Source organism: Pleurodeles waltl, chromosome 2_2, assembly GCF_031143425.1.
Source record: "Pleurodeles waltl isolate 20211129_DDA chromosome 2_2, aPleWal1.hap1.20221129, whole genome shotgun sequence".
Taxonomy (NCBI): domain Eukaryota; kingdom Metazoa; phylum Chordata; class Amphibia; order Caudata; family Salamandridae; genus Pleurodeles; species Pleurodeles waltl.
The window spans coordinates 527,237,023-527,744,407 of NC_090439.1; the positions used below are offsets into that span (position 1 = coordinate 527,237,023).

General features: G+C 45.8%; 1 protein-coding gene across 3 annotated transcripts; it reads right to left on the reverse strand.

The window, feature by feature from the left end:
- Window positions 1-236,837: 236,837 nt before the first annotated feature.
- On the reverse strand, window positions 236,838-482,896 carry SS18 (SS18 subunit of BAF chromatin remodeling complex). 3 transcript variants are annotated; one of them, XM_069220049.1, is made up of 10 exons: window positions 482,559-482,896; window positions 464,748-464,824; window positions 444,468-444,552; window positions 394,172-394,325; window positions 373,682-373,903; window positions 343,617-343,784; window positions 314,131-314,235; window positions 258,253-258,375; window positions 245,851-245,984; window positions 236,838-238,427 (listed from the first exon to the last, which is right to left on the reverse strand). In XM_069220049.1, exons 1-10 carry the CDS (start codon window positions 482,625-482,627, stop codon window positions 238,401-238,403), a joined length of 1,164 nt encoding a protein of 387 aa, XP_069076150.1. In that variant the 5' UTR covers window positions 482,628-482,896; the 3' UTR covers window positions 236,838-238,400. The 3 variants fall into 3 exon arrangements, with proteins under 3 accessions (XP_069076150.1, XP_069076151.1, XP_069076152.1); XM_069220050.1 differs by lacking the exon at window positions 314,131-314,235 and having other exon boundaries at window positions 482,559-482,809; XM_069220051.1 differs by lacking the exon at window positions 373,682-373,903 and having other exon boundaries at window positions 482,559-482,748.
- Between the last annotated feature and the right edge of the window lie 24,489 nt (window positions 482,897-507,385).

Consider the following 507,385-nt stretch of genomic DNA (forward strand, 5'->3'; position numbering starts at 1 on the left):
TGGAGGCACAAATAGTCTGGCAGAGATGATGTTACAGCCGGACCCATTAGGAGGTTGCACACCGCCAATGTGGCCGCTGTGGTCCAACCGCCACGGAGCACCAGACGGAAATGAACAGTATAAAAGAAGACACTCCGGGAAGCCATATATGTCCGGAGCCACCATGGAACCAGACATCACCCGCCTGCTCCTGCTCGCCGAAAGACAATGTAATCAGTGCTGATGAGGACAACAACAACCATAAGTACACACACTCACCAGTTACATATGTAAAATGTATACATTTGTACAGTTACATAACATACCATAGGGAGGGTGGTGTGAAGGGCTGCACCCGCAAGAAACAGCGTAGATACACACGTTAACATACTGCATCAAGGACACCCACACATTTACGCATGGCAACACAGTACAGGCCCAGGGTCACAGATTCCCATAGAGCATACAAACTCGTAACAACACAGCAACTGCACAAATACAAATACATGTCACACACGCACACCCAACACTGGCCAGGGACTGGACACAAATACAACACACATGTACATCCATGTGTAATGGAACAAACACATCAACATCATCATACAACCCAGCAATGGCCTCACAGATCACACACACACACACAGCACATCAATCCTATTATGTCATGCACAATAAACACAGACACAAACAGTCAAAACACACAAAGCGACAAATCACAGCAAGATCTGCACAGCAGCGATGGGAGCAGCAAAACCATTCATGGAAGGAGACCGTACTGGCACACATCTCATGTTGAAAAAGGCCCACAAAACATGCACACATGAACAAGCCCCATTCAGATCTTATGGACAAGCAATACCAACAACAAATGTAATGCAGTCACACATATGGGTGAAGGGCAAGGCTACAAAGCATACACAATTCCCAACACCATAGAAGACACCTGCCAGCTTTGAGGGGCCGCACCTAAATAGTCACATGCACACAAAAGCAAAGCACACTTGCACAACTCAGCACACTCCATGTCTGCATTGAAAAAATCGACAACACACACACCACATGTACACAATAGACACATCATGGAACAAGGCATACACCTTACAGGACCACATCGCAAAGCACAACAACACAACACAATACCATGACACCAACATTTCAGCTACGTACACATACCTATCACACACACACACCATATCCCTGGTGGATAGCAGCACTGCACACAACCTCGCATACTGCTAAAACAATACATGACCCGGCCAGCAGCATACACAACAAAATACTGGCACACAACTAATGTTAGTCAGGAACAATTCAAACCTAGGAAAGGAAATTCAGGACAAAGATATAACCAACAAACACAACTGGTTGGCTTTAATATAGGGATGGTGCAAATTATATGAAAGTCCAAGGCCACTGGCCAGTCCATAAGTCTACATTTTTGCACCAAAGGCATAAAATGGTACCCCAACTTGACTCCTGACTGCCAAGTAACTTCCACAGGTAGGGGCATCAAGGAGACAGGCAGTATTGGGGAGGAATGGGGGGGGCTTTGGGCATGGGCTTGGAAGGGGTCGGTTTTGGCTTTGGTTTGGGGGAACCTTCTTGGGAGGGGTGGACCTCTTCTTGGTGGGGGAGGGGCAAGGGTGGTGGCAGGGGGTAGGGGAGGCTTTGGAGGTGGAAGGGATGGCCTTGGGGAGGGAAGCAGATCTTTTGAGCGTATCACAGGAAGTACAAGTAGCGAAAAGGTCAAGGTTAGAAAGGAAAACATTTTTAGACACACGGGGACGGCCTTAGAAGGAGGTTTGGGTGTGGATATCTTGTGTGCGGGAGGGAGTGGTTGTCTGAGGTTTAGGTGTGGTTATCTTGTGTGCATTTGTGGGAGGTGTGCTTTTGTGTGGTGGGTGTCTTTTGGGTGGGTGAGTGAGGGTGTTTATGTGTCTTGGGCTGAGGGTGGGTGGAGGTGCTGGGGGATGCCATTGTGGGTGGATGGCTGCCTGTTGAGATAGTGACTGCATGTATGGTGGATGTGCTGCATGTAGGTGTGTCAGTGGTTGTGGTGTCTGTGGGTGTGGGTGTGGTGACTGGGGTGGATATCCGAGTGTCTGCTGGTATAGTGTCTGCGGGTAGGATAGGTGTGGTGGCTGGATCAGTGAATGTTGGTGTGGTGTCTGCAGGTGTGTCAGGTGCTGTGTCTGTGATGCTGAGGGTGGTGGGGATGTCATGGCAAGTCGTGACTGTTGCTGTTTCTGCAGGTGGATGTTGTTTGTGTGCGTGCCGGTGGTGTGTCTTGTGGTGCATACGTCTGTGTGCGATTCCCTTGTCTGATGAAGTGAATGCATGCCAGTCTGTTTGTGTGCTTTAGATGGGTCGGGGAAGGGGGGATTTGGACTGGGAAGTGGAAGGTAGAGGGGGACGGTAGACAAGGGGTGACTGGCTGCCATCAGTGTGGCGGGCAGAGCCTGAAACGATCTCCTTAGGCCAGCCATTGCACAGTGAATGCCCTCCAGGAACAAATTGCTCTGTTGGATCTGCATTGCCAGTCCTTGGATGGCATTCACAATGGTGGACTGACCCACAGAGATGCTTCTCAGGAGCACAATAGCCTCGTCACTAAGGGCAGCAGGGGGAACAGGGGTTGGGGCAGACGTACCTGCAACAAAGGAGATGCACACCCTCTTGGATGAACGGGCACGGCCAACTGGGGGGGGAGCTACAGGGAGGGTGGTGATAGAATGGGGGATGACAGACAGAGACGGAACTGGAGTGGTCCCCGATCGGTCTGCCACCACTATGGAGTTGCCACTGGAGGAGGACTCAGATGAAGATGTTGCAGATCCAGTCTCACCTGTGGCACTCCCCTTGCCTTTTGGGCCGCTAGGTCCCTCGGTATCTGTGATGTTGTGACTTGAGGTCCCGTGGCCAGAAGCTTCCCCACTCGGCTGTGCCCCGTCTCCTTCACCTGACAGTGCTAATGCTGAAAATAGATAGCTAAGTAGGATCATAACACACACGTGATAACACTTTCATCACAAATCAAAAAGAACTCACATGCATACCCCTCAATTTTACAACTGTAACACACCAGCAAAGCAAGCTAACAGAAAACTACAATACCAGGAATGAAGTTGACCAGTCACACTGACCATAGAGGACCAGGTGAAGATTCCACCCAATACAGGTGCCATAATCATAACAACATTATCAAGCAGTCAACAAACAATGAATTCCCATTTTAAGGTAGCTTACCAAATACACAGACCCAATCCATACCACACAAATACCTTACACCCTGATGTCATGTCCCTGGCAATAACATATGTGGCCAAATAAAGGCAGGCAATCCTGGTACAAACAAGCCATACCTTCATCAAGTGACATAGATTCAACCATATCACTATGAACACATACCAATCATATGACATATCAACAGGTCACATCTGCCAAATGTTAGTCAAGGAGGTAGTACACATGTTGAAGACACACATGCACCAAGTGTGATGTAGCGAGGAGTGACAATGGACTCAGGACCATAATATCTAGGATAAATATCTCCAGAAGACAAACAATATTAGTCATGTAAGGACTTAGTAAGCTCACACTGATGTCCCACCCACATTTTGTAGTTACTATTTTGTGTATGCATCAAAAAGACTACTGTACTGTGCAAACAATAACATGATTAAACTTATTTGTCACAGAATGAGAAGCAACATCACCACCCACACATTAGACATGACTAGCATGGCATCTGTCTGTGGAGGATTCCCAGAGGCAAAGCATTAGTGATGCTAACATAACTGTTATGCCAACCATGATGCAAGCCAACAGTCAGCTCACACTTACCAACCTACACACAGGTGTGTATGTACTACCACAACTGCACCAAATAAGTTTATCGTCAAACATGAAGTTCCTAAACACCATGGCCTCGTGTGTCATATCCTTCATAGCTACAGCAGAAACACATGATAAATTCCAACAGAGAGGCATGACTTTTGTTTTCAGAATACACATGATGTTGACATAGCATACAACCGGATATGCTAGCTTTAGGTCACGTAGAGCTCCTGACATGCTCCATGGCTGAATCTGCAGCCAGGTGAGCAGCAAGATGGCCGGCCGGTGAGCATCAGTGGAGCTAGGTTCTTACGCCGCTTGTTTGCTCTAAGCCGCGCTTGGTGGAAAAGGCAGTGAAGCAACTTGGGCATGAGACCGCGTTGATCGCGACGACGATGAAACAGGACCTGTCTTTACTGCCGTACTTCCCAGTGCACGCCGAGGCTGAGTGGCAGGTAACAGGCGGACAGACTGACGCATGGACTAAGGGTGAGGAGGACATGGCTATTTAGCGCAGCAAGAGCAAGGAGGGAACAACCGGAGAATGGGAGGGGAGAAAGAGAACTTTTGAGAAGCGCACTGTGACGGGTTCTTTTTATCCCGAGCCGAGGGGATGTTGGAAGAAGGTGACAGACGCGACGCTGAAGGGTGTAGTACGTTTATTTATTTGTTCGTTGGGATTGTAGCCCTAGCTTTTCCGCCAAAGTGTGATATTCCAGTACAAAACTAATATATAAATCCCTTTTCTTTCAGGGTTCCTTGATGCTCCCGGGACGGGCTGGTCTGGTCCGGAGGGAGAGGTCTTGTTCAGCCGGCTCTCATGGCCCCAGGATTTCCCAAAACAAAAGAAGGAGAAAGGAACAGGTAAGTGGGGAAATTTATTTATATACGGTTAATTGGGGTTAGTAAGGTGTGAGGGGGGGGGGAGTTGTGTGGAGGTGAAGGAATGTGGGGTTACACTTCTCTTGTGTCTTTCTTTCGTCGTGCCCTGTTTGTGACCCCCTTACAGTTTCATTCACTGGTCTGGGTATGGTCCTTGTGGGGTTATCCTTCAGTTTAACTTTGGTCCTGTTTAAATAGGCTCCCCTTCCTTACACGACCTCAGCCCTCCCTTCTTAACCCCCTTAAACCCAGCCAACCACCCAGAACCCCAGTCCCAGCCCCGGTACGCTCGTACCTGGCTTGGCCACGCCCCTCCGGGGACGTGGCCGGCTTGTAGGCGATCTCCCGACTTCGTCTCGGCAGGGGCGGGAGGCGCCCAAGGGTTTCCGCTCTCCGTGCGTTGCTCCTTCTCCACGGCGGGGTTTGCCTTCTCTCTTGGTGGTCCGCGGCGTTCTTCTCTCCGGCTTTCCTTGACGTCGGCGGCTCCCTCTGGGTCGCGCGGCGCTCTCCCTTCCTCGGTCGTCCTTCCGGCTTCTATCTGACGGATGACGTTGGACGTCAGGAATTCCTTGGGTGCCCCCGGGGTATCCTCCGGCGGTCGTTCGCTCCACCCAGGAACCGGCGCCCGGTTACACATCCCCTCACATGAATGGGGCTGATCGAGCCCCATCAGATCCGGAAACCGGGACAAATAGTCAGCCTGACCCATAAGGTCACCAGGGAGGTGACAAACCTGGAAGGAGAAAGGTTGGAGCTCCATGAACCATCTCAATATACGATTGTTGGTATTCTTATATCTTGAGAGCCACGTAAGGGGTGCATGGTCCGTATATAGTAGGAAAGGTCTGCCCAAAAGATAGTATTGGAGACTTTCGATAGCCCACTTAATGGCAAGACATTCCCGCTCTATAATGGGGTATCTTTGCTCCCTGGGAAATAGCTTACGGCTAATAAAGACGACGGGATGGCTCACTCCGTCTTCATCCTTTTGAAAAAGAACGGCCCCTACCCCCACGTCGGAGGCATCCGTTTGGAGATGAAAGGGTTTGTCAAACTCAGGACATTTCAATATCGGTTGAGTGGTGAGACACCTTTGCAAGGTATGAAAACTATGAAGTTGAGTCGGGTCTAGTCCTGGGATATTGTTGGGCTGTCCTTTTCTTAAGAGATTGGTTAGGGGGGCAGCCAAACTGGAATACTGGGGAATGAACCTTCGATAGTACCCCACTAGACCTAAAAAGGAACGAACTCCCTTCTTCGTGGTGGGAGCACTGGTGTGTAGGATGGCTTCGATTTTATTTTTTTGGGGTCGCAGTATACCGTTGCCAATGTGATAACCCAGGTAGGAGATCTCACTAAAAGCCATTCGGCTCTTGGCGGGGTTGGCTGTCAATCCAGCCTTCCCTAAAGCCGAGAGGATGTGGTCTATGTGGACCACATGGTCTTCCCAGGTCTCACTGAAAATAACGATGTCATCCAGATAGGCCGCCGCATATCTGGTATGAGGTCGTAATATGGTGTCAATGAGACGTTGGAAGGTGGCGGGGGCGCCATGTAACCCAAAAGGGAGAACCTTAAAGTGATACAATCCTGAGGGAGTAGCGAAAGCCGTATTTTCCTTGTCTTCGGGATCCAACGGGATCTGCCAATATCCCTTGGTCAAGTCAAGGGTAGACATGTATTTCGCTTTCCCCAGTCTTTCTAAGAGCTCGTCTATCCTAGGAAGAGGATATGTGTCAAATTGTGATATGGAATTGACCTGTCTAAAGTCGATACAAAAACGTATAGACCCATCAGGTTTGGGTACCAAGACCACGGGCGAACACCAGGGGCTTTGGGAAGGTTCTATGATGTCTAGATCTAACATCTTCTCAATTTCGTTTTCTACGAGGGTTTTCCTAGCTTCAGGGATACGATAAGGTTTTAGTCGCACGGTCTTCCCAGGTGGTGTGAGGATTTGATGATGTACCAACTGTGTCCTACCGGGTACCGAGGAGAACACCCGCCCGTTTTTATCGAAGAGATTCTTCAATTGTCTATTTTGTTGAATCGAGATCTCTGTATTAATGGTAGGAACCTCTCTCTCGCCAGGGGGATCAGTGGGGCACCACCCTATCTCTAGTTCCTTAACGGTATTAACTAGGCAGCCGTGCCTTGGGTCGTTCGGAGGTTCTTCCCATCTTTTTAATAAGTTAACATGGAAGATCTGTGACCTAGGGGGAATGTCGTTAAGCTGAATTCTATAAGTTACGGGGGTTACTAGTCCTGTTACGGTGTAGGGTCCCTGCCACTTGGCCAACAATTTGTTGTCTGAACTGGGAAGAAGAACTAGCACTTTATCTCCTAGGGAAAAGGACCTCAATTGGGTATTCCGATCATAATTCCTTTTCTGTTTGTCTTGGGCCCTCTCCATGTGTTCCCTTACGCTTTCCCATACTGTATGCAGGTGGGTTTTTAACTCACGGACATACTTTAGAATGTTTTTTTCCCCGTCTTCTTCTTCCCACATCTCAGCGGCCATATCTAGTAGGGTCCGTGGTTGTCGCCCAAACAACAGCTCAAACTGACTATGGCCCGTGGAGGCTTGTTCGTGTGTCCTGATTGCGTATAATACTAAAGGGAGTTTCTTATCCCAGTCCTTACCAGTCTCTGAGATAGTTTTCTTTAGTAGTGTTTTGAGAGTACGGTTGTATCTCTCCACCAAACCATCGGTTTGTGGATGGTAGACCGACGTCCGTAACTGTTTAATCCCCAATAGCTGACATATTTGTGTCATCAGGTTGGACATAAATTGGGTACCTTGGTCCGTTAGGATTTCTCGAGGAAACCCAATTCGGGAAAAGAACCCTATCATGGCGTGAGCAACACTTTTGGTGTTAATACTAGAGAGGGGAATAGCCTCAGGGTATCTCGTGGCGTAATCTACTAGTACCAATATATAACGATAGCCTCTCGACGAGGGCAGAAGAGGGCCAACGAGGTCCATCCCTATTCTAGAGAAGGGGACATCAATGATGGGGAGGGGTTGTAAAGGGGCCTTTCTCCGCGAGCCTGGGTCAATCAATTGGCATTTTGGACATTGTTGACAGAATTTCCTAATCTGGGAAAATACCCCCGGCCAGTAAAACTTCCTCAACAAATATTCCTCTGTTTTCTCCCTCCCATAGTGTCCACCCCCGGGCTGGCTGTGTGCTAAGTGTAGAACTTGTTGTCTATAAGGTTCTGGAACTATCAACTGTTTCTTTTCGTCTTGGTCTTTGTAAGTAACTCGGTATAATAGGTCCTTAACTATGGTGAACGAGGGACCCTTATCCTGGGGGTTCCGTGGCCGTGCACTTTTCCATGCATGAATTAAACTAGGGTCTTCTCTTTGCGAAGTCCGGAAGCTGGGAAGGGCAGTGAGGGCAAGGACCTTTGTAATTACCCTGGTCCTGTTGGAGCGGTCTTGGGTATAGGCTTTCTTAATAATTCTTTTCTCCTTCCGGGTGAGTTTAGGTCATACCCTCGGAGGTGATAGAGGCATATTGGAGAAAGGAGCGTCCTTCCACCAGTTGTTGGTTTCTTCGAGCTGTCTAAGGCTGTCTAGGAGTTGCGGGAACTCCGAAAAGTCAGTTCCTATAATAGCTTCTTCAACCAGTTGCTCTACTAAACCCACTCTTATGGGTATTTCTTTTCCTCCCCAGGTGAGGGTGGTCCAGATTAGGGGATATTCTCTGGTTTCTCCATGGATACAACAGATTGATACCGTGAATTCCGAAGTGTAGTAAGGTGCGTCGAACAACCCGGCCCTGACCACAGATTGACTGCACCCTGTATCGATGAGGGCTACTGTGCTTTTCCCATTGATAATCTGTCTCTTTTTATAAGGGGTGTCTCTTCTCCCTGTATAAAAGACTCTTCCCCTAGTGACCCCTATTTCCATGGGTTCCGATTTTTCTGTTTTCAGGGGGCAACCTCGAGCTATGTGGCCCCATTCCCCGCAACTGAAACACTGAGGTTGTTGTATATAGGGCCTATCTAGTCCCCGGGATTTCCCTATGTCATCATTGATTCTTCGTCCCACCGTCGAAGATGTTCCCGAACCCAGACGCAGGGGACTAGGTGTTGATCGGGGGGTGGTTACTTTGAATTCAAGGGAGCGATGAAAGGCACAGGCCAACTCGATGGTAGTACTGGTATCCGGGTTTGGATGTTGTTTGATCCAGTTGCGTGTAGACGGGGGCAGAGCGTCCAGGTATTGCTCTAAGAGCACGATCTCAATAATGTCTTCCCGATTTGTCCCTATGGGACCCAACCATTTGAGACCCAGATCTTTGATCCTAAAATATAGGGTCCGGGGATTTTCGTTGGGTCCCCACTTCGCTTTTCTAAACCGGACTCGATAATGTTCAGAATCAAACCCCACTCGTTCTAAGATGCTCTTTTTGATATCGTTATAGGGGGTTATTCCACCGGGGTTTACCGCTTGATAGGCTGCTTGGAGAGTCCCGGTCAATAAGGGGGCGATATATTGGCCCCATCGCTCCTGAGGCCAAGTAGCGGAAGTAGCAACCTGTTCAAAATTGGTGAAAAAGGCATCGGGGTCTTCACCTTCTTGATATCGTTGTAAGACCGAACTGGGCACATTCGGATGTACGCGGGTAGCAGCGATGGTATCTGTGAGATTCTTAATGGCGGTTTCATGAACCAACTGGTTGTTGGCCATTATGGTGGCCTGACTCTTAAGGGCATTTTGTAGTGCCTCCCTTTCCAATTTGGCCTCTTTTTGTTGCTCTTCCCACACTAATTGTAGGTGTCTTTGTCCGGAGGCCAACTGTTGCATCATATCGGATAGGGTACACTTCTCCTCCATGGTTGGGAAGTCTCTGTCTCCTATTCCAACATCCCACTTCTGACACCACTGTGACGGGTTCTTTTTATCCCGAGCCGAGGGGATGTTGGAAGAAGGTGACAGACGCGACGCTGAAGGGTGTAGTACGTTTATTTATTTGTTCGTTGGGATTGTAGCCCTAGCTTTTCCGCCAAAGTGTGATATTCCAGTACAAAACTAATATCTAAATCCCTTTTCTTTCAGGGTTCCTTGATGCTCCCGGGACGGGCTGGTCTGGTCCGGAGGGAGAGGTCTTGTTCAGCCGGCTCTCATGGCCCCAGGATTTCCCAAAACAAAAGAAGGAGAAAGGAACAGGTAAGTGGGGAAATTTATTTATATACGGTTAATTGGGGTTAGTAAGGTGTGAGAGGGGGGGGGGGAGTTGTGTGGAGGTGAAGGAATGTGGGGTTACACTTCTCTTGTGTCTTTCTTTCGTCGTGCCCCGTTTGTGACCCCCTTACAGTTTCATTCACTGGTCTGGGTATGGTCCTTGTGGGGTTATCCTTCAGTTTAACTGTGGTCCTGTTTAAATAGGCTCCCCTTCCTTACACAACCTCAGCCCTCCCTTCTTAACCCCCTTAAACCCAGCCAACCACCCAGAACCCCAGTCCCAGCCCCGGTACGCTCGTACCTGGCTTGGCCACGCCCCTCCGGGGACGTGGCCGGCTTGTAGGCGATCTCCCGACTTCGTCTCGGCAGGGGCGGGAGGCGCCCAAGGGTTTCCGCTCTCCGTGCGTTGCTCCTTCTCCACGGCGGGGTTTGCCTTCTCTCTTGGTGGTCCGCGGCGTTCTTCTCTCCGGCTTTCCTTGACGTCGGCGGCTCCCTCTGGGTCGCGCGGCGCTCTCCCTTCCTCGGTCGTCCTTCCGGCTTCTATCTGACGGATGACGTTGGACGTCATCACGTCAGGAATTCCTTGGGTGCCCCCGGGGTATCCTCCGGCGGTCGTTCGCTCCGCCCAGGAACCGGCGTCCGGAGGCGCCCGGTTACACGCACCAATCCTCAAAACCCAACCCCCTTCAGCAACAATATTCAACACATAGGGGGTCATTCCTACCCTGGCGGTCCGAGACCGCCAGGGTAGGGGACGGAGGAAGCACCGCCAACAGGCTGGCGGTGCTTCTGGGGCTATTCTGACCGCGGCGGTAAAGCCGCGGTCAGAAAAGGGAAGCCGGCGGTTTCCCGCCGGTTTCCCGCTGCCCCTGTGAATCCTACACGCCGGCGCTGCAAGCAGCGCCGCATGGGGATTCCGACCCCCTTCCCGCCAGCCTGGTTCTGGCGGTTTTCACCGCCAGAACCAGGCTGGCGGGAACGGGTGTCGTGGGGCCCCTGGGGACAGTGCAGTGCAGTGCCCATGCCATGCCCATGCCCCTAACAGGGCCCTACATTGATTTTCAGTGTCTGCTTGGCAGACACTGAAAATCGCGACGGGTGCAACTACACCCGTCGCACACCAGCAACTCCGCCGGCTCCATTCGGAGCCGGCTTCCTCGTTGCTGGTGCTTTCCCGCTGGGCGGGCGGGCGGCCTTTTGGCGGTCGCCCGCCAGCCCAGTGGGAAAGTCAGAATGACCGCCGCGGTCTTTTGACCGCGGTACGGTCTTCTGGCGGTTCCTGCTTGGCGGGCGGCGACCGCCGCCCGCCAAAGTAGGAATGAGGGCCATAATATCTTTGTTCATATGTTCTTTGCGCATTGGCCGACAACTCTGCAAGGAGGCGCAGACCTTTTAAGGCTCCCTGTGAAAGAACACGAAAGCATGGGGGAGTCAAGGATTTTAAAATATGGTGGTTTCACCAGCGCAGTAGCTACAACAGTACCACGACAAATACCGAAGGGGAGATTGAATGAGCAGCCCTTGGATAGTGACAAGGACCAAGAACCAAGTATTAAGAGCTACACAGGGACTCAGCAGCCTTTGGACTCTGCAATAGACAGCTCCCTAAGGTGGAGTGTGATTCTAGGGTAGTAGCGGAGGCAGTCTGTGTAGTACAGATGCGGCCTGTTGCATTCTAGTGTTCCCCCGCCTCTCCCTTGTGCAGCAGGAAAGGCCCTGAAAGCAAGCAGGGTGAAAAGCTTGACTCTCCTGTTGGGAAAACAAAGGTTGGGCCCTAAGCAAGACCTCATGGAGAAGCTCCAGGAAATCACAAATGCTCCTATGTCGCCTATGTCACCTACGTTGTCTATGGCATCAGCTCCAACTAATTCTAGCTATACGCTATATCATGAGTAGGGGATGATCCAGATGCCATTGAGGTCAGGGCCATCATCAACCGTCCCAAATCAAGAAAGGAGGGATTATTTTTCCAAGAATCAGGCAAGGCTTTCCTCTGCAAGCATGGATACTATGCCACTTTCAGTCCCATCCTCATTGGTGGTGCATCATATAGGGAAGCCCTCTTATCTCTTGTTTCCAGTATACAATAGTAAGAGGGGCAAAAAAGAGAATAATACCTCTTTGGCTAATGAAGTATTGAACAATCCATCTGCCAACAACATAAAAGTTTCAATTGATCCAATGTTCAGAGATTCTTCTCATTTGTCACTGGATCCAAAAGGGATCCCAATCCTACCCAGACTTCACCTACCAGCTCATCCAGCTCCAATTCCTCAAACCCAGCCTTACCGCCTAATCTAACTGTCAAGAATATGCTGAACCAGATCCGTGTGGAGCTATGTGATCTGAAATTTTGCAACAAGGCGGCACATAGAAAGACCAATGAGCATCTGGCTCAGCTCAATTCCAATATATCCCATTTGTCATCACAGATTTTCCAAGTGGAATAAAGGCTCTCAGATCTCGAGGATGCTCACAATGGGCGCAAGACTGCAACAAACCAGTTCCAGTCAGAGCTTGAGGAACTGCAATCGAACCTGGCTGTTCTAACCTTAGATTTGTCGGAATTCCCCAAGAGTTGGAAGCTGCATCTACAGTCCCTAAAGTAATCACAGATCTAATCTAGAAGTGCATTCTTCCTCATAAGACCACAACTTATCCAGACATTAGCATCATGCAGGCTCATAGAGTTTCTTCAGCAAGACCCCTGAATCCTAAATATCCAAGCACTATTTTGGTAAATTCTGGTGACTTCAGGATCAAAGAACAGATCTTATTGCAAGCCATAAAAATGAAAACATTTAACCTTGGAGGTGATTTCTCTTTTCAGGGTCAAAAAGCTTGGGGCCCCTGCTGGTATTGTTCAACTCACAAAATGTAAGGTCTTTCACATGGGTCAGTCTCATATCTTTCAAAGCGTCCAGCAGGGAAGGGACTTTTTGGGTTCCCTCAAGAAGTAACATAAGTGTTAAGAAATCATTCCATAAGCATACAAACTGTGTCAAGACTCCACCAAGATCATACCACATATGAAGATTCACGATGCAGCATTAATAAGGGACTATTATATAAACTCTTGCTCTCTTAATATCATGTTATTCCGTTATTACATCTATCTAATGTGCACTCTTACTGGTCTGCCTTTGCTGTTTTCCTCCTGGATACAGGTTCTGTGAGTGCCAGGCCAGGGCACTCCTATTGGAGGATTAGGGGGTGTTGGTCATGGGGGATTGGAGGTCACAGGGGGGCGAGGTCATGGAGGGTCGGGCCTCGCATGGTGGCAGGGGAGTGGAAACATATTGTGGTGGGGGATCAAAAATGTGCAGGCAATTCAAAAGTTGTTGTATGTTCTTTCTTTGTTTCCAAATAGGTACTTAGGACAGGCTTCCAGGAACAGGCCTTTTTGCACATTTAGTCGTCAAGATTTTAACTTTTTTCTACTAAATGATCATTAGTCAGACTAATCTATCTCCCTACAGTACTTTCAAAATCGCCTCTTGTAATGGTAATGGACTTAATAATTCTCACAATTTTAGAGCTATAATCCACTGGTTAAGATCCTTGCAAGTTCAGGTCATTTCATTTCAGGAAACCCATTTTAAGCAGCAGGTAAATCTTCCTAGTATCTTTAGCTTTGTTTCTCATTCTTTATTTGCCTCCATTAACATAGCTGTGTGTGGAGTTGCAGTTCTCTTAACCTAGGAATTCCAAAGAGAAGTACTACAGGTCTATTGTGATCCCATGTCAGATGGGTAGTACTTAGTGTTAAAAAGGGGGTACAGCTAGTTCATTTCTCAAGATTTTATGGCCCTATAGAAGACAAGATTGTCTCCCTCCAGAACTTCTATGATCTTTTGAGTATGCTCTTTGGTCTTTTGATAGTAGGAGGTGATTTCAACATAATTCAGGACATGAAACTTGATGCCTCCAGTTAAAAAACTGTATGCAGAATAAACTACGAGCCTCACGATTTTTGGCTAAATTTATCAATGGCTTGGCACTCCAGGATCCTTGGTGGCTTGATCACCCACAAGCCCAAGATTATACCTGCTTTTCAAAAAGGTTTAATTCAGCCTCAAGGATTGTTTTTGTTTTAGTTTCTCATTTTTAGGATAGGACTGACTCAGATATAACAGCCAACCCCTTTTCGGATTGTTTAGTTCCGCTGGTCCAACTGTCTGTTCCAGTCTGTCAAGTAGAATGACCTAGATGGTCCCTAGACAAATCTCTATTAACTGATGAGGGTTGGATTTTAGTTTTGAGAGTGTCAGTTGCTGAGCTCCTAGCCAGGAATGAGGCAACTGCCTCTATCTTTTCAATTTGGGAATCATGCAAGGCACACATTAGAAGGGAAGCCATCGCCTATAAGGCTTTCCTTAAAAAAATAAGGAAGGAAAACGAAGAACTTAATCATGCTATGCATTTCCACCAGATTCCTCACGAACACGATTCATGGGTTAGTTTGCAGGATGCCAGAACTAAATTATCACAGGAGATAGTTAATCATACTATATGCTTTCAGCAGTACTATGTGAGCATGTAGGGGGGTTTCTGGGGCATTATGTTAAAAAACATCAAAATGCCTCTACAATAAAAAACAAATTTGATGAGGCCCAGGGTTGAAATGTGGAAGACTGCTGTGCATGACGACCATATTAAAGAATATGTCGAGTAAGTTACCTTACCAAGCCTTAATTAAGAACTTCACGCTGCATTGCTGCAGCCAATTACCATCATCGAAGTAACCAATGCTATTTGGAGCGCTCCTAATGGCAAAGCCTCTGGTGAACATGGTCTTTCTCAAAAATTGTATAAGTCTCTGTCTGAGCAGATTCCCGCAACCCTAGTTGCTTTATTTAATGCAACACTTAATGGTCAGGAAATACCTAGCTCCTTCACTAAGCCGGCTATAGTCAGCTTCCTTAAGAAGGGTAAACCTGAGGAAAAACCTGATTCCTCTCACCCTATTAGCCTTCTTAACAATGACTATAATATCCTTATGCAAATTTGGGCAGCTCGTATTACGCCGTTAGCCCAGAGGCTCATACATCATACAAGATCAGTGTGGGTTCCACCCAGGGAGATCTATTTCTACCAATACAAACTTCTTGCTTCAGGCAATAGACTATTACTCAAAGAACAAAATTAAGGCAGCTATGATAATGCTTGATGCTGAAACAGCTTTAGATCTAGTACAATGGGAGCTCCTCTTTTCAATCTTGAGGAGATTCAAGTTTCCCCTCAAAGTAGGTCAACTCCTATTAAATCTTTATCAAGGGGCGGAAGCCAAAATCTTAGTTAATTCACGAGTAGCAGACAAGGTTCTGATACGTCGTAGGACTCGTCAGGGATGTCCTTTGTCCCCGGTCCTCTTCGCACTATTTATCAAACCATTGGCCTCGGTTTTATGACATCACAACTCAATTAAAGCTCCATTGTTAGGCGCACCCAAAATAAAACTTTTCACAGATGATCCTGTATTTTGCTGCTGAAACCCCGAATATTGGGAGTGCCTTCAAAAAGATTCAATTTTTTTCTGATTTAGGGGGCTATCGGATTAACAAATTAAAATCTGAGGCATTACTCTCTAATGCCCACAAATCAATATTGCCATATGAGATGCAAATCAACTACCAGGCTTCCCACTCAGTTAGATAGCTAGGTATCTATGTTTCCCAAAACATGTTAGACCTTTATTCGTTCAACTATCTCTCCACTCTTAAGAAAGCACAAGCTCTCTTGGTCAAGTGGCAGAATTCATCGTTAACAATAATTGGTGGCATTGCTTTGGTTAAAATGATGATAGGCCCTTTACTTTTATTCATCTTTTCGAATATAGAATATAATGATTCAAGTCCCTCAAAAATGTTTTAAGGATCTAATTTCAATACTTTGTGAGTTTAGCAAAAAACCTCGTATTCAGCTACAAACCCTTGAGCTGACTGTTGAGGATGGAGGCCTAGCCTTACCTCATTTTCTGAAGTAATATGAGGTAGCACATATGGATTGGATTGTTAATGCTGTTTCTATACGTCATGGCAATTCTCATTTTTACTTTAAAAGGATGCTTCTCGAAAATAACATCCAACTATTTCATTTTCTCAAAATGTTGTGGCTCCTGAAACATACTAGATATAAGGTCCCAAACATACATTGGTCCAGAGGTACTAATATACAACAGTTCTATCACTTTACTCGCTTTCATCCATCAATTTCCTTAAAGGAAGGTGGAGCATTTGGGCTCCTCCTTTCAGTAAAGTTATAGATGACTTTGCTGAATTGGCCTTTCTCAAGCTTCAAGATTTTATAGCAGGAGGCAATGTTAAAATATGGGCACAACTCATGACTAATAATCCTGCAATCCCAGATTTTTTAAGTTTCTCATTTTTTCAGATCTCTCGTTATACCCGGTCAATGGGTTTTGCAATTTGTTACCCATCCAAATCATTCTCTTTCAAGATTACCCAAGACTTGTGGTTTCAGAAACTAACAGGGGTCAGGAATTGGTACCGTATTCTTCAGTAAGAGCTGTCAGAAAGAATGATTTCTTCTGCTTTAAGTAGGATGACAACTACAACAGCCTGTGTGATAGACTCTCAGTCCTTGAAGCAGTTTAATATCTTCATCATTATGGGTTTGATAGGCGCCAATTTTAAGAGGATGGCATTTTTTGCAAAGTGGATGCTTCACTATACGCCTTTGCAGCTCAGCAAGGATTTCTCCATTAATCTCAAGCAAATGCTTTAGATGCCATTACCATATTGGCAACTGGCTTCATATCTGCTTCCTCTGTCATGTTATCACCAATTTCTGTGATAAAATCATCCAGTCAATTAGTGAGTGACCTCAGGTACCGCTTATACCAGAACCCATTGGGGCTCTGTTTGGCATATCTAGCCATCCTGAGTTGTCAATACAATAAAAAAAAAAATTATTGCATCTTTGATTGCAAAATCTTTGATCTTGCAGCAGTGTAGCACACCCTTGCCACTGTCATATGATCTTTGGGAATATAACATTAAAATGGTTCAATGTAAAGAAAGACATACCATACACAAAGAATCAGGGTCACTCAAAAATTGTATAGTTTATGGGATAATAATGTTCTAACTTCAGACTAAATAGGAAACAAAGAAGCTCTAGGGAATCGATGTTTACCTAAAAAGTAAAACAAAGTGATAATTACCCGCAAGGCATTATTTTGTAAGTGCTTATGATTATTTGAAGGTTTGGATCTGTCATTTTTATCTATTTATATTTATACCTGCACGTATTTGCACCTTAAATTAAATTACTTTTTTTTTTTAATGATGTTGACACAGTACTGTGCGGGCCATAGCTGTGAGTGGACAACCATTGCCTATGTTTCATACCTACAAAAGTATACCATGGACGAAACAAATTGACACGTTTCTGCGATCAGGACATCAGCATGCAATCACATTCTTACATCTGATACCAACATATGTGTCCTAGTGGAAATGTAGCATATGCACACTGGTATCCAACATGCATATTGTCAATGTACATTCCTCACTTACCAAGGGGAATTACCTTGCAATCAGTGTGAAGATGTTAGCTATGTATGTCATGTGACATGTTTGATGGACACCACTGCATCACATAAGGCTGTGACACATCAGAAACCAACAAACACTGGAGATGGCTTGCCCCGCCTGACTTAAAATCACACATAGTCATACCCCCTGATACAGAGTAGAGGTCAGAGAGCAAGAACCTACACACTTTTCTCCTGTGACATTAGGGATGAGTGATCTGTTGGTGGGAACTAACACCCACCAGGGTAGTAAAAGCAGATTACTGGAAGAAAACACAGTCGTATGTGCTCCATTCTGTGCTTTAGGACTGAGAGGTCCCCATAGTTGAGAACCATGTCTCAAAACAAAATGAACATGCACACCTGTTGCCAATACATGACTAGAGTACACCAATGGGAGCACAGAAGTTTTGTGACACATGACACTGCCCACATTGTCAGAGCTAGCAAGGGAGTCACATGTTGTGCACACAAACATGCAAACCTCTCCATATGCGCACCTTTGCACATACACATGCACCCACATGCTACTTTAGGAAGTGTGGGCCTTTGTATCAGTCTAAAAATGTTGAACTATACTTCCAAAATGTGTGCACACAAAAACTATGTCAAAGGAAGATACACCTAGCCTTGCATTTGACATTTCCCACATCATGTCCAAAACATTGGGTCAAATATCATGGAACATCAATTCACGGGAAACATCCTGAACAACGAGGTCTAAACCACTACTTGTCTGAACCACTACTGCTAAACAACTAAAAAGTCTCTACAACTAAGTACTGAACAACTACTGGCTAAACAACAACTGTGCCTGAATAACAATTGCCTGAACAACTAATTTTAAGGTAAGTCTTTCTTTTTTTTTTTTATGGTTTATTAGTTGCTTAGAATTTATATATATATATATATATATATATATATATATATATATATATATATATATAATATATATACGTTGTTTAGAATATATATGTATATAAAAATATATAGAAGTTGTTTAAAAACAAAAACGAAAGCCTTACCTTAAAATTAGTTGTTCAGGCAATTGTTATTCAGGCACAATTGTTGTTTAGACAGTAGTTGTTCAGTACTTAGTTGTAAAGACCTTTTAGTTGTTTAGCAGTAGTGGTTTAGGCTATAGTTGTTTGGGAACTAATTGTTCTGTCACATATTCGAATACCCCACTGGTTCTGGAAGGGGCAGCCAGAAGAGCAGCCACTGGAGGATGTACTACATGGCGTCTTCTGGCAGTGATGGCTGCGTGCTGGTGGTGGTTGTGGGAGGCTCCAGGTCAGCCCCTGCACTCTGTGATGGCTACATGCTAGTGGTGGTTGGGGGAGGCTCCTGGTCAGCCCCTGCACTCTGTGATGGATGCATGCTGGTGGTGGTTGGGGGAGGCTACTGGTCAGCCCCTGCACTCTGTGATGGCTGCATGCTGGTGGTGGATGGGGGAGGTTCCTGGTCAGCCCTTGCACTCTGTGATGGATGCATGCTGGTGGTGGGTATGGGATGCTCCTGGTCAGCTCCTGCACTCTGTGATGGCTGCATGCTGGTGGTGGTTGGGGGAGGCTCCTGGTCAGCCCCTGCACTCTGTGATGGCTGCATGCTGGTGGTGGTTGTGGGAGGCTCCTGGTCAGCCATTGTATTCTTTGATGGCTGCATGCTGGTGGTGGTTGGGGAAGGCTCCTGGGCAGCCCCTGCACTCTGTGATGGCTGCATGCTGGTGGTAATTGTGGGAGGCTCCTGGTCATCCCCTGCACTCTGTGATAGCTGCATGCTGGTGGTGGTTGGGGGAGGCTCCTGGTCAGCCCCTGCACTCTGTGTTGGATGCATGCTGGTGGTGGTTGTGGGAGGCTCCTGGTCAGCTCCTGCACTCCGTGATGGCTGCATGCTGGTGGTGGTTGTGGGAGGCTCCTGGTCAGCCCCTGCACTCCGTGATGGCTGCATGCTGGTGGTGGTTGGGGGAGGCTCCTGGTCAGCCCCTGCACTCTGTGATGGCTGTATGCTGGTGGTGGTTGTGGGAGGCTCCTGGTCAGCTCCTGCACTCCGTGATGGCAGCACATCCACGGCTGGCGGTGGGGCTCCTGTGGCAGCTGGTGGTGGTGGCAGTTTTTGCCTGACAGCGTCCGCTGGCATAGAGTGCCTCTTCTCCTCCTGGTCTTGGTTTGGGGATCCCTTACCCTTCCTAGCAGGGGTGGATTGGCTCTCCGCCTGCTGGTTCAGGCTCCTTCCCCTTCTTCCCAGCTGGTGTAGGCTCCTTCCCCTTCCTCACAGCTGGTGCTGGACCCTTCCCTTTCATTCAAGGTTGTGATGCCTCCTTCCCCTTCAGTGTTGTTGTTCTGGTATCCCTACCACCACTAGTAGGTAGTGCTACCACTGGCCCCGTGGACTGTTTGGCTGAAGTGCTGGGCTGTGTCCTTTCTACCCTGCCCATACGTGCAGGACGAGGGTAGGGGTAGGGAAGAGATCAATCTGGGAAAGGAAAAGCTTTTTAGGGATGTTGGAGCGGGAGGAGGGAGGAGTAATGGGAGTGGAGGATGAAGGAGTGGTCGTCGGAAGTGTATGTCTGCTGGATTTTGGTGCAGGTGCATGGGCTGTTTGCTGTTGTGAGGTGGATGTCTGTTGGGTGTCTGAGTGCTTGCATTTGTGTCCTTTAGAAGGGGGAGGACAGACACAGTGGGAGAGGACACAGGGGATGCGTGCATGGATGTTGTGGAGGTGTCTGCCAGTGAGGTGTGTGTACTGCTTGGTGTGGTGATGATGCTGGTAGTGGATATTGATGTAGTGCATGCAGGTGTGAGTGTGGACGTAACTGGGTGGGAGATGGAGGAGGAGGAGGAGGAGGGAGAGACAGTTGAGACAGTGGAGGTTGTCGTGTCTGCAACTGTATGGTGCTTGTGTGAGTGCCTGTGGGATGAAGTGTGGTGCTTGTGTTTGCCTGTGCCACTCTTTTGTGTTGTCTTGTGTGCATGCTCATCTGTCTGTGTGCTTGGGATGGGTTGGGGTTGAGGAGAATGGGACTGGAAAGTGGAAGTTGGAGGGGGAGTGGTAGAAACAGGGACAATGGTTGCCATCATAAAGGAGGCCAGAGCCTGAATCAATCTCTGTTGGGCCGCCAATCCACCGTGAATGCCCTCCAGGAATGCATTGCATTGCTGCATCTGGGATGCCAGCCCCAGGATGGTATTCACAATAGTTGATTGCCCTACAGAGATAGATCTCAGGAGGACAATAGCCTTCTCACTCGGGGCAGCAGGGCTCACTGTGGCAGGCAGCAGGGCTCACTGTGGCAGGGCCTGAAGTGCCTGGGGCAAAGGAGATGCCCACCCTCCTGGGTGAGCGGGCACGGGCAACTTGCTGAGGGGCTACTGGGAGGGCAGTGCTGATACGAGGGTGGTGGCTGTACCTGCAGCTGGGGTGGTCACAGAGGTTTCCGCCACCACCAGGGAGCTCCCATCGGAGGAGGTATCAGAGTCTGTGTTGTCGCCTCCAGTCTCTGCCGTGGTGCTCCCCTTGCCCTCCGTCCCTGTGATTCCCTCGGCATCAGTGGACTCTGCCTCCAGGGTCCTGTGGGATGCAGCTCCCTCTGTCACTGGTGCCTCTGCTCCTCTGCCAGATGATGCTAATGCACAGAAGGACAGGATGACAAGAAAGGGGGGAAAGAACAAAGGATACACAGGGTCAATGACTGCACCAACACCACCGTTGGCGTACACAGCACCCTCACACACAGGGAACAGGCCTATGCACTGCACTACCATGGAAATGGCTAGTCACCAAGGCATGAGGAGGGACACACTCCACCAACTGCAACACACCTGGGACCCACAATGTCCTACCCAGAAGTGAATACTGACAAGGTAGGTAAGCAGTATTTTCCATTCAACCCTTAGTCTCCAGAGGACCTACGCTGCTATGCCTGGCCTGGCCTAGGGGCATCCACTGAAACACAACCACCACCCGGATACCACCCCACCAGCCGTAAGTTGTAATGATACCCACTGTGCCCACCCCCTTGTGGCTGCTGTGATGCCCTCAAGCGCCCATCCAGCTCAGGGTAGGCCACCGTCAGTATGAGGGCCATCATCAGGGGTCAGGATCCAACGGGCACCCCTTCCTCGTTGGGAGGCCATCCCCAGCTGGGCCTCCGCGGTCTTCCGTGTCCAGCGTCTCAGGTCCTCCCACCGTTTGTGACAGTGGGTGCTCCGCCTGCCATAGACTCACAGGGTCCGCACCTCCTTGGCAATGGCATGCCATATTCCCTTGTATTGATGGGCGCTGACCTGCAAAGGCAATACAGACAGGAGAACACCATTAGACAAATAGTCCTGCCTGTTACACAAATGGCCCACCGTGCCTGTTTGCATCACCATTGGCACACACACATAGCCCAGCGCACAACACTGCCAAGAGGACATCCACCCACCCCCCTTACATGATGCCTTCACACACAACTCCATGCATTCATTCCACATGCATCGTGCCCACAGTGTACTCACCTGTTGGTCTGGAGGCCCACACAGCTGTCCGTACTGGGGTAGGACCCCATCCACCAGTCGCTCAAACTCCTCATAAGTGAAGGCTGGGGCTCTTTCCCCGGTCACATGGGCCATGGTAGGTTCCAGACACAGGTCACAGCAGCACATGCAGTGTAGGTTCTCTCCTATGGAAGGTCAGGAAACAAGTGAGGCATGTGAATTAAAATGGCGGTCACGTTGGCAGCGGTGCATACCGTCACCGCCGGCATAGATCCCCATCGGCCACTGTACCCCATAGAGCCCAATGTGAACCAATGGGGAATTGCACGGCAGTCCGCGGCTGCCTACCGCCACGGCGCCGAACATCGTGGCATTACCTCGTTTCCACCTGTCCCTCCACACAGGACAGGCGGTCGCCATTTCCGGGGGGTGAAGAGGCCTATTGATAATTGCTGTGTCACAGGGTAAATAGGCACATACTTTTTAAAATACACTGTCCCGAAACATGTTTGGACGATGTGGGCTGTTGTTGTGGTATAGTTCTTCTCATTGTGACAGCCTACTCACTCCTGTGTCCCTTAGATCCCTATCGGTGAGGATGAATAGGAGATGGAGACATACCCCCGTGTACAGACCCTTGGTAGACTTGGCTACACAGGAGGACAGGCACACAATACTCACCTATAGACTGACCTGGGCCACAATCACAGAGCTGTGTGCCCAGTTGGAACCTGACCTGATATCAGCTATCTGTCAGCCCACTGGGATCCCCCCTCTTGTGCAGGTTCTATCAGTGCTCCATTTCCTGGCAACTGGTTCTTTACAAGTGACAGTGGGCTTGGCAGCAGGAATGTCACAGCTAATATTCTCAATTGTGCTGGCAAGAGTCTTGTCTGCCCTTATAAAACACATGGGCAGCTACATTGCTTTCCCCCAGGTGGAGGATTTGCCCACTGTGAAGGCCGGGTTTTATGCAATGGGACATATCTCCAATGTAATTGGGGCAATTGAAGGAACAGATATTGCATTTGTACCCCCCCGGCAAAATGAACAGGTGTACAGGAATCGTAAGAGTTTCCACTCCACTCCACTCCACGAATGTGCAGATGGTATGCCTGGCGGACCAGTACATCACCCACATCAATGCTAAGTATGATGCCTTTGTCCTAAGGAATAGCAGCATCCCAAATGTGATGTTCTAACTAAAGAGGCACAGGGTGTGGCTAATAGGTGAGCCCTGGGACACGCCCAGTATATGTTGGTGTATGCCTATGGTGTTGGCCATATAGGATAGTGTGTGGATAAATGTTGTCCCTCAATATTCGCAGGTGGCTCTGGTTACCCAAACCTATCATGGCTTCTGACCCCTGTGAGGAATGCCAGGACCAGGGCAGAAGAACGTTATAATGAGGCACATGGGCGAACAAGAAGGATCATTGAAAGGACATTTGGCCTCCTGCAGGCCAGGTTCAGGTGCCTCTATCTGACAGGTGGATCCCTGTGCTACTCACCTCAGAAGGTCTGCCAGATAGTAGTAGCATGCTGCATGTTGCTCAACCTGGCCCTCAGGCGACATGTACCTTTTCTGCAGAAGGAGGAGACTGGAGATGCCCCTGTGGCAGCAATGGACCCAGAGGACAGTGAGGATGAGGAGGCAGAGGATGAGGATGTGGACAACAGAACATCAGTGATATGTCAGTACTTCCAATGACACACAGGAGAGACAGTGCTCCTTCACATTTCTATGACTATTGGAGTATTCTGTGTGGCATTAGCATTCTGGCATGACCCACTTCTTTCCCCTACTTACTGTTCCCTAAGGATATTCATTTGACAGATGTTGGTGAAATGACAACATTCTCCTGAAATGATCACAACAGCCAGCTACAGGTCATTCATTCTATGCTCATACTATTTACAGTTCATTTGCAATGGTTGTAGCTGTTTCAATCAATACAAATTTCCAATACATAAAGTACTAGTAGTTGAGTTTTATCCAAGGGTGTTTATTGTAGTGCTAATAAATAGAGGGGAAAGTGTAATAGAATGAGGTGATGATGGAGGAAAGTCCAGGGTATTGTTCCAGTCTGTTTGTAGCACAGGTGCATTGTCCATGAGGACATAGGAAGGGGAGCAATGGCAGTTCAAGCTGGACAAGGTGACTAAGTGGGACACAAGGGTGGACAATCAGGAGAGTCTCATTTCCTGGCAGTGGTCTTGGCAAGTGTCTCTGGCTTCTGTCTGGTTCACAGGGAATGTTTGTGTGGTGGTTCACCTTCCGCAGGGGGAGGGGTGCTGGTGGCCTGTTGGTCCTGTGGCGGGCGTCCTGGCCACTAGCGGAAGTGGAGGGCTGTTCAGATGATATGCTAATGGCAGGGGCCTGCTGGTGTGCTGTTGCCTCCCTCATGATGTTAGCCATCTCTGCCAGCCCCCCTGCTATGGAGATTAGGGTATTTTTAATGGCCTGCAAGTCCTCCCTGATCCCCTGATACTGTCCCTACTGCAGCTACCTGTTCACCTGCACGTTGTCTATGATCTGGCCCATTGTGTACTGGGAAAGTTGGTAGGCTCCCAGGATCTCAAAGTCCAGAGTTACTGTCATCACTGTGAGCTTCTTCTGTTGAGGGACTGGATAGTGGTGGCACCTTCTCTCCACTGACATTGGCTGGGGTACCTGTGGGGATGTAAATTATGTATTATGCTTCAAGTGTCTGACATTTGTACTTCTGTAACTTCCACTCTATGGTTGCTATTCCCCTGCCAGCGTTTGCTTGTGTATGTTGGTGTTTCGTGGTTATGTTAGTTTCCCTATGCTGTGCATGCTTTAGTGATGAGTGTCCATGCAGGGCTGGGAGGTGTGTCCGTGCATTGGTACAGCATGCAGGGCCTGGCATTGGGGTTAGTGAGATGTGATGGTAGAGTGTGTGGGATGTGTGGAGTGATGGCAGTGAGGGTGTGTGATGGCATACAGGTATGGGGGTGATAATTGTTAACAGATGACTTTCCAGACCTCCGCCAACTCTGGTGAGTCCAGTAGGATGCAGTATTGCCAGTACCTGCACCTCCCATGCTGTGAGTTGTGGGGAGAAGGTAGGAGTCCACCGCCAGTCCTTTAAATGGCGAGATGGTGTCTTGCTGCTATGGAACGTACCTTCCCCCGTAGGTCATTCCACCTCTTCCTCATGTCACCCCTTGTTCTTGGGTGCTGTCCCACGGCTTTCATCCTGTCCACGGTTCTCCGCCATAGCTCCATCTTTCTTGCTATTGATATCTGCTGCACCTGTGCTCAAAAGAGCTGTGTCTCTACCCTGACGATTTCCTCCACCATGACTCCTCCTCAGTGAAATGGGGGTGCCTTTGTGGTGCCATGGTTGATGTGTGATGTGTGTTGGTGAGGGAGTGTTGGGTAATGTGGTGGGGTGTGTGATGTGGAGTGCGTGAGGGGTGTATGGGTGTCAGTGGTGTGTGTGTCTAGTTGTCTCTTTGCTCTTCTTCTCAGTCTCATGGTGGCAATAGTTGTTGGTAAAGGGTTGTGGGCAATGTGGGTGTGTGTTTTATAGTGGTGTGGGTGTGTGCGTGTGGTGTGTGTCTGAGTGTCAGGTGTGTGTTTTTCGTATTGGCCAATGTGGTGTGGTTTTGTATGTGGGTGTCCATTCTGAGCGCGGAGGCATGTACCACCAATGGTTTACCACCGTTAAATGTCCGCCCTTGTGATTCGTGGGTCATAATGTGATGGGCGTTGTTCTGTTGGCGTAATGGTGTGGGTTTTGGGACTGCCACTTTATCGTTGACCTTTGGTCTGGCGGTTTTGTGTAGGTGCCTGTATTCTGCCGGATTGGTGTGTGTGTCATAATATGGTAAACGGATATTCGCCAGCGCGGCAGTAAGTTGGTGGCCATCAACATGGCGGTAAGTGGGATCTACCACTGGGGTCATAATGAGGGCCTATGAGTCTTGCGGTCATTTGGCAAGATGCCGCAGTGGCGGCCGTCAAAAGACTGCCATGTTGGTGGTCATCCGATTGCCGTATTGAGTGTTACACTATGAAGTCTGCCAAAAAACAGCCAAATTTTCAAAACCACCAGGATACTGGAGGATGGAAAAGAGGCGATTCCACCACTAGCACCACCAGTCTGACAAAACTCTTCCCATCAGATTGCGATCCACAAATCACAACAGCGGTCCTTCCATAGCAGAAAACCATTGGCGGTGCGAACCGTGGTGGTGTCAACTAACATCACACTGATCACAACACCACATGATTCATGTGACCCAGTACACATGTCAGTGTGTGTGCTGATAGCTTTAGACACAGAAAATGATTTTAACACCTTATACTGGATGACCCTGTGGGAGGTCCCATGTTGCATGGGCCCGGGTGAGGGATTTCTGGCATGGTTGAGACTCCGGTGAGACTCCTGTATACGGAGCCAACTGCAAGAGTGCATATCAATGGGGAGGGCTCTGAGGCATTTCGTATTGAAAGAGATACTCGACAGGGCTGCCCGTAATTGCCACTCCTATTTTCACTTGGTATGGAGCCACTTACGATCCATCACAGGACAGAAATGCAAGACTGGGGCATGGGAGATACAATGCATATTGTGTCTCTATATGCAGATGATGCGTTAATATATGTGGTGCAGCCGGATCGGTGCCCTGCCTTCGGCAGCTTATGGCGAGCTTCAGAATAGTCTCAGGGCTCCTTGTGAACTGCCAAAAGACGGTGCTGTTTCCCCTGGCAGCACTGGCTACATTAGGTACCCCAAACTCCCCCTGTTGGGATTGTCGTGGGAGACCATGAGTTTTCACTATCTCAGTATGCAGATAAACCATGACCACCACTTGTAATATGACATGAATATTGCCAGGGTGATAGATGGACTCACTGCCTCCATGTGGCTTTGGACAACCCTGCTGTTGTCAGTTATGGTGAGGATAGCACTGAGCAAGATGGTCTTGCTGTCCCACTGCCAGTACACAATACAGAATTTGCTTTGCACGCTGCCACCCTCGCAGTTCTAGAGTGTGAGAAAGTAGCCTCTCTCTAGCATGGTTACCCCCTTTATTGGCCTGTTTGTCAGTGTGTTTTTACTGTCTCACTGGGATCCTGCTAGCCAGGACCCAAGTGCTCATAGTTGTGGCCTTTATATGTTGTCAGTATGCTTGACTGTGTCACTGGAGTTCTGCTAACTAGAACTTCAGTGCTTATGCTCTCTCTGTTTACCAAATTTGTCACTATAGTTTAGTGACTCCATATTCCAATTCAGAATGGCACACCGGACCCAGATTATGGTACCTAGGTACCCAGGGCATTGGGGTTCCAGGAGATCCTTATGGGCTGCAGCCATTCTTTTGCCACCCATAAGGAGTTCATACAAACACTCCTTCAGGACTGCCACTGAGTGAAATAGTGCACACACTATTTCACAGCCATTTTTCACTGCACCAGGTAATTTAGAGGTCACGTATATGTCTAACCTTCAGTTACTGAAGGCTAGGTGCAAAGTTTCTGTGTGTGAGGGCACCCTTGCACTAACAAAGGTGTCCCTGCGTTGTCCAGGACCAATTTCCCAGACTTCGTGAGTGCGGGGACACCATTATAAGCGTGCACTACATATATGTCAATACATATATGTAACTTCACAATGGTAACTCCGAATATGGCCATGTGAGGTGTCTAAGATTGTGAAATTGAACCCCCAATCTAAATCTGGTATTGAGGGGGGCAATTACATGAATCCTGCCACCTCACTGACAGGTTTCTGCCCTCCTGGGGACTGAGCAGCTCAGTACCAGGAAGGCAGAACAATGCATTTCCTTTAGGAGAGGGGTGTTTCACCCTCTCCCATTGACAATAGGTGTTACAGGTATAGGAGGGGTATCCTCCCAGAGCCTCTGGAAATGCTTTGGAGGGCACAAACGGTGACCTCCTTGCATAATCCAGCGTACACCAGTTCAGGGACCCCCAGTCCCTGCTCTGGCACAAAACTGGACAAAGGAAAGGGGAGTGACTACTCCCCTGTCCATCACCACCCCAGGGGTGGTGCCTAGAGCTCCTCCAGAGTGTCCCTGGTGTTAGCCATCTTGGATAGCCATCTTGGATTCCAAGGTGTGTGGACCCCCTGGGAGCATCTGATTGGCCAGTGCCAGCAGGTGACATCAGAGACCCCTCCCGATAGGTGCATACATGGGTAGGTATCCAATCCCCCTCTCAGGGCTATTTAGGATCTCTCCTCTGGGTGTTTCTTCTAATTCAGTTTGCAAGACTCCACCAGGACTCCTCTGCATTCTCTGCTTCAGCTTCTGACCGTCGGATCTACAGCAGACTGCTCTAAGAACCGCTGTAACTGCAACAAAGTATCCAGGAAGGCTACTGTGACCTGCAACTTCAGCTCCAGCCAGCAACTGCAACAGTTTCCAAGGTGTGCACGCTTTGAGGACTGCCTGTATTCACCCTGCACCAGAAGAACCAAAGGAATCTCCTGTGGAGTGATGGAGTCACTTCCCTGCTTCAGCAGGCACCTCTCTGCGACGATGACCTGTACTCTGGCACTCCTCTACTGTCAATGAGCATGATCCCTGGAACACAGGTGGTGGACCAAAGGGATCCTGACTGTCCAAAGGTCCAGCTATCCAAATTTGGTGGAGGTGAGGGCTTGCCTCCCCGTGCCAGACAGTACCCCTGTGCATCGCATCCACTGCAGCTCCTTTGGCTTCTGTTTACTTCTTCCAAAAGTTCTTCATGCACAGCGTAGCCCAGGTCCCCAGCACTCTATCGTGCAACGCACAGCTCTCTTTGCAACTCCTTTGTCCCCATGTCGTGGGACTCCCATGGGTGCTGCTCTTCTGAGGGCTCTCTGAAGTGCTGAGAGCCCCCTCTGTCTCCTCAGTCTGAGTTGAGACCCCCAGGTCCCTCCTGGTTCCGGCAGCTCCTATTTGACATAAAATGCATTCTTGCGTGAACCAAGGCATGTTGGCAGAATCCAGTAAAGCAAACAGCCTGCATCTAACAACTCGACGTGAGACATTTCTTGCACCAAGCAGGAAAACGCAGCTATCTTCTTTGGTGCATTTCTGTACTTTTCTTCCAAACGGAGAATCCACTTTTGCACCTTCTTCCAGGTGGGCAGGGGCTCCAGTTCTTCATGGACTCTTCAATGACTTCTGGACTTGGTCTCCTCTCCCACAGGTCTTCAGGTCCAGGAATCCATAGTTGGTTGCTTGCAGTCTTACTTGGTTCTTGCACACATCTTCATCACGACTATTAGTGTGTTCTAAGGAAGCTTGCTGTACTTTACTCCTGTTTTCCTGGGGTCTGGGGTGGGGTACTTTACTTACCTTTGGTGTTTTCTTACACTCCCAGTGCCCCTCTACACACTACACTTGCCTAGGGGGGAATTCGACTTTCGCATTCCACTATTTAAGTATATGGTTTGTATTACCCCTAGGCAAATTTCAATCTATTGTGTTTTTCATATTTGCACTATTCTATGACTGTTTACTTACCGGATTTTGGTTTCGAGTGTGTATATTGTGTGTAATACTTACCTCCAGAAGGAGTATTGCCTCCAAGATATTTTTGGCCTTGTGTCACTAAAATAAAGTACCTTTATTTTTGGTAACACTGAGTTTTGTCTTTTACTGTGTGACTATAGTGGTATTGCAAGAGCTTTGCATGTCTCCTAGTTCAGCCTTGGCTGCTCTGCTACAGCTACCCCTAGACAGCCTAAGCTGCTAGACACTGCCTACATTTCACAAATAAGGGATAACTGGACCTGGTATAAGGTGTAAGTACCTTAGGTACCCACTACAAACCATGCCAGCCTCCTACACAGAGCATTGATGGGCTGCTAGAGGCCCTGGTGTGGGCGGGAAAGAGAAGCAGGGTCTGCCTTGAGATCCTCAAATTGGAACCCAGCCAGGGGGGGCTTAGTCTTTTGGACCTCAAAATGTACAATTTGGCAGGCCTGTTGCAATATGTCGCTCTCTGGTGTCAGGATGGCCTTAAATGGGAAAAGAAATCCTATTGGGCTAAATTGAGCTGGCCGAACTCCCAAAGCTTCTCATCTGTGACCAGGCACTTCTGGCAGGTACTCCCTTTGTGGTCGCACAGGTTGTGCAAGCATGAGAAAAGGTCATCCGGCAGATGTTATGTTGGGCACCCTATGCCAAACTCCTTCCAATTTGGTGGCTGCACCCTTTTGTGCATGTACAGAACTCCATGGATGATTCGGGGTGGCTGCCCGGGGGCTGCCAAAGAGCAGGAGACCTATTTTTAAACTGAGTTTTTCTGTTCCAGGAGGAAGCTAGAACACACTTCGGAATAGATAGGGAACAGTTCTTACAGTACACCAGTATCTCACACACAGCCAGAGACATCTGAATGACATTTCCAGAGGAGCCGGAATAATCCCAGGTGTTACAAGTGATCCACTAACATATCATATTCCGACTAAACACAGCCCTAAAATATGACAGACAAACTAAATGCGCCACTTCGGATGGGGACTTGGTGACCCCACTCACAGATGGTGAATGGAAGAGGACACTGGCACAGGTACAAGAGTTGGCTAGTAATGCCAGGTTTAAGCTGACACAATTCTATTACATGCATAGAGCTTACCTGAATCCACAGTGTCTGCACAGAGTCTACCAGTTGAGACCTGTGGGTTGCACTCATTGTGGTGCACTACTGGTAGATTTTAGACACATCAATGGAATTGCCTCCTGCTGTGGGTTTTTGGATTGAGGTACTGTGTGAAATGGAAAACAAAAAAGAGGCGGTGCACCACCACACAGAAGCACATGTAGTGTAGATTCAAAGAAAAGTCCAGTGCTCCAATGATGCGGAAGAATACTTCCTTCTTTTTAATATTTCTTTACAAGTTCAGTGCTTTGTATTTTCAAACTCTATGAATGAGGTACGTAAGGCAATGAATGGACAGCCAACGCGTTTCACCCACTGTCGGGGCTTCTTCGGGGCTGTAATGTAACATGAAAACAATATGTACAATATACACTAGATAAAAAGAGCCCAGTTACATAATGAAAAATTATAATTCAGAATAGAAAAGTCAACCGAAGGGCATACTGCGTACAAACACAAATGTAAATCGTAGTGAGACCGGATAAGAATATACAAAGATCATAAGTACACCCAAGACAAGTACATGTTACAAATGTAAAAAATATGCAATTATATATATAATAATCCCAGACTTTGGGCACTGTGTATAAATGGACAAACCCCAAGTGATAAGACAAAGTCCAAGAAATTACAATCGTCAAAGGAATGAACATGTAAAGAGAGAAGTTGATGAGAGAAAAAAGGGGGGATGTGCCCATATTTCAAGAAACAAGTGAATACAAAGGATCCTCGTTTGTTAAGAAACCAGAATCCAAATAGGTGTAGGAGATAGTGCATATAAAGTGAAGCATACCGTAATGGAATCCAGTCAGTCACAGGGGCAAATGGTAACAGTACGTTTTTAGTGCCTAGCAAAAAAGACACTCATAAGCCAAAATACAAACAAATATAGAAGAAATATAGAAGAACCAAAGGTAGGGGGGAAGGGGAAAGTATATAGTGGCCATACTCTCATCAAAGTACGTAATGAGTATATTCAAAGGGAGAAGTGAAAAGGGCTACAAAGACGCCCAATGTCCACACCTAGAACCAGGGAAGCGAAAAGAATAGAAACACAGAGAAATATTGTTAAGAGGGCGGCCAAAAAGTCATAAAATTAAGTATCACCATCAAGGGAGAGTATAAACAGAAATAAAATAAATTAAAACTGAGTAGAAACAAAAACAAGTCTATAGCCAAGTAATATGTGAATGAAAAGCTGAGTGCCGTGAATCTAGTATAAAATTAAATTGTGAACGCTCCAAAGCATGGAGCGAAATTGCCGTAATACAGAGTAAAACAGAAGTAAAAAAGAAAAAAAGAAAGAAACCATCTTACCGAAGAGGCTATAATCCACGGTGAATAGGTCTGGAATATAGGATAACACAGTCAGAGCGACCGTTGTAGTGTGTGCGGGCTCACGTATTGTGCCGGTCTTGAAAAGTAAAACGGACGGGCGCCCAGGTAGAGGATATCTTAAATCAAAAGACGGGACCAGGAGATCCGGGTCGCGTCCATCACAATGTAAAAGAAGAAAGACTATGGCAGCGGCCATCTTGGAGTAGTCAAAAGGTTAAAACGATCAGAAACTACAGTGAAAGGCAATACCAAAACCGAGTGGTAAAAAGACAGAGATATTTGGACGCGGGTAGTGTTATAAAGCAGACATAGGGGGTCATTACGACCCTGGCGGTCATGGACCGCCAGGGCCGGGGACCGCGGATGCACCGCCAACAGGCTGGCGGTGCATCCAGGCCAATTCTGACCGCCGCGGTCAGAAAAGGGAAACCGGCGGTTTCCCGCCGGTTTCCCCCTGGCCTGAGGAATCCTCCATGGCGGCGCTGCAGGCAGCGCCGCCATGGGGATTCCGACCCCCTTACCACCAGCCTGGTCCTGGCGGTTTTGACCGCCAGAACCTGGTTGTCGGTAACGGGTGTTGTGGGGCCCCTGGGGGCCCCTGCAGTGCCCATGCCAATGGCATGGGCACTGCAGGGGCCCCCTAACAGGGCCCCACCAAGATTTTCAGTGTCTGCATAGCAGACACTGAAAATCGCGACGGGGTGCAACTGCACCCGTCGCACCCTTTCCACTCCGCCGGCTCCATTCGGAGCCGGCATCCTCGTGGAAGGGGGTTTCCCGCTGGGCTGGCGGGCGGCCTTCTGGCGGTCGCCCGCCAGCCCAGCGGGAAACTCAGAATTACCGCAGCGGTCTTTTGACCACGCAGCGGTATTCTGACGACGGTACTTTGGCGGGCGGCGGATGAGGCCCATAATGTTGGGTTAATATTATTAAGCATAGAAAGAAGTGTCTTAAGTTAAGATAAAAAGAACCACGAAGTCCGAGTCCTAAAAAAACAAAATAAAGAAAGGACTATGGCAGCAGCTATCTTGAGGCAGTCATGAAATTCAAGACTAAATAATATTGAGCGCAGGAAAAGGGTATATGGCGAGAAATCCTTGCATGAGAAAAAAGGGGGTAGGAGGGAGGGGACCCACTAGTAGAAGAGACTGTCTAAAAGAAAAGAGAGGAGGGGAAAAACGAAACAATAAAAAGGGGGGAGGACTAAATAAAGAAAGACGAGGAAAAGGTAAGAAAAGAAATGAGTTACAGGTGGATATATCAAAGAAATATAAGTGAAAGCAGTGAACACATAGAAAAGTAAGGTGAAAGCGCAAAATAGCCCAACCGAAGGTGCTGTGCCCACATAGACACCAAAGAATATGAATATCTGACAAGCAAGACAAATACAACATATGAACAATAAGATTAATTTCCAATCAAAATATTAGTATTAGTCCTGCTATTGTATAGTGTAAACATACAAGAATAACAGACATGGTTACATAAGTTTCAAGTATGACAGCATATGTGTATTGTATATTGAAACCTCGAAAGTAAGGCTACAGAAAATAATGAAATTTGTGATCAGTATTATGGCCGAATTCAACCGCTCGCAGGCGGCAGATCCAGGCTGCCTCCCTTTGGCGTAGTGTCAATTCCCTGTTGCCTCCTCTGGGGTGAGTAGGAACATGGTTGATTCCCTGGAACCAAATCAATGAGTCATGAGGATGAGCAAGTACTATGTGTGTTGTTAATGGATAGTCAGAGTCCTGTTTTTTGATAACTCGTAGATCTTCCTGTATCCTAATTTTCAAAGAACGTTTTGTACTCCCCACATAGATTTTATTACAAGCACATCCTAGAACATAAATAACAAATTTAGTGTTACAGTTAATGAAGTGATTAATTGTAAAAATCTTAGTATTATTATAACAAAAGTCTTTCGTTTTATCACGACCAAAAACACAAATGTTGCAATCGTGACAAGGGTAGAATCCCCTAGGTTTGGTAGAGAGCCATGTGGTGGGTCTGGGCGCAGAAATGTAACTAGGACAAAGATGGTCCCTCAAGGTTACTCCTCTACGGTAAGTAATCTTAGGTGTGTTATAGATAACACCTTTGAGACCCGGGACTTCAGTCAGCAAGGGCCAGTGGCGTTTGAATATTTTAAAGATGTCCTGATTATAAGTCGTATAGCGAGTTACAAAAGACAGAGAATTTTTTCAATTCTTATTGTCCCTCTGTGGTTTGACAGTCAAAGTATTTTTTCTGGGAGTATCCATAATACGTTGAACTGCCTGTGACAGAATCTTAGCCTTATAGCCCCTATTGATAAATCTGTGTTTAGTAAGTTGAATCTAAGTCCAGAATTTATCATTAGTACTACAATTACGTCTGACACGTACCATTTCTCCGAAAGGAATATTTTGAATCACTGAAACAGGGTGGGCACTGGTGGCATGAAGTAGACTGTTACATGCTGTGGATTTCCTATATAGAACACTCTGTATGCTGTTCTGGTCTGTAAAAAATCTGATGTCAAGGAAGTCCATGGTGTCTCTGCTGTAGTGTAGACTAAGCTGTATATTATAAGGATTGTTGTTAAGGAAAGTAAGATACATGGTCAATTGTTCAATGGTACCGTTCCATATAATGATAATATCATCAATGTATCTCCCCCAAAAAACAATACAGTTGGTCCAGGGTGAAGCATGTTTGCCAAAGGCGTGTATTTTTTCATACCATCCCATAAATAAACAGGCATATGATGGGGCAAATTTTGAACCCATCGCCGTCCCTTGTGTCAGTTGATACCACTCGTTGTCATGTAAAAAGTAATTTTTTGACAAAATAATGTCAATCAACTGTACAAGCATCTGATTGTGTGCAAAACAGTCAGCAGTCCTAGTGTTTAAGAATGAAGTGACTGCTTGTATTCCAAAGGGTTTACGTATACATGTATATAAACTACTCACTTGTCTTGGGTGTACTTATGATCTTTGTATATTCTTATTCGGTCTCACTGCGATTTACATTTGTGTTGGTACGCAGTATGCTCTTCGGTTGACTTTTCTATTCTAAATTATAATTTTTCTTTATGTAACTGGGCTCTTGTTGTCTAGTATATATTGTACATATTGTTTTCATGTTACATTACAGCCCTGAAGAAGCCCCGACAGTGGGCGAAATGCATTGGCTGTCCATTCATTGCCTTACGTACCTCATTCATAGAGTTTGAAAATACAAAGCACTGAACTTGTAAAGAAATATTAAAAAGAAGGAAGTATTCTTCCGCATCATTGGAGCACTGGACTTTTCTTTGAATCTACACTACATGTGCTTCTGTGTGGCGGTGCACCGCCTCTTTTTTGTTTTCCATTTTACACAGTACCTCAATCCAAAAACCCACAGCAGGAGGCAATTCCATTGATGTGTCTAAAATCTACCAGTAGTGCACCACAATGAGTGCAACCCACAGGTCTCAACTGGTAGACTCTGTGCAGACACTGTGGATTCAGGTAAGCTCTATGCATGTAATAGAATTGTGTCAGCTTAAACCTGGCATTACTAGCCAACTCTTGTACCTGTGCCAGTGTCCTCTTCCATTCACCATCTGTGAGTGGGGTCACCAAGTCCCCATCCGAAGTGGCGCATTTAGTTTGTCTGTCATATTTTAGGGCTGTGTTTAGTCGGAATATGATATGTTAGTGGATCACTTGTAACACCTGTGATTATTCCGGCTCCTCTGGAAATGTCATTCAGATGTCTCTGGCTGTGTGTGAGATACTGGTGTACTGTAAGAACTGTTCCCTATCTATTCCGAAGTGTGTTCTAGCTTCCTCCTGGAACAGAAAAACTCAGTTTAAAAATAGGTCTCCTGCTCTTTGGCAGCCCCCGGGCAGCCACCCCGAATCATCCATGGAGTTCTGCAAATTGTCTTTGTGCTAGCATACTGTGTGAAATGGGCAGAGTAACAAAAGGGAGTGCAAAACTCACAATCTGATATTGCGTCCTGGGGTTGCTGCCTCTCCCCAACGAGGGTAGAAAAATGCAGTACAAATTTGCCCAGCTTGGATTCGTGCTGGCCCGCAGGTGCATAGCTATGCACTCTGCTAGCACGACACCTCTGGCGTGGACCAAATGGCTGTTGGATCGTCTAGAGTGGACAGAGGCTGAGAAGTGCAGGCTCCGGAGAGAGTCTGAACTGACAACAATGTGCAGTGGGATCTTGAGATCTCGCGTAGTATGATTACTAAATTGCACGATCATGACACTGAGAGAGAAGTTGATTTGGATGACGGTTCATCAGGGGGGGAACTACTGACCCACCTACACCACCTGCTACTCATCCGGCCTTTGACGAGCTATTGGGTCATACTGGCCCACCCTCTCCCTAGGGTCACCAGCTATCAGGGAGCCCGCACTGGTGTTGCCAGAACTCTCAGCTCACAGGGCGAGACACCTCTAGAAGTTTGAATGCTTAAAGAGTAAGGGGTACTGTGTGATTTTCCCGTCCCTTCCTCACTCCCTCATGGCCTTGCCTCTCTCTCGTCGTTCCTGGTTTTCTTCCCTTCCTAACCCCTGGCTACAGCCTGGCTACGGGCACAAAAGGCTAGAGTAAAGTTCTTTGTGTGTGAGAAAGGCCGAGCCTATTGGTGTATAAGTGGGGCTGTGAACAGGTGCACCTCCCCATCCTGCCTGAGATGGCCCCTTCAGGCACACCTAATCTCTCCATTGTGTGGCTGTCTGGAAGGAATATACAAAGACCAACTGCCCCTCATGCCTAGTCATGTGGCCCAGGAAGAGCCTGCAGGCACCAAATGGTTAGGACAAGAAAATGCTAAAGTGGCATCTTTCAGGATTATGACATACAATTTGACTTCATCATTAAAGAGGATTTTGAATTGCAATTCCCCAGATATCAAACAAGACTTTCCTACTGCCTCCTAATCATAGGTTAGCACTTATTCAATGAAATAAAGCAATGTTCCCATATTATCCTACGGGAGAGGTAGGCCTCGCAGTAGTCCAAAAAGAATTTCTGAGTTTTTCATAATATCACATGTAAAACTTAAAAGTACATGCCCAACTTATTAATTACAATATAACCTGTCCTATGGACTGTCCACGGCTACATTATGGGTGGCATATGTTATAAAGTGGGAGTTTTACACTTAACAAAAGGGTTATATTACCACATTGAATTGGCAGTTTAAAACTGTATACAGATTGCAATGGCAGATCTGGGACAGGTTTAAAAGGGTTTCTATAGTGGGTAGCACAATAAGTGCTGTAAGCTCATTTGTAGCATTTAATTTACCATCACTGGGTATGTGACATACCACTTTACTGGGGACTTATAAGTAAGTTAAATATGGCAATCAGGTGTAAGCCAATTTTACCATGTTTTAGGGAGTGAGCACAAGTACTTTATCACTGGTTAGGAGTGGTAAAAGGGCACAGAGCCCTATGGCCAATAAAAACGAAGTCAGGAAAAATAGGAAGGTGAAAGCAAAAGGTCTGGGGGAAGACCACCCTAAAACGGACAGGTTTAACAGTGTACCATTTTAATTTCAAAAACATTTTATTAGTTTTATGATTATAATTAAACAAACATCAAACAAATATTGTGTATTTTCATTGTACACTTCATGCATGCTAGTCATTTTTAAGGCTTTAAGAGTATGTTTACAATGTTGTTTTCTACATTGTGTCTTCATGCATATCCATCGTATAACTGAATGTGGTGCACTATTAGAAACCTTAAGGTCAAGAAGCCAAGGCTTGCTTAAACATTCTATTAGTATTTTTGTTACTCCATTTGAAATTGACTTGAAGTGATAAGAGGATTGAAATGTACTCCTACTTCAGTAAGTGCTTCTGCTAATATTTTGCTAGTAAAAGCCTGCCCCTGAACCAAGTGAAAGGTATGCACTTCACCCATTGCTATTAACCACAATAAATATTTTATAACTGCATGGGTTGTCGTTTTGCACTGAAGCCACACCCACATAAAACGACTGCAAAAATCCACTGATAGCGATATATATTTAAATGCATTTGTTGGTTTTAATAAACCAATGTAATTGGGGTAGGCAATCATGCAATGGTTGAGCTGATTCACTAAGGTGCATTTGATGTCTGGCTAATGTCAAAGGTTTTGTTAACTCACGGATCTTTCTCTGTAGTACATGCTGCTGCTTGCCTTTAACATAAACACTCATGCAGTATTTGTTTTGTGTTAGCCACAACAGGTAAAACCTTTTGGGAAAAGATTGTTAAATCATTTTATGTAAAATACTAATGTAATTATGTTGATATATTTATTTTAGTTTAATTGTAGAGCTAAAGATAGAAATCCTATAAAACTATTAACTACATTTAGAATTTAAAATAAATTAGATTATTTAAAATATATTAAATTACATTAAGTGTAAATTACAAACCAAATTCCCACCTAATGTAAATACAATAATTATCATGCATTAAAAATTATTAAAGTATAGAATACATTTTAATACATTTAAATGAGATCCTTATATTCAACGAAATGTATTGTTACATTAATGTTTCAATGTAGAAATAGTTAAAATAATTTATGATTATTTGAAAATAATGTATTATATATATATATATATATATATATATATATATATATATATATATGTGTGTGTATATATATATATATATATATATATATATATATATATATATATATATATATATATATATTATATATTCAAAATTTTCTCCAAAAGTTAATTGAAGAATGCTCGGACACTAAATGACGTCCAAACAGATTATATACTTTAATACAAAATGCCTCCTCAGGAGGAGGCATTTTGTATTAAGGTATATAATCTTTTTGGACGTCATTTAGTGTCTGAGCATTCTTCAATTAACTTTTGGAGAAAATGTTGAATGTTTGTGGAGAGCCAGATCCACGCTCGGACCGCCACCGATATAGCAGCCTCGGATGTCTGGCATTCGTAAGCTATATATATATATATATATAAAAAAAATTAAGGTATATGTATTTATATTTTAACTATTTTAAGATATTAACATTATTTCCGATGGGGTTTTTTGTTACTCCATTTGAAATTGACTTGAAGTGATAAGAGGATTGAAATGTACTCCTACTTCAGTAAGTGCTTCTGCTAATATTTTGCTAGTAAAAGCCTGCCCCTGAACCAAGTGAAAGGTATGCACTTCACCCATTGCTATTAACCACAATAAATATTTTATAACTGCATGGGTTGTCGTTTTGCACTGAAGCCACACCCACATAAAACGACTGCAAAAATCCACTGATAGCGATATATATTTAAATGCATTTGTTGGTTTTAATAAACCAATGTAATTGGGGTAGGCAATCATGCAATGGTTGAGCTGATTCACTAAGGTGCATTTGATGTCTGGCTAATGTCAAAGGTTTTGTTAACTCACGGATCTTTCTCTGTAGTACATGCTGCTGCTTGCCTTTAACATAAACACTCATGCAGTATTTGTTTTGTGTTAGCCACAACAGGTAAAACCTTTTGGAAAAAGATTGTTAAATCATTTTATGTAAAATACTAATGTAATTATGTTGATATATTTATTTTAGTTTAATTGTAGAGCTAAAGATAGAAATCCTATAAAACTATTAACTACATTTAGAATTTAAAATAAATTAGATTATTTAAAATATATTAAATTACATTTAGTCATTTAGTGTCTGAGCATTCTTCAATTAACTTTTGGAGAAAATGTTGAATGTTTGTGGAGAGCCAGATCCACGCTCGGACCGCCACCGATATAGCAGCCTCGGATGTCTGGCATTCGTAAGCTATATATATATATATATATAAAAAAAATTAAGGTATATGTATTTATATTTTAACTATTTTAAGATATTAACATTATTTCCGATGGGGTTTCTTTTTAAATCCCTTACTCCATAATTTGCTTGGGCAGGATGTATTGATTGTCCGTATTTGGAGCAGGGCTTATTACCATTTTCAGTCCCTTTGATTCTGTTGTCATTTTAGAAGTGTAGTTTGCTAGGAATTGACCTGCTCTTTGTCGGTGGGTAGCCATCTATTCCTAAACCCCTCACTGATTAACCCTTAACCCTTTATTACTTCTCTCTACACCACTCCCCTTTTGTAGTAATTAATCCCCAACCCCCAGCCACTCCCCTCTGTCCCTCCTCCCACATTTAATACTAAAACATATACCGATGTCTGAGGAAACTCCATATTCAGGGCAGAGATCTTTGCACAGAAAAAGAAAGGAGTGGTGGAGGTGTAAACTCCGCACAAAGGTTTATTAATAGCATTTTGTAGTACTACAAAATGCAGTGAATAGGACCTGCTTGAGCTGAATCCATCCCCTCATGAGTTGCTTTAATGAACTGAGATTGAATTAAGTAATTGGCTATATCCTGATCTTCTACTCCCATCATTTAACTTTAGGGAGCCCATCTTCTAACTGGAAGTACTTGTACTTCACCAGAAAGCCTGTCATTGGGGCTGTATATTTTGTGATCATTGTATAAATGCATATATTTCTGGACCAAATTTGGGACGCAACTAGATAGCTACTGCTACTTTATCTAGCTGTACTGCAGATTTTGCTGCTTGTTCAGCCCTGGAGTGCCAGCATATCTTGTACCTCTATGAATGGTCTTCTTTTGAGGTGCAGCCATCGATGACTTGAACTGTTTTTCACTTATGATCTTCCATCGTGGGCATTTGTGATCATTGGTTTTCCAGAGTGTTAAATCTAAATTGTAACCTTGTATTCAAAATGTTGATCATAAAAAAAACATAGTAACAAAAGGATATGATTTCTGTATGACTAAAAGAAGTGCACTTGTTTCTGCAATTTGTTTTAGAATCTTTTAAGGGTTTCACATGTATATGTCTTATTTTAAACATTGTGGGCCTGATTTAAATATTGGTGGATGGGTTACTCCGTCACAACGGTGACAAATAACCCGTCTGCTGATATCTAAATCCCATTATGTCTTATGGGATTTAGATTTCATGGGACAGGATATCCATCACTGTTGTGACAGGGTACCCCATCCGCCAATATCTAAATCAGAAACCTATGTTTTCAAATGCTCCATCCACAACTGTACAGGCAACTGGGAATTGTAATATTTTGCTCAGTTCAGGCTCCATACAACCAAATGTATAGAATATTTAGGTGTTGCCTCTGGGTGCAATTCATGCCACAGTGAAGACACAGGGAGCTTATTAAGTGTAAAAAAGGAAGTTCTGTATTACAAACCTAACAGTGTTCCTCACAGCTCAGCAGCTTCCCTCTGACTGAACAAAGAACACATAATAAAGGAACATTTTGAGGCAAGGGGATTCTACACTCTGAATTTCTGAACTCACTTAGCTTGTGGCTCATTGCACCCATTTAACATGTACAGCCATGGAATTTGGAATACTAGCTTTTGTTGTTGATTATCAAGAGGGTTTTGCTGACAGTTTCATAATCTTCTTTTCTGTGGCATGGGTCCCTCTTTGATAATGACTATTTGCACTGCAATGATCACTTTTTTATCCACAGAAAAATTATCTTCAGAAAATTTCTGTTACCCATTATACATTATGGCCCTCATTATGAACACGGCGGTAAACACCGCACTGTCGGCAGTGGCGGTAACAACAGTCAACAGACGTGCGGTCCGAACCGCCAAATAATGAACCAACTGAAACACAGGCATCCTGAAAGTACCGACAACAATGGCAGAGCCCACCCACAGGCCAACGGAAAGGCCCTACCCGCTCATCAAATAATGAAGCACTAGACCCCCGTCAGTTCCAGGGCGGGAACCACCGCCACGCAAAGCCAGGCGGAAATGAACCAAATATAAGGAAACACTCACCAGAGGCTGACACAACACGCCGAAGCACACATGGAGAGAAAGTTGCAGATCATGCCAGCCCACCTCCTTGCCATATACCTTCACGACCAAGACCATAGACGAAGACGACAACGGTAAGTACCGCGACCTACTAAACAAGGGAAGAAAGGGCACCGTTATATACTCACCCACTCCACCCACCCTGCAACGTTCCCACAACCCTTCACAGAAGCACAAGCCATACACCCTACAGCAAGAGGTACTTACCCCACACAACGCAAATCCAACCTGCCCAAAGTGCATACATGTGCCCCACACCCCCAAACAATGAAACGAGAGACCACGGATCCAGAGTGTGCCTCAAACAACACAGGCCACACATTAACCTTTATTCTGCTCACTGAGCAACAGAAGTGCATAGAAGGCCAATGGCCAGTCCATAGTGCAAGAAGTCCGATGGGCCACAATGGCCCCAACTTGACTCCCACAAGTGCAACAGTACTCCACCTCATAGGGGCAACAATGGGGCATCCAGGCACCTCAGGGACAGGGGCAGGGGTGGTGGGGGTGGTGATTTACAACTGGGGGGCTTAGATTTCCGTTTGGAAGGTGGAGGGGGTTTGGGTTTGCCATTGGAAGGTGGGGGAGTGGGCTTGGACCGGGGGGGTGGCAGATGGACCTGGTGCAGCACGGGGCTTCTTCCTCTCTGGGGAAGGGGCACGGGAATGGGAAGAGCGGACAGGGGCAGGTTATGATGTGGAAGGAGTGGACAGGGCAAGGAGGTGAGCATGTTTAGGGACGAAACAGGGTGGGCCCCTGGGTTGAAATAGGTCAACACCGGATAGGAAAAGTTTCTTAGGTGCAATTGGGGTGGACCTGGAGGAAGGCATGGGAGTGAAGGTAGAGGGAGTGGTTGTGACAGGTATAGGTGTGCGTGACGTGGCTGCAGGAGACTGGACAGTATGCTGAGGTGTGGTAGCTGTGTGATGGGTGTGTGTTTTGGTGTGTTTGAGTGTCTTGGACACAGGGGGACAAGACAGGCTACCAGTGTAAATGGATGTTGTCTGGGTGTCTGCAAGTCTGGTGAGTGTGCTGCATGTGTCAACTAAAGTCATTGTGGTGAGTGCAGCTGTGGTGTCTGGGGTGCATGAATGGATGTGTACTATTATGGTGACTGCAGGAACAGGGTCAGCAACATTGAATGAGGGTGCAGTGCCTGTGGGTGTGCATGTAAAGGGGGCAGACAGGGAGGTGGAAGAGGTGGACACACTGGGAGAAGTGGATGTTGGTGTATGTGGATGTTGGCTGTGTGTGTGCTTGTGGTGGGAGGTGTGGTGCTTGCGTTTTGAAGTGTGCTTCTTGTGTGTTGAGGTGTGTGCCTGTGTGTCAGAATGTGTGCTTTGGACGGGTGAAGGGAGTGGGGTGCTGGAAGGGGTAGAGGTGGTTGGAGGGGGGACGGAATGACCAGGGACACTGGCTGCTGTCCATGAGGAGACCAGAGCCTGAAAATATCTCTGTAGGCCAGACAGTGCACCGTGAATGTCATCCGCATAGACATTGGTCTGCTGCACTTCTGATGCTAGCCCTTGGATGGCATTGACGATGGTTGTCTGCCCTACAGAGATGGTTCTCAGGAGGTCAATAGCCTCCTCCGTGAGGGCAGCAGGGCTGACTGGGGCAGGGGAGGAGGTGCCTGGGGCAAAGGAGACGCCCACCCTTCTGAGTGAGCGGGCACAGGCAACTCGGTGGGGAGCAACTGGGAGGGCGGAGATGGTATGGGGGTGGCGGAAGATGACACAGTAGGGGTGGGCCAACTAGGGTCCGCCACCGCAAGGGAGCTCCCATCGGAGAAGGTATCAGAGTCACTACTTCCAGTGGTAGTTGCCTCCCCTGTGGTACTCCCCTCGCCCTCCAACACACTGGTCCCCTTGGCGTCAGCCGACTTTGCCTCCGAGGATCCGTGGGCTGCTGCCTCCCCACTCGCCGGTGCCTCAGCTCCCTCGCCAGATGATGCTGATGTCCCCAGACAACACAAGAGAACAGGGATGGGGAGACAAAACAGGAGAGACACTTGTCTCTCCTGAATGGAGGTACATTAGTGTTTCGCAAATACACCCACCCAGAAAACCTTCCATCAGGCAGCACCTACCGATAAAAACATGGCTATGCCCCTGACTAGTGGCCAGAACCCTGCTCTATAGCCATTCCCCAAATAACTGAAGGACCTGACGTAATGCAGACTTGACCCAAACACCCCTACTCCCCACGGGGGCCATTATGTAGACAACATCAGTCATACTCCCTGCCACTAGACAGCATAAATATGAATACACACACACACATCCATCAACGGGCCAAAATATGGTATATGTACTCACCCCCTTGTGACTGCTGTGCAGCCTTCAAGCGCCCATCCAGGTCCAGGTACGCCACCACCAGGATGCATTGCATAAAGGGGGTCAGTGCCCGACGGGCACCCCTTTCACGTTGGGAGGACTTCCCCAACTGGGCCTCACAGATCTTCCTCACCCAGTGCCGCAGGTCCTCCCAACTCTACCTGCAGTGGGTGCTCCGCCGGTTGTAGACCCCCAGAGTCCACACTTCCTTGGTGATGGCATGCCAAAGTCCCCTCTTCTGGTGGGCGCTTACCTATAAGGGACACACAGAAAAGTAACACTGAGGTCAGACACTGGCCAATCATATACAGCTGGCTGTACGTCCACTATGGGACGGACATTTCAAACAGCCTAACAGCACACACACATGCAGCATGTCAGGAACCCTGGACCATACAGTGTCCCAAGTGCAACCATGTGTGCAGCCAACACCCACCACTACACACATCCATGCCCCCGATCCCTCTACTCACCTGTACCTCTGGCCGACCATAAAGCTTGATGCGTGTGTGTGTTCCTCTCACGTGTTTTCAACTCCTGCTATGTACAGACCCTTGTGGCGAGGAAGGGCCCCATTGTTGTACAGACCACTTGTTGATGTGCAGACCATGGTGGAGCGGCACATCATTATCAATTACAGACTCACTCGTTCAACTATTCATGAACTTTGTGCATTACTGGATCCAGCACTGACACCGGCAAATCGTAATCAGCATGCCATCCCTACTGAAATGCAGGTGCTCTCTGCACTCCATTTCCTGGCCACGGGCTCATTTCAAGGGACAGTGGGCATGGGTGCAGGTTTTTCACAGCCAATGTTTAGCATTATACTGTCAAGATTCCTGAATGCATTTGTACGACACCTACAGTCCTATGTGAGGTTTCCCCAAAGTGCTGATCTCCCTGCCATCAAGTCAGACTTCTATGCCTTTGCCTACATACCCCATGTGATAGGTGCCATTGATGGCACCCACATAGCTATCATCCCCCCAAGAGTCAGTGAACACTTGTACAGAAACAGGAAAAACTTTCATTCCATGAACATTCAATTGGTGTGCACTGCAGACCAGTACATCTCACATGTGAATGCCATGTTCCCTGGTTCAGTCCATGATTCTACTACAAGAAGACAGAGGGTGGATCATAGGTAGGTGTTTCTGACACTTATTGCCACATAGTAGACAGCCAGGCTGTCTGCCTCTGAGGGTTGTCAATGGCAGTCCTGTTTTGCACCTTTTTCTAAGTGATTGTGGCTATCCCAACATGCGTTGGCTCCTGACACCAGTGAGGAATCCTGGGACAGATGCAGAGAGGAATTACAATGAGGCCCATGGACGTACTAGGAGGGTGATAGAGTGAACAACAGGTCTCCTGAAGGCTAGATTTCGTTGCCTACATATCTCTGGCAGTTCCCTAGCTTATGGGCCTGAAAAGGTGTGTAGAATAGTGGTGGCCTGCTGCATGCTGCACAACGTGGCTGTGAGAAAGTCTATCTCCCTCCGGGAGGAGGAGGGTGCTGTAGATCCAGACCTTCTTCCTCAGAGAGGGAATGAGAATAATGGTGATGAGGAGGAGGAGGAAGATGTAAATACCAGGAGCCAACTGATACAACTCTACTTCCAGTAACTTTGTGGGACAATTGGATGAGATTGCTGTCTGTGCATCATACTGTCAGTGTGCCTTGTCATCTAGGGGCACAACATGTAATGCGTGTGGTGCATTTCCTGCTACTCAGATAATAATAAAAGAGTTATCATACAGTTGCATCCATACTTCACTTTGTTTAAACTTAATGACAGGGGACATTGTAACAGGTGAAAAGGTGTTTTATTTGGTGCAGGGATTAAATTGTGCAGATTACAGTGATGGGAGTGGGCTACTGGTGGTTGTACAATATGGCAACATGGTCGCAGGATTGCAGTAATGGTAGGTCCATCAATGCTTACAAGAGTTTGTTGTCGTTTTCACACAGTTCTTGCCAGAGTCACTTATTTGAGGGGGCCTTGGTCTTGGCAGGTGTTCCTGTGCCATATCTGGGCCCGAGGGTCCGTTTGGGCGCCTGGCAGTGACTGGTGGCAGGGAGATTTTTGTCGGTTTCTGATTTTTTCATCATTATATGGCAGGTTTCTGTTCACCACCAATGGCGGTCTTCTGTTCGCTGTCGCCACGGCGGTCGACGCTGTTTACCGCCATCTTCATAATGAGAGCCTATGTATGTAAATCCAGCCTGACTAGCATCTATTCTGATCAACAAATTGCACTTGTTGTCACACCTGTAAATGTGTAGCAGCCACCACCTCTGGCTATTGTTCCCTAAGTATCTGAATGTGTTCTTTTTTTCTAATATTTCTATAACAATGTGGTGGTTATCAGCTAGTACAATGGGTTTGCTATCTCTGCATATTCCAAAAGGTAAATTTGATCAAAAGGTTAACATCCTATTAAAGTTTGTATTTTTTAAGTAATTATGGTGGTTTTAGAGCACTGCAATTCTTTGAAACTCTGGCACTATTTCCATTCCATCAATGAAAAATGTATATTGACAAATATCACATTAACCCCTTGGGTGCGGGCGTCGGCCACTGGCCGACGCCCGCACTACCTCCCTGGTGCGGGTCACGACCAGTGGCCGACACAAGGGAGGGGGTTAATAAATCCTCGGGTGCGTCGTTTTTTTTTTTTCCGCTCCCCGGGAGACACAGAAGCTTTTCCGTGTCTCCCCCCGCCCCCCACCGTCACTTTGTGGATTTCCCCATGGGGGAAGCGGCCGCAAATGGCCTTCCCTACGTTCGGGAAGGACTCGTAAGAAAGGGGAGACTCTCCCCTTTCTTACGAGGCCTTCCTGAAAGTGTTTCCTGGCCCCTGCTTTCGGCCCCCAGGAAAACCAGACCCACATATAAAAGTGATCTATATATATATATATATATATATATATATATATATATATATATATATATATATATATATATATTTGCCACCAGTTGTCTTGCAGTTGCAGCTTGCGTCTTCAAAGCAATGCACATACTTCAACTGACGCATTTCAACTGTAGCTTTTAGGCAGCAATAAAAAAGTCAAGTAAGTATTGTGATTATGTTTCTGCTACAAAAGGGTCAGACTTGTCTAGTGCCAGTTTTAGTGCCATAAAGAAGCGCAGAAGGTTTATATGCCTACTGCAAAGAGCAAATCTGTATTTTATGTAAATAGCTGAGTACATTAGTAAAGTCAGCCATTACCTGCGCTATAATACAAATGAAATGTATGTGCGGGGTGGAGGGCAGCTATGGAGAGATGAAGGGCACTTTTGCTGGGTGGTAATGAGGGAATCCGAGGAGGAGGGAATGGGAGCACCAATAATGATTGTTGGACTGGGCGCCAGAGGTGCTAAAGACTGTGACAAATGGTATGTGACAAGGTGTTTTTTGAGTGTCTTGAAAGAACGTACTGATTGAGGGAAGAAGCGCAGGTAAGGTGGCCTCTACTATTGCACCTATCTCACACACATCATCGATTTTGTGACTGTCTACGTAGGCTAGTGTTTTAGAGCAACAGTTTAGCCAATAGCAGAGATGGCATCTTGATGGATGACTGCTGCCGTCACTCGGGTTATAGAGGACAGCTCTGACATAGGATCAGAGACTGAGACATCAGATACTGAGACAGCATCTGAGGGATAGGACAATGGCGCAGACTCTGGGAGTGATTTTTCAGTCGGAGGAGTCCCATTCGATAACTCCTCTTCCAGTAAATTATGAGGGAGGTGATGAGGACAGTCCTGCTGTCCCTTCGCAAGCACAGTCTGTGCAGCGGGGTAATAGTGGGTTAGCCCAACCCAGAGAGCAGGTGAATGCGGAGGCAAGCAGAGAGAGAGAGTGCTCTCTTGGGAGCTCCCCAATTTAGTTCAGCCCCAAATTCCACCGCCCAAATCATATTGTGGAGACATCAAAATTATCTATCGCAAAACAAACTGGTTTTGTAAGGCAGGCACATGTGTTTTTGGTCCTGGGTTCGGCGGCCATATAGCCATTTTTACCATTTACCATTTATTTAATTGTTATTAGCCTATCCGGCCTTAACAATAATCACACAATAGATATCAATCCCTCGAACTCAATAAAAATCACATTAAGATAAAAACATCTCAATAAAAGGAACTATGCTTGAATTTTTGATTTAACATGTGCCAAAATGTATCCAATTTACCATGCATTATCGTAAAACCTGATTTGACCATAATTTACATAAAAACTTAACTTATTCTAGAAAAACATTATGAATCTAATATTTAAAATGTCTTATTATGGGACGAGTCATTTGGGGCCTTGCATTGCCTTCCAGCCATTTAATAAAAGACCGAGGCCTAACCCAGTTTACATTGCCCTGCACCGATTTCCCAAGCTAAATAGGTACGGGATAACATAGGCTATTGTGCCTGTGCCAACTGTAGGTGCATTGATAGACGTAATTTCCATGCTTCCAAGATATAAGTTGAGACCTTTGTCACAATGTATTTCTCATCTGAACGCATACATAGCGCTTCCGCCTCCTTGCACTTCCTAACTCCGAAAGTTCTGAAAAGTGGACGAAGGTACAATTTACGGAGTCTGAGCGTAAAGTGACATAGTAAAAGGAAATGGGAAAGTGTTTCCGAACCACCATGAAGACATGGACAACATTCTAAACTACCCGGAGGAGCGGATTGCCATCTGTTGACCACCGCTGTCACTGGTAGTGTGCCCATACGGAATTTGAAGTAGAGAGCCCTTTTTTCCTCCGGATAAATACTGTCTATGAATATTGCTGGTTTAAGCTCTTGGTTAAAAAAAATATACCGCTTGAATAAAGGGCTAAATGACTCGCACATAATCTCTGTCTTTCGCTCCCAATATGCCTTTTTTATGACAGCAAGACTAGGCCTTCCGATTTTTTCAGGATGGAGCCAAAAGTCATCCTGGCCAATAGCAGCCAGGATAGTTGAAATATGTTTGAACCAGGGCAGTTTCCGATGGTTTTGCAGCTTCATGATATCCTTAAGTACGTCTCTGAATGGTTTGAGAGCCTCTTTTGTCCAAATACGGATCCAGTATCTTACTGGAGCCAGAGCGATGTAGTCCTCAACCTTTCTCATCTGTAGATCAATTCTTATTGCGTTCATTGGTGTAGCATTACCTAGACAAAGTAATTGGCGTAAGAATTTGTTCTCGGTTACTTGTATTGATGGAATCTTTCTGAATCCCCAGATCTCTGCGCTGTAAAGTGCTGCGGCTCTTGCTTTTGTTTTGTATGCAAGCAGCGCGGAGCTCACGGAGTGATTGCCTGTAGCCTTTGCAAATCTGAGTACTGCTCCGGCTTGTTGGGCCAAGGAAATTCTGCTTTTGTAGATTTGTGGTTTCCATGTCTGTTTTTCATCTAATCTGCAGCCCAGGTAATCATAGGAGGCCACTCGGGCCAAAGGCTTATTATTTACCCTAAAAGTCGATTGCAACGTCTGTTTTTGGTTGAGAATCATAAACTTTGTTTTCCCCTCATTGATTACCATGCTCCTTGAGGTACAGAAAGATTCGAAGCCCCTAAGTAGACCATGCATTGCTATCTCTGTTCTTGCCAGTAATACGGCGTCATCAGCAAAGAGCAAGATAGGTTTACTTTCATTGGCTAGTTTTGGCACGTCCAGATTTAATTCCTTCAAAACTTGACTTACTTTATTTATATAACAATTGAATAAGGTTGGGGCCAAAACGCAGCCTTGTTTTACACCTCGCTCAATTGGAATTTTGGCCGTATAATCATTTCTCGTAGAATATCTGACCCTGGCAGTGTTTCCTGTATGCAATAGAATTAGCAGCCTTAAGATTTTTCCCTGTATGCCCATGTCCGACAATAGCTGCCATAATGTTTGGCGATTTACGCTGTCGAAGGCTGTTTGGAGATCCACAAAGACCAGGTATAATGGACTGTTTTTAAGGGTGGCGTATTTAGCACAGATCATGTTTAGCTTAAAAAGTTGGTCTGTTGTACTTTGGCCTCTCCTAAAACCAGCTTGGTGTGTTGATATTAAATCTCCGTCCTCTAGCCATTGGTCTAGACGCGACTGAATCAATTTGGCAAAAATCTTTCCAACACTATCAAGCAGTGAGATAGGTCTATAATTGCTCACCATGTCCCGAGGCCCTTTTTTGTGAATTGGAACGATTATTGATTCCTTCCAAGAAGGAGGGATTACCTCGTAATGCCAAACACTGTTGAATAGACGGGCTAGAGCAGGTAACCATAACGTTAGCTGGTTACGGTAAGCATCTGAAGGGATGCCATCTGGGCCTGCAGCCTTATGCGGCTTTTGAAGGAGGATAACTTGTTTAATCTCTTTTTCACTAAATTCCGGTATTAACTTCATTGCACGTGGAATGACGTGGGCTACTTGCGTGGAATTTGTGCTGGAAAATTCGTTAGAGACTAGTACATTCTGGGTTCCGTTTACCAATCTAAAAAGACAATTTGAAGATGCTGCGTGGGTCTTTTGAAGAGGAAATTCTTTGCTTGATCTTTGATTTCTGCCTCCCAGCCCTTGAGTGAGGATGTTTGAGTTAATGGTCATCCCTGGTTCTGTCTTGGCCACTTCCTGATACAAGGCAGTAAAGTGCTTTACCCAAAGTTGAGGGTTAATATTCAGTTCTAGGTTTTTCGGGGGGCCTTCGCATCCCCACCTGACTATCTCCCAAAACTTTTTGGAGTTCCCTGCCGTTATTGCTTGCAGTAAAGTTTTCCAAAGTTTATGTGGAAATATCTTCCTTTTGTATCTTAATAATTTTTTGTACTGTAGCCTACATCCATGAAAATGTTGCTCGTTGGAATCATTCAAGTGCCGGTTCTTCAGTGCTTGTGATAAGGTCTTTTTTAGCTTCAAACACTCTTCATCGAACCAGCCCTCCATCATTTTAGGATTGATTTGAGGATGCTTGATCTTTTCCTTTTTTGTTTGCAGTAGCAAATTATTAAAGTTATGCAGGAGGGGTATAGCGTCATTATCTGATGGGTTTAAGAACGTGCTAAGTGATGACAACCAGGTTTGGCTGGGAACACTCATATAAGGTTCATCCTCATTTGACCTTAATATGTTTTTCCTGTTTGGTCTCATAGTTATTGTTAGGCTATTTCCGTTGAATGGAGACTCCGCCTTCCCTGGGCTCGTGTCCGGATGGAATATCTCCATTAGCAGTGGGTCGTGATCACTCTCGATTCTGTCCCTTATTTCCATATCGATGACGTAATGCCAGGCTTCGATGTTTATTGCCATATAGTCAATTATGCTTTGCCTTTTTCCAGTTCGAAAGGTAGATTTAAAGGTTTTATCTGACTTTGTTCTCCCATTTAATGTGCGAAGTCCTCCTTCTATTAATGCTTCAAAGATTAATTCTCCTTTCTTGGAGTCATTACAACGTTGGATAAGAGGCGTTGGGATATTCCAAGCATAATCTTCCTCTGCTACTTGTTCGTCCCAGAGGATAGAATGAGGTTTAGTGTTGAAGTCACCACATATCAATAAAAAGGTTTTACAAGGTTGGAGAGAGCGATTGTTCATGTGACCTGGTACTGGGTTCCTCCGATCCATAGTTCTTTTGTTTAGGATATGTTCTTTAAGGAGCCGCACCCCTGGCGTAACTTGAGCCCGGCTGATAGGTGGGAAGTACACATTTACTATTTCAAGTGACCATTCCTCGTATTTGACTGCGAGCGTCTGGATTCCCTTGCTTTGTACGGTGTGAGTTACTACGGAGTTCCTCAGTAATGAAGTTCTAATCCAAATGCTCAGACCTCCCGAGGGTCTTCCTTTTTTTTGCTTAATTGCAGGTGAGTGGAAGGTGGCGAACCCATCTAGGTCAATAGCATGTGTAGACCAAGTTTCTTGGAAGCAGCTGATGTCTTGTTTTTTAATGAATTCAACCCAGTCTTTATCTTCCATTTTGTTTTTTAAACCTGCTATGTTCCAGCTTAGAATTTTTAATATGGGACTGGTTTTATTTTTTATCTATAGAGAAACACACTAAACCCAAAAATTTCTGGAAACTAGACATTCGGGGGAGTCCACAGAGGTGTGACTTGTGTGGATTCCCCAAAGTTTTCTTACCGAGAATACCCTGCAAAGCTGAAATGTTGAATAAAAACTCTATTTTTCTCGCATTTCTATCACACAAACTACAGGAATATGCTGGGATCCACAAAATTCCTACCACCCAGTGATTCCTCACCTGTCCTGATAAAAACACTACCCCACTTGAGTGCCTACACCTAGTGTATGCGTCAGGAATGGATCACCCCAGGGTCAACAGCTGCCTCATGTAAGGACCAACATTGACTGTTGTGTGATCTATTCCTGTCACAGGCACCAGGCCTACCCACACAAGTGAGGTACCATTTTTATCGGGAGACTTGGGGGAACGCTGGGTGGAAGGAAATTTGTGGCTCCTCTCAGATTCCAGAACTTTCTGTCACCGAAATGTGAGGAAAATGTGTTTTTTTAGCCAAATGTTGAGGTTTGCAAAGGATTCTGGGTAACAAAACCTGGTCAGAGCCATACAAGTCACCCCATCTTGGATTCCCCTAGGTCTCTAGTTTTCAAAAATGCACAGGTGTGGTAAGTTTTCCTAGGTGCCGGCTGAGCTAGAAGCCAAAATCTACAGGTAGGCACTCTGCAAAAAACACCTCTGTTTTCTGTCAAAAAATGGGATGTGTCCACGTTGTGTTTTGGGGCATTTCCTGTTGCAGGCGCTAGGCCTACCCACACAAGTGAGGTATCAATTTTATCGGGAGACTTGGGGGAAAGCTGGGTGAAAGGATTTTTTGTGGCTCCTCTCAGATTCCAGAACTTTCTGTCACCGAAATGTGAGAAAAATTTGTTTTTTTAGCCAAATTTTGAGGTTTGCAAAGGATTCTGGGTAACAGAACCTGGTCAGAGCCCCACAAGTCACCCCATCTTAGATTCCCCTGGGTCTCTAATTTTCAAAAATGAACAGGTTTGGTAGGTTTCCCTAGGTGCCGGCTGAGCTAGAGGCCAAAATCTACAGGTAGGCACTTTGCAAAAAACACCTCTGTTTTCTGTCAAAAAATGGGATGTGTTTTGGGCATTTCCTGTCGCGGGCGCTGGGCCTACCCACACAAGTGAGTAAGACAGTGTGTAAAAAAGACGTCTATTTGAGAAATGGCCTGTAATTCACATGCTAGTATGGGCACCCCGGAATTCAGAGATGTGCAAATAACCACTGCTTCTCAACACCACATCTTATGCCCATTTTGGAAATACAAAGGTTTTCTTGATACCTATTTTTCACTCTTTATATTTCAGCAAATGAATTGCTGTATACCCGGTATAGAATGAAAACCCATTGCAAGGTGCACCTCATTTATTGGCTCTGGGTACCTAGGGATCTTGATGAACTTACAAGCCCTATATATCCTCGCAACCGGAAGAGTCCAGCACACGTAACGGTATATTGCTTTAAAAAATCTGACATTGCAGGTAAAACGTGGAGAAAAATGGCTGTTTTTTTTCAGCTCACTTTCAATATTTTTTTTATTTCAGCTGTTATTTTCTGTAGGAAAACCTTGTAGGATCTACACAAATGACCCCTTTCTGAATTCAGAATTTTGTCTACTTTTCAGAAATGTTTAGCTTTCCGGGATCCAGCATTGGTTTCACATCCATTCCTGTCACTAACTGGAAGGAGGCTGAAAGCACCAAAAATAGTAAAAATGGGGTATGTCCCAGTAAAATGCCAAAATTGTGTTGAAAAATGTGGTTTCCTGATCCAAGTCTGCCCGTTCCTGAAAGGTGGGAAGATTTGTTGATGCCATTTTCAGGGAAAAAACCACAAGCCTTCTTCAGCAGCCCTTTTTTCCATTTTGTTTAAAAAAACGAAATTTTCACTGTATTTTGGGTAATTTCTTGGTCTCCTCCAGGGGAAACCACAAACTCTGGGTACCATTAGAATCCCTAGGATGTTGGGAAAAAAATGACACAAATTTGGCGTGGATAGCTTATGTGGACAAAAAGTTATGAAGGCCTAAGCGCGAACTACCCAAAATAGTGAAAAAAGGGCTCAGCACTGGGGGGGAAAGGCCCAGCAGCTAAGAGGTTAAGGGAACAATTATGTACTTTTCAATATTCACATTATAAGCTTCATCTTTAAGTATTGTGACTGTTATGTTTACACTTTGATGGTACCCCTCCTATGTATAAGTCATCCACATTGGAGACTAGACTCAAATCTCTCTATAGCGGTTCCATAATATGGACTGAGAAGAACCCTAGCCTATTTGTATACCCCAGTGGTAATTGAGTGAATGGATATTGTGTCCCAGTGAATGCATGGAACTGCATGTGGAATTTTTGTTTTTAATCCAGCCAACCTGATTCTTATAAAACCCTGTACCTGTTTGTCTCACCCATTTAGTAGGAGGGCATTTCATAGCTGGCTGGAACACTATACAGGAAAGGTTCCCATTATAATTTTCTTTCCAAGTGGAACTGTAATTACAATTTCTGGGGGGCACACACAATCATCTTCTGCTAGTTTTATTTCAGAAGAATCTTCTAATTGAGCACCAAAAAATTAACTGAATTTGTATGCTCAGTATGCCCTCCTATCCAGATCTAAGGTTCATAAATAAAAAATTGAATCTGCTTAAATGTCCATCTGGTGGAAAAAACCTGAATATAGTAATTAGTTTCCTCCATGTTCAAGTGGGGTTTGAGTCTTGAGTGAGCTATTGTACCACACTATCTAGAAGAGATGTTGCCCACTCACCGTTCTTCAACAGAACCCTCATTCTACTCAACATCCTATTTCTTAGTAGCAGCAACTTTCTTCTTTTGGAATTTCTTCCACCCCCTCACCTGTTGATAAATTTGTCACTTTTCAGTTCCTTAGACATATGGGTACTTTTATGCATATCGAGTTTCCTACGTTGAAGTTCCGGCAGAAAATTTGAATTATAGTCATCAGAGGATTGATGTAGCTCTGGAGTCCCTATACCCTTTCTATATCTCAAAATAAATTCTCCGTGCTCCTCATTTCTATGATAGCAGTGAAATTTAATTCTACAGAATCTAGCCCATGTTTTTGAATTATCCCCTTGATGGAATTCCTAGAGTCTTTGATCTCTTGTTGATTTTTTGGATTTGTTCTATTATCAAGTTTTGGCTTTTTGTTTTTTTTTGCTAGGTTTTTTTTAGATACTTTTCGGCACCTCCACCTATTTCTGATCTTGTGGAATATCAGAGAGTCTTTGGCTCCTGCCAGACATGCCACAACACATTTTAGGTCATCCAGAACAATTTCTTCCACAGTGTCAAAGTTCCCTTATATTTTCATCCCCAGGCCAACAGTTAGAGACATTGCATAGTCTTCTTGAATTTGTTTTAGAACCATGGGAAACACCACTAGAGATGGAATACCATGAGGGGCAGTACATAGGATTGCAAATATGCTTTTCCACGATTGACACTGTTGCAAATTGGCCTTTTCTGTACTGTCAACCTCTTCTTTTTTTATCTTTTTCTGGATGCTATTTCTGTTGATATTAGGCCTTTGTGCCATGTATCACTGCTAATCAGTGTCACCATGCTTGTGCTGTAGCCTAAAAATGGTAGGGGTAATATCGCTTTCACCTAATTGGTTTAGTACCACTGTGCTCTGGCCAGACTATAGATGCAATGTACTGCAGTGATACATGGTGGAGAAAAGTGCTTTTGCCCTGTAGGAAAAGATTATCTTTAAATATTCATGTCATCCATAAACTCTACCTTGAATATCCAGAAGGCAGGGTACTAACATATAAAAATAGGGCGCAGTACATATCAAGGTTAGTCTTGTCTCAAAGGGAAAGGCAACAACTCTGCTAGGAGCTGCATGACTGACCTGAAATAACTTTTCCAGGAGTTAGAGAAATGGGAGATTTAGTCATGTTTTCCACCTCCAGAGGACTGGGACAAGATAACGATGCTTTCCCAGGAAGGTTGCACTCAAGAAGACTAGATTTATCTGACTTGGGGGCACAGCCACGTAAGATAGCCAACAAGACATGCCTTTGAGAATCTCCCATATCCCCATATGAGCCCTGTACCATCTTGCTCAAACTGGCATTCTAGGCATGGACCCCTCAATTAAAAACTTTGGGCTCACGTGCTTCCAACTCCCTCTGTCTGCACCTTGCTGCCAACTGGTGTCCACGAGGGGCCCTTTGCAGACGGACCTGCCATGAGGGTGGTGTCTCTATGTGCCTGCACTCAGTGGTGAGCGGAGTTCGCTGGGGCCTCAGGCAAGGTGCAATGCCTCAGAGGCTCTCTCCATTTGAGCCTGGTTGAGGGTGCAACCGCTGTACACCAGAGTGGCGTCTCCCAACTGCCCAATGGACAAAGACTGAGGCCAGCATTCCCACTTATGAGGAATGGGAGATTGCCAGAGGATAACGGCACCTCAAGTTGACCCTGTGGTCCAGTGTCCTCTCAGGGTGTGGCTTCTCCTACCTGGACCATGCTAGGGACCTGAGACTAGGGGACTGACTCCTGCACCGGGAGGAGTAGCGCACAACAGCAGCGGGTGCCACGACCCTGCAAGGGAACTTGAAGTAGTGTGCAAGGCAGCCCTCTCGTGGAGCTAGGGGTGGCTGTGATATTTTGGCAGCCGATGCCTGGCTGGGCCTACACCATGTCACCTGTAAGTGTGCTGTTTCCCCCATGTGATCACACTGGATTGTGTAGGCCCTTTGAAAAGGGAATGGAGTGGCTCCATGAACTCGTAGGAGTATACATTGTTTAAAAGAAGAAGGAGGGCTTTCCTCCCCTTGAGGTTCCTAAACCTGCCAGCCAGCACGGAGGACATTTGGTAATACAATCAGAGGTGTGGGAAGTGCCCCAATGATCTACCTTCACCCTGTGTGGCCCACCTGCATTGTTCAGTAGCACCATTTGGTGCTTGGACTGTCTTACTCTCCCAAAAAGTGGGTCACAGTTAGACATATATCCCATTGACCACAACTTGTCATATAGGGAAAAGCAGAATCCAGGCACCCCAATGGGGCAATAAATTGATCATTACACAATAACTCAAGTGGGCCCTCGTAGACAGATGCGTGGGGGTCCATGCCGGGATCGCAGCCTGGGATGGGGGAGCCCTCCAGGATGGAATTTATGGCAGACATTCAGGGAACTAGGGTAACGTTGGAGTGTAAAATAGAAGGAACGTCCTTTGAGGTCACCCGCTTACGTTCAGATTTGTGCAGTCTCCTGAAAGGTGCATGCAGCGGAGGAGACCATTGACAATCTCAAAATGGAAGCGGCCTCCCTTAAGAAACAAATAGCTGGGGTCCTCTCCAAGATGGGGGTGATGCAGAACCAGGTGGAGGATGTGGAGGGATACTCCTCACACAACAATATCAGTTTTGTGGGCTTCCCTGAGTATGCAGAAGGGAGAACAATGGAGCAATTTGTAGGGCAATGGGTGTGAGATGTATTGAAACTGGGGAATGGTCCAACTTTTTGTCATCAAGTGGGTGCATAGGGCACTGGTTGCCCCGCCGCCACCTGGAGCACCTTTGTAGGTGATTATAGCCTGGGTGTAGAACTACCAAGCTAGGGATAGTATCCTTCAAGCTACTCATGAAAAAGACATTTCACAGTTTTGGGATCTTTATTTATCCGGACTACACGCAGCGCATGCAGTGGAGCAGAAAGTCCTTTTTGGAAGTCAAGAGACAATTGAAAAGCATGGGCCTGAAATTTATGCTTTTATACCCAGCCAATCTGCTGGTGATCTCGGATGGGCAATCCCATTTCTTTGACTGACTTGAAGATGTGTCGCTGGAAATGTGTAAGGTGCCACAGGAGATGGAAGCCTCCATGTGTGTAAGGACTTCTGCGCCAATGCTGGAGGGCAAAAGGAACTGATCAGCAACACGTTTGGCACTCTGCAGGAGTACAAGGCACTCCACGAGTGGTCATTCTGGATGATGGCACCGTGGCTGTGGACTCTGCTGACACTGGGCCTGAAACTGTGGGTGGATCTGCTGATGCCACAGAGGAACTGGAGGCACATGTGATTGAAGAGTGTGATGACTCACCAAAAAGGGAGAGGGGTGTCTTGATAATTGCTGGTTTGGCTGGCATTGTAGTCCTTTACTGTGGTGAGTGTGGGTTGGAAATAGAGTGTTTGTGGAGAGGCCCTGGACAGCCCCGCACCTGCCCCGTTCAGGTGGATTGTAGGGGAGGGGGGATAGTGTGAGCTTTTCTTAACATATGACCTATTGACTGGGGACCCAGAGAGGATGCTGATGCTCAACATTGTAATTGTGTATGGGGTGGGGAGCTCGCTCCCACATTAGTGGTAGACTTTGTTTTTGTTTAATTTATGAATGGGGATTATACTGCTGCTCCTGTCAGTTTTGAGTGGGAGGGTGATCATGAATGTTTCTTGTTTGATTGTTTGCCTGGAGTGGGGAAAAGGCGGATGTTGGTTTGTGTTTTATTATTGAGTTATTTCTAGGGTTCCTTTTGGTCATGTTGCTGTAAAAAGTCAACTGTTGCACCATGACATGGGGGAGGGGCATTATCTACTGCACTATCGAGTGAGTGGGGTGTAGGAGGGTTGGGACGGTATGCTTGACAATACAAGATGAAAACCAGTAATGTTTTTTCTGGAATATAGGTACCTATACCAAATGTTATAGGGTCCACTAATTCTTAAAATGTACCAAGGTTCATACCACATGCCTACAAGAAACACACCTTATGCCAGATGACATCCAGAAATTGGAAAAGAAATGGAGGAGGCAGATGTATTCTGCCACATATTCCTCCTGCACAAGGGGGTTGCTTATAAGGGTAGCTCCTGGGGTGCTCTTACATCACATTTTCAGAGGCAGATGTGGGGGTAGGCATGCCCTGGTACAGGGCATGCTAGATGGGAAAACCATCACTAGCCTGAACACCTATGCACCCAACACTGATTATCGCAGCTTCTTCCTGAAGATTCAGGATATGAGCTAGAATAGCACTGAGTATCTAATAATATGGGTGGGAGTTTTCAACTCTGTGGTAGATGGGGAGAATGACCTGCCTCGGGTGGACACCAAACCATTGATTACTGGGTCACTCTTTGAGGATATGCATAATCTCAACTTCCTCAATAGTTGAAGAGTTCTTCACTCGCAAAATAAAGAATACACCTGTTACTCATTAACACATCATACCTTTAGTCACCTCAATAGCATACTGGTGTTGGGGTTCCCCCGAAGGTTTGAGGGAGGTAGCACACATTGGAAGATACTTACCTGGTCATGCTCCAGAATTATGCCAGTGCCTGTGGCAAGAGGATATCAGGGGTGGGAGGCAATGGCATCTCTACTTTAACATCCTCATGGATGTTACATGTAGGGTGTCCTTAGTTGGCACACTGACAGCGTACATGGTGTATAATTGGGGCACAATGTTTAGCAGGGCAAACGAGTGGGAGGCAATGAAAGCAGATATGAGGGGTGCCTGTATAGGGGCCACATATGGGATATGGAAGAAGTTAGGGGTAGACGTGGCACAACGTGAGGAGCTATCCGTAGAACAAGAGCAAGATGAGACTGACACCTTGGCAGCTAGGCAGGGGTTTGCTGAGACACAGTGAAAACGATATGACCTTTTTCAGAAAAGTTGGGTAAATACACAGTGGTTCAATATAGACAGCGTCTACACAGGGAGGGGGACAAGAGAGGGAAACTGGCATGGATACTAAGGTGGGAATAGGAAATGCCGCCTGTGTTACATCTTGGGGATCCGTGTGGGGTGCCTGGTCACAGCTCATCACAACATCCTAGCAACATTTCAGACGCACCTCAAAGAGGTGCACAGAGCTAGGGTAGGGGGGCCTGGGAAGGAGTGGACATATTCCTTCACCAAATTACACTTCCTAAACTTGCAATTATGAGTGTGTGGGAACTGAATGCTGGGTTAATGCTAGAAGAGTTGAAGTGGGCTGTTCAAGATCTCAACAAAGCTAAAGTGCTAGGATGCAATGGCTTCCCAATTGAATTTTATCAGACATATTCGGTACACTTAATGGAGAGGTTGCTGGAGGTATTTCAAGAGGCACTGTGAAGGGAACTCTCATTCCCACATTCTGTGAGGGTGTCTTCTGCCTATTACTTAAACACAGGGGGGATGCAGCTAACCTCACCTTATACCGACCACTCACCATGTTAAATTCTGATGTCAAGGTGCTTTTAGCTCTTAGCGACCTGGCTCCGGGGGATGATCAGGGAACTAGTACATGTGAATTAGTGTGACTTCATCCCGGGCTGCAGCACAACTTTTAATATATGCAGGCTGATGCATGTGCAGCACGAAGTTGTGGATGACGAACAGGAAATGGCATTAGTAGCCATTGACTTAGAGGGAGCCTTTGACACCCCATGGAATGGTCTTATTTCCTGACCGTGTTGGAGGCCATGAGGTTTGATCCCTCATTTTGCCACTGGCTGCAGATATTGTTTATGGCATCAATGGCACAGGTTCGTTTGGGTGGTATGATATCAGATGCCTGGGCTTTAACATTTGCTTTGGCCCTAGAGACCTTAGCAATTCTGTTAAAGCAGGAGATGATAAATTGAGGAATACCAGTCTAAGACATGGTTCACTTCATGTCGTTATATGCATATGCAGTGCCACATCTGGTGCCGTGTTTGATGGCCTTTGGAGAGGTTTCCAGCCCAAGAGTCAATCACTGCAAAACCCTTTTAGTTCCACTTGAGAGACTAGTGGGAGTGACACAAGAACATCTGCCAGAGTTGATTTTCAGATGGGAAACGGACAGTTTTCGATATTTGGGGGTCTGAGTGGCTCATGCTGTGGCAGGGCAGGCTTGTCACAATAGGGTGATACAAGGACTCCAGAGGTCTGTGCAGTTCTGAATCGCACTTTCCCTTTCTGTTATGGGTAGAGTGCCCATCGCTGACATGGTTTTTCTCCCTCGAAGTCTGTTACCATACAGACCTCTTTGTGTCCCATTGGACTAGTGGAATTTTGAAAACTAAATAGCATGTTGACCTCCGTGCTGTGGGTGGGTCATAAAAGTCTAGTGGCCTTTGCTGTCCTAAAGTGAGATATGAGGATGGGGAACTGGCTCTACCATGGCTTGCAGACTCGGATAATTGGTAAAAAAAGACTATTGCTGGGCTCTCCTAACTGTGCGCCAGTGGCACAGCTTCTTATGAGTGGTGGACAGGCCACATCCCCAGTTCCCTACTTGATACGACAGACAGTGGCTATCTGGGAAAGGGTGGTCACACGAGTGCTCCATCAGGGGCCCTTCGATCAAGTGTTGCGGTTCCTCTGTTGTACGCTATAGTTGAGGACATGTCCATGGACCAGTGGAGAGAGGGTGGGTCCTTGCTGGCTGGAAATCTCTACCCTGGAGAGATGTTTGTCTCCTTTCAGGAAGCTCACAATACATTTTAAGTGAGAGCTGGTCAGTTCTTGCATTAAATGAAATTGGAGAACACGGTTCAGGAAGTTTGGTGTACACTCCCAGTGGCTCAGGCACCATCACAGGTGTTGGGTTGGCTTCTCCATTGGGGGGAGGGAGGACAATTAATCGCAATCTTCTACAAGGTCATCAGGGAGGACCTCTGTGAACCTCAGGTGCAGGCTCAACAGGCTTAGGAGAGGGTGTTATCTGAACCCTTTGCTGATGCAGACTGGAGCAGGGCCTGCTCGATAGTCTGTAAGGTGTCATGCAATAATAGGTTCAAGCTCATACACATCAATTACTTTTATAGCACGTTCATTACCTCATATGTCTTCAGTAAGATCTACCCACATAAGGAAAAAAAATGTCCCAGGTGCAGAGAGGACCAGGCCACCTTTTTACATTTGGCCTGGCAGTGTCGATAGGTGGGATTGTGTTGGGCAGAGGTGGTTCAATGGAATGAGGGGGATTCCGGGCTCCAGATCCCACACATGCCACAGACACGTCTGTTGAGCATGCTTCCACAACCTAGAGGCATAAAAATGTTGTATACATTTATGCACCTTGCCCTTATGTTGGCAAAACAGCAGGTGGCAAATGGCTGGATGGGTACTTGGATGCAGCAGTGAAGCCTGTGGGTGAAAGATGTCCTAGAATGGGCGGTGGCTGAAGAACAACATATCAAGATGTCTAGGCATGATGAAAGGGCTCAGAATGATATTGGAACTTGGGCCTAGGTACTTGAGCAGTTTCAGAACAATGCTGATAATGCAGATGGATTTGAGGTAGACATTAGCACAGAGGAGGAGATATGAGGATACCTGGACCGCTGCAGCTGGAAAGCGTTTGACTTATTATACAATATGCTGCATGTGTTGGTATATCTGACTCCTGATCTGTCCCCACTTAGAAACTGTGAAGATCCCATTTACCCTGCATTTGTATTGAATATATGCCATGCTGAGATTTGGTACAGTGACTTGTAGTTTTTTGGGCAACTGGTTGTTGTTATTGTTTAGTTCCACCTTGCTAATGTTTTTTGTACCTATAACGTAACAAAATTGAAAAAATAAAGGTGTTAAATAAAGATTTGTCTGACTCATTTCTTTTTGCCACATTGAAGACTGGTTCAGCGGGACCTCATGCCAACGGTAGCTGGCATTGTAGAGTCTTGTCTGCTACAGTTTCCAACCTTGCTCCACTGGGATATTTGGACTTCAAATTTGTTGGCACCGGAATCAGTGGGGGTCTGCAGAATCTTGACAACAACGTAATTCACTTCGAGTAACTCTCGTCAGCAACCGCCTTTGACCTTTTAGTGCTTTTGTTAGAAATGGGGTTTCTGGTTGGCTAGGGTATGCACCTAAGCCAGGCAGAACTCACCCACTCTAGTCAGGGCAAGGGAGTTACACGAACAACGTAACCGCTGCTCACCCCATGGTAGGTTGGCACGAGCATTCAGGCCTATCCCAGAGGCAATGTGCAAAGCGTTTGCACAACACACACAACACATGTGACGCACTATCCCCACCACAAAGGAAACACAACACCAAGTTAAATGAAAATGTACTGTATTGTACACAACGCAATTATTAGACCAAACACAACATATCAGTAAAATCCTGCTTCCTTAGCAGTTGTCAGAATGTTACACATTAGTTACTCTGCAGAACTAGCACTAGTCACATATAACACACAGGTTACCTAGTATTCTGCAACATAAGCAGTAGTCAGGAATCACATTACTAAATAAATGCACTTGCCATAAAAGCCTGTACCAAGAGCATTATAAAACATATGGCAAGTCAATAAAACATATTAGCATGTCATGCCCATAAAAGGAACATTTGGCAAGCATATATGCAACACATCATCATTAAAACAGGAAGGTTAACATAAGAATATGCCTTGTCTATATCAGGAACATTATAGGTCATATGTCCTTAAAAAGTACCTGTGGTATGATGAGGAAGCTCCAGTGCCATGAGAACAACAAGGGGGACCCCGGCTCTACTCTGTGCCAAAACGGGGGTCTCGCAATGATTTAGGGAGTAGGGGCGACACGCACCCCTTCCTGAACTTAAAATGGGTGCCTCCTGGGGCCCGTGATCTCAGGGACCCCCCCTTGGGCCTCAACTGGCCCTCCAGAGGGGAGGCAAAGCCTGCACCATGATTGAGGAAGGAAGGGAGCGCCACGCACCCCCTCTGATTTAATACCGGGCCCCTCCTGGGGCCCGCAATCTCTTGTGATCCACCCAGGCCTCCACTGGCCCTTTCACAGGGGTGGGCCAAGGTCAGCAAAAGTGATTGAGGCCCGGCAGGCCTCCTGATGAGGCTTCCACCCTGCCCACCGTTAACGAGGATACTCAGCTCGGGCCCCTCCTGGGGTCCGCATCTCTGGGGGCCTCCCCCTGGGCCTCAACCGGCCCTCCAATTAAAGTGGGGGGCCAAACAGGACCCCAAAATGACAAGTGGGGGCCCGTGGGGCGGGGGAGCCTCCAATGAGGCTTCCCTCCTCCGCCCGGCTCAGGACACAAACAGAGAGCCGGTCTGTCACACAGCAGCGGGCAGGCACCAAAGCAGGTGCCTGCTTGTGCCCCGGGGGAGCTCCTGGGAGCATGCTCGCCCCGGGGGCACGGTACAAGCACGCTCACTCTGAGGACAGCGCGGCTCCGACACGCTTTAAAAATGAAGCCGGGCCGCGGCAGTGAATCCCTTGGAGGAGCAGTATACTATTAGAAGAGCAGGGGGCATTCCTCAAGCCTGGGTCGCGGCAGTTAAATCAGGCAGCACAAGAATGTGCTTTCCAAAGTGCTAAAATACACAAAGGGAGGAAAGTCCTCTCAAGACGCTTGATGTTAATTACAGCAGAGCTCTTCTCCTAGCGCTCACACCACGTTTGGAAAAAGTGCCTTCCAGGCGCTATAAGGTGAACACAGAAGCACTCCTTGATCTCAGCAGTTGCAGGGGTCAGGGACCACAGCACCCTGCCCCTGGGGGACAAGGAATAATGGAGCACAGGGGGCAGAGACCAGCAGCAGGCCAGCACAAGGTGGATGCAGGCAAGTGGCAGTTCCTCTAGGTGACCAAGCAGGTCACAGGTCAGCACAGCAGCAGCAGTCCATGGCGGTTCCTGGTGAGTCCCTCCAGCAGTCTGTGTCCAGTTCCAGGTAAGTTTCAAAATGTCTCCAAATTGTGGGGAAAATTCCCCTGTACTTATACTCAGTTTTACAGTGTGTCCACAAAGGAGGGAGAGGAGGTTCCAACCAGTTACAACTGGTTCTGGGAGTTCCCTCTCTCTCCTCTAGCACAGGCTCCAAACATCAGTTGGGGGTAAACAACCCTATTGTGTGAGGCCAGGGCACAGCTTTTACAAATGCAGGTGTGCCGGCCTCTCCTTTCTCTCAGCCCACGAAGACTATTCAGCATGCAGATGCACCTCTGTGACACCTCCACCCTCCCTGTGTACAGGCTGTCTGAAAAGTATGCACAAAGCCCAACTGTCACTCTGCCCAGACGTGGATTGGAGTCAAGGTGCAAAACCCCAGAGCCATAAGCACAGAGAAATGCTCACTTTGTAGAAGGAGCATTTCTGTAATAGTAATAAAAAATCCACTTACACCAGTAAGCAGCATTTCTCATCAACGTTACAACCATACCAAACATGCCTACGCTACCCCTCATAAATCAGACAATAACCCCTACACATAAGGCACGGCATTTCTAATCAATCCTACGAGAGGGCAGCACTCACAGCAGTGAGACACCAAGTTAGGCTATTTGTCACTACCAGGACAAGCCACCCAACCTAACACATGTCCTGCCTTTAAAATACATAGCACCCTGCCCATAAGGCTCGCTAGGGCCTACCTTAGGGGTGACTTACATGTAATAAAAGGAGAGTTCTGGGCCTGGCAAGTAAATTTAGATGCCAGGTTCCTGTGGCAGAAAACTGCGCACACAGTCCCTGTGCCAGCAGGCCTGAGACAGGTTTGAGAGGCTACTTCAGTGGGTGGCACCAGCGCTGCAGGCCCACTAGTAGCATTTAATTTACAGGCCCTGGGTATAGACATACCACTGTACAAGGGACTTATAGGTAAATTAAATATGCCAATTAGGTATAAGCCAATCATACCAACTTTAGATGGGAGAGCACCTGCACTTTAGAACTGATGAGCAGTGATAAAGTGCTCAGAGTCCTAGAGCCAACAGGGAGAGGTCAGAAAAAATAGGAGGGAGGAGGCAAAACGTCAGGGGATGAACCTGGCACAAGGGCCAGATCTAACAGCTTTTTATATATTACAATTCTTTACAAATTTTCACGTTATACCAATACACCCTAGGTAGGTCAGCAGGACCCTGTACAGGCAAGATTGTGAAATACAATCCCAAAAGTGCACCGAAGAAAAAGAAATATAGAACAACAGTTCAGTCCCTTTCTTATGAAAGATTTAACCAGTGGAAGCCAGAAGTATATACTGCACACACAAAATGTATATAAATCACCCCCACGGTTCTGAGATATGGTATTGGTAATTTCATCACGCAGCAATATACAATAGACCAGGGTCTCTTACAATGATCGCAGGAGCCATCACTAAAGCAGTGAAGTAGCATCAATCCCCCTTGGATGAATGCCCTCATTTGAGTGAGAATGTTGATCTCAAAGCCTGAATAACCTTGTCTATGACTCACGTGCTCTCGCTGGGATAAAAGTAGTGCTCTACATTCCTCGATGTCCCGATGAGATTTCTGTTGTGAGGCCTGTGCGATTGGCATATCTAAGTGCCTCGGTAATAGTTACATCCAGATTGTATGTGCATGTAATCCAGTGGTTGCCGCCCAGTTGTTTCTAGAGTTATGCACCAGTGGTCAAGAGTGGAGTAAAGTGCCCCATGTCTCGTCGTATTTCCGCATTTGGTCATCAATTTTGTATAACTCTTCATATGTGGCCTTCAATGCATGTCAGCGAACCGTGAGCGGTAGGAGGGTAGCTTGCCAGTTCTACAGTGGCGTAGCATTTCTACTTTCACCACTGCTGAAGCCATGGATGACCAGCAGATCGTGTGGCAGGGAAAGGAGGGCAAATCTACGGCGCCATGGAGTAAAGGTGATCGGTTTGTTAGCGCAAATGTCACCCCAAGTTCTTCCTGGAGTAGATCGCAAATGTGCTTGAGGTAATGGGAGGGAGCTATCCATTCCCATAATATATGTACAATATCACATTCAGAGGCACAGCATCTCCAGCACTTGGAATTGGGCTGCATGTGTGCTATAAGGAGTTCAGTTGGTGACCAGTGCCATTGATGGAGCATCTTAAAGTATATGAATTTGAGTCTGGCCTCTCACAGTGAATTATCATGAAAGATTTTGACTTTCATTTCAAAGACTAAGTCAGAAGTTTTTATTTATATTTTATTTATTTATAGCATTCATGGAGCAGACTGTTACCTTGCAGTTATCTTGGTGCTGAAGGTCTTTACATAGACAGGAAGCAAGCTGCGATCAAGGAAGTTGAATCAGTAAACATGGAGTTACACGGGAAAGAGCCAAGTCTTTCAGGCTTTTCTGAGGTGAAGTAGGCCCATTGCATATCTGAGATCGGCGGGAAGATTACTTCAAAGCTGAGCCTCTTTGATCATAAAGGCTCAACCGCCTTGTCTGTTTTTTACATAATTTTGCAATGAAAATTAGGTTTGCAGTTGCTGAGCAAAGGTATCTTCCTGGAACCTATATTTGTATTCTTATTTGCAGTTCCGAGCCTCTTGCTGTAAAGTGCGTTGGAAATTATGCACAAAGATTTAAAGGCTATCCACTGTTTTATCGGGAACCAATGAAATTCCTTCATAGCGCCAGTGGCAGGGGATCTGCTTGGCTCTGCAGCTGAAACTTGGACTTGGTACAATCTCTGTATTAGATATTCCAGTACTCCAAATAACGGAGTGTTACAGTAGTAAAGCCTACTTGGTATCGCGCATCGCACAATCAAAGATTTTGCATGGGGGCAGCATCAGTAAAAGTTTCCTTAACCCCTTCGCTGCCAGGCCTTTTCCCCCTCCTGTGCCAGGCCTTTTTTTGCCTATTTGGGGCAGTTCACGCTTAGGCCCTCATAACTTTTTGTCCACATAAGCTAACCAAGCCAAATTTGCGTCCTTTTTTTCCAACATCCTAGGGCTTCTAGAGGTACCCAGACTTTGTGGGTTCCCTTGAAGGAGGCCAAGAAATTGGCCAAAATACAGTGACAATTTCGTTTTTTTTTTTAAAAATTGAAAAAGTGGCTGCAGAAGAAGGCTTGTGGATTTCCCCCTGAAAATGGCATCAACAAAGGGTTTGCAGTGCTAAACTCAGCAGCTTCCTAGCTTTCAGGAACAGGCAGACTTGAATCAGAAAACCCAATTTTTCAACACAATTTTGGCATTTTACTGGGGCATACCCCATTTTTGCAATTTTTTGTGCTTTCAGCCTCCTTCCAGTCAGTGACAGGAATGGGCATGAAACCAATGCTGGATCCCAGAAACCTAACCATTTCTGCAAAGTAGACAAACTTCTGAATTCAGCAAGGGGTCATTTGTGTAGATCCTACAAGGGTTTCCTACAGAAAATAACAGCTGAAAAAGAAAAATATTGAAATTGAGGTGAAAAAAACATCAATTTTTCTCTACGTTTTACTCTGTAACTTTTCCCTGCAATGTCAGATTATGGAAAGCAATATACTGTTACGTCTGCTGGACTCCTCTGGTTGCGGGGATATATAGGGCTTGTAGGTTCATCAAGAACCCGAGGAACCCAGAGCCAATAAATGAGCTGCACCCTGCAGTGAGTTTTCATTCTATACCGGGTATACAGCAATTCATTTGCTGAAATATAAAGAGTAAAAAATTGCTATCAAGAAAACCTTTGCATTTCCAAAAAGGGCACAAGATAAGGTGCTGAGGAGCAGTGGTTATTTGCACATCTCTGAATTCCGGGGTGACCATACAAGCATGTGAATTATAGGGAATTTCTCAAATAGATGTCTTTTTTACACACTCTCCTATATTTGGAAGGAAAAAATGTAGAGAAAGACAAGGGGCAATAGCACTTGTTTTGCTAATCTATGTTCCCCCAAGTCTCCCGATAAAAATGATACCTCACTTGTGTGGGTAGGCCTAGCGCCCGCGACAGTAAACGCCCCAAAGCGCAACGTGGACACATCCAAAATTTTGGGAGAAAACAGAGGTGTTTTTTGCGAAGTGCCTACCTGTAGATTTTGGCCTCTAGCTCAGCCGGCACCTAGGGAAACCTACCAAACCTGTGCATTTCTGAAAACTAGAGACCTAGGGGAATCCAAGGAGGGGTGACTTGCGGGGCTCGGACCAGGTTCTGTTACCCAGAATCCTTTGCAAACCTCAAAATTTGGCTAAAAAAACACATGTTCCTCACATTTCTGTGGCAGAAAGTTCTGGAATCTGAGAGGAGCTACAAATTTCCTTCCACCCAGCGTTCCCCCAAGTCTCCCGATAAAAATGATACCTCACTTGCGTGGGTAGGCCTAGCGCCGGCGACAGGAAACACCCCAAAGCGCAACGTGGACACATCCTAAATTTTGGAAAAAAACAGAGGTGTTTTTTGCGAAGTGCCTACCTGTAGATTTTGGCCTCTAGCTCAGCCGGCACCTAGGGAAACCTACCAAACCTGTGCATTTCTGAAAACTAGAGACCTAGGGGAATCCAAGGAGGGGTGACTTGCGGGGCTCGGACCAGGTTCTGTTACCCAGAATCCTTTGCAAACCTCAAAATTTGGCTAAAAAAACACATGCTCCTCACATTTTTGTGGCAGAAAGTTCTGGAATCTGAGAGGAGCTACAAATTTCCTTCCACCCAGCGTTCCCCCAAGTCTCCCGATAAAAATGATACCTCACTTGCGTGGGTAGGCCTAGCGCCCGCAACAGGAAACGCCCCAAAACGCAACGTGGACACATCCCATTTTTTGGAAGAAAATAGTGCCTACCTGTGGATTTTGGCCTGTAGCTCACCCGGCACCTAGGGAAACCTACCAAACCTGTGCATTTCTGAAAACTAGAGACCTAGGGGAATCCAAGATGGGGTGACTTGCGGGGCTCGGACCAGGTTCTGTTACCCAGAATCCTTTGCAAACCTCAAAATGTGGCTAAAAAAACACATGTTCCTCACATTTCTGTGGCAGAAAGTTCTGGAATCTGAGAGGAGCCACAAATTTCCTTCCACCCAGCGTTCCCCCACGTCTCCCGATAAAAATGATACCTCACTTGCGTGGGTAGGCCTAGCGCCCACGAAAGGAAATGGACCAAAACACAACGTGGACAGAACATATTTTTTCACAGAAAACAGAGGTGTTTTTTGCAAAGTGCCTACCTGTGGAGTTTGGCCTCTAGCTCAGCCGGCCCCGGGAGGGGGGGGGCAGAAATGCCCTAAAATAAATTTGGTCTAAATACAATTTGCCCCCCAGGGGAGCGACCCTTGCCTGATGGGTCGCTCCCCATCTCTAAAAAAAGAAACAACAAAAAAAAAAAAACACAATTTTTTTTTTTGCCCTGGCGCCTAGAGGTTTCTGCCCCCCCTGGGGGCAGATTGGCCTAATAATAGGCCGATCTTCCCCCAGGGGGGGCAGAAATGGCCTAAAATAAATTGCTCTCCCCCCCAGGGAGCGACCCTTGCCTAAGGGGTCGCTCCCTTTGCGTGAAATTCACGCAAAGAAAAAATTCCCTGGTGTCTAGTGGTTTCTACCCCCCTTGGGGGCAGATTGGCCTCATCAAAATAGGCCAATCTGCCCCCAAGGGGGGCAGAAAAGGCCAAAATATAATTTTCCCCCAAGGGGAGCGACCCTTGCCTAAGGGGTGGCTCCCCACCAAAAAAAAAAGAAATGAAACATTAAAAAAAAAAAAAAAAATGGTCCCTGGTGCCTAGAGGTTTCTGCCCCCAGGGGGGGCAGAAAAGGCCTTCTCAAAAAAATGCCCCCCCTGGGAGCGACCCTTGCCCAAGGGGTCGCTCCCTTTTGTCTGTTTCAATAAAAAAAAAAAAAATCCCTGGTGTCTAGTGGGGTTTCAAAAGCCGGATTGCAAGCAATCCGGCTTTTGAAACCCTCGGAGGGACTTCAAAGGGAAGGAAATACTTTTCCTTCCCTTTGAAGCCCCTCCGGGCCTCCCAAGTGATTGAAAAAGAAATGCTTTTGCATTTCTTTTTCAATCGCGCTGGAAGCAGAGCTTCCAGCGCGACTAGGGAGGCCCCTGTGACAAATCAGCGCGCGCTCGCGCGCTGACGTCACAGGGGGGGGGTGGGGGGGGGTCGGTGGTGGAAGGGGAAGGTCTTCCCCTTCCATCCCGACTTGGGGGGGAAAAGGGGGGTGCACGGGGGGCGCGCTAGCGCGCCCCCAAGTTCCCCTGTGCCATGGACGAGATGATCTCGTCCAAGGCACAGGGGAACTGTAGCCTTGGACAAGATCATCTCGTCCAAGGCACAGAAGGGGTTAAGCCTCGGAGAAGTGCCTCAGAGAAGTGCCACTTTGTTTACATGGCTCTTCATGGATAGCCTGTTATCAAAGGCGAGCCCCAAATTGGGAACCGTTTCTGATTGGTTTAAATCAATCTCCTTTGTAAGTGGCCAGAAATTCGAGGGGAGTTTCATTGGGATATTGGTAGCTGGATAACACAAAACTCAGTTTTGTCCCGGTGAATTTTTAGGAGTCTAGCTAATTGAAAACTGTAGTCTTTTTCCAGGCCTGTGAAACAGTACTGGATTCCAATGACTGATTGCAAATGTCTGTAACAGCGGGGGGAAGAATTAATCTGCCATGTCCTTCCAGACTCTGTTGTAGAGGGTGTAGAGGTAACCCAGATGTAGTGGACTGTGCTATTGTTCTAAAAACCTCCTCAGTCATAGGTTCAAAGGAGATTAGCTTACTAAAGTGGCTGGCAGAAGTGTCTTCAAAGCCAAGATCTGTCGGTTGTTGAGCGTTCCCAATGTTCTCAATGATCTTTTTTATCTTGTTATTAAAGAAATCTGCAAGATTATCACATAATACTTGTGAGGGTTCAATTACTTTCCTCGTACACTCTGGGTTAGTTAGTTCACACATGATTTTGAATACTTTTTTAGCACCGTTAGGGGCTTCAAGAATTGCATTCGCATAATAGTTGGCTTTCGCCTTACAGACCCCCTTCTTATATTTATTTAAGGTGCTCTTTAGGCGTTTTTTATCTTCATCTGGAACTGCACCATCTTCTTTCCAAATTCTTAGAGGCTTCTTTAGATTTCTTAAAATATTATATTGTGCCATGGAGCTGAGGGTCTGCATCGCATTTTAGTATTTTTCACAGGTATTTATATATCTAGTGTTTCAACAATTTTTTCCACTACAGCTTCATAGTTATCTTCTACTATTCTCCTGTGATGATAGATTATGGCTAGCTCAAAAGGTTTTCCTTGTGTTGGCCTATTCAGTTTATGCCATGCTGTCCCTTGTCTCATTCTGGCCAGTTCTGTATTCCAGGCATTTAATTTCTTTATATTAATATAGAAGGCCACTAATGCGTGATCAGTCCACCACATGGGAATAATGTCATCCAGGACAATTATTTCCTCTGGTGAAAAAATGAGATCCAACATGTGACCACCTTGCTGAGTGGGGTTGTGCACTAATTGCTGCAGTTCGAGGATTTCACAAGAGCCTTGTAGTTCCTTGAAAGGGGGGTGATAGGTCACCCTCTGCCCATATATTAAAATCTCCCATATGGTGCCCAAACTGCATCAGGCTCTCCGTGACGGTTCCTGTTCCGTCACTGTCCCAGCTGCACATGGGCTAACGATGCTTGATTTGGCGGTCTTTTCCCTGTCCAGCGGTGCTTTGCCATGTCGGTCTTTTCCCTGTCCAGCGGTGCTTTGCCATGTTGGTCTTTGCCCTGTTCAGCGGTGCTTTGCCCTGTTCAGCGGTCTTCACCATGGCGGTCTTGTCCCTGTTCAGCGGTGCATTGCTATGGCGGTCTGTGCCTTGTTCAGCGGTGCTTGACTTTGCAGTTTCTGACCTGTTCAGCGGTGCTTTACCCTGTTCAGCGGTCTTCACCATGGCGGTCTTTTCCCTGTTCAGCAGTGCTTTGCCATGTCGGTCTTTGCCCTGTACAGCGGTGCTTTGCCCTGTTCAGCGGTCTTCACCATGGCGGTCTTTTCCATGTTCAGCGGTGCTTTGCCATGGCGGTCTGTGCCCTGTTCAGCCGTGCTTGACTTTGCAGTTTCTGACCTGTTCAGTGGTGCTTTGCCCTGTTCAGCGGTCTTCACCATGGCGGTCTTTTCCCTGTTCAGCGGTTCTCTACCATGGCGGTCTGTGCCCTGTTCAGCGGTGCTTGACTTTGAAGTTTCTGACCTGTTCAGCGGTGCTTCGCCCTGTTCAGCGGTCTTCACCATGGCGGTCTCTGACCTGTTCAGTGGTTCTTGACTTTGCTGTCTGACCTGTGCATTGGTGTGTGGCATGGCGGTCCCTCATTGCCCAGCGGGGCTGTGGCTGCCGGGGCCCTCCAGGGCACTGACGCTGGTGGTGCTCTCCGGACCAGTGACTACAGTGCTGCCCTCCAGGGCACTGACTCTGGCGGTGGTCTCCGGACCAGTGACGATTGTGCTGCCCTCCTGGGCACTGACTCTGGCGGTGGTCTCCTGACCAGTGACAATTGTGCTGCCCTCCTGGGCACTGACTCTGGCGGTGGTCTCCGGACCAGTGACGATTGTGCTGCCCTCCTGGGCAATGACTCTGGCGGTGGTCTCCTGACCAGTGACGATTGTGCTGCCCTCCTGGGCACTGACTCTGGCGGTGGTCTCCGGACCAGTGACGATTGTGCTGCCCTCCTGGGCAATGACTCTGGCGGTGGTCTCCGGACCAGTGACGATAGTGCTGGTGGTGGTGTCCCGGCTGCCGGGGAGGATGGCGCCCTTCTCCGCCGTGCTGCTCTTCCAAGACTGTGCAGACTTCTTCTGGCCCTTCACCACCTTTGGGGGAGTCACAGCTGACTCGGCACTCCCCCTGGGACCCTTGTAAGCAGTTTTGCCGCCAGGAGTCTTCACCCTGTCCCGTCGGCCACTTTCCAATTTAAGGTGCTTTACAGGGGGTGGACTGGCAGTGCTTTGGCTCCGTGTCACACTAGCTGCCCTGGTGGCCGGTGCACTCCACACACCTTTAACATGCACCACTGGTACTGGACTTTTTTTGGCTGAGGTGTTACTACGGGACCTATGAATTGGAGGGGTGGGGGTGGTGGCAAAGAGGTCAACGTTGCTGAGGAAGAGTTGCTGACGAAGACTGGGATGGGGAGCTGGAGGAGGTCTGGGAGTGGAGGAAGAGGAGGTGGTTGTAGGAGGTGTAACTTTAGGTGATTTGGGTGCAGGTGCAGGTACTGGAGGCTGTTGTGAGGTGGATGGATGTTGGGTGTGTGGGTGCCCGCGTTTGTGTACTTTGGGAGGGGGTGTCAAAGACACACTGGGAGTGGATACAGGGGACGTGTAAATGGTAGTGGGGGTGGTGAGTGCAGGTGAGCGGGGTGTGGTGCTGGGTGTTCTGGTGCGAGTCCTAGTGCCTGTAGATGTAGTGCATGCAGGTGAGAGTGTAGACGACACTGGGAGGGGGGAGGGAGACGACAAGGAGGGGGACACAGTGGAGGCAGTGGATGTTGTTGTGTCTGTATGTGGGTGATGCTTGTTTGAGTGCCTGTGGGTTGTGTGGTGCTTATGTTTGCCTGAGCTACTTTTGTGTGTTGAGGTGTATGCATGCTTGTCTGATGGTGTGCTTGGGATAGGCTGGGGTACAGGGGACTGGGTCTGGGTGGAGAAAGTTGGAGGAGGGAGGCTAGACACAGGGACAATGGCTGCCATCAGTGCTGAGGCCAGAGATTGCAGGGTTCGATGAAGGGCAGCCTGACCAGAATGAATGCCCTCCAGGAATGCATTACCGTGTTGCAACTCCCTTTCTACACCCTGGATGGCATTCACAATGGTAGACTGCCCAACAGTGAGTGACCTGAGGAGGTCAATAGCCTCCTCACTGAGGGCAGCAGGGGTGACAGGGGCAGGGGCTGAGGTGCCTGGGGCGAAGGTGATGCCCACCCTCCTGGGTGAGAGGGCATGGGGCGAACGCTGAGGGGCTGCTGGGAAGGCGGTGCTGGTAGGGGAGGTGGCGGCTGTACCTGTAGAAGTGGGGGGCACAGATGGTGCCACCACCACAAAGGAGCTCCCATCGGCGGACAAGTCCGTGTCGCTGTTTGGTGATCCGGTGACCGACGTGAAGCTCCCCTCGCCCTCTGTCCCACTGGTGTATTCAGAGTCTGTGGTGTGGCCCTCCATGGCCATGTGGGATGCAGCTCCCTCGTGCTCCGGTGCCACTGTACCTCTGCCTGATGATGCTTATGCACACAAGAACAGGGAGAGCACAAAAAGGGGGGGGGACGACAGAAGAAAGACAGGTTGAGTGCATGGCTTACCGCTACCGTTGGCGGACAATACAGACACAGCAGTCCCCTGCACTACGCCGTGCTCTTGGCCTCTACAGATGCAATTCCTGGGACCTGCCCTACATGGCTATGGTGGTCATCTGCACACATAGATGACACAGGGGCATGTATACCTGTACTTGGCACTCTACAGAGGTGGGGTGGAGTGCCACATGGCCTGCATTACAGAGGGGCCTAACCTACGGAACTCGCCCTGGCCTAGGGAAACCCACAGCCCTCCTCCCCCACCCAGACCCCTCCACTGCGCGCAAAGTCCGCAGAATGAGGGCGTACTCACCCCCTTGTGTCTGCTGTGATGCCCTCAAGTGCCCATCCAACTCAGAGTAGGCCACCGCCAGGAACATCAGTGGGGTCATGGTTCGACGGGCACCCCTCCCACGTTGGGAGGCCATCCCCAGCTGAGCATCCGCCGTCTTCTTGCTCCAGCGGCGAATGTCCTCCCATCTTTTACGGCAGTGGGTGCCCCGTCTCTGGTGGACCCCCAGGGTCCAGACGTCCTTGGCGATGGCATGCCAAATGTCCTTCTTCTGGTGGGCGCTGACCTACATGGCATGTACAGGGGAAGAAGAGAAGTCATTAACAACAGCACCGTCGAAGTGGGTAACCCCCATCCCTACCCTTGCCATGTGGCACATGCATTCACAGTCCTTCATGTTCCCTGACCTCTGCCCCCTTCCTACTGACATCCAGCACTCTCCAGCCAGGCATAGCCCATACAACGTGCTCCCTGTGTACTTACCTGTTGGTCTGGAGGACCGTAAAGTAGCATGTACTGGGGAGGACCCTGTCCACGAGCTTCTCCAACTCCTGAGCAGTAAAGGCAGGGGCCCTTTCCCTAGACGCAGCAGCCAATGTCTCTTCCAGACCGAGATCACAGTAGCACTTGCAGTGTAGGTCATCTCCTGTCGAAGATCAGGTATTGAGTGATTAAACAGATAGAAAATGGCGGTCACGTCCGCGGCGGTGACGTCCGCGGCGGTGCGTATCATCACCGCCGGCGTACTTCATCATTGGCTCCTGGGACCAATAGGGTCCAATGTTAACCAATGCAGCATTGCGCCACGGTCTACGACCGCCTACCGCGACAGTGTACAACGTCAGCGCAGATACCTCACATCCCATTGTCCCAGTTTAGAGGTCAGGCAGCCGCCATTTCAGGGGCCCACATGGCTTCATTTTCTACTGCGTCACACATAGCTAGGCCCACACTCAACACACATACAGGAAGAGTTTTGTATTTGGTGTCGTGTTCTGTGTAGCTGTGGGTACATACCTGGGAATTTGTTGACTCTGTGGTCACTGTTGTCCTTCCTAGGCACCGTCAGCTGGGACATGTGAGGAGATGGCGGAATCCTCTGGTGTACCGACCGCTGGTGGACCTGTTGACAATGGTAGAGAGACATTTAATCATCACCTACAGGTTTGACCGTGCCACAATCCAGAAACTGTGTACCCAGTTGGAGCCAGACCTGATCTCACCAATCCGTCATCCCACAGGAATCCCCCTGACGTGCAGGTGCTATCAGTGCTCCATTTCCTTGCAAGTGGGTCTTTTCAGACAACAGTGGCCATGGCATCAGGGATGTCCCAGCCTATGTTTTCCAATGTGTTGTCCAGAGTGTTGTCTGCCCTGCTGAAACACGTAAGGAGCTACATCGTTTTCCCTCAGGTGGAGGATTTGGCTACAGTGAAAGGTGACTTCTATGCCCTTGGACATATCCCCAACATCATAGGTGCTATTGATGGGACCCATGTAGCTCTGGTCCCCCCCTGCAGGAGTGAACAGGTGTACAGGAACCGGAAGAGTTATCATTCCATGAATGTACAGATAGTATGTTTGGCAGACCAGTACATCTCCCAGGTAAATGCTATGTTCCCTGGCTCTGTGCATGACGCCTGCATCCTGCGGAATAGCAGTATCCCGTATGTGATGGGTCAACTCCAGAGGCATCGGGTGTGGCTATTAGGGGACTCTGGTTACCCCAACCTGTCATGGCTATTGACCCCAGTGAGGAATCCCAGGACCAGGGCAGAGGAACGCTACAATGAGGCCCATGGGCGGACTAGGAGGGTGATCGAATGCACCTTCGGCCTCCTGAAGGCCAGGTTCAGGTGCCTCCATATGACAGGTGGTTCCCTATTCTACTCACCAAAGAAGGTGTGCCAGATCATCATCGCCTGCTCGATGCTTCACAATCTTGCTTTGCAACGCCAGGTGCCTTTTCTGCAGGAGGATGGTCCAGATGGAGGTGTTGTGGCAGCTGTGGAGCCTGTGGACCCTGTGGACAGTGATGAGGAGGAAGCTGAGGAAGAAGACATAGGGAACCGGCGGTTTCCCGCCAATTTTCCCCTGGCCCAGGGAATCCTCCATGGCGGTGCTGCTTGCAGCACCGCCATGGGGATTCCGACCCCCTTCCCGCCACCCTGTTTCTGGCGGTTTTCACCGCCAGAACCAGGATGGCGGGAACGGGTGTCGTGGGGCCCCTGGGGGCCCCTGCACTGCCCTTGCCACTGGCATGGGCAGTGCAGGGGCCCCCTAACAGGGCCCCACAAAGATTTTCACTGTCTGCTTAGCAGGAAGTGAAAATCGCGACGGGTGCCACTGCACCCGTCGCACCCCTGCAACTCCGCCGGCTCCATTCGGAGCCGGCTTCCTCGTTGCAGGGGCTTTCCCGCTGGGCCGGCGGGCAGCCTTTTTGCGGTCGCCCGCCGGCCCAGCGGGAAAGTTGGAATGGCCGCCGCGGTCTTTTGACCGCGGGGCGGTCATTCGGCGGTGACCGCATGGCGGTCAGAATGACCGCCCTAGACAACAGGGAGTCAGTCATACAGCAATATTTCCAGTGACACACAGGTGAGAACATTTTTTTTTACTATTACATTCACTTTCACACTTCTACCTCTATCCTGTCTGTCATTTAGTAGCAGTATTTGGTAACTGAGTTGTACCTTTCCATTACGGTTTCACAGGTGTGGTTACCAATGTGTGTCATCTGCTTGCATCCTTCATGGACTTGTGATGTGTAACATAGGTATGTTGGCATTACAATTGAAAACGCATTTTGACTCTGTCATTGATAATACAAATTTTAAAAAATCACAGACTGACTCCAGATTGTTTTGTGCTTCAAGGGTGTTTATTTAAGTGCTCAAAAATGGAGGGGGGTTGTAATATGGTGATGGGGGATGGTGGAGGAATGTCCATAGCAGAGTCCAGTCTATTCGTCTCACAGGTGCTTTGCCCATATGGGCATAAGAAGTGGAGCTGGGGCAGTTCCAATCTGGACAGGGTAACAAAGTGGGACAGTGGGAGGACAATCAGGGTGGTCACATTTCCTGGCGGCGGTCTTGCCATCTTGGTCTGTCCTGTTCCTGGATCTCAGGGACCGCTTGCGGGGTGGTTGTCCGTCTGCAGGGGGTGGGGTGCTGGTGTGGTGGTCCTGTGGCGGGGCGTCCTGTCCACTAGCGCCGGCGGAGGTGGTGGGCAGTTCATCGTCCATGCTAGTGTCAGGGGCCCCTTGGAGTGCCACGGTGTCCCTCATGGTCTTTTGTATGTCCTTCACCACCCCTACGATGGTGCCCAGGGCGGAGCTGATGGTTCTGAGCTCCTCCCTGAACCCCAAATACTGCTCCTCCTGCAGGCGCTGGGTCTCCTGAAACTTGGCCAGGACCGTCGCCATCGTCTCCTGGGAGTGTGGGTATGCTCCCATGATGGAGGAGAGGGCCTCTTGGAGAGTGGGTTCCCTTGGCCTGTCCGCCCCCTGTCGCACAGCAGCCCTCCCAGTTCCCCTGTGTTCCTGTGCCTCCGTCCCCTGGACCGTGTGCCCACTACCACTGCCCCCAGGTCCCTGTTGTTGTTGGGGTGGTGGGTTAGCCTGGGTTCCCTGTAGTGGTGGACACACTTCTGATTGACGTGTCCTGGGGACGGAGGTATGGGCCCGCTGGGTGGGTGCTGTGCTGGTGTCACCAGAGGGTGGAAGGTCAGTGTTGGGCTGTGCCTGTGCGAGGGGAACCGACTGTCCCGAGGCCCACGATGGTCCGGGCTGGTCATCTGGATCCAGTTGGCCAGAGCTGCTGTGGGCCTCTTCTGTGGGTGGAGTGGAGATGTCTGGACCCTCCTGTGTGGTGACGTTCCGTAGTGGTCCTGCAGGGGTATAAGAGCATGATTATTGCATGTGTGTGTGTCATGGTGTGCAATGGGTGGGTGTGCGTGTACCCCAGTGCAAGCATTCCTGTGTGGGGGTTTGTGTGATGATGGTTAGGGTGTTGTTATGGGTATGTGCAGTGAGAATGCTTTAGTGAGGGGTGACCATGCTTAGTTGTGTCATGCAGGGCTTGGTGTTGGGATGGGTGGTTTGTGTTATTAGTACATTAGTGAGGAGTTGGAGTGATAGGGGAGGGGGTGTGTGATAGCATGCAGGTAGGGTGGGGGATATGATAGTTAAGGTTTGACTTACCAGTGTCCATTCCTCCACCGACTCCTCCGAGGCCCTCTGGATGCATGATGGTCAAGACTTGCTCCTCCCATGTTGTTAGTTGTGGGGGAGGAGGTGGGGGTCCGCCGCCAGTCCGCTGTACCGCTATGTTGTGCCTGGAGACCACAGAACGCACCTTCCCCTGTGGGTCGTTCCACCTCTTCCTGATGTCCTCCCGATTTCTTGGATGCTGTCCCACAGCGTTGACCCTGTCCACGATTCTGCGCCATAGCTCCATCTTCCTGGCTATGGAGGTGTGCTGCACCTGTGAGCCAAATAGCTGTGGCTCTACCCGGAGGATTTCCTCCACCATGACCCTGAGCTCCTCCTCAGAAAACCTGGGGTGTCTTTGGCGTGACATGGGGTGGTGTGGGTGATGTGTGGGGTGGTGTATGTGTTGATGTGTGTGGTGAGGTGTAGTGGTGTGTGGTGTTTTGTGCGTGAGATGTTGTATAGGTGGTGGTGTTGTGTGCCTCTGTGTGGTGGGGTTCTCAATTGCTGTGCTCTCTGTCTCTCGGCTTCCTCAAAATTTCTGGTTGTAGGGGTTTGTGGGTGATGTGGGTGTGTGTTTTATATTGTGTTGGGTGTGTGGGAGTGGTGTTTGTATGTGTATCAGGTGTGTGTATTTTGAATTGTCCAATGTGGCGGTGTTTTGGAGATGTGTGTGTATTTTGAGAGCGGCAGTGTGTACCGCCAATGGAATACCGAGGTTGAAAGACCGCCGCGTGGATTCGTGGGTCGTGATAGCATGGGTGTGTTTCTGTTGGTGTGACGGTGGAGGAATTGTTTTCGCCAGTTTATCACTGACCTTTGGTGTGGCGGACTTGTGTGGGTGTCTGAATTTCTGCGGATTCCGAGATGTGTGTCATAATAGCTGTGGCGGAATTCCGCGGACGTGGCGGTGTATTGGCGGTCTTCTGCACGGCGGTAAGCGGCTTTTACCGCCAATGTTGTAATGTCCCCCTTTATATCACTTTCAGTGATATCTCAACATATGCTTATTGCATTTTAATTGTTTTGACCTGCATCTTATCAGATAAGTATTAGATATTTTTCTAAACACTGTGTAGTGTATTTTTGTTCTGCTATATGGTGTTATTGTATGACTTATTGCACAAATACTTTACACGTTGCCTTCTAAGTTAAGCCTGACTACTCAGTGCCAAGCTACCAGAGGGTGGGCACAGGATAATTTGGATTGTGTGTGACTTACCCTGACTAGAGAGTGGGTCCTTACTTGGACAGGGGGTAACCTGACTGCCAACCAAAGACCCCATTTCTAACATACAGATATTAACCATCTCACATATTTGTAAAAGTTGTTTTTTTGTGTAATATATTGTAGAATTTGTACTATCAGTAGATGACTCCCCAGTCTCAGGGTGGCGACTGGCAGCATGGTTGGACTTGTGGGCGATCAGTGGGCGGAAGGGTGCATATGGGCTTGCCTTTCGCACGGTTGCACTACTGTCTTCATTAAATAGTCTCCTCCCTAAGGAGACTAGGCCCTTGACCAAAATGACATCCAAAAATGTTTCATTTGATTAGGGCGGGTTATCAGTATTTCAAAATTAACTTGATTCAATTTTTACAATTGTCAGCAGAAAACATATTAAAAACTCAATTTCCCCTGTACTATATACTGTTTCCGTGCCTTGTGCAATTATTGCTAGCAGCAGCAGTGCCCTGTCAGAGGCAGCATGGTCACACGAATTCCTTCATTAAATAGTCTCCTCCTTATGGAGACTAGATTGTCAACCAAAATGGGAGTAAAAAATGCTTAATTTGGTTAAGTGGGGGGCATTACGAGTATTTCAAATTGAACTCTGTTGGTGGTTGCAGATTCTGGTTGGCTGAGGCAAGGCCCTAGCCAGGTTGAACCTCCCACTCCCATCACCTGCAGGTGATTACACTCACTAAATAACCTGCGCTGTGTAAAGCATTGGCACAGAACGCTTACACAACAAATACACTGAGCGTCACATAAGAGACTTCATATGTTGTGTTTGTAAAGAAGATTTGTATTCAACACACACATTAACTAACACAACTTGTAAATCATGTACTTCTGGGCATAAATCACAATTAGAAATACCACTAGCAGCACTAACCATGTTAAAACAACATCAGCAATATGTACTCTTGGGAAAAATCCTACTTTCCCTCCGAACACCCTCATGCATGGAAAGCATTTTCAGGACGAGACACATCCTATCAATTATTTCAATTTAATACCACACAGTTATAGAGGGCTTCCCGGTTTACAACGATTACAGCAATGTGTACACAACAATAATTATAGCACTTTTGAATGGCTTCATGGGCCTAGGCCACATGGAAAAAACAATGTCAGCCGTGATAATCTTTTGGCAAGGAAACAACATGTACGGCAACACCACCGTGCAGTGCAGGTGATCACAGGTAGTCACTCCGACAAACTCCCTCCACACCGCTATATGGTGCCATGCATATCAGGCAGGCTTGTAGAGCACGCACTCGCACACACTCACTCCCAACACCCTAATTCAGTGCACTGATATCCAGCAGGGCAGTTGTTACTGTACTCGCAGACCCCATGGGCCCCAACCTTACTAAACCCTTCAACCAACCCCTACTATCCCGCCCCCATGGGCTGGATTTGAAAGAAGCCTTTCCCCGGGTACTAGGCCGATCGTGTCCGGAGTCACACTTATTCAGGGTCCCGAGGGAAAGGTGGGGGGAAAAAATAGATGACAAGCTGACCAGGAAGCTGCCAACAAATGGAGGTTTGGTCTCAACTCTGGAAGTTCACTCAAAGGTCTATGCATTGTGCCTTCCGGTACGGGCCCTGTCGGGCACAGGGAGAGGGTCGCTGTAGAACACACGCCATTCACAATAGCGCCCAGACAGAATGCGCACTCCAGTACACAAATCCGTTCCTCCACGCCCCCTGGAAATGGGGCACAAAATCTGGTGCTGGATGACTTGAGTCACACCAGATAATTCCAAATACACATGAAGAGTTACCAGTTCCATACCTCCCTGGAATGAGGCACAACGTCTGGTGCACAATGACTTGAGTCGTACTAGACAATCCGGATCACACAGGAAGAGGTCCCAATCCCTACCTCCCTGGAAGGAGGCACAACATCTGGGGCGCGATGACTTGAGTTGCACCAGACAATTCCAGTCACATACAGGGGCGCAAATTCAGCAGTGTGACACGAGGTAGAATACGGTACTGCTATGGATATGCCCCCACTTCTGAGGGCTGCATCCTGTGAGTCAGACACGGCATGCAATGAGCATGCAGTTGGCATGTCGCACAAGAGAAATGTGGCACAATCAACGAAGCGGGCCGTGAGGGGCCCCACAACTGGTGAATCCACTCACCACCAACAAGACGCTTATGCGTGTCGAGGACCCACAATGAAGGGCCACACTCCTTGAATGCAGGCAGTACTTTGAGGGCTCCGCACCAAGCAATCTGGTCTCCAGGCAGAATACTTAGTTCCACGCTCACACCGCTGTTACTAGGTGAAATCGAATAAAGAAATAAATAAAAAAGAGGATGCGCCATGGATGAATCTCCTAAAAAACAATTATGTCACAGTGAAACCTTAGTTAATCACTGGAAAGCCAAACCAAATGGTTATACTCAACACTTTTATTATCTCTAACCTAGGGGGTGAGGTTAAAGGTACACCCACAGACCCTAGGATTGTACTTAAAGAATGTCAACACAATAAAAAAACGTCTACACAATACAACAACCTTCTCAATCAGCATTGATTCCTTTCTAACATTCTTTTTGATGGCTGTGCTTTACCATAAAAAATGACAGTCGAACTGTGTGAAGTTAGTTGTAGGAAGGTTGCAAGAAACATGGTGAATAACCCCCATAGGATGTGTATTATATAGCCGCCATCCATCAGTCCTTATATTTCATAATAATTTATATTCCAAGTCCTTCCCATGTGATTGTGAGGCATTTAGGCCCAAATCCTTTATGGCATCCTCAAGATGTATTAGGAAAGAAAACCTTATGCTCCAGTCAGTCAGACACAGGTGAAGAAACATGTGGCTAAGTCCAAACTACTGCTTGATTACAAACAAGGGGGGGTCAACACTGAGACAAGGACCTCAGCATGCCATGTCTAAACAAGGTGAAGGACATCTTTGCAGGAGGAATCTACCAGGGAACAGGGGGCAAGCCAACCAGCCCTTGGAAAGCAAACTTTGGAATGCCACACAGGAGCAAGCAGTCAGACCAGGCCAGCTGCAATTCAGGAAGGGTGCCTGGTCACTTCAGTGCAATAATTAATACTTGTGCACAACAGCTTCCGCTGGCAGTGTGCACCACACAGTCTAGGATCTGCGGTCCTGCATCCCCACAAGTGTATCTCTAATTTGCTGCAGTGTGGCACCAGTAATTATACTGTTGTATGCCTTTGAAGTTGGAGGAGGTTCAGAGGGTTCCCCTTTGAACCACAGATGTTTCCCCTGAATTTCAGTCCTGTCTGCCATGGGGCCATGGAATGCAGATCTTAATCTTTAGTGGGCCCATGACCTGGCCCCAAGATGCCAAGTGTCAAAACCTCTTCCTCCAGTCTATCCAGCCAAGTCCTCAAATGGGAGAGATCTGTTGTTCTAGTTGTGTGTCCAAGGTCTATAGCTGCGGCTGGGGGACGCACAGATGTGCTCCCTCAGCCTCCAATGTTGACTAGAGTTGAATTTAAAAAGGCACACAAAAGCATTTTAGTGCACAGAAATGGCCACTTTCTAGAAGTGGCATTTCTAAGTCATTATTTACAAAACTACCTTTACCATAGGAAGGAGTTTGTCAGAGCGAATCCAGTGATAGGAAACATTGAGTGCAATCCACTCTTCCAGCTTGGAGTAACTGTAAACTTTCCCCATGTTAACCTGTGGGCAGAGCAGCTCTCAAAGGTAGTGAAAACACACATGGGTATTCTTCACTCCTTGGGCATACATGCCCTTGCGCACACACAAGCCTCCACTGGCAGGCTGGACACAGGTTTAAGAACAAAATAGGTGGAAGTACGCACACACAGGACTGCTATAGCAGGCTGGGCACCTGTTAAGAGCACCATGGTTGCAAGTGCACACACACAGGCCTGCTTTGACAGGCTGGATTCATGTTTAGGAACACCACAGGTGCAAGTGCACAAACAATTGCCCTCTATCGGAGGCTGGGCTCATGTTCAGGAACACCATAGGGCAAGTGCACACACACAGGTCTGCTATGACAGGCGTAACACATATTTGAAACACCAGTGGGCAAGTGCACACACTGGCCAGCTCCACATCCTAACATAGGTAGAAAAGGCGCACGCACTTCACACTGGACTTACATTGGGTAAGTGCTAAGGCCACTGACAAGAGAATCAGCAAAACCTAGGAGAACAGCAGATCCCCTGGGTAGGAAAGTCCCACATGGGGGTTCTTCACTACTGGGACATGGAACCTCCCCCCTATGTGTACCTGCCCATCCTTCTGTCTACCACTTGCTGCACTCTTCAGGGGGTGCTATAAGGATAGCAGAGGGCCCACTCAGGATTAGCTATGGCGTTAGAAGTGCCAACCTGAGCACTAGTGCACTGCACCTCCACAGACCTACATTCTCAGGCCAGATACATGCTTGGCAGGCTATTCTGGTGGGTGGCACACTCAGTGCAATGTCCCACTAGTAGACAGGGTTGTACCCACCCCAGGTATGTGTATGTGCCTTTTTACAGGGCACTACTGGGTACAGCACCTGAACCAATCATGTAAGCACCCCTTTCTGGGATGTACAGGAAGGGACTATGCACTTTCCCACTGCAGTACAGTGGGAAAGTGCTCAGAGTCCTAAGGCCACGAAAAGAGAGTCAGCAAAAAGCCAGGAGGAAAAAGCAAAAAGGTTCAGGGAAATCCCGTAAGAAGGGCCATGTCCTACAAACTTGATTAAATCTTTACACTGTTCAGCATAAGAACACTTTAAAAACTAAGGCCCATATTTATACTTTTTTTGCGCCGCATTTGCATCACTTTTTGATGCAAAAGCGGTGTAAACTTACAAAATACAATTATATTTTGTAAGTTTGCACCGCTTGTGCGTCACAAAATGACGCTAATGCGGCGCAAAAAAAAGTATAAATTTGGGCCTAAATTTCTCCTGTGCTATGTGCAAACAATGCTGTTTCCCATGCGCTGTGCAATTATCACTAGCAGCAGCAATGACCTGTCAGAGGCGATGCGGTTGAGCTACCGTCTTCATTAAAAAGTCTCCTCTCTATGGAGACTTGACCATTTACCAAAACGGCAGCCAAAAATGTTTTGATTAAGGCAGGTTTGCAGTATTTTAAATTCAACTTGATTAAATTTTTACTTTTGTCAGCAATAAAACACTCTAAAAACTCAATTTCACCTGTGCTATGTGCAAACAATGCTGTTTCCTGTGCACGGTGAAATTATCGCTAGCAGCAGCAGTGACCTGTCAGAAGACAATATCTTCAACTGGGAGGTCCTGCTTGGTGTATCCAACCTCACTCCCTTGTAGTCAACCTGCATTCACACCTGGGTTCCAGTCAACCATGAACAAAGACTTTTGATTGAAGCTTTACTTTTTCTTGCCGCTTTTTGCTTTACATTTTTTTTAAATCATATTTTTAGCTCCCATGCCCTATTATTGTGATCTTGATGTCTTTTTGTTCAATAAATATTTATCTATTTTTCTAAATTGGTTTGGAAACTTTACTGTACTGTCAGCCTCATTTAGTAAGTTTAAGTGGACGGCAGCGCCGCAAGCCTTTTTGCTGTGCCGTCCTGCGTCAAAACAAAAGGGCAGGAATTTGCTGTATCTATAAGATACTGCATATTCCTGTCCTTTTCTGCTGTGCTAGCCCACAAATTGCTGCCCAGCGCCAACACAGGTTCTACAAGGGACACCTTCCTGCACATAAACAATCATGAAAGGCATTTTCCTCTTTCTATGTGTGCTGCAGAACGCAGCACACATAGAAAGAGGAAAAACAGGGAGGAATAATGTTATTTCTCCCCATTGTGCCACTTTAACGCCACCTCTGAGGTGGTGTAGGTATCTGACACATTTACAGACTTGTAAACCTAGGAATGCATCAGATTCCATGCGTGTTGCGTGGTTACATGCACACCAACACCCATGGATCGCCCCTTTCATGCACTGTTATGTGTGAAAGGGGTTCATATTTACAAGGTCCTCAAAGACCACACACGGTGGCTTTGTGAGGCCTTGTAAAGATGGACCACCACACTACGCCACTGGAGCATCAAACAAAATGATGTTCCAGTAGCGCAGTATGCCGCTAGTGCCTTGTAAATGAGGCTCTGTGTTCCTTACTTGAAAATTGTTTGTACACTTGAACTCAACATGCACTTCTGTGGGGATTACCAGCTACTTGTACCCTGTCTACCAGGGGTTGAGCAAACATTTTCTCAAAACTGGATGGATGGATAGATAGATAGATAGATAGATAGATAGATAGATAGATAGATAGATAGATAGATAGATAGATAGATACTCATTCCATAAAAACCTCTTGTTTGGGGTGTTACAGTGAAATATGTAACTGTTAAGTGTTTAACTAACTTCCGTCATACAAGGTCAAACATTTCTGAACTGTGGGAGGGTTTTAAAATACCTCTGGATATCTCAAGCGTTTCCTGGACAAGTGGTGCTCACACACTTAGATTTCCTAAGTTCCAAAAGGAAACTGCAACCCTTTGGCAAAAAAGGAAGACTGGAAGGTGTCTATCACCCGACCCACCTACGTATTCTCATCTGAAGTGAAGTGTTAGGAGTGAGACAAACCTGTCAGGTAATCGTTCATAAAGAGGTGAAATGCAGAGCCCCGCCCTCGACCCTGAAGCCAGCACACACATAAGTGTTGGCATTTTATGACATACTAATATTTGTTTTGGTATATACTCCTATAAATAATATGAGTAAGAATTACTATCACAATTATGACTGAATCCTGTATACACTCGAGTTAAATGTCATTAAACATCCCCTAAACTAGCTGAACCACAGCATAGTTATTTTATAACATTTATGCCCAGTCATGTTTTACTCTGCATGCCTGTATGCCCGACGGCCAGAATCAGAGACTTGGCTTTTAGCATCCGTCCAGCAAACTGTCCAGATACTTTGCCCTAACCTAATTACTGGAATCTTCCATGCCTTTCTATACATGACAATCTATGGATTGAGGAGGGGCCTGCTCATGCTTGTCTCTTGCTTCTGTTTTTATGAACAATTATCTTGTGCACATTTCATTCAATACACAGTAGCTACGGTTGTTGCATCTTGTAATTGTCTCTGATATTTAATTGAACAAGGTTTATTGTGGTTGCTGAGCCTCCATGAATGCTAGCTGCTGCAGGTGGTAGGCAATCCATCTGCCTTTCTGGTTAACATGAGCTTCAGAAAGACACAGAGGGGGTTATTTCGACCTCGGCGGTCTTTTGACAAGACCGCCGAGGGACCGCCGTGCTGAAGACCGCCAGTGGTGGCGGATTTCCACTCGGCGTATTATGACTGCTGGCAGCCCTCCGTCCTTTTCCGGATGGAGAGCCGCCAGCAGCCATACTGGCAGGCGGCGGGGAAGTGGAGGTTGCTCCACCTCCACCGCCACGTCAACAGAACACCGCCCACCGAATCACGTTCTGTGATTCGGCATGGCGGTGTTCTGTTGACGGTGTGGTGGCGGCGGAGCCGCCCACATGGATCCCGTCCCCTCCCAGAAGATCAACGGACAAGGTAAGTTGATCGTCCGTTATGGGAGGGGGTGGGGAGGTGTTGTGTGATGTGTGGGTGCATGGGGGTGTGCGTGTGAGTATGTAGAGAGGGTGTGAGTGCGTGTATGCATGCGGGGGTGTAGTGTGATTGGAAATGTGTGTGTGCCTGTCTGTTTGTATGTCTGTATGGATGTGTGCGTGTATGTCTGAATGAGGGTGTGTGAGTATGACGGTGTGTGTGTCTGTTGCCATGTTTGGTCGAGTGTGTGCGGGAATGTGTGTTGGTGGTACCTGCATGCTTGTCGGGTGTGTGTCGGTGTTGTGATGTCGGGGGTAGGGGTGGGGAGGGGGGTCCTGCCACCTTTGGGGGGTGGCAGAGGGGTGGGGGGTGTCGGAGACCCCTAATTTCCTGGCACTGATAGTGCTTACCCCCATGGATTTCATGGCGGTTCCATACCCCATGAAATCCATGGCGGTAAGCCGGGTCATAATACCACCGTCTTGTGACGGCCGCCGGGCTGGAGACCCAAGTCTCCAGCCCAGCGGTCATCTCCGCCATGGCGGTCTGATACGGAGAAGTGGCGGATGACCATGGCGGTAACCGCCATGGTCATAATTCCAATTTTTTTACCGCCAGCCTGTTGGCAGTAAGACCGCCACTTCTCTGTCAACCGCCAGGGTCGTAATGACCCCCAGAGTACCTTACAACTAATGCTAACACAGAGCAAGGCCAATGCCACAAATAACACCATATATATACATTCAAAACAAGCTAAAATTATGTCAAGTGGAAAGCTAAGTCCTATGCTAACATGGCTAATGGTCTGCGTATCTTCGCAAAGATTCTGGCTCGCAGGGTTACAATTCTAACTTGCATCTAATTCTAATTTTAGGGCACTGGCCGTGGCATGTGGAAATCCTTGAGACCTGGCACATTGCTTCTATAATTCTTCTATAAGATGAGTGGGCAGCGTTGCTGCTTTCATTACATAAATCTGTGATAGGGGCTTTCTACTCCATTTCTTTGGATCATTATAGTTTACACTCTCCTGCAGCCACATTGAACAAAGCATATCATAGTTGGGCAATGCAGTGCCCTTGTTTCAGAAAAGCAGTTAGCGACTCTGGTGATACTTTTTTTTAAACGCCCAGTATGGTTAACTATTGGCATTATCCCCACATGGCTTTAGGGAAGAGTATGCATAGCTCACCTAATGCCGGTGTGACCTTCATTGGTTTCGATTAGAAATACCTTTTGGTCAATAAGTGCATGCAATTGTTGGTCTTCATTCACTTTTTAACGGTCCAGTCACTTATAAGGTTCAGTGGAATGATGATAGCCGTCTACATTCTGGAATGGTGTAGTACAATTAACATAGTAATAAATATATTTGGTAATAAATGTGGGGACTGGAAGTAGGTTAGAGAATTTTTTATAACTAAATGCAGGAATTTCAATTTACTAATTCAGCAATTTACATGTTCAAAAACCGGTGTTTCTTCCTTGAGCAAAAGCACAGGCCCAGTCCTTGGATGCACTTCATCTCGCACTCCATTCCCCCTTTGATATCTCTGTTTCTGCCTCCTCAAGATAAGTTGAATAAAGTTCAAGAGAATGCCATGGCTTTCCTTTTTATTGGTTTGTATGGATTGCAAGCCATGTGTTCTGGCATGGTGACTCAATTTAAAATGTAAAACCATAGTATTAATAGTTGCAAGAAAATATCTATCAAACTGAGTCTACTAATTAATGAAACAAGCACTGGCAAGGCAAATAAGCCTGACTGCCACTTTTTCTTTCAAATACATGCAATAGCTAGTGAGCCACTTCCACAACAAGATATCAAACATCTGCAGTAATTTCGAACCTCAACCTACCTACCTACAGAGGCTCCTCACTCCTACAGATGTCACTCCAGATCATCACCGCATGGAAACAGCTCATCACACAAAGCACCTTCAGGTGCACCCATGAACCATTGACCCTCCACCTCTTCATCTTTGGAAGCAAGGAGATCAGCTACCACTTCACCACATCCTCAAAGCATTCATCTCAACAGCCACCTTCCCTGACGCATGGAAACATGCAGAAGTCAGACCTCTCCTCAAGAAACCTACCTCCGACCCCAGCGATCTCCAAAACTACCACCACATCTCATTGCTCCCTTTTCCTGCCAAAGTCCTTGAGAAAACCATTAATCTGAGGCGCACCCAACATCTAGAGAGTAACAACCTGTTCAACGCCTCCCAATCCGGCTTCCACGCCAACCACAGCACTAAGATTGCCCTGCTTGCTGCCACTATTGGCATCCTCCTCAACGGGGGAAAATCTGCAGCACTGATCCTCCTCAACCTCTCCGCAGCGTTCAACACCGTATCCTACCACACGCTCAGCAAAAGATTGCACCACATCAGGATCCAGGGAGATGCCCTAGGATGGATCACATCATTCCTCACGGGACGAACTCACAGAATCTGCATACCCGTCTTCACATCGGAACCAAAGAGCACCATTTGCGGTGTCCCCCAAGGTTTATTCCTCAGCCCTACCCTCTTCAAAACACACAACATTTTTCACCAACATCATCAGAACCCATAACCTCAACATCATATCTTACACTAACACCACCCAATTCATCCTTTCGCTCTCAGCAGATTTCTCCATCAAGAGGACCGACTTCCACAACTGTATGAAGAGTGTCGCTGACTGGCTGAAGACCAACTGTCTGAAGCTCCACAATGACAACAAAGAAGTGCTGATCTTTGGGAACAGCACTTCCAATGGAATGATACCTGGTGGCCTGCCAAACTCGGACACAACAGATAAATGCATTCTCCTCCGCCTGCTACCACACCCTCCGCATGCTCCGAACAATCTTTCAATGGCTCCCCATTGAATCAAGGAAAACCGTCACTCAAGCCCTAGTCACCAGCCATCTGGACTACAGTAGTACACTGACACAGGAACCACTGCCCAACTCATGAGGAAACTCCAAAACGATACAGGACTCAGCAGCCAGACTCATCCCCAGTCCGCTCAAATGGACCCACATTACCCCCCACCTCGGGAACCTTCACTGGCTCCCCATCCAGAAAAGATGCCAATTCAAGATTTTGGCACATGCCTACAAAGCCCTCCACCACCAAGGACCAGCATATATCGACTACTGCCTGAACTTCCACCAACCCACAAGAAACCTGTGCTCCACCTCCTTCATCCTCTCACGGATACTGCCCATCCACCAAAGCCACTGTGGAGGACATTCCTTCTCCTACCTTGCCACCAAGTCATGGAATAGCCTTCCCCTCCATTTCTGGACTTCACCCTTCCTGGCAGAAGTTAACAAGAATATCAAAACTTGGCTTTTCTACTAAACCCTTCAACCTAGCATTTGTATACCCTCACAGGTGATTAGCTGCAATCTACTAATACCTGATAGATTGATAGGTAGTAAAAGTTTAAAAGTAATAGCAACTAAAAATGTCACTGTCAACAGGTGGCCTGTAGTTATTAGCAACTAAATTAGATAAAATGATCTATCACAAATGAAAATAAAAGGAAATTTAAATTAAAGCAGAGATTAAAACATCAGCCATAGCACTAAAGTGGACTTATTTTTTTTAGGGTGAAATGTACATATGCGTTAGCATAGTGTTAACTTCTGGAGTGAACTGTCACCTTCATTGCCCCATGCGGTGCACAGTGGGGTTGGACCAAAAATGTGAATGACACTTGAATAAATCAATGTTTGAGGATGGCTGACCAAAAGCCCCTGAATATACATGTGAGAAAGTGAATAAGTAGTTGGGACAGCAAGTTGGGGCTGACCAGCAATTTAACATCAATAACTGTGGTTTCAACTATGACCCTAGGCACCATTGGCTCTCCAGGCAGAAAGTTGGCAAAATGTTTGTAAGTCCCACTTCTTGCAGTTTTGGGGCAGATGGAGTACACCCTAACGCCCGCCAAAGGTCCAGGATATTGTTGGGCACCACTTGGGGGTTAGGACTCATTCCAACAGAAGCCTTTAGCAAGGTCCAGGTGAAACTGGTTAGCTGGCCTCCTTCAGAAAAATGGGCTTCTTGTAGCTTTTGTGTCCCTGTAGCTTCACAAAAGGTCAGCCAAATGACCCTTGAAGACCACTTCTGTGTCCTGGGAATAAACAGGAGGCAGTTCGAGTCCTTAGGGTTCTCCTGGCAGGTCTCAACAGCAGGTGCAGTCCTTCTTCTGTCTTCCAAAGGCCCAGTAGTGTTCTGGGGGAAACCCAGTGATGCCAGATTTATGCCTGGAGCAAGCCTGTGGGTAGGACTGACTCCTACTTCCTTACTAACCAATACAGAAAAAATACCTAGGGGTAACCGCTAACCACGTTTGCAGTAGATTCTGTGTGCTCTGCCTTACTGCAAACAACCCCACACTACCCTTCACTATCTAAATCGAACATGGTAGAACCTTTACTCCATTGCTTCTTTGCCCCACCTTGCACATGTGACCAGGGAAATGAACAAACCCTCTCCAGTGACGACTGAAAATTAGTTGAAGGGGTAGCTCCTGTCTCACTGGGATTGGCGCCTGGACAGCTAGAAGGACAATGGGGGGCAAGCCCAAGTGTCAGCTATATCTGCCATTGAGAGGGTGGGCATGTTTGAAGATATGCAAGGCGCTGCACACAGCCCCCCAAGCCATCCTGTCAGGGAATGTTCAACTTATCCCCACACCCCACAGCCTTTGTCTCAGCTCTGGGATCCAATGCAGATCTCATCAATAATCTATTCAGCTGCTAGGTAACAGATGGAAGCTCAGGCAAATGGGCTTCTAGAGGCTTCAGGCAGGTTAAAGGTAACTTTTTTAAAGTACCTTTTGTAAAATATTTCTTATAAATCTAACTGTACCAACAAATTGGATTTGTCATAAATATTTTATAAAGTCAAAGAAGGAACTTTTTATCTGGTTCCCTAGGTGGAGGTAACTTTGATAACTTTAATACTGTATCCAATTGCTTTCCAATTGGAACAGCTAACCCTGCTACAGTGAAAATAGCATTTAGGGTATTGCCACTGTCAGGACATGCTTAACATTACATTTTTACAGGTCAAACTTTTAAATATTATGCATCCTGCCTTATGTGCATGTAAGGCCTATTTAAGGGTGACATTAATATTTAAAAGGCAGGTTTAGACCTGTCAAAAAGAGGGTATTTTGTCCAGAGGCTGTCTAGAGCCAAAGTCCAAACTGGATGTGAAAGGAACTTACTCTGATAGTGATCAGGGCTCACCCTCTTGCTGTCTGTCCTGAGACACCACGCAAGGAGAGTCACAAGCGTACTTCAGTGAACCATCTTCAATAGGGCCCCTTATGGTCTCCACATCACAGGGTAAGCCCACGGCTCCGGTTTGGCATGGACTGATGATCTTTCCTCGAAGACTCAAACGTGGGCTGAGCCTTACTCCAGGCAAGGATTAGCCCTGAAAGCTCAATGCCTTGATTCCGGAAATACTTTTGAAGAGGCGGTAACAGTCAGCACTGCCCTCTGTTCCTGAAGCTCCCCAAGTCCAAAAGACATGTTATGAGATTCTTGAGATAGAGCCTTGAAACCAAGACACTGAGCCTGGAAAGAGATCTACCCTGAAATTGCTATTGAAGCCAGCCTCGAGCTCAGCTCAGGTAATGGTGACCAGACTTATGTATTTACAACAACCCAGTCTCTGTGCATATTCATGCACAGCCTCCTCTATCAGGCCGACCAGACATCAAAAATGCTGCCTCACCCTTGATGAGGCAAATGTGAAAGATGTCCAGAAAGCCCCAACCTCTTTAAACTCCATCACTGGCCATGTCCATTCATACAGACTCAGGCCAAGACCTGTTGACTGCACAACTAACCCTTACCATGAGCTGATAAGTCACAACAGATGGAGGGCAGTCCTTGGCATGACTAGAACATGGGCCATCCAGACGAACGATCTTGAGAGATCTCCCGTCCGCGCTCTGCCAGCAATGATCCATCCTCATACCACGTGGTCATCTGATGCTGGGCAGCCACCAGAAACTCAAATGTCACGTGGAGGAAAACAACTTCCTTATCGAGACTCTGCAAGATGAATGGTCTGTGCAATTCCTGCTAATGATTAAACGCATGTCAAAAGCTCTCCTGAGAATATCTGGGACCAGGTCAAGGCATGAGTTATTGCACCCAGTGTGGATAAAACATGCAGAGCTGCTCCACAAGATCCCATCACCATTCGCAGTCCTGCTACTTCTGGTTCCTTTGTTGTCCAAATGGCACGTAAAAAGGCACTCGGCCAGGCTACAGGGGATACCGCTCCACTCAAAAAGAAAGAAGAGCAATGCTGCTGGTGAGTGGGTATCTTAGGGGCTGCCATTAAATGGAAAATCCATAGCTCCTTGTCCTGCTCTCCAAGTTGATGAATACAGCTCTAGGAAATGGAGAAGATTGCAAAGCATCTTCCTGAGGCTTACTGAAAGTGAGAGAAAGAAGTTGTCCACTTGGGCAAGATCATCTCCCATTCCAAATTCAGGTGTGCCTTCGACACCATTGGTATTGCTCCTACAAGATGATCACCAGCATCCTACCACACCGTCCTGCTTGGCTCAGTGTGTCCCATTTCCTTCCCGACGTGTAGAAGCACCTCATTTGCTTCCCCTTTAATGGAGAACTCTTCTTCGGCCAACAAGTTTACTTCATCCTGAAGAATATAAATAATGACACCAACACAGTGAAGGCCACAGGAGTGCTCCAAAACCAGCTACAAAAGTAAGGGCTTCAAGGCACCCTTGTAAAATGTTTTATTATCATAAGCATTTGAGTATTCAAAAATTGAGTAAAGATAAATAAATGTTAGAAAAGTACACTTATTAATATTCAAATTTAACAAATCTTGAAAGTCTGTGTTTATACAATACTACTTTTCTTCTCATATTACACCCATTATTATATTCCTTGAACATATATTCCCTTACTATGTATTTACAGATCTATTCATTTATTACTCTAGTCCTACTGTACTAGAGAGAAAATAAATAAAATTAAAATCTATAAATAAAATGAAAATGATAAATAAGTATATTAAATAAAAACATCATTAATAATAATAAATCAATTAAATGTAAATAATCAAAAGTGTATATATATATATATATATAAGAAAATAAAAAAATATTATATTTTTACTCTCTTGTAAGCTTTACTTTGTCTACCCATCACCATGCCATGTCTCTATCAATCTATCCTCCTCCCCCACTCTGACTCATCCCAAACCCATTCTACTACTTTCATCTCCTAAATAACCCTGCCTAACCTCTTCCCTCCTCTTCCACATGTAACTCACCCAAACCTCAGTTTACTACCATGATCTCCCAAACAACCCTTCTAAATTCTCCCTTATTTATCTCACCTTTGACTCATCCAAAACCCCTCCTGCTACTATGATCTCCCTTACCCTTTTCACAGACTCACCGTCCTCGAGCTCTCCTTTACTCAATCCAAGCCTCATCCTATTACTATAAACTCCCAATTAACACTTCTGGATTCTTCCCTCCGCTACCCATCCATTACTCCAGTCAATCCAACTAACAAACTCACATATCCACGGCTCAAATTAACTCATAATAATACTAAAACTGTGTTCATATTTCCCTATACTAATCCACCACTAATTCCTTTTGGGTTCCGGAGTAGCGTGCTACTCGCCGAAAAGCGCTTTGACGCCTCATCAGGGGTAGTAAGCGCTATATAAATACTATTACAATACAATACAATAGAATGTCAGATTTATAGTTTAAACCTGCACAGCCAGGTTACTGGTGGGAGGCCTGCAGTCATAATTTGTATTGTCACTTTAGTGGTGGCACAACATGTGCTGCAGTCTACTAGTGACATTTTACTTACAGGCCCTGAACACGATTTGTACAGTATAGTAGAGTCTTATATTTAAGTTAAAAGTGGCAATTAGGAGTATAACCGATTTTGACATGTCTTAGGGGCCAGAGCCTGTACTGGGACCTGATTATCTGAGCCCCAGTGCAGAGAATCAAAAACACAGCAGCATCAGTTCAAAAACGGAGGGGGTGATCATACAAAAGGAGGCACTTTTTTTCAGTACACATATATTTAGTTATTTTTCATTTTTTACCGAGACGGCTAACTATGTCTCTAGACCAGACCTAAAAAGGGGATATTTTGCTGTTGTATTTAAGGCGATATCTATTTTTAGTAAAATGAGTGTAAGCATTTAAGCAGAAACACTAATACACAATTAGAACTTGCATATATGAAAGACAAAAACAAACAACAGAGCATACATGCTTAAAATGCCATTGTCTGAACCCTAAAATAAAATACCAAAAGCGCATTTTACAATCTGTGAAGCAGAATTTTAACTTAGAGGAAAAGCTATGGGTGTGTTGATGAAAATACACTTTACTCTTTTACCCCCGAACGTTCGTTCATTGTAAAACATTTTTATTTTGCGTCTCCTAAATGTTGTACACCCAGGCATATTCAAGTTTCCCTGTTTATAATGAATTGCCTCTGCACAATTTTAAAGTTAATGAAATATTTAAAATCTGTTTTAGACCTGGATTTATTGCTATAAGACATAAGTAATATTGCTTATTTCATTTCGCACATTTCTGTTCATGTCAATAACTACGCAGCTATAATAAAGAAATCTTGAGACAGGGTTTTATGACTAGCTAATTAACTTAGGCCTCTGCTGTGAACAGTCACATGAGACCTACAAATCTGAAGTTTAGACAATGTTATGGAAGGCCCAAGCCGCCTGGACAAAGGGAGATTAATTGCAAGAAATCTATAACAGGTAGCAAACCCTTAAAAAATAATAACAACAAATCATTACATGAGCTTCTGTGAGGAGGGTTCACATCACAATACAGCTTAGGTAGGTAAGTGGATGGATGGACGGACGGGCGGATGGATGGATGGATGAATGAATGGATGGATGGCATCAGCGTTCAGTTCTATATTTCTATTACGAAGAGCTATGAGTTTGCCCCCTTCACTAATCTGTCATAAACTTTCAATATAATTTTCTGTGGCAGTTAAACTAGTAAGAGACTCCAAATCCCAGGATCCTACAGTACAAAGAGCAGGGGAAGAGATGGCTAGCTATATAGTGCCAACAAGCATGGGACAAGGGCCTGTCTGCCATCGCCTGTCATCGTCTGGATGTGGTTGCTCTGGGTCTCTCTTGTGGCTTCACAATTCAAGGTATTCCAAGTTACTACTGGCTTGCTTAAGGGTTTTCGCCATTTCATATTCTGCCGTCTTTCAGCACATATTTTTAAATCAGAGCTGGGAACTGTAATTTGTCTCTATATTCTAATTTTTAAGGCAGTACTTTATTTTAGCCCTCCTGTGCTGTGGTTAATCAACGTGCTGGTATGTTGTTTTGAAAATTGGAATCAGACCACCAGAATGCAAGATCCACCACACACGAAATAGGGATGCCCAGCACCTTTTCCCCTCCTTCCATTCAACACTATTAGGCTACTATGGGGAGTGTAAACCTGGCCGGCTTTAGTGCTGGTGGCGCCCGGTGTGACAATCATTTTACCTCGGATTTCCTCACTCCCACCCTGCAAAAGTGACCCTCATCTGTCCATAGCCCTCTCTCACATACTTTTGTTTTTTCGTTTTAAAGCATTTGTGAAGGCTGGCTTTGTTAATATGAATGTATGTCTACCCAAATAAACACTTTTTAGCAGCATTAGGAATAGATAATGAAAGACTGGAGAAAAAAACCAAAGTCCTAACTTATTGAATGTAGTCTGGATGCAACTCTTTTATGATAGTTCTTAACAATCACTGTTATACATTAGGGTTTTATTTTATGAACTGGGATAACAAAAGAATCTCTGTGACAAAAGCAGTAATCCACTCAGCTATCCACATAAAATACAGATCTGCAATCTGCACCGCACAAGTTCTTTGCAGCAGGCATATTAACCCTCTGTGCTACTTGAACATTAATCACAAGAGTTATCTTGACATTTTTATTGCTACCTGAAAGTTGGACACACAAGGAATTCTGCAGCAGTATCTTTTAATTAAGTTATTGCTTATCAAGGCACCCTGCTACTGAGATCAGGCCCCCTCACAGGGTCAGCGCCTAGTGCGGTCGCACCAGTCGCACTGCCCTTAAACTGGCCCTGAGCATAAGTTAGGCTAATTCAGGTCAATGCTCCTAAAAAAATCTACCATAGACATTATCCTCCATTGGGCGGTAGGGGTCATCACAAAGGATCTGAATTGGCAGATACAGCTTTCTTTCTCAACTGACACATTTGATTTACCTTTGACTTCTACTTTGCACCACCCCTCAGTATCAGAGGCCCAAAATCAGAGTGCAGGTAATTGTTTAAGTCAGAGGGCACGCGCACCTCTCTGTCTCACTGGTGACTTAGTACCTGTTGCTCTTCCTGACCAGTTATGGCTTCAGTGCTTCAACGTAAAACGTGGGGGCTGAAGCAAAGGAATTTTGAGTTTTAGCCATTTACTCTTATTGACCCTGGAACCTGTTCTTAAAACCCCTCCATCTAATTTGAACTGTTATGTGACAAGTTTAACTTCATTCTGTAGAATAGCCTTCGTCCTATATATGCCAGGTTAGTGTTCATAGAAATTCACATGTCTTGGTTAGGAATGGATGGGGCTGAAGTAGGGACTCACTCTTTCATTACATCTAAATCAGCATCTATTTCTGTGGCAACCGAAAGAAATCCTCGAAAAAGGAAGGGAAGAAGGAGGGTTATCCTATCAAAAACAATTACCCCCACTATCAGCCAACCACTCAAGCCAGAGTATGATTGCAGGATACACCTGGGGAACAAGGTTGTGGATATAAGTTGCAGAGGCCTAGATCACCTGTCTACTATTTACCTCCAGCTGCATCCTCTTATGTCACCATATTGGCAAATATAAAGTTTCTAAACATAGTGCAATTAGCTTTCATGGACCCTTTATGTACTTTCTGTAATGTTAGCAGATCGAAGCTCTGGGGTATTTTGGAATCTATGGGGCTGGAATGAGGTTTTGTGAACTTCCTGCATGTCATTCTTTCTCATCTTTTTGCCTCAGTAAAATATGATGACTGGTTTGTTTAGTTTGAGCCAGGGGGTTTGGCAGGACTGCATTCTAGCACCAGTTTTATTTTCCTGTACATCAGTCGGTTGGATGCCGCTTTTATCAGAAAATGGATGGGACATGCCAGTTATTAAGAATTAACCTGTCTCTGTGTTACTGTTCGCTGATGATGTGGTCCCTTGCTCAAGAACTTCAGGTGTCCTTAAAATTTTGCTGGATGTCTTTGTAGATTTTAATGACTGCTTGAAGCTGGAAACAAATCTTACAAAAACTTGTTATGGCCTGTAGCCCACAAATATCATAACTCTTATCTGTCTATCAAAGGTGAGCCCATAGAAAGGTTCAATGACTCTCCCTGTCTCGGGGTATCTTTTGACTCTTGAAATGCGTTGTCACCATGTCTCTTTTTAAGGAGGCAGTGTTTTTCACAATTGATTGGGTTTTATTTAACTTGTCCTCTAATATGGAAGTTTATAAAAAGAAAATTTTAACCTATGAAGCGGCATCCCCCAAGGCTCCTCCCTCAGTCCCACCCTCTTCAACATCTACATGGCCCCGCTGGCAGACATCATTAGAAACCATGGACTCAATATCATCTCCTACGCTGACCAAACTCAGTTAATCCTCTCCATCACCAATGAACCTACAGTTGCGAAGACTAACTTCCACAACGGGATGAAGGCAGTCACCGCCTGGATGAAAGACAGCTGCCTCAAGGTCAACTCCAACAAAACAGAAGTCCTTATCCTGGGAAACATACCCTCCGGCTTGGACGACTCCTGAAGCCCCGCGGCCCTCAGAGGCCCCCGCACACCGACCGGCCATGCATGTAACCTCGGCATCATTCTCGACTCCTCGCTTTCTATGAACCACCAAGTTAACACTGTCTCGTCCTCCTGCTTCCACATGCTCCGCATGATCCAAAAGAACAGTCACCCAGGCGCTCGTCAGCAGCAAGCTCAACTACGGCAATAAACTCTGCGCAGGCACCACCCAGGAGCTCCAAAAGAAGATGCAAATAATCTAGAACGCCACCGCTAGACTTATCCTGGATATTCCCCACCGCATCCACATCGCCAGGCACCTGAGAGACCTACACTGGCTCCAGATCAACAAAAGAATCACACTCAAGCTCCTCTGGCACACCTACAAGGCCCTCCACAACATCAGACCTGCAAACCTCAACCTCCGCCTCGCCCTCCACACACCCACCCGACAACTCCGTTCCGCTCACCTGGCCCTGGCCACCATGTCATGGATTTGCAAGACCACCGCCGGAGGAAGATCATTCCCCTACCTCACCGCTAAGACCTGGAAATCTCTTCCCCTTCATCTCAGGTAATCTCCCTCTCTGCCTCAATTCAGGAAGGACCTCAATACCTGGCTCTTTCACTGAACTGGACATCCAGTGCTTTGACTGAGCTGCAGAAACCTGCCCCCAGCACCTTGAGAGCCAAACGAGTGATTAGCCACACTATAAAAGAACCCTGATTGAGTGATTGATTATATTAGGGTACAAATAAGTGGGTAGCCTGCAGGCTGAGGAGAACAGGGCATGTAGGTGCATTTTGGGCCTCCCTGTGGATAGCCCAAATTATGCTGTACACCAGGAGCTTGGCTTTGATGATCTTGAGGAACAGATTAATTTAGCTCCTCCCCTATGATGATCCTCAATCTGGTGTAATGCCCTGGCCTCCCTCAATAAAGATGTATTTGAAGATTGCCTCACATGCAACCTGGGTAACCAGCTCCTTGATTTCCGTTACATCAAGTAAACTTATACTAAACTTGGTAGACCCTCCATATTCTACAAGCAACTACAGTTAAGAAAAGCTGAGAGGGGTTGACATACAAAGAATATTCTTTAGATTCAAGACAGGGTGAATGGGAAAGGGCGGAGTTGTTAAAATTCTCCAACCAAGAATATGTCATGATCCAAACATCTACAAGTCTGGAGCCTTATCTGGACCTGGTGACAAATTCATGGCATACAATTCTTTTGACAAGATTTAGACTGGTGTGCTTAGATGGATAACAACTTTCCCGCTCAGCCAGTATGACAGACCTGATATAGTTAGATGTTCTTGCAACGAATGTTCCCCTCAGAGTTTGCTACACTTTAATTTATTTTGTAAGTTCTATTAGCCATCTGCTAGGGCATTTATATTCCCAGCACTTAGTTTTTTAGATTTTAAGAGGTGCAATCCCTCTCTATCTGCAAATGCTTAATTTTCCAAAGATGAGTTTTAGTATATGCCCTTTTCTTTAAATATTCTATACCGCTTAGAACATTTTTCATTTTCTGAATAATGGGTGAGATATTATTTTGCACTGATGTTTATGAATTCCAAATTGCTAACTTATATTGAGGCTTTATAGCCATGAGCAATGTTTTTTTATGACTGTGTTTCACTGTAATAAGCATCTGCCTTTTTCCCTTTTTAGGGTCCAGCCTACAAGTGCATGAGGTACTGCATGAGTCTCGCATGCAAGTCTTTGTTGTGTACAGTAAAAGCCTTGGAGCCTGCCTGTCGCTTACCATGTGTTGGTTCGCATGGAACTCTTCTTTACAGCCTCGTAATTCGTCATTGCAGGCGTGGCATAAATTCCTCTCCTCTGTGCAGAGCAGGGACCAAGCACTGATTGATTCAAGTGCCCTTCCATTGCTCCTGAGGTGACTGAGGTACAACTTTGTTCTTTTTACCTTCTAGTGCCCCGCAAACTGAAGGCTTGTGACTGTCAAAAACATGCCCAGCAGTATAAACAAAACTGCAAAATTTTATTTTTTATAGCTACCTTTCTTTATTTTGCCAAGTCATCTTTTCTCACTTTGCAATCATGTTTTCTTTGGTTTTGGCTCGTGGGCGCTGTTCTCAAAAGATTACAATTATCTTGTTCTAAATACTGCAAAGCAACATTGTTTTTTTATTATCTGTAATTTCTGAAATTATGCTTTAACACATAATCGTGCAGTACACCCCAATCTGCCCCACTACAATCCACCTCACCTCAAACCAATTCACCCCACCCCAATCTAATCCTCTCCAACCCACCCCAATCTAATTTGCCCTACTCCAGTTCGCCCCACTTCAATCCAAAACAATTTGCCCCATTCAAATCTATCCCATGTCAATCCAAAACAATATGTCCCACTTTAATCAAAACCAATATGCCCCACTCCAATCCAAAACAATCTTCCTCACTCCAATCTGCCCAATCCAAAACAATCTACCCCACTGCAATCTGCTGCACTCCAGTCCAAAACAATCTGCCTCATTCCAATCCAAAACAATCTGTCCCACTCAAATCACCCCAATCCAATCTGCCCCACTCCAATCCAGAACAATCTGTCCCACTCCAATCTGAGCCAAGCCAATGCAAAACAATGCGCCCCAGTCCCCAATCCAATCTACCTACCCCAATCCAATCCGCTCTACTCCATCCCAATTCACCCACTCCAACCTAATCCAATCTGCCCTACTGCAATCTGTTGCACTCTCATCTAGGACAACCTACCTCACTCCAACCTGCCCCACTCCAATCCAAAACAATCTGCCCTACTGCAGTTCACTCCACTCCAATCCAAAACAATCTACACCACTCCAATCTTCCCCACTCCACCCTGCCCCATTCAAATCTGTTCCACTTTTAACCAAAACAATCTGCCCCACTCCAATCCAAAACAATCTGCCCCACTCCAATCTTCCCCACTCCACCCTGCCCCATTCAAATTTGTTCCACTTTTAACCAAAACAATCTGCCCCACTCCAACCTTCCCCACTCCACCCTGCCCCACTCCAATCCCAAACAATCCACTCCAATCTAAAATAATATGCCCTACTCCAGTTAGCCCCACTTAAATCCAAAACTATCTACACCACTCAAAAACAATCTGCCCCTCTCTAAACCAAAATAATATGCCCCACTTCAATCCAAAACACTATGCCCCACTCTGTTCTCCAATCTGCCCCACTCCAATCTGCCCCATTCCAATCCGAAACAATCCGCCCCACTCCAATCCAAAACAATCTGCCCTACTGCAATCTGCTGCACTCTCATTTTAAACAATCTGCCCCACTCCAATCCCAGACAACCTACTCCGATCCAAAACAATTTGCCCTACTGCAGTTCACTCCACTCCAATCCAAAACAATCTACACCACTCCAAAATAATCTGCCCTCTCGAGTCTGCCCCACTCCAAACCAAAACAATCTGTCCCACTCCAATCTGCCCCACACCAATCAGCCCCAATCCAGTCTAAAACAATATGCCCCACTTAAACCCAATCCACCTCACCCCAATCCAATCCACTCTTTTCCATCCCAACTCACCCCACTCCAACCAAATACACCCCACTCCAATCCAATCCCTCCCCACTTCAATCAACCCTAATACAATCTGCCCCACTCCAATCCAAAATAATCTGCCCCATTTTAGTCTGCCTCACTCCGATCCAAAACTATCAGTCCCACTTCAAACCACCCCACTCCAATTAATTTCAATCTGCCCCACTCTAATCTGCCCTCTCCACTCTGCCCCATTCCAATCTGCCCCACTTTAATCCAAAACAATCTGCCACACTCTAACCTGCCCCACTCTACCCTGCTCCATTCCAATCCCAAACAACCCCATTCAATCCAAAATAATCTGCCCTACTCCAGTTCTCCCTACTCCAATCCACCCCACTCCATCCCAATCCACCCCACTCCAATCCAGTCCACCGAACACCAATCCAATCAAACCCAATCCAGCCCAGTCCAATCCATCCCACTCCAATCCAATACTCCTCACCCCATACCTATCCACCGCACGCCAATCCATTCCATGCATGTCCACTGCTACCCAACCCACCTCACTCCAATCCAAACTACCCACACCACCCCAATCCATCCCACTCCAATATAATCCACTTTGATCCACCCCACTCCAGTTCAATCCAGTCCACACTAATCCACCCTACTCTAGTTCAGTCCAACCCACTCCAAACCACTTAATCTACCCCACTCCAATCCAGTCCAATCCAGTCCAATCCACCCCACACTTATCCAATCTACCCACACCTATCCAATCTACCCCACTCCAATCCAATCCAATCCACCCCACTCCAATCCACTTTCAACCCAATGCACTCCCCTTCAATCCAGTGAATCTAGTCCATCCCACTCCAAACCAAGTCCAATCTAATCAACCCAACTCCACCCCACTCCAATCCAATCAACCCCACTCCAGTCCACACCACACTACCCTAGCCCTATCACCCCAGTTCAAAACAACCACCCCAGCCCAATCTAATCCACCACAGTCTAATCTACTGCAATCCAATCCACCTCACTCCATTTCAGTCTACCTAACCTTACTCCAATCCACCCCAGCCCACTCCAATCCACCCCACTCCACTTAATCCATCCCACTCTACCCCAATCCCATCCACCCCACTCTTCTCTAATCCAATCCACTTCACTACCCCAATCCGCTCCAACCCACTCCACCTTATTCCAAAACCACCCCACCCCACTTTGAACACTCTCTGCCACTGAACTACTGAACTCTATCCCCCTCTACTTAACACTACAGACTCTACTTCCCCTATTCCACTCTACGACACTCCAACAAACCCACTCTACAAAACTCTGCTTCCGCTCTCACTCTGATATTCCACGCCACTAACTTTTAGCCATGCTGGACAGCAGCCAAACTGGTGTACACCATGGCAAAACACATTGCCAAAGCCAATAAATAGCTTTTGTATAGGCGAGAGCTACTGGCTTTGTCAATGCTTGTTTTATTTGTTATTATCATTGCATATTGTCCTTTAATTAAGAGTTTTATAATTTCTTGGTTTTCTTAATGAATTTAGTTTCTCTTTTATGTAAATTTTACTTATATTTCATTTGTGATGATATCCTTTTAGGATTATTTATTAACTAACGATCGAATTTAGAAAGGGGCTAAGGGGGCAAAACTTCCAGAGCAGCAAAGTTTTTCTCTCTTAATTTTTTATTGAGAACCAGTAACAAAGTAACATAAGGCATGATGTACAAAGCATACTCGGCAGCCTGTCAATGCTAGCGCTGTTTGCAATTTTAAAATGTTGAAAATCTGTTTAGTATTTTTTGTTACTTACCCCAAAAAATGTATCAGTAATGCATAGCTCTGCTTTCAGTTATGCTGGACTGATTGAAGCAAATGCAAAGTCACATTTAAAATTGAGTCTTTCATTGGCTGGAAAGTTTCTGAAGAACTCACAAGTTTGATATGTGGATCTACGCCAGAATCACCAATGTATAGTGAAGCTGAAATAAAAGTTGCATTTTGAAAATCTCTGCTATGAGTGCGACATGGAAACAAGATCGCATACACACTTATTTCAGAATCTGAGTTTTGGCAAAAGATATATATATATATGGTCTTCTACTTGGCAGGTCGAAGTTGGAGTCCCAAAAGTGCTCTGACAACCACAAAGAACGAGGTTTAGCCCCCCCTGGAGCTGTAGGACTCAAAATGGTCATGAGAGGACTGGCCCTAAGCTTGCTGGTGAGACGTGCGGTCTCCTCACTCTCAAAAGGGGCTGCAACAGGACCAGAAGAGACCTGCCCTGGCATCTTAAGATGCTGGGTGTGAATCGGAGCATCTAGCATTGACCAGATTCCTGATTGGTGCTGTGGAAATGAGAACCATGTGAGATTAGAGGCCCATGGAATTGGATGATTCCATTCCCACCCAGATCATGCTAAAGACTGTAGGCACCATTTGTTGAGAGAAACAGAGTCTGTTGCTGCACGATAATCATACTGAGGGCACTGATGGTGCCCCAGTGCATTGACTGGATTCCTGACTGGTGCTGTGGGAAGGAGATTCGGGTGAGATTAGAGGCCCATGAGGCCAGGATGATTCAATTTGTTGAGAGAATCAGAGGTCATTGCTGCACGATAACCATACTGCCTCCACAGAAACCTGTTTAAATGGTGTCACTGCAAAAGCCCAGCTGTGGCTGTTGTATCCTCATTGGGGGGACAGAACATGTTTTCGAGCTAAATCCACATCTGCATTGATCCATCTAAATTGTCAGGTGGATCATATGGAAAACTTGATCCAAGCAGCCAACATTTCCACATTTTGGGAGCCCCTTTAAGTGCTGAGGGGAGATGCCACTTTGAGATATTATAAAGGAGTTTTTAGAAACCAAGATTTTTTCTCTGGGGATTGCAGTATACAAAGCGTTCAGACTCTCCTCCAAGGACAAGTAAAGCAATGGAAAGAAGAGGGATACTTTTGTAGAAAACTCAGGCAACACACAAGAATGAGAGAGACTAATGAGGGATGCATCCATAAAGAGACCTGCTTCCACTGAGAGAAAAAAACCTAATCTACCCTCACTACTATCAGACTATCCAGAGCTATCACCAAAGAGCTTCTCACCCTGGTTTTGGAGGAATCTGTCTGGCACCCAATAAACATGAAGGTGAAATTTGAGGACACAAGGTATGTGTTCACACAGCTTGAAATGGCAATGGTACTTCTGGCAGCAAAGAAGTAGCCGTCCTCATGACTGATTTAAGGAGACAAAGTGCAGCTTAGATACTAGAGGTTTGAAAAAACAATTGACTTGGAACCCACCATGAAGTTGTCTGTTGTGGCTGGATTTGGGCTAAAGGCAGGGTAATGAAGGCTAATTGAGACCAATAAAATATAGGGTAGTTTTCTTCTTGGCTTTCCCTTCGTTCCCTTCTTTCCCTCTCCCATCTTGTCAGCCTGAGACCTCTGCAGGAATAATTTTTGCATCATTTTAACCCAACGATGGGCAATAACTTTGCTTTGAGGATGTTTTTACAGTCTGAGCTTTCCCCACCAGCCAGTTTGGGTTGTTGGTGGGTGTAGGTGTGTATTATTTGTTACCCAATTAAAGCAGTTAAAGTTAAAAGTTGTACATAGTCACTTGTACATTTTCAATTATATTGGCCATGCCAACAGAAAAATAAGAAAAAAGTAATCCAGAGGTTTATCATGTAGGCAGCAAGTGGCATGTAAAAGCCATCACAATGACAGGCAAAATACAAAAGAGAATAATGTATTTATCTTCTTATAGTTTTCATAAAACTCTGCATGCTAATCACATATACTCAGGAAGGGAATATTAGAAAGAAAGACGAAAGAGCAACACTCCAGGAGCCAATGGATCTCTATAGACTGGTGAAAGACGTTTGCTTCCTTGTAAGCAGGTGAACAAAGTCAAAGCCTTGGGTATAATACAAGTGTGTTGTATCAACAATAGTCTATAAATTGACACATAATCAGTCCCAGTGTAACTTAAGTCTGATGAAAGAGGTTCGTTTTCAGAGATTTTCTGAATTTGAGGGGAAAACAAATTCAAGTCTCGGATGTGAAGTTAGAGTATTCCACCAAGAGTAGCCTTGAACACGGGGGTGTAGCCTGGCTGCCTAAGATAGCAGTCGCGAGATAACTTGGCTCCATGTTGCCTGCCCATAATCCTTCTACATCCAGCCTACCTTTGCCACTAACTGATTCCTGCCGCCTTCTGGGAGGGGAGAAGATCCAGCAGCTGTTCCTGGGGCCAAGAGGTGGCCTGTGCTGGGATAGGCAGAACCAAGAGCATGGGGCCTGGCGCCTGCCAGGCTGGGGCTGCTGCGGCGAGGCCTAAACAGCAACATGTGCCTGGCCAGTGCTCGAGGGTGTTGCCCTGGCTAGAGTTCAAAATGACCTCTCTCGAGCAGGAGACCAGAGCAGCCAGTGATTGTGCTGAGGGGCCAAGAAGGCCTGAATTCTGGATCTCTGGACAGCTCGCAGGTGTGGGCACGCTGCGGATGGCAGCGCAGGTAGGACCAGAGCCAGATCACAGTGGTGATGGTGCCTCAGGAATCTTCAGGACACTGAACGATATTGGCCTCTGGGGGCCTGACCCCGTGGTGTGGGGTTCAACCAGGATGCTAATACTGCTGCCACACAGACTGCAGGTGTGGCACCTGTGCTGCCACAAAACTCACTAGCTCTGCACGAGCACTGGCTTGGCAGCCCCCTCTCCTTTTGGCTTTTCACCCCATAGACACTCCTCTTAACTCCCAAATGGTGGGGACTGGAGTCTACCTTCTGCCCTTCCCACTTGTGGGTCATTGGACGTTACCTGGGCACTGCCTTGGGGCTGTTGCAAATCTTGTCTGACCAATCATTCATGCAAAACGTCTTCCAGCCCCTGATGGCCCTTGGGACTCGATTTAAGTTAACTTAGTTTTTTGCAATCAAGCTGATCCAGTTTTAGAGCAATGTCTTGCCCGAGATATCTTCATATACTCCGCCTTACACAAGGAAACCGGGACACCACGGGAGAAGATTGAGTCAACTGTAACCCACCCTGAAAGACGACTACATACACATTACTAATAGCGAAGAGCACTCATCCTTGCCTCTTTACCTGTCCCTTACTATTATCCAGTTCTGATACCCATCCCTCTTATTGCCTTCCTGGTCTCCTCCTTTACTTTGGATATGTTCCACCAGCCAGTAGATATAGCTGGGTATCTTTGTATTACTGTCTAACTTTGAAAATCCAATAAAACAGAGTTTAAACCTAAAATACGTAGTGTCAGATAAAGCATTAACCAGTAAGCACTCATAGGAACTACCCTCTGCTGTGGCCGCAACACTTTGTTGGAAATGGGCAACTTCAGGGGTGAAAGTGGGTGGTTGCACCCTAAGAAAAATTATTTATTTTTACAAATTAAGCACTGGTCACGCACCATGATTCTGAACTATTTCTACTTTAGAGAGAGATTTCTGAAAGAGTCCTTTCAGGCACATGGAAGAGAGGAAGGATCCCTCTTGGAAAAAGTAGGAGATATAAGTTCCATTTGACAACAGCATTTATTTGCGGTCTGAATCATAGCTCACTGTTGAACCACACGCCCAAATTACGGGTAGTCACCCCTAAGGTACAAAATTGTTGCACAGACAAAGTAAAAGGTTTGTTAGCTTTTCACCGGCATAAAAAGGACTCTTACACCTGCCACTACAAGGTTTCATTGTTGAAGTATCTGTTCCAGATTCTTAGTGAATCTATCCCCTTTAAACCTAGAAAGACCAATCCACAAAGCCATGGATAATGATAGGTCGTCTTACGGAGCTACGTCACTCTGAACAGTGAAGACATTAGCTAAATGCATTCATGGACCAGCGTAGAGCAGATACTTTCTTCCAATTGTAGCCGTTTTCTCATTCTTAAACATCTCCGAATAATAAAGGCTACAGGTCGGTCTGTCACATTTTCAATGAAATAGCCTTGTGCCCTTGCCACCAGGGTTGTACAAAGAGCTTCCTGTAAATGCAAAAAGGCACTGTGGTGTTTAGAGGTCCAACTGTCTCAATACTCCTCTATCCCTCCACTTGATTTCTGTAGTACCTGATGACGCCAATGAAAGTTGTCAGATGAGTGTGGATTTTGGGAATTTCCCAGAATTCGAGTTTTAACATGTAAGGGTTATATATTCCAGCTAGTTTATTCCTTGCTGCAGGAGATGGAAGATCCCTACCCTACCTGGCACATTTGCAAGGCTACCTTATTGATGACCTGACTCACTCGGGCTACACAGAGTGCATGCCACCACTGAACATAGGTACCTCCATGGTCTATAGCAACAGCAGAGAAACAAAGGCAGGGGATTAGCGTCTCCCGGTGCAAATAGGCAATACAGAGAGAAGTAGCATCACAGGGCCTTGAAAGAGAAAGGAACAGAGATTAACACCTCAGAGGAACCGCAATGATCCAACTGTTTGTGCTTCCACAAAAAAGGCAAACTATTCTATGGTTTTTCTGATCTTTCTGGCCGTAACACTTTCCTACTCAGTGACAGCTGGAGCAAGAGTGGAGTGAGCTCCTGATATGTACACAATTGTGACTTCTCTGCACATTCTTGAATGTGCTTTCTCTCCAGGCCAAATGTCATCAGATATACAGTCACTACATTGTATTGGGTTGCCTTACTGATCTCAGAGTGAAGAGTGTTTCACTACCAGACAGCAATCTCCCAACCATGCTGGTTCTCCCGCTACCTTTCCAACCGATACCACATGGGCACAAAACAACACCTAGTTCCATATTGGGGGCTGTTGAGTCCCACTGGGTCCCATATTGTCTTCTGTCACTTTCACACGTGCATGGAGCCGCATGGTGCTCTACTCACAGATAACAATAAATGTGATACAACCAAAATAAACAAGTATATGCATTTATATCGTTGACGTATCATAAACAAATGACATTTAGACAGTTTAAAAAGTAAGAAGGTGCTCCTGGTGACGGTGCAGCGCAAGTAAAAAATAATGAGCTGAAAAATAAACAAATCGTCTCACACTGCTGATAATGTTTTGGTTGTGCATTGTCATTAATTGTTTGGTTGTGCACTGTTGTTAACATTTTGAATGGACACCTTGTCATTAATTTTGAATTAGAACTATGTGGACAATAATAAAAGTATATACATGTTTCTTTTTTGTTTGCATCCCTTTTATCGTGTTAGATAGCAGGGATAACATACATTGTAGTTACTTGCTGATGCTTAGTTTTTTTTTAATGATTCCCATGGGAACATTGTTTTTAATAGGTTTTTAGTACTCATGTTCCTTTGAATACAGGGTACCCCTTGCCATTAGTACTCACAGATAACAGCATCAAGATGCACTAATATTCTTGATGAAGCACAACTTTACCTAAAAGTTGACTCTACTTCAGATATCCAACATGTAAGAAATTGGGTTACTGGTTGAGATGGATAAAACCCTACTTAACGAGGAATCACAACCCTTGCAGTATGAGGCACAAGCAAACCCCAAATTAACCTGCGTAACCTGTGCTCAACCCTCCAGTAGCATGGCACGGAGCAGTCAGGCAATACTTAGAGACAATGTATAAAGTATGTATGCAGCATTTCAACATTTCAAACGGTAATAAAGGAAAGACACAACACAAGCAATATCTCACACCAAATTTGAAAAACAGTAAATTTTAATACATAACACAAGACCAAAACAACAAAGATCCAATCAGTAGAACCGGAGATATGCCATTTTAAAGATTTAAGTGAAAATAGCACCAAAAAGTGCAAAGCGCTATCTGTAGTTGTCAGATCAAGCCGGACCGGGACAAAGACAAGCATTCAGGCTGACTGTGATGGAGTGCAGGCCTGCTACAGTAACCCACTTAGGCAATCTGAACAAGAGTACCTTGGATCCTGGTTGTGAAGAAATGCAGAGGCCTGTGTCAAGGATACATTGCTAAGCAGAGGTGATGCGAGGTCCGGGCGAGAAGATGCATCCCGCAGAGGCGTTTCTGGGGAGTGGCAATGCAATATCCTTGCATGGAAATGCGTTGGCTCTGATGGGCTGTGATGTGAAGTCCTTGCATCATAAAAATCCAACCAACTTTCTAAAAGCGGCCTTTTCAGAATTTTTATTTAAAATCTGACTTTACCATAAAAGAAGGTTTTTAGTTAAGATTCTTCAGGCACCAAATTCGATCTGTCGAGCCTTACAGCAGTGAGAAAGGAATTTAGGAGGTTTTCACCACCAGAACATGTCAAACTTAAAAGTACATGTCCTACTTTTTAAATACATTGCACCCTGCCCTTGAGGATGTTCAAGGGCTATCCCAGGGGTGACATATGTATTAAAAAGGAAGGTTTGGGCCTGCAAAATGTTTTTTTTTTTGCAAGATCAAAATGACAGCTTCAACCTGCACACACAGGCTGCAATGGAAGGCTTGAGACATGTTTAAAGAGCTACTTAAGTGGCTGTCACAGTGCTTCAGGACCAATAGTAGCATTTAATATACAGACCATGGGCACGTGTAGTACCACTTTACTATAGACTTACAAGTAAATTAAATAGGCCAATCGGGAGTAAGTACATTCTACCATGTTTAAAGAGAGAGCTCAAGCACTTTAGCACTGGTTGGCAGTGCTAAACTGTGCAGAGTCCCAAAGCCAGCAAAAACAAATTCAGCAAAAGCAGGAGAGTTGAAGACAAAGAGTTAGGGGAGAACCACACCAAAGAAGCCAGGCCTGACATAACGCCTCAAACACTGCTTGCACATTATCCAGACATGGATATCCAGCACCTACCTGAAGCTCAAACCAACCAAGACAGAATTCATATTTGGCAACAACAACAAACAAGATACAGTACAAACCTGGTCAGTGACATTACCCTTGTCAGTTTGGAATCCTTACTCTTACTGAATGCCAAATCGCTTGGATTCACCCTAGATATAACCTCTACCTCAAGAAACACCTTACCAAAAAACAAAGACGGCCTGGTAGTACCAACTATTGCATCTAAAGTAAGTCAAAATGTTCTTCAGAACTGCTGTAATACATATCACCCAGTGGGCATTGTCTCTGGGTAGTTATAATTAGGATTCCTTTTCCATAGACAAGGTGTTTTTTGTTTTACTAATAAGTTTTGCGCCATTTGACGAATCAGAACAAAACTTTCCAAAAAAAGCAAATTCACCTCAGCTCCTTCATGGAAAGGTTTGGCTGGATCCATCAAGCGGAGGCTGAGGAAAAAAGGGGGATCAAAAAAGCAAATATCCCCATGCATTTTCATTGACTTTTTTAGGAATCTGTATCGCAAAAACTGCTGAAAGGAATTACACCAAATTTGACAGTAGATAGATCTTAGTATACAAATTGTACTTTTTGTGATTTAGTGTAAGTTTTTGAGATATTAAAGTTAAAAAATATTTGTATATCTGGACAGTTTGGTCCGAGGGACTCCCAGGAGAGCCAATTGATAAATGCAGCTTTCCCTTTGGCCCAGGGAGCTTTTTACCCTTGTGCCACCTCGATCACGCAGGAGCCAGACTCCTGCAGGAGCGAGCACTCTGATTGGCTGCCAGAAACCTAAGTATAATGTTGCTGGCCGCCACTACAGGAATCGAGCAGTTAGTCCCCTGTCCTCAAGTGTGAAATATAAGTAATATAAGGGAGCAGGGTAGAGCTACCCTGCCTCCTCAGGCCCTGTGGCAGGGAATCATAATGACCCCCCTGGGGCCACAAAAAAAGAAAATGGCATTTTTTTTACCAAGATCCTGTGGGACTTGCGACAAAAAAAAAAGATGGTCACAATTGATTTAATTGAATATATGGGAGGCTTGATTAGGGTTACCCTTCCACTAGCCAAGCTTGGGCCCCGGAGACCTCACCCCTGAGCTGGGTATATTTAATTAAGGGGAGGGGCGGGTGGTCCCGCTCCCCGAACCTATGGTGGCCTGGGGATCCCATCCCCTGGGACAATATATATATATATTTTTTTTTTCTTTTTTAATGGGAGGGGGGCTGCACGGCCCATCTCCCATGCCTGTGAATGTCTGAGGGACCACATCCACTGGAAGCAATTTTTTAAAAAAGGGGAGGTGCCCCATCCTTTGGGGCCAGCTCAGTGATTGTGCCCCTGGGAGCCCACTCCAGGACACAGTAGTTTCCCTGCCCACACAACTGCAGGCAGGGAAACATGTTTGCTCCCATCCACCACATGAGACCAAACACATAAATCTGCTCCCTGCTGGCAGGAGATTGGAAGATGCTCCCACTGGATGGGAGCAGATTTGTGTTCTGCTTCCCTGCCTTCACTACGGTAGTCAGGAAAACTGAACCGACATTGCTCCTGCCCAGATGGGGCAAACATAATACAGCTGCTCCCTGCAGGCAGGGGCAACTGGCTCCTACACCATGTGGAGAGACAGCTGGGGACACAGGAACCCTCGGGCCCTGCCTACAGCCCCCAACATAGTGGTTGGTGGGTATCCATGTAGGCACCAGTGCACCCACCTGTAATTAATGAAGGCCCCCAAAGGATGGTGTGGTCCCCAAGGTCAAAAAAGGCTCGGGGGTGCTGTTTAAAAAACAGACAGCACCGAGAGGGGGGCTGCATGCACCCCCTCGCATTTAAAGAACACACATTCATAGGTGATGGGTCGACAGAGCCTAATAAGGTGTGGAGAGGGGACTGCAGCCCCCTGCCCCTTATATTTTGGTCCTGGTGATGGGGTCTCTGGGGCCAACTAAGGTTCTGGGAGGAGGGACGTGTGAGGGATCTCATTCATCCGACAAGGAAAGCTATGTTGCCACCTGGCCCTCTGGACAAGACTTGCTGCCTCTGCCAGATGTCACACCACAAACAGCAGATATTATTAACTGATCATTAACTGTTCTTACTTCCACCAGTGGCTGCCTGACACTACACCTCACCCCAGTGCCACAAACTACTATGAATGAATCCAACTAAACTAGTCGCCTGCCACAGGGGCTCTTGTATCGACTGACAAGCCTTCACAATGTGAATGATAGTGGCTTGTGATCAGTGGGTCCAGGCCCAGTCTTCCGGGACACCATTGGTCAGTCACAGGCCACTTAGGTTGTATAGATTAGGAATGATGAGCATACACTCACATTTATTCAATACAGAGGGGGTGACTGCTGCAAAAAGTATCAAACATACTTGCACTAGAGACCTATCTGGGCCTCTCCCCCAATACTGCCTTACTAATTGGTTTTGGTAGCCATTTGTGTGTACTGCTCTTTTTGTATTCACTATGTTAACAGTTAATTATATTGACACATGTTCTGTTTCTAATATGCAGTTTCTTTTGAGGTGACCCAAGAACATCTTCATTTATACTACTTACACGCTGGTCACCCCTGATGCTGCACTAACTATGCAACAGACAGACAGTCCCTGGCTCAATGATGACATGTACTATGACTCACACTAAAGTACTGATTTGGAACATGCACATCATCCATATCCCCAACTGACAACATGCTACTTATTCTTATCTCCATCGCCAAGCTACAAACATTGGTCACTTGCAAAAATCCCAACTGCCACTCTTTGAAGCTGACAAGCTTAAAAGGCGTTGGCGTGGTCAGGTATATTCCACTAATTACTCCTTCTATGCCCCCGGAGCCCTAATATGGATCCGCTCTGTGGTCCCATTTGTAATGGAAGAGGACATGACAGATTTCGAGGAACGTTACATACTAGTTAAAGGGCAACTAGACGGCAGACTCATCCTTATTGGCAGTATATATGCCCCCAACACTGACGAGGCCCCTTGCTACACAAGCTATCTGAGACCCTGTCCTGCTAGAGCGGAATCTCTTGGCTACTGGGAGGTGACTTTAATAGTGTGTTAGATACAGCACTAGATAGCTCATTCCCTCCTCTACCCGGCACTGTGGCATCCTCTAATGCCCTCGCCCTTACAAATTGGCAACGCAACTGAAACTTACTAGAAAGTTGGCATATCTGCAGTACCTCCACCAGGATCTACTCCTACTACTCAGCCCCACATGGACTTCATATACACATTAACAGACTGCTTTGTACTACTGATCTCGCCCAAGCCATAGCACAAACCGAATATTTAGGCTGCACCAACTCAGACCATAATCCACCATACTTACAAATGGACTGGGATGCTGGTCCTCACCTTGTCCCTACATTACGGTTATAGTCTGCAGCACTTGAGGACCCTGCAATCCAAGAGTCTGATCAGTGAATACTTTGACCTTAATGATGGTTCCACTGACATGCAATTCACAGAGTGGGACACCTTTAAGGTGACCCTGCGCGGATATTACCTGGGACTGACTTGGAATGTATGCCGACAACTAGACAGGGAGGTGCCTGCAGTGGAACATCACCTAATTCACCTTGGAAAAGTGGTGATACACGATCCAAATAATCAGCAACTGCTCACCAAGGCCCAGGAAGATCACTCCGAGCTTTTTGAAAGATTACGTTGTCTAATTGATGTCGCTCACTCAGACAAGACACAGGCCGCAGTAGACAGGGCTGACTCCCTCCTTGCCTGGCTGATAAGACAAGACTAATCCCAGTGCTTCATAGAAGCATTACACTCGGATGCTGGCACACAATTTTTTACGCAATGCAACATACATTAAGAATTATCACCATTATACCACTCTATATCACTCTGTCACATCATCATCATCTCCAGACAACATAGGCTCCTTTCTCTCCATAATACTTCTCCCCCCAAGTTATGGCAGATCAAAGTTTGGAACTAATCAAACCTATCACTTTGGCTGAAGTCCAAGACATCATCAAAACCCTTGCTATGGGGAAAACCCCTGGCCCAGACATATTGCCGTCAGAGTTCTACAACGCATATGCCTCACTGCTTGCACCCTGCCTGCACGCACTCTATGAGGAGGCACTTGCCATCTCATGTCTCCCTGACACACTCTGTGACGCATTCCTAATCTCCCTACCAAAACCACACAAAGACCCGACACACCTCCATTCACACAGGCCACTGGCACTGTTGAACTCTGACTACAAAATATTGGGCAAAATCATACTGGACCGCTTGGCTCCCCTGGTCCCTACCCTAATGCACACAGACCAGAATAGATTTGTGCCAGCCCATACCACATCGCTTAATCTACGGCGATTGTTTCAAATCCTAAAATATGCACCATCCCATTGGCCCCAGGCAGCCTGTTTAGTGCTTGACCTGGAGAAAGCATTTGAATGGCCTCTTCTGCTTCAGATTCTGTCACAATTCAAACTGGGATCTCTGTTCATGCAATTCGTGCAGCTGCTGCACACTTTGCCAATAGCCAAAATCAAAACAAGGCTCCCAGTGTCTGGCCCTATTAGCATCAAGAGAGGCACATGACAGGGTTGCCCCCTGTCTCCTCTTCTCTTTGCCTTAGCAATCGAGCCTCTGTCTGTTGCTTTACATGTACAGGGCCGTGACTGGGACATGGGAGATGAAATATATGCAGTGTGCCTTTACGCCGATGACCTCCTCATTTACTTGAGAAATCTTCATCACTTCCCTATGGTCAATAACTGACACAGTCAGCACTTATGCAGCACTATCTGGACCACGTGTTAACTGGTTTAAGTCATGTATTTTTCCATTAACACCCTCCATGCCCATCCCTTGCCCACTACTCCCCGCTCCTTCCCTGACATGGAAACCTGACACTTTCAGATACCTCAGTATCCAAATTTACCATTCGGACTTAGACCTATTTGATGGGAATATAGTACATGCTACAACACCCCTCAAATTCCAGAAGGCCTTCTGAAAGAAACTGCCCTTAGCGGTGACAGGTCGAGTGGCACTCCTAAAGATGGTCGCTTTACCTCGCCTACTATATTATTTTGTCATCCTACCTCTATATGTTCCTGTCTTTTTTTCTGTTCTTTTGAACAAATGATTCACAAATTCATCTCGAGGAATTCCCGATGTAGAGTTGCCCTCACTAAACTTTACAGATCTACAGATCAGGGTGGACTGGTGCTCCCAAACTTTGAAAATTATTACCTGGCAGTACAGTTACAATGGGTATCACAGAGGTTAGCCTCCAACCAACTGTCTGGCACAGCCACAATATCTTCACCTTGGAATCTCTTGAACATTTTGCTCCTGTTTTACCCCGGTGCTACATCTTCCATGTGCCAAACACCTGCTCCTCCATGTAGCATACAGCTGCTTCCAAAGGAGCTTGTACCTCACCAAAACAATGATCTCTTATGCCCTGACCTTCACTCTCTTGGGGATACCATGTGGCTCACATACCACTACACTAGCAGAATTAATTCTGTGAACATGCTGCTAGGATTCCATACCTTCGGCAACCTTTATGACAATAGTATTTTCCTCCAGTACGGCACCCTAATGGAGGAAAATGGTTTACCTCCCAGTGACTTCCTTCTTTATTGCTCACTGCTGGAAATGGCCCTTTTTGCAGGGTTATCCCCAAACGTTTTGCCTTGCTCCTGGCAAATTCGTTTTTCACTATTGCAATGCCTATTACTTTCATACGTTAACATGGGGGCTGTCTTTAAATAACTTTAAAGCACAAATTGCCTTTGGGCGCAGATAGAAATATGGAGCTTAGGGTCTCTGAACTCACAATTTAAAAATGCATATTTTAGTAAAGTTGGTTTTGAGATTGTTAGTTTGAAAATGCCACTTTCAGAAAGTAGGCATTTTCTTGCCTAATCCATTCTGTGACTCTGCCCCTTTGTGGATTCACTGTCTGGGTCAGTTTGACAGTTGGGCTGTTCACACCTCTCCTCTAGATAGTGACACAAAGGGAGCTGGGGTGTAGCCTGAATATCTTGATGAGCCATCTAAGCTAGAGTGGAGGGAGGAGTGGTCGCTTGCTCCTGAAAGGACTGTGCCTGCCCTCACACAATGCAATCTCCAACCCCCTGGTGTACGTCTGGGGCCTGGCCTGGACAAGGAAGGATCTTGAAAACACTTGAGACTTTGCTTTGAAGTTTGCCAACTTCAAAGGCAGAAAGGGGTATAAGAAGAAGACCCAAAACCCCAGACTTGTAGAATCTTTCTGGAATCAAGAGGAACCTCTTCCAAGGAGAAGAGCTAAAAGAGGAGTACTGTCCCTTTGCTGTGCTGTTTTGCTGGACTGACCTGCAGTTGCTGCTTCTGCCTTAAAGGAGTGCAAAGAGTGAACTTTGCTGTGTTTCCTGCTTGAGAAAGTTCTCCAAGGGCTTGGAGAGCTTGCCTCCTGTTGAAAGTCTCAGGGACACCAAAGACTTCAGTTTTCTCGACCAGCAGCACTGAGAACTGCATGTTTTGTGCTGTGAAACCACTGCGACACCGCCAACGACACAGCTGACCTGCACCGTGACCTGCTGATGCCGCACGGAGTCAGATTACCCCGCTTCGCACCGCGACCCTGGTCTCACCGATGCCATCATCAGACGACTCGACTGAGCCTCTGCTCGCACTGCGACCTGTGGGTCCCACCCTGCGGCATCGCCTGCTCACACCGCAGCCTGGCCTCCCCGACGATGATGCTCGTGCCGACACCGGTGCCGCTGTCTGCACCGTGGCCTGTGGACACCACTCATGAGGAGCACGAAGCACCGTCCTGCATCGCAGCCCCGGTCTACCGACGCCAGCACCATCAACTCCTGTGTCATCACCAGGCCTGCATTGTGGCCTGCACTGTGGCCTGCACCGTGGCCTGTGGACACCGCTCGTGAGGGTCACGAAGCACTGTCCCGCACCATTGGCTCGGGCCTACCGACAACAGCGCTTCTTCAACAACGATGACGCTGCCTGCACTGTGACCTGTGGACACCGCACGTTGCAACGACCTGCTTCACACTGACACCGCTGGACGCCGTCACCGAGCTGCTGCCTGCACCATGACCTGTGGGCACAGCACCTCGCATCGTCACGCTTTGCACCACAGCTCCGACACCATCCACGCCAGCGCTCCTGACTTCATCAGCCCGCAGTTCGATCTGCAACGCATGTGACTTCAAGGGCCCAATGACTACTGCACTGACTCTGGAACCAACACCGTGATGTCAGCAGAGCTCACCGCGAGGATCACAACACCCTCCAAATCCAAGGTACTGTTTGCAAGTCTTCCTGACACCGTAGCTGGATCGCAACGTCGCAGCCGGCCTGAACTATTGGTTTTGTTTATCACGATGCCGTAATAGCCCCAGGTGGAGCTATTGACTTCTACTTTTGAGTAAATCTTGCAGAATTCATATATCTATTACTTTATGGTGGCTTTTTATTGTATTTGCTCTTGTTTTATATAGATAAATATTGGCTATTTTTTTCTAAAACTGGTGTGGTGTCCTTTAGTAATGTTTTCACTTATTACTGTGTTATGTGCAAATGCTTTACACATTGCTTCTGAGACAAGCCTGGCTGCGCGTGCCAAGCTACCAAGGGGGTGAGCAGGGGTTATCTGAGCAGGTATCTCACTTATACTGACTACAGTGAGGGTCCCTACTTGGGTGCAAACCGACAGCCAACTAGAGACTACATTTCTAGCCCTCACTCACTAGTGCATTGGGCCAGTCATGGGGAGACCTGACCCAGGAATCTCTCACACACCTCACATTATTTGCATGTGTTGGGCAGAGGTGGGCATTTGGTTTGTTGGTTGGCAGACTGTTTGCCACAACACGCCTCTCCACCACTCACATCACTCCGAGAGCACTGGGAAATTGAACAAGGTACGCCATACAATGACTAGGAATGGACAAACTTGTTAGAGAGTCCAACAAGGGTGCCACACGATACGAGGTTTTGGTTAATTCAACACTATATTACACAAATAGCTAATCCCACACCTGCTAAAATCAATGGACATTTCAACCAGGCGGATACAGAATGCCCATATTGTCATCTATTAGATGCAGGTTTGTTGCACATGTTATGGACATGCCCACATTTACACTGCTACTGGAGTGCAGTAATGCATCGTCTGACACACTGTGCGAGCCGAAGCATTACATTCACCTGGGAGGCTTGTATACTGGGAATATTTCATGGGGGAAAAAACAGAGTCACATCCCGATTCCTAGACCTGGGCCTTATTTTAGCTAAAAGACGTATTACCTGTAAATGACGATCATCCGACCCACCACAATACGTCACTTTGCTACAATCCATGACGGGCTGGGCACAGGCAGAAAGTGTTGCCTTACAATGGGAGGATAATCTCAGCCTCCTCAAATACCCAATAGCTGATTTACAGACATTAGTACCTGATAGTCCTGCATGTGTAGATGAGCGGTCATGAGGAAATACGGTGGGTGTGACCAGCCCATCAACATCACTCACATCACATCATCATCATCATCTTGTCGCGTGGGCTCTCATTATTCTAAATGAGACTACTGGATTTCTAGGTAGCAGGATCGATAACGGTGTGGGGGACTGAGTCTGACCCACGTGTAAAGAACTCTGTCACCCTAAATCCGGTTTTTGCTCCGGCTAACTAGCAGTGCCTCATTTCTCCCATGTGGAAGGAATGATTTGGCAGCCGAGCGCATGACATCTTTGGAACTTCTCAGGGAAGTCGTGGTTACTCAGATCCAAACCAACTCTCTTATTTCCAATATGATCTCATATACAAATGACAAAGACAGTATAAGTTTTATATAATGTTTTAATAAAACAACTGTATTTTAGATATTAAGGCGTGAGCCGCAATAACCAGAACGATACAACACAGTAGGATTGTGATAGTTACCAGGAGAGTAAAACATAAAAACAAAGCTATCATATTGTCAAACAGTTTCTACTCTCCCTCTGCTTGTTCTATCTAGAGCACAGCATGTTAAGCTTCTAGCTTGCCTATTAGAATCACTATGGGGATATCAGCCCTCATACCTGAGCAAAGACCTGTGATCTTGGTTCAGCATCTGCAACGAGGCAGTCAGCGTCAAGTTGTGGTTCCCTGGTCGGAATCTCCCTCTCGCGTGTACTGGGACAAGGAAGTGATTTTATAACTAACATGTCAGCGTGATCACAAAATGTCCCTACACAGGAATGCCGAGTCTAAACTCTTACCACGTCTATCAGCAATGTACCAGACTGTATCCTTGACTGAAGCACAGAGTAAATATGTTATGGAGAACTCCAATGCTGAAGTAGGCAAAACAGTGTGATATGAATAAAAAACAACACCGTAGAACTGGCTATTTGAAAAATAACAGTACGAAGCCTAATAAAAAGCATGTAGAGCAAAGTGCACAGAGGCTCTAAGCTATTAGCAAATGAATAAAATATATTCAGGGCAAAATGCACAAAGGCCTAAAGCCTGAAGCTAAAGCGCAATGAATACGTAAAACTAACCACACTACACCCTCCCCTTGTCGGTAGCAAGTGGTTCCAATAACATAAAAGGATGCCCTAAATATAAACAATATCTAAAACAAGTATTTCGACAAGGTGAGAAGACAACAAAGTCATAAATTTAGGTAACATGTGAGCATAACCAAATTCAATATAGTGTCAATTTTGTAAAAATCCAATCATCAGACAGAAGCAATAGAACGTAGCAGTTCCTCCACTTCGATATATGTCAATATCGGAAGATCCACGCCACAAAGTACCATGGAGCAGGTGTGATCCAAAGCCCCAAAACCATTCAGGGCGGCACCCCGTGCAGGGCCTATGAAAGAGACACTACCATCTTCCTCCAGGAAGGGAATCTCATAAACTGCCTCACGAAGCAAGCGCATCCGTAGTGCACAAGTCTGGGAATGAGCCCTAATCGGGAACATCAACAGATCAGTATCGACCATTGGAGGGCGCTGCAATGAGAGACAGAGAGCCAGTGCATGTTCAAACGAGCACCAAAGGCATCGAAACACGGGTTGCACACAATCCAAAACCGGTCTGAATGACAGAGACCAGTCGCACTCCAAATGTCCCAGGAGTGTTGCTCCAAAATGCTGCATCATGCGTTCACGACACAGCTGCGCTGATGGGAGCAGCAGTACAGGATCTCATCGTGACGGGACAGCCATTGCGAAAAAATAGCAACAACAGCAAGACTCCAGCCAATAAAGCCAAAGTAATCGGGAAACCCCCAAAAATGCTTCCGAAAATAGAATGTATAGCCGAAGGTATCAAACCGAATATGGAAGAGAAGGTATGAGCAAAACCAACACCAACGACTTTGAAAAAATGTGCAATACCAGCAGTGCTGGATGCATTGAATATACGTCCCACAAGTTCACCGAAGTGAGTCGGAAAGTTAGTATTCAAAAGGGACTGTATCTCCGCCGATGACCTTGCCACCTGAAGTGCGTAGGTCTCGCTAGGAGATGTAAGGGCCACATGCTTTTGAAACAATAAAGCTTTTAGCCGACTCAACTTGTCGAAATCAACCTTGGAAGTAGCAATATGAGGCCAGATGTCCGCTACCTCCCTAATTTGAGTGGGGGGAAACAACACATTCCCGCAGCACGTAACGGCCGTGTTGACAATGACGATGTAAACTATTCCGGCACGCATGCCACAGCAGCGTTCGCTGTTAAGAACAATGTAACTGCCGTTAGAAAGCACCTGGAAAGTGTTTTTAATAACCGGGACTGGAACTCCCTTCAGATAACAAGCTAAGTTAGCAATCGAAGCGTTACAGGCCCCGTGCAAGGACAGCTGTTTACAAACCATTGAATGGCTGACAGAAGCTTCGCATTCGCTGCCGCTAAGAAAAACCTCTTTCAAACCATTAACACATCTGTACTGAAAGGGAAGGTCCCACACCTCATGTATGTAACTGTCTCCCAATAGTTCATATCTACCCACCGGAATGTGCTTCAAACACGAAGTAAATTGCAAAGTAGAGATAGGCAAATTAATAACCCCATGGATCAACCATTCAGCTGACGGAATATCAGCTACCGTGAAAGGCAGTTTCTCTAATTTTTCAATATTTAACATAACATATGTCGCTTCCTTTTTAGCCATCAGTTGTTGTTGACGAGTCAAATTAAAAGAGATAAAGATCTCCCTGGCACGAACGTGCTGCCATGGAACGCGACCCGCCTTCAAGGTCTGAAGAGTCCAACCCAGCTGCATGATGGACCGCGTCTGACTCTGCCCATGATATAAAGAAGACATGTCCGATTTAATAATGTCAATGGCAGAGGAAACAATGCTGTCAATCGTGTAAACACGTTCAGAAAGGGTATGCATGCCATTATCAACAACAGACAAAGTCTGCATCAGATTTTCTTGATCAATCTGCCTCAACCGGGCTGCAGCCTCTTGTTGTGAAAGCTTCCAAATCTCATTATAAACCTCGTATAAGAACCTTTTCTTCCGTGGTACTCTGGGACCTGACAAAAAATCTTGTAAATCAGTATTATTAGACAGTAACATGAGATGTGACTTAACTGCATCCAGCGTGGAGGACTTCAACCATTGCTGACAAAGCTTCCCCACACTGTATGTAGTTATAATATCAGCATGTTCTGGTGAAACGTAACGAGGGTCTGCCCTACTAGTCCTGAACCCCCCTGAAGAGGTGACAAAACGTTGATGACACATATTAGTGTCTACAGGCCATAATAACCACCCGCCTGGATGTAACGATGAAGTGTTAAGTGTACCATTCTGGACCCAATGTGTAAAGTCACTGAAAGTAGCATTCACATAGTGCTGCCAATTTTTTAATTTAGAAGGGACAGGTATACTAGGCAAAGTTAACTCCTTAATCGTCGCTAAGCCCAAACAGCTTGTTTGTTGTACTGTGTCATTGAGGAAAATCATCTGCACAGGGATAATACATGCTCTAAATAACGGGTCCCTGCCTCGCATTTGCCAATTTTTCGTACCCCAAACACTTTTCAAGTCAACAGTTTTCAACCAGTATTCATATCCTTCGACCGACAGTTTAGATACAAACAAATTAGAATACAGTAATTTAGTATCGGTCAATAACATTTGCTTATTAGAATACGGTGTAACTTTAAAATAGTAGGACCTAGCATTACGCTGATCATGCCCAGTAAAATATGCAAATTTGTCATAATACGTTTTTGAACTCCCTTGTGGAGGAGTCGAGCAATGTTCCCATTACACATAACTAAACATGGACTTATGGCTACTAGCTTTATGAATAAAGTGGTGTCCATAATAGTTGTAACAAAACATGTCACCATGATTATCTCTAAACTGGTAAGCATCTTCATCGTCATAGACAGTATAATATTGCAAATCCGTTAGCATAGAATCTACTGTCTTCACATCCCAATCATCAGAAACAATGCCAGGTATAACAATATCACTCATTGATAATTTGAGGACATACGGTATTTGAATCAATTCAGTGGGACCATATATATCAAACATTACTTTATCCCACACAATTCCATCCGGAACTGGTATAGCAGAAATGTTCACTGTGGACAAGTCTCTTCGAACCATATGAGACGAAAAATGTGGTTTCAACACAGTCTCCACGTGCTCAATGTCAGATCGATCAGGAAGAAAATGACCATGTATTATCAGAAAAAAAGTAACCACAAATCCCAACCATAATAAAATAATCATCACGGCCAAAAATAGCCAAAAATAGTTCCAAGGAAAAACAAAATATGTTCGTTTAAGCCATCCCAGCAGCCGTCGTGGACCGTGGACAGAAGACATTGAAGACGAGGAGCCGGACCCATCATTATCAGCGTTGTTGAAGCAGCCAGAAGCAGTTCTAGCAAAAGGTGCAACTGTGAACGAAGAAGCAGACGGAGGCTCTCGCCGTGGCACGCTATAAACCACATGTTCAGAAACGTCAGTAGAACGTACAGCAATTTGATTACAAGATTCCATATTAATCGCCGTCGGTGGAACAATCGCAAGATCATTATCCACCCTCCCCAAGCTCGGAGAGGAAACAGTGTCGGTGATAATCACCTGCAGCGGGACCTCGTCCCCAGTAGTGAGAGGGATTCCGGAACTACTGGGTGTCCCTCTTGGTCTGCTGTGCAGAATCGGCCACATGTTGTAACTTGACATTATCAATGGAAACAAAGCGATTTCCTTTGGCCCTTCGCAGCGGCGGTAAAATCACAGTTCTCGTGCCGCTCACCCCCAACACAGGGACAGGTTCTCGATAAGAAGGACCAAATTATTTTTTAACTGCGACCTTTTCACGCACCAGATCCCCAATCCTGGGTATCCAACCAGTAGGTGTTACTGGCTCATCCTTAATTCCTGAGGAGGCAGCATTGGCAGAAGAGTTATCTTCACGGAATTGTTGTAAATCCTGCAAAACAGTGACACGATCATTTATGTCAAAGGGCGTATCCGCCGCCTCCACACCAGGACCATCTAGATCAGGAACATACATTTGTGTTCCAAACAGGCACTCATATGAAGTACGACCCCCCAGTGACCTTCTAGGCAAGTTATTAAGTGCTCTCTGTACTCCATATAGGTGGGCTAGCCAACCACGACCCGTACCTATAACTCTGGCCGTTAAGGACTGCTTTAAATCACGATTTAAACGCTCCACGACAGAATTTCCCTCGGGATGAAATGGAGACGAGAATTGGAGTTGGACCCCCAACGAAGCCATGGTGTCCCTGAATGCCTTAGAGGCAAAAGCAGGGCCCTGGTCCGAATGAAAAGCTGCAACTGCAAATATATCGACAAAGATGCGCAAATCTTTAATAACAGTGCGAGCGTCAGCCGAGCGTTGTGGCCATACCCATACAAATCTGGAGCACGAATCTACAGCAACCAATATATACTTGTATGCACTATCTGGCGTCAGCGGACCACAATGATCCAAGTACACACACTGTAATGGCTTATTTGAAATCAGAAGGGGCGTCTGCTGCGGGCGTCTAGCCGACGATGCCTTAATTTGTTGACAAATGTCACAACAAAGGACATACTGCTTCGTCTCTTTATAGAGACCAGGCCACCAGTAACGAGCCTGTAAAAGTGAAATTGTGGCAGCCACCCCAGCATGTGCAGAAGCCACAACCTCATGTGCTGCAGAAATCAATCGAGGTCTCTCAATTTTATTGGGAATTTCACGTACACCAATGCCTGGAATTGTAACAGTAGCATTTAGTGCACCATTCAAGCAGTAACTATATTTTGAAGGAAATCCTTTAGGAAAGGGCGTGCCATCAGCAGTAGCTTTTATGGCAGCCGATATTTCTGTGTCTGGTTTTGAACTCGAACGAGTCACTGCGGCCACAGTGGCGACAGCCACTGCCGATTTCGCGGCTTCATCAGCCAAAGTATTCCCAGCAACGTGTATTCCAACGCGCTGGTGTCCAAGTGTATGCACAACATGGACATTAGGAAGCGTTTCCTTTAGATCTGCAACCTTACCCCACAACATTTTATGCTTAATGGTGTTGCCTTTAGAATCTCTGAACCCATTCATCTTCCAATAGTGTAAATATTCGTTGAAAGACTGCACACAGTAGTAGGAGTCACAGACCAGCAAGGTTAAAAGTGCCGGATCCGCATGCTCCAACGCTAACAATAGAGCTTTGAGCTCAGCCAGCTGTGCGCCGTGCAATCTCCCAAGGTTTTAGTATAAGTATGTCGGGGGCAGAACACTTCCCCCTCCATAGTGCCGCTCACCACCGCACATGCAGCAGAATACTGTTGTTTAGTCCCAACCGCTGGTTGCGCAGAGCCATCTGTATACATGACCACTTCATATTGGTCAATAGGCAATGTACCAGCAGGAACAGGGTATTCTATTTCGTATTGAAGAAATTCTTGAGTCTGCAGTTTAGGGTCAAATACATAATCTACATCAGTGGCTGTCAAAGACGTAGCCCATTGTATCCATCGCGGGTGTAAAGCTTTCGAATTAGGAACACTCGCTTTTGTAACAGCCTCTAAGGCCGGAACCGGGGAAACGACAACTATGCGTTGACCCTGGGCCAGCGGTCTATCTTTAATAACAGCCATCTGTACTGCAGTGAGAATCTTCTCAGTTTGTGCAAAACGTTGCTCTGCAGCTGAATACAAGTGAGACTCGTATGCAATCGGGACAGTCTCCCCTTCATTAAAGGTGACATAAGTAAACCCAACAGCCCCAGGTATTACCCTGATCACTAAATGTGTTTTATTGTCCCGTGTGTGTAAGTGTTTAACTGCTAAGAGATCACTCTGTAATTCTCGCAGAATGTGTGTATGTTCAATCGTCCAAAGTTTACTCGAAAAATTCGGGCGAATCAACTCGTATAAGGGTTTTATACGCGTTGCATAATCAGGAATGTAAGTTCTGCCAAAATTCAGAAACCCCAACAATGACTGGAGCTTCCGAACTGTATTAGGAGGCTGCAATAAAGCACATTTCTCCCAAAAATGTGGCGCTAAGCTCTTGCCCTCACTCGACAACTCATATCCCAGGAAAATGACGCTGAGGAAGGCAATCTTTGATTTCTTCAAATTAAACTTATAGCCAATATCAGCAAACCCCACAACAATGCGCGATACACGCCTTAGATGTTGCAGAATCTCATCATCTGTCAGATATATGTCATCTACATATGATAATGCTTCAGGGTCGAGCTCATGCAGCATTTCAGTTACACGAGCCAAAAACAGTCCTGGGCTATTCTTATACCCCTGAGGCAAACAACAACAAAATTTCTGAGAGCCAAACGCACTGAAACAGGTATAGTCCCGACTCTCGGGCGCTATATTCTGGCAGAAAAATCCATTCGAGATATCTAATGTTGTCTTATATTTTTTACGCACAATATTATTCATAAGCGCTGCGCTGTGTGAATTCTGTATTGCATATGTGCGTGTATGACTATTTAAATTTTAAATGTCTGTAATCCACCACTATCCTATATGAATGGTCCGGTTTAGCAACCGGAAACAAGGGATTATTCATCGGCGAGACACAGGGCTCAATTACACCCTGATACTCCAATTCTGTAAGAATTTTTCTAACCGATGCCCTAGCTTCAAATTTGATAGGATATTGCGGTTGTGGCTGAGGTTCGCCCTTTATCGGAATTACATGATAAGGTGATTGTCTGTCCCACCCCATGTTATTTCTATACAAGGCGGGAGCCTGTGCTAGAGCCCATGATTTACTATAGGACTCCACGAGTTCTCGTGGAACAAGTGGTGAGAAGGAAGGTGTAATAACCTCCTCCCCAACTGGACAGTCGCGAACAAAGTCAGGTGGCCAATCTTGTTCGGCCAACAGAACATCATATGATTTTACCACATGGTCCCAAAAAATGGCTTTATAACACGGTCAATGTCCCCTTCCAATCGCAGAGTTACTTCATATACTCTATCAAGATCAGAGACTCGCATATCCGCCGTTTCTACTTGTATGAAGTCATCAGTTGCTTTCACCTCCAGATGCTCTAGAAGACTCCGGCGAACTATTGTGACCTCTGCCGCGCTGTCTAACAGTGCTAACGCCCATGTCTTGTTCGTCAAGAGAACTCTCTTCTTGAGCGGCATGTCTAACTGAGACAGCTGCCACTTTCTTCTTTTTGAATTGCTGCTTCTGTTGCAGCGGTTTCTTTTCTTGTTTAATAGAAACCTCCGCTGAGCGTTGTGAATCCTGTCTCGGTTTCACGTACTCCGTCCTCTGCTCTGACCGCCCACCTCTCTCACTTCTCTTTTCCGAGGAGTCCTGAAAGGAACGAGATTGGCGTGTATCAGTATATTGATATCTATCAGGCGTCTTCAAAGTATCCCTATTCCTGAGATTATACTTATTCTGTGGGGTCTCCGGTTGCGGAGACTGCCCATCATCCTTCTTAGGTGTTTGCTGTTTCTTTTCCCAGCGCTTTTTCGAACCCTCAGGTTGTTGCTGTTTAGCATTATCTTTATTATTTTTACCCTGTAACTGGGGTTTCTGTGGTCTAGCCCCTAGGCTATCACGACCAATACTAGAATATGTTTCCACTATTATTCTCGGAAGCTCCCGTTCCTGTTGAGGCAGCGGAACATCCCGAAGACGCATACGCACTGCTAGTGCTACCGCCTCTCCTTTGAGATTACTCAAAATAATAGAAGAAACTGTGGCAAAATTGCCCAGCAACTGCATGCCCAAATCCAAGGCAGGGGCAGCCCCATATTCATCCTGAATCTGTTTAAGTACGTCCGGTAAATTAGCTAATGTCGGTGTACCATGTGCCGTAGTGTAGAGCGCGGCAAACACCGTGCCCCAGGTATTACAAAGGTCCATCGGAGGAACCATCCCGTACGGCAAACACATCGTCAAAATTCTATGTTTATCCTGAGGTCCCGTATGGGGAAATACTGCTTCCAGCGTATTAATTTTTTGCGCCAGCCAAAACGGAGTCTCCTCTCGTTTAGCCGGTACTTTACCCATAACTGAGTGTACAGTGGCCGGATTAAGACCCGGAACCACCACCTGTGGGTGCGCTGGAGCAGCACGCGCTGCATTCGTGTTTAATGTCTGCATCACAAACTGAACTAATCGTCTATATGTAGCCGTTAATTCTGTATATAAACGACGAACTTCAACCACTGCCAATTGAGCAACCGCAGGATGTGGTGTATATGTAGCCAATAAAGGCCAGGTAGGACCATCATTACTCAGTGGACCTAACCTTACTTGTGCTATTGTGTGTGGGAGGGCGCCATCAAGCCAATTATGGTGTTCTTGATAAGATAGAGGTATTTCTAAATAAGCGTAAGCCCTGTATTGTCCAGGGGCATTCGCAACTGTGTATTCGTGAAAAGTATTTGTTCCCCCATCCACTGCTGGAAAAGCGACCCAAGAATAAAAAAGTTCCGTTCTATAGGCTGCATGGGCGTCCACCACAAAAGGGACCGGACCCCCCTGGACTGTCAGTCCATGTGTCAATAGATGTCCCGTGAGCGGATGTCGCATATTAATTGCTATGTTCACTACATTAGGATTCGCCATTTTATAAAAAACAGCTACAGGTCAGAGAAGGCACACCAATATCGGGGTTTTATTCCTTTCAAAGTTCAAGCTTGAACAACCGACCACTAAGCAATAGGAAGCACCTATGCCGTGGCGGCGGAAACCCTCAGCCCCACGGACGTCTCCGTATACGGAACCGAGGAGTCAACATAGATATGAGACCAAGAGAGTCAGTCGGACCTAATCATTAGAGCCAGACCAAACGTTGGCGGCGCCATGTCGCGTGGGCTCTCATTATTCTAAATGAGACTACTGGATTTCTAGGTAGCAGGATCGATAACGGTGTGGGGGACTGAGTCTGACCCACGTGTAAAGAACTCTGTCACCCTAAATCCGGTTTTTGCTCCGGCTAACTAGCAGTGCCTCATTTCTCCCATGTGGAAGGAATGATTTGGCAGCCGAGCGCATGACATCTTTGGAACTTCTCAGGGAAGTCGTGGTTACTCAGATCCAAACCAACTCTCTTATTTCCAATATGATCTCATATACAAATGACAAAGACAGTATAAGTTTTATATAATGTTTTAATAAAACAACTGTATTTTAGATATTAAGGCGTGAGCCGCAATAACCAGAACGATACAACACAGTAGGATTGTGATAGTTACCAGGAGAGTAAAACATAAAAACAAAGCTATCATATTGTCAAACAGTTTCTACTCTCCCTCTGCTTGTTCTATCTAGAGCACAGCATGTTAAGCTTCTAGCTTGCCTATTAGAATCACTATGGGGATATCAGCCCTCATACCTGAGCAAAGACCTGTGATCTTGGTTCAGCATCTGCAACGAGGCAGTCAGCGTCAAGTTGTGGTTCCCTGGTCGGAATCTCCCTCTCGCGTGTACTGGGACAAGGAAGTGATTTTATAACTAACATGTCAGCGTGATCACAAAATGTCCCTACACAGGAATGCCGAGTCTAAACTCTTACCACGTCTATCGGCAATGTACCAGACTGTATCCTTGACTGAAGCACAGAGTAAATATGTTATGGAGAACTCCAGTGCTGAAGTAGGCAAAACAGTGTGATATGAATAAAAAACAACACCGTAGAACTGGCTATTTGAAAAATAACAGTACGAAGCCTAATAAAAAGCATGTAGAGCAAAGTGCACAGAGGCTCTAAGCTATTAGCAAATGAATAAAATATATTCAGGGCAAAATGCACAAAGGCCTAAAGCCTGAAGCTAAAGCGCAATGAATACGTAAAACTAACCACACTACAATCTCATATCATATACTATAATAATTTATCCTCCGCGCACCTCACCACACCCCAACTAAATCATCAGCAACTCTACTATAGTTTCTTATTCTGTCATTGTTGCCGCGTAGTTACTAATCTCTAATTGAACAAATGTGATATTCACCTAAAGGATCGCCTGCTTATAGTTCCAGATATGTTTTCCTTTCCGTTTCTTAGTTCCCCCAACTCCCAGTTCAAATAGCTGTGCCATGGGTTCATTATAAAATATTTTAAATATCCCTGTTAAAAGTACATTTAATATTACTTAACATGTAATGCACATATTCATACATACTTACTCTGCAACTACCTTACACGCACTACTGTATAGTTATGATGTGGTTCAAGCATCGCCTATCTGGCTTCTTGTGAAGTGGGATGCAGCATCACACAGGGTGTGCCTTTGTCTTGTTTGCTGTACTATGAACCACAAGCATGCATCACCCTCTATGCTGTATGTAAACCACTCCAATGAAGGAATATGTGTATTGTAATGTGAAACAACACTTAAATGACAACACCGAACAAATGCAACAAGCAGGCCCCTCCAGTTCCCCTGGCACTTACTGCTAAGCGCTCTATAGCGCTTGCAGTATAGTGTCTACTGCTGCATTCTGACTTCTGGTCTCCCCCCCCCCCACTGCTCCTGCTTTCTGGCATGTGTTCAGGCCCCCGCCACCTCCCCTGCGCTCTTCCCACTCTTTCTGCCCCCCAGGTCCCCGCGATCTGCTGTTTTTCCCCCTCTAATCCTCCTCCTGGCCCCCCACACCCTCCCAGTCCAGGACCTACTTAATGGCAGTTGCTGTGGAACTGTGCAGCGGGCACATCAAAGGTAAGCCTAGTTGCACCCATCCACACCTAGACAGTGCCCAGGGCCAGGACCCCTGATCCTCCTACTATCTGCAGCTACTCCGCAGACTTGCTCCTGGTCCTCAACACCGGATGACAAGACTCCCGTTGCTGCTGGCCTTCCCAGGGTCTGCTGAAGGACCCTTTGCCTGCCACCACCATTATCACTTCTTCTGCCTCACTGGACCACCTACTCACACAGGATCCAACACCACTACCTCCCAGAAGAACACCACCAACCTGAAGCCATTACAATGCATCCTGCTCAACGCCTGCTTCCTCAGCAAACGTGGCACGGAAATCTGGGACACCATCACCACAGACATCGCCTTCATCACTGAAACATGGCTTAACCCTGCCATCGCCACTGCCACTCCCGACGGATACAAGATGTACTCCAGGACCGCCCAAACAAGCACAGCAGAGGAAATGCCATAATCTTCAAGGAAACCATCCAATGCTCAGCCACAAACAATGACCCAATGCTTGTCATGGTGCACCTTTATTTCCTACTACATATTGACCCCAAGACAACCTTAAGGGGCACACTCACATACAGCCCACCAGGTCCCCGACCAGCTTTCTACGATGCCATCAGCAACATCATCACCCCCCCACCATCAACTACCTCAACTACATGCTGCTCAGCGACCTCAACTTCCACATCGAGGACCCCAAGGAAGTCATCTCCACATCCCTACCAGAGAACCACAAGAACATCAGACTCAACCAACTAGTCTCCAAACCCACCCACAGAGCCAGACACGCCCTTGACACCATCTTCTCCTTCAGTTACAGAATCAAATTCACTGACACAACGGAACTCTCCTGGACCGACCACACAATCATCCACTTCACCATTTCCAAGGCCCAGCACATCATAACCAAGCACAAAAGCGCCACCCAACACAGCTGGCAAAAAGTAACTGAGAGCCAATGGACACAAGCTCTTAGCACCACACCACCCGACATGCCAACCAACCCTGACCAGGCTGCCCACAAGTTCTCCATCTGGATCAGCAAATGTACCAACAAAGTTGCCCCTCTGAAACTGGCAAAAGCCAACAGAACATCAAAACAAGCCAGTTGAAGCACCCCAGGGCTCAGAGCCTCCAAACGTTACTGTCTTCTACTCAAGAAGATATGGCGCATCTCCAAGGACCCCTCCGACAGAGAGACACACAAAACAGGATTCAAAGACTACCACTGGCGCATCAAGGAGGCCTAAAGAACAGCCATCACTGACCGCATCGACGCCGCAACCAACCACACCAAGGAACTCTTCAAGATCATCAAGGAATTCTCCTACCCGACTGCCACAGAAAACACAGTACACCCCTCCCAACAACTCTGCGACTCCCTATCGACTACTTCGACAGCAAGATTGCCAATATCTGCAACAACTTTAACCCTCAACCCACTTCGATCACACCCAACAACCTCATCAAACCAGCGAAGCCCAGCCATAACCACCTGGTCCTCACTTGATGTCCAGACCACTGCTACCATTATGTCCTTCATCCATTCCAGGGCACCCACCAACCCCTGCCCCCACCATCTCTTCAACCTTTAATCCAGCCTAATCAGCTTGGAACTAACCAACCTCCTCAACATTTCCATCTTCACAGCATTTTTCCCAGAGGAAGGAAGAACGCAGACATCAGATCCCTCCTACAGAAGCCATCAGCCAACCCCAGCCACCTCAAGAACTACCGGCCAATCTCCTAGCTCAATCCCCAGTCAAAGTACTTAAGAAGGCCATCAACAGACAGCTCATCAACTACCTAGAACAGAACCACCTACTCGATGCATCACAATCAGGTTTCCGGGCCAACCATAGCACTGAGACCGCACTCTTCCCCGCAATAGATGACATCAGAACCCTCCTCGACCAAGAAGACACAGTGGCTCTGTTCTCCTCAACCTGTCTGCAGCATTCGATTCTGTCACCCACCACATCCTCATTGACAGACTCCACATCATCGGAATTCAACAACACGCCTTTAGGTGGATTACCTCTTTCCTCTCAGGGCGCACTCAGAGCATCCGCCTACCTCTGTTCTCATCTGCTCCCAAAAACATCATATGCAGCATGCACCAAGGATCATTGCACAGCCCTACGCTGTTCAACATCTACATGAACCCCCCCCCCCAATGGACATCATCAGAGCCCACAGACTCAACATCATATCCTATGTCAATGACACCCAGCTTGTCCTCTCGCTCACCAAAAAGCCCTCTAACACTAAAGCCAACTTCCCCAACGCCATGACTGATGTAACCGATTGGATGAGAGAAAACTGCCTCAAATTGAACTACGACAAAATCAAGATACTGATCTTTGGAAAGAACACCTCCGCTTGGTACCACAGCTGGTGGCCAGAAGAACTCCCACACCGACTGGCCACGCTTGCAAACTCAGCATAATCTTGGACAGCCAACTGACCATGATATAGCAAGACAATGCAGTTGCGTCCTCCTGTTTCCACACCCTCCGCATGCTCTGCAAGATCTTAAGATGGATCTCAGTAAACACCAGAGAGACTGTCGCACATGCCCTCGTCACCAGCCACCACGACTACGGCAACTTGCTGTACACCGGCATCCCCTCCAAGCTCCTCAGAAGGCTCCAAACACTACAAAATACAGCAGCCTGACTCAACCTGGACCACCCCAATTGTACCCACATCACTCCTCAACTAAGGAAACCCCACTGGCTCTGTGCCCAGAAAAGATGCTAGTTAAAGATGCTGTGGATTATAATTTCCTGTAGAAACACTGCTTTGAGTTATGCATTTTTGTAGTAACTATTGGAAATAATGAATAATAAAACATTTTATTTTTATTTTTGTGACTGTATGTTAAGTTTGGTGTATGTACGGCCCCCACATCATGTTGTATAAACTGTACCTGACTACAACCCGCTCCTCACCCTAATCATGGGATTCACACTTTATAGGCAGACAAGACAGTCAACTGTTACATTACAAACTCCCAGAAACACACCTAATATCAAAAGGGTATTCGTTTAATCTGCATAACCATTTTGCTATGCACTGTGTTGCCTAGACAACACTCATCTTGGAGAATATTTCTATCAATAGCTTAAGGTTAGTCAGCAGCTGCAGTGAAACTAGTTTGGCAGTACCCTGGTCTGTGCTAGAGACTCGGGGGATCATGGAATTGTCTCCCCAATGCCAGAATGGCATTGGGGTGACAATTCCATGATCTTAGACATGTTACATGGCCATGTTCGGAGTTACCATTGTGACACTGTACATAGGTAGTGACCTATGTCCAGTGCACGCACGTAATGGTGTCCCCCACTCAAAAAGTCCAGGGAATTTGCCCTGAACAATGTGGGGGCACCTTGGCTAGTGCCAGGGTGCCCACACACTAAGTAACTTTGCACCCAACCTTTACCAGGTAAAGGTTAGACATATAGGTGACTTATAAGTTACTTAAGTGCAGTGGTAAATGGCTGTGAAATAACATGGACGTTATTTCACTCAGGCTGCAGTGGCAGGCCTGTGTAAGAATTATCAGAGCTCCCTATGGGTGGCAAAATAAATGCTGCAGCCCATAGGGGTCTCCTGGAACCCCAATACCCTGGGTACCTCAGTACCATATACTAGGGAATTATAAGGGTGTTCCAGTATGCCAATGTGAATTGGTGAAATTGGTCACTAGCCTGTTAGTGACAATTTAGAAAGCAGAGAGAGCATAACCACTGAGGTTCTGGTTAGCAGACCCTCAGTGAGACAGTTAGTCATCACACAGGGAACACATACAGGGCACACTTATGAGCACTGGGGCCCTGGCTGGCAGGGTCCCAGTGACACATACACTAAAACAACATATATACAGTGAAATATGGGGGTAACATGCCATGCAACATGGTACTTTCCTACACAACCCCCCCCCCCCTCCCCCCCAAACGAAGGACAATAAGACTAGCCATGACCTGATGAGTCTTCATTGTCTAAGTGGAAATATCTGGAGAGTCCATCTGCATTGGAGTGGGTACTCCCAGGTCTATGTTCCACTGTATAGTCCATTCCCTGTAGAGATATGGACCACCTCAACAATTTAGAGTTTTCACCTTTCATTTGTTTTAGCCAAAGTAGAGGTTTGTGGTCAGGTGATTGTGTACCCCTTGAGGCATCCAAGCTCATCACCAAAGTTCTCTTGAAATAATGTCTTCCATCTATCTTCCTCACATCCATCTGTCACAACACTTGGTCCACATGATTAGGATCCAAGATAATCCCAAGCTTTCTGTTTCCTCCATCCCAACAAAACGTTGTCCTTTTTCATTAAGCACTTTTTCCTACATTTCCCTAACTTGAAACTGCAACTGTGCTTCAAAATATCTTCGTTAATATATCAGAATAACCTTAACTATTGGTATCAGATTCTTTCAATTTTATATCATTAAAGTTTTTTATTATCCCTGTCTATCAATATGTTCAGTGAACCGAAGTGAGCAGAAATGTGCACCTTCACACCCTAGCCCTCTGCCCCACAGCATGGAGGCATGTGACTATGCGTCTCAACCCTGTTCTTTTCCAACTCTGTTTCCTTCTCTTTCCCACACACATTCACTACCAAAACCTTATCGACGCACTCTTCTTCTATTTGGCATCCTACTTATTATTGTTGTGCCTTCCATCATTTTGAAAGTAAGTTTGCACACTCTGTAAAGCTTTTCTATTTGTTTACATCTCTAGCACATAATTATGATGATGGAATAATTTCAAGAAGCATTCATGTGGTGTAGTCTCGCAGAAATTATATTGCTGAGTTTCACTTTCATTCTAACCTCCATTGATTTTTTCGCATCTATTTTCTTACTAACTACATTAACACCGCTCATTTACATCACTCTTTTTATTTCCAGTATATGATCATTCGAATAAGTCGACATTTTCTTTTCTCTTGGCAAAGTTTACAGCTTTCTCCTCAGTAGACTGCTTTATAGAATTATCCAGGATTTATAACTTTTTCAATGTATCAATCGGTTCCTGATTATCCTTTCATGTACCTCTTTAAACGTGAATGTTGTGGAACCCTTCCCCGCGGTTTTTCTCTTTTTGAATGATATATTGTCTCAACAATATTAGATATTGTTGGAAATTCTAATAAAATATTGCTCAAAAAAGATAAACATTGCTGCTAAAATGTGCCCTGCTGCCACATGTTGTTCGAAGGATTCACACAACACCTGCATGCTACAGAAAACACTACAGAACACTTGGCAAAAATGGAGCGAAGTTGTCACCGAGTGTTTTTTTTTTTTTTTAATCAACACAAAAATATACAATGAAAATTACAAACTTAATAAGGAAATTGTTAGCATTGTCTGATAGATGGCTCTCATATGCACAAATTAAAACAGTAAAAGTAGTCCCTGATGTATTTCTCTTCTTGGGTGTGCGCTTGGACCTGGTGTCTTATATTTCTTTCACCTAATGCGGAGCAATAAAGTTGCAAAGTTTTTTCCCCATACAAAATTGCAAATATAATATGAAAAACTTTGCATATTTGTTTAATATGGCTGCAGTGATCATCCTTTTTTGGCTGTCGTGAATAATTTCAGTCCCTTTTTTAGTTCTTTTAATTTACTGATGCATCATCAGATGACCTGACAACAAGTGCTGCAACTCTTTTTCAAGTAGAACCCTTGCAGTATCTTTGTGTCTACCATGCCCAGAATGTCTAACACCCGATGTCTATCAGTGCTGATTTGGTCCCTTAAAAGAAACAAATTGCCCACTTTCCAATGTTTCACAAGCGCATCATTGAAGTCACACAAGCAGTATCACACCTCACAAAGTTTAAACTTGCAGACAAGTGTTATACCCCGGTTGCCAGTAATCTGTTGCTGGTCTCACTCTCGTCACACATTGGGCTCACGCTGATGCTTTGCTGCAGTGATTTGTTCATACAGACTTATGTCACCCTTTCTGTATGCATCTTCCCTCTTGTGTGCACCAGGAGCCAGTGATTACCTGAAAATACACCACAGTCAGCCTAAGGAAGACACACACCAAAGGGCCAAAAGAACCGATACAACTTGGAACTAATAAGCAGCAATAACAATTGGATAAACTGAGAATAGTCAACGGCTGTCCTGCAGTGTTGAAAATGAGATGTACTCTGTGACTGCATGAAGCAGTTAATTAAGCCGAAGAGAGCTGCACATACGCAGTTAGGATACTGATAGAAGATACGCCGGGATCAGTTCAGCTCTGCACTCCAAAACATCAGAGACAGAGACCCATTCCAAACTTCTTAGAGATCCATTTGTGGAGAATGATCTCATAAACTTGAAGGTGGTGGACTTGCAAAACATTTGAAGCAAAACCTCATATTAGCAGAAAAAAAGGGGGTTGGCCAGGCTACACCGCAGTATTACCAGGCTTGCTGCAGAAAAAGTGCGACGTGGACATGCAGACCATCAGCAATAGAAAGGTCCATGAAGAAAATAAACAGGGACACTGGTGTTCACAGTATGTGGTTTAGGGGGATAGAATGAGGCATAGCATGGACACCCTTGATTCCCTGGCAATCTGTGGAGCCAATGAGGTTCTTATTTACTTCTCCGGCAGAGAGGTAGATTTGAATAATGATCAAGAAAAAGGGGAGTGGCTGTTCACCGTTAGACAAAGCTATGGTGTAGAGTGCGGGAGAGAGGGACAATGTGGAGGGAGTCTTTCTAGATGCTGACTGTGAAGGGATCAGTTGAGTGGCTGGTTACAGGGCTCAGTAGAAAAAAATGAAAGCAAAACCAAAAGTCCTGATGCTCCAAGCAACAGTGATTATAAGAAGAGAAGACCCAATCCACCATTAGGAAAAATTGAAAGATTAGTGGCTAATTGATAATGGTACGAAACACTGGCATTTTCGGACATAAACTTCTAACCTCGGTTTATGGTGCAACCATCACATCTTAATGCATATATATTCATATACAAATGTTAAAATATAGGGTGAAAGGAAGTATTTCCTGCAATAGCGGATTAGCACAGAGAGATGCGTTTTCGCACATAAAGAAGTTATACACCCGGAACTTTAATTTGATCGTATGAAAAGTAAGCTAGAGAACAAAATGTAATTGTATTTTTCCTGCATATCAGGGCCATCATGCAGAAGCTATAGAAAGGGAACATCATGCTTCAAGTTAAGGATGGTATTCAGCTTTATAATGCCGAGTTTTGGACGAATATAAAATGACAAATGTCCTTTTTCCGGGAGATTAGTCACACAATAATTCTGACGAGTTAGGTTCATTTCATGTTCACTCTCTATGACCTCTTTCAAAATATGCAAATCTGCAGAATTAGAAATGCGCTGGTGCGTGGACTCGAGAAGCGTGCTTCTACGGCCTGCCCCTTCACTAATGCAAACATTAGATAGGTGTGGAGCAGTCATTATGTTGTGATCTACGGCAAGGCCCTAATTTAATCAGCTGCGAAGTCTATCCCCTCTGGACTCGCGAACAAGCGAAGATCAGGCCTGCTGCATTAGTCTTTAGCAGCACAGGTAATGATCACCTTGTCCGCATTGCATATTCACCACATTGCTTCAAATTACAGCTATTTGTTGTTGTCTTGTAGGCAGCAATTGGTTCCATCATGGCCGCTAAAACGGTAACTCGTAATGCATCATGTACTGCGGCTCTAGAGGTATTATCGAATGCCGTTTTATAGCCTGCAAAATGAGTTTTCACTGTCTTTCCACCCCAGCAATCGGATTCAATTAGCTTGAACCAAGGCATGGCCCTGTTTGAGTCAGTGTGAGATAAAAGCAAGTTAGAAGTTTCAACAAGTACTTTCATTTGCTTGAAAGAAAGTATTGCACTGAGTAAGGTTTCTAGCAGTGGTCAGATACTCGGGACACTCTATAAAAGGTTTAGAGGCCTCTAGTAAACGGTTAAAGTCTGGATTTTCATGTACACATATTAAAGGAAAATGTTGTTTTTTTTTTTTTTTTTTTTTTTTTTTTTTAAAGAAGCTACAGCAGAAACTGCGTGAGCCTGCAGTTTGCACATGGAACAGCAGATTGGTCAAGAGATGCTAAGACCGTCCTCTGGAATCGCAAAGTAGGGCAGAAAGGGCCATTCTGCCACAAGGGAATTTTCCAGGAGAGCTGGAGGATATATGGCTGGTTTCAGGGTAGGATGGGAAGACATGACCGAGACCTGCCCCAGGGACACATTCTAGTCTATTCTCCTGCAGTGGAGCTGGTTGGAACATTTTCAGGGTTGACTCGGGGGTTCATTTCGTCCCTGTCCCTAAGCTGAGAGTACTCAAATGCGTGTCCTATAACGACCCCTCTCTCACAGCCTCCTTAGCTAATGGGGGCTCCTGAAGCTTCTAAGAGACATTAAAAGTTGGGAAGTGGAGATTAATCTTGGATTGCATCTTAAATTTAGATTCTTTCAACTCCCTTACTACATTAAAAACAAGCATTTGCAATGCAACGGGTCTCACATTTGCTTGAGTTAGAGCTATTTGCGTTGTAAACTCCTAACCAGACTTTTTTTGCTACACAAATTGAAAGAAAAAAAACGAGCGCAATTGCACTGAAATTGAACAACCATAAACAATTGCGCTATGTAAAACCCAGCGCAATCGCTCTGTGTGGAAAATAAAAAGATAAAGTAGCCTGGAAAACAAGCTGAAAACATGGAGCCTCCTATGTTTTCAGTAGTTGGCCAATGCGCTGGAGGAGGGCTACACACCGGAAAAGGCATGGCATATGCATGCCTTTCACTAATGAAATCAAGCAGATTTTAAAAGGCAAGCCCACAAACCAATGAAAGTGACAGGCACGACATGGGCGTGGTTAAAAGCTCAAAGAGAGATTACAACAGGGACGGAGAGCTTGTGTGTTCACCTCTAAAAAGTGATCAGGAAAAAAGGAATTTTCACAGAATTGTTTTTGGCTTGTTTTTGGAGACCATACCCTTTGTTATGATAGTGGTGTTCGGGACTTGCCTTCATGGTGGCTGGTACTTCTAGCTGTGCACAGCTGGTTACGTTACTGCCAATTGAAACATTTCTTTGTACTGTTGATTGCTTTGTTGTTAGTGCTCAAAAAATCTGTCTCTGTGGTACAGTGTCCATTATTAGCAACCACGTCGCTTGTGGGTTTCCATTTTCATTAACGATCTAGGACTTGTGTCTCTCCTTTTATTGGCCTTGGTAGACTGAACAAGAAAAAGAGAGCAACACCCAGAGCAAAGTAGTACTGTATAAAAATCACTGAGAATGCATCCAGCAAACTCGGTCCAAATGAGAAATCAGCAACAAAAAAAAATGTGATGTTTAATCCATAATGAACAGGCAGCCGATACGTGCTTCGCAGTCATGGCTTGCACCGTGTGAAAGGGGTGGGGCAGCGGAGGGAGGGTGAGAAGTGGGGATCCTTGAATGCCAGAGTAGAAGACTGCCTATTGCTCTGTGGTATTGTTGAGGGATAGGCTGTATTCATAGGGCCTGCATTTTTACCAGATGTGGACCCGCACCAGATTTAACCAGGTCCAATGTTTCCGGACCATGTAATTCCGGTTCCAAAAACATTGGACATCTCCTAATATTGCTGAGCGGCATCCCGCGGGATGCCTCCATCATACTCATAATGCTGGCATTGTATCCAATACAATGGCAATTTAATGGGACATTATGATATCGGCACTTAGAAGGTATGTTTGGTCCTCTTATTTAGTTCAATTGAGATTACTGTTGTCTCTTGGGGTGGGGGGGAATGTTAGAAGGCAATCAAGAATTCATGGAACTGCCATCATGAGGAAAAGGGTAGCATGAGCAAGAAAGATCAGAATTTGGATGAAGTTTATGGGGGATTTTGGGTGCAGATGAGGTTGTACCGCATGAAGGGGAGGCAAGTCTTAGGTGAGTCTCATTCGAAGGGCAGGAGAAACAACATCAGTGGTGATTTGACATTACATATTGATAATGCACAGCATTCTGGGAACTACATTTTCCTTGTTTTTTTTAATATCTTTAACTGAATTGTGAAAAAAACATTCAGGAGAAGGTTCTGCCAGAACTTTGTGTGCTAAAGAGAGGCTGTTTTTGTAACTCTCAGTCGACGTGGCCATGCCTGATTATCCCTTCATTTTGCCTCTTAAGGCCACCTATGTTTACATGTTCCAGTGAAATTCTGTTGTTTTTAATTTGTCAAAGATACCCCCGTTCATTGCACTTGTAAAAACCTACTCCTAAATTTACTCTCCTTTTTACTTACTTGAACTGTTCATTTTTTACTTTGTAATCTGAGCATTAACTTTTAGGTTCTTATCTTTTTAACATTCGTAGCTTGCAAAAGAGTTGCACATTCTGCTCTTTAACCTTTATAACACCTGATTTTACCCTTAACCAATTTGACAGCACTCTGGGGGTCATTCTGACGCCAGGGTCGCGGATGACTGAAGCACCGCCAACAGGCTGGCGGTGCTTCAAAGCCCATTCCGACCGCGGCGGTAAAGCCGCGGTCGGAAAACCGGGTCCGGCGGTTTCCCGCCAGATTTCCCCCGGCTGGGCTAATCCTCCATGGGGATTCCGACCCCCTTCCCGCCAGCCTGTTTCTGGCGGTTTTCACCGCCAGGAAGAGGATGGCGGGAACGGGTGTCCTGGGGCCCCTGGGGGCCCCTGCACTGCCCATGCCACTGGCATGGGCAGTGCAGGGGCCCCCTAACAGGGCCCCAGCATGCTTTTCACTGTCTGCTTAGCAGACAGTGAAAAGCGCGACAGGTGCAACTGCACCCGTCGCACACCTGCAACACCGCCGGCTCCATTCGGAGCCGGCTTCAGTGTTGCAGGCCGCCTTCCCGCTGGGCCGGCGGGTGCTAACAATGTTAGCCGGCCCAGTGGGAAGGTCGGAATGGCCCCAGCGCCGCCCGCCAGAGTAGGAATGAGGGCCTATGTCTTTTTAGTTCTGGCGTTAACCAAGACCTTTTCATTTTACTAGAATTATATATTTATGTACAGGGGCTTTCAGACATCCGTCTCCATCCATTGGTCTATTTTACTGTCAATCACATTCTGGTTCCACACACTACAACATGAGGCAGTGGGTCAGCCTATTTCAGTCACTGGCTAGCTTCACTTTGAGTAACTACATTTTGCTCTTTCACAGGGAGCACAAACAAGGTAGATCAATTCAGTGCCAGTGTTTGTTTTCACTGTATCATTACTTTAGTGTTGCCTTTGTGTTTAGCACCTGATGTGATAGCAGGACACTTTCTACCAGCTCTTTAGTATACTTTAGATGTGAGCACAGGGCACATTCCAGCTTTATGCGTTCCTGTCGTCTGACAGTGCTATTGTAAATTCCTTCTGAAGAGGCCTCACTGCTCCCATTTCACAGCATAGTATATTGTGTCCATTTGAAACTTTTCTTTAAAAAGTTATCCTTGTTTTAGGATGCACACAATGATTTGCATTTATAACTGCACTCCTTGTCATACTGGTATGCATTTTAATTGAGGCTACTGTTATACAATTTAGTCTGCATGTCTTGCTGCGTGGCATTCTAGTTTGCTTTCAATGCTGTGATATGTCATATATACATGTCTGTATAAGCAGGACAATATCTATATAAGCAGGACATAGAATAGCACAGAAAGCACACTAGGAAGCCATACAAACAGGATATAGTCACTATATAAGTTTACAAATATAACTGCAGCTCTCCATTAAAATACACACCAGGATAATATACAGGAGCGCTGTCACATCATTGTGTGCATACAAAAAAATGACAACTTCATGAAAACAGTATCAAATGGAATTTAGTATGCTGAAAAATAAAAGCAGTCAGGAAAAAAAGGCCATTCCAAAAGGAAACTACACCACCATTAGCAGGAGATAGGAACTGATAATGCTGGTATGTGCCCTGTGCTCCACAATGGAAGAGCTGTTAGAAAGCTCCCAGCTATCACATCAGACTCTAAACACAAAGGCAACTGCAAAGAAACAAAGTAAAAACAAAGGCACTGAAAATAACTACATCTGTGTGATTCTGCAGCTTGTGAAAGAGCAAAACGCAGTCACTCAAAGTGAAGTTAGCCAGTGGCTGAAGTGGACTACACCATGCTGTAGTGGGCAGAAGCAGTGTGTGAATGACACACCAACAGACCAATGAATGAAGACAGCTGGCCGAAAGCCCATGTAAATAAGCATATTATCCATATCTATATAAGTATATATATATATATATATTTTTTTTTTCTACAAAAAACAAAGTCTTGGCTAACGCCAGACATTAAAATCATTAGCAAAGGCAAGAGGCTGGCAGCTAACGCCAGACCCATTGGGATTTTCTTTTCTTTTTTTAGGGCTGGCGTTGCCCAAGATCTTCTAATTTTACTAATATTATTCATATGACATAGTTACAGGAGATTTCAGCCAGTCTTTTGTTGTTCCTTTCACATTCTTCTTACATCCACTCCAGCATACATCATGGAGCAATGGATCAGCCCACTTCAGCCATTGTCAGACTTCATTGTCCATTATGGCACACTGCCCTTTCATGAGGAATACATCTACACAGACAGTAGTTACCTTCAGCGCAGGGACTACTTTATTAACGTGTGGCTTTTTGAGAACCAAAAAACCTTTTAATCTTTAGTCTTTTTTATTTTAGCTATCAAAGGACCCAGCAGCTTCCCCAAAAATAAGGTTTTGCAACAACCCTAACAGAATAAAACAAGAATTGCCAAAGCAAGACCTATTAGCTTTGTGAGTGCTTGTTTTCCAGGTGGAGCAAGACATGCTGCACTAGAGGAGACAAAGATTTTTGATTTATTTCTGTTCAACTTGAGTCAGACACATTTAGTGAAAATAGCAATCTGCAAAGTTGTGTACTATGGAGCCTCCTTCTCTTGACCCTCTTTTAGAACATTCTGAATGTCATCAGTATACATGCTATGTGAACAAGGTAAATCAGAGTTGAGACACTGATACTAAAAAGAGCCGGGACAGAGAAGAATCCTGAAAAGCACAAGATGTTGGTAAGTTCAAATTGGTAACAATGATTTGAAGGATGGGAATTTACATTTGCTCAGCTTCTGAGTTTTCTAAATTTACATTTTGTTAAGTTCTTCCAGTTTATATTATGAGAATTTGAAAGTTTTGAACCATTTTCACCCTTAAAGGGAAACTGCCACAAAAGGGAGTTGTGTCGGTCTCTTTGGGTAAAGGACATGGAATATGCTGGGGCATCTCCATTAAATATGTCCAAACAGAAAACTGTATGAACAATTGCAAGGGTGGAGACCTCATATAGGTGTACTGCCTGGCTGTGACGTATGAGACAGAATGATGAAGGTAGTGGAGAAAGTGTGAAGCCTGCTACTATATTACACTTTGTCAGACTTCTCTGCTCCATAGCAGGAAACAGCAAGCCCACAGAGTGACCATTCGTGCAGGTCTCAGAGGGCAGCTCTAGAAGGGAAACCAAAAAAGCAAACAGCTAGCCTACTGAAAAACTGGATACATTTGTGCACCAATAGCTATAGAGAAAAAAAAGTAGAATATGACCATCAAATGGGCAATGATTGTGATGTCTAAGAAAAGAATGCGCCAGACCATCAGAAGGTAATGACATGATGTAGTTAATTTGTCATTGTTAGAAATAGGTTCTCTACTAGGCAGTCAGTTTCCACCCTGTCCAAGTAGGGACCCTCACTCTTCAGGGTACGGAGATACACAGCTCAGATAACCCCTGCTCACCCCCTTGGTAGCTTGGCAAAAGCAGTCAGGCTTATATCAGAGGCAATGTGTAAAGCATTCATATCAAAACATAGAGTAACATAGTAAAAACACCGAAAGTAGTACGCACCAGTTTAGAAAATTAGCCATTATTTATCCAAATAAAACAAGACAAAAATCCAACGTGCATATGCAAAGATTTGAATTTTTGAAGTAAAAGGAGTCTTAATTGATAGAAATGAATGGATGCATTGTTTTAGCACAAAGTACCTGGTATGCGTAAAAAATAAAGCCGTACGGGCGAGCGAGTGTCGGAAAAGCAAGCAATGCATCAATTCCTTACTCACAAGTGAGGCAAGCAGTGTGTTGATTCTTTCCTCACAGGGAAGAGACGCATCGATTTCTGGACAGCAACCTTAGCTCTATGCAGTGATGTTGAAGATTTTGACAGCCAGGGTGAAAGCGTGAAAAAGTATTCGACACACTGTGCAGAGGGTCCGCATTGAGAACTGGTGCTGCATTGATTCTCCAGCCACGAGGCAGCGCTGCATCAAAATTTCAGCCGGGGGACAGGCACTGCGTCAATTTTTCTGACACTCACACAGCAGTGCATGGATTTTCCCTTGCAGGTTACCATCTTCCACTTCTAAGGGCTCAGGGTCCTCTGAGTAAGTCAGGACTCTCAGCAGAAGAGCCCAGGCACTGGCAGATGAAGTATTTTATGTCCTTGAGACTTCAGAACAGGAGGCAAGCTCAGTCCAAGTCCTTGGAGAAGCTTCACAAGCAGGATACACGGCGAACTCCAGTCTGTGTCCTCTTCAAGGCAAAAGCAACAACTGCAAGCCAGTCCAGAAAAGCACATGCAGCAAAGGGGCAGTACTCCTCTAAATCTTCAGCTCTTCTCTTTAGCTGAGGTTCCTCTTGATCCAGAAGTATTCTAAAAATCTGGGGTTTTTGATCTACTACTTATACTCATTTCTGCCTTTGAACATCAAAGGAAAGTCTCTGTTGTTCCCAAGATCCTGCCTTGCCGAGGCCTGGCCCCAGACACACATACCAGGGGGTTGGAGACTGCATTGTGTGAGGACAGGCATAGCCCTTTCAGGTGCAAGTGTCAGCTCCTTCCTCCCCACTCTAGCCCAGAAGACTCATCAGGATATGCAGGACACACCTCAGCCCCCTTTGTGTCAGTCACTATATAGCGGGGGTTCACAAATAGCCCAACTGTCAGTCTGACCCAGACATGGATTCCACAGGCTGGCAAAGGCACAGAATGGTTAAGCAAGAAAATGTCCACTTTCTAAAAGTGGCATTTTCAAACAGACAATCTAAAAACTAACTCTACCAAAAGATGTATTTTTAAATTGCGAGTTCAGAGACCCCAAACTCGACATCTCTATCTGCTCCCAATGGGAAACTGAACTTAAAAGATATTTAATGGCAGTCCTCATGTTAAACTATGAGAGAGATAGGCCTTACAATAGTGAAATACTGCCAAATTCATTTTTCACTATCAGGACATGTAAAACACACAGTACATGTCCTATCTTTCAAATATACTGCACCCTGCCCATGGAGCTACCTAGGCCCTACCTTAGGGGTGACTTACATGTAGTAAAAGGGAAGTTTGGGGCCTGGCAAGTGGGTACCCTTGCCAGGTCGAATTGGCAGTTCAAGACTGCACACACAGTCACTGCAGTAGCAGGTCTGAGCCATGTTTACAGAGCTACTCATGTGGGTGGCACAATAATTGTTGCATGCCCACTAGTAGCATTTGATTTACAGGGCCTGTTCACCTCTGGTGCACTTTACTAGGGACTGACTAGTAAATCGAATATGCCAATCAGGGATAACCAATTATAGTCCCAATTTATAAACGGGGCACTTGCACCTTAGCACTGATCAGCAGTGGTAAAGTGCCCAGAGTACCAAAATTAGCAAAAACGAAGTCCAGCACAATGTAAAAAAAAAAAAAAAAAAGGAAAGTAGAGGCAAAAAGACAGGGGAAACCAGGCCGAGGATGCCAGGTCTAACACGTGCCCCCCAACCCCCCAGCTGAAAGGGGGAGAACTACCGAACCTCATGGGAGTTCTCATCACTAAGGTAAAAGATTCTGGACAGACCATCAGGATTGGCATGTTCTGTACCATGGTGGTGTTCCACCGTAAAGTCCATTCCCTGTACGAAGTTGGACCACCTCAACAGTTTTGAGTTCTCACCCCTCATCTGCATTAACAATCTGAGGGGCCTGTGGCCTGTCTGAAACCAGAAGTGAGCCCCAAACAAGTAGGATCTTAGCTTTTTCAGTGCCCAGACCACAGCAAAAGCTTCTCTCTCAACAGGGCTCCACTTCTGCCCCAGGGGGAGTAACCTACTAATGAAGGCTACAGACAGGTCTAGGCCCTCTTCATTTAGCTGTGCTAGAACTGCCCCCACACCATGCTCCTAAGCAACAGTCTGCACAACAAATTCCTTTGAGAAGTTGGGTGCTGTGCACATGGCTGTCTTCAGAGCATCAAAAGTGGTCCGACAACTCTCAGTCCAGATTACTTTCTTGGGCTGCTTCCTAGAAGTCAGCTTTGTCAAGGGGGCAACAATGGTGCAATACCCCTTGACAAACCTCCGTTAGTAACTGGTGAGACTTAAGAACGCTCTCACCTCTGTCTGGGGGCTCCTAAAGCCAGATTGGCATAAATTTTGGGTTGTAGGGGGGCCAACTGGCCACTCCCCACCTGGTGTCTCAGGTAAACCATAGATCCCTGCCTATTTGGCAATTACTAGCCTTAATAGTGAGGCCTGGCTTCTGCAGGGCCTTCAACACTTTTCAGAGGTGATGCAGGTGATACTCCCAGCTATAGCTGAACACTGCAATGTCAGTTAGGCGGTGCTGAAATCCTCCAGCCCAGCCAAAACCTGGTTGACCAATCTCTGAAAGGTGGCAGGAGCATTTTTCAACCCAAAGGGCATGACCGTGAACTGGTAGTGCCCCTCTGGTGTTGAAAATGCTGACCTCTCTTTGGCTCCCATCGGTCAAGGCAATTTGCAAGTACCCAGACAGTAAGTCAAACGTGCTGAGGAACTTGGCAGCTCCCAGTCGATCTATGAGATCATCAGCTCGGGTGTTGGGGTGCGCGTCAGTGTTAGTGGTGGTGTTGAGCCCACGGTAGTCCACGCAGAACCTACGTTCAGGAGTGGCACCAGGGGTAGGAGCCTTAGGAACCAAGACCACTGGGCTGAACCAAGGACTGCTGGAGAACTCTATGACCCCTAATCCTAGCATCTTGGAAACCTCATCCTTGATGCTGGCTCTAACCTGGTCAGTCATCCTGTAGCTCTTATGCTTCACAGGTGGACTCTCCCCAGTGTCCATATCATGTGTACACTAATGAGTGACCCCTGGGGTCAAGAAAAACAGAGAGGCAAACTGTCCTAGCAACTGGTAAATCAATCAATCGTTTTTTATAAAGCGCAACTACTCACCTGTGAGGGTCTCAAGGCGCTGGTGGCGAGTCTGGGCCTCATTCAAAGAGCCATGTTTGTTCTTCCTAAAGATGAGGAGAGATGTTTTTTGTTTGAGGTGCGTGGGCAGGTTGTTCCAGCTGTTAGCTGCAGGGTATGCAAAAGATCTTCCTCCGACTGTGGTTTTCCGGATGCGTGGGATGGTAGCTAGTGCCTGCTGGGCTTAGCGGAGGGGTCTGGCAGGGTTATGGAAAGAGATGCGATGGTTCAGGTAGGCTGGTTGATGTTGTGAAAGGCCTTGTAGGTGTGGGTAAGTAGTTTGAAGTTGATTCACTTCTCTACTCGGAGCCAAAGGAGGGTCCTCAGGTTTTGGGAGATGTGTGTCTGGTGGGGGAGGTTCAGGACGAGTCTGGTGGTGGCGTTTTGGATGAGTTGTAGTTTCCTGATGTTCTTTGTTGTGGTGCCAGAGTAGAGTGCATTTCCATGGTCGAGCTTGCTTGGCACTAGGGCGTGGGTGATTATTTTGCGGCAGTCAACCGGGATCCATTTGAAGATTTTGCAGAGTTGGCGGACGGTGTGCCAGCAGGAAGAGGTGACTGCGTTTACCTGTCGGGTCATTGATAGGGAAGAGTCGAGAATGATTCATAGGTTGTGGGCATGGTCAGTCAGAGTAGGTGGTGTGCTGAGCGATGTGGACCACCAGAAGTCATCGCAGGCTGAGGTGGAGTTTCAGAAGATGATGAGCTCAGTCCTGTCTGAGTTGAGCTTGAGGCAGCTCTCCCTCATCCTGTGGGTGACTGCTTTCATCCCGGCGTGAAAGTTCCTTTTGGCTTTGTCCGGGTCTTCGGTGAGGGATATGATAAGTTGTGTGGCATCAGCGTATGACACAATGTTCATTCCGTGGTCTCTGACGATGGCTGCAAGGGGGGCCATGTATATGTTGAAGAGAGTAGGACTCAGGGAGGATCCCTGAGGGAATTAACAGCTGACTCTGTTGGTTTGGATATGAAGGGTGGGAGCCTGACTGTGTTCTTCCAGTGAGGATGGAGTGGATCCATTGCAAGGGTTTTCTGTGGATTCCTGCATCATGGATTCTGGTGCCTAAGGTGCTGTGGGACACCGTGTCAAAGGCTGCTGAGAGGTCGATGAGTATGAGGGCTGTGGTGTGTCCGCAGTCGAGGAGTGTGCAGATGTTGTCGGTGGCTGTAAGAAGGGCTGTCTCTGTGTTGTGATTGCTGCGGAATCCAGACTGAGAGGTGTCCAGAGAGTTGTTGTCCTCAAGGAATTGTCGCAGCTGTGAGTTTATGTCTTTTTCCAGGACTTTGGCTGGGTAGGTTAGCAGCGAGATGGGTCGGATTTCTTGAGCTCTCCTGGGTCGGCTGTGGGTTTCTTCAGAAGGGGGCGGACTTTGGCATGTTTCCAATCTTTGGGGAAGGTGGCTGTTTTGATGGAGCAGTTCAGCATCTTGTGGAGTTTGGGGGCAATGACCCTGTTGTAGATGTGGTGAGGACAGGGGTCTGTTGAAGCTCCGGAGTGAATGCTGTTCATGATGATTTTGGTCTCTTCTGTGGTGAGAATGGACCAGTTGTGGATAGTTTGGGTGGGTTCTGGGGGGGCTGGGTCAGTCATAGGTTCTGACGTTGGGCAGGTTCTGCAGGAGAAAGCTGTCATAGATGTCCTTAATCTTGCGGTGGAAGAAAGTGGCCAGTTTGTCGCAGAGGTCTTGCGACGGGGGGATGTTGGTAGCCTCGGAGGGAGGATTGGTAAATTTGTTAATTACCATGAAGAGTTCTCTCATGTTGTGCGGGGAGGTGTTGATGCGTTCACCAAGTGCAACTTTTTTTGTGTTCTTGATGCATTGGTGATGGGTGGCAATAGCGGCTCCGAAGGAGGCAAGGTCTTCGCTGGCTTTGCTGCTTCTCCATTTCTTCTCTAGGCGCCTGCAGGTGCGTTTGGATTCTTGGAGTTCGGTGGTGAACCAGCTGGCTTTTTTTGGGATGTGCTTGACCGAAGTTGATCGGAGGGTGGCTAAGGAGCTGGCGCATTTGGTGATCCAGGAGTTGAGGTTGCGTACTGCGGAATTGGTATTGTCGGTGGGGGGGGCGAGGTGATTTGGTGAGGGTCGTGATGAGTTGCTCGTCAGTGATTCCATTCCATTTCCTGTGGGGGGACCTGAGGAAACAGAGGAGGCTGATGGGTGTGGTGATGGCGAAGTGTATGCAGTGATGGTCGGTCCAGTCTGGGGTGGAGGTATTCTTGATGGTGATGCAGTTGATTGAGGTAAATATGGGGTCTAGTGTGTGTCCTGCGGCATGTGTGGGCATGGTTATCAGTTGCCTGAGGCCGAGGGTGGCAAGATTGTTGAGTACGGAAGTGGTGTTTCAGTCGTGCGGTCCTCGAGATGGAAATTCAAGTCGCCCAGGAGGAGGTAGTCAGTGGGCGCCATGGGATGGAGGCTGGCGATATCTGCAATGGCGTTGATGAACGCTGGGTGGGGGCCTGGCAGTCTGTAGACCAGGGTGCCTCGGACGGAGGAGCTGTGAGTGGCATGGATCAGGAACTGTAGGTTTTACATTGTGGTGCAGTGTTCCTCCGTGCTGACCGTGATGCAGAGTGTGGACTTGTGTACGATGGCCAGTCCTTCCTTAGGAAGTTGTATCCATCCGGGATTGCAAAGGTGATGTCTGGTACAGAGGTAGGGTTGGCCCAGGTCTCGGTTAGGGCAGCGATGTCTGGACGGGCAGAGCCGATCAGGTCCCAGAGTTCAGTGGGGTGCTCATTGAGGGAGCGTATATTCAGAAGGAGGCAGTTGATGAGGTTGTGGCAGGCATCAGTGGTTTCAGGTTTGGGGTGCTCCGGTTGTCTGTTGTAGCTGAAACTGAGGTTCCAGTTCCAGTAGAAAAAAATGGTCAGTGGGTGTCCTTAGGAGATGCAGTGCAGCAGGTGCTGAGAAGTCTGGTGTTAAGGCGGGGGAGGGTCTTGGCGTCGTAATGGAGGGTGGGCAGGGAAAGGCTTGTCGGAGTTTCAGGGTTCCTGGTGCTGGGTGCAGCCCAGGCGCAGGTGGGTGCAGACGGGCTTGCCTTTCGCACACCTTCGGCCGCGATTAAGAAGGGGGAGGGAGGCAGGGGGTCCAGTCAGCTGAGAGGTGGGAGGGCAGGAAAAGCAATTCATGGGGGAGGGAGGGTGCAGGGGCAGTTGCGCAGGAGGGAGAGGGGAGCAGAGGATAAACAGAAAAAGGGAAAAGAGAAAGAAAGGAAAAAATTAAGTAAAAACAGAGGGAAAGGCATAAGTACGAAGGAAGGAGTAAGGAGAGAGAGAGAGAGTGACAGAAGATACTTACTTGTAGATGGCCACTAGGCCACCAGGGCTGAGGCGCAGACAAGGAGCCTGTAGGTGGAGGAGGGCCTCGAACTGAGAGAGAGGCATTCTCTCAGTTCGTTCCCAGAGGCAGAGGCAGCAGCAGCAGGAGGAGCTGGAAAAAGGCGACAGGTGCTGGCCAGGAGGTCAGTGGAGACGCCCTCTCACGGAACTGCGGCCACCATTAAGAAGGGGAGGGAGGCGGGGGTCCGGTCAGGGGGGAGGCGGGAGGGCAGGAAAATCACTTCACGGGGTGGGGGGCCGCAGGGGCAGCAGCGGCGCTGGAGGGAGAGGGTAACAGTCCCTCTGCTGTTCCAGGGTCAGTGTTGGGGTGAGGTTCGCACCCTCCACAGACCCATCTTTGTCTTGGGCAGACACGATGGCAGGAAGAGGTTCACTTTCCTCTTCCATCCCATCATCTGTTGCCAAGAGCATGGTCAGTTCAGACCTCTCAAAATGTGGTTTGAGGCGGTTCACATGTAGGACATAAAGGATTTCTGGGAGTCTGCAAGTTCACCAGATAGTTAACATTGCTTTTGCGCTCTACCACCTCAAAGGCCCAGTCTACTTGTCCAGGAAAGCACAGAGCTCCATTGAGGCCATGACCCACACTTTCTGGCCATGCTGAAACTCAACCAGAGTGTAATTCTGGTCGTACCACCATTTCATGTCCTCCTGACTGGCTTCTAGGTTCGCCTGAGTGAGTTTACTGAAACAGGCAGTCTGGTTCTCAAAGGCCAGCACATAGCTAAATACGTTCTCAGGGGCCTACTGGGAGCTTTCTCCCAGCCCTCCTTCACCAGACTCAGGGGTCCTCTCACAGGGTGCCCATACAGCAGCTCAAAGGGGCAAAACAAAGTCCCTTCTGCTGTACCTCTCTCCCTCTTTAAGGCACAAGCAGCAACTGCAGGCCAAATCAGCAAAGCACACAGAGCAAGTGGGCAGTATTCATCCTCCAGCTCTTCTCCCTGGCAGAGGTTCCTCCTGATCCAGAAGTATTCTGGCGTTTTTGTTCCAATACTTATACTCATTTCTGCCCTTGAAGCAGGCAAACTTCAAAGGAAAGTCTCTGCTGTTCACAAGATCCTGCTTTGCCCAGGCCTGGCCACAGACACACACAAGGAAGTTGGCGACAGGCACAGCCCTTTCAAGTGCAGGTATCCGCTCCCCCGCCTCACTCTAGCCCAGGAAGAGTCATCAGGATATGCAGGACACGCCTCAGCTCCCTTTGTGTCACTGTCTGAAGGGGATTCACAATCATCCCAGCTGACCCAGATGTGGATTCCACAGGCAGGCAGAGGCACAGAATGTTTAAGCAAGAAAATGCCCACTTTCTAAAAGTGGCATGTTCAAACAGACAATCTAAAAAACAACTCTACCAAAAGATGTATTTTTAAATTGTGAGTTCAGAGACCCCAAACTCCATATCTAGATCTGCTCCCAATAGGAAACTACATATAAAAGATAGTTAATGGCAGTCCCCATGTTGTCCTATGAGAGAGATAGACCTTGCAATAGTCAAAACCGAATTTGGCAATATTTCACTATCAGGACATGTAAAACACAGCAGTACATGTCCTACCTTTTAAATACACTGCACCCTGGGCCTTAGGGGTAACTTACATGTAGTAAAAGGGGAGGATTGGGCCTGGCAAGTGGGTACATTTGCCAGGTCGAATTGGCAGTGTAAGACTGTACAAACAGACACTGCTGTGGCAGGTCTGAGACATGTGTAAAGGGCTCTTCATGTGGGTGGCACAAACTGTGCTGCAGGCCCACTAGTAGCATTTGATTTACAGGCCCTGGGCACATCTAGTGCACTTTACTAGGGACTTACCAGTAAATCGAATATGCCAATCAGGGATAACCAATCATAATCACAATTTATACAGCAAGCACTTGCACTTTAGCACTGGTCAACAGTGGCAAAAAAGACAGGGGAAACCACGCCAACTATTTCAGGTCAAACAGTCATGTTTTCTTTTGTAAGGATTTCAGTCCTCTTTAGTCTTGATTCCTTTTGGTTTCTCTAGTGCCGATCATTGTTTGACTGGTGTAGTGTAGGAATTATTTAGTTAGTGTTTACAGCTTAAAGATACTCTTGTTAAGTATCCAATGCCATATTAAAGTTGTTTTTAATCACACTTTAAATTGTGACCTAGAAACAAAAACACCTTCTGTGGTGAATTTCCTTTTCAATCTCTGAATACCATCTCTCCATGTCAGGGTCTACCTTTTATGGTGTAGTGAGGAGTCTGAATTTCTAAACAACATTTTAAAAAAAGATACTCAGGTCGGTTATGGATGCAAAAAGTTGCACATACCAAACTGTGAGATGATGAATTATTTACCTGGGAGGGGTACCAGCTCCAATTTGAAACACTACCTTTTCATGACACAACAGATGTTACTGAGAAAATTCTGCTCAATCCCTGGTAGCTGTGGAACAAGCAGTAAGCTTTTTGGCAGAGAAATATGTGCTAGGCTCAGTCCCAAACAGTATAGTGAAGAATCAGCACAATGACTTCCAAAACCAGTTTAGAAAACCCAAGAAATATATAATAAGCAGAATGACAACAAACTAAAAATCTGAGTAAAGCAACAGGAGATAGAGATTTTTAAAGTTTTAAGGCAAACAGTGTCACAGAAACACAAGCCACTAATCTATGCCAGTGTTCGCAAAAGGCCGGGAGCCTGACACAGGCTGACCACAAAGAAACAGGGGTCAGGTTAAGCATTGTAGGCCACTCGGAGCAAATGCTTTAACCTTGGACTGTGTCTTTTTTCTAGAAGTCCAGCTAGTCCAGCATGGAAAGGGTGACAAAGCCAGCAAGGACCTCTCACTTTCAGATACTGCGAGTCTGGTCACTTGCTGATGTCTTCAAATTTGGCACCAAAGGCTCTGAGGAGGACAAATCTGGGTTCTATTGCTACCAATGTCACTTTTATGCTGGTGTGTCTTTGCCATCTTAGTGTGGTCCCAAGTTTGACATTTGTACTTTTGTCACTTTTTTTGGTTCTCAGTATCCCCCAGCAAGACAAGGATGAATGCTGACAGGCAGAGCTGCACAAAGCTAGATAACTTCAACGTGAAGTCCTGTTCAAGCATTTTCCTCCACTGCAAAATCTTCAAATGAGACAAACCTGAAAATCTTGGCTGCTGAGGTCTACCCTTTTTAGCGTAGGCTCGCTACGGTGCCCTGGTCATCCAGTTGTGAAAAAATAATCATTAGATCCCAATAGTTGAAGAAACTGGAAACACTTGCCCTATGTCTCTCCTGCAGCACTCAGTGAAGATGTCTAAGGTCCAGATTTTCTCCAGCCAGACTCAGTTCAGCGCAAACAACTCCCAGCTGGGCTGCTAATTCTCCCACACAGCATGGAGCCCTTCTTTAGCCTTTCATGGCTCAGTTGGGGCCAGCCAATTGATATTTAGTTAGTATTTTCAGAACCTGTAGTTAACTACAGAGCAGAAGGTACCCAAGGCTTCTGCCTAGACAGATGAAGCAGGATTCTTCCTTTTTCTATTGATTCTTCAAGTTACGTAGTGTTCAGAGGCACTGGTGTTGAGGTTTCTGTATGTATATCTGTAGTATTTTTATAGCGTAATCCTAGCTAAAATCCAGTGGAGCGCTGTACAGGATAAAATAAAAATATACTGTTAATAAGTAATTACAAGGGACGCTAAGTACTGAGAGTGGAGGTAGACTGTTACTGTGTCTTGTTTATTCAGCGTGCTATCAAGTTATTGGTGACTTTCCTAGGACCAATCCATGCCATTTTCTCATGTAGGGGGCTGGATTCTGGTTGCAGTACCCGCACACACACACACCTTTTGCCTGTTTTTTGATGCAGCTTTGACTGAGGTGCACTGGGTTCCTGCTAAACAGGTCCCCAGTGCCAGTGTTCCTTCCCCAAGATAGAACACCTGGTCAATTGATCCTCAAGTGACCAGGCCCCTTTAGCACCCCGTAAGACCCTAGTTAATGGCACTTCCGGTGCCTAAGTACTAAGGAGTGTCCCTAAGAGCTGCAGCACAACTTATGTCACTCTATGGGACCAAGGGCCAGATGTAGGTAGCTTGCAAATTGCGACTTGCAATTTGCGAGTCCGTGCGACTCGCAAATTGCAAGTCGCAATTTGCTATGCAGAAAGGTGTCTCAGACACCTTCTGCATCTCGCAATGGGGTCGCAATGACCCACCTCATGAATATTCATGAGGTGGGTCGCAAATTGCGGCCCCATTGCGAGTATGGGCACTCGCTAACATGGAGGCCTGCTGACGTCAGCAGGCCTCCATGTTAGCGACCTGCTTGTCAATAAAGCAGGTTTTTTTTTTTTTAAGTGTAGCCCGTTTTCCCTAAGGGAAAACGAGCTGCACTACAAAAAAAAAACGAAACCTTTAGTTTCGGATTTTTCAGGGCAGGGAGTGGTCCCTTGGACCACTCCCTTCCCTGAAAAAATATTTTGGGGTGCAATCACAAACTGGAAGGGGTCCCATGGGGACCCCTTCCAATTTGCGATTGGGTTACCATCCACTTGAAGTGGATGGTAACTGCGATGCCATTTGCGACCGCATATGTGGTCGCAAATGGTATTGCATCCCAATGCGACTCGCAAATAGGAAGGGAACACCCCTTCCTATTTGCGAGTCTGAAATGCATTTTGCGAGTCGGCAACGACTCGCAAAATGCATTTCTGCATTGGGATACGCGTTTTGCGACTCGCAAACGGCAGATTTTGCCGTTTGCGAGTCGCAAAACGTTTGGTACATCTGGCCCCAAGCACCAACATCATGCAGACTATCATTGCAGGTTGCGTCACGTGGTGCTCCCTAAAACTGCATGCACGACATGTCAAACAGCCTGTGTGCCATGTCCCCTGACACTGCATGCAATATATGTAAGTCACCCCCTACAGTAGGCCTTACAGCCCTAAGACAGGGTGCCATATATTAGATGTAAGGGCATATCTGCAAGAGCAGATTCAAACCTGCTATGTCTGTCGATTCTTAGAAATAGTAAGTGTGCAGTGAAGCCGTTTTAGGAGTTCCCCAGCTACATGATGGCTTCGCTGAAAATAGGGATGTTTGGTATCAAACATCTCGTATTGATAAACCCATACTGAATTCAGTGATGGATTTAGCAATATTGGCACCAAGAGGTGCCCCATGAACACCTACCAGCCTTTTGTGTGCTTGCTGACTGGTTTCTGACAACCTGCGACACGGTTCAGACCTTCTAGGGTGAGAGCCCTCTGCTCTCAGGAGGTCCAGAACAAAAGCCTGTCTGGGAAGAGGGTGTAACAGCCCCTCCCACAGAATGAACTGCTAATTAGCCTTCCTAAGGCGGCAAGCCTCAAAGGGCTGCTGCTTTTGAAGTGCAAATTTGGCTCCACCTCGCAGGAGAGGAAGCCAACCCCCTTGTCAAGAGCCCTCTTTTGCACCCAGACAGGCAGGAAAATTAGCTAGTTAGGTAGACTTGCCACCGTCAGGCTAATCCGCGGTGAACATGGTTTTTCAGAGGTAGTCATCTGTGTGTTGGCATACCTACAAATTCTGGGACAGGGTTATGCCCACTTCCCCAAGAAGCGGTCACACAGGGGGTGCAGCGACTCCCAAGGGTCAATTATCCCATTGGCCACTACCCTACACTCCCCTAACATGCCTAAATTCTGAATTTAGGGGAACCCCTTGGCACCAATGAAGCAGATCCTGATGACCTAATAATACTGAAGACAATGAAGAGCTGCAAAAGCAGAGAGGAGAAAAGAAGCAACTGACCTGGTACCAACCCCGCTGACCCGTCTGCATCCCTAATCGAAATCTGCACCAAAGTAGACTCCTCCTGCAGCTGTGGAGTCCAGAAACCCAGGAGACTGCCTGACTTTGATAAAGACTCTAGTTGACAAAAGCCACACTCCACACTCCAGAGCTCCTAGTTTCCTTCCCAGGAAGCCCTAGGTACCAGTCTGTCTAGGGGCAAAATAGGCTAGTGTTGAAGTCCTTTGGGTGTGAGCTGAGCAAGTACCTTTGAAGTGCAAGTGTGGCAGGTGGCAGCTCCATCCCCTATCAAGTCAGGTGACCCACCTGCCAAACCTCCACCCTTCTTTATGATACTGTCTGGGAGGAATACACATAGGTCAACCGCAAACTGAACCTAGTCATGTGACCCAGGAAACAGACTGTAGGCACTCAATGATTAAGACAAGGAAATGCCAACTTTCTAAAAGTGACATTTCAGAAATGTGATAAAATCCAACTTAACCATTAAGGGAGTTTTTAAGTACAATTCCTCAGACACCAAAATGACTTTCCTACCTGCTGCCAACTATAAATTATCACTTATTAAATGTAATAAAGTAACCTGATGTGTATCCTATGAAAGAGGTAGGCTTTGCAACAGTGAAAAACAAATTTGAAAGCTTTTTACTAACATGGCAGGTAAAGCATAAATGTGCATATCAAACTTTTTAAATACAATGCACTCTGCCTAATGGGCTGTGTAGGTCCTACCCTAGGGGTGGCAAATATGTAATAAAAACGGAGTTTTAGACTGAGTGAGGGGGTTGTTTTGCCAAGTCAAGTCATTAAATCTATAATTCAGTCAAAGTAATGGCCATAAAAGCACAATAAAAATACAATCTTCATAGTCATAACAAGAATAAAAACATAGCAACACTTAAAACATAAAAGGAACAGCAAAATAAACTTTCCCAAATTACAATTTGACCCCATCCTTATAGTAGCAATAAAATGCCTAGATAAAAAAATATACAATCACTAAAAATCCTAAAACACAGCCAATTAATGCACCACAATTTAATAGTTTAGGATACATACTTTTCCCTTAGACTTATAGCAGCAATAATATAGCTAAGTACAGAAAAACTCATTTCCAGCGTAGCTAAAGATTGCAGATACCCTAACCATCTTTATGGGATGTAAAGTGCTTGCGCAACAGAATGGGACGTAAAAACTGAACTCTTAGCGGGGGATGCAGTTTGCAAAATAAAGGGCACAGTTGATTGTGAAGAGACATTATCACATGGACAAAGAGAAAGAAAGGCAACCCTAGAGCAAGCTAAAGGAAGGCCATAATTAATCATAGTGTTGTCAAACATAATCTGTACTAGGGATTGATTTAACAATCCTCCTGAACATTCCTCAAAAGGCAGGCCTTAGCATATCTTCAACCATAATAATAGAGGAGTTATCCCAACAAAATCTTAAACGAAACCCATTACCAATTCTAGATGTGAAATAAAACTTGGGGTGGTTTCGGGTATCGCTAGAAGTCTACAGAAAAATGTATTTTCTGCTACCTGCAACTTCCCTGGAATAGCGCATCCTCAAACTCCTGCATCATATACACCAAGCGAAAACAGTTCCTCCGATAGAGCTCGGTCACATCCCTAATTGGTTTACAGCCTATCCTTTTGGTAAATCTGAATATCATTTCACAGGCTGCCCCCATCTTTTGTGTTCTCTGGTTGATTAGCCTCTCCCAAGACCCAACAGCATCAAGCAGAATGCTTAAATAGATAAAAATGGGTACTTTCTCTTTGGGCGTCCCCCCAATGGTAAAATGCTTGGACTTAGTGCTTGCCAGTTCAGAGAACATCTTTACTATATGACTTTAAAGATGCACCCAGGGAGTTAATATAGAATAAAGACAAGAAAGGGGCTAAAATACATCCGTCTCACTCCTCTTGTAATCCCTACTGGTTTTGTACAGTCCCCAGATTGTGTATAACGCACATTTGTAATTATGTGCAGATGCAGATGTTTTACAAGGTCCAACAAGGAGTGATCAGTGCCCGCCTGATCCATTAACTCCCACAACATTGTCCTGTACACTAAGTCGAAGGCACAGGAGAGGTCCATAAATGCCATATAAAGGGCACCTCTCCTAGCCTTGATGTACCTTCCCCATATATGGGTTAAATTAAGAGCCTGCTCTGTAGTCCCTAGGCTGGGTCTAAAACCATTTTAAAATGGTGAAAAAAAGAGGTGGTCTCGGACGAATCCTCCAATTTGACCATGATGACCCACCCAAGAATCTTTGCTGCGGGGTCTATTAATGAAATTGGGCGATAGCATGTCGCCGAATTCGGTCACCCTTTTTATAAATTGGCATTAGAATGGCCTCTCTCCATGAATCAATTAAATTACCCCTAACTAGTGCCCTTAAAACGTTAGTTAAAAGGGGTACTCAAAATTCTATATTATGTTTAAATAGATCTATTGGGACCCCATCAGGGCCTGGGGCCTTACCGCTGGCTGAACTCTGGATGGCTTTAGTAACAGGTACTAGATCTATAAGATCTACTAACCAGCCCTCATTTAATGCTAGGGAATCTGAAAATATCCTCTATATAGTATGGAGCCTTATTACTAGCCTTTTGTAATGCCTTAAGTGCAGCTGTACATTCAGGGCTGAACCAGGATTTAGCAGATTGATCTCTTGATTGTTTATTTGTATATTAGCTATGTGCATAATTCTGCTAATTTTAGTGAAGTGCTCCAGAATATTATAGGGAGCCCTATCCAACGAGAGGCAACAGAAAATGTAATTGATGGCTACAGTGATCAGATCGCTAAAGAATTTATTTGGTTCAACATTGCTCCAGTTCATTCGGACCCTTTTATTTACAGAATAGCTAACAGGCAACTTTACTGTGTCTGATATCCCTGGGTGTAAATTAATAGCAAGACATAAGCGGATAGGATTATGAGCACTACAGGGGAGAGGGCACACCTCAAAATACACAAGAGTACGTACAAGATCAGTTGTCAGAAGTACAAAATCTATTGTGCTCCCCTTTCCCCTTCCTGTCAATGTGGGAGGGTTTGCATTACCCTGGAAATAAAAATCTGATGAATGGGCCAAATTGTGTGTCAAGATTATCTGATTTAAAGCTTCTCCATAAACTGTGTGTGAAATGGCTAATAGCACCTCCCTGAACGTTAGTAAACCTCAGATGCAATCCCCACTATATACAAGTCGAATTGGCAGTTTAAAATTGCATTTAGGCTGCAATCCAAAACTGGAACAGGCTAGATGGGCTACGTAAGTGGGTGACACAATCAGTTATGTAGGATCACTAGTAGAATTTAATTTACCAGCAATATGTATATGGTATACCACTTTACTAGGGACTTATACGTAACAAATATGACAATAAGGTCTAAGTCAATTTTACTATATTTCAGGGCGCGATCACAATCAGTTTAACACTGGCTAGCATAGCAGTGGTTAAGTGCATGGCGTTCTAAGGCCAACAAAAATTGAGCCAGAAAAACAAAAGGGGGAAAGAAAAACATTTGGGGGAAGACCACCCTAAGACTGACAGGTTTAACACAAGCCTTGCAATATATAGACACAATTATTTAACAATTCCAATGCACTGAGTAAAACCAGAAGCTTTGCTACTGGCCATTTCACATAAAAGAAATAGTAGAATCCATATGGTTTCATCTTGTCTAGTGAACTTCATCCTGTACAAGGACCCCCTTGGGACTCAACTCACAGATAACACCATGAAAGTTCTCTATCGCCAACAAGACACAGCTGTATTTGAAAGCCTCTTCTACCCAGACATCACACACTACATGCACCTCATCCAGTTCAGGATGTGCAGCACCTATGTGAAGCTTAACCCCATCAAAACAGAATTCCTGCTAATCACCATGAACAACAAGCAGCCACTAGTTGAATCTGGCTCAACTACAAGAACCTGGGTAGGACTGAAACCCAAATGTCTCCAAACACCAAGTCACTTGGATTCAATCTGGACATCAATCTCACCCTCAAGGAGCACATTGCCAAGATAACCATGACAGCCTTGTATAAACTCTTTCTACTAAAGAAAGTTAAACCATTCTTCCCAGAAAGCAACTTCAGAACTGCTGTTCATGCCTTTGTACTCTCCTAGTTGGACAGCCTCCCAATCTCCACAACTACCCCACTTAAGGGCATCCTAAATTCCACAGTATGCCTCATTCACGGCATGTAGAAATATAACATCACCTCCACCCAGATGGAATTCCAATGGTTCCTTTGCCTGCCTGCACCATGTTCAAAACCAAAATCATCTACAAAGCCATAAGAATCTGTACACCCCACCTAAGTGGCTGACAATCTCATCATGTCCAGTGGCTCTTGGTACAAATGCGGTAAGGTCACACCGAGATGGAGAAAAAACGGCTGCAACCAGACCTTCTCCATTATTGCACCCAGGATCAGGAATACAATCACTCTATACATCAGGACTGCCCCAACTCTGCTCCAAGTTAGGAAAGATCTGATAACACACCTTTTTAAAGAATTCCACATCATAATTAATTGCCAATCCTCTTTCTCTCTTTGAAACCAGCCACCACTCCAATCACTTGTTGACTGTGGCTTTTCTATTGACATGTACAGCTCTATGGTGCCTTTTGAATAATACCACAGATACACATACATATGGCTTGCTACGGACATTTGAGGATAACCCTCACTGACCATTGCACCAGAAAAGGAGCAGTCATATGTTTAACACGTCATGTGCTGAACCATCAGCTTTTAAATAGTGGGGTGCACTTGATGCGACGAAAGAACTTCAGATCCTAGTGCTTCATATCAAAATACAGCAGGAAGGCAGCCTATGGTCCTTTACTGGACAAAGGAGTGTGAATGTGGAAGGGAGTGAAACTGGATGTTTAACAATGTAGAGGGCACAGGGAAGCACTGTTCACGTCTTCGGCGTACAAATTGGTGATGTAATTACAAAAGGCACATAGGCCTCAATTAATGTGCATGAAAACGAAGGGGATGTGGAATGAAATTCTGGACATGTGGTATCTATCAAACGTCAGATATATGGAGTCACGTGTAAACCAGGCTTCCAAAAATATACTGGCGAGGTGAAGAGCCCAGAAGCTTGATGCACACTTTGCTTATAACGGGTTATCAGGCCGTTTTGGATTAGGTTTACTGTTAAAATCGGGAGCATCACGTTTCCTTTTCCACTCTGACCTTTATTACGAATGTAAACTCCTGAAGCCAACTTTCACCGCGTGTCATCCTCTGGGAAAGGGACATTACCAACATCTCTTTATGGCAATAAAGATTGTTATAATTGCACACTGGAAAAATGTGATTTTCCCTTAAACGATGACTAAATATTGGCACACATTGGCTGTAGAGCAGGTCGCACATTCTATTTTTCCTACAGCAATGGGAGTTTTTCAACCTAGCACTCTGACGGAACATGGGACAATATGCTTGGTGGACCTACAAACACCAAGCCTGTCACGCTGATTGAAAAGGAAAACCGTATTTATTTTTGGATTTTTATTATCCAAAAAGGAGATGCCGCAGAGTTCCACAAGTATCAAGGAAATTAGTGGGAGCAAAGATACTCCATGTTTTAGAGTCCTTCGTGAGTAAACGGTTGAAGGAAGAGGGGGGCCTACAAATGCTTTTCAAAGCATCGAGTCTTAGAGTTTTTCACCAAACTTTTTGTGCTGCTTCTGGGGACCAGTGTTAGACGTTTGAGGGAACCTACCCTTAGGTACCTGGTCGGTGAACATGGAGTGAACAGTTTGAGGAGGTAGCCAAGAGGTGGGCCACACAAAGTTTTCACCAGACACAGAATCGTCAATGTGATGCCTTTTTGTTGGACAGCTAACAGCAATTTTAAAAGTAACAGTGATGTGGTCCTGGCCTTTAAAACCGAGAAAGAGACCAGCGACAAAGTCCTGTGCTCATTGTAGCTTGCCTAGTGATATTAAGTGGACACTCTTGTAGTGAATCCTAGTTCGTTTTAATGGGATAACAGGAGTTAGCTTAGTCTCTGGCTTGTAGACTCGTGCCCCCGTCACCTAGTCACTTTTAACCTACTTAGCTTGCTCTGTCTTAGCCCATTTAATTATTTATTTCTTCTAAGATGGCTGCCTTGTTTATAGTTAGGCCACTTGTTATGGGTAACATTATCAGTGTCACCCAGCCAAGGCGTCAAGATCAAGCACCAAAGACAAACAAACAGTAGGTGTTCACACTTAGGGATTTTCCCTCTCTATACTTTCGAGGGATTGTTGATATTAATTGCCGTCCCAAGCATGTCTGTTATCTATTGTTTAGGAACACACCTACGTCAGGGGACCTTGTAGATCTGTATAAATACATCACACTTTAGACAGATAATCAGAGGGATTCCGACCAGGGGCATCGCCACCATCTCTGATACCGATGCTGCAGTCGTCTTGACACTGACCCAGTCTTCGTGTCCCTGCAGAGTCTGAGATAGAGACCTAATTCCAAGGTAACAAGGGTTGGGGGCTCCTCTCATGAACATGGCATTGGCAGATTAGGTTTAACAAACTCAGCTCTCCTTTAGGTAGGAGGTTAGGCCTTTCACATTAGGGTATTAGGGCATATTACATCTCATATATCTTTTCTACGTATTGCAAGATGGTGGGGGTCTTTGTAATAATGACTCTCGTCTTCACAATTCTGTTTCTTGCATTATTCATTATCCTAATCATTGCAGCCCATGCAACTTATCGCAAATTGCAGTTATGTTAAATAAAAACTATTGTAACTCTACTGCATCTGTGTCATTGCCTGTGTTTGTATGAGACATGATATATCTGTGAGAAAAGGGTAAACTCCGTTTAACCACGACACTCCCTGAGATATCTTACTCTCGAGTCCATGCGTAATGGTTGCCATAAACCACCTTTTACTGTTGTGTTTCTTTTGAGGTGCTGCTAGTGAGCCGGTAAGGTTGGGACAACAGTTGCGACTTGTTGTAGGAAAGACGTAGTCGCCTACAAACAAAAGTACTGTCATCCCTAAACCAGCAGTCTTGCTCAGAGCAAGAGTCCAAACTACAACATGGCACCACCAACGATGGTGTTTAGGCACTAACTTACGGATACCCTGACTATCACTGTCTCACAGACAACAGGTACCCTAAGTATCATTATACGGAGACGTCTGTGGTCTTTGGGAGAATCCTCCTAAGCTGAAAAGTTAACACCTGATTAAGCTGTAGGTTGTTCGAGCTCGAACTCATAAAAGGACTTTACTACCCATTTTTGGTGATCCGTTTCTCTAAACAAATATGGCTGATGCCATAGACATTCCTGACAATGCTAGACAAGCACTAACAACATTTATTAACACATGGCCTTACCGAGGAGGGCGGGGATGTTACTCTGATAATAGAAGCTAATGAAGCATACCAAACAAACATTTTACTGTTGGGTCACCTTTCCTGAAGTTGACCAAAGAACAAACACATTCCACACCTATGAAGTTGCAAACGTACCTTTACGGTACCAAGCATACCAGTATCATGAAATATCGCACACATACCAGGAGCATCAGAACTGGTTCGACGGCGCCCTACCACATGTACTACGAAGAGTGAGGTTAGGTCCCTTAGGTAATGATGGACCTACATGGCCTATGTTTGCCACATACACACCTCACCCAGGCATACAGACTATGCCAATAGCAGATCTACGAGTTTTATATAAGGAATTAGTGGCATTATATAGACGATTAGTCCAGTTCGTAATGCGAACATTGAACACGACACCAGCGCATCCAGCAGCGCCAGTAGCTGGTGGTTATCAATTGGCTACTGGGATTAATCCGTAAACAGTGGATACTATTATGGGTAAAGTGCCCACGGAACAGGAAAAAATACCATTCTGGATTGCCCAGAAAATGAATCAGCTGGAAGCTGTGTTTCCCCATACGGGACCACAGAAAAGACATAGGTTGCTCACTATGTGCTTGCCTTTTGGTAGATGACTGTGCCACATGGGGTACAGTCTTCGCTGCCATATATACTACCACACATGGTACCCCGACACTTGCCAACTTGCCGGAAGTGTTAAAACAAATACAAAATGAACATGGGGCTGCACCAACCCTGGATTTGGGGATGAAATGAATGCGTAACTTTGACGCCGTATCCTCAATAATACTCAGTAATATTAAGGGGGAAGCGGTAGCACTGGCAATTCGCCAGCGTCTCCGGGAAACTCCACACCAGGAACAAGAGAGACAGCTACCGAAAATAATTTCCGATACCTATACTAGTATAGGACGGGATAGTTTGGGAGCCAAGCCTAAAAAATTGGAGTTACAAGGTACCGCCCGCAAGGAGGGTACGAAGCAGGCACAAGAGGGCTCTAAGAAGCGCTGGGACAAACAAAAAGATTTCAGAGAAAGGAGAAATAAGAGAGCTGATTCTCCACACCCGGAGAACTCCGAAAGGAAATATAATCTCAGAAATAGGGAGAACATTAAAACTCCAGACAGATATACTGATTCACGTCCCTCTCGTTCCTTTCAGGACGCACCGGATAGACGTAGCGAGAGAGGGGGCCATCCAGATCGACGTCCGGAATACGTGAAAGAGAAGAAAGACTCTCCGCAGTCCACCATTAAAAAAGAAGAAAAGATTCCTCAACAAAAGCCACAGTTTAAAAAGAAGAAGGTGGCAGCACTGACAGTTAAAAATGCCAGTAAAATTGAGAACACTGTTGAGGAACAAGACGTGGGCAGTGACTCTGTTAGACAGCGCGGCAGAAGTCACAATATGTCGCCAGAGTCTGAAAGATCATCTGGATGCGACAGCAACTAGCGATTACATCGCGGTTGAAACAGCGGATGGCCGCGTTCCTCCCCCGATAGGGTTTATGATTTAAAAATTCAGATAGAGGGAGACGTGGAGCGCACTATTAGTGTGATATTTTGGGATGAACTTACTAGTGATATCCTATTGGCCGAAAGAGATTGGCCACCTGAACACGTCTGCACGCTCCCGCATGGGGAAGATGTCATTTTGCCTTCTTTCTCCAATCTTGCTCCAGAAGCAGCAAAGGAAGCCTATGCTACTGAATGGGCTTTAGCGCAGGCACCTGCGCTATACCGCAATCATGTAGGTTGGGACAAGGAGTCTCCTTGTCATATTATTCGCGTTAGGTCTACACCCCAACCGCAGCCACAATACCCTGTTAAACATGAAGCGAAAGCTCCGGTGAAGGAGATCCTATCACAACTTGAGTACCAGGGTGTAATTGAGCCCTGTACATCTGCAATGAATAATCCGTTATTCCCCGTTGCAAAGCCAGACCATTCATATAGAATAGTCGTTGATTATAGACACTTAAATAGTCATACACGCACGTAAGCTATACAAAATTCACACAGCACAGCACTGATAAACAATATAGTGCGTAAAAAATATAAAACGACATTAGACATATCTAATGGATTCTTCTGCCAGAATTTAGCACATGAAAGTCGGGACCTAAGTGCATTTTCATTTGTCTCTCAGAACGCTTTTGTCGTTTACCTCAAGGCTATAAAAATAGCCCAGGACTATTTTCAGCCCGAGTAACATCAACATTACATGATATTGACTCCGAGGCATTGTCCTATGTGGATGACATATATCTCACAGACGACGTCCTCGACATTCATCTTGCGAGGGTCGATCGGATCAGTTTGGGAATTGCAGACCTCTGTTACAAATTCAGTTTCAAGGAAAGCAAGATAGCCTTTTTTAGCGTATTATTCCTGGAATATGAGCTATCAAACGAGGGGAAGAGCCTGGCCCCGCACTTTCTAGAGAAGTGTGCTCAACTACAGCCTCCAAACACACTCAAGAAATTACAGTCATTACTGGGTTGCTTCAATTTTGGCAGAACATACATTCCGGATTATGCAGAACGCATCAAGCCACTTTATGAATTGGTTCATCCCAATTTTTCTAGCACACTGGACAATTGAACACACGCACATCCTTAGGGGCATGCAACAGGACATGCTAGAAGCTAAACACTTACACACACGTGACACTAAAACAAACTTGGTCATCAGAATAATTGCTGGTGCCATTGGATTTACTTATGTCACCTTTAATGAGGATGACACGGTACCAATAGCATATAAATCACATTTATACTCAAATGCTGAACAGCGTTTTGCACCTAAAGAAAAGATTCTGACGGCAGTTCAGATGGCCGTCATAAAAGAGAGGCCACTTGCCCAGGGGAAACGTATTGTTGTCTCCCCGGTGCCGGCCTTAGAGGCTGTCACCAAAGCAAGCGTTCCCAACGCTAAGGCATTACATCCACGTTGGATTCAATGGGCAACGTCTCTGACCGCCTCTGATGTCGATTATATATTTGATCCCAAACTTCAGACACAGGAATTCCTCCAGTATGAACAAGAGTACCCCGCTCCTCTGAATATCTTGCCACTTGACAGTTACCATACTGTCATATACACTGATGGTTCGGCACAACCGGCTGTAGGTACTAGATATCAATACTCTGCAGCTTGCGCAGCCGTGAGCGGAGTGATGGTAGATGGAGTTTTCCACCCTCACAATACCTACACGCAGACCTTAGGGGACTGCACAGCACAGTTGGCTGAGCTTAAAGCTCTAATTCTAGCGCTCGAACATACTGAAACAGGAAACCAGACTTTGATAGTCTGTGACTCAAATTACTGCGTCCAGTCATACAATGAATATCTCAATCATTGGAAACTGAACGGGTTTAGAGATTCTAAAGGGAACACCATTAAACACAAGACATTGTGGGGGAGGGTGGCTGATCTTAAAGATAAGTTACTGTATGTCCATGTAGTCCATACATTGGGACACCAACGTGTAGGAGTACACGTTACCGGTAATACATTGGCTGATGAGGCGGCCAAAACAGCAGTAGCTACGGCTTCTGTGGCTGCAGTGACTCGTTCACAGATGAGAATGGATAATTAAATATTGATTGCCGTTAAAGCTTCGGCCGCAGGCAAGCCCCTTCCGAAAGGATACCCTACAAACTATACTTACCATATCAGTGCACAGAATGTTGCTTACACAACGATCCCTGGGGTTGGAGATCGAGTAATCCCCAATGACGACCAGAGATTAGATCTAATAAAAGCAGCGCATGAGGGTGTCGCTTCTGCACATGCTGGTATACAGGCCACAATAACACTCCTACAGCAACGCTTTTGGTGGCCTGGTCTATGCAGACGAACAAAGCAGTATATCCTTTGCTGTGACATTTACCAGCCGATCAAGGGCTCTAATATCAAACGCCCACCGCAGACATCCCTCTTAGTGTCCAACAGGCCGCTACAGTGTGTATACCTGGACCATTGTGGTCCCTTACAGCCTGATGGTGCATACAAATACATTTTAGTAGCTGTAGATTCCTGTTCTAGATTCCTGTGGGTATGGCCACAGCAGTCAGCTGACGCCCGGACTATTATAAAAGATTTGCTGATCTTTATCGGTACATATGCGGTTGCAGCATTCCATTCGGACCAGGGCCCTGCATTTGCCTCTAAGGCATTCAGGGACACCATGGGGACGATGGGTGTTGAACTCCATTACTCCTCACCATACCATCCAGAGGGAAATTCGGTCGTGGAGAGGTGGAATCGTGATCTAAAGCAGTCCTTAACAGCTCGAGTATTAGGTTCAGGCCGCAGTTGGTTACATCACCTATATATGGTCCAGAGAGCACTGAATAATCTGACAAGACGGTCCTTGGGGGGACGCTCTCCATATGAGGTTCTCTTTTGGATACCTATGTATGTCCCAGATCTTGATGCCCCTGGTATGGTGGCAGCAGAAACACCATTTGACATAAAAGAACCTCTCACTGTTTTACAGGAGCTTCAACAATTTCGTGATGATAAATCATCTGCATGTGCTGCCACTTTAGGAATAAGGGATTTGGCGAAAACTTCAACTGGCTGGATTCCTAAAGTTGGGGATCTGGTTCGTGAGAAGATCGCTGTGAAGAAGGAGTTTGGTCCATCATACAGAGCACCTGTACCAGTCTTGGGAATACAAGGCACCAGGACTCAACTTACCACCACTGTCTGGTTCTAAAACAAACAGATTCATCTCCATTGATGACATCAACTACACCATGTGGCCGATCCTTCACAGTAGACCAGGAGGTCCCCTTGGGTGGTTCCCGATCCCCTCTCACTACCCAACGGGACATCCATCTACATAGTAGGATGAACATCACTACTACAGACTATGCACCAATGTCAACTGCTGTTCCAGACAACTCCTCGACCATGGGGAGGGCGGAAAATGAACTATTGTTGGTTCCAGTCACATCTTCAGTGACCACCCTGCTTCAAGATTTAGCTGTATTTTACACAAACACATCACCGACTGATGACGTTGTCTACCAAGAGCCTCCATGTGCAGTGGATCAGAGTACACCGGCTCCTGTGTTTGCAGAGACTACCTCTGGCTATTTCATTGACATTGATGATTTTTCTTCGGATTCGTCCTCTACTGTGATTGACAATGTTTCAAGAAGTAGTAAGCTGTATTGGTGGCTTAAAAAGAACTATTTGATATATCCATGGAACTACTTGTGGTTCTGTTTGACATTTTTTGCATTATTTTTATGGATTGGTTTTGTGACTGTTTTCTTTTAACCTATAAATAGTCACTATATTCCTGATCGCTCCTCTGTGGAGCATGTTGCTGAAGTTTTAACACCACATCATTCTTCACATAAGGTCCGAAGAGATTTGTCCCCTGTAAATATTACAGCAATACCGATTGCTGATGGGATTGTGTGGGACAAAGTTCCATTCGATATATACGGGCCTACAGAAATTATTCAAATACCATACGTGTTCAAAATTTCAATGACTGATGTAATTACACCTGATGTTGTCTCTGATGATTGGGATATTCAAGCAGTTGATTCCATGCTAACTGAAATGAAGGACTATTCCGCTTTTGAATGTGATGTATGTGATTATACAATGAATTATGGGGAAATGTTCTGCTACAACAATTGGGGACATCACTACCTACACCGTGCCACTAGATACAGGCCAGTATTGAACTACACACAGTGGGAACATTGTTCTACACCACTGGTGGGGAGTCCAAAGTATTATAGCGATAAATTTACATACTTTTCTGGGCATGATACAAGAAAAGCGGAGTCGTATTATTTTAAATTACCTCTGGCACAAATTAGGAAAATTTTGCTAACTGATACAATACGGATTTATTCATATCCCTTTGTTTCCTGGCTCGCAATTGAGGGTTACGAATACTGGAAGAACACTATTGACTTAAAAAGTGTATGGGGAACACAAGATTGGCAAATACAGGGTGGGGAGGCTTTATTTCGAGCATGCCTGATTCCTGTGCAAATGATTTTCTTAAATGACACTATTCAGCAGACATCCTGTCTGGGGTTAGCAAAAATTAAGGATCTGAACACGCCCAGTATCCCTACTCCGGCAAGGTTTAAAGATTGGCAACACTTCCTTAAAATCACAGAGGAAAGGCTAGACGCAATGGTTAAGGCTGGTACCTATAATTCTTCACTTTCCAGTCCCGGCGGGTGGCTAATATGGCCTACTGACACTAATGAGTGTCAAGCGCGTTTTTTGAACTCATCAGGGTTTTTTTCAATTAACAGGCCAGACCCTCGCTTCATATCAAGTCAACATACAGTGTGGGTAAGCTGTGCCAGCAATGGGTACAAACGAACACGTTAGCCTCAGTTAAGAAACACCTGAACACTCTTTCTGAAAATATAGACTTGGAGGATTTTCTGCTGGGTCCTAGGAAACAGCGCTCGAAAAGGTTTTTATATGCTATGTACAATGAAATTTGTAAACTTTCCCAGATTGAAACTGCCGCGCGTTTAAGGCAACTAGATAAAGAGAATTTAGAAAAAAAACATTAGCTGTTGTCGACAATGGCATGAATACACTGTTCAACAGGATTTATTCACTATCAAATATAGTGTCGTCTGCTATTGATATCACTCAGACAGATTTGTCCCGGTTGTATCATGGGCAAACACAGCTACGTTCCATCATGCAGCTAGGTTGGACATTATAGACACTGAAAAGTGGCCACATTCCATGGAAGTATATTAATGGGAGTGAATTCTTCACTGCTTTTAATTTTTCCAAGGAACAAGCAACAATGGCTAAAAGGGAGGCTAGTTTCACCCTTCTTCAAGTAGAGAAGTTAGATAAGTTGCCCTTCACGGTAGCAGAGAGTCCTTCAACCATCTGGCTCTTACATGGCATTATTAATTTACCGATTTCGACCTCTCGTTTCTCGAGCTGCCTGAAACATCTTGCAGTGGGAAGATATGAGCAACTAGGAGATAGCTTTATTAACGAAGAGTGGGAGTTGCCCTTTGACTATAGATGTCTGAACAGCGAGAAGGAGATCTTTCTTAGCGGAAGCGAATGTGAGACTATTGTTCGTCATTCTATGATATGCAAGCAGGTGTCTCTTCACGGTCTTTGCAATGCGGGGGTCGTAAATTTGCCCTGTTTTCTGAAGGGTACTCCCGTCCCCTTGATTCGCCCGGTATTTAATGTACTTTCCAATGGAAGTTATGTGGTACTGAACGATCAAATTTGTTGCGGCATGCGACCCGGAATTGCCTACGCAATCTCAGTCTCGAAGGTCGTTACGTGTTGTGGACATGTTTTGTTTCCCCCCAAACGAGAGATTAAAGTATCTGACATGTGGCCCCCACATAGATACTATTAATGTGAACTATGACAAGCTGAGTAGGCTAAAGGCGCTATTGTTTCAGAAACAGGTCACCTTGACATCTGCAAAGGAGACATATGCTCTCCAGATTGCGAGATCATCAGCCAAGATACAATCCCTTTTAAATACCAATTTCCCCAAACACTTTGGAGAACTGGTATCCAGAATATTCAATGCTTCGAGCACCACTGGGATTGTTCATTTCTTTAAGGCTGTCGGGTCTGGTTTCGTATCCATCGTCCAGACTGTCTTCGGAGTCATCCCATCAGCCATCCATTCTCTCTTTTCAAGTGTGTTTGGTGGCTTTCCAATTATTTTGGCTTTGATTGGCAGACTACTACTGCTATTTCTTCTGATTCGCAGTGGTTTTTTCTTTCCAATAACGCAGAGCAGTGGAGCCGCTCCCACCAACTCCACTGTGCCGTGAGCGCATGGTTCGGATCTTCAGTGCACCCTTGCTGGTGGAACTGGAGCTTGACTGCTTGTTGTCATTTCGGCCCCTTCTCTGGTGCGTACAACCAGTCTTCCGCTGCATATGGTGTCTCTTTGAACATCTGCCTATGGTCTGTCTTGCTGTTGCACCGACATCTCCTGTGGACCACAAACTGCTGATGTCCCCGATGAGGGTTCATACACGGTCATGCCCCTTGAGACTGACGTTGCTCCGCGAGGCCACCTATGAGCCTTCCGTTGTGAGATCTACCATGGATGAGGACACTGAACGGATAACGATACACCAGGAAATACAGCTCACTTCTGCTCTGTGGATCCGTTTGTCCGCCCAGCACTCGACTTAACATCGGATGATGTTGACTCATTTTTGAGGTCCTTGGTTGGTGACTTCGATGACATTCTTCAAGATCCTGCGTATGACAAATAATTTGATGAATTGACTTGCCATTCCCGATTCCAAATTATGCATTTAAATTGACATTTGCTGTTGAACGAGGTACTTGTCATAGTTGACATTAACATCTCTGTATGTATTTTAACGGATTTGTTTTAACATATTTTTAACACATGCTAAAGCTTTTTTAGCTTGTTTTTTGCTTTTAGCTTTTAGTTCAGAAGCAAGTTTTAGCATTTGGGTTCCGGTACCTTCGTCATACCTGTTACGGCAATGGGGAGGGTGTAGTGAATCCTAGTCCGTTTTAATGGGATAACAGGAGTTAGCTTAGCCTCTGGCTTGTAGAATCGTGCCCCCGTCACCTAGTGACTTTTAACCTACTTAGCTTGCTCTGTCTTAGCCCATTTAATTACTTATTTCTTCTAAGATGGCTGCCTTGTTTATAGTTAGGCCACTAGTTATGGGTAACATTATCAGTGTCACTGCGCCAAGGCGTCAAGATCAAGCACCAAAGACCAACAAACAGTAGGTGTTCACACTTAGGGATTTTCCCTCTCTATACTTTCGAGGGATTGTTGATATTAATTGTCGTCCCAAGCATGTCTGTTATCTATTGTTTAGGAACACACCTACGTCAGGGGACCTTGTAGACCTGTATAAATACATCACACTTTAGACAGATAATCAGAGGGATTCTGACCAGAGGGCATTGCCACCATCGCGGATACCGATGCTGCAGTCGCCTTGACGCTGACCCAGTCTTCGTGTCCCTGCGGAGTCTGAGATAGAGACCTAATTCCAAGGTAACAAGGGTTGGGGGCTCCTCTCATGGACATGGCATTGGCAGATTAGGTTTAACAAACCTAGCTCTCCTTTAGGTAGGAGGTTAGGCCTTTCACATTAGGGTATTAGGGCATATTACATCTCATATATCTTTTCTACGTATTGCAAGATGGTGGGGGTCTTTGTAATAATGACTCTCGTCTTCACAATTCTGTTTCTTGCATTATTCATTATCCTAATCATTGCAGCCCATGCAACTTATCGCAAATTGCAGTAATGTTAAACAAAAACTATTGTAACTCTACTGCATCTGTGTCATTGCCTGTGTTTGTATGAGACATGATATATCTGTGAGAAAAGGGTAATCTCCGTTTAACCACAACACTCCCTGAGATATCTTATTCTCGAGTCCATGCGTAAAGGCTGCCACAAATCACCTTTTACTATTGTGTTTCTGGTGAGGTGCTGCTAGTGAGCCCGTAAGGTTGGGACAACAGTTGCGACTTGTTGTAGGAAAGACGTAGTCGCCTACAAACAAAAGTACTGTCATCCCTAAACCATCAGTCTTGCTCAGAGCTAGAGTCCAAACTACGACACTCTCATTGATGCCATTTCACTAGTCCAATACCAGTGCCTGGTTCTCCGCCCTTGAGGTCGTCTTCAGAAACAAGCTCCACTGCTCTAAATAGGCAGGTACTGTCCGGTATTGAGCACGTGTACTTCTTTCTTTTGAAGGTAAGTGTGCCTACACTTCTCAGCACCCCTGCAATACATTTAATGAGCGTGTCAGCACCTCTCAAACGCAAACAGGTATTGCAATGAGTAAGTGCCTTCACTTCTATAGTTCAACTTAAAGAACTGGCAACAACAGAGGAAATTAAGCGCATTTATCTAAAATCAATGCATTTTGTACTTTGCATGAAAGTTTGGGAAATATATTTCTGTATTGTATGCTCAAAATGCGTTCTACAAAGGATTTTGAAAACCTTACTGCTGAATAAACTGAAGGGATGGTACCGGCTGGATATTTAACCAGAATGTAATTTATAATTTGTCTTTTTTCTGATAATTTCAATAACAATTTGTAAATAACAAATGAAAAATCAACACAAAACTATCTGCAAGAGTTTGAGTTTCTAAATGTGGATCATTAACGGGAAGCAATTGCCCGATGCGTATCAGAAACTCAAAATGATACGAAAGGCAGGGCTTCGAAATGACAAACACGTTTTTAGTGTCGGGCAATTTTAATTTTCAGTCGTTAGAAACTAAGCATGCCTGAGTTTCCCATATTTGGGGGAGGGCTGCGAAGCGACCATTAATTTGCAATGGCTTTTCTGTCCAAAACAAGACAGAAAACAATTGTCACATTACAGGACATAACCAGGAAAGGCTGGGTGACTGCTCCAGGATGGAGGCGAACAACTGGTTCTGAAGCACTTGCCAGAAGGAAAAGTAGATGAAATGAACTGTGGAGTGGAGCGAAGGAAATTATCCTGAAACCAGCATGGTGCATCTGGGACCGAACTGCACAAAGAGCGGAATCTAAAACACGCAAGAAGTTGGACTTAATGGAAAGGAAATTGGGAACGTCACCAGCGTAAACCTGACAGACGTACGCACCAGCTGGCCACCCCAACAGACTTTATTTGCTGTTGACTATTGTAATACACCAGTGAAGAAGTGCTGCTTGCGAAGAGCTGCGAATAACCTGCAGATCAGAAGGTTCAAATCCCGACAGGATAGATTTCATCGTTCACCCAAGAATGAAAAACACATAACACTGGGTTTGATAATAGCAAAGTGTTATTTAAAGTGCCAGTAAACAGCAAAACTGTATTACCAGGAGCTATTTAGAACCACGAGGTCATACATTCTAAAAACATGCTCTTGGTAAAAGTTAAATTAGTTTGTGATATCGATAGAACTTACTAAAAGCTCAGCGGGGAAGTGCATTAAAAAAAGTATGAGAACTGTGATCTTGAGAGCGAAAGGATGGGGAGGGGTCAGTGAATGTGGGGGCAGAGTCAAAGGCATGGCCAAAAGAAAAAGTATTCTTCAATTATTTTGTTGGCCTTTCACTTTACTATAACTGCATATAAAATAAAACACGCATATTAAAAAAAAAAAATGCAAGTTAAACTGGTGGGAAAGTACACACCTACTGAAAAAAGTTTTATTTCGTCATTTAAATGACACTCCAGAACACAGCTGTTAACACCTATACATTACCCATCAAAAAGAATTAATTGGCAACATGAACCTTCAAAACACTCCATCCATTAGAGCCAATACTGGCTCGGAAGCAGCCTTTATTTTTGCAGATTACCCAATTGCACAAATTTATATTTCTTTCAGGCAGCAGGCATCCTGGTGAGAAGGCTTGTTTCTTCTTAACCGGACAGCCTCTAGCTTGCTTGGCTCCACAGAACAGGTGCACCCCCCTCCTTTCAGCTGGGGCATCACAACTGTCAGAATGATTGCCTTATAACAAAAAGTAGGGGAACCCTTTTGGTTAAATAAAAAAAAAAAACGATGGAAATGTTGTTCCCCACAGATTTTACCTATTTCGTTCTCTGCTAAAAACACCATTAGGTTTCACATAAATTGACAGCATTGACCATATTCTCCATATTAATGATTCATAAGGTAACCCTGTACTCCTCAGAACCTGGGCTTTTAATACTGTAAAACACAATGTTTCTGCAGATTGACTCAAAAGAACACTTTCAGGAAAGTAGCATCTTTCTGACAGCTATCCCCACATTTTGCTCAGTGTCAGTGTATTTTGACTGTAGTACATTGGGATCCTGCTAACCAGGACCCCAGTGTCTGTGCTCTCTCCTCTAAATTTGGCTACTGGTAAACTTTTTACACCCACAATTGGCATACTGTGCACCATGTAAGGCCCCTAGTATATGGTACCCAGGGCATTGGTACCCCAGGGGTCACCCATTGTCTGCAGCATGTATTGTGCCGCCCATGCAAATTGTGTCTGCAGGCATACCATTGCAGCCTGTGTGAAATGGTGCATGCACCCTTTCACCACCGATATAAGGCTTACCTTATATCCTGGTCACTGCACTTAGACCCTATAAGTCATCCATCTAGTAGGCCCTTCCGCCCAAGGGCAGGGTGCATGTCCCTAAGTGTGAGGGTACCCTTGCATGAGCAGGGTACCCCCCCACAAACCCAGACTTCATTCCCTGGGCTTTGTAAGAGCGGGGAAACCATCTTAAAGTATGTAGAGGACACTGTTCAACACGAGTGGTCCAACTAAATAATGGCTTCTCCAAACCAAGGCATATCTGGTATCAAACATGTTGGGATCATGCAACTACTCTGATTCCAGTGCCAGTTGCCTGATCCCCTGTACTCTGAGCGTTCCTTAGAGAATCCCCTAGCTCTGCCTGTGAAGCTTTATGGGGTCTGGCTGTCAGCCCACGCTGCTGCCAACCCCAGACACTGTCCAGCCCGCCTGCTGGTAAACCAGACTCAAGAAGCAGAAGGCAGAACAAAGGATTTCCTGCAAGGGAGAGGTGTGAACACCTCCCCTTTTGAATTAGGGGTCTAAGGGGTGGCCTCTGAGCGCTACCAGACTGCTTTGAATGGCACATTTGGTGCCCTCGTTGCAAAATCAGGTTTGCACCAGTTCAGGAACCCCTGGTTCCCGCTCTGGTGCGAAACCACAGAAAGGACAGGGGGAAGGACCACACCTCTGTCAAACTCCTCCCATAGGGAGGTACACAGAGCTCTGCCAGGTGGCTGGTTGATTCTGCCATCTTGGAAACAAGGTAGGCAGAGGCCCTTGGGAGCATCTGACTGGTTAAGCCAAGTAGATGACGTCCCGACCCCCGATGATAGGTGGGTCACTTCAGAGAGTGACCAACCCCTGTTGGACCTGGCTTTTTGACAGGGACATCCCCAAACTTTTTGCCTCCTTCCTCCTATTTTTTCTGACCTGTTGTTGTTGGCTTTTGACCTCTGGGCACTTTACCACTGCTAACCAGTGCTAAAGTGCATATGCTCTCTGTGTAAATTGTACTACTGATTGGTTTATCCATGATTGGCTATTTAATTTACTTATAAGTCCCTAGTAGAGTGAACTATATGTGCCTAGGGCCTGTAGATTAAATGCTGCTAGTGGGCCTGCAGCACTGGTTGTGCCACCCACTTCAGTAGCCCCTTAACCCTGTCTCAGGCCTGCCATTGCAAGGCCTGTGTGTGCAGTTTCACTGCCACTTCGACTTGGCATTTAAAAGTACTTGCCAAGCCTAGAACTCCCCTTTTTCTACATATAAGTCATCCCTAATGTGTGCCCTAGGTAACCCCTAGAGCAGGGTGCTGTGTAGGTAAAAGGCAGGACATGTACCTGTGTAGTTATATGTCCTGGTAGTGTAAAACTCCTAAATTCGTTTTTACACTACTGTGAGGCCTGCTCCCTTCATAGGCTAACATTGGGGCTGCCCTCATACACTGTTGAAGTGGCAGCTGCTGATCTGAAAGGAGCAGGAAGGTCATATTTAGTATGGCCAGAATGGTAATATAAAGTCCTGCTGACTGGTGAAGTCGGATTTAATATTACTATTCTAGAAATGCCACTTTTAGAAAGTGAGCATTTCTTTGCACTAAAATCTTGTTGTGCCCTTCAATCCACGTCTGGCTAGGTTTAGTTGACAGCTCCTTGTGCATTCACTCAGACACACCCCAAACACAGGGTACTCAGCCTCCCTTGCATACATCTGCATTTTGAATGGGTCTTCCTGGGCTGGGAGGGTGGAGGGCCTGCCCTCACACAAAGGACTGCCACACCCCCTACTGGGACTCTGGCAGACAGGATTGAACTGAAAGGGGGCTTGGTGCATTTCTTAGACACTCTTTGAAGTCACCCCCACTTCAAAGGCACAACTTAGTATAAAACAGGGCCTCTGCCCTATTTCATCAGACACTTGCTGGAGAAGAAACCTGAACCAGAAACTACATCCTGCCAAGAAGAACTGCCTGGCTGCTCAAAGGACTCACCTGTCTGCTTTTCTACAAAAGACTGCTGCCTTGCTGTTGGCCTGCTGCCTTGCTGAACTGCCTGGCTGCTCAAAGGACTCACCTGTCTGCTTTTCTACAAAGGACTGCTGCCTTGCTGTTGGCCTGCTGCCTTGCTGAACTCTTGTCTGGCTGTAAAAGTGCTCTCCAAGGGCTTGGATAGAGCTTGCCTCCTGTTCCCTGAAGTCTCAGGACCAAAAAGACTTCTCTCTTCCTCTTGGACGCTCCGTGCGCCGAACTTTTAGACGCACAGCTTGTTCCGCGGCAAGAAAAACGCCGCACACTGACGCTGATCGACGCGACGCCTTCGGGACGACCGAAACTTTGACGCACGGCCTCGCAAGGACAACGCCGCCCGACTTCCCGGGAGAAATCGACGCGACGCCTGCCGTGAGATCGAAACTTCGACGCGCAGCCCCGCAGAACGACGCGCAGCCGGAAAACAAGCAGGAAAATCCACGCACAGACCCGGGACATCTGGTACTCCCCGCAAACCACAGTAAGAGACTGTCCGCGCGCCGGAAAACGACGCACAACTCCCCGTGTGGAAAATAACGACGCAAGTCCGTGTGTGCTGAGGAGAAATCGACGCACACACCAGTTTTCCACGTACCTCTTCTCCTGTGGCCCTCTGAGGAGATTTTCCACCAGAAACCAGGTACTTTGTGTTTGAAAGAGACTTTGTTTACTTTCTAAAGACTTAAGACACTTTATATCACTTTTTCGGTGATATCCTTACAAATTCGTATTGCAACTTTGATCGTTTTGACCTGAAGATACCCAGATAAATATTATATCTTTTTCTAAACACTGTGTGGTGTATTTTTGTGGTGTTATGCTATGGTGTTGTATGATTTATTGCACAAATGCTTTACACATTGCCTTCTAAGTTAAGCCTGACTGCTCGTGCCAAGCTACCGGAGGGTGAGCACAGGCTGATTTTGGATTGTGTGTGACTTACCCTGACTAGAGTGAGGGTTCTTGCTTGGACAGAGGGCAACCTGACTGCCAACCAAAAAACCCATTTCTAACATTGGTGATCAGCGGTGAGGATAGGACTTGTGTTTGTGCAGTGACATACAGTAGCTAAGTATTTCACTACCTACCCACAGTTGAAGGTCAACTTGATTTTTCATCTTTTTTTGGCTTTTGATTCTCTGATGTCCTCCTGGATATACTATTGATATTTTGGACTTTGGATTTTGTTTTTTGCTGGTAAGATCTTATCAGAATGGGATTGCTTACCTACTCATTCTTTGTTCGTACTGACCACCTCACTAAGGCTGACCTAAGGAAGCTTTGCAGAAAATGGGGCCTTCCTATAGCAAGGAGATCTACTAAGGCGGAGATGCTACATAACTACATAGTCTGGGGGGAGGAAAGATGGGCAGAGAGAGAGGCAGCAAGAAACCAAATGACTAAGTACCCCTCAGATGAGGAGGAGGACTACGCACATGAGGAGGAAGACTGCTCACATGAGGAGGAAGACTACTCAGATGAGGAAAGAGACCCAGAGATAGATGAATGGCTCCGAAGTCAAAGGCAACAGGAGCAACAATTAAAGGAGTATCTTGCAGAGGTTGAGGCAAAAAGACTCTTAGCCCTGGAAGAAGAAAAGATTGCAGCTCAAGAGATGAGCTGTAAAGAGCTGAAACTGGAGGCCGGAAGGGCTGAGTCCAGTTCAGATGGTGGCAGCAAAAATCTTGCATCTAGTACTGCTGAAGAAGGGCACAAGCCCAGAGATGTGGTGCCCAACTTGAAGAAGGGAGTTGACACACCCCAGGCGGTTCAAGGGTATGAGGTAGTTCCCGTTATGCACAGGGTCCCTGAGAAGGATTGGGGAACTGGCACAGGGAGTCATATTCCTACAGGGGGGGGGGGGGGAGGGGACACTTTACTGACCCTAGCAGAGAGTGACAGAGAAAAGGGTTCCCCCCTGGTGGACGTCCTGAATATAGAGTGTAGAGACATCCCAGAAGAGTATGGGTTGAGTGTCAGGGACAGACAGATACTGTCTCACCAGTCTCAGGAGGGTGAGGTAGAGTGCTTTTCCAAGGTTGAGTTACTGGGTGGTTGGGTGAAGGGTACTGTGGTTAATACATGTGAAGGGCAGAATGATGTAATTGCTGGAGAGCATATGTCTGGTCCTTATTTTCCAGAGCTACGCCAACACCAGGTGGAGTGTGAGTTCTCTGACCCCAGGGAACTTACAATGGAGGCAGACTTCTGGGTGAGTACCAGAGAGTCTGAAGAGGCATTTGGGGGTGCTCCTGAAGGGAGTGGTCTAGGTGGTTCCCAACCGAGTGAGGTGGGAAAGGATTGTAGTGTCCCAGGTAGGTCCCAGGTCCTAGAGGGTTCCATGAGGGAACACCAGGAGGGAAGCCTAGCCTGGGCCGTAGGGCCACCTTTTGAGGGAAGCCCCGCAGTGTCAGAAGAACTTGGGGGGTGACTGTAGCCAGCATCCCAACAGTTCTGGTGTCTGGCAGTACCCCTCCTAGTGAGGGGGTGCAGAAGTCCAGACATAGGGTTGAGAGGGGGTTGCAGACCCCAGTGGAGGACCTTGAGAGTCAGGGGACAGCTCTGAGAGCAAAGCCCCCCAGGAATGACCCAGGTGAAACCGTTTCTGGTTTGGGGAAACCCAGACTCTGCCGGATGGGCAGAGGTCGGGAGACCTGCGCCAACCAGACTCTTGTATGGCCCTTGGGGACGGTGTGTCCCTTGTGGGGGGTGAGAGTGCCCCCCAGGAAGTCCTGGCATGCCAGGCAAAGATTCAACCTCAGGGTGGTGACTCTGGGTTGGATACCCAGGTTCAGAGGTTAAACTCTGACCTGGTGGGAGGTAGATGTGCCTCCCAAGTCCTGCTGTGCCAGGCAATTGTCCAACCTCAGGGTGTTGACTCTGGGTTGGATGACCAGGTTCAGAGGTTAAACTCTGACCTGGTGGGGGGTAGGTGTGCCCCCCAGAAAGTCCTGGCGTGCCAGGCAATTGCCCAACCTCAGGGTGGTGACCCTGGGTTGGGGAACCAGGCTCAGAGGTTAAACTCTGACCTGGTGGGAGGTAGGTGTGCCTCCCTGGAAGTCCTGTCCTGCCAGGCAATGGTTCAATCTCAGGGTGTTGACTCTGGGTTGGATGACCAGGTTCAGAGGTTAAACTCTGACCTGGTGGGGGGTAGGTGTGCCCCCCAGAAAGTCCTGGTGTGCCAGGCAATTGCCCAACCTCAGGGTGGTGACCCTGGGTTGGGGAACCAGGCTCAGAGGTTAAACTCTGACCTGGTGGGAGGTAGGTGTGCCTCCCTGGAAGTCCTGGCCTGCCAGGCAATGGTTCAACCTCAGGGTGTTGACTCTGGGTTGGATAACCGGGTTCAGAGGTTAAACTCTGACCTGGTGGGGGGTACTAGTGCCCCCCAGAAAGTCCTGGTGTACCAGGCAGTTGTCCAACCTCAGGGTGCTGACTCTGGGTTGGATAACCGGGTTCAGAGGTTAAACTCTGACCTGGTGGGGGGTAGGTGTGCCCCCCAGAAAATCCTGGCGTGCCAGGCAATTGTTCAACCTCAGGATGGTGACCCTAGGTTGGAGAACCAGGTTCAGAGGTTAACCTCTGACCTGGTGGGAGGTAGGTGTGCCTCCCAGAAAGTCCTGGTGTGCCAGGCAGTTGCCCAACCTCAGGGTGGTGACCCTAGGTTGGAAAACCAGGTTCAGAGGTTAAACTCTGACCTGGTGGAGGGTCAGTGTGCCCTCCAGGAAGTCCTGGCGTGCCAGGCAATTGTTCAACTTCAGGGTGGTGACTCTGAGTTGAATGGTCAGGTGCAGAGGTTAAACTCTGACCTGGTGGGGGGTAAGTGTGCCTCCCAGAAAGTCCTGGTTTGCCAGGCAGTGATCCAGTCTGAGGGTACAGACCCTGGGCTGGAAGACCAGGTTCAGGGTGTCCCCCCGGACCTGGAGGGAGGGGCTACTGATAACAGTGCCCCTACCATGTTGGCTTCTGAGGAGGCCACTCCTAGTTGGAGGGTGCTGGACCCCAGAAGGGAGGGCAGGGGGAGGGAAGCCTCACCCCGGGCCCTAGTCCAACCTGAAGGTACAGACCCCAGGTTGGAGGGCCAGTTGCAGGTTAACAGCCCTGCACTGGTGGAGGAATGGTACAGGGCGACTTCTGTAAGCACCCTGACCATGTGGGACTCTGGGGATACCGCTCCAGGAGGGAGGGTACAGAGCCCCAGAGGGGAGGACCAGGTTCAGGCTGTCATCCCTGACCTGGTGGAAGGGAGAGTGGTTAAAGGGTGCCCAGCACCTGGGGCTACCGCCCCCCACTCTCCACAGCCACAGTGGTTGGAGAGCTTTGAGAGGCCTGGGGCCTGGCTCTCATCCCTGGCAGCTGTCAGTAATCACTGTGGCTTGCTGTCCGGGTGGACAGAGTTATCCCTGGGGAGGGGACAAGTGTCACACCCCGGGGGTAGAGTGGGCAACACCACTGTGTTGGTCATGGTGGTACTATCCTGCTCCTGGGATACATCTGTGAGCAAAGTAAGGTTAGGTGCTGCACAGATGGGATCCGCAGGTAAGGAGAAAGGTTCCCCATGGGTTGGCTTATTGGGCCCTGAGAGTATGGACAGAGGGATCCAATTGGAGTCAGGAAGGCAAAGAACTGGAGCATGCCCCTGCTGTTGTGGGCCTGGGTCCTTGTTCTGTCGCCTCAAACAGGGAAGTACATCAGGATAGTGATTGTTCTCCCCTGGCTTTAGGCTGGTAGGGGGTCATGTTGGACCTGGCTTTTTGACAGGGACATCCCCAAACTTCTTGCCTCCTTCCTCCTATTTTTTCTGACCTGTTGTTGTTGGCTTTTGACCTCTGGGCACTTTACCACTGCTAACCAGTGCTAAAGTGCATATGCTCTCTGTATAAATTGTACTACTGATTGGTTTATCCATGATTGGCTATTTAATTTACTTATAAGTCCCTAGTAGAGTGCACTATATGTGCCTAGGGCCTGAAGATTAAATGCTGCTAGTGGGCCTGCAGCACTGGTTGTGCCACCCACTTCAGTAGCCCCTTAACCCTGTCTCAGGCCTGCCATTGCAAGGCCTGTGTGTGCAGTTTCACTGCCACTTCGACTTGGCATTTAAAAGTACTTGCCAAGCCTAGAACTCCCCTTTTTCTACATATAAGTCATCCCTAATGTGTGCCCTAGGTAACCCCTAGATCAGGGTGCTGTGTAGGTAAGAGGCAGGACATGTACCTGTGTAGTTATATGTCCTGGTAGTGTAAAACTCCTAAATTCGTTTTTACACTACTGTGAGGCCTGCTCCCTTCATAGGCTAACATTGGGGCTGCCCTCATACACTGTTGAAGTGGCAGCTGCTGATCTGAAAGGAGCAGGAAGGTCATATTTAGTATGGCCAGAATGGTAATATATAGTCCTGCTGACTGGTGAAGTCGGATTTAATATTACTATTCTAGAAATGCCACTTTTAGAAAGTGAGCATTTCTTTGCACTAAAATCTTGTTGTGCCCTTCAATCCACGTCTGGCTAGGTTTAGTTGACAGCTCCTTGTGCATTCACTCAGACACACCCCAAACACAGGGTACTCAGCCTCACTTGCATACATCTGCATTTTGAATGGGTCTTCCTGGGCTGGGAGGGTGGAGGGCCTGCCCTCACACAAAGGACTACCACACCCCCTACTGGGACTCTGGCAGACAGGATTGAACTGAAAGGGGGCTTGGTGCATTTCTTAGACACTCTTTGAAGTCACCCCCACTTCAAAGGCACAACTTAGTATAAAACAGGGCCTCTGCCCTACCTCATCAGACACTTGCTGGAGAAGAAACCTGAACCAGAAACTACATGCTGCCAATAAGAACTGCCTGGCTGCTCAAAGGACTCACCTGTCTGCTTTTCTACAAAGGACTGCTTCCTTGCAGTTGGCCTGCTGCCTTGCTGAACTGCCTGGCTGCTCAAAGGACTCACCTGTCTGCTTTTCTACAAAGGACTGCTGCCTTGCTGTTGGCCTGCTGCCTTGCTGAACTCTTGTCTGGCTGTAAAAGTGCTCTCCAAGGGCTTGGATAGAGCTTGCCTCCTGTTCCCTGAAGTCTCAGGACCAAAAAGACTTCTCTCTTCCTCTTGGACGCTCCGTGCGCCGAACTTTTTGACGCACAGCTTGTTCCGCGGCAAGACTTCCCGGGAGAAATTGACGCGACGCCTGCCATGAGATCGAAACTTTGACGCACGGCCTCGCAAGGACAACGCCGCCCGACTTCCCAGGAGAAATCGACGCGACGCCTGCCGTGAGATCAAAACTTTGACGCACGGCCTCGCAAGGACAACGCCGCCCGACTCCGCAGGAGAAATCGACGCGACGCCTGCCGTGAGATCGAAACTTCGACGCGCAGCCCCGCAGAACGACACGCAGCCGAAAAACAAGCAGGAAAATCCACGCACAGACCCGGGACATCTGGTACTCCCCGTAAACCACAGTAAGAGACTGTCCGCGCGCCGGAAAACGACGCACGACTCCCCGCGTGGAAAATAACGACGCAAGTCCGTGTGTGCTGAGGAGAAATCGACGCACACACCAGTTTTCCACGTACCTCTTCTCCTGTGGCCCTCTGAGGAGATTTTCCACCAGAAACCAGGTACTTTGTGTTTGAAAGAGACTTGTTTACTTTCTAAAGACTTAAGACACTTTATATCACTTTTTCGGTGATATCCTTACAAATTCGTATTGCAACTTTGATCGTTTTGACCTGAAGATACCGAGATAAATATTATATATTTTTCTAAACACTGTGTGGTGTATTTTTGTGGTGTTATGCTATGGTGTTGTATGATTTATTGCACAAATGCTTTACACATTGCCTTCTAAGTTAAGCCTGACTGCTCGTGCCAAGCTACCGGAGGGTGAGCACAGGCTGATTTTGGATTGTGTGTGACTTACCCTGACTAGAGTGAGGGTTCTTGCTTGGACAGAGGGCAACCTGACTGCCAACCAAAAACCCCATTTCTAACAACCCCCTTTTAGGGTTACTTAAGGCCTCCCCTGAGGGTGGGTCCTCCGATTCGTCGAGCAAGACTCTTCAAAGAACTCTCTTTAAGACATCTTTGCTCCTGGCCTCCAGAACCGCTGCTCGTCTGCTCTGGAACTGAAACAAGACTGTAACCAGTTTGGAGGGCTCCCACTGCAACATTGTTTCTCCAGCTCCTGCAAGATTTCTGTAACATCTTTGGCTGTGCTTACTCCAGGGTCACAAGGACCCTGCCTGCATTCAAGAAGTAAGAAGGAATCTTCTTTGGAGTGAAGGAGTCACTCACCTGCATCTGCAGGCACCTCAAGACGGCCGGCTGATAAATCTTGAAAGCGTGAAAGCTCTGTTCACAGGTGGTGGTTCTGTGGTCCTCTTCGGGTTCCTCCCGTCTTCTGATCCACTTGGGAGACTGTATGCCCCTGCTGCAGCCACTGGAAGAGCACCCCCGTGCACCGCGCCTGTTGCTCTTGGCAAGGTTTGTTTGCTATTCCTCCAAGGTGACCTTCAGGCTCCAAGATGCTCCAGTCTCCAGCAGTCTAGGACTCCAAGATCAACTTTCCACTTTGCAGCACCTGTGATGTGGGACTTCTGTTTTATTGTGCTGTTGAGGCCTCCCTGCGACTCCCTGTCTGTTGCCAGTGGGTCACTTGTGGGGGCTCTGTCGATTCTGGCTCACTTTCCCTCCTGCTGAAGGCCTGCCCTGACTCTCTTCTGAGGCTTGAATCACTAGGACCTTGCAGGTCCTCAAAAACCTACAAAACTTACCTTGCAACTACTAATTGCATTTGCCAAGGCTTGATGGTGGCCCTGCTGGCCACTGACCCTCCTGCAATCCAGGGACTGACCTGGGACAGCTCGTAGGTGGCTCTTGGATCTTCTGCAGCTCCTGTACCCCACAGCTGGACTTCTTTCTTAACCAACCTGCAGGAACTTCATCTCTAGGAGGGTGGACATTGCCACCTGCACCACCTGGGCACCTCCGACCGTGCTGGACTCCATCCCCTTCTTGTTCAGGTCTTCCACGTCCAGAATCCGTCCTTGGGTTCCACCAGCCTGGTCCACGGGTCACAACAGCAGCTGGACAACCGAGAACTCCATTGACTTCAGCAAGGAGTACTGACGCCTTTCACCCCTTTGCATCCAGGTCCCCTGGTGTAGGTACTCCTGTCTTCTGGGTATCCTTGGGTGGGGACACTCTCCAACCTTCCTTCTGTCTTTGGGTTTCCTCAGGGTCCACTGCGAAGGGTCTTGAAACTCACGAATTCCAACTGCGACTTCCCTGTGTTAGTCTATGGGACGACTGGGTAGGTAACCACCCTGCATCCGGTCACTGGGGACACTTGCTGTACTTACCTCTGGTGTTTTTATTCTTCCCTAGCCAACAACCACACTTACCTTGGTTGGTTTCACTATTTTGCATTCCACTTACTTAGTATATGGTTTCTCCCTCTCATAGGGCCCTGGACATTTAACACTATTTCTGCTTGTTCTTTGGTGTATATATTTTGTGTAGATATCTCCAAAGGGAGATATAACAATGCTAACCTATTAGTTAGTGCTCTAATAAAGAATCCTTTATCTTTGTAACACTTTTGTGGTTAGTTCTTGTGTGGGAGTTACTGTCTCACTACTGTGGCATTGCAAGTGCTTTACATTCCTAATGGATAAGCTTTAGCTGCTCACCACAGCTACCCCCTATTGAGCCTTTGTTATCTGGACATCAAAACACTATCTCTAAAGGTTGTCTAAACTCAGTATAGGATACAACACCATAGGTGTACATCATGAACTGAGCGAGCCTCCTACAACACTCTTGTATACTTTAATGGAGGTTAGTTGTAGTATTCTTACCTTTGGAATAACTTGTACACATTAAACTAGTACATTTTCACAAAGGTTGAGTCATATATTGGAAGAAATCAATTGATGTTAATACACACATGCAAGTGCTCCATGGAGAGTGAATCTGGGCAGTGCTTAATGTGGTGTGAAAATTGGTGAAATCAAAAAGATATATGAACAATGCCTGGCCACATAAATACATTCCAGGGAGGGCAAATATATTTTAATAATGTTTTGTCCAATTTACAGTATTATAGGCAGGGGCCAATTTACATTGGCATTCGACCTGCAGAAATGATAATTTGTTCAGCCGGAGCTCCAGCAGGACAAAACTGGTTGCACCTTCGAATCGGTGGAAGAATACCACTTATAGAGGAAAAACGATGCAAATAGTCACCTTGCCTATGTGCTCTCGGATCACGCACACAGGTGCAGGTATATAGTGGTGATCGATTTACCCCAGTACTGTCTTGATATCCAGCGAACACCTTTTGTGCCTTGTGTTGATTCCTTTATTAGGTGAATATTAGCGCCTTTTTCCCCTGATAAGATGTATGTAATCTTCCACCGATTCGAGGGTGCATCTATTTTTTCTCTGATGAAGACCGGGCTGTAGAAATTATCATTTCTGCGGATCAAAATGTCAACACTATCTAAACTGACCTGGACTATAATATCGTATATTGGACAAAAAGTATTGAAATATATATTTGCCCAATCTGGAATTGTTATACGTATGTGGCCAGGCATTGTTATTGTATTATATTTTATTTCACCAAATTTAACATCAGAGGAAAACTGTGCCGCGTCACTCTCCATTGAGCACCTGTAAGCACATATTAATGTCAAGGGATGTGTTTGTCTATACGACTCGCCCGTTGTGAAAATTTACAAATTTACTGTCCGCAACAACGTCAGCATACTACAACTAGCCTCGATATAAATATACAAATGTGTTCTTTTGAGTCAATCAACAGAACATTGTTTGTGCAGTATAAAAAGCAGAATTGTTGAAGACAGAACAGCCTGGAATCAGAACTTCCTCGTCACCAAATGGAAGCATGCAAAGAAGGTAGAGGAACTTTGCTTTGTAGTTTGATGAGTCCCACTATATCAAGCAGTAATGATTAATGAAGAAGTTTCTAATGAACTGATAACAGACCTGAAATGCATCAAAACAGAGCCAAAGTCAATGAAATGTAGAGGCATTGTTTTATAAACAAAAACTATTTCCCTTCAGAGCACTCTATACTGCAAGTATAACAAAACAATCTAATGCATCTACTGTTAATTAAAATAATATTTCTAACGATCACTACTTTGCAGAGTATGGGTCTTCCAGTGTTTGTAACAGATCTAGCAATAGCTGACAAGTCTAGAATTTATTTTATGACTAAGAGCAGGGTTCCCCATCATTTTCCCGGAAACGAAAGCACTTAGCCTTTGTGTCCATTCCTCATCTTGCAAGTGAGGGAGCAGCAACATTCCTTCCTGCCCAACTACACCACAGTGGAATATAACAATGTAAAAAGTACTGTCTGTGATCCTGAATAAGCGAGATTTGCTAAAGGAAGTGCAGGCTGTACGGCAGCACAACCCCTCCCCTCGCGCGTCAAAACTAAAGTTACTAATGTATGCTAAAGGGATTTGTAGTATATGAGATTGTCCCGAGCCAGGAAGCAAGGCACAAGAAAGCATCAGCAACATTGAGGCGGGAGCAGCGGCCAGAGCCTCGAGCAGGGCATTATGCTCGGGGGCAGAACAATTCACCAGAGTTCCTTGAGCCAAAGAGCTTATTGGGACCTTGGACATAAAAGCTCGTGGCTCCTCCCTGAGAAATGTCTTGGTCCTTAATGGCTGTCTGAGATTCGTGGGCAGCTAGAGACATGATCCTCCCACTTGCGGGCAGGTGTGCATCCAAAATGGCGACACCCATCAGGACAGACCTTGTTCATTGAGCCGTCTCTCAAAAAGCAGTCTCTGTGCACAACAGCAGGGATGCACTGGTCTTTCTAAATCAACCAAATGAAGGTGACGGCAAATGGTGATCGTCGCACAATACAAAATAGGCCTGAGCACTAAAATAATAGTGCTCCACATTAGAGAATCAGATAGCTGAAAAAAGTGTCCCACGTGTGAAAATCGGGGCAGTTTTGCACTTTTAAAGACTTTCTGTATAGCTCTTTTGAAAGGTGTAAGTTCTGCATACATTTGGAGTAGCTGCAGACAATGCTTGTGCCAATATCAGGGGGGGGGGAAACAAAAAAGCATCCCACCAAATCATAAAGAAGACCTGCAGACTGCCAAAAAACCTGCACACACACTGACCTGTGAGAAACCCGTTCTAGCATTGCCAGTTTGGCCTAGCCTGTCTGACCCTGCACATGGTGTGGGAGCAGCGGCGCTGAGTGGAAGAGCTGCAGTTTGTTGGAAAAGCCACGGTGCTGGGTGACATGAAAGGAAGGCTGATCTGCGGGTAATCAACCACATTTAAGCTCAGGGAACAATATTTGCGCTGGGCATTTAGCTGCGAGTTTCCCTTCTTTCAACATTGCTCCCCAAGAACAATACAGACACTGAGATAGTTAAGCAGCAATTTGTTCACCATCCTCTTCAGAAAAGCCCAAGGTGACATGCCTATGGATGAACTATCTCATGGGTATTGCTGACAGAGGAGAATCCCTAATTATGGAGACATTCAAGGCAGTGCATAGCACCACCTGATGCACTGATAATATGGCACCTACTATCCAGTGGCGTAACGAAACTTGAGGAGGGGGGCTGCAAAATACATGGAGGGGACCCCCTCTTTGAACTCCCTCAGGTGCTCTCAGGCCAGGGTATTGTGCTGAGGGGGTCCCCTGGATCTCGCCCCCCTCCCACACCACAGGGGCTGTAGTGGTCTTTGTTACACCACCGCTTCTAACAAAGGGTGCTGGCAAGAAGTTAGAGGTTGCAATGACGAGAGAAATGTGGCCTAACTCAATAGATCACAATCGAGAACACACTGGAAGATACGGACACCAGAGACTGTGTTTACACATCACTTTCACAATTACAACAAAGTGGAATATCTGGATTAGAAAGCAAACCAATTAAAGTTCTGATTTTTGGGATGTGTGTAACAACACTAATGAGAAGATAAGGGATGCTCTGCAGCATTTTCTCTGGAAGTTATGGAAGGAACAGAAGATACGCCCTCGGCCATGCTAAAATGTACTTGTCTTTCTCAAATTCTGAAAATAATTTTCAGAATAGTTGGCAATGAAAGAGGTTGTTGCGGACCTACCACTGAGGATATCGTTGGTTTTGGTCAACATTTCCCCCTACACTTGCTCAATCTTAGAAAATAGTATTTCAGACATAAAAAAAAAGTAAAGTCGTGGACATTTACATCCTGCCACTCAAAGGCAAGGACTCCTTGCCAAAGGAAGCATTTTGGCAAGTGATGGAAGGAGGATTTATGTTATCAAAGGGGAGGCGATCATAGTGAAGGGGCATCAAGTTCATGCTCCAAAGGAACTACCGCCCCATCCAAACATGTGATTATGGAAATGCTAGAAAAATAAAGAAACCGTCACCCAAGATAAACACAGACTAACAAACTGATGATGAATTCTCCACAGGGAACTTGGAGCCGCTAACTCGTGCGCAAAGGCACCACAAGACACAATAAGCCAAAGGCCTTCCAAAGGAGAAGATGATTCAGGATATAAAAGGACTGTAAAACTCTTATGAAATTTAACAAGCAGCTAATGACACAAGTTATAAGACTGAATATGATCAGTTTCCTGCCGGTGCCTTGAGGCAAGTATCTTAAATCAGTTGTGCAATGCTGCCTGAAAGACCAGCCTGATTCAGAGCAGAAGTCATCATATTCAGGTCTAGTAAGGGAACCAGCAGTGGTAGTACTACAATAATGGTCTTTCTTGAAGGATGGGGTCACTATAGAAAAGGGGTCCCAACTAGAGATCATCAGAAAGAACGAATGTTCGTAAACTTGAAGCTGACCTTGCTCTACCTGGACATCAGATACACAATGGATAAAAAGGAGGTAAGAGTTGGAACCCTTGAGGAAAGTGTCCCATGATTTTGGGGGCAAAGGCTGGCATTCCCACACAATTAAATTGCGAGTGTCCCACTAAGGGAATTAATCAGTCCCTAACTATGGTGACAAGTTACTTACCTTAAGAAATACTCTTTCTGGAAGAGACTCCATCCAACTGCATACTACTCACATTTTGAATATTCCCCTGGCATTAGAGTGGACTTTAAAACATTTCAGCAGTACCTCTGTGCATCAGTAGGTGGTGCTGTGAGGCTCCACACTGATGCCATTCCGCTCTGGAAGTGATAAGGAGCCTTTACAGATGCCACTCCTACGCGGAGGCGTGAGCTCCTTTCTTTCCACACCAATGGAGCTACCTCTAGTCTCTGAGACAATTTACCTAAAAAACAAAAACTCTCTGTGCAAGCGAAAGGTCAGCTCCTAAAATGACAGATTTAAGTCCTGTAACAACAGTTGCAAACAAATGTCTGTCTCAGAGCCTCATCAGGTTTGCTTGTGATTGTCCGACAACTTTAAGACTGGCAAAACTACCAGTCAGAGGGCAAGTAAGGAAACAAAGCTAAGAGTGATATGGATGCGGTCAAAAAATCTATAAAGAAAGGGTTAAATCATCTTTTTAGAAGACGTTGTTTCAGCATCATGATAGCTACTACACATAGGGACTCATGACTTTGGCGGTCTTTTCAGAAGACAGCCGCGGTCGCAGCCGCCAAAAGATGGCCATGTTGGCGGTAATCCGACTGTCGTATTAAGACTCACACCGTGAAGCCCGGCAAAAAACTGTCACAAACCCGACACCGCCAGGAGACAGGAGGGCAGGAAAAAGGCAGTTCCACCACCAGCCCGACAATACCAACTACCAGATTACGAGCGACAAATCACTACAGCAGTTCTTTTACAGCGGAACACCATTGGCAGTGCAAACTGCCGTGGTCAAAACCCATTACTGTCAGAACACACCACCACATTGGACAGTTTGAATACCCAACACCTGACACTCATACACACACCAGACACACCTACTCACTGCACTATATAACACATCCCTACACAACCCACAATACTTTGTGACAAAACCAATTTTCACATACACCGAGAGCAGGCAAATACACTTATATAGCACCATTACACCATGGGCAGACATACACATCTCAATCAACACACACCACACAACTGCACCACCAACACAAAATACACATAACAAGCGCACACACACCACAAGCATCATCACTCACAACGCAACAACCACACCCCATCAATCACCCTACACTGCACCCTTATAAACACAGACAACACCCCTCACCCTCATCACAACCACTACCATGTCCCCACAAAAGCACCCATGGTTCACAGACTAAGAATGGAGGGTCAAGGTGGCTGAAATAGTCAGGGTAGAGCCACAACTGTCTGGAACACAGGTCCAGCAAACCTTGATAGAAAGAAAAATGGAATTGTGTCAGGGAATAGTTGACAAGGTCAACGCAGTAGGCAACCATCAACAAACAAGGGAGGATATCAGGAAGAGGTGGAACGACCTTAGGGCAAAGGTGCGTTCCGTGGCATCACAACACCAGATCACCGTGCACAAGACTGGCGGTGGGCCCCCTCTTCCTCCCCCACAGTTCACATCTTGGAAGGAAAAGATCTTGGACATTCTGCATCATGAAGGCCTGACTGGAATACCTGGGGGACTGGGCTCTGGTAAGTACCCACAACTTCCATGTCAAACAATTGTCATGTCCTGCATGCTTCCTAACCACTCAAATACTCCCCAATTCACTGCCTCTCTCACTACCTCTCTATCCTATTCACCTAATGCCCCTCTCCTGCATGCCATACCGCCACCCATCCCTACTGCCCACACAGCCGTTGCCAAAGGCATGGATAGCATTGGATAATACTAACACTACGACTCCCATGATGCACTAGCCCATCAACATGAAAACCTGGAATGTGCACATCACATCTCTTGCATGTATGACTATTGTACTAGCAATACCAACTAGATGGTAGGACTGAGGACCACTACATAGCAATGATAGCAATGCAATGGCACAACACAATGCCAAACAAGGCTAAATACAGCTACAGCACTGTGACTAATCCAAATGGCCATTAATCAGGATCCACAACCCAGAAATTGACCCACCATGGTATGGAATGTAAGATGGCAGACTCCATGCACATGCCTAACATGCAAAGACAGGACAAATATCTTTGCATACTCACTACCCTCCCCCACTGGGGCACCATGCTGCAATGCCCAGCCATTTCCTCACACAACTAGCATGCCTGATTAGTCACTAGCTAAAAGTGCAGAACAGGCATGTGATCTATCAGACAGCACCAGCACCTACCCACAGAGCCAAAGTTACTAAACCTGAATGGCACCAACCTTAATTGGAGTATGGTACACATGTCACTGACCACTATCTACCACCAATGGTATGCTGTGCAGCATCTGTCATTGTCAATGCTGGGAATCATATCAAGTCACTGTATGCATTTGTTAAAGGGATAACCAAACACACGCTCAATATTTAACTCAGTCTCTCACTCCATCCACAGGTACCCCTGCCTGTGCCACCATGGAGAGGATACCAGAGACTGCCAGCCATCCTCAGGAAGAAGGCCCCAGTGAGGACAACACGCCTAAATGTCTGGACATTGACGGCCTACCTGGCCCATCTGGGACACCTGCTCAGTGTACGACTCCCTGCCTCACCCTGCCTACATCAATCCACCCCCCCCCCCCCCAACCCTGTGGCTTCTACATCACAGCCAATCCTTTGTCCCCAAACCTGTGTCCCAAGGTCTGTTCAAATCATTGTGTGCCCCACAGTACATGGACCGGAGTTGACCACTCACACCCCAGACAATGAAGGTTCTGCTAACACTGGGAATGGACATACCGTGCCAGGGGCACAGGCACCTGGAGGCAGGTGGTGGGAGGGAGACTGTGGAACAGAGGCTGCAGCCCCCAAGGGCTGCTACTAACTAGGAAACTATCTCCCAAATCCTGGGAGCATACCAACAATTCCAGGACAAGATGGGCCGGATCATCACCATGATGGGGGAAAACCAAAGGCTGCAGAGGGAATACCAGCAGGAAGTCATGCAGCATTGGCAGGCACACAGTGCCTCCATGGTCTCCATTGCAAGTGTGCTAAGGGACATTACCACCACCCTGCTTGATTCCTCCACCCACAAGCAGGCCCCTTCCGGTAGCAACCTAACATCGGAGCCATCCACTTCAACAGCAGCTAGTGGAATGGAGGCCCTGCCAGGGGAAAAACAGCCCTCAGACACCCCTCCCTCTGTAGCTAAAGAGCCCCCTGCAAATGTGGACGTCCATCCAGACTTCCAACTGGAGCAGATGTTGAGACCCAACCCACTGCCAGGAAGGGATTCTCACCTGATATGTCTCCCTTGCTGTACCACCTACTTTGATGATTCCATCTACCATGACTTCACTCATCACCTATTGGACAATGTATGCACCTTAATTTTGTATTCACAGTTTCATTATATGCACATTAAACAACATGGAACACAGCTACTGTATATGTGTCTTCATTTAAACATCAACAAATGTCATGATTGCTAAATCTGATCTGGTTATGTCCCCCTACATCCAACAGGCAGTGTAATGGACAACAAAGGGAAGCATACTCAGCAGTAGACACAGTACAACAGATATCTCCCTGGGCAGATGTCAGAGAGGCAAAAATCCAGGGCCACACAAGAGTATAGCCAGTATTCCAAACTGCACAAATACAATGACAGATAGTACCATCAGGATGGAAAGCATGGCGCCACACAAAGCACATATGCAGCTCAGATGTAGTGCCCAGTGTAAAATACCTCCTAAGCAGGGGCCCCCAGATACCACCTATACATCACCAGTCACACATTGTTATTTACAAATCAGTTTAGCTGCCATCTGTCATGTACAACCCTCAATTCTGTAATCATTAACCAATGACTAAAGACTATGAATGCCTCAAGCCATAGGTAACAGAGCCACACATTTAAATACCACAGTCAGTGGGTGGAATGACATGAGAACAGGAGAATGCAGCAAACATAGCTTAATACTGGTCTGCACACTGGATATGTGAATGTAGGTAACTGCAGTGAGTACTCTTGTTAGAGTTGAGACACTTTTACTGTGCACCTTACATTCAATCAGTCAACTTCCCCAGAATACACATAGGGATAGGACCACATTATACCCCCACTGATGAGTCAACTCAGGAGGACTATTGTCAGCAATTCATGTGGATATACAACACTTGCAAAGCCACACTCAACATACCTGTATGTCACTGGACGCACTGATTGATGAGCTCAGTCCTAGAGTCAGCTGCACCTTCCTCCTCTGCCTCATTACTTGCCATGTCAGCATTACAAGCCACTGACCCAGCTGCCTCACCCTCACCAGCTACCAATGGTATCTGACTTCTCAGGGCTAGATTGTGGAGCATGCAACAGGCTACTATTATCTGGCATACCTTTTGGGGAGAGTAGAGGAGTCCACCTCCAGATAGGTTATGGCTTCTGAATCTGGCCTTCAGGAGGCCAAATGTTCTTTCAAATACACGCCTTGTCCTCCTGTGGGCCACATTGAAACAGAGTTCCCCTTCGTGGCAGGGTACCTCACTGGGGTCAACAGCCAGGGAAGGTTAGAATAGCCAGAGTCACCTGTGTAAAAAAAAAAAAAAAAAGAAATGTAGGAACAGTGAAGTTACAGGTACTGCAAAAGTGAAGAATGTGATGACAGGTGCCATAACAGTGAAACACCTTCATATGCATACATACCAAGGAGCCAGGCCCCCTCAGTGTGTAGACTTGCCATCATGTGTGGGACATTGCTGTTCCTCAAAATATAGGAGTCATGCACAGATCCTGGAAACATGGCTGTGACTTGTGAGATGTACTAGTCTGCCAGACACACCACCTGAACATTTATGGGGTGTGGTTCTTCCTGTTCCGATACACCTCTTCATTGGCACTGGGAGGGACCTGGGCTATATGGGTGCCATCAATGACCCCTGTCCGAGAAGGGATGTGTCCAATATCCTAAAAATATGGCTTCACTTAGGCGAGATCCGCACGTTGGGGGAACCTGATGTAGCTGTCCAGGTGTTTCAGTAATGCACACAGTACATCCTTCAACACAAGACTGAACATGGGCTGAGACATCCCTGCTGTCAAGCTCACTGTATTCTGAAAGGAGACTGTGGCAAGAAAGTGTAGCACTGACAGGACTTTTACTGTGGGATGGATGCAATAGGGATTGCTTATGGCTGGTAAGAGATCAGGCTCTAATTGTGTACATAGATCCATGATGGTCTGCCGATTCAGACAATAGGTCTGGATGACCTACCTATCCTCCATGGTTGCACGGTCAACTAGTGGACAGTACACTGGTGCTTGTCTCAATCTCCTCATGGTGGTATATCTAGGTAGAGACGAGAGAATATACATTGAGAAAAGCATGACACGTAAGCAGAATATGTCAAAACAGCACACACCTAACACTGTAGGACTTGCGCAGCACTGCTGACATTTACTTTTACGGCAATGCTGAAGAGCTTAGGACATCATCCTTGCAGCACATTGCTGTACATTTAAGACGTATAGGACACATATCACACGTGTAAAGCATCATATGTGGCAGACTGAACTGTCCTGCACTGATCAAAAGAATAGCTATGGGATGTACCAATATAGTGCCACCTATGTGCCTCTGAGTATCTAAACCTGCCCATCATCAGATATGCTGCCACATCACGTCACTGTCATGCATGTCACATTTCTTTCCACTATCATGATGGCACAACATAGGCTTACTCTGCCACTGGCGGTGACAGTCCTGTACGTGGAAGCCGTGACTGTCATTTTCTGCAGCCTTGCTCACTTGACTCCTGACAATGTTACTGGCAAGACCTACACTGCTGTGCACTGTCTCTGGGAGCCATCAAGCCACGTCCTGCAGGTGATTGGGTTCCAGCCTTCACCCTAGAAAAATTTGAGGAGCTTGTGGAGGGGGTCCTACCCCTGTATGGACAGCTATATGGGGCAACAGAGGAGCAGGTGAGTCCAATGCCATAGTCATGTGTGATAGGGGTTGCATGGGACGGTGAGTCAGGCAAGTGTACCGGTGAGGGTGTATATGCATGCAGAGGGCATAAAGTTAAGGAGTATGAGCAGAGAGGATTGGTATGTGTGGGGACTTGGTGAGTCAGATGTGTATTGGCCACTCCTATTGGAATGGTGCCAGTGTACATGACTTTCTCCTTTTGTCTGTGTCATCCATGCAGGTGAACGCCCATCAGAAGAAAGGGATCAGGCATGCCATTGCCAAGCAAGTGTGGACCCTGGGGGTTCACAACTGGTGGAGCACTCATTGTCGCAAGAGATGGGAGGACTTGAGACACTGGGCCCGGAAGACCGCGGAGGCCCTGCTGGGGATATCCCCACAATGAGGGCTAGTTGTCCATTGGACCCTGACCTCCCTAATGGCCCACATTTTGGCAGTGGCCTACCCTGAGGTGGATGGGCGTTTGAGGTCAGCCCAACAGCCACAAGGGGGCGAGTACTAACTGTATTCCACAACTTGGTTGGGTTGTATGAGATTAGCTACTTCACTGTAGCTTGTGTGACAATGTAGCCAATGCAACATGTATGGAGACTAGTGGGAATGGGTAGTAACCACCAGGCCTGAGTATAAGTTGCAGATGTGTTTTGATGGTTTGCCGTCAGTGGATGTACATCTCCCATATCAAGACATCTCCATGTCTGCATTGTGGAGAAGGTCTAATGACATTGGCACTTGACTCCATTTTGCATTTTTATAGATGTGAGCTTGTATATCAGCCTACCTTTTGAGTATGATGTGCTCCATCCGTCTGCATTTGAGGCTCTAAGGTGTCATTGCACTCCCATCTCTATAGCACACCTGTATAAGCAACTGTGTGACTCACATTTTATCACAGGGACTATATACATCAAATACTGGTAAGGCATTGCCTCCATGTGAGGCAGCGAGTACATTTACACCACAGATATGGTTTATATAGGACTGAACTAATGGCTTGATAGAAAATTACCAATATATGGGAATTCAACTATCTATAGGGTATGTGAAGGTTGCTAAAGTAGGATAAATTTAAATGGATTTGGTCTGATTGCAATCATCATGCATTTCTAAGTACTAGACTTGTGGGGATGAAATCTTGAATCCAATGGGATAGTACTAAAGGTGGGAAGTGCCTAGGCAGATCTAGTCATTGTTAATAAGTAATGTAAATGCCATGTATGCCAATGACCTAGCAATTACAGTGCAACATAGCTTAGTTCCTGCCTGCATCATGAATCAAAGGTTACTTGGGGGGCACATCTGATGGAGTGGGACAATGTCTGCTACCCTTGGCCTAGCTGAAGTGGGTAAATAGGACAGGACTGGGTATTGTATGACTTATGAGTTGTTGATGTGAAAGAGATGTTGTATAATCTCTCCTAAGGCTGCCCTATGTAGTAGTGGGATGTGTTGTCATTGCAAAGGCCGTTATGTTGCATGATGCTTACATGTATTTACAGTCTGAGATGTGTTTTATCTGGACTTAAGTACAGGTGTTCACAGTTCTGGAATGGTGTGAGTGAGGGTGGTGTTATGTTGTGACGTCCTACTGGTGTAACTGCATGTGTGGTGATACTGTATACAGGGAGTCCAGAATTATTAGGCAAATGAGTATTTTGACCACATCATCCTCTTTATGCATGTTGTCTTACTCCAAGCTGTATAGGCTCGAAAGCCTACTACCAATTAAGCATATTAGGTGATGTGCATCTCTGTAATGAGAAGGGGTGTGGTCTAATGACATCAACACCCTATATCAGGTGTGCATAATTATTAGGCAACTTCCTTTCCTTTGGCAAAATGGGTCAAAAGAAGGACTTGACAGGCTCAGAAAAGTCAAAAATAGTGAGATATCTTGCAGAGGGATGCAGCACTCTTAAAATTGCAAAGCTTCTGAAGCGTGATCATCGAACAATCAAGCGTTTCATTCAAAATAGTCAACAGGGTCGCAAGAAGCGTGTGGAAAAACCAAGGCGCAAAATAACTGCCCATGAACTGAGAAAAGTCAAGCGTGCAGCTGCCACGATGCCACTTGCCACCAGTTTGGCCATATTTCAGAGCTGCAACATCACTGGAGTGCCCAAAAGCACAAGGTGTGCAATACTCAGAGACATGGCCAAGGTAAGAAAGGCTGAAAGACGACCACCACTGAACAAGACACACAAGCTGAAACGTCAAGACTGGGCCAATAAATATCTCAAGACTGATTTTTCTAAGGTTTTATGGACTGATGAAATGAGAGTGAGTCTTGATGGGCCAGATGGATGGGCCCGTGGCTGGATTGGTAAAGGGCAGAGAGCTCCAGTCCGACTCAGACGCCAGCAAGGTGGAGGTGGAGTACTGGTTTGGGCTGGTATCATCAAAGATGAGCTTGTGGGGCCTTTTCGGGTTGAGGATGGAGTCAAGCTCAACTCCCAGTCCTACTGCCAGTTCCTGGAAGACACCTTCTTCAAGCAGTGGTACAGGAAGAAGTCTGCATCCTTCAAGAAAAACATGATTTTCATGCAGGACAATGCTCCATCACACGCGTCCAAGTACTCCACAGCGTGGCTGGCAAGAAAGGGTATAAAAGAAGGAAATCTAATGACATGGCCTCCTTGTTCACCTGATCTGAACCCCATTGAGAACCTGTGGTCCATCATCAAATGTGAGATTTACAAGGAGGGAAAACAGTACACCTCTCTGAACAGTGTCTGGGAGGCTGTGGTTGCTGCTGCACGCAATGTTGATGGTGAACAGATCAAAACACTGACAGAATCCATGGATGGCAGGCTTTTGAGTGTCCTTGCAAAGAAAGGTGGCTATATTGGTCACTGATTTGTTTTTGTTTTGTTTTTGAATGTCAGAAATGTATATTTGTGAATGTTGAGATGTTATATTGGTTTCACTGGTAATAATAAATAATTGAAATGGGTATATATTTTTTTTTGTTAAGTTGCCTAATAATTATGCACAGTAATAGTCACCTGCACACACAGATATCCCCCTAACATAGCCAAGACTAAAAACAAACTAAAAACTACTTCCAAAAATATTCAGCTTTGATATTAATGAGTTTTTTGGGTTCATCGAGAACATGGTTGTTGTTCAATAATAAAATTAATCCTCAAAAATACAACTTGCCTAATAATTCTGCACTCCCTGTATGGGCAATTATGTCATATGTCTGTTCCTGAAGTTAACCAGTTGTGACACTGCACTCAGTGAATGAGTATGGATGTGTAGTATGTGCCACGGGCCATTGTAGATGTGCAATTAGTTGCAATATATATGTGTTTGGTGGCTGCAGATCTTCCTCTGTGATTGGGTCAGACTTATCACATGCCTGTACCCCAGACTTGTATTGTACACATCAGATGTCACCTGTATGAGTGTCTAACTTGTAGTGGCTAATTCAGTTAATAGATCTTTATTGGCATTACTGTACAGAGTGTTAGGTCATCCATGTAATGTGACAGCCAGATGCTGTGTGGTGTGTGAGTGGAGTAGTCTTCACTGCTATTGATATTTAACAAAGGACATGGACTGATCAGCTGTTGTAAGTGTACAGGCCTGATGTATTTAGTTCAGCCATCTGCACTTCCAATGGTTGATAGGAGTATGGAGAGGTAGGATGTAAAATCAGGGAGTAATGTGTACTTCATCCAGGGCATGATGTGCATGCAAACATGGCTTTGGTGGTGATCATGTGGATGACTCGTCGTGCTGACCTACTTGGATTTAGATGCAGGTGTGAGGGTTGGCATACAGGGGTGGGTATTAGGTACATGTTGCGATATGATGTAGGAAATGTGTATTGGCACCTGAAATAGCCTATCCAGGATATATATTTTCACAGATGTGCATGTTTACATGTGTGAGGAGCAACCTCACTGACCTAAGTCAGTGAACTGCTGTGTCACCTCGTAGGTCCACTGGCAAGTGAAGCCCTTCTGTCTTCTGAACTCTGACAGGAGTTTGAGGCCCTCCTCCACCCGCAGGCTTCCGCCTGCACCTCATTCCTGGTGTCCAGTGGCATAGCCAACCTCAAAAATAACAACACCCACGCAAAGAGATCCAGCCGATTCACCCCTGAACTCCAGGAATCAAGACACACCTGCCGCCGCCTCGAGAAAATCTGGAGAAACATCAAATCCCCAGAAGCCCACAGCAACTTCAGAGCCGCCACCACCAACTCATCAGAAATTCCAGAAAGAAGGCTATCCAAGACAGGATCCCCTCACAAGCACACAGCAAGGAACTCTTCAGCATCATCAAGGAGTTCGCCCAACCCAACTGTGAAAAAACAGACATCTCACCCTCACAGGACCTATGTGACAGACTCAACACCTACTTCCACCACAGAATCAAGGCCATCTATGACAGTTTCAACAAGGACAACCCACGCACACAACCCCCCCTTCCAAACTCCAACAAACCTACAATCTCCACCTGGACACCCCTTTCCACCAAAGATACGCTGAAAACAATGAAGTCCTTACACTCCAGGGCCCCCACAGATCCATGGCCCCATCACATCTTCAGAGCTGCAGACACCATCGCCCCCAAGCTCCGTCTCACCATCAATTGCTCACTAGCTGCTGCCATCTTCCCCCGAAGACTCGAAACACACAGAGATCAACCCCCTCCTCAGGAAACCCACAGCAGACCCCCATGGACCTCAAAACTTCAGGCCCATCCCCCTACTTCCATTTCCTGCGAAAGTCATCGAAAAAGCAGTCAGCCGCCAACTCACCACATTTTTAGAAGACCACAACATCCTCGACATCTCCCAATCCAGATTCAGGTCAAACCACAGCACCGCGATAGCCCTCCTGCCCGAAACAGACAACATCCGCTCCCCACTGGACAAGGGAGAGACAGCGGCACTCATCCTACTTGACCTCTCTGCAGCTTTCAACACAGTCTCCCATTACACCCTGATAAAAAGACTCCACGAAGCCAGCATCAGAGGAAAGACCCTCGACTGGATCCAATCCTTCCTCTCCAGCAGAACGCAATGAGTGAGACTCACCCCATTCCTCGCAGATCCCACACCCACCACCAGCGGAATGACCCAGGGATCCTCCCTCAGCCCCACGCTGTTCAACATCTACATGGCCCGCTAGCCACCATCGGCAGAAGCTACGGAATAAACATGTCCTACACCCAACTCATCCTCTCCCTCTACAACGAACCCAACAAGGACAGACAACTTCCACGAAGGCATGAAAGCAGTCACCAACTGGATGAGGGACAGCTGCCTTCTCAACTCAAACAAGACAGAAGTATTCATCATGGCCCTCAACCCAATGCATGGAACGACTCCTGGTGGCCACCCACCCTCGGAAACCCGCCCACCCCTGCCAGCCAAGCACGCAACCTCGGAATCATCCTAGACCCTGACCTCAGCATGAACCATCAGATCAACTCAGTCACCTCCACCAGCTTCCGCAGCCTCAGCCTCCTATGCAAGACCTTCAAATGGAGCCCCCTCGAGCATAGAATGACCGTCACACACCCTCATCACCAGCAGACTGGACTACAGCAACGCACTATGCTGGAATCAACAAAAAAATCACCAGCAAATTGCTAAACATTCAGAACGCTACTGCCAAACTGATCCTCGACCTACCCAGACACTGCCACATCTTGCAACACCTACGTACACTGCACTGGCTCCCATAGAGAAATTAATCACTTTCAAGATCCTCACCCAGGCACACAAAGTCCTCTACAACACCGGACCAGCCTACCTGAACCAGCGACTCAACTTCCACGTACCCCACAGGGCCCTACGCTCAGTCCAGCTCTCTCTCGCAGAAGTACCCCGCATCAGGAAAACCAGATCAGAAGGACGCTCCTCCTCCTACTTCGCAGCGACCGCCTGAAACGCCCTACCCATCCACATCAGAGAAACCACCTCCCTTCCCAGCTTCACAAAGAAACTGAAGACATGGCTTTTTTAATCCGCCTCACGGTACAAGCTACATCCCCTCCCCAGAGCCTTGAGACCCTAACGGGTGAGTAGCTGCGGTTTATAAACACTGATGGATTGTGTATGTGAGGTAAATGTGAACCCTCTCTCGCCCTCTCTCTCTTTCTATTTGTGTGCATCAGCATGCGAAGGAGAAGTGGCACAGGCGAATGGAGATGCTGGTGGCCACGGGAAATGGAGTGCTGCTACCAGCAACAGCGAGGGACCCAGTGACACGGAGGGCGAGGGGAGTGCCACAGGGGAGACCAGATCTTCTACTTCACCTCCAGAATCCTCCAGTGGACACACACTGGCAGACCCTACTGGGACCAGCCCAGCACGATCTCAGTCCATCACCCCATTACTACCACCACCCTGCCTGTAGCTCCCCACCCAGTTGCCCATGCCCACTCATCCAAGAGGGTGGGTGTCTCCTTCGCCACAGGCTCCTATTCCCTTGTCCCAGTCAGCCCTGCTGCCCTCAGTGAGGAGGCTATTGTCCTCCTAAGGTCAATCTCTGTGGGTTAGTCAACCATTGTGAATGCCATCCAGGGACTGGCAGCTCAAGTCCAGCAGAGCAATGCGTTCCTGGAGGGCATTCATGGTGCACTGGCTGGCCTATAGAGATCCTCTCAGGTCTGGCCTCCATACTGACGGCAGCCAGTCACCCTTTGTCTACGGTCCCCCCTCAACCTACCACTTCACAATCTCAAACCCAGCCAAAGCACACAGACAAGCATTCATCCACCTCAACATCCAAGGGTAGCGCAGCCAAGCACCACTAGACCCACCACCAGCATGCACCCAAACACCCACCTGCAGACTCACCAACGCTCACTACCTGCAGACTCCCCCACCACCCCCACCTTCACAGACACTACACCAGACACATCTTCAGCCACCACACCAACATTCACTGATCCAGCCACAACTCCTATCTGACCCGCAGTTAGCACAATAGCAGACCCGCAAACATCCACCCCAGCCACCACATCCGCAGACACCACAACCACTGACACACCCACATGTAGCACATCTTCCATACCTGCAAATCCCACCCCAACAGACAGTCACCCATCCAGCATGGCATCTCCCAAATACTCCCCCTCCATCCTCCCAAGACACAAACGCCCGCACTCACCCACCCAACAGACACCCAGCACCCACATGCATTCTTCGCACGCACATGCACCCAAGACATCCACCAAGACACCTGCTACAACCACTCCCAAACCTTTTTGCCATGACCGCCCTCCCTGTGTGTCTAAGAAGGTGTTTCTCTAGGAGTCTTCCCTGTTCCCTACTCCTCTCCCCACCCTGTGATACCCCCAAATGGTCCGTGTCCCTCCCCAAGTCCAGCCCTTCCACCTCCAAGTCCTCCCCTAAAGCTCGCCCTAAGCACCCACCAGGCCAAAGACCCACGTCCCAAACCCAAGCCCTCACCTGTGTCCCCCCAAATGAGGTGCCTGCCCACCCCGCTGATGCCCCCAAACTGTGGCGGTCATACAGCAGTCAGGAGCCTTGAGGGGCACACAGAAGTGCCATTAGTGCCTTGAGCACTTTGAACTGGCCAATAGCATTCTCTTAGTACATAGTTATTTATGTATCGCTGTATATATTATATCTAGGCCAAACAGTTGTTGGTTCAATGGTAACATAATTGTCCTGCCTTTCTTTACACAAAGCTGTTTTGGTCTTGCCTGCTTTGATTTGTGTGTGACATGTTTGTGTGTTGGTTGTGCTAGTTGTGTCTGGGAGGCATGTGTGGGTGTGGCTCTGCTATTTGTCCCACTGTGATGGTTGTGTTTTTTGTGTAGGATATGTTTAGAACATACATGTATGTTGATAATTTGTGTATTGTTTGTGTTAACATGTGTAATGGTGGTGTTGTGTGTGCATGCATGTGTGTAGTGATGGGTATGTCAGAAGCGTTGTGTTAGCGTGGTATGATGTATGCTTCATTGTATGGCGGTGTAATAGTGTATATTGGTTGTCAGGTGTAATATGTTGTATGCATGTAGTGTCATGTGGAGATGTGTAATGTGTTAGCTTGCTGAAGCGTTTGAGTTGCAGTTGTGGTGTAGTTGTGTGAATTGCTGGTGTTGTGTTTTGTTGGACTGTGCCGGTGCTGTGTGTTTGCGGGTTGGTGTGTGTATTGTACGTGTGTGTGTCACGTCCCCTGCCATCCCGGATGTGTATGGTGTGCACACTTTGGGTTTTCCTTACAGTGTCACGTAGGTGTGTGTACTCACGGTTCTTTTCATTGTCGCCGGTTCCGGAGTCGTTGTGCGAGCAGGAGCAGTGGGAGGACGTGGTGTTCAGGTTGCATGGCAGCTCCAGAAAAGGTACGTGTGCCAGAAGGTGAGTGTCTCCTTTTATAGAGTTGGTTTCCGCCAGGGTTTCCGTGGTGGTGAGACCACGGTGGAAACCTTGGCAGTATGCAGCCTTGTGATATGTCCGGTGGGAACATGGTGTCTGCCAGCCTGAAGGTGGCTACCTCCGTCCACGGTGGCATGACCGCACTGGCGGTGGTTTGGCTGTCTTCTGTTGGGAAGACCGCCATGGTCATAATTTGGCAGTCTTCTCCACCAGCCCGTTGGTAGTACAACCGCTGCCAACATGGCAGTCCACGTACCACCAAAGTCATAATAACCCCCACAGTTGGTATTTCTATGGACCCCCTATGCTATTTGAGAGTTTAGAGCACTGTGTAAGAAATTGGATTATTAGTTGAGAGGGCTGGAAGCCCCACTCAAATAATAAACGCAATCCTTATGGTGAACCACAAAAGTCACTAAATTAACTTGTGCTTAACCCTCAGATAGCTTGGCACAAAGCAGTCGGGCTTAACTCAGAGGCAATGTATAAAGTATTTATGCAGCACACAAACAGTAATAAACTGAAAACACAACATAAGAATAATCACAGTTGAGAAAACTACATATTAATTAATAAAATGATACCAGAATGAAAAAATCTAATTGGTAGAACTGGAAATATAACATTTTCACATTTTAAGTAATAATAGCACCTCAAAGCACAATTCCGGTTGATTTGTGATGGTGATCTGGTCGCAATAGACAGGAGGAAGTCACAAGTTCAGGCTGACTCTAATGGAGTGCGGGCTGGATACATGGACCAAGTTAGTCCAGCTGAAAAGTTACCTTCACAAGCCTGATGCAGAGAGTTCTATTCACATTGGAAGAGGCCACGAGGGGGAGGTGGAGAGTCACAGATGGTCATTGCTGTTGTGCGAAGAGAAGTTCTTGCATTGGCAGTCGCTGCAGGAGGTCACGGTCTGAAGCAAAAGCAGGTCGCACCAGAGCTTTTCATTGGTAGTTGTGTTGCAGGCTCCAGAGTCATGGAGTGAGCAGGCCTGTTCGTAAAGAGCCCCAATGTCAGGATTTTAGACCCAATGTCAGGATTTCCACCTTTTCTTTTAGGAGGAGCTCTCAATGATGCCAGCCAAGGGTGAAGGACCTGTTGGGAGGCACCCCTTGTGGTTTAGGGCTCTTTCCAGCAGAGACCACCAGCAGGTCTAGGAGCAGATCAAGTTGCAGCATATCAGCTTCACAGACACTTATAGCCAGTTGTGTTCCTGTAGCTCACACAGGACACTCAACTGACTCGGTGTCACTTTGGGTAGCCTGGGATGAAGGCAAGCAGAACCATTCTTGAAGCAGCAGGGAAGTCCTTCTGTCGCTTCCACAAGTCCAGGAGTGTTCTGAAGAGTGACTCTTTGTTCTACTTCCACATCTCGTTCTGGAAAGTTTTTCCCTCACCCCCAGTCAATGCTCCAGGCTGTCGGGGAGAGGATTGGCAGGGCAGGCACAAGATTCTTTAGTGGTTGCAGGCGGCAGTACCCTTTGAAGCGCAAGGTGGGCTGGGTACAGCTCCTCACCAGCCTTCCTGTCCACACCTAAGCCCCCTTTGTTTTACTCTCTAAGAGCGATACACATACCCAAACGATAGAGCCATTTACTTTCATGTGACCCAGGACATTGGTAGAAGGCAGAAATGGTTTAGACAAGAAAATGTCAAGTTTATGAAACTAGTATTTTCAGAAATGTCACTTCAAATAAGACTACCTTCAAAGAGGCTTTAATATTACAATGTAATGTGAATAGCATATCTCTATTGCCCCCACAGCCAAAGTTAGCACTTAAAATATAACAAAGTAACCTGGTGTTAGTCAGTTACAGAGCTAGACCTTACCACAGTGAAAAACTACTTTAAGGGGGTTTACTGCCAGGCTGTGTAAAACTTTAGTACACATGACCTACTGTTTAAATACAATGCACCCTGTCCTACGAGAGCCTTTTGAGCCTACTTCCTGGGTGACTTACGAGTATCGTAAAGGAAAGTTCAGGCTTGGCAAAAGGTTTGTTTCAAATGGCTAATATGGCTATTTAAAAGTGCACTGCAGGCTGCAGTGGCAGCTATAGACATGTTTTACAACGCTACTGTAGTGGGTGGCACAATGAATGCTGCACACCCACTAGTAGCATTTAATGTAGAGGTCCTGGCTGCATGTAGTACCATTTCCCAGGAACTTACAAGTAAATTCAATTAACCAATCGGGCATATGCCAATTGTACCATGCTTTAGGCAGAGAGGACTTGCACTTATCAGAGAAAAAAACGTGATCAGGAACAGAAGGCAAAACACTGGGGTTGGCCCTTCAGAAAGAGCCACGTCCAACATGACAGCGCTTTACACAAAACCTAGGGTAGACTTATCAATACTTTGATGGACTTCCCTGCTTGGCTGATAGAACTTGGACAAAGGTCCTTGTTTGCAGCGGCACTTTTCAGTTCTATGTCCATCCAAGTCTAACTGCATCCCCATGGCATTATCCTCTAGGGTCACAAAAGTAGCCCATGTGGAACTCTTCTCATCTTTGGACCCCATCTGTAAAGCTCTTGACCTTAAGTTACTCACTGATACATCCCAGTAGGCAGACAGTACCACCCTCGCCAACAAGGTGATGTGGCAAATTCCACCCCTTGAATCAGACGTCTGTCCCCCAACCCAGAGATAACTACTAATAAAGATGACAACCAGCGAAGGCCACTGACAGCGGTCGGTGCCAAAAGCCACGCCCCTGACCATCGACTGCCAGATGTAGGCTTCAAGCAGGGGCCTTGCGCAGATCTCACATCTGGTCTTGGGGTTGGCAAGGATTTCCCTGCCTGCTCCAGGGGTTTCCCGGACCTCTGAGGTTTCTTAAGAGTGGAGAGAAGGGGCAAAAGCCCCAAGTGTTAGGCACTCTACTTCCCACCAGTCCAAGAGACTGAAAACATACCTGCCGATCCAGGACTTCCAGGGGGAGCCACCACCCTCCAAGGGTGACACACTGCCTGCGTCATGTGGGAATCTGCCTCCTGTAGATTTCCTGTCCTCTCTCTGTGACATTACAGGCAGCACCTCCAGGTCATAAGTGACCTCAATAGGCCCAGTCTTGGGGTGCTCTTCTCCTAGAGTGGACAAGCCCTGATCCACCTGTCCTCCACTGTGGACAGTCTCCACCTTCTACCCCTCTATCTTGGCCTCTGTACCCTCAGTCTGGGAATAGCACCCTTAGATGTCCAAGCTTTTGGGGCAGCCTAGGTGCTCGCCCTTCTATCACTTGTGGTAATACATTTCCAAGAGCACAGTTATTGGCCATCTGGTGGAAAACTATAATCTTCCTCTAGGTCATCTCCTGACCCCATTCTAGAGACACCAGAGCCATAGAAGACAAAGTTCATCCCCTGGAATTGAGTGACCCTATACACCTGCCCAGGGTACTGATCTGGAGAAACCAAACTTTCCACCACAATGGTATCAGCTAGCACTAGAATTCCTGACAGCAGAGACAGGGATCCCATTTACTGTGATTTGATAGAAGTTACTTCTTCCATCCTCAGGGATTACAAAGCTTACCCCCCCCCCCCCCCCCCCCCAAGTCTATCTCCCAATTAAGGGAGGCCAGGGCACTTTCTACCCTTTGAACCTGGGGACCAATCCCCTCACCCCCACACCAGTGCCACACTGGCCACCCCTGGAGAGTTCCCACCATGGGTAGTTTCTTACGACAGAGTCCCCCTGCTTGTATCTTGAGAACAATGTAAGCACCGGGATTGGAAATGGGTCACCATAGGCCACCGCTGAAGAGACCCTCCCCGTTTCTCAGAAGTGGAATGGGAACCCTCCTCCCTCACCTTATTCTGGGACCTGTGTCATACTGGACGTCCCCATCACAGTAGGGGAGACCACCCTTCTTGGGGTCACTCCTAGGTAACTTCTTGTGGACCCTGGTGCTGAGCCAGCAGTCTGCCTCCTTGGCAAGCACACTGCAGTGTGTTTAGAATCAATAAGATGTTGGCACAACTCTGCAAAACAATGACTCAACATGTGCTCTCTGAAAATAAGATTGTAAGCTCATCATAATCATTCACATTCCTGCTCTTCACCCAACCATCCTTTTAGAGTACTTCATGAAATTCACCCAGGACCGACTTGAAAGCTTCTGGCTGTTCCTGAACTCCAACAGTCCTTTTCAGGGGTAAGACTATATTTCCTGGCAAAGGCTTCCTTCATGAGTGCGTACTTCATCCCGTCACTCTTCCACAGAGCTAGCAGTAACTCCCTCCCCACATAAGGTATATGCCTCCAGAGGCCAGCTCGCTAATCCTCTGGGATCCTGTTAATCTTGAGAGCTACTGAATATGCCTTTGAAACACTTGTCTATGTCATCCCTCACAGCAACGTTAGGCACCAGATCCTTGGGGATCTGGACCCTCCTGTCTCTACTAGACACTGTATTATCACTGCTACCATTACTACTGGACTCTGGGTGCTGTTTAGCTTTAAGGTCCAGCCCTTCCAGTCATCTCATGAGCCAGCAAAACGTTCTCCTCCTCCAAACCAAGTTGCTGTTCACCCAGGGCCTTCTGGTCAGTGGCCACCTGCATTTTAGGTTGAGCCAGCTGCATCTTAAGCTTTTTTTCAGACCTCCTGTCCTCTAGTTCCTCAAGGAACAGGGTGCAGGAGGACACACTGCTCACTGCCCTGACAGGAGGCCTCACTCCTGTGGGCAAGTGGTCATCCTCCTTAGGGGGCTGTAGTTCAGGGCTTGTGGTCAGACAACTTTAATCCTCATCGTTGAACTTAGCATTCTCAGGGGTATCCTCCTACAGCCCCTCAGTGATAGCCTGCATCGTAACAACCTCCTCAAAGGCTCAGAGGGCTATTTGGAAGTCAACTCTGGTGGCCCTCTTTCCTACATTCAGCCCTCTCTTCTTGCAGAGCCTCTTCAGCTCTGTCATTTTGAGGGTATGTCAATGATGCTTTGCTGAGCTACAAATCCAATGTAGCATGAAAGATGTGAGGCAAGACAAATTTGGAACAAGGAAACAAAAATTGCCAGTCAAGGCAAATTAAAAAAAAAGAATAAAGAAAAAAAAGTTGAATCTGATGTCAGGTTATTTATACAGGAATTTTAATTTTGCACAAATCACAGAGTGACACTGCACAAACAATTACTGTATCCCACCACCGAACACCAAATATAAGCAACTGAGTCATCATTTGAGAGTGTGGAAGTCCCACTCGCACAATAAACACAATCCTTGTCAAAGTGAACCACAAAAGTTAGTAAATTCACCAGTGCTTAACCGTATTGCAGCTTGGCACAAACCAGTCAGGCTTAACTTCAAGGAAATGTGTAAAGTATTTATGCAGCACATAAACAGTAATGAGGTGAAAACACAAGAAAAATCCCAATTTAGAGAAAGAGTAAATTTAATAACCAATACCAGAACAACAGAAATCCATTCAGTAGAACCAGAAATATTCAATGTCAAAATTTTAAGTAAAAATGCCACCTAAAAGCCCAAAGCACCACTTGGGGTGAACTGATTGTGCTAGACCGAGGAAAAGTCACACCTTCAGGGTTACCCCGGAGCGTGGATCAGATATAGGGACAGGATAGCCTTGCTGAAATGTTACCTTCTCAAGTTTGGCATTAAGAGTCCAGTTCCCATTGGAGGAGGCCATGAGGGGGAGGCTGAGCGTCACAGGCGGTCATTGCTGTAGAGCAAAGAGCAGGTCTCACATTGCTGGTCATCACAGGCAGTCTCTGTCGTTACCAAAAGCTGGTCTCACCCAAACTGCAAGTTTACGGTCATCGTGGGCGGCAGGATCTTGGTGCGAACGGGCCTGTTTGTAATTGTGAAGAGCCCAAACTTCAAGATTTTCACCATTTCTCTTAGGAGGATCCCTCAATGATGCAAGCCAAAGATCTAAGGGACACCTCTAGGAAATCAGGACTCACTCCAGCAGAGGGCATCAGAAAAGGCTTAGGCAGGTTCAGTTGCAGCAGGTAAGATAGGCAGTTGCAGGGAGGCTTCTGAAGCTTCCTGTGTCCCTGTAGCTCACGTAGGTCAGCCAACAGACCCTTGGTGTAACTGTGTAACCTGGGAGGAAGGCAATCAGGTTTAATCTTCCTTCTCTGGCAGCAAGGCAGTCCTTCCACCTGGGTACAGTTCATCCAAAGTCATACTGCTAGGAAGGCCCAAACTGTCCACACACAAGCTCCCTTTGTGTTACAGTCTAGAAGCAACATACAAACCCCAGAAGCAGAGAGATTCATTGAGATGACCCAGGGCACTAGCAGAAGGCACAAATCGTTGGGACAAATACATTCATGTCAACTTTCTAGAAGTGGCATTTTCGGAACTGTGACTAAAATCCAACTTTAGCATAAAAGACTATTTTAAAGAATTCATTTGAGCATATTGCTAGCTGCACCCAAACCAAAATGAGCACTTCTTAAATGTAATAAGGTAACTCAGTGTTAATCAATGGGAGCGATGGGCCTTACAACAGTGAAAATGACTTTACAAGCTATTCACTCAGAGCACTTACGTACACATGTCCTATTTGTTAAATAGAATGCATGCTGGCTTATGACTTTTTAGGGCCTACCATGGGGGCGACCGGTGTATTAAAAAAAAGAAGATTTAGGACTGGCAAAGGGTTTATTTTGCCAGGTCGAAATGGTAGGTTAAAACTGCACTACAGACTACAGTTGGCAGACCTGAAACATGTTTACAGTGCTGCTGTATTGTTGTTTATTCATGATTGATTACTTAAAATCATTACATACAAACGTCAGAGCTCTACAATGTATGTATACCATAATAGAAAAAGTTTAAAATTAGATAAAAGATATGTGCAGGAAAAAGGCTGCTTAAAAGGGAAGTGATAGCATTAGAGAACTGTGGTAAATGGGGGGGGGGGGGGACAGAGTTCCTATGTACCAGGTCTGCTGTGCCAGGTTAACTTTACTTGTGTCTCATTTAATATTTGGCAAGCTGAACCTGGGCCCCAAGAAACAAAGAAGGGAGGTACTGTTATCTCACAATGCGCCAGTTTGCTCCCAGTTGATGCATTGGGAAAACAGGTTGGATACAATTCATGTCCTTTCCCTGGCCAGGCAGCAATCCAGGGTGTACTGCCAGTTAGGGGCCGAGTCCAGACTATACTTCTGTGTCTAGGGAGATCCCGCCCTGTTTGTGCATGAAGAAGTGCAGATTGCATCCTGTCTGTTAGTTTCCCCAGCCTGGCAAGGGCCTGTAGTGGGTGGGTGGTAAAACAGGTCAGAAACTGCTCTACAATGTCTGATGCAACTGGCCCAGCAAAAAGAGACATGTCGATCACAAGTGAATTTGGGGCGGCAGCACAGAAGGTGTAGCCAGGATTCTCAGCAATAACTGCATAATCAGCAATATGTTGCTTCAATGTGCCGCACCTAGGCTGGATTAAAGTCTGCGGTTCCCCAGAGTGTAAGATGCATCCAGTGCTGCAGGAGGGGTTCCGTGTTGGAGTCTTTCAATATCACGTTTGAATGAGATTTTCATGACCTGCCCATTCACTGCTTTCTTCCAGGCTGCAAACGGAATATCCTGATTATGCAGAATAGCAGTCTCAATTTTCAAGCAGCTGGTAGTGACTGAGCTGCAGGTCCCTTGGGGAGCACTCCTTTTCGAAGTCTGCTTAAATGTTTGCTTTGAGGGTGATATTCAGGGCTCGCAAGGTCCGGATGTAGTACTTGAATAGAGCCCGAGGAACATAAGGTCCGGTCTTCCTAGCAAAACTCCTTTCTATTTTCTCAGGCTTTCCAGCGCTTCAATGCCTGCGGGTTTAATGCACTTTAGAAATGCCAGAAATAGAATTAGAATTTCGGGGGGACTAAGCTCAAATCTCAGCCTTATTATTCTGGCCTGCCACAGAGCGTGAAAGATGATTTTGCATGCTGAGATTTGAAAGAACTTAAGAAGAGGGTCCCATGCGCCCGAGAAGGCTAAGTGGCCGTAGTTTAGAGCTGGAATTAACTTTGCTCTCAGGGCTTTTAACACCGATTCCACAGTTGCATTGAGTAGGAGGTGATTGAGACATTGCAGGATGTAAATGACCCCAGCGGTGTTTTAGATGATCCCTGGGTTAGCCCCCATCAGTGAGCCAGATGCCCAAGTAATTTAAGTGTGCATTTGTGGTTATTTTTAGTTCTCCTAGCTGTCACTGGGCCAGTCTCTTGCACGGGTAACTACCAAAAATGCCAACTTTGGTCTTTTCTTGGTTCACCACAAGTTTGTTCCCTTGATTGTAGCTGTTTAAGGCTCCAAGGGCTCACTGCAAGCCAACTCTCGAGTGATCCATTATAACACTGTCACCTGCATAATGCAGGATTGCAAAACGCACCTTGCCCAGGTAAGTAATAAACTGGCACCTTCCAGTGATTTGCCCAGGTTGGCTGTATAAAGATTAAAAAGTAGAGGGGCCAACACTCACCCTTGCACTCTTACAGTGGATGTGGTGGGGCTTGTTTTTATAGGACTTGGGTCAGACAGATTTAATGGCTTTGAGGAGGTGGCGAAGAATCCCCCTTGCAGTGCGCTTCTCCCACAGCTTTCCCGGGTCCACCCGGTCAAAAACTGCACTATAATTCATGAAGCAGCAGAATAAAGGCAGCTGCTTGCGCCGTGTGGCTCGATGTGATAGATCAGCCAAGGCTATAACGTTGTCCATCATGGAACTTTCAGACCTGAAGCAGGACTGGCAAAAAGGGAGGATACTGTTTTCTTGTGCTCAAGCTTCTAGCTCAAGCTTTTGCCTCTAGATCCAGCAAGGCGATGAGCCGGTAATTTGCCGGGTTGGTACGGCCTCCCCTTTTATGGACTGGGAAAAGGATTGACCCTCTCCATGAGTTTGGAGTAATTGTGGTAGCGAAAGCTTGGTTAAACAGCGAAGTGAGTAACCCTGCCCAAAAGGCGTGTGCAGATTTGAAGACCTTGTGGCAGGGATCATGTTCAGCGCAGGGGCCCCGTTGTTTGTTGACCATTTGATTCTGAGGAAGATCTTGTAACGTTCTTCCCCAGGTGTCTCCCCAAAGGACAGTAACTGTGGAGAAGCTTTGAAGGGTAGCTGCAGCACAGTGCGCAGGGTTCTATGACGACTCTCGCCCGTCATCCACCTCAAAATTGCATAGATTGGAAGACAGCAATTTGCTAATGACGATGTAATCGATGGTAGAAATATTCTTGTGAGTTGGTAAGGGTTGCCAAAGAGGATCACATTCTTCTTTTAGAGAATGCGCGAAGGATTGTCAAGGAGTATCAAAAAGGCTCTGTAGGGATGCAATTTCAGTGGGGAGCCTGGAGTTTCTGTGAGACTTGCCCAGAGTTCTGATGTTAAAGTCCCCAACGTTTATAGAGGAATCGGAGATGCATTTGTTCAGAAGTTCTAAGATTTTGGATGCAAGGGAGATTAAGGCCCGTTTTGTCACATGCTAGGCTGGGTTAACATTGCAGTTGATCAACATAAGTCAGACAGGCTTATGCTTCCTCTTTATCCCTTTAATGAGCAATGCATGGAGTGCAGGCAGATTGTATGGATGTCGATTATGTCTATATTCCGGGCATGTTTAATGAAAATGGAGAAATCACCAGATGAAAACATTACGCTTTATTGCTGGAACAAAAGTCTCATAGTATCCTGAGAGCAGCATAGGTTCTGTGGTTCAGGTCTCCTGAATACACAGTATGTCACCGTTGAGGAGATAGTCGAGGGCTGGATCAACATCACTGAGTTTCTTGAGACCAGCCACATTCCAGGAAATGTTTGTGAAGTGTGTACTGGAGCTGGCCTCCCTGATGTAGTTGATTGGGCTCTCCTGTTGGCCGTGCTAGGAATGCCACCATAGGGAGCCGCCAAACAGAGCCATGTGATTGAATTCAGTGTTGATCCAGTGATTGCAAATGTGCACAGCTCAATGGTCGTGTGTACATGTTATTCTGAAGGTTTTAGGGGGCTTGAGCTCGACTTGATTTGGCCAGCCCTATGAGTTGCTATGTGTACCCGGTAAAACTGAATGAACTCCCTTCTTCTGAGTAGGGGCTGTGAGCACAAATGGATATTTTTCTGATGGGGTGGGGTTTGATATCTATCACACATTCTTCCAACAAAGGTGCTTCCTAAAGCATGGTGCCCTGGTGAAGTTGTTGATGCAGTCCTATGATTGTCGACTAGCTGTGAGAGTCAACGGGGGAAGCTCAAAAACCTGACCCAGGCAAGTTTGATGAAATATGGGCCAAGGAGGGAATATGCTTAAGTGGGAGCAGGACGCTGCCCCTGTTAAGAATGTCATATTGGCTTTTATTATGATATCTGGGGGTTAGCACTATTTCAATGGCACAACCCCACTTTTGTAGTACTTGATTATATATCTTGCATGCTATTAGCCTGGTTAAGGCAGCACCCAAGACACCCTACTACTGAGGGCGCATTACAGGTAGCTTCAGAAGTTGGCAGCACATTAGGCAGTGAGAAAATCAATGTAGGCCTATTTGTACGACCCCTGGTTATGCTTGCACTGATGTGTGTGCAGGACCCACTAACAAACGCGACTCGAGTCCTGGCATCCTCCTTTGCCTTCCTTGTGGATGGAAATGGTGTCTGGTCTCCAGACAATGCAGCCTGGTTGCTAGTGTCCTCCCGCTTTCTTCTGGTCTGTGAAAGTGGTGTGTTAACAGGGTCCAAGCTTGTTGAGCCAGCCCTTTGCCCTCCTTTTGAGGACATCAATGTTGAAGAAGTTTTGGCATTAGGTCACCCTGCACTGAGTGTTTGAATCTTAGGGCCTAGCCTGGCATCAAAGATCAGATACAGTTGAGCAAGACCATTTGATGCTGAGGGGGGTAGGGACTGAGTAATTCGAAGACACCACCCGTTTAGCTGTTGTAGCTCTTTTGTTTCCTAAGCTTTTCCTTGGCCCTCCTGGAAAGTGAGGCTCCTGACTGCGTTGAACCAGACACCTGCTCTGTGATGTCAGTAATGTCCAGGTTATCCTTGCCTGTTGGGTGAGTGCTGTTACAGAAACTTGAATCAATGAGGGTAGGATATCCTGGGGAGGCTGGCCCTGAGGTGAGTGAGGGATTGGCTATTAAATTTATTGCTAGGTCGGGGTGCAGACCTTCTAAACTCATGGCCTCCAAACTTTGCGTGCCACGGGCCAGTGGTCTACTGACCACGGAAGAACCTGCCTTGCCCCCTAGTTGAGGATGGAAGTTCAGCTAATACTTTTGGGAGTGTTGCCCATTAATCACGGATGGCTGTGCATGAGAAAGAACACAACTACTCCTCTTGACTAGAATTAATTTTATTCTCAATAACCTTGGAGCTCACATCCACTAATCGGTGTGCGACTGATTGTAGAAGATGTAATTGCAACTCCATTTTGGTGTATTGCCAGAACAGTGCTTCTGGCCATGGCATTTTGTGCTGCACTGATGGAGGTTAGTTGGAGGTCCTCCATTCTGTTGACGTCTTGAGTTCCAGGGGAACGTGGACTAGTTTTGTTATGTGTTCTAAACAACTTCAAAGTGAGTTCCTGAGTTCTTTCAATTTTAGACTCCAGGTTGTGAATAAAGGATGCTGGCAGGGACCCCAGATCTAGACACCGCCTGAGAGGCCCAGGCTTGAACGACTGGTTGTAAGTAACTCCGGTGAACTTGTCTGAGTGGAGGCCAGGGGAGTAAGCTGTTGGTGGATAAGTGCAGTGATACCTTGGGCACGTTTTAGGGGACTTGCTAGCCCTGCACTGATTCTGAGGCTGATCCTGTCTCCCTCTGGGGCTCCATGACCAAAAGTACTGGTGGGTATGTTATGAAATTGCCAGGGGTCTGTAGGGTCACTCCTTGAGATGCTGCTCAGCCTTGGACAGGAGTGGGACATGTGTTTACCATCCGAGACTCGCTGGTCAGGTAACAAACTGAAATTAAAGCTGCCCCCCGTTAGCCAATGGAGTAGCTAATAAGGGTGCAGGCGAGGCAATCCCGAAAGAAAGGGATGAAAAAAACTGTGTAGTGAGGCCTGCAGATTCTACCCCCTTAGTGAGAGATTTAGACCGGATGGCTGGCTTCCTTTTAAGCATACTGTAATTGGGGTCAACTGCCATGGGGCGATTTCTGCCCTTCTTGTGATTGCAGTTGTTGGTATACTTGTAGCAGTAGTTCACTAAGAAGGGATTAGAAGCCTTTTGCGTGCTGTAGCCCCCACCTCACCCCGCCTTGCGTGTCTGCCTGCATTGCCCTTGCAGCCGCTCCAGTAGTTAATTGTACTAGTTGATATTAATTGGTGTAAAGGCAGTTGGCACACCCTGGTGGCCCTGAGCTGACTGCAGGCATACAAGCATGCTGGATGGTGCACCTGACCAATTCACGTGAGCTGAGACCCACTGCTTGCTAAGAGCGGAGGAGGGGGTCGTGCACGGGCAGGGAGCTCTCCTGGGCTGCAAGTCGCACTTGGTTATGCCGCTTCCACCATTCCGGGGCTCAACCAACGTGCAGTGGGACCTAAACAGCTGCTAGCCTCTTTCCCTGCCCTCCATTTAGTCCCCCTCCACACCTCCCCCCCCCACAACCTCCCATAGCAGCTCTTACCAGGGCCTCTTATTAAATCCTTTGTGGGCACGCTCCCACTCTTCACAAGCTCCCCACCTGGAGTTTGGAGCTGAAGCTGCAGGTGACTGCTGGAGCCGTGTCTTGGCTCGGCTCTTACCTCCTCAACGCATGCAATGGGATGCAAGCTCTCAGTATGCTGTTCAACCAGTGTGTGGCACAGGCAAGCTCGGGCAAGCACATAAAAAGAACCCACCCATATCCTCCAACGGCAGCCAGCACAAACTACATCGGCACCAGGTGCTCCAACAGCCGATAGCCAGCAGAAATCCGCTGGAAGGCTGAGACTTGCTTGCACACATGTGTTCACTCTGATCCACTTAGGAATTTCAGTGCCTAACAGTCCGTTTCTCCTGTCTGCTGTGGTAGGTGGCATAATGAGTGCTGCAGGCCAGCTAGTAGTATTTAATTTTCAGGGACTGGGCACATGTAGTACCATATACCAGTGGTTCCCAACCTTTTGACTTCTGTGGACCCCCACTTTATCATTACTGGAACCCCGGGACCACCCACTGAGACACTGGAGCTCAGGGACCACCCACCGAGTCATTATTGGAACCCGGGGACCCCTGGCCTATACATTGCCAATGATTTGAAATGCAAAACAATACCCAAAAAATACAGAAATAAGCATTCAAACACTCAAATGATAACATTTTATTTAATTAGCAAGCATAAAAGTTTTTTAAAAAATGTGGTAGGTTGGAGCTTTTCTAAATTCAATTGAAGCCACACATCGTCCATGCCAGATCTTCTGTTTGACACACCTGCACTGCTCCCACAAATCAATCTGATACTAATTTTATTTTTAGATTCCAATTTCAAATCCTTGACATTTACAGTATGTTTTAAAATGTTCAGTTGCACATTTGATCACTTTATTTATATACTTTATAAATGTGTTAATATTATTTAACTTATTAAGAAGTTGCGGACCCCCGAGGGTCTGCACCCCACAGGTTTGGAACCACTGTCTTTTACTAAAGATTACAAGTAGACTAAATATATAAAATCAGGTATATGTCAATTGTAGAGCACAAGCATGTTTACGCAGCTTAGCAGAGAGAAAAAGTGCAGAGTTTGTAGGCCAATAAAAACGGATTTAGCAACAGAAGGCACAAAGCTGGGGGTGACGCTATAAAAAGGGCCAGGTTTAACACTTGAACTAAACCTTTTATAGTACATTACTTTTAAATTGAGGCAGGAATCCTGTGTTTTTGATTGGGATGTAAGTGCGGAATGTTGGGGTAATAATAACTTAAGGTTGAAACAAAGTGGATAAACCACTACTTTGAACTGGTCCAGGCTTTCCCAGTTGGGACAACTGCCAAACTGGAATGGTTTGTCTATTGTTCTATAATGTGAATAGGGCTTTTAAGGTGCACATCAAGTCATAGAAACTGTTTCCCATTTAAAACTTAATAGAGAACCTTTACACATCTACTTGGTAAAATTAAGGAAAAGCAGAGTACTTTTGCAACTATGGAGAGAATTACCAGCTCTCATGTGGCACAAGAAAAGCAAAGATGGTGACAATATCAAAGCAGAAATCTGACAGTACACCTAATCCTGTCTTGATGGCATGTACTTTCTCTCAACAAACACAACTGCCAAAATCCTCAAGTTCTCCCTGGGCTCCTGTTGCCCTCTGTTAAATTATCCCACACCTCCATTCTCACTCAGCAAGTACTTTTTTTGGCAGGCCCTGAAAGAGAAGGATCAGAGAGGGACAACAGCAAGTCGGTCCCTACAACAAATGCCAAGCCTAAACGTGCACAGCATGTCTTTATAGGGAGCTGGGGCAGTAGCACAGTGACGATCAGAAGCCAAAGTAGTCAAGGGGTATGGACAGAAGATGGCCCTGCTTATGGCAAAGGATGGCACCAAACAAAAATGCAATAACTCCATACCTCTAGGTTTGAAATGGGGTTGGCAGTCAGGTTGCCCTCTGGCCAAGCAAGGACCCTCACTCTAGTCAGGGCAAAGAAGGAACGCACCCGATTAACCCCTGATCACCCCCTTGGTAGCTTGGCACGAGCAGAAAAGCTTAACCCAGAGGCAATGTGTGAAGTATCTGTACCAAACACACAGAAATACAGTGAAACACTAAGAAATGGACACCACACAGGTTTAGAAAAATAGTAAATATTTATCTAAATAAAACAAGACCAAGTATCATTAAAAAACATCCACCATACACAATTAAAAAAATATGACTGTCAATTAAAAACACCAATATAGTTCCTGGAGGCACAAATGCTGCAATCTGATGTTAAAGCGGCACCATGACAGAGTCGCTTCCCACAATGCGATGCCACTGGTGCCATTACGGAGTCACACGGACCCCCAAATACAGCACCTTGGCAAAATGTGTGGAAAAAGGCCAGTGGCCAGAGTTGGGGAACGAGGCGTCACTGGATCCGATCCAGTGTTGGTTCCTCTGCTGCGGGGCGAAGGAGTCACAAAGAGGTGTCGGGTGTTTGCTGCAGAGCGGTGGAGGTGAGGCGGCATTGGTTGAGAGGATTTGGTCCTGGGGCTCCTCCAGCATAGTTGAAGTCCGGCAAAGTCATGATGCTGCAGGGTGACCTCACGGGTTGCGACCACGTTACAGGCGCTGAGACGGAGTCGGGTGTCATGAACCTCGGGTGTACGACACCCCAATTCATGAGTTTGAGCAGACATCAGCAGCTGCAGCGACGTTGGGCCTATGTTGATGGCAGGGTCGTCCTGCCTCGGCTAGGTCCATGGATCCAGGTGTAGGCGGCATCACGGGCTTCGTGCAGCGGCGTCCTTAGCGAAGTTGCACATTCGTTTCACAGGATTTTACCAGAAATTCACTTCCAGGGGCCCTGGAACTGGAATGGCAACCTCTGGCAAGGTTCAGTCCAAATCATGCAGACTCAGAATGGTTGGTGAAGCCTTTGCTGTCCCAGACGCTTCAAAAACACGAGGCAAGCTCAGTCTCAAGCAGGAATGCACAACAAAGACTTTGTCCCCTTTCACAGGCAGAAGCAGCAACTGCAGGATAGCCCAACAAAGCACAGGCAGGGGCAGCACTTCTCCTGGCAGAGGTTCCTCTTGGTTCCAGAAGCAAATATTGAAGAAATCTAAAGTCTGGGGTTTTGGGTCCACTACTTATACCCCTTTCTTCCTTTGAAGTAGGCAAACTTCAAAGGAAAGTCTCTGTAGTTCACAAGATTCTGCTTTGCTCAGGCATGGCCCCAGCCTCACACCACGGGGTTGGAGACGTGTGAGAGGGCAGGCACAGCCATATTCAGGTGTAAGTGACCACTCCTCCCTCCACTCTAGCCCAGATGACCCATCAGGATATGCAGGCTACACCCCAGCTCCCTTTGTGTCACTGTCTAGTGGAGGTGCACAAACAGCTCAATTGTCAGTGTGGCCCAGACCAGGAATCCACAAACAGGCAGTCAGATTGGTTTAAGCAAGAAAATGAAAATGTCACTTACCCAGTGTACATCTGTTCGTGGCATCAGTCGCTGAGATTCACATGGTATGCATGAGCTCGCCATCTGGTGTTGGGTCGGAGTGTTACAAGTTGTTTTTCTTCGAAGAAGTGTTTTCGAGTCACGGGACCGAGTGACTCCACCTTCTGTGCTCATTGCGCATGGGCGTCGACTCCATCTTCGATTGTTTTCCCCGCAGAGGGTGAGGTAGGAGTTGTACTATAGTAATAGTGCCCGCGCAATGAAAAATGTAAGTATGTACCTATTAAAGGATTAAGTAATATATATACAAATGTACAAAATTGAAGGTAACTTCTGAACTGCTACAGGCTTCCGGGGAGGTGGGTGGGTCCATGTGAATCTCAGCGACTGATGCCACGAACAGATGTACACTGGGTAAGTGACATTTTCAGTTCGATGGCATCTGTCGCTGTAGATACACATGGTATGCATAGACTAGTAAGCAGTTAGTTCCCCATAAGCGGTGGTTTAGCCTGTAGGAGTAGAAGTTGTCTGAAATAGAGTTCTTAATACAGCTTGACCTACTGTAGCTTGTTGTGCGGATAGCACATCTATACAGTAGTGTTTGGTGAATGTGTGAGGCGTAGACCAAGTGGCTGCCTTACATATTTCTTGCATTGGGATGTTTCCTAAAAAGGCCATTGAAGCACCTTTTTTCCTTGTTGAATGTGCCCTGGGAGTAATGGGCAGTTGTCTTTTTGCTTTAAGGTAGCAGATTTGGATGCATTTAACTATCCATCTGGCTATACCTTGTTTTGATATTGGGTTACCTGCATGAGGTTTTTGGAATGCAATAAATAGCTGTTTAGTTTTTCTGATGTTCTTCGTTCTGTCAATGTAGTACATTAATGCTCTTTTGACATCTAATGTATGTAGTGCTCTTTCAGCCACAGAATCTGGCTGTGGGAAGAATACTGGTAATTCTACCGTTTGATTTAGATGGAATGGAGAAATAACTTTTGGTAAAAATTTTGGATTAGGTCGTAGGACGACCTTATTTTTATGTATTTGTATAAAAGGCTCTTGTGTTGTGAACGCTTGAATTTCACTTACTCTTCTTAGAGATGTAATGGCGATGAGAAAGGCAACTTTCCAGGTGAGGAATTGTATTCCGCAAGAGTGCATGGGTTCGAAGGGTGGGCCCATGAGTCTTGTTAGAACCACGTTTAGGTTCCATGAAGGAACAGGTGGTGTTCTTGGTGGTATAATTCTTTTAAGCCCTTCTATGAATGCTTTGATAACTGGTATCCTATACAAGGAAGTTGAATATGTAGTTTGCAGGTATGCAGATATTGCTGCAAGGTGTATTTTAATAGAAGAGAAGGCTAGCTTTGCTTTTTGTAAATGGAGCAAGTAATCTACTATATGTTTTGGAGTTGCCTCTAGTGGTTGTATCTGATTATGATGGCAGTAACAAACAAATCTTTTCCACTTACTTGCGTAGCAGTGTCTAGTGGATGGCCTTCTGGCCTGCTTTATGACTTCCATACACTCTTGGCTAAGTTGTAAGTGTCCGAATTCTAGGATTTCAGGAGCCAGATTGCTAGATTCAGCGATGCTGGGTCCGGGTGTCTGATCTGTTGGTTGTGTTGCGTTAACAGATCTGGTTTGTTGGGCAGTTTGATGTGTGGTACTACAGACAGATCTAGCAGTGTTGTGTACCAGGGTTGTCTTGCCCACGTTGGTGCTATTAAAATGAGTTTGAGTTTGTTTTGACTCAATTTGTTTACTAGGTAAGGAAGGAGAGGGAGAGGAGGAAAAGCGTAAGCAAATATTCCTGACCAGTTCATCCATAGGGCATTGCCTTGGGATTGCTTGTGTGGGTATCTGGACGCGAAGTTTTGGCATTTTGCGTTCTCTTTTGTTGCAAATAAGTCTATTTGTGGTGTTCCCCAGAGTGTGAAGTAGGTGTTCAGAATTTGTGGGTGGATTTCCCATTCGTGGACTTGCTGGTGATCTCGAGAGAGATTGTCTGCCAGCTGATTCTGGATCCCCGGAATAAACTGTGCTATTAGACCAATTTGATGGTGGATTGCCCACTTCCATATTTTTTGAGCTAACAAGCTTAACTGCGTTGAATGTGTTCCTCCTTGTTTGTTTAGATAATACATCGTTGTCATGTTGTCTGTTTTGACAAGGATGTATTTGTGGGTTATGATTGGTTGGAAAGCTTTTAGTGCTTGAAAAACTGCTAATAATTCTAGATGATTTATATGCAGTTTTGTTTGATGTATGTTCCATTGTCCTCTTATGTTGTGTTGATTGAGATGTGCTCCCCACCCTGTCATGGAAGCATCTGTTGTTATTACGTACTGTGGCACTGGGTCTTGGAAAGGCCGCCCTATGTTTAAATTTATACTGTTCCACCATAGAAGCGATAGGTAAGTTTGGCGGTCTAGCAACACCAGATCTAGAAGGTGACCCTGTGCTTGAGACCACTGTGAGGCTAGGCACTGTTGTAAGGGCCTCATGTGCAGTCTTGCGTTTGGGACAATGGCTATGCATGAGGACATCATGCCTAGGAGCTGTAGTATTGTTCTTGCTTGTATTGTTTGGTTTGGAGACATGTGTTGAATGACCCTGTTGAAATTGTGGATCCTTTGTGGAGTTGGCGTTGCTACTCCTTTTGTCGTGTCTATTATGGCTCCTAGATATTGCTGTACTTTGCTTGGCAGAATGTTTGATTTTGCAAAGTTGACGGTGAACCCTAAATTGTAGAGGGTTTGTATGACTTGATTTGTGTGGTTTGAGCATTGTGTGAGCGAACTGGTTTTGATTAGCCAGTCGTCTAGATACGGGAACACATGTATTTGCTGCCTTCTGATGTGTGCAGCGACTACTGCTAGGCACTTTGTGAATACTCTTGGAGCGGTTGTTAAACCAAAAGGCAATACTTTGAATTGGTAATGTATTCCTTTGAATACAAACCTTAGATATTTCCTGTGTGATTGATGGATTGGTATATGGAAATATGCGTCCTTGAGGTCTAGGGTTGTCATGTAGTCGTGTTTTCTGAGCAATGGTAACACTTCTTGTAGTGTGACCATGTGAAAGTGGTCTGATTTGATGAATGTGTTTACTACCCTGAGGTCTAGAATTGGTCTCAGTGTTTCGTCCTTTTTTGGTATCAAGAAGTACAGTGAATAAACTCCTGTGTTTATTTGTGTGCTTGGTACTAATTCTATTGCATTTTTTTGCAGTAGTGCTTGAACTTCTATCTCTAGAAGTTGTGAATGGTATTTTGATAAATTTTGTGATTTTGGTGGTATGTCTGGAGGGAATTGCATGAATTCTATGCAATAACCATGTTGGATAATTGCTAGGACCCATGTATCTGTAGTTATTTTGTCCCATGCTTCGTAATATTGATGTATCCTCCCCCCCACTGGTGTTGTGTGGGAGGGGTGAGTGACGTGTGAGTCACTGCTTGTTGGTAGTGGTTTTGGGGCTTTGAAATCTTCCTCTATTCCTAGGAAATTGCCCCCCTCTATACTGGCCCCGAAAACCTCCTCTGTACTGTCCCTGGTAGGTGGGCGGTGCGGACTGTGAGGTGCTAGCTTGTGTGGCCTGACCCCGAAACCCTCCTCTAAAAGGTGTTTTGCGGAAGGTGTTATAAGATCCTCTGCTCTGCGGGGAGTAGAGTGCGCCCATGGCCTTGGCAGTGTCAGTGTCCTTCTTGAGCTTTTCTATAGCTGTGTCGACCTCCGGACCGAACAGAAGTTTCTCGTTTACTGGCATATTAAGCACTGCCTGCTGAATTTCTGGCTTGAATCCAGACGTTCTGAGCCATGCGTGCCTACGGATGGTAACCGACGTATTAATGGTTCTTGCGGCCGTGTCTGCTGCATCCATGGAGGAGCGTATTTGATTGTTGGAAATGTTTTGACCCTCCTCAACAACCTGTTTTGCTCTTTTTTGCAGATCTTTTGGGAGATGTTCAATGAGATGCTGCATCTCATCCCAGTGGGCTCTGTCGTATCGCGCTAGCAGCGCTTGTGAATTTGCGATGCGCCACTGGTTTGCTGCTTGGACAGCAACCCTCTTCCCGGCTGCATCGAACTTCCTACTTTCTTTATCTGGGGGAGGTGCATCCCCAGAAGTGTGTGAGTTTGCCCGTTTTCTGGCAGCCCCTACCACCACAGAGTCTGGTGGCAGCTGAGAGGTGATGAAGACAGGGTCCGTAGGAGGCGCCTTATACTTTTTGTCCACCCTAGGCGTCACTGCCCTACTTTTAACTGGCTCCTTGAAAATGTCCTTTGCATGGCGTAGCATGCCTGGGAGCATCGGCAGGCTTTGGTAGGAGCTGTGGGTTGAGGAGAGGGTGTTAAATAAAAAATCATCCTCTACTTGTTCCGAGTGTAGTTCCACATTATGGAATAGAGCTGCTCTAGCCACCACTTGTGAGTAGGCTGTGCTGTCTTCCGGTGGTGATGGCCTAGTTGGGTATGTGTCTGGGCTGTTATCAGACACTGGTGCGTCGTACAAGTCCCACGCATCCTGATCTTGGTCGTCGTGGCTCATGGCGGTGTGAGCTGGCGAATGTGACAGGGTGTAAGTTGGCGAAGCCGGAGTTACAGGTGGAGGCGAGGGAGGAGGTGTTACCTTTTGTGTTGTTTGTTGCTGAGGAGTAAACTGAAGCGTTCTCTTTCGTTTGACAGGTGGAAGGGTACTGATCTTCCCAGTCCCCTGCTGAATAAAGATACGCTTTTGCGTGTGATCCACGTCAGTGGATTGCAGTTCTTGTTCAAATCTATGTTTCTTCATTTGAGAAGACATAGAATGCTCTTCGGTATAGGAGCCAGAAACAGGGTCTGATGTCGCTTTTTTCGGCTCCGAAAGCCCTGTCGATTGTTTTTTCGGCTCCGAGGTAACCTTCCTCTTTTTCTGTGCCGAAAATTCTTGGCCTCTATGGTCTTCGGCGCCACTGTCTCGGCGTCGATCGGTGTCGACACCGAACTCTCGGTGTCGATGCTTCTGTTTAGCACTCTCTCGGTCCCGAGGAGGCTGCGTGCCGGTGTCTCGACCGAAGTCGGACGATCTCGACACTGAATGGGCCTTTTTCGGTGCCGATTGTTGGTCACCGAGAATTTGGGTGGAGCCATGGCCGGTTGGCAGTGGCGTCCCCTGGGCCTTCTTTCCTTTTTTAGGGTTTGATCTCGACGTCTTACTCACAGTTCTTGTAGAGTGTAGCTCGTCGGAGTCTGAATCCTGGATGGAAAAGGATTCCTCCTGTTCTTCTTCTGTCTCGAACTGTCGACGCTCTTTTGGCGTGGACGCCATCTGCAGTCTTCTCGCTCGACGGTCGCGCAGAGTTTTTCGGGACCGGAACGCCCGACAGGCCTCGCAGGATTCTTCACTGTGCTCGGGTGACAGGCACAGATTACAGACCGAGTGCAGGTCCGTATAAGGATATTTGTTGTGGCATTCGGGGCAGAATCGAAACGGGGTCCGATCCATCGGCGTTGTCCTCCACGCGGTCGGGCCGACTAGGCCCCGACGGGGTGCCGAAATCTACCCCGAAGGGCACCGAAGCGCTTCGATGTTCAACGCGTCGTCGTATGTGTCTATCTGTAACCGGATCGCAACGATACCGTCGAAAATCTTCCGTCTTCAGCTATCTTTCCGTTCCGAAACTCGGAGCGACATGAACACGTCCGAACCCGATGGCGGAAAGAAAACAATCGAAGATGGAGTCGACGCCCATGCGCAATGAGCACAGAAGGTGGAGTCACTCGGTCCCGTGACTCGAAAACACTTCTTCGAAGAAAAACAACTTGTAACACTCCGACCCAACACCAGATGGCGAGCTCATGCATACCATGTGTATCTACAGCGACAGATGCCATCGAACTGCCCACTTTCTAAAACTAACAATCCAAAAACCACCTTCACTAAAAGATGTATTTTTAAATTGTGAGTTCAGAGACCCCAAACTCAAAATGTCCATCTGCTCTCAAAGGGAAACTGCACTTTAAGAATATTTAAAGGTAGCCCCCATGGTAACCTATTAGAGAGATAGGCCTTGCAATAGTGAAAAATACATTTGGCAGTATTTCACTGTTAGGCCATGTAAAACACATCAGTGCATGTCCCACCTTTAACATAAACTGCACCATGCCCATGAGGCTACTAGGATCTACCTTAGGGGTGCATTACATGTGTAAAAAGGGAAGGTTTGGGCCTGGCAAGTGGGTAAAGTGGTCAGGTTGAACTGGCAGTTTAAAACTGCACACACAGCCAGTGCAGTGGCAGGTCTGAGGCATGTGTACAGGGGTACTCGTGTGGCACAACCACTGTTGCAGGCACACTTGTAGCATTTGATTTGCAGGCCCTGGGCACCTCTAGTGCACTCTCCTAGGGACTTACTGGTAAATCAACTATGCCAATCAGGGACAAGACAATTACACATACAATTTACAAAGAGAGCATATGCACTTTAGCACTGGTTAGCAGTGGTAAAGTGCCCAGAGTCATAAACCAACAAAAACTGTTCAAAAAGTTTGGGGATGACCCTGCAAAAAGGGCCAGGCCAAACACTTTACAATACCATAAAGATAAGAGTTAAGCATAACCCCAACTTTCCTTATTGCAGAGGGAGTATGGTTGGCCAGCACAGACTGCCATTACCATTTTCTGAATCAAGCAGGAGTAAAAAGAACAAACTGGTCCACAGCCAGGAGAAGTGGGAGTGAGGGAGATACTAGTGCAAAAGGATTGGAGAACTATGCAGGGAGGTTAAAGATACCAGCTCACAATGACATCCAGCCACAATTGCTGAAGGTGAGCTCACCACAGGGACAGGGATCAAAGTCATCACAGTGAGTGTCTTGTTAGCAGAATAGTGTGATTTTTGGGAGATGGCTGACGGGAGGAAAACTTGACATTTTCGAGGGTTGCACTAGCACAGAGACGGAGTTATATACTTATCAAATTATCTAGCATGTCCCTATGCACACCGAGTCTCTGAATTTATGACCGCCTATGATAAATAAAAAGGAGAATACCATTTTTTGAAATCTTGCACCTTTAACTCTTAAGTTGGGAGAAGGTAATAATGAACTGCATTCAATCACAGGAGCAATGCAAAAGGTGATGACAGAGGTCACTAAATCATAAACAAGCTAGCGAGAATGACATTGGATAAACAGTCATGAGTCGTATCCGATATTGGACATGGCCCAAACAGCATTTTACATATCGTGCCTTGAATATGACAGACTACATGAATAGGCATAGCGAAATCAAGACATTGGATGTTTTCTCCGGTAAGTACTTCTCTATCTTTGTTCTGAAGTCAGCTCTATAGACATACCATAAACAAAAGATCCAGGGCCATAACTCACGGCACAGAATTCACAATCAATTGCAAGTGGAAAAGCTATGAATAAAATGTTGGAACGCAAACACGTATCTGAGTTCAGTCAACTAATGGACTAAAACCATCATGAATTTAACACAAATTAGACAAACTGACTAAAAATTCAATCAGCTAATATTAGAAGCATTTAAACTACTTCTGCTGGAGATGTACTATCACCCTTAAAAAAGTGGCAACAATCCTGACTCCACCCCCCCCGACCCTGACACACACAGGTTTGATATAATGACGCATCAACTGAAGCTTCTGACTTCTATTACGATGAAGATCTTGTGTACCTTGCTGGTCAGGTAACACAAATTAGACAAACTGACTAAAAATTCAATCAGCTAATATTAGGAGCATTTAAACTACTTCTGCTGGAGACTTACTACCACCCTTAAAAAAATGGGAACAATCCTACCTCACCCCCACCACCCCGACACACACAGGTTTGATATAATTACACATCAACTGAAGCTTCTGACTTCTATTACGATGAAGATCTTGTGTACCTTGCTGGTCAGGTAATGTCCTAACCCAACAATTAATTTAAAAAAGTGCTTCTGTTCAGCTCCACAGGAGCAAAATGCCCCACCCCACACACAAACCTACACTGAGAGTCAGAGGTTTATTTATGCCCCGTATTTATGGCTTCAATTCCTCACTTCCAGGAAAGCCAAAATGTCTACCTTGGAGAATACTCTGGCCCTTCTTATTATAGTGGACAACGTGGTGCAGTCTTTCAGCGAGTGCCTACAATGCTTTGTGCCAAGAGACCTATCTCCATATCCACACCAACACATTACCCTGGTAGCCCCTGCATGCCACTGCCCATAAATAAAATACAAACATGCTAAAAAAAATAATTATAAAAGGCCTTAACATTTACAAACAAAATTATCAGTAAATCCTATAACAAGGTACAATTATTGATTCTACGTACGCAGCACTGGTCCAAACAAAATTAATTGCATCATATTTTTTAGAACTCCCATTTTTAACTGAACGGGCTTGAAATTACAGTACCTTTCACACTGATGATTGTTCAAATATATAAATGTAAACTATTACTTTTTAGACGCATTTTAATCCTATCACAAAAAAAAAAAAAACTATATCAAATGGACAAATTTATATGCAAAGTTGTTGAAAAATCCAGCTCTGAATAAATATCAGCATTCATTAAAGAAGAAAACCTTTTCTCGAAGGTGCAGTCCTAGCTGAGGTACCAAAGCAGCACCGATTGCTACACAGCATAATAAGATCATTGCCCAAAATTAGTAGTGGCTTTTCTGCTGCTTGGTTCTTTTCTGCCTTGGATACTGTTCATCAGGCGTGAGTGCTAGACACTTCATGATAGGATTTAACTCAACTTTCCAGACTGGATTGCTTTTTCACAAACTGAACCATTCCTCACGTCCAGTGGTTCCCAAACTTTTGACTTCTGTGGAGCCCTACTTTATCATTACTGGAACCCAAGGACCTCCACTGAATCACAATTTCAATCCTGGGACCCCCCCACCAAATGGGTCATTATTGAAAGGTGGGGACCTAATCTGTTAATATTTAATTTTATAAGCAGTTGTGGACCCCGAGGAGGCTTTGCGGACTCCCAGGGATCCCCAGGCCACAGATTGGGAACCACTGCATCATGGCAATTCCTCCATTGTCCTTGGCACAATCCATAAGCACAGCCATTGTCTCTCAAGGATTGACCATGGCCCTCGACTGGATACTTACCTGGGCGCTCTAACGTCTTCATCTCCTCCTTCAAACAAATGTTATAACACAGATGACAGACAAATCATGCAAAAGCCTGAAGATAAACTGCATCTTAACTCCAGTTCCAAAGCACTAGTCCTACAAGTTGTTCCCAATTGATGTTAATGAACCAGCTCAAGGTGCAAGTGGAATGAGTATCACACCATGGGCTTCTAGCCATAAGAAGCAAGTCCACCACCATTCCACCTACGAGAAATTAGATATTTAGGGATGAATTTAAAATGTAATCTCCCCCTTATAATTCAAGCTTCCAAACAAAGCTTAACACGCTTGCATAAAATGTTCTCAAATCTAGGTTTCCTTATAAAAGCTAAAGCCGCCTTCCCCAAAGTGTTTTTTCATCTTTTCTATGTCAACAGATAATACCTCAGAGCCCTGCTCTTCACACTTTACAAACTGCAGACAATCAGGAATGGTGCCACCTGACAGCTCCTCGATCACATCAATCAGGCTTCTATCACATCAGTCCCTATGTCCTTGCACTTGGAGTCTGGTGCAGGATATTGTGTTTAAAGCCACGTGTACTGCACTCCCTGGAAAAGGACCGCTGTTCCTTCACAATAAGCTCTACAAGACAACTATGTTTTATGCACGACCCTCCTCTGAATATCCCTCCCTTCAAAAAGTCACCAACCAACAGACGTGTCCCATCCACATACCCCACGATACAGATAACAAACACATGGTAGGTATGCACAGCTGCATTTTTCCCCCACGTTGTGCACACCCTACAGGGAGTGCAGAATTATTAGGCAAATGAGTATTTTGACCACATCATCCTCTTTATGCATGTTGTCTTACTCCAAGCTGTATAGGCTTGAAAGCCTACTACCAATTAAGCATATTAGGTGATGTGCATCTCTGTAATGAGAAGGGGTGTGGTCTAATGACATCAACACCCTATATCAGGTGTGCATAATTATTAGGCAACTTCCTTTCCTTTGGCAAAATGGGTCAAAAGAAGGACTTGACAGGCTCAGAAAAGTCAAAAATAGGAGATATCTTGCAGAGGGATGCAGCACTCTTAAAATTGCAAAGCTTCTGAAGCGTGATCATCGAACAATCAAGCGTTTCATTCAAAATAGTCAACAGGGTCGCAAGAAGCGTGTGGAAAAACCAAGGCGCAAAATAACTGCCCATGAACTGAGAAAAGTCAAGCGTGCAGCTGCCACGATGCCACTTGCCACCAGTTTGGCCATATTTCAGAGCTGCAATATCACTGGAGTGCCCAAAAGCACAAGGTGTGCAATACTCAGAGACATGGCCAAGGTAAGAAAGGCTGAAAGACGACCACCACTGAACAAGACACACAAGCTGAAACGTCAAGACTGGGCCAAGAAATATCTCAAGACTGATTTTCTAAGGTTTTATGGACTGATGAAATGAGAGTGAGTCTTGATGGGCCAGATGGATGGGCCCGTGGCTGGATTGGTAAAGGGCAGAGAGCTCCAGTCCGACTCAGACGCCAGCAAGGTGGAGGTGGAGTACTGGTTTGGGCTGGTATAATCAAAGATGAGCTTGTGGGGCCTTTTCGGGTTGAGGATGGAGTCAAGCTCAACTCCCAGTCCTACTGCCAGTTCCTGGTAGACACCTTCCTTCAAGCAGTGGTACAGGAAGAAGTCTGCATCCTTCAAGAAAAACATGATTTTCATGCAGGACAATGCTCCATCACACGCGTCCAAGTACTCCACAGCGTGGCTGGCAAGAAAGGGTATAAAAGAAGGAAATCTAATGACATGGCCTCCTTGTTCACCTGATCTGAACCCCATTGAGAACCTGTGGTCCATCATCAAATGTGAGATTTACAAGGAGGGAAAACAGTACACCTTTCTGAACAGTGTCTGGGAGGCTGTGGTTGCTGCTGGACGCAATGTTGATGGTGAACAGATCAAAACACTGACAGAATCCATGGATGGCAGGCTTTTGAGTGTCCTTGCAAAGAAAGGTGGCTATATTGGTCACTGATTTGATTTTGTTTTGTTTTTGAATGTCAGAAATGTATATTTGTGAATGTTGAGATGTTATATTGGTTTCACTGGTAATAATAAATAATTGAAATGGGTATATATTTGTTTTTTGTTAAGTTGCCTAATAATTATGCACAGTAATAGTCACCTGCACACACAGATATCCCCCTAACATAGCTAAAACTAAAAACAAACTAAAAACTACTTCCAAAAATATTCAGCTTTGATATTAATGAGTTTTTTGGGTTCATTGAGAACATGGTTGTTGTTCAATAATAAAATTAATCCTCAAAAATACAACTTGCCTAATAATTCTGCACTCCCTGTATTTTAAATGCAGTGAAGTTGGCCGCACAATCTTTGAAGTCTATCACTGAAACTCGTGAATGCCACCAAGCACTTTCGAAATAGGCCGTACAACATGCAACACTATCAACGGTGCAGAAGGATAAAGTGCATAGGAACCTGTGGCAAACAGTGGAGCACCCTATTTCATCAGGGTTATGACGTGTTACATAAATTCTGCTCTGCAGTATAGGGTATATACTGCATGCATAATTCTCCATATCTTCTTGGGGACCGTGAAATATCACTTGCTGATTTCGAGCCGTCTTCCCCCACAGCAGACTTAATTAAAGTAATATATGTATTAACCAGTTTCCAATACATTTAATCATTTTCCATTCGGAGGGCAAATGGGTAACAGGTTCCAGGCAGGTGCATCCCTAAGAGAAAAATAATCTGCCCGTTAATCATGTGTTTAACAGGTTGGAGATCAGAAGCAACAGAAGATATTAAATCAAGAAAATGACTCTAAAATCACTGTACTGCCTCTCAGCATGCAAGGTAAGAGTGATTTTTTTTCATAAGTCAGTACATTTTAACAGGAAGAGGCCTGGGCATATTAAATCGCATAGCAGACCGTGCCCTCTACCAATAACAATGTTTGTTTTAAGACGATAACTTTCTCACGAATCTCCTCCTGATTAAGTTAGTTTGCTCGTTTTTTGCCGCTACCAATTGAACACTTTTAAGAATTTAGGTTGTTAAAAATCAATTAAGACTTCTAAATGCATTACGCAATGAAGAGAATCCTGGAGGAAATTCTACTGATTAAATTTGCATTGTTCTAGCTCTGACTGACATGACAAATGATTTCCTAATGTCAAGTGGGCTAATTTCAAGTTGGAATGTATCTGGGTCGGGTTCGTACATATATTTATTCTCAACTCATTTATCTAATTTAGTCATCATGATTACAGCCTCGTGGACTTAATTTTCAGGGATCTTCGGTCACAAAATAACAGCCTACACTCCAGGCTGATTCCTGAACAGATCTTCTAATTAGTTTGCATGTAGCAAGGGTACTGTTGTGGCTCACAGTGGGGTAATGCAAATTAGAGGAAAATAAACTCTCCCCATACGGCCTCCAGTTGGACTTGATGATACGATATAGTGATTAAGGTTAAGGAAGCAATTAAGGAATCAAAATCACAAATAATTTATTTGCCTTAAGAGTTGATGGAGTACAGTTTTTAAATAGCAATGAAATACACTGGTGGAAATTGGCACAGAACTTGCAAGCTTTCATTCACAATAATACTGTTCATGCTGCATCTTTACTAACTTATTTTATTCTAACTTCTGGCTTTAAAAATAATGGCTAAAATTAATTTTATTTCGCCGATTTTAATCATGAACCATTTTTTTTTTAACATAAGGCAATCGATGTCTTTTATTAAGTTGTGGTCAGTGTCTCTCATGTTTTCGAATTTCTTGCATAATTGCGGCCATCTCCTTCCACCTCACGAATTTTGGCACGGTGGCGAGTACTGGTATGTACAGAGCAACACAGAAAGTTTATCAATGTAGACTGCCCCATGCTTGTCAAGGTGCCAACTACTGCTCATGCAATACTAGATATGCATCACTGCAGGACACAAAAAACATTTCCAAATAATTGTGCCAGCAGACCTAAATAAATGTTCCTCTTCACCCCATATATTAATAAGCAGTACAAAACCAGTTCACTGCTAAACCGTATAGACACACAAAACAGAACGTGGCTTTTGGTGTAGACAGATTACGTAACTACAAACGTGATGACAAAAGTTAAACGCTTATAAAGTCTGCTAAGCTATTTTCTGTTATATAGAAATAATTCACCAAAAAGGTTAAATACATTAAAAAATAATAACAAACGGATCTAATCATCGTGGCCTAAATTTCTTGCTAGGGCAATGTGGGTAAATGAACACACTTGTCCCGGTTCTCTGTTATTGCTTGCTGAAAGAGTGCCTCCGTGTAGGAGACGTTTTGACTTCGAGGAGCAAGACCCAAAGTACTTTATTGTCTTGGAAAAAGAAGCACTAGAAGTCCCTATTAAAAGCATGCTTCAAAGTGTAACTAGTGGAATGTGTAAGCCACGTCACACCAGTGCTCATTTATCTTGAACTCAGACAGGAAGAGCATTTAGTTCCGTGAGTAGAGAATGAAAGCTCCAAAGCTTGCAATGTGCTCTCCAGCCCACCGGCCTCGAGTAGGGCGCCAGAGCCATGACCGCCCATTCCAAAGCCAGTGATTTGTCAGTGCCACACAGTGAGTTTTGAGCCTGCAGCGTGAACTCTATACAGTTTTGCATTTTACAATAAGAATTTAACATCATAAAAAATATTGCTGCCGTAAAAAGTATATTCCCATCCCCAATACAAAACAGCGTGGAAAAATACTACATTCTCGTCACCCTCAAACATCCAAAAGGGCTTAAACTTAGCAGTCTGTAACAGTTGAGTTTGCAAAATACATTTCCTAACATATTGCAAATCGTGTACGTGGACATATATCTTGTCCAATCAGAGAGATGTTTTTATGAGCCTACAGCCCTTCAAGCCTTAAAGGACTGTAGATAGTGGAGCGGCCATTTATCCACAAGATTTTCCCGAAAATTAAATGCATTTGGTACGTTTTCTTTCACAGAGAGACGTTCGGTGTCCTGAGGAAACTATACGGCGGCTACTTCTTACTGGATCCCAGAATGTATGTCCCAGTTCACTGCTGATAGTTTCCGTACTGAGCCTAGAAAAACAGACCAAAAGTTATTTAACACAGTAGAAAACATTCAATACCTCGGCGGACATATGAAAGAACGTAGGCAATACCTAGGATTCTCACTCTCACCTATAACACTTGCACTCGCATGCTCTGAGGAGACCTATGACAAAACCTTTTCAGGGGTCAAAGATTGGCTTATGCACGTTAAAAGCTACAAGGTGTAATGTCAATGTGAAAAAGTAAATTACAAAAAGTCAAATCAAGCATGCGGGTTAAAATATCAGTGTCCAGGAGGCGAAATGCCCTGCTTGTGCATATGGAGATCCCACCTACAACTGTAGAACGTTTGCACAGTACGGGAAACTTTGGAAATCAGATTCAAACGTTTGGGTGGAGGTGTCATAAACGAGGTGCAGGGTATTGGTTAGTGAAATGCTAAGAGGTGTACCTCAGTGGAGTCAAACATTTGCAATGCATTTCCATAACTTACCTGCACTTCTAAATTTATGCCTTAATTACCCAAGCGTCTGCAGAGTAGAGCGTAGGGAAGAGCATGGTTCACTATTTTAGGGGGAAGAGGACTGTAAACTTGAATTTCACTTTTAGCGTACCCTATACATTCGAGATGGTTCTGTCCCCGTCTCTTCCTCGTCACAAAAAATGTAAAATTCTCTGGTGTAAATCAAACCGTTACATTGATAGGCAGAATAAGCACAAATAGGTTTAGCAGGCATGTACCCCTGTAATGAATATGTCTAAACTACATACAGTGGGCAATTACAACTTTTAATCACCTGGGCCCCAAAACAATATCAGAGCCATTAGTCATTTCCAAATACCACCAACTTGCCTTATTATCAAACCTACATTATGATGGTAAATGGAAAAACTGAAGTATTTTGTACTGATTTGAGAAGGTGTGCTGACCTGACCTTCACTTTGTTCTTTTCATCAGTGAGCTCAACAATCACGCAAACCCTCTGAACAGGGAAGCTTTCCTACTTTCTGACTGAAAGTGTTTGCCTGTCTTTACATTTCAAAGGCACTTGACTCTTACTGCTATGGCGAGAAGGTCTACCGGCTCTCGCCAAATATTCACCCCCCCATACCACTATCGCAGACATCACAGACTTTCCTGTCCACTTCTAAAAATCTTTCTGCGTGGGGTGGAGGATGTTTCCTCCTTCTTTGCCTTTGTTCTAGAGTAGGATTCCCCAGCCCAAGCCCACTCGAACTGACACCACCATTTTCTCTGCTGCAGAAAACTCTAAATAAAACCGGAGCAGATGCCGAGTGCAGTTTAAGAACAATACAAAAAATACCTTTACCAGTCAGACTATTCGGATTATGGACTCTCGGTTCAGAGGCCCACCAAATCTGTCCCGCAACAAAGACTGGACGGGAGAAGCACACATACGTTTTAATACCTGATCCTGGGGTTAGCTTTGACATTCCACCTCGACCATCTGGAGAGAACCTTAGGCCAGAACATGGCTCATGGGTCCTCGTGCAGACAATGATATGTTCTGCATTTCAATGCAAGAGAGAAGGACAACAGGGCCATGGGTAGTATCTCTTCTGGACTGCTACCAGACTTTCAGACCGGGACTAAATTGGGGAATGCATATGAAGTCACCTTGCTGCTGTGATGGGAGAACATAAGGAAAACCTAGCTCCTAGACAAAGGGCTACATTTTATTGCAGCCCATACTATTCTTAGGGTCAATATGTTGTATCCCTCTGTACCACTGTAGTACTCGGAGACCATACTTGGTCCACGGCTCGAGCATCTGTAAACCTGGTCGGCCTTTAAAGCCTGTTAATGGGAAATAACTTATGGTAACTACAAGAGTTACAATCACCTCTGAAGATGCCTGTGTTGATCCAACCCCAAGCCCCATAGGATGATGTTCACTACAGAGTCAATGTTAACAGAATCCAGCGCCTAGCAATGGTGAGCTATCATAAGTTTGGCATTTGTAGCTCATCTTTACAAGGTGCAAACACCTTCTGGTATAATCGGTTTATCTTAGTTTGAACTGGTCCAACTTAGATTACAGATAAAGTTCTTTTACCTTTATAAGGTAAAGCATATAATGGACACTGATGTTTTTAAGTGCTCTAATGTGTGCACAGAGTCTGAGATTCTAAACACCTCCACATCCTTTAGTAAATCTAGACCTAAAAAATCCTAACTTGGTGATTCAACTGGCATGCACCAGTATCAAAGCCCTGACTCACCAGTAGTAAACAGCAGTACCCAGAAGAAATACTGCACAGTAACCAGTGGCTGCACCTGGCCTCCCACCCACTTTAAAGACAATACATGTTATATAAAATGGAGAACAGGAAGTGGTGCTGGCATTTCATAACTTTCTAAAGGCAGCTATTAACTTGGAAGTAAGTAGTTTAAAGCAAGTTTTTTCTGCTCACTTTTGCTATTTTTCCATTGACGGTATCTTCTTAAAATGCATAAACTCCAAGGTATCGAGTTGTGAGACTATAGAACGTTTCTACAACAAGTCTTTCCCAAAATGGTTTATCAATGCCTTTCAGACAATGTTTTCTTCTTGTTTTTTTTATTTTTTTTAAAGTGAGTTAAAATGAAATCTATCGTTAAAACCAACTAGCCCAATTTTCATCTTAATTTAAAACAAGAAAAATTAAAGAAAAACTGGAAAAGGCAGACATTCTCTCACAGAGGATCTCGACACTTAAGACAGGAAGTCGGCCAAAGACCCCAAGGATGGGCTGCATTGACATCAAGGGTGGAGAAAAAGGAGTAATTGCTATTTTCATGTCCATTCTTTTAGTTTCACTGGGAAGGTGGGCATGTTACACATTGAATTAAGACCGCCATGATGGAAAACTAGGATTACAATAAATTAACCACTTTCTGCATTGTGAGATCATCAGTGTACATAAACATAAAAATAGAAGAGCAAGCTCCCTACCCAACTCTGCACAGAGTTGTGGGGACGTCTGGAGACTTGTAAATATCAAGTGGAATGAAACAGATAGTGTCAGTTAAACTGGTGTCTTGGCCCGGCTTGCTTGTGTGAGGCTATGGTATAAGAATTCAGATGTTAGTGACCACTAAGAGTGATCTCCAGGTTGTTGTTTCGTAAATTTCCTTAACTAGAACACTTATGAGAGGGCCAACAGTGGCTGATTTAAACATACGTAAATGGAGAGTAGGCCTGCGATGAACGGTTTGTCAGCCTTATGAGACCGTCTGGTAATGCATTAAGCTATCCATCTGTCAACGGATTGCAGAGAAGTTGCCACGCATGTGCAAACGGGTCAACAAAACGTAGGACGCATTAGAGAAGATTTCTGGAAGAATGTTTTATATAAAAATAGAATATATAACATTTAAAAGTAAAGAACCACTCGTGTTCAAAGGCACACAAACAGCTTTATTGTTTCAAGAAAAGGGAAACAAAAAAAATGTTCTTTACCTACAAATTACATTTTACATTCGTTAGCAAAGAAAAGTGATTTTACAGAGAGCAGATTTTGTAATGAACCTTATTTTAGGTTGACTTGAAAAGAGCCTATATCACACTAATACTTCTGTTTAATGTGTCTGCAACAAGTCGGCTACCTCGTTAAAAGTTGTTGAATGTCAGATTCATGCATTGGGTCGAAGTATCTCAGGCAATGCACTGTGGCACGACAATAATCAGGTGAAGTATACCTCATTATTAACAGGAAAGGGATGTGTATTGGCACATTCTCCTGTAAGGAGTCACTCTTGGTCCTGACGAAAAGCCTAGGAGATAACATATTTTAAAAAGGCAGGTACAGAATATACCCCTCCTTTCCACTGACCCCGTTTTTAAACCACATCGCCACTAGGGCAGGTATTAAAACAGTTTTCCCTGAGATGCAGGTATTTTGAATTCTTCTTTAAGAACCATTCCTATTCTTTGTCATTACAGTGGATTATAAAAAAAGTGCTCCCACATAATTCTCCGGTCACAGCACATCTTGTTCTGCAGTGGAACGGGATAGGCCCAATGATAAAGCATGCCACCAAGGGGTAACCTTGGTGGATGAGGGTTTTTAAAGGAAACTAAGAAGTTTTTCAACTTTGTTTGGAGGGTTAACCCACCTGTAGGTTAGGGCTCACCTTCTGTCTAGTTAATTTGTACATCTACAAAGACATTATATCCGCCTAAAGGTGAATGGGAAATACGTAGGATACATGGGCAGCCATGGGGGTGTATGTGGCAGAGAGGTTGAACAGCAAAAAGAGAAAATTCATATCTCTCTCTAGTCCGCTGTTGTGGGTGATGTCCCTTATGTGCAGATTTATCAGACTGCAATATCCGTGCTTGCATGTCCTATTAAGCCAGGCCACATCCAATAGTTTCAAGTCACTTGTTTGCTTGTTGAATTTACTTTTGGGTTGGTGTTTGAGATCTTCCTCACCCAGACTCTCAACCCTTTCCCTACCACTTTACTATGCTTTGCTCACTGATACCGAATCACTTTTTGTTGTTCTTTTAAAAAACACAACAATTTTAAGATAAGAATCGCTGTCATGGGCGACACATGATCTGATCTGATGATCAATAGCAACGTACAATTTACTCCCCATACTATGTCAAAAGAATAGAAAGTAGAAGTCACAATGTACAGAAAAGATTCTGACAAATCATCAAGCACATTTATATCTGGGGGATTGTCATCAACAGTATGTGTCTCTAGCATACACAACTGCCATACACCAGTTCATACTGGAATACCAGTCACCAAGCCTCTGCACTTCTATTCTACCCATGGCAAAACCTGATTTTCTAAACTAAAAAAATAAATTTAAAAAAAGCCCGGTCTTTCTTTATAACTGTTGAACAAGGTGGAAAATGAAAGAAAATGACAATGCAGTGCTTGGTTGTGGGGATCTTGAGAACAATGACTTTCTTAAAATAACTGTCAAATTGTTCCCTCTGAACTTCCTGCTGTATTCTCTTTTCAAACGGAAAATTGAAAAGGGTTAGAAGCTAGGTTTTATGTTAATTGGTGTGAATAAAAAATAAATAAAAAGAAAATGTTACTTTTATAACATAGCTTTTTAGAACATTTTCTTTAAAGGGCAATTCTAACACACACATCACAAAAACCAAAAGTATCAGACCAACGAGTATGTAAAACCCATGCTGAAACATAAGACTTATCATATGAACAGCAGGCCCAACAAAGAGAAGGGTATAGCAGAAATAGGGAGAACGAAGTGGTAAAACGAGACAAGAAAATACATACATTTATACAAAAAAAATTACCACTGTTATAAATCCAGGCTCTACGACTGACAATATTAAATGGCTTAACAAATCCCAAAGTTCAACTTTTGGGGCTTGCCGGATCCCCCAGATCATCCTCCAAACTTCTGGGTTCCCAGGAATTCACATGCTGATCATGCCGAGTGAAATGAAAGAGCTGCATGTAGTATCGACTCTCAGTTTCGCTGGTAAAGAAAGTAATGTCTCGAGCTTGTTAGGTGCTGTTCCCTCTTGGTTTCTTGAACTTCCCCCTTTTTTTCCCCTCAGTGGTGCAGCTCAAATCAGGAAATATAAAGACGTACTACCTCTGAGTTATGGCTGCAGCCCCAATCACTACCTCCCAATTGAAAACTGGTCTCAATTGAATATATTAAGAAGCTCAAAATAACAGCACCAGGAATCGGATGCTTTATACCTCAACCCTTGACAGAAACTAAGTGCCCTGTGAAACCTCAGTGAAGTCTCAGGCACATATAGAGAACCTGTTCCCTCACAAACTCATACAATAGCACCTTCAATCATTCATCCACTTAATACGGGCAAGACAATCAAAAATAAGTTAGTTCGGGCACTTCACCTCCTGCTTTAGCTGAAGCATGAAAGTTCTGGTTCCCGAGGTCCTCGCACACAGGTATAGCATCCCTTCGAGATCTCACTCTAGTATTCAAAGAGGATATCTTCTGGCCATTATCCAAGCTATGTTGTTCAGTAAGACCAATCATCTTTTTCAAGCCCTTGATTAAGGTCATTTTTTGTAATCATGACTACATGACCCTCAGGACATAATAAAGCAGTCTTTTACAGAGTTCGCACGGCTAGTAAGACATCATCATCCTCCCCATGACCAGGGACTTTGTGCTGAGGAAGCAAGCAGCATAATAAGACAGTCTTTCCACTCTCCCTGTACGTGCTGATTACTTAGTAAACATGCCTGGGCACTAAAATCTGCTGTAAAAACAATTTACAATCAGTTACGGTCCTGGGCGGAGCTAAGTCTTCTTAAACAACCCCTGTCCTCTACAGCCTGAAGTAAATAGCTCATCTCCTTTCCCCACTAGAGGGGTCACCAGACAGAAACCCAAGGAGGTGCTTTTACCATTCTTGGTCTTTCATCCGCCCCCGGCGCCCCAGGACGACTCCAGGGGAGGTGGAGTTATTGCCCTCCTCAAAGGCCTCCCTACGACATGAGCAGTCGCTACAGGAATCACTTGTGACACAGTGCTCACCATCTTGCCGCTCAAACAAGCTCCTTCTAGTGTAGCCAGCAGATAAACCACAACAAAAGGTTTCTGAGCACTACCAGTTATAAACGTTTGGTCCTTATCTTACCAGTTCATAATTACTTATGATGAATGAACAATAAGCAGCTTCATGGTAGCTGTGAAAAAATATTTTTGTTTGTCAAAGTGGTTTCAGAAAATGCCTGCACTGATGTACAGAAAAAGTGAAAACAGTGAGTGATGGGACTCACAAACCAACGTTTCAACAATCTCTTTCGGGTTTTCTTAAACCAGCAGATAATCTTGGTTGAAAGGGCCAAACTAGCTGGTGCACGGACACCGCCAGTCCTGGAAAGGAAACATGATAACCCCACGTGAAGCGGTCACGTCAGTAGTTTGACTAGGCGGAACCCACCAAGAAAAATGTTAAAGATGTTTAAAAAAATATTTAATTAGACGCAACGGCTCCTCTGAAGTACTGTTTGGTAGCCTCCACATGAGTGAAGGTATTCTAGTGTTTAGGGAGATTAATGAATATCACCGAGCTTGAGAACGACGATTTGCAGGCCACTTTGCAATTAGTGTAAAGAATCCATGGGTCACACATTTATAAAAGTTAGCTTAACTAGTTGATTTAACACGTGGTCGCTCCACATTCCCCACAGCTCAAAATAGCACTAGTGGAAGTGCATTGATCTTTAAGTTTCTACACCTTAGTTTTGCACCGATTTTTCAGATTTTTTTCCCTGAACGACATGGACTCTAATGTATTTAGTTAGCAGCCTTACATACACAATTTAGGTAGGTAATGATTTGTGAGAAATAAATAAATTTAAAAAAGAAAGAAAAAAAAAAACACCATTCGACAGGAAACATACTATTACAAATAGATTAGACAAACAGATTCCTGGCAATGATTCTTTTACAGTACACCCTTACCTGGTCATAGCCGTAAGGCCGCTGTTGTTGTGGCTGCGGGGGACCTGGCTGTGCAGGTCTATAACCTCCATACTGCTGGCCTTGCCCTTGAGGGTAGTTGGGATACTGGGGACCTGGAGCACTCGGAGCAGGGCCTGGGGATACAAATATGATACCATTTTATACATTTGTAAATTGTGGTATATTTATAAAGGCCAACCGCAGATATAAATATTTACATAAAAGCATACACATGCTAACAGAAATGAGTCTTTAGAGGCACAAAAGGAAAGAACAGGAGATGATAATGTGCTCGACTAGCGACTTCATCCCAAGCCACAGTTAGAGAACTTTGCACCACTATGTAAAATAACTAGTAATTCTGCACTAGCAGCTTAAGAAAGACTGGGAAAAGCACTGTGTGCATGTCCATGGAACCACCCTTTTATGTTCCTGCTTATACCAGAGAGTGTAAATTTACTTCTTCTAAAAAAGTAGTATCAAAACTGTAGCCCATTAGGAGGCGGAGCATAAAAAATGGTTACACAATAGGACCTATACAGCTTACAGCTGCAGAGCAATGTATCTAACTCCTGTGTACTGCTTGCTCCCTACCATCCAACAAGGGTCATGTTAGGAGCAGAGAACACTCAAAGGATGGTAGCAGCTAAAGCTGAACAAAACGTCACTGATAACGTTTTTTAGGACTGTCTGCCAAAACGTTGAATCTGATCACTTGCAGGAATTCGGAGAATCAAGTACTCTCGAAAGTTGTATAAAAGATAGCACCGGGGCGGCTCCTCCATTACGGCAGAGGAGTGTTTAAGGGTTAGAGCAGATTTTGGAAACTTGAATGCGCATTTACAATAAAATGGAACCTAACGACTAGGAGTACTGTGGTTACTAAAACTTATCCAGTGACGACGTTTCTCGATTCTTAACTTGAAACAGAGGGCTTCAGGAAAGAGATACCACTTTAGCTCGCATCATTCTCATGCGTTTGACTCAGTGCGTTACTGTCCGGTACGGAGTACCTGCACTTCTTTAATTTGAAAGGAAGAGTACCTGCACTTGGACAAGGTCATCAATAAGCAGACGATACCCCTTAATGGACAGTCAACTCTGGGAAAGGGAACACTAACAACATGGCCATGTGAGTAAGATCAAATTAAGTCTTACCACAAAACATAGTAGTAATTACTTACTAGTAATCTTCACTGCACAGCTTTACTCCTACTTGCAAAGCCCCACTTAAAGAGTAGAAATCTGGGAGCCATGCAAACAGTGTTATCTCACCCCGTAATCTCTATCTGTGTGTATGTGTGCAAGTGCACATTCCCACCACCTCCCCAACCTGTCAGATGAGAACTTCCAACACGTACAAAGCAGGGACTCAGTCACTGATCAATCTTCTCCAGGAAGGTGATAAAAGATTACAAAACATCATGAAGAACAAACACAAAACCCTTTTTTGGAGTGGTTAACACATCCAAAGAAAAACATTATCAAGCAGAAGAACAATGCAACAAACGTTTAAGAGCTGGAATCAACAAGTAATGAACACTGGAACACAGGGTAATGAACATTGTTACTTGGCAATGTAGCCATAGTGCAAAATATCAGTGTAAAAAAAAAAAAGTAGATGGGCGCAATACAACAACAAAAACTCCCAATTCCCTTGTCAAGAATATGGAAGGAGAAGAATGAAAACAAAGCATTCATGTAGACAAAAAGTGAAATACGATATACTGTTTCAGTAGATAAACAAGATGGCCCATGCCAACAATTCTCCCGTTACACCCCAGCCGCAGATACTCCTAGTAAATTGGATTATGCCCTGATATCAGATTCCTTGGCACCGTGGTTCCAAACTGTGTCAAATAGCTCGGATCACTCTCCCGTCCTGCTAGTGAGGGAATGCTTGACTAACCGATCTATGATACTGCTGTGCCGTCTCCGCCCCTAAGCCTTCACTGACCCTTCCTTTGCTCTCCCAGTCCGAGACCCGCTAACACATTATTTCCGGGAGAACTGGAGCTCTTTGAGCAGCCAGGTAAGTGCACTGGGGGACGATTAAAGTTGTACTGAGAGAGGCTTGACTCAAAACATCTTATAGGTTTTGACAATAACTAGACCGGGATATTAAAAACCATGAACAGACCTTGAGGGGATTGAAAAACTGCTTCCTGAACTCCTACAGGCCTGGCGAGACGTGCTCTGCACTCCTTAATGACTGGCGTCAGTTAGAAAAATGTACCCTTACAGTCTACCGACAAAGGGTTCACGCTGAAGGAAACAAGACAGGCGAGACGCTAGACAGGAGAATGCTGGGGCTCCTATACTTACTCTGTACAATGACGCTGGACACCAGGTCCACACCTAACGAGCCATAAAATGAGTTTTCCATTCCCACTTAAGTACAGTTTATGTTAGCCGGGGCGGTTCCCAATAGGTCAACATCACAGAATTCCTCCTAAACACTGACCTTCCTAGGCTTCCCCCAGAGGATGGTCGAACCTTGGTGGATCCCATCACTTGGGAGGAAATCCTGGCAGTCATTTGAACAATGAAAACTGCAAAAAAAAAAAACTGGGAACAGTCTCCGCGGACAGAATTGTGTTGCAAGTATGTTGACTTACTGGTGGAGCAACACTTTGGAGGTCTACAAAGATGCCATACGGTCTGGTATTCTCCCTCCTTTGCTACGGAAAGCCCGATTGTCATGGTTCACTAAACCAAGCAAATACCACACTCTGGCCTTGGCGTACCGACCTATTTCACTCCTCAGTCCCACCAGGGGCAGAGGCCAAAAAAAATTGGACATAGCTGAGGAATAAAGCTGCACATTGGTTAGGTGAGAAAGCGGGTGTCTTCTGCAAACTGCTGGAGGATCTCAAAATGGTTAGGACGGTTAGATGGGTGGGGAGGGGATAGAAAAAACTAGAAGGGGATTGTGTAATAATGTCTTTTGAATTGCCACGCCTGGTGGAAACCATACTGAAGAGAGTGGGCATGTGGGAGGCGAAGTCAAACAGTGTAATGGTATTGCCCCTTGTTTTTTTCTATCAACGTAACGGAAGATGGGATGCCCCTACCCATCTGTCTAGATCAGGTATGAGCATCCCCCCGCCAGGATACATGTGTACACCTCATAGCGAATGGGACAGCTATATGCATGTTACTCGATCGGGTGCAGACATCCTTTTGCCTGCAACCAACAACCGCTTCTCTTGTTTTGAAGGTTTAGAAGGTGTAGATTGACTGGATTTAAGCACCTCTATTGTGCCAGGGATTGGGGAGCTGCCCCTTCTCAGTTCATTAGAGGATGTTTCACCAGAGTTTGTCAGTCTTGCCGACAAGGGCTTATTAGATCCACTTAGTAGTTTGCCAAATGAAGAGCCAGGGATAGGCCATACCTGTCTGGAAGGTCTTCCCGCCATTAGAACGACAGTTGGAATAGTTATGACGACTGCAGCCTTTTGGAATGTGGCAGGATTAATGTCTATTGTCAACAGCTGACTGGGGTGACTTCATAAACGGTTTTGATTTGCTTTGTTTTCAAGAAACTTGGGTAGTAGACCCAATCCATTTAAATGCCTACCGAACCTTTCACACCCCCGCGGTGCCATTGAACTCTAGGAGAGCGAAGGGGGGAATCTGTACTTCTATTTTAAATACTGTGAATGTCTCTAGCATAACAATGGTTTCCCCACTGCCGTTTTACCAACTTATCACCATGGTATTTTCAGTTACATGTGTGCTGGTTCTGGTCAACTTCTACAACATCTCAAAGTCGGAGCTTAACTCAGTCCTGAGATAACTAAAAAAGGATCTTGAAGTTATTAGTAATGATACTAATAAGGACATAATAATCCTGTGGGGCGGAGATTTTAATGTAGAACTATGCTCTAAGGATGCTGCCAAGATTTGCGGATTAAATGAAAGGGGCTGTGATGCGCCTTCATACTTTACTCATTCTCCATACAGTGATTGACTGAATGAGTTATTCTTTAATATTGATTTGGCTGTTTGTAATGATGTCTGTTTTCCATTAGCCCCATTTACTTACATTTAATGGACTAGGGAAAAATTTGGTGATAGACTATATAGCAATAACACGGACACATGCCGCTAGGGTTGGAAATTTTTATCACATACCCCGTTGCATTTAGTGACCATTATCCTTTAAGTATCGAATTGGGCCTTCGGTCCAATGATGGGTTAGTACAGATGGTGCACACAGATTCGTGTATCGTGGGTGATGTGGAAATTGCTAGGCAAAACGGGTCCACGCTGAGATGGTCTTCGACTGATCCCCAGGATTTTCTTAAAAAGCTTATTTGTCGTAATAAACATCATTTCAACCAATGCCTGGACATGGACACCAGCCCGAAGAAGATCATAGCTGGTTTCCTGATTATTTCCATGGGCATCAAGGAGGGTCTATGGGTTTCCAGCAGGGAAGAAATACCAAGAAGGGATGGTTTGACAGGGCTTGTACAAATGCTCATAATTCCCTGAAAAAAGCACCGCATCAGAGTCCATGTTGCATATTTGAGATTCGGATGCCAGGAAAAATGACAAATTTGTTATAAGGCAGAGGAAACTAGCACTGAAAGAAGAACTGTGGGTTAAATTACAAGAATCGAGCCTAAGTAAAGATTCAGCCTCCTTTTGGCGCGTAATTAATTCACCTTATTTCAGGCCTGATGATGGACCACGACTAGAAAGTGCAATCAGTGAAGTTGATTGGATCTTGCACTTCATGGCCAGCTATTCTTGTCCCCTCGACAAACCAAGTTTAGAATGGGGTGGTTCACCCAGCAGTGGCTCCCCAGCCTCAGCTAATCTTCCATTTAATCTGGTTTTCACCTTATGGGCAGTTGTTAGGGCTGTAAACGAGAGTAAGGGTGGAAAGGCACAAGGCCCCGATTCTATTCCAATAGACTTATTTAAAGCGGACACCAGCCTTTGGGACCCTTTGCTTACCCAAGTGTTAAACGTCTGCTGTAAAATTGGTTTACTGGAGTCTTGGTCGGAAGCTCTTATTGTGCCAATTTTTTAAAAGGGGGAAAGGCATAGCCCAACTTTTTACCGGCCAATCTCCCTATTAGATTCTTTGTCAAAAGTGGCGGAACACATTCTTCTGGAAAGACTGCAGGATTGGGCCCAGGAGAATAATGTGCTATCGGATCTAAAGTACGGTTTCCCCGAAGGGGTGGGGACAATCGAGCAGAGCTTAAACTTGAAGTTGGATGAGAAATACTGTACCATCAAACAAGGGAGATTATATTTGGCCTTTGTTGATTTGTCAGCCGCATTTGACTGTAATCCACAGTAAAATTGTGGATTATAATGAAGAATCTTGGGGTGGATCCGGCGATTATAGATTTCATTAGGCTAATGTATGAGGGCAGTAGGGCTAGAGTCCGGTATGGTTTGCAAGGTGAGTGTACCCAGTCATTTAGAATAGAGAGGGGTTGAACAAGGGTGTGGTTCCCTTTTTCTCCTTGTATATTAACAGCCTGGGGAGCACGTTAAATGCCCACTGTAAGGAAATGCCTCCTTGGCATGGTTGCCCCCTGACTTTTTGCCTTTGCTGATGCTATGTTTACAATTGAAAGTGTGCTGAGGCCTGCTAACCAGGCCCCAGCACCAGTGTTCTTTCCCTAACCTGTACTTTTGTATCCACAATTGGCAGACCCTGGCATCCAGATAAGTCCCTTGTAACTGGTACTTCTAGTACCAAGGGCCCTGATGCCAAGGAAGGTCTCTAAGGGCTGCAGCATGTCTTATGCCACCCTGGAGACCTCTCACTCAGCACAGACACACTGCTTGCCAGCTTGTGTGTGCTAGTGAGAACAAAACGAGTAAGTCGACATGGCACTCCCCTCAGGGTGCCATGCCAGCCTCTCACTGCCTATGCAGTATAGGTAAGACACCCCTCTAGCAGGCCTTACAGCCCTAAGGCAGGGTGCACTATACCATAGGTGAGGGTACCAGTGCATGAGCATGGTACCCCTACAGTGTCTAAATAAAACCTTAGACATTGTAAGTGCAGGGTAGCCATAAGAGTATATGGTCTGGGAGTCTGTCAAACACGAACTCCACAGCACCATAATGGCTACACTGAAAACTGGGAAGTTTGGTATCAAACTTCTCAGCACAATAAATGCACACTGATGCCAGTGTACATTTTATTGTAAAATACACCACAGAGGGCACCTTAGAGGTGCCCCCTGAAACTTAACCGACTGTCTGTGTAGGCTGACTAGTTCCAGCAGCCTGCCACACCAGAGACATGTTGCTGGCCCCATGGGGAGAGTGCCTTTGTCACTCTGAGGCCAGTAACAAAGCCTGCACTGGGTGGAGATGCTAACACCTCCCCCAGGCAGGAGCTGTAACACCTGGCGGTGAGCCTCAAAGGCTCACCCCTTTGTCACAGCACCGCAGGACACTCCAGCTAGTGGAGTTGCCCGCCCCCTCCGGCCCGGCCCCCACTTTTGGCGGCAAGGCCGGAGAAAATAATGAGAATAACAAGGAGGAGTCACTGGCCAGTCAGGACAGCCCCTAAGGTGTCCTGAGCTGAGGTGACTCTAACTTTTAGAAATCCTCCATCTTGCAGATGGAGGATTCCCCCAATAGGGTTAGGATTGTGACCCCCCTCCCCTTGGGAGGAGGCACAAAGAGGGTGTACCCACCCTCAGGGCTAGTAGCCATTGGCTACTAACCCCCCAGACCTAAACACGCCCTTAAATTTAGTATTTAAGGGCTACCCTGAACCCTAGAAAATTAGATTCCTGCAAACTACAAGAAGGACTGCCCAGCTGAAAACCCCTGCAGAGGAAGACCAGAAGACGACAACTGCCTTGGCTCCAGAAACTCACCGGCCTGTCTCCTGCCTTCCAAAGATCCTGCTCCAGCGACGCCTTCCAAAGGGACCAGTGACCTCGACATCCTCTGAGGACTGCCCCTGCTTCGAAAAGACAAGAAACTCCAGAGGACAGCGGACCTGCTCCAAGAAAGGCTGCAACTTTGTTTCCAGCAGCCTTGAAAGAACCCTGCAAGCTCCCCGCAAGAAGCGTGAGACTTGCAACACTGCACCCGGCGACCCCGACTCGGCTGGTGGAGAACCAACACCTCAGGGAGGACCCCCGGACTACTCTCCGACTGTGAGTACCAAAACCTGTCCCCCCTGAGCCCCCACAGCGCCGCCTGCAGAGGGAATCCCGAGGCTTCCCCTGACCGCGACTCTTTGAATCCTAAGTCCCGACGCCTGGGAGAGACCCTGCACCCGCAGCCCCCAGGACCTGAAGGACCGGACTTTCACTGGAGAAGTGACCCCCAGGAGTCCCTCTCCCTTGCCCAAGTGGAGGTTTCCCCGAGGAACCCCCCCCTTGCCTGCCTGCAGCGCTGAAGAGATCCCGAGATCTCTCATAGACTAACATTGCGAACCCGACGCTTGTTTCTACACTGCACCCGGCCGCCCCCGCGCTGCTGAGGGTGAAATTTCTGTGTGGGCTTGTGTCCCCCCCCGGTGCCCTACAAAACCCCCCTGGTCTGCCCTCCGAAGACGCGGGTACTTACCTGCTGGCAGACTGGAACCGGGGCACCCCCTTCTCCATTGAAGCCTATGCGTTTTGGGCACCACTTTGAACTCTGCACCTGACCGGCCCTGAGCTGCTGGTGTGGTGACTTTGGGGTTGCTCTGAACCCCCAACGGTGGGCTACCTTGGACCAAGAACTGAACCCTGTAAGTGTCTTACTTACCTGGTAAAACTAACAAAAACTTACCTCCCCCAGGAACTGTGAAAATTGCACTGTGTCCACTTTTAAAACAGCTATTTGTCAATAACTTGTAAAGTATACATGCAATTTTTATGATTTAAAGTTCCTAAAGTACTTACCTGCAATACCTTTCGAATGAGATATTACATGTAGAATTTGAACCTGTGGTTCTTAAAATAAACTAAGAAAAGATATTTTTCTATAACAAAACCTATTGGCTGGATTTGTCTCTGAGTGTGTGTACCTCATTTATTGTCTATGTGTATGTACAACAAATGCTTAACACTACTCCTTGGATAAGCCTACTGCTCGACCACACTACCACAAAATAGAGCATTAGTATTATCTATTTTTACCACTATTTTACCTCTAAGGGGAACCCTTGGACTGTGCATGCTATTCCTTACTTTGAAATAGCACATACAGAGCCAACTTCCTACACCCACTGTAAAAAAAAAATCACCCCCAATTAGAGCATCGCTCTTTCCCCCGCCCTGCTTTACACAGATGACACCGTGCTTATGGCACGTACACCTTTAGCACTCCAGCAGTTATTAATGTATTTTGTATCCTATAAGAAGGAGCGAGGCCTATTAGTCAATAAAAGCAAGACTTACGCAATGAGGTGTGGAAAGGTAATGCCAAATTCTTATCCTGTGATAAATGGAACTAAAATTGATTATGTGAAATTGTTCTCATATTTGGGGGTTATGTTTGATTGCGATGGGTCTTGGTCAACAGCCATTAAGTTATTTTCCAGAGAGCTATCTTGGCTTTGCGTAGTTTTGCAGAAAAGCTAGTGGGAGGGGAGGTGGCGGGGGGGGACCTAGGACACTATTGGCAGTGTATAAAGCTAAATGCGTGTCTACTGCCCTTTATGGGGCAGGCCTGTGGGGCCAGGCAAATTGCGAACCTCTGCACGTTGCAGAGAATGCTTTTTTTTTTAAATATCTCCTCTCTTCCGCTGGGGAGCTCTTACTTTGTTGGCCACACTGAGCTAGGGGTTTCTTTTACTTCAAGCTTAGTTAAGATCCATCCGATCCTGTTTTGGTATAAGATCTGGTCTTCTGAGTATACGAAACTGAAACAGGCCATTATTGCTGATTGCCTTAGCTCCACCCGAATAGGAAGAGTACGGCAGGAACGTCCTGCATGACTCGGTCATAAAGATAACTTTCTCAGACCGGAGTTGTTAAAATCAGTCTCAAGGAAACTCCTGAAGGAGGAATGTCTGAACCATATGGAGTAGCTGAGGTTATCTGTTGAGGTGCTTAAACCAAGTGTGGTAAAACATCTTCTGATTTTAAATTCATTTGGCATGCAAGGGTACCTCATTAGTGTAAGTAATGATCACCATAGATTTGTATTCACTAGGTTTAGAATGGACATTTCCATCACTTGGTAAGCTTTCCTTCTATGAACGATTAATTGAGACCCTTGGAATGATGCCCGTGTGATAATGTGTCCTCTCAAAATACACTTAATGTAACCTTTTTTCTGTAATTTGTACAATTTGCAAAGAAAAACTAATTTATTGCCATTACTGAAAGCTATGAAACTGACCCAGTGCCGCCCAGCTCTTAAATTTTTACAATCGTTGCCACCCATATATGTCTGTAATGTTATCTCCAAATTTCTGTAGGCCATTGTTAGACATCGAAAGTCGGCTCTTTTTAAATAGGACAGGAGTTATTCCTTGTAACTGCACGTTTTTATGTATTGTTTTTATGTTGTGCTTTTATGATTTTAAAATCTAAAATCGAATAAAGCTAAAAATGAAATTAAATGCACCTGCAATACGAGTTGTCTTTCAAAGGAATCTACACGAAGGTGATAGGCACAGGATAGTCATTAACATCTGCGGGATCCGGGAACACTTTTTTAAATATAATACACACAATTAATACCTTTCCATGATAAAATGCCAATTGTTTGAATACAAACAATTCGGTAAGCTGTCTGTATCCAACACTGGACATGTTGGTTATCTTTTCTTACACAAAGAAAGACATTAGGAGGAAAAACAAGGGGCCAGGTAAATATGTCGCAAACCCTTTAAAAAGGAGAAGTGAGTGAAAGATAAGTAGGGAAATATGAACGGATATGCAGCAGTGTTCTAAAACTGCAATTGGCACTGATCCCTTAATGAAGTCCACAACACCAGTAGCCCATTGAGCTTTATTTAACAGCAGTTACCGCCTGCATACTTTTCATACAACTGAAAGAGGCAACATACCACCAGCACTGTGCACATGAACACCACTGGATTCTTCTGCTGGATTAACATGTAATGACCAAACACGGAAGCTTTTCCAAAAAGTAATTATTACCAACGCCATAAATAACTACTTGAGGAGAATTGTAATCACCAGGACATTTTTTTTATTTTTATTCAGAGACGTTTGAAAAGAAGATTCTTTAAAGTAAAAAACGATGCTGAACAACGTATTTCAGATGTTGAGGATGTGCAAACGGAGCAGGCGAAGACTATAGAAGAAATGAGAACAGACCCGTCGGCTCACTTACATCTGAACATGTAGCTTATCAGGGCCATTCCAGATAGGCTGGGACACGCGGCAGGGGTTCCCCCTGTCGCCTCTTCTTTTTTGCCCTTATAGAGAAACCGATGGCTTGCGCCTTGTGTGAATGCCATCACTTATTGAGGGGGTGTAAATATAGGGTTCCATTATATCTTATAGTCATTGTACGCATATGATGCGATGCTGGTGATTAAATGATCCAGCTCTTAACTGGAATCCCTTTATACAGGAAATAATTAACTTCGGACAGTGGTCAGTGCTTAAGATTAATTGGTCTAAATTAATAATGGTTCCCTTGACCGATGCTACCACTAAACCTGATACCCCATACCACCTGTTATTGTGGACAAACACAGATATTTAGGCATTCTTTATCACACCGATATCCCCATCATGATCAGGACCAAATATGGTGCTTGCATGGAGACCCTAAAATCCCACTGTGAAAAATGGATTACCCTCCCACTCTACTAGGGTGGCCCTAACGAAAATGGTAATCCTTCCTAAGATGCTCTACTTATTTCAAAACATCCCAATACCGTTAAAGCTTTTTTTGCTCAGCTATGCTCCCTCATTATTAAGCTAGCGTGGGAGGCAGGAAACCCCGTATTGTGTGGCACACACTAGAACTCCCATACCATAAAGGTGGATTTTCAGCACCCAATTTTGAAATGTATTACTTAGTGGCATATTTACAATACTTTCATCACTAGTTTCATAACAATAGACATGCCCCTCATGTGATCATTGAAAGGGGCCTGATGAGCACCACTTCCCTCCCGGAGGTTCCCTTTATACAGCTCCCTAAGCCAACTCAAGAAATACATGCAGTGCACTGCACCGTTTGGGCCTGGATTAGCTACTCTGTTTACTATTTCACTGCCATATTCTCCACATATACCCATTAGACAATACCGCTCCGGGGCTCCTACAATCATTACTAAAGAAACACTTGGTAACATTGAGGGATCTATTTATTGCACATACATTTATAGCCTATCAAGAGTATGTGGGAGGCTCCCCCCACCACTTTGACAGATGTACTAAGTTATGCAAGACTTGCCCACAAAGTCTCTTCTGTAGCTTTCTGGAGGAACCCCTGGAGTGGCTCATCCTGACCATCCTACTTACCACTCTGCACCCTTCTAAACTAGTATCACACCTGTACTCTGTAGCCATGGATAGTCGAGATCCAGACCATTATTAAAAAAACGCCAGGGTTGGGAAAGGGATTTAGGTCAGGATACAGCAGATGAACAATGTTGCTACTGTTGTCAGCAAACCAAGGTAGTGTCCTCTAATGGCAGGTAAAGATTGATCGATTGTAAATAGTTTCACAGAACATATACATCCCCAGTAGACCTTGCACTGTACTATCCTGACAAAGATACAAAATGCACACAATGTGGTATGTTGGTGGTGACCATTCTTCATTTGGCATGGGCTTGTCTGAGGATGGGTCTCGTTCTGGTCTCAAATTATGGCGGCATTGCACGACATGACAGATAGTACCACAAAGGGGGGTGAGTTGGAAGGTAGTATTAGGATAAATTAAGGAAACCCCAAAAACGTTTTGGAAATGTGCTGCTCTTGCATTGCTTCTAGGGAAACAGAGAGGCGATGAGATGCAGCGGTAAACTCGCTCCACAGTTTCAAGACTGGCTGAAAGATGTCACTTTGTGAGGAATGCTCTGGACTCTATGCTAAAACACTGCCACCAGTGGCCCACCACCATGACTTCTGGGATCCATTGAGGTCCTACTAGCTGAAACTCGACCTGCACTAATGGGTTACAACCCACCTGGGGATACGAGATGTAGGTCCAACTCCTACCAAGATCCAGCTATTGCTCACCACCTACTATGTTGTTGCCATGCATCTGGGTTGGGGGGGCTTAATGCTGTAATTGGTTGCTGGTCCTACCGCTTAATTGTTGAATTTGAGAAATGACCATTGATGACCTTGTACATGGACAATATCAACTGCTCAGTCGACACAGAACGAGTTTGAAGTGTACTATCTGTACTTGGCTGGCTGAGCTTTACATTCTTAAATTTTGTGTATCCAGCATTCAGATGATTTTTCTTTCACTTACCATAACCTTGCTGCTGTCCAGGATAGCCTTGCTGGTTTGGGTATTGCTGTGGGGGTGGGGCATACCCCTGCTGCTGTGGAGGTCCCTGATAGGTGTCCTGCTGCTGTCCATACTGCGAATTTCCTGTAAGACGAGTGGTGTAAAGCATTATAAAAATATTAATTTAAATGTCTTTCTTGAGCCTAACAGCAAACATCAAAAGAACCCAAAAAGAAATGAGGTCACAATTAAAACGAGTAAACACAAAACTAACCAAAGAGAAACTCAAATTAAACACGAGGAATTGGCAAAAGCTGCATCAGAAGCAAACTGTGCAAGGCTGTATTCTAGAACTGAGTATCACTCCCGAATCAGCATTACATACACCAAAGCATCAGTCCTAAAAACAGAGCTAAACAAATTAACAAAAAAGGAAACAGAAGAAAGCTACGAAAGCACAGACCAGCTACACAAGATGAGCAAGCTGCATCCTAAAGGCAGTCCGCATACAGCTGAACCAATGGTGTTGTGTTAATGGAGATTTTTAACTGAAGAAAAAGTATTTTAATACGTAGTTAGAAATGTTTAAGTATATATGTAGATATTGTGGTGTTATTAATAAAGTTACGGTCGAATCCTATCCGAAATTCAGCAAAGGAATGTTCGAAACAAACTGTGTCTGAATGAAATGTGAGGAGTTGTGCGGAAGCTTGTAAATGGGGTAAGGAGCTTGTAAATGGGGTAAGGAATGGGCCATATGTACGCATGTTTTCGGGCGCGTGAAGGTATATAGATACCTCCTTCGTAGTAGTGTGGTGAGGAATCCTCGTGAGGCCTATCGTAGCCTTGTTCAGGATACGACGGTTGCTGATAACCGTACTCACTATGACCTACATCAATTCGACAAGAAATAGGAAGAGTAGTTAATGATCGGTGGAGTTAAAGTAAGACAGATTTCACCTTTTAACAGAAAGAAGAAATCAAGTGGAAACACGTTAAAACGTCAAATTCAGCTCATGAAATCGTATTTCTCATGCTCTTCATCAACAAATGTGTCCTCCCGCAATTAAAAAAATAATCAAGTACTAGTGGCATAATCTTCAAACAATACTTGATACCACAAAGAAAAATGCTTTATTGCCCATCAAAAATTATACCAGCACACCTTTCAGATGTAAATAACCTGAACTGAATTAGGACTGCACAAAGGACGTGATTACCATATTTTGTACAACACCTGTAAAATTGATTTCTATTGCTAATACACGATAGCATTAAATGAACATGCAATAGAGATATTTTTTCATAACACTGAATACAAAGAAACACTTCCAATTTAAACATTTGTTGACTGTATATAACAATATTGCAAAATTATGAATGAGGTGTCAGTAAGGGCACACCAAAGGGAAAAGACTTGAGGTCAAGGGAGGATGTGTGTTACTTATAAAATCGCTCTTTATGACAAGACCTTTTAGATTTTCCTTCGCCTCTAGTCGGGGAGATTAACAATGCCACCTTTTCAGTAGCAGACAAAGCAGCCACAGAACCCACTTCAATCCAGCAAAATAGCTAACGGTTACATGCGATTCATAATGTAATTTCTAAAGTTTTTAATGGATAATACAGGTTGATCGTAGTCTCGAGTTGTACATTTAATTTATGCCGAGCGCTAGTGTCCATGCTCAGTATGCAGCTTTTCCCTTGGCATGGATTTATTGATGTTTCAGATAGTTCAGAAAGTAGCACAAAGGCCTAATACCACAACTAATGCAAATCAATGTACTGGATAAGTAATGCTAATAGTGTAGCAAACTGAGGAATCTTGCCCTAATACAGAATTCAAACAGAATTGCTCCCTATAACAATATATAATACTCAACTGAAAAATCAAACATCCCTTAGCGTTCACAATGACACCACATCGGCTTCAAGTTGTTCAGGTGCACATACTGCTAGCTATTCTGCTGTGTTATTATACGACTATCGCTGAAGGCTGGCACCTGGTAAACACCCAAACGCCATCAACGAAACCAAGCGGTAGTATCATGTAATGGTAATGTTTCTGTCCCACCATATATTGAATGCTCTTGCAGTGTTCCTTGAGAACGGGTACATACATTCTGCAACCAGTTGCAACAGTAAGAATTCGGAACCTTTGCAGTGAGAGGAACTGGTTCACACCCTGACGATTTAAGATGGGACGTAGACCTCATCCCTTTTAACTGCCAACATAGTAGTGGAAGTAATAGCTCTGGCCCTTTCTGCAGCTTGATTGGCCAAAACAGGAGCATTCCTGTTTCCTGCCAAGTTGTTCAGTTGCCAACTAAAGAGAAGGTAGCTTGAATGAATGGTGGTGGCACGGCACCTGTAGAACAGTCTTTCTACACCACTCAGGGGGACACAGGTTTCTTTGGCGATCCAGGTCCATTCACTGCATTTAGAGAAAGCCTTTCCCCGTTCCTCCATCGAAGGGATACTTCCAAAATGGTGATGAGAAGAGTGGCATGTCTAGGAGGGAAATCACTGAAAAAAGGTTGGCTTCGGCTGAGGCTGGGGAGCAGGCTTGTTCTTTCCCAGAAACTCTTCTCTTCACCTGCCGGTTGCTCTGTGAAAAGAAGGATCAGGATGAGTCTTGGTGTGAAAGCACTTTGTGGACTTGAGACAGAAAACCTTTTGCTGGTTGAAAAAAGTGTTCTCTGCAACACCGCTTGGCAGTTATCAGAGATATGCCAGTGAATGTGTCCATCTTACGCCATTGAAGCACTTCATCCACTGAGCGATATACCAAGTTCTCCATATCAAAGGGGAGATCAATGCATTTTTTTTCCTGGGCCTGTGCTTTCAGTTCAGAACTCTTTAGTCATGACTGCTAACTCATGACCAAATCAGAGTTTATGGTCTTAGGTACCGTCTCAAAGAGGTAACTAGGTATCAGCAGCTTCGGTCATCAGCCTCTTTCGCCAGGTTAATCACTTCCTGAACCTAGTCTGGCTGTAAGGAGGTGTACCAGCCAAACTCATTTCAGAACAGAAGACAGTAGCTGGCCACAACGGAGTTAGCACTTGATTGCCTAATAAAGCTAATTACAGGAATAGTTACCAAGCCCCACCTCATGTTTCTAGGGATTTTGCATCATACACCACGTGAGACAACATTGCTTTGTCCTTCAGGTAACCACCACATACTGAACTGGGGGCATCCAAAACACACAGACTGGGCAGTTGTTGCAGAACCTGCTTGGAAACCTAGGGTATTATGCTAAGGCCCTGGGGCTTAGTGTGGGAGCTGCTGCAGCAACGAAGGCAATGATCGTTGGCCAGGGCATCAAAGGACAGCCGTGGCAAAAACTGCCTGGTAGCATCTGCTTAGGTGCAGTTTCCTGCAGTCAATGGCACCGTTTCTGGGGCACTGTGTTGACACAGCTTTCCAATCTCAATTTGCTATGTGATAGAGCTCCGTACTGGCACACTTCTCACGGCGAGGTGAAGGTGCCAGAGCCCTAAGTGAGTGGTTGACATACTTTGTTAGGAATGCAATGGCCATCCTGATGTGACTATTTTTTAAGGCTTGGGTGCCCCATGCTGGCCTAGTTGCCACATGAAAAAGTGCTGCCCTGCCCCCTGTTAATTTTCAGTGTCTTGAAAATGCACAATCAATCCAGTGCTGCTCCACAGAGGCTTTCTGCCTGATGCAGTCACTGTGCTAATTGTGTTGCTCACTCGACTTTGATCCTGAACTGGGAGGAAAATGACAAGTTCTAAAGAATTGCAGATCCAGAAGGAGCTCTTCCATGCCAAAAACAGCAGTGATATCGAGAAGGCCAAGGAAGGAAACTGTGAAGGATGGTGAGGTTGGGCACGAGATACAAGTAGGTGAAAAATGGCCGAGATTTGAGGATTCATTGTTCTTTCCAGTAAATCTGAGAGTGAAACATAGGGCTATGGTGTACCTCTTTATCTGTCTAATGCTGCCCAGGACTAAGTCAAGGGAGGTAAAGAGGAAGGTAACATGGTCATTCTAAAAGCATTAGAGTATCTCTGATTGGTTAAGGATAAAGACAACAGAGGGTGTGGCTTGACGGCGTTTGAAGATGGCGGCCTTCCTCGGAGCTCCGTGACAGGAGTCGGGAGAGTTGGCTTGTATTCGTGGGCATTTTTATTTTAACAATCTTGCTGTGAAGAAAAGTTAAGAGAATATGCATGGAACGCATTGTTCCCCTTATGACTTAAAAGATTTTTTATGCCCTATTTGCCTGATTTACATGGCAGGCGTTTGAGGAATTCATTGCGGCCGCCATTTTGTTTTTATTTTTACCTCACAATTTCCTTTTTTATTTTGTACATCGCTGCCTGAAGGATTCTTTTTGCACTTTTTGGCCTAAAAGTGTATGTTTATGCTCTCTGCTCACCGTACCTTGCTTTTTGGAAGGTTTTCTCCAGTTATATTTTGTATTTTGGTCTACTCTTTTCTGAAGTGGAATCTTACTTAATAAAGTATATGTTTTGCTACATATTGGGCAGAATTGTATATTTGTTATTAGTCAATTGAAGGTTCCTAGATCTGCCATAAGCACAAAGTACAGAGCAATAAAAGTTTTAATAATATTCCTTTATCACACTCATTTGCTCCTTTGTCAAATATGGAGAGTACAGGAGCTGCTACTCTTGATGCTACACCTTCAACACCTGTTTCTCCCTCTACTGTTAATAAAGTATCGTCCAAGTCTCCGGCAACGGTTTTGACGTTCAGAAATAACAGCTAAAAAGGATCCGCCGTCTCCTATTAAAGTTGTAGATACCATATCGATGGAGCTACTTCTTAAGGAAATAAGTGCGCTTAAACCATATATGGAAGATACAAATAAACAATTACAAATATTGGATGACAAATGGTCTTTTGTCTAGAACAGTCTCTCTCGTGTGGAACGAAGAGTGAAAGTGCTTGAAGATTCAGTTGCGTCTATTCAGTCTCTACAATCTGAGGTTACTATGTTGAAAAAGCATGCAGAGGCTAAAGAAAATCGGAACCGAAGAAATAATCTACGTATTTACGGTCTACCTGAAGGAACTGAAGGTTCAGACTTTTTTATCATTTCTGCTCAAAATTCTGGATCTGCCTACTTCTCCTGCTTTAAATATACAAAGAGTGCCTAGACTTAGTCATCGTTCACATTTGGCTTCAAAGTCAAAGAAGCTAAGAAGAATAATACTTTATTTTTTGGAGTATGTAGACCTGCTAAAGGTTCTCCGAGCAGCAAGAGCTAATGATCGGATCACATGATCAGGTTCCAATCTCTTTTTTGCTAAGGATTATGCTAAGTTGAAACGGACAAACAAAAGAAATTTCTGGATATGCGTCCAGGATTAAAGTTGCTTAATGCTCAATATGGTCTCTTCCATCCATGTTTGTTCAAGTTTACTTACAATAATAAGACCACAACATATGAAGATCCATTATTACTTCACAGATGTATTGAGTCTTGTAGAGGTGAAACAATGGATACTTCCAAAATATCAGAGACAAATATTGTATTGATGTTTTCCTTTTTGCTCTTTTTTTATGGAAATGCCCATTACTGGTTCATGTAATTTTAAGTATGTCAGATTATCTATGGGATTTGAACGTTTCTTATGTTCCTCTCTTTTAGATCTTCATTCATTAACGTACAAATCTTTTGTGGTAGCAACCTGTGTGGCCGGTTCTCCCTTCGTATCTGCAGTCGTGGAGTGAAGGTTGCATCTTCCCTTTGTGGTTTCACCATCCCCACATTTTTTTAGTCTTATATGTATGTGTTTATTACTGGTTTTGTGTTTTCCCTATAGTTTTAATGTTTCCTTCTATATTATATTCTGTTTGTTGTCTTTAACTTCATCTCCTTTGCCTTTACTATTTTTCCCTTCTTTCCTTTTCTTATTTCTATTTTCTCATGTTCATAGTTCTATTTTTCTCTTTCTGTACATCAAATTCTTTCTTTTCGTTCAATTACTCCATAATAATAATTGGCTTATATGCATTAATTCATGGTCATTTTAATTCTTCTTCATATTAAATGACAATTACATTTCTTTCATGGAATGTAAAAGGTCTGGGATCCCCAATAAAGTGTCAAAGAGTTTTAACATGTTAGAATTGAGAGCTGATATTGCCCTGTTGCAAGAGACTCATAACAGGTGATGAGGTGGCCAAACTTAACAATGGGTAGGTCATGTTTTTGCATCTCCGGGTACGGGGAAAAGAAATGGGGTTATTATACTGTGTCATAAAGCTTTGAACATTTCTGAATTATCTCAAAATTTTGATGAGCAGAGTAGATGGGTTAGAGTTTCAATGAATATTAATAAATAACCTTTAACTATATTTAATGTTTATGCTCCAACCCAACCTGATAAATCATTTTGAAATGAAATATTAGCTAAGTTAATGATTCTTTCAGATAAATATTACATTTTTGGAGGAGATTGTAATATGATTATGGATCCTCTTTTTGATCGTAAATCCAATTCTAGATTTGTACCATCCACCATATTTTCAAAGTTTATCTCCATGATTAAACAAAGAGCATTAACGGATGTTTGGAGATTGTGTAACCCCGCATTACAAGAACTTTTTTTTTTCCCCCCAGTACATTCTTCCCAATCGAGGACTGATTATTTGTCTCACAGCATCTCATACACTGGTTCGGAAACTGGTTCCATATTAATCCTGGATCATGCTCCAGTGAGTATGGATCTTGATCTTATTGTATGTAATCAGCCAAGTAACAGATGGAGATTTAATAATGCGTTACTTCAATACTAATTTTACTCAGCTTTTTGAGAAGTTTGTCACACAATTCTTTGTAGAAAACAATACCCCTCAGCTATCTGTTCAGATTATTTGGGATGCAGTCAAAGCAGCCTCTAGGGATTTTATTATTTCTTATGTTGCCAATAAAAGTTAAACAGCTAATAAATTACTTAATTTAATGGATCTATCAAACAATTAGAAAACTTACATTACTCTTCCAAGTCTAAGTTGTCTTAAAGAATTTCTTCAAGCTAAATTTACTTTCAATAAAAAAAACTCAACTGATATTGATATATCTTCTTAAGTCCAGTGCTAAGTATTACGGAGGCCAAAATAAATCAGGAAAACTTCTAGCAAATTATCTTCAAATTAAAAAAGATAGAACAAAGATAGAATCCATTTATAAAACTCTTCCAATTTATTACATAAAAATGAAGAAATTTTGAATGAATTTGTTCATTTCTTCACACAGTTATATACTCCTGATTCTGTTATCACGTAGGATCTTTTTGATCAATACTTATTTACCATTAATCCACCTGTACTTCCTTCTTCTGAATTTTCTGTTTCTGATAAGGATATTTCTATTAAAGACATTCTCAATGCACTAAATCTTATTAAAAAAGGTAAAGCGCCAGGCCCAGATGGCTTTACTACTGAATTCTATTTACGCTTTTCTAAATTATTAGTTCCAAGATTATTTAAACTTTTTACCTATTTTGATAACGCAAAATCCTCTGGAGGATCTTTTCAAGAGGCTTTAATAGTTCTTATAGATAACAAAAGATAACAAAGATCCACAGTTTTGCAAGAATTATAGACCTATATCTCTAATAAATTTGGACTATAACATTTTAGCTAAAATTATTGCTATACGTTTGGAATTGATTCTCCCTAAGTTAATTGGTAAAGAGCAGTCTGGCTTTTTTAAAGGACGCTTATTAACAGACAACACACGCTTATTTTTTAATATTTTAAGTCTGTAACGTATAAGGACTATCTGCAATTGCTCTAGATGCTGGAAAAGCTTTTGATCTTGTTAATTGGTCCTTCATTTTTTCAATGCTTTCATGCCCTGGCTTTGGATTAAATTCATAAATCTTATCTTAATATTGTATTCTTATCCTAAGGCCGCTATTTTTCTAAATCATCTAATCTCTCCCATGTTCTCACTCCATAGAGGAGTCCATCAGGGATGTCCGTTGTCACCGATTTTGTTCTTGCCTTGGAACCCTTTTTATTGAAACTTAAAGCTAATCCAAATTTACATGGTTTCCGGTCTGGGGAAGGACAGATAACATTTTCGGCTTATGCTATTTTACTTTTAATATCAAATCAGAAATCTTCACTTCCTTCTTTTCAAAGTACAGAATTTTGCTTCTATTTCAGGGTATAATTTAAATAAAGATAAGTGTGAAATACTCCCTTTAAATATATTTTGCCTTCCTGAAGATTTTAAAACTTCAAATTTTCACTGGAAAAATGATAAAATTAAATATTTAGGTCTTTGGTTAAAACCTTTTAAACATACAATTTCTTGTAATTTTTTGCAATTATTTTCTATTCTTGATTCTCTTATATCTAAATGGACCCTTTATTTTTATCCTGGTGGGGTAGATTAGATTCTCTAAAGATGATGTTACTTCCTGTCATTCTCTTTTATTTATCAAATATTCCAATTAATATTCCAAATAGTTACTTTACGAGACTGAACTCGATTCTAACCAAATTCTTATGGGATAATAAGAGACCCAGAACGTCCCTCCAAAAATCGATGAGACCTAAAATCTTTTCCCGAATCTTCGCTCATATCATATGGCCTTTTCTCTTAAGCAAGCTTCTTGTTTATTGACTGAAGACGATTTTGCTTTTTTATCTTTATGGGTTGAAGTTGAAAAGTAATTCGCTGTTCCTTTACGTTTCCGGAGGTATTGACTCTGTCAAATAAACCAACATCTATCTCCCTCCTGATTTAGAAAAATTCATGCAGAATTCTGCAGCCTATTTTTGCTTCATACAATGGAGATAGAATGCAGTTTCAAAATTCGTCAATTTGGTATAACAAGCACATCAAATTAAATAATAGAACCATCTACTGGAAATCGTGGCATTTAAAGGGGTTAAGATGGGTACATCAATTATTTGAAAATGATTCCCCTCTCTTTTGTACAGGCACAACTGTTTTAATTTCCATCCTCTTATTAGGAAATATGATGCTCTAATACATGTTGTAAATGGTTCATATCAATCTTTTCCAGTTCAGCAAGCACCTTTGGTCGATCATTCTCCAATTAAGAATATTACAGTATGCATCAGCTTCTTGTATTTATCAAACAATTACAGCCCTTCCTGATGATAGACCGAAATCAGCATAGAAATACAACGGGAGAAAGAATTCATGGAATAAAGTGTGGATTAAAATACGAAAGTCCTCAAGCGCAGCTAATGCAATTCAAACTTAAACTCAAATTGCCTTAAGCTTTGCAAATATATTTTTAGGTAGCCTTGCCGCTGACTGGTTTCATCTTACAAAACATTCTATTGTAATCTTAGATTTATTATTGGCTGTTGCTTTTCAACAAATTACGAAAACTTGGAGGTCTCGTCTCAATTATCCTTTCAGGTTTGGTGGAATGGTATACGTTATAATCATAGGCTAGATAGAGCTTATTTCCCCCCGTATCCCTTGCTATTAAAAGAGACATGTTATGGTTACCTATTACAAATTACCTAAACTCTTTGGCTTATTCTTCATGCAATCATTTTACTAGAAATTAGGTTTCTAAACCGCCATGAATTGTTTTTCTTTACCTTTTTTATTGTACTTAAATTGTTTAAAACTCTCCCTCCTAACTTATTAAATATGGAAAATGTCACTTAGCCAGTGTACATCTGTTCGTGGCATGTTCCCCTGCAGATTCACATGCTGTGCATACGTCTGCCATCTAGTGTTGGGCTTGGAGTCCTACAAGATGTTTTTCTTCGAAGAAGTGTTTTCGAGTCACTGGATCGAGTGACTCCTCCTCTTCGGCTCCATTGCGCAAGGGCATCGACTCCATGTTAGATTGTTTTCCCGCATAGGGTAAGGTAGGAGTGACAGAGCATAAAGAAAAAATATGTCCATGCAAATGGAATATGTAAAATGTCACTTACCCAGTGTACATCTGTTCGTGGCATGAGACGCTTCAGATTCACATGCTGTGCACATCCCGACATCTAGTGTTGGGCTCGGAGTGTTACAAGTTGTTTTTCTTCGAAGAAGTCTTTTTCGAGTCACGTGATCGAGGGACTCCTCCCCTTTCGGCTCCATTGCGCATGGGCGTTGACTCCATCTTAGATTGTTTTCCCCGCAGAGGGTGAGGTAGGAGTTGTGTATATAGTAATAGTGCCCATGCAATGGAGTAAATATGTATGTACATAATGTGTTTAAAAGTAATATATTTACAAATGTACAAGTCTAATTTTTTCTCAACTTAAAACGGCTACAGGCTCCCGGGGAGGTGGGAGGGCGCATGTGAATCTGCAGCGTCTCATGCCACGAATAGATGTACACTGGGTAAGTGACATTTTCCGTTCGATGGCATGTGTAGCTGCAGATACACATGCTGTGCATAGACTAGTAAGCAGTTATCTCCCCAAAAGCGGTGGTTCAGCCTGTAGGAGTTGAAGTTGTTTGAAATAAAGTCCGTAATACTGCTTGTCCTACTGTGGCTTGCTGTGTTGTTAACACATCCACGCAGTAATGCTTGGTAAATGTATGCGGCGTAGACCATGTGGCTGCCTTACATATTTCAGTCATTGGTATGTTTCCTAGAAAGGCCATGGTAGCACCTTTCTTTCTAGTTGAGTGTGCCTTTGATGTAATAGGCAGTTCTCTTTTTGCATTTATATAACCGGTTTGAATACATTTAACTATCCATCTGGCAATGCCTTGTTTGGATATTGGATTCCCTGTATGAGGTTTTTGGAATGCAACAAACAATTGTTTTGTTTTGCAAATTTGTTTTGTTCTATCTATGTAGTACATTAGTGCCCTTTTAATGTCTAATGTATGTAATGCTCTCTCAGCTACCGAATCTGGTTCTGGAAAGAATATTGAGAGTTCCACTGTTTGATTTAAGTGGAACGGTGATATGACCTTAGGTAAGAATTTAGGATTTGTTTGTAGAACTACTTTATGTTTATGTAACTGAATAAAGGGTTCTTGTATAGTAAATGCTTGTATTTCACTTACTCTTCTGAGAGATGTGATAGCTATCAGAAAAGCTACTTTCCATGTTAAGTACTATATCTCACATGAGTTCATGGGTTCAAAAGGTGGACCCATAAGTTGTGTTAAGACAATGTTGAGATTCCACGAAGGAACTGGTGGTGTTCTTGGTGGGATAATTCTTTTCAGACCCTCCATAAATGCTTTTATGACTGGGACCCTGAATAATGAAGTTGAGTGCGTAATTTGCAGTTAAGCTGAAATTGCGGTGAGATGTATTTTAATGGATGAAAAAGCGAACTTTGACTTTTGTAAGTGCAGTAGGTAGCAGACGATGTCTTTAGCAGATGCGTGTAATGGTTGAATTTGATTATTATGGCAGTAATAAACAAATCTTTTCCACTTATTTGCATAGCAATGTCTTGTGGTTGGTTTCCTAGAATGTTTTATGACCTCCATACATTCCTGTGTAAGGTCTAGGTGCCCGAATTCTAAGACTTCAGGAGCCAAATTACTAGATTCAACGATGCTGGATTTGGGTGTCTGATCTGTTGTTTGTGTTGAGTTAACAGATCTGGTCTGTTTGGTAGCTTGATATGGGGCACTACTGAGAGTTCTAGTAGTGTTGTGTACCAAGGTTGTCTTGCCCAAGTTGGTGTTATTAGTATGAGTTTGAGTTTGTTTTGACTCAATTTGTTTACTAGATATGGAAGGAGTGGGAGAGGGGGGAAAAGCATATGCAAATATCCCTGACCAACTCATCCATAACGCATTGCCCTGAGACTGAGCCTGTGGGTACCTGGATGCGAAGTTTTGGCATTTTGCGTTTTCTTTTGTTGCAAATAGGTCTATTTGCGGTGTTCCCCACCTTTGGAAGTAAGTTTTTAGTATTTGTGGATGAATTTCCCATTCGTGGATCTGTTGGTGATCCCGAGAGAGATTGTCTGCTAACTGGTTTTGAATTCCAGGTATGAACTGCGCTATTAGGCGAATGTGGTTGTGAATCGCCCAATGCCATATTTTCTGTGCCAGGAGACACAACTGTGTCGAGTGTGTTCCTCCCTGTTTGTTCAGATAATACATCGTTGTCATGTTGTCTGTTTTGACAAGAATGTGTTTGTGGGTTATTATACTGCTAGTAGTTCTAAGTGATTTATGTAAAACTGTCTCTGCTGAGTGTCCCATTGTCCTTGGATGCTGTGTTGGCTGAGGTGTGCTCCCCACCCTATCATGGAGACATCCGTTATTACGTATTGAGGCACTGGGTCTTGAAAAGGCCGCCCTTTGTTTAAATTTATAGTGTTCCACCATTGAAGCGAGGTGTATGTTTGGCGGTCTATCAACACTAGATCTTGAAGTTGACCCTGTGCCTGTGACCATTGTGATGCTAGGCACTGTTGTAAGAGCCGCATGTGCAATCTTGCGTTTGGGACAATGGCTATGCATGAGGACATCATGCCTAGTAGTTTCATCACTAATTTTACCTGTAACTTTTGGTTTGGGTGCATGGCTTGTATTACGTTTTGAAATGACTGTACCCTTTGTGGACTTGGAGTGGCAATCCCTTCTGTTGTGTTGGTTGTTGCTCCTAAGTATTGTTGTATTTGACACGGCTGTAGGTGTGATTTGTTGTAGTTGAGTGAGAAACCTAGCTTGTGAAGGGTTTCTATGACATACTTCGTGTGTTGTGAACATCGTTTTTGCGTATTGGTCTTGATTAACCAATCGTCTAGGTACGGGAACACATGTATTTGCTGCCTTCTGATATGAGCTGCTGCTACTGCCAGGCATTTTGTAAAAACTCTTGGCGCTGTTGTTATCCCGAATGGCAACACTTTGAACTGGTAATGTACCCCTTGGATAACAAACCTTAAGTACTTTCTGTGGGAAGGATGTATGGGTATATGGAAATACACATCCTTGAGGTCCAGTGTTGTCATGTAGTCTTGTTGTTTGAACAATGGGATCACGTCTTGCAGTGTCATCATGTGAAAGTGATCTGATTTGATGTATATGTTTAATGTTCTGAGATCTAGTATAGGTCTTAGAGTTTTGTCTTTTTTGGGTATGAGAAAGTACAGGGAGTAAACTCCTGTTCCCTTCTGATGAACTGGTACTAGCTCTATTGCATCTTTTTGCAACAACGCTTGTAAGAGATCCATGTGTTGTTTGGACATGTTGTGTGTTTTCGGTGGGACATTTGGAGGGAATTGAAGAAACTCTATGCAATAACCATGCTGGATAATGGCTAGGACCCACATGTCTGTTATTTGTTCCCAGTTGTTGTAGAAATTGGTTAGTCTCCCCCCCACTGGTGTCATGTGTTGGGGATTTGTGACATTGAAGTCACGGTTTATTTTGTGGAGTTTTGGGGCTCTGGAACTTCCCTCTACTCTTTGGGAACTGTCCTCCTCTGTATTGTCCCCGAAAACTTCCCCGCTGATATTGGCTTTGATAAGTGGGTCTTGTTTGTGAGGGCTCTGTGCTCTGTCCCCGAAACCCCCCTCTAAACTGTGATTTTCGAAATGTGTCTCTGCTCTGTGGGGAGTAGAGTGCGCCCATGGCTTTGGCCGTATCTGTGTCTTTTTAAAGTTTTTCTATGGCAGTGTCCACCTCCGGCCCAAACAACTGCTGTCAATTAAATGGCATATTCAGGACCGCTTGTTGTATTTCAGGCTTGAATCCTGAGGTTCTTAGCCATGCGTGCCTCCGTGTGGTCACTACTGTATTTACAGTCCTAGCAGCTGTGTCGGCTGCATCCATTGCTGAGCGTATCTGATTGTTCGAGATACTCTGGCCTTCCTCCACCACTTGTTGTGCTCTTTTTTGGAACTCTTTGGGCAGATGTTCAATGAAATGTTGCATTTCGTCCCAATGAGCCCTATCATATCTCGCCAGCAATGCCTGTGAGTTGGCAATGCGCCATTGGTTGGCTGCCTGTGCCGCAACCCTTTTCCCCGCTGCGTCGAACTTGCGACTTTCTTTGTCTCGAGGTGGGGCGTCTCCTGAGGTGTGTGAGTTCGCCCTTTTACGAGCTGCCCCTACTACCACTGAGTCTGGTGTTAATTGCTGCGTGATGTACACAGGGTCTGTTGGTGGCGCTTTGTACTTCTTCTTCACCCTTGGAGTTATGGCCCTGCCCTTCACAGGTTCCGGAAACACTTGTTTGGAGTGTTTGAGCATTCCCGGTAACATAGGGAGACTCTGGTACTGGCTATGTGTGGACGACAGTGTATTAAAGAGAAAGTCATCCTCTATAGGTTCTGCGTGCATGGTGACATTATGAAACGCTGCTGCTCTTGCCACCACCTGTGTGTACGCAGTGCTGTCCTCAGGTGGTGACGGTCTCACTGGATAACAGTCGGGACATCTGATACAGGCGCATCATAAAGATCCCAAGCGTCGGGATCATCCTGACTCATCCCTGTGTGAGTCGGGGACTGCATCACTGGTGGTGTGGCTACTGGTGATAGTTGTGGTGAGTGTTGTGGAGATGGTGGCGGCGTCACTTGTCTTGCCACCTTTGCCTGAGGCTGCTTGTCTTTCTCTTGGAAGGCAAGTTTTCTTTTCATTCTTATTGGAGGGAGAGTACTGATTTTCCCTGTGTCCTTTTGAATGTGGAGCCTTCTTTGAGTGTAATCTGGCTCCCCTGCCTCCAGTTCTTGTCCGAATTTGTGTCCTTGCATTTGTGAGGACAGGCCCTGTTCCTCGGTGTAGGAACTCTATTTCGGTTCCAAGGCCGGATGTTTCGGTATGGAAGCTTTTTCGGCAGTCTTTTTTGGCTCCGAAGACACTTTTTAAATTTTCGGCGTACTGATCTCTCGATGCCGACTAATTTCGGTGCCGCCCTCTCAGTGTCGAGATTGCTCCGACCCGGGGTCGAGTCTGCTCTGTGCCGGTATCTCGACCGGAATCGGATGACTTCGACACATGCATGCCCTTTTTCGGTGCCGATGCTCGGTCACCTATTTTTCGGGTTAAGCCATGGCCTGCTGGCAGTGGCGTACCCTGGGCTTTAACAGTTTTTCCGTGAGTTTTGTGTTGTGACGTCTTACTCACGGTTTTCGGCGTCTGTTCGGGATCGACCTCGTCCGAGTCCGAATCCGCGATGGAGAAGGTTTCTTCCTCTTCCTCCAAGTGTCGTTGTCCTGTCGCCGCCATTTGTAGTCTTCTTGCTCTTCGGTCTCTTAAAGTCTTCCTCGACCGAAACGCTCGACAGGCCTCACAGGTATCCTCTTTGTGTTGTGGAGACAAACACAAATTACAGACCAGATGCTGATCTGTATAAGGATACTTGTTGTGACATTCGGGGCAGAAGCAGAATGGGGGTCTGTTCCATTAGCCTTGAAGACGCACGTGGTCGGGCCGACCAGGCCCCGCTGGGGAATCGAAAAAACCCCAAAGGGCCACCAGAGCTCTTCGGTATCGGGTTAGTTACAGATCGACACCGAATTTTGAACGCAAACAATACCGTTGAATTTTCCGAACCGAAACGCGGAGCGAAAAGGAACACGTCCGAACCCGATGGCGGAAAGAAAACAATCTAAGATGGAGTCGACGCCCATGCGCAATGAAGCCGAAAGGGGAGGAGTCCCTCGATCTTGTGACTCGAAAAAGACTTCTTCGAAGAAAAACAACTTGTAACACTCCGAGTCCAACACTAGATGGCGGGATGTGCACAGCATGTGTATCTGCAGCTACACATGCCATCGAACATATATATATATATATATATATATATATATACACACACACACACACACACACACACACACATATGTACAAGTGTTTGTTTAACTTAAATGATTACAGGCTTCTGGGGCGGTGGAAGGGTGCATGTGAACATGCCACAAACAGATGTACACTGGGTAAGTGACATTTTCCATTTGATGGCATGTGTAGCTGCAGATACACATGCTGTGCATAGACTAGAAAGCAGTTAATCCTCCCATAAAAGGGGTGGTTGGCCTGTAGGAGTTGAAGTTGAATAATGTTCTTAGTACAGCTTGACCTACTGTGGCTTGCTGCGCTGCTAAACATCTACACAATAATGTTCAGTAAATGTATGTGGTGTTGACCAAGTAGCTGCTTTACATATTTCAGCCATTGGTATATTTCCTTAAGAAGGCCATTGTAGCCCCTTTTTTCCTTGTAGAATGTGCTTTAGGAACAACTAGGAGTTGTCTTTTAGCTTTAAAGGTAACATGTTTGGATGCATTTTACTATCCATCTTGCTAAACCTTGTTTTGAAATGGGGTTACCAGTATGAGGTTTTTGAAAAGCTACAAATAGCTGTTTAGTTTTCCTGAATGGTTTTGCTCTAGCTATGTAGTACATTAGAGCTCTTTTAATATCTAATGTATGCAGGGCTCTCTCTGCCACAGAATCTGGCTATGGGAAAAAGACTGGTAGTTTCACTGTTTGATATGAAAGGGTGATTCTACTTTAGGAAGAAATTTTAGGGTTAGTTTGTAGTACAACTTTATGTTTATGTACTTGTATGAACGGTTCTTCAATTGTGAAAGCTTGAATTTCACTAACTCTTCGCAATGATGTAATTGCGACTAGGAAGGCAACTTTCCATGTTAAGAATTGCATTTGACATGAGTGCATAGGTTCAAATGGTGGGCCCATAAGTATCGTAAGCACTATGTTTAGATTACACGAAGGCACTGGAGGTGTCCTAGGTGGAATGATGTGTTTTAAACCTTCCATGAAGGCTTTGATAACAGGAACTCTAAATAAAGAGCTGTGCTGTATATTTTGCAAATATGCGGAAATTGCAGTGAGATGTATTTTTATGGAAGAAAAAGTTAAGTTTAATTTTTGCAAATGAAGCAAATAGCATGCAATTTCTTGTATTGATGCTGAAAGAGGGGCAATTTGTTTAGATTGACAGTAATATACAAATCTTTTCCATTTGTTGGCATAGCACTGTCTGGTAGTGGGTTTTCTTGCTTGCTTAATTACTTCCATACATTCAGTTGGTAGTTGTAGATACCCAAACTATGACCTCAGGAGCCAAATCGCTAGAATATGTGTGTTGGGATTTGGATGCCTGATCTGCCCTTTGTTTTGTGTCAACAGATCTGGTATGTTTGGGAGTTTGGAGTGTGGTACTACTGACAGGTCTAATAGTGCTGTGTACCACGGCTGACGTGCCTACGTTGGCGCTATGAGTATCAGATTGAGCGTGTTTTGACGCAGTTTGTTGACTGGAAATGGAATGAGTGGGAGAGGGGGAAAGTGTAAACAAATATACCTGACCAACTGATCCATAGAGCATTGCCCTTGGATAGGGGATGTGGGTGTCTGGAAGCGAAGTTTTGGCATTTCGCGTTTTCGCTGGTGGTGAACAGATCTATGTCTGGTGTTCCCCATTGATTATTATTTTTGAAGTACTTGAGGATGAATCTCCCACTCGTGTGTCTGTTGATGATTTCTCCTGAGAACATCTGCTAATTGGTTGTGTATCCCTGGAATGTACTGTGCTACCAGGTTAACTTGGTTGTGTATTGCCCATTTCCAAATTTTTTGAGTTAGGAGGAAGAGTTGAGACAAATGTGTCTCTCCTTGTTTGTTTAGATAATACATGGTCGTCATGTTGTCTGTTTTGATCAAGACATTTTTGTGAATAAGGAGAGGCTGAGAAGCTTTGAGTGCTAGGAAGACAGCTAACATCTCTAAGTGATTCATATGTAGCTGTTTGTGTTGGGCATCCGATTGTCCTTGAATGTTGTGATTATTGAGGTGATCTCCCCAGCCAATCATTAATGCATCTGTTGTAAGTATGGTCTGAGGCACAGGGTCTTGAAATGGGCGCCCTTTGTTTAGGTTTGTGGAATTGCACCAGTAAAGTGACATGTATGTTTGGTGGTCTATCAACACTAGATCTTGAAGTTGACCTTGTGCTTGTGACCATTGTTGTGCAAGGCACTGTAGCAAGGGCTGCATGTTTAGTCTTGCATGTGGAACAATCACAATACAGGATGCCATCATGCCCAATACTTTCATCACGAATTTGACAGTGTACTGTTGCCCTGTCTGTATTTGTGCCAATATATTGTGAAATGCTTGTATTCTTCGCGGAGTTCGGCTTGCAAGCGCTTTTTGAGTATTTAATATTGCCCCCAAATACTGTTGAATTTGCGCAGGTTGTAGTTGTGACTTTTGGTAGTTTATGGAGAACCCAACGGTGTGCAGGGTTTTATTACATAATGTGCATGGTTTTGACACTGTGTATGACTGTCTGATTTTATTAGCCAATTGTCTAGATATGGAAAGACATGAATGTGTTGTCTTCTTAGGTTGGCTGCGACTACCACCAGGCATTTTGTGAATACCCTGGGAGCTGTTGTTATTCCGAAGCGTAACACTTTGAACTGATAATGCTTTCCCTGAATGACAAACCTGAGATATTTTGTGTGTGCAGGATGGATGGGTATGTGAAAATACGCATCTTTGAGGTCTAATGTTGCCACAAAATCGTGTTGCTGAAGTAGTGGGATAACATCCTGTAGTGTCACCATGTGAAAGTGTTCCGACATGATGTAAAGATTGAGGTTTCTGAGATTTAATATTGGCCTTTAAGGTTCCGTCCTTTTTGGGAATAAGGAAATACAGTGAGTAAACTCCTGTCCCTATTTGATTTTGTGGCACAACGTCTATTGCTTGTTTGAGTAATAGAGATTTGACTTCTTCCTGCAACAGAGTGATATGGTCTGTGGACAGCTTGTGTGGTTTTGGTGGAATGTTTGGTGGAGTTTGTGTCAATTCTATGCAACAGCCATTGCGGATAATTGATAATACCCAGTTTTCTGTGGTAATGCTCAGCCAATTGTTGTGGAACTTTTGCAGTCTTCCCCCCACAGGTGAGGTGTGAATTGGGAAGGAATAGCACAAGTCACTGCTTAGTTTGTTGTGGGGCTTGTTTTGATGTTTGATATTTTCCCCTGCCTCTGGGGTACTGGCCTCCGTAAGTGCTTTTGAAACCACCTCGTTGGTATTGAGGTTGGCAGGCCAACTTTGGCTATGAGGTGGATGCCCCAGCAGTTTGGGCTGTAAATTCACCTCTAAATTGGGGTTTACGGAAGGATCCCCTGTATTGTGTGGTAACCAGTGCACCCATGGCTTTTGCAGTGTCTGAATCCTTTTTTATCTTTTCAATTGCAGTGTCAACCCCTGGGCGGAAAAGTTGTTTTTGATCGAACTGCATATTAAGCACTTCCTGTTGGATTTCAGGCTTGAACCCTAAAGACCTAAGCCATGCATGTCTCCTTATGGTTACAGCCGTGTTGATGGTTCTGGCTGCTGTATCTGCAGAGTCTAGGGCTGACCTGATCTGATTATTAGTGATAGCTTGCTCTTCCTCTACTATCTGTTGTGCACTTTTTTGCTGTTCCTTGGGAAGATGTTGGATTATGTCTTTCATCTCGTCCCAGTGGGCCCTGTCATACCTAGCCAACAATGCCTGAGAGCTGGCTATTCTCCACTGGTTGGCTGCCTGAGATGCCACCCTTTTCCCCGCAGCACCAAACTTCCTACTCTCTGTCTGGTGGAGGCACATCACCTGAGGACTGCGAACTTGCCCTTTTCCTGGCAGCGCTTAGAACTACTGAGTCTGGAGGTATCTGTTGGGTAATATAGACAGGATCGGAAGGAGGTAGCTTATATGTTTTTCCACACTATGAGTAATTATCCTTGCTTTTACTGGCTCTTTAAATACCTGGTCAGCATGTTTTAGCATGCCAGGGAGCATAGGAAGCGACTGATATGTTGCATGTGTGGAGGAGAGTGTATTAAATAGGAAATCATCCCTTAATGGCTCAGTATGCATGGTGACACTGATATGATGCCGCCCTAGTTATGACTTGAGTGTAGCCTGTACTGTCCTCTGGTGGTTAAGGTTTAGAGGGATAGCAATCTGGGTTGTCTGGAATGGGGTCTGGATCATAAAGATCCCATGGATCCACATTGTCTTGCTGCAAATCAAATGAGTGCGATGGTGACTGTTTAGGTGTAGGTCTGGTAGGCGGAGAGATATGTAAATGTGGAGAGTGAGGAGGAGAAAATTGAGGAGATGGAGGTCTCTCCTTTGTTCTTGACACTTTAGCTGGAGGCTGTGTAGTGTCCAACTCCTCCTGAAAGGCTAATTTCCTCTTTGGTTTTGGAGGCGATGCGGTTAAAATTCTGCCAGTCTCTTTATGGATGTGAATCCTGGCTTGCCTTTCATCCATTGCCTCTATTTGTGAGTCCTCCTTAGTAGCTTTGTGGTTTTCTTTAAGTGCTTGTAAAAGTCCATGCTCCTCAGTATAAATAGGTTTTTTCAGCTCGGAGACGGAGTCCGATGGCTTCGGAGGGGTGGCCTTCTTCGGTGCCGAGCTGGTAGGTTGGTCACCGAGTGTTTTCTTTCAGGTCGAGCCATGGCCTGCCAGCAGTGGCGTCCCCAAGGCCTTATGTTTGGGCTTCGATGACACAGGGGCAGGCGTACTCATGTGCTGTCCTGCTGTGACCGGTCTGGCCTCCTCAGAATCCTGGTCGAGTCAGATCCTCGAACGGAGACTGCGGTCTGCATGATTTCTTCCTCTTCGATGTCGAGATGTTCAGAGCTTTTTGATGCCATCTCAAGTCTCCGTGCTCGTCTGTTTCGGAGCGTCTTTTTTCGACCGGAAGGATCTGCAGGCCTCGCAATCTTCTTCCCGTTGGTCGGGGAAACGCAGAGATTACAGACGAGGTGTTGGTCCGTATAAGGGAATTTAGCGTGGCACAGAGGACAGAATCGGAATGGAGTCTGATTCATGAGGCTTCCACGCGGTCGGCCCGACGAGCCAGAGTTGGGCGCATAGAGATGTTTGTTCTGACGGTACTGAAGTGTTGATAGAAGATGTAACGCGATCGATAAAATACTGTCGAAAAAAGAAGCGTTTTCACAGTTTTCTGAATCGAACTATCAGAGCGAAAGGAAACAAATCCGAACCCGATGGCGGAAAGAAAAGAATCTAACATGGAGTTGATAACCATGCGCAATGGAGCCGAAGAGGAGGAGTCACTCGATCCCATGACTCGAAAACACTTCTTTGAAGAACAACAACTTGTAACACTCCGAGCCCAACACTAGATGGCAGAAGTATGCACAGCATGTGTATCTGCAGCTACACGTGCCATCGAACATAATATATACTTATGTTTTAAATTATTCATATTTATTGTGCTCCTCAATAAGCGCTTCTCATGAAATTGAACTGCTATTGTATTATTTCATTCCTTGTTATCAAATGTATTTACATCCTTTAAATATTGTATTAATTTTCAATAAACTTTCTCTTTAAACGAAAAAAAAAAAAGAAAAAAAAAGGAAGGAGACAAAAGCGATGTAACTTTTAGGAGCCCTGCATCATCAGAGAGAATGGAACCTCCACTTGGCACGCTTAAAGTGACACAAATGGTGCCTTAAGTGTCTAGGCTGCTAATGCTATGGAATATGCGAGATCTCTGATGTGGTGTTCTCCATGAAAGAATCCTGATTGGAGAAGTTTGCCAAGGGGCTTATGATGTTGGTGGAACAATCAATAGCAGGCATGCAGGTTGAAGAAAAGAGGGTTCTGAAGCACCCAGTACCAATGCATGTGGGACCACGGAAGTCCAACATGGATGAACCCTTATTCACTTACACCAGGTAGGCAAGAGTTGGTGAACATAAGAATACGATGCTCAGAATTAAGTCTCTGGGAACCACCTAATTGAGCGTGCTGAACAATTCAGCTGAGCTACAAAAATACTTGTTTGGCATCAAGCCTTTTGATGTTGAAGTACATTTCAATATCAAATGTCTTCTAATCTGAGATTTAGCTCTTCTTCACAAACAATGGAAAAATAAATAATAATTATTAATGTCACAGATCTCAACATAAAGCTCAACCTGGGCTCTGTCTTCAGCCTAGAAATATATCCTGGGACACCTTTGTACAAGTAATCTGTGTATACCAAGACCACGCGGGTTGAGATGCAGGAAACAGAGCGACAACTTGTTTATTTACAGCCAATATATGTTGCCAAAGGACAAAACCTTAACAGATCAGAGGGGGAAATTCAACTGCCCATGTACGTTTTTGTCATGGTTATCGAGGACTGTCTGTTGTCAGATGCCATTCAAGGCGCAGGAGAGGGTGTTGGTACCCCAATGGTTACAAATCAAGGCAAATGAAATTTTCATCCAATGTTACAAGTGCTTTTCCTGCTCAAAGCATGATAAATCTGAGGTCCTTCATCAGGTCACCCTAGATAGGGTTGAGCCAAATATATCAGGACCCCGTTAAATGTACCTATTTGATAAAAAATAATAAAAAATGCCACTGATGGGCTAGCAAGTGGAAATGCTCGTAGAAATTACTGTTTTCACACACTTTTCAAGAAATTCAAGTATATACTTATACAGTCATAAAAATCTATGGCAATTCCATAAAGGCAAAGGGTGTGCCTTAGTGAGACCATCCAAGAATGGTTAATCCCACTGCCACTCTAACAAGGTACAGCCAGTAACTCTCAACCACCATAGAGACCTCTCACTAATAAACACGGATTTGGGCTGAAACAATGACATTTATTTACTGAAAGGCAGTACATTAGGATGACTCATTTAAGAGTCTTTGTGCAGTGAACAGCCCTAGAAAAAAAAAACAATGTGTATGTGCAGAGTTATTGTGGCCAGACCCCTCTAGGATCTCCCATGGTTAGCATAGCAAAACAGACCCTGCAACTGTTATCTGTCCGTACCCATCAAAACGGTATTGGAAGTGAGGGATAAAGTAGCCAGTGACTGAAGGTTAACACTGCCACCCCTCCCAGCCCCGCCCTCCCCCACAAATACTTGCAAACCCAGATTTTCATCAGCTATGTATGGAGACCGATAGAAGTGTCAAATGGAGGATGAAGGCAGAGTAATATCAGGCACATCCCAGCAAAGAGATAAAATCCTCTGATCAATGCAGAAAAGGCCATATAACCCCTATAGAAAAGTTGAAGGAACTCATTTGGGCACATGTGGAGTAATCTTAATCTCAGGTATTTAGAAGTTCCAAAAGAAAGCTTCAAATGAGTGACCATGGAAATCTGAAAAGCTGTGGGGAAGGGACTTCAGCAGACAGCCTCCAGAGAAGGATCAGAATCGGGTACGGTCAACCATTTGCAAGGCTTTTAGAATGAAAATGTCACTTACCCAGTGTACATCTGTTCGTGGCATCAGTCGCAGTAGATTCGCATGTTCTGCAATAGCTCGCCATCTGGTGTTGGGTCGGAGTGTTACAAGTTGTTTTTCTTCGAAGAAGTCTTTCGAGTCACGGGACCGAGTGACTCCTCCTTTTGTCTCCATTGCGCATGGGCGTCGACTCCATCTTCGATTGTTTTTCCCCGCAGAGGGTGAGGTAGGAGTTGAATTGTAGTAATAGTGCCCATGCAATGGAGTGACTAAGTATGCACCTATTTAAGGTTGAGATGATACATATATAAATAATTGAAGGTAACTTCCAAACTGCTACAGGCTCCCGGGGAGGCGGGTGGGCACATGCGAATCTACTGCGACTGATGCCACGAACAGATGTACACTGGGTAAGTGACATTTTCAGTTCGATGGCATCTGTCGCTGTAGATACGCATGTTCTGCAATAGACTAGTAAGCAGTTATTTCCCCAAAAGCGGTGGATCAGCCTGTAGGAGTGGAAGTAGTCTGAAATAATGTTCTTAATACAGCTTGACCTACTGTGGCTTGTTGTGCGGATAACACGTCTACACAGTAGTGCTTGGTGAATGTGTGAGGCGTAGACCATGTGGCTGCCTTACATATTTCTTGCATTGGGATGTTTCCTAGAAAGGCCATGGTAGCACCTTTCTTTCTGGTTGAGTGTGCCCTTGGTGTAATGGGCAGCTGTCGTTTAGCTTTAAGGTAGCAGATTTGGATGCATTTAACTATCCATCTGGCTATACCTTGTTTTGAAATTGGGTTTCCTGCGTGAGGTTTTTGAAATGCAATAAAGAGTTGTTTAGTCTTTCTGATGTTTTTTGTTCTGTCAATGTAATACATTAATGCTCTTTTGACATCTAATGTATGTAGTGCCCTTTCAGCTACGGTATCTGGCTGTGGAAAGAACACTGGAAGTTCCACTGTTTGATTTAGATGGAACGGTGAAATAACCTTTGGCAAAAATTTAGGATTGGTCCTTAGGACGACTTTATTTTTGTGTAGTTGTATAAAAGGTTCCTGTATAGTAAACGCCTGAATCTCGCTTACTCTTCTCAGGGAAGTAATGGCGATGAGAAATGCCACCTTCCAGGTTAGGAACTGTATGTCGCAGGAGTGCATGGGTTCAAAAGGTGGACCCATAAGTCTAGTTAGGACAACATTTAGGTTCCATGAAGGAACAGGTGGTGTTCTTGGTGGTATAATTCTCCTAAGGCCCTCCATGAATGCTTTAATGACTGGTATTTTATATAGGGAAGTTGAATAGGTAGTTTGCAGGTATGCAGATATTGCTGCAAGGTGTATTTTAATGGAAGAGAAAGCCAGGTTAGATTTTTGTAAGTGAAGCAAGTAACCCACTACATGTTCTGGAGTTGTGTGTAATGGTTGTATTTGATTAATATGGCAGTAGCAAACAAACCTCTTCCATTTACTTGCATAGCAGTGCCTGGTGGATGGCCTTCTTGCTTGTTTTATGACTTCCATACATTCTTGGGTAAGTTGTAAGTGCCCGAATTCTAGGATTTCAGGAGCCAGATTGCTAGATTCAGCGATGCTGGATCTGGGTGTCTGATCTTTTGGTTGTGCTGTGTCAACAGATCTGGCCTGTTGGGCAATTTGATGCAGGGTACCACTGATAGGTCTAGCAGCGTTGTGTACCAGGGTTGCCTTGCCCAAGTTGGTGCTATCAATATGAGTTTGAGTTTGCTTTGACTGAGTTTGTTTACCAGGTAAGGAAGGAGAGGGAGAGGAGGAAAAGCGTAAGCAAATATCCCTGACCAGTTCATCCATAGGGCATTGCCTTGGGATTGTTTGTGTGGGTACCTGGATGCGAAGTTTTGGCATTTTGCGTTCTCCCTTGTCGCAAACAAGTCTATCTGAGGTGTTCCCCAGAGTTTGAAATAAGTGTTCAGAATTTGGGGGTGAATTTCCCATTCGTGGACCTGTTGGTGATCTCGAGAGAGATTGTCTGCGAGTTGATTTTGTATCCCTGGTATAAACTGTGCAATTAGGCGAATTTGGTTGTGAATTGCCCAATGCCAAATTTTTTGTGCTAGCAGGCTTAACTGCGTGGAGTGCGTCCCTCCCTGCTTGTTTAGATAATACATTGTTGTCATGTTGTCTGTTTTGACGAGAATGTATTTGTGAACTATTATTGGTTGGAAAGCTTTTAGTGCTTGAAAAACTGCTAGCAGTTCTAGGTGATTGATATGCAGTTTTGTTTGATGTACGTTCCATTGTCCTTGTATGCTGTGTTGATTGAGGTGTGCTCCCCACCCTGTCATGGAAGCATCTGTTGTTATTACGTATTGTGGCACTGGGTCTTGGAAAGGCCGCCCCTTGTTTAAATTTATGTTGTTCCACCATAGAAGCGAGAGGTAAGTTTGGCGGTCTATTAACACCAGATCTAGAAGGTGACCCTGTGCTTGAGACCACTGTGATGCTAGGCATTGTTGTAAGGGCCTCATGTGCAGTCTTGCGTTTGGGACAATGGCTATGCATGATGACATCATGCCTAGGAGTTGTAATACCATCTTTGCCTGTATCTTTTGTGTTGGATACATGCGTTGTATGATGGTGTTGAAATTTTGAATTCTTTGTGGACTTGGAGTGGCTACTCCCTTTGATGTGTCTATTATGGCTCCCAGGTATTGTTGTACCTTACGTGGCAGAATTTTTGATTTTGTGAAATTGACGGTGAACCCGAGTTTGAAGAGGGTTTGTATGATCTGATTTGTGTGATTTGAGCACTGTATGAACGAATGGGCCTTGATTAGCCAGTCGTCCAAATATGGGAACACATGTATTTGCTGCCTTCTTATGTGTGCAGCGACTACCGCTAGACATTTGGTAAAGACTCTTGGTGCGGTTGTTAATCCGAAAGGCAGTACCTTGAATTGGTAATGTATTCCTTTGAATACGAACCTTAGGTATTTCCTGTGAGATGGGTGTATTGGTATATGGAAATAAGCATCCTTGAGGTCTAAAGTTGCCATGTAGTCGTGTAGTTTTAGCAATGGCAATACTTCTTGTAGTGTGACCATGTGGAAGTGGTCTGATTTGATGAAAGTGTTCACTACTCTGAGGTCTAGGATTGGTCTCAGCGTTTTGTCCTTCTTTGGTATCAGAAAGTACAGTGAGTAAACTCCTGTGTTTATTTGTGTGTTTGGCACTAATTCGATTGCATTCTTTTGCAATAGTGCCTGCACTTCTATCTCCAGGAGATTGGAATGGTGTGTTGTTAAATTTTGTGCTTTTGGTGGTATGTTTGGAGGGAATTGTAGAAATTCTATGCAATAACCATGTTGGATAATTGCTAGAACCCAAGTGTCTGTAGTGATTTCCTCCCATGCTTTGTAATAATGACCTATTCTTCCCCCCACTGGTGTTGTGTGGAGGGGGTGAGTGACATGTGAGTCATTGTTTAGTAGTAGGGGTTTTGGGGCTTTGAAATCTCCCTCTATTTCTAGGGAATTGCCCTCCTCTATATTGTCCCCGAAAACCTCCTCTATACTGTCCCTGGTAAGTGGACGGTGTTGCTTGTGAGGTGCTGGCTTGTGTGCTTTGACCCCGAAACCCCCCTCGAAAGGGCGTTTTACGGAATGTGCTGTAATTCCCTCTGCTCTGCGGGGAGTAGAGTGCGCCCATGGCTTTGGCAGTGTCCGTATCTTTTTTGAGTTTCTCAATCGCTGTGTCCACTTCTGGACCGAACAGTTCTTTTTCATTAAAAGGCATATTGAGAACTGCTTGTTGAATCTCTGGTTTAAATCCAGACGTTCGGAGCCATGCATGCCGTCTGATAGTTACAGATGTATTAATTGTCCGTGCAGCTGTATCTGCAGCGTCCATGGAGGAACGTATCTGGTTGTTGGAGATGGTCTGTCCCTCCTCAACCACTTGTTTCGCCCTATTTTGGAAGTCCTTGGGCAGATGTTCAATGAGATGTTGCATCTCGTCCCAGTGGGCTCTGTCATAGCGCGCAAGTAGTGCCTGGGAGTTCGCGATGCGCCACTGGTTTGCAGCTTGTGCTGCGACTCTTTTACCAGCTGCATCGAACTTGCGGCTTTCTTTATCTGGGGGTGGTGCATCTCCAGATGTGTGAGAGTTGGCCCTTTTCCTAGCTGCTCCTACAACAACAGAGTCTGGTGGCAGCTGTGTAGTGATGAAAACCGGGTCCGTAGGAGGCGGCTTATACTTCTTTTCCACCCGTGGTGTGATTGCCCTACTTTTGACCGGCTCCTTAAATATGTCTTTTGCGTGCCGGAGCATACCAGGGAGCATAGGCAGGCTTTGGTAGGAGCTGTGGGTGGAGGAGAGTGTGTTGAACAAGAAATCATCCTCGACCTGTTCTGAGTGGAGGCTTACGTTATGAAATTGTGCTGCTCTAGCCACCACCTGAGAGTACGCGGTGCTGTCTTCTGGTGGAGATGGCTTTGTAGGGTAGGCCTCCGGGCTGTTATCTGACACTGGGGCGTCGTATAGGTCCCATGCGTCCTGATCTTGGTCACCCTGGCTCATGGTGGTGTGAGCTGGGGAGTGAGATGGAGTTTGTGCTGGTGAAACGTTAATCACGGGCGGAGGAGAGGGTGGTGGTGTAATTCTTTTAACCACTTTTGGTTGTGGTGCTTGTTCCGTCTGGAACTCCAACCTTCTCTTTCTCCTAATGGGGGGAAGGGTGCTTATTTTTCCTGTCCCCTGCTGAATGAAGATACGCTTTTGCGTATGGTCCACATCAGTTGCTTGTAGCTCTTCCTCAAACCTATGCTTTTGCATTTGGGAGGTTAGCGAGTGCTCTTCTGTATAAGAGCCTGAAGCTGGGTCGCTTGCAGTTTGTTTCGGCGTCGAAACTTTGTCTGCGTGTTTTTTGGGCTCCGAGGTGACTTTTTTCCTTTTCGGGGCCGAAACCTCTCGGCGTCGATCTGTTTCGGTGCCGCTGTCTCGGCGTCGAGCCGTGTCCACACCGGTATCTCGGTGTCGAGGCTTGTTTCCAGCACTTTCTCGGTCCCGAGAAGGCTGCGTGCCGGTGTCTCGACCGGAGTCGGACGATCTCGGCACTGTTTTGGCCTTTTTCGGTGCCGACGGTCGGTCACCGAATTTATGGGTCGAGCCATGGCCTGGTGGCAGTGGCGTCCCCTGGGCCTTGTAAATGTTTCTCTGTGTGTTTTTCGACGTCTTACTCACGGTTTGTGTATCGTCGAATCCTTCGGAGTCTGAGTCTTGGATCGAGAAGGTACCTTCCTCCTCCTGTTCCTCGAACTCCCGTCGGGCTGTCGGTGCGGACGCCATTTGAAGTCTTCTGGCTCGACGGTCTCGGAGTGTTTTTCGGGACCGGAACGCACGACAGGCCTCGCAGGTGTCTTCGCTGTGCTCAGGTGACAGGCACAGGTTGCAGACCAAGTGTTGGTCTGTGTAGGGGTATTTATTGTGGCATTTGGGGCAGAAACGGAACGGGGTCCGTTCCATCGGCGTTCCTCAGCACGCGGTCGGGCCGACCAGGCCCCGACGGAGGATCGAAATACTACCCCGAAGGGCACCGGAGCTCTTCGATCTTCGATGCGGTGTTGAATCTAAGTACGCCGATCCCGAACGCAACAATACCGACGAAAATCTTCCGAAATTAACTATTTTGTCCGTTCCGAAACTCGGAGCGACAGGAACACGTCCGAACCCGATGGCGGAAAAAAAACAATCGAAGATGGAGTCGACGCCCATGCGCAATGGAGACAAAAGGAGGAGTCACTCGGTCCCGTGACTCGAAAGACTTCTTCGAAGAAAAACAACTTGTAACACTCCGGCCCAACACCAGATGGCGAGCTATTGCAGAACATGCGTATCTACAGCGACAGATGCCATCGAACATATGGTTCTTACAGAAGCAGCATACACTATTTTATATGAATGGTATTTGGCGTCTTTCCACGAACCTAATGCTAATGTGTCAGAAACCAGCTAGAGGTGTAATATTACAAAATGAACCAGGTTGCACATCAGGTAGGACTGCTCGGACACAGCTCCCTACTAGAAAAAGATTTGAGTCATATCAAGCGAGTAATAGAGCAGGAAATAACAGCTGAGCCCAGTTTGTTGCTACTGGGCTCCAGGAGAACCAACTTTAATTGTACAATGTGTGTGAAATAATTTTGCTGTGGTACATGGTGGCATGGCTAGAATCATGATCACTACCTATTAGAAACATGAAACTGTAATTAGCGTGGCACAGTGGTTTGGAAAACTCTGCCAGCTGTTGGCCTTCAAAAAAAATTGACTAATGACCTAAACCACACTAAGAAATTCACAAAGTATATCTTTCAAAGACAGACCATAAGCACATTGTGCCACTTGGGCTAAGAGCTTTAAAGCTGTTGTCAAGATGCGCTCACTTTAGCAGCTGATTTCATATGATGGAGTGCAACAGGGGGAAGTTAGCTGTGGATGAAAATTGTATAAAAATGGCACTGGTTGCTAAAATGGCAAAATGGACTGTATATAGGTCACAGGAGCGGGATTAGAGGGGGGTTGTAGTTTTTTGCACTACATTACTGTGTTTCTTAGCTATTGAATTGCATCTGAAATTTTAACAAAATGATTTGAGTTAAGAAAGAAAAGTGTGATTAACAAAAAAGAAAATCATACAAATTTAGGTTATGAATTGTCCACAAAATGTAAAAACACCACAAACAGTAAAAAGTGCGCTAGGATCCATTATCAAAAGAAGCATTACATTTTCGCTCTACAGCCATGGACCTATTTTAACCCCTTAACATCACATTTGAATATGTATGGGCAAAGATACAATCTTTCCAGGTCCCATTCCACATAACCTCCTTTCCAAGGTGGATTCAAGGAGCACAAGCGTCAGAGGATGGATCTGCAGGAGGTAACCTGACTAGAGGCCTCTACCGACCTTGTGGACAAAAGGCGAACCAGAGGGAGCCAAAACAATGCCAAAAAGCATGGCCTCCTTAACAGCCTGGATCTGATGTTGGGTCATTTATGGCACAGGAAATTTGGGACGCAATGTGACAGATATCAGGGCTGTGAGTGGGAATCAAGAGAGAGCCCTGGAGTCTTTAGGGAGGACGCTGTCCACTTGAACTTTGAAAAGAATTTCAAAAAGAATTTGTCAACAGACTAAAGGTAGTGAAGCTCTGAATCCGCATACAAAGTTGTGGGAAGAAAGAAATCAACATGCAGGTGAGGAGCGTATATATGGCTCCTCCCTGTCAGCTTAGGGGCAGAACGAGTCCAACAAAGAACCGCATAACATCTAACGGCATGTGGGAATACTGATATGTAAACTTCCGGATTCAGTATGGTGGCTGGGGAATATCCTAAATGTGCAGAAGCTGCAGTTAGAAGTATCCATCTGAAGCATATTTCTTTTCTATTTACTCACTCCTGAAGTTATAAATACAATATAGAGAAAATAAATGTGGATAATATTTAATTCCCAACAGGCCCAGACCTGTAGCATTTTAAACAAGTTATAATTATTATATGCTGAACTCTAGCAATTTACACTTTATCCTAAGTCTTCAGAGTACCCTGGAGAGGCTGACTCCTGTTTCCACCACTTACTCTGGAGTACAATAACCAGTGATGTAATGAATGGACAAGGAAACATATGCAGGTTGTTTATGTTAATCTTGTTTTATTGTCCCATTGTCTTACCTGTACAAATTATATTATGTACTTAGATTTTTTTTGCAAAAACCATATAGTTCTGGAAATGATATGCTATAATCTGCTCTCTCTTGTACCTGGGTTGGAGTGATCAAGATGCTAATCAACACCATTTTGTTACTGTTTGGTTCAACATAAATAAGAAATAAAATCTAGCAGAATCTGTCTGGTTCTGCCTTCCTGAGGGAATCACCTAGCCATTGACAACCTACCCAACCAAAACTATTAATCAGGCTGCTAAAAAGGGATCACAATTATCTTCACGGGGATTCCTGTTTTCACTACAGCACATTCACACCCCCATTTTACAACTTGTGTCATCCATGGGCAGAAATCATAACTATTATAGTTTTAAACTAGTGAGCCTGGGCGGGGGATTCTTCACACAACTTGCTCAGGATTCTACTGTGCATTCTTAATGATAAACTCAGCTCATATAGTACATAGTGCTAGCTGTCCAAAATAGTCAAGTCTGGATAAGTGGGTGAGATGTTTGAAAAGGACAGGGTCACAAAAAAGAAGATGAAATGCAATTGTATTTTTTTTTTTTTTTTTACATTTATTCTCATCAGGCCCAGTTCTGTTTTTATCTGTGGTTAAACAGATTACATAGAGAGCACCCAAGGCCAAACAGAGAGCTCTGAAGTCACAGTGAAATAAAGAAGAAGAATTCAGCCACAGCTTCTTGGCTTTAGATAACTATGGGCAGTGCCCTAAGCAGGCCCACATGAGAGAGGGCAGCCTAATACTCTGATTTATCTGCCCAAATGCAAAAAATAATAGCATATACACACCAGGACTAACCAAATGGCGTTGTTAGTCTTACAAGTCAATCTGGAGGCAACTCTGATCTAGGGACTGTAAAAGAGGGTCTCAGACAAGGACTGGCAAGTTAACAGGCTGCAGTTGATGAAGGAAGTGCTGCAAAACTTGAAGTGAGACAATTTTACTGCTGATTGAATAGAGGTGCTGCACTGCCAACCCTTTAAAGTGGAGCATGGGCATTGTGGACAAACATGGATCGAGATCACTGGGGAAGATCAAAACAAGGTGCACAGGAGAAAAGCAGAGGCACAGTTCCACATCACAGGCGCTCTCCAAGAACCATGAGATGTCTGCAAACTTGCAAGATGACAACAGCAAGAAGCCAGAATTGAAATGGTTTGACTATTGCCATTGAGAGTTTTCCATAGTGTCTAAAGAGATACTGAAAGAAGTATTGTCTGGCCATGGAATTGGATTACAAAAATGCTCAATGATAACTCAGAGTTAAAGGGCAGAACTGCATTCAACATACAGAACGAAGAACATGGAGCTCTAACTAGTTTTAGGATTACAGAAAGAAGAAGGTCAAAATGAACAATGGCTCCTGCAAATAGTAAGAGTGAAACCAATCAACCCTCATCACAGATGAAAGGGCATGCAGGGCCCTGACAAAGAAGCAGGCAACATGTGCAAATCAGGAACATCAATTGCAAAACCTTCCACTGCTGAGAGAGAAAACACTGCAGTAGGCCCACTAGGCTAATTTACAAGAAAAACTTAATCATCCTCAGTAATAAGATTTCTGGTGGATACAAACATCTTTCTGCAGATGCCTCATCTCTGAATAATCCTTCCATGATACAAACTGGTCTGAGAATTTATTGCTCAGTAATAACTTTCCAGAGCAGCCATATGGCACTATGCAGCTCCATCCAGGACCCAGAAGAAATGGAGTCAGATTCTGATTTTTTTTCCTGCTCCATATCTAGGTGTGCAAAGAGGAAACAAGAGACATGGCAATGACAAATAGAGCATACAACATGTTTGCATACCTTGAAGGTCTTATCAGGCACAGCACTATCTCATTAAGGAGGAGAGGGAGTGGTGAGGAATCTGCAGGAAGATTACATGTCCACTAGAAACAGAGGGAGTAAAATCATCTGTCCTTCTCTTCCAGGGGCCCTACTCCTACAGCTCCTTTTGCAAGCAAAGCAAACAGTTCTGCTTCCAACATCGAGGCACGAGCAAGTGAGTATGGTCTGGAGTGTGCCCTAAAGGTAAAAGGGAGGGGCTCACTTGGCCCTTGCATAGGAAAACTGGATACACTCAACTATCCGCCTGGCAATTCCTGCTCTAGATAAGTTGCCCCGTGTGAAGCTTTGCAAAGGAAACAAACAGTTGGCCTGCATGTGAAAAAGCTTATTTAAATCTATGTAGTAAATGACAGTGCAATTTAAGTGTAGAGTCTGAAGCGCTCTCTCTGGTACGGAGTCTGTTTGGAGAAAGCCAACTGGGAACTCTATGGGAGAGAGGAACCTGGCCTCGACAAAAGTTTCCACACTGTGCAACTCTGGGAGGAATTACTCTTTTGAGGCCTTCGGGGAATAGACTAATTTCAGGTATGTAGAGGAGGGAAGAATGCTCCCTACTTTGCATGTAAACGGCTGCGGCCTCTAAATGAATCTGTATCAAAGTTAAGGACTATGCAAGGCTTGACTTCTGAAGGTGGAGCAGGTAGACCCAGCATCTTGGCCTCAAGACTTTAGAAGGGCTAGCTTCATATTGATGCAGTAGTGGTCAAATCTATTCCACTTTGCTGCCTGGTGTGCCAGTGTGGTAAGTCTACCGGCATTCCGCCAGATCCCCATGTATTCCTGGGGGAGGATCATGTAACCAAGTTCCAAGACCTCAGGTGGCATATCGCTACAATGATTGCTTGGGATCTGAGTGCCTGATATGCTCTTGGTTCCTGGTGAGAAGGTCCAGCCTGTTGGATGTCGGTTTGTGATGTTTGCAGCATCTTCCGCCCAACCAGTTAACGGGGCAAAAGGTGGAAAGTGTATGCAGAGATCTCTACCCAGGATCTGTAGTGCACTGCTCATGGACGACAGGTGTCAAAGTCTGGGCCTTTTGTGATCCCAGGTGTAACAAACATGTCTAAGTCAAAAGTGCCCCAGCACTGGAAGTACTGGTGCAGGACCCGTTGATGGAGTTCCCAATGGTGGACTTGTTGGTGAGTCTTGATTAGCAGGTCCACCAGATCGTTATCGACCCCAGGAGGTAGTCTGCCATCAAGGGAACACAGTAGTGTACTACCCAATGCAGATTGCCCAAGCTAGCAGGAAAAGGGAAAATGAGTAGATGTCCCCTGACTTTGTAAATAGTGCGGACATGGTGTCTGTCCTGACTAGGACTACTTTGCCTCGAAGGAGCAGCAGGAAGGCTTTGAGGGGAAGGCAGATCACAAGAAGCTTTAGCTAATGGATGTGGCAGCTCTGCTGCAGGGCAGTTCACACACTCCACACTGTGTTATGATTGAGATGAGTACCCAAACCTACTTGAGAGGAATCTGTGAGAAAGGGGACTAGCTGACTGGGATCTAGGAAAGGCTTTCCCTGCAGTAAGTTGTTGCTTTTCTACCACTGGAGAGAGCGGCAAATGCTGGCCTTTCCCAACACTAAGGTCCTCATTACAACCCTGGCGGACTGCGGTAATTTGGGGAAAGGTACTGCCAACAGGCTGGCGGTACCTTTTCCCAAATTAGGACACTGGCGGTTTAGCTCAAGCCAAACCGCCAATGTACCACTGTGTCCGCCAGGGGGGTAACAGCCCCCAGGCTTGAGACTTCGGTCTCCAGCCAGGTGGCCGTCACAATCCCACCTTGAGGATTATGACCCTGCCTACCGCCATAGTTTTCGTGGCAAATCTACCGCCCCGAAAACCATGGCGGTCGGCACTATCAGTGCCAGGGAATTCCTTCCTTCCCTGGCACTGATAGGGGTCTCCCCTGACCCCCTCCCCAGAGCCCTCCCACTCCAGACCCCCCTGACATCCACACACCCACACGTGCACAATACACAATCATACACACATGCATACCCACATCCACCCAAGCACACATACATACCCGCAGCACACACTAACATACATTTACATTGTAGCACACATGCATTCACAACACACAACGTACACTCACATTCATTCATTCATGCATTCCACGCGACTCACACCCGCATGCACGCATACAAAAACAGACACACACCCTCCCTCTCCCCCCTCTCCTATCGCAGAACCCGACTTAACTGCTTGCAGGGGGTACTCCGTCAGGAGACGGGACACAGCGATGCTGCCAGCAGCAGCATCCGCCAGCAAAACACCGCCAGGCTGTATCATGGCTCAAGATACGGTAGGCGGCATTTTTCTGGCGTGGCACTGCTGCAGCAGTCATGACCGTCAACGGAATACCGCCAGCCTTCTGGCGGTATTCCGTCTACTGTCATAATGCGGTTGGCGGCTGGTGGCGACGGTATGTTGGCGGCCGTCACTGTGGCGGTAGGTGGTACCGCCGATGTCATAATGAGGGCCTAAATCTTCAATCGGACTCTCTGCTTGTGACCATTGTGTTGACAGGCAATGCTGCAACAGATATATGTGTTGCTGGGCTTGGGGTATGACAGCAATGCAGGAGGACATCACGCCTAACAGGTGCATTATAGCCCTGACTGATGTGATGTTGTGGCCAAAAAACGAGTTGCAAGCATGCCGAAGGTTGTGACCCTTTGAGTGCTTGGTTGGGCTGGGCCTAGTGACAGAGTTCAGCACTGCTCCAGAAAAAGTTGATATTGGATCTGGAGGTACTGTAGATGGAACTCAGCAAGATTTATGGTGAAGCCAAGACTGTGGAGAAGTTAGATGGCCACCTGTGTGGTATATAGGCAAAGTTGGCTACTTCCAATCTTCATTAGCCAACTATCGAGATAGAGAAAAACGTGTAAGACCCCCTCTCCTTAAGTAAGCGGCGACCAACACCAGAAACTTGCTGAAGACCATTGGAGCAGTGGTGACACCAAAGACAGGTACTCTAAACTGAACATGCAGGCTGTTTGATGAAATACACCAGTAGAGTCAGCTTGTGTGATGGATGGGGATATGGTGGTAGGCATCCTTGAGATCTAATGCCACCATGTAGCTGCCTTGCTGGTGCAGAGGAATCACAACCTGCAGAGCAACCATGTGGAAATATTCTGAGTTTTCTGGTCAGGGGACATAGATCCAAAATCGGTCTGAGGGAGCCATCATTTTGAGGAATAAGAAGAGGGAGTACAGCCCTTTGTCCTGTTGTTGCATGGCCACTGGCTCAATGGCATCCTTCTGATGGAGTGCTTAGTCCTCTTCCTCTACCAGCAGGGAACATCTCGGTCTCTTAAAGCGCCTGCAGGGAGGAATGTTAAGTGGAGAAGTTCTAATGTGCTGAACTATTTTTAAACTTAAGACCTGCTAGTCTAATGTAATTTCCTGCCAGCAAGGAAATAAATCTTAAGCCTTACCCCGATAAGGGTTGTGTGATCAGCGGGAAAGTTAGGGGAGTCACAGTTTGGTGGTGGAGGCCTATTTGTCCCAACCCTTCTTGCCCCTCTTCCATTTGTTGCCCCTGTAGGCTTGCTTGGAGTAATCCTCTGGTGACTGCTAGTGGTAGGCCTGCTGCTGACACATAGGTAGAAGGAGGCTTGTGGAGGTGGTCTTGCTACCTGCCCTGTACTGCTGCCTACTAAAGCAGCATCTGGAGTGGACATTTGAAGGGCACCCATGGCCTTGGCATTGTCTGTGTCCTTTAAGTTTTTCAAGCAGCTGGTCAACCTGCAGACCAAAGAGGTTTTCGCCATCGAAGGAGCAGGTTGAGCATATGCTGTAGTACTTGCAGTTTAAAATCAGAGAGACAGAGTCAGAGTGGGAGTCTTAAGATGCTGGAGTTACTCCCTTGGCTTGCGGTGTCAATGGCATCCACGTCACAGTCAATAGTGGTGTTAAAAGATGGTCTGGTCATTGTGCTACTAACTCCTCTATCCTATGTATACTCCTCGGGGAGATTGCTTGAGAGGTGCTGAATATTGTCCCAATATGCTCTCTCATATCTGGAGCACACGCAAAAGAAGTTGGCAATCCTCCAATGGGTGGCTGCCTGCGCCATTATTCTTACCTGCTGCATCTATTTTCTTGCTCTGCTTCTCTGGAGGAGAAGCATCTGTGGATAGGAGGTCTGCATGCTTAAGGCAGTGTGGAGCTCAAAGGAGTCAGGACCTACATGGCCACGTCTGTAGGGTGGATCGTTGGGAGGGGGCATGTATTTTTTGTCCATTTGGGGTGTCATTACCCTGGCCTTCACACGCTTTATGAAGGTGTCTGTGGTAAATTTGAGCATAACCCTGAGCATAGAGAGGAACTGCACTGTGCACTTGGTCTTAGACAACGTCTCCACCAGGAAGCTGTCAACCACCTGGATTGTGCATATCCACCATGTGATGTGTGGCTGCCCTTGTATCAATTTATGATATGCCTTAGTATCATCTGCAGGGGATGGACTAGGTGTTTGTTGATCTGGGTCTGTTTCACAAGGAAGAATGACATTTTAGTCATCCCATCTGTCGTGAATAGGCACAAGGTCATAAGGTGCAATCGGATGAGCTGTGGGCTGCCTTCCCTGTAAGTAGAGTGGGTGAGCCTTCTGGTGATTAAGCAAGAGGAGAGGTATGAGATGGAGGTGCAACAGGGAGAGCTAAAGCCACTGTCCTTGCGTCTTGTGTTCGGGAGCTGGAGAAGGTTACAAAACTATTTCCTCCTCAAAAATGAGCTTTCCCTTTGTGGCAAGGTGTCTTTTGGCTTTGGAGGCGGCCTCGCGGTGATCTTTCTTGCCTGGGACAATAGTGGAAGTCCATTCTTTCCATTACTGTGCAAGCATTCGTATTGATAAAGTCTTCGAGGAAAGGAGTGTGGTGCCCCATAGAGGGTGGTGAGTCACCTAAAGGAGGCCACTGTCTGTGGATCTTTGTCTGAAAATGAAACAAATTTGAAGATTTGTCATGCAGTTGAATGTCTTCCATTCCTACTGGGTATGAAATTGCCCACTGGACCTGAAGAAAAGCTGTAAAGTCGCTGCAGTACTCTGTTGGTGCACATCCAAACTCAATGGAGATAAGAAAACAATCTAACATGGGGTTTAACTTCATTAGCATTCCCTGCAAAGGGAGGAGTCAATATACCTTCTGACTTCAAGTACTTTGAAGAAAAATAACTTGCAAATGTCTGAGCCCAACACTAGATAGCAAGAGTATGCAGAAGGCAGCTGCAAGTCTGAAAATGTCTACTTTTTCAAAGGATAATAGGGATTGTTTTTCACCTAAAAACATCTTATACAAAAAACATTTATGAGTGCCAGCTGGTCCACTTGTGTGCTACATACGAGTTGAAGGTGTATGGTTTTGATGGTATAGTGGGTCGCTATTTTGTTGCAGAAATCTTGTGTGAAAATTAGTTGCTTCACTGCTTTCAGGGTTTTGGAATTCCTTTTCAGCAAGTTACTTACTTTTGGTAATGCCCTTTCTGGTGGATGCACTAACCTCAAATTCCTCATCTTATAAATAATCAACGGATGTCAGAATGGATCCGTAAACCTTGAGAGCAGTTCTTCTGCATGCCACTAGATGACCCGGGGTTCTGTGTCGAAATTCTTCCACTCCAGAAGGGAGGAACAGAGTCTCATAAGTGCCACCCATGTGCCCTGACAGTTACTTGCTAGGCTGTCAGCATCCTCAGATAGACAGTGTAGGAAGTTGGCTCTGTATATACTATTTCAAAGTAAGAAATAGCATGCACAGAGTCCAAGGGTCCCCCTTAGAGGTAAGATAGTGGCAAAAAGAGATAATTCTAATGCTCTATTTTGTGGTAGTGTGGTCGAGCAGTAGGCTTATCAGAGGGTAGTGTTAAGCATTTGTTGTACACACACAGGCAATAAATGAGGAACACACACTCAAAGACAAATTCCAGGCCAAAAGGTTTTTATATAGACAAATATCTTTTCTCAGTTTATTTGAGGAACCACAGGTTCAAGATTTACAAACAATACTTAAAATAAAAGGTATTTCACTCGGGTATTCTAGGAACTTTGAATAATCACAATAGCATGTGGCCGGTGGGGCTGGGGCCAAATCAGTTGTCGTCTCCGTCTTCACTGCAGGGCTTCAGGTCAGCAGCCCTTCTTCTTCTTTAGGTTGCAGGAATCTATCTTCCTCGGTTCTGGGAGCCCCTACATACTCAATTTAGGGGTGTGTTTAGGTCTGGAAGGGCAGTAGCCAATGACTACTGGTCCTGAGGGTGGCTACACCCTCCTTGTGCCTCCTCCCTGTTGGGAGGTGGGCACATACCTAATCTTATTGGGGGAATCCTCCCTCTACAAGATGGAGGATTTCTAAAAGTAAGAGTCACCTCAGCTCAAGACACCTTAGGGGCTGTCCTGACTGTGGGGTGACTCCTTGTTTTTCTCATTATCTCCTCCAGCCTTGCCACCAAAAGTGGGGGCAGTGGCCGGAGGGGCGGGCATCTCAGCTATGCCCTGTGGCGCTGTAACAAAGGGGGTGAGCCTTTGAGGCTCACCGCCAGGTGTTACAGTTCCTGCAGGGGGAGGTGAGAAGCACCTCCACCCAGTACAGGCTTTGTTCCTGGCCACAGAGTGACAAAGGCACTCTCCCCATGTGGCCAGCAACATGTCCGGTGTGTGGCAGGCTGGCAAAAACTAGTCAGCCCACACTGGAAGTCGGGTATGTTTTCAAGGGGCATCTCTAAGATGCCCTCTGGGTGTATTTTTACAATAAAGTGCACACTGGTATTATTGTGCATTTATTGTGCTGAGAAGTTTGATACCAAACTTCCCAGTTTTCAGTGTAGCCTTATGGTGCTGTGGAGTTCGTGTTTGACAGACTCCCCGACCATATACTCTTATGGCTACCCTGCGCTTACAATGTCTAAGGTTTTGCTTAGACACTGTAGGGGCATAGTGCTCATGCACATATGCCCTCACCTGTGGTATAGTGCAACCTGCATTAGGGCTGAAAGGCCTGCTAGAGGGGTGACTTACCTATGCCACAGGCAGTGTGAGGTTGGCATGGCACTCTGACGGGAGTGCCATGTCGACTTAGTCATTTTCTCCCCACCAGCACACACAAGCTGTGAAGCAGTGTGTATGTGTTGAGTGAGGGGTCCCTAGGGTGGCATAAGACATGCTGCAGCCCTTAGAGACCTTCCCTGGCATCAGGGCCCTTGGTACCAGGGGTACCAGTTACAAGGAATTTACCTGGGTGCCAGGGTTGTGCCAATTGTGGAGACAAAGGTACAGTTTAGGGAAAGAACACTGGTGCTGGGGCCTGGTTAGCAGGGTCCCAGCACACTTTCAAATCATAACTTGGCATCAGCAAAGGCAAAAAGTCAGGGGGTAACCATGCCAAGGAGGCATTTCCTTACAGACAGCCCATCGGCAGAGTGGTATGACCAGTGTGAAGATCTCTACATTGCAACCTTTTAGATGGAAAAAATGTTCAGTTCATAGAATGGGGCGGTTTGGAGAGGAATTTGCATTTAAATGTTATATATGTTAAAATGAACTTGTAGAGTGCATGCTCAACCAACGATTTCTTGGTGCAAAGTACGGTGAGGAGTCCAAACCTAACCTAATGCACACACAGAGAAACACTAGCAGGCCTGCCTAAACAGCCATGTCTAACTCCTTCCTCCATTTTAAGTAATCCATCTGATAAGGATAGAGCCAGGAAATACTATATTGTAGGGGCTAGTACAGAGAACCTCACGCCACCCATCCTTTGCCTCATGAATTTGGGACATAGTAAGGAGATTAGAGGAAGATGATGTAAGATCCTAGTAGGTAAATATTTCATGATCTAAGGTCTTAAGATTTAAGGAACCCTCCCCTCCAAGAATGCCTTGAAAATACAGCAGGTTTTAAAGGCAATCCTTTGTGCTAGTGGGTACCAGTGAAACTCACTAACATGGAAATTGGATATTTGAAAATAAGGCCGACTGAACATTACGCAATTTGCTTAACTGAATTTTGAGGAAGACCAAGATAGAACGAGTTGGCATAGTCAAGCCGAGAAGTAATTAATGTCATGACCACCAGGATGAAGGCCTCGTGAATAAAAAAAACAGTGATCTTCTTTATTTTCCTCAAGGTCAAAAAACAGGCTCAGATCACTGACCTTATCTGAGGTTTTAAGGTGATCTCATTAACAATAATAATACATAAGCTTTTAGCTAATGTTTTTGAAATAGATGGTTTTCCCCATTTCAGAGGGCCACATAGAAATGTTTCAAGGGTTGATTTTGCTATTTAAAGTAACAATTTCAGTCCTATTGGCATTAAGCTTTAGGAAAACGCTGTTCACCCAAACCCAGATAATCCACATTACAGATTGGAAGTTTCTTTGGGATGTAAGGGAGCCCTCTAATCTAAAGAGCAACTGAGAATCATCCACATAGGGTATATGTTTTACAGTCACTCTCATTCAAAACTTGATAAAATGTTGAATAAATGTGGAAATAAAGAGGAACCTTGCTGGACCCCACATTCCAGTTCAATTTCTGTGGCCCTAAAAGGAGCCAAGATAACCAACTGCATTCCATTCGGCAAGAATGATTTCACCCATCCAAGGGCTGAGATTTGGAGCCCAGCAGCCTTCACTCGTTCCACCAATAAGTTATGGCTGACTCTGTCAAAGGCCACTGATAAGTCCAGTAGGATTAGTGCAGAGGTCCAGCCATCATCACCATTCTTAGGCATGTCCTCTACTACAGAAATAACCATTTATTCAGTACTGTGGGCAGGACGAACCCCTGCCTGACGTACATACAAAAATTGATGGTTCTCCAGATGTGATCAGAGTCTGTGCCACATGTGGTTTTTTTATAGTGTGGTAAGAAAAGGCTGCAGAGGAATAGGGCATTTTATTTTATTTAAAGTAGCGGATCTTCACCCTGTGTTTTTTATTTAAGGGAATTACTCCTTCCTCTCTAAAAGGCATAGGTACACCTTTTTGAGCCAAGGAAGAGTTTAGAAGACACTGGAACGGACCAACAACTGCAGGTATAAAAGATTTAAGAACCTTAGGAGGATCATTAGGTGGGCCATACTTTACTTTATCCATTAGCTTGAGTAACCGCTCCTCACCTAGGGCAAGAACGTTAGTGAACAAGTAAGGTGTGTGCCACTTCTCAGTCTCCAGGTATGGAGATTCAAGGTGTGCAGGCCTGGGTGCAACATCCAGTCCCATAGCTGCAAAAGGAGTGGCAGCTTGATCGTCGAACGACATATGCCCATGCCCAGAAGTTTCAGGAACCACACTCTCCTGGCCCAATCCGGTGCTGCAGAATGGCTTGGGCCTAGTAGTTCCTGATCATCAGAACTTGAGGCAGTGGGAAGAAGGCATAAAGGAGTTCTGAGTTCTAGACGGAATAGAGAACAGCTTTGGAAACTCCAGTGAGCAAAGGTGCAGATGTTGCATTCTTGGTGGTGGTGAAAAGATAAAGCCAGAGTTCCATTGCTGGAAGATTACATCTGCCACATCCGGGTACCACTGCCATCAGTATATTCTAAGCGCCTGCGGCTGAGTTTGCCTGCCCTAGCGTTTAAAACTTCTGCCAGGAGGTTCACCATCAGAGTTCCCTTGGTGGTCCAGCCACTTTCAAAGGTGCAAGGCCTCCTGGCACTAGATTCAGGAACTCACTCTACCCAGTTTGTTGTAGTATCACATAACAGTGGTGTTGCAAGAGGTCAATAATTATAACAACCTCAAAGTCATCCACACTAAGATCCAGGACAGAGGCTGAACTATCGGGATCATAGACCGAATGTCCAGGACTACCTGTTACGGGAAACAGGTATAAGACTGTGTTGTATCAAGAATGGTTTTGATAAAAGGAAGCATCGACAAAGGAATGAGGAGCGACTCTGGCTAATTAATAGTAAACCCCAACAATGTTAGGAGGTTCGCAGTCATCTGGAGATGGTTGACGACTGCCTGGGGAGTGCCCCTCCTTCAAGAGCCAGTCGTCTAACCACTGTATATGTGTTATGACCACCGTCATCACTTTCGTTAACACCCAAAAGAGCACTGGTGAGGCCAAAGGGGAGAACTGTGAACTGAAAATGCTACTGGCCAACTGTGAATTGCACTTGCACCTGTAGGCCTGCAGGATAGGGGATGTGAAAATAAACATTGTTTAGGACCAGCACTACCCACCATCCAGTCTTCATGGCTGACAGGACCAGTGCTAGAATTAACATCTTGAATTTGTCCTCCTGTTGGATTTTTTCCTCCTGCTGGAAGGGTCAAGGGGGCAAAGTTGTAAAATGAGACGAAGGATGTCCTTCTCTGGCTCAAGAAAGCAGCAGGGCTAACACGTAATTCATACTTCTGATGCCAGAACCCTCCCTATGGCCCCTTTGGACAAAAGGATCTGCATCTTCAACCATAAGACTGACAGATGATCCTCCATCAGCCTCCCTGCAGGTGGTCGAAGGTGCAGTGAGCTAGAAAGGAAAGGGAGAGCATAGCCCGACTTACACATTGTACGACTCACTAGATTGTTCTGATGGCCTGACAGCCTTGGGAGGAACTCTAAGATCCTGCCTCCACGAGGATGCTGTGCGCGGCAAAGACACACTAAAGCAGTTTTGGCTGTTGCTGACACTGACGGGGCAGGGGACCAACCTGCTTATTGATCCTGCTACCCTAGTCTCTCAGAACTGCAGCAAGACAGGACTAAAAGCACGTAGTGCTGGAGTAGGGGTCTGGCATTGATGGGATGGCAGATGGGAAAACCTCTACCATAGCGATGAGACGCCAAAATTGCTGGTAAAATGGCCTTATGGGGACAAAGGCTTGATTAATGTGCTTTGGCTCCACTATCTTTAAAAAACACCCCAAAGCTGAGTCTGTTCTATCTCCATAAGGTGAGATCCATCAAAAGGTATGTCCATTAAAGATGGATGAACATCCCCAGAGAAGACTGTGGACCTCATCCAGGCATAGTGCCACAGAACCAAACTGGTACTCACACCACATCCCAGACAGTCAGCCATGTCCAGCCCTGAGTGTATGGCAAATGTCACCTCATTGAGGGTGCCCTGAATAGCCTGTGTAAGAAAGGCTTGAAGAAGATATGGTCAGCAGGTTCTGAGCCATCATATCCTAAAGAGAAAGTCGGGGAGACAGCTAGCATTGACTTATCTCAGGGCAGAATTCACAGAGGAGAAAAATCACATGCTGGAGGTCTCATTTGGACTTGCGGTTTCAGAGAAGTGGTAAGGAAGGCACTGCGGTTGACCCTGCTGGCAGACCCCGGTACCTCCAGACTCTGTAATAGTGGCTCAGATAGAGCCTGCGCAGGCTGTAAATTTCCATTAACATGTTAGTTTTAACTTCCATGGTCCGTATTTACACGTCTAACATGTCAGCTGCCCTTCACACCACTACAGAAAAAGAGATGCTTTTGTCTGTATCAGTGAGAGACTCTAGGCCACTTATCTGGTGGAAGTGTCAAACACTGGCATCTAGAAGTTCTTCATAACCATTATCTTCCTCAAAGTGGAACATAATTGGATCCAACTTCATTGGATTATTTAAGTCTGGGCCCTACCAGAATCAGAGGGGTAGATAAGCTGTGGCACTTCAGTTTGCGCAGGGCATGACTGGTTTAGATACATTCAATTCAAAGATGGATAGCACGATAAGCAGTATATCTTCATCCAGGGACAACATTGTTGATGTGAATGGCATGGAGCTGAAGCGGGCACTGCAGTCAGCAGTGAACTCAATACAGGTCCAAGGGCACAGAAGCCGCAGAGGGCAGACCCTTTGGTAGCAAGTCCATCTGAAGGCCATGAAGTTCCTTTGGGCCTAAGGTGCGCAAAAGGGAGCAGGAGGTAAAGTGACTAAAATACACAGCTTAGTCTCCCGGAAGGCGTCTAGTTCCTGTGACTTCACAAAAGGAACAAGAAACTCAGAACGTGTCAAAACTAGACTCTGAATCAGCTCTAATGGAGATGGGAAGCAGGACCAAGAGGCACGTTAACACCCTTGCAATCTTTCTGAAGTTCCAAAGCGGATGGAAGGGATCGTTTCCCACATGGAATTGTTGTGTTTTTATGTTCGATTTACCTGAAAGCTTTGACTATGACCTGCTGCGGGAACTGGACTTAACTTCTGACTTTGACAGGTCACAGCACACAGTTTGGCTCTGCATTCCTATATTGCCACAGCCACCAAAGGCCTTGGAGTCATGGCCCGCTCCAAAAAACAGACTTTGCGAGGGGCCATTACAGACCTCTGTGACAGTCCCGGCATGGCTTGAACCTTGTGGTTTTAGGGGGTGACATTGTTCATGCAAACTGGATACATTTTGAGGAAGTCTGGTCAAAGACCAGGAAAAAGCCCATAATCCACGTCTGGAGGTGCAGAAAAAAAAGCAACTGAAGTCATCAAGAAAGGGCGGTCCTTATATGGGGGTCTGCTCTTCATTTAAGGAGTGATGACTATACAGAGGCACACAATGCCACCTAGCAGTGCACAGGAGAACTGCTCTGAAAGTTTCCAGGTCCGGTCTGATGCCTAGGTATTATTTACAACGTTAGGAACATGTGGTGAAAAGTATCCATCAAATTATGTAATTTTTTTTTTTTTTTAATATATTTTTATTAACATTTTGTTGTTATACAGTTTCATACTTAAAATGCATTTTTTGTTTATTATGCTATATTCTACCTTTTGCTCATTGTTTGCACTTTTTATTGTCGTTTGTCTTAATGGTCTTTATTCAACAAATTGTGCTCATTTACTTGTTAAAGCGTGTTTCCTTTCTTCAATTCGCTGTTCTGCATAATCAACAATCAAACAACAAACTTGAACCCCTTCTTCCTTGTAACTTGGGAGGGTGGCGTATAGGGTTAAGTGCAGGAAGATAAGGGAGGTAGAGGGGGAAGAGGAAAGTGGGGGAGAGGGAGAAAACACGGTATGTGATATACAATTTCTGGTGACAGTCATATTGGACCGGTGTGAGGAGAAGGAAGAAGGGGAGAAAAAAGAAAACAAAGGACCCCAAAAGGTCAACTTTACGGCTTTATGCGAATGGCTTTTGTGATTGTTAGCTTGAAGGTACTATATTGTATTCGTTTTTGGGTGAGGGAAGATGTCAACCCAGGGCGCACCTGCGCACCGTGGGAGTGGCGGGTCACTCACGTTGCTTGCTATTACTGTCAGTGGAGTGGGGGTCAGAGTTCCAACTGTCCTCACACCCTTACTCTTGATGTGATCTATGTGTGGTCTGGGTCTGTTTTTGGGTGTCTATCTATGTACTTCCACCATTTGGTTCCAACCTCGGTGGGGGATTGGATTTCACTGGTTTCTCCTACTGGGCCTGCCAGCCTCTTATGTACACTCTCCCAACTCGTCATTAAATTCTCCCACCCCGGAGCTATAGGAACCTGGCGAATATTCCTGGCTTCTTCTGCTTTTAGGACCTGTAGTTCAGCTCTAGACCATGTTGATATATCCCTTTTCCAGTCAGACAGCAGAGGACGGTCTGTGGTCTTCCAGCCCCTCAAGATTAGTCTCTAAAGGGCCAGGGAAAGGTCCAGAAAGCGTCCCTTCACTTTTCCGCAAAGCGCAGCCGGTCTGAGGCCCAGCAGGCACAGCTCAGGGGTGGGTCTCAACTCAAACTCAAACAATTCAGTCAGGGTGGGCAATATTTCCCTCCAGCCTATCTGGATCGCTGGGCAAGTCCAGACCATGTGGTCAAAATCCACCCCTCCTCCTCTGCATCTCGGGCAAGTCCCCAAAGTCCCTCCATATATACGGAACAGTCTGTGAGGTGTGAGGTACGTTCTGTGCAAATAATTGTATTGAATGTATCTTAACCGTGTATTACGTGATATCTTCCGGGGGTAGGCCAGTATTCTCCTCCACTCTGAGTCAGTTAGTTCCCTCCCAATTGTGCCCTCCCACCGTCCTCTCAGCGACCGTAATGGGTCTAAGGCTGCCTCAACTTGGGCCCGATATATTTTGATGATCAGATGTGATTCCTCCCCTAATGTCAACAGTGAGTGCAGGACCTCATGTGTGGCAGGTTCCGCATTCACCGTGTCCCAGTGAGTTTTAAGAGTGTGTACTAGCCTCCCGTAAAGCAGGAACTGCCCCCCGGGAACACCCTCTTCCGTTAATTCAGCAAATCCCCTCATCACTCCCTCCTTGAAGAGTCCTCCCACTACTTCTATTCCAGCAGACAACCAGGGGCCAAGTCCCGTGCTTCCCGGCCCCCTCCCCCTAGATTCTATGGCGAGCACCGCCAATGGCAGCGCTGGGGAATATGGAGGGCCCACTCCCACCCTTTTCGTGCATCTTTTCCAGCATGCCATTGCCACTTTTATCATTATATTGTTCCCAGGGGGGGTTATCTTTCTGTTTGTCATGCATGCCGCAATCCACGCCGTGTCAATTGCTCCTTGGGCTGTATACAAATCCAGTTGGCCCTGGCCCGCAAGCCAGCCGGGTATCCACTGTAATTGGGATGCCAGGTAGTATGCCTCAAAGTCGGGGGCTCCCAGGCCACCCGCGTTGGGCGGCCTGCAGATAGTTGTAAGTGTTGTTCGCCTGCGCCCATTGTCCCATATTAGTTCTCTGAGTAACGCGTTCAGATCGCGGAACCATGCTCGGGGTATTAACAGTGGCAAGTTGGTGAAGTAATAGAGAAGTCGGGGGAGCATGATCATCTTGGAGAGCGCCACTCTGGCCATCACCGACAGTTTCAGAGAGCGCCAAAATTCTACAGAGGATCTCAGGGATCGGAGCGCACTACCCAGGTTGCCCTCTCTTAGGTCTCCCACGTCATGATAGATCTGGATCCCCAGGTATCTAAATGTCTGTGAGGCCCATTTCAGGTCTGTTGGGCACGTTGCAGGACATCTATATCCGGGCATCAGGGGGAACACATATGTTTTATTACGGTTAAGTCTTAATCCTGACACCTCTCCAAACTCCTCCAGGGCGTTCAGGGCCCAGGGGAGACCACTCGCCCCATCTCTAAGATAGATCAGGATGTCATCTGCATATAGCGAGATAATGTGGTCAGTTGGTCCCCACTGAATCCCTCTACCCGCTCCGTCCCCTCGTACCCAGGCCGCCAGGGCGAACAACAATGGAGACAGGGGGCATCCCTGTCTAGTTCCTCGGTGCACTGGGTAAGCACCAGAGATTGTCCTACCTGTCTTGACCCTTGCCAGTGGGGATGAGTATAACAGATCCACCCATTTGACCCAGCCCTCACCCAGACCCATCTTTAACATTGTCGCCCTCAGGTAGTCCCATCTAATTGAGTCGAAGGCCTTTTCAAAGTCCACTGCTAGCAGGATCCCAGTTGGCGGCTTCGATTCACTGGGCATATGTATGACAGAGAAAATACGCCTAAGGTTCAGTGAGGTGCTTCGACCAGGTATGAAACCGTTCTGGTCAGGATGTATCAGGGTGGGCATAAGAGGTAATAGCCGGTTGGCCAGGATCTTACTGAGGATCTTAAAGTCGCTATTTAGCATTGATAGTGGGCGAAAGTCTGTCACTGATGCCTCCCTGCTGTTTGTTTTAGGAAGTGGTACTACCAATGCCTCACGCAGTGGGCGTGGAAGTTCTCCGTTCTTTGCCGATTCCGTATACATTTCTATCAGTCTGGGGACTAGTAAGGATTTATACTTTTTATAAAAGTCCATAGGGAGACCATCTGTACCTGGGGTCTTCCCAGGGGCCAACTGTGCAATTGCTTCAGTTGTCTCATCCGCGGTCACTGGGCCCCCCAAGCCGACCCTGCCCTCTGGGCTCAATACCGGTAGGGGTATCCGAGTTAGGAAATTGTCAAGGGTCACCGTCCTCAAGTCTGTGGGCTTCCTGTATAGGTGTGTATAGTAATCTCTAAATGCGTTGTTAATGGATTCTGGGCTGAGTCTGCGTGTTCCCCCCCTGTCTAGTACACATGCAATAGGGTCACTGTCTCTGTGTGGGCGCACCAGCCATGCCAAAAGTCTACCGGATCTCCCCTCCTCTGACTGTATGGATGCCAAGTATCTTTGCCTACTATGGCATCTAAGCCGCTCTTCAGCTTGGGAGTGCTCTCTACGTGCACGTTCATACTCTTCATCCACTTGCCCTGCGGAGCACTGTCTCAGCTCCCCCTCATGTATGACCCTCTCCGATGCATTTAATTCTCTCTCAAGCGTACGTGTTATCCCCACCGACTGTCCAAGACAGTGACCCCGTGTCCCCACTTTGAGTGTCTCACACTCTATGCCTCTGGCGGAAGTGGATCCCTGGTTAGTTTCTATATGTTCTGTTAGGTAGCATCGTAATTCCTCCCTGTATGCCTGGTCTTCTAGCACTGTCGGGAGCATTCTCCATGATGGTATGGGGGGTCTGTCCTGTGCTACTCTCAATGTCAGTAATAGAGGGTTGTGATCTGATATTGGGCGGGCAAGGTACTCAGCATGGGTCATATTTCGAGCCAGTCCCGCGGTGCAAACTATCCTATCGATTCTACTGTGTACCTGATGGAGACCTGAATAAAACTAATAATCCCTGGTCGCTGGGTGTTGAAACCGCCAAGCATCTACCAGCCCCCAGTCGTCTAGCCACCCAGCTAGTTTTTTTGCTGTTTTGGTTGATGTTGCTCCCTGTAGTGGGGTGGTAGATCTATCTAGGTCAATGTCGAGCACTGCGTTAAAGTCTCCTCCCATTAGTACTTCCCCCATGTGTTGACGAGTGAGGTGCCTAGACAGGTCCGTCATGAATGATGTTTGGTCGTGGTTGGGGGCGTATATACAACTCAGGGTCAACTGGAGCCCCTGTAGTTTCCCTTCCAATATGACAAACCTTCCCCCTCTGTCTATGTTGGAGGAATCAATCGTGAAGGGGACCCCCGCCCTAATCCAAATCAGGACCCTTGCGTAAGTTGAATATTCTGTGGCAAACACCTCTCCCCTCCATCTACGCCTTAGTTTCTCTCCCTCTCCAGGTGCGAGATGGGTCTCCTGTAACATAGCTATCTGCACCCCTCTCCTTTTTAGAAAGGAAAGAATTCTATGTCTCTTAGCAGGAGTACCCATCCCCCTAACATTCCAAGTTATGATATTGTAGTCCGCCATCCTATTCTCAAGTCCTGTTGTATGTAGAGCCGGCACGCCCATGGCCCCAATCGATTCCCCCACAAGCTTGTACCTTCCTCATGCTCATACCATTTCGCACATGTAGCCAATATAACTAGTAACTGCAAACCCCAACTCCCCATCCCCAGGGCACCTCCGGAACTGCAGGCTGCCCAATAAGTTCTGCAACACTGCAAATTATTCAAACACATCAATGCAATACTCGCCAGTCAGGACTGACAGGCAAGAGTCTGGTCCGGGGGAGCGGCCAGGTCCGGAGGGGCCACCTCACTACTTATCTTGTCTCGCCTTTCAGCGCCGGTGCGGGTTCGATCTATGCAAGTTCGTCAGCGGTCTGCGGGGTCACTCTTGGTGCGTAGGTCGAATCCCCGGAGCCATCAGGCGAGGACACCACCGCGTCGTCCGATTCCTCTTCCGAGACCTCCCAGGGCAATGACTCTCCACCCACCTTAGCCGCCGCTTCCAGGGCCTCTCTCTTGCCAGTTTCTCTCTGTGTCCGCGTTGGCGCCAGCCGCTGGCGGTCTCTGGGTCTTTTCCCCCTCGGGGTCCGCTGGGTCCCGCCCGCCCCGCGTTCTCCGGTGCAGGTCGCGTCGGCCGTGTCCCAGGTCTTTCGAGCCATTCCCATGCCTCCTCTGGAGTTTGGAAGAACGTGGTTTTCCCCTCCGCAATCACTCGTAGTCTTGCTGGGTAGAGCAGCGAGTACTGTATCCCCTCTTCTCGCAAGGTTCTTTTAACGGCTAAGAAGGAGGCGCGCTTATTTTGGACCTCCAAGGTGAAGTCAGGGAATAATGTCGCTTCGCCATTGGCTACTTTAAACGGGCCGGTTTCCCTGGCTTTCTGTAATAGGATGTCTCTGTCTCTGTAGTGCAGGAGTTTAGCTATTACTGCTCGTGGTGGCCTGCCAGGAGCGAGTGGTCTAGCTGGCACACGGTGTGCTCGCTCCAGTGAGTAAAAGGGGGTCAGACATCCTGGTGCGACAACTGTGCTTACCCATTTCTCCAGAAACTCCACTATATTCGTCCCCTCGGCCCCCTCAGGGAGGCCCACCACGCGAATATTGTTCCTTCTATTTCTACCTTCTGCGTCTTCAGCTCGCTGCTCGAGCTTCGCCATTCTGCCAGCCAAGGAGGTCACCTCCGCTGATACGTCTGCTTGTTTTGGGACGACTTCCGCTAGCGTTGCTTCCACTTCTTTTACTCTGTCAGCTAATTTGTGGTGATCGGCTCTCAGGAGGCCCACCTCTGTCGCCACTTGATTGATGTTGCGCTGTAATGTGGATTTGGTGTCCTCAATGGCTCCCAGTATCTTGTCTAGAGTGTCTTGCATTTTGATTTGCGACTGGTTCTGCATGGTCGGTTCATTGTCCCCCAGTGGTGTATGTGTCAGGGGGTCCATGGCTTTTCTCTTGTGTCTGCCCTTGGGGGGCATTGGCCAGGCAGGGAGGGGTGACTCAGTGAGTCTAGCGCACTGTTCAGGCGCTTATGCCGTTTGCTGTTGATTCGTCTACTAGCCCAGGGCACTGTTGTCGCAGTCTCTGGATCTGGTCGCTCCAGGGAGAGCCCCAGGCACTCCGCCAGCCTCACCCAGCGCCGCGTCCGTCCCGCGATAGAGGATCATCCGATCCAGTGCGCTCAGGCCCGGGTCCTCCGGTGGCCCCCCGCGGACCAAACGATCATGCGTGCGCCGCGCTCCACAGATGAGGAACCAGTCCTGGGCCAAACCGGGGCAGGTGCGCTTTCGTAGATTTGCGTCGTTGTATGTAGGAGGGGTGGATGCAGCAGGCCTTCAGATCGGCACCGGCTCGGTCAACCAAGGGGGGCCCCGCACCTGGGAACAGAGGCACCCGGCCCCCAACTCTGGCAGTCGATGGCGGATGGCGCAGGGCGATTCCACACTGCCCCGCCTCACAAGGGACAATCAACGCTCGTCTCGGGCCGCCCTGGGCGTAGAGTCCCGTCGTCGGCATCCGCGGGCCCCTGGGCCTCCAACACCGGCGCACCGATTGTGCGTCCCCCAGGGGGGCGTACCCAAAGCGGGCCCCCCGTCTCCTCGTTGAATGCAGTTTCGCAGCCAGGAGGCACCAGGTTCCGCCCCTCGAGCAGGGGGCCAACTCGCCACCAGACGCTCCGATCCGCACCCCCCCCCCCCCCCTTCAGGGTGGGCCCGCGTCCGAATCCGATGCCGGGCGCAGCACACCGCCCAGTCCGGGATCTCGGCCGCAATCCGGCGGCGACCCCGCAGGTCCAGGCCCGCGCCGGGGCGCACGAGTTCGTCGGGGGCCGCTCCCGGGGCCACGGCCGCGCCTAAGCAGCCCCGGGCGCACCAGCCGCTCACCTTCAGCACTCCGACACGGGGAGCCTCCCAGCCCAGCGCGTCTCGGCCCCGCCCGTCGACAGGCCCGCGGCCTCTCTCCTCAGTCCCGGGCAGCCCCAGCCACTCGGGAGCCCGCTCCAGGGGGAGAGTCCGCACCTCTGTGGTCCCCCCCGTCCGCAGCAGTCGTCCCACTCCTCTCTGGGCACGAGATCGCCCGATTTAGCGCGTCCAGGCACCCATTTGAAGTCGGCCCCTCCGGAGCCGAACAGTTAAGCGTGCGCCATGCTCGGCTCCGTGGCCACGCCCCATCAAATTATGTAATTTAAGCAGGATCTACAAATTCCCAGCCAAAAAACTCCACGAATAGTGGATTTTCCTTTCCATTTTTCATGGGGTTGTACATTCTATTGTCCCCACGACTAAGCATTTTTTCGATTTCTGCCAGATGCGTTAAGACTTGTCCTTATATAGTTTTTATATCGTAATTCATCCATGGGGTATTCTTTTTCATTTTGGTGTGTTTTGATGTTTCAAAATGATTGTTTAGTCAAAAGCGTTGGTCATCCAATCACAACAGTATCTTCATAAAATAGACAGATGAACTTCAAAGATACCCATATTAAACGTATTCCTGTAATGAATGGTAGGTCTGGTTTTGAGTCAGCCAGTAGGTCAAAGATATTGCGTTCGTTCCTGCTCATCAGTCAGCAAGGAATTTAGCTGGTGTGGCTTGTGCTTATAAGGAGAGTGGGTTGGAGACATTATTTTCTGTGTTTTCCTTTGCGCTCATGAATAATGTGTTGAGGCTGGTTGGTGGATAGTCTTTTGTGAGTTATAAGATAATCAAACAGAGTGGGTGACTGAGTTAGTTATGCACCGGTTGATCCTAGCATCATTGCTCTCTGCGCGGTCACTGTCCTGCTTAAAGAGACTGACTAATGATTTAGTTGGACCAGTAGACCATAAGAGGGTGATGTACGGATGTAACCTTGAGACCTGTTGTACTGTAAGAGATACACATCTTGCAACAGTGTTAGTGGTTCCTTCATATTTATTGAAGGTGGATAATGTGCGGTTCAGGAGTGGAGGTGGACCAGGAGTATATACTTTTATATTTCTAAATTGGTAACAGAGGATAGGCAAGAGTGTACGGCTATGATGATGTGTGGTGTTCTGTATGATGGGTGTGTTTGATAGACTGTAAGTGAATGTTATGTGGGAGAACGGGAGATGACTTGGCTAACAGACTTCTGCAGTTTAGTACAGGTATTGTTGGAAATTCAATCTGTGTAAGCTGATGAAGATGTAGGAGGCATGGGCAAGTATGTAGGAAAAGTGTGTTGTAATTATGGACATGAGAGGAGGGACAGATGCTGAGGAAGAGGTGGCAGCTTAGGAGAAGTAATAGCGTACAGAGGTAGATGTATCTTTGATATGCAAAAATACAGACATCAGTAGAAGGCAGAGTATGGTAGTGCTGGGGGAATGAGTATTGGAAAGAGGAGTGAGTAGGTTGAGGTGGCGTGATGAAACAGTGGTGGATAAGTTTGGAGATGGCCATAGACTGGATGAAAGGTTGTAGTAACTGAAGAGTTGGAGAAATTGATGGGAACCAGTAGATACTTGGGAAGAATGATAGGATGGAGTGATTAAATGGGGTGGGAGGTGCAAGGCATTTCCTACCGAGGGCAATAGGGGTGTGTGGCTGTATGCTTGTTTGACAAAAATCAGGGAGTAGAATAGGTTACCAGAGATTGACAGCAAGAGGAGCAGACTGTATGACCCTTTCACTTTGCAGCCCTAATAGGTCCAAGCAAACAGCACATTTATTTAACCTACTGCCTTTTAACTGGATGCCTGAGTTGAACTTGCTAAGGGCTCATGCTAAATAGAAGAGTACGCCCAAATTGTCAGGTAACTTAGGTCCAATGGAATCAATACAGCAGAGGACATAATGTTTGCAAAAACTTTGGAAAGTCTGGACGTTTGCACTGCTGCTCCTTGAACATGGAAATTTGGTGCAAGTGAGAGAAACTATTTCAGACATTTTTTTCAAGAAATATTTTCTAAAACTAGGGAGCAATCCTTGGTTCAATGCTAAAAATGAAAACACTGCTGCTCTTATGGGTCTTTATGCAGAAGCACAACCAGTGGTGTGATGTATTTTTCACTTCCACAGACTGCTTCAAGTGCAGAAAGCATCCCAAATTGGGTTTTTTTTCCTTAAAAAAAAAAAAAACTTTCACGCCTGAAACTTACATCAGATTTCCATCATTTGAGTGTCATTTTAATAATTAAATTATATATTTTCTTTAATTAAAAGGGATTGGACGTTTAGCATGTTAATGGTTTAAATGTAATTTTGTTTTGGAGGTGCTGTTCACGTGTCTCTCACGTCTCCGAGAAAAGCTTTGCTATTTGTGCCAAGTTGCCCAGAGTAAGCTCGGGATTCCTTACTGAAACCGGCTTTTTCATATCATTTTAGGTCATATGTTGTTTTGCCTGCCTAGGCGCTTAGTCACAGCTACAGATATCCACTGTCTAAAAATCTTTTACTAACACATTCAAAGGGTCCCGAATAGACAAAGTGGCAGGGTCCAGCCCACTTCATGGACTAAACTAATAGGGCGGCAGGACAAATACACTATATCATAACACAATATATCAAGACAACCGACTTAAATAGGTGAAATGTAAATGGTTCCGAGTCAAAGGAACATCACTCTTCTAATAAACTTTTGCACGGAGTGAAATTAAGTTTACACTAGCCTAATGGTGGGACAATGAACGCCTGCAACTGCATAACGTTGTCTGCACTACAAAACAAAATAAATATCACAAATTAGAAGATGTGATTATCTTCCACAAGTGTTGTCTCTGTAGTTCTCGGAAATAGAGCATTTACTTTATTAGTGCATGTCTAAACAAATATTTTAACAGATATTAGACGTTAAGAACAGTTTATATTAATACTCGGACGAATAACGAGCAATAAGCAACATAGTTTCTATGGTCGGCAATGACTGCAGTCACTGTGTCAGAAAAAAAGCTTGCAAGAGCATCTTTGTTTTGGTTTATATTATGAAAAAAAAAAGGAGTTACTGCGTTTCCGAATACTAACTGTGGCAATGACTGGCTCTTTCGTGAAAAAAAGAACAGTGACAGATTGGGTTCAACCCATCATAGGAATTGGGATAAAGAGCAGAAACAAACATCCTGAAATCGAAAAAGGGATTTTTGTGCTCATTAAAGACGGGTCACGAAATAACCAACATATTGTGATTATGCCTCAAGTGGTTAAATGGCACATGGGGCACTGCTGGAAATGAAATGAACACTTGAAAAGAAATTCAAAAGGTTTTGGTTTTTGCATAGCTCTTCATGTAATATGCGGTGGTGTTGCATCAAATAATATTATGACTACAGTGAAATAATAAGACATTTCAATCCAATTAGTAATGCTTTGACAGTTATTTTCTTGTATTCTTCAATGTTCACTTTACAAGTACAAACTGTGCAACATCTGTTACTGTAATCACTCGTAACTTTTCTTACCCCCACGAGAAATGACAAAATAGCGATCTATATCAAGGGTTGGGCAGATATAGAACATGGGTAAGGTAGTATATTGTAAGACATTACCATCAGGGTAATACGGTTGGTTCATGCCTTCTGGAGGACCTTGTCCACCATGACTGTATTGGTCAGCATAATAGTCATCCTGGCCCGAGTACTGCTGTGGTGGGCCTGAAAAACCACAACCAGTGAAGATGTAAACATAATATGCTCTAAGACTTCACTACTATTTCTCTTATGCCATCAAGAAAAAATATCTCTTCAACGTCTTACATGCTTTCCTTCCACATGCTGTTGCGTTTTAGACAATTTTGCCGAGTGGTAGTGGTATTTTATTCACATGGTAGCTCTGATATGTTGACTCCTTAACATTAATAGAATGTCCCCAAACCCAAGCCCCGGATTCAGTCCTATAGCAAAAAATGGCAAATAATGCAGAGATTTCCCATAACAGGCATACGGTCAATCTTTTCACGTGCTCCATTCTGGTAACATTCTGAAGTTATGCTTACTCAACATTTGGTAAGTTTGAAATCACTGACATCTGGTAAGAACCTTTGAACAATCTCAATTTTGCACATGTACAGTTTACCTGTAAACACATCCATCTTCATTTTGGAATGGTCAGAGAAATATTTTTACTTTACAAGCCAGGAAAATGTGTAATGTTACATTGCTGCCCTATAGAGACCAAAGGACTGAGATCAAACCGTGTGGGTGAGCTTTAGCTATTATTGTGCAGTGCATCTGAAATGATCAAATAGTCTCCACAGAATGCTCTGCGAGCGAAACCGATAGTTAAGAGGGCCACAACACATGAAGTCACAAATCAATGTTCAAATTAGAAGATGCAAGCGCTAAAACAGACACCAGCCACTTTGGGGAGGGGGGGGGGGGGGCAGGGGGGTGTGTCTGTGTGTGCGCGCCGGGGGTGGTTGGGAGTGAGTAAGACAGGGACCTAGGCCAGAGTTGAATAAGAGCGAACAAGCCCAGTTACTAGGGTGGAAAGGAGGGAAGAAGAGAGCCCAAACTTAAAGGTAGTTGACAGAAAGTCTAGGTGGGAAGAGAGAGAGCGAGAGCCTACATGTGAGGGAAGCCAAGACATACAAAAGTAGAAAGGAAGGAGAGATGAGCGAATCCAACGCCAGAAAGCAAGCACAGCCATAAAAGTGGAGGAAGAAAGAATGAGCCCGTAACTGAAGCGGAATGAGAGACAGCAGCCAAACAAGGGTGGAGAAGAGATCGATGTTAGACATAAGGGACTGTGGGTGCCCAGATATGAGAATGAAGAACGAGAGCCCAGGCATGAAAGGAGAGAAAGTCTAGGTGTGATAGTCTGAAGAAATCCCAGAAGTTCTTATTTGGATCTCTGTAGAACTGTCAAGGCGATCCTAGGACAACAACCTGCCCAAAGTAGATTGCGAAGCAGGTAATCTACCTTGCCAAAGAAGTGATCTGTTACCTGGTATGGGCAGTTTTGTAGGACATATGGCAGTCACGGCATTGCCACCATCTTAAACATCGCAGGTTTGCCCAACAGCGAGCATGTGTCTGGCAAGGCCTCACTTCCTGCACTAACTGTTTAATCTGTGGTTCAAGATTTGCCTTATAGGCCATGATTGGGTCCTGTGTGCTACTAGGTATTTAAACTGTTGCCTCACCTCCCTCAGTGGAAGTTTTAGGTTGCATTGTCAAGTCTCCGTTCCCACCGGTAAGAGGAGCGATTTCTCCCAATTTACGGCGAAGCCAGAGTATTCCCCAAATATTCTGAAAATGACACAGTCGGTCTGTGGATCAGGTTACATTAGATAAATACAACAGGATATTGTCTGCATATAGGGAGAAAAGCTCCTCTTCGACTCCCTTGCCTGGCCATCCCGATACCAGCAGGTCTGTGCGCAACCAGGCTACCTACGCCTCGATGGCGAGTGTGAATAGCAGCGGGGATAGTGGGCACCCCTGCCTTGTGCCGATATGAATTTGTTGTGACAGTGGCCACTGACTTGCCATGGGGCTGTAATATAGAAATTTCACCCACTATATATTTTTGGATCCAAATCCCATTTTAGCCAGTATCCCAAAGAGGTAAGGCCATTTGACGGAGTCGAAGGCCTTGTTTGCACCTAATGACGCAATAGCTCTATCCTTCGGTGCGTCTACTATTGTAGCTAAATTATTGTGTAGTCTGCGTAGGTTTACTTTAGTGGATCTACACGGCATGACTGAGGTTTGATCCGGATGTTCCAGGCTGTGGATTACTTCCCGTAACCTGTAGGCCAGCACTTTGGCCCGGGTCTTGATGTCTATATATAATAAAAGATATGGGTCTGTAAGAGTCCCATTTGTTCAACAGTTTGCCTGCCTTTGGGATCAGTATGATTGTGGCGGAACGCATATCTTCTGGCAACTGTCCATCCAGAAGTGCTTGGTGATAAGCTGCATGCAGCGGGGTTGCCACTCGGTGGCATAGAATTTTGAGTAGTTCAATTGGGAGCCCGTTAGGGCCTGGGGCTTTCCCTGACTGTATCTGTCTCATTGCAGAGGCTATCTCATCTACCATTATATCGGAGTCCAAAAGCTCTGCTTCCTGTTTCCCCAACCGCCCCATAGGGAAGTATTTTATGAAAATGTTGGGGACCATAGAACCTCTCCAGGTGATCTGCAAATGTCTCTGCTATGTTTCTGCTGACTCCCACCAAGACTCCTGCAGTCGATCTCACCTCCCTGATAGTCATGTGCTCTCTTTCTTTACTGCCCAACCATGCTAACAATCTCCCAGTTTTGTTGCCCTCTTTGAAGATATGTTTTTGTCTGTCAAGGTATGCCCTCTTAACCTCATCCCTAGCTACTGCCTGATATTCTGCTCTCTTAATATCCATGGCATCTTTTCGTGAGGGTAGTGGGTTTTGCATGTAATCTCTTTCTAAGCCCTTCAGTTCCTTCTCCAAGCTATTCAGTCATTCTCGTTTTCGCTGTCTCGCCCCTATTTCACAGTTGATGATAACCTCTCATATCGTTGCCTTATATGCCTCCCACTCTATTATTGGGCTGTTCACTGAGAACTGCTTGTCTGCAAAGTAATGTTTGGTTTCTGTATCGAGGCACTTGACAACTTCTTTATTAGCAAGGCGCCACGTTCCAAGCGCCACTGTCCTCTCAGTTTTGGTGCCAATTATCGCCAAAATCGGAGCATGATCACTAATACCTCTTGCCTGATATTCCACTGACCGAAATCGAGATTGTGTGTCTCCTGTAGAGAAGATGTAGTCTATCCTAGAATGCATGTTGTGTGCCCCTGAACAATGGGAGTACCCTCTTTCTCAAGGATGTAAAGATCTCCACATATCACACAGCCCCAATGCTGCAGTGAAGCTGGCTAGTTTCCCTCTTGTGGCATCCTCCTCTACTTTTTCGCTTTCCCTGTCCATGATAGTGTCCATTACCAGGTGAAAGTCCACCCCCAGCAAGACCAGGTCAGGGTTAGCTTCGGCCAGAACTCCGCCCACTCTTCTCAGCGTTCTGAATTGTAGCCCCAGGAAAGCACATACATTAAACAGTAGAATGTCCCCCCCCTCCATTTCACCAGGAGCAGAATGTAGCAACCGTGCGCATCTTCCCATGTGTGACTTCTATGAAGTGGGAGTTGTTCCTCACTAGAATCATTACTCCGCGTGAGCCTGATGTGTATTTTGCAGAGCCAACCAGCTTGAATCTGCTGTGTCCCTTGCCAAGGTGCTGCTTGTTCATTAAGTGAGTCTCTTGTAGGTACACTATGTCCGGTTTAAGCTTATTAAGAGCCCAATGGACTAACCCCTTTTCTCTATTTCGCAAACCACTGATCCCATGAGGTCAGTAGTATGGAGTTTGTGTATATCATGGAGGATATCTACATTCTCTAATCCATACTGATGTACCTAGGTGGTCCTTCTGTGCTGGTGCATGTCAGGTGATGAATAGTGTTGTATCGTAACAAACACATCTCGCCACTCCCTGTACCCCCAGCATCGCCCCTTCCTACCTCGTCGTGCTGTGGTTTTTCACCACAGTCCATGGCATGTATACTCAGTAAGGCACTTGTCGTTGGGGTAGCTATCCACCACGCTCATCAAGCAATCTGCTTTGACCCTGGGCCCCTCCATGTACCCTTACCTACTTAGGAGAGCGATAACATTCTCCCCCTCCCCATGCCCCTGGACCCTGCTGTGTCTACCCAGACCTTGCCTATGTCAGAAACTTCATCCCAGGTGATCCGCCGTCATGGGTGTTAACACTGGTCTATCCTCCTCCAGTTCAGTTTTGGTCTCTGTGTACTCCGGGTCAATGTCCCGATCTGCAGTTTCAAGGATTTTCCATTTGTTGAAGCTAACGGCTTTGGCATGTTGCTACACCTCTTGGACCACCTGTAGTTGCGCCGCTCATCTGTGCCTTGGTGGGGGAAGATTTCATTGACTGCCTCTGTCCACCTTTGCCTCCCCGTCTTTTGTAGAAATTTTCTCCATTCCTTGTTCTTTCCCTTCGTAGCTTGCTCATCACTCCCCAGTCCCTGTTTGTGTGTCTGTAAAAAAGTGGGGTTTTCCTTCATGTTGACTTTCAATTTGTCTGGCAGTAACAGTGATATTTGAGGCCCAGTTGTCAAAGTCGTTCTTTAACTGTTACGAATGCGCCTCCCTGAGACTGCACCAGGTTCTTATAGTCCGGATAAATGTGTACAGTCCAAACCCTCTATGGACCAGGGGCCATATTTCCTGGCTGCTTGCAAGATTACATCTGTCGAAAGTTCATTAGAGTGGCTATGAGCGGGTGGTGGGTGAGGAGGAGGGAGGGCCTGAGGGCCATGGCTGCAGGGGGGGGGAGGGGGCACTGGGATCCTGTATGTTTGCTCTACCGAGAAGAAGTAGGGGGGTTTATTCTTTAAAACAGTCTGTGCCAGCTAGTTCTCCACAAATAATTCTATACTTCAGCCCTCAGCTTTCTCCAGCACCCCTACCAGTCTCCCGTTGTGGCATCGGGATCTACTCTCAGCATCCTCTAACCTGCCCACTAGCAACTGTAGTTTCTTATGAGTTTATTTGCATTTCTTAGTGAGATCAGCTTCCTGAGGCGTGATAGTATTAAGTTGGTCCTCGCTTGCTACTGCTGCTATTTGGCCTTCTAGTGATATTTGGGTGTCCTTGATGGCTTGTAGAATGGTGGCAGTATGTGCCACCAGTTGCGTGCCTCTGTTCCACTCAAGTCAGTCGGGCCGGGCCCGTCGCTCCTCCATCTAGGCAGGACTCCCTATTGCCCAGGTTTCGCACAAATGTGTTACTCTTCTGCTGTGCGTGTGCCTCTTGTTCTGGGTTGCCCACTCATTCCCTGCGTGGTGCGGAGCGCCCATGGGGTACTTTGTTGCACACAAGCGAATGGGATGCACAGGTCTTCACCCGCTTCTTCTCCGGCGGGAGTGGATTTTAATGTTGTTACAAGCGTTCCCCAGGTGCAGGGACTGTCAAGTGCGGGGGGGGGATGTCAACCTAGGCCAGTGGGTCATGCAGGTCCCCTCTCCCGGGCGAAGAGCCAATGCCGCTCCGCTGACCCCTAGCTACCTCACCGGCGTTGAATGACGGGAGGGTTGCCCACCAACGGCACTGCCACCAACCCACGTCACCGCAATCTTCTGGGCTCCTTAGTCCTGGCCCAGGCCCTCAGCTTGCCACTTCACCCCTTCACCACCTGACATCACTTGTCTTTCTCCGGAGGAAGGGAACAGAATAACCGTGGGTGCTTCGTCCGGCCCCTCGCAGCCTCCAGGACTGTCTCCTCTGGCCCGCTCTCACCTTTCCAGTCCTCCGGCTCACCCTGGGGACCTTTCAGAAGTCACATAGGAATGCCTTCCTTTGGGGGGTGCAGGGGACTCTGGTCTAGTGGCCTGGAGAGGCTCACCTCTTCACCCCAGTCATCCGCTCCTCAGATCTCGATCATTGCGGTGTTTCCTGCTGGCGCCATCTTAGGATCAGGCAGTTTGCCGTTGACGCGTCTAATGTGCGGTTGATACAGCGTTTAGCCCCTCTGTCCGCTCCCTGTAGGGGGGAATGTGAAGGCAGTGCTCTGCCCCTCGGCAACCTGGTCTACATTAAATTTGAGGCAGGATTCCGGGGTCTCTGGGGCTGGGAGCTCGACGAGCCTACGTCCCCATTACTTTGAACTGTTGATGGTGAAATGCCGTGAAAATCCAAATTATTAGACAAATTTTTACTTTTTAATTATTTAAATATTACAAGCCATTATGTTTTGTAGTAACCTTTTATTTAAACAATCTAAAAATTACCCACATCAGTAACTGCTACCAAAGAACGCCAACACTTTCCTACTTTTGAAGCTACAGAAACCCAAGCTCCATGCTCCAAAAGTTAGAACACTGGATTCATTAGATAGGTATTCACTACAATGGTAAAAGATAGCTGCGACGTACAGTGCTAGATAAGGAAACCTCTACCCTGTAAACATTTGGAAGTATTAAAACGTACTAAGAGAACCCCAATCAACCAAGATTAAAAATAAACTGATAACATGCCAGCCCACGGATATGAAGATCACAGAAAATATAATGAAGAGGGCAAAGCACTCAAGAATTTAAATATGCAGCATTAGGAGAACTTTTGACCATCAACTTTCAGAACTGGAGCCTGATATTCTGTAAAGAGCGGTTAGCTGCAACGGATGCAATACCAACTGCATTGTTCAAAATAACTGAGGAACCTCCATCAAAATAATGATGGCTGTTTGTCAGCAGATATGAAAGAGAAAGCAGTGACCAAAAGACTGCAAAAGATCCATATCTGTACCTATCCAAAAGAAAGGGGATTAAAAAAATTGCTCAAACTGCTGCACAATAACCATAATATCACATGTCAATAAGATCATGCTTAGGATGATGCAAGCAAGACTACAACCATACAAAGCGAGCAAACTGCTGAATGTGGAAGTTGGACTCAGATCTGTTCACGCATTCCGCTTTCTTATCTAACATGCAATGGATCATTAAAAAGGCCAGAGAATTTGAGATCGTCTTTTTATGCTTTATAGACTAAACCAAGGCTGTGTCGATCATGGAAAATTGGAGAATGTACTAAAAGATATGACTGTGCCAACCCACCACCTGACAAGCCTCATAGAATCTGTACACTACCTAAGAAGTAACAATGAAGATTGATTATGAAGAAAGAGTGGTTCAATGCTGCAAAAGGTATTTGATATGGTTTTATCCTATCACCATATTTGTCCAACCTCTAAGATAAGCACAGTGCACCGAAATCCAGACTCTACGATGCTCAGACAAAATAAAAAAACAGCTGATGACACAACCCTGATTGCGCAAAGTGCAGAAGATCTCAAAGCAATGACTGTCAAGATGAAAGAAAATAGCGCTGCAGCTAGACTAAAGCTAAATGTGAAAAACTAAAATCATGTCAACAGGAATCCTACAAAGTCTCATAACTGACAAGTCAAAGACATCATTTTCTTAAGCTTGCAGCTAAGCTGAGATGGTGATTGCAGCTCTGAAGTTAGACAGCTACTACAGGGAATAAAAGCAATGACAGGCTTGGACACAGTGATCAACAGCAAAGACATCTTGTTAACAACAAAGATTTGAATCATCAAAGCAATGCTATTACCAGTAACAATGTATGGATGTGAAAGCTCGGTGATTGATAAAAAAATATCATTAAACAATTGATTTAGTCAAACTCTGGATGCTGGCAAAGGTTTGTGCACATACCCTGGACCCCTAGAAGAATAAATCAACAGAGCAAGCCAGAACCTTTACTATAGTTGTTTAGGATCACAATTTGGCACAAAGATTTTAGACCCTTAATGAGAAAAGAAGACTCCTGGGCGGTGGGGGCTTATGTTGAGAATCATGGAAAGAAAACAGAAGAAAGGAAGACCAAGATCATGAAGGTGAGATGCAGTCAATATTGATTCAAATAAGAATCTCAAAGTTTTAAAGAATTCTGCTATCAAACTAAACCATTTCAGGAATTTTATACATCCAATCACCAGGAGTAAGGCATGACTGAATGGTTAAAACAACATAAAAAAACAACAGGGCGGGGCATACGTGGGAGATTCGGAGGAAAAACTCCTGGTCCAGTGTGTAAAGCTCCCGACAATCAATAAATCAAATAAAGTACACACGGTTCCAAAAATGCAAGAAGGTTTCTTTCAAACTTAGTGGTTCTGCATTCAATGGAGACCAAAGTATTCGAAGCAAGAGCCCTCACTCACCCTCCGGGGATCCTGTGTTTACTTTTTCCTTTACTACTCTCTATTACGAAAGAAACCTTCTTGCATTTTTGGAACCATGTGTACTTTATTTGATTTATTAAAACAACAACAAACAGGAGAGCTCAAAAAAGAACTTTGAAATTAAAGCCGAAACGTCTAACAGGCTTGGTACAATAAGCTGAGTGAAGCAACACTGTTATTCGAGTTATTCTGGAAAATAGTGGTATTTCTACCAAAATGTATAAAATTGTAGTATCTCGTTGAAGGTGGGTCATTTCACTTTTATAAAATGTACATAGCTGGTGAAGTCTAGAAATTATCAAACTGAGCAATATATTTATTTATAGGAAATTAATTGTATTTATAAAACAATAATGAAGTCTGCAGTCACCCAACCTGAGAGAAAGAACCTAGCCCTCACCTGGTTGAGCTAAATCTCTTTAGATCACATCTAGCATATTGGTGCCCAATCAAAGCCTATGACTTCAATGCTATCTTGCACTCTTAAGGAAGGGGGACCTCTTCCACATTTACCATTACTTCAGATAAACAGTTATATCTGATTACTTTTAATTTGGAGTCAGACAAAAATGAACTAATTAAAAAAATGAATTAAGAATACAAATTAATCCTCTAAATGCAGCACAATACATCTGCACAAAGGCAGAGCCTAGGAACACATTTATTAAAATACATGCATTTTCAGTTTAAAATTAATCTAGCTAACAAAACATCACTATAGGAAGTAGCATTGGATTTTTTTTAATTAATTCAATTAAACTCAATTATACCTAAATAAAGTTAGTTTGACCAAAACAAAATCCTTGCACTGTGTTTTAAAAAGGAAAAATATGTGAGAACATTACTCCCATACAAAGGCAGTACAAGAGGGAAAACGAACAACTATACTTTTATAAACTGCACTTCTCTATCATGCATAGCATGGTGTATCAGGCACCGAAATTTTGGAGGACAGCCAGATCTAACCAAAACCCCAAACTATTAATGTGGCCCACAGAAAAGTGGGAAGGGTGTTGATGTAATCATTAAGAACACTTACCACAGAAATCTAGGACTGCAAGTACATTTCAGTTCTCCATTGTGAAATTATTTTCGATACACAACATAGCACCAAGCTGAACTCAAACTTCCGACATCAGGGACCAAAAATATAGTGAGAACAATTACAGATTAAGTAAGGAAGTTTAGTATGCCAGTCAGTTCAAGAGTTTATAAAGTAAAGTTCAGCTACAGTACGGTTTGATTTCCAAAGGCAGGCTCACAAATATTTATAGTCAATATGTTCTTCAGAAGAGCAGCTGTGGCTGTTTTGCCTATGCAGCAACCCCAGTGCTTATTTCACCAAAAGATTCTTAGCCTTTTGACAGCAGGGGGTAATACAGGATGCTATTCATCAAACAACATTCTCTGATAAAGGCAGTCCAGCATGAAAAACTCCTGAGTTAATGGAATGTTGACTGCCCTTGAATAGGTCCTTAGTTTTGTCATGGGTTGGATTGCCTGTGCATTGAGTCACTAGTGATCTCCAAGGTAAGCACTGAGGTCGTCTTGAACTGAAGTCACATTGGGGTAAACCTACTGCCATAATACTGGGCATTACCCAGGTTTTACAATTAGTAAAACATAGAACATTCAACCCTCAAGTCAAAACATTTCACAGGACCTAAGCCTAGGGGTCATATTAATCAATAGTGGGAGTTGGACGTTATGCTATCTTCAATAGTACTGCACGAATGGATACTTCTTCCAAGGGGGTGCACATATATAACTTACGACAATGTGTTTATCACAACATTAGTATTTGGGCAGGTGGCCATCACTGTGGAGTGGACATTTGAAATCAATCTAGGTGGGTCTAAACCCACTTTGAACATACAGAAATGTTATGAGCAGGGGGTCCACACTCTAAACCTAAGGCAAAATTCCTCCTACCTTGATGGTAACTGCAATGTCTCACATGAACAATTTACTTACCTTCAGTAATGTTTTTTCTGGTGGACACACTAACCGCAGGTTCCTCACCTTGTGAATGTCACCAGGCGCCAAATGAATCCGAAAAATTAAAAGCAGACCTCCTGCACACCAACAGGTGGCAGGACGTGACTCTGCATCAATGCAATTCCTCTCCGGAAGTGATTAACTCATAAATGCCATCCAGGCACGCTGACATCAGTTTATTTCATTATTCTGTCCGTGTCTTTGGACATGAAGGCAAAAGACCAACTGAAAAACCTGTTTGCAGATTACTAAATTGGCATCCTTTTAGACTGAAGAGACCATACTACGGATCAGAAAGCCAGAAAGTTGGCAATGGATCTGCAGTTAGTGTGTAGGAAAAAGCCACTGTTGGCATGGTTACCCCCTTACGTTTTGCCTTTTGCTAATGCTTTTTATGATTGAAAGTGTGCTGGGACCCTATTAACCAGATCCCTGCACCAGTGTTCTTTCCCTAAAACTGGACCGTTGTCTCCACAATTGGCACAACCCTGGCACACAGATAAGTCCCTTGTAAATGGTACCCCTGGTATCAAGGGCCCTGTGGCCAGGGAAGGTCTTTAAGGGCTGCAGCATGTATTATGCTACCCTGGGGACCCCTCACTCAGCACATGCACGCTGCCTCACAGCTTGTGTGTGCTGGTGTGAGAAAAAGACTAAGTCAACATGGCACTCTCCTGCGGGTGCCATGCCCACAACCCACTGCCTGTGGCATATATAAGTCATGCCTCTAACAGGCCTTACAGCCCTAAGGCAGGGTGCACTATACCACAGGTGAGGGCATAGCTGCATGAGCACTATGCCCCTACAGTGTCTAAGCCAATTCTTAGACATTGTAAGTGCAGGGTAGCCATAAAGAGTACATGGTCTGGGAGTTTGTCAAACACAAACTCCACAGTTCCATAATAGCTACAGTGAATACTGGGAAGTTTGGTATCAAACTTCTCAGCACAATAAATCCACACGGATGCCAGTGTGGGATTTATTGATAAACGCACACAGAGGGCATCTTAGAGATGCCCCCTGCATGCCAGCCCAACTACTAGTGCTAGGCTGACCAGTTTCTGCTAGCCTGCCACATCCAGAAGGGTTTCTGGCCACATGGGGTGAGTGCCTTTGAGGCTCACTGCCAGGTGTTTCAGTTCCTGCAGGGGGAGGTGTGAAACACCTCCACCCAGTACAGGCTTTGTTCCTGGCCACAGAGTGACACAGGCTCAAGCCTGGTGTTACAGCGCCCCATGGCTCTCCAGCTAGTGGAGATGCCCGCCCCCGGACACAGACCCCACTTTTGGCGGCAAGTCTGGAGAAGATAATGAGAAAAAGAAGGTGGTGTCACCCTCCAGCCAGGACAGCCCCTAAAGTGTCCTGAGCTGAGGTGACCCCTGCTTTAGAAAATCCTCCATCTTGCTTTGGAGACTTTGCCCAATAGGATTAGGGATGTGCCCCCCTCCCCACAGGGAGGAGGCACAAGGACGGTGTTGCCACCCTCAGGGACAGTAGCCCTCCAGCCCTAAACACCCCCCGAAATTTGAGTATTTAGGGGCGACTATGATCTCAGGAAAATAGATTTCCTGATGACCTGAACAAGAAGAAGGACTGCTGACCTGAAATTCCTGCAGAGAAAACCGAGACAACTACTGACATGGCCCCAGGCTTACAAGCCTGTCTCCAGACAAAGAACCAGCAACAGCGACGCATCCAGCGGGACCAGCAACCTCTGCCGACTCAAAGGACTGCCCTGCAACCCAGAGGACCAAGAAACTCCCGTGGACAGCAGCTCTGTCTAAATAACAAAGAAGAAACCATCTTTAAAGCGACTCCAGCCTCACTCCGGAAGTGTGAGTCCAACACTCTGCACCTGAATCCCCCGGCTCGTGTCCAGAGAAACCAACACTGCAGCGTGGACCCCCACGACGTGGACACCCTGCACCCTCATGGTGATGCCTGCCGAGAGAATCCAGAGGTTTCCCCCTGACCGCGACTGCCCGGTAACAAAGAACCCGACGCCTGGAAGCAGCACTGCACCTGCAACCCCCAGGCCTGCGAGAAACCAACTACTGGTGCAGGAGTGACCAGCAGGCAGCCTCATCGTTGCCCAGTCGGTGGCTAGCCCGAGAAGCCCCCCTGTGCCCTGTCTGCATTGCCAGAGTGACCCTTGGGTCTCTCCATTGCTTTCAACACAAAACCAGACACCTACTTTGCACACTGCACCCAGCCGCCCCTGTGCCGCTGAGGGTGTATTTTGTGTGCCTGTTTGTGATCCCCCATGGCACTACAAAACCCACCTGGTCTTCTCCCCGAGGACGCAGGTACTTACCTGGTAGCAGACTGGAACCAGAGCACCCCTAGTCTCCATAGGCACCTATGTTATTTGGGCCCCTCTTTGACCTCTGCACCTGACCGGCCCTGTGTTGCTGGTGCTGGGTGTTTGGGGCTGACTTGAAGCCCCCAACGGTGGGCTGCCTATGCCCCGGAGACTGAACTTTTAAGTGCTTTACTTACCTGCTAATCTAACTTGTACTCAACACCCCCAGGAACTGTTGATTTTTGCACTGTGTCCACTTATGCCAAAACTGTGTACCTTACTGTTTTACTTACCTATGTCAAGTACGTTACAATTTATGTATTTACTTGAATTCTGAATCTTGTGGTTCTAAAATAAATGTAAAAAATATTTTTCTATATAAATACCTATTGGCCTGCAGTTAAGTCTTTGAGTGTGTGTTCTCATTTATTGCCTGTGTGTGCGCAAAAAATGCTTAACACTACCCTCTGATAAGCCTGCTTCACCACACTACCACAAATAGATCAGTAGTAAGTCACTTGTTTTTCTGATGGGTACACGGAAACAGAGATTCCTCTCTTTGCGCTTAGGTACTAAGAAGTACTTCCAAAGGTGGTGAGTCAGTGGAATGGCTCAAACTAAAGTCCGGGAGGACTATGTAGGCAAATCGTCAATCTCAACGGACCCAACTGTCAAGGTAATAGTGCTTCATGAATGTGTGCAGCAATGCCCTCTTCTCTGCCTGGCAAATAACCAAAACAGCCATTCTGGTGCCAATAGCCTTGGCCCTGATAAAGCGAGCCGCAGACCTACTGTAGGTTACATCTTGCAGAGGACTATTCATTGAGAGATGATTTATTTCTGTACTGCCTTTCTCAACCAACCAAACAAACAGCTGATTGCTCACACAATGCTCTTTGGTATGATCAATGTAAAAGCGGAATGCTCTTTTGGACTCCAAACAATGCAGACTGTCTTCATCCTTTGAGGGATGAGGCGGAGCAAAGAAAGTTGGCAAAGAGTGATGACTTGTTCGACGTGAAAAGACATCACCACTTTCAGTAGAAATGGAGACTGGTTTGTTAGAAACAGATTGTGAAGGAAAAAGTGGTATAAGGAGGCTGGACTGAGACAGCATGAAGTTCACTCATGCACATTATTGCCACCAGGATTAACATCTTTAAATTGAGTAGGTGGACCAAAATAAAACTGTGCATGGTTCAAAAAGGGTAGATATCAGAGAGATGAGGACTCAATTTAAGCCCCAACCTGGTTACAGAGGGTGTTGATGGTTACACAGGCTGCAAACCTTTTGGAAAACATATCACAATTATTGGTTGGTCCAGCAAACATATAAAGGCTGAAGGCGCCGAAAGGTAATCTTTAACTGCCCAGAGTAAGGTCCTGCTGGGCCAAAAACAATGCACACATTAAGACATCTGACAGTTTTGCCAGCAATGAGTCCAATCGCCAGATATCACATCAAGCCATAAACTTGACCCTGCATAGACTGATTTTGTGGAAGACTGCTTGGCCACCATGATGACATCAACAACCTTCAGTGGTAGCCTGATCGGAGGGAAGATTCTAGGCCCTGGACATTCCAGGCAGAACACTCTCCAGGCCAAATTTCATGTCTCTAGGATAACTTGGGCCATTATAGCTCTTCCTCAGAACTAGAAGCAGTAGAGGTAGCGGCGGAAAGGAATGTTCCAGTCCCTTGGTCCACGTTGTTGAATGAGTCGATTGGAAACTTTCTAGAGCATTCCAGAGTGCTGACCTTGTACGTTCTCAGTGGTGGCAGATATAGCTAGGGTTCTCCCCATTGTTGCCATAAGCCAACTCTGGTGGTAACTGCTATTCACGATCTGCTAAACGTAAGCAGCCAAGGTCACCAATTGAGTTTCTGTCCCACCAAGTAGTGTGCCACAAGGTAAATCCCCTGATCACCCAGCCAGCTCCACAGGTGCAGAACTTCATGGCACAGGACCTTGGATCCAACTTTGACCTGCTTATTGCAGGGCCACAAGACAGTGGTGTTCTCTGTGAGAACCTGCACCTGACTCCCTTGAATGGTTGGCAGGAAAGCTTTCAATACCAACAGAAAGGAGAGTCCTCTGATTTCCCAGGAGGCATCTACAATCCAGTAGTGACTCATCAGCCACCACTGTCCATTCTGGTCCAATTTTGGTCAAGCAGCCGCTACTGCAGATCTTTTGCAGTCTCCACCAACACCTGGATGGAATCAGACAAGTTTCCTTGATGCAGGACACAGACCTCAGGTCCCACTGCGAAGCTCAAATGTACCATCTGGCACGATGGGTGAGCAGAGTACAGGAAGCAAATAAGCCCGAGGCAAGACTGTTCCGAGACTGCCTTCAACAGTCGCCCATTTAGGTAGGGAAAGACTAGTTCCCCTGCACCTCTCAGATGGGCAGCACCACCGTCATCAGCTTTGTGAACTGGTGAGGCCGAAAAGGAGCACAGCAAACTGAAAGTGCTTGTGTCCCATCTTGAGCTGCAGGTAGCACCTGTATCCCTGCAGGACGGGGATGTGAAAGTAAGCATCCCAAAGGTCCAGTGCCAACATTAAGTCTCTGGGATCCAGGACAGAAAGAATATGGGCCAAAGCAAATCTGTCTTAGCGCAAGAAGGCATTGAAAGGTTGATGGTCTACAACAGGATGCAAGCTTCAGCACTTCAGTAGTAACAGGAATAACAGCCAGTATCCAATTCTGGTGCTGGAACGAACTCTATGGCTCCTTCGACCAAAAGAGGCTGCTCTTCTAGACATTAGGCAAACAGGGGGCCCTTCAACTAGCGTGCAACTGTAGGTGGCATGTGTGCTGGGTGGAAAGGAATAGGATGGAGCAGTCCTATTGTGACAATCTGCAGGACCTACTTATCAATGTGATGTTTTGCCGCCCCTGTTGGAAGTGGTTGATAGTGCCTCCCACTGGATGGCTTTGCGCCACTAAGGGTGCACTAAAGAGGTTTTGCAGTTGTTGCAAAAGGACAGAAGATTAGGAGGAACAAGCTCCCTGATGAATGGGCCATTGTCTAACGGACACACAGCCCAACCTCGAAAGGGCTTGGAATCCTGTTGTGCAGGAGGTGAGGGTTGCACTGTCAATACATCAGGCCCCAGCATTTCCATTAAAAGGCCAAAATAGTTGTGGGGATTGCAAGACTGGAGCCAAGAAGCCCGGAAAACATATTGTGACCCTGCTTTCTTTAAAACATTCTAGTGCACAGTCCCTTTCACCAAAAAGATTGGAGCAGTCGAAACACATGCCCATTAAGGACACCTGGACATGTGGAATTTTAACAGGCTTCTACTTTGCACATTACGGTGACTGGGAGGTGCTAAAAGCAGAGATTAGGAGTGACATTTTCACAGATGCAATAAAGAGATCTGCATTATGTGACAAGTTAAAACTTGAATGGTAAACCCGTACAACAGGAAACACTCCTCAAATGGGAAAGTTCTCATACTTCACCCATACTCTTACGCAACGTGAGGGTCCAACTTACATACATGTAGAAAATCTGTTGTATACAAAACTTTATCATTGAACCAAAGGTAATTAATCATTCTACACTTTTGCATACAAAATATGCACTATACTATCCTAAAACCAGATTAAGGAGACACGGTGGGCAGAAAAGTGAGGAGGGAAGAGGTTTTCACAAATTTCTCACATTTGTTTACAAAAGAAGAGATGCTTCCATTTTAAGACACTGGTTTGTCGAACCGTGGATTTTTGTATGCATATTTCAAACGTCACACCACATTCCTGCAGGCTGTATGTGCATGCAGGGTCCCTCCTACTACTTTGTTTCCTTCTTTAACCATTCTAGCCTAGAAGGCTGGGCCTTTTCTGTCAATGGTACATATCTTTTGCATGGACTCCTTCTGGCCCTCATGTTTCTGTACTTTCATGCATTGGATCTCATCACCTATAAAGGATTCAAAGCTGGGGTGGGAGGTAGGAATGGGGGATGCGAGGAGGGATCAGTCACACCCACTAGGGGTTTGTTTTGATTGCAGAATATTATATTTAAAGGACTCAACTGCAGAGTCAATGTTTTCAATGTTCAATTAACATGCAGGCCTCTCTGTGATCTCATGGAAACAGATGAATGATAGTTACTGACAATATTCATGCAGCAAGGGAGTCCAGAGATTAAGAATGGAAAAACACCATACACTAATTAAGTATTGATGTTTAGAGACATTTGGCGGTTCTTTAAGGTATAACCAGAGCAATTTCTCTAGGTCTTCCACATGGCAAAGCTATCTCAGATAGGTCAGTATTCCCCAATCCAGTCTTTTAAAACAAGACTGCTCCTAGACCCTTCCTGTGATAGCCATTCTTCTCTCAGGAAATCCATTCTGGGGTGATAAGTATACCCTGGGCTTTCTGTCATGGAGCAGCTTCACTTGAAAAAGCATTATGGCTTTACTTGCCTTATTTAGATGCAGGTCGCTCTTTACTAAAATGTTCTGAAGTAAATGATGAACTCAAGTTCCTTCTGATGATCAGTGTCCAGCATGCAAGGGAGGACCGGAATCCCTGGGTTCATTTATTATTGTTTTGCCCTTTTTACAAACATTTGAGGTCTGAGTGGTTAGTCCCTTTATGTAGGTGTATTGGCACCAGACACCATATTTAAGCACTTCGCATTCTTAGCACTGGTACAAGGAGAGCTGTTTGGTATAGCTAACAATATTTTTAATGGCTCGCTGGACTAGACGCTCAAAGTGCATTGTGTGATTTCCCTCATTTAATATTATCTGATAGTTTTATCACTGTATTTAGTGATAGCCACGTTTTAGGCGTTGGACCCTTTCCTTCCTAAATATTGATGTATGGGTGGGGTTGCCAACCTTCTTTTAGTTGTTATACCATGTTAATTGAGTTATGTGCCACCCTCTCTGTAAGAAGGCATTTTTTTTTGTTTTTTTTTTGTTCTTAAATTATGCTTGCTTATTTTTTATCTGCTACTTTGTGAGATGTACGTTTTAGGATCTATGTTATCCAAATAAAGTTTTTATGATGATGATAATGAATCCTTAAATATTTTTAGAGTTGGGACTCATTTTTCCTAATGGCCAAAGGGTACTTTTATGTAACTATTATAATCCTCACGTTGGGTGGAGCCTTTGTCCTCAGATAAAACGCTTATTATATTTACTGATATGGATTTCAATGCCATAATTGGCCACTGGTAGGATCCTTTGCTGGCAACCTGTGATCCAAGCATCTTGGACGCATCTGTTTATGATTCTAGCACTTATATACAAGGCAGAATTTTAATCACTTTATGGAGTGGGCACTACTTGATTAGCTGCCCTGGCCATTCTTTCCCTCAAAACCGGGCTCATTATACCTAATGTGAGCAAGGACAAACCCTAGATTACTAGATCGTACATTGATCCCTTTGAGTCTTTGGGGCTCAGATTCCCTCCTCCCACTCCCCCACCCCAGTTCATCCTACGCCAAGAGTGGAACCATAATCCCATGGTCTTGGCTCTGGATACTTTGAATAGGAATGTTTCTATATAAACACTCTAAGCAATGTCCCTAGGCAAGGGTATGCGATAAATGGTGGTAGGAAAATTTGTCGGAGCAAGGCAGAGCTTGAAGGCTGATTATACATGGAGGTACATAATTTAGGGAATTACCGTGCAAGATTGTCTAGATCTGAAGGTCTGTGACAAGGTGGTTTTGTCTGCCTTTGCAGCCATTAACTGTATTTCTGATTCTCTAATTTCCTGACCTCTTAATCCATAACCATCTCAACCTATATGGTGCACCAACGAGTTCACACACTATGTGCAATATTTAGCAGAGACTCCTACCTTTGACTATCCACCAGACAAATTTGGCACCGTCCCAAGTACAGCTCACAGCAGAGAAAAAAAACAAAACAATTTGGCAGCCCAGGCAACCATGCCTGCTATTGGGTTCCTGCCTAAAAACTCAGCCATGACTTTCTTGGGGATCACTTAATCTTTCTCTTAGTTCCCACAAGGGTGGGGAACAGAGGCCACAGTAAAGGGATGACAGATAGGTCATCTGGTGGAAATGGAATTGAAATACTAGGAACTTAAGGGTATGATTTAGATACATGTTCCTATGCCTAAGGCCTATTTTCCACCAAAGCAACCAAGTTTTCCAATAATCCTTCTCCCCATATCTCCACCCAACTTGAGAAGGCACTACTCAACTTATGAGGTTGGAGGGCTAGCCAGAGATATTTCTATTAAACAATCGTCATTTATCATTTAGAAATAAAGTGGTTGCGTGGTTGCACTGCAGGTTCCAATGAGTATCAAGTGCCACTACAAGTTACCTGCACTGAGCTGCCTCCTGACAGCCAATTTTGGATAAGAGCAATATGATTCAGGAAGAAGGCCAGTTGTGAAACTGTGCGGACAACAGACTCATGGCTATTCCACCACCACATAGAACTTCTTGGTCGAGACAGAAAATTGAGTAATTATAGGGGTAAAGATAAAAATGTTAAGTTTGCAAAGATTCATTGAACCAGGTCTTAGAATCACAATGTTGAGAGAGTAGGAGTGTAATATTTACATTTGTTGAGCCACAGCCAATTTGCACTTGTGAAGAAAGCAGGATAAGGTAGGTCTTATCAATTTGGTTATAGAAGTGGGTAAAGGCAGTGAAAGGTTTTCACAGACAACCTCCTTCTTGGGAAGGCAGGGATTATGGGTTCTAGGAATTGAGACAACTGGTATAGGGAGGCAACCGTTACCCTTGCGGGCCTGAAATGCCTCCACAAAGGTTGAGGGGGCTTGGTGAAGGAGCATTTGAGGGAGATGGATTTTAATTATCTTCAGAGTTAGTGAGAACTTACATTTTACAAATATTGGGTTTAGACTATTTCGGTTTGATGTAATGTTTCCATCCATGACAGAGAGCCACAGTCTATCAAGTTATTTAAAATTGCCTCTAGTTGCATGACTGGAATTGGGCTTCAGGCCTCTTAGAAAACAAATATGTTCCTTTCACTGGATAAGAGAGATTTTAACAATCAGAATGATCTCAGACTAACCAAGTTGGCTCCCCATTCACAAAAAGAGAATGGAAGTAGGGTGCTTTACTAGCACATGCCCTTTACAAACTAATTAGACATTCAGGCCCTCATTACGAATTTGGCAGTCATGAGACCGCCAAACTCACGGTGGCAGTGTAACCGCGCGGACCCGGCAGTAAAGACTACCACATTACGAGTTGTACGGTTTGGTCGAAGCCAAACAGCCACAACGCTGATAGTCCAGTCGGACCACCGCTGCCGGTGGTGAGCCGCTCTGGGCCGGCGGCAGGCCCAAGTCCGCCGGCCATATTAGGAGGCAGCGAACTGCCAGGCTTTTCGCAGCAATCACCCTACCACGAAAACCCTGGCGGTAACGCACCCCGAGACAGGAATCCCTATTCCTGTTGCCGGCACACGCACCATCACATGTCTACACACATGCAGACACCCTCCCCACCCGTCCACACACTTGCAAACACCTCTCCACACCCAACCTCACACATCCATACAAACACCCCCACTCACATACGCACCTCCTCCGCAATCATTCACACCCCCGCCGATTCTGCATTCATGCACCCCCCCCCTCATCTGCACTTACAGGTACACTCTCCCCCCCCCTCATCTGCACTTACAGGTACACCCCCCACCCCTCATCTGCACTTACAGGTACACTCCCCCCCCATCTGCACTTACAGGTACACTCCCCCCTCATCCGCACACTTGCACACACACACACCCCCCCCCCCATCCGCACACTTGCACACACACACACACCCCCCCCATCCGCACACTTGCACACACACACCCCCCCCCATCCGCACACTTGCACACACACACCCCCCCATCCGCACACTTGCACACACACACCCCCATCCGCACACTTGCGCACACACACACACACACCCCCATCCGCACACTTGCACACACACACACACACACCCCCATCCGCACACTTGCACACACACACACACACACCCCCATCCGCACACTTGCACACACACACACACACACCCCCATCCGCACACTTGCACACACACACACACACACCCCCATCCGCACACTTGCACACACACCCCCCCCATCCGAACACTTGCACACACACACCCCCCATCCGAACACTTGCACACACACACACCCCCATCCGCACACTTGCACACACACACACCCCCATCCGCACACTTGCACACACACACACACACCCCCCATCCGCACACTTGCACACACACACACACACCCCCATCCGCACACTTGCACACACACACACACCCCCATCCGCACACTTGCACACACACACACACCCCCATCCGCACACTTGCGCACACACCCCCCCCATCCGCACACTTGCACACACACCCCCATCCGCACACTTGCACACACCCCCCCATCCGCACACTTGCACACACACCCCCCCATCCGCACACTTGCGCACACGCAACGCCCCCATCTGCACACTTGCGCACACGCAACCCCCCCATCTGCACACTTGCGCACACGCAACCCCCCCATCTGCACACTTGCGCACACGCAACCCCCCCATCTGCACACTTGCGCACACGCAACCCCCCCATCTGCACACTTGCGCACACGCAACCCCCCATCCGCACACTTGCGCACACGCAACCCCCCATCCGCACACTTAACCCCCCATCCGCACACTTGCGCACACGCAACCCCCCTCCGCACACTTGCGCACACGCACCCCCCCATCCGCACACTTGCGCACGCACCCCCCCATCCGCACACTTGCGCACGCACCCCCCCATCCGCACACTTGCGCACGCACCCCCCCATCCGCACACTTGCGCACGCACCCCCGCACCCCCCCATCCGCACACTTGCGCACGCACCCCCCCATCCGCACACTTGCGCACGCACCCCCCCATCCGCACACTTGCGCACGCACCCCCCCATCCGCACACTTGCGCACGCACCCCCCCATCCGCACACATGCACCCCCACTTGCATGCATCCCAATACACACACCTACTCACTCGCATCCCGACACACCTGCCTCCCCTCCGCATACATGCAGACACATCCTCCATGCACACACGCACGCACTCACTCACACCCATACCACTACACATACACACCACACACAACACCCCACAGCCCCTTTTCGGACGGTCCACCTACCTGTCTCAGCGAGGCGGTCGTCCGGGAGCGGATGGGTCTCACCGTTTTCCACCTCTAGCACAGCACCGCCATTCAGGAAACAGCTGCGCCGTATTATGTATCGTAATACAGCAGGCATGTCATATTGGCGTGACGGTGCTGGCGGTGGAAATGCCTCTTCCCGCCGTTGGCCAGGCCAGCGGGGGCAGAAATCCAAATTAACTCCTAATACGGCGGGCTTCGGATCACCAACAATGTCGGTCTTCTGGTGCCTGTGACTTCAGCGGTCTTGTGACAGGACCACCAAAGTCGTAGGGCCCCAGTGTTTAAGAGATTATACAGTATCAAATGTGTCTTGCAAGTAAATTTTAAAGGAGGGATTAGGGAACATTAAATGCTACGAATTTGTATATTTTTTTTACTGTATTTAATTAGAGGAAGAACAACCAATATAACCCAAAAGATAATTTTAATTCAAACTATTGACTTGTAGAACTGATCCCCCCAGCGGCAATACGTACCTGCAGTGAATGACCGATTCAAAATTGAGCCAATTCTATACTATAACATCAAATATTACAACTGGTCTGACTATAACATCTTTAGTAAGAGGCAACGGAACGCCATGTAATGCTGGGGAACTATATCAAGTACAATGGAAAGTGGCTTCCCACATGCCTTGCAGCTGCTATTAAAATTCTCCAGTTGTAAAGTCAATCTGTATGATGAGAGATTAAGGAAAAGGCATTTGCCTTGAGAAAATAAATATTAATGAACTAGTTCTATATTAATAAAACTAACTTCAATTAAATGGCTGATAAGTACTGTCCCGGTTGCAGCTAATTGAATAATGCTCCTTGCATTTAAACTGTCAAAACGTTACGAACCGAAGACAAGGATCAAGAATAACTTTGGTATTTAAGAGAGCAATGAGACTGTACTAACTTTCTATACACAAATGTAATTGATTTTGTTTAGTGTTCAGCTATAATTGGAAAGCTTGACAACGTTTGGTGAAGTTTTCAAAAAGCTTTCACCCGAGTAGAGCTCCAAGTAATGAAGATCAGTGCTCCTTTTAAACTAGTGTATGCTACTCAAGGTAAGCTTATGTAAACACCAACAATATTTCACAAATGAAAAAACAGAGCTCTAAAAGTTCAACTTCAAACCAACTCTGAATCCGGGGTGGGGGGTGGAATGGAGTCAACAGAAACGCACAACAGCGATGGAAGTTTAATAATAGTCTAATCAACTTGATGGCATAAAATATACACCTAAAACATTTTAAAACAGTAATCACATTTTTAACATGAAGTGGCGTTATGTAAATTACACAAAGTCAGGGACATGAAAATGGCATTATAATACATTTTTTAAACTTCACAATATTCAGAGACTTTCTTTATTTGATTATTAACATTGAATCTTGCCCAATGACTGACACCTCTTTATACAGAGTTTATGGCACTTACATTATCAACTCTAAGTGGGAGTCGAAGTCTCTAGAACTTGCAAATACCCACAAAACACATCATCACTGCATGAACATGAAACTTATGTCACACTTGTCCCAGAGCTGCTGGCCGTTTACACGTGGTTCCTGGTAATCAAAAAGAGATTACTGTGTAAAGATATCCCTGCTGTTTGTCTGGTAAAGGGTTATATGGGCACACCACAACTCCTTCCTATTTCTTAGGCAGTCCAGAAATGGAAACAGTCTACTCCATAGGCCAAAACGTTTCACACACAAAGGCCACCTGCACTGCTCAACCATATGGGCATTCACCTTGAAACTCACACTAGGAAGATAATTTCAGAAACTAAGTGTCATCCAAATTCCTGTTGGCCAACTTTCTCGTGAAAGTTAGATTGTTTTAAACTCTGTTTACAGGATGCAGATATAAGAATTAAACACATTAAAGTATTTTCAATCTTAAAAGATTAAATTTACTTCCCATGAACATTGCCTGGATTGCTGCATTTTATTCTGAATATGATATAATGCAGATAACAGGTTACTAGTCCATATATGAACTTTTGTTCATTTGGCGTGAAAATGCTTATTGGGTAGCTAATTAAAAAAAAAACATACCAAAATTAGGATAATTGGAAAAATTGAACCTTCATAGATATTCAATAAAATACATACCAAAGCAGAAAATGTAAACATAAGACAGATCTACAGTGAACAAATGTTGCGTTGTATGAGGAGGTCTATTAATGCCTGTGCCATCAGGAGATGTATTAAGTACCTCACACAGGACAGAAGTTCCACCGGATCAAATAGCTCCTAATGTAATGTGGAGTTAAACTTTAAGCAGGCGGCATACTGCTCGGCCAATGAATCGAGAACCTGGTTCATAAATTTTGTGAATCTATCTTTTAGCCTGCCATTAAACCCTAGTAAAGAAAGCCCTGCCCTGAGCACATATTGCATTATGTTCAGGTCAAGAAAAAGGCTGCCTCACACTTTTTTTCCTCTAACAAACAAAAACAGGGCATGGACAAAGAACATGCACAAAGGATTCCTTGGAATATGGACAAAAGCGTCAGGCTCCATTTTCATTTGTGGACAATTTCACCTAAGTCAAAAAGGCCAAGATGTAGTCTTAAATATATGAATTTAGTTTTCCTAGATCACAGCAGCCATTTGGTGATGCATGATCCATACAGATTGCAACTATAAACAGATTATGCAGCTTTTGCTTGCAAGATCTGTAGATGGACAATTCTGGACTTTGCTTAAACCAATCATTTAAGGGATCGATTTAAAGTTGTCATAACTGATATTAAGATTCCATGGTAGGGCCATCTGTAAGTCGCTGTGGATTTATGAATGCCCAGGACCTAAGGATTGGTATTAGAATCCGAAATATTAAGATACAAATGAGGTTTAAAAGGTGCCTTTGTTCATCTTAATTCGCGATACTAGAATTTTAGTAAAGCAGAATTCTGATCCAACGATTGCTAAAATTGGTAAGCTGAAGACTGATTCGTACAGCTTGGACTGTGCCCAGCTGACACTCCCCATATTCACCCAAAGTTTCGAGCCTATATTTGAGCAAGGGAAAATACTTAGCATTACAGGCTCTAAAGAGTGGTGCTAAAGAATAACTTGCAAGATAGTTCGATGCTATGTAAAGCAAATCTCATGCCCTTTTCCACGATTGTGAGGGACTCCTGCGCTGCTTAGTGAGGCCTAAAGCTTGACACAACACCCCCCCCCCCACGCCACCCCCACTACCAACCCCCCCCCCCCCCCCCCCCGGCATTTATATGAGTTTGCACTGCTGATTGTAAGTGGGCCTACTGAATATTTTCCTGGGTTTATTTCGACTCTTTGAACGGTCAATGTTCATTGCCCTTCACTCCAATCCTAGTATGTGATCAGTGCTGGAAAAAGTACCAAAATTAACGCAGCGATAAGAATTGCAAGGCCTGTACCCCTGCTCATTATTACACATATAAAAGAGTACTGAATTGGAAAATGGCAAGGGTTATGGAGAAGGATTGAATAACTGTAAATACTTTAGGACAATCCCTCACACCTAGTTATAATCATTCCACTCTCTTCATTACCAAGTGATAAAAGATTGTGATGCCATAGTCCAAAAGGAAAATGGAACTAGCACATTTCTGGGAATATCCTTGTGAAGGGGTCTCAAATTTGCTGCACACACAAGTGTCAAAAGGTGGTTGTAAAACTCACGCAGGCCTGCTTCTCAGTCTCTAAAGAGAGAATGAAAAAGCCATATATTTATCACATTGGACCAAAATAGATTATGAGTGGAAGGCTCTTTAAACTGAGGATTAATGAGACTTTAGCAACAGTATGAAAATGTCAATCACCACCTACCTAGACACACCCACCAACTGTGAAACATGTGTTTGTGCAAAAAACAATATTGGCAGGGGAATACGGAAAATCAAAAAGGACTGCTGAGGTGGAGCAAAAAGGATTCTTGGTGGGGAAAGTTGTATAGACCAACTGCTTAAGTGCACGTAAACTACTTATGCAGTGCAATGATGTGTTACCAAATACAAAACTGAAAATCTGAGGGCAACCCACTGTAAGTCATTGAGTTAGATTTGTGAATAAGATGGCTGTTTCAATGGAGATGAAAAAGTCTTCCTGGAAACAAAGCAGCTGACTAAATACTCATTTACTACTTTCTTTGGAAAATAAGGACCATCTTAGAAGTAATTCTAGAAGACTAAACAGCTCAAACAAGACGTTGCTTAATGTCGCCGTATAGCATTTCAAAACTCCAATGTGACACTCGTTTGCCTATTTACCATCCCGACGTTTTTAGAAAGTGCTACCACCACGTCATTGGGTATCTCATGTTTCGGATGGCTTCTTTGGGCATGGTAGTAGTACATAATGTCTGGTAAAGAGTTCACTCTATACTATATTACCCACACTTAAAGCCCAGTATCTTACTTGTGTGTCAAGGTTTCTTCCAGCAGTCAGATTCCCTTGTAGGGGAAGCACTATGCCGTGGAGGAAAGCTTGGGGGAAAAGTGAAGGTTCATTTCAAAGGGGACAGGTACTTCCTTCTTAAGACAGTAGTCCAGGAGCAATCATCATTAACATAGGGCAATTCCCCTTTGTAGCTCACTTTCCCATGCCATGCATGGCAGTTAGACTCTACTGGAAAGGTTCAGCTCTCATCCAGTATATAAAGCAGAAGCGATAAACGGATGTACAACGTTATCCTGCATGACTTGTAGTGCGGTGCATTGAGCTTTACAACAGGTGGTATTCCACTGTGTACCTTTACCATGTATTTTTGTGGATCTATAGGTACACACAAATATATCTTGTTTTTTGGGCGGGAACCTACCAAAGCCCACCCCCCCCTTTTTTTTTTAAACCCTCTAACCTTCCTTTACCTCTTCCTTCCACTGAACCCTCAAATTGCCCCTAGCACCCTTAACCTCTATGCACCCCCCTAAATCCTAAAATTACACTTATTCCGCTTTACCTACTCAAAAACCCTACCTCCTTTTACCTTTAACCATCCCTAAACTCTATAATCTCATACTTCAGAAGCAAGACTGTAAAGGAGAATAGCAAGTTAACAAAGGCAGGATACAACCTTTGTCCTTTGAAAGAATCTGACAACATCCCTAATACGATCTAACTTGTCTAGCTGAAGCCTGTCACTTATATTTAACAGCAATATTTCCTGATCTTAGGCTAGATATTCATGAATCCGCCACCAACAGATTGATGGGGGCACACAAACAAATGCAGGTACAGGAAAACAGAGTTCAATATCTGTACCGGGCTGGATTCTGAGCCAGAAACATTTGAATCCTGTCCCTCATATTTACAATCCTCCGAGGACAAGGAAAACCCTTCATGCTGGTTCTATTAAACGCCACACCTTTGAAGGCTATCTTGTGTGTTACTGAGTGGACACTTCTGGAAGCTTTGTCTAAAGCCGAAATTGTGTGTCACAGTGCACTAAAGATGTTCACTGAACTGCGCAGGAGACCTTCCCTTCACTATCCAGTTATTCAAGTATGGGAAAACATTCAACCTCCTCAGTTAACCTGCCAGGACAACCAGCGTCTTGGTGAAAACTTAATTCACACTAATTAGATCAAATGGTAGAACCATGAACTGGACCCCCCCTTCAGTATACTGTAGAGCACATTTGTGAGCAAGGAAAATTGGTAGATGAAAGTAGGTGCCCTGGACGCTCTAGGACTCCAATCAATCTCCCAAATTGGGGGCCAAGCGAAGTCAACTCTTCAGAGACAGCATTTAGAACTTGTCCTGCAGAATGAAGATGTTCAAGTGGAAGAGATCTGGGATGGGTCTCAATTCTCAAACATTCTTAGGGAATACGAAGTAAAGTGAGTAGAAGTCCATGCATTTTCTCCAAGAGCACCACTTATATGGCTCCTTTGCTTAGCTGAAGAACAGGTTTCACCTTCAAGTTTGAAGCATGTGATGAAGTGTGTCCTTAGTGTAGAAGGACAGTACGAAGAGTAAAGAAGGGCATGTAGCATGACTGTTTTTAAAGCACTCACAAGAGGAGTCCGCCATCTTCCCTAAGAGATGCTCGTGATCCAAGGAGATGTCTGGTGAAGTTGCCTGGACATCCAATAAGAAGCCAGCGGAGCACATACAACCGGGAGAGCACTAGGTAACTGTTGTGCCAAGGATTGAGCCACTGTGTTGGCATGATATTGGGTCACACTGTGCAACCTGTTTAGGAACTTTTGGCCATTTCTGGCCGGGGTCAAGAACACATGACCAGCGAGATTGAACACCATCATTTGCGCCATCTCCCACAAAGTGTGAACAAGGCATGTGGTGTTGGACTTGCAGAAGGCGAAAAAGACCAATGTAAAGATTTTTCTGCCCAAAGAGTCAAGCTTTTTAGGGAATCATTGTCTGGGGAGCCATTGAAAAGTGTTAGGGTTCCGTCTGGCTGATAAGGACTGAACCTTCAAACTTCAGTGAAAGATGTGATGTAAAAAAAAAAACTTTTAAAATGGTAGCAAAGGTACCGACACTGCATATGATTCTTGTTGTATTTCAGCAAACATACTGAGGTCTGCTTCAGTAGTGGAGGAAGGCAATTAAAGTGCTTCACTCCTTTGCTTTTCCTACCACTGAAGTGAATGAACAAACTTCTTTCATGGTGAGACCTAAAAGGTAAAAGCCTCAGTCATCATCCTCCATGTGTCCATAGTCTGTGTGGGCATAAGGCATGGGGCTCCGATTCAAAGAGTTTCTGTATACAGGTAAATCTTAAAGCCGTAAGACTGTGCTTTGCCAAAGGATGATCATTAAATCAGACAGCACAGTAGAGCAGGGGCTGGTGTCTGAAGAGGCATGGGAGTTCTCAACAGTGGCGCCGGGATCCATGGAGAACCAGAGTCAGACGAATCAAAGCTGCTGGTCTCAACAAACCTGAAGGCATGGGCTCACACTTGGGGAGTGACTCACAGGGTGGCAAGGCTGTCCTGAAACTACCTAGCATGGCCTGTCGAACGGCTTCGACCTGAGAAGAATCGGCAAATGGTGTATGGAACTCTGAACTTATTTCTAGGATTAGAACTGTATCAGGTAATGTATTGTTAAATATTTTGGCCAATGTCACTGTGATACTGTCTCCACTTGTCTTGAGATAAAGCGTCACATTTGAGGTTACCAATCGTTCCACCTATGACAGAGTAGAAATGCCAGGACAGGCCTACTCTAGGGTACCACTAATGTCTTATTTAAAATATTTTGACACAAAGCATGAGCAGCTGCAAGGCATATGATTAAACTGGGTTGAGACACAGAAAACACCAAACTGGTATTTATAAAAGGCTGATGAGTTGAAGATAAATTGGTGGTGCCGTTAACCTGCTTGGTCTCACCGAGGGTGTACTAAGCTTCTTATAAAATCACTGGGCTTCAAGTGACTTTTAGGCCGATCATACATTTTGCTATACATACATAAATAAAGTTTGATATACAGTTCATTACAGGTCTTGCCAATCTGATAAGAGACGACCTATATTGAATCCAGGAGACCTTTTTAAGGAACAACAAGAATTACACTAAGTAAAGATGGCCTGACTTCTTAGTTTGCATCCACAAAATTCATACCAAAGAGCGTGCTTTTTGAGATGCAATGAAGCCTCACCCAGCAACAATATCTCGAGCGTTAGGAAGTTACAGTTGCAACTATAAGAAAAAATATTTTGAAATGTGATCGATATAGAAATGATGCTATAGAAAAAGAAATGTTGCAGAAAAACTAAGAGTAAAGTAAGTGGACATGCTTACCCTGTTGGGGTGGTCTGTATGGTGGTATTTGCCGCTGACCCATCATATGGTTTCCTTGGTTTACCTGCCCCATCATCCCCATTGGAGCTTGCTGTCCTTGGTAATGCTGCCCTCCTCCCTGCTGCATACTGTATTGTTGTGCAGAAGGTGGCTGATGCATCATAGGACCTATAAGACAACACCAGACAGCAGTTACAGGTCTAGTCTGTAATTAACATTAAAGGGAAAAACTACAAGGACAATTTTTCGATTGACACAAACACACAAATATGCAGCTGGGCATGAACATAGTAACTCAACTTCAACGTTCCGTAAAGTGAAATAAAACATTTGGAATTCAACAGATAATCATATAAATGTAACCAACTACAACATACCTGGAAATAATGTCTTATGGGTGATTTAGGGTTGGGGGACGTGCACTTCTGGGGCGGTTGAGAGGAGAATGCTAGATGGTATTTGGGAGTTCAGACTTGAGTAAATACAAACAGCATCTAAGCCAGCCAATAATGGCCATGTAAAAGATGGTTCACAAGACAAGGTTATTTGAGAAAGATTTGTACTTAGCTGAAATACATACGTCAAATGTTAAAGGATCGCTGTCCAAATGCCTCAATCCTTTCAACAGCCTATCTGGAGGAATCATAGGCAGTGCACTTTACTGACTGACTCTTGGACGACTAAACTCTCAGGAGTGATTTCCAGCAGAGGAAAATTCGCTCTATGGTACTTGGCCACTTACTTATTCACTGGTGGGCAAGAGAAGGGCTTTGCCCAAGTGCGCATAATGGTGTCAGTAGGGACATCATTAAATTGAAGTAAGGGCTCATATGAGGCTGAACCCATGTGCAAAACCTCAAGGTATTTTTATTGAATCCCACTGAATGCATCTGTAGGTCTAGTACCTCAGCTGCATATATAATCACTACAGGAAAGGATGTTCTCTCCACTGTAGGGGACCCAAGGTTGACACCAACCCTCTGTCCAGGGAGATATTCATGTAAATAACATCATAGTGAAAGGGTAAATAATCTATGTCATCATTCTCATGGTCAGGCTGATCACAGTCCGAATCAAAAAAGTGATGAAAAACTTCTGGGGAAGGCTTCGTGGGAGAGATTTGTCACAATCAAAGCATACTGAAACGGGGTGCCCTGGAGGGGACTCACTGTGCGACCTTGGTCAGGGTGTAAGAGAATTCTGCTCAATGTCAGACTCAGCAGGGACTTGACATCTGGCGACATTGAGCCCAGAGTCAGTGGAGAAGGGACCAGCTAAGTACTTGGAACTGCAGTGGAACGGAGTCTGTGTAAAACCCGAGGCAGGTACTGGGGCTCAGACGGCATGGAGGATGGATCCACCAGCAGCAATCCAACTGGAGCCCCATGCAGGTTCTTGGGCCATAAGGCATACCAGAAGAAGCAGGAAGAGTGCCACAAATATGCAGCATAACTTCATAGGAGGCCTTCATCTACTGCAGTGTTGTCAATGCCCCAGAAAAGTCAAGGCGCAAAGGGACCAGTTGTGGGACTGGTTCTGTGATCGGGGAAAGAGAGCAAGATCGGTGGGCACCTTAATGCCCTCCCACCTTCTCTATCGACGGACAGTGGCAGGATGGGACCAGTCCCACTTCAACTTCCTGCATTTCTTCTTGGATTTGGACTTACTGGATGATTTCAACAGAGAAGAGGGAGCAACCTTGCAAGAAGGAATAAGGCTACACCGTCAACTTTGAGCAAGACATGGGCGAGGTCACGGACTTCTTTTGGTGATGTATAGCGCCGCTTCACGGTCCCAGATTGCTATCAGGTGCATGAGACCACATCCTGAACATGACCAAGTCAATCCACCACGGGCTCAAACAACAGACCTCTTGTAGGTCAATCACTAAAATCTGCTTCCAACAGTCATGGCACAGTTTGAACCCTGTAGTCTTCAGTGGGGACATCCTTCCCTTGCACGCTGGTAAGCATTTCCGAAAAGAATTCATCAACTGGCAAAACGGAGCAGAGATCTAGATCATCATACAAAGTTGAGGAAAAAGGGAATTAACAAGCGCTTGTATACAGCTTTGCATGGTCACTTCCAAGGTGGAACGAGGTCAACACTGAATTTAATTTCTTCACCTGGGGCCATACAGGAGCACTGCTATGAAAACTTGAGGATCCAGTCTGGCATCTGGGGAATATTCAAATGGCCATGAATTAGCCTTAAGAAGAATTCATCTGAAAACCAAGTTACTCCCTTTACGGACTTAACGCTCCAGGGTTGGTGAACTAGAGTATAGAGGCAAAAAAGTTAGAAACTGAGTTACAGTATCAGAGGAAATAACGCTCAAAGTCTAGGCAATACTGTCCCTTCAATAGAGGATAAGGTTTTAACTGCTAGACTTCATGTACCATTGCACTGATAGCCAATAAATTTGTCCTGAGGTCAACTAAGAAAACTTGGGGACTCTTCAGTTTTGCTACAAGGTGCAAAAAAATCTATTTAAAAAAAAAACACTGTAAAAAAATAATAAAAATGTAAAAACATGTCGATTTACAGGCAATTCGTAAACATAACTAATCATCCGAAGGGCATTCAGGAGCTCGAGCAGGTGTGAATGAATGTAGTACGCAGGCTCTTAGTTGAAGAGCCAGATCTTCAGCTTCTTATGGCATTCCAGAAACGTTTTGCTTATGAATGTTATCAGATTTGGTAAGTTAAACACATCTGAAAATGCAGCCGTCTTTCATTTAAAATACTAAGGAGTGGTAAGATGTGGCAGCTATGTACTGTAGAAAGACTGCTACGTGCAGAAATGCTGAGCAGCCCTACTCGGTCAACTAAGGGTTTTATTTACATGCTGGCACCATCAAGTGGCAAAAATGGTAACTGCAGCTTGAAACTACAATTCAGGTTGAATATTTAGAACTAAACTTGTAATTCCTCTGTAGCTTAAATTCCACATCCGTCCTAAAATTGCGAGGAGCCTTTCTCGAATGAGGTGCCAATACGCATCATACCTGCACAGAGAATGGCTGCATATTTACCATAGCAGTGGTGGCCCTGAGAAATGGGAAAAGGTACGGGGCAACTGGCGCACTTACCAAGGCTACTAAGCAGTTGAAGATGGGCATGGAAGTAAGGAGCGGTAACTAAGCACTTTGGAGTCCCACTTGCGCGGGACGGAGATCCCTGTACTAAAAGAATCCGCGCCCACGATGACTCACTTTTAAGTTCAGGCTATTGTCTGCTCTGGTTAACATGCAAACTGTACGATTGAACCGACTAATATATTGCTGTATGCTGAGCAAAAGCTCAACAGTAAGTTCTTAAAAAAACAACACAAAAAAAACATCGAGAACGGCTGCACATAACCTTCCACAGTTCCCTCATCCATCTCGGTCTAACTATACCACCCAGCCTGAAAACCTTTACTGTGCGAGATGGAGGCGCCTGGAAAGGGGTAGTTATTTCAGCTCACTATCTATAAGTCGGTGGGGCATTTTAAGGGGCACGCAGTGCTTTAAATGGGCCGGTACTGAGTACCGTCACTTTTTTATTTTGAGAGGCAGAGTACCGGCACATCTCAAGACAAACTTAATACTTTTTATTGGAGAGTACCGGCACTTCTGGGAAACAAGTAGGTACTCTGGCACAGAGTACCTGCACTTTAATTTTTCCATTTCAAGCACTGGGGGCACGGGGGAGGAGTGGGGCATAGTGCTCGTCGTTATTTAGGAAACCTCTTCTGCCCCTTTCACAAAAAACAAAAACAATGGCCTCTGGTACTCCGAAAAGGATTCAGAGTCCAGCATCGGCAACGAGAGCGCAGAGCTCCAACGAGCTGCACAGCAAACTACTCTACGCATGGTTTTGCAACCCACGTTTAGCTTATGGCCCGGGACAGGGCCCAGAGAGCACCGAGTGAGTTGGCAGGTTTGCTACACAGTAGGAGTCTTAATAATACGCCTTGGGGCTCCCAGAACTCTGCTGTAATGCTCAAGTTCTGACAAGAGCATTGAACAGCACTGCGATTTTTTTTTTTTTTTTTTTTTTTTTAAAATAAAACAAGACATTTCTCATATACTTATGTTTTCAAACGTAGGCATATCACTAGTGGGAACCAGCTGGATGCTAGTCCTGTCAGCTACTCTTGAGCAGTGTAGGAAGTTGGCTCTGTATGTGCTATTTCAAAGTAAGGAATAGCATGCACAGAGTCCAAGGGTTCCCCTTAGAGGTAAAATAGTGGTAAAAAGAGATAATACTAATGCTCTATTTTGTGGTAGTGTGGTCGAGCAGTAGGCTTATCCAAGGAATAGTGTTAAGCATTTGTTGTACATACACATAGACAATAAATGAGGTACACACACTCAGAGACAAATCCAGCCAATAGGTTTTGTTATAGAAAAATATCTTTTCTTAGTTTATTTTAAGAACCGCAGGTTCAAATTTTACATGTAATAGCTCATTTGAAAGGTATTGCAGGTAAGTACTCTAGGAACTTTGAATCATTACTTTAGCATGTATACTTTTTACATAAAACACAATAAGCTGTTTTAAAAGTGGACACAGTGCAATTTTCACAGTTCCTGGGGGAGGTAAGTTATTGTTAGTTTCAACAGGTAAGTAAGGCACTTACAGGGTTCAGTTCTTGGTCCAAGGTAGCCCACCGTTGGGGGTTCAGAGCAACCCCAAAGTTATCACACCAGCAGCTCAGGGCCGGTCAGGTGCAAAGGTCAAAGAGGTGCCCAAAACACATAGGCTATAATGGAGAGGGGGTGCCCCGGTTCCAGTCTGCCAGCAGGTAAGTACCCGCGTCTTCGGAGGGCAGACCAGGGGGGTTTTGTAGGGCACCAGGGGGGACACAAAGTAGCACAGAAAGTACACCCTCAGCAGCGCGGGGGCGGCCGGGTGCAGTGTGCAAACACACGTCGGGTTTCCTTCAGTTTTCAATGGGAGACCAAGGGGTCTCTTCAGCGATGCAGGCAGGCAAGGGGGGGGCTCCTCGGGGTAGCCACCACCTGGGCAAGGGAGAGGGCCTCCTGGGGGTCACTCCTGAACAGAAGTTCCGTTTCTTTAGGGGCTGGGGGCTGCGGGTGCAAGGTCTTTTCCAGCCGTCGGGAAATGGAGTTCAGACAGTCGCGGTCAGGGGGAGCCTGGGGATTCCCTCTGCAGGCGTCGCTGTGGGGGCTCAGGGGGGACAACTTTGGTTACTCACAGTCGTAGAGTCGCCGGAGGGTCCTCCCTGAGTTGGTTGTTCTCCACCAGTCGAGTCGGGGTCGCCGGGTGCAGTGTTGCAAGTCTCACGCTTCTTGCGGGGAGTTGCAGGGGTCTTTAAATCTGCTCCTTGTAACAAAGTTGCAGTTCTTTTGGAGCAGTGCCGCTGTCCTCGGGAGTTTCTTGTCTTTTTCGAAGCAGGGAAGTCCTCAGAGGATTCAGAGGTCGCTGGTCCCTTGGAAAGCGTCGCTGGAGCAGGGTTCTTTGGAAGGCAGGAGACAGGCCGGTAAGTCTGGGGCCAAGGCAGTTGGTGTCTTCTGGTCTTCCTCTGCAGGGGTCTTTCAGCTCAGCAGTCCTCCTTCTTGTAGTTGCAGGAATCTAATTTCTAGGTTCAGGGAGAGCCCTTAAATACTAAATTTAAGGGCGTGTTTAGGTCTGGGGGTTAGTAGCCAATGGCTACTAGCCCTGAGGGTGAGTACACCCTCTTTGTGCCTCCTCCCAAGGGGAGGGGGTCACATCCCTAATCCTATTGGGGGAATCCTCCATCTGCAAGATGGAGGATTTCTAAAAGTTAGAGTCACTTCAGCTCAGGACACCTTAGGGGCTGTCCTGACTGGCCAGTGACTCCTCCTTGTTGCTTTCTTTGTTTCCTCCAGCCTTGCCGCCAAAAGTGGGGGCCGTGGCCGGAGGGGGCGGGCAACTCCACTAAGCTGGAGTGTCCTGCGGTGCTGTGACAAAGGGGTGAGCCTTTGAGGCTCACCGCCAGGTGTTACAGCTCCTGCCTGGGGGAGGTGTTAGCATTTCCACCCAGTGCAGGCTTTGTTACTGGCCTCAGAGTGACAAAGGCACTCTCCCCATGGGGCCAGCAACATGTCTCTAGTGTGGCAGGCTGCTGGAACCAGTCAGCCTACACAGATAGTCGGTTAAGTTTCAGGGGGCACCTCTAAGGTGCCCTCTGTGGTGTATTTTACAATAAAATGTACACTGGCATCAGTGTGCATTTATTGTGCTGAGAAGTTTGATACCAAACTTCCCAGTTTTCAGTGTAGCCATTATGGTGCTGTGGAGTTCGTGTAAAACAGACTCCCAGACCATATACTCTTATGGCTACCCTGCACTTACAATGTCTAAGGTTTTGCTTAGACACTGTAGGGGCACAGTGCTCATGCACTGGTACCCTCACCTATGGTATAGTGCACCCTGCCTTAGGGCTGTAAGGCCTGCTAGAGGGGTGTCTTACCTATACTGCATAGGCAGTGAGAGGCTGGCATGGCACCCTGAGGGGAGTGCCATGTCGACTTACTCATTTTGTTCTCACTAGCACACACAAGCTGGTAAGCAGTGTGTCTGTGCTGGGTGAGGGGTCTCTAGGGTGGCATAATACATGCTGCAGCCCTTAGAGACCTTCCCTGGCATCAGGGCCCTTGGTACCAGAGGTACCAGTTACAAGGGACTTATCTGGATGCCAGGGTGTGCCAATTGTGGAATCAAAAGTACAGGTTAGGGAAAGAACACTGGTGCTGGGGCCTGGTTAGCAGACCTCAGCACACTTTCAATTCAAAACATAGCATCAGCAAAGGCAAAAAGTCAGGGGGTAACCATGCCAAGGAGGCATTTCCTTACAAGCAGGAACTGGGTGCCCTAAATGCAGATTGCACAATTCAAGGGTAACCAGCGAAACACTTTGTAAGAATTGTGGCAAAACAAAATGAAGACCAGTTGGACATCCCCAACCTTGTCACCAGACTCAAAAGTCCATCAAGGGAATATAAAAAGGCACCCAGCATGGCGCTTCGAAGTGTAAAGTATTTATTGTCTCAGCTGAAAGTCACACAAGACATCTGATAACATTTGGTTTTTTAAAGTTAGCGATGTATAGGGGTGGCCTACTATGTGGACCAGGCTTATGTTGGTAGAGAGAGTAAAATGAACATCTATAAATCGGGGAGCATAACGCCAGAATGACTTTACAAATCTCAATAGCGTGCAACGTAAACAAAGGCAAACATTTTTAACTCCGCATGACAGTGTTTTTGAGAAGAATGATATGAAGTGACTGATCGTTCCCATCCTTCCCATGTTAGGATAACCAAGTCCATGCCTTATCCTTTGGGTACCCTTTTACAGTGGATGTAAAAGCGCGCAGAACCCCAGGACTGAACTCTGAATCCCAGGAGTGCAGAATCTCAGGCGAAATTATACCAAAGTAAGGTTCAAAAACAAAAGGTTTCATGACTGCCCGGTTTTAGGATAGCAAAGAATCCCCTCTGGCACTAAAGAGAATCAGATCTTGCTTCAGTTGCCAACAGCGCGCTTTGATAACCAGTCCGTAGGCATTATGTTAGGCTGGTTTTAACGGTGTCTACAGCTAACCGCTTTTAATCATTGCGCTACTTGATGCTTCTTGGAATCTTTCGTACCCATAATGTCACACAAAGATCTTATATAGAAATCCGAACAGTGATTCAAATGAAGTCTGACCCAGAGTAGGACAGGTCACAGATGGGCCAGGTGCGTAGCTGCAAAAAATCCAGAATGCCGCCGTTAGGCTTTCGCTGAACATCCCCGCTGAGAATACATCACAGGACACCTGAGAGACATCTACTGGCTCCCCGTTGAGCAGAGGATCAACTTCAAATGCCTCGTACACGCCTACAGAGCCCTCCACAACATCGGACCTAGCTACCATCACCTGGTATTCCCCTTCCAGAACTCTCCATTCCTCCCACCAGTCGCTCGCCACTGCACCCTGCATAAAGAAGTCCTTGGCTGGAGGAAGATCGTTCACTTGCCTGGTGGCAAAAAGTTGAAACACTTTACCTCTCTACCTCAGTCACTATCACAATTCAGGAAGGAATTCAAGACCTGGCTCTTCGAATGAACCCTTAGGACATACCCCACAAGCACCTTGAGACCCTATGGATGAGCAGCGTGCTCTAAAGATAATTGATTGAAGACTCAAAGCCATTAGAGGGATGCAAGTTCCTATGCGCAAGAGAGCTTTAAAGGCACTGTCCAGGTTTACATTATCGGATAGTTTGTAAATTCTCTAGAGATCTGCATTGTAAGTGGCAGCCACAACTACCTACATTCTCTACACAAACGCAACACCACCACCAATGTGCTTGCAAAGGTCAGTACCCATATTTAGGCTCATGATGCATGCCGTTTTCACCCTTTGATAGGCATGATAGTTAATATTTGAATCAGACATCTATCTAAATAATCACTCCATAATACTATTTCTGGAGTATACTTTCTATTCTTTACCTTAAAGATACCCAACTGTTCATGGGGACTAGTCTGCAGGTGCCACAAATTGCTAGGTTAGAGTGACAGAGTGTTTAAACCAAGGCAGAGACAGGCTGGTTATCACGTTTTACGATCACTTCCTACCCTCTGCTCACGACCATGTTTAGTTCTAGAAGCCATGTTTTAATTTTAAGGATAGTTTAGTTTCAGACCTTCAAGGTGTTTCTAGCTGGTACATGAGACTTAGTTCAACCATTTGATGCACACAGACCACCACCTGTTATCAAGGCAGTTAGGAGCATCCCCTTCCTGCTACACCTGCCCCATTGCATGTCTGCCTCAGGTACTCCACAAGCACTTTCTTCCTCAAATAGCTCACTATGCACTACTTAGTGCGAGAGTGCAGAGTTAAAATGGTCACAAACTAAACGTGCCTATTATAACAGTTTAGACTAAATAAATCAGTCAGAACTTTACTCCAGTGAAAAAATACTGCCTTGCGTGTCGTTAGGGCAGATCCATTATACAGATTACAATATTATAAGATAAATTGGTACTCCTCCAATCTCCAGCCCAATAAGATGTACATTATGCTCAAGGCCAGTTTTGGAAGCTGGCCGGGTGTGTGGTGAGTACCAAAGGTGTTTACACCTTATACCCGGTATCCCCTATTAGTGTTGTGTAGGCAGTGTCTAGAAGCCAGGCTTTCTAGAGGTAGCTGTGGATGAGCAGCCAAGGCGTATCTAGGAGACATGCAAAGCTCATGCAATACCACTGTAGTCATACTGAACATACACTCAGTGTTACAAAAATAAAGGTACTTTATTTTTGTGACACAGTTACCAAAAAGTACCAGACGCAACTAAGGAAATGCCTCCTTGGCATGGTTACCCCCTGACTTTTTGCCTTTGCTGATGCTAAGTTTTGATTTGAAAGTGTGCTGAGGCCTGCTAACCAGGCCCCAGCACCAGTGTTCTTTCCCTGACCTGTACGTTTGTTTCCACAATTGGCACACTCTGGCATCCAGGTAAGTCCCTTGTAACTGGTACCCCTGGTACCAAGGGCCCTGATGCCAGGGAAGGTCTCTAAGGGCTGCAGCATGTCTTATGCCACCATGGGGACCCCTCACTCAGCACAGACTCACTGCTTGCCAGCTTGTGTGTGCTAGTGAGGACAAAACGACTAAGTCGACATGGCACTCCCCTCAGGGTGCCATGCCAACCTCACACAGCCTATGAAGTATAGATAAGTCACCCCTCTAGCAGGCCTTACAGCCCTAAGGCAGGGTGCACTATACCATAGGTGAGGGCACCAGTGCATGAGCACTGTGCCCCTACAGTGTCTAAGCCAAACCTTAGACATTGTAAGTGCAGGGTAGCCATAAGAGTATATGGTCCGGGAGTGTCATGCACGAACTCCACAGCACCATAATGGCTACACTGAAAACTGTGAAGTTTGGTATCAAACTTCTCAGCACAATAAATGCACACTGATGCCAGTGTACATTTTATTGTAACATACACCCCAGAGGGCACCTTAGAGGTGCCCCCTGAAACCTTAACCGACTACCCGTGTAGGCGGACTGGTTTTAGCAGCCTGCCACACACCAGACATGTTGCTGGCCACATGGGGAGAGTGCCTTTGTCACTCTGTGGCTAGTAACAAAGCCTGTACTGGGTGTAGGTGCTTCACACCTCCCCCTGCAGGAACTGTAACACCTGGCTGTGAGCCTCAAAGGCTCACCCCCTTTGTTACAGCACCCCAGGGCACTCCAGCTAGTGGAGTTGCCCACCCCCTCCGGCCACGGCCCCACTTTTGGCGGCAAGGCCGGAGGAGATAATGAGAAAAACAAGGAGGAGTCACTGGCCAGTCAGGACAGCCCCTAAGGTGTCCTGAGCTGAGGTGACTAACTTTTAGAAATCCTCCATCTTGCAGATGGAGGATTCCCCCCAATAGGGATAGGAATGTGCCCCCCCGCCCCTCAGGGAGGAGGCACAAAGAGGGTGTACCCACCCTCAGGGCTAGTAGCCAATGGCTACTAACCCCCCAGACCTAAACACACCCTTAAATTTAGTATTTAAGGGCTCCCCAGAACCTAGGAACTCGGATTCCTGAAACCTAAGAAGAGGACTGCTAAGCTGAAAAACCCTGCAGAGAAGATGGAGACACCAACTGCTTTGGCCCCAGCTCTACCGGCCTGTCTCCCCACTTCTAAAGATACTGCTCTAGCGACGCTTTCCCCAGGGACCAGTAACCTCTGAATCCTCAGAGGACTGCCCTGCATCTAGAAGGACCAAGAACTCCTGAGGACAGCGGCTCTTTTCACCCAAGACTGCAACTTTGTAACAAAGGAGCAACTTTAAAACAACACGCGTTTCCCGCCGGAAGCGTGAGACTTGGCACTTTGCACCCGACGCCCCCGGCTCGACTTGTGGAGAACAAACACTTCAGGGAGGACTCCCCGGCGACTGTGAGACCGTGAGTAGCCAGAGTTGCCCCCCCCTGACCCCCCACAGCGACGCCTGCAGAGGGAATCCCGAGGCTCCCCCTGACCGCGACTGCTTGCTTCTAAGAACCCGACGCCTGGTAGGGACACTGCACCCGCAGCCCCCAGGGCCTGAAGGATCCGACCTCCAGTGCAGGAGCGACCCCCAGGTGGCCCTCTCCCTTGCCCAGGTGGTGGCTACCCCGAGGAGCCCCCCCCCCTTGCCTGCATCGCTGAAGAGACCCCTTGGTCTCCCATTGATTCCTATTGAGAACCTGACGCATGTTTGCACACTGCACCTGGCCGCCCCCATGCTGTTGAGGGTGTACTCTGTGTGGACTAGTGTCCCCCCCGGTGCCCTACAAAACCCCCCTGGTCTGCCCTCCGAAGACGCGGGTACTTACCTGCTGGCAGACTGGAACCGGGGCACCCCCTTCTCTATTGAAGCCTATGCGTTTTGGGCACCATTTTGACCTCTGCACCTGACCGGCCCTGAGCTGCTGGTGTGGTAACTTTGGGGTTGCTCTGAACCCCCAACGGTGGGCTACCTTGGACCCAAACTTGAACCCCGTAGGTGGTTTACTTACCTGCAAAAACTAACAAACTCTTACCCCCACAGGAACTGTTGAAAATTGCACGAAGTGTCTAGTTTTAAAATAGCTATATGTCATTTATGTGAAAACTGTATATGCTATTTTGCTAATTCAAAGTTCCTAAAGTACCTACCTGCAATACCTTTCATTTGAAGTATTACATGTAAATCTCGAACCTGTGGTTCTTAAAATAAAATAAGAAAATATATTTTTCTATACAAAAACCTATTGGCCTGGAATTGTCTCCAAGTGGGTGTTCCTCATTTATTGCCTGTGTGTGTACAACAAATGCTTAACACTACCCTCTGATCAGCCTACTGCTCGACCACACTACCACAAAATAGAGCATTAGAATTATCTCTTTTTGCCACTATCTTACCTCTAAGGGGAACCCTTGGACTCTGTGCATACTATTCCTTACTTTGAAATAGTGCATACAGAGCCAACTTCCTACAGCAACCCTCCAATAGGAGGTAACACACTAGATATGTACACAAGCAATCCGAAATAGGCATAAAAAGTATTCGAAAACAGTGCAGATAGCAACAGACAATAGTGACCGTAGGGCAGAGGTCTTTAATCTGGGGGTCGCGACCCCCAGGGGGGCTGTAGAATCCTGGAAAGGGGGGCACGCATTCCCCCAGCCGATTATTAAAATGCCTCAGGTGAACTTTGATTTATTGAGTCTCCTGTGCTGTGAAAGCCACAGACAGCTAAGGCGGCCTTCATACCAGGGCGCACAGACAGCTAAGGAGGCTTTCACACCAGGGCGCCTGCTTCCTGAATGAAATGCAAATGTGCTCTACAAGCTGATCTGCACATGTAAAATGGTAATCTGCAATGGTAAAGGATACTTGAGAGCTGATCAAATCACTCAAAGCTTTGTGATGGCAAGCATTTATTCCTTTCTAGGGGTAGTGCAAAGAGTTAAGAAGGGTGTGTGCTTTTAATTGTAGTTACAAAGCGCTTACTTCACCTCAAGATGTTCAAGGGACAGCTATAAAAAGAAAAGGTATTGCATATGCTCTGGTATTACTTAAATCTACTTTTTGGAAGTACAGTTTTATCTTAAACCTTTTTGTAGTGGCCTATCTTATACTGCATGTAACATACGTATAAAATAATGCCTTACATATTCACAGTGCTTTCTGTCACAGACTGTGACCTTGTGGCACTAAAAAACACGCCACTATTCTTAACTGTACCAACCAAGATTTAATTCTGTCGCTGTCCAGTTACACACAGACCTCAGCGGGGCATTAATAGAGGTTTCCTAATGCACTACAGTGCATTTCCCAATAAGTAACAACTTTTTTTTAAAATTAATTTTCCATTTAAGATGGCTGTTATTTTATATGTAGCTACCTGACGGTCAAAGACTTAAAAACAACTTAGAATATTTTGGGGTTTATTCAGGAGAGGCTTACACTGGGGGAGCATCACTTTTTTGACGTTACAGCGGTACAAGCCTCTCAATCATACGAATGAGGTGACGCAAAGCCACCATGCGTGGCTTTGAATGGCCTCAGATGTGGAGTAAGGCAAGGCAGCGCAAGCCGCTGCATTGCCTTACTTTGCGTCAAGGAGAGGTACCATGGGCACTGTGGTGGGTGGTGAGTGTTCCCAACCAACACCCATGGATTTTGACGTTACCCCAGATTTACAAAACCACATAAACTGGAGCAGTGCCAAAACCTTACGCCTCCCCAGAGCAGGCACAATGAGGAGAAATGTTTTAATTTCTCCTTGTTTTTCATCTTTCCATGTGTGTTGCTTTCTGCCGCACATATAGAAAGAGGTACAACGTCTCTCTGGATTGTTTTTGTGCAGCAAGGTGCCCCTCCTGCACAAAAACAATCCTGGCTATGTTGGAGCTAGGCAGCAATTTGCGCACCAGCACAGGGGGAAAAGGACAGAAATGCACTGTATGTCATAAATACGGTCCATTTCTGCCCTTTTGTATTGGCAGAGGGCAGTGTAGCAAGAAGACTTGTGGCATTGTCCGACGCCAAATCCTCATAAATGAGGACCTTTGTTTTTAGCTACACCTTTGCCCACGCACCCACACTCACTGACCTTTGGTTTGCTAAACACTGTTTAATATTAATATTATTTCCATACCTTAAAAATGAATTGCTGTGGGAAATGGGGACATTTATTATTGACAATGATGAGGAGTACCAGGTTCTAGAAATGTGTCAGGAGGGATTGTTACTCCTAAAAAATTGAGAGGGGGTCCTAGCATCAAAAGGTTTGAAGACCTTGGCCGTAGGGGGAGCCCAAACCATATACTAAAAAAATGGAATGCGAATGTAGGACCCCCAACTAGATAAGTGGAATGTGTAGCGTGGAGCTGTGGGTACTAGGAAACTCCAAAGGTAAATACCACAGTGCCCCCTAGCGACCAGGAAGAAAGGAGAAAGTTACTGGATTTTTCCAAACCACCCAAAAAGAAGAAAACAAAGAAAATAAACAAAGAAAATGCAACACCTAGACCAGACTGCAAGAAACCAGAAGTGGATTCCCAAAGAGGAAGACCTGTGAAAGAAGGGGACCAAGTCCAGAAGTTGCAGAAGTGTCCAGGAGGAGCAGGAGCTACTACCCATTCAGCTGTGGTTGCAGGAGTTGGTCGACGGTAGAACTAAAATGGTCAGCAATGTAGCCCTAGAGCAGGTGAAGAGTTCCTGGAGGATGCATTAGACGTCCCATGCCGGATAGGAGATTGCAGTCAGTCAGTGGTGTGGAAAAGCCTTCAACAAGCCTTGGCAAAGGCAGAAGTCGCGGTGAAGCACAAAATGGAGCTGCCGGGCTACCAGCAAGGTCCAGGAGGACTCAACCAACAGGGTTAGTCCAAGGGGTACCCTCAGCAAGGCAGAGAGTCCACCGAAGAAAAGGCAGCCCCACAGGACGAGGAACCAGGAGTCATAAAGGAGCCCAAGCAGCACAACTGGAGAAGGGTCCCAAGCCGCAGGAGAAGCAAGCAGAGGGCTGTGCGTCACGGGAAGGAGTGCTGGGGCTACATGGAGCCTGAAGGTCCCGTGGAGGAGATGCCAACAAGCTTTAGTAGCTGTAAGAGATGTGGTGCATGGGGTACTGTCCTGCGTGGGAAGGCAAGGGCTTACCCCCACCAAAGTTGGACAGCTGGCAGAGAGGACCAAGAGGAGTACCCCGAACCACCACCGGTGATGCAGGATCCATGCAGCTCAGGTTTAGAGGAGATCCACGCAGCCCGTCGTCATTGCTGTTGGTGCCCGCAGATGCAGGGGAGGGACTTCTTCACTCCAAGGGAGGATTCCTTCTTCCTTCTTGTGCAGACTGAGGACTTGCCACGCCCAGAGGAGGATGCACAGCCAGGGAAATGTTGCAGAAGCAGGAAGGAGCTGTAGAAACAATGGTGCAACCAGTCTTTGTCATGGATGCAGATTGTCGGTTCCTAGAGGGTCCAGTCGCTGTTCCAGTGGCTAGAAGTCTAAGTAGAGGTTGCAGAGGAGTCTTACTGGAATCTTGCAAGCTAAATGTGAGTACCCACCCAAGAGAGAAACCCTAAATAGTCCTGAAAAGAAGATTGGTCACCAAGCCTGGTCACCACCTATCAAGGGGGGGCTCTGACATCACCTGCCTAACCTGGCCACTGAGATGCTCCCAGAGGTCCCTGCCAGCCTTAGATTCAAGATGTCAGAGACCCTCTGGAGGAACTCCTGGGCACCACCCCTTTCCATTGCCCAGTTTTACGCCAGAGAAGGGACTGGGGTTCCCTGAACTGGTGTAGACTGGTTTATGCAAGGAGGGCACTAATTGTGCCCTTCAAAGCATACCAGTGGCTTGGGGGAGGCTACCCCTCCGAAGCCATGTAACACCTATTTCTAAAGAGAGAGGGTGGTGCCCCACCCCAAAGGAAAACCTTTGTTCTGCCTTCCTGGGCTTGAGTTATTGAGTTATTCAAGCAGCAGGAGGACAGAAATCTGTCTGAGGGGTGGCAGCAGCTTGGGCTGCCCAGAAAACCCCAGAAGGTTGGCAGGAGCAATGCTGGGGGTCCTCTAAGGAGCCCCAGAGTGCATGGAATCATACTTCCAATACTGGCAACAGTATTTGGGTATGATTCTGACATGTTTGACACCAAACATGCCTAGGTTCGGAGTTACCATTATGTAGCTGGACATAGATAGTGACCTATGTACAGTACATGCATATAATGGCATCCCCGCACTCTCAAAGTCTAGGCAAAAGGGACTGGAGTTCGTTGGGGCACCTGTCAGTGCAGGGGTGCCCTCACACACACACACAGGTACTTGCACCCTGCCCTCGGGGCTAGGAGGGCCTGCCACAGGGGTGACTTACAGTAACCTGGTGCAGTGACCTGTAGTAAAAAGGGTGCATGCACCCTTTCACGCAGGCTGCAATGGCAGGCCTGCAGAAAACTTTGAATGTGCTCCCTATGGGTGGCTTAATACATGCTGCATCCCACGGGGATCCCCTGGTACACCAGGTAATGTTTGTACACCAGTTTGTCAAATGTGGGATGAAAATGGTACAAGTAACCAAGTTGGAAGGGATAGCGTATAATCACTGGGGTCCTGGTTAGCAACACAAACAACAGGCAGAAAATGGGGGTAACCATGCCAAGAAAGACGGTACTTTCCTACAGCCAGAGATTACATAATCCTTTGCAGACAAGGCACTCAAAACCCAAATCACAAAGCTTCCATTTACCTTACCTTGTTTGCAACTGACTACAAAGACACAAAGTGATACAAAACCATCCATATGATCCTCCACCACGGCCCGTGTTTCTTAGAAACAACGTAGATCATTTTGTTTTAGAGAAGCTAACCATTCTTTAGCAACATGTTTTTGTCTTAAGAGAGCCAACTTATAGCAAAAGATCGGACAAAGAAATTCTGTGGCTGTCCTGCTTTAGGATACTCATCTGAAGATGATATATTTAATGATAATCAATCATTCCTGGGGGGGAAGGAGGGGGTGTTGAGAAACAGCAACAATCTACTAGTGCTGCAGCTACTCAGGTGCATTTTTCCATGGTCAAGTATTGTCTCTGTTCATGCTTTGTGACGTTGCCCACTATGTGCTTACATTTAATGGGTTAAATTTCACATAAGGTTTACCATTTCTCCACTGTTAACACAGCTCGGGCCCACAGTGATTTAAATGCAACCCCTCTGGAGCGTAAGGCAGAATTACTTTATATGCTCTGTAAAAGCGAGTGTGGTTTGATAAAAGTCCTTTTTTGGGAACTGAATTTTCTAACCAGTTAGAAAGGAGGGCCTAAAGGTTTAGCACCAATTTAACAAAGAAATTTGAAACCCAGTTTATGTTGCTCCTTCAAACTCTCGCTTGCCCACAAAAGATTACAAAACGGAGATCATCATATGTAAAATGCACCACACGCTGGTAGCGATTCATTAACCTCCGAATTATATGTCTGTTTAATAAGACAAAAAGACTTTGCAAACATAGAGAGGGTAAAGATATTATAATTTTGGTCTTCTTCATACCTTATCTACCCATTTACTGTCGTCACCCCCACCAAACCCCCCATGAAACTCTTCGTTATATTCATTGAGGAGACTGATTTCCCTCATGTTTAGAAGCATAAAGTCCTGACATGGCAAGGTTTCCTGGAGCAAGGGGTTCTCTTGTTCCATGTAGTTTACTGGTACCACATTTTCCTCAGAGAAAACTCTTTCTATGGATAGTTTTAACAAGTCAAATCTTTCAGGGTGAGTATTTGGTGGATATGATATTTATCAATTTCTGTGAGCATAGCTCAAATATATCAGCAGCTGTTCTCAGCATTGTCCTCATTTGATAGGTTTACTCAACTGGTTTTGAAGATGAAGTCTGACGAATTAAGAGGCCAAATGTAAGGACTGGTAATGCAAGGGCTGTATCAGGGTAGAAGTTGATTTTGCCCGATTGACACGCAACACCAACCAATTCAATGTAGTCACTGTGTGCTCGAAATGCTGATAAGCCTGTTGCAACGTGCGACTCAGATCTTCTGCCCCCGAGACATGCTGAGACTTCAGACCCAAAAGGTTCTTGGTGCAGATTTGAGGACAAACGGGAGAACCCTCTGCTGGTAATCCCCATTTCCGAACACAAATTTTTGGAATTTATGAGGTCCCTTCACAAATGGAACTCCGAATTAAAGATACAGAAGATCAATGGAACATAGCCGAGATCTCCCTGATGAAGTTGTGGGTAGTTTTTATAGAGCACTAGAATGTGAACTCCTTTTTCCATATCAACTTGTTTGCTAGCTTGATGAATAAGATGGGTCTGACTCATTTCTGGGGCCCTTTCCTCTTCACCAGACAGTAGCAGAGACATTTCCTCCCATTTGCAAGGGAAGACAAATTGTCTCCCACGGTCTTTTTGTAGAACGATGTTGAGTTCATGTTTGCGCATGTACAGAAAGTGATAGAAGTGCTTTTTCTGAGGTATTGCTTGAAGAGAGGGCCGGGACCCGAGACCATGGTAATTTTGCACAACATTCAGAGCTAATTTGTCCTTTGTGATATTTTTCCACTGTTAGAGAAAGTGTGAACTGCTTTCCTTTACAGGAGTGGATAATATAAGAGGAGCAAGTGAAGAATCAGTGTCTGCCACTTGCAGGAGGCTTGCCTGTAGGTGCTGACAGTCGGTGACTTCTCTTCCTCTAGACGACATCTTTCGTTGATAGTATGGCATCTCCGATGTTGACACTGCCCTTGAGGCCACTGAGGGACTTAAACCCTCTATTGCTAATAGCAACAATTAAAGGGCCGCAAGATTTTGCTGGGTTTCTATTCCAGCTTGTTTTCCAGGGCCAGGGCCCTTAAGATCTCCATTTCCGATTTCATTCAGGCCATTTAGTCATTAACATGTGTGCTGAACGAAGTGAAGCCCAAGAAGGGAAAGCTGAAGACTCTTAGCCCCGCATCTGGTTTGAGCTCCTGTAAGTCTGAGGCAAGAGGACCACCTTAGTGCTGGGCTATGGCAACAGCGAAGTGCAGCAAGATCTGACATGTCAGACTCCCTTGCCATCTGTAGTTAATGCTTCAACAGTGAGCAGGTAGCCACTGTACACTGTCTGAATTCCATGAGCTTGAAGTCAACCGAGAAAAGTGTCATTGCTTAGATCTCCCACAACAGGATTTCTCAGAGATGGAAATGGGAGCTCTTGTACAGGGTTCCCTTTCTCATCGCTCATCAGTTCTTCCAGTTCATCCTAAGAGGGACTGCTACTACCTGCGTTGAAGGCCATGAAGGTGAATTTTCCCCCTGTCCTTCAGGGTATGAAAGGCATGGAAGAGGTCCTGCAGTGCTTGCACTTGTCAGGAATGTGAGACTCTGGATGGAGAAGTATATACAGATCATGAGATTCTATTTTTACATTTTTCTTGCCACATGTAGGGCATTTCACAAAAATAGATTACTTTTTTGTGTAGAAATGAACACATTTTCTGCCATTAAATGACAGACTAACTCCAAATCTCAAAAACCTTAATTAAAACAGTTTTAAGGTTTCAAAAGATTTGAGGGGAAAAAAATAAAAAAGACAAAAACACCAAAAATGGCATAGCACGTTGCTCCAGGACCCTGTCTCCAGCTTTAAAAATAAAAATAAAAAAAAGCAAACTGGAGCAACTGTAAGGCCTAGCTGCAGCTAGGGCTGGCAAAATTTCAGGAAAAGGGTTAAAATCCCTCTACAGGTTTCAAACCTGCCAAGATAGTGCTACTAAACGAATACTGTTCTTGGGCCTATGAACAACATAACACTATTTATTAATATTTTAAAAGTACCAGGGATCCCCAGCTTGACAACAGGGGGTGAATCAGGCATGTGAATATATGATATCCACACCATAACAAAGGTATCATTATTAACCCCCAGGGTGCCTGGGCTCGTCCTTCACCCGGCCCACGGGGGAGCGTTAGCGCTCCCCCCCCTGTGGGCCTCCCACCCACACCCCCCAGTCGAGGATGGAAGGGGAATTGCTTTCCCTTCCACCCCCGGCAATCTGACGACGTCAGCGCACTCACAGCGCATCAACGTCATCAGAAGCTGCTGAGGACGGCTTCCAGCGCGAGTGGAGAGAGGACGTGAAAGAGGCGAGTCCTTCTCCTGGGGGGCGGTTGGGGGTGGAAAACATACACAGGGGGAAAGGAAAGAGTTTTTCCCTTTCCCCCTGTGCCTGTTTTCAGTGGATTCCTGCTCCACAATCGTGGGTGTGGGTGTTTTGTGTGTTTGGGGGCACCCCTTGGGGGAAGGGTCACCCCCCCCAAAGAGGGGAAAAGTATTATTGGCCATTTCTTCCCCCCTTGGGGGCAGATGGGCCTATCTTTTTTTTTTTTAGGCCAATCCGCCCCCAAGGGGGGCAGAAACCACCAGTACATCACGTATTTTTTTTTGTTCCCCTTTTTTTGTTTTGTGCTGGGGGTGCCCCCTTTTGCAAGGGTTCCCCCTAAAGGGGGAACATAGCTGCTGGCCATTTCTGCCCCCCTTGGGGATAGATTGGCCAACTTTTTTACGCCCGTCTGCTCCAAAGAGGGCAGAATCCACTTAGACACCAGGGATTGTCTGTCTGTCCGTCCGTCTGTCTGTCTGTCTCGGGGGTGGGGGGGGGCGGTTTGATTCTGAGGCAGAGGAGGAAGTCAGAGATTCTGGCAGTGAGTTTTCTTCCCGAGAGGATTCTTCTGATGAGGAAGCCACTCTCAGTGCAGATATAGGACCTGTTTTAGAGGAGAACATTGATGTGCCAAGAGTGCAGCAGCCTGGGGCTGAAGGGTTTCCCATTAGAAGACCTGACACGTGGATTGCTCCAAACATGGAGCAGCCACAGTTACCTGCAGTTACTGGTCTCCCAGGGTGTAGAGTCAATACGGAAAACTTTTTGCCTGTCCATTTCTTTCACTTGTTTATGGACGATGTATTTTTGGAAGAGATTGTGGAGCAGACTAATTTGTATGCGGAGCAATATTTGAGGGACAACGGTGCCAGACTTAGGCCTCAGTCTAGAACTACTCAGTGGGTTCCCACATATCTGGAAGAGATGAAAGTTTTTAGGTTTGACTTTTTTTATGGGGTTGATAAGGAAGCTTCTTATTGGTCTACTAGTCCCTTGATGGCAATGGCTATATTTCCTGCAACTATGACACGTAATCGCTATTTGCTTCTTCTTCGTATACTGCATTTTGTAGACAATGCCTTAGCCTTGCCACAAGATCACCCTGATTGTGACCGTCTTTTTAAGAACAGGCCTGTCCTTGATCATTTTGTAGATCGGTTTTCAGAGGTCTATATTCCAGGCAAAGAGATAAGTGTGGACGAGTCTTTGGTCCTTTTCAAGGGGCGATTAGTTTTTAAGCAGTACATGCCTAGTAAGAGGGCACGGTATGGAATTAAATTGTATATGCTGTCAGAAAATAGTACAGGATACGTGTATAATTTCCGGGTCTACACTGGTAGGATTCCAGTATTGACCCTCCTGGTTGTCCGCCCACTTTTGGAGTTAGCGAAAAAATTGTGTGGGAACTTGGTAGACGAGTGTTTAACAAAGGTCACCATTTGTACGTAGATAATTTCTATACTGGAGTGCAGTGGTTCAAGGAGTTGTTTAGAGTGGACACTGTTGCTTGTGGCACAATCTGTTCTAACTGGAAAGGCTATCCAAGGGAGCTTGTCTGTAAAAAACTTGAGGGGACAGTGCAGTGCCTTGCAGAATAATGAGCTGCTAGCTCTGAAAGTTTCAGACAGGAGGGATGTGTACATGCTATCTACCAGCCATGCTGAGAGTACTTCCCCTGTGACTGTTTGGGGTCAGGCTGCTGAAGTGCGCAAACCTGTGTGCATTTTGGACTACAATGTTGATAGAGTAGATCAGAGGTTGGAACTTTACACTGCTCTTCGTAAGTCTTACGTGTGGTATAAAAAGTTGTCCCTACATTTATTTCATTTGGCAATTTTTAATGCTTTTATTGTGTTCAAGGATTGTTCTCCTGAGTCAAGGATGACATTTGTTAAATTTCAGGAGTCAGTGAAAGAGAGCCTTATTGTGGTGGAACAGACAAGAGTTCCTAGAGTAGCAGTGGTGGAGGATGTAGCTAGAATGAAAGATCGCCACTTTCCAGATCACATTACTCCCACTCCCAAAAAAGACTTGCCCACTAAGAAATGTAGAGTATGTGCCCGAAGAGGTATCCGGAGGGAGAGACGGATGTACTGCCCCGATTGCCCTTCAAAGCCTGGGCTGTCTGTGGCAGGCTGTTTTAGAAGTTACCACACAAAAAAATGTATTGGGAAATACCGTGAGCGTAAACTGCCTATTTTATATTTTCATATGTTCAGTTTCACGGTTGGTATTACTGTCATGTATTTAGTTAGAGCTTTTGTGTTTGTACTTTTGTACTTATTTTATAATTAGTTAGTGGTTTCTTGTTTATAAACAAAAAAGTGATGGCGGTGTGCGTGGGGTGGCGCTTGGCTGGCAGTGCCAGCCAAACGTCAGTCCACACACTCCCATCAGCTAGTGTGACTGCTGTATCAGGCATGTGGGCGTATGTAAGTGATGGGCCCTTGAGTGGCACTGTCTGTCGATGCGACTGTTGTAATGTGCAGGGCCCGTGGCTGGCGGCGTAAATGGTCTTGTGCATGTCATGTATGAAAGGTGTGTGAATGGACTGTAAAACGGTTGGTACCTTGACACAGCTTTACAGCTAACGAGCTGAGAGTCATTAGTTCAGTTTTTTGGCCTTTCAGTTATTAACAATGCATTTCACTTTCGTGAAATCTCTTGTTAATAAAATTTGATCTACTGAACCATCACTCACCCTTGTGCCAAATCCAACCAGTATGTGTGGTAAAAATGACAAAACGTGTCCGCTGTAATCAGGCGTCACAGCACACTTGTGACACGCTAGGTGGGACCCCGATGATGAAGCATGCCACCAACTTGGTTGGTGGGTGAGGGGTCTTTTTCACATAACCCAAGTGTGTTTCTTTTCACAATTTCAGTGTTTGGCACATTAAAAACTACCTGTGTTTTGGGGGGGGGGGGGAGGGGGGGGTTGGGCACCTATGTTTTTGGTCCTGGGTGCGGCCTTCATCTAGGGAAACCTACCAAACCCAGACATTTTTTAAAACTAGACACCCCAAGGAGCCCAGGGAGGTGCGGCTTGCGTGGATCCCCCAACATTTTCTTACCCAGACTCCTCTGCAAACCTCAAAATTTGCTTAAAGAAAGCAGATTTTCCTGACTTTTCTTAGTAGGATCACCGCTCTAGCACAAAATTCCTACTCCCCAGCGTTCCCCCTCAGCCTCCCAAGTAAAATGACACCTCACTTGTGTGGGTCCCCAAAGCAAAGTCAACCTAAAGATGAATAAAAGAAGAATATGTGCTTATCAACTCCCTGTGCTATCCCCTCAATCGCTACAAGTTTTTGGCCTTTTTCTGTTGCAGGCACCTGGCCCACCCACACAAATGAGGTATCATATTTATCAGCAGACTTGGGGGAACGCTGGGTGGAAGGAAATTTGTGGTTCCTCTCAGATTCCAGAATTTTGTCACCCAAATGTGAGGAAAATGTTTTTTTTAGCCAGACGTAGAGGTCTGCAAAGGATTCTGGGTAACAAGTCACCCCATCTTGGATTCCCCTAGGTCTCTAGTTTTAAAAAATGCACAGGTTTGATAAGTTTCCCTAGGTGCCAGCTGAGCTAGAGGCCAAAATCCACAGGTAGGCACTTTGCAAAAAACACCTCTGTTTTCTTTGTGAAAATGTGAGGTGTCCACTTTGTGTTTTGGGGCATTTCCTGTCGCCAGCACTAGGCCTACCACACAAGTGAGATACCATTTTTATCGGGAGACTTGGGGGAACATAGAATAGCAAAACAAGTGTTATTGCCCCTTGTCTTTCTCTACATTTTTTCCTTCCAAATGTAAGACAGTGGGTAAAAAAAAAAAAAAAAAAAAAAAGACGTCTATTTAAGAAATGCCCTATAATTCACATGCTAGCATGGGCACCCCGGAATTCAGAGATGTGCAAATAACCACTGCTTCTCAACACCTTATCTTGTGGCCATTTTGGAAATACAAAGGTTTTCTTGACACCCATCTTTCACTCTTTATATCTCAGCAAATGAATTGCTGTATACCCGGTACAGAATGAAAAACTACTGCAAGGGAGTCAGAGCGTAGTCTTCGACAGTTGTTGGAAATTCAGGCAGTGGTTAATGTATGTGGGTCCTTGGTTGTGTAGAGCCCTGCGTCTGTGGGTCAGCAGCTTTGGGTTTGTCAGAGAAGGTCAAAGAGGAGTCTGGCTGTGGCATTCTGTATGGTTTAAAGTTTCTGCAGGAGGTGTGTGGTGATTCTTACGTAGAGGACGTTGCCATAGTCCTGTGTCACAGTGTGTCTCGCGCCAAGGGGTAGCCACTTGAATATCTTATGTAGCATGTGCAAGTGAGGAAGCAGGTGGAGGAGGTGTTGGTGATCTGTGATTTTATAGTGAGCTTGTTGTCAATGATGATTCAGAGGTTTCTGGGGTGGTCGCAGGGAGTGGGTCATAGGTCTGATGGCCATGTGTTGCTGCTGTTGCCAAATATCAGCTGCAGGCAGTTTTTGTTCTTCCAGTCCGCAACGCTTGTCATGCATATGTGGAAGTTGAGTCTGGTGGTGGAGTGGTCGTCTGTGAATGAGAGGATGGGTTAGTTGTTATCCGCGTAGGAAATGATGTTGAGATCGTGGAATCTGACTATATTGACCAGCGGGGTCATATTCATTGAAAAGCATAGGGCTGAAGAATGAGCCCTGGGGTACACCGCAGTTTCTGTATATGTATGGATGGAGCTGGTTTAGATGCGTGCAGCAAGGGCTGTCTTCTTTGCTGCCCTCGGCAGGCAGTAGTAGAGGTTGAGGGAGGTCTTGAAGGTTGCTCTGTCAGCGGTGTCCCTGCTGGTGTGCCATCGCCTCTCCAGGCTCCGTTTTGCTGTTCTTGGGGGTACCAGCTGGCCTTTACGGAGGATTTTTTCTGGTTATTGTTCTTGGTAGGGGATGATGCTATCATTGCAAATGGTGATCCAGGCATTCAAGTTTTGCAATCCCTGTTCAAGGTTAGTGGCGGTAGTGGGGTTGTTGGTGTTGAGGGTGTTCGCCCAGCTGGTCTCAGATTTTGTTCCACCTCCTGCAGGGGCACGCTGGTCATCTTCAGGGTTGAGGTGAGGGGGCTGGAGTTGCTGAAGCGGATGATGGAGTGATCAGTTTAAGTCTGCTCATTAAAAACCACTTAATACATATGAAAAAAACACAAGATTTAAGATTCTAGTAATTTAAACTTCCAATAAGATTAAAAGGAACCTGTGGAGGTGTATACAGTGCTTGGGAAAGTATTTTTTTTTAAATAACTGATTATAACATTTTAAAATGAAGCAGAACCGAACATCTTTTTAGTGATCATTACTGCTTTACCAAAATGAATGCTACTGTTGCATGCTCCCTGCTGTTTGATAAACAGTGGTACCCTTTGAGTTTCATCAAACTGTTGGTTCAAGGTAACAGATAGCAAGGACAACTATCGCCCTAGGAAAGAAAGGGGAAAAGGACCCCAAACCTTTTCATCATAATTTAATGTTGCCAAATACTAACTCTTAAGGGACTTGAGGAAACAGTGGGGCTCTCACAAGTTCTCCAGCAGTGAATCGCTAACAATGTAGGTTTCCATTCAAAACCTTGTGTAGGAAGTTGGCTCTGTATGCACTATTTCAAAGTAAGGAATAGTATGCACAGAGTCCAAGGGTTCCCCTTAAAGGTAAGATAGTGGCAAAAAGAGATAATACTAATGCTCTATCTTGTGGTAGTGTGGTCGAGCAGTAGGCTTATCAAAGGAGTAGTGTTAAGCATTTGTTGTACATACACACAGGCAATAAATGAGGAACACACACACAGACAAATCCAGCCAATAGGTTTTGTTATAGAAAAATATATTTTCTTAGTTTATTTTAAGAACCACAGGTTCAAATTCTACATGTAATATCTCATTTGAAAGGTATTGCAGGTAAGTACTTCAGGAACTTTAAATCATTACATTAGCATGTATACTTTTTACATAAAACACAATAAGCTGTTTTAAAAGTGGACACAGTGCAATTTTCACAGTTCCTGGGGGAGGTAAGTTTTTGTTAGTTTTGTCAGGTAAGTACATCACTTACAAGTCTCAGGTTTGGGTCCAAGGTAGCCCACCGTTGGGGGTTCAGAGCAACCCCAAAGTTACCACACCAGCAGCTCAGGGCCGGTCAGGTGCAGAGGTCAAAGAGGTGCCCAAAACGCATAGGCTGCAATGGAGAGAAGGGGGTGCCCCGGTTCCGGTCTGCCAGCAGGTAAGTACCCGCGTCTTCGGAGGGCAGACCAGGGGGGTTTTGTAGGGCACCGGGGGGGACACAAGTCAGCACAAAAAGTACACCCTCAGCAGCGCGGGGCGGCCGGGTGCAGTGTGCAAACACGCGTCGGGTTTTCAATGGTTTTCAATGAGAGACCAAGGGATCTCTTCAGCGGTGCAGGCAGGCAAGGGGGGGGCTCCTCGGGGTAGCCACCACCTGGGCAAGGGAGAGGGCCTCCTGGGGGTCACTCCTGCACAGAAGTTACGTTCCTTCAGGTGCTGGGGGCTGCGGGTGCAGGGTCTTTTCCAGCCGTCGGGACTTTAGGTTCAGGCAGTCGCGGTCAGGGGGAGCCTCGGGATTCCCTCTGCAGGCGTCGCTGTGGGGGCTCAGGGGGGACAACTTTGGTTACTCACGGTCTCGGAGTCGCCGGAGGGTCCTCCCTGAGGTGTTGGTTCTCCACCAGTCGAGTCGGGGTCGCCGGGTGCAGTGTTGCAAGTCTCACGCTTCTTGCGGGGAGTTGCAGGGGTCTTTAAGTCTGCTCCTTGAAACAAAGTTGCAGTTCTTTTGGAGCAGTGCCGCTGTCCTCTGGAGTTTCTTGTCTTTCTTGAAGTCGGGCAGTCCTCAGAGGATTCAGCGGTCGCTGGTCCCTTGGAAAGCGTCGCTGGAGCAGGGTTCTTTGGAAGGCAGGAGACAGGCCGGTAGGACTGGGGCCAAAGCAGTTGGTGTCTTCTGTTCTTCCTCTGCAGGGGTTTTTCAGCTCGGCAGTCTTCTTCTTCTTGTAGTTTCAGGAATCTAAATTCTTAGGTTCAGGGAAGCCCTTAAATACTAAATTTAAGGGCGTGTTTAGGTCTGGGGGGTTAGTAGCCAATGGCTACTAGCACTGAGGGTGGGTACACCCTCTTTGTGCCTCCTCCCAAGGGGAGGGGGGGTCACATCCCTAATCCTCTTGGGGAATCCTCCATCTGCAAGATGGAGGATTTCTAAAAGTTAGAGTCACTTCAGCTCAGGACACCTTAGGGGCTGTCCTGACTGGCCAGTGGCTCCTCCTTGTTTTTCTCATTATCTCTCCTGGACTTGCCGCCAAAAGTGGGGGCTGTGTCCAGGGGGCGGGCATCTCCACTAGCTGGAGTGCCCTGGGGCATTGTAACACGAAGCTTGAGCCTTTGAAGCTCACTGCTAGGTGTTACAGTTCCTGCAGGGGGGAGGTGTGAAGCACCTCCACCCAGAGCAGGCTTTGTTTCTGTCCTCAGAGAGCACAAAGGCTCTCACCGCATGAGGTCAGACACTCGTCTCTCAGCAGCAGGCTGGCACAGACCAGTCAGTCCTACACTGAACAATTGGGTAAAATACAGGGGGCATCTCTAAGATGCCCTCTGTGTGCATTTTTTAATAAATCCAACACCTGCATCAGTGTGCATTTATTGTGCTGAGAAGTTTGATACTAAACTTCCCAGTATTCAGTGTAGCCATTATGGAGCTGTGGAGTTCGTTTTTGACAGACTCCCAGACCATATATTCTTATGGCTACCCTGCACTTACAATGTCTAAGGTTTTGCTTAGACACTGTAGGGGCATAGTGCTCATGCACCTATGCCCTCACCTGTGGTATAGTGCACCCTGCCTTAGGGCTGTAAGGCCTGCTAGAGGGGTGACTTACCTATGCCACAGGCAGTGTGAGGTTGGCATGGCACCCTGAGGGGAGTGCCATGTCGACTTACTCGTTTTGTCCTCACCAGCACACACAAGCTGGCAAGCAGTGTGTCTGTGCTGAATGAGGGGTCCCTAGGGTGGCATAAGACATGCTGCAGCCCTTAGAGACCTTCCCTGGCATCAGGGCCCTTGGTACCAGGGGTACCAGTTACAAGGGACTTACCTGGGTGCCAGGGTTGTGCCAATTGTGGAAACAACTGTACATTTTAGGTGAAAGAACACTGGTGCTGGGGCCTGGTTAGCAGGGTCCCAGCACACTTCTCAGTCAAGTCAGCATCAGTATCAGGCAAAAAGTGGGGGGTAACTGCAACAGGGAGCCATTTCTTTACACCTTGGATTATCAGTCGCGCATCTCATATTTTATAACATTTGTGGTGATCAAATTGAACCTGGAAGTAGACCTGTAAGTTAACCCCCAATGAAAATGGAAAGAAGGTTCAGACCATGACAAACTGAATACAAGAAGAACTTAGTTGTGTCCTGGGAAATCGAGTAGAGCAGGTAAAGCAATCTTCTGTAAGACCCCTTACCCTAAGACTACACACCCTCTCCATACTCTCCCTCTTCTTTGTGCATTTCCTCAGACGGAATTAAAGTTTTTGTGGACACAGTTTAGACATCCTTACTGAACAACTGTAGACAGAAACTACCACTTGTCTGCGCCCACCATCTGATTCTGGCCCAGGTCCTACAGTAGGCAAAACTAACTGCCAACAAGGTTACTCCACCACTGAAAGACCTCCATACTTCACTTTCCCATCCAGCTACCTATCTAATTCCCAAGGGCCAAGATCTTCTTTAGACCAAGCATGGAATACTTCTAGGGTCGATATGCAACATTCACAGATCCAAGAACAAGTATTTCTGTACCACTAAATTTATGGAAAAACAGGTGGATAAACTCCTGGGCAACACTCTTTGGTTGTAATGTTGCTGACCTATAAAGCTGAATATATACATATAACTGCAATAAACTGCAGGGAAAGGATAACCACTCAATTTAAAGCCTGGCAAAAAGGAAACGTCAACCCACAGATAAACGGCCAGAACCCACAGGCACAGTGCCTGGTACATGGCAGGTGAGAAATGGTAGACATTTGTCAACACTCAGATACTACTGTGATTCAACTGTCTTCTAATACTGCAACACAATTTCACTTTTGTGCCTTTATTTGTAATTATGTGTCTGGGTAAATGGGTATAACACAGGAGCATAGATTTGTCATGGCCCTTTTCAAGTTTTGAGCTGAAATTCTTAGTGTATGGCCTTCAACCATAGTTTCTCACCTCTCTACGTTCATAGGAATGAAATAAATTACAAGTGTTTTACGAATGCCCTTAAATAGTAATATAAACGTATAGTGTAACACTATCGAAATACAAAGAATTATACAGTTTCATCAATATTGTGTGGAAATATTAACACAATCAACGCCACAGGAGGACATTTGAAAAATAAGGTTTGCTAGGAACTAAAAGAAGTCAACCAGCAACGTTAAATCAATCACACATACACATGTTGAAAAGGAATATAGTTGATGTGCTGTCATAAGACGCAGGCTGTACAGTACATAAACACATTGATATGGGTTTAAGCATTCTTAAAAAACGAACTTCAAGCTTTTCATACGCTCCACAAAAAATGGAGGAATAGGTCTTGTGCAATCTGGACACCAGGGAACTAATCAGTTTCAGTACTTGCGCAAACATGTGAGTCTAGAATATCAGTTAATCAGACTGTACCTGAAATTGTATGTAAGTGGGACACAAGGTATATGTGTGCTATAAAAAATATAAAAAAATCTAACTACATTGTGCGCTTTCCAATACTGTTCCTTTTGCACATTCCCATCCCTATCTCCGTCCCATGTATACAGTCCTTGTAATTTAGTCTCAACCACGCCCCACAAACTAAAATGCTCAACATTGAGAGCAGAGACCTCTTTTTTCCAGTTCCTCTAGAGGAGAGCACCCCGCAGGGATCTTGAAATGCTGCTTAAGTTAAGGGGAGCATGTCATGTTTGAGAGACTATTCGAAGTGCTCTCTTGCTCTCTTGATCGAGATGAACAACTTACTTACCTTTGTTAATGCTCTTTCTGGTAGATACTTTATCTAACCACAAGTCCTCACCTTGTGAATATCTCCAAGTGCCAGACTGGATCTGTGAAACAAAAAAAGGACTCTTGTGCAACGGTAGGTCCACATCGACACTGTTCTGTTCCAGAAAGGACGAGCGGAGCAGCAGAAGATGAGGAATCGGAGGTTTAAAGTATCCATCAGAAGCATGCTGTGGCAAATGCCTCAAATAAACACCAACCTAGTAATTGTATTTATATAGGGCTTAGCGCACTAGTAAAGGCTGACCTGGTGACTGCTGCAGGTAGGCTACAAACAATGCATAGGAAGTAAAACCAAATAAAACAAGTGCTTTAAAGAGCTTTAGTTACCTTGGTTTGGTTGCATATTCATGCTTGGTCGTGGGCCATAGTTGGCTATGGGTTGTCCTTGGCTCATAGTCATCTGGTTTTGCACTGGCATGTTCTGAGATGATGGCACAGAGTGATTATAACCTCCCATAGTGCCATGGCTACTTGGAGGCATGTTCATGGAATTGTTAGGCATGTTCATCTGGTTTGGTCCAGGCCCAGGCATTGGCATATGGTTAGGCCCTTAAAAAGAGAATCCATGTATCATCAATTCAGAACCCAGAGAGGTAAAAGATTAGTTTCTAGAGTGAAAGATAAAACCCAAACCCAAACCAAGGAAGGTAAAGTGCACAATCAACCTGTTAAACTTAAGATGTCCTTAATGCTACATCAACTGTGGTCTGTTGGCTTAGCTGCATGTCGACTCAAATGTTCTTAAAGAATGTCACAGATCAGAAACTGTCTATGTAGGGACCACAATCCTAGTCCGAGTAAATCACACAATCCAAATCATCCTGTGCTAACCCTCCGGTAGATTGGCACAGAGCAGGCAGGCTTAACTCAGAAGGCAATTTGTAAAGTATTTGTGCAATACCTCATTCAGTTACACAGTGAAACTACTCACATGGGCCTAGCAATGGCAGACCTGAGATATAGTTAAGGAGCTAATTGTGGGTGGCACAATCAGCACTACAGCCCCACTAGTAGTGTGTAAGTTACAGGCCCTGGGCAGCTCTAGTGCACTTTACTAGGGACTTATAAATTAAATATGCCAATTAGGTATGAGCCAATGTTACCATGTTGAGCTAAGGGAGCACAAGCACATTAGCACTGGTCAGCAGTGGTAAAGTGTGCAGAGTCCTAAAACCAGCAAACACAGGATCACAAAAATGGAGGCAGGCAAAAATTGGGGGATGACCATTCTAAGGTTGTCAGGTCAAACACTATAATACTGGCTCTCCCCCAGAAGAATCTTCATTATAGTCCAACAAACTGAATTGTCCCACCCACGTGCAGGATACTAGAGCACTTAAAATAAATACATGAAAAATGTACTTTCACTAACAATCTTCCTGCAGATTCCTCCCTCATTGAATATTCCAAGGTCCCAGACTTCATGAGGAAATGACATATACTTTTGCCACAATAGTAGGGGGTGCATGCTTCATCTCGGCAACAGAAACAACCCATTGTAACACCACTGGAACCATAAAGCACCAACACTAGCACATCAATGTCATTTTCCCTTTCATTTTTAGATGTAGAGACTACGGAACATCATCAATTGTGGCAGTGCAGTAATGAAATTAGGAACAATTTTAAATGAGGATAACGGCCATTGTTCAAAATGGCAGGGGTGAAATCAACGAGGCATCTGCAGATAGATCGGAGTATGCACCAGAAAGATTGTCACCAAAGGTAGCTTTCTTCCTTTGGATACTTCTGTCTTTCACCTGTTGAATTGATTCCAAAGTAATAGCCGCCCCAGGTAATGGGTCTGAAGGATGGCCAAACATGGAAATTCTGTAGCACTGAATGTGCAAAATGGCCATGCCTTCTCACCTTTGAATGCAATGTTTGATTAAGGTGTGAAGTGAAGCCCACGTTTCCACACATCGGATCTCAACCAAGGAAACACCCCTGACAAGTGCCAAAGTGAAAATCTTTGCTCTTGTTGAATGGGCCGGATTCTCTTTGTTTCTTCTTCGCCAGGGTCTAGCACAAATTGATGCAAACAATGATCAATAGGGATAACACACTCTTTTGGACTGCTTTGCCTTTCTTGCTGCCTATGTACCCCACAGAGTTGGTGATCAGACCTAACCCCCTTGCTGGTGTCAAAACAGAACTTGACTGTATTTCTGGGGTCCAATCGGTGTATCCTCACCTTCTCCTTCGTAAAATGGGGTGATGGGTAGTAAGAAGGGAAAGTAATGGTTTTCCCCAAATGGAAAGGGGTCACTGACTTAGGGAGGAAAGCAGCTTTGGTTCCAAGGACCGACTTGCCCTGGAGAAGCATGTGGGGAGTAGACAGATGCTCAGCCAGTGTAACTCACTGACGTGCTTTGCTGAAGTAATGGCTAAGAGAAAAATGGTCCTCTATGCTAATCTTAATTGACTGCCATCAACTCAAAAAGGGCGCCCATCAAAAATGTTAACACCAGATGACTCAGGGTCCACTAAGGCATGACAAACAGAGTCTGTTCCTTCAGAAATCTCATCACAAATGGGCGACTTGAACAGGGAGGACTGATCTGGGAGGCAGAGAAATCCTACAAAGATGCAATATATTCTTTGATGTGCCTACTGCACAGCCCTGTTGATCTAGCAAGTGTAAAAAGGGGGACCCTGGATAGGTGAACCTTCAAGGGACCACTTTCTACTTCACACACAAAGCGATAAATCAATTCTACTTCCAGAGTAAACAGCCTTTGTGGAGAGAAGCCTGACAGAAAGGATCATGTCGGTCAACTTCAGTGGCAGCTGGCCCGAGATTAGGTGTCCCTGCACAACCTCAAGATATTTAGGTGGAGACTGGAGGTTGGGGTGCAGACACTGTGCCTCGCACTGGGAAAGTATGTCTGACCTCAGAGGAAGAAAGAGGGGCAGTACAATGAAAGGTGCTGAAGGCCTGCGTACCACATCCTTCTGAGCTAGTATGAGGTGATGAGATGACGTGGGCCAAGTCCTGGTGAATCTTTCTCATCCAGCCTCAAGGATTTTTGGACGGCATAGCACTGTTGACAATGGGCATTTCAGAGAGTGGAAAAAAGTCCACCTGAGGAGTGTCCAACAGGGCAAAGATGTACTGTACAACCTATGGATTAAAGCAGTACTCATGGTCTAACTGCCACGATGAGGTTGACTCAGGCTGTAAACTCATGTTTGCTAGTACACACAGCCAGATCCTCAGCTTTTCTCAACAAAAAGTGAGACTCCGACGTTTCCCTGATATAGCAAATCGCAGGTATTTGATCATATTGCCTGTCAAAATCTAGACAGACTGACTGGGAAGGGAAAGGGGCAAGTCCTGGAGTGTCAGCCTTATTTCTTAGTTTGAGCAGGTACATATATGCAGCACCTCCTCCTCTTGAGAGGAGAGGCCTCTAATCTCCAGTTCCTCCACAGAAGAGCACCCCGCAGGGATCTTGAAATGCTCCTTAAGATTAAAGGGAGCTAGTCCTGAAGTGTGTAGCAATAAGATAGAATTTTGAGCCACCAAAATGTGTGTTGACATTCTAGTTGTACAAATTGGCCATGACCAATACTGAATATTATGTAGAAAAGTATTGGGTAGGATCACTATTAGACTAAAGGCTGGTTACATTTTGACACTGGTGGTACGTTTGCCAGCTGTGGAGAGGTTTTTGGAGTACGTTTTAGAATGGTTTGTTAATTTCAACCTATTTAATAATGTATGAATTTTGAACCGGATTGTGCTAAAATTAAAGGGTTTTGCATCCAAAAGTATATATTTTGTATGTAATATACAATATTTTTTTTATCTGTAGTGAGGTATTTTCACAAACTGCAAAAGGATACAAAGTTAAAACAATAATATGGGAACAAGGGTTTGTTGTAATGGTAAGCTGTCAAATATCTCCATCACCTGCCCGTTCTAAAGTAACTGTGAGGTACCGTTCTGACTAATTGGATAGAGCCCTCATGAGCCAGCATGCAGGTGTGACAGCAGATGAGGGAAGTCAGCAGATCTAGCAGGCCGAGAACCACCAGGATGCGAATACATGTTTCCCCCCCCCCCCAAAAATCGAAATCCTATCCCAAATGTTTCAGATCTTCTAAGGCAGTGTTGTCCAACCTTTTTATCGCCGCAGACCGGTAAATGTTGGATAATTTTTCCGTGGCCCGCTTGGGAGGGCGCAATGCTCTGCGCTTCGGCCGCCCGCCACAGTGAAATGAAGTTGAAGTTCCTCGGGCGGCCCGGTGCCGATTGATCCACGGACCGGCACCGGTCCACGGCCCGGGGGTTGGGGAACACTGTTCTAAGGTTGAGGGAAAGTATGTACAGATGTTGTGTTGAGTACTGCTTGTTGTGCCAGATGTACTGTAGCCAGGGAGAGCATCCTGACTTTCTCCTTGCACAGGTAACAGTTCAAGAGCTGCAGGACTAGGATCGGGCAAAGGTCAGGTACCTTCTTGGGAACCAGGAAGTACAGTGAAGAACCCAGTACTATTTACTGCTCTGAAACCAACTCCACTGCTGCTTTAAGCAGAAGGCACCACCTCAGTCTACAGTATCCACAGGTGCTCATTTCATTGAAGGGACTGAATGAGGGATGCAAGAAGGAGCCTTTTGAAAGGACATAGCTCCCTTCCTACAACCTTTAGAAGGTATTGGTCCAATGTTCTGGCCTTTCAGACATACAAAAATAAGAACACCAGTCCTCCATTTGCACATGCTCCTTCAAGGGTGCACTAAAGCAGTTTTCTATGTGGCTCAGGTGAGGAGGGCTGTTGGCCTTGGTGACCTTTGTCTCTGCACTAACACAACAGATGGTTGTACGGGCTCAGAGGGCTGATGACGAAAGGAAAAGCATTTGGAGAGCTCCAGAAACTGGAAACTGTAGGCCAAGAGTAAGTGTAAATAGCAATGTGTTGCATGTTTTACTTAGGTTTCTTATCTTAGCTAGTAGAGAGGGTACAATTAAGCTAAAATGGTGTTCTGGGATCTGGGCTAACTTGCCTTACATCAAATTGATGTTATTCCCTTTTATCTAGCTAGGAAAGACAGGGGGGTCAGCTTTTAACAGCACCAAGTCATTTTCAAATGATTAATTTTTTTTAATGAAACCTTAGAAAACTGTTTTACCAAGATCATCTTGTGTAAGAGAGTACTACATTGTCAGCCTACGGGTTGATCTTTTTCTATTCTGGTTGGCAATGAAACACATAGGAATTAAGGAGCATCCTCAAAGTAAAGGCCACTATAAAAAAAAAGAGCAACAAAAAGAGGAAATATCATTCCTGCTCCGTACCTCTAATAACGAAGACCATTCTCCTTTACTGTTGTTAATGATTTGTTAACCATAAGCTTCAAAGTATAGTTTTGCAATAGCCCCGAGAACTGGGATGGGATCCCCACTGCATGCATAACATTTAATAAGAAGTCCCGATTCATGAGATCAACAGCCTTCTTGGCACATAAAAACAAATAAACCTTCCTATACTCGCCAAAGTGCTGGGGTTGCCAGAAATGGATCTGTCCTTTGCAAATCCAGCACACTCCAAATAATCTATGCCAGTCGAGTCTCTCGTATTTGCATTAATATTTTTTTAGTCTGTAATAATATGTTTATGTTTTCAGAAAGACATGAACGTTTTTTGTATATCTCGAACTTCCAAATCTGATCACACAATTTCAGTAACTGAAATGACAAAATATCAAAGAAAGCTTTTCAAGAAACGGCAGTTAAACCTGCCTAGTCCAACTACTTTACCATTCTGTCCAGCCCTTTTCGCTCTAACAAATTTCCTTTTAGTTGTAAGGGATTGAAGAAAAATTGCATTCTAAAAACTATCTTTAGAAAGTACCAGATTCTGAAAAAAATAACTGAATTCGCTCCCTAGCAGGTTTGAGAGTTACAACTTATAGGTCTACCGTATTTGATTATACATTAACGCTTCTTTTTCCTGACACTAAGCCTACACCCAACTTTGGAGCTGTTGATCATGAAAATATCGGTTTGGGCTTTTCTGCCAGGCCAGTAGGTGTCCCATTTCATTGCCCTCTTTGTACAGTTGTTGTCTGCACAGGTTACAGAGAGTTAGCAGATGTTCTGCAAACCTTGTGCAGATATGTGCTCTAATTTGATCAGCTTCATGTGGTGTCAGCAGGTCCTTGACCCTTCTTTCTTTGTGTACATGACACATCCTGTTAAATGCCTCAGATGACTATATTAAGAATTATAATGGATAAGGAATAAAAAAAAAAAGGTTACTTTCAAGTAGGTCTAGTTTGGAGCTGAATACTTTTCTGAATTCACAAGCTGTGCATTTTTCAGCAACATAGTGGCTGTGTCTGAAAAACGTCTCTTTTCGTCTTTTCTCTTTTGCTTTTTGCTGTTTAGGCACAGTTGTTCACCATTTGATTGTATGGGACGGCAGACTTGCGGCACGGAAGTCTCTGTACACGGTGGTCATCTTCAGATTCTTTTTACCCCCTGGAAACTTTGTGTCTATGTTCTCCTTGGGCATTCTTTTTGCATTCATGTTTTTTACATTATTTGTTTTAAGGCACCTCTTTTTTGATAGATAGGAGGGTTACATGGGAATCCACAAAATTCTTAAAGCTGCAAAACTGCACCTACAGGTAAGTAATAATTTTGTTTGCACCCTGAATCTTTTCTGGAATCACATGCTATGCACAGATTTTATAGCAGAAGCCTTCTTATTTCTTGAGGTTGGGCTGAAATTTTTTGTGCTTGCAATGGATGCTTTAACACACCCATGTGTGCTTGTTAATTTGAACATACACACAATGTTTTCTGAAATGGTAATGCATGACCAACTGACTGCCAGACAAATAACTTGTTTATCTTACCGATTTGATTGTTTTTTTCCAAATATTATGACTCCCTACAAACGTCCAGGGTATTGGCGGCCCTTTCTGTGTCTTCCGTGGTGGCTAGTCTTATTAGTTAGCATGATCACTCTTTGTGGATTTATAAGTAGAGTTCCTCCGATGGTAGCCACTTGTACCTCACTTAACCTGTGTAGGGACGTAATTCCAATTAGAAAAGCTCGTTTTGCCTTTACAATCTTTTGTAATGCTTTATGCAGTGGTTTAAAAGGTTCCTTCATTAACTGTGCGAATGATAAATTAAGATTCAAGGTGAGGGGTAGTGCAGATCTCAGTGGAGTTATTCTCTTTGCCCCTTCTAGGAATCTTTTGATGGCTGGTGTAACAAAAACACTTCAACCTATGTGTCCCCATATTTATGCTACTATAGCAGAAAGGAAGACTATAAGCAAAGTATAAAATAGCTTATTGTCTAACAGGCATGTTTGGTACCCAATAACTGTGGTGTCTTGTGTTCTATTGTCAAAAAGATCTTCTTTGTTGTACCACAAGACATATCTGTTTCATTTCGCTACATAACATTTCCTATGCTTGGTCTTCTAGCTCTCCTTTAAATAGCCGAGGTTCTCTCTGGGAGACCCATATGTCCAAAATTAAAGACTTCAGGATCGAAGCTGCTAGGTTAAAGCTAGCTGGCTCCGGGCACTATGCCTTGCCCTTTTGCTTTGAATTAGGTCCGGCGAGGCTGGGAACTTTATTATTTTCCCTTGTGGCATTTCCATTAGGTCTCAAAACCATGTTTGTCTTGCCCACTGTGAAGCTATGAAGATTAGCATCATGTGCAAATGTCCTCACTTGTTTAATATTAGCGGTGTCAGTGATATATGGGGCAAAGCGTATGCAAACGTCCCTGACCAGTCTGTCGATAGGGCATTCCCCATGGACAGGTGGCATGAGTGCCTAAATAAGAAGTTTTGGATTTTTTTTTTGGTGTTGTAAGCAGATCTAATTCTAGTGTACCCCATTCTTGGAAAAGCTTTTCTAATACTAGTTTGAACTCTCATTCGGGAAGGCTTCTAACAGGGTTCTCCCTTTTTTCGATAGCTCATCCCCATGTATCTTGGGCTACTTTTGACAATGTATATGAACCTGTCCCTCCTTGTTTGTGAAGGTAAAACATCGTGGTTATGTTGGCCATCTAGAATTGTATAGTCCTTCCACTTACTTGTGTTTATAAGGCTTTCACGTTTACGTGTTGTACTGTCTACCTTGTTTTCCACAATCCCCTAATGATGAGGGTCACATGTAGGATGCATCCATGGCAATGGTGACTGATGCAGTATGTTGTACAAAAGGTCTGCCTACTGTTCATCCAGTTCCACCATGCCACTTCCTTCTTACCCTGTGTAACAACCTCTATACCATCCCAACTCCCCAATGTCTGTGCCCATTGATTCTGCAGCTATTCTTGGATTGGTCTCGAATGTTAACTGGCATCAACAGAATGCAGGACGGCATCATGACCATCAGTTTCCCCTGTATAATGACTGTCAGCGACTGTCCCTTCTTGCAAAGGCGGCTTGCTCGGACAATGCCAGGATTCTTTTAGTTGAGGGGAATGCTTGTGCCTCCAATGCATTCATTCTCTATTCTAAAAAGACCTTTTTCCTCGCCAGCACTGGAGAGAAATTTGAGAAGCCCAGTTTGTGGAGTATATGCATGACTGTCTTTATGCTCCTTTGGCACTGAATGAACAAGTTTGCTTTTAACAGCCAGTCGTTGAGTAAGGCTACACATGTTTCTTCTCTTTTCTTAAGTATGTTGCTACTGCAGCCAACAATTTTGTTAACACCCTCAGTGCCGACTTTATACTAAAAGAAAGAACCATTAATTGACAGCGCACAGGTTACATGACAAAGCAAAGAAAAATCGTGTACTTCTTGTTCATAGGCCCATGGAGACAGATGTTCAAGAGTTCTATTGTTGCCAGATTAGTATTTTCCGCCAGCCAAGGGATAACCTCTTGAAGGGGTCATCTTGAATTTTTGTTTTATGATTTAAAAAAAAAAAAAAAAAAAAAAAAAACTGTGATCCAGAATTGGTCTGTCTTGGCTGGTTTTGAAACCAGGAAATATACAGAGTACATTCCATTACTTATCTCAGCCTTCTGTATATTTTTCTATTGCATGTTTTTGCAAGAGCTCCTCTACCTCCTCGTGTAGACACCGCAGCTCTTGTTTTTTGTGTGTTCTTTTTTGGTTTCACTCTTGAAGGTGATCTAAAGAGCTTTATGCAGTACCTTTGCTGAATGACACAGTATTTGTCTGAGGGTTGTACAGGTGCACAGCTACATACTAGACACATCTGCTGCATTCACAGCTGACTTAAGCCTGGTATTGGGTATTGTTTTGCTTTCTTGTATTACAGAGCGTGCCCTCTTCTGGCATTGTTCAGGGAGCTAACTCATTAGTTACCAGATTTCTTCCTATTGTTGGTGGGCACAGCAGTTCAGAAGGGCATTTGAGTTCACAATCCTCCACTGTACAGTGGAGGATTTCTCGACTTTGTGCCCCACAATTTATACCCTTTTGCTCCCCTTTGCAGGTGGCAGGTCCCCCGATGTTGGAACATTAACTCTCTTCATGGCAGTGATCACAATAATCCCAGCCCTGCTTTGCCCGTAAAGCAAAATGCATCCGTACAGGAGTGCCTATACTTTTTCTCCAGTTACAGGTTTGCAAAATGCCTGGCTGCACAGAGAGGTAATGGTTCTTCCTTCGCTAAGGCAATAGGGTTTTCAGAAAAAGCTTGGGATTTAATGCCTCAGATCATTCTTAAGTCCTGGTCTATCGCAATCACTGGGACTTACTCCTTATGGCACTATATTCACCTGAAACTTTAAAAACTCATATTTACAGTTCCCTGTATTGGACTTTTGCTGCTTTTGTGTCATTCTCTTTTTAAAATATTTACATTATGAAAAAGGAATAACTGTCATACGAAGACTATACATTTAGCGGTGTGTTATGGTCAACAATACAGAGAACCCATGACGGTTTACACGGATGAGAAGGTTGTGAGCAGCTGTAGGGAAGAATTAACAAGATCAGCATGTCACGAAGTGTGAGAATAAAAACGTCTTCCTGTTCTTATAAGGTCTACAGATGTAATCTCTGTCTCTTACAAGATAAAATGAATTGCACTATAAAAACATACATTTCTATAAATGATCCAGCAGAAGACACCATTTGTGGCCTGGCCTGGCCTCCTACGGTTCCCTTTCACACGTATCGCAGTGTTTGCACTGCCAATTTAGAAGCATACAGGTGGAGATGCTAACCTCAAACTTGACTCTGGGAAGCATTCAATTCCATTTTTTTGCTTACCTAGACTGATAGAGAAACAAACTACACAGAAATCAACCAAAAGTGACATCTTGGCCTGAACTGGCAAAGCAGCTATCCAGTGAATGACAGTTCAAAAACCCACTCACAATTAAACACCAAGAAGCCTCACTGGTGTGGTGCAGCATGAATTCTTGTAATGGTGCGGATCAGGAAAACAATGAAATAAAATGTGTCCAACACATTTACTGGTGGATCAGACTGATTTAATCAATTAAACCCATCACTTTTTTTGTTGTCTTGGTAAGACAACTACAGCAGGCCCAGATTTTCATCTCAATGCATGGATCTAGCTCCTTATATTTTGGTTCTTCTAGTTATGGGGCATTCAGCCACACACTGTAAAGGATCCAAGTTGGTGACCATGTTTTCTTAAACTAGACCACTCCATGTAACCAAGTTAACTGACCAGGGACAAAGTCAGTGAAACTTTTTCTAGTACTAACATATGTTGGAAAATATGCAGCTTCCTACCATTTTCGGATATGCTTCTATATGTAGGTGGGTATATCTGTGGAATTTACTTAGTACAAACTGCATCAAAAGCACTTGAGGGCTAGTCAGGGCAGAAGGCAGGGATGCATCAGAGTGAATCTTAACTGGGTGTTGGGAGTGGAGAGGAATTATATACTCTGATGTGATTCTGTGATAAACAGGCGTGTTTTCAGGCCTTTTCTAAACTGAAAAAAAAATAGAGGTGGTTCTAATAGATAAGAGGATGTCTTTACAACTTCAGCTGTGTAGATAGAGGACTGTGTTATAGCTGTTTTTTTTCTTGCTCTTCTTTAGGCTGATGGTGTCCTGGCTGCATAGGTGCCAAGGGAGATGCAGAACTTGTCAGTCAGACAGGCATGGGTGTTGGTCATGATCGCTTTGAAAATGAAACACGTGACATTGAAGGAGATGCAGGGTGTCAAGGGATGCACCTGAAGTCCAAGTAAGGCGGAGTTACTGTAGGTCTATTTCCTAAGGCCCTTGATGAGTCACGATGTGCCGCGTGGTATGCACTTAAAGGTGGCCAGCGCGCAGGTTGGGAAGCCACGAGGAAGGGGCTATCTACAAGTATTTTGAAGGCAGTTCATTTTCTGGAGAAAAAAAGTTTCACTTTGCTTAGTCGGGAAGAGAAGTAGCAAGCCATCTTGTTTTTTTTTTTGCCAATGTAGTCCTTGAGGGCGAGGTCCATGACAAGGGCAATGTAACCTTGCAATGGCAGGAGCTGGGCTTTCAATCTATCCAGGTTTATGTTCTTGACCAGGTTTGGACAATTTGTTGCTTGCTTATTGCTGGCAAATAAGAAACAAAACGGTATACTGCAGTGAAGGTACATGTGGGTGCAGAACACAAAGGTGCTGAAGTGCAACAGATTCTAGAACAGAAGAGACGTTCATATAAAATGGTTACCAGTGAGTGTGTGATATGCCAAACCGGCATAAGTTTAGTTTCTCAGTGTTTATCATGCACTCTCACTGGTGTAGTCATCCTCACCGCCCTCTCTCTCTCGTCGTTAATTGGCTCTTGCCTATGAAGTATCCTCACCCCCTCCTCCCCAAACACCACCTACAAAAGTAGTATATCTTCTTTTCCTTGTTAATTGTCCGTACCCATTCAAGTGTCCTGCCACAACACGCCAACTGATTAATTCTGCTGGCCTGATCAGAAGAGTACTTGCTGATTCCGTGAAGCAACATCCTGATCAGGAAGGGACTAAAGACTAAGATCGGAGGCATAAATGCAAAAGAGAAAGTAGTCTACGAGGACTTTGAAAAAGATATCTTGCTGCCACCACAATTTCCCATCTCAAGCAAGAAGCCATTTTGAAGCTTGGACCGCTCTGTCATACTGATGAATGAGAGGGGGCCGGCAGTGATGATAATTTTGAAAAGCTATTGCCATGATGCTCAGAATGCATCACAGTCGATAATGAATGGGCGAAATCAGAGGTACAATAAGTATATTGTTAAAGGCAAATATTCCCAAAACAAAGAGATAGCACAATATCCCCACTTTTCTTAGTTTCAATTTAACCTCTGTTGTAAATTGCAGAAACAAAAAAGAAATATTTTTTACGTTTGTTAAGCTTTTTTGCAAGTCTTTTCTTTCAATCACCTTACTCCGCATAGACCAGCAAGCTACCTGCCTTCAGTAATGCTCTTACTGGTGGACACTCCACCTAATCGCAGATTCATCCCCGCTGGAACATTCCAAAGCGCCAGACTGGATCCAGAAAATACTTCAGCAATGCCATGCGTGCTGGTAGGTAGCGCCATGAGACTGAGGTGACTCTGCAACTCCCAAAAGTAACAGAGCGAAAGCCACATATAAAAGTGCAACCCCTGTACAATGATGTTAATTTATTGTTTTGTGCGCCTTATATGCACTCTGGCGGGGAGCACAGAACAAATTGTCCGAGAATGTGCTGATCCCCCAACTCTAGACATTTTTAGATGGTAAAGAGGCAAGCCTACTGTAGGAAGTTGGCTCTGTATGCACTATTTCAAAGTAAGGAATATTATGCACAGAGTCCCCTTAGAGGTAAGATAGTGGCTAAAAGAGATAATACTAATGCTCTATTTTGTGGTAGTGTGGTCGAGCAGTAGGCTTATCCAAGGAGTAGTGTTAAGCATTTGTTGTACATACACAAGCAATAAATGAGAAACACACACTCAGAGACAATTCCAGGCCAATAGGTTTTTGTATAGAAAAATATATTTTCTTAGTTTATTTTAAGAACCACAGGTTCAAGATTTACATGTAATACTTCAAATTAAAGGTATTGCAGGTAGGTACTTTAGGAACTTTGAATTAGTAAAATAGCATCTACACTTTTCACATAAATCACATATAGCTATTTTAAAACTAGACAGTACAATATTCAACAGTTCCTGGGGGGGAGTAAGAGTTTGTTAGTTTTTGCAGGCAAGTAAACCACCTACGGAGTTCAAGTTTGGGTCCAAGGTAGCCCACCGTTGGGGGTTCAGAGCAACCCCAAAGTTATCACACCAGCAGTTCAGGGCCGGTCAGGTGCAGAGGTCAAAGTGGTGCCCAAAACGCATAGGCTTCAATGGAGAAGGGGGAGCCCCGGTTCCAGTCTGCCAGCAGGTAAGTACCCGCGTCTTCGGAGGGCAGACCAGGGGGGTTTCGTAGGGCACCGGGGGGGGGGGGGGGGGGGGGGGGGACACAAGTCCACATAGAAAGTACACCCTCAGCAGCACGGGGGCGGCTGGGTGCAGTGTGCAAACACGCGTTGGGTTTGTAATTGAAATCAATGGGAGACCAAGGGGTCTCTTCAGCGATGCAGGCAGGCAAGGCGGGGGCTCCTCGGGGTAGCCACCACCTGGGCAAGGGGGAGGGCCTCCTGGGGGTCACTCCTGCACTGGAGTTCCGATCCTTCAGGTCCTGGGGGCTGCGGGTGCAGAGTCTTTACCAGGCGTCGGGATCTGAGAAGCAGGCAGTCGCGGTCAGGGGGATCCTCGGGATTCCCTCTGCAGGCGTCGCTGTGGGGGCTCGGGGGGGGGGGGGGCAACTCTGGCTACTCACGGTCTCGCAGTCGCCGGGGAGTCCTCCCTGAAGTGTTGGTTCTCCACAAGTCGAGCCGGGGGCGTCGGGTGCAGAGTGGCAAGTCTCACGCTTCCGGCGGGAAACGCAAGTTGTTTTAAAGTTGTTCCTTTGTTACAAAGTTGCAGTCTTGGGTGAAAAGAGCCGCTGTCCTCAGGAGTTCTTGGTCCTTCTAGATGCAGGGCAGTCCTCTGAGGATTCAGAGGTCACTGGTCCCTGGGGAAAGCGTCGCTAGAGCAGTATCTTTAGAAGTGGGGAGACAGGCCGGTAGAAGCTGGGGCCAAAGCAGTTGGTGTCTCCATCTTCTCTGCAGGGTTTTTCAGCTTAGCAGTCCTCTTCTTAGGTTTCAGGAATCCGAGTTCCTAGGTTCTGGGGAGCCCTTCAATACTAAATTTAAGGGTGTGTTTAGGTCTGGGGGGTTAGTAGCCATTGGCTACTAGCCCTGAGGGTGGGTACACCCTCTTTGTGCCTCCTCCCTGAGGGGCGGGGGGGCACATTCCTATCCCTATTGGGGGGAATCCTCCATCTGCAAAATGGAGAATTTCTAAAAGTCAGTCACTTCAGCTCAGGACACCTTAGGGGCTGTCCTGACTGGCCAGTGACTCCTCCTTGTTTTTCTCATTATCTCCTCCGGCCTTGCCGCCAAAAGTGGGGCCGTGGCCGGAGGGGGCGGGCAACTCCACTCGCTGGAGTGCCCTGTGTAGCTGTAACAAAGGGGGTGAGCCTTTGAGGCTCACCGCCAGGTGTTACAGTTCCTGCAGGAGGAGGTGTGAAGCACCTCCACCCAGTACAGGCTTTGTTACTAGCCACAGAGTGACAAAGGCACTCTCCCCATGTGGCCAGCAACATGTCTGGTGTGTGGCAGGCTGCTAGAACTAGTCAGCCTACACAGATAGTCGGTTAAGGTTTCAGGGGGCACCTCTAAGGTGCCCTCTGGGGTGTATGTTACAATAAAATGTACACTGGCATCAGTGTGCATTTATTGTGCTGAGAAGTTTGATACCAAACTTCACAGTTTTCATTGTAGCCATTATGGTGCTGTGGAGTTCGTGCATGACAGACTCCCAGACCATATACTCTTATGGCTACCCTGCACTTACAATGTCTAAGGTTTTGCTTAGACTCTGTAGGGGCACAGTGCTCATGCACTGCTGCCCTCACCTATGGTATAGTGCACCCTGCCTTAGGGCTGTAAGGCCTGCTAGAGGGGTGACTTATCTATACTGCATAGGCAGTGTGAGGTTGGCATGGCACCCTGAGGGGAGTGCCATGTCGACTTAGTCATTTTCTCCCCACCAGCACACACAAGCTGGCAAGCAGTGTGTCTGTGCTGAGTGAAGGGTCCTCAGGGTGGCATAAGACATGCTGCATCCCTTAGAGACCTTCCCTGGCATCAGGGCCCTTGGTACCAGGGGTACCAGTTACAAAGGACTTACCTGGATGCCAGGGTGTGCCAATTGTGGAAACAAGAGTACAGGTTAGGGAAAGAACACTGGTGCTGGGGCCTGGTTAGCGGGCCTCAGCACACTTTCAAATCAAAACTTAGCATCAGCAAAGGCAAAAAGTCAGGGGGTAACCATGCCAAGGAGGCATTTCCTTACACCTACGGAACAGGGAGGTGGAAGGGCAGCGGGGTGTCTGCAATTAGATATAGTCTCCACAAGAAAGAGTATTATAGAACACAAGGTTCTTGTTAGGGACTATGCTAATTCGCACGTTTGGAAAGGGTACCATAGCAGTACCTCCCAAAGGTGGAGAGCTAAGGGAGTGGACTCAGAATACAGAGTACTGCAAATCCAAGTGGGTGGAGTGATCTTTCCACCAGACCGGACTGTCATTTCATTAGTCTTTTGTGAAGATATGCATATATGCTCTAGCCACAGCCTGGCAGATGTATGGAATAAATATCCCTTTTGCCAAAGTCATTGTAGCAGTCACTGCATGGCTGATCTTAGTACAGCGGTTACCCACCAGAACAGGGTCCTCTTCTGCACTCCCTTCCATTTCTTTGCCCTAAATAAAACCCACAGAGCTGATCATTCATGAAATGGTATTTTGTGCACCTGAAGGTTCAGAATCCTCTCTTGGGGTCAAAGCGAAGAAGACTCTTCTTTGTTGGTTGAGGCAGCGTAAAAAAAAAAAAAAAAAAAAAAAAAAAAGACACCAGCAGATTAAATAACTAGCCAATCTAGAAGGGGTCCCAACCTTCGGCAGGAAGGTCACTCTAGTCCTCCATACCAGTTTTTCCATAAAGAAGACTGTGTAGAATGAATGTTCTGAAAGTGCATACTGTTTATTGCTTATGTAATTGCACTGAGGAAGATGGCCGTTAGTGTTACGAGCCATAAACAGTTATATAAAGGCTCGAAGGGCACACATTTGGGTGCCACTAATCGATCTCCACGCAAGTACGTGTAGGTTGTGGAGACTCAAATGCAGGATCCTGCCCCCTATTGCTGAGACAGGAGTTCCCTCCTGAAGCGGAAGCCTGATCGGAGGGCACATGTTTAAAAGCTCTAGGTACCACACTCATGGACCAGTTTGGGGCATAAGGAGGACTTGGACCCAGTCTGTCTTGATCTTTATGAAAACTTGAGGCATGAGAAGTAGTAGTGGAAATGCCTAAATGGTCCCTTTATGCATTCCAGCCAGAAAATGTCTCTTAACTTGCCTTGGAGGAAACTCCAGTGTTCAGAAATGTTAAGACTATGAATTCGGTCATGGCAATCAGATCCAGCCAAGGCATACCCACACGGTTTGAAGATGCCCTGTGCCACCTTATGATGAAGAGTCCCCACTCATGGATCGCCACAAAAGGCATGCTCAGCTCGTCCACTCTGGCATTCAAAGACTCACGACTGCGGTTTGGAACAGCAGATTATCTTACTGATTGCTGAGTCCTCTAGACACACAGTGCCTCCTAGCACAGGATCCAGGACCATATCTCATTCTTCTTTTTGTAATAAGACAATGGCAGTCATGCCGTCTACATAGAGATGTACAAGCCTCCCTCTGACAGACAAAGGCTTTCAAGACAAGGAAATTGATGATTCTCCAGAAGATTGATATGGAGCCAGTACTCCACCCAACACCAGAGAATCTGTGGTTAGAAGTGTTTCTCAGAAAAAATTAAATACATTTTAGGGGAATGATTTAATCTTCTAGGTTTTTTCAATTCTCTGATGTAGGAAGTTGGCTCTGTATGTGCTATTTCAAAGTAAGGAATAGCATGCACAGAGTCCAAGGGTTCCCCTTAGAGGTAAAATAGTGGTAAAAAGAGATAATACTAATGCTCTATTTTGTGGTAGTGTGGTCGAGCAGTAGGCTTATCCAAGGAGTAGTGTTAAGCATTTGTTGTACATACACATAGACAATAAATGAGGTACACACACTCAGAGACAAATCCAGCCAATAGGTTTTGTATAGAAAAATATCTTTTCTTAGTTTATTTTAAGAACCACAGGTTCAAATTCTACATGTAATATCTCATTCGAAAGGTATTGCAGGTAAGTACTTTAGGAACTTTAAATCATAAAAATTGCATGTATACTTTTCGAGTTATTGACAAATAGCTGTTTTAAAAGTGGACACTTAGTGCAATTTTCACAGTTCCTAGGGGAGGTAAGTATTTGTTAGGTTAACCAGGTAAGTAGGACACTTACAGGGCTTAGTTCTTGGTCCAAAGTAGCCCACCGTTGGGGGTTCAGAGCAACCCCAAAGTCACCACACCAGCAGCTCAGGGCCGGTCAGGTGCAGAGTTCAAAGTGGTGCCCAAAACACATAGGCTTCAATGGAGAAGGGGGTGCCCCGGTTCCAGTCTGCCAGCAGGTAGGTACCCGCGTCTTCGGAGGGCAGACCAGGGGGGTTTTGTAGGGCACCGGGGGGGGGACAAGCCCACACAGGAATTTCACCCTCAGTAGCGCGGGGGCGGCCGGGTGCAGTGTAGAAACAAGCGTCGGGTTCGCAATGTTAGTCTATGAGAGATCTAGGGATCTCTTCAGCGCTGCAGGCAGGCAAGGGGGGGGTTCCTCGGGGAAACCTCCACTTGGGCAAGGGAGAGGGACTCCTGGGGGTCACTTCTCCAGTGAAAGTCCGGTCCTTCAGGTCCTGGGGGCTGCGGGTGCAGGGTCTCTCCCAGGCGTCGGGTTTTGGATTCAAGGAGTCGCGGTCAGGGGAAGCCTCGGGATTCCCTCTGCAGGCGGCGCTGTGGGTGCTCAGGGGGGACAGGTTTTTGTACTCACAGTATCAGAGTAGTCCTGGGGTCCCTCCTGAGGTGTTGGATCTCCACCAGCCGAGTCGGGGTCGCCGGGTGCAGTGTTGCAAGTCTCACGCTTCTTGCGGGGAGCTTGCAGGGTTCTTTCAAGGCTGCTGGAAACAAAGTTGCAGCCTTTCTTGGAGCAGGTCCGCTGTCCTCGGGAGTTTCTTGTCTTTTCGAAGCAGGGGCAGTCCTCAGAGGATGTCGAGGTCGCTGGTCCCTTTGGAAGGCGTCGCTGGAGCAGAGTTCTTTGGAAGGCAGGAGACAGGCCGGTGAGTTTCTGGAGCCAAGGCAGTTGTTGTCTTCTGGTCTTCCTCTGCAGGGGTTTTCAGCTAGGCAGTCCTTCTTCTTCTTGTTGCAGGAATCTAATTTTCTAGGGTTCAGGGTAGCCCTTAAATACTAAATTTAAGGGCGTGTTTAGGTCTGGGGGGTTAGTAGCCAATGGCTACTAGCCCTGAGGGTGGGTACACCCTCTTTGTGCCTCCTCCCAAGGGGAGGGGGTCACAATCCTAACCCTATTGGGGGAATCCTCCATCTGCAAGATGGAGGATTTCTAAAAGTCAGAGTCACCTCAGCTCAGGACACCTTAGGGGCTGTCCTGACTGGCCAGTGACTCCTCCTTGTTGTTTTCTTTGTTCCCTCCAGCCTTGCCGCCAAAAGTGGGGGCCGTGGCCGGAGGGGGCGGGCAACTCCACTAAGCTGGAGTGCCCTGCTGGGCTGGGACAAAGGGGTGAGCCTTTGAGGCTCACCGCCAGGTGTCACAGCTCCTGCCTGGGGGAGGTGTTAGCATCTCCACCCAGTGCAGGCTTTGTTACTGGCCTCAGAGTGACAAAGGCACTCTCCCCATGGGGCCAGCAACATGTCTCTAGTGTGGCAGGCTGCTGGAACCAGTCAGCCTACACAGATAGTCGGTTAAGTTTCAGGGGGCACCTCTAAGGTGCCCTCTGTGGTGTATTTTACAATAAAATGTACACTGGCATCAGTGTGCATTTATTGTGCTGAGAAGTTTGATACCAAACTTCACAGTTTTCAGTGTAGCCATTATGGTGCTGTGGAGTTCGTGTAAAACAGACTCCCAGACCATATACTCTTATGGCTACCCTGCACTTACAATGTCTAAGGTTTTGCTTAGACACTGTAGGGGCACAGTGCTCATGCACTGGTACCCTCACCTATGGTATAGTGCACCCTGCCTTAGGGCTGTAAGGCCTGCTAGAGGGGTGTCTTATCTATACTGCATAGGCAGTGAGAGGCTGGCATGGCACCCTGAGGGGAGTGCCATGTCGACTTACTCATTTTGTTCTCACTAGCACACACAGGCTTGTAAGCAGTGTGGCTGTGCTGAGTGAGGGGTCTCTAGGGTGGCATAATGCATGCTGCAGCCCTTAGAGACCTTCCCTGGCATCAGGGCCCTTGGTACCAGAGGTACCAGTTACAAGGGACTTATCTGGATGCCAGGGTGTGCCAATTGTGGGATCAATGGTACATTTTAGGTGAAAGAACACTGGTGCTGGGGCCTGGTTAGCAGGGTCCCAAGTACACTTCTCAGTCAAGTCAGCATCAGTATCAGGCAAAAAGTGGGGGGTAACTGCAACAGGGAGCCATTTCTTTACATCTGAGGTATCCCTTTTACTCCTTAGGGTCTGGTAGCAAATATATCATGCACATTCATATGTAAATCTATGGAATAGTGAAAAGTCGCATAGGGTACACATCACTAGACCCTTTCAAACAGAGCTTGAAATTGAAAAATTAAAGTGCAGGTACTCTCCAATTTAAAATATTAGGTTTTTCATGAGATGTGCTGCTACGTTCCCTCTCAAAAAATAAATAAAAATGCTGGTACTCAGTACCGGACAGTACCAGCCCATTTAAAGCACTGAAGAATAACCTTCTGGCGAGCATGAAATCAATAAAAATTGGCTTTCAGGTCCCAAAAGAGTCCTAAAATAGAAACACGTGCCAATTAAAGGATAGATCTAGGAATTTTAGAAGGAAGGGGACCAAGAGAAAGATGGCAAGAAATTAGGTAATGCAATTTACAAAAGCTGAACAAGCAATCTTCAATCTAAAAGTGCACTTCTCAAAGAAAGGATGGACGGCACAAAGCAGAAAGTGCGCAGATAAAAGGATGGTGCTCAATAATGGGCATACTCGTAGTTATCTTTTATGACTGTGCATAAAAATACGTTTAAAAAAAATTATGCGTATTGTAGTCAATTATATGCAATGTCATACTACACCACGCATGTTTTTTTTTCCGGGGCCTTTACAAATAAGCCTACTGATGTCAATCTTTTGTAAATAAGCTGCAACAGACTAGACAAGATGCACATTAAAGGGCATAGGGTTTGCTTTTATCGAACTTTGTTGTCAAAATAACAGTATTACCTTACACCACTCATGATAAAACGGGGATGATTATCAAAAGCATTGTTCTGAAACGATTCACATTCGGTGAGCCACAGGCCAATACCTTCCGAAAAGCCAGCTGTACTGCATGGCTTCACACAGACTAAATTTAGTCAGTTGTGTTCATCAGAGGAATGCTGTGTGCCAGCTCCATCAAAGCCCAAGGGCAGCCTGATAAACACTGAATACAGGTCACGTAACTCTGTAGCTAACAAACTAAGAGAGTCTGCACTCTGGGGCATTCAAAGCAGTTTTGTCATCAACAATCTAGCATCCCCAAGCCCCCATACCACTGTGGTTGCTAGGCAACCCTGGTGCAAATGTCTTGGAGGAAAAATCCTTACCAGGCATCTGGCCGTTCATCTGGTTTTGCATGTGGGGTGCAGGAGGCCCCCCACCCACCATCCCATCCGCTGCCATGTTATGGGGGCGGGGAGCTGGAGGGGGGCCAGTTGGATTCATCCCGCCAGGACCCATAGGCATGTTCTGAGTGGGAGGCTGAAAGGGAAAATTTAAGAAAATGAAAGCAGGTTTGAAAGACGTATTATGTGCACTGCCTCCAAGCCAGTTATCTATATTAAGTGGAGGAATAACGAAGCAAGGAAAAGATGTATGAGAAATATTTACTCAACACATGCATGTACATTTCCACATTTTCATAAACAAAAGTTATCTTCAACAAAAAGCATGTATTAAGCAGTATAACACTTTGCACCTGCCCAGGTCTGTGTAGATTTAGCGCAGAACAGAGGCCAGCGGCGTGGCTATCTGTGGGGGAGCAGGTGAAGTGGCACTCAAGACTTTACAGTAAAGGGCCTATTGCACCACAATTATTGGCGTTTACTAGCCAACACGTTTATTCCAGTGGTCAATTTTGCATGCTTCCACTATGACCTATGGGATACTTCCTGCGCCACTGACCGTTGCAACACTAACACTCATCTACATTTATACTAACCGAGCACGGCGATGGCTGCCGACTACCCTATAATACTGCGGCCAGTAACGATGGAATCCAATCGAACACGGCTAACACTGAAAAACGCCGCATCACCCCTCATTTACTTTAACAAAATACAGGGGTCTGGTTAAAAAACGCAGTCAGCTGCCTATACAGAGACCAAAATCTCAATTCGTGCTGCGTTCTTTACTCAGAGCCGCTGCTTTCAGAACATGTGATGGTTTCCACAAAGGACTCGTGATTAACCACAACAGATGAGCACCTCAGCTTGGGACAAATAGTCCAGAAGGAGAACACGGACTGGTAGAAAAGGCTGAGACGTGCGTGTGCCGATACAACCGAGATTTGTTTGCTAGATTTAGGTTTGCTGAGACCAGCGAGGAAACGGCTGGGCGTGCGCGTCTACGACAGACGAAAGTCAAGAACATGCAAACATTTGTTTATTCTTTGATAGATCCCTTTTATGACTGCATTATAGTCATTAAACATAACTACTGAATCAAACGGTGGACTTCCTGCGGCAGGGGTGACATGCGAATACTGGTCTGTTCCTGTAAAGGGGGGCGCGTGCATGTGTGCGCGGTTGGGGGGATAGGGGGTTTGGGGTTACTGTCTCCAAGCAAAGGCGTCGCTTCACAGACTCATTATCATGCGACCGCCTGATATAATCCAGGGCTACTGCTGCAATAACCCAACCCACGGGGAAATGAATGAATATTGCGAGCAGACTATCACGCTGGGGGGCAAGCAAGGGTAAAGCCTCCTCTCACTCCGTCTCCCTCACTAGAGACAACTCGCGCTGAATGTGCATCAGTGCGGCTTCGCAGGCACCTGGGTAATTTCTTACACAGGAGAGTTCCACGTGTGCATCAAATTATATGAGAAAAAGCAAACCGGCGGTGGGCCAGAAATCTAGTTTGTGCTAAAATACAAGCACAAGAAATTGTGTTGTCAAATAAAGAAAGTGAATCGCCAGAGAAGAATCGCATTATAGCATTGGCACGTGTCTACAGACTCGGTGCAGCAATGGTACCTCTCTACCTTGCTGCCTGGCTACATACAGAAAGGTACTTTTATTTATCCCTACATCCTGCGTCCTATCATTACTTTCAAGGTGAATTCCCCTCACACATGAGAAGGAACAGGAAGTAAAGTCTAAACCCTCGACCATACCACGGAAATATAATGGTAAACCTATCCATGAAACGTACTGATTTTTAGGGTCAAGCGCGGTGGGCCATGTTGTAATCTCTATGTGGGCTTCGAACCACGCCCATGCCACGCCCGTCACTTTCATTAGTTCGTGAGCTTGCTTTTTAAAAATCAATTGATTCCATTTGTGAAAGGCATGCATACGTCATGCCTTTCTGGTGTTTTGCCCTACTCGAGCACACCAGTTAACTACTGAAAATCTACGAAGCTCCATGTTTTCAGCTGCTTTCTGGATTACTGGATCTTTCATTTCCTGTGCAGCACGATCTCGCTGGGCAGCAGTCGAGTGCTTTGCATGACATCGACCCTGTTACATGAGTATCTGGACTTTCGCCAGTAACATGGATAATGCACGTTCGCCGATAAGTTTCACTGCAAGCAAACTTCTGTTTCCTTTTCTGAGTCTCCGTCATGCTCATGGAGACCATCTGCGCATATATATGAAACTGTTTTACTTTTTATTATTAGTTGATGTGGCAAGTAAAGTCTGGTTAGGACTTTACAACTCTAATAGCTCTAACGCGAGCAAACGCAAGACCCGTTGCATTGGAAATGCTTGTTGTTCATGACTGAGATGAGGATAGAACGTAGGGATCCCTGCTGGGCTTGGGTCTCCATCGATCCCCCTGGAATTTTCCGGAGCGAGGCGTAGAGGAAAGTGGTGGTGCGATGCTTAAAGGGAAAAACGGAAGTAGATTATGACCCAGTTCTCTTTGAAAACATACATTAAAGCTGAAGTCTTTTGCCACTGGCTGCTGCACGTAAAGCTTCTCTGTACAGGTAAGTGTCAGGAATAGATATAATGGTGTTGTCCTTTTCATAAAAATATCAGCTCAGTCAATTTTCAAGTAGAAGCTTTCCAACGCATTAAAGTCCCAAGTCCTGCATGAGCAGGTCTCCCATGCATAGCAAGCTGCTGCTAGCTGGAACAGTGCACACAATTTACTGGAATCTGAACATGGGCAATATAGAGACTACTGTGCATGCAAGGAAGCTCTTAACTGAATGAATGAATCAATAATCGCAATTTCAAAGTGCAGCACTGTCACCCATAAAGGTATCTGGGTGCTAAATGAATATGTGCATTCTTGTATTTAAACTTTAGTGTTTTGCTAACCAGTGTTACTTTGTTGCTGTAAGCAAGGAGGAACCACTGTTTCTGTCAGTTGCGGCAGATTGCTGATACAGGAAAACATGCAAAAAGAGGCATTTGTAGAGGAGTGCCTTCTTTAAATTCCTGAACTATGTCCAAAATAAGCTAATAGAGGGCAGGAACACTATTTTGATGATATCAGGAAAACTGTATTGGAAACAATGGCCAATATGCAAGCACATGGACAAACTTTAAAGAATATTTCTTATTCCGTCTCGGAGTTTGAGGAAAATGAAATGGATCTTCTCGTATTAGACCATATGTTAATATGCACAGACAATAAAGTCTTACATGAAACCTTGGCGAGAGTATAGTAGAATATTAGGTTTCCATCAAAAACCCCCTTCAACCTCATCAGAACAGGTCTTGAAACAATTCTTAAGAACACTTATGGATGTCATAATGCATGAATTAAAGGATACAGATACAATTTAGTGTTCTTAGATTCATGACTCTGCTATATTTACTGGAAGAAATAGATAAAAAGATTACTGAGTTCGTAGTTTTGAGTTCAATAGTTGCTACTCTGCTGGAACACGCTTTCATTTAAGAAGAAACTATCTTTAAAAACCGAACTGACAAGAAGGCAGACTCATCTATGCTGGCGAGTGTCTATGAAAGTTGAAATCTATGATGCGTACACTACTAACTAGCCAGTCACGAATCCCTGAAATAAAGAACCTGTTTAAAGCAGTTCAAGATGAAATAAGAGAAGAAAAAAAAACACGCATTACTCTCGTCAATACAGTATCTTTGTATGAATTTCAAATAATACCACAGCAATCAGAATATTCTGTAAACGTATATTCAATGTTGGCATTTCTAAAACCACTCAGTCACATCTTGTTTTTCTAGCTAACATGCCTGTTTGGAGGAAATTCAAGGAAATTTAGAGGTTTTGCTTGAATGAAAATTGTGGGGCTGTGACTTGCTCACCTGTACATAGCTTTGTTATACACTACAGAATTGAGGGTGTTGGTTTGGTGGAAGGGAAGTTTCTTTTGGTCACAATGCTGGAGTACATTATCAATTTATCAACAGTTAATGGTTTATGAATCATCCCTTAAACGAGAGTTACATTTTTTGCTCTTCAGAAGGTGTAGGAAGTTGGCTCTGTATGCACTATTTCAAAGTAAGGAATAGTATGCACAGAGTCCAAGGGTTCCCCTTAGAGGTAAGATAGTGGCAAAAAGAGATAATACTAATGCTCTATTTTGTGGTAGTGTGGTCGAGCAGTAGGCTTATCAAAGGAATAGTGTTAAGCATTTGTTGTACACACACAGGCAATAAATGAGGAACACACACTCAGACAATTCCAGGCCAATAGGTTTTTGTATAGAAAAATATATTTTCTTAGTTTATTTTAAGAACCACAGGTTCAAATTTTACATGTAATACTTCAAATGAAAGGTATTGCAGGTAAGTACTTTAGGAACTTTGAATAATCACAATAGCATATATACTTTTGAAATAAATCACATATAGCTATTTTAAAACTAGACCGTGCAATTTTCAACAGTTCCTGGGGGAGTAAGAGTTAGTTAGTTTTTGCAGGTAAGTAAACCACCTACGGGGTTCAAGTTTGGATCCAAGGTAGCCCACTGTTGGGGGTTCAGAGCAACCCCAAAGTTACCACACCAGCAGCTCAGGGCCGGTCAGGTGCAGAGTTCAAAGTGGTGCCCAAAACACATAGGCTTCAATGGAGAAGGGGGTGCCCCGGTTCCAGTCTGCCAGCAGGTAAGTACCCGTATCTTCGGAGGGCAGACCAGGGGGGTTTTGTAGGGCACTGGGGGGGGGGGGGGGGGGGGGGGGGGGGGGGGGGGGGAGTTAGCACAGAAAGTACACCCTCAGCAGCACGGGGGCGGCCGGGTGCAGTGTGCAAACACACGTCGGGTTTCCAATATCAATCAATGGGAGACCAAGGGGTCTCTTCAGCGATGCAGGCAGGCAAGGGGGGGCGGGGCTCCTCGGGGTAGCCACCACCTGGGCAAGGGAGAGGGCCTCCTGGGGGTCACTCCTGCACTGGAGTTCCGATCTTTCAGGTCCTCGGGGCTGCGGGTGCAGAGTCTTTTCCAGGCGTCGGGATCTGGGAGTCAGGCAGTCGCGGTCAGGGGGCGCCTCGGGATTCCCTCTGCAGGCGTTGCTGTGGGGCCTCAGGGGGGGCAACTCTGGCTACTCACGGTCTCGTAGTCGCCGGGGAGTCCTCCCTGAAGTGTTGTTTCTCCACAAGTCGAGCCGGGGGGCGTCGGGTGAGGAGTAGCAAGTCTCACCCTTCCGTCGGGAAACGCAGTTGTCTTGAAGTTGCTTCTTTGGAAACAAAGTTGCAGTCTTGGGTGAACAGAGCCGCTGTCCTCTGGAGTTTCTTGGTCCTTCTAGAGCAGGGCAGTCCTCTGAGGATTCAGAGGTCGCTGGTCCCTGGGGAAAGCATCGCTGGAGCAGTGTCTTTAGAAGGGAGGGAGACAGGCCAGTAGAGCTGGGGCCAAAGCAGTTGGTGTCTCCGTCTTCTCTGCAGGGTTTTTCAGCTTAGCAGTCCTCTTCTTCTTAGGTTGCAGGAATCTGAGTTCCTAGGTTCAGGGGAGCCCCTAAATACAGAATTTAGGGGTGTGTTTAGGTCAGGGAGGGCAGTAGCCAATGGCTATTAGCCCTGAGGGTGGCTACACCCTCTTTGTGCCTCCCCCCAAGGGGAGGGGGGTCACATTCCTATCCCTATTGGGGGGATCCTCCATCTGCAAGATGGAGGATTCCTAAAAGTCAGAGTCACTTCAGCTCAGGTTGCCTTAGGGGCTGTCCTGACTGGTCAGTGACTCCTCCTCCTTTTTCTCATTATCTCCTCCGGCCTTGCCGCCAAAAGTGGGGCCGTGGCCGGAGGGGGCGGGCAACTCCACTAGCTGGAATGCCATGTGGTGCTGTAACAAAGGGGGGGGGGGAGCCTTTGAGGCTCTTCGCCAGGTGTTACAGCTCCTGCAAGGGGGAGGTGATAAGCATCTCCACCCAGTGCAGGCTTTGTTACTAGCCACAGAGTGACAAAGGCACTCTCCCCATGTGGCCAGCAACATGTCTCGAGTGTGGCAGGCTGCTAAAACCAGTCAGCCTACACGGGTAGTTGGTTAAGGTTTCAGGGGGCACCTCTAAGGTGCCCTCTGAGGTGTATGTTACAATAAAATGTACACTGGCATCAGTGTGCATTTATTGTGCTGAGAAGTTTGATACCAAACTTCCCAGTTTTCAGTGTAGCCATCATGGTGCTGTGGAGTTCGTGTTTGACAGACTCCCAGACCATATACTCTTATGGCTACCCTGCACTTACAATGTCTAAGGTTTTGCTTAGACACTGTATGGGCACAGTGCTCATGCACTTGTGCCCTCACCTATGGTATAGTGCACCCTGCCTTAGGGATGTAAGGCCTGCTAGAGGGGTGACTTATCTATACTGCATAGGCAGTGTGAGGTTGGCATGGCACCCTGAAGGGAGTGCCATGTCGACTTACTCGTTTTGTCCTCACCAGCACACACAAGCTGGCAAGCAGTGTGTCTGTGCTGAGTGAGGGGTCCCCAGGGTGGCATAAGACATGCTGCAGCCCTTAGAGACCTTCCCTGTCATCAGGGCCCTTGGTACCAGGTGTACCAGTTACAAGGGACTTACCTGGATGCCAGGGTGTGCCAATTGTGAAAACAAAAAGTACAGGTTAGGGAAAGAACACTGGTGCTGGGGCCTGGTTAGGAGGCCTCAGCACACTTTCAAATCAAAACTTAGCATCAGCAAAGGCAAAAAGTCAGGGGGTAACCATGCCAAGGGGGCATTTCCTTACAGAAGGCCAGTAAAGATTTGGTATATCTCAAAAGTAATGACTGGGACGAGTGTAAAACCCCAGTTACTTACTGGTAATTTTAATTATTAGTTCTAGTCTTCGTCACATTCATTACAACCTTATATTTTCTGGCCTTCAACATTACGTATATACAGGAAGATCCAGGAGTAGGCTAAGCCTTATATGACCATCAGGTGGGCAACATCTTAGGTTTTACTTCCTATTCCTTCTTGTGTCTGAGGGGAATTCATTTAAAAAGTGATGACGGTGGTGAGGACGAGACTCACTAAGGATAATGAAGATTACCAATAAATAACCAGTACATTTCTCACTTTTGTTACTGGCCCAGCTCACCTCATTTAAATTTTGAGATGTACACAAAGCAATCCTATATTGTTTTTACTTTATTCAGAATGACTATCTGTGCGCATGACGTCTTCAAGATGAAAGTAAAATGATCAGATCATTTCACTAGCATATGGGCTAGGGGGGCATACTTCAGCCCGTCAAGCACAGATTTCAATGGAAGAGATTTAGTTGAAAATTGGAACAATCCCCCCTTTCCAGTCGTATCTGTCCCTAGTGTATCACTGCATGGATATTGTCACATGAGACACCAGGGATTTCTGTGAGAGGGAAGTGCCCCACCAGCAATGGGCTAATGCTACCAACCCCCCACACGTCAGGAATAAGTCTTTCTGACCCACAGGGTACCTTTTGTGTTTTTAGGCCCAGACACAAATGGGACACTGTTTTTTTTGGAAGAAAAGTGGGAACACAAAATAGTGAAACGTTTGTTATTAGCAGTTGGATTTCTCTAAAATTTCGGCTTACAAATGGAAACCAGTGTGCAAGAAAGAGACCATTTTATAAAACGCTATTTGAATCACATGACAGTTTTGTTAACCCCAAATTCAGTGCTGTACAAATAACCACTATTCCCTAACTTGGAATCTTGGGGGCAACATAAAAAAAAAATGCATATGCTTCCTTCACACCCATTTTTTCATTCATTTGATTTTTCCAGGTGAACTGCTGCATGGTCACTTAACACAATTAAAAACAATGTAAGATACAGCTCAGTTGTTGGCTCAATGTGTCTTGTGTTTTTGGTCAAGGAACAAACACTTTATATCCCTGCCACCGGAAAGGTCTGACTGACTTAACGGGATCTTACTTTAGTGAATCGTCCTGGGGTAAAAATAAAAAAAAGGAAAGAAAATATTGCCACAAATTGCTTTTCTTTTCTACTTAGTTTATTTTTGTTCTTAGTTCAACAATTCATTTCTGATGGAAAACCATGAGCAATCTAAACTAAAGACCCTTGCTGAATTCAGAACTGTGATTGGTTATCAGAAGCCTATAGCTTTCTATGATCAACCATGGGTTTCTCAACTGTTTTCACCAACAACTGCAATTAGGATGAAACCACAAACCTTTAGCTGATACAATTTTTAGAAACAGGAAATATTCACTTTCTTGCACAGCACATTTCCTTTTTTTTTTCATTAAAAAAATGGCTCAAATTGTTGCTAGATTTTGGCTACTTTCTCTGTTCCCTGCAGGGAAAACTACAAACCCAGAGTACCTTTAAAATTGCCAGGACATAGGGAAAAGGATCTAATAGGGTCTGGAGTCACGGCCTTAATAAAAAATAAAAAAAAAGCTTAGCATTCAAGGGGCATTCAGCAACCAACTTCCAGATATTTATTACTTTATTCAGCCTTCTCACCAGCCCACATAGTTTACTTTCTAAGCTGGAATATTAAATGTTTGAAAACCTTAATAACATTTCTCTGGTAAACACCGAAAAACATTTTCAGAACCAGTGCAAGGGTATTGAGAAGCAACATACCCTAAACATGTGACTACACTGTCACTACTGTTCACAAAAGAGTGCTCTACGTAATAAATGTGAAGGTAGATAAAGACTACTCATCTTGAGGAGTAATACAGCAACTTCCTCAACAATATTTTAAAGTCTTCTCCTGTACAGGAAGGGTGACAATAGGATACGGACTCAAAAACCAAGTAATTAAGTTCAGCATTTCAGAAGAAGGAATAGGAATAAACCACCCTAGTGAAGAAGCAACATTTCCTTTGTGAGATTAGATTGTGGTGTGGGGAAAGAGGAATGAACGAACACAAGCTTATAGAGCACACAGCAAACTCAAGAAGCAGTCCCAGTGCTGTGGTTCAGACTTGGATGGGAGAGAACAAAAGAGTAATACAATTAGCATGACTGATTAAAGACCATGGGCCATATGTACGAACACATTTTCCCATTGACACAGAATGGGAAAAACCCTTTGCTACATCTGGCCCCATGTTTTTAATAGGCTTCCAGAAACAACAGTGGTTGGTGATGCAACAAAGATTGTAAAGCAATCAATTCTAAATGTTTGCTGTGCAAAAAGAAAAAGACTTCCCACCTTGTCTAGTCAGTTTCACAAATGGGATTATGAAGATTGTTGTGAGCTGATCTTAAAGACGGGGAACAGGACGGAGGATATTTCTTGAAATGAGAATGAATGAAGGTCAGGCCAGATACGGCAAGATCTCTATGATATATAGAACAGGCTTTTGAAATTCAATCTGGAAACCTTTGGGACCCAACTGTAATGCTATCTGTATTTAACCACCGACTCCATCTTGACCACTGACTCTAATTTGTGCTTGGCTTCAAAAGCCGTCATATTGATGGCACAGGTATTTTTCCACGCACAGTTTGTTAACGTGTTTTCGCTTTTCTCACGAGGGAAGGGAACATAATGTGGGGGATGCAATACTGATAAGAATGTACAAGACGAACGAGTTACTTACCTTCGGTAACGACTTTTCTGGTGGATACATTAGCTACCTGTGGATTCCTCACCTATTGAATACTCCCCTTGCGCCAGCATTCAACGGAAATCTTGAGGAATCCACAGGTAGCTAATGTATCCACCAGAAAAGTCGTTACCGAAGGTAAGTAACTCGTTCTTCTGATGGATACAACTACCTGTGGATTCCTCACCTATTGAATAGAGTCCCAAAGCAGTACCGCACTCGGTGGAGGGTGCCTGAATGGTCAAACCAAGAAATCCTGCAGCACTGACCGTGCAAAATGGCCATCCCTCCTAACCTCCGAATCCAAGCAGTAATGCTTCGCAAAAGTGTGGAGGGATGACCAAGTTGCGGCCTTGCAGATGTCGACCACAGGAACACCCCTAGCCAAGGCCGAAGAGGCAGACTTAGCTCTGGTGGAATGAGCTCTTATTCCATCAGGGGGTTCCTTCTTTGCCAGAGAGTAACACAGTTTAATGCAAAGAATGACCCACCTGGAGTGTTCTCTTGTGGACTGCCCTTCCTCTCCTCTTTCCCACGTACCCGATGAAGAGTTGATCCTCCAACCTAAAATCCTTCGTTCTGTCCACTTAGAAGCTCAACGCTCTTCTCGGGTCTAAGCGGTCCAGTCTTTCTTCCTCTTTCGAAGGATGAGGTGGAGGATAAAACGAGGAAAGAGTAATCGTTTGGGCCATATGAAAGGGTGAAACAACCTTCGGTAGGAAAGCAGCCTTGGTCCTCAACACCACCTTATCCCCATAAAAAGATGCATACGGGGGTTTAACAGAAAGAGCTTGCAGCTCACTCACTCCTCTTGCTGAAGTAATTGCAACAAGGAAAACAGTCTTCAGAACCAATAACCTTAAAGGGCAAGAATGCATTGGCTCAAACGGCGAGCCCATAAGAAAAGTTAAGACTAGGTTCAAATCCCACTGGGGCATAATGAAAGGAGTGGGAGGAAATTTATTAATGAGAGCTTTTAAAAATCTTAACACTATAGGAGATTTAAATAAAGAAGGCTGGTCTGGAAGGCATAGAAAGGCTGACAGGGCCGACAAATATCCCTTGACTGTAGCCACTGCACAACCCCTCTGTGCTAGGGACAACGCAAAAGACCAGATATCCGATAAGTGGGCACGTAAGGGATCAATTTGCTTCTCTCCACACCAAATCACAAATTTAGCCTACCTGCGAGCGTAGATAGATTTAGTGGAGTGTCGCCTGGCCGATAAAATAACATCCACTACCTCAGGTGGGAGAGAAAAGGAACTCAGGTTGCCCCGTTCAATCTCCAGGGATGAAGGTGCAGGCTCTGGAGGTGGGGGTGTAAAACCTGCCCCTGCGACTCCGAGAGGATGTCTGCCCTGAGAGGGAGACGGAGCGGGGGGCACAGAGAGAGTTCGAGAAGATCCGAATACCATACCCTTCTTGGCCAATCCGGAGCTATTAAGTTGACTTGGGCCCGGTCTTGGCGAATTTTCCTCAAAACTCGAGGAATCAAAGGTATGGGGGGAAAACGCGTAAAGTAACTGGTCGCGCCAGGTCATCTGAAACGCGTCCCCCAACGTTCCTTGCACCGGATACTGGAGGCTGCAGAACAACGGGCAGTGCGAGTTCTCCTGAGTGGCAAAAAGATCTATCCGAGGGAACCCTCCACATCTGGAAGATTTGTCGGACTAGACCCGGATTGAGACGCCACTCGTGATCGGTCGAGAAATGCCGACTGAGACTGTCCGCATGCACGTACAAGACTCCGGCCAGATGGTTTGCTACCAAGCAAATCCAATGGTCACTTGCCCAGGACCATAGCCGCAGAGCTTCTCTGCAGAGAAGGTACGACCCTACCGCTCCCTGTTTGTTTATATACCACATAGCAGTAGTATTGTCTGTCAGGACCTGAACCGACTGACCGCGAAGGGTAGGGAGGAAGGCCTTGAGAGCCAGACGTATTGCCCGCAACTCCAACAGCTTTATATGAAACATCAGTTCCACTGGAGACCAAAGACCTTTGACCTCCCGGTCCCCCAGATGAGCAGCACCCCACCCTAGAGTGGAAGCAACCGTTATTACTGTGGTCACCGGCGGAGGTTGCGAGAACGGCCTTCCTTGAGAAAGACTGCCGTCCGCAATCCACCATTTTAAATCCGCCAAAGCGTCCCTGGAGATCTTTACTGATTCCTCGAGATCCCCTTTGTGTTGAGACCACTGCTTCAGGAGGCACCACTGAAGAGCCCTCATGTGCCAGCGAGCGTGAGTGACCAACAGAATGCAAGAAGCGAACAGACCGAGCAGACGCAGGACCTTGAGGACTGGAACGACCGCTCCACTTTGAAACATTGGAATAAACGCCTGAATGTCCTGAATCCGCAGAGGCGGAGGAAAGGCTCGATTCAATGTTGTATCCAGAACTGCTCCTATGAACAGGAGGCGCTGAGAGGGCTCTAGGTGAGATTTGGGCACATTCACTGAAAAACCCAGGTCGAACAACAACTGGGTTGTCGACTGTAGGTGATGCAACACAAGCTCCGGAGACTTGGCTTTGATCAACCAGTCGTCCAGGTAAGGAAATACCGCTATCCCCTTCTTTCTGAACTCTGCCGCAACCACCGACATCACCTTTGTGAAGACTCTAGTTGCTGAAGTAAGACCAAACGGAAGGACCGCGAACTGATAGTGCTGCGATCCCACCACAAACCGGAGATACTTCCTGTGCGACTTGAGTATCGGGATATGAAAGTAAGCATCCTGCAAGTCGACGGACACCATCCAATCTCCATCGTTCAGCACCAAAAGCACCTGAGCCAGGGTCAGCATCTTTAACTTCTCATGTTTGAGGAACCAATTCAAGATCCTCAGGTCCAGGATTGGTCTCAACCGACCATCCTTCTTGGGGATCAGGAAGTATCTTGAATAACAATCCTGACCCCTCTCCTGCTCTGGAACCAACTCCACCGCACCCTCTGAAAGGAGGACTTGAACCTCTTGTTCTAGCAACAGGAGATGCTCTTCAGAACAGTAGGATGGGCGGGGCGGCATTGGGGGGGGGGGGGGGGGGGAGGGAGGAAACTCCCGAAAGGGAAGGGCATAGCCTTTCCCCACAATGCTGATGACCCAGGAGTCTGATGTTATAACCTCCCAGTTGCGGAGAAAGTGCAATAACCTCCCCCCTACAGGAGTGGTATGAGAACTGGTGGAAGACTAAGGCTGCTTCCCATGCTGCACCCCTCCAGAGGAAGAGGCAGAGTGCTGCTGGGTGGCTCCCCTGTTTCGGACCCTACCCCTCGCCCTGTACGATCTGTAGGAGAGAGCAGGGGTGGGTTGTTGCTGAAATCTGCCTCGAAAGGAGGAGGAGGAACCACGACCAAACCCCCTAAACCTTCTAAAGAGTCTGGACGAAACAGAAGAGGAGGCCTGCAAGCCTAAAGACTTCGCTGTGGCCCTACTCTCCTTAAAGCTCTCTAGGGCAGAGTCTCCCCTGGAGCCAAAAAGTTTAGCCCCATCGAAGGGAAGATCCAACAGGGTTGACTGTACATCCAACGAGAAACCAGAGCTACGAAGCCAGGCTTGCCTCCTTGTAGCAACAGCAGTACCCATAGCCCTGGCTACAGAGTCAGTCGTATCCAGTCCAGATTGGATTACTTAGGTTGCCGCAGCTTGAGCATCAGAAACCAGGCTCAACACCTCTTGAGGCACCTCAGCATGGGACGACTTTATTTCATCCATCAGGGCGTAAATGTATATTCCCAAAATACATGTAGCATTAGTAGATTTTAAAGCCATGCTACATGACGAAAAAGCCTTTTTAGAAGAATGGTCCATCTTCTTTGAGTCTCTGTCTGAAGGCACACCTGGAAATGAACCTGGGGCAGACCGGGATGAACATAAAGCCTGAACCATCAGGCTCTCAGGGGTTGGGTGCCTGGACAGAAAGCCTGGGTCAGCAGGAGCCACTCAATATCTTCGAGCCACCGATCTATTCACTGCCGAAGATAACACCGGCTTCTTCCATATTTCTAGGATTGGATCTAACAGAGCCTCATTAAAAGGCAGAAGTGGCTCTGCAGCTGTTGAAGCAGGATGCAATACTTCTGTTAAAATATTAGGCTTAGGCTCAGACACCGGCAAAGGAAGGTCCAAAAAATCAGCTGCTTTCTTTATAACCGAGTGGAATGATGCAGCCTCCTCCGTATACTCTCCAGGCGATGTTAAGTCCCATTCTGGAGAGGTGTCCAAACCACTGGCTGTATCTAAACCATGGAGGTCTCCCTGAGGTTCGTCCATCTCTCCTTCCTCCAATGCCTGCTTCTGATATTCTTGCTCCTCAAGGAGGCAAAGAGCAAGCCTCCTCGAATGCAACCTGGCCTCAATTCTAGGCATCGACATGGCTTCGGCAGACGTCGAAGCTTGACGCCGATCCTTGGATCCATCCGACGCCAGTTCCATCGGCGCCGTACGAGGCAAAGGGCGGACAGGAGACTGTTCCGGCGCCGGAGCCACAGGTCTACTTGGCGTCACCGGTTGAGAGGCTGACGCCATAGGCGCCGGCCCCACATTTCCCATGGGAAGGAAGGGCATAAAAAGGTGCCGGTCGTAACGGAGCCGGAGCACCCATGTTGAAGGCCAGGGGCCCGAAGGACCAGCCGGTCCACCACCTGGAGCCATCTGCTGAAAGATTGTAAACATCGCTTTCAAGAATGAGGACCGGGTCGGCTCCTGGGGCCGGGAGAGCATGATACTGAGGAGCCTGAACTCGAGGCGACATCGGCGCCGGCCCCGGCGTCTGAGAAGCTGGTGAGAACTCCTGATGCTGAGGAACCGCAAACACCGATGGAGGATTCACAGGCGACGTCGGAGAAGCTGGTGAAGTCGGTGATGCAAAAGGCGTCTGCGGAGAGATGGTGGGGCTCACTTCCCATGTCTTCCGGCGTCTAGCTGAAGGCGACCTCGAATGCGATCTCTCCTTACTCGACCGGCACCGAGATTCACGACGCCGCCGATGCGACTTCGGAGAAGATAACTTGCGATGATGCCGCTTTTCTTTTTTCTTAAAAACTTCGCCAAAAAGAGCTTTGCTTCTCGCTCTTTTAACGCCTTCGGATTCATCCGTTGACAAGAGTCACATTTGTCAACGTCATGGTCGGAGCTGAGACACCACAAACAGTCTGTATGTGGGTCCGTAACCGACATCTTGCCACCGCACTCAGTGCAGGGCTTGAATCCGGATTTTCTTTGCAACATTCTTTCTTTTCTCAAAGAAGAAACAGCAACAATAACTGTAACTATGTAGAGTAGTAACAGTAGCTCCCTCAAAGAATAACCGTAGTTCGAATGGCACGGAAAAAAGGGAACTGACGTCGGCGAGGACCTCTTATTGCCTGTATGACGTCAGACGGCGTCACGTGGGCAATTGTGACGCCCTCGTCGACGTGCAGAAGCTAGGAAGAAGATTTCCATTGAATGCTGGCGCAAGGGGAGTATTCAATAGGTGAGGAATCCACAGGTAGCTGTATCCAGCAGAATGAGAAGGTTTATGGTAGAGAATGGTACAGCTCGATCTTGGAAATACACCTTGAGATCTGGCCGGTCTCTTGCGTGTTTTCTCAACACTGACCTAGTACGGCCAGCACTTGCATTTCACAACTTACTCAGTGGGAAGTGGGTTTTTAGAACATTCCTCTTGTGTTTGTTCAAGTATATAAGGTGAGGAAGTTTGACACGGAGGTAGAAATAACTCATTCCTTGGGGTGAACGCATTGCTCAGGAAGATCACAGTTCCGATGGGGAAAAGTGCTCCCGTCTATGCTGTTCTGGGTTCCACAGCTTGACATTAGCAGACAAGGATGTTGTTGGATTCGATCCCCATGGTGATGCATATTTAATTCTTAATATCTTGCTTTACTGTGTGCATGCATAAATATACGTAGTCAACTGCACAGATTTGTTGATGTATTGCATTTTCTTTGATTATCATCAAATTGCTGTGATTATTTTAGCTGCACGTGTGTTGCTGCATTAAAATTAAAGGCTCACATTCTTTTCGTATATCTGAAACTAGGGAAGTGCCTTAATATATTCATTACTTGGACTAAGAGTGTTGCATTCTTCACATTCGTTCCCTCTCAGTCTGAAGCAGAGCAGAAGAACAACGCATCTTAAAAATGGTCCAAGCCAAAATTCTTTTAGGCTAGTCAAGCAGTTGCCTTGATGCAGCATTATGAATAATATACAAACGGACAATGGAGCACTGTGGAAGACCTAGATATAAAGGGTTGACATATACTAGTTTCGAAGTAACAATGGCCTGCAACAATAAAGATCTTGCAGACATCAAAGGGAGAATTTTTAGCAGTGATCTAAGCCAAAGAAAGCAGGCCAAGGTAAATTTCCTAATCACAGGTTTAGATGTTTTTCAAAGTCAAACAAAATGCTTAAATGCCTTAACATCTGAAGGTACAAAGAAGATACTTACACTGGCCACACGGTAACCAACCTCAGAGGCATTTCCCCCAAGATTAGGCCTTCTATTTTATCAAAGGTGAATTTTATAATACTGACCTTCAGTCACTCTTGTATTGTTGTGAAACAATGTATGAAGGTAGCAATAGCTGCTGAGCTATCTTTAGCCAGCCTCAGTTAGCTACATATCAATATAACTAAAGAGCATGAAGATAAAAGAAAGAACCATTTTAACCACTAGTTTGAAGCACATAATAAGAGGGCAGGGCTCAAAGCTCACCCATTTGTTACTCCGTACCCCAATCATTTAAAAGCAGATATAGAATGATCACAAGACACTACTTCTGGTTGCTCTGAAAGTAAAGTCAGCCAGCCATACAAGAGCTCTACCACCCACCCTCAATTTCACAAGGCACTTGAGTAGAATGGGATAGGAGACTGTTCCCATGGACACAAAGAGATCCAAGGAGATATATGCCACAATCCTCCTGCTCTCTCATCCAAAAAGCACCTTATGTCATCTAATGCTTAGGTTAACATGAATTATATACTATCTTTAGGTCAGAAGCTGACCTCAGCTAGGTCATGTAGGTTGCGATTGTCAATATAAGAAATCACTTCTTTATTTACTAATCTTTCAATGATCTTACCTCATTGGGCTAGCAATTTAACTGAATGCTAGCTGTCCAGTGTTCTACAGTTAGCAGTTGGTTTAATTAAAAGAGGCCGAACAATTATCGGTTTCCAGATTTCAGGAACCTTGGCAATTCCTAGAGATCAAATGCATAAAGTTGATCAGACAAGACAATAGCGGCTTGCTACTAGTTTATTGTAGCAGAACAAAGATCCAAAGGAGACTGGAGCTGATGCTACTTGGTCTTTTCTCTTAGTGAAATTACCAAGAAAGCTAAGTTCTCTATATTCACCAACGAAAATGTGGAGAAGGAGAAGGTTAGGTGGTCAATTCTACATGTGTGACAAAACAGCATCTGTTGTCTTATTATGGTACAGAATGAATGAAAGAAGCTATGCCATCACAAAGAAATAGTGATCTGCTTTCAGTACAACCAGATTTAAAAATGAAGAAAAAACAAATGTGGTTGGTTTTGAGCACGCGAGGCAAGCATAAAAATGGTCAGCTCTTGCTTTGCAAATCTTGATTTCATAAAATGTCACTGCTTTCAGGCCAAACATTTTAGAATATTATGTGAAATTTATCTGCCAGTGTGTCTACAACTTCCTTAGCAGCTTTTTCAAAGTTACATTTCATAAAGCTTGACCATAACATGAGTGATAACATATCAAATTTGAAAGACTTTTTATTTACTTTACCTTTGGTTTTCCAAAACAGTGGCTATAGATAAAACATACTCAAGATCAAATCTAACAGCTTCTTTTTAGAAATTGCTAATTAGTACAACATATGCCAAAATGTCAGCTCCTTTCCATGTTTCCCCATTAGTCCCACTACACATTTTCAGAATAAGGCTAGTTCAGTGGTTCCCAAACTTTTGACTTCTGTGGACCCCCACTTTATCATTATTGGAACCCGGGGACCCCTACTAAATCATTACTGAAATCCGGGCAGGCCGACTAAATCATTACTGGAAGCCAGGGACCTAGGCAGATACATTGTCTATTATTATAACGCAAAACAATTAAAAAGAAAATACAGAAACAAGCAATCCATCAAATGCACACACTAACATTTTATTTAGTTTGCAAAGAAATAAAAAAAAAACTATTTTAATAGGAAGGTTGGAGATTTGCTAAATCCAGTTGAAGCTACACATCATCCATACTGTTTTCATTTTTATACATCTGGACTGCCCCCACAAATCAATTTGAGAATACCAATTAAATTTTTAGCCTCCGATTTCAAATTCCTGGACATTTACAGTATGTTTTAAAATGTTCAATTGTACATTTAGCCACTTCATTTACATACACTTTATTAATCTGTTAATATTAGTTAATTTTCTAAGCAGTCACTAACCCCCTGAGGAGGATTCGCAGACCTCCAGTGGTCCCTGGACCACAGGTTGGAAACGACTGGGCTCGTTCACATCATTATACCTTTCTGTAAGGAAATGCCTCCTTGGCATGGTTACCCCCTGACTTTTTGCCTTTGCTGATGCTATGTTTTGAATTGAAAGTGTGCTGAGGCCTGCTAACCAGGCCCCAGCACCAGTGTTCTTTCCCTAACCTGTACTTTTGATTCCACAATTGGCACACCCTGGCATCCAGATAAGTCCCTTGTAAGTGGTACCCCTGGTACCAAGGGCCCTGATGCCAAGGAAGGTCTCTAAGGGCTGCAGCATGTCTAATGCCACCCTGGAGACCCCTCACTCAGCACAGACACACTGCTTGGCAGCTTGTGTGTGCTGGTGAGAACAAAACAAGTAAGTCGACATGGAACTCCCCTCAGGGTGCCATGCCAGCCTCTCACTGCCTATGCAGGTATAGATAAGTCACCCCTCTAGTAGGCCTTACAGCCGGGTGCACTATACCATAGGTGAGGGCACCAGTGCATGAGCACTGTGCCCCTACAGTGTCTAAGCAATACCTTAGACATTGTAAGTGCAGGGTAGCCATAAGAGTATATGGTCTGGGAGTCTGTTTTACACGAACTCCACAGCACCATAATGGCTACACTGAAAACTGGGAAGTTTGGTATCAAACTTCTCAGCACAATAAATGCACACTGATGCCAGTGTACATTTTATTGTAAACTACACCCCAGAGGGCACCTTAGAGGTGCCCCCTGAAACCTTAACCGACTATCTGTGTAGGCTGACTGGTTCCAGCAGCCTGCCACACTAGAGACATGTTGCTGGCCCCATGGGGAGAGTGCCTTTGTCACTCTGAGGCCAGTAACAAAGCCTGCACTGGGTGGAGATGCTAACACCTCCCCCAGGCAGGAGCTGTAACACCTGGCGGTGAGCCTCAAAGGCTCACCCCTTTGTCACAGCACCGCAGGACACTCCAGCTTAGTGGAGTGGCCCGCCCCCTCCGGCCACGGCCCCCACTTTTGGCGGCAAGGCTGGAGGAAACAAAGAAAACAACAAGGAGGAGTCACTGGCCAGTCAGGACAGCCTCTAAGGTGTCCTGAGCTGAGGTAACTCTAACTTTTAGAAATCCTCCATCTTGCAGATGGAGGATTCCCCCAATAGGGTTAGGATTGTGACCCCCTCCCCTTGGGAGGAGGCACCAAGAGGGTGTACCCACCGTCAGGGCTAGTAGCCATCGGCTACTAACCCCCCAGACCTAAACACGCCCTTAAATTTAGTATTTAAGGGCTTCCCTGAACCTAAAACTTTAGATTCCTGCAACTTACCTGAAGAAGAAGACTGATGAGCTGAAAAACCCCTGCAGAGGAAGAACAGAAGACACCAACTGCTTTTGGCCCCAGTCCTACCGCCCTGTCTCCTGCCTTCCAAAAGAAACCTGCTCCAGCGACGCTTTCCAAGGGACCAGCGACCTCTGAATCCTCTGAGGACTGCCCTGCTTCAAGAAAGACAAGAAACTCCCGAGGACAGCGGCACTGCTCCACAAGAACTGCAACTTTGTTTCAAGGAGCAGATTTAAAGACCCCTGCAACTCCCCGCAAGAAGCGTTAGACTTGCAACACTGCTCCCGGCGACCCCGACTCGACTGGTGGAGAAACAACGCTTCAGGGAGGACCCTCCGGCGACTTTACGACTGAGTAACCAAAGTTGTCCCCCCTGAGCCCCCACAGCAACGCCTGCAGAGGGAATCCTGAGGCTCCCCCTGACCGCGACTGCCTGAACTCCATTTCCCGACGGCTGGAAAAGACTCTGCACCCGCAGTCCCCAGCACCTAAAGAAACGGAACTCCTGTGCAGGAGTGACCCCCAGGAGGCCCTCTCCCTTGCCCAGGTGGTGGCTACCCCGAGGAGCCCCCCCCTTGCCTGCCTGCAACTCTGAAGAGATCCCTTGATCTCTCATTGAAAACCATTACAAACCAGACGCGTGTTTGCACCCGGCCGCCCCCCGCGCTGCTGAGGGTGTACTTTTTGTGCTGACCTGTGTCCCCCCCGGTGCCCTACAAAACCCCCCTGGTCTGCCCTCCGAAGACACGGGTACTTACCTGCTGGCAGACTGGAACCGGGGCGCACCCCCTTCTCTCCATTGAAGCCTATGCGTTTTGGGCACCTCTTTGACCTCTGCACCTGACCGGCCCTGAGCTGCTGGTGTGGTAACTTTGGGGTTGCTCTGAACCCCCAACGGTGGGCTACCTTGGACCAAAAACTGAAACCTGTAAGTGACTTACTTACCTGTGAAAACTAACAATAACTTACCTCCCCCAGGAACTGTGAAAATTGCACTGTGTCCACTTTTAAAACAGCTTATTGTGTTTTATGTGAAAAGTATACATGCTAATGAAATGATTCAAAGTTCCTAAAGTAGTTACCTGCAATACCTTTCAAATGAGATATTACATGTAAAATTTGAACCTGTGGTTCTTAAAATAAACTAAGAAAAGATATTTTTCTATAACAAAACTGTAGGAAGTTGGCTCTGTATGTGCTATTTCAAAGTAAGGAATAGCATGCACAGAGTCCAAGGGTTCCCCTTAGAGGTAAAATAGTGGTAAAAAGAGATAATACTAATGCTCTATTTTGTGGTAGTGTGGTCGAGCAGTAGGCTTATCCAAGGAATAGTGTTAAGCATTTGTTGTACATACACATAGACAATAAATGAGGTACACACACTCAGAGACAAATCCAGCCAATAGGTTTTGTTATAGAAAAATATATTTTCTTAGTTTATTTTAAGAACCACAGGTTCAAATTTTATAATGGAGAGAAGGGGGTGCCCCGGTTCCAGTCTGCCAGCAGGTAAGTACCTGCGTCTTCGGAGGGCAGACCAGGGGGGTTTTGTAGGGCACCGGGGGGGACACAAGATAGCACAGAAAGTACACCCTCAGCAGCGCGGGGGGCGGCCGGGTGCAGTGTGCAAACAAGCGTCGGGTTTCCTTCAGTTTTCAATGGGAGACCAAGGGGTCTCTTCAGCGATGCAGGCAGGCAAGGGGGGGGGGCTCCTCGGGGTCACTCCTGCACAGAAGGTCCGTTTCTTTAGGGGCTGGGGGCTGCAGGTGCAGGGTCTTTTCCAGCCGTCGGGAAATGGAGTTCAGACAGTCGCGGTCAGGGGGAGCCTGGGGATTCCCTCTGCAGGCATCGCTGTGGGGGCTCAGGGGGGACAACTTTGGTTACTCACAGTCGTAGAGTCGCCGGAGGGTCCTCCCTGAGTTGGTTGTTCTCCACCAGTCGAGTTGGGGTCGCCAGGTGCAGTGTTGCAAGTCTCACGCTTCTTGCAGGGAGTTGCAGGGGTCTTTAAATCTGCTCCTTGTAACAAAGTTGCAGTTCTTTTGGAGCAGTGCCGCTGTCCTCAGGAGTTTCTTGTCTTTTTCGAAGCAGGTCAGTCCTCAGAGGATTCAGAGGTCGCTGGTCCCTTGGAAAGCGTCGCTGGAGCAGGTTTCTTTGGAAGGCAGGAGACAGGCCGGTAAGTCTGGGGCCAAGGCAGTTGGTGTCTTCTGTTCTTCCTCTGCAGGGGTTTGTCAGCTCGGCAGTCCTTCTTCTTGTAGTTGCAGGAATCTAATTTCTAGGTTCAGGGAGAGCCCTTAAATACTAAATTTAAGGGCGTGTTTAGGTCTGGGGGGTTAGTAGCCAATGGCTACTAGCCCTGAGGGTGAGTACACCCTCTTTGTGCCTCCTCCCAAGGGGAGGGGGTCACATCCCTAATCCTATTGGGGGAATCCTCCATCTGCAAGATGGAGGATTTCTAAAAGTTAGAGTCACCTCAGCTCAGGACACCTTAGGGGCTGTCCTGACTGGCCAGTGACTCCTCCTTGTTATTCTCATTATTTTCTCCGGCCTTGCCGCCAAAAGTGGGGGCCGGGGCCGGAGGGGGCGGGCAACTCCACTAGCTGGAGTGTCCTGCGGGGCTGTGACAAAGGGGTGAGCCTTTGAGGCTCACCACCAGGTGTTACAGCTCCTGCCTGGGGGAGGTGTTAGCATCTCCACCCAGTGCAGGCTTTGTTACTGGCCTCAGAGTGACAAAGGCACTCTCCCCATGGGGCCAGCAACATGTCTCTAGTGTGGCAGGCTGCTGGAACCAGTCAGCCTACACAGATAGTCGGTTAAGTTTCAGGGGGCACCTCTAAGGTGCCCTCTCTGGTGTATTTTACAATAAAATGTACACTGGCATCAGTGTGCATTTATTGTGCTGAGAAGTTTGATACCAAACTTCCCAGTTTTCAGTGTAGCCATTATGGTGCTGTGAAGTTCGTGTAAAACAGACTCCCAGACCATATACTCTTATGGCTACCCTGCACTTACAATGTCTAAGGTTTTGCTTAGACACTGTAGGGGCACAGTGCTCATGCACTGGTACCCTCACCTATGGTATAGTGCACCCTGCCTTAGGGCTGTAAGGCCTGCTAGAGGGGTGTCTTACCTATACTGCATAGGCAGTGAGAGGCTGGCATGGCACCCTGAGGGGAGTGCCATGTCGACTTACTCATTTTGTTCTCACTAGCACACACAAGCTGGTAAGAAGTGTGTCTGTGCTGAGTGAGGGGTCTCCAGGGTGGCATAATACATGCTGCAGCCCTTAGAGACCTTCCCTGGCATCAGGGCCCTTGGTACCAGTTACAAGGGACTTATCTGGATGCCAGGGTGTGCCAATTGTGGAATCAAAAGTACAGGTTAGGGAAAGAACACTGGTGCTGGGGTCTGGTTAGCAGGCCTCAGCACACTTTCAATTCAAAACATAGCATCAGCAAAGGCAAAAAGTCAGGGGGTAACCATGCGAAGGAGGCATTTCCTTACACAACCCCCCCCCCCCCCCAAACGAAAGAGGATGAGACTAACCTTTCCCAAGAGAGTCTTCATTGTCTAAGTGGAAGAACCTGGAAAGGCCATCTGCATTGGCATGGGCAGTCCCAGGTCTGTGTTCCACTATAAAGTCCATTCCCTGTAGGGAGATGGACCACCTCAACAGTTTTGGATTTTCACCTTTCATTTGCATCAGCCATCTGAGAGGTCTGTGGTCAGTCTGAACTAGGAAGTGAGTACCAAAGAGGTATGGTCTCAGCTTCTTCAGGGACCAAACCACAGCAAAGGCCTCCCTCTCAATGGCACTCCAACGCTGCTCCCTGAGGAGTAACCTCCTGCTAATGAAAGCAACAGGCTGGTCAAGGCCATCATCATTTGTTTGGGACAAAACTGCCCCTATCCCATGTTCAGAGGCATCTGTTTGCACAATGAATTGCTTGGAGTAATCTGGAGCTTTTAGAACTGGTGCTGTGCACATAGCTTGTTTCAGGGTGTCAAAGGCCTGTTGGCATTCTACAGTCCAGTTTACTTTCTTGGGCATTTTCTTGGAGGTGAGTTCTGTGAGGGCTGTCACAATGGATCCATATCCCTTCACAAACCTCCTATAGTACCCAGTCAAGCCAAGGAATGCCCTGACTTGAGTCTGGGTTTTTGGAGCTGCCAAGTCCAGAATAGTCTGGATCTTAGGCTGGAGTGGCTGAACTTGGCCTCCACCTACAAGGTGTCCCAAGCAAACCACAGTTCCCTGCCCTATCTGGCATTTGGATGCCTTGATAGAGAGGCCTGCAGATTGCAGAGCCTTCAAAACCTTCTTCAGGTGGACCAGGTGATCCTGCCAGGTGGAGCTGAAGACAGCAATATCATCAAGATAAGCTGCACTAAAGGATTCCAGCCCAGCAAGGACTTGATTCACCAACCTTTGGAAGGTGGCAGGGGCATTCTTTAAACCAAAGGGCATAACAGTGAACTGATAATGCCCATCAGGTGTGGAGAATGCGGTCTTTTCTTTTGCTCCAGGGGCCATTTTGATTTGCCAGTACCCTGCTGTTAAGTCAAAGGTACTTAAGAATTTGGCAGCCCCTAATTTGTCTATTAGATCATCAGCTCTAGGAATGGGATGAGCATCTGTCTTGGTGACAGAGTTGAGACCTCTGTAGTCCACACAAAACCTCATCTCTCTCTTTCCTTCTTTGGTGTGAGGTTTGGGGACTAAGACCACTGGGCTAGCCCAGGGGCCGTCAGAGTACTCAATTACTCCCAATTCCAGCATCTTGTGGACTTCCACCTTGATGCTTTCCTTAACTTGGTCAGACTGTCTAAATATTTTGTTTTTGACAGGCATGCTGTCTCCTGTGTCCACATCATGGGTACACAGGTGTGTCTGACCAGGGGTTAGGGAAAAGAGTTCAGCAAACTGCTGCAGGACCTTCCTACAGTCAGACTGCTGTTGGCTAGAGATGGTGTCTGAGTAGATCACTCCATCTACAGAGCCATCTTTAGGGTCTGATGAGAGGAGATCAGGGAGAGGTTCACTCTCAGCTTCCTGGTCCTCATCTGTCACCATCAACAGATTTACATCAGCCCTGTCATGGAAGAGCTTAAGGCGGTTCACATGGATCACCCTCTTGGGGCTCCTGCTTGTGCCCAGGTCCACCAGGTAGGTGACCTGACTCTTCCTTTCTAGTACTGGGTAAGGGCCACTCCATTTGTCCTGGAGTGCCCTGGGAGCCACAGGCTCCAGAACCCAGACTTTCTGCCCTGGTTGAAATTCAACCAGTGCAGCCTTTTGGTCATACCACAACTTTTGGAGTTGTGGGCTGGCCTCAAGGTTTTTACTTGCCTTTTCCATGTACTCTGCCATTCTTGAGCGAAGGCCAAGTACATAGTCCACTATGTCTTGTTTAGGCTCATGAAGAGGTCTCTCCCAGCCTTCTTTAACAAGAGCAAGTGGTCCCCTTACAGGGTGGCCAAACAGAAGTTCAAAGGGTGAGAATCCTACTCCCTTCTGAGGCACCTCTCTGTAAGCGAAAAGCAGACATGGCAAGAGGACATCCCATCTCCTTTTGAGTTTCTCTGGGAGCCCCATGATCATGCCCTTTAATGTCTTGTTGAATCTCTCAACAAGGCCATTAGTTTGTGGATGATATGGTGTAGTGAATTTATAAGTCACCCCACATTCATTCCACATGTGTTTTAGGTATGCCGACATGAAGTTGGTACCTCTGTCAGACACCACCTCCTTAGGGAAGCCCACTCTGGTAAAGATACCAATGAGGTCCTTGGCTACTGCAGGGGCAGTAGTCGACCGAAGGGGAATAGCTTCAGGATACCTAGTAGCATGATCCACTACTACTAGGATGTACATATTTCCTGAGGCTGTGGGAGGTTCTAGTGGACCAACTATGTCCACACCCACTCTTTCAAAGGGGACCCCCACCACTGGAAGTGGAATGAGGGGGGCCTTTGGGTGCCCACCTGTCTTACCACTGGCTTGACAGGTGGGACAGGAGAGGCAAAACTCCTTAACCTTCTGGGACATATTGGGCCAGTAGAAGTGGTTGACTAACCTCTCCCACGTCTTGGTTTGTCCCAAATGCCCAGCAAGGGGAATATCATGGGCTAAGGTCAGGATAAACTCTCTGAAACTCTGAGGCACTACCACTCTCCTAGTGGCACCAGGTTTGGGATCTCTTGCCTCAGTGTACAGGAGTCCATCTTCCCAATAGACCCTATGTGTTCCATTTTTCTTGCCTTTGGACTCTTCAGCAGCTTGCTGCCTAAGGCCTTCAAGAGAGGGACAGGTTTCTTGTCCCTTACACAACTCTTCCCTTGAGGGTCCCCCTGGGCCCAAGAGCTCAACCTGATAAGGTTCCAGCTCCATAGGCTCAGTTCCCTCAGAGGGCAGAACTTCTTCCTGAGAAGAGAGGTTCTCTTTTTGGTGTTGTGTTGCAGCTGGTTTCCCAGCTGACTTTCCTTTTCTCTTGGTAGGCTGGGCCATTTTTCCAGACTCCAGCTCCACTTTTTCACCCTGTGCCTTGCACTGTGCCCTAGTCTTGACACACACCAGTTCAGGGATACCCAGTATGGCTGCATGGGTTTTCAGTTCTACCTCAGCCCATGCTGAGGACTCCAGGTAATTTCCAAGCAAACAGTCTACTGGGATATTTGAGGAGACCACCACCTGTTTCAGGCCCTTGACCCCTCCCCACTCTAAAGTTACCATAGCCATGGGATGTACTTTAGTCTGATTGTCAGCGTTGGTGACTGGATAAGTTTGTCCAGCCAGGTATTGGCCAGGGGAAACCAGTTTCTCTGTCACCATGGTGACACTGGCACCTGTATCCCTCAGGCCCTCTACACTTGTCCCATTAATTAAGAGCTGCTGCCTGTATTTTTGCATGTTAGGGGGCCAGGCAGCCAGTGTGGCTAAATCCACCCCACCCTCAGAGACTAATGTAGCTTCAGTGTGACACCTGATTTGCTCTGGGCACACTGTTGATCCCACTTGGAGACTGGCCATTACAGTTTTAGCTGGATGGGAGTTAGAAGTGTTATCTTTCTTGGGACAGGCCTTGTCTCCAGTTTGGTGTCCAGACTGACTACAGTTACGACACCAGGCCTTTTTGGGATCAAAGTTTTTACCCTTGTACCCAGAATTGTTTTGTGAAGAGGCTCTGGGCCCACCCTCCTGTGCAGGTTTTTGGGGGCCTGTAGAAGATTCTTTACTATCTTTGTTTTTGGCTGTCTCACCACCTTTCCCCTGGGGAGGTTTTGTGACCCCTTTCTTTTGGTCACCCCCTGTGGAAGTTTTGGACACCCTAGTCTTGACCCAATGGTCCGCCTTCTTTCCCAATTCTTGGGGAGAAATTGGTCCTAGGTCCACCAGATGCTGATGCAGTTTATCATTGAAACAATTACTTAATAGGTGTTCTTTCACAAATAAATTGTACAGCCCATCATAATCATTTACACCATTGCCTTGAATCCAACCATCTAGTGTTTTTACTGAGTAGTCTACAAAGTCAACCCAGGTCTGGCTCGAGGATTTTTGAGCCCCCCTGAATCTAATCCTATACTCCTCAGTGGAGAATCCAAAGCCCTCAATCAGGGTACCCTTCATGAGGTCATAAGATTCTGCATCTTTTTTAGAGAGTGTGAGGAGTCTATCCCTACACTTTCCTGTGAACATTTCCCAAAGGAGAGCACCCCAGTGAGATTTGTTCACTTTTCTGGTTTCACAAGCCCTCTCAAAAGCTGTGAACCATTTGGTGATGTCATCACCATCTTCATATTTTGTTACAATCCCTTTGGGGATTTTCAACATGTCAGGAGAATCTCTGACCCTATTTATGTTGCTGCCACCATTGATGGGCCCTAGGCCCATCTCTTGTCTTTCCCTTTCTATGGCTAGGATCTGTTTTTCCAAAGCCAATCTTTTGGCCATCCTGGCTAACTGGATGTCCTCTTCACTGGAGTTATCCTCAGTGATTTCAGAGAGGCTGGACCCTCCTGTGAGGGAGCCAGCATCTCTGACTATTATTTTTGGAGTCAGGGCTTGAGAAGCCCTGTTCTCCCTAGATAGGACTGGTGGAGGGGATTCTTCCTCCAGTTCACTATCATCCTCCTCTGTGTTATCCACAGAGGGGTTGGCTCTATCATACTCTGCCAACAGCTCCTGGAGCTGTACTGTGGTAGGTCTGGAGCCCATTGTTATTTTTCTTATGTTACAGAGTGACCTTAGCTCTTTCATCTGGAGATGGAGGTAAGGTGTGGTGTCGAGTTCCACCACATTCATCTCTGTACTAGACATTATTCTTCTAAAAGTTGGAATGCTTTTAAGAATCTAAAACTAGTCCTAGAATCTAATTCAAACTTTTACAAACTTTTAAACTCTAAAAGAAATGCTAACAGTAACTAACACAAGGCCCTAGCAGGACTTTAAAGAATTTAGAACAATTTCGAATTGCAAACAATCAAGTTCTAATGACAATTTTTGGAATTTGTCGTGTGATCAGGTATTGGCTGAGTAGTCCAGCAAATGCAAAGTCTTGTACCCCACCGCTGATCCACCAATGTAGGAAGTTGGCTCTGTATGTGCTATTTCAAAGTAAGGAATAGCATGCACAGAGTCCAAGGGTTCCCCTTAGAGGTAAAATAGTGGTAAAAAGAGATAATACTAATGCTCTATTTTGTGGTGGTGTGGTCGAGCAGTAGGCTTATCAAAGGAGTAGTGTTAAGCATTTGTTGTACATACACAATAAATGAGGTACACACACTCAGAGACAAATCCAGCCAATAGGTTTTGTTATAGAAAAATATATTTTCTTAGTTTATTTTAAGAACCACAGGTTCAAATTTTACATGTAATATCTCATTTGAAAGGTATTTCAGGTAAGTACTCTAGGAACTTTGAATCATTACTTTAGCATGTATACTTTTCACATAAAACACAATAAGCTGTTTTAAAAGTGGACAGTGCAATTTTCACAGTTCCTGGGGGAGGTAAGTTATTGTTAGTTTTCACAGGTAAGTAAGTCACTTACAGGTTTCAGTTTTTGGTCCAAGGTAGCCCACCGTCGGGGGTTCAGAGCAACCCCAAAGTTATCACACCAGCAGCTCAGGGCCGGTCAGGTGCAAAGGTCAAAGAGGTGCCCAAAACACATAGGCTATAATGGAGAGAAGGGGGTGCCCCGGTTCCAGTCTGCCAGCAGGTAAGTACCCGCGTCTTCGGAGGGCAGACCAGGGGGGTTTTGTAGGGCACCGGGGGAGACAAGATAGCACAGAAAGTACACCCTCAGCAGCGCGGGGGCGGCCGGGTGCAGTGTGCAAACAAGCGTCGGGTTTCCTTCAGTTTTCAATGGGAGACCAAGGGGTCTCTTCAGCGATGCAGGCAGGCAAGGGGGGGGGCTCCTCGGGGTAGCCACCACCTGGGCAAGGGAGAGGGCCTCCTGGGGGTCACTCCTGCACAGAAGGTCCGTTTCTTTAGGGGCTGGGGGCTGCGGGTGCAGGGTCTTTTCCAGCCGTCGGGAAATGGAGTTCAGACAGTCGCGGTCAGGGGGAGCCTGGGGATTCCCTCTGCAGGCGTCGCTGTGGGGGCTCAGGGGGGACAACTTTGGTTACTCACAGTCGTAGAGTCGCCGGAGGGTCCTCCCTGAGTTGGTTGTTCTCCACCAGTCGAGTCGGGGTCGCCGGATGCAGTGTTGCAAGTCTCACGCTTCTTGCGGGGAGTTGCAGGGGTCTTTAAATCTGCTCCTTGTAACAAAGTTGCAGTTCTTTTGGAGCAGTGCCGCTGTCCTCGGGAGTTTCTTGTCTTTTTCGAAGCAGGGCAGTCCTCAGAGGATTCAGAGGTCGCTGGTCCCTTGGAAAGCGTCGCTGGAGCAGGTTTCTTTGGAAGGCAGGAGACAGGCCGGTAAGTCTGGGGCCAAGGCAGTTGGTGTCTTCTGTTCTTCCTCTGCAGGGGTTTGTCAGCTCGGCAGTCCTTCTTCTTGTAGTTGCAGGAATCTAATTTCTAGGTTCAGGGTAGCCCTTAAATACTAAATTTAAGGGCGTGTTTAGGTCTGGGGGGTTAGTAGCCAATGGCTACTAGCCCTGAGGGTGAGTACACCCTCTTTGTGCCTCCTCCCAAGGGGAGGGGGTCACATCCCTAATCCTATTGGGGGAATCCTCCATCTGCAAGATGGAGGATTTCTAAAAGTTAGAGTCACCTCAGCTCAGGACACCTTAGGGGCTGTCCTGACTGGCCAGTGACTCCTCCTTGTTATTCTCATTATTTTCTCCGGCCTTGCCGCCAAAAGTGGGGGCCGGGGCCGGAGGGGGCGGGCAACTCCACTAGCTGGAGTGTCCTGCGGGGCTGTGACAAAGGGGTGAGCCTTTGAGGCTCACCGCCAGGTGTTACAGCTCCTGCCTGAGGGAGGTGTTAGCATCTCCACCCAGTGCAGGCTTTGTTACTGGCCTCAGAGTGACAAAGGCACTCTCCCCATGGGGCCAGCAACATGTCTCTAGTGTGGCAGGCTGCTGGAACCAGTCAGCCTACACAGATAGTCGGTTAAGTTTCAGGGGGCACCTCTAAGGTGCCCTCTTTGGTGTATTTTACAATAAAATGTACACTGGCATCAGTGTGCATTTATTGTTGCTGAGAAGTTTGATACCAAACTTCCCAGTTTTCAGTGTAGCCATTATGGTGCTGTGGAGTTTGTGTAAAACAGACTCCCAGACCATATACTCTTATGGCTACCCTGCACTTACAATGTCTAAGGTTTTGCTTAGACACTGTAGGGGCACAGTCCTCATGCACTGGTACCCTCACCTATGGTATAGTGCACCCTGCCTTAGGGCTGTAAGGCCTGCTAGAGGGGTGTCTTACCTATACTGCATAGGCAGTGAGAGGCTGGCATGGCACCCTGAGGGGAGTGCCATGTCGACTTACTAATTTTGTTCTCACTAGCACACACAAGCTGGTAAGCAGTGTGTCTGTGCTGAGTGAGGGGTCTCCAGGGTGGCATAATACATGCTGCAGCCCTTAGAGACCTTCCCTGGCATCAGGGCCCTTGGTACCAGAGGTACCAGTTACAAGGGACTTATCTGGATGCCAGGGTGTGCCAATTGTGGAATCAAAAGTACAGGTTAGGGAAAGAACACTGGTGCTGGGGCCTGGTTAGCAGGCCTCAGCACACTTTCAATTCAAAACATAGCATCAGCAAAGGCAAAAAGTCAGGGGGTAACCATGCCAAGGAGGCATTTCCTTACAAAAACCTATTGGCTGGATTTGTCTCTGAGTGTGTGTTCCTCATTTATTGCCTGGGTGTATGTACAACAAATGCTTAACACTACTCCTTGGATAAGCCTACTGCTCGACCACACTACCACAAAATAGAGCATTAGTATTATCTCTTTTGCCACTATCTTACCTCTAAGGGGAACCCTTGGACTCTGTGCATACTATTCCTTACTTTGAAATAGTGCATACAGAGCCAACTTCCTACACTTTCTATTTAAGAGTGAACTATAAGTGACTTAGAAACTAGATGCTGCAGAAGGCACAGTGGAGTTACTAAATCTTGCACACTAACAGTCTTCAATACAATCGATGTATACCAAGGAGAATCATACCAAGGAGAATCATGCCAAGTAGCTCAGTAGTTGGGAAAAAAACATAACACACATCACTACGCCTTACTCCCACAACACCCGTCTGAGAAAACTGAGCTCTGGCAAATTAATGAGCAACCTGCTATCCCTGGGTCGTCTCAAAGCCAACCTGAATTTAGAGGCGGTGACCCTCCCAGCACCTTTACTTTAAATCGTCACTAAGCGATAGCAATCACTTTATGGTAAATTAGTCAACTGGTTAAATGCATCTGAGTATACATTTAATGTTGTGAAAGTAGATCTTGGTCATTCATACTTCAGAATCAGAAAAAAAAAAAAACACCTGATGAATAATGACAAACAATGCAGCACAAATCACTGTGTAAACTTTCACCTAAAATAGCATAATGAAAAACACATCTTACAAAATGTATCATGAATTACACCCACAATATCAGGGTCTGACCTACAGTGGCATAATTATGCAAGCTTGCTAGCACTCTCAGATAGAAAGAAAGACTTTATTCAGTATGAAATAATTCAACCCTTAAATTACATAAACAACAATAAATAGACCATAATATCAATAGAACAATAAAATAACAATAATCATAATTTAAAAACAGATCAAACCTTGTTACCAAGGATAATAATCTAAGAAGTCCCTAAAAAAAACTCTAGGTTATTACGCCAAGTAATGGCACCCCTCAAAAACAATCCCAAATCCCTCCATACCAATGCATCTGAGGCCATTTGCAGCCACATAAAAGCAGGACGAAATTGCACAAAACCCTTTGGCCTCAGCAGGGGTAATAAAAAATGTCTTCTAAAAGGTGCGTAAAAAACACAGAATAATGTAAAATGGGACAAGGTCTGCAGGGACACCCCGTCTCCAGGGACACGGTCTGATAGATTTTTTCACCATACTGACCTAACGGAAAGCAAAGATTATTTCTAATGATCCCCAAACGGAATCAAGATTAGAGTCCTTTCCCTAAGGTCATTTATTACTAGGAGATAGGTCTCAGGACCCAACCCCCATCTTTAACATAATAAAATCCCTGACCGATTGTTTCCCTAGTTCCTTTCCCTCTCTTTCAGCCCTCCGAATTCTTAAGAAATTCTCCTTCACCCTAATTTTATCCTGGTTAGTCAGACCCTCGGGAGAGTCAAACAAATCCGTCCGCCCCAACTCCTGTGCTACCTTTCTTATATACATCAGCCAGGGAATGCATTTTACATTATCACAGGCCAAACAGTCCCTTAAAATCTCTCTATTAAAAACGGCAAATTAATTTCTCCAAATCGAAATCCATAACAAAAGGGGAGCCGACTGAATCTTGCACACACAAAGATCTAATTCTAGATGCAAGCAAAAACCAGAGGTATTTTGGCCAACACCCAATAGTCTTCTACAGAAGCGATTTTCTTCAATAATGGGCACTCAGGTGTCCATATACTCCCCCGAGTGCTGCACCATACAACAGGACAGGGAGACATTTTCGCCTATTGATTTCAAGCAAAGGCTTAATTGGTTTACTTCCTACTCTTACAGCAAAACCAAAAGTGGTACCAACTGAGGCATACTCCTTCTGGCAATAGAGGGTTTCCATGAGCCTTTATCATCAAAAATCACCCCTAAATATGGGAATCAATTGACCATGCTAATAGTTTGATCATCAACCTTTAGCTCCCCAACCCTGCTCAAAGGTTTACCACATACCATAAAATGCGATTTCTTATAACTGATCTCTAGGCCCAAGCCTGACATATAAGATGCGTAGGCTCTAACAACTTTACGGATACCATTCATGGTGCGGGCCATAAGGACCGCATCGTCCGCATACATCAACACCGGGACATTAGTGTCATTCACTTTTGGGACATCCCTATAGTGTTCCACCAAGAAATCTGACAATCCATTAGTATGTAAAAGGAACAGCGTAGGGGCCAACACACACCCCTGGCGAACGCCCTTGGTGAGCCTAAAAGCCTCTGAACATTCCCCATTTGTCCCCACCCTCACATTGGTAACCGATCTTGAGTGGAGGTACCGGAGCAGCTCCACAATATCAGGATCCATCCCTAACTGACTTAACCTTTCCCACAATATGGACCGATTTACATGATCAAAGCCACAACTAAGGTCCATAAAGGCAAGATAGAGAGTGCCCTTCCTAGCTTGCGTATATTTCCCAATCATCATCAGAAGATAAAGGCACTGTTCACGTGTGCCAAGACCTTCCCTAAAACCATACTGGTCCCAGATCAAAATTTCCTTTTCTACCATCCAAGCCTCAATATGCCTTAAGATGACCTGTCCCAAAATCTTCCCAGAAGAGTCAAGTAGGGAAATAGGGCGCTAGGACTTAAGGTCATTTCGATCCCCCCTTTTAAAAACTGGAATACTACAAGCCCTTCTCCAAGAGGCAGGAATTCCCACAGTAACTGCCGCATTAAGAACATTTAAAAGAACAGGTGCCCATAACTGAGGACAAGATTTGTACAAATCCATGGGAATGGAATCCGGGCCTGGGTCTTTGTTACTAGCGCTACCCTGGAGTGCATCAACTTCCTGGAGCGAAAACCTAATCGCTAGATTGGGAACCACAACACACTCTTTTTCCCAGTTATTTCTTAGAGGGATTCCCTCAAAGATTCTACAGAAATAATTTACCCAAACCTCTGAGGCAATATTACAGCCCAAACCCTCAGATGTCTCTGTTGCAAAAGAACCTCTATTCACCACCTTCCAAAACAGACCAGGATCCTTCAGGACTGTGGTGCGCTCCAACTCTACCCAGGCCTTTGCTTTAAATTTTCCTTGCTTTCCCTCAGAGCCCTTGTATACTTAATCCTTGCTGCTTTCAGCGCGGGCCTATCTCTGGGATATTCCTTAAGGGCCGTTTTCATATTTGCCCTAGCATCGTAACAGGCCTTGTCAAACCACCCACCTCTGCGCTTGTTGGGAAGACTGTCTATCGAAAATAAACAGTCTCTAACTAATATGTTTACTTCAGCTATTGCATCCATCACTTCTTTTGGGCTCGGAGTCTCTCTCAAAAGTATATCCATAAAAAAGGGAAGGTTACCCCCCACCACCCTCTCAATAACTTGTTGAGCATCTGCCTGTTTCCAGCCAAGTCGCCTACCCTGATCTCTTATCTTCACTATTGCAGGACCACCCGCCCTAATTTACTTGGAGCCCCTGGAAGTTTAAAGCACACTGTGAGGGGGGTATGGTCACTTATACATTCTCCAAGCACCTCTCCTCCAATTATCAGATCTTTCAGTGACTCAGACACGAAAATGTAGTCAATTGTGGTGCCAGACCCTCTACCCACAAATGTTGGGAGCTGGTGAAAATCTACTACTTCAGTGTCCCGGAAGTTCAAAAGGCCCAACTTCCTAAGTTCCTTAATCAAAGCCCTGCCTCTAACATCCTGAATGTCATCCACCGAGTAGGCCACACAATCGTACTCGAAGGGATTTACCACTGTACTGAGGCGACCCAGCTTAGCATTCAAATCTACCCACCTCCTCCATTTTATGTTTCAACACCTGAAGAATGGAGAAAAGAATCCCAATTTGACACACCCCATCCTATACAGCATTATAAAAATTAACCAAAAAAACATTAAAATTATTAGAAAAAATTACCCAAACATGCAATATACCCTGGTGGTTACAATTAATTTGGAAGGCAGCCACTATCTTGGAAAAACGGATTAAGGTAACCAGGCCCCCTTTCGAACGACCTCCGAGGGACTGAGCAGCTGGTATAGCAAATCTATCATAACCATCCCAAGCAGCCAGCCCCTCAGACCATGTTTCCTGTAGCATAATATCGTAGTCAGCCACACACCTAACCCAAGCCTGGTCGGATATCTTGGCATCATACCTCGCAATATTCCAAGAAATAAGACCACACTTCGAGCCCGCCCCCTCCAACGCAGTCACAGTCTTGGTGCATTGTCAATCCACCCCTGCCAAGTCAGAGTTTATATTGTAGTCTGTTCTCCTGCAAATTGGCCACAGGGCATTCTGGCCTAAGGGGGGGGGGGGGTGGGGGGGGGGGGAGATCCTGACAAGGTCAGGAGAGGGGTCAACGCCCAGTCGCATTAGATTGTAGAAATATCCCAGGGGGGCCATACCAATTGTTTCTGCCCTTGAAAAAGCCCGACTATATGAGAAAAGAAGCCGTTGAGCCAGGCCCGGGTATCTGACATTTATAATAACACAATCCTCGTCCCTCTCTTTTTTCCCCTTGGCCCAACGCAGTCAATTGTTTGAACAAACAAAACATGTTCGAGATCCTTATATGAGAAATTGCAGTTTTTGCTCAACCAATTACCAGTTTTATGTTTTAATTGAGCCATAGATTCTGTTACCCCAGGGGCCAAAGCAAGGACATTCGTCATTACTACCACATAAGGGGGACATGCCGGGGGGAGATCCAGACGGGCCAATGAAAACTTTTTACTCAACGGATTCTGATTAGACTTCCCAACCGGCTGTAGGCAAGCCCCCCCCCCCCAGCCACCACAAAAACACGGTCAGGCTGCCTTCCGAGGCTAGGTCCATTCAAGGCCCTCATGCCCATTGGTGGGGCGGTAGTTGAGGCCAACACAGACTGAACACAGGCACCTTGGTCCCCAGAACTTGACGGGTTATCCAGTTGCTGAGGCAAATTTCCCAGGGGCCCAGCATTTTCCTCCTGCAGATTCTCCTCCACACTAGGGTGAGATACACAACACAGGGCCTTACAACCCCCAATAGACTGGCTCCCTTGGCGTCTTAATTCACCTAGCCGAGAAACTGCTTTTTCTATCACCAATAGTTTTGCCATCACAGGTGACAGAATACCCTCAATCATCTCCTTAAGCTTTAGCAATAAATTGGTTGCATCACAGCCCATTGGCTCGCTAGATTTTGTACCACCATATAACTCCTTGGAACTATCCACAAGAGAAGCTTTTGTTTTAGGGACTGATTTCTTAAGTGTCTTTCTTCCTTGGCGGAGGACTGCACTTATCCATAGAGCAGGCCACAGGAGAAGACAACAAGAGCCTTTTACTTCTTCTCGAAGGCCCTGGGTCGCCAGAGTCCCCTAATTTCTCTGCATGGTCACGCTCTGATACAGCACATAGCTCTCCTCCAGGATGGACCACCACCCCCTCCTCCTCCAAGGCCACTGAGGGATCACTGACTAAAGAGACATTACGCCAATCCTCTATCTCCATAGATCGCCTCCTCTCCGCCAGATCAATTTCCTTAGTCACGACCCCCGCTCTAGCAAGAAAGGAGTCCAAAGTAGTATTTACGTTACCCTGCCTGCCACTGCCACCACTCATGGCTCCAGATAGCTGGCCCTTTTCCCGCCCCATTTAAGCAAGCGGTAGCACCTCACTGAGGGCAGCAGCAGGAAACAGCTTAAAACAAAGTCTCTCAAGCAGAAAGGTCTCCAGGCACTTATAAAAATAGATAATAAACAAAAAACTCACCGTCCACGGCAAGATGAAAGGGGGGTGGCACAGCCTCTGACGGTCGCAGGACGGGCGTGTCCCGCGAAGCGGGCGCACACACAGTTTTTGAATAGGGGGCTCTAGTCCCACCTCCTTGCCTCCTCCGTTTGCCTTCGCTCACAGATAGTTACTCTACCGCAGGTTTTACTCATATTCTGTACTTTGTACCCCATGTGAACTACCTGGCTATAGATATGATCTTACATAATACTGTTGTAAAGAAATGGCTCCCTGTTGCAGTTACCCCCCACTTTTTGCCTGATACTGATGCTGACTTGACTGAGAAGTGTGCTGGGACCCTGCTAACCAGGCCCCAGCACCAGTGTTCTTTCACCTAAAATGTACCATTGTCTCCACATTTGGCACAACCCTGGCACCCAGGTAAGTCCCTTGTAACTGGTACCCCTGGTACCAAGGGCCCTGATGCCAGGGAAGGTCTCTAAGGGCTGCAGCATGACTTATGCCACCCTGGGGACCCCTCACTCAGCACAGACACACTGCTAGCCAGCTTGTTTGTGCTAGTGGGGATAAAATGACTAAGTCGACATGGCACTCCCCTCAGGGTGCCATGCCAACCTCACACTGCCTGTGGCATAGGTAAGTCACCCCTCTAGCAGGCCTTACAGCCCTAAGGCAGGGTGCACTATACCACAGGTGAGGGCATAGGTGCATGAGCACTATGCCCCTACAGTGTCTAAGCAAAACCTTAGACATTGTAAGTGCAGGGTAGCCATAAGAGTATATGGTCTGGGAGTCTGTCAAAAACGAACTCCACAGCTCCATAATGGCTACACTGAATACTGGGAAGTTTAGTATCAAACTTCTCAGAATAATAAACCCACACTGATGCCAGTGTTGGATTTATTAAAAAATGCACACAGAGTGCATCTTAGAGATGCCCCCTGTATTTTACCCAATTGTTCAGTGCAGGACTGACTGGTCTGTGCCAGCCTGCTGCTGAGAGACGAGTTTCTGACCTCATGCGGTGAGAGCCTTTGTGCTCTCTGAGGACAGAAACAAAGCCTGCTCTGGGTGGAGGTGCTTCACACCTCCCCCCTGCAGGAACTGTAACACCTAGCAGTGAGCTTCAAAGGCTCAAGCTTCGTGTTACAATGCCCCAGGGCACTCCAGCTAGTGGAGATGCCCGCCCCCTGGACACAGCCCCCACTTTTGGCGGCAAGTCCAGGAGAGATAATGAGAAAAACATGGAGGAGTCACTGGCCAGTCAGGACAGCCCCTAAGGTGTCCTGAGCTGAGGTGACTCTGACTTTTAGAAATCCTCCATCTTGAAGATGGAGGATTCCCCCAATAGGGATAGGAATGTGACGCCCTCCCCTTGGGAGGAGGCACAAAGAGGGTGTACCCACCCTCAGGGCTAGTAGCCAGTGGCTACTAACCCCCCAGACCTAAACACGCCCTTAAATTTAGTATTTAAGGGCTCCCCTGAACCTAAGAATTTAGATTCCTGCAACTTACCGAAGAAGAAGACTGCTGAGCTGAAAACCCCTGCAGAAGAAAGAAGACACCAACTGCTTTGGCCCCAGTCCTACCGGCCTGTCTCCTGCCTTCTAAAGAAACCTGCTCCAGCGACGCTTTCTCCAGGACCAGCGACCTCTGAATCCTCAGAGGACTGCCCTGCTTCAAGAGGAACAAGAAACTCCTGAGGACAGCGGCCCTGTTCCAAAAAGACTGCAACTTTGTTTCAGAGAAGCAGATTTAAAGACCCCTGCAATCCCCGCAAGAAGCGTGAGACTTGCAACACTGCACCCGGCGACCCCGAGACTGAGTAACCAAAGTTGTCCCCCCTGAGCCCCCACAGCGACGCCTGCAGAGGGAATCCCGAGGCTCCCCCTGACCGCGACTGCCTGACTCTAAAATCCCGACGGCTGGAAAAGACCCTGCACCCGCAGCCCCCAGCCCCTGAAGGATCGGAACTTCAGTGCAGGAGTGACCCCCAGGAGGCCCTCTTCCTTGCCTAGGTGGTGGCTACCCCGAGGAGCCCCCCCCCCTTGCCTGCCTGCACCGCTGAAGAGACCCCTTGGTCTCCCATTGAAACCTATTACAAACCCGACGCTTGTTTGCACACTGCACCCGGCCGCCCCCGCGCTGCTGAGGGTGTACTTTCTGTGTGGACTTGTGTCCCTCCCGGTGCACTACAAAACCCCCCTGGTCTGCCCTCCGAAGACGCGGGTACTTACCTGCTGGCAGACTGGAACCGGGGCACCCCCTTCTCTCCATTGAAGCCTATGCGTTTTGGGCACCACTTTGAACTCTGCACCTGACCGGCCCTGAGCTGCTGGTGTGGTGACTTTGGGGTTGCTCTGAACCCCCAACTGTGGGCTACCTTGGACCCCAATCTTAACCCCGTAGGTGGTTTACTTACCTGCAAGAACTAACAATACTTTACCTCCCCCAGGAACTGTGAAAATTGCACTAAGTGTCCACTTTTAAAACAGCTTATTGTGTTTTATGTAAAAAGTATATATGCTATTGTAATTATTCAAAGTTCCTAAAGTACTTACCTGCAATACCTTTCAAATGAGATATTACATGTAGAATTTGAACCTGTGGTTCTTAAAATAAACTAAGAAAAATATATTTTTCTATAACAAAACCTATTGGCCTGGATTTGTCTCGGAGTGTGTGTTCCTCATTTATTGCCTGTGTGTATGTACAACAAATGCTTAACACTACTCCTTTGATAAGCCTACTGCTCGACCACACTACCACAAAATAGAGCATTAGTATTATCTCTTTTTGCCACTATCTTACCTCTAAGGGGAACCCTTGGACTCTGTGCATACTATTCCTTACTTTGAAATAGTGCATACAGAGCCAACTTCCTACAACTGTGATATGGATAGATTGATTTTTTTTTGCAGGCAATCATTCAGAGGTGATCATGGCATGCGCCAGTCTGTACCAGTGCCACTAACCTTTCAGAGTTCCTGGTTTGCCAAGTGACCGGTTAAACAACAGTCCTACAAGCCTATCAGACAAACTGATACCAAATGCTCACAGAATCCCTTTACAAGAGGGCTAAAATACTTTAATCAAGATAAGGTAATGGAGAAAAAACGGACATATCAGCATAAACACATCAATGGCCTGAAACTCGTTGCTATAAAGACGGTTATTAAAACTGGTTTAGAAAAGGTCCTGGGATAAAAAAAAATATATATATTGACAAATGTACCATAATTGTTTTTTTTATTTTTATTGTGGGCTAATCCGGCTCAGATCACCAACTGATGGTCCAGCCCTGGGGAGATCTTGTGATATTTCTACGAACAACGGATATGTTGTCAATCAGCAGATATTTGGTCTGCCAATTTGTTTCTCCAGATATTTATTCAAGGAACCCACACCCCAACCACCCCGGTTGCTACTGAAACAGTTTTAAGTAGTGGTGAAGATCACGGAAAAGATCATACAGACTCCTAATTTCTAAATGTTTGGACATTTGAGATCAACAAACTAAAAACATGTCTTAAGAGGCGAGTGCAGATTCCATTTGAAGCAGCATAGGGACCAGCAATTTTAAGGACCAGAGTCTCCTCGTCTGAATCAATTAAGTGTAGGTGTTGGCATCACCTGACTGCATGCACCTTTTCATTCTCCCTCCCAACAGTACCAACCATAACTTTCCTCCCTTTATCTGGTCACTCCAAAACTCCGGAAACTAATCTGCAGTCGGTGTTGCCTCAGGATGCTGCCCAGAGGAACTTGGAATCCAGTCAACTACAGTGGTTCCAGCTGACTCATGTAATGTGTGACAGCCATGATTAATCAAAGCCTTTTTCAGCTAGAAGTAAACTCGTTTTTTTAGCACTTACAGTTTAGATTTTTTTTTTCACCTTTATGAATGAGGATTCCAAAGGCTCCGCTTCTTATGTGCTGTTCGTGAAAAAGTCAGGAGTTACACCTGACATCTAGCCACTTAACAGATAGGTGACTAACTGCTCCCCAGCCCTACCAACATTTGGAGGCATATTAGGAAAGGGAAGACTTACATGTAATAAAATGCTAATTATGTTATCCGCAAGCAAGCATTTCCCAGTTAAAATTAAACAAGCAAAATACTACAGTTAAGAGAAATTACAACTTTAGACATCACATTTCAAGGCTTTCGTATGAAGAAAACAAACACACAGAAGAGGTCAAAGTCATGACCCTCACAGCCAACTCTCAAACGCTCCAGTCCCACACATTATCTTGAGCTCTAAGGGACAACTTGCTCTTAAGTCAACGCAAAAGGGCAAGAACAATCTGAGACCTGCAGTACACAACAAAACAGGTCAAGACTTAATATACGTACATGGTGAAACATGCTCCATTCATCAACTCCAGGCTAGAAAGAAGCACTCTGTGAAGAAGTGTGAGGATGCCACAGTTCCATAAAAGGCTGGAAAAGCCAGTGACAGCAGGAGTTGGACATGTAAAAATAACTGTAAGAGACACATGCACAAGTAAATATGCCCTACTATGTGAGTCTTAGGAGCTGAGCTTGCCAAAAGCATGTTAAACAGCACAACTGATGACAGACATGAATGTACAAGTTACTTACCACCAGTAACGATTTATCTGGTAGAGACATATTCTAGTTGCAGATTCCTTACCTTTAAATTTCCCCTTCGTCAGACTGCATCCGGAGACTTTTTCTTCAAGTAGTACCGCTGCGTGCCATTAGGTGGCATCAGTCGACTTCGCGGGCTACGTGGTCGACGATCGTAGATAGGCGCCACCCCAGCGCGCCAACGTAACTTTCTTTTCACGACTTTCCCACCCAGTAGTGCGGAGCCACGAAGAACACAGCAAATGTTGATCCAAAACTAGGCCCTTAGAGGGCAGTACCTGTCCCTAGAAATCAGGTCGCAGTGCTGGGAGTAATCTGCAACTAGAATGTGTCTCTACCAGATATATCGTTACCCAAGATAAGTAACTTGTACATCTGATAGAGACTTCTATTTGAAGATTCCTTACCTCTGACTAGATACCTGAGCAATACCATCCCCGGTGGTGGCCTACGAAGTAAGATCACACCAAAAAATCCAGCAGGATCTAACGGCCAAAATAGCCGACCCTGCGGACGTGACTGTCCAAGCAATAGTGCTTGCTGAACGTATGCAAGGACACCCACGTTGCGGCCTGACATATCCAGGACAGGAGCTCAGCATGCAGCAGCTGCTCTGGTAGAATGAGCGTGCAAACCCTCAGGAGATTGCTTTTTCGCCAAAGCATAGCACATCTTGATGCAGAGTACTACCCATTGTGAGATGGTCCTCTTCTGCACCGCCTTCCCTTTCTTCGCCCCCAAATATCCCACAAAGAGTTGATCGTCCACCCGGAAATCTTTGGTACTATCTAGACAGAACGCCAACACTCTTTTTGGATTCAGACGGTGGAGTCTCTCCTCCTCATGTGAGGGATGTGGGAGCGCATAAAAAGTAGGCAAGGTGATAGACTGGCCTACGTGAAAAGGCGTTACCACTATGGGAAGAAAGGAAGCCCTGGTACGAAGCACCACTTTGTCAGGATACACTGCGAGGAATGGTGGCTTTGAAGAAAGAGCCTGAGGCTCACTTACTCTGCAAGTAGAGGTGATGGCAACCAAGAAAGCTGTTTTAAGTCTTAAGAGCTGTAAAGGACAATTGTGGAGCAGCTCGAAAGGAGCGCACATGAGGTATGTGAGGACCAAGTTTAAATCCGACTGGGGCATGATGAATGGAACGAGAGTGAACATTTGAGTGAGCCTTTAGAAGGTAGAGATGGCAGACAAATATCCCTTGAGGGTGCCCAGAGTAGAGCCCTGCTGGGCAAGAGAGATGATAAAGAGGAGAACTTCAGAGAGGTGCAGAGAGGAGATCAACAGATTTGTTGATACACCATGCCACAAATTTCTTCCAACGACAGGCATATACTACTTTGGTGGAGGGACACCTGGCTGCCAAGAGGACATTACAGACTTCGGGTGGAAGGTCAGAAGCAGTCAAATGTCGCAGCTCAATCTCCACGCAAGGAGGAGGAGACTGGACAGGTTCGGGTGGATAACTGTCCCCTGCTGCTGCAACAGAAGATCCTCACGAAGGGGCCTGTCTGATCGGAGGATCGATGGCCATGCTCAAGAGCTCAGAATACCAGACCCTTCGTGCCCAGTCCAGAGCTACCAAGACTACTCAGGCCTGGTCTTGCCTGATTTTCTTGAGAACTCTTGGCAGAAGTGGCATTGGTGGGAAGGCGTACAGGAGGCCGGAGTTCCACTCGTGACGAAAAGCGTCGCCAAGCGAGTGCCGCCTTGCAAACTCCAAAGTGCAAACCAGCTGACATTGAGCATTTTCTGCAGAGGTGGACAGATCTAACCAAGGCTCTCTCCACTTCTGAAAGAGACCTTGCGCCACCTACGGATGGAGACGCCATTTGTGATCGACTATGCTTCGACGGCTGAGTAAGTCTGCTCTGGCGTTCAGAGAGCCCTCCAAATGTTCAGCCACCAGGGAAATGCCCTGGCGTCCCAGCCATGTCCAGAAGCGAAGCGCCTCTTGACATAGGGTCCACGACCCTACTCTGCCCTGTTTGTTGCAATACCACATGGCAGTGGTGTTGTCTGTGAACACCGGCCCCACTTTCCCTTTGAGAGAGGTAAGGAAAGCTTTCAATACAAGTCGGATCTCCCAGAGCTCCAAAAGGTTGATGGGGAGCCTGGACTCCGCGGAAGACCATAGGCCTCTGATCTCCACCTCTCCCATGTGGCTGCCCTATCCCAGGAGTGATGCATCTGTCACTACTGTGAGTTCTGGCTGGGGAAGGAATAGGGATCTGCCCTTGACCCAATCTGGATTCGACAACCACCACTGCAGGGCTTTCGCAGTTCCCTCCAAGATCTGAACCATGTAAGAGAGATTCCCCTGATGCTGCACCCACTGGAACTTCAGGTCCCACTGCAAAGCCTGCATATGCCATCTGGCATGTTGGACGAGCCGGATGCAGAAGGCCATGAGGCCCAGCAACCTCAGTCATTCTCAATGAAATCCAGGATAGAGGCTGAAACATCGGTATCATAGCCCAAATATCATGGACTTGCTCTTCGGGAGGATAAGCCCAAAACTGCACTGTGTACAGAACAGCTCCGATGAAAGGGAGCATCTGAGAGGGAGTAAGGTGTGACTTCGGCATGTTGCTAATGAACACCAGCGAATGCTGGTTTGCCGTAGTCTGGAGGTGAAAGGAGACTTTCTGAGGCGTGTCAACCTTCAACAGCCAGTCGTCGAGGTAGGAGAAGACTGGGACCCGTAACCTGCGCAGATGAGCTGCAACCACTACCATCAATTTCGTGAACACCCGAGGAGCACTGGTAAGGCCAAAAGGGAGCATGATGAACTGAAAGCGCTTGTGACCTACCACGAATCGTACGGAACGTCTGTGGGCCGGCAGGATGGGAATATAGAAATAGACATCCTGCAAGTTCAACCCAACCATCCAGTCTCCAGTGTCTAGGGCAGAAAGGACCTGAGCCAGGGTTAACATCTTGAACTTCTTCTTGAGGAAGAGATTGAAGGACCGGAGGTCTAGGGTAGGGTGAAAACCCTTGTCCTTTTTGGGCACCAGAAAGTAGCGGGAATAGCGACCACCACCTACTTTTGGTGCAGGGACCCTCTCTATGGCTCCCTTGGTCAGGAGAGCCTTGACTTCCTCGGGGAAAAGTGCCAAATGATCCTCCAACAGGTGATCAAATGATGGTGGCATGGCTGGAGGAGACGTCTCGAAGGAAACTGAGTAGCCCCTGCGGACAATCTGAAGAACCCACTTGTCCATAGTAATGGATTCCCAGTGGGGTAGATGATGGCGAATTCTGCCACCAACTGGTCCAGGATGTCCCAATGGACTAGGAAGGTTTTAAGGCAGAGGACGGGGTGGGGGCAGACTGCTGGCTCCCTGAACCACGAGGTCAGTGGATCCTGCGTCCACGTAGGGGATGTGCGGCATGCATGGGTCGGTGGCTTAGTGGACATTGACGAGGTTGGGTGCCTCTACCGTAGGCACGAAAGGAGCGAGGAGCAGCTACGAGGCCAGGGGATAGAGCCGTAGTCCAGAAATCCTTAAAGCGCTCGAGTGCGGAGTCCGCCTTGTCTCTGAAGAGACAAATGCCATCAAAGGGCATGTCCATTAAGGATTGCTGGACATCCCCCGAAAAGCCAGACGTCTTTAATCAGGTGTGGCGTCTCAGTGCCACCGATCTGCCCACTGAGTCGGTCAGATCCAGTCCATAATGGATCACTAACTTGGTTATGTCTCTCCCATCTGTCATGGCTTGAGAGAGAACATTCCGGGGTTCTTCTGGAACTTTGGGGCAGCACTGGCACAACAGTATCCCAGAGAGCAAGGAAATAGCGGCCCAAAATGCATGCTGTGTTCATGGACCGCAGCGCTAGACTTGCAGAAGAAAACATCTTCTTCCCTAAGATGTCCAGTCTTTTTGATTCCATGTCCAGGGAGCAGTAGGAAATGCGCCAGAGGATGAAGAGGCCTGGATGACAAGTGTAAGGAAATGCCTCCTTAGCATGGTTACCCCCTGACTTTTTGCCTTTGCTGATGCTATGTTTTGAATTGAAAGTGTGCTGAGGCCTGCTAACCAGGCCCCAGCTCCAGTGTTCTTTCCCTAACCTGTACTTTTGTTTTCACAATTGGCACACCCTGGCATCCAGGTAAGTCCCTTGTAACTGGTACCCCTGGTACCTAGGGCCTTGATGCCAGGGAAGGTCTCTAAGGGCTGCAGAATATCTTATGCTACCCTGAGGACCCCTCACTCAGCACAGACACACTGCTTGCCAGCTTGTGTGTGCTGGTGAGGGCAAAACGAGTAAGTCGACATGGCACTCCCCTCAGGGTGCCATGCCAACCTCACACTGCCTATGCAGTATAGATAAGTCACCCCTCTAGCAGGCCTTACAGCCCTAAGGCAGGGTGCACTATACCATAGGTGAGGGCACCAGTGCATGAGCACTGTGCCTCTACAGTGTCTAAGCAAAACCTTAGACATTGTAAGTGCAGGGTAGCCATAAGAGTATATGGTCTGGGAGTCTGTCAAACACTGACTCCACAGCACCATAATGGCTACACTGAAAACTGGGAAGTTTGGTATCAAACTTCTCAGCACAATAAATGCACACTGATGCCAGTGTACAATTTATTGTAAAATACACCCCAGAGGGCACCTTAGAGGTGCCCCCTGAAACCTAAACCAACTACCCATGTAGGCGGACTGGTTTTAGCAGCCTACCACACTCGAGACATGTTGCTGGCCACATGGGGAGAGTGCCTTTGTCACTCTGTGGCTAGTAACAAAGCCTGCACTGGGTGGAGATGCTATCACCTCCCCCAGGCAGGAGCTGTAACACCTGGCGGTGAGCCTCAAAGGCTCACCCCCTTTGTTCCAGCACCACAGGGCACTCCAGCTAGTGGAGTTGCCCGCCCCCTCCGGCCACGGCCCCACTTTTGGCGGCAAGGCCGGAGGAAATGATAAGAATAACAAGGAGGAGTCACTGGCCAGTCAGGACAGCCCCTAAGGTGTCCTGAGCTGAGGTGACTAACTTTTAGAAATCCTCCATCTTGCAGATGGAGGATTCCCCCAATAGGGATAGGAATGTGACCCCCTCCCCTTGGGAGGAGGCACAAAGAGGGTGTACCCACCCTCAGGGATAGTAGCCATTGGCTACTAACCCAACAGACCTAAACACGCCCTTAAATTTAGTATTTAAGGGCTCCCCTGAACCTAGGAACTCAGATTCCTGCAACCTAAGAAGAAGAGGACTGCTGAGCTGAAAAACCCTGCAGAGAAGACGGAGACACCAACTGCCTTGGCCCCAGCTCTACCGGCCTGTCTCCCCCCTTCGGAAGAAAACTGCTCCAGCGACGCTTTCCCCAGGATCAGCGACCTCTGAATCCTCAGAGGACTGCCCTGCTCTAAAAGGACCAAGAAACTCCCGAGAACAGCGGCCCTGTTCAACAAAGACTGCAACTTTGTTTCCAGAGGAGCAACTTTAAAGACCCCTGCAATTCCCGCCAGAAGCGTGAGACTTGCAACACTGCACCCGGCGACCCCGACTCGACTGGTGAAGAAACAACGCTACAGGGAGGACCCCCAGGCGACTCCAAGACTGAGTAACCAAAGTTGTCCCCCCTGAGCCCCGACAGCGACGCCTGCAGAGGGAATCCCGAGGCTCCCCCTGACCGCGACTGCCTGACTCCCAGATCCCGACGCCTGGAAAAGACCCTGCACCCGCAGCCCCCAGGACCTGAAGGATCGGAACTCCAGTGCCGGAGTGACCCCCAGGAGGCCCTCTCCCTTGCCCAGGTGGTGGCTACCCCGAGGAGCCCCCCCCTTGCCTGCCTGCACCGCTGAAGAGACCCCTTGGTCTCCCATTGATTCCTATTACAAACCAGACGCTTGTTTGCACACTGCACCCGGCCGCCCCCGCGCTGCTGAGGGTGTACTTTCTGTGTGGACTTGTGGCCCCCCCGGTGCCCTACAAAACCCCCCTGGTCTGCCCTTCGAAGACGCAGGTACTTACCTGCTGGCAGACTGGAACCGGGGCACCCCCTTCTCCATTGAAGCCTATGTGCTTTGGGCACCACTTTGAACTCTGCACCTGACCGGCCCTGAGCTGCTGGTGTGGTGACTTTGGGGTTGCTCTGAACCCCCAACGGTGGGCTACCTTGGACCCCAATTTGAACCCCATAGGTGGTTTACTTACCTGCAAGAACTAACAATAACTTACCTCCCCTAGGAACTGTGAAAATTGCACTAAGTGTCCACTTTTAAAATAGCTATATGTGTTTTATGTAAAAAGTATATATGCTATTGTGATTATTCAAAGTTCCTAAAGTACTTACCTGCAATACCTTTCAAATGAGATATTACATGTAGAATTTGAACCTGTGGTTCTTAAAATAAACTAAGAAAATATATTTTTCTATACAAAAACCTATTGGCCTGGAATTGTCTCTGAGTGTGTGTTCCTCATTTATTGCCTGTGTGTATGTACAACAAATGCTTAACACTACTCCGTTGATAAGCCTACTGCTCGACCACACTACCACAAAATAGAGCATTAGTATAATCTCTTTTTGCCACTATCTTACCTCTAAGGGGAACCCTTGGACTCTGTGCATACTATTCCTTACTTTGAAATAGTGCATAAAGAGCCAACTTCCTACAACAAGGCTCTCAGGCGTAGGTTGAGGAAATTTGGGTCATTCGGCACAGGCCGATGGCGGCAGGCAATCGTCCTATTCACAGGAGAACCTGTACTGGGTTTGGACCAGGTCACCAATAGGACGTCTGTAAGTGCTTCATAAAAGAGAAAAAGGGGTTCTGAGTTGGAGGCCCCAGGCTGAAGCACTTCGGTCAGGAGGTTAGGCCTGACATCCACAGATGGAAGCTCGAGGTTCAAAACCTCAGCCCTCCTTTCTCACCACCATAGATTAAGACGCTTCTTCCTCCATAGCCACGGTACGGGGAGAGAACATGCTAGTATCAGAGGAGGTGTCCAGCCAATTGGCATCACTCAAATCCTGCACCCAGTCCAGTTCAGGCTGGTCTTCTAAAGGGTCAAGCGACCCCTCTACACTATCCCCATATCCATACTTATAGTAATAGGGTTCAGGATCAACCCTGGGCACAGAAGAGCCCATGGAAAACAGTATCAGTGACGTTGTTCTGGGTCCGGGCCATCGGGAATGAGTATAGGAGTGACGTAGATTGTGGGCCCAATCGGCACCAGGAGCGTCGACTTCTGGCCCCGGGAAAGGTCGCATTGGCACGACTGGCTTCAGGATGCATCCAGGAGCAGATCGTGAGGTGCCCTCCAGAGTCTGGACCGAAGTTGCTCACTTTGAACCGGAGGGGGCCCTCTCAGACTCCCCTGGGCCCGAAGGCGCCAGCGATGGGTCAGGCTGCCCAAATTTGAGGTGCATGGCCTCATTGAACTCCTTTAGTGGGCCAGGGGTAGCCACGGTTCCCGGAAATTTAGGGAGGCGTGGAGCAGACCCAGACAGGCTCCAGAGACAGAGGCCTAAAGCATTGACGCGCTTCCCCCGTCGTGCGAGTGACGGGGTGAAGTCAAAGAACGTTTCGCCTTCTTCTTACCCGAATGTCCAGCTCACTTGGACTAAGAAGAAAGGTGGTGACTCCGTGACCGGTCTCCTGACGACGAGGAGTCGAGTTTCGGGCTGCCATGAGCTTTAGGGACCTCTCTCTCAAAGCTTTCGGGTTCACGGCCCAACACTCTGAGGACAACTTTGGGTCGTGGTCGCAACCAAAACACCAGAGGCACACGAGGTGCAGATCAGTCACCGACATCATGCAGTGACCGGAGTCGCAAGGCTTGAATCCAGTCTTACGGGACATCCCTCGACGCATCAAAACTTGTCAAAAACAAATTTGACAAAATGTTGCAGTTAGTCAAATAATTACTGAGGTAGCTTTTCTCCAGATCTGCGTGCAGGCTGCGGTGGAAAAAAAAGAACTGATGTCATCGAGGTGGTGCCTCTATACGACTGCGATATCACGATGCCTGCGGAGTTGACTGACACCACCTAACGGCACGCAGGGGTATTGCTCAAAGAAAAAAAAACTCCAGATCCAGTCGGACTCCTTGGGAAATTCAAAGGTAAATAATCTGCAACTAGAAGTCTCTATCAGATATCACATTTGAGCATATGGGTCTTCAGAACATTATTGAAGCTAGCTTACTAACCAATGAAAATAGTGGGGCGCCTTCATGAAGCAAATACCAGTCCAACAAGCAAAGAATGCTGTGGTCATTCCATTAACTAAATATAACTTTAAACCTCTTGTAGTCCAGGTTGTAGACAATGTTTTCTACAACGAGGCATGGAGGCAGTGCATAAAGACATGAACAAAGGAGCTAGTTAAATTTGAAAGCATAAGTGATTTTTTTAAAGACAAAATGAAGTTGCTCCACCTTACATTTGTAAAAAAAAATATATATATATATATATATCAAAAGAACTCTATATCCATGAAGGAATAAAACTCCCATCTTGTGATGAGACAGCAGTAACTGAAAAAGTAATATCCCTTGTTGGCATGGACTCTGAAGTTTATCGACATGGCCAAAACAATTTCTAAGAATCACTAGCCATGAAGTTCCCTCAGTTGCAAATAACTACAGAAAAACAGTGAAGTATCCTCTAGATGTTTCCCTGGGAAAAGAGGTCTCACATAACTCCAGTCACAGCTTAACGTCACTGGCAACAATCATCCTTCAATTTTCGTATCTAAAAGGCAGCATGAAACAAAAGCTCATTATTATTATAAAAAATTCTGCCATTCTTAATCCTGAGAGCACAATAAGTAAAGTGAATCAAGTGAATTCTGAAAACCCACATGCTTTTCCTAACCACCTGCTAGATGTCAAACTATTTACGGTTCCAATCTCCGGTAACAGACTCCCAAGTCCGGTAAATAGATAAAGCCTCTTAACGGATGGGTACATTGGCAGACTTAGCAGGAATTAGATGTGCTTAAACTAGGAAGGGCCTACCAAATTAAAGCCATGTCGTCTTGAACATACTTGAGAAGGCATACTGAGTGGTAAAACAATTGTGAAATGGCTAAGGAGGTGAAGAGATTACTCAAATAAAGCAGTCATCAAAGCTTTAAACTGAATCTATAGCCACAAAAGCCTACTACTCCCCTATGCTTTAGGATTACTTTTAAATATACTTACAGCAGGCAAAAGAGACTGCATATTTTGATTGGAGTCTGCTATTGTGGCTAGATAAACTAGATTTGTATGCAACATCTGTTGATACCTGGTAAAGAAAAAAAAAAAATATGAGTAAATATCAAAAACAAAGACTAAAGAAATGACCATCCTTACATTTCATCAACTCTGCAATGTAAACCTAAAATGGATTAATCCTTACAAGACAAAATAAAATCTTCATTTTAATAGCAAGTATAATCCTACTGCCAAAAACACCAAGCATTATTATGGTTATTTAAATCGACAAGAGTTGCTAATTTGTGATACACAACCATGCATTTCAAAGGTGTTCGATTACGGAAAATTAATCTGAAGACAAAATGGCAGGCTACTTACCTGCAATACTTAAAATCACTATATGATTTTGTAGTGAAATAAAGTTGCACTTTGATCTCATTGCAGGCCGCAGTGCAGTGAAAAACAATTGCTTGCATCTAAGAAATTATATAGTGAAGAAAATACAGCGAGTGGAAACAGGTATGGATGGAGGCCAAAACTAAATGCAACACAGCTTGTCCATATAGTCTAGTCTCTTAGGGGAGTGCCTTGTAGAGATTTGTTTTGTCTAAGCAGGAAGGATTCCTGCTAATTTACTTTTGAACATCATTGGAATAACTAGACCGGTACACATATTAACAATGGTTAAGAGTTGTGAAACTGCTTAGAGCATGAATAGGTTAAGTCAGAAAGGGATTCCAGTTTCCTGGATCAAAACACCCATTAATGTGGTCAGTTTGCTAAACAAACTCATTAGTGACCAAGCACAGGCTGGAATTTAGGACTTGTATGTGTTCAGGCCACCCTTCCCCCCCAAGCCTCAGACCAGGGCTTAATATCAATGCTCTAGTTACCAGAAAATTAAGGCTACTGTTTCTAGGACTCATTTTGCTAATCTTCAAACTTGACACCAGCACACTCTGCTAAATGACAGGTAGGTTGTTTGTCAAAAACTAAGAAATATCGAAACCTCCCGAATGTACCTCACCAAAACCCTCTCATGCTAATCCCCTTCTAGAATCTACTGCTCCGCCAACCAAAATGTACTTACTACTCTAAAACTCTCGGGCCACACACAGATTCAGCCCTTCAGCTTCCCAAAGTGCCAACACTGGAATCTGCAACAACCAACAATGACAACCACGGGAGGTTAATTTGAGAGCTTTCTCACAAACATCTGAGCACTCACACACGTGTGTCCTTTACAGGTGCCCTGAATCCCTCAATCTTGAGGCTATTTAAGAGAAGGTCATCCCCTTCTCACATATAGCCTTGTCTATTGCACATATATTGTGAATAACCAGGACATGAACTTTCCCCTTCATAGGCACAGAAGACAGGCTGCTCTGCTGATTTTCCAAGGAGGGGCTGTGTAAAGGCTGACCTACTCTACATAGTGCTTTTTCTCACCAGAGAGAAAAGTAGAGCTGTACACTGCCCCCAGGGTACTGCCCTCTCCTGTGTTGCATACATTTAAAAATGTTTTTTAAGAAGCTCCAGACAAACTCAGTCCTGGGGACTTATTTAAAAAAAAAAAAAAAAGAAAAAAAAAAAATTCACCAGCCTTCTCAGCCCACAAGAATCGAGTCAGTTTGAGCCATTAAGATCACTCCGGCCCAGCAGAAGTTTACTATCTCCCCCACATGTATGGACAATAAGGAATTGGCTTTACAGCATCTGTAGCCCTTTTATCTTAAAGACACCATGTCGCTACAGAAGTAAAGCAGAACAATTTAAGCATGAGCACCCACATATGGGGTGCAGTATTCTTCAAAAGAAAGATTGGGAATTACAACAGTGCATTAACCCTTTCATTGCCAGGCCTTTTCCCCCTCCTGTGCCAGGCCTTTTTTTGCCTATTTGGAATATTTCTCGCTTAAGCCCTCATAACTTTGTCCACATAAGCTACCCACGCCAAATTTGTGTCCTTTTTTTCCAGCATCCTAGGGATTCTAGAGGTACCCAGACTTTGTGGGTTCCCGTGAAGGAGGCCAAGAACTTAGCCAAAATACAGTGAAATTTTTGTTTAAAAAAAAAAAATGGGAAAAAAGGGCTGCAGAAGGCGGCTTGTGTTTTTTCCACTGAAAATAGCATCAACAAAAGGGTTTGCAGTGCTAAAATCACCAGCTACGCAGTTTTCAGGAACAGGCAGACTTGAATCAGAAAACCCAATTTTTCAACACAATTTTGGCATTTTACTGGGACATACCCCATTTTTACGATTTTTTGTGCTTTCAGCCTCCTTCCAGTCAGTGACAGAAATGGGTGTGAAACCAATGCTGGATCCCAGAAAGTTAAACATTTCTGAAAAGTAGACAAAATTCTGAATTCAGCAATGGGTAATTTGTGTACATCCTACAAGGGTTTCCTGCCGAAAATAACAAATAAAATAATATTGAAATTGAGGTTAAAAAACAGCAATTTTTCTCTACGTTTTACTCTAACTTTTTCCTGCAATGTCAGATTTTTTAAAGCAATATACTGTTACGTCCGCTGGGGGATATATAGGACTTGTAGGTTCATCAAGAACCCTAGGCACCCAGAGCCAATAAATGAGATGCACCTTACAGTGGGTTTTCATTCTAATCCAGGTATACAGCAATTCATTTGCTGAAATATAGAGAGTCAAAAATAGGTATCAAGAAAACCTTTGTATTCCAAAATGGGCACAAGATAAGGTGTTGAGGAGCAGTGGTTATTTGCACATCTCTGAATTCTGGGGTGCCCATACTAGCATGTAAATTACAGGGCATTTCTCAAATAGACGTCTTTTTTTACACACTGTCTTATATTTGGAAGGAGAAAATGTAGAGAAAGACAAGGGGCAATAACACTTGTTTTGCTAATCTATGTTCCCCCAAGTCTCCCGCTAAAAATGGTACCTCACTTGTGTGGGTAGGCTTAATGCCCACAACAGGAAATGCCCCAAAACACAAAGTGGACACATCACATTTTCTCAAACAAAACAGAGGTGTTGTTTGCAAAGTGCCTACTTGTGGATTTTGGCCTCTAGCTCAGCCGGCACATAGGGAAACCTACCAAACCTGTGCATTTTTTAAAACTAGAGACCTAGGGGAATCCAGGACGGGGTGACTTGTGGGGCTCTCTCACCAGGTTCTGTTACCCAGAATCCTTTGCAAACCTCAAAATGCGGCTAAAATCTTTTCCTCACATTTCGGTGACAGGACATTTGTGGCTCCTCTTAGATTCCAGAACTTTCTACCACCCTACGCTCCCCTCAGTTTCCCGGTAAAAATGATACCTCACTTGGGTAGGTGGGCCAAGTGTTTGTGACAGGGAAGAGCCAAAAACACGTCAAAATTGAGGGGGGAACCAAAGTGGGTCCAAAAGGGCAGTTTGGAAAAAAAAAAATTTAGGCTGACAAGTGCAGCAGAAATTTTATCGGTATAGATGAGACAATGCTGGGTGGTAGGAATTATGGGGATTACTGCAGATTCCGGAAGGTTCCATCACAAAAATGTGAAGGTCAAACTGAACTGAATACAGTAGTGCTCACAATATTACTACTAAGCGCCATAATATCCCTTGTGTTGTCCTCCATGTTCCCCTTTTATCGATCTTCCTTTACCACAGGAGGAAGTGGACTGTGTGCATGAACGCAACCAAGAATTTATACTTGCAGTGTGCTGTCGCATCTGCTTTCCTGTCCCAGGACAGGGAAGTGCCTAAGACCAGAGCTAACGTGCGAGCATAGATCAAGCTTCCTTTTCATCTAGGAACTTGGATCAAACTAGTGGTTGTTACCTCATAGTTATTTTACAGTGTAGCATTATCCAGGTTTTCTCCCTTTGTTTCAACCACCCGCTAATCCTTGTTCAAACCACAAGTCTAACTTCTTAGCAGCATTCACAAAGATGCTTATACTCCGAGAAAAAGCCTTTATGAGATAAACAAAGAACATCAGAAAATGGTACCTAAACTGTTTCCTACCTTGCTCAATATGGCATTACAAGTCGATCATTGACTCTCAGACAAAGTGTGAAAAGGATAGGAAGTGGGATGGGGTAAGGGGCATCAGGGGTGGGTTGAGCCCCCCCCCCCCTTTTCCCCTAGGTCAGTGTTCTTATAAATTACCTATACCACAGGTCACCCATTCATTCTAGCAGAAAGTACAAGAACAAGTGTGCACTCAGCTGGGCATTCTGTTGACAGGTGAATCCATGACAAAGGGAACACCTTAATTTAAAAAGGGTGAAAACGTCTTATCCGTCTGTCAAAGTAGACCCATCATCTCCTGCGAAATGAGACCCCTTCTTCGGTGAGGAAGGTCTGGGCTGGAAACAGTTTCCTCATGTGGAAACTCCTGTGGCACGAGGCACTAATGCCACTAACCGTCCTTTTTTATTAATACACTGTTATCACCATGAAAGACATCTGAACAAAACCAATTCTATTCTTACTAGAGCACGGATATCACCATGGAACAAAGCTTGTTCTAGCGTTATTGATTTGAAATGTTTTCTGAAAAGAGCAGTGAAACACTTGTCCTTTGAACAAAATCTTCTAGCGTTTATGAGCTGAAAAATGTTTATTTAGCAGGGGAGCTCCTACAAGAGAGAAGAGAGCCAACTGTGCTTAGCATTTGCGATAAGAAAGCCTGTCGAAACTTATTATCGGAGGCTTGGATTTAGTAATGCCAGACAGACCTGAAACTATGCAGCGAATTGCGCTATTTTATACTGTGCAATACTAAATCAAACAATATCTCACTTTCTCTGCCTCTGCCTGGCTCTAGGCAACAACTGGAGAGCTTGTTACCCTCAGAGCGCAGGTATGGGACGCCCATTGGGGCCTGACATTGTGTGGAGAAATTGCCATTTTATAAAATGCATCTCATCAATGTCCACAGGAGCTATCCAAGTCAAATTGATTTGGTTGGATGTCATAACGATGACAATTGGAACAGATAAAATACAATTGGGGTGAATAACAATAGAAACTGTGGCGCTCATATAGATGGAGATTCTAGAGTACAAAATACCAGATATATTTATGTATTATTTGTGTACACAATGTAGAATTACTGTAGAATGACATCTGTGGATTCAGAGGGATGTATACTTCACTAATATGGAAATCTTGAATATTAGGATAATGGGTACATGTCATTAAACTAGACTCCAATAGGTGATTAGTAGATGCTGGAATGTGTTATAACTACCCCAACAAAGGAAACATTACTATCATCATTAAAACTCTCAGATGTAATTACAATTTAACACACACCTGAATCCTCAGTAATTTGAGGTTAAAAAGGAAAACATGTACTTTTGTCTATATGCCCTATAAAATGTGCCACACTCCAAGGTGGCGTGCATATATGTATGGTTGAGTATGTCCTTTAGTGTTGCTTGTGAAGCACCCACCTTTTAAAGAATGCGAAGGAACAAATTAGCGTTATTGGCAGCACTGAAGCACCAATAGTTTTCTTTCTGATGTGTTTGAGAAGCAGGCTGGTCAAGTACGTCCTGCGCAGAGATCATTTCTGTGTCACTGAAACAGCACAAGAGGCGCTAGTTCGCTTCAGACATATTACACGGAAACCTGGTTAATCATTAGATAGCTCAGCCAGACTGCCTTTCAGGGACTTCCTAGGTTTTGGTGCCAAAGAAAACTACCTATTTGTGCATCTCTATTTACTACTCAGGGTTATGCATTATTACAGTTAAGAAACCGATATGCTTTGATCCTGATAATCACAACAGTGCATTTACAATGGGGTTATCTGTTCTCCATTAAGGAGGGCCACAAAGGAGGCAGTTAGAACACACACTGGGTATCTTCAGTAAAAGGAGACTGCCTTTGAGCAATGTAATGCCCAGATGGGTTTCCAGAGACTTACCGGTTACATTTTGTCTGATATATTGAACAAGTTAGTTGTCTTGACTCTTTAACCGAACGAAAAAACATACTATTGCGATGTCACACAAATATATTCTCTGGCGTCCTTAGCTTTCAGTAAAACTAAAACATAGGAGTTTAAAAAAGTGGATATGGCATACCTGGATTTTTAGGCAGATATCCTCAGGTTTGCTCTGGTGTATTTTGCAACCATCAATTCAGATAAGGAGGTGGCCTGGGTGGGTTTTTCCATGCATGAAAGAGGCATAATAAATCAAAAGTAACTGGACCTAATTTGTCTCCTTTTTAATAAATCATTTTGAAGCCCAAGGGGATGAGGTAATTAAAAAGGACTATCAGACCAGGTTTTAGGATACCTTAGTACAGAACAATCTCAGCAGTAAGGCTGCAATGTCAATAGTACATTTCACAACCATGGGTGGGTACTTACAAACCCTAGACAGACATCTTATTTAGGCTCACTCATATGCTTCTTTTCTGCTAAAGATAATGACTGGGCAGAGCTGGGTTATTTCGACAAAAGGCCTAAGGTTTTGGTAAGTCCAACTTTGATGTGTGATACAGGAAGAATTGCAGGGATGCTATTAAGTGTGTTGGCATAAGGCTCACTATGTAGTGACCAGTTTGTCTAGGGTTTTTGTCAGAGGACATAGGTGCAGTCTGGGTGAGCTGGAGGGGGGTGATGGGTGAATTTGTTTTGAGACAATGAGACTCTTTATATTTGGGTTACTGATCGAGTTTATGATTGGGACAAGGATGGAGTCCTGTGGCACTGTGTAGGTGGGAAGCTGTGGAATTATATGCAATTGGATGACAGCTGTCTGCCTTTGACAAGTTTAGAGAGCTTGAGGACTTATTGGAGTAGGTCTTGTGTTTATTTAAGATGATGCTTAAGATATACCTTCAAGTTGCTTTGTGTCGCACCCAAAGCAATACATGGAACAAGACCACCTTTTATCAGGAATAAAAACCACCAAACACATTCAACAAAGGAAGCTGCGCTCACGATTGGCACCTTGCCTTAAAACCCCACCATAAAATGAAAAGATAATAAGTACCACATCTTTCTCTCTTTGAGCAACCAAACTATGGATTTCATTACCCCCAAATATAAGATCCACGGATAACTACCTTATCTTCAGAAGACTACCCAAGAGTTGGCTCTTTCCTACTTAACCACCATACTCAAACAGCAATGTACTGCACATCCCGGTGTGTGTATACATTTATAATTGATTCCATGTATATTTCTAGATATGTGTATTACTTTGTACAAATGTATAACAATTTTTTTTTCTTAAGATATATACATACTCTTTAGGCCTGCTTAACAAATGTATACATTACTTACAGTTAAATATAAATATTTAAATTATTCTATGCTTAACACGTTCATAGGTAATTGCATATTTTCTATAGAAGTTGTTTGATTAGCTGTTTATTGGTCTGTTTTATTCATCTATCACCATAAGTAAATATCTTAACTATTTATCTACTACCATTTCACTATTGAAATATTGAGTATAAGAAATAATGTTATAAAAAGTACACAAATAACCTTCAAACACTGCAATACTTGGAAGTCTGCTTATACAATACAACTTTAAATCTCAATATATCATCATATATATATATATATATATATATATATATATTCCCTTTCTATGTATTCATTAATATATTTACTACTTTAGTCCTACTGTATAAGAGAAAAGAGATTTTTTTTTTTTTAACTCTCCAGTGCACTGCTCTGTCTCACCCTATACCTCTCTCAATCTATCCTCCAGCCCCACTCTTGAACTCATCCCAAACCACATTCTACTATGATCTCCAAAATAAACCTTCCTAGACTCTTCCCCCCTTTGACTCATCCCAAACCTCATCTTAATACTATGATCTCCCTATTAACACTTTCTGGATTATTCCCTCTATCCCTCCATTATTCTATTGACTCCAACTACCAGACTCACATGTCCACCCCCTCAAATTAACTCATATTTCCCTATACTAATCCACCACTAATCCTTTTGGGTTCCGGAGTAGAGTGTTACTTGCGAAAAGCACTTTGATGCGTCATCATGGGTAGTAAGTGCTATATAAATACAAATAAGGTGATGCTTTAATCACTGTGTACCAATGAACTATATGTTGCTACAAAACAAGAATTGCTTTGTCTGCAGTGATCATAGGATGCTTGTGTTTGTAGAAGCGGTGCTGGGTCTATGTTAATTGTTTGCAGACTAGGAGGTTCTGTAAATTATAGGTAACCAAATAGTTGAAGGATTTTTCAAAATATCCAAAACACTTGTCATTAGCCTGACCGTAACAGGTCTGCTTCTGCAGCGTAGACTGGCCATTTTTTGTGCATGGGACCTAGGTTATTTTGCTCAATCAACAGACTCCTGACATTTCTTGCTGATGGAGATGGTGAATTTAGATCGGAATATCAACCAGCCTGCTGATTTGTGTGTAAAAGAATAGGCACCAAGCATTCCAGATTCCAAACAATGCTTATAGGAAGGTCTGGTATGAGGATCTCCACATTTTCTTTAAGCATTGCAACATTTAATGTGTTTTCCATTTTTGGAGATGCTGGAGCCAACAATTACTGTCAAACTCTTTGGGCTCTAAGCCTGGGTGTGGCTTACAGAGATCAATCTCAAATGATCGTCCTGACTATCTGATAGCAATAAAAGGATGTGCTTCCCCCACCGCCCAAGAGCATTCCAGAGCCACTGAAAACAGTCCACAGATCCACAAGTTAGTCAAGTGACAGCTGAAGGCTCTGCAACCGCTCAGAGTCCTTGCAGAGGACACCAGTCATTTGTGTATATCAGTCACATACATAAAATCAATACACTCAAGTTGCCAAAGGCACTGAACCTGGACAGAGGAAACTACTATTGGTTCTCAAGTATAGAATGAAGCCCCTCCTTTTGACATAGGTAATTTTTTTAAATCAGTTTTACATGCTAATTAAGGCCTTCCTGAGCAGAGAGAATTTTTCACAGGGAACAAAAGAGGTCAACTAAACCTAAAGGGTCCTAATCCCTCAGACAGCACAGGCAGGGACAACAAATAATAGCCAGACAAGAATCCTAGTCATGATTCTTTCATAATGAAGGCCAAGAGAAACTGCAAGTAAAAACAAGCATTTGCAATGCAATGGGTCTCATGTTTGCTCGAGGTAGAGCTATTAGCATTGTAAATTCTTAACTGGACTTTTCTTGCCACACAAACTGAAAATAAAAAGTAAGGCAGCTGACATAAGCGAGCAGATTCAAAGCGCTGCCGTGAGTGCAAAGAGAGACAAAAGGAAAAAAGTTTGTTCGCAGTCAAAGTTATCAACTTAAGTGCAATTAGCATGTAACAGGGTCGATGGACAAGATGGTAACAAAACCACCCTAAGGAGGGACAAACGTAAAGCAGTTACCAACTAAAACAAAGGATTTTTTAAAGCAAACCCATGAACGAATGATAGTGATGGGCGTGCGGTGGGCATGGTTAAAAGCTCAGATACATTTCAACTTGTCGTAAAAAACAGAGCTTGCCCACTGCTATGCTCGACCTAATGATCTAGAAACAAAGAGCACAAAACCTCCCCTCCATCTGCCTACCCCAAGCCACGGCAAGGAGACCAGAAGGGCATACCTGTGTTTGACCCAAATTATCTAAAACCTCTGAGATGTTCACAGTGGTTGCTATTCTAATAGTGGTGAGCTTTGTTAAAGCCAGGGTTGAGGAACTTGTTGACCGCAAAATAATGTTTCTACAGTATACTTGGGCTGACATCCAGAAAGCATAAGTGGTTCAGATAATCCAGATGGTCTGCTGGATGTAGGAAAGTACCCGGGGCTTGGCCAAGATGGCGACCAGTGCAGCACCGTAAATCGGAGCTCTGCGGCCAGCCAAATAAATATCCTGTCCCCAGGCGATCACAGTCTTTCTCTGGCCTATTGCTGTGGGTCCTGCCTCCCCTCAACCGCTTTTGAGTGTACTGGGCCGCTGTGGGGAGCGATACAGTGCGCGGGCGGTGCCTTGCCTGCGGCGCTGGGTGGGTCCGGCCGAGGAGGCCTGCGACGAGGGAGCGCGACGGCTGCAGTGTTTCCCCGGGGGTCGCCACCTGGACTGGAGCAGCGGGCCCTCCTGGAAGGGGACTGTGTGGCAGAGGAACAGGCGAGCGGAAAACAGATTGGCGTTGAGGGCGGACGGCGAGGCTTGAGGTGCTGCACCAGTGTTGGCCCGGGCCTGGGCAGTGCGCCTCGGCGGCATTGTTCGTGCCACGCCCGGCGTCACTAGAGACCAGCTGGACGCTGCAGACTCGGTGGCCCACCCCAGGCTGCAAAGAGGGCCGCCGGCTGATTCAAGCTTATCGGGGAAACCACTGTGTTGGCCTCACCATCGACTTCATGGCTGGTGGACCAGCATGATTGCCCCGACCGTGGAGTGAGAAGCTGCAGAGTCCAGGGGGCCCGGCCCAATACCGGGCACTGTGCATTGACTGAGCCTAGGTGGATAACTGTGCGGGACCCTAGACCCATGCCAGCAAGGGGGGGGGAGGAGGGGTTGAGACCAGGGGAGTCGCCCTCGCCTCTCCTCGCGCTGGAGGTTGCACTGCCATCCCTTCAGTGGTGCTGCATCGCACTGGCTGTACACTGCAATCTGACATTGGCATAGCTTAAAGGATACGTGATATTGGCACCCACTACCCTTGGAGACCTGTAGACTACACTGGGAGACCTGCGGCAACGGCTTCCTCACCTGAGCCCTGTGGGGTTGTCCCCTCCAGCGGAGAGTCAGGCCCTCCTGTCTAGGTGCAGCCCCCTTTGGGGTTGGTTACCACCACTTGCCCTGCAGACACTTCTTACGGCGCACCAGCTGACGCACCAGCTGGCGTGCCACTTAAGGGGCGCCCTCTTGGGAGTGCCCCAACAATAGGAGCCTGAATGGGCAAACCACAAACTTCCAAGATGACAGCGGCGACAGAGGCCACGCCGGATACTCTGCCTGCAGTTTTGGACGTGACCTGCAATAGATGGACGCCCCACTCCACACTCATACCTCCCAATTTGAAAAGGTACTACAAGCTATGTTAGACACTAAAACCTCCCTTGAAGCGAAGACTGATGCAGTGACATTGGATATTAATTTATTATGTGCGGATCATCACACACTTTCTGAGAGAGTTGCTGAAACAGAGAGGCGCGGCTGAGATGTGCCCCACAATGAAGGATCTACAGGAGCACATTAAACTGACTACGGAAGTGACAACGTTGCAACGTAGAGCAGAGAATGCTGAAGGGTGGTCGTGACACAACAACAATGCAAAATTGTTGTGAGAGCAATGGCTTGCCGACACGGTCCTGCGAGAAAGTACAGAAATTCATCTTGGCGGATCGGGCACACAGGCTCAACTACCACGACGGGGGATCTGGTGCTCCAGCTCTTTCGTATGGACGGCAGAAATTCGAGGATGCAATCATCACTGCATATCTAGACTTCACTGCTGAAGTACATAAGAAACATAGTTCCTATTATCTGGTGAAGCAAAGCCTCCGGGAACACAACCTCAAGTATGCCCTGTTTCCTGCAAAGCTGCGTGTACAAGATGGCTACAAAACTCACATCTTCTTGTCGCCGGAGGACGCCTGGACCTGGCTCCATGCCAAGGGCTTGGCCCAGTCTACGGGCCCGGAAGGACAGTGGTCGACTCCAAAGGGGAAGCGTAACCGTTGCACAGGAATGAAGTCCAAGCCCACACCAGCTCAGGCGGTTGAGGAACAATCCTGTGCACTGCTCGAGGCTATGCAGTTTGCGGCCTATCTGTACTCTGCGGGAGTCGTAGGACTCTGACCCTGAGTAGGGAGAACGCACGGACTCGGAAGACTCTCCTCACGGGTCCCTGCTCACTCCCCAGTCGGCAGATGATATCGGAGACAGACTCCCTTTGACGGAGGGGCCCACGCTTCCTTTGATCCCATTGCTCAATCCCTGGAGAGTAAAACACTATGCCACATGGGCCCTAAGGGGAGCAATGTCAAGACTTTACGTAGGACTCCTGGTTCCCCTACGGTCTGGTGAGGTTGTGGGATCCAGTTCAACATCCGGATGGCCGGGCAATCAGGTCCTCTCACTTGGCTCTCACCCCGAGCCTTATTCCGTATGGACCAGTTGTTCCCCATGCCTGATCTCAGGCTCTGTTTTTTTTGGCTTTGTGTTGTTCGTGAAGCATGGTTTTGGTCTTTTGTTAGACCCAAATTTTGTTTTTCTTTTGATTGTTTTATTATTGCCACTACTCAATATTAGAGAGATGGGAGCCGGGAGTGATAACAGACTCAAGCGCAGTAATATACTACCAGGGGGAGCACAGGCGGGCCCCACTAGTATAAGTACGGGATGGGCTCCTGAGGCTCTAGTGCAGAATCGGATTCTTGTACAGAAATGGCTACACAGACATGCTCATAAGCCACACTTTAATGTGATCACATGGAATGTAAGGGGCATGGCCACACCACACAAGAGACATCGTATTCACACATATTTGAAGCGCCACCTAGTGCATATAGCCATGCTTCAGGAAACACATTTATCGCAGACCTCTCTTGGGAGGCTGCGCTCTAGCTGGAAGGGTCAAATCTTTGGTACCATTTCCTCATCATTCACCTGCGGTGTGGCGATATGGATTGCGCCTGGAGTGCCCTATGAAGCTGACCGCACACAAGTGGATCCCAATGGTCGGTATGTTGTAACCGAGGGCTCTCTCAATGGGGCACCATTGTCCCTGGTAGGGCTACATGCACCCAATATTAACCAAGGATGTTTCTTGGATACAACGACCACTGGTCTGCTCCGAGACGCTGCTTTGGGGGCGGGCGGGGGGGCTACTTTTTGCAAAATAATAATACAACATCACACCGAGCAAATGAATGGGATGCTCATAAAGTAGTGGTGCACATCCATTGCATGGCTGCCTCTGTGGGTGTCCATCGGGTATTGCTCTAGGAGTTGGCCACATTAGGATCCAAAATGCTTATAGCGGAGGTCGCTGTGGCCAAGGGTGAGCTGCGCCCAGAGGAGCTTCGCTCCTTGCGGCTCAACCATAAAAAGACCGACACCAGACTGGGCAAATAGTAATACAGACACTACATGACGAGAAGGTACACGGAGGGCGACAGATCGGGCCGCTTACTGGCTTGGTTGGTCCGGGACACCCTGCAGTGCTCGCCCATTGGAGCAATTAGGCTAGAATCAGGCGTAATAGTTAACACTCAGGTGGCTATCAATGAGGCTTTCTATTCATACTACCAAATGTTGTACGCGGCTGCCCCCGTCCCCCCAACTTGAGCGTGCATCCACTTTCCTAGCTACCCCTTCCTATCTAGCCGTTTTAGCCGGAGCAGTCTGCTGCGCTGGATGGTCCCATTTGTGCAGAGGAGATATGTGCTGCAATATCCCAAATGGCAAGCAATAAGGCTCCTAGCACGGACAGGTTACCAACCAAATATTACGCGATACAGGTGAACCCTCTTGCAGCCCATGTTCACCATCTTCAATGAAGCGCACGAAAGAGGGCAGATACCAGGATCTCTACGCGTGGCCCTCATAGCAGTGCTTCCATAGGTCGGCAGGGATCCTTTAGACGTCAGATCATACCGCCCGCTCTCTGTTAAACACAGACTGCAAGATCCTAGGGAAAGTACTGGCGAGCAGACTCCTCCTATTCATTCCACCATGAGGATCAGTCTGGATTTATCCCAGGACGAAACACCTTTTTGAATATTAGGATACTACTTTACCTTCTGCACAGTAATACTGGGACGTACCACTGTGGAGTGGCCATATCTTTAAATATCCAGAAGGTGTTCGATACTCTAAACTGGGACTTCCTCATTAAAACATTATTGAGACTGGATATATAACCTGGATCACTACATTATATTCTAACCCGTCGGCTTGAGTTTGGACAGGGCAAATCTGATCAGGCACATTCCCCATACATAGGGGCACTAGACAGGGCTGCCTGCTCTCTCCACTGTTGTTTACTACAGCTAAAGCCTCTGGCCACCAAATTGAGCATACATGGGGCATTCCAGAACTCCACATGCATCACATTATATCTCTATACGCAGATGACGCCTTGATTTACTTACAAGATCATGTTGTCTCTATGCCGGGGGTAATGGCCATACTGGATTCCTTCGCCGAAATATCAGGGCTGCGAGTTAACTGGTCTAAGTCCTGCATTTTCCCCTAACACCGGTTCCCGTGGACCTCCAGCGTGACTGGCCGGTTGCAGTGTGCAAACACACGTCAGGTTTGTAATAGAAATCAATGGGAGACCAAGGGGTCTCTTCAGCGATGCAGGCAGGCAAGGGGGGGGGGGGCTCCTCGGGGTAGCCACCACCTGGGCAAGGGAGAGGGCCTCCTGGGGGTCACTCCTGCACTGGAGTTCCGATCTTTCAGGTCCTGGGGGCTGCGGGTGCAGAGTCTTTTCCAGGCGTCGGGAACTGGGAGTCAGGCAGTCGCGGTCAGGGGGAGCCTCGGGATTCCCTCTGCAGGCGTCGCTGTGGGGGCTCAGGGGGGGGGGGCAACTCTGGCTACTCACGGTCTCTTAGTCGCCGGGGAGTCCTCCCTGAAGTGTTTGTTCTCCACAAGTCGAGCCGGGGCGTTGGGTGCAGAGTAGCAAGTCTCACGCTTCCAGCGGAAACGCAGTTGTTTTAAAGTTGCTCCTTTGGAAACAAAGTTGCAGTCTTGGGTGAACAGAGCCGCTGTCCTCGGGAGTTCTTGGTCCTTCTAGAGCAGGGCAGTCCTCTGAGGATTCAGAGGTCGCTGGTCCCTGGGAAAAGCATCGCTGGAGCAGTGTCTTTAGAAGGGAGGGAGACAGGCCAGTAGAGCTGCGGCCAAAGCAGTTGGTGTCTCAGTCTTCTCTGCAGGGTTTTTCAGCTTAGTAGTCCTCTTCTTCTTAGGTTGCAGGAATCTGAGTTCCTAGGTTCTGGGGAGCCCCTAAATACAGAATTTAGGGGTGTGTTTAGGTCAGGGAGGGCAGTAGCCAATGGCTACTAGCCCTGAGGGTGGCTACACCCTCTTTGTGCCTCCTCCCAAGGGGAGGGGGTCACATTCCTATCCCTATTGGGGGGGATCCTCCATCTGCAAGATGGAGGATTCCTAAAAGTCAGAGTCACTTCAGCTCAGGTTGCCTTAGGGGCTGCCCTGACTGGTCAGTGACTCCTCCTTGTTTTTCTCATTATCTCCTCCGGCCTTGCCGCCAAAAGTGGGGCCGTGGCCGGAGGGGGCGGGCAACTCCACTAGCTGGAATGCCCTGTGGTGCTGTAACAAAGGGGGTGAGCACCAGGTTTGGGATCTCTTGCCTCAGTGTTAAGGAGTCCATCTTCCCAATAGAACCTGTGTGTTCCACTGACTTTTGTTTTTGTTTCCTCAGCAGCTTGCTGCCTAAGGCCTTCAAGAGAGGGACAGGTTTCTTGCCCCTTATACAGCTGTTCCCTTGTGTGTCCCCCTGGGCCTAATAGTTAAACCTGATAAGGTTCCAACTCCCTAGGCTCAGTTCCCTCAGAGGGTAGAACTTCTTCCTGTGAAGAGAGGTTCTTTTTCTTTTGCTGTGTTGAAGCTGGTTCCCCAGTCTTCTTTCCTTTTCTTTTGGAGGGTTGGGCCATTATTCCAGACTCCAACACCTCTTTTTCACCCTGAGCCTTGCACTGTGTCCGTGTCTTGACACACACCAGTTCAGGAATACCCAGCATGGCTTTTAAGTTCTACCTCAGCCCATGCTGAGGACTCCAGGTCATTTCCAAGCAAACAGTCTACTGGGATAGCAGAGGAGACTACCACCTGTTTCAGGCCAGCGACCCCTCCCCATTCTTAAGTTACCATAGCCATGGGATGTACTTTAGTCTGATTGTCGGGGTTGGTGACTGGATACGTTTGTCCAGTCAGGTACTGTCCTGGGGAAACCAGTTTGTCTGTCACCATTGTGACACTGGCACCTGTATCCCTCAGGGCTTCTACACTAGTCCCATTAATAAAGAGTTGCTGCCTGTATTTTTGCATATTAGGGGGCCAGGCAGCTAGTGTGGCTAAGTCCACCCCACCCTCAAGAGACTAATGTAGCTTCAGTGGGGACCCTGATTTTCTCTGGGCACACGGTTGATGCCACCTGGAGACTGGCTATTCCAGTGCTAACTGGAGTAGTAGTAGTAGAAGTGGAACCTTTCTTGGGACAGGCCTTGTCTCCAGTTTGGTGTCCCTGCTGATTACAGCTACGACACCAGGCCTTTTTTGGTATCAAAGTTTTTACCTTTGTACCCAAATGAGGAGTGTGAAGAGGCTTAGGACCCTCCCTCCTGAGCAGGTTTTTGGGGCCCTCTAGAAGACTCTTTACTATTTTTGTTTTTGGATGTCTCAACACTCTTCCCCTGGGGAGTCTTTGTGACCCCTTTCTTTTGGTCACCCCCTGTGGAAGTCTTGGTCACCCTAGTCTTGACCCAATGGTCTGCCTTCTTTCCCAATTCTTGGGGAGAAATTGGACCTAGGTCTACCAGATACTGATGCAGTTTATCATTGAAACAATTGCTTAAAAGGTGTTCTTTCATAAACAGATTATACAGCCCATCATAATCATTTACACCACTGCCATTAATCCAACCATCCAGTGTTTTGACTGATAAGTCAACAAAATCATCCCAGGTCTGGCTCGAGGATTTTTGAGCCCCCCTGAACCTAATCCTGTACTCCTCAGTTGAGAATCCAAAGCCCTCAATCAGGGTAGCCTTCATGAGGTCATAGGATTCTGCATCTTTTCCAGAGAGTGTGAGGAGTATATCCCTACACTTTCCAGTGAACATTTCCCAAAGGAGAGCTCCCCAGTGAGATCTATTTACTTTTCTGGTTGCACAAGCCCTCACAAAAGCTGTGCACCATTTGGTGGTTTCATCACCATCTTCATATTTTGTTACAATCCCTTTGGGGATTTTTAGCATGTCAGTAGTATATCTGACCCTATTTAAGTTGCTGCCACCATTGATGGGAGCTAAGCCCATCTCTTGTCTTTCTCTTTCTATGGCTAGGAGCTGTTTCTCCAAAGCCAATCTTTTGGCCATCCTGGCTAACAGGAGGTCATCTTCATTGAGGCTGCCCTCAATGCTTTCAGAGTTGTTGGACTCCCCTGTGGGAGAAGCAGCACCTCTGACTATCACTTGTGGAGTCAGGGTTGGAGGAACCCTGGTTCCCCAAACTAGGAGTGGAGGGGGGAAATTGTCCTCCACTTCACTAGTTTCATCCTCTGTAAGGTTATCTTCAGAGGGGTTGTCTCTAGCAAACTCTGCCAAGAGCTCCTGGAGCTGTACTTTGGTAGGGTTTGATCCAGTTTTTATCTTTTTGATTTTGCAGAGAGTTCTTAACTCTGACATCCTAAGATACAGGTAAGGGGTGAGGTTGAGCTCCACCACCATCTCTTCTGCAGTAGATATTATTTCTCTAAAAGTTGGGATACTTTTTGAGAATCTAAAAGTATCTCTAGAACTTAATCCAAACTTTTACAAAACTTTTAAACTCTAAAAGAAATGCTGACAGGGATTAACACAAGGCCCTAGCTGGACTTTTAAAAATTTAGAAAAATAGCTCAAATTTAAAAAATCAGTTTCTAATGACAATTTTGGGAATTTAGTTGTGTGATCAGGTATTGGCTGAGTAGTCCAGCAAATGCAAAGTCTTGTACCCCACAGCTGATCCACCAATGTAGAAAGTTGGCTCTGTATATACTATTTCAAAGTAAGAAATAATGTGCACAGAGTCCAAGGGTTCCCCTTAGAGGTAAGATAGTGGCAAAAAGAGATAATTCTAATGCTCTATTTTGTGGTAGTGTGGTCGAGCAATAAGCTTATCAAAGGAGTAGTGTTAAGCATTTGTTGTACACACACAAGCAATAAATGAGGAACACACACTCAGAGACAATTCCAGGCCAATAGGTTTTTATATAGAAATATATATTTTCTTAGTTCATTTTAAGGACCACAGGTTCAAGATTTACAAGTAATACTTCAAATGAAAGGTATTTCACTCAGGTATTCTAGGAACTTTGAATAATCACAATAGGATGTACAGTTTTGACAAAAATGGCAATAAGCTATTTTAAAAGTGGACACAATGCAAAAAATCAACAGTTCCTGGGGGAGGTAAGTAAATGTTAAGTTCACAGGTAAGTAAAACACTTACAGGGTTCAAGGTTGGGTCAGCACAAGCAGGCACTGGAGTACACCCTCAGCGGCACAGGGATGGCCGGGTACAGAGTGCAAACAGGCGTCGGGTTTCAGATAGGAATCAATGGGGAGACCCAGGGGTCTCTTCAATGATGCAGGCAAACACGGGGGGGGCTCCTCAGGGTAGCCACCACCTGGGCTAGGCAGAGGGTCGCTCCTGCACTGGAGTTCGGTTCCTTCAGGTCCTGGGGGCTGCGGGTGCAGTGCTGGTTCCAGGCGTCGGGTTCCTTGTTACAGGCAGTCGCGGTCAGGGGGAGCCTCTGGATTTCCTCTGCAGGGGTCGCTGTGGGGGATGGGGCGTCAACTCTGGCTACTCAGGTGGAGGATTTCTAAAAGTAAGGGTCACCTCAGCTCAGGACACCTTAGGGGCTGTCCTGACTGGTGGGTGGTGACTCCTTGTTTTTCTAATTATCTCCTCCAGCCAAACGTGGAGGCAGTGGCCAGAGGGGTGGGCATCTCCACTAGCTTGGATGCCCTGTGGCACTGTAACAAAAAGAGTGAGCATTTGAGGCTCACCGCCAGGTGTTGCGGGCTTTGTTCCTGGCCACAGAGTGACAAAGGCACTCTCCCCATGTGGCCAGCAACATATCTGGTGTGTGGCAGGCTGGCAGAAACTAGTCAGCCTACACTGGAAGTCTGGTATGTTTTCAGGGGGCTTCTCTAAGATGCCCTCTGGGTGAATTTTACAATAAATTGCACACTGGCATCAGTGTGCATTTATTGTGCTGAGACGTTGGATACCAAACTTCCCAGTTTTCAGTGTAGCCATTATGGTGCTGTGGAGTTAGTGCTTGACAGACTCCCAGACTATATATTCTTATGGCTACGCTGCACTTACAATGTCTAAGGATTTGCTTAGACACTGTAGGGGTATAGTGCTCATGCACATATGCCCTCACCTGTGGTATAGTGCACCCTGCATTAGGGCTGTAAGGCCTGCTAGAGGGGTGACTTACCTATGCTACAGGCAGTGTGAGGTTGGCATGGCACTCTGAGGGGAGTACCATGTCGACTTAGTCATTTTCTCCCCACCAGCACACACAAGCTGTAAAGCAGTGTGTATGTGCTGAGTGAAGGGTCCCTAGGGTGGCATAAGACATGCTGCAGCCGTTAGAGATCTTCCCTAGCATCAGGGCCCTTGGTACCAGGGATACCAGTTACAAGGGACTTACCTGAGTGCCAGGGTTGTGCCAATTGTGGAGACAAAGGTACAGTTTAGGGAAAGAACACTGGTGCTGGGGCCTGGTTAGCAGGGTCCCAGCACACTTTCAAATCATAACTTAGCATCAGCAATTGCAAAAAGTCAGCGGGTAACCAAGCCAAGGAGGCATTTCCTTACAGATAGTTAAATCAGTATCATACGCTCAGCCCACAAAAAGTCCTTGATTTTCTCTCTTGACAATGAATGTGATGCTGGGGATGCTCAGCCTCCCGAAGACCAAGGAGGAGGCAAAAGAAGAGTAAGGCTTATGCTGCCAACAAATTGCAGTTCCCCTAGTAATTAGCCAAAGCTAGATGGCTTCCTGACATTAAACTGGAGATAGTCCTCCAACCCCTTTAATTAGACAGCCCTCAGTCAACTAAACATAATGCACATGTGGAGAGGAACGGATAGAAAATGAAGGCTGGAATGGGAAAACCAAATGAGGCAGGGCCATAGATTTGTTCATAGAATCGACCATCCGCTTCAGTGTGGCACAAGTTGGAAAGCCATTATGACCGTGATTATGTGGTAAGGAACTGGAAAGTTAGTATAATTGTGTTCAATACCCTGCAAAAGGTAGTCAGCTGTGAAAGTCTTGGACAGAAGTGTGTGCAAGGAACCGTACTCTGGATTTTGTAACTCATGCATCGTTTAGGCAGAATGTTATATTGTAATATAATAACGCTTTTGTACAGAAGTGGTACAACATGTATAAAAAGGAAAGACCCATTGGCGTGGCCAATGCTTTTTTTCTTAGCAGAATAAGTAATTCTTTAACACCTTCTAAATAGGAAAGATTTCTGACATAACCTGGTCCATTCTTAAGTCTGTTGCATCCAATATTATTGAAGTAATCTAGAAATTGTAGATTCTGATTTAACTTACTGTGAACATTCAGAGGTCTTTCCTTTATTCTGATAATCCATTATACATTGTATAAGATGGTTATTTTCATCCAGCATCTACAAGACAAAAAAAGCTGCAGGTTATAAACATTTAATGAACAGCAAGATGAGTACAAACAAGCACTGAAATGGGCCAATAGGTCTCACTTATTGAAAGAGCTATTGGCTGTTCAGCATAGCTTAAAGGTAGTGGCGTAAGTGTCAGAACGGAACAGCAAGTGGAGTGTGTTGTGTATTGGAGTGGCATAGTATGACGTTGCATAGTGGGGCATACACTGGAGTGGCAGAGTGAAATGGCATAGAGTGTTGCAGAGTATAGCGGTGAAGAGTGCAGTGGCACTGAATGTAATGGAAATTAGTTCAGTGGTGTACAACGCAGCAGCGTAGATTAGAGTGCCACACAGTAGAGTTCAGTGGTGCAGAGTGCAGTGGTGCACAGCAAAGTGACGCACAGCAGAACGGTGCAGAGCACAGTTGCGTGATGCAGAGAGCAGTGGTGCAGAGTAGAATTGACTGGCAGGGTGCATTGGTTTGGAGTAGCACAGAACGGGGTAGAGTAGCACGGAACGGGGTAGAGTATAGTGTGGTGAGAGTGGAGTGGTTAGTTTGGCGTGCCAGAGTAATGCAGTGTAGAGTGGCGTAGAGTTCAGTGGCAGAGAGTGTAGTGTTGCAGAGCAGAGTGTCCGACTTCAGTGATGTCGAGTGAAGTACAGTCGCATAGAGTAAAGTACAGTGGCATTGAGCAGTGGTTCCCGACCTGTGGTTCAAGGACCCCTGGAGGTCCATGAAGCCTTTTCATGGATCCCATGACTGCTTAGATCATTAAAAATAACAGATTCATAAAGTGCATATAAATAAAGTGGCTAAAACTACAATTGAACATTTTAAAATGTGCTGTAAATGTCAAGGGTTTTTAAACTGGAGGCTAAAAATGTAATTGGAATCCTTAAATTGATTCTTGGGAGCATTGGAAGTGCACAAAATTGAATACAGAATGGACAATGTGTGGCTTTAATTTAGAAAAGCTCCAGCCTTCCTATTAAAATTAGAATTTTTATTGTTTGCAAATTAAGTAAGATGTTATTTGTGTGTGTATTTGATTGAATGCATTTTTCTATATTTTTTGTGTGTTGTTTTGCGGTTCAAATCATCAACAACGTACAGGCCAGAGTCCCAGTCAAGACTCAATGGGGGGCCTCCGGAATCAAATAGTAGTGATTCAGTGAGGGTCCCCAGGTTCCAATAATGACAAGGTGGGAGTCTAAAGAAGTCAAAAGGTTGAGAGCCACTTCATAAAGTACAGTTATGCAGAGTGGCGTGCAGTCGCTTAGAGTGCAGTGACTGAGTAGAGTGAGATGGCACAGAATAGACTGTTTCAGAGTAGAGTGAACTGCTGCGGAGTGGAGTGGTGCATGGTAGAGTGCAGTTGCGTATTATGGCAGAGTGTAATGGCGTAAAGTGGTGTAGAGTGCAGTGGGATAAAGTGCTAAGTAGATTAGAGTGGCATACAGTGGATTGTCATAGCGTGCAGGGGCACAGAGTTGAGTGTTACAAAGTAAAGTGCACTGGTATAGAGGGTAGTGTTTCAGAGTGACATACAGTACAGTGCGTGAGTAAATTGGTGTGGTGTAGAGTGCGGTGGCAAAGAGTGAATTGGCATAGATTACAGTGGTACAGGGTAGAGTAGAGGCGTGTAGAGTGCAATGGCGCCAAGTTGGGTGCTGCAGAATGCAATGGTGTGGAGTTGAGTTGTGCAGAGTGGAGCATTCATGGTGTGGTAGCAAGCTGCTGTTGTGTAACCATTTTAGCTATAGTTTTATACATGTTATTTTAGCAAACTAGGCCTGCCGCTGTGCACTTTACCCTAGATATATTTTATTTAGCTTTGTTATATTATTTTAACATTAGCCACATTTGCGGTCTTGTTTTATTTTCTCTATCGAGCTGTTCTTCGCCTAGGTCAGCACTACGTTCTTCAACAAGACATTTCTTTCACTCTGTGCTTTTCCCAAGGCTGCAGTAAGATAGGGTGCCGGCAAAAGTGGTACGTGTTGTCGTCAATAGTCACAGAAACATACATAATCTTATGTGGGGATCCTTTCTTGGAACATCAGATATTTTATTATAAAAATACTACTTTGACCCATGTATGTTAGAGGGAGACTCCAGTCACGTGACCATGACTGAGTGCTGATTGATTTGCTACAGCTGCTTATGTAGACTACAGGCCTCTTGCTCAGGTATGAGAGATGATGTCTTCCCAGGGGAACCTGAAAGGCAGAATTAGAGCTTAACATGCTGTGCTCTAACACAGCTTAGGTAGGAACTATCTCTACAACTCTTAGGGGCAGTATGGTAGCATTATTCTTGTGTTTTAACCTCCTTGTCACAATTTTAATTTTGTTGTGCTTCGTCATCCTAGTTATTGCAATACATGCTGTATTACCTGAGATGCAGTTATTGCAATAAAACCTTACTGAACTTTATTCTGCCTCTGATTGTCCTTGCATATGTGAGACTAATGTAACTGAGAGAAACGGAGAAGATCCGAGTGACCACAATTCCCCGGAGAAGTCATTTAGGTCATGCGCCCTGTTGCCACAATCATCCCTGCTTTTGGGTGGAGATGAGGCATTGCTAGTTAGCTGGATTAGGCCGACAGGTGTCACATGGTGCAGGACCAGACTCAGTCCCCCGCAGTACAGGTGATTCTGACGCCCTAATCCAGTAGTCTCATTAAGATAATGAGAACCTACGTAACACTGCCATTACAGACAACACATTTACAATGGAAATGACTATTACGTTTTCACCGACATACAGTTTTACTATTGAAGCTATGGACCGCACAGACGAAAATGTGGAAATTGCATCACATAGAGTAAAGATTTGTTTTGATCATATTAAAGTATTTGTTCCCAACACACTTCAGAATTAACAAAAATGTGCTTCATATTTGTCCTTAATTCTGCTATATTCTGAAATACTTACACAGTTCATTTAAATGTTGTGTGCTAGAAACAAAAACCTCTTATCCCTAGTATCCAGCAGGACTGTCGCATAAATCCTCTCTCTCTCAAGACAGAGAAAGAGATGAAATAAGTGCCTTCAGAAGAACAGCGCCTGACATTTGACCTCGGTCTTTAAATACACAGGAGATGTGACAAGATAAGAACATAATTTACAGGCCTGTTTACAGAAAGGGAGCAATAGGAAGGATACTTGGAAAAGGGAAGTTACAAACTCAAGCTGTACAGCCTAAAACAAAAATCGCCATAAAATTGAAAGCAATTAAATTTGAGTTACAAACCACAAAACCTTTGGCAAGCAACAGACAGAATGCATTCCTAGGTCAGCTTTCTGAATGTTGCTAAGTTGTCTCTAGTAAACCAGGTAGCTGTGCTGACTGGTCAGCTGCGACCTAAAAAGGACGAATATGTCTCAACATTTAACCACATAACACCTACACTCACTTTCTAGAATTAACTCAGACCGTAGCCTTGGCTGGTGAATATGACAGTCATGACTTTAAGGACCTTTCCTGCTGACTAGGTCCTAGTTCTAGGTAAAAGGAGCAGAAGTATGGAAGGGGTGCTGTGTTGGGAAAGAAAAAGATGTGAAGCGTTCAGGTTAAATGATAAAATTTGAACTTATAGTCTTGCAATTGTGCCTACATAATATGGTCAAGGCTGCAAATCTGTGACAGAGAAATGCCATCTAAAGCAATAATAAACGGGAAACCAGCATTGGCACGAAGTCGGTTAGGCTTCAACCTAAAAAGTAAATAAAACTAACATATAATATCTTGGCATTACACATAACCTCCATAGCAGACAAAGAGAACTGCACCTGCAGCATCAGCACACTTTTTAACTGTAGTTCCATGCTTCTCTGCCATGGTTAATTTCTAGCAACATTTTTCCATGTCAGAGCACCTGTTTGGACAAACTTTTTTTAATACCTTCAAGTTTAATATTTGTACGTTCATCATCACCTCCTCCCCCAGAACCTTGGTAGCCCATTATGAACAGCATGTTGCTGTATGAAACTGCAATGCCCCAATAATGTCATTTTTTTTTAAATGGCATGTTTATCTACCGTGAATCGCTGGTGTTACTGGATATGGTATACTTAATACCAGTGTTTCCTAGTGCATTTATGTATCTAAGCAATCATGCAGCTTTTGTGCTCTCATTCTTAACAACATAAACAATGAGCCAAGTAATTTGTTGAGCGGTTTGAGTAACTGTAGGAAAGTACCATCTTGCCTGGAATGTTACCCCCATATTTCATTGTATGCATGCTGTTTTAGCCCTTGTGTCACTGGGACCCTGCCAGGCAGGGCCCCAGTGCTCATAGTATGTGCCCTGTATGGTGCCTAACTGTCTCACTGAGGCTCTGCTAACCAGAACCTCAGTGGTTATGCTCTCTCTGCTTTCCAAATTTGTCACTAACAGGCTAGTGACTAAATTTACCAATTCACACTGGCATACTGGTACACCCATATAATTCCCTTGTATATGGTACTGAGGTACCCAGGGTATTGGGGTTTCAGGAGATCCTCATGGGCTGCAGCATTTCTTTTGCCACCCATAGGGAGCTCTGACAATTCTTACACAGGCCTGCCACTGCAGTCTGCGTGAAATAACTTCCACGTTATTTCACAGCCATTTACCACTGCACATAAGTAACTTATAAGTCACCTATATGTCTAACCTTCACTTAGTGAAGGTTGGGTGCAAAGTTACTTAGTGTGTGTGCACCCTGGCACTAGCCAAGGTGCCCCCACATCGCTCAGGGCAAATTCCCCAGATTTTGTGAGTGCGGGGACACCATTACACGCGTGCACTATACATAGGTCACTACCTATGTATAGCGTCACAATGGTAACTCCGAACATGGCCATGTAACATGTCTAAGATCATGGAATTGTCCCCCCAATACCATTCTGGTATTGGGGGGACAATTCCATGATCCCCCGGGTCTCTAGCACAGTACCCGGGTACTGTCAAACTGTCTTTCCGGGGTCTCCACTGCCGCTGCCAACCCCTCAGACAGGTTTCTACCCTCCTGGGGTCCAGGCAGCCCTGGCCCAGGAAGGCAGAACAAAGGATTTCCTCTGAGAGAGGGTGTTACACCCTCTCCCTTTGGAAATAGGTGTGAAGGGCTGGAGAGGAGTACCCTCCCCCAGCTTCTGCCAATGCTTTGATGGGCACAGATGGTGCCCATCTCTGCATAAGCCAGTCTACACCGGTTCAGGGACCCCCCCAGCCCTGCTCTGGCACGAAACTGAACAAAGGAAAGGGGAGTGACCACTCCCCTGACCAGTACCTCCCAGGGGAGGTGCCCAGAGCTCCTCCAGTGTGTCCCAGACCTCTGCCATCTTGGAAACAGAGGTGTTGGGGGCACACTGGACTGCTCTGAGTGGCCAGTACCAGCAGGTGACGTCAGAGGCTCCTTCTGACAGGCTCTTACCTCTCATGGTAGCCAAACCTCCTTTTCTGGCTATTTAGGGTCTCTGCTTTGGGGAATCCTTCAGATAACGAATGCAAGAGCTCACCAGAGTTCCTCTGCATCTCCTTCTTCACCTTCTACCAAGGATCGACCGCTGACTGCTCCAGGACGCCTGCAAAACCGCAACAAAGTAGCAAGATAACTACCAGCAACATTGTAGCGCCTAATCCTGCCGGCTTTCTCGACTGTTTCCTGGTGGTGCATGCTCTGGGGGTAGCCTGCCTTCACCCTGCACCAGAAGCTCAGAAGAAATCTTGTGTGGGTCGACGGAATCTTCCCCCTGCTAACGCAGGCACCAAAAGACTGCATCACCGGTCCACTGGGTCCCCTCTCATCCTGACGAGCATGGTCCCTGGAACACAGCAACTCTGTCCAAGTGACTCCCACAGTCCAGTGACTCTTCAGTCCAAGTTTGGTGGAGGTAAGCCCTTGCCTCCCCACACCGCACTGCAAAGCTGTGTACTGCATTATTTGCAGCTGCTCCGGCTCCCGTGTACTCTTCCAGGATTTCCTTTGTGCACAGCCTAGCCTGGGTCCCCAGCACTCCGTCATGCAGTGCACAACCTTCTGAGTTGTCCTCTGACGTCGTGGGAACCCCTTTTGTAACTTCGCATGGACTCCGGTTGACTCAACTTCCAAGTGCCTGTTGGGGTACTTCTGCGGGTGCTGCCTGCTTCTGTGAGGGCTCTCTGAGTTGCTGAGCGCCCCCTTTGTCTCCTCCTCCAAAAGGCAACATCCTGGTCCTCAGCAGCACCCAAAAACCTCTACTGCGACCCTTGCAGATAGCAAGGCTTGTTTGCATTTCTGCGTGGGAACACCTCTGCAAGCTTCATCGCGACGTGGGACATCAGTCTTCCAAAGGAGAAGTCCCTAGTCCTCTTCTTTCTTGCAGAACACCAAGCTTCTTCCAACCAGAGGCAGCTTCCTTGCACCTTCATCCAGGGTTTCCTGGGCTCCTGCCCCCCCGGACACTGTTGCGACTATTGGACTTGGTCTCCTTGTCTTGCAGGTCCGGAAATCCATTGTCAGTGCACTGCTGGGGTTTGTTCTTCCTGCAGAATCCCCCTATCACGACGGTTAGAAATTGGGTTTTTGATTGGCAGTCAGGTTACCCCCTGTGCAAGCAAAAGCCCTCACTATAGTCAGGGTAAGTCACACACAATCCAAGATTATCCGGTGTCCACCCTCTGGTAGCTTGGCACGAGCAGTCAGGCTTAACTTAGAAGGCAATGTGTAAAGTATTTGTGCGATAAATCATGCAATACCCCCATATAGCACCACAAAAATACACGACACAGTATTTAGAAAAATATATAATATTTATCAGGATAATTGTAGGTCAAAACGAATAAAGTTGCAATGTGAATTTGTAGGGATATTACTGAAAAGCGATATAAAGTGTCTTGAGTCTTTAAAAAGCAAACAAAGTCTCTTTCAAGCACAAAGTACCTGGTTTGGAGTGGAAAATCTCCTCAGAGGGCCGCAGAAGAAGAGATACGTGGAAAAAGGGTGTGTGTGTCGATTTCTCTCCAGCACACACGGACTTGCGTCGTTATTTTTCACGCTGGGAAGTCGTGTATTGGTTTCTGGCGCGCGGACAGTCTCTTTCTGTGGATCGCGGGGATTACCAGATGTCCCGGGTCTTGTGCGTGGATTCTCCTGCTTGTTTACCGGCTGCGTGTCGTTCTGCGGGGCTGTGCGTCGAAGTTTCGCTCTCATGGCAGGCGTCGCGTCGATTTAGCCTCTGGAGGTCGGGCGGCGTTGTCCTTGCGAGGCCATGCGTCGAAGTTCCGGTCGTCCCGAAGGCGTCGCGTCGGTGTGCGGCGTTTTTCTCGCCGCGGAACAAGCTGTGCGGCGAAAATTTCACCGCACGAAGCGTCCAAGTGAAAAAGAGAAGCCTTTTTGGTCCTGAGACTTCAGGAGAACAGGAGGCAAGCTCTATCCAAGCCCTTGGAGAGCACTTTTACAGCCAGACAAGAGTTCAGCAAGGCAGCAGGGCAACAGCAAGGCAGCAGTCCCTTGTAGAAAGCAGTCAGGTTAGTCCTTTAGGCAGCCAGGCAGTTCTTCTTGGCAGGATGCAGGTTCTGGTTCAGGTTTCTTCTCCAGCAAGTGTCTGATGAGGTAGGGCAGAGGCCCTGTTTTATACCCAAATGTGCCTTTGAAGGAAGGGGGGGGGGGGGGGGGAGGGGGGGGGGGGGGAGGGGGGGGGGGGAGACTTCAAAGAGTGGCTAAGAAGTGCACCGGGTCCCCTTTCAGTTCAATCCTGTCTGCCAGTGTCCCAGTTGGGGGTGTGGCAGTCCTTTGTGTGAGAGCAGGCCCTCCACCCTCCCAGCCCAGGAAGACCCATTCAAAATGCAGATGTATGCAAGTGAGGCTGAGTACCCTGTGTTTGGGGTGTGTCTGAGTGAATGCACAACGAGCTGTCAACTAAGCCCAGCCAGACGTGGATTGTAAGGCACAGAAAGATTTAAGTGCAGAGAAATGCTCACTTCCTAAAAGTGGCATTTCTAGAATAGTAATATTAAATCTAACTTCACCAGTCAGCAGGATTTTATATTACCATTCTGGCCATACTAAATATGACCTTCCTACTCCTTTCAGATCAGCAGCTACCCCTTCAATATTGTATGAGGGCAGCCCCAACGTTAGCCTATGAAGGGAGCAGGCCTCACAGTACTGCAAAAACAAATTTAGGAGTTTTACACTACCAGGACATGTAAACTACACAGGTACATGCCTTGCCTTTCACCCACACAGCACTCTGCTCTAGGGGTTACCTAGGACACACATTAGAGGTGACTTATATGTGGAGAAAGGGGAGGTTTAGGCTTGGCAAGTACTTTTAAATGCCAAGTCGAGGTGACAGTGAAACTGCACACACAGGCTTTGCAGTGGCCGGCCTGAGACAAGGAATAGGGGCTACTTAAGTGGTTGGCACAACCAGTGCTGCAGGCCCACTAGTAGCATTTAATCTACAGGCTCTAGGCACATAGAGTGCACATTACTAGGGACTTATAAGTAAATTAAATAGTCCAATCAGGTATGATTCAAGGTTACCATGTTTTAAGGGAGAGAGCATATGCACTTTAGCACTGGTTAGCAGTGGTAAAGTGCGCAGAGTCTAAAAGCCAGCAAAAACAGTGTCCAAAAAGTGGAGGGAGGCAGGCAAAAAGTTAGGGGTGACCACCCTAAGGCTGTCAGGTCTAACAATGACTATTGTGCTCTCTGGGGGTAGTAGGTGCACTTTACCTCTACTTTTCAGGGTCTTGGGGTGGGGTATTTTTCTAACCCTCACTCTTTTCTTACAGTCCCAGTGACCCTCTACAAGCTCACATAGGTCTAGGGTCCATTCGTGATTCGCATTCCACTTTTGGAGTATATGGTTTGTGTTGCCCCTATACCTATGTGCTCCTATTGCAACCTATTGTAATTCTACACTGTTTGCATTACTTTTCTTACTCTTACCTGATTTGGGTTTGTGTACATATAACTTGTGTATATTACTTACCTTCTGACTGGGGGTACTCACTGAGATACTTTTGGCATATTGTCATAAAAATAAAGAACCTTTATTTTTAGTAGCTCGGTGTATTGTGTTTTCTTATATATTGTGCATGTGATATAAGTGGTATAGTAGGAGCTTTGCATGTCTCCTAGTTCAGCCTAGGCTGCTTTACCATAGCTACCTTCTATCAGCCTAAGCTGCTAGAAACACCTCTTGTACACTAATAAGGGATAACTGGACCTGGCACAAAGTTTAAGTACCTTTGGTACCCACTACAAGCCAGGCCAGCCTCCTACAATAAGAAAAAATAAAGAGAACTGTGGAAACAATCTTTAAAAAGAATGTTCGATAGTAAAAATTGATAGTCTCTGCCATATCTATAGTTTTTGCCAGGCAGCATGTAAAAGGTGCATGGGAATAGCTCCAGATTTTTTTCTTCATAGTACATATATATGGATATTATTCTGATAACGGGCCGCATGGTCTGAACACTGGATCACCACTCAATCTTTTTGTTCATAGAATTCAGAAATACATACAATTTATCTCAATTAAATTTCATGCCAGAGAACTCACACAACACTTAAAAATCTTAAGGATAAGCAGATATGCTTGCACACAGATTAGGAACACACAGCACAACATAATCCACATACAGCAATATTACCCTGAAGACCTCTCCAATAATATTACTCCCAAGCTCATGTCTCTGTCTTCTTATTGTTGGTGTTTCTATGGCTGTCACAAACTGTAGGGAGGTGGCAAATACATCTGTTGCATTCTGAATTCAAACTAGAATGCTTCTTATACTATAATCAAATTAGTATGGATGCCAGAAGGTCTAGCTTAAGCAATCCAAACTCATTTTAATTTAAGGAGCTGCCTGCTGATCTTTATAAACACAAGACAGATTCAATAACCTTTTCAGCATCCAATGATGCAGCAACTGCCTTCAACTATTTATCAACGGCAGTCAAGGACCTAGTGTAAAAACAGCCAATTCCTTACGTCTTTCATTTTGCTGCATTAAACCATAAAATGAATACAACACACAACAGGATTGTTCCTACCATCCATTCACTATGTCACAGATTTCAAGCTATTGGTTTCACAAATGTTACCATCCGTCTTACCACGAAAGAGCACCAAGTTAACACTCTATTGGTGCAATTCAACTCTGCAAGGATAATGTTTATTTAATTGTTATTGCCTCTGGGCAACATAGCCATATCTTGCACTAGTGCTTATAGTGTGCATCAAGGCCTCTGCATCTTGGGAAGTCAGTTGCATAGCAAGGTACCTTGGTGTGCAACACATAGCACGCACAAACAAAGTACACACCTTTTTAAGTTTATAGTTTAGCAATACACTTTTGTTTTGTTGAAATGCATTGAATCAGTTTAAAGTCCATCTTTGCATCCCATGTAACTTACTGGTGCCACTCCACATGAGACATTTTCCTTTGGGCTACTTCACCAGCCATTCAGCGTTGGCCCCAACATGCGGACTGACTTTACCCATGCTATATAACCTTAAGGAGTCTCTGGTGTTCCACATGAATATCTCTTACCTACCCCTTTATGCCTTTCAGAAGAGTCCAAACCAATATTCAAGGCAAACCAGACCTGCCAATGACTCTCCTCCAGCCGTGAAAGCCTTTGAATAGCACCAGGTTTACCTCCTCAGCAACTACCACTACATCTGAAACATTTTACTCTTTCCAAAAACATGAGAAGGCCTACTCCATTCCTCGAATTGTGTGACTAATAGCAATCTGCTTATGAGAGTAAATTTACCAGGGAAGCTTCTTCCAACAGCAAAGAAACTGTTACTGCAAATTTTGATGATGGGTTCCATGGAATGGATAAGGGAGCTGCAAGTCTTTTAGCCCACTATTCTGCAGTGTTGGCGATAATCAACATGTTTTATTGTATAACCTGCCAACTATTCTTTATTTTACTGCTGGAAACGTGAAGTAAAGTTTGCAGGAAAACAAAATCCTGGAAAAAGTAGGCTTTGAAAAGTTGCAGCAAAAATGTTTACTGAACAAATAAAAAAAAAAAAGGTTTTAGATACATATTTAAAAAATAAATAAAAAATAAAAAAAAAGTTGTGTAAACAGAGCAAAGGTAAGTATACTAGGAAAAGGGGCTTGTCCCTCTCCTAAAATTAGAGGAGAATTTACAATGATGAAGGTGATGGGGGACTAGTAAGGGGTTTTTAGAGTTCAGATAGGAGTAGCATCAAAGGGATAATAAGGGAATTGTACGGTTCAAGAAAGGATAGTAATATGTTTTTAGTTCTCACTTCCATAAATTAAAGAATGCATTCCAGAAATACTACTTGTCAAAAATCCACATTTTTGGGGACGGTCATATGTAATAAACAATTACACAACATTACTGCCTCGAGAATTTCAACTGGCTTCAAGTAGTTAAGTCAGCTTTATTTAACAAGTCATCTTTATTTAAACATACTCAAATGGTTTGGTTAACTGCTTTTACCAAGAGCCATTTACAGGAGATACACTGCCAAAATTTCTATGTCAGGACCCGAGGCGAGGATTATACAGATCTTTCTTCACTCTTTATTCAACAGCAAGTTTAAAGTTCAGCAAAAAACAATGAAGAACTACAACACCCATGAGGACGCTCCCATAGCAACCAAAGTCCAATCATCAAGCCTTCCGACGATGTGTATAAATGTCCCTTGTCATCATCCGTCCTCTTTCTTCACTGCTCTAGTGTCAGTGAAGTTTGCCCTTACTGCCTCTGAGTACTTAATATTTTTTCAAACTTGTTTTTGCACGTCGATTGTGCCATTGTGAACTGTTTTCCTCTCGTTTCTAAGGATGCTCAGCGAGCGCAGCAGACTTTTTTGCTTGAGCGCCGATTCAACTTGCGGTGACGCGGCGGGCCCTCTAGAGGGCGCTCTCGCACTGCTATCCTACAACAGTGTGTTTTTTGACCGATCAAAGCGCCAAACGCAACCGCAACTCGAATTGCGGCTCAACAGGGGTTTATTGAGCGAGGCTCATTTATTAACCCCTCCAACTCCCATTTGAACACCGGTTTTGTGAGTGAAAAGACACAGTGTTGCGGTAAGACCACTTCCCATCAGGGACATCGCACGACCCTGTGGGCACGTCCAGAGACCACTGGGTCAGTTTTTCTTTTTGGTCACAAAAGCGTGAGAGGGGGGGGGGGGGGGGGGGGGCTGCGCTTATTTTATAGGGTGTTCTTCTGTCAATATTTCCCCGAGTCCCACGATGCAGTCCATGCAGGACCTTGATTTTTACCCCAACATGTCCCCAGGGGAGGGCCCTTCGCAACGCTCTCTCCCTCCTGGGGTAGATGTGTTGCTCTTGCAGGCTATCGCCCAGGCCCGGGCCCCTATTAAAGAGAGCGTGGCGCAACTGGCAGAACAGGTTTCCGAGGGACTGGCATGTTTGTTGAGGACAGAGGGCTGAATTAAAGACTTCCAAGGTCACAGCTCCCAAGAAATCGCACAAGTGCAACGCAGGGCACCTAGAAGACTTTGAGCGCCTCACCAATATCTTCTATAAAAGTGCGCATGCGCATAACCGCACAACCTTCCGGGAGGTATCTCAGCCCAGAGTGACTGGTGAAAAGCTTCACCACATAGTGGGCCCTGATGTGGGGTCACTTAAACACATCGCAGAGGACTCTGATGGGGATTCCTCCTCGGAGGAACAAGACTCCAGCCGCCACTGGCACCCCGGGCCTCTGTGCAAGATCCGCAAGAGCCGGATGACTCCGGTTCAGATATGTTTGAACCCGAGAGAATTTATCACCCTTGGTCATCGGAGTGGCAGCCGGAGCAGAAGGTAGCCAAATATGTGGCTAGTAAGATTCGTAACCCTTTTGAGAAGGAGGTGCGGGCTCGCCGGAAGGCCGAATGCCCGCGTCCTACCTTGCCAGATAAATTGGCGGCGACTCCGGACATAGATCCGAAGATGTATACTTTTTTTTTTGCAAAGTACACCTAGGACCCCAAGAAGGGTAATGACCAATACTGGAGGGCTTGCCATGGCAAACTACTTGACGCGTTAGGTCCCCTAACACAGATAATTCAACTGGCTGAGCGTGCGAGACAAACTGACACCTCCCTGCCAACGGATGTTGTGGCCGGGTGGGCCCATAAGGCAGTTTGCCTCCAGGGTAATGCTAACCGTGCCATCTCGGCTGAGAGGCACTGTTCCTTACTTAGCAGTTATCTAACTCTGAGGCAGGTGCGGTCGCCAAAGGTAATTTATTCGGCAACCCGTTTGTCAAGGAGTTGGGCAAAATTGTCGCCACCTTTTCAGCACTGGACAAGATGCAATCTTCAATCAAGAAGATATTCCCGGGGAAGGTTTTTGGGGGGGGCGGACGAGGCAGGGGCCACTCCTCCAGCTGCCTTTATCAACAAGGGACCAATTCCTACAGAAATAATGGATGGCGAGACAGTCGTCAAGACACCTTCTTTCCCAATCAAGGCAGAGCGAACAGGATTGCCCAGGGAGGAGCGAATGCTCCAGGAGGCCCTTCTGGTAAGGATTACCCCTTCTTTCCCTCAAAAAATTGGAGGGAGGTCATGCTTGTTCAGACACAAATGGACACACATAACCTCCGATTGCCTGGGTGTTACAGACGGTGATAGGGTTTCACATCGAATTCTGGGGAACTCCGGTCCAGGGGAATCTTCCAAGACCCTTAGTCTTTTCGGCAGCGTATTCCACACGGATACCATACGCAAGTCTCTTCTTCACCCCAGGGGTTTTGTGAGCAATCTCTTTCTTGTAGAGAAAAAGGACAAGGGTTTTCGCTCGGTTATCAATCTCAGATCATTCGAGTGGGTGATCTACAGACACTTACAAAATGGAGGGCATTCATATGCTCAGGGATCTCCTGTTACAGGGAGATTGGATGGTTCATCTGGACCTCAAGGATGCTTACCTGACGGTCCCCATATTTCCCCCTCATCGCAGGTTCCTACAATTTCTGTGGAGGGATCAGGTGTTCGAGTTCACGTCCCTTCCTTTCGGCCTCTCTTTGGCATCGTGGTGTTTCACCTGACTGCTCAAATCAGTGGCGGAATACCTTCGCTCTCGAGGGATTCATCTGATCATCTGCCTGGAAGATATCCTCCTCATGGATCAATCCAGGACTCAAATTATATCCAATGCGAGCACGACTGCTGTACTCCTCCAGGACTTGGGGTTTGTGATCAACCAACAGAAATCGGATCTCCTGCCCACACAGGCAATTACTTTTCTGAGGTTTCTCGTACACTCTCAATCAGCCTCCCTCAGTCTCCCGAGCTCAAAGCTCTCCAAGATCAAGAAAGAACTGATTAAAGTTAAGAGACGCAACAGGATCTCACTCAGGCAATTGGCCAGAGTAGTGGGACTGCTCTCCTCCTCGATTCAGGCCATTTTTCCAGGCCCTCTTCATTGCTGGGCTCCCCAGCATCTGAAGGCGCATCATCTTCTACGCGGATTAACGTATTCAGAGCTCATCTCCCTTACCCAGGAAGTGAGAACAGAGCTCCAATGGTGGCTGGACCACATGGAGGCTTGGAATGGCAGGGCCATTTTCGGAGCCTCACAGGACCTGGTCATAGAATCGGCTGCCAGCCGCCAGGGCTGGGGCACCCGTCTCATTCGGTGGACGATGGACCCCTTGGGAGCTCAGTATGCACATCAACTGTCTCGAACTCCTGGCGGGTTCTTTTGCGATCAGGTCCCGACTCGGGACAAAGTCTCCTGTGCTGTTCTTCTCGGATGGACAATGTGTCTGCAGTGCAGTACATAAATCACCTAGGGGGCACGCTTTGAGAGCCCTAGCGGAGTTGGTGAAGGATTTTTGGCACTTCTGCCTTCAACACCAGATTTTGGTAACAGCAGAGTACCTTCCAAGTTCCCAGAACACTCTGGCGGAGTGGAATTCCAGATTTCTGGCAGACTTCAGCGATTGGCAGCTGGATGAAGCAGTTTTCCAGGTGTTCATGGAACAATGGGGTTTTTGTTCAGTGGATCTCTTTGCGTCCAGATGGAACACTCAATTACTGACATGCTTCAGCTGGCGCCTGGACCCGGAGGCAGTGGGTGCGTTCTTGCAGGACGGGGGGGGGGAGGGGGGTATTCAGGAGTATGTGTTCCCTACTTTCCTTCTGATACTGAGAGTATCAGCCCAGGTACGTCGTCAGGTGGCGACGGTGGTATTGATAACCCATCTTTGGAGGTCACAGGTGTGGCTTTCCAATTCGTCTCCCGGACTCTCCATCAATTCTACAGGACCCTGTGGGCCACTTTCATCCTCTGGTCCTTCAGGGCCACCTCGTTCTGGCGGCTTGGAAGATTTCCGGGCTCGCTGGCAGGACTGCCGAATTTCACAGGACGCTGAGAAATTCATCAAACCGGCATGGGCTCCGGGAACATGTAAGCGGTACAGGCCCGCTTGGACTAGATGGGCTCATTTGTGTGTGGAAAGACATCGATCCCATGGGGGCCCAGATTACAGATATCCTGAATTTTCTTGCAGCGCTGACTTGACTTATTGCTATGTAAATTCCTTTGGATCAGCCATCTCGGCTGGCCATCCGCCACTGCAGAGCCGTCCGGTTTGACAGCACCCTTGGGTATGTAAGTTACTTAAAGGGATCGGAATCTCCAGACCTCCGGAACCCAGGTATTCGGAGTTATGGGACGTCAATCAGGTTCTTCGACTCTTATCCTCGTGGCAGGATAATGAACATCTCTCACGGAAGGAGTTGTCATCTAAGTTGGCTATGTTACCATGTCTTAGATCGTGCAAAAGGGTGTCGGACGTTAGGGCCCTGGGCGTCTCGCTAGAGTGTTTTTCCCCGGATGGGGTGACTTTCACTGTTTCCAGGAGAACTAAATGTAATATCAGTTCGGTAACCTATCCAGCTTTTCCCCCATGCACCAAAATTGTGCGTGGTAAGATGCCTCAAAGTTTATTAAGAGGTGACAGACGAATTTCGGCCTCCTGAAGAACACCAATTGTTGATTTCGCTGAAGAAACCTCTTAAGGCAGTCTCCTCCCCTTCGATAGCTAGGTGGATCAGATGGATCTTGACAGAAGCAGGCATCAATGTACCAGTTTTTGGGGCACACTCCACTCTGGGTGCTATGGCTTCCAAAGCCATACAGGTGGGTGGCAGATTAGATGACATTATGAATGCTGCGGATTGGTCATCGGAGTCTACTTTCAAACAATTCAATTTTAAACCTATCCATGAAGCAAACTCTTTGGTGGTAAATAAGCTTCAAACTTGCATAATCCTCGCTTCCGGACCTGACATAGAATGAGAAATTTCCTAGCTAGCGAGAAGGAAAGTTTAAATTCTATTAAGGACACGGAGGCAAGGATTACCCCACCTTACACAGGAAATGTGTTTCCCACCCGGGAGCTGCATGAAGGTACCATTTTGAGGTGGTATATACATATATAGTTGCTTAGGGTGGATGTACGAGTATCTTGGTTGACTTTGCTTCCTACTTGTTAATTGACACATTATTAATACGGTTTAAAGGCGCAATGCACTTTATCAAGGATATGCTTATTTCCTATATTGGTTTTGTTTGAAAAAGGGTCTTTCACCCGCTTAATGAGTGATGTTGTTCCTGTAGGATCAGAGGCGTCAACAACCTGAGAATGCCTGAACTTCCTTCCGCAGTGAAGTCGAGGACGGATGGCAACAACAAGGGACATTTATACACATCGTCGGAAGGCTTGATGATTGGACATTGGTTGCCACGGGAATGTCCTCATGGGTGTTGTAGTTCTTTGTTGTTTTTTGCTGAACTTTGAACTTGCTGTTGAATAAAGAGTGAAGAAACATCTGCATAATCCTCGCCTCCGTGTCCTTAACAGAATTGAAACTTTCCTTCTCGCTAGCTAGGAAATTTCGCATTATCCGTTGCTAGTAGACTTGCGGGGTAATGCAATTACTGTGCATTTCTGTCATCACGGCGGGACTCCATATGATATCCGACAGAGGTGAAGATTGAATTGGGAAATAAATTGATATATTTAACATGCATCAGATTTTTTGCAAACAAAAATAAAACATTTTACAAGAGACAACGATTACAACGCCTTGGTTAGTTTACATTTTTGGAAATATTTCGCTACGTACTGCCTTATTTCCCAAGCATATCTGACACTACAGGGAAATGTCTACAATACACTCTTTGGTCTCCTACAAAGTAAAATCGGGGAGCACTGTGTACAAACTCTATGCCGACGGTACAAGATTCCTTGCCTAGTGCTTTCAATTAACAAGTGGCTCGTGGAAGCTTAAATGTTGGTTCACTTAAACTGGGCGGATTGGACGAACATACCACACCACCAAGATTTGTAAACGAAGAGCCCTGGACTGGAAGTGATGTCCAGGAAACACGAGGCCATCTGGTATCTTAGTTTACTAGCAGTCGTGACAAAGGCCGAGGATTGGTTCTTTGTCGTCGCCCCCCCACCCCCAAAAAAAAAAATGTACCGCTTTAATAGAAAATACTGTTTTTCCCAATGTCCAACTTACTAAAGTCAATAATGCCATTTAGCACGGACAACTCACTGTACCGTAAGGTGGAGGGGGGGGCAATCAAAGATTAAAACTTGAAAAGTTAACAGGTGACACTCTACTCAGTTAATCAAAAACGGGACTCCCCTGTTGCGTTTAAGTGATATGCACTACGTTATCAGGTTCACAGATCCGCCCGCTCCCCCTCCTTCCCATCCGCACCTTTTGGATTGCCGCCGGTGTGATCTCGCCCTTTCCACGCTGCCGCGGAGCTGCAAAAGCCACCGACATGTTGCCTGGTGCCTGTTTCTCCCACCAAGCGTAATATCGAAGCACTGTGAACAGAACAAACCCTGCTCTCGATTAACCGCAGAACAGCACAGGCCACAGGCCATACCAAACCTGCGGGTTGTGTGCGATGGGTATACTCGCTGCATTTCACGTTGACACCACTACGTAAGACACGTACGAACAAAAAATCAAGCATGGGGAAACATTATAAGTCTTTTGCGATGCCTAAACAGACATGTGACCCTTTTTACCAAATGTGAGCGTTGCTCTTCCAAAGTGGTACAGTCCAACTAGCTACCCGACATAGAAGAAGTACAAAGCCGGAAACCCACGCAAGGCTTGTCCTTAAATGGAGCGGCCATCTTGAAATGTGAAATTAAACATTCATGAAAATGCCAATGTCGCAGAGAACGGAAGAGTAGACCGTGCTCGATTTACCGCGCTTCTGATACCCCAATCCAACATGGTATTACATTTTCGCTTCGACAACAAACTGTGGCGAATCAAAATGGTTTATGTTTATGACGTTAGAGGAATGACGAGACCGCTTAAAATTGTTCTTCCCCACAGAAAAGGCCACACTTAGTTGATGCTTGTTAGAGGCGTGTTTAGAGAGAGTGTTTAAAGACAACATTAAAGACGTGCAGCATGTTCCCAAAGGAATAATAGGGATACAGGATGAACCCCAACCAAATTTTTTAAAAAACAAAATGATTCCCTGTTATAATGCGCCGAATGTTTAATGATTGTTGTCATCCTCCTATATAACTGCCAAGTTATCAGATTGCTTACGTCTGCGATTTCTATGATTTTAGTGTGGTTATGTGTGACATTCTACTGCCACACGTGCAACACTTTGAGTGACACTTTCTCGTCAGTAAATTAATGCAGTGACTAGTATTTGGGTGCTCAAACCAAAGGAAAATTCACTGGTATGCTTTCTTTACTGTACTATGGCTAAGGGCAAGGAAAGATTAAGCATTCATTCTAAAAGTCTGAATATTCTCCACTGCAGCCCATCCTGAAATCATGCATGGTAGACTGCTGTGTCACATGTGATTTAGTGCCGCAGCACAATAGCTACATTTTACTTACTGTTACAAACCAAGATGATGTCTGAAAGACATCTGAATCTGGTGGCTGAACAGCACAGTGTGAAACTTAAATCTGGGAGCACTCGGCTTCCCTGTGTAAGAGTGTATAGCCTTAGCTTTATTTTTCACATATGTAATCATACTCATATTTCAATATATTAATCATTATGTATTAATTTTTATGTTAACTTGAGAATTGTGATTAAAGAAAAGGCCACCATAATAACGTAAGGCCTATTTTTGTGTTCCATGGTAACTTAAGTTGGTGAAATTATTCTGTCTTTTCAAAAGAGTGTGTTTCTCTACTAAAATAAATGTCAGAATTTAGTGGCCTCTGCTGGTCTGAAACATAAGTAAATACAAGGTCACTGCGAAATGTTATCTGTATAAAATGTTTCTAATGTGTTTTCCTAGCTGCATTTCCGTAGCCTGACTGACTTAATTTATAGTATTCATATATTTTGCTTGTAGTGATGTTTCTAACCTGTGTTCTTTTCTTCGAGGAGATAATGGCATGATGAAAAATGTTTCCATATTTTGTAATCACTATCCGATGACAACGTAATTGAAGTTATAAAACAAAGTCTAAAGATTAAACGGAAGAAGGGAAGAAGAAACAACAAATGTATTAGTTTGAGTTTTGTCGATGGAATAATAGAAAATAGAAAGGCTTAGTGCTGACATTTTTAATAATTTTCATATGTTAGAGGGAAATCTGTTAATAAAATAAGACAGATCAATTTGACACAATAATATAGGTTTAATCGATTTTCAGCTGGGAACAACAGGCAGTCTCAACATAGAGGCCATGACTGAAGTTCAAAGTTCTAGTTCACAAGCAGTGGTATTTATACTGTAAAAACCACCAAAAACTACGGTTACAAGTTCATCGTTGACGTAAGCAAGAACAAGCAGTACAGATAAGATAATAGGGGAGAGGTACCTCTTGACAAGAGTACATGCACGATTACTGGTCACCTCATGGGTGGTTAGGTAACATTGACGTCATTCTGCATCTCTATCTTTTCTGCACAACAAGTGATTATATGTTACATGATACTCACGGTAGCCCTGCCTTGTGCTAATGCTTATCTGACCCTTACACAGTTCCCCTCACCAAGATATGAATGACTTGTGGTTTTTAGGACCCTTGTGCTAAGGCAGGATACACACTTTTGTTCCACCCTGTTCATGCTAAGTGAAGATTTTGAAAGCAACAGTTGGTGCAGCTCCAAAGAAAAACTCTCATTCTTGGGCATCTTGTGTGTTTCAGCACAGCTAACTTAACAATGCAGCATGTGTATAAGTTGCCTAAATAATAAGTGTTTGATTGTCCTAAATATGACCTGTCTTTTCTATTTTACCCACAGTCTGTCTTTTTTTTTTAGCATGTCATGTATTAAGCCTTTCAATACTTACATTAGTTTACAACTACCCCTAGCCTAAAATGTTTGTATTGGGATTTGGAAACTTATGTTTGTATGTATGTGATGTGTTCCTATTCTTCCTACATCATTCCCCCCTCTAGTTGATTATTCAACTACTTTTCCTACCTTCCCATCTACTAATGAAACTAGGGGAATCACCACATACCCACTACTCTGTCCTTCACAATTTAGCTGTCATCCTTTTGCAACACGCTATTATTACCTGAAAAATAAGACACATCAAGAGCAACAACACGACCAAAGGCAACAAGGCCTTGAACAACCCAAACATCCAGGACGGCACCCATTCGAACCAGCCCTCGAACCACCCATCAGGGGCACCCCCCTCATCGATCATTTTCTTTTGTAGATCATGCAATGTCTGGATGGCCTGAGTTAATGTCCCATTGTCCGCATCATTGGCCGGCACATAAGTACAACAGGCCGATACAATCTTCTTACACACCCCTCCTTCCATGGCCGTCATTAAAGCAAGTACATATCTGTGTTGCATTACCATCAGCCTAAGGGCTCGGAGTTCTTCCTTGATAGCACTGAACCCACCTTCGGTTGCATTTATGGTCTTCATCAATTCAAAGCGTGTGATCTGCAGCCAGTGTGCAGTTGCTCTCGCCTGAATAAATGGTAGGATGCTACCAAAAAAGATTTGTGCATCATTAAATAGTCTATGTTCCTGTGGAACATCTTTCAACACTTCAGTACCAAAAAAACTCAGCAGGTCGTTTTGTCCAGTAATGGTGAAGCAAGGTTGTTGGACGGCCCATGGGATGGTCATGTAACTGAGAGATGTCCACACCTAGTATCACCAGGGAGGGGGTGTGCAAAGTCACTAGGGAGCAGAGGCCATTCCAGCTCGGGGGTAGTTGCATGTGGAGCCGGGCCCCACACATCCAGTAATGATCCATCAGGCTGGAGGTGCCGCCCTGCATATCAGCGTTGTAGGTGGTGATGTTGTAGTTGAGGTTACTCCCCACCTTCACTGTCCCATTCCCTCTGAAACAAAGAGAAAACGGTGTTAATTTCATTGCTATTCTAGGGTGTATGGTAGTTCCTGTCCATGTATATCTCTGTATGTTCACATCCCATATTTCCTGACATTGGCCTATTATCTTATTAAAACTTAGTGGACCTTGTGTCTCAGTGCCATGCAAAAATGATACTGCTCTACATATGACTTTGGCCTCAGTATGCCATTTATCATGGGCAAATACTGATCCTGTGATACTAAGAACTGGCCTGCCTGCGCAATCAGGGGGCAGGGGTTTAGCTAAATAGTTACTACATTCAGATGATGGGTAAGACCTTCCTAAAATACCTTGATGTAATACCCCTTTTTCCCAATCTGGGTGAGACCTTTTTTGCCCTGCTTTCTTCATTTTTGATATCTCTTCCATTATCTCTTGTTTTCCTGTCAGGACTTGTAGGACTTCTGGGGTGGAGTCGAATCTAGTTGTGTTAACTAGTGCAGTAACAGGACTAACGTGAGTTGGTTGTAGCTGTGCTCTCATTCTGCATAAAAATAGGTGCAGGTGACAATGTGTAAAGTTTGGGGATACCTCTTTTGGGAGATGCAATCTATCTACACCAGCAGCATGGGGGATGAGAGAGCATACATAACAACTGGTGTTGGACGTGGATGTGCCTATACTATGCATGTGCTGGTACCACATATTATCAAATCAAATCATAAACATTTATAAAGCGCACTACTCACCTGTGCGGGTCTCAAGGTACTAGGGGGAAGGGGTTACTGCTGCTCGAAAAGCCAGGTCTTGAGTAGTCTCCGGAATGCGGAGTGGTCCTGGGTGGTCCTGAGGATGGTGGGGAGGGTGTTCCAAGTCTTGGCCGCCAGGTAGGAGAAGGACCTCCCACCCGCAGTGGAGCGGCGGACTCGAGGGACGGCGGCGAGAGCGAGTCTGGTGGAGCGGAGAAGATGGGTGGGAGCGTAGAAGCTGAGGCGGCGGTTGAGGTATTCTGGTCCCTTGTTGTGGAGGGCTTTGTGTGCGTGGGTGAGGAGTCGGAAGGTGATCCTTTTGCTGACGGGAAGCCAGTGCAGGTGTCTTAGGAGTGCGGAGATGTGGCTGTTGCGGGGTATGTTGAGGATGAGGCGGGCGGAGGCGTATTGAATTCGTTGCAGACGTTTCTGGAGTTTAGCGGTGGTTCCTGCGTATAGGGTGTTGCCGTAGTCCAGGCGGCTCGTGACGAGGGCGTGGGTCACGGTCTTTCTGGTGTCGGCGGGGATCCAACGGAAGATCTTCCGGAGCATGCAGAGGGTGAGGAAGCAGGAGGATGATACGGCGTTGACTTGTTTGGTCATGGTGAGAAGTGGGTCCAGGATGAAACCGAGGTTGCGTGCGTGGTCTGAGGGGGTCAGTGCGGTGCCAAGGGCCGTAGGCCACCAGGAGTCGTCCCAGGAGGTCGGGGTGTTTCCGAGGATGAGGACTTCCGTTTTGTCTGAGTTCAGTTTCAGACGGCTTAGTTTCATCCGGTCTGCGACGTCTTTCATTCCGTCTTGCAGGTTGGTCTTGGCGCTGGTGGGGTCCTTGGTGAGGGAAAGTATCAGCTGGGTGTCGTCGGCGTAGGAGGTGATGATGATGCTGTGTTTGCGTACGATGTCGGCGAGGGGGCTCATGTAGACATTGAAGAGAGTCGGGATGAGCGAGGAGCCTTGTGGGACGCCGCAGATGATCTCGGTGGGGTTTGAGCGGAAAGGTGGGAGGTAGACTCTTTGGGAGCGGTTGGAAAGGAAGGAGGTGATCCAGTCTAGGGCCTGTCCTTGGATCCCGGTGGAGCGGAGGCGGGTTATTAGGGTGCGGTGGCAGACGGTGTCGAAGGCAGCTGAGAGGTAGAGGAGGATGAGGGCGACTGTTTCTCCGTTGTCCATCAGGGTTCTGATGTCGTCTGTGACTGAGATGAGGGCGGTTTCTGTGCTGTGGTTGGCTCGGAATCCGGACTGACAAGGTTGTTGTCTTCAAGGAAGTTGGTAAGCTGCTTGTTGACGGTCTTCTCTATGACTTTGGTTGGCAGGGAAGGGGAGGAGCGAGATGGGGCGGAAGTTCTTCAGGTCGCTTGGGTCAGCCGTAGGTTTCTTCAGTAAGGCGTTGACTTCAGCGTGTTTCCAGCTCTCGGGGAAGGTAGCAGATGAAAAGGAGCTGTTGATGATGGTCTGGAGGTGCGGGCGATGATGTCGTCGGCTTTGTTGAAGATAAAGTGTAGGCAGGGGTCCGAGGGGGCACCGGAGTGGATGGAGTTCATGGTGGCTTTGGTCTCTTCTGTGTTGATGTGGGTCCAGGCGTTGAGGGTGATGGCTGGGGTTGTGGGTTCTGTGGTGGTCGGCTGGGTCTGGTGTTTGAAGCTGTCGTGTAGGTCGGTGATCTTACGATGGAAGAAGGTGGCGAGGGAGTTGCAAAGGTCTTGTGAGGGTGTGATGGCGTTGGAGAGCTCTTTTACGATGTTGAAGAGTTCTCTGCTGTTGTGGCTGTTTTTGTCCAGTCTGTCTGTGAAGAAATTCCTTTTGGCGGCGCGGATCAGGTGGTGGTGTTCGCGGGTAGCGTTCTTGAGGGCAGTCATGTTATCTGCGGTGTGGTCCTTACGCCAGGCTTTCTCGAGAGTGCAGCAGGTTTTCTTTGATTCCTTAAGGGTGTCAGTGAACCAGAGAGGTTTTTTGGTGTTGGTCTGTCTTGGGAGGCGTCTGAGGGGAGCGAGGTTGTCTGCGCAGTTGGTGATCCAGTTCGTGAGGCTGAGGGCTGCGTCGTTGGGGTCGGAGGAGAAGGTGGGTTGGTTGTCGATGAGAGTGGAGAGAAGCTGTTCTTCGGGGATTTTGTTCCACTGTCGATGTGGGATGGGTTGTGTGCGGAGGTGGCGAGTCTCGGGTCGGAAGGTGAAGTGGACACATCTGTGGTCGGTCCAGTGTAGAGCGGAGGAGTGGCTGAAGGATACGTGGTTGCTGGCGGAGAAGATGGGGTCGAGCGTGTGTCCGGCGATGTGGGTGGGGGTGTTCACCAGTTGCTTGAGACCGAGGTTGGCGAGGTTGTCGAGCAGGGCGGTGGTGTTGGGGTCTTTGTTCTGTTCCAGATGGAAGTTGAGGTCGCCGAGGAGGATGTAGTCCGGCGAGGCAAGGGCGTGCGGGAGATGAAGTCGGTGATGGAGTCGCTGAAGAAGGCGCGCGGTCCGGGGGGACGGTAGATGAGAGATCCTCTGAGGGTGGTCCTGGGGTCCGTGCGGATCTGGAAGTGCAGGTGTTCGGCGGCGAGGGGGGTGTCTTCGGTGGAGGTGGTGACGTTGATGGAGTCCTTGAAGACAATGGCGATTCCTCTTCCTACTTTGTTGGTGCGGTCTTTCCTGGAAATCTTGTAGCCTTCGGGGACGGCTATGGCGATGTCGGGGGCCAAGGAGGCGTTCATCCAGGTCTCAGTGATGAAGGCGACGTCTGGTGCGGTGGAGTCCAGGAGGTCCCAGAGTTCAACAGCATGCTTGTGGACGGAGCGTGCGTTGATCAGGATGCATTTGAGGTGGTTGATGGCGCGAGGGCTGGCGGACATGGTGGTTTCGTGGTGGAAGGTAAGTTTGCAGGTGTGACATACGAAGGGTCCGTGGGTATGTTTCGGGTTGGCTTGGAAGCAGGTGCTGGAGCGCCCCGGGTTGAGGGCGTGGAGGGTGATGGGGTTGTAGCGGTGCAGCGGGGTTTGGGAGTGCTGGGGGCCAGGGGTCGTGGCGCTGGGCGCGGGCCAGGTGCAGACGGGCGCAGATGGGCTTGCCTTTGGCGCGCCAGCGGCGAGGCCGCCATAAGAGGGAGGAGGGGTCAGCTGGGGGCGGGGGACGGGAGTGGGGCGACGAATGGGAGCTGGGGGGCAGGGGCGTGCAGGAGGTGGCGGCGGGAAAGCGGAGGATGGGGGGTCAGGTAGAGGGGAGAAAAGATAGGGGAGGGGGGGTTACAGAGGTGGAGGCGAGTGAGGGAGAGAGATAGAAGGATAGAAAGATAGGAAGATAGGGGGGTTACAGAGGAGGTGGCGAGTGAGGGAGAAAGATAGGAAGATAGGGGGGTTACAGAGGGGGTGGCGAGTGAGGGAGGTCAGAGAGAAGAGTCAGGAGCGGGAGGGCAGACGAGAGAAGATCCAAGAAGAAGGTAAAGAAGAAGAGGAGCAGAAGAGAGAAGATCCAAGAAGAAGGTAAAGAAGAAGAGGAGCAGAAGAGAGAAGATCCAAGAAGACGGTGGAGAAGAAGAGGAGCGAAGAGCAGAAGAGAGAAGAGCCAAGGAGAAGGAAAAAGAAGAAGAGGAGCGACGAGCAGCAGAGAGAAGAGCCAAGAAGACGGTGAAGAAGAAGAGGAGCAGAGGAGAGAAGAGCCTAGAAGAAGGACACAGAAGAAGAAAGCACACGCAGGTCGCGGTGCAGAAGAGAGAGAAAGAAGCACAGATGAAGTACACAGAAGAAGAACACAGATGAAGACAGAAGAAAGAACACGCAGGACGGGGTGCAGGGAAGAAAGAAGAACACAAATGAAGAGTACAGATGAAGAGCACAGAGGAAGATCAAAGATGAAGAAAAGAAGCAGGAGAGGAGGTGAGTAGCGTGGGGCAGGGCGAGGGGCTGGGCGGTGGGGGGGGGGGTACTTACTGTGATTTCGCTGGGCTTGCTAGGAGGTCTCAGGAGCCTGGGCTGGTGGAGCTGTAGCGGCAGGGGGAGCGACCTACCCTTGGGTCAAGGGTCGCTAACTCTGTCGCGCAGCGGCCGCCATAAGAGGGAGGAGGGGTCAGCTGGGGGCGGGGGACGGGAGTGGGGCGACGAATGGGAGCTGGGGGGGCGGGGGCGTGCAGGAGGTGGCGGCGGGAAAGCGGAGGGAGGGGGTCAGGTAGAGGGGAGAAAAGATAGGGGAGGGGGGTTACAGAGGTGGAGGCGAGTGAGGGAGAGAGATAGAAGGATAGAAAGATAGGAAGATAGGGGGGTTACAGAGGAGGTGGCGAGTGAGGGAGAAAGATAGAAAGATAGGAAGATAGGGGGGTTACAGAGGGGGTGGCGAGTGAGGGAGGTCAGAGAGAAGAGTCAGGAGCGGGAGGGCAGACGAGAGAAGATCCAAGAAGAAGGTAAAGAAGAGGAGCAGAAGAGCAGAAGAGAGAAGATCCAAGAAGAAGGTAAAGAAGAAGAGGAGCAGAAGAGCAGAAGAGAGAAGATCCAAGAAGAAGGTAAAGAAGAAGAGGAGCAGAAGAGCAGAAGAGAGAAGATCCAAGAAGACGGTGGAGAAGAAGAGGAGCGAAGAGCAGAAGAGAGAAGAGCCAAGGAGAAGGAAAAAGAAGAAGAGGAGCGACGAGCAGCAGAGAGAAGAGTTAAGAAGACGGTGAAGAAGAAGAGGAGCAGAGGAGAGAAGAGCCTAGAAGAAGGACACAAAAGAAGAAAGCACACGCAGGTCACGGTGCAGAAGAGAGGAAAATAAGCACAGATGAAGTACACAGAAGAAGAACACAGATGAAGACAGAAGAAAGAACACGCAGGACGGGGTGCTGGGAAGAAAGAAGAACACAGATGAAGAGTACAGATGAAGAGCACAGAGGAAGATCAAAGATGAAGAAAAGAAGCAGGAGAGGAGGTGAGTAGCGTGGGGCAGGGCGAGGGGCTGGGCGGTGGGGGGGCAGGGGGGGTACTTACTGTGATTTCGCTGGGCTTGCTAGGAGGTCTCAGGAGCCTGGGCTGGTGGAGCTGCAGCGGCAGGGGGAGCTACCTACCCTTGGGTACAAAGCAGTATGGAGAGGGTGATGGTCAATATCGTTATCAACAGTTCTACGCATGCGTGTAATAATTAATATAGGATAAAAAAAAAATCCAAGGTCTAAAAACATCAACATCAGTGCACTGAGGAGGAAAAACAAACATAAAATACATAACTGGAAAGAAGAATTGTCTAATATTGGAGCTTTAGAGGGAGGCTTTACTCTGGTTGCTTCTCCCGTTCTCCCCCCTCTTTTTCCTGCTATGTGTCCAAAGGGATGGATGGCATGGAGGTGGTACCATGGTTTGTGGCCTTGGACTTTCACTGCTGTAGTCGTGCTGTCTGTCACTGGGAAGGGTCCATTGAATTTGCAGTCCTTCCACTTTCTGACAAAATTGCAAATATATACTAAAGTTCCCAAAAGTAATGGTGTTTGTTGATCCTTTACAGGAGATGCGTGCGCGCGCTTCTTGGCTGCACGTATAACCTTTTTAGAGAAGAACTTTACAACTTTGGTTAGCCCAGACATGTATACATTCATTTCAGTTGTACAACTACAGGTGCACTCAGTCTCCAACTTATGTCTAGTTGATGGCACAAATGTGCTCATTGTTCTACCTGTCACTATTTGATGAGGAGTCAAATGGTTATCTAATCCTGGGGTATTTATCAAAGCAAAGAGTGCTAAAGGGGGGCAGTATAGCCATTTCTTCTTCAATGTTACCCATAGTTTCCTTATTTTGTTCTTGAGGAGGCCATTAAGGCGCTCCACAATTCCATTGCTTTGCGGATGATAAGCTGAGGACAATTTATGTGTTATTCCTAACAAGGTGGTGAGGTGAGAAAATATATTATTGACGAAGTGGGTGCCATTGTCGGATCTGATCCCCTCAGGGACACCCCACCGCGGTATTACCTCACGGATCAAAAAATTAGTAGCAGACTTGGCATCACAGTGAACACAAGGTCCTGCTTCAATCGACCTTGAGAATGGGCAGACTACAACTATAAGATAGCGATAATGATTGCATCTGTCAATCATATCAGTGTAATAAATGTGCAATTCCTTAAAGGGACCTTGTGGGCGAGGTATTGTGGAAGCTATTACCTTAGAGGTGGGACTTGGTGAATACTGTTGGCACACTGTGCAGGTGTGTATGTACATTGTAATCATCTCATGTAAGTTAGGGACAAACCAATCCTGACGTATTTGGAGGGACATATTGTCTCTAGTAGTATGTGAAGGAAGTTGTAGCTGGTTTAGAGCTATCAATAGCAATGCTTGGGGCATGACAGGCTTCCCTGTTGACATTTGTCTGTATATTAAATCTGTTCCAGTCTGTGTGTATCCTCTGGCTTCCCACAACTGTTTCTCATGCTCTGGGGCATTTTCTCGTATCTCTCTTTTACGCAGATGAGCTGTCTCTGTGTAATGTCTGTATGCATTCAAAGGGTCAGAAGGTGTCAATGTTTCACTAGCTAACATAACTGTGGTGGTATGTGTATCACTAAGAGGGCGTGTTGCTGTATCTTTGGCTGCCCAATCAGCCAGAGCATTTCCACAGGACACAAAATACTCACCATTAGTGTGGGCTGTGCATTTCACTACTGCAACTGCATGTGGTAGTGTTAAAGCTTGTATCAAGTCCTCTAAGAGGGGGCGGTGCCTGACAGGGCTTCCATCAGAGTTGAGAAATCCCCGTCTGTTCCACCGCATAATGCTGGAATGTACTGTCGTAGTGACATAGGCTGAATCAGTGTATACTGTTACTGTTTCTCCTTCCCCTTGTTTAAGGGCTGCCACTAAAGCTACTAATTCAGCAGCTTGGGCTGAATATTGAGATGGCAAAGTTATCTGTTTGGTTATCTGCAGTGTGTCTGAAGAGTTGTGCTGCATCGCTCTGACCACTGCAGCACCTGTATGTCTTACCCCTGTGTCCTGATCTATTGTGGAAGACCCATCCACAAAATATACAACACTACCTGGAATGGTGTCTTCTGTTGCTTGGCTACACTCATCTGGAGTATATGTGGCACAATCATGGGCGTCATCGTCAGTGTCTGAAATGGGGTGCGCAAAGAAGGTAGCAGGATTGACTATGTGGCATTTAACCACCTTCAAGGATGGTAATGATAATATTATCTCATAGCCTGATACTCTCTGTGTTGTTAATGTAGTTTTAGCTTTCTGAATTATTGCAAACCCAGCATGTTCAGCATACAGTGTCAGAGGTGCACCCATGACAATGGGGGCACTTTTCTCTACTGCAAAGGCTGCTGTGGCTAGTGCTTGTTCACAAGGGTAATGGCTTTTCATGACAAAATCAAGTAGGCCACTAAAATATGCAATTGGTTTGTTGCCTAAAGGATACTTGTGGGTGAGGACAGCAGCCATCACCTGGCCATTACAGTGGCAAAAAAAGAAAAAACTCTTTGTTGTAGTCTGGTGTTCCTAACACTGGTGCATTTGTTATCTCTGTTTTTAGCTTACTGAAGGTTTGTTCCATCTCCATAGTCCATGTTATCCTGTCTTTCTGTGTTTTTGCCTGTTTGATAGATGCAAGCAGTGGGGATATTAAAGTACTGTAGTCAAAAACCCATTGTCTGACATAATTACATAAGCCTAGGAACTTCTGCATTCCTTTCACAGTCTCAGGCTCTGTCATCTGCCGAATGGATTCGGCTCTCCTGGGCATAATTCGGCAGCCTGATGCTGACAGTAGTTGCCCCAAGTATTGAACTTCTTCCTGGCAGTACTTTAATTTGTCCCTGTCCACCTTGTAACCTATTTGAGCAAGGGTGCATAACAGGGACACAGTGTCCTTTCTACACTGCTCCTCTGCTGGACTACAGATCAGTAGGTCATCAACATACTGCAACACTGTGCTGTCACATTGACAGTTGGTGAGGTCATTCTTGACCGTCCTGTTAAAGACACTAGGGGACTCACAGTACCCTTGAGGTAATCGGGAATGAAGGTACTGTGAACCGGGATAGGAAAATGCATTCAAATAGTGACTGTCTTGATGCAGGGGAATGCTGAAAATGCATTTTTCAAGTCTATGACTGAAAAGTATTTAGCATCTTAGGGTATGTTGGTTAGGATGATGGAAGGGTCAGGTACTACAGGGAATTCTGGTATCACTATGTCATTAAGGGGGCGCAGGTCTTGAATCATGCGCCACAAATTTCCCTTAGCCTTCCTTATAGGGTAAATTGGGGTGTTGCAGGGGGATACACCTGGGTATATGACTCCCTGCTTCACCAATGCCTGAATAGCAGGTGCAATGCCCTCCTCTGCTTCTTTGGATAGAGGGTATTGTCTCACTCTTGGTAGTATTGCTCCTTCCTTCAAAATTATTCTGAATGGTACTGCTGTGCGGACGAGGCCTACATTATAAGGGCCTTTTGTCCACAAGTTGGAGGGTACCTGCACAAGGTCATTATCTTTGATAGGACTGGAGACATTTATTGGTATCACAGGCTTTGTCTCCAGTGTGGTACATAGAGGTATACTGTTTTGAAAAACAATCTCTCTCATTCTAAGGTCATCAGCAAACAAGTGGTCATCTGATATGTCGCCCACCTGCATGTTGGGATCATAAAAGATGATACATGCCCACATCGCATCAGTGTGGGCACTTGCCATCAGTGTCCCATAGGTGGGGGACACTTCTAGAGCTTCTATTTCCAGAATGAGGTCTTTGTCTAATATTTCAAAATAGGGGCCCTGTCGTCTAAAGAGAAAGCTCTTGGGTAATTCAACTAGCTTCCCTGTCAGTTCCGGTGTTTCTGCTATGATGGTGTACACTGCTCTAGTAAAAGCTAAAATGTCTACAGGTCTGGCTCTAACTTGGTTACCATCTGGGGTGTGTGTAACCATTGTCATGATGCGTGTACTAGATACTCCAGGTGTTGAACAGATCATAGTCCCATCCTCTTCAAAGTAAATAGTCATGTTTAAGTTTGCCATGAGATAACGTCCTAGCAGATTAGCTGGTGCATTTGGGGAGAATAAGAAACGTCCATCAACATACCTTCCCCCTATTTCCATCTCCACAGGTTTAGTGAATGGAACCCTCATTACAACCCCGGAGAACCCCTGTGTGTCCATTGATAAATTTAACAATGGCAGTCTCCTTTCACAGATACAGGACCTAGTGGCCCCAGTGTCAATGAGAAAGGTGTACTCCTTGTCATTTATGGCTACCATCACAGTGGGTTCCCCGTCTGGCCTGTGGGTTACCGATAAGACTGGACACATGAGACTTCTCCTTGGGCACCTTCATTGGGCATATCCTCCCATGTAGTTTTGCTGGAATGGGTTTCCTCCCCTGACAGTTACCCCTCCTTCTAAGTTCTGGTGCTGCAAGGGGGGCTGCACTGTCTGCTGTGGCCCATACTGTACTTGGGGCACTGATTGCTGAGGCTGTATCTATGGTTGAGGTTGCAGTTCTATTTGGGGCTATGGGAGATATATCACTTGGGGACTCATGGCAGGTTGTGCTACAGTGCCACCAGGCGGTGCCATTTGTTGGCCATAATTTGCCCTTGTCTGGTTGCTAAGTTCATCTTCCTTTTTAAACCTACAGTCTCTAATGAAATGTCCTGTCATCTTGCAATAGTGGCATGCCTGTCCCCTCTGGAATGTGTTTACTCTATTTCCCCCAAACCTTCCTCACCCCCCTCTTCCATTATTCCTGTTATTGCTTCTCTGGGCATACTGGTAGGGTTGCGTTGGGGTGCCTGAAGGAGGCACTCCCAGGGACACTGCAGCTAACTGGGTGGTGGCAGTGGCAATTCCTTCCTCTGTTTTCTTAGCCAGTTTCTGCTGGACCAATTTAGCTGCTGCTTTCTGTATTTTATCTTTCTTGCTCTTTTCCTTTTCTTGTCTCTTATTACAAAGATGTATTATGTGTGCTTGTATCTTCATCCATGGTTTGGCCTCTAAGGCCACTATATTATCTAATTTATCCTGCACTTCAGCTAGCAGACCCTTTTTCACTATATTGTAAAATAATATTGCATTCTGTCCAGTTACATCCCAACTCTCCCCCACTTTCTGTGTCCATTTTTCCTTCATTCTGCTAAAGAATTGGCCTGTCTGCATACATTTTCCTCAGTTGTTTCCAAACAATTCCCCTTACTCTAATGAAGGGTGCCCCATCACATTTTGGGTTGGTCAATGTTACATCCTTTACTCCTGCCTTTGTGAACAATAGGTCTGTATCATTTCCTATAAGGGAACTTAGTAAACTCTTAATGTCCCCTATTGCAAGAGTAATCCCTGCAGTATGTTTTTTCAGAGTTGCTATCCATTTCCCAGCAACCTCAGCAAGTTGTGGCAACTGTTTTTAAAGACTTTCTTTGTCCATCTGGGGCCATGGTATATACTGAGGTGCCCCTGGGCCCTTGAAGATCAAGGGCAGTTGTGACAGGACTGTAGTCCTATTGCCAGTAGGGTGACGAGAGTCATACTTACGAGCATATTTCTGCCACACTCTTAGACTTTTCTGTATATAGGGATAATCCCAGTAAGGATCCCCTGTGCCCTAAAAAATGCACATTTCTGCATTAGCCAGGTCTCGGGGCTCAAAAGAACCCTCTTGCGGCCATGGTGTCATCTGTGATGCCAATCCTTCTGTCCAACCTGCTAGGTTGTCAGTAAAAGGGACAACATTATACCAACTATTTTCATACTGAGCTACTATTTCATTGGGTGTCAAGTTATTGCCAGGGCATACAGGGAATGCATGTGCCATGTCTTTCCTCAGTGTCATTGTTCCTGCCATATCAAACGTTCCCTTTCTCTCATATGGGCGTGCATGCGCCCCATCAAATACTAATCTCTGTAACTCCGTTGGCTTCTTTTGTAAAGTCTGTCCTGTCTTATTGTTTTCTTCTCCCTCACAGGCACATTGTGACTGTTCCCTGATATGGTCCTCAAGAAGGGACATTCTTTTAACATGTTCAGTGATGTCATCTAATGCCCCCTCTGATCCTTTGTAGGATTTTTCTAAATCCAGATCTTCTTCACCTAAGCTGCTATGTGTGGAGACTGTGTCCTCTAGTGTTCAATCATTTGTGGCCCAGTGAGGGCCCTTGACTGCCTCAAGGGCCCTTCCTCCTTTTCCCAAGTCGCTCTTTGGTCTACCCGTCCATTTTCCTGCACTGTGACCCCCTTGCCTACACTATTCTCCTCTGCTCCTGGGTGCATGAACCTCCAGCACTGTGTGGGAGGACGTTCTGGTGTGTAAGCTAACCTTCTTGTCTAATTTTTAATGTTGGTACTTGGTTTTTGCAAAACACCTTCATTTTTTCTAGCCCCATCCATTCTCTGTGCCTCTCTTGACCCCTCATTAGGTATACCTTCATTTTTCCTAGTGGGGGACATCTTGTCCTCTAAATGAAGTGTAAATGTGGCATCTACTGTCCCTATGTATTTAGTACTGTCCCCACCTAACATTTTCCGTGGTGTACTGGCCATTTGAGGACATGGAGATGGGTGGACATATTCTCTATATTCAGAAAAAGATTCTAATGGTGGGCTATACTCGGGGTCTGTATATCCCACAGCAGGGGGATGTGAAGAGGTGGGTAGTGAGTGTGGGGTACCAGGTTGCATCGTATACATGCCCTGTACCTTTGCACTGCCTAACCTTAATTGCACGTCTTGATAGGGGGGTGGAGGAGCCAAAGGGAGGGTCTGAGGCTTTGTATTTGACTCATTCATATTTGTTTCACAAAAGACCCTCCATAGGTCTAGTGTGATCTTCCTTTTCTCTAGTTTATTTCCCTTGAATTTACTCTGTAGGAAGGTGGCCATGTGTTCTATTGTTGTATTATCAAATGTGCCGTCTTTGGGCCATGCATGTGCAAGTTTTAATGTTGCTTTGTGCCATTCCTTACAGTATTTTCCTATGCTGTCCTTGTCTCATGAGAACACTTTAACCATGTGTTCTAAAAGAGACCCCATGTCTGTTTAGTGAACTTAATCCTTTATACTATATGGTTTACACTCTAAATGGACTTCTATTCACTTCCTGTGGTATTTCCAGACTTCACATAAACTGTTACTAGGCTGTGAAGGTGAACATCAGATATATATATATATTTATATATATATATATCCCTAATCTCTGAAAGACTTTGTTCATTTATATATATATTAGGTAGGTGCATTTATGTGTGGCCTAAGTGATTTGTTTGCCAGACACAACAAACAATAATGTTATTGTGATGTATATACATGTTTATAAGTTACTCATATCCTAAATTCCACACTGGGAGGTTCCTAATAAATTCATACAATAGGAGGTCTAATCCTAAATATGAGTCTGTTATTATTGCAGGGAATTCACGTGACCGTTGCCCATGGTTCCACTGAAAAATTGCAGTGACTTCAATATATTCACTTTCTGGCCACAAGGTGGCACCAGTGTTGCACATGAAAAATTATACGGAATATTTTAGAGGCCTTCAAAGGGGTGCCTCACTCTTGGAAAGACAACTGCAACAGGTTTTGTAGATTTTAAAACAAACTCTTTTATTCTAATTATGCGAAGGTCCTGTTCACATCTATCTGAAAGGTAGTTAAATATATTTGTATGTATAGTAGCTGATAATTCTTTTTCTATTTGTATACCCTCAAGATATGTGTATATGTCCCAGTCTATACTGTTTGATAATTCATCTTGCCTCCAATCTTGAGGCTCTATAGTTTCATAATGGGGATAATAGTTAGTAGTGCCAGTATTTGTTATGGGGTTCATGAAGCTACTACACTACATTTAACTTGGAGGACAATGTCCTTATATTAGTTCTTGGAATAATTATTTATAATTGTCTAACGGGCATTTCTCCTATGTCAATGTAGGTTGTTTTAAGGCCTAGAGGTGATATACTATAAATACCTAGACATTCATAAACTTTTGACTTAAAAATAAATTATTCTATGGTATTGATATTACTGGTCTACTAAGGTCAGTTCTGTTGCAGAGGGCGACAGCCTGACTGTTATAAAAATGAATAATTAATTCAGGGATGTGGAATTAGTAGACGTTTTTGAGACATTTGTTCAATCCAGTCAATTACTTTACTTTTGAGTATACTGTTATAACTTAACCTTCATAAGAATAGGAGGTCTGATACTTATTCCTATATTATACACTAAATAACATAAACTTATATATTGACATAATTATGTGGCCACATTTCTATCTATACATGCTTATACATACACAGTAATTCTTAATTTCATACTATGGCAAACAAAATACTACTGGTCACTTCCCTCCGGATTCATAGAGGGGACAACTTTTTCACTATTTGCAACTACAAATTGTGACTTCCAGACTTAAGGTCTGGGTTAAGTTGACGAGTGTTCTTTAGAACATACACTGATTGCTCAGCCCCAAGTCCAACACTACTCTTGACCACTTTTGACTTACTTAGTCAAGCTCCCTGTATCTTCCGGACTTACCACCGGGATCCCTTAATATTGAATCATTTTATACATAATCTTGCATGCAAACACCAAAATTATATACATTACAGTGCCAAAATTGTAAATGTCTTTATAAAATAAAAGGAACGGACCTCGTACTTTGTCCACCTCACTACCATCACCTGAGTCCCATCTGTCCGCACAAAATCAGAGATTTTTACATAAATGTTGGCATCTCCCTTACCTCTTTAAAAAGTGTGCAAATCACCTCATGGAGGCAGGCAGGGCCCCCAGTCCAGCTGTTGGTGAGATCAAAGTAGAGCTCCTGGCTTAGCTGGCCAATATGTTGGAGGGAAATCTGTTAATAAAGTAAGACAGATCAATTTGACACAATAATATAGGTTTAATCAATTTTCAGCTGGGAACAACAGGCAGTCTCAACATAGAGGCCATGACTAAAGTTCAAAGTTCGGTTCACAAGCAGTGGTATTTATCAGATAAAAACCACAAAAAACTACGGTTACAAGTTCATCATTGACGTAAGCAAGAACAAGCAGTACAGATAAGATAATAGGGGAGAGGTACCTCTTGACAAGAGTACATGCACGATTACTGGTCACCTCATGGGTGGTTAGGTAACATTGACGTCATTCTGCATCTCTATCTTTTCTGCACAACAAGTAATGTGATGAGTTCCTATTCTTCATACATCACATATCTATTAGTGTTCTGATTGGACATAATGTTCTCACCACATTTCTTTAGACCAATCAGTGTATTTAACAAGTGTAATTTAATGTTCAGTCACCGTTTATTCGGGGATCATTGTCATTATATGCTCATTCTTCTTTGGGATTTTCATGTATCCTGAGTTCTAGAGATCTGTCACTTTGACATTTCGTACTTTGCCAGTTAGTCTACTGACAATTCTGGTGTTTATTATTTTCTAAAAGTTTACTTTGTCTGTTCATTACTGAACAAATGCTTTGATGGTTTAGTAATCTTATAGTTCAAATTCTAAACGATACCCCTTACTTTGTTCCTATTTCAATGCTGATGTCTGACATTGCTGTTCCCCTGATGAAGTAGACGTTGTTTCTGAATTGTTTAGTGATTGGGTAAACGTATGAAATGCGTATTGTTATTTGTCTTTTGTTTTTCAGGTACCAACTGCTGATAATATAATACTGCTGCTAGATGTTTTCTAAATTCATGTTACTAAATTCCTTTACATGAAGTCCACCATGTTAATGCTAATTAGTGGTAGTGAGGTGTCATTCTCATATTTCTGAATGGTTATTGATTTTACCTCAATGTATTAAATTTATCTTGCTCATATTCTATTGCTGTGGCTTTGTGTAATAACCATTGAGATATTGTGTTTATTTGCCTTGATTATACTTAGATTCATGCGCCGACTAAATCAGCTATTATTGTTTCTATACATGTATCATTTGAGTATGAGAATGATTTTCATGACTCTAGCACTGTTAATATAGGGAAATAAATATTTAAATTCTTAATAAACTGGTGTGGTTATTGACGTACTAATTGATGAATATATGTTCAATATATATTGTCTATGCGTTTTCTTATTATGACTTTTTCTTTAAAGCAGATTGTGTTTGGTTCATCGGCCTAAAGTATGAAATCTGCTATCTGGTCTGTCATGACTAAATAGTTAGGATTTTCTGCTTTAGCAGCTGCTTGACCAAATTGTGTGATCCTAGCCAAACACTTTATTTTACCAAGCCTATGCGGGAACCTTCAAATACATGAGTTCAGAATTCGTGCTGTACAAAAAATAATTCAAGTTTTTATTAGCCCATGTATAGGGCACACATGACTGACTCTTGTCTTGCCTCTTAGTTCACTGATTGCCTTGCCATCAGGGTGGGGCAGGAATATTTCTCAGTTCATGTTTAAAACCTCTCACTTTTAATAAATACCTCTCAATTCAGTGATATCATTTGATGTGCTAAGATAAAACACTTTTGCGTGTTAAAGAAATACACTTTAAAAAAAAATTAAAGACACCTTTTCATATTTTAACATCATGATCTTTGTTTACTGTTGGCGGTTATGTGATTTAATGAAGATAGCAGGTAAGAGGCAAGCTACTGAAAGAAGTGGTAAGACACCTCTGAGGTTGCTGACACCTAAGAGGTGATGCCCGAATCAGCTGGTGACTGGGATCTGATCTGGTCAGACATCGAACAGGCCCCTATGAGAAGGGAGTGAGTATGGGAGGGACTAAATGAAGTCTCTTTCTGCAGGACGACAGGAAAGGAAAGAGGTACTTGTGTTTCAGCTGTTTGTAGTTTTAACTGCTAGTACTTAGTTGGGTGCTTGGAATTGTCAGCTGTATCGATGAAGTTAGTACTTAAAATGGCAGCTCCATTTCCAGTATTCCACTGCTGAAACAAAAATACTGAGCTCCCAGCGAGGCTTCCTAGATATAATGGTGAAGGTTATGGTGGTGAGATTTGTAAACTTTTAGAAAGTGCACAACTCCAGGGTCTCTTCATTATATTCTGAAGTGTCCCATGATGGTACCACGAGTGACAAAAATAGCATTTTGTTGACATCCAGTTCCATACTGAAGAACAAGCATTAGCAATGCAATAGGTCTAGCATTTGCTTGAGTTAGAGCTATTGGCATTGTAAATTCATAACTGGACTTTTCTTGCCACATAAATTAGTTTACCCTGGCTCATAATTTGGTCTTTTCCTGCCACATGTTTCCAGTGGCCCTGCATATAACCAATGCACTTCCATGTATCTTCATCCTCTATCTGCAGCAAAAAATGAAAATGTTGCCATTTGGCATTCTAATTTAAATCTGTCATGCTTACTCCAATAGAATACCACTTTCACCGACCCCACCATCAGAGTTGGTGGCTGGCTAACACAATCCCCCCCCAAAAAGCCACAAAAAGCTACAGAGTAGTAACAAGAGAAACAAACTAGCAGGGTCACCCAGACATATCTAGAGTGTTCAAACAGCCCTAGTGTAATAAGGATGTTAAGTTGGTTTGAATCATGGTCAAAACTGCAATAAAGAGAGATTAATAAAGCATATACAATTTTCATGTAAATCTAATAAAAACCTTTTTCAGAAATAAACTTTTAGCATTAGATTGTAATTAGAAATTAAGTATTGGAAGCTAAAGGGGTTACAAATGCCTGTACATATATAAAAAATGACAGAGATGGCTTTAGAATAATGGTGCCTCACGATTCACATTGAACAGATTCAGCCTCTCATTGCAAAGGAAAGCTTCAGGCATAGGCACGTGGTTGTTTTGTTTGCAAATTAAGCATTGCGAGCTAAAGGGGTTAAAAGTGGCTGTAAATATATTAAAAATGTAGATGGCAGGCAGAAGATGGGAGAGGACAGAAGAGAGAAAACGGAAGAAGACAAAAGACAACAGAAGACGGCAGAAGGTGGAAGAAGGCCAAAGACGGAAGAAGACGGAAAGTGTGAGAAGACAGAAGATGGAAGAAGAGAGAAGACGGAAGAAGAGAGAAGATGGTAAAAGAGAAAAGACGGCAGAAGAAAGAAGGCGTGAGAAGATAGAAGACAGAAAACGTGAGAAGATTCCAGACGTGAGAAGACAAGACGGTATGCAGAAAGAAAAAAGAAGACGGACATCAACGAAGAAAGAAGACTAAGAAGAAGGCATCAAAGTAAGAAGATGTTAGCGAAGGAGGAAGACGGAATGCTGGAAGAAAAAAGAAGACAGAGAAGACGGTAGCGAAGAAAGAAGACGTCAGAGAAGAAAGAAGACAGCATGCAAGAAGAAAAAAGAACTACCTTCAGAAGAAGTACCTTCAGCGTCGCAGCCAGCAGGAAGGACACTGTGTCCAATAGGAAGTGACCGGAAGGAGTACTAGGTCCACAGGCAACTCAATGGCAAGATCGTAGAAGAATACAAAGACGACGACAGGAACTGACGTGAAGATGATGTGCTGTCCAATCCGAAGCAGGTAAATCAGAGTGCATTGAAGTAAACCAGTGTTAAGTTCAGGTAAGCAAGAGGCTGGTTCCAAGCCCCTCTTAAGTTTTTTTTTTACTAAAAAAAGATTTTGCAAGCATGCACACAAGGTGGTGGTTACCTTGTTTTTACCCAGTGTGGCATGACAGTGCCATTGTCTTGTAGATACTTAAAAATAATTGTTTATCCGTCACAGGTAAAGTTTTATACTCAAGGGTACAAGCATAAATTACCTCTCTCCTCTCCTGACATGAACATCTGCAAATAGAGCATATACAGTAAGGCCTCACCACATGGCCATAAACTCAGAAGAGGTTAACTTGATGCCTAACTTCAGTAAAACTGTGTTACTTTGAGGAACGCATCGAGAATGAAAAGTACAACAACTTCAATATGGCCCTGAGGTAGGCACTGGATCTTTGGCAGGTGACCTAGCTGCACATGAAGGACATGAGCCCCAGAAAGCTGTTATGACGCTTAATACAAGCACAACACATACTCCTTCAGGGGTATCCAAGGAAATCAAATTTAGAACAAAAATGCATCAAACTGCCTCTAAATGGGTCATGTCCAGGTCGTGTTTCTACAATACAGAGTTCATACAGTAGATATGATGGGATGACATCTCCTAAAAGTAAAGCTTGAAATCCCTTGTCTATTTTATAGAGCTGAAAGGCGCTCTGGTGAAGTGACTTAAATAATAGGCATGCACATCTGTGGCAAATACATGCTTAGTGCTGTAATGTAACCAATGACTAGATGTAGAGTGAAGAAAGATTAATGTTTACCCCTCCCAATTTGAAGCATACACTTATGTCCAGTACATAAGCAACTTTAAAACCACAACACACAACGTCTGACCAACTGGAGCACGATGAACTACAAAACCGAGTGTACAATGAAAAACTGCTGTGTATTCCTGGGAGAAATAAACAATATTACAATAGAAGAAGTTATGTGGCTGAGTGGACAATATTTAACAATATTAATGTGAGTGCATAAAATTAAACTAATCTAGAAATAAATGTTTTTCACCGCAATGATGGTTGAATATCCTGTTTGTTTTAGACAAATAAGTAAATACGAACAAAAATATAGACTTCAATGCATTGAGCTAAAAAGACACACAAGTGCAGCCTCTCGTATGTTTGACATGAAATAGTCATAATGGATGGTAGGGGGCAACTTATTCTGAAAAGTTTAAGTCAGTAACAGCATTGAGCAGTAGGTAGTGGGTAGTTTCACAGACTCTGTACAGCAATTAATACAGTCACAAACATCATCCAAAGATTAGAGCTACAGGTTTAATGTGATCTTCCTGGGCATGTACAATAGGAAGTAGTGATGCAAATGTGTTGCCTGGGACTTGTTTCTCACGGCCTGCAACTCTTTGGATAAACTGTAGAAAGTCAAGGCTGGTGCATATAGCCACACAGGAGCACTTTAACAAATGTAAACATGTATGTGAGTATACACTTCCATACGTCGTCCATAAACCTGTTGTCACATTGCAACCTATTCTGGGTAGGCACAGACAACACACATTTATTGATAGCACAGATACTAACTATAAAATTCAATCATCACGTGAAAACGGTGAAAGTCGATCATTCAAACAGAAAATATAGTGCCTCTGATATAATAAGATGTTAGGCTCAAAAGATACTGTGAGGCAACTTGTACTCAAATAATAAAAATTTGTGCCTAAACTACACATGCACATTAAGGATCATCATTCTTGTTATTACTGCGATACGATTTTGGAACTATTCTGTATGAAAAAATAAGATCGTCGACAACTCTGTACAGCGAGGTTCCTCATTTGAGGAGCGGGTGATGGATTTGTTTAAAAGGCAGATGCTGTTTAATTCTTACAAGTCGCTGTCAAAAGAATTGGAAGTTTTATGTATACGCTTTAGTGAGCTGTAAGGTCTAGACAAGCTGGCTAAGACCAAAGGGAAATGATGGCACAGGAAGGGTTAATTGCTAGAAAGGCCTCCCCTGCAGCAGCAGCAGGCCTCCTCTCTGCACTTCTAGAGAGGCTCTGGAACAACAACTGTAATCTGATCCCAGGACTGTGGAGTAAAACAGGTCTGAGCAGAAGTGATTTGTGGGGTTGAAAAATACAAATATTATATGCCGTAAGCAAAAGCAAGGCTTAGGATGAATCTGGATAAAGTTTCATCTTTATTTGCAGAGCCATAAAAACATTTCAAGGTGCAGCAGCCAACTGCAGGAAAAAGAGGCTTGAAAAACAACTTTGATTGGCAGCTCGCCTGATCCACAGAGGAAAAACACAATTTCGAGACCATGCAGTGGCACAGGAAGGACTAAAGGGATGGGATAGGAGTGAGGAGGCAACAGATTGCCAACAAAAAAGGATCAATTAGTGAAGTCCACTGGGGGGAGGGCCCATCACAGAAGCGTGAATGTAGTCTGATGGCCAACAAAAATGTTCTCTTAGTGAAATCCCCTGGGAGGGAACTTAGCACACAAAGGAGGGACATTTAGCAAACTTCACCAATAAAAACTAATTATTTAAGAAAGAATGGCAAGGGTGGGTGTGGTTAAAAGCCCATATTCAACATAACATGTCTTGCAGACAAGCTCAACCTAATCCCACATTACACTCTTAGAAACTTAAAAAAACAAACCGTTAATTTAATATTAAGCTTTTTCTCTGCTTTGTTTGAATGATTCATTCTTTCATTCTAATTTTGTTCTTCCTTTTTGTTGTAATCTTTCTCTTCCTTCCATAACTCCACTTACCCCTTCCTCTCCGTCCTGCCCTTCTTTCTACCCCCTTCCTTACTTCTGTATTTTCATTAGTTTCACTTTTTCACAATATGTCCTTCTGGTACACTCCCAGTAATTGTTTATTAGTTTCATACCTTATGCATACTCGCACTCATTGAAAGACAGTCCTGTGCTGCCAGTCCCACGGTTTGGAATAGCACACAGTTGCATGATTTACGAGGCAAATATTTTAAATGCTCTGCTCGTGCACAGGATCTTAGAGACAGAGCTGCCCCTGGCTCAGCTTCTCTCTCTCTTCGTGTCTATAGTAGTG

Excerpts from the sequence above, each read along its gene's own strand:
- SS18 (XM_069220049.1), bottom strand. The coding sequence starts at position 482,627 with ATGTCGGTGGCTTTTGCAGCTCCGCGGCAGCGTGGAAAGGGCGAGATC. Across the intron at positions 373,904-394,171 it reads GATGAACGGCCAGATGCCTG|GGCCTAACCATATGCCAATG; the intron begins GTAAGGATTTTT and ends TCTCTTTTTAAG. Across the intron at positions 314,236-343,616 it reads ATACAGACCACCCCAACAGG|GCCCACCACAGCAGTACTCG; the intron begins GTAAGCATGTCC and ends GTGGTTTTTCAG.